The sequence below is a fragment of the Aotus nancymaae genome, unplaced genomic scaffold (assembly GCF_030222135.1).
Source record: "Aotus nancymaae isolate 86718 unplaced genomic scaffold, 86718_ANA_hifiasm-v0.15.2.pri h1tg000051l, whole genome shotgun sequence".
Classification (NCBI taxonomy): domain Eukaryota; kingdom Metazoa; phylum Chordata; class Mammalia; order Primates; family Aotidae; genus Aotus; species Aotus nancymaae.
The window spans coordinates 10,639,396-11,216,111 of record NW_026988465.1 but is presented as its reverse complement, the minus strand read 5'-3'; the positions used below and the strand labels follow the sequence as shown (position 1 = coordinate 11,216,111).

At 42.7% G+C, this 576,716-nt stretch overlaps 3 protein-coding genes, 1 long non-coding RNA gene, 1 other non-coding gene and 1 pseudogene across 11 annotated transcripts; 1 reads left to right on the top strand and 5 right to left on the bottom strand.

The window, feature by feature from the left end:
* Positions 1 to 46,661: 46,661 nt before the first annotated feature.
* LOC105733909 (uncharacterized) lies at positions 46,662 to 166,914 on the bottom strand. Its single transcript, XR_001111369.2, has 4 exons — positions 165,939 to 166,914; positions 144,958 to 145,174; positions 140,493 to 140,685; positions 46,662 to 46,758 (listed from the first exon to the last, which is right to left on the bottom strand). It is a non-coding gene; the product is annotated as an uncharacterized LOC105733909 (long non-coding RNA).
* Positions 166,915 to 178,391: 11,477 nt separating this feature from the next.
* LOC135269342 (U7 small nuclear RNA) lies at positions 178,392 to 178,459 on the bottom strand (annotated as a pseudogene).
* Positions 178,460 to 190,167: 11,708 nt separating this feature from the next.
* LOC135269305 (U4 spliceosomal RNA) lies at positions 190,168 to 190,308 on the bottom strand. The gene has a single exon (XR_010337616.1). It is a non-coding gene; the product is annotated as a U4 spliceosomal RNA (small nuclear RNA).
* Positions 190,309 to 198,029: 7,721 nt separating this feature from the next.
* Positions 198,030 to 336,728, bottom strand: CD83 (CD83 molecule). Of its 3 annotated transcripts, XM_012476575.3 has the most exons (7): positions 336,598 to 336,728; positions 276,784 to 276,936; positions 224,962 to 225,065; positions 216,934 to 217,049; positions 202,894 to 203,110; positions 200,903 to 201,009; positions 198,030 to 199,545 (listed from the first exon to the last, which is right to left on the bottom strand). In XM_012476575.3, the coding sequence occupies exons 2-7, from the start codon at positions 276,882 to 276,884 to the stop codon at positions 199,417 to 199,419; spliced, it is 774 nt and encodes a 257-aa protein (XP_012331998.2). In that variant the 5' UTR covers positions 276,885 to 276,936; positions 336,598 to 336,728; the 3' UTR covers positions 198,030 to 199,416. The 3 variants fall into 3 exon arrangements, with proteins under 3 accessions (XP_012331998.2, XP_012332000.2, XP_012332001.2); XM_012476577.3 differs by lacking the exons at positions 224,962 to 225,065; positions 276,784 to 276,936; positions 336,598 to 336,728 and adding an exon at positions 217,148 to 217,207; XM_012476578.3 differs by lacking the exons at positions 224,962 to 225,065; positions 276,784 to 276,936; positions 336,598 to 336,728 and adding an exon at positions 217,148 to 217,207 and having other exon boundaries at positions 198,030 to 199,542.
* An 18,966-nt stretch (positions 336,729 to 355,694) lies between these two features.
* Positions 355,695 to 460,572, bottom strand: RNF182 (ring finger protein 182). Of its 5 annotated transcripts, XM_012476573.2 has the most exons (4): positions 460,504 to 460,572; positions 450,589 to 450,710; positions 418,547 to 419,058; positions 355,695 to 359,085 (listed from the first exon to the last, which is right to left on the bottom strand). In XM_012476573.2, the coding sequence occupies exon 4, from the start codon at positions 358,872 to 358,874 to the stop codon at positions 358,131 to 358,133; it is 744 nt and encodes a 247-aa protein (XP_012331996.2). In that variant the 5' UTR covers positions 358,875 to 359,085; positions 418,547 to 419,058; positions 450,589 to 450,710; positions 460,504 to 460,572; the 3' UTR covers positions 355,695 to 358,130. The 5 variants fall into 5 exon arrangements, 4 of the variants coding, with proteins under 4 accessions (XP_012331996.2, XP_021521007.2, XP_012331995.2 ...); XM_021665332.2 differs by lacking the exons at positions 418,547 to 419,058; positions 450,589 to 450,710; positions 460,504 to 460,572 and adding an exon at positions 399,019 to 399,053; XM_012476572.2 differs by lacking the exons at positions 418,547 to 419,058; positions 450,589 to 450,710; positions 460,504 to 460,572 and adding an exon at positions 398,588 to 398,674.
* A 25,859-nt stretch (positions 460,573 to 486,431) lies between these two features.
* MCUR1 (mitochondrial calcium uniporter regulator 1) lies at positions 486,432 to 509,547 on the top strand. Its single transcript, XM_021665337.2, has 9 exons — positions 486,432 to 486,864; positions 494,284 to 494,403; positions 498,910 to 499,013; positions 499,820 to 499,921; positions 500,817 to 500,858; positions 502,137 to 502,208; positions 506,435 to 506,488; positions 508,393 to 508,507; positions 509,470 to 509,547. Exons 1-9 carry the CDS (start codon positions 486,432 to 486,434, stop codon positions 509,523 to 509,525), a joined length of 1,098 nt encoding a protein of 365 aa, XP_021521012.2. The 3' UTR covers positions 509,526 to 509,547.
* The last annotated feature ends 67,169 nt before the right edge of the window (positions 509,548 to 576,716 follow it).

Genomic DNA, 576,716 nt, shown 5'->3' with positions numbered 1-576,716 from the left:
TGGTATAGGAAAGAAATGTAGGCTTAATCTTCTCAGCCTACGCTTGTCCAGGTTATGTCCTTCTGGGAGCAGCCCTAACAGAAGAGGAAATGCATGTAATGGGGAAGACTACCTGGAAGGGGGGTCACCCTCTTGTTTTCTGTGTGGCTCACCATGTCTCCAGGCCATCACGGTGCCTGGCTTACAGCAAGAATTTAGTAAATCTTGACCAAACCAATTCTGAGCGTACACTTTCAAATCTTGTTAGTTCGCCAGGTGCGGTGGTTCACGCTGTAATCCCAGCACTTTGGGAGGCCGAGGTGGGAGGATCACGAGGTTAAGAGATCGAGACCATCCTGGCTAACACAGTGAAACCCTGTCTCTACTAAAAACACAAAAAATTAGCTGGGTGCAGTGGCAGGTGCCTGTAATCCCAGCTACTTGGGAGGCTGAGGAAGGATAATCACTCAAAGCTGGGAGGCGGAGGTTGTAGTGAGCCAAGATTGTGCCAATGCACTCCAGCCTACACAACAGAGTGAGAGAGACGGAGCTCATGCAATGATCATGAACTTTTGCTAACTTTCAAAGAAAGGAGCAAGGAAGTGGGGGAGGGTGGCCGATATAGCGTAAGTAGAAACCTCAGGGCCTAGGCAGCCAGGAAGAGGGGTTTTCCTATCCTGGCTTCGCCACCTACCTACCCAATGACCCAGGACAAGCAGTTACTTGTCTTTTTTAAATTTTGTTTTTCTCAACCATAAAATGGGACAAAATGCCTATTTCATGGAGTTGTATGCAGATTAAATGATAATATTTATTAATTGCTTGGCATTGTACCCGGCATAGACTAGGAGTTCATAATAACAGACAAAAAAGAAAGGAGATATTGTGGAAACAGGGTCCTGTTGCATTTTAAGTGCATGCAGAGAAGTAGCTTCGTCTTACAGCATTATATTCTCACAAGTTATGCATGCATCCCCACATCAACTCAAACCCAGCACATTTGCCCTTAGACCTAGGAGGAGGTGGCCTCCAGTCTCGGCCATTTCTCCCTTCCTTTTGCTTCTTCTCAATTTTTTTTTCAGGTTTCCGGTGCTCCATCAGCTCAGGTCTCTGAAAATCCATACACTCAGGAAAACTGAGAGTTGGTGGAGCCAAGGACCATCCCTCTAGCTCTAGAGGGACAGCCATGACTCTGTCCATTCAGCCCAGTGTGGGTCTAGAAGTGAGGCCCTAAAGACATTTGTCTCCAATAGGGACCCAGGCCAGGAGAGGCTCAGGGGGAAGGCAACAGTGCTGGAGCCCTGCTCGGAAGGCAGGCCCACTGGGGCAAACCTCTGAGCCGCTTGGTACTCCGTTCCCAGTGACTAGGGTAATGTTTGAGCCCCCAAGCCATCACCACTCCATCCCACTCACACCCTAAGTACCATCTTCTACAACTGCTTGAATCATTTCCCTGTTTGTGACCATGGGTTCAAACAAGCAATTTAAACTCAAAGCAAAGGGAACAGTTTGCAGCAGTGAGCGAGTCCACCGGGAGAGCCTGTCAGAAGAGTTACATTTGCATAGCTACTAGCAGGCAGAAGCCCACTGCTTAAATGCGCATGCTTAGGAAAGACGCAAACCCAGGCTGCAAATGCACCCGCCTGACCCTAGAAACCATGCTGCTTCTGTGCCCCCACAGCTCCTTGGCACTTACAGTTTGGCAAGCACTGTCACAGCCCCATTTGCACCTTAAGGAAGCATGATGCTTTCAGGCATTATGACTTCCATTTTACCGTGAAAAATCCTGATGCTCAGAGAGGTAATGTGACTCGTCCAAAGTCACGAATGACAGAGTGGCAAAGTTCGACCTAGAACCAAGGTCTGCTAACCACTATTAGTCTAGAGCTCTTGACACTGTAGGGGGAGATCCCATAAGTGCCAAGGCAGGAGCAAAAGACCTCAGCCTATCTCCATATATGTAGTGAAGAAGAAAGTAACTAGAAATATATCTGCAGTAGTTATTAGTTATTCATAGGTGATCTTAGTTATTCATAGGTGATCTTAATTCTTTTACTAATGCCTATCAGGTCAGAAGTGCGAACCTGGGGTGACATTGCGAAATGAATGACACTAAGGCAAGACGCTCTAAGCCCTCTGTCACGCCCGCAAAGGGCTGCTGGAGGGCGCCTTGGCTGTGCGGCAGCGCCAGCGCTGGGAAAGTGCCTGCTGTTTAGCCAGCTAGGGAAGGAGACGTCGAAAATGGCCGAGACATCTCCTTCCTGGGGAAGTTTGGAGAAAACTCCGCTTCTCCAAGCTCTTGTGGTGAGGCCTGACGGCTGTCAGGAGACCTGCTAACATCCTGGGGCTTAACTGTCTCTATGTGATGCTGTGCTTCAGTGGTCAAGCTCCATGTCTACTCTCATGCTCTGCTTCTGCACCTGGTTCTGCACCTGGCTCCTTTTGTCTTAGAAAAGATAATCAGTAATAGTAATATAAATCTTATATTACTTATCAAGAAAGAACTATGTTCTAGTTCTTTCTTGATAAGTATGGAAAAAGTGCTGATGCATTATGCTCCTTACCTTAATTTGGGTGCCAGAAATTCCTGAGCCCCTACCTGAATGACACATGATGTACTTGACCCTATCACTGCCACGCCCTATCTACCCTGTCCCCAGTTGCCAACCACCAAGGCCATGCCCTACCTATCCTGTCCCCAGATTTGCAACTCAATAAAAGTGAGAGCATCCCAGCATTCGGGGCCACTGCTGGTCTCCGAGATTTGGGTAGCAGTGGACCCCTGGGCCCAAACTTTCTTTTCTCTGTCTCTGTGTCTTGTGTCTTTTATTTCTACAACTTCTTGTCTCCACACTAGCCGGGAGCGGCTCACAGAACCCTGTAGAGCTGGACCCTACAGACTCTACCCCAGTCGGTTCATGAAGGGACCTCTGGAACCCATAACCATGAGACTCGAAAAGGGGTGTTTACATTGCTGGACTGTTTTCAGTGAGATGGACCTAGAAAATTCCCTTTTAGCCAGCCTGTTTCTGAAATCTCACCTGTGGCCCCTGGACTTCCTTGGTTGGTTTCGCTTGTCTCTGTGGCCTCTCCTGGGACATTGAAAAGTAAGAGCAAGTGCTCTTGATTCTCTTCCCTGTGAAGCTGGGTCTCCTCCTTCTGACAGAATGACAGTCCTCTCCTTCTGACAGAATGACTGTGGCAGGTGCTGTGGCCTAAATGTCTGTGCCCCTCCCCACATTCGTATATGGAAATCTAACCTTAAAGGTGATGTTATCAAGAGGTGAGGCCTTTGGGAAGTGATTAGACACAGGAAGGTGGAGGCGCCATAAATGGGATTAGTGCTCTTATAAAAGGGGCCCAAGACATACTCCTCAGCCCTTCCATCATATGAGGACATAGCCAAAAGGCCATCTATGAACTAGGAAACGGACCCTCACTAGACACCAAATATGCTGGTGCCTTGATATTGGACTTCTCAGCCTCCAGAACCATGAGAGATTCACTTCTGTTGATTACAAGCCACCTATATATGGTATTTGGTTATAGCAGCACAAATGGATGATGACAGCAGGATTCCCCACATTTTCTCTAGGAGAAAATCCTTCCTTGTCTCTTCTAGTGTCTGGTGGCTCCAGGCTCACTTTGACTAGCAGCTTCATCACTCCAGTCTTTGCAAGTTAAGTGTCCTCATAAGAGGAAGGCAGAGGGTGTCGTGAGATCCACAGAAAAGGCAAAAACACAACAGAATGTGACGTGAAAATAGAGGCAAAGATTGGAGTGATGTAGCCACAAGTCAAGGCAACCTTGGAGCCACCAGACACTGGGAGAGGCAAGGAAGGACTTTCTCCTAGAGGCTCCAAGAGGGATTATGGCCCTGTGGACTCCTTGATTTTGGACTTCTAGCTTCCAGAACTAGAACCAAAGAATAGAATAAGTTCTGGAACTAGATAATAAGTGACTGTTGTTTAAGCTGTCCAGTTTGGTATAATTTGTTACAGCAGCTTCAGGAAACTAATGGCTTTGGGAAAGCTCATGGTTTCCATTCCTTGTTTCCTACACGCTCTGGCCATGCTTGGCTTTCTCAGCCAAAGTCCAGGAATCATCAGTTTCTAATCTTAGCCAGATCCCTGGAGGCCCACTGTGCTGTCATGGGCCACGCTGCCTGCAGAGAAAGCTCTTTACGGCTGGTGCTGGCCCTGTCCCATCCATGACCCTCTTGCGGGGTTTCTCAGGGATCTGAGCATACAGACCTGGATTATACATAGTTCACAGACTCCTCAAAGCCAACAGACCAGAAGAAAGGAGTTAAAGGAGCCCAAGGGACAGAGACAGCATGGAATGGTTAGTGAGACCCTTCTGGATCCTTCGGGGCTTGCAGAGACTTTCTCCTTCTGGGGGTGTGCACTTGGATGGGCTCCTGCTGTTGGTTGCTTGGGGAGGAGTTCACAGCAATGGAGCGAGGACTTTTCTGTAGGACAACACCCCAGAACCCGAGAGCTGCCTTGGGTTGCCAATGGACTCCTTGCTGAAAGGATCTACATACAGCTCTTGGCAGATAAGTGCTGGAAACCTCAGAGGGAATGAGGCCCCTCAAAGCCAAAGCTTTGTTATTCTCAAAATCCACAAGGGAGCCCTGTTTTCAGACATGGGACTCAAGTGCCGGCTGCAGCTGAGCGCGGCCCAGTTCCCCAGCAACCCCATCAATCCTGGCCCTTGGGTCTGTGTTTCTTTGTAATGTGTGTGCTTTATACAACATTAGTTACAAGCATTTCTATGCATTGGTAGGCAGAGGCTCTCCTTGCCTGATTTGGACTCATCTTTCCTCTTTAAAGCTTTTCCCTCGGCCCTGTGTGCTCTTCATTCAGACTAACAATAGCCCTGGCAATATCGAGGTGGCAGCAGGGAAGAGCTACAGTTTAATAAAGCCAGGGCCCAGCGGCCTCCCCCTACCCACACTAGGGCTCTAATAAAGACCTTTCATTGTTCCAGGCTGTATTTCCACCCCAGTGTCTGCAAATGGCTTTCTCAACTGAAAGGATGCTTTGTTTGTACTTAGGGCGCAGTTGAGAGTGCTCACAGATTTCAGTCACCCTTCATAGGATGGGAAAGAGAGTCAGGTGTGGGACTGCATCCTGAGAACCCAGCCCCCCCACCCCCCCCGCCAATCAACTGATGGCATATCCAGGGACTTCGCATAATCTGGAAGGTTCTAGAAATATCTAGGACAGATCATGTCCAAGTTCATCTTTAGTCAAAAGTGCAGGTGGGCTACCTCCCTGCCTTAAAACACAGCTAACTTGTTCTCCAGACTTTCTTGTGTAGAGAAGCTGTCTTTTCACTCTCCTTTCTGAAATCATGCAGTCAAACAGAAATGGAACCCCATTAGCTGTCTGCCTTTCGCCAAATTCTACCATTTGATAGCACTTTATAGAATGTGAGCCAAGAGCTTTCGTCACCCTGGTATATTTACTCAGTGAATCCTTGTGCTGTTACTACACGTTTGTACGCTGTTGTTATAAAGTGTTACTTTTTTTAAATCACAAAATCATACATGACATTGGTGAAAAATTCAAGCCTTCATGAAATGTATGATTTAGGAACTGAAAGACCCCTGTCATCCTACCCTCCCAACAACTGTGTGATGTATGTGTGTGAGGTTTTATTTTAATTTTCCATCTTATTCATGGGGGAAACAAAGTGTTGGCTGTCTGGATGGGAAATCAACAGGAAATCCACAAACAGAATCAGGTAGTTTTCCTCAGCACACCACTCTGAGCCTCTTTCCCTGCAAATGGGGACAGTTTTAGCCTCTGTAACAACTTTCTCCACTCAGAAAATATCTACTTTCAACAGGCAGGGTACCTATGAGTCTTGGCTGCTGTGGAAAAAGGGCAAATGGGTCAGTGTGGGCCAGGGTGTGTTCTGAAGGGGGGTGCTATGGGCTGAAATGTGACTCTCACAAATTCCTATGTTAAAGCACTGACTCTCCAATGTGGCTATATTTGGAGATAGATCCTTTACGGAAATAACTGAGGTTAAATAAGGTCATAAAGATGGGACTCTGATCCAATAGGATTAGTGTCCTTTTAAGAAGAGGCAGGAGAGAGCTCGCTCTCTGGACCATGTGAGGACACAGCAGGAAGGTTCATGTAAGGACACATCAGGAAGGCAGCCATCTGCAAACCAGGAAGACAGCCCTCACCAGACCATGTTGGCACCTCGATCTCGGACTTCCAGCCCCCAGAACTGTGAGAAAAATAAATTTCTATTCTTTTAAGCCATCCAACCTGAGGCATTTTGTTATGGTAACATGACCTGACTAATGAAGTGATGAAGGAGTAGGGAGTATTGTACCCAGTCTAGCTGCCCAGCCCCAAATCCTTGCCTCTGCCCACTATTGATACATTCACATTCTTTCCCTACTGTAACCCTACTGTCCCTACTGTCCCTAGAACTCTGAAAATGGAGGACTGGGTGGGGATAATAGGAGTGTCCTCTTAGAGACATGTATGTCTGGACCTAGCCTCCTTCCTCACGCTGGGACTTTGCTTCTTCTTTTTCTTCTGCAGCTGGGGGCCAGTGCCATTAAACTTGATGACAGTAGGAGAGAGAACTTTGGGGCATACACTGGACACCCTTGAATCACACTGACAGTGCATTTTGAGCTCTCAGTCTGCTTAGCTCAGAAACAAATCTGCTTAACAAAGCCAGTACTTCTGATGGCCTCGATTTAAAAGTTTAAAAATTCTCCTTCCACTCTTGCAAGTTCCTAGCCTTCTCCAAGCTAAAATAATTGCATTACTGATGCTTTAGCCTGTTGCCCTCCCTGATTTGCCCACAGACCCTATGTGTGGACTCCAGGATTGCCCCCTCAACGTCAGAACACACAGACCCTACAAACAGCTCCAACAACACAAGGCCCACATGCAATCCAAAAAATGAAATAAACTCAATCTCAGGAAGCAGCATGTGGAGCAAAAAATGAAAGGAAGGTTTTTCATTTTTTGCTGTCATCTTTAGGAAACATGTCACTAATACCACCTAGGTGTATCCCAAGATTCAGGGTGTCTTTGGAAGTGGCTGTGAATGGGGAGAAGGCAAACTCAATGAAACAGAGTGACTGAGGTGTGGTCCCTTAAATCAGTGCTTCTCAGGCTTTTCTGTTGTGACCTGCAATAAATAGACTTTATATCACCACCCAGTAGTCTGTGTACATACACACACTTCACAAAATAATAACTACTCTTATTACCCGGAATGCACTGATACTGTCTAGTCTAGCCTGGTCTGTTTCATTTAAAATGTCGGTTGGGAACTAAACTGATTTCATTCATAGACAGCAGCATTTGTTAGTATTCCCAAAAGTGTGGAAAAAGATGGGTGTTTATATTTTAGCAACACACTGATGAGAGAAAGCATAGGACAGTGGTTAAGAGCCTTGTCTTAGAAGAGTTCAGCAACAGCTCTAGGTCTGAGTCTCAGCATTGCTGTTTAAGCACAGACATGGATAAGTCCTCTAAGGTCCCTGTTCAATGGGGATAATGAGGCTTTCTTCATAAGGTTGTGATAAGAGCTTTGAAAAGTAAATTACATGCGATGCTTAGCACAGTTCCCCAGAAACAATAAGTTCCTAAGGAAATAGTTATTATTATTAATGGGCATTTAAGCATTTGAGGTGCCCCCCCTGGAGACATGGAGCCCTGTCTCATCTGCTTCTGCTGGGTGCTGGTGCTATGCTGCAGGGTGAGCAGTGAAGTCTGTCTTAGAGGAGCCTCCGCAACAGAGACACTGAGAAGTTTATTAATAATTATAAATGGAACATCATTCATTTCAGCTGCTAAACATACTAATCCCCAAACAGACTAGGGTCTTAGATCTTGGATCTAAGGTCTTAGATTCTGCTCTGCCATTTTGTCTCATTTTGCAGCACCATGATCTTGCCAGGGATGGGCATCAGGAGGCTGGAGTCCTAGTCTCTCAGAGGCTAATGTGTCATGTGAGTTCATACAAGGCATTTCATTTTTCTGCGTCTGTTCTTGTAATAATGGAAATTACAATACCTGCTCACCCATCTTCACAGACCAGTTGAAAGGCATGAGCACATTTAAAAATACAGAAAGAGGATTGGAACCACTCACAGAGGGGCATAATATTGATACAAAGGCTTAACTATTTATTATTACTATCTATCTTTCCTGGGTATTCCATTGTGAAGATTTGTGGTTAGCACTTCATCTTTTTTCCTTCCTTTTTAAAGGCTAAAATTCATTTCTAACTACCTTTTGAAAGTCAATTTATGCTCTGGTCATTTGATTAATAGGAGTGGGGGAGAACAACTTCCTAATCAAAGTGCTTTTGAATAATGCAATACCCAATATTAAACGAGGAGCGCTGCTGCCTGATGTGGTTTACTTTCTCCATTGCAGAGAAAATCAGAGCTGTCCTACAGCATGGAGGATGCCCTGGCCAAGCCACCTGGCCTCCGTGTTCTCCTTCTCTCTGCTCAAATGAGTACTACCAGTCGCACAAATGGCTGTGCAATTTGTGCATAAATGTAAGAGCCCAGACAGAACTATTCCAGCTCTGTGCCCTGCTTGGGGCTAACATTTTCCAATTTGCACAAAGTCATTGTCTAGACTAGCAAAGGTCTTGCTACTAAGTAAAAAAGTTTGGGAAAATATGAGGCCAGGCAACAGACTCTGTGGGTCATAGCTGCAAAGGCCTTGCAAATATCTGAATGCACCAGATATCTGGACTGCAGACCTCCAGCTTGCAGGCAGCCCCTAAGTTGCCTGTGTTAGCCTAAAGCAGGGAAGATAGGAGCCATTCTCCTCTCCTCTTCCAGGGGCCAGTGCCTGCAGTCCTCAAGACAGTGGCCTCAGGTATTCAGCACACCTGAGGTGAATCCTGGCTCAGCCTCCCAGGGGACTTTGCAGCTTAGAGTTGTCAAGCTTCGATGTTCTCATTTCAAAGACTGACATGTGTATTAAGTGAGATGTGAGGAAGTTATGACCATACTGCTCCAGAAGTGCCAGCTATTGCTCCCTGCCCTCCACCATTCATCGTCCACCTCCATCTCTTTCCCCTCCACGCCCTTTGCCCTGTTGCTTCCTTCCTCCTCCTCTTTCTCCTCCTTTCTGTTCCCAAATCCAGGCCTTTGAACGGTTCCCACAGACTCCAGCTGTGTCGTGCATCTAAAATTATCCCCTGACATCAATATTCTAACTTGCTTCCTCCTTCCTTAGTTTTCTGGCTTTCTTTCTTGTTTACCAACTTCCTTCCATTTTAAGGGCAAGATAAATGAGAGTACAGATGGTAGATTTTTTTCCTCCTTCCTTCTGGAAACTCTATGTTAACTGCTTCAAAAGCAAAGGTCCTAGTGTGTGCAGTGTACTCTCCCAAAATGAGGCTGGGGTCCCCAAAGCCACACACATGTTGATGTTGGTCATGGTGCCGCCAAGCGCCCTATGGCCATGGGATCCCCCAATCTGACTGGGCAATGGTGGCAGCTGGCAGTGAAGTTCAGATAGTATGAGACCAATTTGGAAATGGTTGTTTCCAAGGGCTGGCATTAGGCATAGTCAAAATCTTAGTGCTCAATATAGTATGTTTTGAGGAGTATCTAAAAGTCTACGCTTGGAATTGAGTCCTTCTATATTAAACACCATTCTAGAGGGGTCTTATTTTACAATTAAAATAACTTACCACACTTTACTTGACTTCATTTATCAGATTATAGAGACTGAAGAGACAATTCAGTCCAACTAACAATGACCTGTTTTACCAAAGTATAATCTTCTAAGGGCAGACACTGTTAGAAACTGTCTTCCCAGTACCTCCTGAATGCCCAGCGCATAAGAATCTCTCAACAAATGTTTGCAGAATGAATAAATAAGAAAATAATATGTGCTTAAAAAGGAGAATAATATGTGTTTAGTATGGGGCCAAAATCCATGGTTTACCAAGATGAGGAGGCTGGCAATGGAGGCCCACATAGCCACACACCTACAATCTGTTATAGTAACTATCGTGATAGTGGATGTGGAAAGACTTGGAAACACAAATGAGGAACAATGAATTGAGTTGTGTACGGACTGGGAAGGGTGGAGAAGACCATTTACACAATTCAGAAAGAGGCCAGAATGTACCGCCTGGACAGGTCTCTACCTGATGCCAAAATAGGGCATCTTTTTAAATCACACATAAAAATTTTAACTGAAAGAGAAACATTTCACCTTAAGGTAATACAAATTCCCTAAATACAGCTAAAAACCGCAGGACAGCTATATACCAACCTACAGTAATGGGTAGTGAGGGCGGCTTCCCCCTGTCCTGGTGACCTCTGGGGGCTGCTCCCCTGAGCCCAGCCTTACACTGGGACTTAGGTTTTTCTGGACCGGCCGTCCCAGTGTGGACACAGGCTCCTCACCACTGCTGCCCCTTCCTTCCTTCTCCATCAGAACCGGGAAGAGACTTTAGTAATCAGCTGTGTTAACCAAATGAGTGTGGTTGCATTTTCTTTGATTCCTTCCTTGGGTGTGGTAACCCAAAGCAATGAGCCACCTTGGGAAGCTTAACAAGAATGACAATGACGGGGCTTCACCCCCGACCTATTGCGTTAGAATCTCTGGAGACGGTGGCCCAAGGATCTAGGTCGTATTAACTCAAGTGCCCTAGCTGAATTTCTTTTAAGGAATAGACTTTACTTTTTACAACAATTTTAGATATTACAAAAACACTGAAAAGCTAGTACTGAATTCTCACATACTCCTTGTGCGGTTTCCCCAATTATGCACATCTTGCATTAGTATGGTACATTTGTTACAAGTAATGAACTAATAATGATGTATTATTATTAATTAAAGTTCATACTTTATTCAGATTATCTTAGTTTTCACCTAATGTCTCTTTCTGTTCCAGAATTCCCTCCAGGATCCCATGTTATAGTCCCTAGATGATTTTTTAAAATTAATTTTTAATTACAAAATAAATACATGAATATATTTTCTTGTTAAAATTTAAATATTACTTTATGGGTTTCTTTTTCTTGAGACAGAGTCTTGCTCGGTTGCCCAGGCTAGAGTGCAATGGCGCAGTCTCAGCTCACTGCAACCTCCACCTCCCAGGTTCAAGTCATCCTCCTGCCTCAGCCTCCCAAGGAACTGGGATTACAGGTGCCCGCCATGATGCCTAGCTAATTTTTGCATTTTTAGTAGAGACAGGGTTTCATCATGTTGGCCAGGCTGGTCTCGACCTCCTGACCTTGTGATCTGCCTGCCTCGGCCTCCCAAAGTGCTGGGATTACAGGCATGAGCCGTGGTACCTGGCTGAAAATTTAAATATTACTATTGAAGAAACAACTCCTTTAACAACCCTCCAGTTTCTAACCCTTTCCCCAGAGGCAAACAATGTCACAGGTTTAGAGCATATCCTTGTTTTTTCTATATATTCATATTCATAGACAAGTGTATTGAAGGATATAGTATTCTTTTGCGTTTCTTCAACATAAATGATATTGTTCTATGCTTGTCATTCAGCACCCTCCTTTTTTAATTCTGTATGTTACTGGTAAATGTTCAATGACAATATAATGTGATCTACCACATTTTTTAAACCAAATATTCATAATATGAATATGTGATATTTTATTTGGCTACCGATAAACATTTTCCTTGTTTATAATTTTATTCTGCCTTTACATGTTTGCAAAGAACACATCCCCTTGCATATTTGTGAGTTTCTCTCAGGCATTGTATTTGTTTGCTAAGGCTGCTGTAATAAAGCACCACAAACTGAGGGGCTTAAACGTATTTTCTCACAAGTCTGGAAGCCGAAGTTCAAGGTCAAGGTGTCATCAGGGCCGTGCTCCCTCTGAATCTGCTTGTAAGGGATCATTTACAAGCCTCTCTCCTAGCTTCCCGTAAGTGCTGGGTTGTGGCAGCACAGCTGTAACATCCTCAGGACGTTGCCATTCCCCCGATGTGTGTGTCTATGCCCACATTTCCCTCTTTTTATAAGGACACCAATCATATTGGATTAGGAGTCCACCTTACTCATATGACGTCATCTTCACTTCACTAATTAAGTCAGCAATGACCCTAATTCTAAAGAAAGTTACACTCTGAGATATTGGGGTTTAGGACTTCAACATATGAATTGTGAGGAGGCACAATTCAACCTATGACAGGCATTGGTCTCTAAATGTCTCTGATCCTGCCACCCTATCAGTAAAAAATATATTTGAGCATGTACCAAAATATATGTGCATTTAAGAATTTGTAAATTATACATATGTGCTTTTGTACTAATGTATACATTCTGAAACTGCTTTAGGTCAGTTCTCCAGAGCACAGACATTGGGGCTCTGAGATTTGTATGCAGAAATATTACTGGGGAGAGCAGATGGGGCGGAGAGGAAGGTGAACTGCAGTACAGATGCCAGAGAGAGCTCAGAGGATCTGGAGTTCAGAACCACAGGAGCCAGGATGGCCGTCAGAGCCGACCAGCATTGAGGCCAGGACTAGGTTTTCTACCCACACACCGACCACACACAGCATACAGACTGCCCAAGATGGACAGATCCCTTGGCCAAGGGCAATTTCCTATGAGCTGCTTAACCGTGAGCCATTGGTAGCCAACTGTCCTGCCAGCTGAGTTCTGAAAGGACATCTAGATGGTGCTTTACAGCTGACGCCTCAAAAACAGACCGTCAACGAAAATTTTAAAGGGTTGCATGAAGTTAAACATACATAGAAGTTATCAAATTTTCCCTGATAATCAATAAATCTTGCATATCCCTAAGATATACAGAATCTAACTCTTAGACTACTGCTGGGCTAGACCAATGCTGAACATATAGAAAACAGGCATTTTATTTTTTAATAGAAACTGGGGCCGGGTGCGGTGACTCATGCCTGTAATCCCAGCACTTTGGGAGGCCGAGCAGGCAGATTACTTGAGATCAGGAGTTTGAGACCAACATGGTAAAACTCCATCTCTACTAAAGTCTGGCCAACATGGTGAAACCCTGTCTCTACTAAAAATACACAAATTAGCCAGGCGGTGGTGGCAGGCACCTGTAATCTCAGCTACTCAGGTGGCTGAGGCAGAATACCTTGAACCCAGGAGGCAGAGGTTGCAGTGAGCTGAGATTGTGCCACTGCACTGCAGCCTAGGTGATGGAGTAAGACTCCATCTAAAAAAAAAAAAGTTTTAATAGAAACTGGTAATCGTCTCCTAAAGGGCTACACTACATGACACTCCCATCAAGAATGGAGGATGGCACCCACTGCATTTCTCCCCTCTCCCACCAACACTTGATATTACAGAATTTCTTAAATTTTTGCCAACCATGGGTTGAAAACATCTCATCCATTTAATTTAGGTTTCCCTAATTCCCAGACAAGCTGAAAATCTTTCTTTGTGTGTGTGAATTTGCACGTTCATACCTTTTGCTCATCATTCTTTTAAGTTATGTGTCTTTTTCTTACTAATGGGTAAGCATCATTTATGTCTTTGACTACTAAATCTTAATTCATTCTTAAGAATAGTAAAATCTGATAGCCATAGCCCTGGCTTTTCCTGTCTTCTCGTTTTCATGTGATGAATTTCTCTGTGACACTAGCCAGACAGCTCTGGTATTGTCTACTTGGAACTGAAAGATTTGGAGCCTCGGTCCTAATATTGTCACATGCTAGTTGGGTAGTTGATTGCTTTCCCTGATCCTCAGTTTTTTCATAAGAAAAATGGGAATAACCCTATTTCCCAGGGTTGCAGTGAGGACTTAATGAGATTATATATGAAGAATTCTTTATCATTATGTTTTATTCTTTAGCCTTTATTATAAAACTGTAAAAGACTAGATACATTCTATCACCCATGAAATCCATTCATTCATTCATTTGTTCATTGCTCACTAAATGGAAATGTATTATTGCCAACCACTAACTCTGTTATGTGTTAGTGGATCCAAGAGGGTAGCCATAGGGGAAAACAGATATAAAAAATAATGAAAGCTCAACTTGATGAGGATAATGGAGAGCACTGCATTCCTTCTCGTGTTTTACTCTTAGCCTCAAAGAAAGGTATTACCATACCTCCTAGATGCGGGGGATGAAGGACCACCACTATATTTACAAATTCCTCTGTGTCCCAATAAATCAGATCTTGTCATTCCTTGAGCAGTGCCTTAGCCCTGGGCAGGGTGACTGACCTGTTGAAGTTCTGTAGGTAAGTCCTAACTACTTTTGCATACGCAGCCTCCCTGTAGCAAATCATGTAGGCATGCCTGGCCATCTTCCTCACCTCGCCTCTTCTTCCTGCCAGTGACTAGGTGAAGGATGTTGGCTGTATCTGGAAAGGGGGCTGCCTTAAAGGGATTTGGCGTTGGCTCTGCAGGCCTAGCTATATTCCTCTTTGTCCGCAAGTGCCCCCTGAGTATGTGAGTTACCAATCAGATATTTGTGATGAAAGGGAAGGGAAGATTCAGCCCTGAAAGGAGCCATGTTTTCCAATCATGTTTTTATCAGAGAGCCCTGCTTTTGCAGTGAACAGGATTTTGTGCATCTATTAATAAAGGATTACGTTTCCATTTCTCTGTTGTTCTTGAGTTAGTGCTCGCCTGGTTATAAAGGCATAGTCTGCTTAAGATGTAGAAAGAAATTTCATGCCATTGAAGCTTCAATAAGATCCAGTGGGTAGAAGTGCCAGAAAGGTAGGTTTCCATGAAATTGTAAATGCCTTTGTATTCCAGGCTTTGCAGTGGTGGGAATCAAGTGTGTTTAAAATAGGAGAGTCCCATGTTCGGTTTTCATTTTTAAGAATATGGCATTAGTGTGATAGAGGGACCGGTGACAGGAAAATTCCACTGTCAGCATATTCTTCTTCTTTCTCTAGCCCTGTCTCTTCTCTTTATCCTCACAATCCCAGGAATATCTGGAATATAGTGCAAACAAGCCTGCCAACTCTCTTGCCAGCATTCTGACCACAAGGTTAGGAGACAGAAACATACTTAAAAGGAAATCACATAAAACAAACTATAAGGCAGTAAAAGAGGTAGAAAAGCTGAAGTTGCCCTTGAAGCCTAACTTCCTCTTCTCAAATGTTTTTGTCTTCATTCACGGTGGCTGAAACTGCGGCCTCTGTTGGCCAGGCACCTGCCACCTGGCCCCTGGCCCACATTCTCTCCAGCTGCACTGTTCAACTCTTCTTCTCTCCCGAGGTTTTAGTGTCTTGTGTTTTCTTTTCCCTGTGGCCTTTTATAACCTTCCACTTGGATGATAATTGTCATCAAAAAGATAGTTTGTTTTACACTCAGAGCCCAAGAGGAGGGGACACTATGCCATAGGAGAGGAGGGCACAAGGGATCAGGGTGTGGAGGAAATGAGGGGAAATGTGACAAACAACCACTTTTATGATGGTTTTCTGGGAGGCATTCTAAGTAGGATCATGATTGGCTAGTGTGAATAATTCCAGTGGGCTCTGGCATACAGGGGCTCTCCCTAGTTGTCTGGTGGCTGGTCTTGGGGTGATCAGGGCAGGTGGAAGGTGGCCCTGAGTGTAATAGACCAATACCAGGGGTATGGGCTCTGGATTGGTTGGTTTGGATTTGAAACGTTCACTTACATACAGGCAAGTCCTTTATTCTCTCTAGGAACTGGCTCCCCTGGAAGGGGCAATCTCTTCTCTTCAGGACAAGCAAGGTCCCAAGATACCAAAGCACAAGAATAAAAAACCTGCTTCATATGCACATATTCTTCATGGAATAGAAAGAGTTTATTGGGCACCATTTCATCCCATGGTATCTTTTTCTTTCTCTATTTCTTTTCTTACTAGTCACAAAGTTAATTCTCTTTTAGCAGGTCTCTATTCCACCAACTCATGACCCCCTTCACTCAGCCATCTCTTGTTGAATGTTCCCTGTAACAAGACATGGGCCCACTGGGTCAATTTGCTTACTGTTGTGTTTAGGCACCATTTTTTATGGACCTGTCTCTTCCTAGACAGAGGGCAGAAGCCATAACTTGTTTGTTTTGGTGACCCCAACACTCTCCACAGTACCTTGCACATGTCAGGACTTAATACATGTCTGTTAAAATAAATGTTGACTAAGTAACATATCTATTGGTATCAGGCCACGATTCTCTTTTGGCCAATCACCTAGCTTTATATCATTGAAAATAAAATCTTTTGGAAAAAAACAACTTGCTTAAAGTTCTACTATTTGCTCAGCAAATAGCAGAAGAGGCAGTGTTGGAATCTATGTTTGTTATATTATAGATTGGAGTGGCATGAAAAGATGATCATTATGATTAGTAACTTGGATGTTTTGATGGTATTTGGACCAGAAAGTTTTAGAATGTGCACATTCTGAACTCAAGTAGTCTCACCTCCCCACAAGATCCCCCGCTCAAAGGAAATATATGCATGGAGAAATAATATGCAAAGTCAAGCAACATTTTGTTTTAAGCCAAGACTTCAGCCCCTAAAACACAATGCACCTACCTGAGCTGGGCCAGATCCTGTCTGAGTGAGCTCTGCCTAGAATCAAAGCAGACAGGCCTGCTGTTATGTGTTTCTTCCCCCAAGCCTAAGCTTTCAACTCTATCACCCTGGAGAGGGAGACTAAAGGCCGATCCAAACTTCCAGAGAGAGTCAGAGACCAAGTGAGAGCTCTGGCCCAATGCTGGAATGAAGCAGGCCTAAATTTTCAGCCCCAAGCTTTCTTAGGCCAGCCAGGTTCCCATTCCATGGGGAAAGAAAAAACATCCAGAATTGTTAGTAAGAGAGGGATTGTTTCAGCCAGGAGGAAGTGCCAAAACAGGCACAAGCCCACCTTTTAATGTGCAGTGCCTTTATCCGTGACACCCACTCCTATATTGGCCAATGAAATATCACAAAATGTGACCAATGACAGCCACATGTCCTTTCGGGAGTGAAGATCTCTCCTCCCTTCAAAGAAAAGGAGACGTCTCTGTTTTCAAGGAAAAGGGAGCGCTCTGAGTCTTTTCTGGAGGTAGATGGGATAGAGAGCTCCTTCCAGTTTGCACCAATCCCCACCATGTTACCTCAGATTAGAAATTTTGATTTAATTTCACTTCTGCTATACCTTTATCATGCACTCAGGTTACCTCCCTTTGTAATCAAGCCCTTCTGTTGATCAAAGCAGATGACAGCGTTAAGGTTTCTATCTCCACAGAGAAAGAATGGAATGTGTGTGTAGAAAAGCTGACTGCAGCCAGGTGTGGTGGCTCACGCCTGTAATCCCAGCACTTTGGGGAGGTTGAGACGAATGGATAACCTGAAGTCAGGAGTTCATGACCAGCGTGGCCAACATGGTGAAACACCATTTCTAAAAATAATAATAATAATGCTAAAATTAGCTAGGTGTGGTGGCGGGCAGCTGTAATCCCAGCTACTCAGGAGACTGAGGTAGAAGAATCACTTGAACCTGGGAGGCAGAGGTTGCAGTGAGCCGAGATCATGCCACTGCACTCCAGCCTGGGTGACAGAGTGAGACTGTCTCAAAAAAGAAAAAAAAGAAAAAGAAAAGCTGATTGCAAAATTAACCATAATACATACAACATGGTGTTGAAATACTTAAGCAACTACTCATTCTGTTAGGCAGAAAATGTTCTTAGATCTTGAAGTCTACTCTAGCCTGTATATATGTATCCACACTTTCTGTAAAAACACATCTGCCTTTATTTCCTGGTGGCACTGGGGAGAGCGCATATTGCTTTTCTTTTACAAAGCTACCATTCTGTCATTTCCTTTAGTTGTGAAATCTCCTACCCTTTTTTCCAGTGATTACTGGGCTTCCCCAGAAAACCTTCTTTGACTTACTCCACCCAGCTTCATTCACAGAGCCATGCCCATCTTGTTTCTTTTTTTCTGTGTCCTAAGTCTTAATACTTATTTATACGCTTTTATCCCACTAAGGAAAGTTGGGTAACTGATTCCAGCTTTCCGGACCTTGTATTCATGTTTCACACAATTTGAGTCTCTTCTTGTTTTCTTTTTACAGTAGATACTTCTTGAGACAGGGATAATTTCTGGAGCTTTGACTGGAGCCACACAGGGCCTAGCCAAGAGCAGTTCTCTGTACAAAATGAGTATTCAATAAATATCAGCTGACTATGGTGACAGAGTAAATAAGGATGTACTTAGGGCTGGTAGAAAAACGAACATGTAAACTTCTTGCCTACTTTTGCTAGCTATCAAAGCCCTAGTTGCTTAGGTTACTTTTTCCTATTACAGTTATAATAGTTACTTTCTAGGACTCTTCCCTTAGCTTAGCTAATGATTCTTCCCTTAGCATCAATACTTTCTCCAGATGTTGGAAGTTATTGAACAGGTAAAAATACATATGACCCTGATCTTATTAAATAGCATATTAATCAAAAGCCAATTATTCTGCCCAATACAAATATGTATTAATTTTGTATTATGTGCAAATATTTAGGCACGGGTCCATGTACACATATATCCATTAACTAGTCAAATACCTAAATTAAAAATGGCAAGCTGAAAAAAATTCTGAGTGCAAAGGTGTGATTGCTTTGAAAATAGCCAATTTAGGAAAGTTTGGTCTTTAATTGGCCAAGTTAAACAAGGCGCAATTACTACTAACTTGGTCCCCAAAGACTGGCTCTAATCACGTCATGTTTAACTTGGCTGGTTAAATTGCGAATAGTATTCTCTTTTTCTGATTTGGTTCATTTGGCTGATATAATCTCTTTCTGTGACTGACTTTTTCTCTCCTGACTTAGCTCTTTTTGTGAATGGATACTCCATGGATTAGGAAATACAGACCTATTTTTTAAAAAAACAGCAAAATGTGTGTGTGATTTTTGTTGCTGTTTTTAACAGTATCTGAGAAAACTTTATGAGCTCATAGTCATGAAAACATGACAGATTCATCACAAAATCAGTATGTGTATGCCAAAGGTTTTATAGACCTGATATCTCAAAATATTCTTGCATATATTTGTTTTGCTGTATATTACAGATGAGGAAGAATGTTTTTGTACTAACTCTAGCCTCTTCTGTTACTGAATGATGAGGAGTCTAACTTATACATTCAATGTTAAATGAGCCAGCCCAAGAGGGCCACACAGTTCCATGAGGGCACGGAGGAGGATGGTTAAATATTTATCTCTATTTCTGTCTGAGAGCATGAGAATTCAAAGAAGTCTAATTTCTTAGTTCAGAATGGTCAACTGCATGCATATTAAATGAAAAGGGCATCTAATTTCCTATGTACTACCATAGAATACATCAACCTAAGAAACAAGAAATTATTTTCTCTAGTAGAGAAACACATATACTCATGCATGTGTGTTAAATACTCATTTATTTACTAAAAACAATTAACATTTAAAAAGTAATTACAGTGTGTCAGGTTCTATATTAGGCATTGGATACGCAGAAATAAGTAAGACAATTTTGCCTTTAAGAAGCCTGTAGCATGTATTATATGTCTGTATTGGGTTATTTGTACTGAATAAGTCAGGAAAAATAATGGTTTTAGATTCCAAATGTTAGCTCCCCCTGCTTCTTTTTCATTTATAATATGATAGAGCTGCTCTTTAGTATCTTTCCCTGGCACACCACCACCTGATTCTGTTTGTGCCTCCAGTGACATTCCATCTCCCACATCAGTTTCCACTGCTCTCATGCTTTCTCCAACCTCAAAATGAACTCTTAGGAAGACCTAATTAGTCTACCCTGGTTATAAGGAATTTCTAATAAGAATTTTCTGTATTAACTCTCCCATGGTTATTTGCCTTGAGGCGAAGCTAGCAATACTGTATGCTCATGGAAGAAAGATAATTTTCAGACACCTTCAGGTATATTATTTACTTGTGAGTAAGCCACAGCTACCAAATCATTTTCCATCTGAATTCACAGCTAAGTCTGAAGTTTAACACGTTCTACATTTTCTATTCCACCAAATCAAGACCTGCTTTCAGGTCAAAACCTGTGCTGCGGGTGTGGAAGGGAGGAGAGGGGATCCCCCACAGTATTTCAGGTCTATATATTAGGCATGGGGATACTACAGTTCATACATTCATTATCAAAAGTAATATTCCGATGTGCCTTCATCAGTTGTACAGGTGACCCCAAACTTACGGTGGTCTGGCTTTGGTTTTTTGACTTCACAATAGTGTGAAAGCAATACTCCTTCAGTAGAAACTGATTTTCAAATTTGGGATTTTGATCTTTTCTGTGGCTAGCAATACGTGGTATGATACTATCTCAAAACACTGGCAGTGGTAGTGAGCACATCTCCCAGTCAGCCCTGTGAACACAAGGTGAAACACCTGATACTCTACAGTGGATGGTGTTGTCAGATGATTTTGCCCAGCTGTAGGCTACTGTAAGTGTCTGAGCATGCCTAAGAGAGGCTAGGCTAAGCAGTGATGATCAGTAGGTTGAGCATATTAAATGCATTTTCAACTTATGAAGCGATGAATTTATTGGGACTTAACCCATCATAAGTCAAAGAGCATCTGTATTCTTTTTGAAAGATCCAAGCTTGTGGCCCAAACTGATCAATTCTGTGCATTCACATACTGTTCTATTGCAAAGTTTTAACTTTCAAGTATGCATAAGAAAAACAATGATTCTCCATATAAAATATCTGTTAGCCGTGTTGATCATTAAACATACAAGCAAGCAAGCCAACAAATAAAAACCGGCCAATAAATAATGAATGGAGCATGAGAACCAGAAAGCCCAACATGACAGAAGTGTCAACAGTATTGGAACTCTATACTGTAAATGATAATTTTATAATTAAAATGGAATTTTGTTCCTCTGGGACTCAAGGAAAAGTAATGATGGGATATGATGATGTGTGTTTCCAGGACTGTCTGACATCACAGACATTTTTGTTGTTTTTCCAACAAAATCTTACCAGAAGTATGTGGGTTACAAAGAGACAATCTTATCAAAGTTGGGGGACAAGATGTTAAGCCTTGCCTCCATTACACATGCACACACATGTGTATATGAGCCACACACACACGTACACCCTCACGTGAGTATAACCATGCAGTGGCTCCTGTGGAGGCTTCACAGAGCACAGTCAGAAAATCTCTGCCCTAAATATTTACCTGACAGAACCTGAAGCAATAATAGTTGGGTTTGGCTCAGTGCCTAAATTCTAAGTTTGTAATTAGTTCCAGGGAAAAAAAAAAGATATTCATAAAAGATGAGTTTGAGAGGGAGGGTGGGAGGAATCTGCTTTGAAATGTCTGTATTTGCTTATGGGGGCATGTGGAATTCACTGGGAATCTTGAGTCTTGGGTTTAACTTTGGCTACTAACTAATCTGATGACCTTGAACAAGTTACTTAAGTTCTCATATTTTTCATATTTGTCCCTGTTTTTTTATATTTGTAACCATAGAATTGCAGCAAATGATCTCTGTCAACGATCCTTTATGGAGAAGCTGTGTGCTACCATATGTAGGAAAATATATTCCAAAGACAAACACGAGGGCGCCTAAAAATTCTTTCCCATGAACATTCAGTTTACTAGGCAATAAATAAATAGAAGAAAACAAGGTCGTTCTGCAAAATACAGTCTGTCATTTTCAATAACTCTTGTCATCTTTCACCAAGCAGTCCCTGCTGGCGGTGGAACCAATTCTTGGATTTAGAGAAAATTTACAGCATGGTGCTTCAACTTCACCAAATGTCTAAAGCTGCCATCCATCCACAGCGAAAAGGAATCCAGCAGTGGGGACCAATCCCAGTGTCATGCTCCAAGGTCTGGCCAACCACTGTGTATGTGTAGGACCTTGATCCCCTTGCTTTTCTGGATTTCCAAGTGGATCAAACATACAGCATGAAAGGCATTATTAGACAAAAGAAGTATGTCACTGGGATGGACCAAAGCCAGGTGAAGATGACTTAGAGCTCCATGTACATGCTCAAGCATCAGTACACAACTTTGTGAGACAATTTCAAAGTACAGAACCCCTTGGAAGGTCCACGAAACATACTCATTACTTTCTGCCCCAAGTTATCTTGTCCAACTCCTGTTGGAGCTCTTCACTTACATTTTTCCTATTTGTTTAGTTGATGAATTTCTGCCCACGTCTTTGTTTTCCTCCAGTAGAAGCAAGAAGTTTGCTAACTGCACTGTTGTCGTTATGGATAACATTGACTATATATTCTGAATGTTGCGGTCAGCCTAATAAAAAGGAAACCCATATAAAAGATACGTAGTCAACAGGCATATTGAAATATGCTTCAAGATGACTCCAGATATGTTTACATACCATTCAACTTATGCTCAACTAAACCACTGCCCCTTGTTTTTTGGAGACAGGGTCTCACTCTGTTGTCCAGGCTGGAGTGCACTGGCATGAAGACGGCTCATTGCAGCCTCAACCTCCCAAACTTAAGTGATCTTCCCACGTTAGTCTCCCAAGTAGCTGGAACTAAAGGTTTGTGCCATCACGCCTTGCTAGATTTTGTATTTTTTGTAGAGACATGTTGCCAGGACTGGTTTTCCCATGTTGCCAAGACTGGTCTCGAACTCCTGAGCTCAAGCAAAGTGCTGGGATTATAGGAGTGAGCCACTGTGCCCAGCCTAAATCATCCCTTTTGGAAAAGATCTTTTGAGACATTCTATTATAACAGTTCTGCTACTATTAATTTCTGAAATTATTGGAGAATCAATTCTCCTTAATTAGCTTGGATAATTGAAATTTTCTTATATAAGATTAAGAATGTTCACCTTGACATTGGGTTTTATAGGTTGTGTAAGTTCAAGTGAATAAGCAGGGCAGTTTCTGTAATTTAAGATCATGTTCTATGTGAAGAAAGAAGGAAAATAGGGTTTCCTTTCTTTAAAACAATACTAAGGCCGGGTACAATGGCTCATGCCTGTAATCCCAGTACTTTGGGAGGCCGAGGTGGGCGGATCACAAGGTCAGGAGTTCGAGACCAGCCTGACCAACATGGTGAAACTCCGTCTCTACTAAAAATACAAACATTAGCTAGGCATGGTGGCAGGTGCCTGTAATCCCATCTACTCGGGAGGCTGAGGCAGGAGAATGGCTTGAATCTGGGAGGTGGAGGTTGTGGTCAGCTGAGATCTCGCCATTGCACTCCAGCCTGGGCAACAAGAGTGAAACTCTGTCTCAAAAAAAAAAAAAAAAAAAAAAAAAAAATACTTAAACCTAATTTGATCAATACTAAATTCTAAATCTGTACTCTGTAGAGTAAAGCTATACAGGCTATACATATATATATGTATGTGTATATATATATATACACACACACACATAGAGAGAGAGAGGAAGAGAGGGGGACACGCAAGAGAGGATGTGAGAGAGTGCACAATTTAAAAAAAAAATGCTAAAACCAGTCATTTATTCATTCAACATGTATCAAGCAACTACTACGTGCCAGGCATTGTTCTAGGTGCAGAGTAGACAGAAAAGAGTAAAACAATCTAATCTTGTGAATTTTTTTTGGTAATGATATTTTTGACATAGATAGCACACTGTAGAGAAGAATAGATTTGAGAAGTTACAGTCAGTCATGCCTTCTTAAAGCCTTAGTGCAACTCTATGTAAAGAAAATGAGAACTCTGATATTTTATCAGAATTTACCAGTGCAATGAAAATGGGCCAAAACATAGACTAGGTAGGGAAATTGTCTAGATTTAATAAATTCCTATAATATTAGTTATCATTGTGCAGCAGATTCTCACCTGAAGTTACTTTTGTGTGACAAAGAAATGTTATCTAATAATCAAAACTATTTATCCTAAGAAATAGGAGCCATCATGGGAAGAAGCAATAGCTCTTGCAGTTCTGGGGATGGGGAATTATCCCTGAATCCCAGTGAGCCTGTTTTCTCTCTGGTAAAATAAAGGCAAGAAATTGTCATTCTACTTAGGAATTGAGTAACACCTATAATTAGTGTCTTCTTCCAGGACAAACCAAATTTGTGGGGGCAGAGGCCACACCTATCTGTTCCCCCATGATGTCCCAAGTATCTTGTTTAGTTACCAATTCTACAAGGCACTTAGAAATATTTGTTGAAAGAGAGCAAACATTTGTTAAAAATGATCGTGAGGGTGAAATGAGAAAATACATGACAAGTTACTCAAACGTTGTGAAGCATTATTCTTAAGTTAAAGAATCCACTTTGTATCCTGCTGTTTTGAGATTTTGCAGTTTGGGCAAATGCTTGACCTCTCTTCAGGGATACGAAGTTGCTCACCAGGAAGACCTCCAGGCCTAAACTTTTGTGAACAAAATCTGGCTTAGTCGCAAGCGGCAATAGCATTTCCCAACTTTGCCCTGAGCTGGCTTATCATTTCCAGGCACTTCAAAACCAGGTTTCAGAATGAAACTTCATCTAAGCTTCTGAAAGCCTCGTCCACTTTTGGCACCAAGATGGGATTTTATGATGTCCAGGGGCGAAGGTGCAGACCCCGACAGTTTTGCCAAGTCTGTCTTTGAAACAAACTACTTTTATGTAATGAATGACCAGGAGGGAAACCCACGCAAACCTAAATTAGGAAAAGACTTGGATGACCTCCTGCAAAGGCAATTGCGGTAAGTCACATAGCTTTAATCAGCAGTCAGTTTCTCTCTGTTGGTCTTCAAAAGAAACCGAATTCTTTCCCAGCTGCCAAGCACAGCATTTCCTCACCCACATCTACTGTAGCTGGTTTCCTGCAAGGGGGGTGCTTGACCCAGTTCCCAGTGGTCTTCAGGGCAGAGGACCATGCTGACTCATCACTCACTCACGGCTCTAGGCGAGCTTAGTGTTTGAAGAAAAAGCATTTTTTCCGAAGGTCCCTATAAAATAACTGCCCTCACAAATGACCTGTGACATCTCTGGTCCCCTAGCATCTTCCTCCCACCTCTGCCCCAGATGGCAGCATTGCATCTGTGAGCCCCTCCTCACTGCACTATAGAGGACCAAGGTTTCACAACCAGCAGGCTCCATCTCATGACCGAGCTGGCTCCCCAACATGACCATCTCTCTACCACCTGGCAAATCCATCTCAAGCCAAGCCTCATTCCAGACAGTGACTCGTCGAGGTCCCCTCTGAGCTCTGATCCCTGACTGTCTGAAAGCTGGCTCCTGACAGTTCTGCAATACTGCCCCAATTAAACTGTGTGCTGCAGTGTGATGACCACATAGTCTGGTATCACATCTGAAGTATTTTATTTCCCTTCAGGGACATCAATAATGTATTTTTTCCTACCTTCAATGAATGCCCTATTGAAACCCCTACAGAAAGACAGCTAACTGTTAAGGACATTTACCATCAAGCATAGAAGTTCCGAGGTTTTATGATGTGTCTGACAGAACCAGACACAGATATCTTATACTAGGCATTTATAATTTCCTGGAAAGCCAACGTTGCCCTGCTTGCACCTGGAGCCCTGCTGAGTGTTCCTGACTGGCGATTGTACCCAGATGTCATACTTAAGTGTTGATGTTCAGTTTCTGGGTACTGGGTAATGTAAGACCAAGACTAATGGAGATGGTCTCCATTAGTATGTGTGCATATGTGTGTGCTGTGCATGTGTGTGTGTGTGTGTGTGTGTTTGTGTGTAGGGAGAGTATTTTACCAGGGAAGGATTAATTCTTCAGAAGGGCTAGGGAATCCCAGACAAGATGTATCTGATAACAGTGATTGGGGGAAAAACTCTTTTCAAGGTTTCTGAAAGTCAGCAAGCTGTTCCTGGAGAGGAGGGCAAAAGCAGAGATGTCCCCTCACTTCCATTACACGTCCTTCCCTCGGTGTCACACTCAGCTCCTTAGTGGAAGAGTGGAACTGCTCTTTGTGCCCACCATTTCAGGGCAGCCCCTTGTCACTAAAGTGCTAGAAGACACAAGGAGATCCCCTGGTCTCCTGAGCCACTTCCCAGCTCCCTGCAGAAACTCCCAGCCCCATGCCCACCAGCCACGGCTGTGTCCCAGGTGACTGTCCACATAGACACAGCTGGAAGGACCCTGGGCCCATTCACAACCTGAGAGGCGGCCAGCGGTGACAAACACCAAGCAGCTGGAAGAGAAGGGGACCTGAGGAAGAAACCGTGTAACTCCCATGAGGCAGCTGAAGACAAAATTTGCAGGGAGAAAATGACAGTTTATCAACTATTGGAAAAATAGGCCACTACTGCTTGGTGTGAAGAAAAATGAGTGGTATTTATTTATTTATTATGAAATAATTCCAAACTTAGAAAAAAGTTGCAACAGAACGAAATATTTCCAAAATAACTTTATCCTGCATCCCCAAATGTTAATATTTTGCCGTTACCACATTTTCTTTGTTGTATTTGCTCTGTGTGTGCATATACATATATAAATAATTTTAATAATATATCTAAGATATATAATTTTGTTTTCTGCACTTGATCTTAGCCAAAAGGCTGGGAAGCAATATATAATTTTCTTTTCTGAATTGTTTAAGATTAAGTTGCAGGCTGATATGGTTTGGCTGTGTCCTCACCCAAATCTCATCCTGAATTGTAGCTCCCACAATTCCCATGTGTCATGGGAGGGACCAAGTTGGGGGTGACTGAATCATGGGGGCAGGTCTTTTCCATGCTGTCCTTGTGATAGTGAATGAGTCTCATGAGATCTGATGGTTTTATAAAAAGGAGTTCCCCTGCACAAGTTTACTCTTCCCTGCCGTTATGGAGAATGTGACTTGCTCTTCCTTGCCTTTTGCCATGATTTTGAGATCTCCCCAGCCATGTGGAACTGTGAGTCGATGAAACCTCTTTTCTTCATAAATTACCCCATCTCGGGTATGTCTTCATCAGCACCGTGAAAACAGACTAACACACACATGTCATGTCCTTCTACTCGTAAATTCTTCAGTTAATATCATGTAATTCATATAATTTGTCCAAAGTTTTTAATTCTCCTGATCATATACTTTATAGTAAAATAACATATTTTTCCAACTCAGGATTCAGTCCAGGATTGTGTTTTGCATTTAATTGTTTCGTGTCTTTACTCTCTTCTAAACAAGATTTGTTCTGGAGTCTTTCATAGTCTTTGTCTCTCATGAACTTGAAATTTTTGTAGAATGTCCCTCAATTTAGATTTTTTTGCTGATTTTCCTGTGATTAGATTAAGATGATGTGCTTTGGGCCAGGATGCCGCCACACAAGATGTTACTTCCTCGTGCATTGGATCAGGAGGCACAAGACACTGATTTGCTGGGTAAGTGATGAGGTTAACTTTGATCATTTGGATAAAGCTCAGCCTGTCAGGTTTCTCCACTCTAAAGTTACAATTGGGCTTGCATAATTAATAATAATCTCCTGGCAAGATATTTCACAACTATGTCAATATACTGCTTGTCATCAAACTTTCACTCACTGATTTTAGCACCCACTGATGATTCTTTCCTGAATCCATTGTAACCAAGAGATTTGTCAAATGATGATTTCCTAATCTTATGATTCCTGCAACACTTCTTAGTTGACATTCCACTTCCTTTTATTTTTTATTTGTTTTTATATCGGTGTGGACCCATAGATTCTGATTTTATTAAATAAATAGCAATCTGTTAATGTGGTAATGATTTTTAAACGGTGACAATGACAGTAGAACACTGGGAATTGGATGGCCACAGAGAAGCGTTGCCTGACTTTTTAAGAGTCCTGGGACACAGTTTCCTTCGAGATAACTGGGAAATAGAACTTGTGAGATGCTGAGGTGTTGTGAGACGAGTGAGATGTTGGTTTGGATTCTGGTCAATAAAGGAAACTGAGTCCACATGCTCAGCCTGCAGCTGTCTATACTAAGTGGAATTAGGAGATAACATCTCCTCCAGACACCCAGTATTTGGGCCTTCAGAAGGTTGCAATGCCTAATGGAAGTCAGGAATTAGGAACTGGAGGGTATGCTGGTCAACCTAATAGCCAGGAAGATCAAGTTGCTAAAGGCTTCTTTAACTTTGGAATTAATTTGACCTTCATAAAAGGCAAGCTGGATGGTGACCTAATCTGAACAAAATATGACCCAGGGTCAGGAATGCCTTTTGAAGGAATTTCTATTGTCATTCTAGATTCTAGGGCCCTCTCATCCTATAGGCTTCCTTTCGCCTCTACTGGCATCCTCTTTCATCTGCCTCCTGCTTACCTCTTCTTTCTTATCAACCTCTTACTTTTATTATTTTTCCTTTATTCCTTGGCTTGTGCCTTAGGCACTCAGGGGCCTAGCTCTATCCAGAAAGTTGGTCCTCATATCTGAGGATTTTGCTTACTGAACTCTGCTTAGAACTGGACATACCTATCTGTGGCCACCTGCAAATTATGCTTTGCAGGAACTGTGAAGGGTCTTGTATTGGTCAAACCTCTTTTGTTGTAAGAAACAGAAATCAACTCAAGCTCATGTAAACACAAAAAGACATTTATTATCAACATAAAGAAGTGTTGGAATGAACCCAGGAGCAGAAATATCAAGAGACCTGGGAAGGGATTATATTAGATCTGAAGAGTCATCCAGACCCTCTGTGGTTTTGTCTTTGTACCTCTTTTGACATCAGTTTTATTATCATTTCTCTTCTCTGCAGATTGAGTTTCCCTGCTCCCCTGGTCCACAAGGTAGAATATGCCTACCCCTTTGGATCCAGAGTTTACAAAAGATGGTATCATTGAAATTCTGGGAAAGGGAAATCTTTGTGCCTTAGGCAAATAACCCCATAGATATCCCCTATGGTGTTACCTCCAAATTTATCTAATTTATGTCTTAAATTTCACTATTGGTAAGTCACTATTTTGTGTTAGAAATCCTTTATCAAGTATATTTTAAAGAATTTTCAGTGGGATTTAAAAGTAAATTGGTGGGGAAAAATTAAAACCTACACATAATCTATCATCTAGTGATAGTACTGTAAATTTCCTAGTGTACACTCTTCTATCCTTAACTGTGTGTGTATGCGTGTGTACATATTAACTACATGGGAATAATATACATATATTGTCTTATAACTTGCTTGTCTCACTTAATTTTCAGTATGTTACCTTGACATATGCATTTCTTCTGCAAAATAATTTTTAATGGTTGCATAGTATTCCTTTATATGGCTGTGCCATAATTTAACCCATTCTCTGTGTATAAGATATTCTTTGGGTATCCATTTAGCTCACAAGCCAACCCAGAGAATTAACAGCCTTTGCTCCCAAGCTATGATAGCACTGTGGCTCGATTCTTCTGGTCAAAATATATTGGCCTGGAATGAACCCATAAACTAAGCTCAGCCAAGAAGATTCTCCCTCCTAGGAAATGAAATTTGGAGCCTATAGACTCCCAGTTTCTTGTGGAGTTATAAACAATTTTAGGGAGGTGTGGAACAGCCATGTCTTCCCAGGAGGAATGAGAAGCAGAAAGTTGACTAAGGTATGGATAATTGGAGATTTTCAAAGAGAAGCAGGGACAAGAGATGGAAAGAAAGAAACTCCTTGGACTCCCTATAATTTTTCATTTTCCAGTTCCAGTACTGTGTTGGGTTGAGTGTTGTCTCCCCAGAATTCATGTCCCCCTGGAACCTTAGAGTGTGGCCTTATTTAGAAAAAGAGTATTAACGGATATAATTAGTTAAGGGTCTTGAGATGAAATTATTCTGAATTTAAGGTGGGCCCTAAATCCAATGACTTCTGTTGTTATAAGAAGCAGAAAGGACACAACAGTCTATTTTCAGTTTGTAGCCATTATAAATTATACTACAGTGAATATCCAAGTGCATACATTTCACTACACATTTCCAATTATTCTCTTAAGATAAGGTCCTAGAAAGGGAATTACAGAATCAATGGGTGGGCTGACTTTTAAGACTTTTGTATACCAAATTCTCTCCCACAAGTAGTATAAAAGAGAATGCCTATTCTCCTCATCCTTGCCAACAATTACAAAATATCTTTCAGAGTTTTTTCCCTAACTTCAAATGTATGAAATTATTAGTGTAAATGAGCTAATCAGATCATTTTTCTGCTCAATGGAACATTCTAAAAATATTAGGCCATGAGTTTGGGACCACGTAGGACTTGCTACAAGGATTACGGAGGTAGAGACATAGAGGAAGGTGAAGGCAAACATCCCTTATCTCAGCTGTGCCTACAGCCATGCTGACCCACCATGAGGATGGGGGTGTTCCCACATCTCTTTAATACATCACAGAAGGTGAGTTTCAACAGTGATTTGGAGGAAGAACCCCACATGACCTTGTACATCTTATTATTATTTTTTTCTGGAGGGGTGGAAGTGATATTAGTGGTAAAATGATGGAGGAGCACCCATATCTTCCCCCTTATGAAGATCATTGTGGCCTTTCTCGCCACTCTGTAAGGACAAAGATGAAAGTGTGAGGCTGGCACGGTGGAGTATAGAGCTGATGGGTGATGTCACAGTCACCGGCGCTGGGGAGAGCGGGGACGTTTTAAAAGGAGTCAACAAAGACCATAAAAGCACACATGTTAGAAGGAAAGAAGAATAGGCATTATTTCAATACTAAGAAGAATTGAAAGCCAAAGGTATTAGTCATCAAGCTCTTTCTGGGCAGTTAAGTTAAAGTAAAACTCACCCTCATATTCTGCCCAGGTTCTCGGACACACACAGACATAGACACACACACACACACACACTCTCATACATAGAAATGGGTGGCACACAATTCTTCAGCTTCTGCCTGCAGAAACAAAACCAATATCATGTTGTACATAAAACATCTATTTAATCTAAAATTGTGTTTTATAGTCCATTTACCCCAGCAGAGTAGCCCAAAGTCAGTCACTTCTTTCTGTTCATTTCTATGCTGCGGCTCACTTTTCATTGTTCTCCCTGTCAGTGTTAAACTTGTGAAGGGGCTTTGAAATAGATAAGAAAAGCTCCAAGAGGGAAACTGCAGCTCGGAGACCCTGGGTGAGAAAGGCAAGGTGCATGAATGCACACACACACACACACACACACACACACACACAGTCACATACATGCCTCTAAGCGGGCATGTATTTCTTTAGCTTTATTTGTTCTTCCAGTTCACTGTAGCATGAAGAAAAAAGAAAGAAAAAGAAATAAAAGTGTCAGTGTGTGAAGTGTCAGAAGACAGTGTCCGTGTGTTTGCACATGTGTGTATGTACGCATGTTCCCCTACAGTTCGATATGCACATGGGTTATGATATCAAAACTGCAGATATAGAATCAAAGTGATGTCCATGAAGTATATTGTCTTCCTGGGTTTTACTTGAGTAATCTATCCCTCAGTCAGTCAATTTAGTGCCGACACGGTGTATCAGAGTCTAATTCACTCCTTAAGTAAGAAAGATAAAATTTCAACAAAGCAGTAATTATGCTGAGCTAAAACAGACCGAGCTAACACCTGTCATCCAAAGCATCGTATGTACAGTCCAGAAGTTTTCACAAGACCTTGTTTATAGTTACTACCTATGGCAGTGGCAAACTCATTCCATAAATGCATATGGACAAGAAATGTAGCTTTCTTTAGTTTCCTTGAACTCAATTTCTATTCTGAGCCTCCATCTGTACAGGTGATCGAACGTGTTCTTAGTCAGTTCAGGGTCCCCCCCATCTCCCATGTGAATTCAGGGGTATTGATGTCCTCTACCAAGATGTCAGGCAGAATATGGGTCCCCACTGCTCTGTGTTCACACTGGCATCCACTGCATGCCATTGCCCGGTCTGGTCCTCAGAAATCCATGCACACAGATGGCTGCATCCTCCCCTGTCACCTTAATGTTCTGTCCTCCAGTCACAGGACTGTCACACTACTCCTGTCCACCCTAGGACATTCAGAACTCCAGGACACCCCAACCACCTCCCTTCCTCTCCCAGGCACATGGGAATCCTCGGCTACATCCCTCTCTGACGAGCTCCCCAAGGCCCCATGTAGACTCCATACAACCCCCTTTCCTCTGGAGTCCACCTTTCCCACAAGGCTCTCCCTGAGAGGGAGGCTGAGAGTCTCTCTGCTCTTGTGTCCCTCAAGCCCACCTGGGACTCAGTGCTCTCTTAGCAGATGCACACCTTTTCTTAGCGATTCGCCTCTCTCCTCTGATTCACTGTGTACCTCCGGTTCAGGGAATGCTCTCAGATCTATAGAAGCTGTAGCAGGTGATCACGTGGATTCTTTCAACTGTCCCTTTGTGCCTGTCCACTGGCCTCTGTGTACATTTGCTTTTAATGGTATGCACCTGTGACTCTCTTCTGAGATCTACCCTTGGACATGCACATGCAGAGAGCCTGAAGTGTCTCAGAGTTTAGATCCAAATCTCCCCACTCCCAGGAAGATGTTTAGCCAAAGACTAATGGGTGAGGGAGTTTAAAACTCAGATCTCTTATCTCGAATTGGCACACACTCTGAGGCATAATTTATACTCAGATCCCCTTGAGAGATCAGACTGAAGTGAGACCTCTCAAATGCACCCTCACCTGGCTTCTCTCCTTTCTGTAGTGGACACTGGTGTGCCATTCAGATCAGGCCTGGGGACTAAAGGACTTCCCCCCAACCCACCTACTGGGAGTGCTGCTGAAAGATAGCCCTCCGCTGGAAGCCCCCATGGGAATTGCCGCAAACGAAGAGAGTAGCCTCCATCCAAAGCCATACCCGTCTCAGGGCAGCCTACATCCAATGACTGGTCCATGCAGGAGTATGAAGACCCAAATGTTTTGCCCCAATTTGAAATGGCTCTGAAGGGTCACTCCAGCTTCAGATCTCTCCTCTGGTCAGCCAAAGGCTTTCTTGACATCACCCCAGAGCCCAATTTTTTTCTCCTATCCAATGCTGCTTAAGTCTTTTCCTTTTCACAGATGGAAATACTGAGCACATTCCCAAGAACTTCCTGCATACTAAGAAGGAGCTTGGTGCAGTGGTTAGAAATGTGAGTGCTGGAACACACTACCGCAGTAGTAAGCCAATCCTGCTACTCACCAGAGATGCTATGATGGGCAAAATACTCCATTTCTCTCTACCTCAGTTTTCTCATCTATAAAATAGGGTTATTAATAGTACCTATCTTAATGAGTTGTAGATAAAAGCAAAAAAATAAAATAAAAGCGTGCTTTAAATAGTGCGTAGAACACAGAAAATTTTCAGGAAATGCCAACTATTTGATAATGCTTACAAGTTCTTTGCATTTTTTCTCAGGACAAGACTTTTGAAATTCAAAAGCTAGGAAAAAACTCCAGGCTTCCCCCTAGGTCACTGCTTCCTGAGATAATGAATTTGGAACAGTCTAGCTTGAAAGAGGCGAACAGGTAAAAGGAAGAACAGGCAGGAGGAAAGGGGGGACATTGGTTAATATTTTAAAATATTATCCTGCTGTGTATACTTAGATCCTTTCATCTTGGAATGAGCTTACGCACGTAACACGGAAAAAATCATCTCATTATCTTGAGATAAGATTTTTTTAAAATCGGAAATCATGAGGTTTGGTCACCATCTTCAGATCCTTAAAGTGCTGTTTAGCCAAACTTCAAGCTATAAGTTTTCAATTAAACCTTTTCTATTCCCAAAAAGGAGAGAAAAAGACATAATGTCAAAACAGTGTAGAAATAGCTGCATTTGGTGGGAGAGGAGGAGAAAGGTTAGTTCTCTGTTAACTTGACAATGAATTCTCCCCAAAACAAGGGACAAGATCATTTCACATTGGAGGGCTATTTTGGACTCTGCAGATGTAAAAAAAGAAAAAAATAGTAAGGCCTTATTTTTAACAGGTGTGGGCATGACGTTTTGCTCTTGACTTGCAAGAAACCTTTCCTCTCTGTTATGAAACAACAGCTTCAGGCATTGCCCGCTAATTAAAAAACAAGTCTAAAAGTCTCACCCCTTCTAACCTTCATAGCTGTGAGAATCATCCAGTTCTAAAGCCAGCAACATTGGGGGGACACCTTATTGACAATAATGCCAGAAGTACAGCTCGGATTTGGAATAAATATTTCTAATCCCTCTCTGGGGGAAGTGAGCTTAGCACAATGAATCCGTAGGCTTGGGCTCTCCTGAGGTATTTTTCTCTTTCTCCCTGGCACGGATAAAATCTAAACTGTACTTAAGAAACGGTGTTAAATGTGTTAGTTGACTGAATCTGGCATTTATAATGCAATTTAGCAAAGTTTTATATTGACAGCATGACATTTTTAAAGGGCCCTTTCTGATTAACAAGGTTCAGAATCACTCCCCTGATTATGCTTGCGGAGTGAATATAAAACGCTACAGGTTCTGGAAGCAATGAATCGGGGCTCTGTTAGCCTTAGACGCATTTTGCTTTCTTAGTGACCATTCTGAGGCAGGATCAGGCTGGAACTACACTTTTTAGGACAGAAGAAAATCTGCTTTCTCACTTTGGGGGGCTTTTTGTGAGAAAAAGACCTCTATGGGCCGAGGAGAGGCTGTGGATTCCAAGCCAAGGCCAAGTAATTTGTCCTCATGGAGATCCCAGTGTTACTTAGCATTTTCTTAAAGGGAGTCTAAGAAATGCAGCTCAGGGCAGACAGAAGGTGGGGGCAGAAAATTCTCTTTCCAAAGAGCAAATTGACAAAGTTTCAAATTGATCTTAGCTCCATTATTGTCAACGATTCTGTTAAATAAAATATTTCCTGAATATCACCTAAAGATTCAGTAATCTCATTTGGATGTCACAAAGGAAAGATGGGAGAAATGTCAGCCATCTTTTTACAAATGGAGCAAGGGCAACACAGAGAATCACATACATGGCCCCAGCTGGTTTACAGTGGACCCAGACCCGTTTCCAATCTCCTGCAAATGGTGATCACAGCAACTATCTAATGAGCTTCCAAACATGTGCCAGACACTCACAGTGTGCCACTGACAGCGATTTTCAGTGTATGTATATATGTGTATATGTGCGGTAAGCTATTCACAACAAATACACTATTTTAGCCATTTTGTCAGTTACAATTCAGTGGCATTAAATACATTCACATTGCTATGTAACCATCACCACCATCCATATCCAGAACTTTCTTATCATTCTGAATAGAAACTCTGTGCCTGTTAAACAAAATCTCTCTCTTCCCCACCCTTCTAGATACCCACTATTCTACTTTCTGTCTCTATGAATTTGACTACTCTAAGCACCTTATGTAAGTGGAATCATATGATATTTGTCCTTTTGACTGGCTTATTCTACTGAGTATAATTCTTCCTCCACCCATGTTGCAGCACCTGTCAGAATTTCCTTCCTTTTTAAGGCTGAATAATATTTCATAGTATGTACAGACGACATTTTCTTTATCCTTCATCTGTCAGTGGGCACTTGGGTTGCTTCTACCTTCCAACTGTTGTGAATAATGCTGTCATGAACGTGAATATACAAACGTGTGTACATGGGTGCATGTGAGTGTATAAACCTAACTTACCTCTGATTTCTGTGATCAGCCTAGAGCAGAGGTTTCCATTTTACAGGTAAGGAAACTGGCACTCAGAGGAATGACCTGCCTAAGACCATACTCCTAGGTAAGTGGTGATTCTGGGATGTGAAGCCACGTCTACAGGACATGCTCCCTACCTGTGTTCCTTGGTTCCGTGCAGTTCATGTGCTCTGTCCATTTAGCCTTCGTACTACTGTAGATAGCAAGCATTATTTGGGACAATCTCTTTTTCATCATCGGTTGTCATGTTTTTAATTGATGGATTAAATCAGAAACTCACAAGAATCCAATAACAAATGCCCAGAGACTTCCAAGACATTAAATGCCCTTTCCTCAGCATTCAGGGAAAAGTTGAGAAGCCTGAGAACTTAGGAGATCATTCCCATGCGTGCCTGTACACTGGGATCCACCTTGAAGTAAGAGGAAAAGAGGTTCCTCTCTCACAGCCATGTGTCAACCTGGGATCAGATGCGAGAGACCAGACCAAGGGGGTGCACAGGTGTCTAATACTCACCCCCTGCATTGCAAGCCTCCAGAAGCTTAGGGAAAGGGCTATTGAGACCAGTCCAAAGAAAAAAACTTGATGTTCCTGATCCTTAAAATTACATTTCAACCTCAGCCTTAGGACTCCTTATAGATGTTTCAAGAATACTATGTTGAACCTAAAGGGAGAGTTTAGTGTGTTTGATCACTTGTGAGCAAGTCCAAAAAAATACTATTTGCAGAATCTTATTTGCATAGGTTTTGCTTTGAACTAAGGGGTAAGAAGGAGCAGGGGATAGAGCACTAAAGTGAGGGTGTAAGTGGACTGCTGCCTGGCCTGCCTCACACAACTACATCAGTGTGGCTGAGTTGGTAGAGGTTAGTTGCATAAAGGCATGGGGCACACACCCTGCAGTCCATGTCCCCAGCAGAAGGCAAGGGAGGAAGCTCCTCTGTAGCACCCTAAGCCTCCAGACCTCAGGGAGCATTGGGCAATGTGGAATTCTCCAGGGAGCAGGAGCAGCGACAGTGGGGAGGAACCTTCAGGCAACTTAGGTAGCAGAGGCTGTCACCACCTAGAAGCAACTAGAGAGGAAGACAGTGACAGGTGCTAGATGACGAACTGCTACAGATGGGGGCCCTCCAGACCTAATAGGGGTGAGACCTTGGCAGCGATCCTACATGCATGAGAGGGGCAAGAGCTGAGACATCAAGCTATTGCGCTGTTTCTCTGGACCGTTCCATCCTCATAGCCTGATGCTTTTAGAAATCAGATGGTTCCTCCCACCCCTAGCATCCTATGATTCGAAGCAGCAATATTAACAACGTTCCACAGAGTACAAGAAAGACTGAGGAATCCACCTGGCGGGGGGCAGGGGATCAGTCAGCACACATACCACAAATGCCATGACAATGTCAGTTCCTTGAAAACAAGTTGTACACATGTTGTTTCTGATGAACCTGGGACCCACGGCTCCATGTTGCTGATTCCAGCACTAATGTGAGACTCCTGGGCCCAGGCACAGCGTCTGAGCTCAGTGGCCCCTCCCACACCACGGTCCTGATGCATGCCATCCAATCCCCCGGGCACACTGCAGCGCTCCGTGTCAAAGCAGCGCCTAGCAGCATGTCACAATTAAAGGACCTATCAGCATTTCCATTCTAAATACCCCCTTTGGAAGGATTTATTATTTGTCCATTAAAATAAATTGAAGGCTTGCTGGAACACAGAGCCTCAGCATGTAAGCAATTTGTTGGAAGGGCTTTATTTTGGGAGGGAGTATGTATGTGAATGTGAGACTAGATTCAGACCCAATTTATTTGCAAGCTAACAGAACACACCATCAAAGGAACACTTCACAATCAATATATATTTTTTTCTAGAAACAATAGCAAAGGACAGTCAAGGAGTGCAAATGTAACCTGGAAAGGAGCTGTCAGGCGTCTTTCCTCTTCCTAAATATCAAAGCCAAGCTCTGTTTGTGGCTCAGCCCCAGTGGACTGATCTATTGACTATCTAAATGACAGAGCTGCAGACAGATGGCGCCTGTCCCAGGCAGTTTCTCTGGGTGGTTTCCTGCGATGGGCTGACATCCCCCAGTTCTGGTGAACGGACAGCACCCTAACAGTAAGGCCACTGTTAGCAGAAACTTCTCCAACAGAAACTCCTGCCAGCCATCACCCCTTCCTCTTCTGTGCTTATTATTGGGGGAAGAGAGCCCTAGGCCCAAATCATAAATCATCTCCAACACCAAAGTACACAGCCTTAATGTTTGTGTTTCCAAGTGACTTCGGGGGGGCGCAGGGTTGGGGGGTTTGGGCTGGCTGCTTTTGTTTGTTTGAGAGACCGAAATGTGATGTTACTAATGCAGAGCTGGAAAAGAGGCGTTTGCTGGGAATTTTCAAAGATTGTTGTCAGTACATTTCTTAGCCTAAGTTGGCAGTACCAAGAGCTGAGATGAAAAGAAAATAAATCTCAGCAGAAAAAAGCCAGAGGTTTACCCGGAGATGGCTTGGAGAGGTAATGAGAGCCAACATATCACTCTATCTGCTGGTAGGTGTCGAGCACTGTTCTAGGAGCTTCCAATCTATGGACGCCAACCAGCCTAACAAAAGTCTTTTGAGGTAGGAACTGCTGCCACCCCACTTTTGCTGCAGAGAATGCTGCGGCCTTGGAGAGCGGCTTGCCCGAGTACACACGGAGGGAGCATGGCACGGAGGAAGGATTGGGCAGGCACTGAAGCCCCGCCCGCACAGCCAGCAATCCCAGCCTGCTCTCACTTCACTCCGGCAGATGTGCCCAAAGAAAGGCGGTCTGGGGGAATGCGAAAGAAAGGATATTCTGAGCCTTTATTTTTCACCTTGAAAATAGGTTTGTCCTCATACTTGGGCACTGAAAGGAAGTGTGTGTGTGGGCATGTATCTGTGTGTGTGTGTGTTTGTGTGTTTTGGTGTGTGTGGAGTGTGTGCCTGTGTGATATCACAAGGCTATGTGTTGCATGCCTACTCTTTGTGCTTGATGCCATGGCCGTAAGAACTGGAGAAAGGACTTTAGGGAGAAGGCATTTGGTCCAGAAGCAGGAGGTGACCATTCACAGCCCACCTCACACACAGCCCCTGTTGGTGGCTCAGTGGGGCCTGCAACCCAGGTTTCCTGCTCACTCCATAGCTCTTCTGACTACAGAGGGTCCTTTGACCTAAGGGAAGGTGGGGGCAGAGTTTGCTCCGGTGTCAGAAAAGACCAGATGAGACCAGTCCAGGTGGGAATTCTTGTTAGTGGGATAGTCTCTGGTGCTGGGGCTTTCCACAGTCTTCCAGCAAATTCTAATCCTCATGTAGAAAACACACGTTACCCTTGGCAGATGGAAGGAACATTAAGGGAAGGTGGTGCTTCACCAGATTGGAGCGCCCCATCATTGCATAGGGTGGACCACCCGCCCTTCTGGATAGATCCTTGCCCCTCACTTACAACCCTGCTTGTTTTTAAGAGGTCTCATTAGCAGAAAATGTTGTTGACAAATATTGCATAGGCAGTGCCCCAGTGGTGCCTGGAAGTCCCAGTCTTCCCAGCTCTTTGAAGTCCAAGAATAAGCGTTACTGTTACCCGCCTTCTTTCTGATTACTCAGAATCCCGAGAGTGGGGACAGAAAACCTTTTCAGCCTCAGCACCCAGGATTTCTAATAATGAATAGTGTTAGGTCTCTCTCTCAGATACTGCTGGTTTGGGTAAATCTTTTTCTTTCTTTCCTTTTTATTTGTTGGGACAAGATCTCACTTTATAGTCTAGGCTGAAGTGCAGTGGTGTGATCATGGATCACTGCAACTTTCAACTCTGGGACGCAGGTGATCATCCCACCTCAGCCACACAAGTAGCTAGGACCATCATGTCCAGCTAATTTTTATTTTTTTGTAGAGATGGGATTTCACTATGTTGCCTGGCGGGAGGGTCTCAGACTCCTGGGCTCAAGCAATCCTCCCACCCTAATCTCCCAAAATGGTGGGATTATAGACGTAAGCCACCATTCATGGCCAGTTTGGGTAAAGCTTAAAATGTTAGGAGTGGATCTCTTCCCGTAGCTAATAATTATACTTATTCTTGCATATCTGCAGCTGTTCTTCTTAACCTCCTTTGTCTGGATGATAGAAACCTTTCTTTATCACTTTAGAGGCCACTAGCACCTCTAAAGCATACAAGGGACCTTCTCTTCTGCAGATGTCACCTCTCTGGTTTTTCTTGGCTTCTCATTGACAGTCTAGTCATCTGTGAGGGGAGCCACCTCCTCCTGCCCAGGACTTCCTGCTTGGACAGGTAGGCTGCTGACTTTCTTCCTCTGAGTGCCCCCCACCTAGGTGAGGGGTGTTAAAAGGCACCTCAGATGTGGCAGGGGATGGGCCACGGTCTGAAACCCAGCTCAGTGACTAAAATCTACGTGGACAGGTTACTTAACTAGTTATTCCTCAGTTTCCTCATTTGTAAAACTGTAAAAATAGTTCCCACTCCATTTGGCCTGCTGTGTTGATTAAATGAGATGACCTAAATAACTTGTGTGGCAACTAATAGGTCCTCAGGAAATGTCAGTGCTCTTAGTCACTGTTATGGACTAAATGTTTGTGTCTCTGCCAACCGGGAAGTGAGGAGCCTTTACCAGACACCAGATCCTTTAGCACCTAGATATTGGACTTCCCAGCCTCCAGAACTGTGTGAAATACAGGTTTCCTGTTTAAGTCACCCAGTCTATGGTATCTGTTACAGCAGTGCAGGCAGGCCAAGGTAGTCACCTAGAGCTGGCCGTACTGAATTCAGGGTTTGGGATGCCGGTTATCTCTCTTCCCATTTCAGGCAAAAAAACAACTTTCCCTGTCCAAAGAGGATACTGGGGGCCAGCTGTGCCATTGTTTCCTACTTCCCAAATTTGCAAAAGCTACAAATTGCTTTCTTTTTCGTATTCAAAGTGCTAATTCTCCAGCTGTTTTGCAGGTAGAGAGAGACATCAGACCACCGTGAACCCCTCTAGAGAGCATGTTGACCCAAGCAGCCCTGCAGGTGAGGGCTTTGAGCAAGCATGGGATAAGCATTCTAGGATTCCGCCCTAGATCACATACGTCCAGAGAGAGGCCTGAAATACAGACTTCCAGAGAACAAAGGTCTTTGCCTATTCAGGTCACCAATATATATATAAAGCTCCAAGAAAAGTACTTGGCAGATGGCAGGCCCTCAAAAAATATGTGTTGAATGAATAAATATTTGCTGACTGAATAAGTGTTTCTGGGGCAAAATGGCTCCAAAACCAGCCAGTCTTAGGCCTGACCACCTTCTCTACCACTTACTCACTGTGCAGCTTCTTAAAAGTCATTTATCTTTCCCCCACTCTATCCCTTTATCCCTCAAGTAGAGAGAATCCCACCAACTGTGGGGATAGTCTTATAGATTAAGGACAGTACCTGCAAAGCATGAGACATGAAGAAGAAACCAGAGTGGTTTGGCAGCCTTAGATACTGTGCTGAGGACCTGGAATCAGGAGGATCTGGCCCACTCTCGGAGGAAAGAACTGTCATCTGATACTGGTGACCTCAAAAGTGTAAAGTGTCGGCTGGGCATGGTGGCTCACACCTGTAATCCCAGCACTTTGGGAGGCCAAGGCAGGTGGATCACCAGGTCAGGAGTTAGAGACCAGCCTGGCCAACCTGGTGAAACCCCATCTCTACTAAAAATACAAAAATTAATTGGGCATGGTGGTAGGTGCCTATAATCCCAGCCACTCGGGAGGCTGAGGCAGGAGAATTGCTTGAACCTGGGACACGAGGTTGCAGTGAGCTGAAACCGTGCCATTGCACTCCAGCCTGAGTAACAGAGCGAGACTCCATCTCAAAAAAAAAAAAAAGAAAAGAAAAAGAAAGTGTAAAATGTTGCTACAACCTTCAACCTCTTAGGGCAGAGAAAGAAGACTATGGGTTCATGATTCTTGGCCTCAGCCACAGTTTCTCAAGAATGTTCATGTAATGAGCTCACAGCCAGGTGCTTTTAATGAGACCTCCCCATTCTCCTAGCTGGTTTCCCTTGTGACAAATGATCCTGTCTGGCAAGACCCTGTCCTTGTCACTGTGGGCCTGTGCTCACAACCAGTTACCTGGGCATCCCATGTCCTCTCACTTCCTCCTCCCTCTCTCCCTCTCTCTTTCCAGGTTCAGTGATTCAAGGCCAAACTGCCAAGATGCATCTTTCTTATCCTCAGTGGGGATTGCTGAACCAAGTTACAGATTCTGAATTAGTGAAGCAATTTGGTCAAGTTTATCCTTTCTACTTTTGTCTAGGGGTGGGAGGGGCAACTATATACCAATAGGCTATCTCAATTCTAGAAACATCCCCTCCTGCAAGATGAAATTATCCCCACGATATCAACATTCACAGCCTGTTTGTACTGGTATGGCTTTGACAGAACTTGTATCAGTATAAATATTACTTTAGCTTTTAACCGCTAATTATATCAACATAAACTTAATTTATAGTGATAATCACCGTCATAATGTGCTGCCGCCAAACATCCCCACTGATGCTTTGAGGCATCGTGTAAACTAAGCCATTAGCAATCATGTAAATGTTCCCATTACTCATTATGATACTGGCTAAAGAACTTCTCTAATTGACTTCTTCCCAAAGTCCATAGTAAGCAAGAACAACAGAAGACCAGAGAGTGTTGATCAATTTATGACAACCGTCTTGTTTCTTACAATAGCCCATGCTGATAAATATAAAGTTGCAAAAGAGGACCTCAATATGGCATGAACAGATTCTTGATTCCTAATTTAGTCTTGGTCACATCAGTCGAATCACAACACTATCACTCAGACAAATGCCAAGTAACACTTAGTTTGTAAAACCTGCCACTTTTATCTCCCTATGTCAGCATGAAGAAAAGGGTTTTGCATCCTGTAAATTCATATTGCTTTCTAATTTAAGAGATTCAAAGTGCTTTACTCTTTTCAGTATTGCTCCTTTTTCTGTGGTGAGTTAGTGGATATTTGTTGTTTATACTACCCGGTATCCACTCTCCCATCTACAGACAGCAGTGCTCTAATACTGCTGGGCGTATACCCACCCAACTCTTAGCCTATATTGTTTTCATTCAGCCAACTCCATCCCCCAGGCACAGGAGTGAAGCACGTGATCTAGAATTATCCAATCACCACGCTGAACCTGCCCCCTCTCCACAGTGACTGGTTCATGAGTGTGCATGTGACCCAAAGTCTGGCCAGTCACGGTCAGAGATTCAAGTCTAGGAAGCACAATTTCTGTTTCTCCATTGGCTATGAGGCTCAGAGAAAGGCACTATGGTGCTGTCATCCCAATCCTAATGAGGAGAGTAGAGCTAAACCCAGAGTAGTGAAGAAACAAGCCATCATGATATCTAAGCTTCTACATTACAGTGCATCTGAAACCAGCCCCTTTCCTGGACTTTTCAATTATTTGCATGTCAAGAATCCCTTTCTGCTTAATGCATTTGGGCTGTTTACTGTCACTCACAACCAAAATAATCCTAATTGATACAGGCAGCCAGCAGACTTTGGTATGATTATGTCTGTTTCTAAGATAAAGAAATGTGAGCATAAAGAAATGATCTCCAGTCAGTAAAAGAACTGTGTGAATTAAATACAGAGGCTGAAGATACCAAATATTTTAAAACCAAAGTGCCCTATAAATACATGAGTTTTAACAAAAGTTGAAACTCAAAAGCCAGAGTTTCTGAACGCATCCAATCTCAAATATTTCTGATCCTTCAATTGATTCAGTGCCAAAGAAACCAAATCTCTGAGTAGGCAAACAAAAGCTTCAGGAAAGTAGCAGGGAATTCGGAGTGAGGCGGAAGGGGGAGCTGCATGGAGTCAATGCAATGATCAATTCCAAATTCAGAAAGGCCAGCAAGGGTCTAAGGTAAAATCTAAGAAGTCAGATCTTTAAGAGTCTCTGATACTTAGGAAACCTAGTTTACTGTGCACAGTTGAGTAAGTAAGTTCGAGGAAAATCAAATCCTGGGGGCTTGGAGAATGCCATTTTTCTTCTCTGCACCCATAGTCGCAGCACCCCACCTGCTGCTCTCTGTAGTGCTGGGGGCATGTTATCTGTCATAGTCCCCCCAATTAGCACTTTGAATCCAATCACAACAATGGGGACCATGCCCTCATCTGCCATGGGCGGGTTGGTTTCTGCAATTAAGCTAAAGTTCAGGTTTTGGCTAATAACAGCAAGGAATGTGACAGGGAAGGGAATGCTTACTCATTAACTCATGCTAATGGGTGCTAGAAGCAACCAGCCACCAGCCCACTAGCGTGAAAGTGAGGCACGCTGTGTCACTCTGATCATGGAGTGTTTGCAGGGTTATTTCACAACATCACTGGAGTCTGGCAGTTATCTAATCGGGAGCGGTTTTAAGGAAAAAGAAAAGGATAATTTTGTTTTAAGTGCCAGTCTTAGGTCTCAATATTTTATGAAATAGTCATTAATTTTCAATACGAGGCTCATGGTGATATTATGAGGCCTGCATGTGTATGCAGCAAATGTTTCTTGGACATCTCTAAGAGTTTGGTGAATGCAGGGGAAACAATTATCTCTTATTTTTGTAAGGCAAATGGTAATTATCACATCAGTCTCAGTTGTCTGAGAAGATAGGTGACTGCAAAAAAGGGGACAGCCTGTCAGTGTGTGTAACAAGGGGTAACATGGGAAGTGGGAGAATGAATCTATTTTGCTTGTAGCAGAAACCATAGAATCCATTCATTCAATCAATAATTCCTACAACACAAATGTATTGAGTACCTACTAAGTGCCAGGCACTCCACCAGGTGCTGTGCCATTCAATACTAAACGATGCACAGCCTGTTCTTGCCCTCTGGGAGTTGACATTCTTTTGACCACAAGGAATTAGGTCTCAGGAGACCCAATTAGGTCTTGGATGCAGGAAAAATTTTAAAGCAGCAATTTCTGCCACGCAAGCCTGACTACTTCTCACACTTGGGTCACCCAATTTTAGGCACTGGTGACCTAGAAAAGTATTGGCGTTCATGTAAACATTATGTTTGAGATTTTGGGATCCCAGAGATTAACCGACAGGCATTGATGCAGACTTTGTTCTTTTTAGGTCACTTGGATAAAGCAGGCACACAGCCCCTGATCCTCTTTGTCCCAGTTAAACTATTATTCTCTATCTCATCGTCACAGACAGTACTTAGCCCCAGCCCCCGTTAGCTGCCTTGCACGTCTGCTCTTCAGAACACATAAAGGCAGGGCGTGGATAAGACTATATTTGTCATGACTATAGGATAAACAGCTTAAAACACATATGGGAGACATAATGGGTCATTTTTCAAAAATGATAATGTCTGCGAAAACCCTTGGAACAGTTTTAAGGACTACGCAAATCTACAGCGCAATCAGGGTCATCTATTGTGGGGGTCATTTTGTGGGACTCTCTATTACAACAGCTGCAGATGTGTTCCTAAACTGATGCTTCCATTTTAACTATTAATAACAGGAAGGCAAGTCCCAACTTCCCTCCAGAGTACCATCTATTCAAAATTAATTTATTAAAAATGCATTCTAGTCATTAGTGCTAAGCAGATTTATGAAAAGCAGATCAACTAGGATACAGAGATGTGCCAGCCCTTCAGTTAGGATCTGTGCCATGTTTGCTAGCATTTATCTAGAATTCTGGTCATGTGTGTCAATATTTGCAGACTACCACTTTGCAGGTTATTTATTTCCCCTGGTCCATTTCTCATGGTGACACAGCTTTCCAGCATTGTGTGACAGGTGGTAGTTGACACCAATCTATATTAACTTCAGTTTATGCTAAAAATATTCCACTAAGTGAAGGGACTGTTCAGATTATGGTCTGGGCATACGTCAAATGTTAGGAGGAGTCTTAAAATTTCTCCTCATTTTAAGATGGTGAGCAATTTGGCTTTAATTTTTTGACTAGCATTTTTAATATTCTTTTGGTAGGTTGTCAGCTGATTTAGGGACAGCTGGTAACACCAGCTACAAAATATATTTTTAAAAGAAAATATTTAATGAGGACTCAGGTAAGGCCTTGTGTAGGGTTTCTACGTTAACTATTTCATCAGTGGGGGAATGGATTATGTAGTGCCAAAGCAGATTTAAAAAAAATCAAAGACCTTTTTGCTTTTAAATAGTAACCATAAAAAGAGTTAATTTAGGGGCCAGCTGTTCATGCTGGAATTCTACTTTCCTTGAAATTGTATTAAGTATTTTTAAAAATGTAAGCCAGTTTATAATTTTAGAAAGAAAATTATTTTTATGTATTCATCATTGAATTTTAGAGATAAAAAGGATCACAGAGACCCTGTGGTCTCTTTAACTATTGGGCATACCGAAGTAAGGAGGTAAGCGGGTGGCTCCTGGGCGCACAGCTGTAGCAGTACAACCTGTGCTGGAACTCAGATTTTTCTATGCCATCACGGCCTCTGAGCTCTCTGCTTACCATTCTGTGTGCATCTACACTTTCTCTTACTTTATCTTACTGCTTATCAACGGGAAGGAGCAAAATGCAGAATTTTTGAGTTGGAAAAGATCCATTTACTGATATACATTGCTTGAGTATTTATTTGGCTAGCTGCTATTATATGCTAGGCATTATATTAGTTATTATGGAAACTAACATAAATCATTTCACTGACTAAAGTTTTTATAATTTGGGGTGTACACATGCACACGTGTGTGTGTGTGTGTGTGTGTGTGTGTGTGTTGGTGGCAGGGATGGCCATGCAGGTTGAGAGAAACAATTGCCAAAGGAGAAAAGCAATTCAGTAAGTGCACTGAAGTGTTAGAGAAGATACAATACCAAATCTGTCCTAGGGAAGGAGGGTGTCCAGGAGAAGGTGGGATTCAGGCTTCAGAATCATCCAGGGAGTTTTAGTTCTTAAATCAAAATACACCTTCCAGAGCATATCCCAGAACCATGACATTAGAATTTCCAGGGCAGGCGAAGAACAAAATTTACATTTAAAAAATGCTTCCACATGGTTCTGCTTTTCAGCCAAGCTTGCCATCCACTGTCTATGCTACCCAGGGTTAAGGTGGCTGGCTGGTCAGGAGGGATTCCTAAGAGCAGATGCCTCTTGCATGAAAGCTTGGAAGCTAAAGAAAGCATTTCCAGGCAATCAGAGATGACCTTTGTATTAAGCCATTCTCACATGCCATAAGAAAATACCTGATGCAGGGTAATTTATAAAGAAAAGAAGCTTAATTGACTCACGGTTCTGCAGGCTGTAGAGGAAGCATAGGGGCAGCTGCTTCTGGGGAGACTTCAGGAAGCTCCCAATCATGGCAGAAGATGCAGGAGGAGCAGATGTCTTATGATGAAAGCAGGAGCCTGAGAGAGAGGGTGGAGGTACCACACATGATTAAAAGATCAGATCTCACAAGAACTCACCATTGTGAAGACAGTACCTAGGAGATGGTGCTAACCCATTTCTGAGAAATCTGCCCGCCTGAGCCAATCACCTCCCACCAGGCCCCAATTCCAACACTGAGGATTACGTTCAATGTGAGATTTGGGTGGGGACACAGATCCAAACCCTATCAATCTTAGACCTAGTTAAGTCCAGAGTTCCTTGCCCAGTCATTGTTTCCACCAGACCATCTCCGACAATCCCCGGCAGAACAAAAGCTAATGGGTTACGGTACCCAACACCCTAGCTCAATGTTCCTCTCTGATCGGGAAGCTGAGTAGTCAGCAGACAAAAGCACCTGAGGAGAGCTTATAAAACCAAGGTGTGGGGGTGGGGGAAATCTCTTCCTAAAATATTGAAGACCTCACTGGCATTAAAAATAGGTCTCCCTGGAACCTGCAGCAATTCCTAAACAGTTGTCTGCATTCCACTGAGAAGTCAGGGCAAAATGAGAAAATAATGGATGATAAGGTGAATTTTCCCTAAAGTTTAACTTATTTAATTTGTTTTTTTTAAGATGGAGATTAGCTCTTGCTGCCCAGGCTGGAGTGCAATGGCGAGATCTTGGCTCACTACAACCTCTGCCTCCTGGGTTCAAGCAATTCTTCTGCCTCAGCCTCCTGAGTAGCCGGGATTACAGCCATTCGCCACCATGCCTGGCTAATTTTGTATTTTTAGTAGAGACTGGATTTCTCCATGTTGGTCAGGCTGGTCTCAAACACCCGACTTCAGGTGATCTGCCCGCCTTCAGCCTCCCAAAGAGCTGGGATTGCAGGCGTGAATCACCGCGCCCGGCCAGCTTATTTAATTTTTAAAACTCTGAGTAAAAGGGCCTTTATTATTTAGAAGAATGTAAAATAATAGTTAATAACATTTTATGTCCTTTATTTAAAAAAACTAAAAGCTATCAACCATATGTCAGTCTCTGAAATTTAAAAAAAGATTTGACTGGTCTTTGAAACCCAGATGTCTAGGGACAGGCAGTTCAGAACTTCTAAACAGAACTCTTTTTTCCTCCACTCTTATCTTGTCACTCTTTGTCCTTACATGCACTAAAATCCCACTGCAGATAACCCCTGAACCTTTGTAAATTGCTTCTTTTTTTGTACTATCTTAACAAACTTTGATTTCTTTTTGATTTATCTTATTCACCATTACTGTACTTGCTGAAATCAATCTGAATACATGCACAGTTGAAACGACGTTTTTAAACTTTCATTAGAACATGACCACTTATTCGAACCTCTAAAATTGCTAGACACAATTTCAGAGATATTAAAATTTTTTTCTCAACAACGAAGGTAGAAAGACAATTATTCCTTCTCCCCAAACCTGTTTCCCCGGGAGAGCTTTCTTTTTTGCAATCATAATATTTGATGTCATCCGCTGCTCCAGAATCTTATATCAGTGAGTAGAAGTACTTGTTTCCCTCGTGGTTAGGGGCTCAATTTATGTGGATATGAATAAGATTTATGGTGTGTAATAAACATTACTAAAACGTGACAAAAGAGTGAAGATTTAAAGACACTTACTAATTTAAGATGACATTTTAAACATTCACAGTCTTTAGAGCAATACATATTTCAGGTCTTTATACAGGTTTCCAGGCGGAATATGTATTAGGAAATGAAAATCAGCTGTGTACTTTCTCTCTCTCTGCACAACTCCCCTCTCCCATTTATCGCTACCCAGTAGCTACCCTATCCATCAGTGTTTAGTGCTGCCTTTATGCTCAGCACCTAGATGTTAAACAAATTAGAATCTTAATATATGAGGTGTGACCATGAGGCCTAAAAGGAAAGAGAAGAAAAAACATATGAAAAAAAAAAAAAAAAACAGAAAAAAGAGGCTGGCCACAGCTTCATTAGGATGCCCGTCTAGCTCTTAAGTTTTCAAGGACTGAAATTGACTTAGTGCCAGTCTTCTGGAAAATGCTGCCCAGCCTATTTTTCCTCTTACATGGGAAAATTATATAAGTACATCTACCAAGAAAACATGCCATGGAAAGTTGATTCTCGGCCAATTTTCACACATCTGGTTTGCTGGGCAGTCTTTGCCCATCAGCTAATAAGGACTTAGGTGAACCCAGCTTAGTCGGGGCCAGCCCCTCATTCCGCGTTTGAGCTCACCTGGATGCCACCCTCAGCTCTGGCCTGGCACTCTTCATTCAGGGCCGCTTTTATTTCCAACACAAAAATGGTCTTGTGTTGTTAAGTGGTATCTAATTTTTCTAATAGTAGACAGTAGAGTTTCTTGCTGGCTTTCAGTAAGTGTGCTTTATTTTGCCTCCCTAATTTGCTCCCAGTTGAATCTGATTGCATTTACTTGGGCAAAAAGGAGGGGCTGTGGCGACCCTGAAAGCCATGTGCTTCAAGTAGCCCTAATGATCTCATGGGGTGTTGAGTGTAATGCAAACCCCAGGTCTCCTCTACTCTGAGTAGATGCCAGTCTCGGTGACTGACATGTACTTAAGCACTCAGGGCTGTTTTTCAGTGTGTGATTTACTCTCTCTCTTTTAATTACCCTGGAGATGGCAAGCCTCAAATACTTGAGGCTTAGCTTTCAGGGTACAGAGAGTATTATCTGGCACAGGTCACAGATAGCACCTGGTCCCCTTGGGGCCTGAGCTAATTCAGGGAGGAACCCCTTTACAGGTTCCAGGGTGGACTTAACTCTGCATTTCTAGGAATTTCAAAAATATATATCTAGGAGAGGAGTCTCTGTGGTGAATTATGGTCAGCCACAGAAGAGAATTTAACTCATTCCAAGGAAGCCCATAATGTTCAACAACCCATATTATAGAGAGCTATTTTTCTCTCTTCTCACATAGCTGCACCCCAATGCCCCGTGCACAGAGGGCTTAATAAGGATGGTTCATCTTCTTCCATGGGTAGCACTCACTCTAGTGGCTACCCACATCTCTGCCACACCTCTACTAATAAATGAGAGTTAAGTCTTGACGTCATTTCTAGTTCCTGTAACCAACCTAGGTGCTGTTCAAACTTGGAACAACAAGAAATGAGTCAGGGAAACACAGGTTGCAAAGATGGTTTCTTACAGCTGCCAGCTTTTGCATAGCCCTTCCCTTGAATATTAGTGAGCCAGCCTATTTCCTCTCACCTTTCTGGATGCTGCACCTTACCTACTGCTGTGTGGATACATGCCTTGAGTGAGTTTTCTACCAGTGAAGGAGTTGTGGCTTGTCAGGCCTGCCTTCCTCCCAGGGCAGAGAGAGGCTCGGGCCTTCCCAGTTCAATTTTTTTAAATGGGCCAAAGTCCTTAACAGGCAGCTATCCAAAGAAGATACGGAGATGGTAAATAAGCATACGAAAAGATGCTCCACATTGTGTGTGATCAAGGAAATGCAAATTAAAACAACAATGAGATACCACTACACACCTATTCAAATAGCCAGAAAACACTGACAACACCAAATGCTGGTGAGGACATGGAGCAACAGGAACCCTCATTTATCAATGGTGGAAATGCAAAATCGTACAGTCGCTTTAGAGGGCCATTTGACAGTTTCTTACAAAACCGATCGCGGTCTTTCCATATGATCCAGCAATCGTGCTTTTCGGTATTTCCCCAAATGAGCTGGAAATGTCTGTCCACACAAAAGCCTACAGAGGATGTTTACAGTGGCTTATCTATAGCTGCCAAAACATGGAGACAAACAAGGTGTCCTTCATTAGGTCAAAGGACATACAAACTGTGGCACATTCAGACAAAGGAATATCATCCAGCACTAGAACTAAATGGGCTATCAAGCCATAAAAAGACATGGAGGAAGTTTAAATGCATATTACTAAGTAAAACAAGACAACCTGACAAGTTTACGTACTTTATGATTCTAACTACAAGACATTTTAGAAAAGCAAAATTATGGAAACAGTAAAAAGATAAATGATTGCCAGAGGTTAGAGGGGAGGAGGGATGAATGGGCAGAGTACAGAGGATTTTCAGGCAGTAAAACTACTCTGGAGGATACTATCATGGTAGATATACACCATCATACATTTGTCCAAACCCGTTGGACATCCAACACCAAGAGTGAGTCCTAATATAAACTGTGAACTGTGAGTGATAATGATGTGTCAATGTAGATTTATCAATTGTGACAAGTGTGCTGCTCTAGTAGGGGTTAGGTGCTGATAATGGAGGAGGCTGTGCATATGTAGGGGCAGGAGGCATGTGGAAAATCTCTGTACCTTCTGCTCAGTTTTGCTGTGAATCTCAAACTGCTCTAAAAAAAATGAAGTCTTGGCTGGGCATGGTGGCTCACGCCTGTTATCCCAGCCAAGGCAGGGGGATCACAAGGTCAGGAGTTCAAGACCTGCCTGGCCAACATGGTAAAACCCTGTCTCTCCTAAAAACACAAAAATTAGCTGGGCATGGTGGTGCCTGCCTGTAATCCTAGCTACTCAGGAGCCTAAGGCAGGAGAATTGCTTGAACCCGGGAGATGGAGGTTGCAGTGAGCTAAGATGGCGTCGCTGCACTCTAGCCTGGGCGACAGAGTGAGACTCTGTCTCAGAAAAAAAAAAATGGAGTCTTTCTTTAAAAAGTTAAAAAGATTCAGCCCTGTAGCTGGTCCCACTGAAGGACTAAGTAATAGGCTGCAGAAGAAAGGGTGGAAGGCTGCAGAATTGATCTGGCCGAAGGCCCTGAAGGCACTAATGAAAGAGGAGGCCGGGTGTCCATCCTTCTTCCATTAACTGCATTGGGAATACTTGAAGAGCCCCATAATGATTTTACTAACATCAGAGTTCCTCCTTGGAGAGATGGAATCATTGCACATCATATCTAAAGGTGGACCACAAGCCTTGAAATCAATTAGACAAGGTCCAGGAAATTATTTTCTTTTGCTTCATATAAGTTTACTTGACCTCATCTTCCCCCAGTGGGCAGTAGTTGGTGTACGTGTGTACGTGTGTGTGTGTGTGTGTGTGTGTGTGTGTGTATTTGTGGGTGTGTGTTTTGTGGGCTTTGCCATGGACGTTTTAATATGGGCTCTGGAGGTTTGCTGCAAAGCTAAATTGGGTGAAAACTGAAGACTCATTGGTAAATCTTTCTTTAAGTGCCTGTTTCCTTAAGTAGACGGTTAGCTACTCATTTCTATATCCCCTGACCTAGCTAGCACAGGACCTGCTCTCTACTAAGGGCAGAAGGAATGCTGGTTGAAGAGGGTTAGAATGATACTAAAGAAAGGAGTTTACCAGAGGAAACCATACCCTCCATACAACTGTGTCAACAAGAGCACACATTTTGGATTAAGACACCCTCAGGGTCAAATCCTGCTTTATACAAGGAAGCCAGGTGGCACTAGGTCTGTCATCTTGTCTCTGTGTCTCAGTGATGGGGTGGGTACCTCTGCTGAGCTACATCACAGCACTGTGGTGTGACCATGAATCAGAATATAAACATGCTTTGGGAATAAAGTTACATTTAAATGCATTATACAATTGTAAACATTTTAGAGATAAGTGTAAGAATTATGTGCAGTTTTTAAACAATGGAAGCAATTTGTTTCAAAATAATAAATGTCCTAAGGTAATTTTTAACCAAAAGTCATAGCTGTTTAAGTCCAAAAGCCTCATAATTGCTTAAAAGTAATGATTAATTAATCATTTCTTCCCTTCTCAATTGAAAATAGGTTAAAATCTACATTGGAAAAACACACTGCTGAACAGGCATTAGGACTGCACAGGAGAGTCTGATAACAGCAGCTAAGCAGCTTTGAGGTCTGTGGCCAGCATAAGTCACACAAGCAATGCTGTATTTCTTCACTCTTTTTTCTGGTTAAATGTGTATTTTTTTTTTCAACCATCTCTCTAATACCATGGGAAAGCTCTAAATGTCATTGTTTCTTGCTTAAGAGAAAAAAGTAAGGCACATTGGCGCTCCTAACCCAGCCCCTTGCCAAAATTTTTGGGGTCAACATAATCTCTTCCTAAGGCAGGAAATGATATTCCAGCCCTTCAGATCAGCCTGAGCTTTCAAATCCTTGCTCCAGTGTGCCCACCGGGAGGCTCCAAGACCTCCCATGCATCAACCAGCCACGGCCAAGATCAAAGCTGGTATGTTGTGTTCTGCTAGTCATCGGTGTGTATGACTTGCATCTTAGGTACCAGCTCAGCCACAGGTGGGAAGAGCATCAGGTGGGCTCTTGGAGCCCCAATTCCAGGCCTTAGCATTTCCGAGCCTGCCCTGGGCCAGAGGGGAGCCCACTGCCCTGAAAGGTGAGTACCGGGTTTGGCAACATCCACCACAATCTGACTGAAGAGCCCTTGGGCCTTAAGCAAACAGGGTGGAAGGCCGGCAGTACTCCCTGCGGGCCTGTGGTGGTGGCCATAGTGTGAGGCTCCTGTGCCTGTGGGAAGTGGAGGGAGGAGTAGGAAGGGTGGGTCTTAGAGACAATGAGCCTCTTGCTTTCTGTTGCCATCATTGAAAGGAAGGAGGGATATCTAGGGCCATGTCAGACATAAACAAGACTGCTAAATGTGACCTCTTCACTGGACACACATTAAGAGAAGTGGAGGGCTGTCCTCATAGCTATAACTTGTGGATCGACCTTGGACACAGCTTGATGACTGGAGTACAAAGCTGCTGCATGTACCAGGGCTGCATCTCTCTCTTTAGGGGTGGGTTCTCCTGCTTTCAGCCCTATGCTGGAGACCCTGGGGGAGGACAGAGGAATTATGACTCAGGCTGGCAGCTTTAAGCTATTTGGAGAAAGGCGCACAGGGTTTGAATGACCTTTTCACGCTTTCTCAGCCTCCCAGCTAAGCCCTACTTCCAGGCTCCAGGAAGTCCTGCAGACACAGAAGTCCTCGACCAGGATAAGTCATTCCTAGGCAGTAGGAGCCTCCCTGGAGTGAGCAGTAGAATCTTGTCTCAAGTTCTTCCTCTTCAATGCTTTATCATTCATTATATTTGTCCATAGTGTGAATAGAATATTCAGTCATCTGTTTACCACTGATTTATCAACTATCTATTAAACTCTTTCTGTGTTACAGCTGTCAGGTCAGGCTCTGGGGGGAAAATAGTGAATGAGATATCTCTTTACCTTCAAGATCGGCCAAGGGGTGTGTGTGTGTGTGTGTGTGTGTGTGTGTGTGTGTGTATGTGTGTATGTATGTGTATATGTGTATGTGTGTGTATGTGTGTATATGTGTATGTGTGTTTGTGTGTGTATGTGTGTATATGTGTATGTGTGTGTTTATGTTTGTGTGTATGTGTATGTATATATGTGTGTATGTATGTATGTGTGTGTATGTATGTGTGTATGTGTGTATATGTGTGTGTATGTATGTGTGTGTGTGTATGTGTGTGTTTATGTGTATGTGTGTGTTTGTTTATGTGTATGTGTGTGGGTGTGTGCTGGTTTTTGTTTGTTTTAGTCTGGTTTGGTTTAGTTTGGTTTCAATTCTTCGTCTGAGTGCCCAGTGAGATAGATGCCTCCTTGCCTTCATGGTCTTTCCAGGTTCGGAATTTTGTTTGTGGGTTGGTTTATTTGTTTGGTTCAATTCTTTGTTGCAGTTCCCAGGATGGTAGCTGATCCTGAGTGACTATGCAGTGTGTCTCTGTTATTACGAATGAAAATGGCCAGGCCCACCCACGTGAAGCGGGGTGGACCCAGGACACCTCACACCTTACGAGACTGATTCTCTGCCCCCTTCACTTTCCCTAGAAGGTAACATCTAACCAAAATGAACAACGAGAAACTCTTAGGAAAGAACAGATGGAGATTATCCAAAGGGGCAGCTTCCACCTGAAGTGTAGGTGAGGGAGCATAGTGTGGGTACAGGCAAGGAGAAGAAGTTGTTGTAGACACCACATTCTTTGTATGTTCACGTTTCTTGCTATGAGAACTTTAAAACCCTTTCCACGGGTTTTAATTAGTACATCACTTTCCTTTCCTCAGTCCCCTCTCCCCAAAGTGCTTCTAACTGCCTGGTTTTAAAACATCACAGGGCACCAAAAAACCCCTAGACCAGGATTGAGCACCGCTTTTATTCACCGCGCTCTAAGGAAAGTCACCAGGGAGGACCCAGGAGCCCAAAGAAGCCAGGAAGCCCCATCTCTTCTCTCTGCCATCGGCGGCAGCACTGCTACCCAGGCAAATCTGCTTCCTCCTGTTTCCCAAGTCAGGGCTCCTGACAGAAAGCCAGAGCTGAAGATTAAAACAATGGCATGGAATCCTACACCTCTAATTGGACGAAAACAGAGCAAAGCATCAGAACGAGGCAGGAGGACATCCAGAGGGCAAGGAGGCACAGAGAGCAACTTCATAGCTGAGCGTCCTTGAGTTGTCTCCTAATTTTTCTGTCTTGTATCACAGTTCCCCACCCTCACCCCACTGGGGAGTCATCAGGATCAAAGAAATAATTGCCGCAAAATGCATTTCCAAAGTTCCTGCCTTAGTTTTTTATCTATAAAATGGGTAGAGTAACAGCATCTACCTCATAGGGTTATTGCAAATGATATCTATACATATAGCATTTAGAAGAGGGGCAGAGTTAAGAGTAAGTAAGCATTTATATAAGATTTATATGAGCATTCACTATTGTAACAGTTGGGTCTGGGTAGGGCATACACAGTGCAGAGAAGAGTTTAACTGAAGAGTTATTTACTGTGGATACTATTTACACAGGTGGCAGCAGGTTTCAGGAATCAATGAAGCATGGTAAAAGGACCAGCCTGAGGCTGGAGCTGTGGAAGAGGCAAGGCCGGGGTTGGGGGAATGAACACACCAACATTTCTCTCCTCCCACCTTCTCATCTCTCTATGTCTCCATTGCCAAACCAGCCAGAAGCAGAGAGCAAATGAGCCCACATGAAGCAGTCCACAGGTCAGTTTCGGGGGGCATAGAGCTTGGATCTGATGGAGGAGAAAAACCAAGATAACTAGCACAGCTATGCTTAGGGGTGAAGTTGGCATTAGTGTTAATATTAGTATTAACCAATGCAAATGAATATTATTGCTATTAACATTGTGTATCTCTAATAACAGGACCTGTTTTTCTTTTACATAGATGTGAGTTTCCTGCTTTGTGTATTTTATTTAATGAGGCCTGACTTTCTGTTTGAAGGATTTGTTGATGTGGCTCTTTTCATTTGAGTAGCTGTTGCTGCCGATGAATTAAAGAGTAACCAGGGCTCAAAGTGACTGGAGTCTGGTCCTGATTTGGAATCCACTGCGTGGAGCCTGTCCATCCTCAGGAACCTCAATTTCCCTTATTATAAAGAGGAAAAAAGAGCTGTAACTCCTAAAGCAGAGTTGTAAGAAAGACTACCCTGCCAGAACTGTTCAAATATGAGGAATTGGCAAATATAAAATTCTAAAATATTTCTTAATAATATGCACAAGTTCTGACTTACAAAGCATGGCATATTGTGACTACCCTGTTAAAAAAATCCGCTGATCATTTTTCACAACTTATTTATTCTCGGTGCCTATTTCCTTTCCAAGGAAGGAAAAGGGATAAAAGAACTTTAACATCTTTTTTCGTTACCAAGTGCTTTTTACGTTATTCCTGAAATTCATTTCTACACACAGAATATATTTAGGAGTCTGCCTTCTGACTTAAAATATATATTTATATATATCTAAATCATTTCCTATAGACTTTTTAAGCATTTTGTTCATCTAAATGTGTATGTTTCTGCTCTAATTGAAATTCCTAAATAGTCACTTTCTGAACTGTCAAAATTGTAAAGCTGTTGATGGGTGCAGCTCTGGGGTTTCCATGGCAACTACTTTCATTGCCTAGGAGATTCTGGTCTGCTGATACTATCACTGAACTGGCTCAAATCTCGAAAACTTGGCAGTGCCCAAAAATGTGAAAGCATGTCCTGAAACTTTAACGGGCTTTTATTTTTAATGGCTGGCACTAAGCATGGCCTCATCATGGCTTGGGAAGAGGCAGTTCTGTTTCGAGGTTCTTCGTTGTGTAGAGGATGGGAGATTTGACAAGCATGCTAATACTACCAGATCCTCTTTGGATGGTAAACTTTCATGTGAATAGCTCCCAAATAACATCACCATCACTCACTACTACTGGGATGGAGACTGAGTTGGGATAACAGAGCCTGAGTTTACCCATGAGATCACAAGATGCTTCTGAATATACGTCAAAATTGGAGTACAGACTGTCTTATGACTCTACTATTTTTTTTGTCTCTTTTCTTCTTTCTGTTTTTTCTTTTTGTCCTTCTCTTTCCTCTTGTCTGAAGAGGCTGGGATGCTGAAGGCTGTAAGCATCATGGTTTGTTACACACTTTTGACGTCTGCTCAAATGTGGTACACGATTTCTAAACCACCTCCTGCTAAACCGTTTGTGGGAAAGTTACATTAAAAATAAATCATTTCATGATAAGCAGTTTTATTGGTGCGTGGTCAAAAATTACCCAGGAAGAGAGAAATCATTTAGTTCACCCTTTTTTTTCCTATCCAAGGAACTCGAGTTTCTTCTAATTACATCCGGAGGATCATTTAAACAGGGTGGTCCATTTTAAAGCAGTCACATTTAAATCTACTTTGCATTAAATGAGCTTGCTTTTAGATGAGTTTGGCTGGCTCAAGAATACATCACAAAATGCAAATCTGATGATAAATAAAGCTTTGGCTACATCGTAGAAATGGGGAGCATTTCAAAAAATGATGTTAGCACTGACTGCTAAGTGAAATGGCATTCCCTGAACACTCCTCATATTTTAAACATTTAAATGTATGCTACTAAATCAAATATGTCCATTTAATATGTGGCAATTTGTAAGCCATACAAAATAAGAAGATGAGGTGCTAGTTTTTCCTCACAAGTTAACACTGGTGAAAATACAAGGGTGGAAAAGGGCTGTGAGAAGTCAAAAATAGGAGGAAATGGCTCTGCATACTTATTTGAGGAGTGTTTTGAAGTAACTAGCAGGCGGAATGTGAACTGCTCTGTGCCAATTATACCACATCTCCTTGAGACCTAAAGCTGTTGAGTTGATGCCTTCTTAGTCTTAGCTCCGAGAAGAAGACAGAAGTCATGAAATGCAGAATATTATAGCTATGACTAAAAATACTTTAATGAACTGTTAAAACAAACATCTCAGACTTTATACATGCATAAAACAAAGGATTTATCCTTTTAAGGGATTAGCCTTGTTAATACTTTAAAGTATTACCCTTGTTAGCCAAAGCAATTATTACAATGATGCTGCTGCCATTGTCCAAATTTTGAATGCCAGTTTCCATTAAAAAAAAAAAAAATGCTTTCAAGGACTGCAACATGTCTGTGGCACAGATCTGTAACTATTTACCAAAACTTATTCTTTCTTCTTTTGTATTATGTGAGAACTGAGTATGTGGCTTCTATAATAGTAAAATGGCATCTGGGCATATGGCTACCCAGCTGGTGACTACCAGGTGGAGCCACGTGATTAGGTTCTTAGCAGAAAATAGAAGTGCTATGGGTCATTTCCAGACCTTGGTACAAAATATTGCACATGAGCTCTCCTTGACTATTTCCATCTCCAAGGAACCGTAGGAACCCAGCGTTGACCCAGCAGATGGCAGCTACTCTGATTATTATGCTAATAATACAAGAAGCCTGGGTCCCTGGGTGACCGCGTGAAGTAGATCTGCCCTGCCAACCGGGTTCTCTCTTTTTAAACTTGGTACAGGAAGGTATGTTTCCTTTTTCTGCATTCCTACCACTGCATTGTTGGATATAGCATTCCAAAAAAATGTAGTGAATGAAAATGGTGGCTCTAATGAGAAACAAAACCTAGTTGGAAAAGTTAGTCTTGTGTAGATGTTTAGGAAGCAGTTTCATTAACTTATAGTTCGTTATTGTCCTAGACTCACAAAGTGAGTGAATCAGAAGGATGCAGAAAAGTACCTGGGAAGGAGTGACAGGAAGACAGGTAAAAGAATCAGTGGAGAAAACACGATCAAAATTAATCAGGCTCTATGTTGTAATTTTTTAATACAGGATATGCTGCTCTAAACTTTTTATGTTCAGCCTCACTTTTACATTCTTCTGCATATAACAGAATCCTACATAATTCTGGTGCTTCTGGGAAGGACACTTTGTGAGATTTTGTTGCCAAAATACTAAACTTTCAGAAGGACCCCGATGGATCATGTTTCAGTTATCTGCTGCTGTGCAACAAACGGTCTTAAAATTAATGGCTTAAAACCGTAATTTATGACTTATCACAATGCTACAAGTTGACTTAAGTCAGCTAGGATGCTCTTCTACTCCATATGGTAGAGTTGGCATCACTGATGTGGCTGCATTCAGCTGGGAGTTTGGCAGAAACTGGAACTTCCAAGATGGTCTTTCATCCTCCAGGCTCTCTCTCAATACAGTTCCTCATCTTCCAAATATCTAACCTGAATTTCCTAAAAGCATGACAGCTGACTTCCAAAAGGGAGCATTCCAAGAGAGAAAAATTAGAAGCTGCCAGTTCTTGAAAGGCTTAGGCTCAGAAATTTTAGAATGTCACTTTTGTTAGTCAAAGCAAGTCACATTCAAGGGAGGGAAAAATCAACCCACCTCTTGAGGTGGGATATAGCTTGTACCTACAAAAAGGGAAGGTGGTGGTGTTGGACTGCCTACCACAGACATTATAAAGAAAATAACTGGTCATTATCCCCAATTCCTGGCACACAGCTTCAAAAATCCTTGGAATTTCCTGAATGATAGAAGTGTCTTGTTATTCATAACAAGCCTTTTTCTACCATACCTGGGTTTATGCTAATGAGGTGACTTATTGTAGGGCTCCTAGATAGCTTCAGGATGGGAGCTGGTCCCCAGATAAACCAACTACATGATTAAAGAGTTAGAATTTCAGCCCCATTCTGAACCTCTGGGGAAGGTAGAGGGACTAGAGAGGTTGGGTTCAGTCACCAAGGTCAGTATTTACACCAATCATGTTTACATAATGAAACCTTCATAAAACTCTGAAAGAAGGAGGCTTCAAGAAGTTCCTGGTTTGTGAACACATCCATGTGCTAGCAAGGCAACACCTGGATTCCATAAGGAGTCCATGGAAGCATGGAAGCTCTGCACCCCGCCTCTACCCCCAGGGCTTTGCCCTGTGTATCTCTCTCTTGCTTTTCATCTGTTTCCTTTATAATAAAGTGGCAACAGTAAGTACAGTGCTTACTTGAGTTCCATAGGCCATCCTTTGAATTCTTGAGCCAGAGGGAGTTGTGGGGACCCCCAAATTTGTTGCCAAATTAAGACTGAAGTGAGGGTAGCCTGGGGACCCTGATTATAGCTGGTATATAAGTAAGGGCAGTATTGTTACGGACCTTGCCCTATAACTTGTGGGTTCTGATGTTAAATCGGGGTAGTTAGTGTCAAAATGCATCAAATTGAATTGTAGGACACCCACTTGGTGTCAGAGAATTGCTGTTGGAATGCAACCACCAAATAGAATCACCTTGTGGCTGAAACAAAGGTTGCAGGATGCAGATGGCTTGGATTCAATTACTCGTGCTGATATTGTCCATGTGTCTCACAAAGATTTAGTTTTCTCAACAGTGAATGTTGGTAAAAGAATAATACCTATATTCAGATCTAATATGCAATTTAAATACACAGGAAAAAACACCTTATAACCTGAGCAACACAAAGCAAATATAATTAGCAACTATTATGGGCCAGACTCTCATATCAAATCAAAAATCTTATTTGTAACCCAACAAGAGCACTGTGGCCAGATTTTTACCCATTTTCAAGTCAAGTGAGAGAAATAATGAATGTAGATTCCCAAAGCTAAAGATATAAATTTGGTCCTATGCGTCTTCTGTGTGCATGTCTGGGATTTTTTCAACCGAGTTTTTTCCATTCAGTTCCAGGCAGAAACTTGACAGTGTCTTCTCATGAATCATCTTTCTATGGCACTATTCCACACCCGGCAGAAAAATTATGTGAGGCCACGGTCTTTGCTGGCCGGCACTCAAAGAAAACATGCAAAACTGAACTCCATGTGGTCTCTGAGCCATCCCTCAGATCCTGAATTCCCTCAGCCCTTGAACCTGAGTCGGGTTAGTGGGAATCCCAGCTGGGTGCCAGGGAGAAGGCTGCTCTCAGGACCCAGCAGAAGGGAATGGGACTGAGCAATGTGAGTAATGAGAGACATCTGCTCCCTGGATTTTGCTGCACCCACTCATCGGAGGTAAAATGAGCCTGTACAGTTTTTATCAGTTCAAGGCTTTGGTGGACAGGAAGCTGATCTCTCAGGTCCATTACGCATCAGTCCAAAGGCAGTTGAAGATACGTAAAATTTTATAAAACAGCGCAACAAGACAAGAATGCATTGTGGACAAACTGTGTGCCCAGGATCCTAAGAATTAGAAAAGATGTGGAAAACATCCAACCACTTAATTCCAACATATATTAAGTACTTCCTTTTCACCAGCACAGAGGATGCATGACATATAGTTTCATACAGTCAAGGCACAGTCCCATGATGTGTAGTTTCAAATGTTGTGTGTACACGAACACGCACACGCACACACGCACGTTACATGCTCTACAATGAGTATAGTATGTTTACATGCTTATCATCAAGGCCTTATAAAGAAAACCAAGAACAGTTCCTCAAAATCTCATGCACAGGTTCCTCTTCGATCCTGAGGGTTCAGATGCTGAGACTAACTATCCAAACCCTCACCAAGTCAGAGCTGGTGTGCAGAGAAAACCATTTCTCTCTCGTTAAATGACCTCGCCTCATCGTAAAATCTTAAAAAGAAAGCTTCCAGATCATTTGTCTCCATCCCAAAACTTATAAAAATGAGATGGGAAAAAAAAGTTAAATTATTTTGGCTCATAAGTTTCAGATGGAGTTGTATATTTCCCTAAAGGGTCAAAAATAGAACATTTATTAAATGGCGAGTTATTCAAAAACCGGCACAGGCCCCAGTTGTCTTTCAAAAGCTCTGATTTACTGCATATTTCTCCCTTGAGAAAGGCCTTTTTTAAATGTTCATTTCCATTTTAAGAGACTGTGGGCTTTGATCTGTTGGGAGCATTCTTTTTCTTTCCCTGACTGGGGCCTGTCGGCTACTCAGGCCTGTGATTTTCCAGGGCCTTCCCCAGCATTCACACAGCATCTTCTGCATCTGCGTTTACCCTGGTTAATTTGGAGGTCAGAACTGTTGAGTCCCTGTAGCAGGTGACACCAAGAACCAATGAGCCACATTTGCTCTTCACACCTCAATAAAGATCCTGCTTCCGGGAGGTAAGAGAAAGGTGAGATGGGCCTGGGCATTCTTACATCCTGCAAAAGCTGCCAAGTCCTTCTTTAAAGTTAATTTGAAATTTCTTAACAAATTTAATCTTGTTACTCCAGGAAAGTCAAGGCACAGTCACAGTGATATTAAAATGTCTTTTGCTTTTGAAAGAATCATGTCCTTCTTTTTTTATTTTTTCAGACAGAGCCTTGCTCTGCTGCCCAGGCTGTGATACAGTGGGACAATCCTGGCTCACAGCAGCCTTGAACTCGCCATCCTCTTGCCTCAGCCCCCTGAGTCGCTGGGACTACAGCTGCACACCACCACTACACCTCACTACCTCACGTCTTTTTTTTTTTTTTTTTAACTTTGTATGGGTAGTATTTTGTGCTTAGAGTCTAAGGCCATGAATTTTTCTACTCCAAACAAGTTGGAAGATCAGGGGTGACATGGGTCATTTTTAATATCAAATCTGTTGCCCTGCTTTGTTTTCGATATTACACCACTCTTCACCCTCTGGCCCCACTAGACCTTAGTACAAATTAGTGAAAACCTCCCCCTTGAGGGGCAGATACACAGCCCTGCCACTGTGTCCATCTTGGTGAGACACCAAAGGCTGGGTTTTAGCTTCTACTTGCCTTATAACTGTAAACATAGTGGTGCCACTTTGATCACCCTGCCCACGACTGCCCAAAATACACACACACACACACACACACACACACAGCCCTTGAAATCACTGGAGTAGCACTAGATGATTCTTCCAGCGCTAAACAATTATTCACCCACCTCTTCCCTTCCTCCTGTCTTTCCTCTTCTCTTCCCCTTCCTCTTCCTTTCTCTCTCCCATTTTCTCTCTCTCCTGCAATAATACAGTGAGTGTGTATATAAGCTTCAAATCCAGCAACCTGAAGATTCGCCTCCAATGGCACAGGGCTGGACCGTACTCAGAGGTGGCTGCCATTCAATCATCACTCAGTGTTTTATCGCTGGGCTATTCTATTTGAGTCTATTCCATTTGCTAAGCAATTGTTCACAGAAACAAGATAATGGAAAGAGCAGAGGCAGAATGAGCAATGGGGAGAGTTGGGCCTGCCATACGCTCACTGCTGTTCTTCACAGGTAAATGACACATACAGGCTTAAAAAGCAGCTCTCCCTTTTTTTTTTTTGTAGCACATTTTTGTTTGTTTGTCAGATTGCGTGTTCCATCAATTGTGACAAGCCACTGCACCATGCGAGGCATCGTGCAATCCAGTAAAAACCCGGAGCTTCATGGGCAGAAAGGAAACCCATCCACACTGTCTAAGGGCTGTTACCCACTGCGGAGAGAAGAGGAGATCGCAAGGGGATTTTTCCCAGCTGACTTTCTATGGCAGGAAAAGAAAGAAATTGTGTTCTCCAGGAGAAAGTGGTTAATTTTATTTTATTTTATTTTATTTTTGTAGCTGCAGGCAATCTGTGGATAAGTGGGTATTACCATCCTGGTACATCTCTAATTAATAAGATCAATTGCCACTGTATTTTCTTTTACAAACTCATTTAGATATGTCAGGGCTGCAATTATTTTGAGAATGATCTGTCTTTACACTTATTCATCTTTCCTCTTCCTCAAGGAGCAAATAAAACTGTCAGCTTAAATGCCCTTTGAAGTCTGTTTTAGATCCTTGATTGAAAATTAAAAACAAAGCTCTCTAGCCTCATGCCATTTCCAGGGTCAAAGTTCCTCTCCTCACATTGCTTTGTGTGTATGTGTATGTGTGTGTGTACACATGCATGAGTGTGTTCTGGTTTCTGTTTTTAGAAAGGTAACATGTGGGCTTTTCAATCCCAACGCTGAACCCCTTTCCTTTCAACTCCTTAGATCTTCAAGATCTGAACCCTTAGATTATGTCACAACTGAGAAGTACTGGATAGTCATTTTGCTCATCTGCAGTTTCTCATTTCTGAGAAGAATCTCTCTCCATATGGACATTATAACTTTTGTTATAACCTTGAGGATGGTTAAGGTAGCTTTGATCACCACTTTCATATTTCTTGTGATAATTAGCACCAGTGGAATGTGCAGAAACCATCCCTACTCCTAAGAACTCCTAATGTCGTCCAGCTTCACACAAGTTTGGGAACAGGCTTCACCCAACACCCAGAACCTGTGCGTCTGTTCTGCCCCTCTTTGAGAAGCCTCTCACGGACACAGACAAAATTAACTTGGTCCTCCCTGCAGCGCCAAAGGGATACTTCTGGACTCTCTATCTGGGGAGTGTAAGCTCACGCCATTTCAAGAAGAGATTTAAACCTCTTCCTGGAAAAGACTGAGGCTGGCACGAGGCTAACAAATCAAAGAAACTGCACAGAGGCAAAGCTGCCGTCTCTCCCGGCTGTGCCCTGCCTGCTTCTCCCATCCCTGCCTTCTGGCTGATTTCTTTCAAGTTTTAGCATTATCCCTCTGTTGACAAATGAATGCTTTTCTGGAAAATGAGGTATTTCCAGAAGCGGACAGACACAGGCTGGTGCGCCGTAAGAGCTCTGTCTCCCTCAATTCGTTATGTGAACGGGAAAAGCCTGGAGGTTTTGCGCAAGCATTACATTCAAGGTGATGATAAATGGAGCCTGGCCCAGGTGGTAATAAGGGAATTTCTAGCCAGGTCCTGTCTAGACCACAGTTTGTTATGGACGGAGAGCCACAAAAGGGGGCCATAGTACCCCGTTCCTCCGAGAAACTGTCCTCAGGGAGAGCCAGGCACATTTCCAGTCCCAACCTTCGTCCGGCCCCTCGCTGGGGCCGCTGTAAATAACATTAGCCTGTCTTTCAGCAAGCTCTGGGAAGCTTATAAGCTGAACACGGTTTTTGTTGTCTGTAGTTGTGCATTAAGCTCAGTACTGTCAAGTCTAATTATTCTCATTAAGGCCTGAAAGTTTTAGGGATTAATTAAGCAGAGAGCAAAAGCTTATGCAGAACAGCAATATTTTCCCCCTGAAGGATTAGCCCGTCATTCTGATGGGGTTTTCCTTGAGCGTTGCCCATTACTTTATAAGATAGCAAAGTGTGGAGCTCATATAATATGGATTAGAAATCGCCTACATTTCACATGTGCTATTCAGCCATGAAAATAAGTCCTGGCCCTTGTGCCTGTAACCCGGAAGGCTCACTAATGAGAACCAGGCAGTGGGGCTAATGAGAAATTCAATACGTGCCGTCTCTCCTTCCCATTTCCTTTCAATTTACTTTCCACGGGATCCGATGTGTGTAGGAAAAGTCTGAGTGGATGCTGCTATTCTCCTCTTTGCCTGGTGGGGATCTGAGAAATTATCTGATTCTAGCCCTTCTTGCTATGGAGGTGAAAACTGGGATTCAGCAATCTGCTGAATTGTCTTAAGGCTACCACGGTCTAAAAGGTTACTTAAAGGGGCCCAGTTAATGGCAAAGCTACTTTAAGAGAAGGTGGCAGGAAACTTCAGGAGGTGTGACAATCCTCGGGTACATTAGGATGGTGAGGGTCCTTAGTCTTGGGTTTCTGTGTGATGGAAAACGCCGCAGAAATGAGAAGGTCCCCCATGAAGAGAGGATGCTGGTGAGGACCTAATTTGCGTGTGAGCCCCAGGAACTCAGGTGCTCTGCTTGGCAACGGATTTCAAGGCTTCCTGAAGAAACAGGGGTAGGCAGAGGGATCGTTAGGCCCTGGCACCCCAGATGTAAAGAGGAAAGTCAGGCGAGGGTAATCACCCTGTCTTCACCCATCAGCTCCAGTTTTCAGCAAGGCAGAAAGGGGCACTTCTGACTTCAGTCTCTCCAACTTCACATCAAGGCGCCATTGCATTTGATGGATTGGAAGGCAGCCTTCTTGCCTCCCACACGCCCAAATCCATGCCTCGTTTATCTCTTTAGATTGGATCCCTGATGCCTGCCCACCATGTGGCTGGAGCGGCGCCAGCATCCCCAGGGCATGTCTGTGATGACTGGTGGGGTCCACTACCTCCACCTCAGACCTTCCCATACCCAAAGGCTCCCTCTGTCCAGTGAAGTCCCCTTCGCCCATGCATTCCTGCACCAGGCACATCCCAAGGGTGGCCCAGTGTCCTGCAGGTGGCAGGAGAGAACACCCTCCTCAGCACTCAGATATGTAGCCAGGAGGGAGCAGTGGTCATACTGTGTCAGGGACCTCAGTCTACCCTCCTTTCTTGTCTCTGGGAAGCTTGTTTGGGCTCCTCAAGAAGACCTTGGAAAAAGCACAGGTTGTAGAGGCTGCATGCACCGGGCAGAACCTCATCCCAAGACGACTGGTCAGCGAGACCAGGCATGACAGTCATAATTGGAGGAGCAACTGTGCCACAGGATAGGGAAAGGGGGCTAAAGGCGCAGCAGCCACCACTGTTATAGTCAGACTGGGCACCGATTCCTAAATGTCACACGTCCTTCCAGCCCCTTGATCTTTGCTTATGAAAAGTGTCATTCCCTCTACAATCCTCTATAACTCTTTGTAGGTTTTTTGTTTGCTTTCCAAACACTGTACTTGCTTCTTTGTCTGTCTGTGAACCACAAGTCCCAGAAGCCCTCGTGGTCCTCATTTATCTTTGCTTCTCCGTGGCCTGTACTCTGGACTGAATGTAGCCCCCAGAATCCATATGTGGAAGCCCTAATCCCCACTGTGCTGGTATTAGGAGGTGGGGCCTTTGGGAGGTGATTAGGGTAGATGAGGGCATGAGGGTGAGGCCCTCATGATGGGATTAGTGCCCTCATCAAGAGGATGAGACATCAGATCCCTTGCTCCCTCTCTGCCTGCAATCACCAATGGAAGGCCAAGTGAGGACATAACGGAAGCCATCCCTTCCCAGAACCCAGCCATGCTGGCACCTTGATCTCTAGCTTCTCAGCCTCCAGAACTGCAAGAAATAAATCTTTGTTGTCTACACCACCCAGGTTGTGGTCATTCATTACAGCAGCATAAACCAACTAAGACAGTGGGGAACAGTGACTGTTACAATATAGGTGCTTAGCAAACTTGCTCACTGATCAGCTGAGGTCTCTCCCCTGCCATTAAACATGAACCAACAATTAGTCAGCAAATGCAATTTCAGCTTCTACTGAGGGAAAGATAACACACCGAGCAGTGTGAAGAAATTTCTTTGCAGAACCAAACTAAAGGACCAAGTTACTTAACGCAGCATTAGTTTTTCTCAAATCAGTATGCGTTGTTATACATGCAAGCCTAATTAATCATATTTCCAGGATATACGCTGAATAATCTGAGAGAAAAAATCAATTATCTAAATTCATAGTTCTCATAATTTGAGGTAGTCGTATCTCAAAGTGTAGGTTTTAAATTAGAACTGATAAGCGTGACAGATGGGGACATGGGAGGGAGGTGTGCTTTTTGATTTTATAGCAACCTGCATCTGTTAATAGGTTACTTCTGTATCTTTTCAATGTTACAAACACATAAGCCAAAAGAAATATTTTGTAAATAATTCAACTAATTGACAGGTCTTTTCTTATTTCTTTTTCTTTCTTTCTTTCTTTTTTTTTGAGATAGAATCTCGCTCTGTCACCCAAGCTGGAGTACAGTGGTGGGATCTTGGCTCACTGTAACCTCCGCCTCCTGGGTTCAAGCGATTCTTGTGCCTCAGCCTCCTGAGTAGCTGGGACTATAGGCGTGCACCACTAGCCCAGCTAATTTGTTTTGTATTTTTAGTAGAAACAGGGTTTCACCATTTTGGCTAGGCTGGTCTCAAACTCCTGACCTCAAGTGATCCACCCACCTCAGCCTCCCAAAGTGCTGGGATTACAGGCATGAGCCACTGCACCCGGCCTCTTTTCTTATTTGTAAAACTATTAGCAGAGGCTGTCGACTTAGTAATTCTGCCCAAGCTCCTTCAAAGGCAAAACCAAGCAGGAGTTGAGGAAGGTGCCTAGAATAAAAGGATGTAGCAAATACAAGGTGAGGAATAAGTAATATCCTTTTTCTTATCGCTTGTTAATTATAATAACTCACATGCTTGAAGCTTAAATATGTCTTCTTGTCTTTTTTTTCTTCTTCATTAATTACTTCTGTTCAGTGAGCATCCTGGTTGGCATGTGTAAGGTATGCTCAGGAGTACTTAGCCAATGACACTACAGGATTGCCGGATTTAGCAAAACTGATGTTGTAAAGCTGCTGGAAAGTTCTAACGTGTGTAGGGAATTGTATGCACTTTAACAACAGATACATTTTCTTTCCTCTCCCAAGCTGCACTTGAGCCCATCCATTCTAGACCACATGCCCGTATGGTTGCCGTTGCTAGGGAGCCAGGATGTGACAAAGGGTTCTGCAGCTCAAAGATCAGAGGGACCGGGACACTGAAAGCAGCTGCCAGTGGGAACCTGGGCAGCTAAATGCAAGGGGCACTTTCCCCTCGCTGGCAAAGCAGCATCTGGGGGCTGCACTGGTTCCTGCCCCCCACATTCCTCTCCCTCTCCTCCTCCCCTTCTTTTGCCCCCCACCCCCCCCGTCACTCCCTCCCTCTCCTCCTCCCTCTCTTCGGACTCACCTGCCCACCAGGGGCTGGGTAGTGAGCAAAACAGGAGAGGGTGCCCATCAAAGTGGCTCGGAGAGTGGGTACTGCTTAGTACTGTCACAGGAAAGGGGCACTTCTGATCTTCCCATATTTTTCAAGCGATGTCAGTTATCTGGGTATTGCATGAAGTCACCATATCCTTAAGCACTGATGACTAACTTGAGTCTTTGAAAAACACTGTGCAAGCGAAAGACAATGTCTCTGTGGGCTTCCCGGCTGCAACCTCTGGGTTCAGGGAAGCCCAGCAGGTGCTCCTCTTTCCTGCCCTACCACCCTGAAGCCTTACATGGATTCAGCCAACAAGTATTTCTGGACATGACTCTTCACCAGGCACTGTTCTGTGCTGGACAGAAGGCAGTGAAAACTCAGAGAAAAGACCTGTTCTCAATAGGCCACACTCACTGAGAGATGGACAAACAAAATGGTAAGAAGAAAATGGATAGTATATTAGATAGTGCCCAGGGCTATGGAGGAAAATAAAGCAAGATGACAAGAGGAAAGGTGGTGTGGGGTCCACTTTTGAATAGGAAACTTGGAGGAAACTTCAGAGAGAAGGCAGCAAGTCAACAAGAATCTGAGGGAATAAACCGCATAGAGAACAGGAGCAGAACATTCTAGAGAGAGAGACAGCAAGTGCAAAGGCCCTGAGGCATGTAGCAAAGGGACTGGCCAGTAGGAGAGGTGGGAGTGAGTGAGTGAGAGAAGGGAAGGGTAGGAAGGCGGCCAGCGAGATGGGGTAGGACAGCTCACTGAGCAGCCCCTGCAATCTACGGAGCCATGGTGGGATTCTGACCAGAGCAGAAACTTGACCTTGCATGTTCTCACAGGCTGCTCAGGCTGCTATGTTGACAGCAGACTGCAAGGAGGCAAAGTGAAGGAGGGAGGCTCTGACAGTGGCCACAGCAGTGGAGGCGATGGCAGCTCAGAGCAGGAGGACAGCATGCAGGTGGAGAGAAATGGTCGGATCTGTTGGTAGGCAGGCCTCAGGAAATACCAGGTGCACAATGCCCCATCTCCTGGATTTTTTGGCTACCTATCAGAAGTAAAATGTAGCATCATGTCTAAAGGATTTTCCACTTAAAAAACCAAAACTGTTCACTTAGCTGCCTTAAAACTCTTTGCTGCCTTGATAGCCTGGCTTCCTCCCTGTGCACGGAGAGATCTGTTGACTCTAGCAGGATGAGTTAAGTGAGATCACAAGACACAGAAAGAGGAATAGACAGATCTGAAAATAAGCACTGGCTTATGCAGCAGAACCTGAGGCAGACCAAAATCAAACACATCCTCCCACCACTTTAGTTTTTTATATTTATGGGTTTTTTCTGTTGTTGAGTGAATTATAATTTTAGAAGTGGCAACCAGTTTGAAAAAAAAGATGAGCAGGAGGAGAAGGGAAAGAAGAGGAGGAGAAAGAGGAGGAGGAGGAGCAAGAAAAGGAGAAAGAGAAGCAAGAGAAGGAGGAGAAGGAGGACAAGGAGCAAAAGGAGGAAAAGAAGGAGGTGGAAGAGGAGGAAGACCCTTAGCCAGGAGCCAGGACTCAGGAGCAGTGCTGGCCCTTCCTCTATCATCAGTGGCTGTGTGTAAGGAGGATGGGAATTGCAGACTTGAGCTGTTCAGAACCTCAAATGTCTCTAATTAGAGACAGACTCAATGCCTGCTATGTGTGCTATGTGCCACAGCACTTCCTGTTAATTAAAAGTCCTTCACAGCTCTGTGGGTAAAAGGACCTATTCCATACTCCAAATACTCCTAAGTGCTTAGGAAGGGGGCAGGAGGAAAGGCAGGACCCACCTGGAAATAGTCCTGCTTCCCCTTGAGACCAGAGTGACCAGCACATCACCTTGGCAGGTGGCATCTTCTTCCCTCAACAGCCGAGTCTCAGTAGCCCCATTGAAAAGGGAGGCAACTGTCGTCTCTCAATTCCAAGAATTCCTCCATGCTCTGCCCACCACTGCACCCTCTTTGGGCTCTCTCTCTGGCCTGACCTCCCAGTGGCACCATATTTAGGTTCTCTTATTTGCCGAGACTCCCTAATAAAGATGCTTTGGCACTCAGCCCATGTCCCCTCTGCACTTCCCTCGATGTCTGAGGCTGCTCACTGCAGCATTCTGCTGCAAAAAGCATTCTGCTTTTTGCCTGGCTTTGGGAACCCTTCTGGGTCCACCTGCAGGGAATCTGGAGTGGTAGGTCACTGGCCCAGAAAGCTTGCCTCTACCAATCATGAGCCAGGAGCTATTGGGTAATGCTCAGCTCCCTCGTCCTGCTGATGGATTAAATCCAAGGCATGTTCTAAAGTGTCTCCGGGGGTTCCCTGTGGGATCAAGGTCCTGGTGCCCACTGTGGCAAATGGCTTAATAAGCCCCCTTGCTTCCTTGTCTTCTCTGTCTCCCTGCCCACATCCATGCTTCCTGGCCTCACCTCCTAAATAAATGACTTGCGCTTGAAGTCTTGTCTCAGAGTCTGCATTGGGAGGGACCTCACCAAGACACCCATCCACCACCTCTGACTTGTGCTTCCCCAGGAGAAAGTTCTGCCTGCCCAGCTCCTCTGACCCTGCCCTGACCCCCACAGGCAAGGCCCTTCCAGTCCAGGCTGGGATCCTAGAACAGCTCCCCAGCATGGCCTGGCACCAGTATCCCTGTGCATTGTGGGCAGGCGTTATTGCCTCCTCACCTTCACCCCCACCAACCTCGACTGGAGGCTCACGCTCCATCCCATCCCAGGAGCCATGACTATGAGCAGGGTGCCCCTCGCAGCATTCTGCAGCCGCTACTGCCTGGCAGCTGTGGTTTCCTATGAGCTGCTGGGCGCAGGCTGAGGGAGACACTCCTGGGCTCATCCCAGACTTCCTGGCTTTGCCAAGCTCGCCGCTGCTGGGATGAACAAGGGAGCCCAAGTGTGGAGCTGTGCAGAGTCTTTCCAGGCCCAAGAGCATATTGGGGGCTGCCAAGCTCCACATAGAGCTGAAAGGGCTGGAAGCGGAGCCCCAAACATGGCAATAGAGGACGGTCAGAAGAAGATGCTCATTGGGGTGCACCTTGAAGTCACTCATCATCTGGATAACTAATGGCAATGTGGTCCCTTCATGAGGGGCATGGCTGGTCAGGCCTGGGCTGATTGCTACACACCAAGCTGTTCTGGATGATTCTTTGACCAGTTGTCATAAAGTGCCTTTGATTCAACCCCACACTGGTGGGTTTCACAGCTCTGAGGGAGACACAGCCATCTGGCAGGCTATACAGAGCGGGAACGCAGACATCAGAGGTTTCTGGAAACATTCTTGGGTATTTTTAGAGTCCCATTTCTCTCCCTTCTTCCCTGACAGCTCCTAAAACAAACCTCAACAAGCAAGGAGGTACCTGTGTTTCGCAGCTGGGGTCTTTCTCCGCCTCCACCCCCGACACCACATGGGCTGACCTCGGCGAGCTTCTTGACTTGGCTCTGTGATCAGCCTTTTCTAAAAGGCCCCTCACCCTGGATACCTCTGCCTAAGTGCCCAATTCTCATAGAGGCTGGTCCACAGCAAAATAAGCAGCAAGAGGACCAGGTGGCATCCCCAGTGCCTAGAACACTGCCCGCACATCACAGGTGCTTCATAAAACTTGCCATATAAATGAATGAATGAAGTGACTCATCACTGAGGCTCAGAGCAGTAGCCAGGCCAGCTGTTGAGGCATGTACCCTGGTGTGGGCTCCGCCACTGCACTCCGCCTTCTCTGGCTGGTTAATCACGTTACTCCCCAATTTTCCCCTGTGTAAAGTGGGATACAATGGAGGTTGTGAAATGGAAGTGGTTTAGCTGGACTTTCTGAAAGAAAGTCAAATCTGGCAGAATCACAGAGGTTGAACTTAACAGACCCTCTTCCTTTGACCAAAACTTTATTTACGCTCCTCTGAGTCCTCTGCTTGATGGGACCCGACCTTGGGCTTCCCTCTCCGTCCTTGTAGAATCCAGTCTGAGCAAGAATTCTGCTCAGTGAGTTTAGTAAAAATCCTCAATGCCTCATCACCCTGACCTCCCTTTAGCAGTAACTGATCAAGTCGGCTTAGCCAGAAACCCCTCATCCTTGATTTTTCCTCTTGGTCATTTTCCACCCCTACTCAGCTCCCTGGTTATAAATCCCTACTGTCCTTGCTGGAGTTGAAGTAGAGTCCGATCTCTCTGCCCGCTGCAAGACCCCGTGGCTGTGGTCCCTGTATCCGACTGCCATGAATCCCCTTGAATAAAGTCTGCTCTGCCATCCTTAACAAACTAAACCAAGAAAACTCTAGAAGACAGGAGCGGTCAGTTCCACCAACACCACCAGTGAGGCAGTAATGAAGATACAGGGGTGTAACGTGACTGGGAAGGAAGCAGGCAGGGCTGGGTGACCAACTGGATGAGAACGGCAAGTGACAGCCTGGAGTTATGGGTGGCCCCAGATTTTTCTGGCTCGAAACTGGAGAATAACATCATTAACCAAAATAAAGAACATGTCAAGAATATGTAAAAGTGCACTTTTCCCTTAAGTACCACGATCTCAGCAATGGCATGGCTTGACTCCCAAATAATATCAGATCAGAAATTTCTCTTCCTCTGTCTGAACAATTTGATTGAGACCTGTAGACACATCTTTGCCAAACCAGGCCACAAAGTGTGTACCTGATTGATATATGATTCCTCCAACACCTATCTTGTTTTCACCCTTCTAGAAACAGATGTGGCCTTTTTAAACACACACATTTTCTACAGAGATGCTCAAGGCTCAGAGGGCTGGAGGTCACAGCCACGTAGGGTGTGTTGCCTTCTGCAGGCTGTCACGGGGCTCATGTGGGCCAGAAAAGGCTTCTCTGGTCTGAAGGCAATACTTGGCATATTCAGAACGCCTGCTGTCAGCAGTTGCTTTTCAAAGGCGATGTAAATTCCAGCTCATTGTTCTATCCCATTTTCCATTCAGAGGCACAGCACAAGATATTTGGCAGGCCATGAACTAAAGCTGCGCATGTATTCCAATCTCTTTTAGGGTGGGTCCCTGCCTTGCTCCCACACTCTCCCTCTCTCCACCCATTTTTAGTCTTTCAACTTTCTTCCCCTTTTCACTTCTGCTTCCGACTTATGTACTGCACGGGTGTGGTTGCATGGAAAAGTAGATTGTTCTTTGGAAACAGAGCTATTCCCACAATAGGTGAGTATGTGGTATAGATTGGAATGATCCAAACGCAAATCCCAATCCAGATCCTGTAGATATGGGATGATGGCTGTGGTGTAGACAAGGAAGACTGCCAAGCTTAGAAGGATCCAATGGACAAACCTTTATCAAGCCCCTATCATGCCCAGCATTGAAGATGTAACAAAGAACAAGGGAGACCCCTGTTCTCAAGGAGGGTAGGGTCCAGTGGGCCATGCTAGGCCTGTGGTCACCTCCCTGAGAAGGAAGCCTTGTCACTGCCAAGCTAGAGGTGGGCAAGCTCAAGTGCAGAGCCATTACAACCTTCCCGGCAGCCGAGCCTCATTAGTGGTCTATTAACTTCCAGGTCTACTGACTCTGCCCTCTCTATCATAGCTGCCCACTGGCTTAATAGTGGCATCAATACATCCACCCTGGATGAATCTATCCATGACTTGGAATGATCCTTATAACCTATTCAGCAGGAAACAAATTTAAAAATTCAAATCCAGCTTAGTGACAGTTTCTATTGGAATTACCTGATGGGTTCTTCTTGCCTGCCACACAGATAAAACTAATTCACTGAGACAGTGGTAGTACAGTAGAGAAAGAGTTAAAAATTGTAGGGCTAGCAGAGCAGAAGGACAGGAGATACTACTACTCAAATCAGCCTCCCTGAGAACTCAAAGGCTATGGGTTTTATAGATAGATTGTTAGGCAGGGGGCTAGGGAATGGGTGCTGCTAATTGGTTGGGGATGAAATCATAAGAGTATGAAAAATGGTCCTCCTGTGCTGAGTCAGCGTCTTGGTGGAGGCCACAGGACTGGGTGGGTCATGAGTCATGGGTCTGGGTGAAGTCAGTCAGTCACCAGAATGCAAAAGTCTGAAAACCATCTCCAAAGGCCAATCTTAGGTTATACAATAGTGATGTTATCTGTAGGAGCAATTGCAGAAGTCACAAATCTTGTAGCCTCTGACCACATAATTCCTGAGCAGTGAGGAATTATAGAAAAGCAAGCTAGGAAACAATGGCTGGTTATTGTTTAACCGCACCTACATTTTAGCAGAATTCAGGCCCCTCCCATAATCATAATCTTTTAGCCTTTTTTTAGTTTTACAAAGGTGGTTTTGTCCCTGAACAAGGAGGAGGTTAGTTTTCGGGAAGGACTATTATCATCCTTGCTTCAAAGATAAACTATAAATTAAATTCCTTTCATGTTTAGCTTGGCCTACACCCATGAACAAACAAGAGCCAATAGCCTGTGAGGCTAGAAGCAAGGAGAAGTCGGCCACACTAGATTCTCCCATTGCCATAATCTTTGCAAAGGAGTTTTCATCTCTAGCTTCCCTTTAAGTTCAAGGTTGAGGTTGCATAATATAACTTGAAAAATTGACTTATTATTCAATAAACTCTGTGATAAAGATTACCCCAGAGGGTATGACTTTAACTCTGAAACATCCTATTATTCTAACAGAAAGGAGTCAGGCTCTTAAACCTGCTCAGTAAATGCCAGATCCAAATATCCTAGGAGGTACATAGATTTGGTTACTGGCCTCTCTTCTTGTTGAGTACTCATTCCAATGACTGTGTCCATTTCATCATACTGTGACCCAGTCCCACAGTCCAATCACAGGAATGGGTGGTTGGCAGTGTTATGACTAGGCTGTCCCAGAGACCCTAGTTCCAAATTTACCAGGCAAGGAGAGCAGCAGAAAGACCAGCTGCAGAGGAGATTGACTTTCTTCCACATGGTCAGGAGGTTGGTACCTTGAAATTCAAAGGCATTTCCTTAAAGCTAAAAAAAAAAAAAAAAAAAAAAAGCTAGTCCAAACGCAAATCCCAAGGATGGGGAGGATGGGTGTGAGTCAGATCTCCAGGCAGCTGCTGTGAGATAACGGAGCTTGGGTGGAACCCACTGAGAGACTGTGTTCCAAAGCACCTTCCACCCAGTGTGGCTAGTGTAGGAATGCCAGCACATGCCACCCTGCCGCCTTGGGCTTCTCCAGATGACTGACTGCTTTGCACCAAAGACAGCCTGCCACCCACGGGAGGGGTGAGAGGCAAAGCCACAGGTGATGACAGGCTCTAAAGGAAGTAGCGCCAACCATAAGCCAGACTGGAACCTGACCAAGGGTGCAGTCTGGAAAAACCCCAGATGCTGTGTCAGCTCAGCCACACCCAGCCACAGGAGAGCTGGAAAGGGAAAGATCACTTTGGCGGGGTGGGGCAGCTGGGCACTCTGCAGGGCAGAGAACCAACATCAGCCTTTGCATTGGCCTCAGTAAGAGCCTGTCCAATGAGCAGGCCTTGAATGAGGTGCACCCAGGTTGGAATGTAGGTCCATGAGTCCTGATTGTGTGGCCTTGGACAAATAGCCGAACCTCAATTTCCTCAAAAGTGACAAAAATAAGCTTCAGAGAGTCACTGTGAGGATTTAATGAGACAATATGTGTATACACACACATACACACGACCCTAGCACAGTGCCTAACACAGTAGGTGCCCAATAAATGTCACACCTTGCATCCTACACACTCATTTGTGGAACCACTCAAAGCAGGGATCCCTGACAGAAAGACCTTCATTTATAGGATAAATGTACTAAGCACAAGTCTGAATCCTACCCATCCATTTAGAAGCAAGAGTAGAAATAGTTAATTCCACAGGTTTCCCACATGTGTGTATCCTTCCTTCCCCAGGAATCACTGCTGGTTTCCCCAGCATTCGCTGGTGCAGTGGAGACCGGGGCTTCAGAGCCTTCCACATTGTCCACTGAACAATTCTACCCTTGTGCTCAGGCCTTCCTTTCCCGTAGACCACCCTGGGAGAGTTTCAGTGAGCCCTGGTGTTCTTTCTGCACATGGTGTACCTCCCATTACTCCCTTCATTCTCACCTCCTTCCACCCCCAATCCTCCCCTCCAGGTCCAGGCTCTTTTCACCTACTGGGAAGCAGGCCTCCTGTGGTCTACCATGGCTCCTCCCCCTTGGTGGGGCCCAAGCCCTCACTCTCCAGGGAATTCTCCGTATTGACATTGCCCATCAGGAAGGTCTTGAAATTATATCTCATCTATGTTTCCAAGTGTATGCAGAGCCCATGACCTCCTTCCTCCCTTCCTTTCAATCTTTCCAAAGTTTTTTTTTAAATAAATTATAGGCCGGGTGCGGTGGCTCACACCTGTAATCCCAGCACTTTGGGAGGCCGAGGTGAGCGGATTATTCGAGGTCAGGAGTTCAAGATAAGCCTGGCCAATATGGTGAAACTCCTTCTCTACTAAAAAGACAAAAATTAGCTGGGCTTGGTGGCACATGCCTGTAATCCCAGCTATGCAGGGATCTGAGGCAGGAGGATCACCTGGACCTGGGAGGCAGAGGTTGCAATGAGCCGAGATCCCAGGCAACAGAGAGAGACTCTGTCTCAAAAAAAAAAAAAAAAAAAAAAAAAAAAATTCTATCTATGCAGCATGAATCACCTAGCAAACCATGTTAGCAGGAATCTGTGATTCCTTTTTACTTGACACTGCTGATCTGTAAGTGGGTCCTTAGAAAAGGAGAAAGCTAGGGAGTGTCAGGAGGAAGAAGTTGCCCAGTTCTCTGCACAGAAAACATCTAGGAAAAAGCAGAGTGGTCTTTTCTGAGTCCTTATCTCCACACCTCTCCTCCAGCCTGTGAGCTTTGTCTCACTAAAGAAAAGGAGTGAGGGGTGAGGAGGAAAGCTACCTTGGGAAGCCAGGGAAGGCAGGGCCCGCTGACTCCACCCCAGGCACCTCATCGAAGCGCCATGAGAAATGAAGCTCTCTGTTTAAAGAAGCAGCATTTCCTTCACCTGTGCTTCAGTTATCCGGAGGGAAGAGAAGGAGCACAAAGAGTTGCAAACTCCACTCAAGGCCACGCAGCCTCTAGCTCCCGCCTGCGGAGCTTCCTCAGCCACTGCCATCCCTCTACAGCAAACCAGGACATTGAGTGTCTCTCTCTGAAGGTGCCATGGTTCCTGCACGTGAATACACCCAATAGGAAGCATACCCACTATGGTGAGATTGTGTTCTGTGACCTGGACCTAAAATGGGAATGGTGGCATCATTCCAAAATGGCAGATTTGGCACCAGCCTTGGGCCTCAGCTCTGCCACCATTGTTATAATAGACGGAGGTGATATACGACTGGGTCTTACCTTTGGGTGGGCCAAAAAGCAGGGTTTGTTCCCCACTGCTGTTGGCCGAGGGCACATGGAAGTATAATGGTCAGAATGGTAGCCCCCAATAAGATGTGTTCATGTCCTAAACCCCAGAAGCTGCAAAGGTGACCTTATTTAGAAAAAGGGCTTTGCAGACATAATTAAGGATCTTGAGATGAGATCATCCTGGATTATCCAGGTGGGCCCTAAATCCAGTGATAAGTGTCCTTATAAGGTCACAAAAAGAAGAGACTTGTGGAGAAGAGAAGGGCGTGAGAAAACAGAGGCAGAGATTGGAACGGTGCAGTCACAAGCCAAGAAGTGCATGGAGCCACCAGAAGCTGGACGAGGCAAGGAAGTACCCTCTGTGGGAGCCTTTGGAGGGAGCGTGGCCCTGCCAACACCTTGATTTTGGACTTCTGGCTTCTAGTACCATAAGATAATCAATTTCTTTGTGTTAAGCCCCTATGTTTGTGGAAGTCTGTTACAGTAGTCCCAGGAAGTTAGCACGGAATAGGACAGATATACCCATCAGAGATTTGCTCACCAAGAATCCTCTTTTTGTCTCCACGAATACCCCTTTCTTCTACCTCCTCTGCTCTACACAGCTACACAGGTCCCCAAGTCTCCAATAGAACTGGAAAAATTTTGAGACACTTTGAAGTATGGTAAATTATTCATTTCCCTGGGTATAGAATGAAAGCATGAAGCAGTCCTTTTCAGGAGAGACATGCGAGCCCACAGTATAGGGCCCAACTCATCAGCATCAGTACCCAAAAAATTAATATCCTCCTTCTCTTCCCCTCCATCACTTCTCCCCATTGGATGGCAAGCTCCTGTCCTGCTTGGTCATGGTGCTTCAGTGACAGCATCGATGGGGCTGCTGGGAAAGCCTGGGAGTGTGTGCTGAACCAGGTGCCTGGCCAAGGGGGAAGTGGGAGCTGAATTCTGCCACACCCCACTCACCAAACCGAGAGTATACTTTTCTTTTAGAGACAAGGTCTTACTATGTTGCCCAGGCTGGTCTCGAACTTCCGGAATCAAGCAATCCTCCTTGACTTCCCAAGTAGCTGGGTTATAGGGGCGTGCCAACATGCCAGGCAGCCAAAGAGTACACTTGACAGCTCAAAGCTAAATGGCTTTTTGTCAGTTTGCCCACTCGAAGATGGCATCTTTCAAAATCATGGAAAGATACTGTTGGAATGATGAAAAAAATGGGAATAATGGTGGTAATGGTTGTACAACATGGTGCGTGTCATTAATGTCATTGAATTGTACACTTGAAATTGTTTAAATGATGAAATTGGTGTTATATTTTTCACCACCATTATGAAAAGATTAATAATACAATATACCAAACCCACTGAATTATACATGTCGAATGGGCAAATTATATAGTATATGAATTATATCTCAATAAAGCAATTTTAAAGAATGCAAACAAATTTTTAAAACACATTTTTTTTGAGACAGAGTTTTGCTCTTGTTTCCCAGGCTGGAGGGCAATAACGTGATCTTGGCTCACTGCAACCTCCACCTCCCGGGTTCAAGTGATTCTCCTGCCTCAGCCTCCCAAGTAGCTGGGACTACAGGTGCCCGCCACCAAGCCCAGCTAATTTTTGTATTTTTAGTAGAGATGTGGCTTCACCATGTTGGCCAGGTGGTCTCAAACTCCTGACCTCAGGTGAAACACCCACCTCTGCCTCCCAAAGTGCAGGTGTGACCCACTGCGCCCAGCCTTAAAAAACACATTTTACAAAAACAAAACACTTAAGACTTCAGTTAAACTGATTCTGTGAAGAAAACAATTTTTTTCAGATACTGTGTGTGATAGCAGAGGCTCTCAACACCAGCCTTGCTCTGTCTTTCACCAGCCATTGCTCGTGGAGCGCAGCTTTCAGCAGCTGTTTGATGCAGGAGAGGACGTTCAGCCACAGGGAGAAACCTCCATGTTGGAATGCTAATTCTCTGGCCACTCAGCTCATCAGACCTTAAAATTCCCATTTTCTCTCTTTTCTGTGCCCTAAAACTCCACATGCAGGCTATCTCTTTGCCTTTCCCATCTTAATTAGCACATTCTGCGTTCTCCAAACCAGCTCTTCTATTTCGGTCTTCCATTAAGCCTTTAGCTTTGCACTGCACCAAACCTTTGATGTTTTGAGAGCTATGAGCTGGGTCATAGGATGTTTTGAAGGAAGGAATCATTAAATAGCAATAATTTTTAATACACTCTCTATTTGTACATAAAACGTACAGGGAGACACAAAGAAACAGAAACAACTTGTCAATTCACCCCCTCACACTACATTGGGAAGGATAATCTAGAATTCCTGACACACTGCATTTGCCATAAAAGCAATATGAAAGCAGATTGGAAATGCCCACCTAGCAATGACAGAGGAACTAGGTTGGAAAAAAGTCTTATGTATAAATGAGTATCTGTTGTTCATGGGGAGCTGCCACGTCCAGAAAAGGGTGTATATTGTGATTAGATTTAATGCTGGTGTAAACACCCTGCAACCTGCCATTTTCTCAATTGGATTTATGCTTTGCTCATATAAGACAATCAGCAAAGAGTGGCAGAGACGCCTAGGAGTCTAGAGGAAAGTGATTAGGGCTAAGAAAAGAGGGAACATTAACAACTGTCTCAAAAACATAACATCCTACCACACATAACAGGTAATGTTTGGGAAGAAGATGTTAAGAGATTGAGAAAAAGAGAAGAGACGCTGTAAGAGCAGTTATAAGCATGTTTTATCTGATTCTAATTTTTAGAAAGTCAGCAATTTGCATACTGCACCTGTATTAATCAGACACTTGATTGAGCAGAGGCTTCTCATTCCTTTACTCTATCAGACTGTCTCAAATGGCACTGGGGGAATTGACTCTGATGTTCGAATAAGTAGCAGGGAGGAGAGTCTAAAGTCACCACTCAATAAAATAATTTGGCACTTTTATTAGGAAATCGTTATGTTTACCAAAGGAAAACCTCATTTTGACTGGAAACACAGAAAAACCAAGCAAGTAATTTCAAAGCCTGAGCAGGGAAGACTGAAGTACATATCTGTCCCCAAACAAAGCCAAGCTGAATAGGTAAGTCCAGCTCCTGATTATTCCATTCTAGGTAGATTATACATTTTTGCTTCGATTTGTAATTCTGAGTGACAGTTGTTTGGCACTGTTAGCTGGCTATGCAAAAGCCATTCTGAACTACTGAATATTCACTTTCTAGTGTCCTCTGTATCCAGGACTGTCCATGTGACTTGGTTTTGGCCAAGAAGACTTCAGGGTTTGCTGATGGTGGGGGTTGGGGAAAGGAAGGCTTTCCTTTCTGATAAAAGAGACAGGTGGGACATAGAGTAAGCTATACTGTTTCTTCCCCTTGTTTCTGAACTGCACAGTCATGATGCTTTGAGCTACATAGCCATTTTGTAACTATGAGATGGCAAGGATAATAGGACAAAAAGCCAACACTAAGGATGTCACAGTAATCAGACAGAAAACGTCCAGCTCCCTGATGATTTGACTGAGAGGCTGAACCAATACCAGCCTCTACCTACCTCCCGATTTCTTTCTTTCTTTTTTTTTTTTGAGTCGGAGCCTCACTCTGTCACCCAGGCTGGAATGCAGTGACGCAATCTCAGCTCACTGCAACCTCTGCCTCCTGGGTTCAAGCGATTCTCCTGCCTCAGCCTCCTGAGTAGCTGGGATTACAGGCATGTGCCTCCACACCCAGCTAATTTTTTGTATTTTTAGTAGCAACAGGGATTCACCATGTTAGCCAGGATGGTCTCTATCTCCTGACCTCATGATTCACCCATCTTGGCCTCCCAAAGTGCTGGGATTACAGGCATGAGCCATGGCACCTGGTCCCAGTTTCTTCATCAGAAAAGCTAATGCCTATTGATTTAAGGTACCATTGTCTGAGATTTCTGTTACTTGCAGCCCAAAGAATTCCTAAATGACACACTACGTAGCAGGGGTCCCAAGGGGCCTAGAGCAAGAGCTAGAATTGGGGTGTCTGAGTAATGAGTGTCACAAGCAGCCGTCAAGCATCTGTTTGCACTTACAGAAGGTTGATGACAGGAGCCTGGGGCAAGACACAGATGGAGGGGACAGCATGGGGTCTGTTTCCTGATCAGAACCCATGGACTAGGCTTTGTCTATGGAGAGAGCACCAGCAGGCAGGAGTAGTTGAAAATCCAATGGGTTTTGTGTGAATGGGGGCACAAGCAAACTGCCTCAGACCTCAGTTATGAAATGCAGAACACACTGAGTGGAGGAACCTGCTCCCTATGTCTGTGAGGAGCTCAGCGTGGCTCAGGCCCAGTTGAGATGGGAGAAAATGTAGTACTGTTTTTGTCACCAGAATGGCTTCTAGAGATAATACCCTGGGCAGAGAATGGCCACTGATTGAGTACAGGACATGCTATCCCCAAATGTGGCACCTTGGCATTTAAGAAAACAGCAGAAGCAGTAAAGAAATTCTCACCTTCCCCACTGCCCTTCTCCCCTGAGGCAGGTCATGAAACCTGGGAAGGATTTGCTGACTTTCTCCTGAAGCAGATCATAAGACCCTCATATAAGAGGTGCCCTCCCTATACCCAGAGGAAAATAACATTTTTATCTATGAGGACACAGGGACACAGAGAAGAATCTAAACAGACCTTGTTAAATTGCCCCTAGTTTATTACCATTAAATCATATCCCTTTGTCTAATTACATTTCTCCATCACTGTCATCTCTTTATCAAGTCTAGCATAAAAATACACAAGCTGAACTGTTTCTTTGGATCTTCTTTTTGGATCTTTCCTTGTGAAGACTCCCATGTTACATAAAACTTATGTCAAATAAATTTATATGCTTTTCTCTTGGGCCTCAGTCATGAACCTAAGACAGGAAGAAAAGTGTTTCTTCTCCCCTATACCACAATGAGGCACTACCCTGGGACCTCAAAAGCACTGGACATTAGCAAGAGGGAAGACCTGGAATATGTGGGTGAGAGATGACTTCCCAGCAAACAGCAGGGGTGGAATTGCTGAGTCTTGTGGTATACATAGGTTCATATACCACAAGGAAGTAGATACCACCATATAGTTTTTGTTGTAGGTACCATCACATAGTTTTTCAACGTATTGTTTTTCAATTCATACTGTGTGACACCGCAGCACATAGTCAGGATATGAGAATTTCAGCTGGCCTCACATCTTCACCAACACTGAGTGTTGTCAGTCTTTTTAATTTTAGCCATTGTGGTGGAGTAGTGTTGTTGTTACATTATGGCTTAAATTTTCATTTCCCTGAAGACTAATGAAATTTAACACCTTTCCATATGCACATTAGCCACTTGGATATCTTCTTTTAGAGGTGATCAACAAGGATTTTTGCACATTTATCTGTCATTTTTTCCTTATTAATAGGATATCTTTATCTACTCTAGATAGGAGACTTTCCTCAGACAGATGTATTGCCAATATCTTTTTCCTACTCTCATGTTTGACTTTTAGTCTCTTAATGAATACTTTTTATGAATAGACTTTCTCATTTTTTATGTAGTAAAACTTATTAATCACCTATTTTATAGTTATTACTCTTTTGTGTGTGCCTTAAGAAATAATTTCTCACTTTAATGTTATGAAAGTAGAACCCTATTACTCAACTAGATGTTGAATTATTTCAGCTCTCATATTTATATTTGTAATTTTTCTGGAACTAATTTTTTAAAATATGCTGAAGACAGGAATCAATATTTTTTTGCATACATATATTTCATTGATTCAGACTATTAGGAAAAGACCATTTTTTAAAAAAATCCACTGCTATGTTAACTTTGGCATAAATCAAATAACTTTATATGAACAAGTCTGTTTTTAATACTTTCTTCTGATACATTGCTTGATATTTCTATTTTACATGAATACTTTGCTCTCTTAATTGCTGTAGCATTATAATCTCTCTTAATATTATAAGCCCTCTAATTTTATTTTCTTATTCAAGGAAAAGGTAGCTATTATTATTACATTTTCATACACATTTTATAATCAGCCTGTCATTTTTCCCAAAAGGAAATAAAGCAAAAAACGAACAAGGTATCCTAAATTCTGAATATTTAGATCAATTGGTTTTATTATAATATTGAATCTCTAATCCATGAACACAGTCTATTCCTTCTTAATTAGCCCTTCTGTAATTTCTTTCATAATACTTCTCTGCAAATTTTTCATTAGATTTATTCTGGGCAATTGTTATTTTGGGATGCCATTATAAATGGTATAATTTTATTTTCTTTTCAATTGTTGCTAATATATAGGAATACAATTGATTTTGTATATCCACATTGTATTCACTGACGTTGCTGATAGTTTTGCTACAAATTCTTTTGTCTCTTTCTAAACACGCATCCATGCCATCTACAGATGCTCATAGTATTGTACCTTCCTTTTGAGACTTCATAGCTTTTTTTTTTTTCTTGCTATACTTTAGGACAACATTGAAGAAAAGTTATCCAGGAATTTTTATTCATTTCTAATCTCAAGGGATGGCTTTTGTATTTTACCTTTAAGCATGGTGATTGCAGTAGGTCTTTTTTAATAGATGCTTTTTGTCAGATTAAGGAAATGCTATTTTCATTTTGATAAGTAAAGATTTTATCAGAAATGTATATTGAATTTTATCAAAAACCACATGGTTTTTCTCCTTCATTCTGTTAATGTGATAAATTACAATTGCTGTCTTTTGATTATTAAACCAATCCTGTCTGAAATTAACTCAGATTGGTTGTAATTTGTACCTTTTATAAATCACAAATTTGATTTGCTAATATCTTGAAAAATAATTTGAAATTTACATTCATGAAAGAGATCAGCCTGTAATATCTGTCTTGTGATTTCCTTGAATTATTTTGAATTATATCTGGCTTTATACATTTTAAAATGTCTTTTGTTTTCCTATTTCTGAAAGAACTGTATAAAATCATTTATTTATTAAAGCTTGGAAAAAATTATTGGTGAAACCATCTGGGTGTGGAGTTGTCTTGAGGAAAAGGTTTTTAATAATGGATTCAATTTTAATAGATATTGAGCTATTCAAAATTTCTGTTTCTTTCTGTATTAATTGTGATTAGATCTATTTTTATAAATTATGAAATGCATTGGCATGAATTTATTGAAAATATCTTCTCACTTTTTTAATGTAAGGAGAATCTGGAATAATGTCCCTTTTTTCATTCCTAATGTGACAATTTATGTGTTCCCCCCTCCACACACACACAAATATTAAATACATAGTCTCCCTAGGGGGGTAATATCTTTTATTAGTCCTTTCAAAAAAATAACTTTTAATTTTGTTGATTTTCTCTGTTATGCATTTGTCATCTATTTCATTAAATTCTTATTTCTACTATCTTAAGAGTTTGTGTTTTATTTTCCCAACTTCTTCATATGAATATTCACATCATTATTTTCAGCCTTTTTTCTTTTCTAGCATGTACATTTGAGGCTATGTACTTCCTTTAAGCACATATTTTAATAGGTCATATTTTATTATCATTTATTCATTTTTATGGTTAATTTCTAGCTTAATTTTACTGTAGTCAAAGCCTATAATTTTAATAGTTTATAGTTTGTTGATACTCACTTTATGGTCTAGCCCATAATCAATTTGGAAAATGTTTCGTGTGTGCTTGAAAAGAAGGCATGTTCAGCACTTGTTTGGTGAGTCTCCTCTATATTGTAATAATTCAAATTAGACCTGTTGTTCAGGCATTCTATATCTCTCCTGACTTTTTGGGTGCTTGTTTATCGTTTACTTATACTGTTAAAACTTCCCACTATGATTCTGGAATATTAAACAAATCATTTTATCATCTTCCAACTTCCACTCGTTCTTTTGAGAAGTTCAGTGTTAGTGTTGCTCCTTTGAAAGTCATGTCTTTTTAAAAATAATCTGATTACTCTTAAGATTTTTCTCTGTCTTTCATCTTCAGCAGTAATATATAAGACCATGAAATATCTAGGTGCATTTGTCTTATGTTTATCCTATTGGTGTTTATTAAGCTTCTAGAACCTGTGTCTGGATATTGGCTATTATCTCTTCAAAATTTCCTTCTGTTTCATTCTTTTCTCTCCTTTGCTCCTGGGATTCTAATGACAGTCGGGGACTCCAGTTCTCTGTATGTTAGGCCTTCCCTGGACACCCCACAGCTGACAACTAGAAAAGGCTCAGAGGCTCCAGCTGCCCCCGGGGAAGACACCTATTGGAACGCTCACAGCCCATCTTACCATGTGCCTCCTTGGGACCTTCTTCCATAAGGCTTCTATTGTGGGCTTCACCCAGGTCAACCCTTTATGTTTCTCCTTAAACACACTCTGGGATGCTTCTTTGTGCCAAAGACAGTTCTGCTCTCTCTTGTGTGGACCCCACAATGCAACCTGCCTTTAAACTTGGGCTCAGAAAGAAGACTCCCTGAGCAACCTGGGAGGACTCCAGGTCTTGGCTTTGCATTTGTCAACTCCAGGCTAAGTGGCATACCAGGAAAAAAAATAGACTCAGTAGGGAGAGCAGAATAATGCAAATTTGGAGTTTAAGAACTGGAGGTTTTTCTCCATGGGAGGACAGGGCACCATAATCCCTTTTGGTCCTGAGTAGAGTCTCATCTTGGTCTTTAAATGATGTCAAAAATAATTTTATTTTTAAAAAATTCTTGCCTTAATCATCTTCTTCACCAAACAACAGAAAAAGAAAGGAAGCAAATTTTGCATACTTTATTTATTGTTCCTGTGTTCTTGTGATATAGATAGGGTTATCTATAGCATAATAACCCTATGATATAGAGTCATTATCTCTGTGCAGAGTGGGGAGAACAGGCTCAAGTAACAGAGGCAGTAAATGGAACAGGCAGGGTTTGAACTCAGGATTGCCTGTCTCTTTTCAAGTCTGGGCACTTTCAGTGCTGCGAAAATCCCACCTCCCTTCATTCTCCCCCTTTCCTCTCTGCTGTCTATTTTCTCTTCCATCAACACATTCAGTAGATCTAATAAAAACCAGGTGACACAGGACAGGCATCACACTGCTGCAAGCTTCCCCACGTAGATCTGACTTGGGTTTTAGAAAGATGTCCGTGGAGGGCTCACAAAGAGCTCTAGCTTGTCTCTCGTTATCAGGTTTTGATGCTTTTGCTTGAATTTGTGACAGCTGTGTTGCTGCAGCTTCTCCTCCGATTCTCTCAGCCTTTCCCTTCTAAGTGATTCCACACAATTTCTGTGTTTGTGATCTTCAGGGGAGCTGTTCTTTTCCTCATACAACAATGAACCTTCAGGGAGGGCAAGAGCTAAGGCACTTGTTTAATAAAAATGGAGACACTTTTTACAAAGCGAGCAAGAGAGAGGAGTTAGGGTCACAGATGGCCTTGAGAAAGCGAGCTCTGGCCCAGGAGCTGGTTTTTGTGTGCGCTCAGAAGCCGCTGGAAGTATGTGCTCACGTGCTTGTGTGCATTTTGCTGGCTGCAGTCATGAACATAACCGAAGAAGGGGGTGGGTGGATTTGACAAGGGTGGGCAGAGGAGGAGGGGTCCTCAGGTGGGAGGCAGAGGTGGGGGCTGTGTCTGTGGCAGAGCTTGTAGCTGTTTGGGAGCATGCTGATTGCCACATGATTCCAGGCAGGCCATCACCCGTGGGCGCATCATCCTGCCATTCAGCCTTAAGAGACACTCTGTGCTTATTCGTGTGGAAGGCCGGGCTCGGGCTGGCCTCTGCCTCATTGGGCAGGCCGCCACGGCCATCAGCCGTCATCATTCCAGAGGCCTGTCACACGGCCCAACACCCACCACAATTCCGAAGAACTTGAGAAATGTCAAGTTGCTTCTCAGCATCCCAGGATCCACGGAGGAGCCCAGCACCTCTTGGCTCCTTCCTGGTGTTCCCTCTGGCCCAGCTGCCCACCTGAGCCCCTGACAAAACAGAAAGCCCTGGCCGGCCCCCAGCAGCTAGAGACCAGCATCCTGTTTTCCACTGCAGTTCACTCCTAAGTCAGGTGTGAGGGTTGGGGCTGAGGTGAGGGTGGTAATCAGCTAGGCAGCCCTGATTGCATCTTAATAACAAATGCAAAGCACCCGAGAGCAGCAATTTGCAGTAATGGGAAAAATCAGCAGGTCCCTGGGATTTGACAGGAAGTAAACACTCTCCAGGCTCAAATTTGGGGGAGAAAAAAATATTTGTAAAAGTACCCTGGCACTGCTTAGAGCTGTGGGGGCAAGAAAGTGGAAGAAGAGATCATAACTGCACTGAGGGAAGGGAGGCTGAGGCCAGATCCTGGGTAACTTCACCCTCCTTCCTCTTCCTCCTCTTTCCTCCTCCTCCCCCTCCTTAGACCCATCCTTCCCCTCTCTGCCTTCCTGTGTGAGAAAGAATATCACACTCTCCCTGTTCCTTCTACCAAACACCCACCAGGAACAAACAGAAAAGATCCCCAGCAATAAAAGCTGGTCCAACAAGTACACTCAAGTCAAAGTATCTCTGGTTGAGGGGTTCCCAGGTAAAGGCTCATTTTCCCCGACTAGCCCTTTTTTCTGTGCACACACTGAGCCAAAGGGAGGCTGGGGCCTAATCCATAAAATATCCCTGTCCTGCCAGGAGATTTTTCTCTTATAACCTCCTTGGAATGGAAAGGAATAGTTATCCCCATTAGAAGGTGAAACGTTTTTCACAGTGTCAATTTTTCTTCCTCTTTGAGAATGTTCCCCCCACTGAACACACATATTTTTCTTACATGTAATTTGATTTGGATGGTTTCTTGACCTGCATCCAAATCGAGCCGTGGGTAATTATTACTGTCACTATTGTTATTAATACTGATATTTATCATAATCTCACAAATGCCAAGGACAGCCCTTAATCTTGCTGTTTAATTTGGTTGAAAGGAAAATGTGAGGCCCTGGCCTCCCTCCCAGTTTATTCTCTTTTACCAAATTCCTGCTATGTGAATCACTAGCCCAGTTTCCAGTGACCTGGAGTCAGTATAACTGAATTGCATTCAGAGGATAAAGTAGGGTGACAGTGACAGGAAGTCAGATTTGTCTCAGGAAAATGAGAAATTAATGGTTAGATGCCTCGTTAGGTAGTAAGCGCCCCATCACCAGAAATAGAGGCTGAAAGATCATCTGTTAGGTGTCAGGTAGGCTGTTTTTGAAAGGGATGAATGAGGACTGTGGCTCTCACACTTTAGTTCTATTGGAATCACCTGGAAGGCTTTTTCACCAATTTCTGAATCCCACCCAGAGTTGCTGATTTGGTAAGCCTGCGGCAGAGCCCAAGAACTCGCATTTCTAACAAGTTCTCTGCAACTGCTGGCCTGAGGGCATGGGTACTTTTGAGAGCCACTGAACTAAGGGGAAGGTCAGACTAGGACATTTAAAGCTTTCCTCCTATGCTCAGCTGTAATGATGCCACATGCGATACTATGATTTTATATGTGATTTTATATATATGTGTGTGTACAAACACACACACCCATATTGGTTTTCATCTGCAGTTCCTGAATCATAACTCCCATAACCCTTATTGCAGTCTTTTGTCATAATGTTGGGGTGCTTTAGACCTGAGAAATGGGCCTCCAGAAATAGAATCTCCTCTCTGACCTTCTCCTGTCCTCTTTACACCTGCCCAAGACAGGTCTCTACTCTGATTATGGATCAAAAAGACCCTCATTTCAGAGACGGTCTTGCCCCATATCCTAGAGGAAGGACTGCTATGCAAAGGCCACGAGAAGTCTGAGCAGGCAGGCCTTGCTGGGTTTAGATCATAGGCTTTTTATCCAGTCACATTTCTACACGGTTGTCAACCATGCCTATCTAATGTCAATCATGCCTATGGGAAGCTTCCATAAAAACCCAAAAGGACAGGGTTCAGAGGGCTTCCGGATAGCTGAACACACGGGGGTTCCTGGAGGGTGGTGTGCCCAGGACGGCACATGGAAGCTCCACGCCCCTCCCCCATGCCTCTCCCTATGCTTCTCTTCATTTGTATCCTTTATAATAAAGCAGTAGCCAGGTGTTTCCCTGAGTCCTGTGAGCTGCTCCGGCAAGTTAATCAAGTCCTAAGAGGGGGCTGTGGGAACCCCAACATAAGACAGTAGATGAGAAGTTCCGGCGGCCTGCTCATGCCACAGTGTGTGAGGTGGGGGCAGGCTCGGGGACTGAGTGAGCCCTCAACCTGTGGAGTCTGATGCTATTCCAGATAAGGAGAGTCAGAATTGAATTAGAGGACACCCAGCTGGTGTCCGCTCCTGGTCTCGGGGGGAAAACCCCACACATTTGGTTACAGAAGCCTTCCTCTATGTTGATTGTTGGGGTGTGAGAGCAGAGGGGAAACAGTCTGAGACAGGTTTTTCCCAAATACCATCAAGTTAGAATTATTTAAGATGTGACCAAGAGTAACTGGCTCAGGTCAAAAAGATAAGATGTGGCGGTTCTCTCTCAAACTTCATATAGGCCTTTACCAGAAGGACAACTTTCCTCCTCTTCGAGCACTGCCCTGTCTGCATAGATCCCTCCAACAAATGCTTCTAAGTCTGCTTTTCTTTCCATTGTCTCATTTAGCGGGAAATCTCCCACCATCTCATTCAGTTTGGGTGGCAAACCACACTTACTCGGACAGATAAGCCCTTAGTTTTTATTCTCCCTGTAATAACGGTACACAGTCTGGCTCTGATGCCTTAAAACAAAAATAAAACAACACAGAAGTCCTTTTCTCTGACACGTGGTGAACACAATGCAGTAACACCACCTTATCTGGTGATCTCTGTTATTCAGTTTCATTCGGGAGCTGTGAAGTCACCTGGAACAATGTTTAGCGTGCACTGTATAAGAATCCCATGGGCAACAGTGGGGAATAAGGAAGAGACGCAGTCCCGATCATGCCTTGAAAGACACAACCTTGCGTGTGGGTTTCATGGCTGCAGAGCAGCTTCCATGCACATTATCATACGGGAGGTCCCAAACACCACGATACGCAAAACAGGTATCTTTAACTGCATCTTACTGATGAGAAAGGTAACACTTAGAGAGTTTCTACATTGCCGAAAGGTCACAACAAACACTGTAGAAGAAAAACTCAGGTTTTCTGACTCTTGGAGCGATCTTTCCATCTACCTCACCAAGTTGCTCTTGGAAACAAAGCAGTGGGGAAAGAGGTGGGATGGGGACAATAGCCAGGGAAATGGGAATTTTTGCAGAACTGGATAGGGACAGAGAGTCGAGACAGCCACCAGCTCCCATCTCCTTCTCCCCAGTCTGTCTGGAAACTTCCCTTCCTCATCTGCCCATCCATCTCTTATAGATAGCCATTCATCCATCTCATTTTAAAGATGAAGAAACAGGCCCAGAGAGTCAAGTGTCTTGCCCAGGATCACAAAGCTGGTTAGCAGCAGAGTCAGGACTAAAACTAACGTGAACTCAATCTTTTTATCTTTTTTGAGACAGAGTCTTGCTCTGTCGCCCAGGTTGGAGTGTAGTGGCATGATATCAGCTCACTGTAACCTCTGCCTTGTGGGTTGAAGTGATTCTCCTGCCTCAGCCTCAGCAGCTGTGATTACAGGCGCCCACCATCACACCTGGCTAATTTTTGTATTTTTAGTAGAGACCGGGTTTCATCATGCTGGCCAAGCTGGTCTCAAACTCCTGACCTCAGGTGATCCACCTGCCTTGGCCTCCCAAAGTGCTGGGATTACAGGCACAAGCCACAGCACCCAGCCAAACTCAAGTCCTCTGATGCTCAATACTGACTATATACTAGGGTACGTTTCACAAGAATGGCAGTATGATCTTTGGGTAAATTTGCTAATGTACTTTTTCCTTGTGTTTTCTGTTACCTTATGTCCCTCCCCTTTATTCTAGAAGTAGCTCTATATGTCATGCTTTTCGCCTGAGTGAAGGAGGCAGATGCCAGAACAAAGTCACCCCAGGGGTACATGGGGTATTAAATTTAAGTTCAGCTTAAAGCTGCCTCCTTACATATTTTAAGTTCAGCCTAAAGGTTTCTTCATACACAGTGAACTGTAAGCTACCTGAATGTGTAAACAGACTACAGCCTACTCTCATGCCAATCGCTGAGTTTCTCGGCCAATCACAGGCAGCTGATTGCTCAAACCCTTTCCAAATAAGGCATACACTGGGTGTAACCAATCCAGCTGTTTATGCATCTTACTTCCATTTTCTGCACGTCACTTCTCTTTCGCTTTCTACAAGTCTTTTTCAACCAGGCCAGAGTCTCTCTGAACCTGTTCCGGTTCAGGGGCTGCCCAATTCACAAATCATTTGTTGCTCAATTAAAATTTGTTAAACTTCTTAATTTGTCTAATTTTTTTTTTAACAATGGTGCCAGGTAAATATTTTTGCAGGGGATAGAGAACTGTCCACATAGACAGTTTGGGTCACCTCAGATCAGCATGACTGCAGCACCAGTATGGTGGTCCCATCTCATAGGATTCTGAGAAATAAATACTGCTCCATCTGGTGCAGGTCACCCTTTTAGAACCTGCTTACAGTCCACCCTTTTAAAACCAAAGGAATCTGCTTACAGGTCACCCTTTTAGAACCAAAGCCCAGCACTGGGGCCTTGGACGGTGCTATAGGTGCGAGGTCTGGGCCCTTCAGGTGGCTGATAGACCCTGCAGTAAACAGTCAGACAGAGCCGGGTGCGGTGGCTCATGCCTGTAATCCCAACACTTTGGAAGGCCAAGGTGGGCAGATCGCCTGAGCTCAAGAGTTCGAGTCCAGCCTGGACAACACCGTGAAACCCTGTCTCTACTAAAATACAGAAAATTAGCTGGGTGTGGCAGCGTGCGCCTGTAGTCCCAGCTACTGGGGAAGCTGAGGCAGGAGAATTGCTTGAACACTAGAGGCAGAGGTTGCAGTGAGCTGAGATCGTGCCACTGCACTCCAGCCTGGGTGACAGAGTGAGACTCTGTCTCCTAAAACAAAACAGAAAAAGAGTCAGACCAGCAAGGGAGAAACAAAGATGGGACCTATGGATACTTCAAGTACCAGAAGAGAACTTGGAAATGTCCAGAGAAAACACATCAAAGTGCAGGGTCTTCTGAGGGGTGGGGCCTGGTGCAGAGGTCCTATTTATCCAGGCCTAAGGGCAATACTGTACCAGATCAAAGAGGGGGAAGAAAGTCAATATGATCTTGGGGACTCAAAGCATAAAATGTATATGATGATATCAATGTCAGGTTTCCCCACCCTGGTACTGCATAGATTTCCTGGGTCCAAAAGCAAGGAAGAGGAGCAAGGTGGGGAGGAAGGGAAGACTGGGATACTCCTGGGTCCTGAGTTTTGTAGGAAAGAGGAGAAGGAAGAATACCATGAGTGCAGAAAAGATCACCCTACTGGGCCTAGGGAAAGCCTTGAGGGGTAATAAGCCCCACCCACCCCCTACCTGTTTTCACTGTGCCTGGTAAGGTCGGGTGCAGAGGAAATGTCTATGAGATGTGTCTGGCGGGGCGGGCTTGAGGCAGCCTCTCAGAAGCTCTCCCACTGAGGGTGTGCTAGGCCAGTGATGTGTTTTCTGCTCCCAAGAGGGTGCATGCATAGCAGAGAGAAAGAGAAAGGAGAGAGGCAGACAGAACCCTAAGAAGAAGTCAGAAACAAAAGCATCCCGGCAGAGACCTGAATGATGAAGAAGGACCTCTCTGCAGCGGCCAGGACAGAGCCAGGATGACACCCAGGTTCAGACGACCCTGCTCTCCTCCTCCCCACACCCTCTACATTTCAGTACTCTCTACCCTCTGGGGCACAGATGTGACCCTGTAGAAAGAGAAGAGGATCCTGATCTGATTACATTTTCATCATTTGGCTAAACAGGGGCTCAAAATAGAAATTAAATAGCAAAATGAAGTTTAAAAACCTCTACTTTTTGCACATCTCAAATTGTGATGTAGCATTCTATCTACCACAAGAGGTCAATAAAAAGTAACAGCTAAAATCCTGGAGAGTGTGGGCGGATAAGAGTCCTAGGGAGCCGATTTGTCGCTGAGACACCAGCAATGGTTGGGCAGAAGAAAACAGACCTGGGAATTCTTGGGTGTTTGATTTGTATCTCGGGATTCTGGGTCCTGGTCTCTTGCATCTCTTAGTGGCCTGCCGTGTTGAAGAGGCCAAAGAGAAGAGAAGGTGTTGTCATGAGCTCTCCATCCTGTCCCCTCACCCTCACCCAGCCTCCTACAAAAGGATATGAAAAGCATGTAATGGGTCCCAGCTGCTCTGCTGCAGGGATTTGGTCTTAAAGGCTGTGGGGTCTGTGGCCTAACTCCAGCCTGAACAAGGTATCAACAAGAGGTCAAGGTCCAGGCACGATGGCCCCTCATCCTCTCCTCCCAGGAGTCCTTCTCCCAGTCCCCGGACAGGCAGGATGGAGGGAAGCCCTACACAGACCAGCAAGAGCAGGGAAACTCTGCTGCAGCACCTGCTGAAGTCACCTCATCGCCCGACATAAACCATGTCACCTTCTGTTGTTTTCAGCAGCCAGGACATTCTCGTTTTCTCACAAAAGAGCCTCGGTTACCTGAGGACATTTCTTACAGCAATCCAGAGGGCTTTTGTCTTTGTGCCACCTGATTCTCTGTGTTCCCTTCAGGAATAATGCCATCTTTTCCACAGTAGCAAATACACTGAAACTGAACTAGTTAGGAGGATTTTAAAAAGATCCTTGTAATCTGCGAACTAATGCCTTGATCTTTTGTCCTCTTTCAGAAAGAAAGGGATCAACTAACAGCTCAACAGGGTTTAACCTGGGCTTACTGAGAAGAAGCAAATGTTTTCTTAAAGAAAACGAAATTGTAAGATGAGCCAGTCATACACATAAATATCATCTGCATGTGGAAAGTGTGACTCCAAAGAAAGTTTTGGGGAAAGAACATCACAATACAAGAATAATTAAGGTCAGATCCCCTGTTCGTGGCATGAGTGTATGGTATATGTGCATATGTATGGTATATGTGTATGTGTATGGTATATGTGCCTGTATATGTGCATGTGTATGTATATGTGTATGTGTATGGTATATGTGCCTGTATATGTGTATGTGTATGGTATATGTGCCTGTATATGTGTATGTGTATGTATATGTGTATGTGTATGGTATATGTGCCTGTATATGTGTATGTGTATGTATATGTGTATGTGTATGTATATGTGTATGTGTATGGTATATGTGCCTGTATATGTGTATGTGTATGTATATGTGTATGTGTATGGTATATGTGCCTGTATATGTGTATGTGTATGTATATGTGTATGTGTATGGTATATGTGCCTATATACGTGTATGTGTATGTATATGTGTATGTGTATGGTATATGTGCCTGTATATGTGTATGTGTATGGTATATGTGCCTGTATATGTGCATGTGTATGGTATATGTGCCTGTATATGTGTATGTGTATGTGTATGGTATATGTGCCTGTATATGTGTATGTGTATGTATATGTGTATGTGTATGGTATATGTGCCTGTATATGTGTATGTGTATGTATATGTGTATGTGTATGGTATATGTGCCTGTATATGTGTATGTGTATGTATATGTGTATGTGTATGGTATATGTGTATGTATATGTGTATGTGTATGGTATACGTACCTGTATATGTATATGTGTATGTATATGTATATGGTTGATATGGTTTCGACCTGTGTCCCCACCCAAATCTCATGGTAATAAGATGTGCCTGCTTCTTCTTTGCCTTCTGCCATGACTGGAAGCTTCCTGAGGCCTCTCCAGAAGCAGAAGCCACTGTGCTTCCTGTACAGCTTGTGGAACCATGAGCCAATTAAACCTCTTTTCTTTGTGAATTACCCAGTCTCAAGGTATTTTTTTATAGAAGTGTGAGAATGGACTACTACAATGGTATATGTATATACATACGGTATACAGAGGCACAGCAAATCATATATCAAGTCAAATCACTTATTCAGTTGTTATCAATACTGCCCCCAGCCCCTGGCATCGTCCTAGGTATGGCGGGAGATATATAAAAAGACTATATAAGCTGTCTTAACCCTCATGGAAATAGCTAATTTGGGACCCAAGATTTCATTAGAGGCAACAGTTGGCGAATAATACAAAAAATTATTATAACTGATAAATACAGTAAGAACAACTGCTGGCATGTGTTAAGGGCTTACTAAGTACCAGCCCCTTGGGTATGTTATCTCATTAAATCCTTAGGAAAAGAGATAAGTACTGTTATGACGGCGATTTCATAGAACCAGAGATTGAGAGGTTTCAACTGGCCCAAGGTCATGCGGCGAGTACGGCAGGACTTGAAGTCCGATCTGCTGGACATCAGGCTACATAAGTGCTCCCCAGCTCCACATGTGCGTCAATAAGAGGAACAGAGAGGAAGTGCTGGGGTCATTCAGGGAAGCCAGAATATGGAGCTCCAGAACACTCAGAGAAGGCCACAGGGGTATGGTATACTGTATCATTATCACAGATGCTCTGGCTGGAACTGGGACTAGAAAAACTGTAATTTGTCCAGTCAAACAAGTAAAAAGAAGACTCTGGGAGCTAGGCTCCAGTCTTGGTAATGTGGGGGAGTTGTGAGCAACTTGAGTTCAACTCTGAGATCTGTCTGGTGGATACCTGGAAAGGTAAATGACTCTTGCAATGTCACACAGATCCCTGAGCTGTGAAAGGTAGTAACTCAACCAGATGCTGTCCAAATCTTGTCTTGGGGACAGGGGTCAGAGAAGGACACAGTATAGCTCAGGATGCAACTCGGGCCATCCTAGAAACTTATCTCCTTGGTAGAAACCTCTTTGATTGGCTGTATTTGTGCACCTTGAGTTTCAGGGCACAGCCTCAAATGGAACAGACTCTGACACCCAACATCCAGTTGAAGTGGATGCTAAGTTTTCATGCTTTTCCATTGGAGGCCTTAAGCTTTCTTGAAGTTACTCAGATCTAAATGATATGTAAAATAAATAAAAGCGTTCCCTCACCTCTGTGTGAAACCAGAACCTGAGAACCTGTTCCCGCTTAGGGAGGTAAAGTAGAGGTGAGAGACCAGGAGCTTAAGTTGGGAGTGAGCGGTGAAAATAATCTTGTGTAAAGGTGAGAGGTGTGAACCCAGGGACCAAAGTCTCTTTCTTTATCACAAACCAACTCATTTGTTTAGCAGAAAGTATTTCTAAGTAAATGTTTCTGGAGACTTTCAGACAGATCTCTATAAAAAATCTCCAAATCCTCTAAAGTACTATATATCTATGAAGGAGAAGCCTCATTTTATTCTTCGTCTCATTAACAGACACCATGTGGACAGTCTGCAGCATTTTGTCACCTACCTCCTAATTACTCCATGAGGCAGGCATTGTGGTCCTCATTTACAGGTGAGGACCCAAGGCGACAAGAAGCTCTGTCATTTGCCCAAAGTCAAGTGGCTGAAGAATGCCGGAACCAGGATTCAAAACCACATCTGCTTGAGGCCAGAGCCTCAGCTCTTGACTGGCTGTGTCCTTTGCTTTGATGGCAGTGTAACTGTCAAGCAACTTTGCTCCCTCTATGCATAATGAGAGGTGTCCATAATGAAAGAAGACTGGTGTGCACAACTGACTCCTCACCATAACGGGACACACAATTGTTCACACAACTAAGTGTTTGTCCTTAAGAGTTTCTTCTTCAAGTCAAAAGACCACCACTGGTAACAACCACAAAAATACATTATAAAAAATGTAAGCAAGACTTAGGAAGGAGGTATTTATAGTCCATTACTATTCTTTTTAAGATACATTTTATACATAGTGAAAGGTACAGATCCTAAATGTATAATTCAATGAGTTTGGGCAAAACTATACAATACGCTTATGCAAGCACCACCCAATCAAGATAAAAAATATTGCCATCACCCCAGGAATTTCCCTTTTCCTTCTTTCTGGTCAATTCCTCTCTATAGGCAACCACTACTCTATCATCATGGATTAGTTTGCCTGTTATAGAATTTTGTATAATTGCAGTCATACAATGTGGAGTCTCTTGTGCCTTGTTTTTAGGCTCAGCATATTTTTGAAATTCATCTATGTTGTTGCAAGTGTATGTTGTTCTTTCTTTTTACTACTGAGTAGTATTCCAACATGTGAGTATACCACAATTTGTTCAGACATTCTATTGTTGATGGGCATTTGAGTTGTATCCAATTTGGGCTACTATGAGTAAAGCTAACATATTGTTCTTGTATAAGTCTTTTTACGGTTAAATGTCTTCATTTTTCTTGAATTAGTATCTAGCAGTGGAATGCTGAATCGCTGGGGAAGAATATGTTTCACTTAAATACTTAATCTCTGCAAAAGAGTTTTTCAAAGTGATTTTACAATGAGAATTCCAGTTGCTCCATACTTTTGCTCACATTCAGTGTTGTTAGTTTTTAACTGTAGCCTTTCTCATGAAATGGTATCTCATTGTGGTTTCACTTTGCATTCCTTTAATGGCTAATGATGTCTCCTTTTCCTGTGTGTGCCTGCCATTTCTGTATCTTCTTTGGTAAATATCCTTTCAAATCTTTTGCACATTTTTTTAAAAGGAATTGTTCGTTTTTTATTTTTCAGTTTTGAGAGTTTGTTATATGTTCTGGGTAAGTCTTTTATCAGATGTGATTTGTAAACATTTGCTTTAAGTATGTCGCTTGAGGAACAGTGTTTTTCCAAGAGCAGAACTTTTTAATCTTGATGAAGCCCAATTTGTCAGTTTTTTCTTTTATAGATTAGGCTTTTGTTGCTATAACTAAAAATATATTTTCCCAAACCAAAGTCACAAAGATTTCATTTTATGGTTTTCTCCCAAAAGTTTGATAGTTTTTAAGTTTTGCATTTAGGCCTATGATCCATCTTGGGTTGATTTTTATCTATGGTGTGAAGTATGGATCAAAGTTAATTTTTTTACATATGAATATTCAATTATTCTAGTACCTTTTGTTGAAAAAAAACTTCATTCTTCACTTAATTTGCTTGGCACTTTTGCAAAACATCAATTGACCATATATGTTCTGGTCTATTTCTATATTATTTTCTATTCCAATCATCTATTTGTCCATCTTGATGCCAATATCATAATTATTGTAGTTTCAAAAAATCTGAAGTCAGATAGTACTAAGTTTTTTGACTTTATTTTTCAAAGTTGTTTGGGCTACTCTAGCTCATTTGTATTTATATGTGAATTTTAGAACTAGTTTATCAATTTCTATTTTAAAAAACTAGGATTTTGATTTGGAATGCACTGAATCTATTTGTGGGTTTTTTTTGGGGGGTGTTGTGGGGGGGCAGACAGGGTCTTGCTTAGTCCCGCAGGCTGCAGTGCTGTAGCACAATCATAGCTCACTGCAGCCTTGAGTGGGCTCAAACAATCCTCCCACCTCAGCCTCCCAATTAGCTGGGACTACAGGCACATGCCATCATGCTCAGCTAACTCTTTAAAATTTTTGCAGAGACAGGATCTCACTGTTGCCCAGGCTAGTCTTGAGCTCCTGGGCTCAAGCAGTCCTCCTGCCTTGGCCTCCCAAAGTGCTGGGATGATAGGTGTGAGCTACCATGCCCGGCTATGTTTGTGAAGAACTGATATCTTAACAATATTGACTCTTGAATCAAGAAAGAAAGTCCATTAATATGATATATCTCTCTTAATTTAAACCTTTAAAACAATTTTCCTAGCATTGTTTTGTAATTTTGTTAAGTTTATTCCTAAGTAGTTTACGTGTTGATGCTATTGTTTATATTTCATTTTTCAGATTTTTTGCTATTAGCATACAAAAACAAATTGCTTTTCATTTATTGTATTTATATCTTACAAAGTTGATAAATTCATTTGTTATTTCTAGTAGTTGTTTAGTAGATCACTTAAAATTTTCTACGTGTACAATCACATCATTTGTAACTAAAGACAGTTTTTTTTCTTCCTTTCACATTTTTATACTGTTTCTTTCTTTGGGGGTATTTTGTTTGTTTGTTTGTTTTCTTTATTGTCATGGCCAGGCTCCCAGCATAATGTTGAATAGAAGTGATTAAAGCAGATGTTTTTGTCCTGTTTCTTATCCTATATGTAATATCTTCAATAGTTCTTCAGTAAGTATGATGTTAGCTGTAGGTTTTTTGCTTTGCGCTTTTTCAGATTTACGAGTTCTCTTCTATTCTTATTCTTCCAAGAGTTTTTATCTTTAATTGGTTGTCGAATTTTGTCAGGTGCTCTTCTGTCATCTCTTTCTCTATTCTTATCTGTGTTTAAACTAAAGTTTCAAATATTTCTGCCAGCCATTGCATGTGCCCTAACAGGTGTGGTCTTCCGGGCAACTTTGCTGACTTTGGAACAGCACAAAGCTGTATCTATGTGGCGTGACTGAAATAGCTGAGCTTCTGTTTTAACTCAAATACTTTTCATTATGGGAATGTTATTAAATTTGAGCCAAATTATTTTATGATTAGATATTTGACTATTAGAAATAGTTACAGCAGAGCTTTTCACCTACCACGTTTCTTGAGACTAATGTTGCTAGAAGCCTTGAAATTGGGCTTGTTTATCAGAATCAGTTCACAATTGGAAGGAAAACATGCAGAAGTGTGGAATAGGCTCTCCATTTTCTTGGCCATGAGCCAAAAAATATAGAAATGAATTGAAGCTCTGAGGTGTGTCATGAGGAGAACTGTGTGTCACAGCCAAGTACTGTGTTACCTGTGAGTCAACCTGACCAAACCACATACAGCGGTGGACAGTCTGGAGAGAAAGTTACATCCCTGCCAGCCTAGATTTGGCTATGAAGAATAATGACCTCATTCCCAAAGATTACCAAACCTTCTTATATTAGTCCCTTAAATTTTTTAATTCAGTCCCAAAAGGAGGTATTCACAATATCGTTAGAAATGACAATTTAAATGCTTGAAGTCAAGCCTAATTCAGATAAAGAGGTTGTTTTTCTCTCTCTCTGTGGCTTTATACTTTATACCTATTTCTTCTTCTCCTTGTTTTCTTTACTTTCAACTTTCTAGGTCAACTAAACATACCAAGTATCTAGAGAGCAACTTTTTTTGAAGGCTACAACAGCATATACGTTCACACTTGGCTTGTCTTTCACAGTCAATTTGGAAACATTTGTATGACACTCCAAAATCTCAAAATTTCTAGGACAAGCATTCCTTTGAAATTATTTTCAGGGCCAAGCCACCCATGAAAACTTTGTTACTTTAGGCCTGAATCTTATATCCAGTGAGAAAACCCTGCAAAACTAAAGGCCTGTGTCAGGCCTTTTACATATAACTCTACACAATTGTCAGGTTTTTTTCTTACAAATGTATTTCTACAATAAAACTGTATCAAGTACTAACATTTGAAAGCTCTCAGTGAACATTGTTAAAATGCTACATGAGGCTTATGTTCCTTTCAACTACTTCTAGATAATTCTGTTTCCTAATTCCACACTAATACTGGCCATTTTTATTCATTTTAATCTTGTTAGTCTGATAGATTAAACAAAACTCATTACATTTTACATTTCTACTTCTTTGATTACTAAAAAAATAGAACAGCTTTTGATTATGGACTGAATATATGCATTTCTTCTGTGAATTGCCTGTTCATGTTCTTCACCCATTTCTATACTGGTGTATCTGTCTTTGTCTTACTAACTTGATACTAACATTTTGTCCATAATATACACTGTAGATATTCTTCCAAGTTGTTTGCTTTTGACTTTGTTTGTGGTATCTTTGCTTAATATTTCAATTTCAGGTTTAAAAAAATCAGGTTAAAATAAGTAGAAGAATTATTTTAAGCTGATTTTAAAGAAGCAGCTGCAGTTGGGAATTAGAGCCAGGTATGGCAACAGGAAGAACTAGTTCAATACTTTCCCTCAGTGACAAAACTGGCCTAAATGCAATATATAGGAGCAATGAAAATCATTTAATCTACACATCTGATGTAAGTAAGTCTCTCCTTTGCTGAAAACAAAGGATAAATTTGTATTTTAAGGAATAATTGAATCTCTTAACCTGTAATAAGATAGAAAAAAATAAAGATAGCTATCTCTCTTTTCTCTTGGTGACTTAATTCTGAAATTTCTTGAAAGAAATGCCAGCTGGGATATAGAAAAGAAAATGGAAAGTTACTTGGAAAAGTAACTTTGCTACTTTAGCAGTAATGATAATAACCATTTTGGAAATACTTTTCAGTTGAGACAAGTTTCTCCAACATTATCACTTTTGTTGCAGGTGGGGATTCTGGGCTAGATTAAGCATAGTATTTATTCCAAAACATGTTTAGGCCTTTCTTTATGCTAAGTGCTTCTGGAAAAAGAATAATTTGTTGCCAACTGGCAGTAAGGCAAGCGCATGAAGAAGTTGGCTATTTCTCTAAATGTGCCCTCAGTTTATAGTCATGGTGGGGTGAGGCCTGGACATAATAAATACAGAAAAATCAATTAGCACAGTCCTTCTTTGAGGGCTCACAGTCTAACAAGGGGTGAAGCTATGTAAATACACAGTACAGTGGTGGATGCAATGTCATAGGGGGTTGGTTCTACCAGGAAGGATCCAAGCAGTTTCAGAAGCAGTGCCTCTCAAGCACAGTCTAGAAAAGTATGCAATCAAATGATTCAGAATCAAGGAAAGCAGATTTCAAAGAGTACAAAGGAAAGACAGATGTGATTCCAAAGACCAAGATTCTAAAGGCACTTACCATGTTCAAGACATTCTGCTAAGAGGGTAGTTTGAGACACACACACACACACACACACACACACACACAATAAATGATGAGAATTCTCCACGTACAATGAAGAGGGGTCATGGGAACTAGTACGTTGGTGACCATAGCTCCAATATGAGTCAACCTTTTGATCTGACTTCTTTAAAAAATAAGATGAATTTCCAAGCTATAATAATAATAATAACAGTTCTCATGTGCCCTTTTTACTTTCCAGGCTCTGTTTCAAGTATCTTACATATAGCATCTCAATTGAATCTTCATACAAACCCTATATCTCCATCTTATAGATAAGAAAACTGGGGCACAAAGCATTTAAGCCATTTACAAAAGGCCATTCAGCTCATAGACGGTGGGTCAAATTTTGAACCTATGCTGGGATGTGAACCCGGCCATTCAGGCTTCATCATCTGATTTCATGCCAGCTGTCCTACAAGCAGCTACACTGATTGAGCTTTTACCAAGTTTCAAGTCTGCACTAAGCACTTACACGTATGATGTCAATTGCCATAACCCTGTGAGGCTGTGAGGTTGATACTATAATTAACCTCTTTCATAGATGAGGAAACTGAGCATTAAAGAGTTTAGTTGCTTGCTCAAGGTCGAGAGATAGAAAGTAGCAGAGCCAGGATTTGAACTCAGGGAGTATGGCCCCGGAAAGAGCTCAAAGGCACTATCATGGAAGCATACAATCCAGAAGGAAGGAGGTGATAGTCTCATGGCATTCAGTCTCAGATTTACCATGTGTGCCTTCATAATTCTCCTTGGAACACCCACAAACAAGGGAACATTCAAAACAGGGTCTGCAAATATTTGAGGAAGTTTGCAGAAACTGACAGTTTCAGCTAAAAGGAAACCGGAAACACAGATATGAGAATGTTCTGATTCTATAAAAACACGAAGATGGGACTTATTCCCTGTGGTTTCCAAGGTGAGAATAAAGAAAGATTTTCCAAAAGTAAACTACTAAATAGAATGGAGTAGTGAGCCCCTGATACCAAAGCAAAGGCCGTGGGGAAAATGTCAGAAAAGTTTAAAGAGGGGAATTCTGTGTTGAATGCAGATTTGGTTGAAGTTGCCTCTAAAGTCAACTCTTCTTTATTAGTTTACACAATCTTAATCATCTTCAAACATACTCAGTGCCTTTTCAAAAAAAAAAATATGACAGAACCAAGACATGAGAAATTCATTAGAAGCTGTTTATCCAGCATTCTATTAACTAGCATTCGCATGTTTTCTCAATTCTTGGGTGCTTAGGTTCATACTGATGCTCCTGAAGAAATAAAAGTGCCTTCAGTGTTTTAAAAGTTAGATTAGATTCTGTTACTTGTAAATTACTATTGAGCATATTTTCTAGCATTCTAAATCTTTTGAAAAGATGTGCTCTGTGAATAGCTAATTGCTCACCTTTAACCAGAATATATGATTAACTAGGATAACCCAGCCCCCAGTCATGACAAATAGCAAATGTCCCAGAATAGTCCCCAAATGAGAGCATACAGCTGAGTAGTATAGGAGGCAGTTTCCCAATGGGAACCAAAGGCAGCAAACCGCTGCTTTTTTCCTGCTCTGACCAAGCCCAGGTCCCAGAGAATGTGACTTAAATGTCTGTGGTGTGGTTTATTTAGCTGTTTTAGGAGTAGGAGCATTACCACTGCCAGGGGCAACCAAAAAGCAGCTAGAGCTCAGGAGGGGTGGTGAGCTCTCCCAAGCACAAGGTCTATTGTTCTTCAGAACTGACTGGTGGGTTGGCCAGAAATGCTAAGAGAGGTAAGATGCCAGCTTCAGAGGTAGGCCCTACCACTCCAGCAAGACTTCCAAAATATGAATCTTCCAAGGGAAGGGAGTTCAATCAGTTCATTAAAGCTCCTGGCTCCCACTGGCAGCAATCACAGGCAGCTTGCCCACAGCCACCACTGCATATTTCAGATCCCTACTTCATTACCCGTCCCTCCTGGATGGCTGCTCTAATCACTGAGAAACAACCTGGAGGATTCACCTTGTTAGGGCTGTTCAGCCCTGCAGCACTTTGCCCTCACCCAACTCCTGAGACTGGCCTGGAAATCCTATTTCCTATATCTAGAGATAGTGAGGGGCCAGGGTGAGCAGGGCCAACTACCTGGACTGAGACCAGAGCTGGGGTCTGTCACCTGGTCTTCCCTCCACTTCTGTCCTGTCACTGACTTGCTGCTGGATCTGTTCTCTCTGCCCGGGGGGGGGTCTTCTGACCCCTGGATGTCTTTGCTTAGCCTATGCCCTGTGAACTGCTCCCAAGTTCAGCGAGGGCTTTGTACATGCAATTGACCTTCAGGGAAAGTGTGCTGGACCCAGTGACCTGAGGCCATGTTCTGGTCCCAGGCTCTCTGTGTGATCTCTCAGCCTTGAGGCTTGTTTCCTTAGCTGTAGCCCAGGGGCAATAACCACTCCTGACTGCAATGCAGAGAAAAGGAGTGTGGAAGAAAGAAAAGTAGGAATGCCTTTGTGAATGGGAAATATGCTACAACATAATAAATAGGATTGCACCATTTTAAAGGGGAAGTCCTGACACAGGCTATGATATGGATGAATTGGAAGGACGTTGTGCTCAGTGAAATAAGCCAGTCCCAGAAAGACAAATGCAGTGATCCCCCTTATCCTCTTGGTTACATTCCAAGACCTCCAGTGGATACCTGAAATGGTAGACAGTACTAACTCCACTCTCATCCTGCTAATAAAGACATACCCAAGACTGGGTAATTTATAAAGGAAAGAGGTTTAATTGACTCACAGTTCAGCATGGCTGAGGAGGCCTCAGGAAACTTACAGTCATGGCAGAAGGGGAAGCAAACACGTCCTTCTTCACATGATGGCAGGAAGAAAAAGTGCCAACCAAAGAGGGGGAAAGCCCCTTATAAAACCATCAGATCTCATGAGAACTCACTCACTAACAAGAGAACAGCTTGAAGGGACTGCCCCCATGATCTAATTACCTCCCATGAGGTCCCTCCCCCAACCTGTGGGGACTATAATTCAGATAACAATTCAAGATGAGATTTGGGTGGGGACACAGAGCCAGGCCATATCACTATATATATTGTTTTTTTCCCATACATACGTAAGTGTACAGCGTGAAGATACTGGACACAGGGAGGATTCATGTCTCAAGCCAGACAGAGCAGAATGGTGCTAGATTTCCTCACACTATTCAGAAGGATGTGCAGTTTAAAACTTAGGAATTGTTTATTCTATTTTAAAATAGAGACAGGGTCTCCCTATATTACCCAGGCTTGTCTCAAACTCCTGGCCTCAAGCAATCAGTCTGCCTTAGCCTTCCAAAGTGTTGGGATTACAGCATGAGCCATTGCACAGGGACTGAATTGTTTATTTCTGGAATTTTTCATTTAATGTGTTTGCACCTCAGTTGACTGAGGGTAAGTGAACCTGCAGAAAGCAAAACCGTGGATAATGCAGGACAACCATGCTGTGTGATCTCACTGCATGAAGTCCCTAGAGTTGCCACACTCAGAGAGACAGGAAGCAGAACAGGGGCTGAGGGAGGGGGAAAGGGCAGTTGTTTTATGGGTACACAGTTTCCATTTTACAAGATGAAAAGAGTTCTGGAGATTGGCTAACACAACAATGCGAATCTATGTACCACTACAGAACTTAAACTACCACTTACAAATGTCTAAGATAGTACATTTTCTGTTTCTGTGAATTTTAACATCATTTAAAAAAAAGCAGGAGGCATGTGCCTTGCATATCCATGTGCCCTTAGAAGCAATTTTGTTTCAGAGGCATTTCTGAGACTTTTGTATACTGCATTCTCAATATATATTTATGGAATTGAAACTCCTATCTGTGTTTCATGAAAGGAAAAGCCTTCTGGCTGAAGAGAGAACTTTGACAGGAGAATAAGGCTCCCCACCATATCACCTTTCAGATACTCAGAAAAATCTTAGGGGAAGTGCTGGGCCTACTAGAGTTGTTCAGCTTCTGGAGTCTTCCTGCCTCTGCTTCTGTGGTCTCAGCCCTCCTTACCTAGAAAACACACTCTACATACAAGCAGAAAAAAAAAATGCAATACATACACCTTGTGCAGGACTCTCCTTGGTGGTCCTCCTCTCCTCCACTTGCTTTCAGCAGACCCCAACTTTGACTTTCCAGAGAGCACACAAACCACCACATTACCATCCCCTAAGTTACCAACGTATGTGCAACGAATGTTTCCTTGGGCCTCCAACAACTCTGCTGAAATGGATTTTGTCAAGGCCAACCAAGGTCAACCATGCCCTTGCTCCTGAACTCAATGACCCTTCCCACTTTCTGAACTTCTCTTCCTTTAGTTTTTTGCAAGGGAGGGTTTTCCATCTAGTTCTCTATGTTTTTCAGCTCCCGGTCCATCCATCCACTCAGCCCTTCCAAATTTCTCTTCCTCAGAACAACTCCTTGTCTTCCTTTTCTTCTCAGTCTGCATACTCTGACTGGGGGATTATACTTTCTTTTACAGCCTCTACCATCTCTATGCTAATGAATCTCCAGCCTAGATTCCTCTTGAAAATGCCAGATTTTTATATTCAAGTGCCAATTACTCCATTTAAAAACTTCTTTGTATTTCCTCCCTCCCCCAAACCTATCTGCCCCAATCCTGCTGGCACTTCCATAAATATCACCACCAACCTCCAGGTACAGAAGCCAAACCCAAAAGCCATTCGCGGCTTTCCCCCCATCACCTGCATTGAACATCTAAGTCCTATTATTTATATCTCCTATATATCTTCAGAATCCATGGACTCCCTTCTGCTATGTCCCCAATATTGCCTGCATGTGGTTGCAGCAGCCTCCTCCTGCTCCAGCTGTAACCCTCTGTGTTAGGGGCAGGGTCCCAGCAGATGGCACACAGCATAGGTACCTGAAGAATCCCTATTTACGAAGGTTCTTGGAGAGCTAATGAAGCCCACAAAGATGGAGAGTTACCCTGGGGCTAGCAACAGTGGGAAGCCTGAGGCACCTGAACCTGAAGGGAGCTATTATTACATGTAACCTAGAGAGAAAGCCGTGGCTAGCAGAAAGGTCTGCCAGGCAGGACTGTGGCCCACAGCAGGAGAACAGAGCCACTGCCAATCTGAACCCATGGCAGGGAGGGAGCTGGGGAACAGATACCCCAATTTTTCTCTCCTCCCACCCTCCAATCTCCTATTCCTGCCTCCTATGGGCTGAAACTGTCTGGAAATCGGAGGGAAGATCAGCCTGTTGATGTAGTCCAAGAAACATTAGATCACTGGTGCTCAGAGGAGAATGAAGAAAAGTAGCAAGTGGATTTGTAGGGGCAAATGGAGAATCCCTGGCATGTCCTCTCTAACTCAGTTTCCATGCTGCAGCTTAAGTAACTTTTCTTTTCTTCTCTTTCTTTTTTTTTTTTTGAGACTGAGTTTCACTCTTGTCACCCAGGCTTGAGTGCAATGATGCGATCTTGGCTCACTGCAACCTCCGCCTCCCAGGTTCAAGCGATGATTGTCCTGCTGCAGCCTCCTGAGTAGCTGGGATTATAGGCATCCACCACCATGCCCAGCTAATTTTTGAATTTTTAGTAGAGACGAGGTTTTGCAATGTTGGCCAGACTGCTCTCAAACTCCTGACCTCAGGTGATCCACCTGTCTCAGCCTCCCAAAGTGCTGGGATTACAGGCATGAACCACTCACTGCTCCCAGCTTTTAGTAACTTTTCTATAGCACAAATCTGATTTTGCAATCCCTTTTCTTAAAAGTATTCAACAGCTCCACATTGCCCCAGGATGATGTGTGAACCTCTTAATGCCATTTCTGCACAGCGTGCCTGCCTAAATCTCCAGGTAGGCACCCTGCCGTCTCCATCAGTGCCCATACCCCTGGCCCTGATTGCCCCTCCTCACTGTCCACGCCAGCCATTCTGAACTGATGAGCAATCCACTGTCTGGTCTCTACACCCCTTTGCCAGCCAACTTCTTCCACCCGTCAGTTCTCACTTCAGTCGTGGCCTCTTTCAGGCAGCTTCCCTCACCACCCACGTTGGGGGCAAGTGCCTCTCCTATGATGTGGTGCTCTCTCCTCACTCCTATTACAGCACACCATACTTACTCATCACACGCTATTGTTTCTACCTATTTCCTGTCCATGTCCCCCACAGACGGAAACATACTGAAAGTCAGCACCGACTCTCATCTGCTGTGACAGCACCCAATACATATTTGCTGAATCAATGAATGAACCTCACGAAAAACCCTGTGACATTGATATTCATCTCTTATTTTTATAACTGAAGATACTGGGATCTGGAGATGTTTAGTGATTTGTCCAAAGTCACAAAACTGGCTCTGGACAAAGTCCAGATTAATGAATCCATGTTTTCTAATTCTTTGAGAGGTACCTGTTCTATCTCCCTGGGCTGCCTGTCAAGGATGCCCTTGGTCTGCCAGAAAAAAGCATTGTTGCTTTACCCTGATACACTCAGAAGTCTAGATTCCATTCATACCAATATCAGTCCTTCCTCCCCATAAAGCATGTAAGATGCTCTCTCGATCTCCCAGTTTCCTTCTTTCCACGGGTTTCTCTGGCAACAAGGCAAGAGGCAAGAGCTGATGTGGGAAACAGTGGCACAGAGTTAGAGAAGGTAAGTAAGTCCTAAGACCAAATGCTTTTGCTGGGCAGACCGGAGAGAGGGAGAGACACTGAGTCACAGCAACCCAGTACCCTGCCCTGAGTTGCCCGGCAAGCTTGACCCAGCACTGGAATGCTTCCCACAGCAACCTGCACTGTAGAAAAATCCAATTCCTTCTGCAGCAGATAGCCTTCTCCTTCTTCCTCCCCGTTGAATGGGGAATGTTTAATAGAGCGATTGCAGGCTTTCATCCAAAGCAACAAACAGCTAGCAAGGCTGGCTCTCAAAACACTAGCGGGTGTCAACACGGGGGCCTTGGAGAAATTCTCCTTGAAGAGTACTTAAATCAATAATACCGAGGAGAATGGTGAGTGTGCGCAGCGGCCTGAAGTGGATGTGCTCTGTGAACAAGGAGCACAATCAACAGCACAATAGCCTGCCCTGACTCTCCACGCACCAAGCGAGGAGCCGGGTGGCCAGGGGAGGGTTCCAAGTACTTTGGAAATGCACAGAAGCCTCCATCACTCCTGTTCCAAGGAAAAGGGGCCATTATGTCCCTTTTGTAAATGAAGGTGCAGAAAAAGAAAGAAGTGTTTTGCCCTAGCTCAGAGCACAAGGAAGCAGGAAGGCCAAGGGGGAATTCTGACTCTGACCCTGCTCTTATCTGGCAAGGGTCTCCCTGGCCAAGACAGCAGGGAGCTAGTGACAAGGCTTTGTCCCAAGTACCCCATTTTCCCAAGAAAACTCTCGGGGTAAGTACCCCCAAAATAGGACAATATAAAGACCTGAGTCCTTCGGGGTACAAAGCAAAGTGGAAAACAGATTGAAAAGTAAACGGATGGATGCAGCAGCAAAAGCTTGGGGCTTGGTCAGCTGAAGCAAGGCAGCTTCTGATGTGCGAGCCCTCAAAGGCTCTAGAGAAAGAGGAGGTAGACTTAGGTTGCACTCTTGCCTTGGAGATCACCAAGGACTTCACATATGGAGCCTTTTTAACAATGAAATTTTAAAGAACATTGTGCTCAGAGCTTTAAACAGAGTGCCTTTAATGGAGCAAGCTCCATCCTAACATGATGCTGCCGTTAAGTACCTCAAGGGAGGGAGTCAGGTCGTATTTATTTGTGTTCCAGCACCTTACATTTTGTGGTAGAGTAAGGGTGGAAGAGAGAGGGGAAAGAAGGGAGGGAGGGAGGGAAGGGAAGAAGGAAAAGTGGGAGGAGGATGAAGGGCAAAAGGGAGGAAAGAAGGGAGAAAAGGAGGGAAAAACACAAAAGGAAAAGTTGAGATACAGGGAAGAAAAGAAGAAAGGATTTTCTCCTCTTCTTCTCTTCTTAGCAAAGACTGTAAGACTTCAGAGTCATAGCTGTCTACAGACGCACCCCCTGCACCCAGTACCTCTAGCTGGAGACACTGGAAGATGCTCTTGTTATTCTCAGATCACCACCTACCTCCAAATCCATCCTCCCTGCTGCCTTGCCTGAGAAGCTGAACCCCAGAGACAGACAGGAGCACCTGCACTCCTTGTCCTGGGCCTTCCCATTGGCCAATGGATGAGGCTACATCCCTCTTCCACAGCACCTGCACTCATAGGCTCTGCAAATATTCCTGCCTTTGGCCCTTCAGGCCTAGGGCTACTCGGAGCTCCCCAGGACTGTTCATCCCCAAGTGTCTTGATGTCCCTAGACAGCGCCTATAAGCCTGCCTACACCTCTGCAGAGTGCGCCCTTCATTCAACTTTCTTCTGTTAAACCCTTAGGAGTGGGTCCTGGTTTTCCTGCCAGGACCATGACTGACATGGACAGTTACTTAAACTCTCTGAGTATTGACTTTTTTGCCTCTAAAATGAGGATGAGAATATTTACTTGGCAAGGTTATTGCAAAGGCTATGTGAGATGACCTCTATGGAGCATCTATTATGTGCCTGGCACTATCTGATGCATTTTACATGCATGAATTCTCCCCTCTGTCTTTTTGAACATGCAAGCAATACCTTACCCTGGGCTTTCTAGCAGAAAAGAGCAAGGATGAACTTTTAGCTCACCGTCTGGGTCTAGCCTCTCGCAGCTACAGGGTCTGACAGCTTGAGTGGAATATGAAGATGTTTGCATTATCTCACAGCTGGAGGGGAAGCACATGTTATGCTCCATGTGTGTGACGCGAGACTTGCTAACGATTCCAGGCCGTACCAGCCAAGAGTAAAACCTGCACATATGCACAGTGTTCTCTACCTTAGCAAGGAAGGTAGCCGTGGCCAGCACAGCTTGGAATCTCTTCCTCAAGGCTGCATTGTGAGATCCACTCATCCTGCAGGACCAAAGCACTCAGCCTGGCCAAGGGCTTCTGTTTTGTGGGGATGAAGAGAACCTTACTAAGCTAAGGGTCGTGTGGTCATGGCCAATCATCTCTACACTCAAGCAATATAATCAAGCATCTTGATCACTAATAATCATTGTAAAGGATTAGTTAAATATCCAGAGAAAATCCAACTCAGTCTTTCCATAATGTCATTCTTTCAATGAGTATTTAGGAAGAACTCAAATAGAAAACAAATTTGAGCACAGCCAGCATCCCGCAGGAGCTTAAAGTTACCCCGAGAAGCCAGGCACTGAGTACCTTATTCTGTGAGTCACCAGCTCTCCACATGCACGAAACAACTCATGCATGGTGTGGCAGGGGGTGACATCAAGGTAGGGAAAAGTGGTTGCAGTTGTCCTCAAGGCAATAGAAGAATAGGGGAAGGGAACTCAGGACATGACTTTCTAAGGTTACTGAAGTCTTGATCTGCAACTCATTTACACGGCCCACATTAGAGTGTGCAGCTTGGCAGCAGATCTGATCTTAGCCTATTTACTGTCTTCACATAGTCATCTTTCTGGTAGTTGTCTGATCCACTTGTTCAGGCCCTGGGTTCATTATTTTTTTTTAGACAGAGTTTTGTTCTCGTCACCCAAGCTGGAGTGCAATGGCGCAAACTTGGCTCACTGAAACCTCTGCCTCCAGGTTGAAGTGATTCTTCTGCCTCATCCTCCAGAGTTAGCTGGGATTATAAGAAACCACCACCATGCCCAGCTAATTTTTTGGTATTTTTCAGTAGAGACAGGTTTCACCACATTGGCCAGGCTGGTCTCAAACTCCTGATCTCAGGTGATCTGCCCACCTCGGCCTCCCAAAGTGCTGGGATTACAGGTGTAAGCCACCGCGTCCAGCCTGGGTTCATTTTTAAGCAGCTCAACTGTAGTTGTTTTCCCATATTTCCTATATATTTTTTTACTCTCATAATTGTTATAACCATAATTTCCGATGTTCAGTTTACAAAGAACAGCCAATCGTTCACATGAAAATGTATCCAATGGCTCTTTCATGTTTCATCCAACCTATGATTCAGGACTCTGCGATCTTCTGTCACACTTCCAAGTATTGTAAACATCGAGACTTTGCAGAAGAAAATTAACAAAAAGCAGAGAAAATTACGTGATTGCATTTTTGGTTTTGTTTTAAAACATTCAATATGTAAGGGTTTTTTTCTAATCATATTTAATCTTTTAGGCAGGGAAGTACATTTTTATTAATTTCTATACTAATGGCACAATAAATATTTACACAGATCTGATGAAATTAGGAACAGCAGCAATAGTTCCTTTATTTTATTTTATTGTGCATCTACTAGGGGCCAGTCACTGTTTTTGGCATCGGGGATAAAATAGTGAATGAAATGAAGTCGTTGTCACTCTCTTGGTGATTACAATCTAGTGAGAGGAGGTGGAGAATGAGCATGTCTATGGTAAGTCAGGTAGTAATGTATGCTGAGAACAAAAAATAAAGCAGATTACAGGAACAGAGAAGGACCAGGTGCTGTTTTAGATCAGGTGGCCAGCAGAGGCCTCTTTGATAAAACAATAGACCCTGACAGAGGGAGCAGCCAGTGCAAAGGTCCCAAGAGAGCAGAGAGGCTTGGCAGTTGGGGAAGAGAAAAGCAAGGAAGTCAGTGTGCATGCAGTGGAGTGGGAGAGTAGGGTTAGCTGTGAAAGAAGGGGTCAAAAGGCAATTGGAGTATGAATCACATAAGATCGCATGGTCCACGGGAAGAACTTTGGGTGTCATTCAGACTGAGCTGAGAGTCTCCTCAGAGCATTCTGAGCAGATTCTGAGCAGCACACGACACATTAAGTCACAGATGGTCCACTCTAGCTGCTGCTGTGTGGAGAATAGACCTCAGGGGGAAGCGGGGTCAGGGCCGGAGTGGAGGGGCCACCACAATCGTCCAGGCATGAGCTGACAGGTCCTCCACTCAACGTGATGTGCATTTAATCTTTGCTATCTTCTTTCCTTGACTCCCATAAGCTGTGTTTGTGTTCTGCTTTGCTTTGTTTTGTTTTGTTTTTTTCATCCTTGGTGGAAATAAAGTTTCATATGTCATAGCTAACCACAAAATACAGACTTTCTTAAATAAAACATAATGTTGGCTAAAATTATGGTACCAGTATACTCTTTTTATCTCATTCACTCTAATTTGAAGAAAGAAATATAAGAACCTCTTTCTTTTCCTGCATAAAAATCCTCCTAGCAGTAAGTTTCAGATCTTTGAGAGATTGGTACCACATCAGATTAGGAATTGAGAATCTGCTTTATTAAATGATCTTTTCTTCTAGTAAAATTGTATTTAATCACTGCTAAACTGCTTATATCAGACTTTCAGAAACTTATCCTTAAAAAAGGAATGCCTATGACGCTAATTTTCAGGGATTGAATCATATTCTGAATCACTTTATCTGACAGTTTTCAGGTCTATAAATGTAAGATCATCACTCAATTTCCACCTTAGAGTCAACACACACACAAAAAAGGAGAAAGCGAAGTATGGCATTGTCAGACACTGCACCATAGGTTTATAATATTCAATGTTCTCCCTACAGACCAGGGCCTGCAGAACAATTATACTCTCCTCCTTGCCAAGATCAGGCTTGGCTATTTGATTTGCTTTGGGCAATGAAATGTAAATGAAAGTGGCTTGTACCCTACTTGAGCAGAAGCTTTCAAAACTAACACACGGTCTCACCATCGCTCTTCCCTCTGCCATGAGGCTGACAGAGGCGCAGATAGGAGCTGCTCCTTCAGCCTAGGTCCTAGAATCAAACGACACAGAGCAGAGCACAGATGGCCTGCAAACTGTGACTTGAGAGAGAAATGACCTTGTTTTCGTTGAGACATTGAGAACTGAGGGCTGTTTATTATTGCGGCATAACTAGACCTAAGCTGACTGATATAGACATAAACCTGTTTTGTACCTATTGTTGCTCCAAATAGGTGGAGACTTAGAGTGGGGTCTGTTTCTTTCTTACAGTTCGTTATAGCCAGATTTGGACTAACATAAAAGGACCTGAAGAAAATTTTAGTGGCATTTAAAAGATTTGTTAAAGTCTCAAGCAGTCCCTATGCTATCTCCAGGTTACACTTTTGGGATTTTTCTTGTCCAGAAAATCTCCAAGGTACAATTTCATTTGGACTTCCCCCTTAAATATCTTAACCTGAGGCATGGGATACAGAATATTTCCCAGTCTTCCTTAAAGTAGTAAGCTCTATTTTGAATAAAGACCCATTGGCATGACAGGGTGGTGAAAAGGGACCACTGAAATGCTGTGCCCTCCAGCAGACTAGATAATGTTGAGACACAGAGTGTTATCACCCCAACTTGCTTCCCAAGCCTGGGTTGAGTATTGATAAGGTCTATGTATAACTTATTCTTTCAGGGAATGTTCTGGGGTTACTTAGAGATCTTCCTAAATGTGAATATATAGCAAATAATTTGTAATTTCCCAGCTTAAAAGTCCCCAGTTGTTTACCAATACACTTCCAACAAACATCTAAACTCCTTCACATGACCCTGTGATTCCATAATCATGAAAAGGCCCCTGCTCCTTTATCCACTGCCTGCCTTTCTCTCCATTAACTTTTTCTTCTCCATTTGTACTGATTTTCTTTCAGTTTCCCAAATATATCAAAACAGTTCCCTGGTTAGGGACTGCAATTATTGTTTCTTTCTCCTGGAACATTCCTGACTCTTTACCTATTTTATTTTTCAAAGCATAAAAGACCCTGGCTGAATAGTTGGTGATCCTCTGAGAAAGGGTGATAGGAGCACTGTGTTCTCAGCAGCAGCCCCAGCGCTTGTCAGCATTCAGGATAGACAGGAAAGTAGAGAAGACTGTCAGGGGAATCCCTAGCCACCCTTGCTTAGGTTTTCCCAAAACTTTGCCTTCAGATAATTGCTATGCCCACTCTTTGAAGAGGCACTACCCAATATCGTTGAAAACCCACTCCATGAATCAGAGGTGCTAATCCCAATTAATATCAATAGCCCAACTTTTTATTGCCTATCTTTTCTGTCTCTTCCCAATTCAGTTATCCTCCAGATTGCTGTCTAGTTCTTTCTGTGTGACCAAAATGAGTGATGTGTAGTCAGAAGGCAAGTCTTTTTTACGATGAGGAATAGAGATCTTACCTTCCTTTAAGCAGCTGGGACTAACACCAGTATAACTTCCCTTGCATAACACTTCTAACCTGAAGTGTGCTATTTTAAGCCATACACATGACTGCTGTCACTTTGTCCTCGAAAACCTACATGGATCCTATTATAAGTATCTTGGTTCCCTTTATTTCTGCAGCTTCTGACTTCAAGGGGGAAAAAAAGGTAAATTATTTTATTTCCCTCATTTAATTTTCCATATTCCCTAGGGATCATACTTAGAGCACACCCCACAGAAGAAGAAAGGTCAGACTGTTGAAAGATGATTGGCCTCAGTGCTGGTTACTTGGCTTTGGAGTTAAGGAAAATGTCCTTCAATGGGCTGTAGCTTATCTGAAAGGACTGAAGGGAGCTCTCTTTTATCTGTGACATTCTCGCTGACAGAGAGAATGCTTCTCTCTACATTTTGCAACAGTGTGCACAGGAAACAATGTGTGTGTACACTTACACATACACATACATGCTTTTGCATGTATCCAAACCAAAGAAGGATGAAGGGCTTCTTCTGTGAGCCAGCAATAAATCGCTATCAAGCTAACTACAGTGAGGATGCCTAGAAGGGACTAAGCAAATACTTCCTTCCTGATTATCATCCAAAACTGGAGGTGTTTTTGACTCTTTTTAATAATTTTGCCATCAGCGGTGTCATCTCTGTAAAAATACTCTGAATGTTTCAACTCATTACAAGCAATATAAAATATTACACTGCTCTTACTAATAACAAAAGCTAGTATCTTTGACTGCTTAATATATGCCAGATACTAAACAATTCGCATGAATTACACGATTTAAGTGTTACAGTAATACTATGAGCTAGATTACAATTGTTTGTTGTTAGTGGTGGTGGTGGTATAGCTATCATTTTCTGGATCATACAGTGAAGTCTTAGAGATGCTAAATAGCTAACTATTTTATGCCCATATCTTTCCTTCCAAATGGGTTGCTAATCTCACAAGTAAGAAGGAATACAGCTGAGTTTCAAATTCCAGCCATCTGACTCCAGGGCTCATGCTCTTAAATGGAAACTGGTATCTCACTATGGAAGTTATGTGGAAGAAGCAGAAGAGCAGAAAGTTCACCATTTAAACAGAAATAAAATCACTATCCATTTTACCTAATAAATCCCATTCCACCCAGCAGGCTACCTCCCTTTTGCAGTATAGACTGGGATGATTTCTTCAAATTCTGTGTTCATTTCTCAGTATGATGCAGCCATATTATGTCACTTGAGCCCTACCCATAGGAATAATCTTTAAGTATCCTAGTCCTTTTTTTTTTTTTTTTTGAGATGGAGTTTCACTCATTACCCAGGCTGGAGTCCAATGGTGCAATCTCGGCTCACCACAACCTCTGCCTCCTGGTTCAAGCAATTCTCCTGCCTCAGCCTCCCGAGCAGCTAGGACTACAGGTGTGCACCACCATGCCCAGCTAATTTTTGTATTTTTAGTAGAGACGGGATTTCACCATGTTGACCAGGATGGTCTCGATCTCTTGACCCCATGATCCACTCGCCTCGGCCTCCCAAAGTGCTGAGATTATAGGTGTGAGCCACCGCACCCGGCCTAGTATCCCAGTCTTATTATGAAGTCTTTGGGTAATCCTCTAAATCTCATTGGCTAGGGTCCAAGATGGAATCTTCTTATACTAAATTCCACGCTAAATTTAAAAATATTTTCATAAGGACCCAGTACATTTACAGAATGTGTGAATATCCCCCTTCCCACTTACAAAAATGAGAGAAATTCTGGATGAGATATTGCAACCAAGACAGATCATCTTCTCCACATTAGGACTGCAGGGAACCAAGGGACTATCATGATATATGGAAGAGAAACTGAGCGGAAACCAGCCCTTCTCAAAAGACCTCATGAAATACTCACTTAGAAAAAGGCACTCATAGTTCAGCCCCTACTGACTCAAAGAACAGGGTTGAAATAATTTACATTCGATGTTCACATAGCAGGGAGTATAGAGTTCAGCTCTAAATATATTTTTTTTAACCAGACAAATGTTTCTTTGGGGGAGTGCAATTTGACAGCCAGGCTCAAGATCAACACTAACGTGGTCAGACAGTTGTGCGATCAGCTGCAAAAATCACAGCAGGCGTGGGGCTCCAGGCAGCCTCCTGGAAAATGTGACAAATAGCAGAGCTGCCCACTCCGGGACATACCTGTGTACACCATGATGCGATTCTGACTAGTAAGTATATTAATTATGTCCAAGGCCTGGCAATAACTCTTAGGGATTCTGTAGCAGAATTTCCAGGGCAGCGCTCTGAGCACTGTCGGAGGAGGCATGAGGTAGACTGGGAATATTCCCACTTGTGGCCCTAGGCTTCCCTCCAGGAACCATCTTCCATTTCTTTAGCCACATTTAAATCATGTCCAAACCGGGCTGAGAAATAGGAAATGGAATAATTCAGTTACTCCCTTGAATAGCTCCCCAAATTTGTCCTGGTTGCTACAGTATTCCTAGCACGCCTGGACCTTAACATTCTCACCTCCGGCAATTGTCTTTCATCATCCCTAGAGGAGTCCTGTGCCCCACGTAAGCCCATCTCCTCCCTGCTCCTTCCATAACGCATGGCTGCTCCAAGCTCCTGGCCTTGGGGATGCTTTCTCCCAGCCTGGGGTGCTCTCTACCCCTCTCCACAAGCTCACTCACCTCTCAGCCCCTCTTCAAATCCTGAAGTCTGCTCAATATGGACAGGTGGATTGCTTGTCTGATCATCCCACCCGGCTCAGAGCCCACTCAGTCCTCTTCACCCGCAAAGGGTGAAGGATGAGGGGAGGTGACTGTAATCAGAAAGCGATGGCTTTATTATTTTGTGGATGCTCACTTATCTGGCAAGCCTAAGTCCCATGCACAGAAATGCCATGGAGGGCCAGTGAGTATAAGACTCTCCACTGTCCACCCAGGAGAGATGGGGGGGTGAAGGGGATGGCCATAAAATAGAAAAATGAGGGGAGTGGGGACTCATCTGAGGCTGCTCTAAATCAATGTAAGGGTGATCCAATGAAAAAAGTGGAGAAGCATCTTACACCTTCTGGAATTTGGTGTCTGGAGCTGCCTATCAGCAAGATTGTGCCCTTGCTCTTCACATGGCTTTGAGATATAGCAGAAGACAAGAGCAGGGTTCCAGAAGCCACTGAGCTGCCTCTGCCTTCCTTGATTGTATCTGTTTCCATGCCTTTCCAGCGTTCATTATCCGTACACACTTGCCCTTCAATCACCTGTCTTCTCTTTGCTTGCTCTCTGGGTATATACTTTTCCTTCCAAATGAGCTGCTAATCTGGAAGGTAGGGCTTGTCTCCCATAGCCTGGAACTTAAGCATGTGCTAAGTTATATAATTTAAACAAATCTCTAATGAGAAGTAGTTTCTCTGTTATTGTGTCATATAAAAACAGCAGGGTTGATTTTCATCATCTTTGCAGTATTTTAGATTTTTTTTTTTTCTTAAAACAATATGGGTTTATCAGCTTACAGGTCTGGAGGTCAGAAGTCCAAGATGGGTTCTTACTGGGCTGAAGTCCTGGTGCTTGCCGAGCGCGGTGGCTCACACCTGTAATCCTAGCACTTTGGGAGGCTGAGATGGGTTGATTGCCTGAGGTCAGGAGTTCGAAACCAGTCTTACCAACATAGTGAAACCCCATCGCTACTAAAAATACAAAAAATTAATCAGGAGTGGTGGCAGGTGCCTGTAATCCCAGCTACAAGGGAGGCTGAGGCAGAGGCAGGAGAATTGCTTGAACCCGGGAGACAGAGGTTGCAGTGAGCCGAGATCACATCACTGCACTCCAGCCTGGGCAACAGAGTGAGACTTCTTCATCTCAGTTAATAAATAATAAATAAATAAAGTCCAGGTGCCAGCAGGGTGGCATTCCTTCTGGGGCCTGCAGAGGGGCATGTTTCTTTGCTCTGTCCAGCTGCTAGAGGCTTCTCCTTTCTTTGGCTCAAGATCTCTTTCTCCACCTCGGAAGCCAGCCGCAGAGCATCTCCACACCTCTCTCCAACTCCTGCTCCCCTCCCTTCCTCTTCCCCCTGTAAGGATCCTTATCAAGGACGCCTGTACTGGGGCTCAAGACACTCTACCCCACAATAGGGCACCGTGGCAGAGTGAATATTTTAAACCAAAAGGATCTGAGAAATAGCAAGTGCAGGAAGGTCTCTCTGACTCCCCCTGCCCTTCTCCCCTGGGGTAGTCATCAGAACCTCATGCGAGAGGCGCCCTCCCTACACTTGGAGGAAGGGGGCATCCTTATCTCCAGGATGAGGGGCAACACTAAATATTTTTTTTAAAACCAGACAAATGTTTCTTTGGGGGAGTGCAATTTAACAGCCAGGCCCAAGATCAATACTAACATGGTCAGACGCTTGTGTGATCAGCTGCAAAAATCACAGCAGGCGTGGGGCTCCAGGCAGCCTCCTGGAAAATGTGACAAACAGCCAGGCTGCCCACTCTGGGACATACCTGTGTACACCAGGATGTGATTCTGACTACTAAGTGTATTAATTTTGTCCAAGGCATAATTCTCCTCCCTCAGCCTCCTGCCTTAGCCGATTCTCCTGCCTCAACCTCCCTTGTAGCTGGGATTACAGGCGCCTGCCAACACGCCTGACTAATTTTTTGTATTTTTAGTAGAGATGAGGTTTCACTATGTTGGCAGGCTGGTTTTGAACTCCTGACCTCAGGCAATCTACCCACCTCAGCCTCCCAAAGTGCTGAGAGGAATCTGAGCAAATGGGTCTTGCTGTTCCCCCAGCTTATCACCCTGAGCTTATGCTCCTTTTGTTTTCCCTCAACCATATTTTTCCACAACTGTCTATTCTTCTTCAAGCCTATTATAAAAACACTCAGGTTTAACTCTTTCTTGGGGTCTTCATTTCCTTGTAAAGTTTCCCATGTCACATAAAAATCATATTCAATAGATTTGTATGCTTTTTTTCTTGTAAATTATCTTTTGTTATAGAGGTCCCAGCCAGTGAGCCTAATGGGCGAGGAAAAGAAACTTTTTCTCCTTCACACTTGGTTAATTCCGATACTCTCTTCTCAAGGTTCTTAACTACAGCTGCAAAGTCCCTTTTGCCAGGTAAGGTAATACCATCACAGGCTTAGGGGACATCTTTGGGGGACACATCATTCTGTCTACCACAAACAGGAGTGTCATTATCCACAGGCCTGAAGGGGCAAGAAAGGGAACTATTTCTAGAACCCAGAATGATGACGATGGGGAGGTGGTGGGAGGCCCCGTGGTGGTGATAATACATGCCAGAAGTCAATCTATTCTTACTCTGTAGAGTCTTTTTTTTAAAGATGGACTGACTTAAAGTAGAAGCTGCACAAGAGAGCCCATCTGAAGGTTCAGACACTGTATTCTAACACAATGAAGGAAGTCGATGGCCAGACTCTAAGGCCAAATCTCTGGGCTCAAATCCTACTGCCACCATTTACTGGCTGGGTGACTCTGGGAAAATTATTTCATCCCTCAGTATCCCCATTGTAAAACACAGATGATGATACGAATATCTAACTCATAGAGCGGTGGTGAGCATTTAATGAATTGGCATTCATGGAGCACTTAACACAGCTAATAGTAAGTGCTATAGTTATTATTCTTTAGAGAGGTTGAAGTAGATTTCAGGGAGAATGCTCTCCATGCTTCAGACAGAGAAAACAAAATTGGTTTAAGAGTAGAAGGTACAAAGTCAAACACTGAAGCACAGGTCCTGATTTTCAGACAACCTGTGTCTCATTTGGGCAAGTCTATGTGGGCTCCCTCCAAAGTGCAGAGCAAGCAGGATTTACATATTTAACAAGCACATCTGGAAAGGCCAGCTAGTGCTCAAAACCTACCTGTCAAATTGCATCAAAGCAACAGCTCTAATGGATTAAAATATGCCCTCAAAAGACATGACGCTGTGTGACTTCAGAGAGTAAATCATAAAAGGCATTGTGGTATCTCTTGGTCCTTTCCTTGGATAATTTACTATGGCAAAAATGAACTACTGCATTCAGAAGCCTATGGAGATACCCAGGTTGGGAGGAACTGAGGCCTCCTGCCAATAGCCATGTGAGCATGCCACCTTGAAAGTAGGCCTTCCAGTCCCAGTCAAGCCCTCAGATGAGTGCAGCCCCTGTTGACCATCCTAACTGCAACATCATGAGAGACTCTGCACCAGAATCACCAGCCAAGCAGCTCCCAGATTCCTCACTCACAGAACTGTGAGATAATAAAGTTTGTTGTGCTAAATCAATTTGTTACAAAGCAATAGAGAACAAATAGAAACTCTTTTGTTGGTAAGCTATCAAATAACTAGTCTACCTCTTTTACCAGTATCATCTTAAAACCTGTTTCAACATCAGGCATATTTGCCTGATTCCACATATTGGGCAGTGAACCTGAATCCTTTAAAGTTTGTAAAGGCATTCTCAATGTGTGCATGTGTACACTGAGAACCGTGGGTATATCTGGGGGGTCCTCTTTGCACGCCCTGTCTCAGCCATGGAAGATCATTCTTCGGATGGTGCTGGGGTAGTGTGCCCTGTTACTACAGGTGCCCAGCAAACCTTTTGTCATTTTTAAGGCTCCTATCAAAGACTTAAGAAAATTTTCCTAATTCGTTTTTAAATAAAATTGTAATCTAATAAGGCCTGTCATTCTCTGGCAATGTCTCACAAAAATATACACACAAACTTCGGAAGCACTAAAGTTCATTCATTTGGCATTAAGTAATTATTAATAAAGTTAATTAATAATAAATGTGCCAGGCTCTTGTCTTTACAAAGACAAAAAGACATAACCCCTGCCCCCATGATCCTACACTACAATCATATAATATAGTTATGTAGGGACTGCAGTGGAGGAGCAGCCCAAGGTTCCTGCAGAAGAGTTGGGAGACTGCATGGGCATTAAAGAGAGCATGTTAATACTGAGACCTCCTGAGTTTCACCTTCTTTTTTTTTTTTTTTTTTTTTTGAGACTGGGTCTCGCTCTGTCACCCAGGTTGGAGTGCAATGGCGTGATCTCAGCTCACTGCAACCTCCACCTCTGGGGTTCAAATGATTCTGGGTCTCACTTTGTTCCAGGTTGGAGTGCAATGGTGCGATCTCGGCTCACTGCAACCTCCACCTCCCGGGTTCAAGTGATTCTGCCGCCTCATCCTCCTGAGTAGCTGGGATTACAGGCATAGCACCACCACGCCCAGCTAATTTTTGTATTTTTAGTAGACATGGGGTTTCACCATGTTGTCCAGGCTGGTTTTGAATTCCTGACCTCAGATGATCCACCCACCTCATCCTCCCAAAGTGCTGGTATTAGAGGTGTGAGCCACTGCACCCAGCCGAGTTTCACTTTCAAAAAGGACTTTTGCAGCAGCTCCAGCACCCCTATTCTTGGGTAGAAAATCAGAAGGGAAAGGAGTGTGATGTTTCTGATCAGCAGTATTATCCAATGTCTAGTGGAGTGTTCAAGTTCAACAAAAGCACCAAATAATAACTACCATAATCCAGGAAGTCCACAGCAGCACTGAACACCCGCTTGGTTCCTGTGAAAGGTTGTTGAGGGCTCAGTGATGGGCAAGGTCACAGCAAACATTGCTTTTCCTCAGCCAGCTTTGTTCCAGGTCGGTCTGAAAGGTACACAATACTGCCCGAGCTCAGAGGCTGGCAGAACTCACAGAACAGGTGGAATTATATACCAGAAAGAGACTTGAGAGTGTTTATTCACTTGCCAGATTTATTTATCAGGTACAGGATTGAAAGGATTTCCCCACAGGATATGTAGAGATTAGTGTGCAGAGAAAATGCTTTTTCAACAAACGCTTACACTAATCAGGCCTTGGTTTTCGTATCCGAGCGCAATAGTGTTTGCTGCCCTTCCCGGGTGTTGCTGGTAAGAACAAACATACACACTGACAAACAAAGCAAGCTGAAATGTGGACAGCTGTCTGTCACTCTGAAGAGCAGCTGTCACTTTTTAAAAGCCCACAAACATATTTTAATGATATGTGAGATGTGTTACATTAGTTCCTTTACGATAAAGCCAGACTAGGTCTACTTGAGCCTCAAACATCTGAATGAGAAGGGAAAATTTCTCTCACTCAGTACTTTGTCTACCTGGAGCCAATGATCAGATCGAATGATTTCCAGAAGCTTCTCAAGCCCAAGCTGGGTCTAAGGAATGCGTTCATTAACAATCTACTGTATCTAAGCTTAAAAATGCAGCTGAATGTTTATGGGTCTCTTGAAGGGCAAGTTGAGAATGAGGACAAGGTCACTCCGGCAAGCTTCTTATATAACCGCCCTCTTTCGCTACGTCTATAGAGGCGAAGCGTCCAGATGAAAAGTGAAAAAGTCATCCCTCATCTGGTCTGGCTGATGCTGAACATCTGCATGTTATATAATAAGCCACTGGGGTCATTTTTCTTGCTCTCTTTTAAAAATAGGCCTAACAATTAAATCTGGATTTTAAACTCTAAATTTCTTCTATTTTTCATAAGCTCTTCAAGCAGGCTGGTCTTGATTATTCTCCTCCATTAAAAACTGCACAGGAATGCTCAGAGAAGAAACTGCTCAAATAGAGCTAACAGCCACAAAGGTAATCTCTGACCCTTACTCGGAGTCTTCAGATTTCCATTCATCATGAGCAAAAGGCCTTACCACAGCGAGGAAAATACCGACATGCGAAACGTTCCTAGGCATCAGTGACCTCACTTTGAAAAACACTCACTTCTGCACAGTGGCTCAGTTTTACACAAAAGTGAATCGTGCCAACAACTCAAGCAATTCCTTTCTGTTTAGTTCCTTACAATTTTTCAAAGCTCCTTGAAACAGGACAATGGACTAGAAAGTGCTCTCAGACCACAGCTGACCGTAAAGTCGCCAAGTTCTTGGTCAAACACAATGCATACTTGTGAGGAGTGAGACTCATGGTCCTCTCCGTACCGTGCGTTCTTCTCATTGAACCCTGCTCCAAGATCTGCGGCAGCCTCCTTTAATTTTTCAGGAACTGGTATGCCTTTCTCTGCTCACCGAGTCTATTTTCACTTCCCTTGCTACTTTCTTTTGCACCTCTTGGCTACTCCTACAGCTAACTTCCAGCCATCCACTCCCGGCTAAAGAAACAAGCACATAAGCAAAAACAATGAAACACCACATTTCAGGCACTGTAGTGGAAGCATTTTCTCTTAAAGGAAGGTAGTATCTCCACATTAGTGTGGGAAAACTGGGGCTTAAGAAGATTAAATAGCTTGCCTTCCATGTGGCTGAGTTGGGATTTGAATTCAGATGTGTTGTCAGAAATGGAAGTGTCAAACAGCAGACAGGCACTTGGCTTTTGAAGTCAACACACCTGGGTGCGAACTTGAGCTCTGCTGCTTAACTGTGGAACTGAGCGAATTGTGAAACTTCTCTAAACCTCACTTTCCCCATCTGTAAAATGGAGATAATGACAATCGTGTCTCCACTGGGTTTTGTGGTCATGAGGGAAGGATGGTAGAGTACTTGGTTTAGTGACTGGCATGCTAGCTTTCATTATTATTATTATCTACTAGATTTTCTATATTTCATTCCATGACACAACTTGAACAAGAACACTCTTGTCTTTTGCTACGGGCTTTTTAAACAAATGCCCTGGTTATTTTACATTCAGCTGCAACTAACAAAAATTCAATGAAGAATTGCTTAAAACATCAAAATTTTTGCTGCTTACTCAACAAACAGTTTGAAAGTAGATGGTCCAAAGGTAGACTGGGGAACTGAATGATGTCATCAAGGAATCAGGCTCATGTACTATCCCTCATGATTACCAGATGGCTGCCACAGCTCCAGACATCACATCCTCATATGACAGAATGGGAGAGAGGAGACAAAAAGAATGTTCTCCTCATATTCCTCTCTCTTATCAGGGAGGAAAATATTTCTCAAATGCTTCCATCAGAATTTGCCTTACCTTTCCTTGGTCAAAAGTGATTATATGATTACCCCCCATCTTAGCCAAGGAGAATGGATTGCCATAGTTGCCTTAGACCAAGGGTCTTCAAACTTTTTCTGCAAAGGGTCAGATAGCAAAGAATTTCAGGGGCCATACAGTCTCTCTCACTACTACCCAACCCTGCTGCTATAGCACAAAAGTAGCCACAGGCACTAAGGAAGCAAATGAACATGTCTGTGTTCCAATAAAACTTTATTTACCAAAAGACTTAGCCGTTGGGTTTGGCCAATCCTTGCCTTAGGTCAGTTACGATGTCACTGAGTACTTGGCTGTCCTGATCAGTTGTATGGATTCTATCAGCAAAGACAAAAGAGGAATGGGTTGTGTAGAGCCTGCCACATGGATGGTGACTCCAAAACACTCCCAGGAGAGTTGAGATGTGGCACTGTGAGAACCAGATACAGATGGAGGATGGTCAGGAAGCCCAGGACTACATTCACGTGGACAGACAGAGAAAAGGAATATGCCAGCTGATGTTTCCCAGCATCCACACCAGTGGTTCACATTGCTTTGGAAGAGCCCTAGGATTCTTCAGAGGTGCCTGGCATGTGCGTATGGGGAACTATGCCAACGAAGTCATTCCCAGGTCCCTCCCCCATGATTTTAACCAGAGCCCTTCTGCTGTTATCTACTTTACAAATTGTGTTCCTATATATGGCTTAGGGGATTTTGAGGCAGGGAAGAGGGAGCAGAGGAAAATCTTAATGATAATAAAAGTTGAAACCAAACCACTAGCACAGAGGATAAGCATCTAATCTGCCATAAAACATCCCTTTCTAATCTGTCTCCCATGGTCCCACTAAGTGACCTCTGCCCCTGTGAGATGCTCTAGCCAAGTAGGCTAAGTGTGTGTCACGTTACTGCACCACTGCACCTTCTCTTCAGTCTTGGACCTCAGCTCATCTGCATGGCTGGAATCCCCCTCTTCATTCTGCTTGTATAGAAAGTTTCCCCAATTCTTGTCCATTTAATGAAAACATACTTATTTTGTACTTATTATGTACAAGTCGCCAAGCTATAAAAAGGAATGAGATAGACATTAGGTTTTAGTAGTGTCAAAGAAAAAAAAAAGGAATGAGAAACATAAAAAGATACAGTCCAGGCCACACACTTTGAGAGGCTGAGGCAGGCAGATCTCTTGAGCCTGGGAGTCTAAGAACGACCTGGGCAACGTGGCGAGATCCCATCTCTACAAAGAAATACAAAAATTAGCTAGCCGTGGTGGTGTGAGCCTGTAGTCCAGCTGCTGGGGAGGCTAAGGTGGGAGAATTGCTTGAGCCAAGGAGGTCGAGGCTGCAGTGAGCCATAAACCCAACACTGCACTCCAGCCTGGGTGACAGAGTGAGACCCTGTCGAAGATATAGTCTCCTTTCTCACAATTTCCTAATCTAGTTGTACAGAAAGAACATAAATAAATGAAAGCTGAGTACAATGATGAGCATGATTAGAAAAATATTTGCAAATGAGTTTCACCCTGCATAGATCCCTTGGAATACAATCTTTCCAGTAAGGCTGCCAAGACACATTTTTGGGGGACTTTTTTTGGAATTACATTTAGTTCCAGCTTTTAAACTAAAGAAGAAAAGCAGTCTCATTCAGTTAGAATGCACCCTATTTCATTTTAACAAAAATGGTTTCTCAAAGCTTGATTGCTGGCTTTTTCACTGGACTCGAAATGGTGTCTGGATGGCTCTAAACATCCTATCCACCATCCAAAGAGCAGTTCCCAGGATTGAATGTATTTAACAGATGTGCTGCAGTTTCTGAGCATGATAGGGTGATGGCCACTCTGCAGCCACAACTGCACCTCTCAAAGCACAAGACAGTAATGGAGGCTCCTTCAGTTGACACAGCCAAGGAAGCTTCTGAGCTGGGGAGGTTGGAGTTAGGGCTTGAAGACAGGTGACGTTTGGTTAAGAATGGAAACCAGGATTCAGCAATGGGGAAGCATTTTAGTTCCGCAACTAGACACTGAAGCCTGCATTCAAATCCCAGTTTTGCCATTTACTAGCTGTGGACCTTGACGAATTTCTTAACCTCTCTGGCCTTCAGCCTCCTCAATTATGCAATGGGAACTAAAAGAGTTGGTGAAGCACACAAACCTAATTCATAAGTTAATAAATGTAAGACACTAAATGTGATGTCAATGTTTGCTATTATCCATATTTTTATATTATCCCCCATGGCAGAATGAAATCTCATGGACCAGTTTTGATGGTTAATCTCATAAACAGTCTCATTTTTCCACTAATACAAAATACAGTCCAATCAAACTGAGAAATTTGACCATCTCATTCAAATCAGTACTTCTCTCTTCCCTCCAATACCTGGAGGCTGGCTTAGGTCTGCAAACATGTGGCTGGGAGGGGGACCCAGTCAATGTTTATTCCTTCTTCCTGGATCCTCCACCTTCTCCAATCACTGGGTGATTCTAGAGGCTGGAAAGTCCAAGAACAAGGTACTGGCAGATTCAGTGACTGGGGAGAGTCTGTTCTTCACCAGTGACACTGTCCATGTGTCCTCTCATGGTGGGAGGGGCAAGGCAGCTTCCTTCCATCTCTTTCATAAAAAACACTAATCTTATTCATGAGGGCTCCACCTTCATGACTTAATCTCTTTTCAGAAGTCCCACTTGTTAATACTGGGCATTAGGGTTCACATACAAATTCTGGGGGCACATCAACATTCAGATCATAGCAGGTTTCTCAGGGCCCAAAGAACAGAGCTCTTGGGTTCAGTTGCATCTAGGGGTTGGTGCCCTTGGGAGTGGCAGATGTACAAATGCTGGCTCTTTCGTGGATGCCTTGTGGGTTTTCTCGATCCTCTTCCCCTATTGTTGCCAGTTCCCTACCTGCAGCTCCTGGACGTGGGCAGCCCCTGTTAGCTGACACTCATTCGTCACCCTCAGGTCCTGGCAAGTGTTGCTCACTTCGCCCTTGTGGGGTGGGGGGGGGGGAGAGGATCCACCCTGCCCCTAGGGAGTCTTAGTGTATGTGTGACTCACTGACTTTTGGAAGAAGAGGTGGCTCCAAATATCTTTCTCTCGCCACTGCAAACAGCTGTCTGCTTTGCAGGTCACATCAGTCCTTGTGCCTCCCAAACTCCAGGAGACACCTAAAGCTCTCCAGGAAGTTCTCTGGAGCCCAAGTCATTTATCTCGAGGTAGGTGGAGAAGCACAGCATATAGATGCCTCTCCAAAAAGAAAGGCTCACTGCTGGCCTCTCCTTCGTCCTTAGCCTCCTATTGTATCGTCCCAAGGAGAGGCTGGTGTCGGCCCCTTAATAGCCCCCCAGAGACGGTCTATACCTCCCTTGAGAATGGGGGTGGGAGTTGTTTGGCCCATATATTGTTCTGCGTCAGGGTCTCAGCAGAAATTCCACCAGTCATGAACACAGGGTCCCTTTTAGTGTCCTGTTAGAGGCTGGAGCAGGCTAGGGGCACCTTTGGAAATTACATGGAGGGCAGCCCAGTGTGAAAGCCCTGACTACCAGGGAATGGAATCCGGGCTTCACGGTGTAGACAATGGGCAGGCAAGGTGTGTTTCTCTTCTCTTTTCCTTACCTAAGCGCAGCCCGAGTTCCCGGACTTGCCTTCACATCCACGGCCCTGCCCTTTCCCAGGGTCAGGTGGGTTCAAAGGGCTCTCAGAACGTTTTCTTTACAGGAAAAAGGGAGAGTGGAAACGCGTGCCTAGGTGGGAGTAGGGGGAGGCGGTTTAGGGGATCTCATACTAGCTACAAGCCAACAAGTAAAAAAGTGACGTAAGGAAAAAATCCCAGGGAGCAGATAAAAGTAGACTCTCCAATGCCTCTCAGTAAATGAGGACGCCTGAAGCCTGCGGCGAGGTCAACTGAGGTCAGATGAGCTTATCGCTCCTGTCCCGGGAATTAAGGGCATCCTGGAGACAGCTGCAGAGCAGGAGGCTCCCCGTGCCCTCCTCTTCCTGAGCAAGTCAGGATCCCAGGAGGCGCGTGCGGGGAGGCCCCTCTGAAGGGCTGCTGGCTTGTGTCTTGCACCAGCGCAAAGGGAGGCTGGAGGTTGCTTCTGCAGTGAGGCAAGCTCAGCCGGACGCCCAGAAGAGAGGAGGCGTCGCTGTCAGGGTGTCTGCCTGCCTATTTGGGATCAATTCTTAGCGTACAGATCCTAAAACAAAACAAAATATTCCTGAAAACATCTACGACTTGCATCAGTGACAGGCCCCAAGTGCAGGACGCCAGGAGACGCCAGCAGGGCTGTGAAGTACAAATCGCCCCGAGGCAACCCGAGAACAGGAGGGCGGGCGGTCAGCAGCCCGCCTGGACGGCGCGACGCCCGGGTGCGTTCCGGAGCAGGGAAACTTTTGCGGGAGGCTGCGCTGGCACCGGTCGCCCAGCGCCGCTCGCGCGGACCCGGGCGAGGAGACACGCAGCGCGGCACTGCCACCTTGTGGGCGGCAGCGGCAGCGGCAGCGGCGCGGCGGGGCGAAGCCTGCGAGGAGGCGAGCGTCCCAGGGCTCGGAGCCAGACGCCGGCCAGCGCACGCCCGCAGGAACGCGCCGGCCGAGCGGGAGCCCGCGGGGGCGGGGCGGGGCGGGGCGCGCGGAGCGGGTCACGTGGGTTAGCAACAAGCAGCAGCCAATGAGAGCGTGAGTCAGGTGGTGTGTGCGCCCGCAGCGCGCGCAGGAGGTGAGGGGCCTGGGAGGAGGCGTGGGCGCGCTGCGAGCCTGGTGGGGCAGAGGGGAGGGAAGTCCGGAAAGGGTGCTCTTCTCTGTCGGGAGTCGCCTGCCGCAGGCGGGATGAACAAGAGCTTTAAAATGGGACTGTCCCATTCCCACGCTCCAAGGCAGTGACCTCTGTGCGGGGCAGTGGGCGGCGGCGGCGCGGGTGGGAAGCGGGCGGGGAGCGACGCCGGGAGCCGGGTCTGTCCCTGCTCCAGCCACTTGTTGCTTTGCCAAATCCTTGAGCCCGAGACTGCCATTTGGATCCACACGGGGGAATTCAAAAAGAATAATGAGGCTCCTGGCAATGGTGGGGTGCGCATTGGCCCCTTTGCCCTGCTTGCAGGCAGGTGGGGGAGACGGGCCTGCCGTTAGGGCTTCCAAGGTTGGCCCGAAGACTCCAAAGCAGATGAGAGCGAGGAATTGGGTCAGAAAGAAAAAGCTTCAGTGGTTTTAATTATTTTAAATGGAAAAGCCACATCCAAAAGTACCAATAATGACTTTTACAGTAATCCCACCATGTTGACATAAACCAGCCCATCCCTGAACGCGCAGAAGACCATAGCACAAACTGAGAGGTGTATTGCAGGACTGGGGCAAAATCAGGACAGGCAAGCGTGGTTTCTGTCAGGGTCTTACTCTTCTGGCTTCCTGATTTGGGCAGATTTCACCGTGTTAACAGAGTCAGTGGATCAGTCTCTCTCTCTTTCTCTAGCTCTCTACCTCTCTCTACCTTGTGTTTCATTCCTCTGAAACAAATCCAGGGAGCAGATGGCCTCAGAAGGATATCTAATCCATGCCCGGCCTCGAGGCACTTACTATAAGCTGTAATACTGTGGTAAGGTGTTATTATAGAGACAAAAATATCTCAGACTGCAGGATCTAGCCATCCTATTCTTAACGTTCCCTAGGGAAATATGTTGTACAATATTCTCTGATAACCTACTACAAATGCTAACTGCTTTAAGTACAATATAAGAACCTTCTGATCTGGTTTTATTTGTTTCTATTTAAACTCATTCAGGGTCAGGCTACCCCAGAGGGCAGTTAAACACCTGTCCGGTGGCTTATGGGAATGGCTTGCACAATGAGCACTTCCCTCCACCACGATCAGTGTGTCCGCTGACACTGGAGACCATGCCTGGGACATAGGTACAATTAGGCTTTGCCAGGGCAGCTCAGAGAAAGTGGTCCACTCTGAGTCAGACCCTGCCAGCTGACTTACTTGCTTTTAGAGAGCAGACTTTGTGCACCTACCAGTGTTGAAATACACTACCATACTTAATTATGTTTCTACAAATTTGATACAGTATTTGATTTTTTAATGTACCATACTCTTGAGTTTCTGACCAGTACAGGGCTAATTAGAAGGATGTCATGAAGATGTGCATTTAGTCTGAATCCACAAATATGTATTGTGCTCTAAGTGCCGGGCCTGGGCTTAGGTACTGGGGACGCATCTTTGCAGCAGGGAATTTGCAGAATGAAATGGAACCCTGAAGAAAGGAAATGAAAAGAAATCACCCTGTTTCCATAGTCACCTCCCCTACACTAGTTGACTATTCTCTCTTAATCGGCTCCCTCAAATTCCTGCCTCTAGGACCTTCATTCTCTCTGACTTCTTTGATCATGGAGCAATAATATCACCACATGTTGAATACTGTTAAATAATATGATGTGTTGGGAAAAGTCATGCACTAGGAATGAAAACAGCTGTATACTTAGCTTCATCCCTGGCCCTGCCACTTAACAAAATCCATAACTTTCTACAAACCTTTAAGATCTGAATATTGGTATCTTAGTTTCCTTATCCCTAGAATGGAATAAGGAGTCTTACTTGGCAACTCCACAGGTTCAAGATTCCAGGCCTCAGTTTTCTCATCTGTAAATTGAAGGGTTTGACCTAGATTTACAGCTCGCAAATTTTCTTTAGAAGTGGATTCCCCTTTTATAACAAAAGCCAACATAAAACCCCAACATATAAAACAGTTAAAGACAGACTTGCTTTAATGGCCCTGAGGGAGAAGTCTCTGAGTCCTATATACTCTCTTCTCTACCTTTCAAAGGCCTTGAGGCATCTGTGCAGAAGAACCCTAGGATTTCACTGAACACAGTTTGAAACTCACTGTGCTAGGTGATTGTTTTAAAGGCCCTTCCATTTTTAAAATTCTGTACATCAAAATTTCCTAACATTGTATATTTCTATGATGAGATTTAACATCGTATATTTCTATAATTTTCTATAAATTTCTATAAAATTTCTATAATTTTCTTTCTTCATTTAATTATGTTGTAGGAGATAGTCACCAGCTAAAAGCAAAATATCTTTCATTACTCCCTCCCTGTTTGTAAAGCCAATCTCTCTGCCACAAGGGGGGAAAAAGATTTTGATGGAACACATATGGTGTAATGAGAAAAACACCACAATGGGGATGAGAAGATATTAGTTCTAACCCTGGTCCTGCTTTTAACTAGTTCTATAACTAGTTAGCTTGATCAAGGAATCTTATTAACCTATCTAAATACAGAAAATTAGGAGGTTGGGAGACTTAGTAATCACAGTCATGCACGTGAACATTGCGGGAGCCTGTGCCCTCATAGGTTTCCTTAAATTAAATAACTCCATTCCCACTCAACCTATAGGCTGACTTGCTTCACCCCCTTTCTCCAGTATATATCCTCACCCCATTTAGAGAGGGAGTAAAAGGTGAAAAGACAAATTAGGTTGTAAACGACACCACCAGGACATCAAAATATCAGCCATTGGTGTGTTTGCACAGATGTTTCAAGCCCACAGCACGCCTTGACCTCAGCTCACCACGCAGGAGCCACATCTCCGTTAAGACAGGGTTCATGCAGTATACATGTTCATAAGGGCAAACTACGAAATCTTAAAAACCCCAGAGTTTGGAGAATGTTTAAAGGAAACAGTCTAGGTTAAGGACCCAGGACCTGGGCTTGAACCAAAAGGAGTGAACCCACAAAGGACAAACAGTATGATTCACTGCCTCCAAGTGTGCACATCCTGGGAAAAGGCGACTTTAGGGGTGGACACAAGAACAACAGCTCCAGTTATGGCTGTGACTTGGTTATAAGTTAACTTTATGGGTCACTGAGTGTCTGGAAACAGACTATAAACAGAAGAAAGGGTGGCCCAAGCAGCTTTGTGTTGGAAATGGCTGTGACCAGTGGCTTCTGGAAGGGAGATGTACTGACTGCAATAAAATTTGATAGGCTCAGCACTTGTCTGTTAAGGCTGGAATCGGAAGTCAACTTTGGACCTGAGTAATTGGTATAAATTTGTGTTTAAGGGCAGGACAGAAGGGATTTTATTCTAAGTGGTAAACAATATGATGTCCAACTGCTGCATATGATCTGCCTTCTCTCTGGCCTCTAACCCCATGAGACCATCTGCATCGTCTGGACTAATCCTAATAGCCAAGCAAGTGGGTACAGTTTGACTTTCACCATACTGGATTTTTTTCTTAATCTTTGCTGTCTTGGGAACAGTAGAACATTTAAGGTAAAAAGAAATAAACACCCCATAGATACTTGCTATTCTTACCTATGTCTGTTCTTGGGAAAACAAATTGTACACAATGTTAACTTCTAGCCAATTATCATCTCTATCTTTAGTGTCATTTGGTTAGCCGGCAATTATTATTATTATTATTATTTTAAGACAGTCTTTCTCTGTCTCCAGGCTAGAGTGCAGTGATGCAATCTTGGCTCACTACAACCTCCATCCCCTGCGTTCAAGTGATTCTCCTGCCTCAGCCTCCCAAGTAGCTGGGACTACAGGCACATGCCACCACGCCCAGCTATATTTTTGTATTTTTAGTAGAGACGGGTTTTCACCATGTTGGCTAGGATGATCTCGATCTCTTGACCTCGTGATCTGCCCACCTCAGCCTCACGAAGTGCTGGGATTACAGGCATGAGCCACCACATCCAGCCTGGCAATTATTTGTTAAGCACACACTTGCACATATTCAGTGTAAGAATCCAAAGTTGTAGGCAGTAAATATATAAAAAGATTATATCAGAAATACTTTAAAAATACACATCATGTTTTATACTTAATTATTTTTCAAGCTTGGTGGTGGGAAGTGCGGAGAGGGGTGCATTGTAAGTTTCACTCAGCATATGATGGAGAAAAGCCTTGAGCTGAGTTTCAGAGACCAAGAAGCTCATTTTAAATATCATTAACTATAGCTGTGTGGCAGCTGAACAGAACATCACATCTCTGAGGCTCAGTCTTTTCATCTGAACAACAAGGGAGGTCGAACCAGGTCATAGTCCATATCGCAAAACTTAACAATAATAATGGCCAGTATTTTTTGAGACAAGCGCTTTATCAGTTACTCCTCATAAGAACCCTATGATATATACATTACTATTTTCCCCATTTTTCAGATAAGGAAACTGGGTTTTGAAACTTAACCAAGGTCACACAGTAAGTGGCAAATCTGACATTTGAACCTAGTCTTTCCCAACTCCTAAGTTACACTCAACTGTTTCACAATACTGAACTGCCTCAGAGTTTATCTAGGAAGAAGTTTTTTTTTTTTTTTTTTACTTATGCAGATTTTCACCTTGACTCCCTTAGAGCTGCAAATAGAAATCATCCCTCCATTGGCTAGCATGATGCGATCTTCAGAGACTCTCCTACATGTGGATGCTGAATCAAAAGAAGGTGGAAACAGCTAAATGTGGGGGAAGGAGGTAGCTTCTGGGAACAGTGTACCCACTCCTATGAGGATTGAGTAGGAGACTAGGCTTTTACTTAGTGACTGTGCCCCAGAATTCAAGATCCACGAAGGAACAGGCACCCAGAAATGACAAAGTAGGAGGGACAAGGGGAAACAAATGATGCCTGGCCAAGACCTTTCTGTCACTTCTTCTCATAGACTCCTTAGACCAAGCCAGGCTTCTAAATTTCCCATAGCTGTTCAGTCAACACAGGGCCAGGTATGTACCTGAATATAGCTAGCAAATAGCAGCTCAACACTAGCTTAGGAAGCTGGGGTGTCCAAAACAGTGGATGAGGTGGCCTAATTTGATTTCTGGTCCCCCACACCTGAGGTCACTGCTGCTGCATGGATGCCTGCAGAGTGCTTACAAGCTTCATCAGATGAAACACTACATAGGGCTTATGTGCTGAGTGACCAGAGACTCGAAGCCTCTGGAATGAAAGGATACCATCGATGCAAATAGAAGCTAAAGATCATATCTCCACTGATACTCTGTAGCCCATACACCTAAGGGAATGTTTTGGCTTCCACAAAAAAATACAACTTTATACTGAGAGGGACAATGATGAGCCAAAGATGGATTACACAGAGTCCCTGCTCTTGGAAAAACTCAGTGTCTCTTGGGGTACACCAGGGCACCCCTTTGGGACTGCTTAGGTTAGTCTAGTTATCCCAAGACGAGAAAAAAAGTACACGAGAGATACCTGTGACTATTTTGTAAAAATACACAAGTTGTTGACAGGTACTAAATGGATTAAATAGGAAGTAATCAGTTGAGGAATGACAATTGCAAGAAATTTCACATTTTGTCTTGAAAATACTGGAGCTGTTGGCTGGGTGCTGTGGCTCACACCTCTAATCCCAGCACTTTAGGAGGCCGAGGCAGGTGGATCACCTGGGGTCAGGAGTTTGAGACCAGCCTGGCCAACATGGTGAAACCCTGTCTCTATGAAAAACACAAAAATGAGCCAGGCGTGGTGACTCACATCTATAGTCCCAGCTACTAGAAAGGCTGAGGTGGAAGAATTGCTTGAACCTGGGAGGTGGAGGTTGCCACTGCCCTCCAGCCTGGGCGACAGAGACTATGTCTCAAAAAAACAGAGAGGAAAAGAAAATACTGGAGCTGTCAGGAACAGTAAAAATAATCTTATCCATTATCAAGAAAAAGGAAGCAATTATGCATATTCTCAAAAGTAACAGTCGGAAGAGTTAATTCTCCATGTCTTCTCTATATTAGATTAATCTTGAATATGTATTTCAGATGTAAATTACACTTCCTCCAATAAATTCAATTTTACCGATATAGATGTACTTCTCTTCCAATCTATTTTTAATTGCTTGAAAACTGCACCTCATTTTGCTGACCACACATATATACTATGAACCCCTTTGTCAGCTCCCTGAGGTGATCATCACCATTTGGGGACTCCCGCCTGAGGAATGAGTGAGTGACTGCTCCAGTAGAAAGAGGTCTGACTTAGACACTCCAAGACCAAGAATCAAGTCTAGCTCTGCCCCTAACTAGATGTGAACTTGCAGACAAATTACATGGCCTCTCTAGTTCTGTATTCAGTAAAGGCGCAAAATTAGATTTCTTTTAGCTCTAAAATTCTGTCCTTGGCTAACTCTGATGAACAAAAACAGGGTTTCCTTCTGCATGAAAACACTGGGCCTAATGGGAGGAATGGTAAAAGGACTCTGGGGACTGGAGATGGAGCCAGGGACTCCAGAATCAAGCAGACAAACAAGTACCAGGGGCAAAGACTCCCGCTCAATTCCCAGGAATTTCCCTGGATGGATTTCAGATAGAAGAAGACATTCCTGGTTTTATCCTGGAGCACACACAGGGGATTGAGACAGTTGGACACTTTGGGTTGTGACACTGGATAGACCTGTTTGTTGTCCTCTGAGTCAGCCAACGATACTTTCATCAAGAGAGAGGACAGTTTTTTCTTGCTTGTTCATATTTTAATGCAGGAAGAGTGAGACTACCGTTTGAGAAGCTCAATAAAGAAAGGTACATATGGTGAAAAAAATACCCATCTCCCATCCCAGTGGCAATAGAAGCTACTTGCTGGGTTCTTGCACTCTGATAGGCTGTGACAGGAGCAAAGAGTCAACATGTGCACCAACAGTAATGTCTGATCCCTTGGAAGGTCTGTGTTGAGAAGCAAGATAGCAGCAGCAACAGAAGCAACTGCAACCAAAGAAATGGACCCAAGAATATTTTCACAGTTTCAAAGGCAACATAGGAGTCCTCAGATCCCAGCCACAGGAAGAGAGGAGATTTGCAGGTGAGGAAAGAGGGGTGCCAGTGACTTGGTGCATGGATGATTCACGCCAATGCTTCTCATTCCCCCATAATTACTATTTGTGATTCACCTTCCCTGGGTTCCTGGGGCCTGGTACAGAAGGGATTTTTGCTAAAGCCCATGTCTCCTCCTGCCACCCACTGGCAGAGCTTTGTCATCCATTGTTGCACGTCCAGCCTGAGGGTGACACCTCTTCCACCTTCTAGGACTTGCCTCTGATTTGAACATCCAAGAGAGAATTTTTTCTCCCGATTTGAACATAGGCGTCAAGGTGGCTAGAGCCAATTTTGTTCCCATCACCTGAAGAAAATACCAGTATGTGTGGCCTTTCTATGCCTATATGGCAGATCTATGTACTCAGCAGCTGAAATGTAGAAGGAAGTGAGGAATTACCCAATTCACCCAAAAATGTACTATGTATGTGCTATTTCTAGAAGCCTTTCTTCCTGCAACTTGCTAGTGACTTTGGTATTACTCTGTATGCCTATAATGACAACCCTTACAAGGGGCAAGAACTCTCCATTATTCATTTTATACATGTCACCCCTTTCATTTTCAACATAACCAGGCAACACAGTGTTATCTTAGTTTTACAAAAGTGGAAACCGAGGCCCTGGGAGATATAGTGCCTTCCCTAAGAAGGGGAGCTGACAACTATAGCAAGTTCTCCTGATTCTAGGGCCTGTGGCCTCCTCCCACCCTACAGTAGGCCAGAAACCAAATGACCAAGAAGAAGGGTCATGAGCCACTGAAGTGGCGATGGTAAGGGCTTACAGGGGAGATGATCAAGACTGAGAAATGCTCTGAGCTGAAGGATGGCTTTCAGAATTTTCCAGAATGCTTGAAAATTCTAACTGGAATGCTGCTTCTGCCACCTGACTGCATGCCTGACACCCCATACCCCATAGCTCGGAGCTCCTTTTAGCAAGGGGCCCCGCAGCATCCCACAGAGATTCCCACTCTGCCGCCTGTTCAGAGGACTCCTCTGGTCTCTGCCAGTTTCCCTGAGATGATTGCACATCCTGAGGCCCCATTGCTATATCAGTGAAATGGAAATAATAATACCAATAGCCACTACACAGGACTGATGTGAAAAATGAATGTGTGAACACAGAAAAAGCACAGTACCAGACACGTGGGAGGGGATAATACGTTTTGGTTTGGTTTTGGGTGACAGCCATGTGGCAAGAGGAGGCAAGCATGGAGTTGGGAGCCAGATAGACTCTGCATCAAGACCTAGTTCTCACCTTTCTCACTGTTTGGCCTTGGGCAAGCCCCTTAACTTCTCTGGACCTCAGTTCCAGCCTTCCTTCCACCACTGCTCCATTATGAACCCCACCTCCAGCTCCAGGACTAATTCATTGGCAAAACCCAGTCTCCTTGCCCAGGGGGGATAGGGAGAAGCTGCTGGCCAGATGGAAGAACACAGTCCAGAATTGAAATCATAACCTCAGCTCGTCTTGCCAACATGAAGCATGTGACTTCTGTTTGCAGGTCAGAAGAGTAAAATGGTCCATGCCAGCTAGACATAAACAAGGAGGCTGCCATCCTATGCGCAGCTCCTTACGTGGCTGACAAGCTGTCTCGTGAGCATGTCGGAAGCCAGACTTGGGGTGATGACTCCGAGGAGGCCAGAGAGCAGGTGGAGCCAAACCAGGGGATATATTGTGGAGCCACTGGATCCAGCCCCTCCTGAAGCCAACCCATCTCTGGCCCTTTCAGTTACAGCAAACAATTAAAGCTCTGTTGTGCATAAGCCAGTCTGAGCAGGTTTTCTGTTCGTTGCTTCTTACTTATCACCTTACACTGTAACACATTGCCAATTTGAGCCAGAATTTTTGGCAATTGTGTCCGTTTCAAAAAGACTATCCTCAGCTCAACTGGGGCCCATCTAAATCATCTCAGAGGAAAACTCAAAGCCCCAAGACCTTCAGGGTACTCAAGTCTCCTTCTCCTGGTTTCTTTGCTGCCCAGGTGCATAAAGTGTGTCCCAGAGTCTAAAGATAAATGTGCATCTGCTATGGTCTGGATTCTCCCAAAATTCATGGGTTGGAATCCTCACCCCCATGGTGATGGTATTAGGAGGTACAGACTATGGGGTTGTTGGGTCATAATGGCAAGACCTTCATAAATGGGATTAGTTCCCTTATAAAAGAGGCCTGAGAGACCCTCCTCATCCCTTCCACCATGGGAGGACATGGCAAGAAAGGACCACCTGTAAGTAGGCCTTCTCCAGATAATGAATCTGCCAGTACCTTAATCTTGACTTCTCAGCCTCCAGAATGGTAAGAAATACATTTCTGTTGTTTATAAACCACTGTAATAGGCCATTCTTGCATTGCTATAAAGAAACCCCTGACACTAGGTAATTTGTCAAGAAAAGAGGTTTAATTGGCTCACGATTCTGCAGGCTGTACAGGAAGCATGGCACTGGCATCTGCCCAGCTTCTGGGGAGGCCTCAGGAAGCTTTCAATCATGGAAGAAGGCAAAGAGGGAGCCAACATATCACATAGCCAGAGAATGAGCAAGAGAAAGAGAGAGTCGGGGGTGAAGGAGGAGATCTTGCAAGAACTCACTCACTATTGTGAGGACAGCACCAAGCCATGAGGGATCTGCCCCTATGACCACTCACTCCCATCAGGCCCCACCTCCAACATTAGGGATTACATTTCAACATGAGTTTTAATGGGGACATATATTCAAACTATATTCACTACCAAGTCTGTAGTATTTTGTTATTGTAGCCTGATTGGACTAAGACAGGATCAGAGTCCGTTTTCCACTCAGAACCCTCCATAAAACAGACATCACTGTGAGTAATAGGCTCTTTGGCTCCTCTACCACTTTATTTGTTAGCTATTGCTGCATAACAAATTCCCCCACAACATGACTAACTTAAAAGAGTGCACGCTTTTAAGTTACCTGAGGGATCTAGGAGCAGCTCCTCTGGGTGGTTCTGGCTCGGTGGCTCTCATGGGGCTGCAGTCACCTCAAGACTCACCCAGTGCCAATGGAGCGCCTTGAAAGCTCACTCAGATAGTTGCTGACAGAATTCAGCTCCTTATTGGCTGCTGTCCGGAGTCTTCAGCTCCTTGACACATGAGCTCCTCCATAGCTGCTCACAGAAAGAGAGATAGATCCTAAGAAGAAGCCATACTCCTTTATAACCTAATCTTGAAAGTGACACACCACCATTCCTGTCATATTCTAATTGGCCACACAAACCATCCCTGGTACAATGTGGAAGAGGGTTACATTGCGTGAACACTGGGTGTGAATAGCAGGAAACAGGGGCATCTTGAAGGCTGCCTGCTACAACCTCCATGGGGCCTTCCTGGCCCTCACTCTCCTAGTCTAGCTGTCTCACTGAGTTTTCCTTCTCTCTCCTCTTCACTCAGCTCTTCCCTCAAAGCAGTGGTCTCTCTTCCTTAATCCGTTCATCTGTCCATGTCTACGAGGTCTCTCCTGCCCCAAGCAGACATTCCCAAAGGCAGTTCTCTCTCAAAAAAAAAAAAATCAGTAACTCTTTTTAAAAACAGAATGTTTTTTATCCTGTTCTCTTTCTCTCTTGCTCTCTCTCTCTCTCTCTATATATATATATAATATATATTATAATATATATTATATATACCAAAGAGTACAATAATTGAACAAAAGGTGTTTTACCAGGTAAAGGATGGCACATGATATGTGACATAAAGAATGGTAAGAAATAAAGGAGTTAAAAAGAGTATGCCGGGCCGGGTGCAGTGGCTCACACCTGTAATCCCAGCACTTTGGGAGGTGGAGGCGGGTGGATCACGAGGTCAAGAGATCAAGACCATCCTGGTCAACATGGTGAAACCCCATCTCTACTAAAAATACAAAAAATTAGCTGGGCATGGTGGCGCGTGCCTGTAATCCCAGCTACTCAGGAGGCTGAGGCAGGAGAATTGCCTGAACCCAGGAGGCGGAGGTTGCGGTGAGCCGAGATCGCGCCATTGCACTCCAGCCCGGGTAACAAAAGCAAAACTCTGTCTGAAAAAAAAAAAAAAAAGAGTATGCCATAGAAAATCCTTTATTAAATATACACATTATATATCTATCATTGGAATCCACCAAAAAAAAGTATTAAAAATCATTCTGTATTCCCTAAATAAATCTGGATTTACGTTAAAACAAAAATGATATATCACAGATAAAATGCAAAACATTTAGTAATGGAAACAAATGAATACATATCACTTAATTCTTAAATTGGGATATTCAGTGCACATCCACTTCCTTAAAGATGACCCAAACAAAAAAATATCACGTTATAATGAAGTATCTATGAAACTGCTCATCACTGAGAAATTCTTAATTGCACAGGGAGGAATGGCAAATTCACTTATCGTCAGAAGTTGTTAGAGCATTCAGATGGAAAGAGGAGACAATAGCTCTTTCACAAAGATCCATCTGTATCGTTTTTGGCCCTTGCTATGCTTTTCCTTTCAAATTTCCTATTCAACTTTTTCTTATCTATTGCACAGTAGTCAATGACCAGTGTCCTATGAGCTTGTGAGCCTTTCATGCTATCAGACAGCCTCTAATGGAGTCATGTTGTGACTGCTACCACTCTACCTGACCACACTGAATTGCCATCAGCCTGCTCACCTGTTGAGACCATCACCATGCACCATGTGCCTTGGCAAACTGTTTTTGGTATTGGCATTTAAGAAAACATATGGATGAGAGCTTTACATTTCTATTGTTTAGAATATTCCTATGTTTGGGCATCTACATTAGGAATTGGCTATAATATCATAGTGTTTTATGATAACAGAGCCATCTCCTCTGCTTTCACTTATTTATCTCACAACAGCCCAGTGAAAAAATGGGAGTTAGAATTGCCAGTCAATGGTCAAAACTATTCCCTTTTATGCCTGCAGACATTACTAGACTATCTTGTATCCCTTGCACTTGGGTGTGGCCATGGGACTGAGCCACTTTCTGGTCCACAGAAACCTCCCACAGGAGTTTTCCCACGCTCTTTCCCCTTACACAGCAAACCTGTGGAGGTGGAAGAGCCACAGATGAAAGGGCCTTCACTTTCTAAATTACCACAGAGACTGGAGCTACCTGCCAGTTAGGAAGACCCCTTCTGAGAAAAGAAAAAAAAAAAATGTCTGTTGCATCACACTGATATGTTTTAGTAGCTAGATATGTGGGGTTTTCTGTTGTAAAATCTAGTGTTACTTAATGCATACTTCTCCAGTGTTTCACTAGTAACACAACAGTTTCATATACTTTATCTCTAAGTATATGAAAAGCTAAGAGTATTTTTGTTGCACACCCCCTCCTTTTCAAATTGGGCATATTAAGGCTCAGAGATGCTACATAATGTACCCAAAGTCACACAGCTGGGAAGAGGTGGAATTCGATGTTTTATTTAGGTCTAGTCAGACCCAACCCTGTGACCTTTCCACTAGATGATGATAATTTCACAGAAGTTTAGTGATCACATTGGTCTTAACCTTCCAGGTTATTTTGTAGGTGTTGTGCGGAGGGAAATAATTAACCAGCATGCATTTGCTATTGGTATTCTTCTGGTTCCAAGTTTAAGTCTTAAACCATGTTCACTCATTTGCTCACTGCCTGCAGGGCTCCATAAATAGGGTTATACCATTCTTCTTTGGTAAGATGCCATCCGTCTACTGGACTTTATTGTTCTAGAATCTGATGGAAACATGTTAACCCTTTCCTTCTCCCTCTCATTCACAGCAAAGGCTTGCATTCTTTAAAAAAAAAAAAATCATTGACTAGATATTCAACGTCCGCTAGATGCAAAGCGCTAGGTGTTTATGATGCTGTGAGAGATGTAAAAATAAGTAAAACACACAGTATCGTGGTTAAGAAAGTACTCTGTTCAACCTGGGAAAGCTGAAAGAAAAAGCAAAAATGAAAAAAAAAAAAGAAAAAGAGGGTAGCCGCTGGAATAAGTGCCTGAATTTCAATACAAGTTCCACTTCTTGCTAGCTTTGTGACTTTGGACAAATTTTCAATATTTAGCTTCTCTGTTCCTATGTTTCTTGCCCTGTGGAATGGGGATAGTATTGTTAGCAGTGGCTGCGAATCTGTAGGGATCTGCAGCAATCTCAATTCTTGCCTCCTCAGAAGAAAGAATTCGACTGAGGGGCAGAAGACATAAAGAGAGACTGAGGTGCTGGGCGCAGTGGCTCACGCCTGTAATCCCAGCACTTTCGGAGGCCGAGGCGGGCGGATCACGAGGTCAAGAGATCGAGACCATCCTGGCCAACACGGTGAAACCCCGTCTCTACTTAAAAATACAAAAATATTAGCTGGGCATGGTGGTGCGTGCCTGTAATCCCAGCTACTCAGGAGGCTGAGGCAGGAGAATTGCCTGAACCCAGGAGGCGGAGGTTGCGGTGAGCCGAGACCGCGCCATTGCACTCCAGCCTGGGTAACAAGAGCGAAACTCTGTCTCAAAAAAAAAAAAAATTATCTGGGCATGGTGGCGCGCACCTGTAGTCACAGCTACTCGTGAGGCTGAGGCGGGAGACCAGCTGGAACCCGGGAAGCGGCGATTGCAGTGAGCCAAAATGGCGCCACTGCACTCCAGCCTGGCGTCTGGCGACGGAGCGAGACACTGCCTCCAAAAAAAAAAAAAAAAAAAAAAAAAAGAGAGACAGGGTAAGTTTTACAGCAGGAGTGAAAGTTTATTAAAAAGTTTAGAGCAGGAACAAAAGGAAATAAAGTACACTTGGAAGAGGCCCAAGCGGGCAATGAGAGATCAGGGGCATGGCTTCACCTTTCTCACTTGGAGTTTTCCCTGTTGGTATGCTTCTGGGGTCTTGTGTCCTCCTCTCCTGAGTCTTCTCCTGGGGTGGGCTGTCCACGTGCACAGAGGCCTCTCAGCACTTGAGAGGGGAGCACGTATAAGGTGTTTACTGGAGCTGTATGTTAGGTCTGTTCTCACCCAGTTTAAAAAGAAAAAACTGAGGCCAGCACAAGTTCCAATGTGAAGCGTTTGTTCAGGCTCCTGGGTGAGGTTCTGCGGTCCGACGGGAGAGGCCGGAGAAGTCCACGGACTCCAGCAGACACGGGGTTTTATAGGGAGTGAAATAGCTCGATTGGTTTGGGAGAGCAGGGTGTGGAGAAAGCAGGACTATCATTGGGTATGGTTACAGGGCTTTGTTTGCATACAGGACTTGACTGCTATTGGCTAATAAAACTCGACTGCTATTGGCTATTAAGACTCAACTGCTATTGGTCAGTAAGACTTGCCTGCTATTGGCTAGCAAGAGGCTAGGGTTACAAGACCTTGTGTGCATACTGGGCTCTTTAAGGAAGGCCAGGCTGTGCGAGCAGGGGAGAAGGGAACATGCCCGAGCATGTCTGAGCTTACCTGAGCTCGGCCTTACACTGCACGCACGTTTACTTGAAGCAGTCTTCTCTCACCGGTGGAATGTCCGTAGGAGGTCAAATACCAGTTAAGCACCGCCATTTTGCCTCTTAATGCGCATGCTGGAGCCCACTCACCCAACTCCTGACATCTTAGTGGGAAGCTGCTAATCGCCATTTTCAGGTGTTTGTATTGGGAGACTACCTTTTCCTGGTGCCACCTGTGGACAATCGTTATTTTAGAGAGAGTTAACCGCCGGATCATCAGTCGTCTGACATTCTCTCCTCCCCTGCTCATGCCTGACTGGCTACCTACTGTAATAGTATTAGTGCCTACTCAGGAAGATGTTTTGAAGATTACATGAAACAACACATATAAAGCACTTAAAGGGCACTTGGCATCAAGCAAATGCTCAAGAACTTTAACTTTTACTCTCAGATAAATGAAAGAGATATACCTAAGCCTTGGCTATGAAGTTATTGTATCAGTGCCATCCACAAACGCAGATAGTTATGAACTTCCATTTTTCTCTGACTACCTAAAATACCAAGATCTTGGTGCGATTTTTCTTAAACCATAAAAATCTCTTTCCTTCATATATCAGTGAATAGTGCGTTTTAAAAATTCTCCAATCTTTTCTGTAATCAGGCACTAGGAAACACACATACACACACACTTTTTTTTTTCTGTGCCAGGCACTACACTAAGCACTTTACATCTGGGTTTTTGGTTTTGTTTTGTTGTGTTTAATCATTTCAACAACCTCAATTTCTCATTTGCAGATGAAGACCCCTAGACTTCAGAGAAGATGATATCTAAGTGTCAGAGCTGGGATTCAAAACCAGATTTGTCCAGCTCCAAAGACTGAGCTCATAACCCTTAACAGTAATACCCTCTCTGCCCCAGAGCTGTGATTCTAGGCTAGTCTGATTAAAGCCCTAGAATTTCACAACCTTTTAAGAATACAGTCACTAAAATAGAGATCATTGTTTCAACCTGCCTCTGAATCCTAGAAAATAATGGGCCCTGATATTAACAAGGCAGCTTTCCTCCTAAGTGCCAAGGACCTTTGAAAAGGGTATCTTAATCATGGGTGTCATATTTTATGATTGTGTCTGTTTGTATTTAGTACACTTGCTATCCTTGATGTTTTTGCCCTGAGGATATCAACTGAACAAAATTGCATACATCTTTGTGGATTACCCTTTCTGCATCCATAAGTTATCTGCCCTTTTAAAATAATTTGCACTAAAACACCGAGTGTTTTTTCTAATGGGAATAGACAGCTAGTGTTTTTTAATGCAAATGACTTCTCCCCACATTCTCCCCAGCCCAAAGCTAAATCTGCAGCAGCAGCGGAGGGGGCTCGGTGCTTCTAGAAACAATTTAGGCATAGCAGTTGGGAGCGGCAATGTGACTTAAAGCCCCCTGCTCCATATTAGGGAAAGCTACATGAGAATTCAGAAAGAGAATTCCATAGGATGAACAGAGATGTTTTCAGGGCATTCATTATCATACTCGCCACTCTTGTTTTTAAGAAACAAGCTTCTGCTCAGGTGGTTTTGTTTGTATGTAAAGATTAAACTGTTAAATAACATCACAAGCATAATCTATTATATCACAGAGTTTCATTTTCTCCCGGAGGTGAAACATTTTGATTTTTTTAAACTATGACAGTATTTCTGAACTCTATCTACAGTGAAAATCAAAAAGTCCAATTTTAACTTATACCTTATTCCAGCACTTAAACATATGATGTTATGAGTTTCTGAGTGTGTACCTTTATTTAGCTACTTCTACCCGAATAAACCAAATCTCAGTTCAATATAGTAATAGATCTGAATATTTAAATAGAGAAAGAGAAATGAGCCCTGCACTGAGAAGGAAAGCTTGGGTATTGCCACCTCTTGGCTAAAAATAAATCTATTTCTCACTGAAATCCTTTTTTTATATACAACTGACTTTGGAAGAAAAAAATATATATAGAAAAAAAACTATTATAAGACTAATGAGATGTTTGAGAAATTGGGCTCTACAGGCAAAAGGCAGCCCACAGAAAGAATTATGCAGGACCTCAGCTGTTGTTAGGGTCATAATTAATAATTACAGTTAGTTCTTAACCAGTAATTGCTACAGTGCCACTTCCAGCAACATTCTGGCCAAAGCACCCCAGCACAGTGGCTCCCCGCCTCTTAGCTGTTGGACAGCACAGCTCTATGATGGGAATGGAGACAATTTACCCTGGGAACCCTGACTAGGGGGGATGTTAAATCATTTGCAGACCATTAAATGATCTGCACCCTGGGGGAGCAGGGAGTCCTGGAGCAACTTTCTCATGCATTCCACACCCCAGCCTCCCAGGCATTCCACACTGTCCTCAGTCCACCCTGGGATTCTTTGGACTCTCCTGTACCCTGCAACCTGTCCTTATAAGACAGGGACCTACCACCTCGGCAGCTGCTCTTTCAACCATTGCCCTCCACTCATTCTGGGCACCTACTAGGAATTTTTCTGGGTTTCTTGATTCTACGCCCTGTCCTTGGCTATCCTATTTAGTGTATTTTAAGGAGTGCTTTGCAGAGTGCCCACATCGTGATCAAACCGTGGCCCAGACCCATTGCATTGGAGACTCAAGAGGTCCTAGGGAAAGGCACTTTATAGTGACCTTCCTGCCTCCCCCTAATTCTAATGCACCCTGAAGATTGAGATGCACTCTACTCATCAAATGACTCATTTACCTTTCTCTCACAGACTTCTCCCCTCTTGCTTTTTCTTCTCAGGCCTCATTTTTCAATAGCTCATTACCGTTCCCAAAAAGAACTCTGTCTTTGGTCCTCCCCTAAAAGCCTTCCTTTCTGTTCAGTGTCACTCCCTAAACTCTTTCCCATGGGCAGACTCAAGGGCATTTTAAATTCCATGCTTTCCTTCTCCCACACTTTAAAAGCAAACACTTGTATCATTTAAATAATCATTCTTCCGTCTCACTGAAATCTCTTCTAGACTCTTAGGCACACTGGCAATCAGAGTACAGGCTTTCTCCCCTGCTTTCAGGAGGTGGGGACCCTGGGATCAGTCAAGGTGGCTTCCTATCGGGAAGATGTGCCTGCTACCCCCTCCCAGGCACACCACCACCATACCACACTTCAAGAGCAGTGGGCCCCAGTCTGTCTCTTCCGGCCATTCCAGGGTGTATCCCCAAAAGGAGGACTGGTGGATTTGTGTTATGAACAGCATATGAAAATGCCAAATATGTGACTGTGCCAATCTGGTAATAACCCCCTCCAGTGGTCCTTTCTACAGTTACACATGGATTACTGGCAGCTTCAGATCTGTTGCTGGCAGCAAGAGTCATGCTCTTCTGGACTCCTGGAGATAGCCAGTGTGGGATGGACTGAATATTTAAATAAAGAGAAATGAGCCCTGCACTGAGAAGGGCTCATTGCATTCTCTCTGTGAGTTCCCAGGCAGGGTGCTATCTAGAGGTCATGGAGTGGGAAGGGTGATCTTGGCTGGTTGGCTCTTCTCAAACCCCTCCAAAGCCCCTTGGGTAAAAGGGGTATTATAAGTTCAAAGGACAAGCATTAACTTATTAAAAAAAAAAACCCTTCAGCCTGCTCATGAGTTATGAATATTAAAATTAGGATTGTTCCCATTTTCCTTTTTGTTCCCAGGGCAATGGCCCCACCAGCTATAAAATAGACACAGAGGAAGAGCAGCCTGCGTTTAGGCATATAAGGAAGCCCTCAGTGCATTCCAGCTTGTTTCTGGGATTGCGGTATCTACCACCCCAGAGAGATATTTTTTTTCCTTTATGGAATAAAATCCTTAATTTTTCATACCAATTCCATGAGATAAGAAAAAGAAGAAGAAAAAGGAAGAAGAAGAGGAGGAGGAGGAGGAGAAGGGATGAAAAGGTTTAGGGTCTGCAATTTGACCCCACATTCTATCTGGGACGAGATGAATTATGGAGGAGATATTTTAGGGTGCTGTTTCTGACCCAAATAGTCAATGCATATCCTCCTTTCTTGCTCCCACTGCTTAAGCAAAAACCAGCTGTGCTCAGCATCTGGAAGAGTGATTCTGACCTTGTTTTATCCTAGTTGATTCCCACTGGCTTTTATGTTTTCCATAAATGATTGAAGAAAAGTTCTTAGTTAGAAATAGCAATAATAGCTTCCATAAATTCTCGGTGAACACCAGCTTCAGGCAGCTCATTGGATTCTCACTCTGCACAGTCCCAAGGTCTGTGAGGCTGACTGGCTGAGATTCAGGAGGGCCTGGATACCTTCAAGGAGCAAACCCAATAGCCTGCGTCTGCTTCTAGGTCTCACCTCTGGCAGCCACAGAATTCCTAGAGCCTCTTTTCAGCCACAGGTCCCACGTGCCTTTCCCTCTAGGTTTCTTTTCATCTCTAAAACTCCATTTTCCATCTATTAAGTGAAGATAGCAATAGTATCAACATCTAACTACTTAGGACAGCACCTAGCACATAGTACAGATGCATTTTGATGATTATCAACCATTTATTTAATTGGTAATCATGAAAATAAGGAATACTTATTGAGCGACTGTGATAGGTATTTCACCTTCTTTGTGTTGTTTAATCCTCCAAACAGCCCTACTAGGTAAAAATGATAATTCCATTTTATAGAAGAAAAAAACTGAAAAACATTTTGTGAAATTAAGTAATGGACCCAGAGCCTCTCAGCTTATAAATGACGATGGAGGGGCTGTGCTAAACCACACCTGTGCTCTTTCCAACAGTCAATAGTACCTAGCATCAAGGGCCTACTGTGTGTTCTAGGTGCTGAGGGTACAGAAGAGATGACATGGAGAGGCACCTAAATCTCACAGATTGTACGCGCCACTTTGCTGTAACTCCTAAATCCTTAAATGATTGGTGGTGAGGTTGTAATGAAAGAGCCATCATCAGCCACCTGTCAACTCCCGTGTGGGAAGTAGAAAAGTTCCTTTTTAAAGTTTCCTTTCTTGTTAAAAAATAAGTTTGCAAATAACTTTGATAAGCCTTATCCTATGTAGCTGTTAGACATGCCATGCTTACAAGCATGTAGCACATTCTATTACCTTGTACTTTAACCAAGATATCTGTGCTGGACGTGCTCACGGGCATGTCCCAGCTCTCCATTGCTTTTACCTGTTTAGAAAAGTTTTAAGTCATTAGCCAATCAGGTTTTAGCTTAGATTGTGAGGTCTGGCTCCAGCCAATGGAGATCAGACACAGCAGTAAGGACAACCCCAAATGCATAAGGAATAAATTTGTGTGTTTTCCTTTGTGCATGGTACTCTCGTGGCAAGATGGCTAACGAGGGTACCCGTCCTGCAGTCCAGGAAGTAAAAATGACATTGCTAAAAGATCCTTTGTCTCAGTGCTGATTTTTCTTTGTGGCACCATATGCTTGTTTCTAACATCCTGGGAAGGCAGTTTCCTGTCCTCACACCTCCCTACCCTCTGCTTTTGTGAAGTTGCCTTCCTCTTAGTCGCCTGCAGCTTTAATCCTCTCCCTGCCCTGGGTATTGTAATACTCCCAGCTTCATTTCTATCTGTTGGCAAAACAAGAGCTCTGCTCAGACCAATTGTCTATCAAATTGGCTCAGAAAATTCATATTTTACTTGGACGTGAACCTTCTCAGAAAGCCTGGCTGAAGGATTACTGCTCCCAAGGGCCCCATGTCTGAAAATCTGAGAGAAAGAAAGCCAACACTCAACACGCATTAACAAAACTGTGAGAAAACCAACCCAAAGTTTACTCAACCCTATCCAGCCTCCAGCTCACACTGCACATGGCTGGAGCCACCCTTCCTTCAGAGAGGGAGCAAGATTTCAGATCTTCCAATATGCGCCTTCCTATCACACCTCTAGGGGCCCCATTTGGCAATTTCAACTTCAACTAATAACTACATAAGGGGATTTTGCAAATTTATAATCTCCAGAAGGTACAGCAGCCAATATTCTATTATAATTTTTAACTCCATTTCTTTCAACAAGGAGCTATTTTGGCTCTCAAGGGGGTCACTAGTTTTGTCTCCATTTTGATTAACACATAGTATCAACCACTAGCTAACGTTGTCTGAGCTGATGGGAAACTTTTAGTTCTTGCTTTACCCAGCCTTTCACCAGAAGGAGGCTTGTCAACTCCAATCACATTTAATGGACTTTAAATGTGTTTGCTATGACATTTCTAAAACTAGAATAAGAGAAGAGTGTTTTGCATTTCCCATAGGGTAGTGCTAACCTCACAACAAAATTTAGGGCCAAATTTTATCCACTTGAGGTTCTTTTAATAACCCAAAGCTATGGTCCTAGCCGAATCAAACCAACATTTATCTATCCAAAATATTTATCTTTTCTTCTACTATTGCCTGGTATTGCTTACTTTTTGGTCAAGATAAGATTTTTCTTTCTGCTCTTTAGCAAAAGAGGCCATAGTCTCGGGGATGGACAATTACACTGTCAAAACTGTAAACTCAGTATAAGCTTCTGAAAGTAATGGAATGGAATTGTTTTAAGATTTTTTTCCCCTAAGCACAATAGTTTCTGAGGGGAGTATAAGGGAAAAGGATAAATGTGAAGGCAGGATGGTTTTCCGTGTGACTGATTAGGAACAGAACATTTGTAAATTAATGCTATTTTTTCAAAAATGGTAAATGGGGAACGGGATTGAGAGGCGTCTATTTTGAAATTGTCTTTACAACAGGATTTTGAGACGTACTATTTCATGGCCAGTGAAATAGTGCATCTCCCATTTCATCATGAGGCTGAGCAATGCCGCAAACCCTGGGAGATGAATACAAAATGTGCTCATCCTGTCTCCCTTTCCTGTTACTTTTTCAATTAATTTTTACAAAAATTTTAACAAATTTTGGAATTTTCCAATGACCTCTTCAGTACCGCTCACGTCTGATTCTTCTCTTAGTCTGATGCAATGGGAGCAGTACAGAGGGACAGGTGTGAAGCCAAACAGGGAGGGAGAAAGAAAAGAGCAATGTCCACAAACATGGGTGCAATCAACCCAGGTTGGGAAGCCAAGGAAAACTTTGTTAGGCCCAGATATAAATATTTTGCACCTTTCTGCCAGGCACTGTAGTTTATCACAGGAACCGCGGTTTAGAAATCCACAGGCAAGTGTTATAAATTTGAGAACATAAGTTGGAGCCCTTCCCATTCCAATAAGCAGTCGCAGGTGTGGTTTTTATGAAATCGTATATTTAGGGATGGAGTAGGAGGGAGGGAGAGGAGAGAGTTGCATGTTCTAAGCAAACTGTATTTGCATACACATTATGCATGTACCCAACACACACTTGTGCAAAGATGATTAAATATGTTTCATGTTGGCAGCCTCTTACTGTGTTTCCTTAAAGCAGGAATAGCAAATAGGTTCAACTTGCATGCCAAATCCAATCAATTTGTAGTGGCTGTTTGAAGCGTTATATTGAGAAGGATTCAGAGGTGATATCTGGTTCATTCAATGAATTTATATTTTGTATCTACTATGTTCTATGTACAATGGCAGGGCTGCCCCATTTTATGATGGCAGGGGTACATTCCCATTGAGTATAATACAACTGGTGCCTCCTGGAGTGGTACCACCCAGCAACCCTGAGTCTCAGTGAGGCTCTGAGATCTGGGATGGATTTAGGAAGAGTGTAGTGACCGATTAGTAATGTCTGCCGGGGCATCAGACCAGCATAGGAGGGCAGCAGGTTGGTGTATGTTGCAACATTTGTGTCACCATGGAAGCAGAATAATATTAGTGCTCCTGAACATTTTGCCATGATTTTTCTTGAAGACCAGGGCATAGTGGAATTCCCTGTATTCTTATTTCTGTCATTTTCCCTCTACTCCCAACTACCTGTTCACTAGTTAGCTGTTAGCTATTCTCACAGAGGCATCTATTGAAAATTCTTCAATCCTTGGGTGGAAGGAACCTCAAGAGGTCTTTAGGGGGTCATTCTGCTGCCTTTGGTAGGGTAACATCCCAGAATGAAGGTCTGTTTTTACTTGACAGGATTGCAGTTAAGAAGCCCCTTGGCTAGCCTACTGGCTCCAGGCTACAAATATTTGAGATACATTCTTTCAGATGTGGTAGCTGGGCCATGAAAGAGAATTAAGACCATGTTAAGATATTTCATTCTCAGCCAGGTGTGGTGGCATGAGCATATAGTCTCAGCTACTCAAGAGGCTAATGCGGGAGGATTGCTTGAGGCCAGGGGTCCAAGACCATCCTGGGCCACATAGTGAGACCCTGTCTCTAAAAAACAAAATTTTAACATAATAAAAAAAGTGAATATTCCACTCTTCTTCCAAATCTTCTATAGGTTAGTATAAGGAGTCAAGTGTAATAATTCCAATTTTAAAGTAAGAAGATGTGAATTAAACTTGATGACAGAGTCTCATAACCTGACCTCATTAATTCCTACAAATACTATCATTTCCTCACCTTTTTCCTAAGCCTACTTAAAAGGTGTAGAAATAAACAGGCCTAATAAATTATTAGAAAGTCTCTTATTTTGCTTTGATTCATTTTGAGGAATTTGTTTGATGTTTTGTATTTCAGGTGATGCTATTTAGTCAGGCAAAAATCATTTAGCTATAAAGTCTACTAGGAATTCTTTCTCATGCATGCATTTAAGGTGCACTGTTGAGCACAGCTGTGAACAGACAAACTCAAGAAGTCCTAGTCTAGATGTTGCATCCTCTCAGAAGCCTTTCCTGACCCACCTTCCTCTTGTTGCCTGGACTTCTATTCCATCACCTCGCACACTATCTTGTGATTGCCTCAGATGTTGATGAAGCACTGAGCTCCCCAAGACTCCCTGAAACTTGAAGAATAATTTCCGACTTAAGGACTTGTTTAGGATGAAAGGAAAACAAGTTAAATGCCTTGAAAATGTACTTATCAGATATACTTGTCCTTTTAACCAGTAGCTCTATTTCTAGAATATTTCCTAAAGAACTAATCAGACAAGTGCACAAATGTGTAGGTACAAGAATATTCATCTCAGCTCTTTTTGTAATGGGACAGAAAGGGGAAAAGAAAGAGAAGAAAATTTAAAAACAACCTAGATAATCAACAATAGGAAATAGGATCACTAAATCAAGATACGTTCACGTGACTGAGTATAAATGCAGCCAAAAAGTCATCCTGTAGACCAATGTCTCTTCATGTGTAAAAATGTTCACAATAGGTTCCTGAAAGAAAAAGAAATCAGAAGACTATAAAGGCCAGTATCACTGTCTAGAGCCCAGCCACCCATGGATAGAAGGATAATCCACAGATCCACAACATCAGCATCTCCTGGGAACTTGTAAGAATGCTGACTCTCAGGCCCCACTCTAGACTTACTGAATCAAAGCCTGCATTTTGGGGCCAGGTGCGGTGGCTCATGCCTATAATCCTAGCACTTTGGGAGGCCAAGGTAGGCAGACTGCCTGAGCTCAGGAGTTCAAGACCAGCTTGGGCAACACAGTGAAATCCCGTCTCTACTAAAATACAAAAAATTAGCCGGGTGTGGCAGCATGTACCTGTAGTTCTAGCTACTTGGGAGGCTGAGGCAAGAGAATTGCTTGAACCCTAGAAGCGGAGATTGCAATGAGCTGAGATTGTGCCACTGCACTTCAACCTGGGTGACAGAGTGAGACTCCATCTCCAAGAAAAAAAAAAAAAAAGCTCTCATTTGGGCAAGAGGCCCGAATGCTCTGAACACATTAGAGTCTGAGAAGCACAAGATTAGACCACGGACTGCTACAGGTCTGCAAAGAAGTTTCTGCTGGTCCATGGCATCGTGAGAAAAATAAGGGCAATGTATTGAGTTTTTCACACAGTTAAATATATTTAACTTAGAGTCCCATTCTTTAGTCTGAGATTATGATCTTGCTTTCATAAAGTGAAGCTTTCTTTCTTTTATACAATGAAGGTGATTTTTGGATGGTAGGTTTTCTTTGTTATTTTGCTGTTGTTTCAGTGGCCTTAGTTGGCAAAATAAACAGTTGGTATGGCAATCCGATGTGTTGTTTTTGAAATTTTACTAAGAAATCTGAGAATCATGATGAATACTAAAACACACTGCTTTCAAGTAAAATATGTGTGGATATGTGTTTTCCTGGGGCGGGGGGTGTAAATTACAAACATGTAAACACTGGTTCCCTTGGGGAGGCAGGACTGTGGACAGTGTCTGCATTTCTTTCTTCTTTTCTGAGTTACCCAAGTTTTCTGCATTGGCAGTTTAAAAAATACATTGAAGCAGAAGCTAGAGGAGTCTAAAAAAGACAGGGGTTTGGGTCAGTAGCTTAGAAAGCTGTGTCTGTTTAGGGACTCCGGACACAATGGTTATGCACGTGGATTGTGGAGGCCCGGCAGCCTGGTGCCACCCAGTAACAGCCACTTAGGAGCCAGGAGACCTCGACCAGCTCACTCAATGTCCTGGCACCTTAGGTTCTTTAGCTATAAGATAACTTACAATCATAATCATACCTAAAATGGTAGGGTCATTCCAAAGCTTAGGTATATTACCTTACCAGGATCGCTGAAACAAATTACCACAAACTAGGTGGTTTAAAACAACAGAAATTCATTCCTTTACACCTCTGGAGGTCTGAAGTCCAAAATCATACTGTGGGCAGGGCCACGTACCCTTCAAAGGTTCTAGGGGAAAATCCACACCTCTTCCAGCATCTGGTGTCTCTGGGCTTCCCTTGGCTTGTGGCTGCATCACTCCAGTCTCTGCTTCCATCTCCACAGGGACTTCTCTTCTCTCCCTGTGTTCTCCTCTGTCTTTTACAAGGACACTCCAACTGGACTTAGGGCATCCCTGGGTAACCCAGGATCATCTCTTCTTGAGATCTTTAACTTAGACACATCTGCAAAGACTCTTTTTCCAAATAAGGTCATATTCACAGGTGTGGGGGGTTAGAACGTGGGGACATCTTTTGGGAGCTACTATTCAACTTGTCAGTACAGCATATATAATTCAATTTAAAACAACATGTGACACATCGCAAGTGTAGATTTTGTCCCATTTCAGTTCCCAGTAGCTGGGAAGTTTTTGTTCTAAAATTCTCTCAGCCAGGTGTGGTGGCTCATGCCTGTAAATCTCAGCACTTTGGGAGGCTGAGGCAGGAATATCACTTGAAGCCACGAGTTCAAAACCAGCCTGGGCAGCATAGCAAGATTCCCACCTCCACAAAAAATAAAATTAGCCAAGTGTGGTAGCATATGCCTGTCGTTGCAGCTATTCAGGAGGCTGAGGCAGGTGGATCACTGGAGCCCAGGATTCTGAGGCTGCAGTGATCTGTAATTGCACCACTGCACTCCAAGCTGAGCAACGTAGGAAACAAGTTGTCAGTCACTCACTTCCAGTATCTCTTCAACCCCTGTCTCTAAGGAAATTAAATAAAATATTCTCTAAAGGCTATCGCTTGGATACAAGTCTCTTGCTTTCCAATGTCCAAACCAACTGAATTATTTGTGTTACTAAATATCTCCATCTCAAGAATCATAGTTTTAAAGAGCTCAGCATTTCTGTTCGTCATAGTTACCACTGAAAATAGAAAGAGAGGTTGAGGGAAGCATCAGAAAATCCTAAAGGAATCCTCTAGATTAAATATTAAGTATATTTATACTTAGTAAAAGTGAGCCCACAGCTCTCACAAAATTCAGTTCATTTTTCCTTTCTCCAGGTTGTCACTTTGCATTCAAATGAAAAATAACTATTCCCCAAAGAGCACAGGAGACTGTTGACCTTAGGTGTAGAACAGTTTATCGTTCAGGATGGCCTTCACTAAGGGCATCCTCTGAAGATGACTCACACAGAGAGACAACCATATCTCCCTGAATGGTCGTCCAGACCTCATGGGCAGCCTGCTAGCGACTTGGGCAAGGAGATTGCTGTCACCACCAACCAAGATCCCACCTGGACTTAAAAATGCTGAAATACCAATATTTCCTTGTAACCATCTTAGGTCTTGAGATAGGTGAGGATTTACATAAAGTTTTGCATCAGAAAGTAAATGCAGTACTTGGCCAACGGTAGGCGCTTGGCACATGTTTTATTCAATGAATGAATGAATGTGTTTGGGACTTGGAATGAGTCAAAATTTAAAATTCGTGGACTGTAGTTTCTTCAGACATGTACATTCTTCAAATATGTGATTTTTTCCCTCCAAAATAGTGGTTTTCTTCTAAATGGGAAACTGAACTGCCAGGAGAGTACATCGTTTCCACTACTTGCCGAAGGGAGTCAGTCTGCCCGCTGACGCATTTCTAGAGTCAAGACTAAGCAGAGAATTTGCCACGCAGCTTATTGAATGTGCATGGGATGGGGGGTGCCTAATCGCCCACAGGGTTGCCTCTTCCAGGAAAGCAGGCATCACATCCACATGGCACCCCATCTACTCAAACAGTACGAGGGGAGACACAAGACAGAATCCTTCTTCAAACCGTCCTAAGCAGACTTCGCTCCCTGAATTGCAAACTCAAAGATTTTTCATAGAGTGATGCAGACTTTTCACATGCATGTTCAGGAATACCTTTGTTGCTCTCACTGGCTGACTTACAGACCATGCAGGAGAAACAGCTTGTCAGTCAGTCACTTCCAGAAGCTCTTCAAACCCAACTCCCCAACACTCAGTCCATAAAATGGATATCTCTCCATGCAGATGTAGAAACATAAAGCTGTCATTTGGATATTTCAGACGGAAAATGATTATAGCCTCCTGAAAATTCAAACGACTAAGGCTGAACTTGTGGTTGTTACTTGGATTAGTAAGAAAATTGCCTCGATTCTTCCCTCAATCTGCAGTCACCTATGAATGAAGGTTACAGTGACATCCTACTATTATTAGTTATATCTCTCACTAGTGAACTCCAGAATTAAACTTCATCAACGGTGAAGCTATTTTGAAAGCAGACTTCCAGATAATTAGATCCAACAGCAACTATAAAAGTTTCAAAAGTGCCCTATGGAATGGTATCTCTGGCTAATGTTACACCCATTTTACTGGTGGTGGCTTTTTTTTTTTTTTTTTTTTTTAAATTTCAGGCTATGGGCAAGCTTTGTGAGAATGTGAAAATCAATACAAAAGGTTTGTAAGAGGTGACACGTTTGTTAATGTTTTATTGATTATGCTATTGGTTGTAAATTTTCTAACTTAATAAGGCTCAAGTTTTTTGCAGTAAAAGACAGAGGTTATTTAATTAACTGGCAACTTAATGCAAACTACTAACATGATACATTGTGACTACTTCAAAGTGACACTTAATTTATCACTCCACAAGTAGGCATGATGTCACACACACTCTTAAACACACACAGGAGAATATTATGCCCCTGAAAGGATTAGACAAGGGCAGACAGATATGAAAAGGAAAACATCCTGGTACTTAATGCAAAAGAACCTGGCAGTATGCACTTAATACTAAAAAAATACTAAATATGCACATAGCTGTTTTCTTTATAACAGAAAATTAGGAAAGGGGCTTTTTAAAAACTAAGTAAAATAACAAATGCCCATAATTCTGGCAGCATTTGTTTAAAAAAAAAAAATCATGACAATCCAAAATCTGTGTCCAGAGTGAAAACTCTGTGACTTAACCCAATGAGTTTGTGAAGTCACAATTACTTATTTCACTGTACTTAAGGAATCACATAAATCCAGTCCAGCCATGGTTTATGTCACAGTTTCCCAGAAGTGTTCAGTCCACTCTATACTATTGCATATTCACTCTACTAACGTCCTGTACTAAAATGATTTTGCTTCTCCACTGTCCACTGTTACGAGCGCAGATTCTCTCCTGAAGTAGGACACTTCAGGAGTTAGACCAAATGGTTAGACCAAAGCATCGATCAACAAAGCATTAGTGAAAACAGATCTCAGCCGGGCACGGTGGCTCATGTCTGTTATCCCAGCACTTTGGGAAGCTGAGGCGGGCGGATCACTTGAGGTCATGAGTTTGAGACCAGCCTGACCAACATGGTAAAACCCCATCTCTACTAAAAATACAAAAATTAGCCAGGCATGGTGGTGGGTGCCTGTAATCCTAGCTACTTAGAAGGCTGAGGCAGAAGAATCGCTTGAACCCAGGAGGCAGAGGTTGTAATGAGCTGACACAGTGCCACTGCACTCCAGCCTGGGTGACAAAAGGAGACTGTCTCAAAAAAATAAAAATAAAAACACTCTCTCTCCTAATACAAGTTCTTCAGGAAGGGAAATGTAGTTGACTCAGGTTCTGTTTTCTTGGTCGTTGGTTCTTTTCCTACCATAAACCCTGACACACAATATTCTATCTTTTGCAACATTCCTAGAATCACATCATGGTATTGAACTTGGAAGGGGGTGCCTATTTGCCACCATGAAACTCAGCTCTCATGTTTGCCAAGATGTAACATTGCCTTTTGAGCCACAGAAAGTAGATTAAGGCGGGTAAACACCTCTTTAACTCCCCATCATTCCCATACTAATAGTTAAACTGGCATTAATTATTTTTATCTTCTTCCAAACTTCTTTCCTTAGGAAATGATTTAAATAACTGTTTTGTAGTCACAAAAGCCTCTTGAATCACCAACTCTTCCAAGAAATTGTAAAGATTCTCATGGAATCGCTTCAATAAAGCATTTATTTCCTCCAAAGAATGGTGGAAGGGGAAGAATTACATCCTGAGCACTAATTTCCCCAATTACCATCAATGGGTTTTCTCTCTACCTGCCAGGTTAATAACCAGCCTGTTTTATCACCCCGGCCATATAAAAAGCCTCCGTGTCTGGTAATTACCTTTTCTCTCTTTTTTGGAATTATTTTTAACATGTCTTTTCAAGCCCTTTCAAACTTCCTAATGGAGCCCTCATGTGAATGTTTCAGTTTTGCCCTTCTAAATCTCACATAAGGCCTTCCAAATTCTCCACAGTAATTCTTGATTAATAAAAATTTCACTGAGACATGAGTTGCTTTCCTTCCCACTCATTTGAAGTCTCCCACAATGGCTTCTCAAAATATTTGAAAAACAATTTTCAGTAAAAATAATTCTATAAATATGTAGCCATGAAACCAGATTCCCTTTGAGCTTTACCTAGTGTTGGCTAGGTAATGCCTCCTGGAAAAGGCCCTTTTCTCTCCTTTTCTTTTATTACAGCTTTGTATCTTTTTATATTAAGAAAAAAATCCTTCAAATTTAAAAATATACATTTTAGGAATTTATACAGATGTGATAAAACTATATAAACCTTAAAGGAACAAAATTAGGAACACAGGGTGAAGTCCACCTTTTCATCGGCTAGTGGAAGAGATATGGGCTGTCCTGGGATGGTTACAAAATAAAAGTCATTGTCAAGGTCCTAGTGTTACCCCAGGTGCTAAGATTACAGCTGCTAACAAAATAAAAATAAATAAATGAATACATGAAGATATGCTTGGAACCAATACTGAAACTGAGCCATGAACCAAGATGATGACTGAAGGACACTTAGATGTTCATCTGTACAATGTGAATAATGATTTCCTATATCACAAACTTGTAATTTTTGAAACTCTGAATTCAAAAACGCTTCTTTGAAACCCTGGAAGAGCTGTATTATTGTAATAAAGAGCAGGCCCTTGCCATTAGGCAGCTGTACTTAAGTCATACTTGACACCTGCTTGCTGAGTCACCTTGGATGAGTGATTCAAACTCTAAGGGCCTCAGTTTTCCCATCTATAAAAAGCAGATAATGAGCCAGGTGTGGTGGCTCACGCCTGTAACCCCAGCACTTTGGGAAGCCAAGGCACGTTGATCACTTGAGGTCAGGAGTTTGAGACCAGCCTGGCCAACACGGTGAAACTTTATCTCTACTAAAAATACAAAAATTAGCCGGGCATAGTGGTACATGCCTGTAATCCCAGCTACCTAGAAGGCTGAGGCAGGGGAATCTCTTGAACCCAAGAGGCCAAGTTTGCAGTGAGCCAAGATCACGCACTGCACTCCAGCCTGGATGACAGAGCAAGACACTGTCTCAAAAAAATAAAATAAAATAAAAGGGTAGGGCTGAATAATGATACTTATACTTCTTCATTGGGTTGCTGTCAGGAGCAAGTAAAAAAAATATTGAGAAGCATTAGAGCAGTGCTTGGTGTATGGTGACTACTGAGTGGATATCAGCTGCTCTTCTTTTCTGGTGCACGTCCCTAGCACAAGTGTGAGGTGTAATCGATGACCAGTAACTATTCTTTTCTCTTTCCATGTCCACAAAATTATCTGCAGGCTAAATGAGGTAAGAATTTTGAATCTGCTTGGTGCGTTCTAAGGAGTTATTGAAATGAAAGGGGTGGGTTTGGCAGTGGCAGAGAGAGGGGAGAGTCAGAGAACTGGCGCTGGGGGCAGTCAGAGCCCTGCTGGGTCAGCCAGGCTGAGGCTGGGCTCTACCACATCTGCCTCTTCCCATTCAAGCCCATTAGGCCCAGGGCGACAAAAAGTGAAATGTGCCCATGCTTTGGCCAAGCCCTACTGCTTTCTAGAAGACAGAATGCATCATCTTTCAGAAGAGTTCTCAAGGAACAGTTTTCCCTAGGAAGCAGAGATGGCCCTTCCTGCCTGCCAGGGCTGCTGCTGTCTTCTCTCTGGTGGCCCCACCTGGCTGTGAGTACACTTGGGACTCCACTGCCAAGAGGGAGAAGGACACGAACAAGGCACTCCTGGAGGGCCACTGAAGAGGAAATCAGCGTCCAGCTCTGCAAGAGCAGGACAAGGCCTGTTTGAGACAAGATCAGGGTTGGGGGATGGAAAGCTCAGTGTCCTCCCATCACAGAGTGCTGGACCCTGGCCGCAGCTTGGGAGCGTCCTGTCATCAACTCCAGTGGGCTCCGCTGGTCCTTAAAGGACAGCATCTGCCTTGGGAGGTGAACACTGTATTCTTGAGGATTGTCGATATTGTCAGCAGGGGCCAAGGGTGGGCATCAGCTTGCTTTTGCGTTTGGGAAGTCACCTTCTGTGCCTTCGCAAAGGTGAGAAAGAAAAGAATTATTTTCCTTCCTGGATTTTCCATATTCAATCACTCCACAGACCCCAGGGTATGCTCTGGCTCTGCAGAGGATGAGGAGGTGTTTAAGCATCGCCTACAAAATAGGGGCAGCTTTTGCCAGAGAACTTGCTGAAAGCTGCCAAACCATGAAAGCAGAGGGACAGGTGCTTAAGGCTGAGTATCTGGGAGTTATGGCTCCATTGTCATGCTCAACACTTTCACGAAGTGTCCACTCTGGAGTAGGATTCTGAACTCAACAACTTCTTTTTTTTTGAGACAGAGTTTCACTTTTGTTGCCCAGGCTGGAGTGAAGTGGTGCAATCTCAGCTCCCTACAACCTCTGCCTCCTGGGTTCAAGCGATTCTTCTGCCTCAGCCTCCTGAGTAGCTGGGACTACAGGCGTCCGCCACCACACCCAGCTAATCTTTTGTATTTTTAGTAGAGATGGGTTTCACCATATTGGCCAGGTTGGTCTCGAACTCCTAACCTCAGATGATCCACCTGCCTTGGCCTCCTAAAGTGCTGGAATTACAAGTGTGAGCCACTGTGCCTGGCCTGAACTCCCAACTTCTTACAGTGACCTGATCATCACATGGAACACGAAGGCAGAAACAACCCATGTTCAGACTAGTTATTAAGAATAATGAGGATGGCCAGGCGCAGTGGCTTCACGCCTGTAACCCCAGCACTTTGGGAGGTCAAGGCAGGTTGATCACTTGAGGTCTGGAGTTCGAGACCAGCCTGGCCAACATGGTGAAACTCCATCTCTAGTAAAAATACAAAAATTAGCCGCGCATGGTGGTGCACACCTGTAGTTCTAGCCACTCTGGAAGCTGAGGCAGGAGAATCACTTAAACCCAGCAGGCAGAGGTTGCAGAGAGTCGAGATCATACCACTGTACTCCAGCCTGGTGACAGAGCGAGACTCTGTCTCAAAAAAAAAAAAAAAAAAGAATAACGAGGAAACAGGGAGTGCCTCTTTTAAGCTGGACGCTTCCTTGCTTAGCCTTTTGTATGCAGCCACTATGCTTTTCCTCATAGGCATCCCAGAGGGGAGGTACTATACAGCTCCCTTTTAAGAATGAGAAAACTGAAGGGTGGGGAAATGAAGGCACTGCCCAGCATTACAAAGCTATGAAGGGGGCGGGACAACCATGGATCCAAGTTCTCTGCGTCCCAAGCTTTTGTGCTATGGCACTGTACGACAGTACCTCCCTGGGAATGCAGCATCCACTTGAACAGTAGGGTGGTGAATCTGAGAGTCCGCAGCACCCACAATTCAGGAGCCTATATTTATCAATACCAGAAAGAGTACTTTTACTCAGCACTTCATGAAACCAGCAAAAAGACTCAATTGACAAAGACTTAAGCAGTAAGAACAATGGAATTTACCATGCATGTTTACATACAATAGAAGAATCTAAGCAATTTAGGGTAGACTCTGACCTTCTTTTTCCCATCATTTCAGTGATGTCCTGCCTACATCTGATGACGATGTAAATGATCCCAAATGCACTCCTTGTTTCATGTAAGCACGTTGTCTGCTCTGGAATGTCTTCTTGAACCAAGGCTCTTTTTACTAACAAATTTTAGTCCTTGCTCAAGCCCTTTTACGAATCACTTTCAAATGTTGACTCAATAACAACTGATTTCTCCAGAAATCTTTGCTTCCCTCCAACACACTATGCCACGTGTTGTCTTCAGTAGACGCACGCTCCCTGTCGGTCTGTCCAAAACGTGGGTGAGCAATCTGAGTTCTCTTGGTGGGCCTTTCTTCCCTGGGGGGCATGTTTTTCCAGACATTGTGGAAAAAGATGACAGAGAAAGCTTCCAAGAGGATTGTGGAAGGGGACCCAAATATGGAATCCCAGAGAGGGAAAGCAGCTTCCACACTGAGTGGAAGGGGACCCCTGAGGGGGAAATCCACCTGGATGTGGGGGACAGGGACTTTTAACCTGGGAGGAATTCCCTCCTTCTCCAAGCCCTTTGACCTATGAAAGGAGTTCCTTTAAGCTTCCGCTGGAGTGATTGACTTTGATAATTTTCCCATGCCTGCAAAAATTTAAACAGAAGACCTCTACTCCCTAGATGGAGAGAGGGGAGGAGGCAAGGTTATGGTGCTTGGAAGTTCTTGCCCTTGAAACTACACCGCCTTGTGGATCCGGGAAGAGAATACATTCCCTCAAGAGTACACTGAACAAAGGAGGCACACATATTTATCTTTTCCAGGCTGGCCTCTACTGCTGTGCCTTGCCTCCATTGGCTGGAGCTGGGCCTCACAATCTAAACTATGCTAATTGGCTAATACTCAGAACTTTTCTTAGAAGGGTAAAGGCAAGAGAGAACAAAGGAAAAGAGGAAGTCATTTACGAGGCAGTAACATTTCTAACTAAGGAAGGGGAATTAACTATGGGCTGAGGCCTGCCTGGGCTTGTCCAGACATGTCAGGGCAAACATCTGGGCTACGGTATGAGAACTAGGAACACAGAATATACTTTTTTCTTTATTATAACTAACAGCTATTTAGGATTATTAACAAAAGGCTTTAGAGTAAATCAACTTTTGAAGAAGCTATTATTCATCCTTAATAAGCCAAGAAGAAAGCGTTGAAGCGGAACTTCTGTTTACTTTTATTTCCTACTCTGGCCCTCGTGGATAACGACCCAGTACTGGACTGTTTTCCTTGCTGGAACCTGGTAGTCACTTCAGATTTTGCTTCAGTTGCTGCCCCTCTACAGCCACATTCCTCCCACACCCTGCCAGCCGCTTTCCCCATCACCCCCGCTTTCTGCACACACGCCAGTGTTCTACGCAGCCTTGGAAATGACCTTGGCCAAACTTTCTAGCCTGACAAGAAAAACAGTCTTGATCCCTTAGGTGGGTGTCGTTTCACCTCATCTGCCTAAGCAGGGCATTTTCTTGAAAACAACTCGTTATTTGGGCTCTACATGGTTAAGATGTCTCTGCTAAACAAAACAAGGGGCAGAATAAATCCAGAGCTCTATAAATACCAAAGATTGAGCCGTGGAAAAGATCAGAACACACACATTTCTAAATGAACTACACCGGAGGTTAACTGAAGCATTCCGCGTCTAAATATAATGAACCTATAAAATAATGACTACGGTGATAAAACTAAAATACTTCCAGGTGTTAACTATTGATCCCTTCTCATGAAAGCATTATTGCAGCCATTTAGTGAGTAGTACTAGGTTGTTATGTCTCTCCTGTCTGGTCCATTTTCTCGTATTTCCTTGTACTGTCCCTCCCCATTTGTGCTGGCCACCTCGGTATGCACTCTGCGCCTGCCAGAACAGACCCTTTCTGACACTGATATATGAACCCAGTATAGTCTTTGCCGGTCTCTCTGTCTGTCTACAATTTCTGAAATCCATCCCCGAACGGGAATGTTCCCTGCGGCAGCCACACCAAGTTTGCAGTTGCATTTCTATTGCTCTTGTTCTTCCTGTTCCATTTGATGCTGTACAAACCTGACCCAAGTAGAACTGTAGACGGAGCTACCTTCACTGTGTCAGCCTTCAGTGCAAACCATCCACTTAAGGGACCCTGTTTCTGCAGAGAAGGGAGCTTCATAGACTTCCCTGGCTTAGGTGAACAAAAAGATGTCTTCTTTAGCTAAGAATTTTGTTCCCCTCCATGGCCCACTGTTCATCCTCTCAAGTGGTTTCTGATCTCTCCTGCCAACAAACAACCTTTCCTTAAAAATGGATGGATGGACTCTAGCAGGCCAAGCTGCTACTGCACTACTTAACCACACTGCCAGAAGGGAAGATACAGAAACTCAAGTTCTTATAGGCCAGGTGTATCTGTTTTTTAGTGCTACTGTAACAAATTACCACGAACTAAGAGGCTTATCACAACACACATTTCTAATTTTACCATTCTAGAAGTCAGAAGTCTCGAATGGGGTGACAGAGCTGCCTGCTGCAAGCTCTAGGGGTGAATCCATTTCCTTACCTTTTCCAGCTTCCAGAGGCCAGCTGCACGTGTTGGCTTTTTATCTCCAAAGCCAGCAGCAGTGTCTTCAGATCTCTTCTCTCTCCAACCCTGACGCTCTTGCTTCCCTCTTATAAGGACCCCTGTAATTACATTGGGCCCCCCCAGGATAATCAGAGTGATTTCTCCATCTCAAGATCCCTAATTATATCTGGAAAGTCCTTCCGCTACGTAAGGAAACATATTCACAGGTTCCAGGTATTAGGAGAGGAACATATTTGGGAGGCCAATATTCTGCCTGCAATCCTACTGAGAAACATAAACGTCTAATAGAAAGCATTGCAGATTCTTAGACCATCAGGATACCTATGAAGTGCACCTGAACGATCAACCAACACCCTCATACACAGAAGAGGGAAACTCAGCCCCAGAGAGGCAAAATGCTTGCCACATACACACAGCAGCTTAGGGGCCTGGCAGGGTCTAGAATCCAGCACTTGACTCCCAGGCCAGTGCTCTCCACAAAACAATCCGACTCAACAATCAGTCAGTCTTTTCCACTACGCATTCTCTCCTCCTGCTTTTAAAAAGAGCCACGTTGGCAGATGGAGCCTCTGAGTTTCCCGGCTGCTTCTGGGACAGCAGGCTTCTCTTGAAGCTGAGCGCCAGGCATTGTGCAGTCACGTTCTTTGAAGAGCCTTTTCTTTCATCTCTGCTCAGAATAGTACCTGCCATCACGTTAGCCTCGGAAACTTCAGTGAGGATCCAAAGGATGGGTAAATTTATCACCTGGTGAACTGACCTACATTCTGCTTAATTGTTTTTGGCCTGACCATTACCCCAGGCATCAGAGTCAAAAGGAATAAAAGCGATGGTTACATCTAAATGCATAGAGATTTTTATGGCTCTGGTTGATCTCCCAAATTGCTAATTGTCAGGAAGAAATTTAAAGGTAAAAGACTCTTAACATGGAGTTAATTTTACAAAAGAAAACACACTTCTGCTGATGCTTCAGGAAAAAGATGAACCGGGCATTTCTCGGGGACAAGATCATCGGGTCTATTTCAGCGGATCTTTTATTATGACATGTTGGGTCACGTTTTATTTTATTACAAAAATGACTAAATCGGGTGCCATATCATTCTTATACATAAGCGTTTTGCAAAAGACATAGTTTTCTCTGTAATTTACAAAATGTACCACATTATCAGAAATAATTGGAGAAACAAAGGTTTTTCTGAAACGAACTGAAGATGTCAAAAGATATTTAAGATGTTTCTAAGGTCACTGTCAAATGCATATTATCTCTGTTTTTTTAATGTTTCAGTTGTAAAATCTTTTTGGAGAGATTCAAAAAGACATTCACTTCCTCCTGATCTGATCATTTTGTACATTTGGCAGCTGTTGAGTTTCATTTTTTAATGCGTTTCCAATGGAGATGTACATAGCGTGGTTTGTTTAATATAATTTGTTGTTTATGTTTCAGTATTCATGATATTATCTGCCTACATGTGCAAAAAGGAGCTGGGTGAATAACTGTTTTTGTTTTTCTTCTTTCTTTTAAAAAAATTTTTAATTCAACATGGTTTTTTTTTCCCCACGTCTCGCAAAATATCATCAGAACTGGTAGAGTTTGCACATTTCAGCAAAAGAATGATGCTTCTTCAGATCTCTCCAAACAGCTCCCAGACCTCAGATTACTATGATAAATGTAGGATAGGTATAATTTCAGCATGATAAATGCCACATCAAGAGAAGCTTTTGTTTAGTAAAGCGATTTTCATGTCCCGGTTGCAAGGAGCTAAGTTACTAATCTGAACACAGCAGGGTTTACACACAGCTGTCCATTTGCATCCTCCAACACCATGGACACCTCAGACTAAGCGCAACCACACTGAATTCATCCTTGTTCCCCAAATTCAGTCTTCTCCCAGTGCTTCCCATCTCAGCAGCAGACACCACCATTCACCACTCAGCTGTGTAATCCCCACATCCAACACCAAACCCATCAGGTTTTATCATCTAGACATCTCTTGAACACATCTATATCACTTTACCTCTGCTCCTGAAGCCAGAGCCACATTATGACTGCAGTGGCCCCCAGGCGCTTTTGTCTTTGTGGGCCCCTCCACCCTAAAAAAAAATCTAAAATTATGATTTATGACTGTTGGTATAAAGTCAAATACAATGTAACTCATCATTGTATTTATTTTAAATTCTGATTTTAAGATAAACTAAAAGAGCCAACATCAGCAATCCATTCTCCAGCAGCAGTCAGAGGACCTAAATATTCAAATTTGCCTACAATCCATCAAGTTAAATGCAAAGCATTGCATTTAAAATGTTTTTAATTGAGATGAAATTTCCATAACATAAAACATCATTTTAATAATTTTAAGAGTATAATTTAGTGAAGTAATTTTTTTAAGAGATGGGGTCTTGCTCTGTTGTCCAAGCTGGAGTGCAGTGGCATGATCATAGCTCATTACAGCCTCAAACACCTGGGCTCAAGTGATCCTCCCACCTCAACCTCCCGAGTATCTGGGACTGCAGGCTTGCACCACTACACTCAGCTGGCTTTTAGTATATTTACAATCTTGTGCAAATATTGCCACTATCTAATTCCAGAACATTTCCATCGCCCTATAAAGAAACCCCACAACTCTGAATTTCTCCCTCTCATCCCCTGACAACCAGTAATCTACTTTCTGTCTCTATAGATTTGCCTCTTTGGGGTACTTCATATATACTTCATGTGGTAACTCTATGCTTAACTTTTTGAGGAACTGACAAATTGTTTTCGTCAACAGCTACACCAGCAATGTTTTCCATTCCTACCAACAATGTTTGAGGGTTCCAATTTCTCCACATCTTCACCAGTACTTGTTATTTCTCCTTTTTAAATAAATTCTAGCCATCCTAGAGGGTACAAAGTGATATCTCATTGTTGTTTTGATTTGCATTTTCCTAGTGACGAATGATGTTGAGCATCTTTTCATGTGCTTATTATTAGTCCTTTGTTTTATCTTTAGAAAAATATCTATTCACCTTTTTTGAAGTGGGTTATGTTTGGTGAGTTGTAAGAGGTTTTAAAAAAACATTTATTCTAGATGCTAAACCTTTATCAGATCTACATCTGATTTGCAAACATTTTCTCCCATTTTGTGGGTTATATTTTCACTCTCTTGATAGTGTCTTTTGATGTACAAAAGTTTTACTTTTAAAAACTATAATTTATCTATTTTTTCCTTTTGTTGCTTGTGCTTTTTATGTCATATTTAAGAAATGATTTCCTAATCTAAGTGCACAGAGATTTACACCCCTTCAAATAGCTTTACAGTTTTATCTCTTATATTCAGGTCTGTCATTCCTTTTTTTCAATTTTGTATATAAGTGTTAACTAGGGATCAACACTTATTCTTTTGCATGTGGATATCCAATTGTCCCAGCAACCCTTGTTGAAAAGACTATTATTTCCCTATTGAACTGTCTTGGCAAACTTACTGAAAATCAGTTGACCATAGTGTGAGGGTTTATTTCTGGACCCTCAATTCTATTCCACTGATTTATTTGCCCATTCTTACACCAGTACCACATCATCTTCATTATTGTAGCTTTGTAATAAGTTTTAAAATCATGAATAATAAGTAATCCAATTTTTTTCTCCTTCAGGATTGTTTTTGCTATTCTGAATCCTTCAAATTTCCATATAAATTTTAGGATAAGTTTGTCAATTTCTGCAAAAAAAAAAAAAAGAAAAGGCAGCTGAGATTTTGATAGAAATTGGCAAGAGCTGACAACCTTGTCTTGCTCCTGACCTTGTCTTGCTCATGGATTTCAGTCTTTCACTACTGGGTGTGATGCCAGCTGTGGGTTTTTCATAGATGCCTTTTATCATATTGAGGAAGTTTCTTTTTATTTTTAGTAGTTTTTTATGGTTTTTTTTTTTTTTTTTTGAATCACGAAAGGGCTGGATTTTTCTCTAATGCTTTCTCTGAGTTGATTATGGTTTTTCCCCTTTCTTCTATTAATACGGTGTGTTTCATTGATTGATTATCATCTGTTGAAACAACCAAGTATCCCTAGGATAAATCCCACTCGACCATGGTATATAACCTTTTTAACATGCTGCTGGATTGTTTGCAAGTATTTTGTTGAGGATTTCTGCACCTATATTCATAAGGGATACTGGTCTGTAGTTTTCTTTCCACGTGATGTATCTGTCTGGCTTGAAATTGTGGTAATACTGGTCTCCTAGACTAAGTCAGGAAGTGGTTTCTCTTCTTCTACCCAAGTGTTTTAAAATGTGTGTTCTTAATTCTTTTTTAACTATTTCGTAGAATTCACCAGTGAAGAAATCTTGTCCTGAGTTTTCTTTTTTTGTAAAGTCTAGATTTCCTATTTCTTTCTTAATCAATTTTGGCAGTTTTTGTGTTTCAAAAATTTGCATACTAATACTTTGCAGCTGTGCAGCTCCATACTTCACTTAATGTTGCTATTGTCATGGATTACATCTTTGTGCATATGTTCTCATAAACATATATTTATATTTAGTGCTTTATGTAGTTGTCATTTAGATCAGACAGGAAAAAGAGGAGTTACAACCAAAGGAATACATTAATACTGTCTTGTATAATTTCTAATGTAATTATTCACCTTTATCAGTTTCATGGATGGATGGATGAATTTTAAAATAAAATGGTTTCTTTTTTTTTAACTAACTCATACTTTGGTTGTGATTCCCTTTTCTAATTTTGAGCGCTATTTAACGGATTTGTTTGCTGCCCTGTGGGTTAATTTGTTTTCTTTTTCTCACCTGAGTGCTGTACATCATCACGCTTTGATCACAGTGACTCAGGGTTCCAACAAAGACAGATGCTTTCAGCACCTGTTCCTTAGAAACAAGTTTAAATTGTTTCCTTCCTTGTCAATCTAAAACTATTCTGTTCTAGGAACAGGAGAGAGCACATCTTGTATCACATAGTAGTTTTTACAGGATGAGTCTTAGAATTGATGACCCACAGGCCAAGACCGAATGCTAGTCACAGTGTGGTCCACGGACCTGGCCTGGCCCATGAGTTAACTGTATCACTTCTCTGAATAAGTACATAAGGTGAGAATAAGCACTTACAAACTTGTATGTGCTACTGACATTGCCACAGCATCCAAGCACTTTATGTTGTATTTTGTAAAAGTACTGGTCCATAATAGATATATCAGAAATAAAAATCACTGATTCTCCAGCAAAAATAGTGTGGGGGTTGGGTCTCAGCTGGGTCAAATGTAGAGGCGGCCCAGTCTGTCTATAGAACAGACTCTGTGCCACGTGACTTGCAGAAAAACTGCCAACCTAGGGTAATGATTCTTGATGCGAGGGAGTCGTAAGCCCTTGCATACGCTTCAGGAGGAAAAAAGATTCTGTTGATGGAATAACGGACATTACCCTGAAGTTATGCAGTATGTTGCAGTTTCAAAACCAATTTATCATGTATCTTCGCAGCACACAAATGTAGCTGCTCTGCAAGGAAAACCTCATTCACTGATATAAAAAGCCAGCTGTGCCAGAGGAAGGAGTAACCAGGGGAGCCTATACGGAGTCAGAATACACCTTGTTGACACTAAAGCTGATTGATGAGCAAGGAGCCTTCTGAGTCCAGAGGACAACAAAGTGGAAACAAGATAGACAAATGGTTCTGTGATGTGTGAGAAACTGTAGGTGTGACACGGATGTGTGTTCTCTGTGCAAGAGAAGATTAGAGTCCTTCAAGGCTGACAGTTGTTGTCAGTGCAGTTGACATAAGTTTTGCTAATGTTAATGGAAATGTACTAGTGTGATTTACCAAAGCCATTTACAGCTGTTGAGTTAGAATGAATTAGAAAGCAATTATAGGAAGAAAAACCCAAGAGGTTTCATACTTGTATGTGCGAACAAATACATATTTTAAAACTGCTATAGAATTTCTCCCCTAACATGGCAATTTTTATTTTTCTTTAAAGCTATTCTTTCTGATGTTAAGAAATTACAGCAAATTCTGTGGTTCCAGAAAGCCTTCTCAAATTCTCTACCATCTCCATTTTATACAAGACTGTGCTTCTTGTGTTAACAGGCTTTTCCTTTCTAACAAACCCATTTCTTAGGAAACTGTGTTCTTTCGTCCTTCCTCATGATGCTAGAATTAGACAGTCTTATCTGTGTTGAGTCACAGGAGACAGAAAGTACTCTGGAATACCAAGACATTGTTTTCAGCCACGGAGCAACAGTGCCAAGGGCATGTGAAGCTTCTACAGACAAGGCATCAAATGCAGAAAGCATCAGATGCCGGCTTTGAAGGGCACTAGGTATGGCTCATGACATTTCAATGCCATGAAATAGGGCAGCCAGTGTTTGCAAAGCAAGCCAAGTAAGTTGATGGCATAAAGAAAATGACTTCAGAGCTGGAACCCCTCCTGGTGTGGAGGAAGGACCTTCCACCCAGAAACTCCTCCAAGCAGCTGAGCAACACGAGCTGCCCGTGAAGGCTGAATTTGGCAGTAGGGACAGTCAACAGTCATGGCTGGGGCAAGCAGAAGGATTCTGAAAATGAGCAAATAGAGAATTTGAGTGAGGATGGAAGGTGGAAGGACAGCAACGTGGTGTGGATAACTCCTTAAAGGATGAAGCTACATTTATTTTATATGAAAGATGAAGTGTGAAATCCTGGGCAGGCATCTTCCATGGAATGACTTAGGGTAAGCCAGAGAAAAAAATGAGGGAAGAAGACAGCCCTGATGATAACTAGAGCCTCCCTTTACCTTGGATGCTAATGTTTTCACCCTGGGGTCAGGAGCAGGGTGGTTACAATGGCATAGAATATGGCCCTTTCTCCAGTGTTTGGGCTGCTCTGGCCCCCTTTCTGTCCAACATCACTATGCCCAGAGGTGGGCATGGGAAAATGGGAAGCTACATGGAGGGTAACCGACTGGCTTTTTGCTAAACAGGGCCTTGTACAGAGGAAATTGAAGCTTCTGTGCTGGCGGAGGTGAGTGTAACCCTTGCTTTCTCCTTTGAGTGGGCCACACTCAAGTCATTCCGTGCCAAGCCCGTGGTTTCACAGTAACAGTGATTTTGGACTCCAGGGTCCCTGTGTAGACCAGCCACCAGAATTCCTTGCCCCCAAGCTCCACTGCCTTTTCTTTTTGGGCACAAGCCAGCTCACCCACTCATGGCCAAAATCTCCAAAGTTTTCCTCTCACTTTTGTCATGACCTCCGAGACACCTCTGCTCTCCCTTACTGCCTCACCTTTCTCACTTCCCATCCTTCCTTGAAGTTTTGCCCTCAATGGTTCTTCCTCCAGCTGGAGCCTCTAGATCCTCTGCTTTACTCTTTGGGTCGAGGCATGAGGTTGCTTCTTCAGGAGCTCCAGAGGCCCCTTTATGAAGTCCTCCCTACTAGTTTCTTCTCTGTGTAGTCTATAAGCATATGTGGAGCACCTAGTGTGTGTCGGGCCTTTAGCCAAGGATCAGGCCCTGGCTTAACCTTTGTGTCATGGATCTTAGTTCACTCATATATAGAAGGTCTAATGCCAACAGCCTAAAGCGGAGGTCAAGCCCCTGTAACCCCAACAGAGGCAGGAAAGTCACAAAGGTGGGGTTTACCAGTGCTATCAGTCAGCTACAGATGCCATAACAAAATACCACATACTGAATGGCTTAAAACAGTGAAACTCATTTCTTCACAGTTCTGGAGGCTGGAAATCCAAGAGCAAAATGTCAGTAGGTTTGCTTTCTCCTGAGGCTTCTTTCCTTAACTTGTAAATAACCCCCTTCCCTTTATCCTCATATGACCTTTTTTATGGGTGTGCACATCCCTGGGTTTCTTCCTCTTCTTTTTTTATTTTTTTGTGACTGGGTCTCGCTCTGTCTCCCAGGCTGGAGTGCAATGGCACAATCTCAGCTTGTTGCAACCTCTACCTTTTGGGTTCAAGTGATTCTCCTGTCTCAACCTCCTGAGTAGCTGGGATTACAGGCGTGGGCCACCATGTCCGGCTAATGTTTGTATTTTTAGTTGAGACGAGGGTTCACCATGTTGGTCAGGCTGGTCTCGAACTCTTGACCTTGTGATCCGCCTGCTTCAGCCTCCCAAAGTGCTGGGATTACAGGTGTGAGCCACCGTGCCCGGCCTCTTCCTCTTCTTATGAGGACACCAGTGCTATTGGATTAGGGCTCAGCCTTATGACCTCATTTAATTTTAATTACCCCTTTAAAGGCCTTATCTGCAAATATAGCCACAGTGGGAATTAGGACTTCAACATATGAATTTTGGGGAGAATAATTCAGTCCATCACACCAGTGAAGAAGGTTTTGTCTGCAAGTAGCAGAAACTTGACTCCTGTGTTGAGTTGTCCAGAAGAAGAGGGTATCCACTGTTTGTTCAGGAACCCAGCAGGTTTATTAAGAAACCAGACTCAAAAGAGACCACTGAAATTATCCTCAGTTATGTGCAAAGATCCAAATACAATGATTCTCAAGTCCAGAAATTGTTTTAAGACTTTGTGCATCTATTCTGCCCATGTCACTTAACATTTGTGAGAACCAGCAGCAAAGAACATTAAACCAGGCTATATGAGTGCAGGGTACACAGGGGTCTTTTACTTTATCATCACTGGAAATGACACTGACATCACTTTCTTAGTTCATTAATTCAGAACACAGTTAATGAACCCCTTGCATTTTCAAGGCCTTGAGTTAGGAACTTTCAAAGTCATCAATATGAATCAGAAATTAGAATGTCTCCATCTTGTTTTGTGAACTTCAGAGCAAGGATTTAGCCACTTTTGCCCACAGTGAGAGGAGAATTCTCAAAATTCAGATGTTCAAGAAAATATATGTAAGTAATAAATAAATAAATAAACCAACAGTGGCATGCCTTAGAATCAGGTAGTAATCAACCACACAGTTACTTATAGTGAAGATTCACACTTCCGGGGACACCAGAAAAAATGGTTTCTACTCCTTTTTACTGTTTAGTGGTTTTGGTTTTTTGTTTTTACGGTTTTTTTGCCTCCCTATTTTGTTGACTTGTGCAGCTTTCAGCACTTTCTCCACTTCTCTCTAAGATTTTCCATCTTGCTTTTTATGGAGCTTGATGCCTCTCTCTTTCCCTTTTCCCCCCCATTTGTCTTTGCTTTTAGTTCCTGGCTCCTGCATGTAATTCTTCCTCCTCCCCACCATGTCTCCACCTTTTCCCACTAAGGCCTTGAGAGATGCAGATTTCTTCTGCACCCAGACCCTGGGTGGATGTTTTAAACTTATCTTAGGAAGTTACTTATTTCACATATAGCTGCTTCAAGTGAGAACCAAAAGCACTCTTTATAGGCGGGATCTGGGAGGCTGCAGAGCAGAAGGCTGCTCCTGAAAGTGGAGCAGGAGCACTGGGCATTCCCTTTGAAGAAAGCAGAATTATTTTATCTCAGAGCAGAGTCCAATTTTATGAGCACATGGAAAGTTAGAGTGAAGCAGATCAAACCTCAGCCAATGCCTTTAATGACTGCATCCTCCCTCACGAGGGCCATATTCTTGGGATGGATCTGATTGTATATGTGTGTATAAAATAGACAAGGGTACACTCTTGTACCCTCACTGGCCAATTTCATGTTTTTGAACCATGAGATCCCTTGCTGTTGAAGTTGGGTCCCTGTGGGCTCTGTAACACCTTCTACCCATAGGGGCAGAATTCATGGAGTTCCACTGAGGAATTAAATTAACTCTGTCATCCATAAAAGCCAACAATCCAATCCATCCTCAAACCTCTGCATTTTTGAAGAACATAAAATGTGAACACGTGCAAGAAGATTCGAGACCAAGTGGACAAGAGGTAAATGGCTGGATAAGTTAAAGTTTTTTTCCCAACAATGATTGTTATGCTATTTTGATAAGGAGGTTTTTAATAAATTCCGGCAATTAAAGAAATTTAGCAGTCTTGGAACAGTAAGCCTTTGAGAATGAACATAGTCTTTATATAAGAAGCTCAGCTAACTAAGGGATATACTTGGCAGTATTGCCATCAGCAGAGTGGGGGATTTTTTTAATAGTAAATAACAATGGTTTGTAAAATTTGCATCTCAAGCAAACACACAATCACCTGGCCAGGAAGCTGTGCTTAAGTATGAGGTGGATATAGAGCTGCCTGTAACTAACAAGCCGTTTCCAGGAATTCCTTAAGACCAAATGTGACCTGGTAAAGAAGTGTGGCTAATAGTCCCAATATCACAACTGTTTATAGGGCCAGGGTCCAAACAAATCCAAATCAGGAAACAGGAAACAGTCATGGAGGAAGGTAAAGGAGGAGCAGGCACATCACATGGTCAGAGCAGGAGCAAGAGGGGCAGGAGGTGCCATGTGCCACACACTTTTAGACAAGAGAACTCTATCAGCAGAGCAGCATCAAAAGGGGAAATCTGCTCCCATGATCCAATCACCTCCCACCAGGCCCCACCTCCAACATTGGGGGTTGCAATTTGACAAGAGGTTTGGACAAGGACACAAATCCAAACCATAGCAGGTAGATCGAGGAGCTCAAATTATGTCGGTAAAATAGAAGTAAAATCCCTTGGTCTTGCTTTCTCTTGTGTTGACTTCATTCTCAATAAACTTTTTACGCTTGAACTATGTCTGAGATGGTCATTAGAAAGCATAGTTTACCTTCTATCAGATTAGTAAACCCATTTAAAAAACTCCTTTTTCTAAATTATTCCAGAAAAAGTCCTGGGCTCTCCTTCTGGCTTAACAAAGCACATAATCCTTTTCCAATCACAAAGAGCAAGGGTGTGAAGTACTATCATTGAGCTTCCTTATTGCCAGAGGTGGGAAAGTTGAATGAAAGGAAAGGAAAGTCAAAGGAAGAGGAAAAACGAAAGTCATAGGAAGAGGCAAAGAATGCTGAGTAGCAAAGAATGATAGATACCTACAATTTTAGCCTGGAGCTCTTGACCTGGCTTTGGCAAAGGAAGAGTACATCTTTATTTTTAAATACATATACACAAAATATATACACATAAAAATAATATAAATATATATAACATATATGTGTGCATGCAAATGTGATAAATATATATATTTATTTCATAGCAAATGCTGTCAGCTACCTAAAAAGCGAGCTCTACACAGGAAGGGAATATTTTTTATCTGTTTTGTTCACTGCTGCATCACCGTTATTTATAACAGTGTCATGTACATAGTGGGTCCCCCAAAATAGCTGATGAATAAATGAGTATGGAAATCCATGCACATGGAGAGGAAAGCCCAGGCGGAGAGTGTGTGTGAGTGGAGACTGAGTATATACCACAGGCTGCCCCACAAGATAGAGGGTATTACTGATGCTCTCCTAACATCTGCCCATGACTAGTGATGGATTTAAAGTCTCCAGACATGTGATAAATACTATGTACTCCAAAAACATGGCTTCTTTGACGATCTTGCTAATAATTTCACCTTCAGGGAGTAATAGAAGTTGTATCTCTTAGAATTGTCTCTCACCAACCAGTGAGAACCATTTAGGATTGAATATGAAAGAGATAAAAAGCTGAAGAAAGTGGCCAGACCAGCCATGGTGGCTCACATCTGTAATCCCAGCACTTTGGGAGGCTGAGTTGGGAGGACTGCTTGAGCCCAGGAGCTGGAGGCAAGCCTGGACAACATCATGAGACACTGTTTCTACAAAAAATTAGCCAGGGATGGTGGCATGCACCTGCGGTTTTGGCTACTTAAGAGGCTGCAGTGGGAGAATCACTCGAGCCCAGGAGACTGAGGCTGTAATGAGCCAAGGTTGCACCACTGCACTCCAACTTGAGGGACAGAGCAAGATCCTCTCAGAAAGAAGAGAGAGAGAGAGAGAGAGAGAGGAAGCAAGGGAGGAAGGGAAGAAGGGAGGAAGGGAGGAGGGAAGGAAGGAAGGGAGGGAGGGAGGGGCCATAGGATCCAAGTTTTAAGAATATTGGTAAACATGAACTTTGGATATGTGTTTCTAAAAATGCAGACATAGCAATTCAAAATTTCATATGGGCCAATAAAAAAGATTTATTTCAGAAAATGTGAATAAGAAGAACAATGAATGGGAAATATATATACCAGATATTAAAATACAGCAGTCTCTCAGTGTCCGTGGGAGACTGGTTCCAGGACTCCCATGGATATTAAGATCCACAGATGCTCAAGTCCCTGATATAAAATAGCATCATGTTTACATATAACCTGTGCACATCCTCCCATAGACTCTAAATCATCTCTAGCTTACTTATAATACTAATACAATGTAAATGGTATATAATTAGTTGTTATACTGCATTGTTTTTTAAATTTGTATATTTTCATCATTGCATTGTTATTTTTATTGTGTTTTTTTCATGAATGTTTTCAATTTGAGGTTAGTTGAATCTGCAGATGCAGAATCTGTGAATACAGAGGGCCCACTGTACATATTCTTTTTGAGGGGTGAAGATGGTTTCCAGTGAAAACTGTAAACCCTGAACCCTGCTAGATAAATTCTAAAAGAGCTGTCACACTCAACTCTACATTCTACAACGGCAGTAACTAAACAGTATGACACTGCCTCAAAATAGACAGACAAATCTATGGAACAAAATAAAGAGTCCAGAAATAAATTGAAACACACCTGGGAATGTAATACATTATATAGATGACATCCCAAATGGTAAAGAGAAAAGTGGATTATTTGATCAGTGGTGTTGGATCAACACAAAAGCCATCTTGAAAAAATAAATCTGGTTCCATGCCTCACACATTACACCTGGATAAATTCCAAAGGTAAGAAATCAAAACCCCAAAGTAGTCGAAGAAAGCGTGAGAGGATATTTAGTAAGTTGAGAATGGGAACAACTTTTCCAACATAAGATTCAGAAGTTATAAAAAAAAGATAGATTAATAAAATTCTCTCATGAAAACATAAAATGAAAATTCTCTGTGCAATAAACATTACAAGCAAAGTCAAAAAGACAAATGAAAAATCAGGAAAAAATATAGTTCTTCCATCACAGACAAAGACCTAATTTCCCCACTATGCATGTTATCATGCAAATTAAATTTTTTAAGATGGTCAATCCATTTAAAAATAAGTAAAGGATATAAACAGTTCATAGAAAAGTAAATATAACAAGCCTCTTTAAAATATGAAAAATATTCACAGCTCTCATAAAAAAAATACAAGTTAAAACTACCCTGAAATACTATTTTTTGCTGCTGAAATTGGCAAAGATCCAAAATCCCAATAACATACTCAGTTGGTGAGCCTTAGAGTAAAGGGAACTCATTTATCACTGGAGGGGAAATAAATTGGATGGCCGCAAAGGTCAATATGGCAATATCTATTAAAATTACAAATGTGCCTGCCCTTCGACCTGGCAATTCATTTCACAGCCTTTATCCTACAGTTGTACCCACACATATGCAAAATGATCTATGTACAAGATTATTTGTTGCAACATCGTAAGAGCAAAAGATTGGAAACTACCTGAAAGCCCACTAAAAAGGGACCTGGGCAAGGAAATATTATTAAGGTAGAAAAAAGAACAAAAGATCTCCATTATATGCTGCTAGCTGAAAACAAAAACAAAAAACAAGATATGAAACAATGAGTGAAAAGGAGAGAAAAGAATATATATCTTTTTCAAGTGCATAAAAATTAGGATGGATACTCAAGAAACTGGGTCGCTAAGAAGAGCAAGCCATATTCAAGGGGAGAGAAATTAGACTCTATCTTTGATGGGAAGAGTGTCAAAGAACCTGCAGACTCATGAATACACCACCTATTCAAATATTTAATCCATCAATTTTTTAAAAGAAGGGAAGGAGTTCCACTGGGTTTCCTAGTTGTGGCAGTTTACTTCCATTAAAAGAAAACATTCAACTTTTGTCAGAATTTTTTGCAAGTTGGACTTGATTTCAGCCTTCCAGGAGGTCTTAGGAGAGATTCCTCCTGGTATCTTGTGGGGATTCTAACCAAACCGGAAAGAGAGAGATGGAGGAAGAGAGGGAGGGAGAAAGAGAGAGAGAAAAAAAAAATATATATATATGTCATATGTTATGCCAGTGGTAGTTAGCAATGTGGTAATTGTTATAACTCCTTTTATATTTTTGTGTGATTTCCCACATTTTTTCAATGAGCAGAAATTATTTTTGTAACCAGAAAAACTATGTTATTTAAAATTTATTTGTTCTTTAAAGTTCACTTATTAGTTGTAATTCATATATTATTTCAGACTCACCTTGCCTTCCAACAAAGACATCCCTAGAGAAATGTTGCTTCTGATGATGGAGTGCTAAGCTGAAGGATGCTGGTGGAAAAATTCAAAAGAAAACTATTCTCTATTTTTAAAAAGGAAAACTAGGGTGGACGAAGAGAAATACGGGAGGAGGGAACAGCTGGACAGCATTGCCGGCGAGGTTGCAGGGGAAAGGCCACTGGAGCATAAAGGAGCCATGAAGAGACCATCAAACACAGGGACTTTAGACAGTAAACACTAGATAAATTCCATATTTTAGGTATCCTCAAAGGGGGTTTTATGCTTGGCCATATGCTGTGTGAGGTACAATTCTTCCTCATTTCTTTAGGAAAGCATCAGTCACTTTGTGAATATGTATATAGCTTTCCAAACCATTCCCCGCCCTTCCAAAGGAATTTAGCTGAACAGGAACCTGTGAAAACTTCCACCTAGAGAAGGACATCCCCAGCAGAGTCTTGGGACAGGAAATAGGATGGTCTGGGCCGGAAGTGTGAGAAGGTCCGTTGGCTGGAGCCATAAAGCAACAGGCAGGGAGGGACAGGAGATGGGGCCTGAGGGACATAGCAGGAGACAGGTCTTGGAGATCCCTTTGTCTTCTACAGCTTGTGGACTTTATCTCATAGATTACTTTGAACTACCAAAGAGCCTTAAGTGGGAGTGTCTTAGATTTGTAACTTCAACTGAGCATGTGGCTGCAGCTGGAAGACAGATTCGAGTGGTCAGGATTGGAGACAGGGAGAGAAATTAGGGTTTTATTTTGCAACAAACCTCATCCAGGTGATGGATGAGGATGGTGGAATAAGGATCGTGGTAGCGAGGAGGAAGAAACACAAAGGTGTGAGGACTCTCCAGAGAACAGAATGGGCAAAATGGAGTGATTGATTCAACTGAAGTCAGGTGAGGGAAGGGTTTCTGTGATGTTCTTAGGCTTCTTGGAATGAATACCATTGATCAAAAAAAAAAAAAGCAAAGTATATGTGCTTGGAGAAGACCCATCGTGTGGGCCTTTTTAAATTGTTGCTATTTCTGTTGCTGTCTGCAAGGAAACGACAAGTTCCGTTTCCAACATGTTGCATTTACATTATTTATGGGACAACCAAGTAGAGATGATCAGCTGGTGGCTGGATGCTTGAGTCTAAGGATTGGGTCTAAGGTTTGGGAAGCTTTCTGGGCTAGAGGCATAGGAATCATTAGGATATGGCCCAATAAACAAGACAGAGGGATGGGTTCACCCCAGAATATAAGCACAGTAAAAAGGGTTGTGGGTCAAGCACGGAGCTCTGGAAAGTGATGCCTAGAGTTAGAGATGGGACTCTAGGCTTTATTACTCCAATGAATGAGTAGATACTGACCTGATTATTTCAGACAGACACCTTTAGTTGCAGGAACTGGGACTCACTAAATTTATCTCAAGAGAAAAGAGGTTTTGTGGAAGGATCTGCTTAATTCTGTATATCCTCTTCATTTTCACACTATTGGCTTTATTATCTCTTCTCCAGGGTTAACTACACCAAAATTTGGAAGGTCTATAAACATCTTAAAACTGTAAGCAAATTGTTCATTTGCGCATTTCTTTGTGGCTTGCCTCAGCTCCATCTCAACACCACAATATCCAATCACTTCCAGATCGATTGCAAATTACAAAATTCTTTTTACTTTCCTAGTTCAGATTTTAAAATGAGAGGATATGGCTCATCCAGTTTTTTTACATGAGGCCAAAGGTAATAGGATTATTGCTGTGGAGTCAGCGTTAGTTAGCAAGGGGGCATAGTGACAGAATACAAAGCCAGGCTGCCTGAGTAGGAGGTTAGGTAAAGCAGTTTCCCTTGGAAGGGAGGTGGTGCAGACTGGATGGAAGGTAAAGGCTTGGCCTACGCAGCATGCTCATTACCATTAAAGAGGAGTAGATTGTGTATCCTGCATATTGGGTTAGATGATCAATAGCTGGCTGTTTGCAATTACCCAAAGAGATTGGATTGCAGGATTGATATTAAACTGGAAGATATCTAATGGAATGCTACAGATTTTGTAGATGATCTCAACCTTATCTTTTCAACATTTATGTCAATTAAAGTTTATCAAACATGAATATCAAATTTGAGTCATCTGAAAGCTGGGGATGACACAATATACTGGAAGACAGACCTGAATCTCAAAAAGATCTTGGCAAGTTGGAACAAGAGGCCAAAACAAACAAGATTAAATTCAGTGGGACTGAATGTAAAATATTGTATTTGGAATGATTAAACTCAAACACACAACTACCATATCAGGAAGAAGGGACCAATTATATGTTCATGTATAGCTTTAAATAATCTCTAACCAATTTAAGCCCGAAGGATATACCAATTACTGAAGAAGAAGAAAAGAAAAAAGAAAGAGAGGAGGGGGAGGAAGAAGAAGAAGGAAGAAGGAAGGAGATGGAATAGGATGAAGAAGAAGGAGGAGGAGGAGCAGGGGGGAGGAGGAGGAGGAGCAGGAGGAGGAGGAAGAAGAAAGAAGAAGAAGGAGGGGAGGAGAAGGGGAAGGAGGAGGAGGGGGAGGGGGAGGGGGAGGGGGAGGAATAATGCCTGTATAATAAATGTTTAAATGCCCAGATCCAAGTGTGGTGCTCCATTCTTCATTGCTCAGAGGGCATCTGCATCCAGTGCCTACTTGCTGGGGCCCTATTTGGAAAGATCCAGTCAACTCGGTGTACTCTGCTCCTTAGGACAGCCTACCTAGCTTCAACTTGGATTTCCTCCCAAGTTATTTTCTCTTAAATTACTTGCTCATGCTCTATTCATTCCAGTCCATGGGCACATGATGCCCTTCTCCTGTGCCTGCTAAAGTTCTGGCATCTCACCTCCAGGGATTGCAGTGAGCTCACACAACCCTGGACTCAAACTCTCGCCATCGTGATCTTGCAATTATGCCCCAACCACGCCTTGAAACTCCTAGAAGGGCCAGTGAGCAATCGTGAGGATGGGTTGTTTAGTCTACAAGGTGGCAAAAGCAGAAGGAACTGAGGTACAGAGTCAGATCTCCAAGTAAGTGACCAGCACAGTTAGAATTCAGACTCCACTTATTTGTCCCCAAAGCCATGTCCACCCCTCAGCCACTTTGTTTTCAGTTCCCCTTTGAGCTGTGGCAACACAAAATCCAAGGAATCAATTTTTGAATAGTCTGTTTTGTCTCTTTGGAATTCCCCCTTCTCCTTTCTTCTCGCTCAGGCTGTCAGTCCCCATCTGCTCTGCTCCCAAGACCTCAGCATTTCCCCTCCTTCCCCTCTTCCCTCAAACAGAGTCAACGTTGTGACTGACATTTTTGTTTGCATGAACCCTCATTTGAGTCAATGACCTCCACTCAAAGAACACCTCGAGATGCAGATACGTTTCAGTCACAGTTTGGAAAGAGCAGGGGGTTGTGCCCTCAATGGTGCGGCTTACCAAGCAAGCTTGCCACATACATCTGAGTGACCCACACATCATCAGTGACATCAACGTGCTCCCAGACCTAGCTGTGGAGCTCCAAAGATTGGCACGTTTCTTTCCACATGGGATGAAATTAAGCCACGTTGGAAATTAGGTCAACTGCATGCATGAGAGCTGTGCGACACATCAGATAAAATCCTCCAGGGTCCCAGGCTTGTGAAGAAGGGACTCAGATGGAAGAAGAAATCACAGCTGTGTCCATGTTCAATGTCCTGGTGTTGATTGTGTAGGGGTAGTAGGAGTTCAGAAGGGAGGCCAAGGTCATGGGCAACTGGGCGGTCAGGTGGAGCTGGCACAGCCGTGGGAAGAACATGAACTGAATAGACCAAGTATACACTGAGCAAAATGCTCATGCTGGCAGATGAGATGCCACCAGGGAGGACCAGCCCTTCCCCACACAGCAAAACAACAGGGCAGGAGCACCTGGTCCCAAGCAGAGATTCGGCCAGGCCTGGGCTCTATAGGGCCCATGGGCCTGGAGGCTGGCCTCGTTGGGCAGAGCGTGCAAACCCTGCCTGGTTCTGTTTCCTCTCCTCCAACCTACCAGCCAGGCCAAGTGTACATTTTCAGGCTAATGATCTATGAGGTTGCCAAACTAAACTTCATTTTCTGTTTGAAAGATTTTTCCAGTTTGGGGCCAAGCACAACGCTCGGCAATTTTACCCAGAGTTCTCCCTACACATGCAGTAATAACAATTAACTGAAAGCAACCGCGTGCCTTAGGGTATCCAAGCCCCTAGAATGTGCAAACGAGTCCCAAGGCAGGCGGGGAGTCAGGTGGGGGCACATCTGCTCATTTTCCCTTCCAAAATCATCGCAGTGCTAAGATCCCATCCACGCTTGCCGGGAAAGCGCTGCCCGGTGACTGGCTGCTGCCAGCAGTGGCCGCACATGGCTCCCCAAGTAGCAATTCAGGGTGATGTCCCATTTGCCAAAGAACAGTTACATACATTGACTAGTAGTACGGTGCAGACTTCTGTGGTTTGTGTGTACTTAAATAAAAATTACAGCCCACTCTTGGAAAGCATAATGAAAACTTGGTCTTTTTTAAGGGTTCTAAGCTATTTAATTGGTCCGAATAACATCTGTCCCTGAACCTTACACCATTACCCACCGAGTCACGGAGGGGAGGCAGGTCAGGCGGTTACTGCCTCTGCCAGAGGGTGACATCACTCACGCCTCACTAAGTGGATTCTTCTGTTCTTCTCCAGCATGAATCCCCGGCTGCTTCCTTTCACAAAGCCTCTTATCAACACGACGACTATTGTCATTAGTCAACTAATCCAAATGTCTATTAACATGCAGAATCGTAAAAAAGATTCACACGTACAACCAACATTTGACTTTAACCTAAAAACAAATGTACGTTAATTTGCCAGTTTTTCCTTGTGCCAACAATCCCTGATCCCTCTCTGACCAAAGTCAACTAGAAAAGAAAGAGAAACTTAACATTTCGCCAAACCTAAGTTCCTTGACTAACCATGAAATAATCCTGGGCTTAAAAGTCACCTGAGAGATTAGCTCATTCCACCCCTTTAATAGAACTCAAAATAATGTAAAATTTTTATCATTTTACAGAAGAGGAAAATGAAGTCAGACCCAGGATGTGAGCAAATCTGAGAGAGCTGTGAGTGTTTGCACAAAGGGGTTACCGATGGTAAATAAACTCATCTGCTCTTAGAATCCCAGACAGATTCAGGAATTACAGGCCCTGCCGGAGTGTCATTGAAGGTGGGAGGCAGAGCACTGAATCAATCAGGAAGATTGATTAGATCTCACAAAAGAGGCAGTAAGACTTCCCAACTTGTCCAGTGGGGTAACTGGTCCCCATGCCCACTCCCACCAGGATATGCAAGGGTCTTATTGGGGGGTGACATGGACAATAGTGGCTCCAGGCTCGAAACTACCAGGCAGGTCAGAGGGCAGGGGCTGGCACCCCGCTGACATTAGGACAAGGAGTAAAAAGCCCACATGCTGGACCCTAAGACCCAACCACCACACTGCCAGGGCAGAGCTCAGACAGTCACCCCCAGGCAGGAAATTGGAGCGAGACCGGAATTATGATGTGTGCAAAGCCACAGACGCTGAGACCCAACTGCAAACGACTAGGCAGGGAGAGCATGAGCCCTGAGCAGGGAGGTGGACAGAGCCCCAGTGGGGTGGGAGGCCAGAAGGCTCTAAAACAGTTAGATGGCTTGGCCATCCCAGCACTGGAACGGGATCGCCCTGGCAGCAGAGAGGCTCTAAATAATGAAGGAGGTAACGTTGGGAATGATTGGTTGGGTCCAGATAAGGACAGCAGCTCCTGAAGAAAGGCATACTGGGGAGGGAGAATAGGTTTGAGGTGGAGAAGATGCACAGCAAAGTTAAAACTAACAGCGTCAGACCATCTCTCACTGACCTCTCGGTTCAAAGGGTAGGACCCCACACTCCCTCTATTGCCTCTAACCTTATCAGTTAATAGACCCAGAAAGACCTGGGTGACTGAGTGTAAAGAAATACTGCAAGTTGAGCCGTGTGGTTGCTGTGAGATTTAAACCAGCTGCCCATTTCTCGCCAGGAAATGTAATCTCGTTTTGGGTTAGATGGATCTGCCAGAAAATACTCCAGTGTGCAGTGAAGCTGTGGAGTAGAGGTCAATTTTGCAATTATAAAATAGCTAGCTTTTCCAGAAACACCAGCCGCCACCCGTCTACAACCTCAAAGGGCAGCTATGAATATCACACCTGCGCAGCCTGTTGCTGGGGACACACTGGGGATGAGGATTTGTATATGGTGGGGACGTGGGGGTACATTGGGCACACAGCCAAGCGTGTGCTATGAGCTGGACAAGGCGGGAGATGAGGTTGAGGCTCCTTTACAAACCTCGTCAGCAAGGACTGGGCATCAGAATTACACTTGTGCCTCTACCACAACCCTCATCGTATCTTCTCACGACCTGGGCAGTTCCTGGACCATCATGGTGTACAAAACTGGCACTCTCCCCAAGAGAACTCAGGCGCCTTTACTTCTTCTGCTTGACTCTGACAATGACTTTCGCTGTGACAGAGCAAATGATAAACTATGAATGCCATTTGGGCTTCGACGGTTACTACCTAGAGGAATAGTTCAACAACTCCTTTCGACTAGTGGGAAATAAAGGGAGCTGGTGTCTTCAGCCAGTCTCAGCATCAGTCCTGCCCCTGGATTTACTCAGGCAATGCTTCAAGAAGGCTGGGACTGGGAAGAGCCAATTCACCTGGGAGGCAAATCATGAGGGGGTCCCTGAAATCTCAGTGATCAAGATATAAAATATTTCCGATATTTCTAAATATTTAGAATATTTCCAATATTCCCAAAATTGAACATAGAAAAATCCATGATGAACAAAATATCAACCCTGCCAAGCCATCCTGGAGTCGGAAGCAAAAGAAAAAAATCAGTAATGCTGGTTGTTTACTTATTTAAAATCGGCAGATTTTGCTCATCATTGCGTTCATTTGAATTTTTTTAAAATATAACATTAAAACATTTTAATCTTGAGTACTGACTCTTTGGACACCTTCTTAAATCTCGTGCCAGAGACAAACACTCCACTCTTGGTCCAGCTTTGTGGGAGGGAATTTGAACAGTTTTACACGTGTTCACTTACAGCTTCGGACATCCCACCTCATCCCAACACACAGAGGCACACACGCACACACACACATATGCACATACACACAAAACGGCACGGAGAAATTAAAAACCACTCTTTGGAAATTTAAGCAGACAACTTGTCCATTCACAGAGCCTCTGGAAACAACTTTGGTCATTTCTCTTTTCAAGAGTGCTGCTGTTTACCTTTAAATACACACCTGAGATCAGCACTGGTAACAGAGCTGTGCACTCGGGTTGTGCTCACACACAGAAAGGAGGAAAATTAATTGCAATCCCCGAAGGACAGAATTATTGGTGCAGAAGGTCACTAAATGCTAGTGCTTGTTCAGTGGGCTTGGAACAAGATCCTTGTCCGCACTGCTTCGCTGCACTCTGAGCAGAGTTGGGGAGGGGGACCTGGAGGCTGGCTCTCACCAGGGAACAGAGCGATGTCACTTGTACAAGCCACGGGATAAACACTTAAAACAGTGAAGGGAACACGGCAAACACATGCATGAGCAATATGGAGCCTCAGACTGCCGTTCGCACCTAACCCTCTGGAGAAATTGGCCAAGATTGGCCCAACCAACTGAAAATATTATTGCTATAATTCTTTCAAGGTCACTTGTCAGACTGTGTTATCTATTCCCCACGGGCTTGCTGCACAAATCGACCTTCCCACAGAGACAGAACTCATGGCTGTGTCTCAGGAGAATCTCTCAGGCCTGGTTGCCATTTTGCTCAGGCTCTTCCCTGCCAAGAGCATCTGATCCAGGCCATCTAAGGTCTGCAATGGACACAGGCCGAGCCTGGATCCTGTGCCAGCGGTCACGCAGCCTGAGTCCTTCCAGATGTTGGCACACTGGTGCCATCTCTGCCACCTCAAAGATGACTGCAAATATTTGGTTTGAAAGCATACCAATGATAACAGGATCAAAGGCATAGAGGGGCAGTAGTGAGGAGAAGGTGGCCAGGCTTCTTCTGCATGCACGTTCCCAGGGCCACGTGCATTCTTCCCCCAGTACCAGGAGGGTTTTGTGGTAAGAGCCAGAGCATGGGCTGGACGCGGTGGCTCATGCCTGTAATCCTAGCACTTTGGGAGGCCTAGGCAGGTGGATCATGAGGTTAGGAGTTCGAGACCAGCTTGGCCAAGATGGTAAAACCCCGTCTGTACTAAAAATACAAAAATTAGCCAGGCATGGTGGTGGGCGCCTGTAACCCCAGCTACTCGGGAGGCTGAGGGAGAAGAATTGCTTGAACCTAGGAGGTGGAGGTTGCAGTGAGCCGAGATCACGCCACTGCACTCTAGCCTGGGCAACAGAGCAAGACTCCATTAAAAAAAAAAAAAAAACAGAGCATGGAAATCAAATAGATCTGCAGAACTGAGTCTGGATCCTGGCTCCACTCATTAGCTACGGGGCCTTGGGACATTATCTGACCTCTCCGAGGTTTAGTTACCTAATCCATAAAGTGGGAAAAGCTAACAGATGCAAAGTGCCTGGTGCAAAGCCCACGCTGTCCACGCTGCCCATGTGTGTATCATGCCCTTTCCCCAGCAAAGACCTGCCACATAGGTCCTCTTTTCTTCTTCTCTAAACCAATCCCTTTTCTGTGCCCAGAACCGCCAGGCTGCTCTTGCTTCCTATTCATCACGATTGAGGCTTGGCCTCAACCTGGCCTTCTTTTTACTAAGCATCTGGCACTGGGGACAATGGGATTTTTACGAGAATAAAGGAGCCAGGTGAGAGCATCCCATTTCCAGCTCGCATGATTTAGGGAAAGAGGCAGAGAGAAGAGGGACTAAAGCATATCTCTTCCTTTCCTCTCTCCTCTCTTCTCTGCTCCTACCCCGTCCTGAGGACCAGGGCAACCATGAATGCGGGCCTACTGGGCTGCATCCCAGCCGACCTGCTGCTATTCTGAACTAGCTCTCAGGAGGGCCATGAAGGACACGCAAAGACTGAAACTGAAGCCGGTGGCTGGATACTTGCTCACACATCCTTGTGGGAAAGGGAGGTTATACGAGCCTGAGAGAATGAAAACCCCAAGTGATGGTCTCATCAGGAATTCTAGTGCGCATGAGCAGAAAACAGGCTGACCTGGTTATTGGAACAAAAAGACTCATGCAGTGGGAAAGAAAATTTGAAATTACAGATGCCCCCTCCCCTGCTACCACCCCAAATCTAAGCTATATGGCCACCAATCTCCACAGGCTTCCTAGGGAAGATTATCGAGAGACTGAACCTGATGGGTCAGGCCCGTCCTGGGCTGAAGAGTCACAAAAATGACAGAGAAAGGCTGCACAACCTGCAAAGTCCCATGCGGGCAGGGCATCTTCCTGCAGTAACAACAGCTGTGTCTGGACTCTGCTGTGGTTTTTGGCTAATGTTGGGGGCAAGATGTTTTCGAATGAGGCACTGGGGTAGTGGAAAACGTCCCAATTCCAGGAACTGAAAGCAACAACAAGAAGCTAGCTTATTATGTAGGGAGGTTCTATTGGCAAGAGAGGCCTTTCCGCCTCCCAGGGGTCCAGCGGCTGCAGTCTTGGGAGCAGCAATTTAGCCTCTTGCAGCCTGAGCAGAAGGAATGGGGGAAGCAGTTGCGGAGTCGGTCCACCAGGTGGCAGCACAGAGAGCAGCAGTGGCCGGTCCAGGAAGACATCATTGACCGCGGCCAAGGGCCATGGAGAGTCACTGAGGCCCGGGGGAATGGGGCCTGTGCACGGGATACCAGCTCTGTTTCGTGAGTAAATGCGGCGTCAAGGATAGTTTTATTTTTATCCGCGTTGTTACTCATGTCTTTGGTCATAAAGAGCCTGGAGAAATAAGTTATACTCAAAACTTAAGATTTGTTTCATTTTCTTTTCCTTTTTTTTTATTCAGTCTCTGTAGAGACTGTCAAAAATTGCCAATGCCGACTATATTTCAAGTCGTCATGGCGGGGTATTGGGAAAAGTTTTCAATTAGCAATAATCGCGCCTCAGATAAACCTCGTTGGCTACGATACTGCCACTGCGCAAAGCTAGGATTTGTTTTAAAAAATGAAAACATAATGAGTTAGTTGGCAAAGATCATTTCTGTCTGGGTAAATTCGGGTTGAAAAATATAATGGGGGTTCAGAGGTCACTTTTTTTAGACAGTGTTCTCGCTCTGTCACCCAGCTGGAGTGCAGTGGTATGATCATAGTTCACTATGATTGTTACTGTTGGGGCTCACCGTAGCCCCAACCTCCCAGGATCAAGGGATCTTCCTCCCTCAGCCTCCCAAGTAGCTGGGACTACTGATGTGCGCCACCACACCTAGCTAATTTTTTTAATTATTATTTGTAGAGATGGCATCTCACCGTATTACCCAGGCTGGTCTTGAACTCCTGGCCTCAATTGATCCTCCTGCCTCGGCCTCCCAAAGTGCTGGGATTACAGGCCTAAGCCACTGTGCACAGCCCATAAATCACTTTCAAAGAAAGTAAGCTTGCTGGTTTCACCTCCCTTGGGTTCAGCTGAGGCTGTTGTTTGGCCTAGTCTGAGAGGAGCGACTTCTTCCTTTTTTTTGTCCTGTGTGACTCTTGCCTGTGAAGAGGATCCATCCACAGCTTGCACTGCCTCCCTGTTGCTCCCCACCTCTGGTTCCCCAGGAGATGAACCTTGCCTCGGAGGGAAGAGGGAGAGAAGGAAGAAGCCCCACTGCCCACTGTTGGCCCACTGTGGAGAGGCTGCTGCTGCTGCCAGGAGCTCTGGCGGGAGGGAGGCGGTGACCCTAGACAAGGAGAATCTTCCCAGGGAGATCCTGGGAGGGGCTAACTAAAGCCATGCAGGGTAGGAAGCAACTTCTCCCCAAGCCACAGTCCGACGGCAGCCTCAATTATGCAGCGTCCTTCAATGGCAACATCTCCCCCAGCCTTGCCTTCTGCCCCTACTCCAGCTTGCCAGGCCTGTATCATCAGCTTCCACTCTCCAAAAGAAGAAAACTACTTATTGAGCAGAAGCCAATGCTACTGATAATTTAACACATACTGTACACCACACCTTCACACATATAGCAATGCATTTAGTTCTCACAACAAATCTATGAGAATATCATACCCATTTACCAGATGAGTAAATTGAGTCAGCTGGTTTCTGATTCACACTGAGTGACTCCAAAGACTATTTTTTTTCACACCAGTGTGTAAGTCATCATTCTATCATTTTATGTGTTATGCCATCTGGGGACTGTTTGCATTTTTTAAAAAGGATCCTGAAAGGGATAAGACTAAAGATGAATACCACATATACTCTCTTGCCATGAATGTCTGCAGCCTCACCCACGCCAGATGAATGGTATTTCCAGACTTTGGGTTTTAATGTCTATAGTATTTTTTTTCCTTTTGCTACACTTGATCTAGCACCATTGGCTTCTGGGTGCATTCTTTGATTTTCTGATTTATTGTAGGGATTAAGAAATGGAATGTGTTAAATGCATTTGCACAAGTGCAATTCAACATGCTAAGACAGGATTGACCTGCCAAAACATCTAAGTGTCTGAGAACCGTCAACACCTGCCATGCCAGAGGACTGCTGGCATGTCCCTGTCACCACCATTGTACTCTGACCTCATCTCCAGCTGGAGCACACCACAGTCACAGCCCAATCCTTCCAGGAAACCTTCCTTCAGTTATCATGATGGTAGGATGTGTTTTTAAATGAATGATCATTTGAACAGTCCTGCATTTGAACGATTTCCAATATTCAAATCATCACATTAGTTTCTAGGGCTGTGACATTTGTTTCATGACAAAGTACTTGAAACTGGGTGACTTAGAACCACAGGAATGTATTCTCCTTTAGTGCTGGAGGCAAGAAGTTGGAAATCAAAGGGTCAGCAACAAAGGCCATGCTCCCTCTGAATCTGTTCCAGGCCCCTCTCTTAGCTTCTAGTGGTTGCCAGCAATCCTCGACATTTCTTGGCTTGTAGATGTATCATTCCAATCTCGGCCTCCACCTCCACGAGGCCTTCTCTTCTCTGTGTGTCTGTCTCCATATTTCACTCTTGCTATAAGGACACCCATCCCAATCCAGAATGATGTCATCCTAACTTGACTACATTTGCAAAGACCTTGTTTCCAAATAAGATCACAGTCACAGGTACCAGGGATTAGGACTTTCACATACCTTTTCTCAAGACACAATTTAATCTACAGTGACTACCTTTTCCCAGACATCACTAATTAATCATGGCCTATTCTGCTGGACACGCTAGATAAAGCGATCCTCCAGGCAGCCGGCCTGGCTGTACCTACCAGCAATCAGAGGTGACACCTACGGTGAAGCCGATTGGCTATCACAAGTCTCACTAAAGGAATGAGTCTGCAATGATGGCAATCTGACATGTGATGATGAGCCCGTGGGGGAGATCATGCCGGCATCCTTCAAGCCCAGGTGCAGGTGGCCAGTTCGCTACATGAATAAGGTGGGTCCCGCTGCGGAAGGAGTCACCAGACCGTCTCTTTGGCCCGGCAGGGACCATGTACACCTGACCACAGCCCTGGATTCACAAGGGAGACGTTCCCGCTGCCTTTTCTGAGTTTGCAATCCACATGCATTGTAGCATGGCCTGGTTCCAACTTCACTCCATGCATCCATTTCTCCTCCCCATACCCCCTGCACATTGAAAACAGTGATACACAGCCATCTCACAGGGCTGTTGGGCGATTTAATTAATGTTTATAAAGCACTCCGAGGTCTTCAGATGAAAACTGCTGCGTAAGTGCGAAATTATTATTAGTTCTCAGCCTCCTGTCCCTTGACTTCTGACATGGGCTTTTGTTGTTCCTGAATGGGAGCCGTTTATGGGCCGTCCAGCTGGCTCTTTTGGGTACGTAGGCAAGTACATACACATTTGCAGATTTTTTCCCCTTTGAAAAAAGCATTCCAACTCTGTAGGATGTCGCAAAGCTTTTCAATCTCTGAATTTCTCTCTACTTGTCTCTACTAACTACTGTAATCTACAAGAGTAGAATGTAAACAGGTCACTTTTGCAAAGAGTGAGGCGGGGAAATGGTCAATTTGAAGAAATAGCTCCTCTTATAATGAAAAATAAAACAATATCCCCTTCTCATGCAGAATCTAAATGAACCACTAAGTGAGGTCTCTCTCCCTTGCCCAGAGGGATACTGTACGTGTTTATGCATTGAAAGAAGGAAAGAATAGAAGATTTGCTTCCAGTGCCCACGTTTTGCCTCCTTCCTTCACCCGAACTTCTCAGGAACCATGGAAACAAATACACCCCACCTAGATGATGTTTTCCTGATAGTCCTTTGTTAGTTCAGTGTGCGCTGCCTGGGATCCCATGCGGAGAACGAAATAAAAAAGTGGAAAAGAAGAAAGATACGACTGCAAGTGAAATGTCTTGTCTCTGAAGGACAGAGTAGGGCTCATGTGTGATTTATCAAGCTCTGCAGGCAATAAGCAATGTTATAAGGCACGATTTTCCTTTCCTCTAAGAAGTATTCATACCCCTCCCTTGTCACTCAGGCACAACCCATCACATTCCCTTGAAGGTATCTTTTAGTTGATCATTTTGCTTTGTTAGCAATGTCTGTTAGTCAGCCAACTGCTGAAAGATTTTATTTTTAAAAATTGCTCAGGCCAGACGTGGTGGCTCACACCTGTAACCCCGGCACTTTGGGAAGCCAAGGTGGGTGAATCACAAGGTCAGGAGTTCAGGACCAGCCTGGCCAATATGGTGAAACCCCATCTCTACTAAAATTACAAAAATTAGCCAGGTTTGGTGGTGCATGCCTGTAGTCCCAGCTACTTGGGAGGCTGAGGCAGAAGAGTGGCTTGAACCTGGGAGGCGGAGGTTGCAGTGAGCTGAGATCGCACCACTGCACTCTGGCCTGGGAGACAGCGTGAGATTCCATCTCAAAAAAAAAAAAAATTGCTCAGGAGCAATTATATAACATGTAATTCGCTGGACAAAAGTATAAAGGCAGAAAATCAATGAAGGGATCCAATGTTAGTTACACAGTTATAAACACAGGAAGAAATAAACCAGAAGAGCTCAAATGATACACACTGTGTTTCCTAAGTCAACCAATCGCCGATTAAATAGAATATTAAATTATATACGAGGAAAACAGGAATATTCTTCCAGGACAGAAATGCAAATTATATACGGGAAAAACCAGGAATATTCTTCCAGGAGAGACTGAAGGGGAAGTGAAGACGGATAAACGCGGCGTGACACACGTGAAGCCTATGGCTGCTGCCGCAGTAGTGTCTTACTAGCTACAGGAATGACTGTGAATCATGGGGAGCCTTTTGCATGGTCTGCAGTGACTGAGTTCTGCCTCTTAGGTAGAGATAAAGATGGGAGGGATAGGTTTTTTTGTTTTTTGTTTGTTTGTTTTTGCATTCTGTTATTTTTAAAAAGCAAAAGATAGCTGTGTTTTAAAAAATGATAACAAAAACATATAAGCAGCAGCTAGGCTCATAAGAAAACCCAGGGCTGACAATTGAACAGGCACGTGCAGGAGCCAGCTGGGGTCCAGCCCTCCTCTCCAGCCCTCCTCTTCTCTTCCATTGATGCAGTGCTTCTTCAGGGTTCCCCCTCAGTCCCCTATGTGGTCCTCCTGCCTCCCATCTCTTCCAGCTCTTTCATCCTTTACTTTATTTTCCTGGTTATTATCCCAAAATTGGATCTGAAAACATGGCGCCCCAAATCGGAATCCTTTGACACTTCCACTGTACAAACTCTACAGTAACTTACCCATCCTTCATTACCGCCTCCTCCCTCCTCCACCTGGGCGGAAGCTGCCCCATGCCCACCTAAACTCCCATACGACCCTCTGTTCAGCCTGCTCTCTCCTTTCCTGCCTTAGAGACTGTACCCTCGCCATTCTCACCGCTCTTTCCATCACTGCCCTTCAAAATCAAGTCCAAGCTCACACGGAATCAGCTCTGCAAGGCCTCCTAAGGTGCTCCCAGAAGAATCTGGACATTGCCACAGTTCTTTCTCTGTGTTCTCAGTAATCTTCGTATTTCATATATTGCTCTCATATTTAGTAAACAAGTAACCATGCATACAGCTCTGAGCACACTTCTCCTTCCAGTTGATTGTAAGCTCCTTGAAAGAATGTGTCCCACTAGGTTAAGTACTGCACAGTGCCTACAACAGTACTGTATCCTGAGCAAATACTCAGCCAGCATAATTTATGTTTAATTTCACCCATTCAACACACACACAGACACACACACCCCACAGAATGGCAGGTGGTACAATCCTAATTCCTTACATATTTTAAATGTACTTTAAAGGTGAAAATTAAAAACTACATATCTAGTCTTGAGAAGACAATAAATAACAATAGTAGACTGTGATGAAATGACTGACTGACTGCATTTAAGCAACCAGTTAGATCACACCTGCCTCTGCAGACGATCAGCTACACAACTATGGCGGACAAGAGCTGGTGAATTAAGCACATAGCTCATATCCTAAGATTTTTAAGTTTGGCTGTTTTTACATAGGAAAGCTGAGGTATTAAACAATGATCCAGTTAATGCTACCAAATAGAGTTGCCACTGAGGAAAGAGCTGGAAACCAGATTGAATTATTCCAAGACTCTCTTGACTCTCACTGTGCTGTGAGGTCGAACACATGGCCTCGCTTTGCTGTCTCTGTGTCCAGAGGTCGCTGTTGTATCTCTTCCCTTGCAACCCCAGCAAACAGTCGGGCTCTGTTGGATTCCATGAGTGTGGCTCAGTATTTTCTATGACGAAACCTCCTAAGTTTTATTATAAATATGAAAAAATCACAGGCTTTCTTTTGGAAGAATGTGGAGCTGACATTCACATTTATATTTGTGTCCTGGGACATCCCAAGGTGAATTATTATAACTGTAGATCTAATTTCACAGGCAAAGGACAGCCTTGAATACAAAGTTTTCCCTGGCAGTGGAGATGAAGAATAAATATGGTCCATGATCATCTGCCTTCCTCTGAAATATCTTCATAGGCCTCAATTGACGCAGTGGAAAGCAGTTCACTTTCCTTGCTAAATTCTGTCCTCCCTTCCCTTCTATATCCCCTTCTTTCTCTCTCTCTCTCTCTCACACACACACAGACACACACACACAGACACACACAAACTTTTTCTTATACCAAAGACTAGGTGTGAAATGTTGAGTCTACCTGCTCTCAAATTTCCATCTTGTTTCCAGCTTAATTCAGTCCAAATTGACAAAGTGCAGCCCTCCTCCCTGGTCTGTCCTGCACTGTAATTCTAATGGCTATAGAGCATTTAGTACACTGGGTATTAATCCTCTGAAAGCAACATGACTCCTTCACCAAGCCAATTCATCCTTTTAACAAAACCACTTTGTCCAAGATTTATGGTTACTGATGCTTTCTGTCACCTTTTTCTCCTGTCTTGTTCTAATATCAATCAAAGCCTTAACTTTTGCTGGACACTAGGCTTAGTGCTTCTCTATATTATCTTATTTAATCCTCACAATAAACCTATTAGGCAGATACTATTCTTATTCTAAAGATCTGCCAGCTAAGGCTTAGAGGGGTAAGTCCTCTGCCCAAGGAAATACAACTTCCAAATACAACTTCCAAATCTTGAGGCTGGGCTACAAACTCAGCTGACTGGGAGCTCTGTGAACTGTTAATTACTATGTCCTGACACTTTTGGTAAAGCATTTGAGAATAGACTTGATTCCACTGAAAGTGAATCCACAGCTTTTAGAGGCATTTTATGTGTGTTCATCTTTGTAAAGAGCCATTCACCTAGGATGCTTTTATAACTATTACAACTACTTAGACCAGATTTTCTTAACATTTTGGGGAGAAGGGACCTATTTGAGAATCTCTTTTTTTTTTTTTTTTGAGACGGAGTTTCGCTCTTGTTACCCAGGCTAGAGTGCAATGGCGCGATTTCGGCTCACCGCAACCTCCACCTCCTGGGTTCAAGCAATTCTCCTGCCTCAGCCTCCCGAGTAGCTGGGACTACAGGCACGCACCACCATGTCCAGCTAATTTTTTTATATTTTTAGTAGAGACGGGGTTTCACCTTGTTGACCAGGATGGTCTCGATCTTGACCTCGTGATCCACCCGCCTCAGCCTCCCAAAGTACTGGGATTATAGGCGTGAGCCACCACGCCCGGCCTATTTGAGAATCTTGAGTGAAACCCCATGAATCCCAGGCACAAAGCCCCTGACGTTACACATCTTTCTGAAGCAGAAACCCCGCCCCTCATCCCTCTCACCTGTGGCTGTGCATGTGAATATGAGCTGCTCGTGTACCGGGTAGCAACGCGACCCCAGGATGGAAGTGGAAGCGTCTCTGGGAAGGAGGGAGGCTGCTTACAAAGATCCGTCTGCTAGCATGCCCTCCCTCCGAGAAGGGCTCTGCCAATCTTTCAGCTCTTATTTTGGATTCTGATTCTCAAACTGGTTTATAGACATCCTAGTACTCATCCCAAAGTCGGGATTTTTTCATTTGTACTTGTATGTGTTTTTTATTTTTAACTTTTATTTTAAGTTCATGGGTACAAGTGCAGGTTTGTTACATAGGTAAACTTATGTCATGGGGGTTCGTCGTACAGATGATGTCATCACCCAGGTATTAAGCCTAGTAGCCATGAGTCGTTTTTCCTATCCCAAAGTCTTATGAGTTGAATATAAAACAGAAAAACACCGCTTCTTCACCTGCATACGTATAATAACATGAAAGCCACAACGGAGACAAAAACACTAAGTGAGCCTGGTATCCAGTTTACTCCCTAATATTAGAGGGGACAGTAGACACATAACTCAAGCAGTAAGACGCCTTTGGAAACCAAGAAGGGAAGGGCCCACGTTTGATAAGAGAGAAATCCAACAATGGCTAAAACATCCACGCAACATTTCGGGAAGTCCCTTCTGCCAGTGGCTCCCGCGTGTCCGTATCCTGGAGTGTGTTAGGCTACTGCTTGAAGAACAGACCATGGGCCTGGCCTCCCCACTTCCCCGAAGGAATTATTGCAGAAGATTCTGGGAAAGGCTCCGTGGTAACCTTCTTTGTTTCAGACAATGGAAAACATGAGAAATGAGCACCTTCTCGTCCCCAGACCACCACCATCATGGCAAGGATAATGATTCAATAGAGTTTCAAATTTGTATAGTGCTTTATACGTTTTCGAAGAATTTTCACATATAATATCTTCATCAGCCCATGCAACAGCCTTGTGGTTTACAATGGAGAAAGCAGAAACCATAAGGAGCTTGCTCCAGATCATGCAGCCAGATAGTGGGACGATGGACGATGGGACGAGCACCCGGACTGCACCGTGAGCCCCACATTTCCGGCCGGTCACTAAATAGCTCTCTCTCCTGTCATCCTCTCCGACTTCTTCTCCTTCTCTATATCCAGGCTGCTTGTCAGTTCACAATGCTATCTAACTACAGATACAGATTTCAAAAGCAGAAAAACACAAACCCTTCTTGACAAGTACGTATAGATAAAAAAATAAATGTGGCACTCTTCTTTATTGCTTCTTTATGGAAGTCTTTCCCTGATGAAAAGACCCTGCTGGAGAATAGTTCATCGACCTGCTATTTCTTTGTACACAGATTACTCCTTAGTAATAGCAGGACCTTCACACCAGGAAATTATTTGCTAAATATTTCCCACTGTCTCACAGCTTGATCTGTCAATTTCTCCCAGAGGTAAAACATCTGGGCTGGTACAACAAAACACAGCAAATTCAAAGAGATGTCCCTTAGATACAGAAGAGGACAGCTGTCCTCAGGAGTCTGTCGCAGGCCAGCTAGGGGCATTCATAGTTCCCAAGACCCTTTTCCGGCTGCATTTCACCATAGCTTTTACATAACTGAACAAGTGTCCAGGAGGTTGACCAGGTAGCTGCACACGTCGCTGAAAAGGTGGCCGTGGAGAAGCAGCAGTGGCCCCATGCTATGTGGTCATGTGATGGTTTGCAAAGGCTGCTCACAGCAAATGGGGTGGGATCCACTTCTAGATGTTTTCGTTCAGGTGAAGGACTGCACGGGGGGATGCCATCTCCAGCGCAGGGCTCATTCTCCTCTCCTCCAGTGTGACAGACAGGCACACCCTTGAGCCTCAGCTTCAGGAAGAAGAAATCCTGCTCATACCAGTTCTGTCTTGTGAAGAGTCACTGGCCCCACATGCTTACTAGGGGAAGTAACTGGGAGAAAAGCTCGTTCCATGCCAGCTTTAGAAATATCTGGGAAGATACTCTGTAGTCGTGCAAACTTCTGAAAAGAAATGAAATACAAGGAAGTGAATAATTGGAAAACTTCAGCAGTTGTCACCTCCATTTAAACTCTGTTCAGTAAAAGCTGGCTAGACAACCCATTCTGGAAGCTCTTAGAGCTCACTGCCTCACTCACACTCTAGGGATTTGTACCAACCATTTCACTGGCACCTCCAAACTTGTACCAGGAGATTCGCTGATTGTGTCATTTCAACCCCCTTCTGTTAGGTCTCTGTACGGAAAGTCAATGCCCACAGAAGAAGGCATTTGCCAACAAGAAACTAAAGTCACTCATTTTTAAAATACACTGCCTGGTAACTCTAATTATCTTCTTATATGAAAATAACACTAACATCTGAACTGTAAGCTCCTTGAGGGCAGGAGCAATGTCTTACACCTTTTTATGCCTTGTACAGTGCCTAGCATAATGCCTTGAACATAGTAGGTGCTCACTGGAGTCTTTGATTGACCGATGTCTAAAATAGAAAGCAGAGAGACAGGTGCCCAGCCAGAGAGGCAAGTAAGTGAATAGAGGGACACAGTGAGTAGCAAGAACCAGTCCTGGGGTAGCTCGTGGGTAAATTCTGTCCTGGCCGCTAAGTAGCTCACCCTGCCTGGTAGATGGAGACAAAGGGGGCAGATCACTTCCTAGAGGGTCAGATACACATGTGGCCCTACTTTCCCACAACCATGGTCAACACAGGTGAGCAGCCATGCAGAAAGAATCTCTGAGGGCTTTTAGCTGGAACCTGCAACCAACAGCTCACGGGCATGCCTAGGACGCCTGAGCACCGGCCAGCCACCCTCCACCCTGGGAGCCTCCCTTGGTGCCCCAACTGCTCTGGCTTCTTGGGATTAATTCTTAAGGCATGGGCAGAAATACCAAAAATATAAGGGGAGAACCCCCATGAGAAAATAGTTTGAAGGCAGCCAAAGGAGGGTGATCTATCCCCTGGCATCCCTGGGGCAGTGGGGCTCACTCCCTTACCCACAGGAAGAACAGGGCCTCTGTTCTTGGATGGAGGACCCTCAGCGCTGCAATTTCTAGCACTGTGCTGACAGGGCCTCTGGTCGGTCTTTCATAGAATCCCTTGCCATTTCCCAAACGTCCGTCCCATATCTTACTTTGTTTTTTTCCTACAATGCTCTACATGTGGCCACTAGACAAAAGCTGGAAACATTTCAGGGAGCTTCGTGTAATGATTCTCCCAGTCTAGGGGCCTCAAAAAGAGTCCAGGGTTCAAAGAATAATCTCTCTCGCCATTTTTAAATGATTCATGCTATCTGCAAAAGATATTTGGATTGGTGCCCTGGGTAATCTTTTAATAACCGAAGAGATGTTTTAAAAAGATACTTACACAAGTGAAAATGATGAGTGTTAAGTAGAAAACAACCAGAGCCAGCAGCAGGACAATCTCCGCTCTGTATTTCTTAAAAGTCTCTTCTTTACGCTGCGCAGGGCATCCTTTAAAAAAGTAAGTGACAAGTGAAGCCATTTTAATAGGATTTTTCTACCATGAAAAATAGCTAAGAATGCTTTGTTCCTCCGTCCTGGAGTCCTGCTCGTCTCCTCTTCCCATCAGGATGAATGAGAGTGACAGTGACAGCAGCAGCAGCCAGAGCACGCTGTCGCTCTGTGTCCAGCTGCGTGTAACAGGGCTTGCATATAGCATCTCCCTGAATCTTCAGAGCAGGCCTGAGCAGTCCCATTTTACAGATGAAAGAGCTGAGGCTCAGAGAGGGTCAAGGACCAAGGACCAAGGCAGCTGAGCCAGGTGTCTGGTCCAGGCTTATCCTGCGTCTGTCTGCCTCCACTTCGGATGTCAGGCCTTTCCTGGCTTACTTTATCCTTCTACCTGATAAACCACCACTTATTAATCCACAGATTTTCTTAACTTCATCAGTGTTTGGTAGAGCGTGGTGTGTTCTCACCTCATGAGGACTCAGGGACCGTGAAAGGAAGCAGGTGAACTGCCCTGTGATGGCCAAATACATTGACAGATTTTCATAGAATTGTTCGAGCTCTTTCAGCAAGGCTGCCAGCATGGGTGGGCGGGAGAACAGACCCTCAGGGTTGTTAAAGGCTGTGGTGCCGCATTCAGAGAGGGCAAGAGCAGCGAGGCCGATAGTCCAGGAACAGGCATGAAGGGAGGCAACTCTCCCCACTCGGCGCAACACCCAGCGTGCTGTTTGGGGAAGCAAGCTGAGCTTTGGCTACAGTGTGCGTGCAAACAATCTGCTCAACGCCCCAGGCAGGAGCAGGTGGAGAGCGAGTGAGTGGAGGGGGTTCTGGCCAGTGGAGCCAATGGCTGCATCTCCAGAGATCTGTCGACCCCTGAAAGTGGATTCAACGTTTTGTCAGCAGCCTAGGGCTGGATCGTCACAGCTGTGGGTAATGAGAGCCACTGTCCTCATGGTCCCTAACATGCATTGATCGTTCCGTCTGTCCTAGGCACTGAACTCAGCCTGTTAACGCAATTTCTCATTTAACCTTCACTACAAGCCTATGTTGTAGCTGTTACTTCCATTCTAGAGATTAGAGAACTGAGGCTTAGGGTCAATCAGGGATTTGCTCAAGGTCACACACTAATAAGACACAGAGTTAATATCTGAGCCAGATGTAAGTGACTGCGGACTCTGACCCCTTAAGTTGTTATGCAACATTGCCTTGGAAGAGGAAAAAGAGAGAAAATCCGCTGTTCTCTTCATTTCCTCTCCACTCCCCACGGGACGTGCCTTATCTCTCCACTTTCCCCTGCAAAGCTCCTCTCGTTCATGTGAATATTCATTGAGAGCCTACTATGTGCCCAGACACATCAGAGAAGAAAACAAAGAGGTTCTTGCTGTTTTGGGGAGACAGATAGTAAATCAATCCACACGTAACATGCTAGTTGTACTAAGTCTCAGGAAACGAAGAAAGCAGGATGAAGGGCTGGAGATTCAGGAGGGCCTAAGGGAGGTGTGTGCATACAACACTAAGCAAAAGCACACAGTGCCCCTTAAACAGGGACTGTACTCTTGCAGGTGTAATAATATTACCCTAAGTCTGAGTCCTTTCAGATACCCGACAGCAGGAGAAATCAACTACTGTACAGAAACTGGGGCTCTATGACCACATTTTTACCACTTCCAGCCTCGGCCCAACAAGTGCTGGGCAAAAGTCAAACAAAAGGCATCATATAAGCCACGTGAAGAGAAAATGGTGACATGCTTGCAGCGGATTCCCACTTCCAGCCACAGATGTGATCCAAAGCTCTGGAGCTAGACTCCGAAAAACAGGCTCGACTTTAGGCCCTGAAGAAAGTGCACATGCATTGTGCAAGAAGGCGATTGCAGCAGGTCACCTCACCTGTCACTCTCAAGATCACCTTGCCACTTAGGTTCCTATGCCCATCTGGCTCCTGCAGAGTGCACCTGTACGTGCCCGCGCTGCAGCTGGAAGTGTTCCGGATCTTCAGGGAATACAGCCTGCCACTGGGGGCCTCGAAAGAACCATTTTGCGTCTTCTGATGATACTGCAGGTTTTCCTGAGAAGTCTCCATCCTCTCTTCACCGCCCTCCAATAGCTGTGAAGAAGGAATCATAGCACATGATGGTCCACTGCAACTCGACCCCAGTGTTTCCATTTTGTTTTCATAAGATCCAGCCTGAACTTACGTGTATAAAACAAGACATTATGCTTTTGTGTGTGTGTGACCTCTGGGAGAGGAAAGATCTGTGAAAATTCCTAAGGCTACATCTTCAGAATAACATCAGGATTGCATTTCATGATTCTGTCATAAGTATCCTAATTTCCACCCTGTATAAGGGAGAGCGTTGCTGCTGATGACAGGGACATGCTGTGCGTGAATCTTGCTGGATTACATTTTCTGTCTATGTATACATGTATAGACAGGATCGTTCTGTATTAAATCTTCTCTTGTTTTCTTCAGATGCCAACTCACCCACTAAATGATTCCTATTTTTGTATCCCAGCCTTTTATTTGGAAAAATTCCTAAATCTGTTATGATCCTTTCCAGACGATTCAACTAAAACCAGATATGCAGATGAGCAACGCCCCCTGAGAACAGTCACCTTGTTCCTTAGGGGCTGTGGATCTGTGTGGTCACACCTGACGCTGCTGAATGTACCACACCTTTTCTCTGTACTAGGGCAGTGAGACAGCTGAGAAGACCATGCTTTACAGAGATTGTATGTGTCGGATCATTTGTTAATCATTTCAAACCACATGGAAGTGCAGGAACAGCTGACTTTACTGTACCCAGGACAGACCGGCCAGACTTGGTAGATACCCAATTTAGCCAAACATTTTATCTGGCTGGCTTTCTTTCTTTTTTCCCTTTTTGAGACAGGGTCTCGCTCTATCACCCAGGCTGGAGTGCAGTGGCGATCATGGCTCACTGCACCCTTGGCCTCCTGAGTCAACCTTCTGGTACTCCCACCTCAGCCTCTCTCCAGTAGCTAGGATTATAGGCATGTGCCACCATGCCTGGCTAATTTCTGTATGTTTATTTGTTTTTTTAGAGGCAATGTCTTGCTCTGTTGCCCAGGCTGGTCTCGAACTCTTGGGCTCAAGCGATCCGCCTGCCTTGGCCTCCCAAAGTTCTGAGATTATAGGTGTGAGCCACTGCTCCAGGCTTGCCTTCTGTGAACTCTTTGTGATCAAACTGGTGGAGGTGTCTTCAGCATCTCCCACTGCAGAGATTCGGCTCATACCACATTCACCATTAATTCTCTCTTTCCTAGACATATTTTTAATTTGCCTCATTAACTTGCCAGTTGCTCCTCCATTGAAATACTTTAAAGCTTCTAAAATGAATTTACATGTGCAGTAAAGCAAATCCTTGTTTTCAGCCTTCCTGGGCAGTCCTTCGACATTGATATCCCCAGCAGCACCTGAGTTTCCCTTTGCTGGTTGGCTGAGGACCAGCAGGAAGCCCAAGATTAAGTGACATTCCTTACTTGTCCCTACCATGATAACTGCACCCAAGAGCCACCTTAGGGAAGGAGACAGAGATTATCAGGCCCCTCCACCACTATCTTTGCTTGCACCTATCAACGATGAATCTCCCCTTCCAGGAGCACCCTACCACTCTTCTCTGACTTTTAGGAAGGGACTTAGTGCAGGGAAATAGATAACCCAGGAGTTAGGGGAATACTCTTGTGAAGCAACTCGGGAGAGAAAATACACACAGGCACGTGTGCACGTGCACACACACACACACACCCACGAGACTCATTTCAGCTTCATGTATTAATTCAGGGGATATACCACAAGGTCACTGGGAAGTTTGGGCCCCAGTCCTGGTGCTCGTTAGCATTCCTGTAGAGTGGGCTACAGAGACATCTGGTGGCAGATTGATCGCTCCTGCAAGGAAACCTGCTCAGCTCCCTCCTAGCCCTGAGCTGAGATGAATGGCTCTTCTCAGGCCGAGTCTGTGGACATAAATCCCATTTCTTGATGGTCCTTTTTGTGTGGAAAGATTCCTTCCTAAATAATCAAGATTCTATGGGAGGAAGCGAAAAGACAGGGGCCTTTGGGTGTGCAAAAATAAAGAAAAAAAGAAAAACGGTGGGGCCAAGGAAATTTAGAGGAAACTAACAGTGTCTCACTGATTCCAGACACGTCTCATTCAGCACCAGTTTCCCTTTTCAAGCCTAAGTAAACCATCAGCTGCAGCCTCGTCGTGGGCTCACACTGCTCCCCTCTCACCCCCACTGCCTGGCAGAGGTGCTTCTTCCTACCAGGCAGGGCTTTCAACAGACCGGAGACCGAGGCCCATCCAGTGCCAATCGGTGCCTAGGGTGGCCCAAAAGGCCACTGTGAAATAAATAGCTCAGCCCAGTCTCTACAGTCCCCACTCTGATGTCCAATCTTGCTTTTCTTTTCTAACCTCCAAATGCGAGCGTAGCTGCAACAACCATTTTGAGATTACCCACCCGTGGTTTTCTCCTGGGGAGCTCCTCTCGCATCCACCAACCCCTCCCTCCCCGATCTGAAAATCAAGATCAAAACTGTGAATCCCTCTGGAGCTGGCAGAAATATAAACTATTGTGTCTATTTACATAAAGATGGCCCCATTATTGTGTTATTGTGTTAGCTGCTGGGGATTGTTGAAGCAAAAAGGTGCTGGTGATCAAAACTGGCTGGAAGTAACTTCTGCCTGTTTGCAGAGAATTCATTTTATAAATCAGCGCAAGACCAGTAAAATGTAGTTTATTTGATGGTTAGATTTTCATGGGCCTTTGGCAAAACCTTCAGTGGGCCGCTAGTTAATTTTAAACGGCAAAACAAAGGCAGGGTGAGCTCGTAAGGACAGAAAGAAGAACTGAGGGAGGATGTGAAACAAAGAACCCCAAAGCAACCTGCAGAATTCTGATTGGCTGAAACCTCATGGCCATCAGTGGGATCATGGCAAAATATCTCAACTCTCATAGGGTCATCTTCCAAACACCCCTTTTCCCAAATGACCCAGAGAACTACTGGCAAAACCTAGTAACTCTTGCCAAACTAACGAACAGCCCTGTTTGCCTAATAACTAACTACAGCAAAAAGAATTCTCTGTAAATTCAGACACTGCACCTGGAAATATTTCACGACCCTCCCTCTAACTTCCAGCTTTAGGTGTATACATTTTCAGCTAAACTTTCTCTTGTGACCCCCAGCTGTGGAATGTGGGGTTTGTCCACAGCTGCAAAAGTGCTGGTAGTTTTTATGTTAATGTTGCATGCTCAGAATAGGGGTGGGGCCCTAGCAGGATCAAGGGACTGTATGCAAAAGCTCAAATCAGCTATCAGCAGGCTTTATTGGATGAGCTAACTGTGGCAGAGGCACCACCAAAAACTGAAGGAAAAATTTCAGTGGGAGGAAAATGGAGTAACAGCAAATGGGCCATCCTCACTTTGCTTTGTTTTATGAGTTCTCATAAACATTGGAGCTGGCTCAAAATCAACCACTGGCAAGAACAGCTCTTTAAACATTCCAAATCTAAAAGTGTTTCATTGCTTCTCTGCAAAAGCATTTTAGGAAATAGTAATTTATAACAAAAGGAACCCTCAGATTCATTCACAGCCAACCGTAATTGACAGGAACTATTTAATGCACCCTTCACAACGCTAATATTGTAGTACAGTGTGCTAAAGCACAACACAATTTCAGCAAATTAATTACTCAAAACACTCATCCCAATCATGTTTTAAAAATCCACATGTTATGCATTAACTTTCATGCTGACAACTCTATCATTTTTGGTTGAGCTGGAAAAGTGCAAACGTGGGGCATCTCATTTTCAGAAAGCCTAGGGACTGTGACTGGTGTCAGGCCTCCCATTTGACTAAATCATTTAAATACCGTATTCTTTCTCTCAAATGGAGATTTGACCTTCAGGAAACCACAAGCCCTAAATTAAAATAAACTCTCTTTCATTTGCAGAATGCTAAATCAAGCAAACACAAGTACTAATTTTATGGGCACGTGAATGAAGTCAGTTTTTTTTTTTTTAATGATGAACAAATTTGAACTGAAACAAAAGAAATAAAATAAATCATTAATTATGGATGAAACTGAACCAATATTTTAAAAATCCTACTGTGGAAAGTGGTTTTTTTTTAAGTTTACATAATTTTATCCAAACATATGCCAACCTCCTACATTACCATTTGGAATCTAAGAGGGTGATAGTTTTATAGCAAAAAATGAGTTTTGATCAAAAAATCGAAATACAAATTTACCATACATCAGATTTGTTAAGAATGCAGGGCTGGGAGTGGTGGCTCATGCCTGTAATCCCAGCACTTTGGGAGGCCGAGGCAGGTGGATCACATGAGGTCAGGAGTTCAAGACCAGCCTGGCGAACATGGTGAAACCACATCTCCCCCATAAATACAAAATATTAGCTGGGTGTGGCAGTGGACATCTGTAATCCCAGCTACTTGGGAAATTGAGGCAGGAGAATCATTTGAACCCAGGAGGTGGAGGTTGCAGTGAGCTGAGATCATGCCATTGTACTCCGGCCTGGGCGACAGAGCAAGACCCTGTCTCAAAAAAAGAAAAAGAATGTAATAAGTGCCTACCTAAAAGAAAAAAAAGTACAAAAAATTCATCTAACGATTTGATAAAACATATTTAAGGGTATAGATTTTAAGGATTGAAAGTTGGTATTAAATTAATCTGATGTATTCCAACCACATTGAACAGCTTTTTTTTTTATTGCATTTCTTGTGCACTAACATTCATGTACCTCGGTTTCTAACTCAATTAAAGTGCCAATATAATTCCCATTCATCATAAAAACAGCTCTTTATAATGTGCAAAATAGTTTGGCTCGGAGGTTGATGTTATAATGAGGGTAGAATGTATGAGCATTAATATCTTTTTTTTTCTAAGCGTAGTTTTATTAGAAAAATGATTTTCCACTTTGAAATTTACTGGGTCTAACAGACAGAGCTGGATTTATGGCTGTTAACAGAGTTATGAGTATAGCAGAGGCAACATAATTAAGAGCACAGGCGTTGGCACTGGACTGAGCTGGAACCAAACCCCAGCCCTCCCACGGCTACCTCTGCTCTTGGCCAACTGACTGAACCACGTCAGGCTTGGACAGCTCCACTGGAATCTGGGGTGTTCTCATCTCACCGAGCTGGCGAGAAGATACTTACGATGATGTATACACACCCTAAGCATCGTATCGATCACACAGAAAGCCCTAAAGATGTTACTATTCTCTCTCTCCTTTTTTTATAGTCAAGATTTCATTCGGCGTACTAAAAAGTTCCCTGAATATAAGAAGAATTTAAAAAGTATTTATTGAATGAATGCGTGAATTTTAGAAACTGTGAGAAAGTTACAGGAGCACTGGCTTTGGAATCAAAGGTCTGAAGTCAATCCCAGCTTCTCCATTCGTTAGCTGGGTCATCTTCCACATGTCCCTTCACCTCTGAGCCCCGTTTTGCCATCTGGAGCTCCCTCACTTGCTCATGGGGTTATTATAAGAATCAAGTGAGAAAACATAGAAAAGTGCTTTATAATGGATAATGCTGTAACATAAACTATTGTTATATATGATAGCTTTCCACACCATTCACCCATTCTGTCACTTCTTTACCACTGACACTTCTGCCTCCTCTGGCAAAGTTGTCCTAGAAGTCCCAATCTCTGCTCTAGGGAGAAACCGTTTTTTTCCACATACAATGTCTTCAAAACATCCACAACATTCTGAATTTTTTAAAGCACCATCATAATAATATAGCAAAACCCCTTTGGAACTGAGATTTGAAGGCAATGTTGTTCATGGTTCATGCCAATCATCTCTCTTCCCTTAGCATCCCGTGGGGCCTGCTGGACCTGGAAGAGGTACCATTACAAGCTCTCTGCAGAGCTCCACACCTGGTTCTAGAAGAGGCAACTTAACTTAGGCCTGATACCCCACGATCATGGAGACTGGTTCTGATAGGCACGTGACCCAGTCAAAGTCTCTTAAGAATAATCAGACCCATGTTGAGATATTTGAAGAGAAACACAACCTTCTTCTTTGCACTTGCTTCTGAAAGGATATACAGATTAAGCATCTCTAATCCAAGAATCTGAAACACTTCTGCTCCCAAGCATTTAGATAAGAAACGCACAACCCGTCCAACCCTGCAGTTACTGGCTACGATCTGGCTGCCGTGTAGAAGCTGGACACGTTACCAGTGTAAAGGAAGACAGAGCTGAGAGAGGGAAAGCCGCCAAGTCCTGGGGACATTCATGAACCTCTAAGTCTAGCTGTATTCATTTGTCAGGGCTGCAGAGCACCACAAACTGGGTGGCGGAAACAATGGAAATGTATTCTCTCACAGTTCAGGAGGCCAGAAGTTCAAAATCAAGGTGTTGCCAGGGCCAAGCTCTCTGAAGGCTTTAGGGCAGAATCTGTTCTGTGCCTTTCTCTTAGCTTCTAGTGGTTGCCAGCAGTCCTCAGCATCGCTTGGCTTGTAGACACAACACTCCAATCCCTGACTCTGCCTTCACGTAGCATTCTCCCTGTTGTCTGTGTCAGTGCGTGTTTTCTCTTCTTAGGACGTCATTCATACTGAAGTAGGGCCCTCCCTAGTCAGGTAGGACCTCATCTCAATTTCATTACATGTGCAAAGACTCTATTTCTAAATAAAGCCACAATCACAAGTATCAGAAATTAGAACTTCTGATCTTTCGGAGGGGGCACAAATCATGCCACAACGCCAGCCATACCTGAAATGTGAACTCTATTTTGATTTTTTTATTTTTTTCACATTCCAATGATATATAAGCTACTATATTTCCTCTTCTTTAGGCTAGTTTTGATTGGATTTACAATCCCTTGCAACTGAAAGACTCCTAATGATAAGGCACCCTGCACCACCATGTAAATAAGGGTGGCACATAGGGGGCTATCGGCACGTGGCTCCAGCCTCTAGGCCAGTCCTGCTTTGTCCCTTGGGCTCACACACCTCCCACTCCTTGAGGAATCAGACCTCAAGGCCTGATTTGAATCAGAACCTCTGTTCTCCAGAACTGCTGGTCCAAGGCTATTATGAACTGTTTATGGCAACCAACACCATTCTTTCCCTAAAGGTTTTCTCTATGTGGACCCATCATCCTAGGAAGCTACCAGCTCTTCTAGAATCGGTCCTCTCTTTGGAGAACTGGAACAATTCTCCAAATTGTCCCAGGTTGGTCCTCCAAGAAAGCATCAGGTGATATGAACAAGGCTTGGGCTCCGAAGTCTGTACAAGTTCCACATGACACACATGGCAATTTTACCCAAATACACCTCAGTACAAAACAAAACAAAATGAAAAACAAAAACGCGCTTATGAGTATAAAGGAATCTTAGGGAAGTATTTTCTATCCAGCTCTATTTTGAGCTCGTGATTGTTGGTACAAAATTTAGGGTTATTCCAGGGATAGCCAGGAAGGGATTATGGAAATAGCTTTAGATAGAGGAAATTTTTTTTAGGTAATCAATCTGCTTTTAGTCTTTACCTACATAAAACTTTCCCTTATGTCACTGAGACCTTCTCCAAACTTCCTCTTCTTTGTGTATGACACTGCCAAGTACATAGCTAAGACAATCCAGTCCTCATGTGACTCACGTTCCCCCTTTTATTTATAAAAACGAGTTGGTTTCTTTGTTTAGTCTTTTTTTTTTAATTTTCAATTTAACTCTCAGCTCCTTTCTTCCTCCCTCCCCACTGTCAAACTAAAAGATTTTGGCAACTTTGCTCTGTTCCACTATTGTCCAAAAATCTCAGTGATCCACTGTTCTTATCTGGATGAGACTTCTATAGCCCTTCAGAAGCTGCCTCAATCTTCCTTGCCCACTCCTCCACAGAACCACATGGAGAGGACTGGTGACCAAGAGGAAAAGAAGTAAGTCTCCCCCTGAGACTCATCTTCTAAGACGAATCATATTCTATTTATCACCAGGAGAAGTATGCTTTTCTTTAGGCATATTTTGCATTATGCCATTCACTTTGCTTAAAATCCTTCAATGGCTCCTTACTGCCAAAAGGAGTTCAAGTCGTCATTGTTGGGCAGTCAGGGCCCCTCACAACCTGACCTAGCCTACGTTCTAATGTTATGTCTCAGCCATCTGCTGGGTAGGTCTTCCTTCTACATCACTGCTTACCTCAATGGTTCCCAAAAAGTCTTGGATCCTCATGCCTTTGTTCAAGATGGTCTTCCAGCAAAAGTTCTACATCAATCTTGAGATGGCCAATGCCAGGCCCAGGACGTGGCACACATTTGAGATTTAGAAATATTTACTAAACAATAAAAGTGTACATATGAGAGACATCTGAAAAGCAACTTTATATCTTTCATGGTTTGACCTAGGGAGGAGCCCTAAAAATGACTGAACCAGGTCAAGTACTATAGGTGTCAATATGGACAGTATGATTTTTGTTTTTATTCTAACATACATTGTTTTCACAGTTCAATGGCTCTACATTTAATGTAGAAATGTTTCCTTTTTGTCCTAAAACATGTTCTTAAATCCATCTTACAACAGACTCACTCTAGAATGAAGGAAGCACAGTAAGTGTTCAGCACTGGCTCTTTTCTTGGGCCACGAGGGTCTGTGGCTGTACAGATGACATCTGCCCTGAGTGCTTCTCCACTCTAGGCCCTCCTAAGGCACTCTGCTCTCCTCAGTATCCCTGGTTTTGTAGCTCATTATCACACAAGATGGTAGAGACAGAAAATATAACCCCACCAAAAAGAAGTTTAGCAACATACATGGAAGACAGCCTTGAGCTTTTGAAGTTACCTCATGCAAGCCATGAACTTCCTCTCCAACAGTTTCCTTAGCGTTAATGTCAGAAGAACACTCCATGGATGGTCCATGATCTGCCCCAGCTGGGGCTCTTCTCAATATTCTAAAGTCTATTTATAGTAGACTTTTATCTGAAGTCACACTCTTACTTCCTTTTTCTCCCTTCCTTTGGAAATCATCTGAAAAGGCCACTTGTCTTGTGACGCTCCACTGTCCTCACCCCCGCAGCATCACCCAGAGGCGACACCATATATCCTCTTTCATTTTGCATCACCCGTAGGTTGTCAGGGCTCCTAGTGTGATACAAGAAGGCACTGCCTCTCTGGGATAAATGACCACTCATGATTATCCTTAGATAACATCAGCCAGGCCCAGAGTACTCCATCCAGTCATCCTCTCTCTCCAAACCTACATTAAGGAGAGTGCAGACACAGTGATGCTTCTCATGAAGTACAGATGCAGCCCTTTAATGCATGGCCTCACTCCTCGCAGGCATGATATTGTGCTGTGCCCTCTTACATCTTATGCCAGAATTTAACCACAGGCCATGGCCAATGGAAGAAAAGTCACAGATCAAAGTCTATTGCATATTTTCTCAAAATACCTCCTCAAAGAACCATAATCAATTACAACTTTTTTTTTTTTTTGTACAGACAAGTCTCACTACATTGCCCGGGCTGGTCTCAAACTCCTGGGCTCAAGCAATCCTCCCATCTCAGCCTCCCAAGGTGCTAGGATTACTGCCATGACCCTAAGCCACCACACCCAGGCTATTACAATTTTAAAACATAAATTGATTGGGTCATGCCTGTAATCCTAGTACTTTGGGAAGCCAAAGTGGGAATATGGCTTAAGCTAATGAGTTGGAGACCAGCCTGGGCTATGTAGTGAGATCTTGTCTCTACAAAAAACTGAAAACATAAAAATAAGCCAGGTATGGTGGTATGCCCTTGTAGTCACAGCTACTTGGGAGGCTGAGGTGGGAGTATCACTCAAGCCCAGGAAGCTGAGGTTGTTATGAGCCGTCTTCATGCCACTGCACTCCAGCTTGGGAAACAGAGTGAGCCTCTGTCTCAAAAAATAAAAATTAAGCTAAATTGAGCTACTATCCTAATGAATATGATTTATTAACTTTTCTATTTCTTCTCAATCACCCATTCTTCCAGCACTTTTGGAGGCCGAGGCGGGTGGATCATGAGGTCAAGAGATCAAGACCATCCTGGCCAACATGATGAAACCCCATCTCTACTAAAAAATATAAAAATTATCTGGGCATGATGGCACATGCCTGTAGTTCCAGCTACTCAGGAGGCTGAGGCAGGAGAATTGCTTGAACCCGGGAGCCGGAGGTTGCAGTGAGTTGAGATCGCGCCACTGCACTCCAGCCTGGCACCTGGCAACAGAGCAAGACTCTCTCAAAAAAAAGAAAAAAAGTACAAAAGAGGAAGGGATGAGAGGAGGACCTTTCGTCGGATCCCAGTTAGGAGGACATGGGTCCACAGAAGAGAAGGGCTGGGCCAACTGGAATTGGGCTATCTCTGTCCACTTTTTTTTTTTTTTTTTTTTTTTGAGACGGAGTTTCGCTCTTGTTACCCAGGCTGGAGTGCAATGGCGTGATCTCGGCTCACTGCAACCTCCGCCTCCTGGGTTCAGGCAATTCTCCTCCCTCAGCCTCCTGAGTAGCTGGGATTACAGGCACGCGCCACCATGCCCAGCTAATTTTGTATTTTTAGTAGAGACGGGGGGGTTCACCATGTTAACCAGGATGGTCTCAATATCTTGACCTCGTGATCCACCCGCCTCGGCCTCTCAAATTGCTGGGATTACAGGCGTGAGCCACCGCGCCCGGCCTCTCTGTCCACTTTTGGCTGCACCTTTAACCTCCTGAGCATGTCTCTATTAAGTCCCTTCTGGCCCATTTCACTGCATCTTTGAAACAGGGAGAGTAAAATGAACACTCTTCCTTCCCAACCCTAACATTGCAAACAGATTGGATGCTGTCTGCTTTGAGTTTTCTGGTCAAAGGCACATGACAAAAAACACATGGTTTACATGGATCCTTTTGCTAATTACAAGTAGTCAGTGCCAAATGGACAAAGACAGGATGCTACATGGTGCCAGAGGTTTGAGTGGTGAATGGAATTTTAAATTGTGAGTCATTATAACCCGCACTCGTGATACGCAGACAGCCTGCAGAATGTGCCTTAATCTGGTGGACAGTGAAAACCCACTGTGAGGGACTCTGCTTTCCTTGCCCGGCACGAAGCTCACTCTTGTGCTGGCAAAACAGGTTTTACAAAGCCAGGATAGTGATGATGACGTTAGGTGGGATGAGATAAGCTGGCTCTGGTTACCAGAAAGAAATTCCTCCCTTTATGCTACCTCTCCACTCTGATGAAACACTTTACAAGAAACTTGTAGGAAAATGAAAAGACGCTTAATCTTCTGTAAAATGAAGTATTTTGGCAATTCACCACTTGTCTTATCTCCAGAACACTCTCCATTTTTGTTGTGTAAGCACAAATCCAAAAGTATAATTATTGGGCTGGAAAATAAAAAATATCTATAGAATGTGCTGAGACCTGTTTAAAAAAAAATGCTTAAAGGAACATTATATGTCACTTTCGGGCACCTGATTCACTTATTGGTATAGCATAACTCTCCTATCTATGAATTTCAATCACTGTTTACTTCTCAAAAAACAACTATGGTATGACTTTTCAATGGCACCATTCCATGGATCAACAGATAAAAAAGAATGCCTAGAGATTGCTGTCCCTTTTTTTCTTGACAGAGTATTGAAAGACCTTCAGGGGAAATCTTCCAAGAACTGTGTCCAATAAACAAGCTCATGTGCTACAGAGTTACATCACCAGCTGACATCCAAGGAGAAGTCTAAGGTTAATTGCTATGGTTTAGTGGACCATTCAAAATGACCCTGTGCATGAAGCTTTCACTCCAGAACTGTTGGAACTTTACCGCCTAAAGTTTCATCTACTTGTTTCATGAGTACTTTTTAATTACTCCCCTGGGGATATTAATAATGTTTTCTTTCTTTATTAAATAATTACTCTCTGGAAGGGATAGTGGTTTCATGTTTTCCCCCTTCTGTGAGATAACTAAGTCCCTGCCTGATCAGCCTGGGGCACTTTGATTTTCTTTACCTTAAATTACTAAGGTAGAAGACAGAGATAGCGAGATAGACTTCTAACAACTCAGGATTTTGAATCAGACCCCTTGGTTCAAATCCCAACTCCACCATGTAGCCAGCTGTGCAACAGGTTACTTCCCACCCTAGGGCTCAGTTTCCTCACCTGTAAAGTAGGCAGAGTAATAGTACCAATCCCTTAAGTCCATTGTTCCGATGAATGGAAATAGACAATGTATGTCAGTATTTACCTTGGAGCTTGGCATGTAGTCAGCATTCAAAAATTGTTTTAATAATATTTTTTAAATACTATTGTTTTTTTTTTGGAGACGGAGTTTCGCTCTTGTTACCCAGGCTGGAGTGCAATGGTGCAATCTCGGCTCACTGCAACCTCCACCTCCTGGGTTCAGGCAATTCTCCTGCCTCAGCCTCCTGAGTAGCTGGGATTACAGGCACGTGCCACCATGCCCAGCTAATTTTTTGTATTTTTAGTAGAGACGGGGTTTCAGACCAGGATGGTCTCAATCTCTTGACCTCGTGATCAACTCGCCTCGGCCTCCCAAAGTGCTGGGATTACAGGCGTGAGCCACCACGCCCGGCCTAATACTATTGTTTTGACTATGAGAACAATTTCAGAATTGTTGTGTTCTCTGATTGCACAGTAAGTAAGGTACAAATGAAGTAGGAATACTTAATACCTTACTTTTATATACAATACAATGCCCTGAGGCAGCAGTGCCATCAACGTTGTGCATAACTCATGAAGTGCTAGGCTGAATTCACAGAGTACCTTTGCAATGTATAGGGCAAAAATTAGATGCCATGCAGAATACACAAAAGTATCGATACAGCCACTGTCCCTCAGGGAATTGACAATCCAGTTAGGAGACACACACACAAAGAGATCACTGCAATGATGCCTTGTACTGTTAAGTGGCCAGATACACATACAGGTTCTTACAGTATCTTTTCTGGTGGGCAGAAAAAAGTCCTGCATTTTTGGGGAAAGAAACAGATGCACAGATGTGCCCCACAGTAGGACAGCAAATCAGTGAGAGCCAGAGTGTGGTTGGAATATCATATTCATGTGGGTTAAAATGGAGGTGTAATGGCCTGACTTAAAGAAAAAGGTAGCAGTGGCCTGACTTAAAGAAGGAGCAGTGATAGCAAATAGTAGCTGCTTGGCTTTGGAATGGCACCATAATTGCCATCTTAGAATGTGAGAATGTTCCAGTCAAGAGGAAACATTTAAAAAGCCTCCTTGCCACTCAATGGTCTTCCAGTAGGAGCAGCAAGGCCTGTTGCTATACATGTGGTCTACGGCTCATGTATCCACCTGATGCCCTCACTGCTGCTTCTCTCACAGCTGCCAGAGGAAAGAGCAGCGCTAGGGGAGGAGGCCAAGAGTATCCCACAAGCGGGATGACCACTGATAACCACCACGGACGAAATGGCCTAAGTCACTTCTGAGTCTTAGCCCTTCCCCTCACATTGCCCCCTCCCATTCCCTTGTATCTCATGGGCATCACAGTCACAAAACACAAGAAATCAGGACATTCCCTCTGTCCAATGCCCAAATCTAGGTCCCCGTTTCTTTCTTCCTGACCTGCTGGCCCACAACCACAGGTGGCCTACAGAATTAATCCAAATGAGAGACTCCCTGCCCTTCCAAAACGTCTTAAGTGGCTCATTCATCTCAGGCCACCTTCAGGGACAGGAAGGGGAGTGAGGTCCGCGGAGGGCAAAATCTAAGTCGGCCTTGTACCTGGATGCGAATTAGGTCTGGGAGGCGCGTCGGGAGACTGCATACCCCAAGTTCAGCTGCAGGAGACGCCCCCAAACCCCCACCCGGCTCCCAGCCACAGAGGGTTGCCAGCCTCAGGGAAATGGTTCCCGCTGTCTTCAAAGGAGCCCCCCCAAACCCCAGCCCGCGGGCATCGCCGCACCTACCTTGACCCAGGAGACCGTATAGGGGACCTGCGGGTCCCAGGGGGCGGTGCACGGCAAGTCCACATCCTCGGAGCAAGCCGCCTTCACCTCCCGCGTCGCGGGCGCCAGGCTGCAGGCTGCGAGAGAGAGAGAGAGAGAGAGAGCGCGTGGTGAGCAAGCGGCGGGAGGGGGTGTCGTGGAGGGGCAGGGGGCGACAGGCGCTCGCGGGCCCTACCGCAGCTCAGGAGCAGAAGCTGGAGGCCGCGCGACATGGTTGGAGCGCTGCGCAGCTGCCGGGTTGTGGCGCGCTGGCAACCGCCGCCCTTTTATACCCGGCGCGTTCGGGAACTTCCCTGCGCGCCAGCCCCGGGGATTCCCCGGCGGCAGCGGAAGCGGGTGGCGTGCCCTCCTGGTCCTGCGCAGGCCGGGGCGCCCCCGTCCCCGCCCCCGTTACCCCCGCCGCCCCCGCGCCGCGCGCGCTCCCACCCCCTCGCGCCCGGTCCGGGCGCCCCTAGTTCGCGTCGCTGCTGCGGCTGGCGGCGGCGACAACAATCCCCGCGTGACGCCCCGGGCTGGGGCCTCTGCAGACCGCGCTCGCGCGCCTGACGCCGCCGTTGACCCACAAAAGGAAGCCGGGAACCAGGCCATCCGAGTGGGACCTGCTCATTTACGGAGGCCAAAACCACGATTCCGAGAGGGTGGGCAGCTTCCCCCAAAGCCCAGCCTGTCCTTGGGGACGTCACTGGTGAACCCAAGTCCTCACTCTCCTTCAGAATTTGCACGCCTGTAATCCCAGCACTTTGGGAGGCCGAGGCGGGCGGATCACGAGGTCAAGAGATCAAGACCATCCTTGCCAAGATGATGAAACCCCGTCTCTACTAAAAATAGAAAAAAAATTAGCCGGGCATGGTGGCAAGCGCCTGTAATCCCAGCTACTCGGGAGGCTGAGGCAGGAGAATCGCTTGAACCCGGGAGGTGGAGGTTGCACTGAGCCGAGATCTTGCCACTGCACTCCTTCTCAAAAAAAAAAAAAAAAAAATCCAGCAGCATCATTGGACCACTGTTGAGTTGTACCACAAGTTAGAACTGATTAGTGTTAGACATAAAGGTTGTTTCTTTTTGTATTACTAATATTAGAAACAATGCTGGGATTACTATGATAAACTTCAGTGTAGATAAGTCTTGCTCTAATATTACTTATTTTCTTAGAATAAATACCTCAAGGAAATTGTGTTAGGTGAAGGGAGTTTCCAATTTTGTTAAATATTGCCAAAATTACCTGCAAAGAGGTGTCTTCAATCTATATTCTCATCTGCAATGAGAATACCTGCTTCCCCACACTCTTGCCAACACAAACAGTAATCCAACTTGTCTTTGTCCATCCAAGAGGTTAAAAAGAGTGGCATCACCATACCACCAGTTGTAATCCGCCCTTGGAAGTGGTTGTACCAATTAACAGTCCACCAGCTTGTGTGAGTCCCCTTTCCCCAGAAGCCTCACCAAATTAGAATCAAACACATCTGTATACAATTTATTCTTGAGAAATAAAACAGTACTAACATTTTTGAGACCCTCTATGTGTCCTTTGTCACTCATACCTAGGCATTTATGCTTCTTTCTAGTTTTTCTAGATTATAAACAATGTTTCAGGGGAGCCGAAAGTCTCCCAACACTCTAGCTCAGTAATCACACTGCATTGTTAAATATTGCCATCTTATTATCCAAAATGCACATACCCATTTACATGCCTCTCGGTGGGTCTTAGCATGATCAGATTTCATTTTTAAAGATGGGGTCTCACTATGTTGCCCAGGCTGGTCTCAAACTCCTGGGCTCAAGTGATCCTCCCACATTGACCTCCCAAGGTGCTGGGATTATAGGCGTAAGACTCCGTGCCCAGATTTTTTTAAATTTTTGCCTATCTAATGAATGTGAAACATTAGATCTTTTTGCTTAATGTGTTACATTGATAACATATGTCTCAAGAACATTGGCTAAGCTTTTCTGAGGATTGGCATTCATATCCTTTGGCCTTTTCCATGACTGCTGTTTATAAAATCTGGGCCAAATCCTTTCTTGGTTATATGCATGCCAAATCTCTTCTCCAAGTTTAAGATTTGTATATTCCATTTTGTTTATTATATCTTTAATCTACAGAAGAGTTTTTTGAAATATTTTAATGTGGTCAAATTTATTGATCTTTTTGTTTATGATTGGGCTTCTGGTATTGTGTTTAACAAGTCTTTTCCTGCCCTGAGATCATAAAAACATTCCCCTTCATTTTCTTCCAAAACTTTTAAAGTCATGCTTTTTCATATGTTGGTCTTTAATCCATTTAAATATGGTTTGATGTACTGATCTAACTTATTTTTTCCATATGGATTATCAATTTTTCCAATGCTGCTTGCTAAAAGGCCTTCTTTCCCTACTGATTTAAAATGACATCTATGCTTTACACAAATTTCTATGTATGAGTGGGCCTGTTTCTAGATCTATTCTGCTTCTTTTGTGCTAATATCACACTTTCTTATTACTACAATTTAATTAAGTCTTGCTGTGGTGCGTGGTGAGAGTGAGTGAGTCCTCACACATTGAACTTCGTCTTCAAAATTGTTTTGGTGGCTGGGTGCAGTAGCTAATGTCTGTAATCTCAGCACTTTGGGAGGCCCAGGTGGGCGGTTCGCTTGAGATCAGGAGTTCAAGACTGGTCTAGGCAACATGGCAAAACCCCGTCTTTACTAAAAACACAAATAATAGCCAGGCATCATGGCTTGTGCCTGTGGTCTCAGCTACTTAGGAGGCTGAGGCAAGAGGATCGCTTGAGCCCAGGAGGTCCAGGCTGCAGATTTCGCCACTGAACTCCAGCCTGGGCGACAGAGCAAGACCACGTATTAAAAAAAAAAAAAAAAAAAAAAAAAAAAAAAAAAAAAAAAAAAAGTTGTTCTGGCATTCTTGGTTCTTTGTTCTACCTTACACAAATTTTATCAATTTGTGAACCTCAAAAAACTTCATTTGAATTTTAGTAGGAATGTATTCAATTTATAAATTGCCTCAAATCAACATCTTTAGAAATCATTTCTATAAATTCATTCCATATTGTGTATCTTTCCATTTATTTAGGTCTTCAAGAATTTTTAAAATTTTTTTTTTTTTTTTTTTTGAGACGGAGTTTCGCTCTTGATACCCAGGCTGGAGCGCAATGGCGCGATCTCGGCTCACCGCAATCTCCGCCTCCTGGGTTCAGGCAATTCTCCTGCCTCAGCCTCCTGAGTAGCTGGGATTACAGGCACGCGCCACCGTGCCCAGCTAATTTTTTGTATTAGTAGAGACGGGGTTTCACCATGTTGATCAGGATGGTCTCGATCTCTTGACCTCGTGATCCACCCGCCTCGGCCTCCCAAAGTGCTGGGATTAAAATTTTTTATATATAGATTTTTCACATCTTTGGATAGATTTCTTCCTGGATACCTTCACATTTTGTGTTGCTACTTCCATGTGTATTTTCTGAACTCTATTTTTTCTAGGTGTCCTTAGCCAGTGAGTAGAAATTTACTTTCTGATTAATGTCAACGGTGTGTTCTTAGACTCTCCGTTAAGTTACTTGTTGAATTACGAATTATTTAGAGGGTTTTTAAAAAAGTTTCCTAATATATGGTTTGGTTTTCATTTTGCTCCTGGTATCTAACAGTTGAGGTTGCTCAAGAACAGTCTGTATGATTCTTTGTTGCATATCAAGGATTGCTTTGTGATCTTTTGGTAAGTGTGGCATGTACTTGGAAAGAAAGGTTTTTTTGATCAGGTTTGCTCATGGTGTTGCTCAGCTCTTCTATATCCTGTCTGTCATCATAAACTATCAATTACTGAAAAAGATGTGTTAAATTCTCTCCCATGACTACAGAATTGTCCGTTTATTTCTGAAATTTTTATCATTTTTCTGCTTAGTATAATTTGATGTTATGTTCTAGTGTCTGTAAGATATGTTTTTCCAATGAATTGTTCCTTTTTATCTTCATGTATTTGACTTTTTTTTTCTAATATTCCTTTTTGCTTGAAATACAACTTTATTTACTTTTTTTTTTTTTGAGACGGAGTCTCACCCTGTTGCCCAAGCTGGAATGCAATGGCGCGATCTTGGCTCACTGCAACATCTGCCTCCAGATTCAAGCAATTCTCCTGCCTCAGCCTCCTGAGTAGTTGGGACTACAGGCACCCATCACCATGCCTGGCTAATTTTTGTATTTGTAGTAGAGACAGGGTTTCACCATCTTGACCAGGCTGGTCTTGAACTCCTGACCTTGTGATCCACCAGCCTTGGCCCCTCAAAGTGCTGGGATTACAGGTGTGAGCCACCGTGCCCGGCCAACCTTGTTTACTCTTAATATTACCATCCCATTTTCTTTGGGTTAATTTTTGGCTGGCATTTTCCATATTTTTACATTCAACATTTCTTTGTCCTTAGATTCTAGTGGGTCCCTTTAAAAAGCATATTGTTAGATTTTCTTCTATCCACTATGACTGACACTCTGTCTTTCTAATTGAGAGTTTAATTTTACTTACTCTGTGAATTCTGCTATATTAGGATTTATTTGGTCATCTGGTTTTATGCTTTATGCTTAATCTGATTTTTCTCTGCCTCTTCCTTTCTTGCATCTTTTTATTGACCACTAAAAAAAAAAATATTTTAGTCTGGGCGTAGTGGCTCCCACCTGTAATCCCAGCACTTTGGGAGTCCGAGGTGGGTGGATCACATGAGATCAGGAGTTTGAGACCAGAAACAACATAGTAAAAGAAGTCCATTTTCTTCTAAAAAAAAAAAAAAAAAAAAAAAAAATTAGCTGGGCGTGGTGGTGCACTCCTGTAATCCCAGCTACTCAGGAGGATGAGGCACAAGAATCACTTGAATCCAGGATGCAGAGGTTGCAGTGAGCTGAGATCGCACCACTGCACCCCAGCCTGTGTGACAGAGCCAGACTCAGTCTCAAAAAATAAAATAAAATAAAAACAAAAAACTATATTTTGGCCAGGCACGGTGACTCACACCTGTAATCCCAGCACTTTGGGAGGCCAAGGAAGGCAGATCACAAGGTCAGGAGTTCAAGACCAGCCTGGCCAATATGGCGAAACCCCACTACTAAAAATACAAAAATTGGCCAGGCGTGGTGACAGGTCCCTATAGTCCCAGCTACTTGGGAGGCTGAGGCAGGAGAATGGCTTGAACCTGGGAGGTGAAGGTTGCAGTGAGCCAAGCTCATACCACTGCACTCCAGCCTGGGTGACAGAGTGAGACTCTGTATATTTAAAATATATATATATATTTTTTATTCCGTGGTGTTCTCTCTACTGGTTTGGAAGTCGTGCATACTATGTCTCTTCTTACATAATTATCTTTATATAACTTTTAATAGCATACTTGATTTAATAAATTTCAGAGTTAATATTGCCACCCTTTTCCCTAAAGTGCCCAAATGCCCAAACTCTGCCCATCTCACCTACTATTATGACCAGCACCCTCATTCCACTTTGTTTTTTTTACTCCCCAAGTAGTCTTTTTTTTATGTATTAGATATTTGTTGAAATTTATCTCATATTGTACATCTCACTGCTTCTTTCTTGGGTCAATTCCTTCTGAAGTATATTCTTGAGTAATTCTTTTAGCAAAGGTCTTTGAGTAGAAAATGCTCTCCTTTTTGTCTGAAAGTGTTTATTTTGCCCATATCCTTGAATCATAGTGTACCTGTAATGTAAGTTAAGTTTTTCTCAGCACTTGAATATATTATGTCATTGGTCTTCTGGCTTCTATTGTTACCGTTGCAAAGTTCCAGACAACCTGATAACTCATTCCTTTGTAGGCAATACTTTTGTCTTTGAGAGCTTCTAAGATCTTGGCCTTTCAACTTGGTCTTTTTTTTTTCTTTTTCTTTTTTTTTCCTTGAGACAGCATCTCGCTCTGTCACCCATGCTGGAGTGCAGTGGCTCGATCTCAGCTCACTGAAACCCCTGCCTCCCGGTTTCAAGCGATTCTGGTACCTCAGCCTCCTGTGTAGCTGGGACTAGAGGCGTGCACTACCACGCCCAGCTAATTTTTTTCTGTATTTGTAGTAGAGATGGGGTTTCTCCATGTTGGCCAGGCTGTTTTCAAACTCCTGACCTCAGGTGATCCGCCTGCCTCAGCCTCCCAAAGTGCTGGGATTATAGGTGTGAGCCACTGTGCCCTGCTGGTCTTCTTTTAGTTATACTATGTTGTGTCCAGTAGAGGATTTTATGTTATTTAACCTGCTGTGGTTCATAGCTTTCATTAGTCCTCATTTATCATGTCTTGAACATCTAATAGATGTGGCTGGACCTTTGCCGTGCACACTCCTTGTTAGGAAGCCCTCCCTCTGCATGTTCTGTGTCTTTATCTCTCTGCACAGGCTTCTGAAGATTCCGCAGATATTTCTTTCCATTCATTAGTTATTTATTTGATAATATATAATCTTTGGTTTAACATAGTAAGTTTTAAATGGTAATTTTTAAATTTCTGAGTTATATTTGATGTAGTGTTTAGCTCAATCTGGTCTTTTTGATGATGTCTGATTCTGTTATGTTCTTTAATATTATTATTGTACTTCTTTTATGACTTCTCATTTTAAACATGCTTATTTTTAATCTATCTGATAATTATATTTTATCTGAAGTTGTTGGAGGTTTCATATTGCTTTTTGTTTTGGTTACTAAAACTACTGGTTTTGGGGGATTGTTTTTTCATGTGTATAGTAGTTGGTTTTGTTTTTCGTTTTGTTTTTGAGACAGCGTATCGCTCTGTCGCCCAGACTGGCATGCAGTGGCGCCATCTCGGCTCACTGCAACCTCTGCCTCCTGGGTTCAAGTGATTCTCCTGTCTCAGCCTCCCCAGTAGCTGGACGCCACCACGCCTGGCTAAGTTTTGTATTTTTAATAGAGATGGGATTTCACTGTGTTGGCCAGGCTGGTCTTGAACTCCTGGTCTCAGGTGACCTGCTGACCTCAGGTGATTCACCCATCTCAGCCTCCCACTGTGCTGGGATTACAGGTATGAGCCACCATGCCCAGGACTGTACAGTAGTTTTTAATTATAAGTTAATCTTTAGTTGGGACTTCAGATGAGGATATGCTAGGAGGCGTAGGATGAGTGTGTGGTCTCCCAGAAAGGTTTTATTTTTGTTTCAACAAGGTTCCCAAGGGTATTACTGGCATGTGACAGCAGTTTATATTGATTCCTTAGTGGGACATGTCTTAGACCACTCTAGTAATATAAATTTAAATATCATATCCATGTGAGGGCACATTAATTATTATAAATTAATTTTAAGGGGAGCTTTTTTTTCTTTTTCTCAGGCAAGCTTCCCTGTCATCTCCCTCTGTAAGTAGGCAACGGTTTTCAGTTCATCTTTACACCGGGGTCTCGGTTCCAACTCTCTACTCTTCCAGGCCCCTTTGTGTGTGCCTACTGGTCATGAAAGCCTAAGCTCCTTGATTTAATATGTTCTAAAGTGAATCCATATTCCCGAACCAGATTCCCAGCCTGGCCAACTGTCTTCCCCCACCCCATCCCCAGCAGCCCCTGGGACAGCTCAAGCTGGTCATAGTTCTCCCTCCATTTTTGACCCTTCAGAGTTCCCTTACTTTCTTGCAGGTGCAGCTAGGTATTTATTAGACTTGATTCAGCATTTCTAGAAATTTGCAAAAGCCCTTTTTCATATTACATGGAAACCTATATTGTTGAAAAGTAGAAGTATCCAATCTCCTAACAGCTTGCTGTCACAGGAACCCCTTCTTAACCCACAGAGGTGAATGCCGAAGTGTATTATCACACGTAGTATATTCTTCCTCATGTCCTCATATGGAGTATGAAGAGATTTCTGACAAAGACCATTCCTGATGAAGCATTTTCAGGCTAACTACAGGCTGCCTTACCATAACACACTAGAGAGTATTTGGCAGCGTGTGTGTGACGTGGGAGGGGAGTGAAAATGCAGTAGCTCTGAGTCCTGATGTGGCTTCTTCCTCGAATGTATGAGAGGAGCTTACCAGTGGGTTGATCTTCGCTTTCAGTGAAAAGAGAAAAGGTGAACACAAATGAAGAGCTTCTCGCCTTTCTGAAACCACTAGTTGTCACCTTCACGTTTTCTCTGCTGTGAGTATAAGAAGAGAAAAACCCAAATCATTAGAAAACATTGTGGTTACACATTCTCACTGCCAAGAGCAAACTTGGCATCGCTAACCTTGGGCGAGGAACAAAGCTAGCCAGGGCCCTCTCCCTTTCTCCTGACCCTCAGACCTTCCTGTCTGATTGCAAGTGCGTCACGGCCAGGGCTTCGCTGTTTTATTTCTCTCTGAGAGTGTGCCAATAAAGCATGGCAGAACATTTTGAACCTAGACATTTGAGAAGCTGGTCAGAGTTTGGGCACCCAGGGAGAAAGCTCTAGAATGTTTCATTAGTTCTCTCACCTGCCCCTCCCCAGGCAGGGGTTCACAGGGAACGGGTGTGGAGAGAGGGAAGTTTTAATTCACTACTAAACATTTACTAGGCCCTGGTAAGTGGTTCATTCTCAAGAAGCTTACACAGTAGAATACAGTTTCCTTTTTTCTCTAGAGATGGGGTGTCGAGTGTCTCACTGGATTGCCCAGGCTGGTTTTGAACTCCTGAATTCAAGTGATCCTTGCACCTCAGCCTCCCAGAGTGCTGGGATTACAGGCAGGAGCCGCCGTGTCTGGCCATTGAATACCATTTCTTGCGAGGGGCCTTGCTTGCCTCTCTGGAGTTCTATACAGTTTCTCTCTGAGCGTCTGTGGGGAGTGGGCTGCAGGGGTGGAAGGTGGTTCTGGGAGGAAGGAGAGAAGTAGTGACGAGAGAATTCAGGGGAGGAGAAAGGATTAGGAGAAAAAGGAAATGAGAGTAAGGCATGCCCTTTAAGAAAAAGTCCCGAGGGAGGGGGGCTGGTGAACACGTTTCTGGCATCTGCCTTCAACACCTGCCAGATGCTGAATGGGTCATAAATAGGCAGACAGAATTTTGTGATGGGCTGGAAATAGCTTGCCTGACGACTGCTGCCAGTGATGGGGGCAAAATCCCCAGTACCCCCCAGACACCCAGCTTTCCACCCAGCCTCTGACTTGCTGGCTGGACTGATCTGCAGGAGGAGGAAGTCCTGTAAAAGGGGAAGGCGGGTGTTCCCCTCTGCCCAAGTGTGCCTTGTGAGCCTGCTTTCCAGAGAAGGGCTTTTGAGTGAAAAAAACACACTTAACCTAGGCCTGCCCAGAGACGGCCACAGCAGCTGCCCCTTGCTGAGCTCTGGCCGAGAGTCACAGCTTCTGTGTTCAGCCCCTTCTGACTCTCTGCTCCCCAGCAACCCCAGTGGAGAGCTCTTATCCGCTGGCCTCCAGGTCTCAGGTCGCCATTCCCACAGCCCTCCCCTCAAGCCAGTAGAACCTTCACGAACACCATCCACTGCTCACCGGGCTCCCCAGCGTGAAGGCCTGAACACCCACGGGCCATTGAGAACCACAGGAGGGCTGGAAGGAAAGCCCAAAGTGTGGCTCTGTAAACTATGTTTTTAAATAAAATTTCCCATTAGGTTTTTCCCTGAGGGCTTCTTCTTAGTCACCCTGTACTTTCCAGTTAGGGGCTTGTTTGTTCACTGAATGAACCAAATAAACAGAAGTAACTCTTTTGTCTCCTACTTTTTCTTTGCTTTCTTTTTTTCTCTTAGAAACTAAAAGCCTGTAGAGAGAGTGCCCATCCTCTGCCAAGGAGGAAAGAGGGAGGTGAAACAATTCATCTGTTGAACATGAGGAAGAAACCACATAATCCAGCAAGTGGCACAAAAACAAAACACAGAGATATTGGTCTCAGGCTTGATTTGAGGCACTTCAGTGGAAAGACTTTCCACTGGCACAACACAGCCCTTCAAGGACCGTGTGAAGAAAGCCCCCCCCACCACACCTTTTTTTTTAAGAGGGAGTCTTGTTCTGTCTCCCAGCTGGAGTGCAGTGGCATGATCTCAACTCACTGGAACCTCTGCCACCTGGGTTCAAGCAATTCCCCCGTCTCAGCCTCCTGAGTAGCTGGGACTACAAGCACACACCACCACGCCTGGCTAATTTTTAGTATTTTAGTAGAGATGGGCTTTCACCATGTTGGCCAAGATGGTCTTGATTTCATGACCTTGTGATCCGCCCACCTCAGCCTCCCAAAGTGCTGGGATTACAGGTATGAGCCACCACGCCCAGTCTCTCTTTTTTTTTTTTGATACATAGTCTTGCTCTGTTGCCCAGGCTGGAGTGCAGTGGCGCCATCTTGGCCCACTGCAACCTCTGCCTCCTGGGTTCAAACAATTCTCCTGCTTCAGCCTCTCGAGTAGCTGGGCTTACAGGCACCCACCATCACGCCTGGCTAATTTTTTGTAGAGACTGGGTTTCACCATGTTGACCAGGCTGGTCTTGAACTCCGGACCTCAGGTGATCTGCCTGCCTCAGCCTCCCAGAGCGCCAGGATTACAGGCATGAGCCACAGTACCCAGCTGCCTTTTTTTTTTTTTAAATGGCAGGAACGTCTATGCTGAAATCCCCTGCTCATATACTTCTTCCTGCACCTTTGAGCTTACTTGTCCCTCTCTCTAGAACCTTCTTGCCCTGAATCACAGCCCAACTTCCTCATTCATTTCACCCGTGTGTTCAAGTGTCACTCTTTCAGAAAAGTCTCTCCTGACCATCTATCCAAAAGATCTAAGCCCCACTCACCCTCCCTGTATCTTGCCTTATTTTTTCCCATAGCACTTCTCTCAATCTGGCAGTATCTCACATATTTATATGTCTATTTTTATTTTGTCTCCTCCACTAGAATGTGGAGGCCATGTCTTATTCACTTCTTTTAGTCTCAGGTCCAGGAATAGCATCGGGCATGTAGTAGATGCTCAATAATTGTTTGCTGAAAATAGATCTGTACAAGGAGGTCAGCCAGCCAGGAAAGAGAGAGGTCAGATGTCTGGTAGCAGAAGCCAAGATGTCATCGGGCTCTGAGCGTGGTAATTTGGTACAAGCAGGAATGGGGCAGGCAGTGAGGGTTTGAGGAGAGGCCAGGAAGGCAGGAGACCAGCATCAGAGATGTGAGTGTGTGTGCCAGGGGCTAAAACTGGGACGGGAAAGTCGGGCTGGGGAGCAAGATCAGACCCCTAACCCTGAGGACTCGGGGCAACTAGGCAGGCATCAGACAGGCCCAAGAGCACCCAGCTGAGCCAGAGGACTCAACACAGAGTCCCTGCCTGGTCAGACTCAGTCCGCAAGACCCGGAGCTGATTTTGATAGCCTTTATTTATCAAAGGACTGGTATTTAAATAAAATACTTTATGTATCCATTGACTGGTATTTTTTAGAAACCAATGTTGGTGTTTGGGTTCAAAACACATTCTCTATGTGATGAGACTCCTTTATCCCACCCGTGACCTCAGGTTACTGAGCAATCGGATGGTCCTGGGCTGCTGCCTGTGTCTGGATGAGAAGAGCTGCAACTCCAGGCTTGTGCATTTAAGGACATGCCTATATGAGAGTGGATATATATGTAGTTGTGGACATGTGGATATATGTGTGTGTGTCTTTCTCTATGTGTTTGTACATGTGTGTTTCTGAAAGATTTGAGTCATCTCTTGCAGATGGGGATTCAGGGCTGGTAATCCCCAAGCACCACTTTTCTCTCTGTGAGCAGAGAAACTTAGAGGAATGGTGACTGTCTCCAACCTCACCTCTCTCACCAACACCCTCTTCTCCCCCATCCAGACCCTGTCCATCAACCTTGGAACCCAGTCCTGAGAGTAAGAGCTGGTGGTGGGACCTTACCTCTCCTCCACACAAGACCTCCTGACACATAGCATGGAAACAGAGGTGGGTTTTCTCACCTGTTCTCCTCTACTGCCTGTGCGAGCAGGGGTTGGGGGATCCCAAGTCCAGGGTGCACTTTTTTTCTACCTCAAAAGGATAGATGTCAACTTCCAAATTATTATTACACAGCTGTGACCAAAAAAATGAACTTAGCCAAGTGCAGTGGCTCACACCTGTAATCCCAGCACTTTAGGAGGACAAAGTAGGAGGTCATCTGAGGTCAAGAGTTCAAGACCAGCCTGGCCAATATGGTGAAACCCCATCTCTACTAAAAATACAAAAAAAAAAAAAAAAAAATTAGCCAGGCATGGTGGCACATGACTGTAATCCCAGCCACTTGGGAGGCTGAGGCAGGAAAATTGCTTGAACTCAGGAGACGGAGGTTGCAGTGAGCCGACACTGTGCCACTGAACTCCAGCCTGGGCAACAGAGCAAAACTATCTCAAAAAAAAAAAAAAAAAAAAGGAATCTGAACTTTATTTCTAACTTCTTAACTGCTCATAGACCATCATCTTTAACTCTTAAGAAATACTCAGCTCTTACATCCCATATATACCATTTGTCACCTCATACGTGGACCCCATCCTAAGTCCATTAATTATTTCTGCTCCCTGAAAGACTGATTTCCTTGACACTATCTATTTTCCCTTCCTTTCTAGGGACTCCAGGTAAGATCACCCTTAGTGGCATAGCCAAAGCAACACTGGAGTCAGCAATTGAACCAGGGCTCCTTAGGAAAGCTTTGCCTTCTGAAGGTGCCCAGGTGAAGTTCACCTGGGAGGGACACTTGTAGTCTTCAGAATCTGGCTTCAAATGTTTTGGGATTCTCAGGAAGTCTGGATGGGAAAGGAAACTTGAAGTGCTTTTCAGCTCTTGGGAGCGCTTGTAGAAAGAGCTAAGCCTTTGATTTGGGACCCAGGGCAGGCTGCTCTGTTAGGCAGTGATCTCTGTGGTTTGATCCAGGTTTTGCCTATTTGATTCTTTCAGGGTCTAGGCTCTGAGTTCCATCATGATGCTGAATTTCCTCTTCATTCATCTGGTCTACACTGCAGAGGAATCCCAGGCTCTTTTCACAGTGAAATTCATGCCAGCCCTTCATAAAGGGCTCTGTATCATGGCCCTCAAGGTTCTCCAATTGCCTCTGGGTTTTAAGAAATGGTAAGCTCTACAAAAAAATCTCTTGGACAAGCCTCTTAGATTCAGACTTCACAACTAAATCCAACCCTGGAAGGTTGCCAGGGAAATAGAATGAAAAGGGGTGTGGGGAGATTTTGGGGAGTAACAGACTAGGGCTTCCTGGTGCTGCAACTCTGCAGGTTTTTGAAGAATGACTGACTTGGATGCCTCTGGCTACCCACTCTCATCTACATGATGACGATGCCACCGCAGTCATCTCCAGCCTCCCAGGCACTGCCCCCGTTCATCAAGAGTCCAGGATCTGGCTCACTGTCTCTCTGCCACCACCACTGTCATCACAACCACAAAGACAACCCACCTTACATTCTGGCCCTTCTGTTTTTATCTCCTTGTTGACATCTTTTCTTCTATCCCACTTTCTCCGCCCACTCCCAAGACCATTTCCTCAATCAATATCCAGGGTCATTGCTTCCCCTTGCATAGACTCCAGCCATTTTCTTGGGATCTCTGATCCACTGGCACCATCATCTTTTTCACATTTGTCCTTTTTACCCAGCTTGGATCCAGGGGCCTCTTCCTGCTCCCTTGCATCCAGGTCCTTCCACACTTAACCCCTTGCCCCATCTGTCATGCTTCTGAGGCTAAACCCCAAGTCTGCTTACACTTACCTCTTTGCCTACTCAGTTCCCAAACCTAAGCCATGCACAAGGTTGGTGGAAAACATGTAACTACACCTACTTCTTCCTTTATATTTATGACCACAAAACTCAAGTGGGCCCCAGCACCCTCTGGGTAATCCCCTAGTCAATCACTCTGCAGTCCCCCTGCACAAGATGACTATTTCTCGTCTTTCTTTCCTCTCCACACTCAGCTGTTGACCTTGGTTTTTATTTCACCAGAAAACAAAATCAGAAGAGAATCCTTCTTGTCAACAAATCTACCAACTTCCTGAATCTGTATTTTCTGGCTCCTTTCCAAGACCTCTCTCCACTTGTGCCTACTGAAGGATTTCACAACCATCTCCTCTCTCTCCTGACCCAACTTGCTACTTGCTTATTCTCATCAGCCTACATATATTCTGCAAGAACTCCTATCTTTAAAAAAATTCTATCTGGGCCAAATGCAGTGGCTCAGGCCTGTAATCCCAGCACTTTGAGAGACCAAGGCAGGCAGAACGCTTGAGCCTAGGAGTTCAAGACCAGCCTGGGCAACATAGTGAGATCCCATCTCAACAAAAAAAATCAGCCAGGTGTGGTGGTGCATGTCTGTAGTACCAGCTACTCTGGGGACTGAGACGGGCAGATTTCTTGAGTCTAGAAGGTTGAGGCTGCAGTGAACTGAGATCCCACCATTGCATTCCAGCCTGGGTGACAGAGTGAGACCCTGTCTCAAAAAAAAAAAAAAAATTCTATCTGAAAGACAAGTGGTTCTACATTATATTAGTGTGCACTGTGAAGCCCCTGTAATGAAAACAGTGTGGTACTTGTGGTATTAACCCATAAAAATACGGAAAGATCAATGAAATAAAAAGTCAAGAAATAGACCCAAATGCTTATAGAAATCCAGGTTATATAAAGGTGCTATCCCTGGGAGGCCGAGGCAGGTGGATCACGAGGTCAGGAGATCGAGACCATCCTGGTCAACATGATGAAACCCCGTCTCTACTGAAAATACAAAATATTAGCTGGGCATGGTGGCGCGTGCCTGTAATCCCAGCTACTCAGGAGGCTGAGGCAGGAGAATTGCCTGAACCCAGGAGGCTGAGGTTGCGGTGAGCTGAGATCGCGCCATTGCACTCCAGCCTGGGTAACAAGAGCAAAACAACTCCGTCTCAAAAAAAAAAAAAAAAAAAGGTGCTATCCCCAAATATCCCCAAATCACTGAGGCAAAGACAGTCTTCTTAACATACCATATTCAAACAACTGGATAGTCATTTGAAAAAAATAAAATAATATCTATTTCTCACACCATCACAAGAATAATTGCCAAATGAATCAGAGACCTAGATGCAAAATGAAACTATGCAAGTGTTAGAATAGAACATGGGTGAACTCCTGTATAACCTGGATAGGAAAAGATTTTTTAATATGACCAAAACCCAGATGCTACAAAGGAAGGACTGGTAAATATCACTACAAAATTAAAAAAAAATTTTTTTAAAAAGGCATAAACATAGTCAAAACACGAAAACAGATAGAAGAACATTTGCAGATGCTGATTAGAAAGTTTTAAAATTTTAAAACTTCTAAAAATTGAGAAAAAAAGACCAAAAATCCTAAAGAAAAATATACCAAAGACATGAACAGATAATTCATTAAAAGAGATATAACACTGGTCCTTAAACTTAGGAAAATGTGTTCAAATTTACTTATAGTAGGGCTGGGCGCAGTGACTCACACCTATAATCCCAGCACTCTGGGAAGCCAAGGCAGATGGATCACCTGAGGTCAGCAGCTAAAGACCAGCCTGGTCAACATGACGAAACTCCATCTCTACTAAAAATACAAAAATTAGCCGGGCGTGTTGGCATGCACCTGTAATCCCAGCTTCTAGGTAGGCTGAGGCAAGAGAATCACTTGAACCCAGGAGGCAGAGGTTGTAGTGAGCCGAGATTGCACCACTGCACTCCAGCCTGAGCAACAGAGAGACACTCTGTCTCAAAAAAAAAAAAAATACTTATAGTAAAACGTAAATTAAATGCACATTTTGAACTCATCAAATTGGCAAAAAAAAAAAAAAAAGTCCAGAAGCTTACCAATACACACTATTGGCGAGGCTAAGGAAACAGGTCCTCTGGTACATTGCAGGTGGGGCTGCGATATGGTACAACCCCTCTGGAGATGAACTCAGCAACATCTAACAAAACCACATATGCATGTACCCTTCCACCCAGAAATTCTACTTCTACAAATTTGCCCTAAATATATCCCTTCCACTATATAAAAATACAAATGCCCAAGTTTATTCACTGCAGCATTATTTATAACTGCAAAACATTGGAAGCTACCTAAATGCCTAAGTATAGAGTACTGGAATAAAATACGGCACACATATGCAATGAGATACTAAACAGGTATAAAAAGTACGCGGAAGATCCCTGTGAACCGATATGGAATGATTTCCAGGAGACGTTGTTGAGTGAAAAGGCAAGGTACAAAAGAGTATATAGAGGGTGCTATCTTTTGTGAAGAAAGAAGGGAAATAATAAGACTTGAGTATATCTGCTTCTCTCTACAAAAAGAAACACAGGAAGGAAGAAAAATCCAAAAAATCTTGTAGTTGTTGTCCTCCAAAGAGTGTAAGGGAATAGGATGGAAAACATATGGGATGAGTTGATGCTTCTCTGAGCATGCTTTTCTTTTTTCTTTTTTCTCGACTCATTGCAACTGCTGCCTCCTGGATTCAAACAACTTTCCTGCCTTAGCCTCCCAAGTAGAGTAGCTGAGATTGCAGGTGGGCACAATCACACCCATGTAACACGGTGCTCATCCTAGCAGTCCCCGAGCGCCACAGCAGCTTGAGGGCGCCCCAGCTGGGAACTGGGTGCCCTCTTCCCTAACTAAGCAGAGTCGGGCCTGGCTGGGGCTTGGATGGGAAACTGCCTGCGGAGACTGGGGGCTGGAGGCTTCTGGCTTCCCGCTCCCTTCCGGCTTTCCCCCGCTTGTCACAATGATGCCCAGGGAAGTGAGAGAGATGGGGCTTCACCATGTTGGCCAGGCTAGTCTTGAACTCCTGACCCCAGGTGATCTGCCTGCGGCAACCTCCCAAAGTGCTTTGATTCCAGGCGTGAGCCACCGCACCCTGCCTGAGCATGCTTTTCTATACCATTTTGACTTTTGAAACCATCGATCATTCTACCTGGCAACAGTAACATTACATCAATAATGAAGCTTAACACCCAGTACCTATTTGCCGTTCTTTGGGCAACCATGCTCTGCTTTTTTTTGGAAAAGCACTCATCTCACATCCTCTTCCCATGTGTGTTTCATGGGCCCCACCCATATGTGGGGTGGGCATGTGACAGTCTGGCCATTTGGAGTACCACATTTCTCTGGCCATGAGGACTGGCCCAGGGGTGGGCACTTAACACAACTGAGTCAGTGAGGTGCCACAGCCTTTAGCTGCCACTCTTCAGAGAAAGGCCACCTCCCTCTTTTTCTCTGCACTAGTATCTGGTAGGTAGTAGACCTAGAGTAACCAGCAGCCCTCTTGGCATCACGTGGAGCCTTGAAGTGAAGCCGAAATGGAAGGAAGACAGCAGTGCTAAGAGGGGAACAGACCAGTTCCTGGAAATATTGTTCAAACCCCTGGATCAAGCCCCTACCCTTTTTAATGAATTGCACGAAGTAATCAAGTTCTTGCCTATGCCTGCTTGAGGTAGGTTTTACGTAATATGCATTTAAACCATTTCAATGGATACATTAGTTCAAATCTCTCCTACTATTGATGTGGAATCTGAGTCTCAGTAGAGTGAAAGCACAAGCCTAAAATCATGCTGGAAGATAATAGCAAGGGTGGCACTAAGACTCAGAACCTCAGCTGGGCGCAGTGGCTCACACTCATAATCCCAGCACTTTGGGAGGCTGAGGCAGGTGGATCACCTGAGGTCAGGAGTTCAAAATCAGCCTGAACAATATAGAGAAACACCTTCTCTACTAAAAATGCAAAATTAGCTGGGCGTGGTGGCAGGTGCCTGTAATCCCAGCTACTCGGGAGGCTGAGGCAGGAGAATCGCTTGAACCTGGGAGGCGGAGGTTGCAGTGAGCTGAGATCATGCCATTGCACTCCAGCCTGGGCAACAGAGCAACACTCCATCTCAAAAAAAAAAAGAAAGAAAGAAAGGAAAGAAACACTCAGAACCTCTGAGTCCAAGTTCAGATTACACAGTCAGTGTGACAGATGGCCTTCACCCATGGTACAGCTTATGTCCCTGGTGGAAGAGAAAGAGAAAACAAGCTGGGCCCCCTCCCATGCCCTAATATGTTTCATACCTTGAGACTCAGGGTTTATGAGACTTGAATGAAGCTTCTGTTATTACAGGTATCAGCCATCAAGATGTGCACTGAGCAAACTCAGCAACTGGGAAATCAGCCACATGGCAAGATACATGGACTTGGAGTCAGAAGATGTGGGCCCAGACCCTGACATCCACCCACTTGTGTGGATGGGTGGCCTTCTGCATGGAAAGGGAGGCTAACAATAGTGCTCCTGGGAGTGGAAGGACTGAAGCTCAGGAGAGGCCTCTGTAAGCCAGCGTCCTCCCCCAGCAGTTCGCGGGCCTGAAAAAATCCACAGGCTGTTTTAATTGGCCATCACAGAGGGTTTTTTCAATGCAGAATTCTGCCTTCTCTTGACAACAAACAAGCAAGACTTGAGAACACCTGGTGAGCACTGTGACCCACATGTCCTCTTTATCCAGGCATAAGTGGCTGACATGCCCTCAATATCCCTTCACCCACCCCTACCCAGTGCAGCTAGAAACCTGGGGGTGGGTTTCGGTGACCATTTAGGGTCCCACACTGCCATGGGCCTCCCACAAGAGAACTCTTGCTCTGCAGGCAGGTGTCTTCCAAAGCAGAGAAGCAAAGGATTCACCCAGAGGCCCGTGCTGTTCCTGCCCTGGCTTCCCAAGCTGCTCACCCGCCTCACTCAGGACATGACCACCTGGCCCCTGGTGGGGGGGGGGGCTCTGAATTCACAGGCACAACTGTACGTGCAAATTCCCACATAAAGCCCATGGATGAAAGGAAGGAAATGAGAATTGGGACTCAAGTTCTGTTGGGTGAAATATATAACCTGCAGTATCTACTCAGATAAGATTAAAACGCGTAGTAGCGCGCAGTGGCTCACGCTTGTAATCCCAGCACTTTGGGAGGCTGAGGCGGGCAGATCACGAGGTCAGGAGTTCGAGATCAGCCTGGCCAACATAGTGAAACCCCATGTCTACTAAAAGTACAAAAATTAGCCGGGCATGGTGGCGGGTGCCTGTAGTCCCAGCTACTCGGGAGGCTGAGGCAGGAGAATCCCTTGAACCCAGGAGGCAGAGGTTGCGGGGAGCCAAGATAGTGCTATTGCACTCTAGTCTGGGCAACAAGAGCAAAACTTTATCTCAAAAAAAAAAAAGATTAAAGCGAGTGATTGGCAGATGGACCGATGGTGAGCTGCAGGGATTGAGGATACAAGGAAGAAAGAGGAAGAAAGTTTAGACCAAAAAGGCAGCCACTAGGTGCCAAGCAGGGGAACTAGTGATGCTGGCAGCCTATGGCCGGGTGAGGGCCCATGCCGAGCCTCCCAGTGCTGGGCACAGGTATAGCTGCTGGCATTGACCACTAGCTACAGGAAATCAGGCAGACCTTTACAAAGGCTGGGCGACATCCTGGTGAGCTCCCATGTGGAACCCACAAGAAGCCACGTTTAGTCTCACAACACTTATGGGGAAGTTCCCTGAATTGACGTGTAAGCTTTAGCAGAGGAAATCAACATTCTCAGTAAATCTGGTGAAAGGTTTACGGAAGCTTAAATTTCAGCCAGAGATACCCCCAGTGGCTGGTCCAGCTAGTGCTGTCCGTTACGCAGCTCATTCTATCCAAAGCCCCTATTCTCAAACTTGGTAAGGCCTCCTACGAGAGAACACCTTCTACTCAGAAGGTATGATTAGATACCCTATGGTAGTTTTTAGCCCATGTTCTGAAAATCAGCGAGGTCCCTGAGCTGAGGTGGATGGTGGATGTGCATTGAAGAGATAGGTCGATGTGGGGCATGTTCGGTCGGTTATTCAACAAGCATTCATTTACTGGGTATACAGAGTTTCCAAGCCATGATGCTTCACACCGTGTGGCCCACAGCAATGGACACAATGCTATCTTCCCCGCGGAGCAAGTCAGAGGCCCGTTGGGGCCAAGTGTATGTCTGGGCACAGGAGGGCAACGGGGATGGGGATGCCTGTAAGATTCCCTGCTGTACTTCCATGGTGGGGCCGGGCCAGAGAATGTTGCCTATTGATAAACATTTCTTTGTAAGGACTTTGTAAGCAGCCATATCCAGCTGGGAGCCACTGAAGAATTTTTTAATCAGGGCCTTGATCTGCTCTTGCGGCACTGCCTGAGGCTAGCACTGTCCGTACACCAAACAGAATTTTGAAAACGACAAAACAAATTATCTGATTGCTTCCAAATACTGGGATGCTTATGGGTGTGTGTGTGTGTGTGTGTGTGTGTGTGTGTGTATAAAGTTACCATTTATTAAATACTTTGTGCTGGATACTGTACTGGAACTTCATATATATTTTCTCATTTAATCCTCACTACAATCCTTTGAGGTAGCTGGTATTATCCTCATTGTACACTGAGAATACCGAGGGATAGTGAGGTTCTATAATGCTTTGGCTCCACCTAGATGACTTCTGAGGTCCTGTGATCTGTAGGGGGAAGTTGCAACAGAAGCTGGCCTTTGTATGGCGTGCAGTCGACACAAATCAGGGGTCTGTTTTTTTGTTGTTTGTTTGTTAGTGTGTGTGTTTGTTTCAGACAGAGTCTTGTTCTGTCCCCCGGGCTGGAGTGCAGTGGCACTTTCTCAGCTCACTGCAACCTCCACCTCCCAGGTTCAAGCGATTCTCCTGCCTCAGCCTCCTGAGTAGCTGGGAATACAGGCATGTGCCACCATACCCAGCTAATTTTTTTTTATATTTTCAGTAAAGACAGGGTTTTATCATGTGGGCCAGGCTGGTCTCAAACTCCTGACCTCAGGTGAATCGCCCACCTCGGCCTTCCAAATTGCTAGGATTATAGGCGTGAGCCACTGTGCTCAGCCAGGGGTCTGTTGTTATCCCCACATCATGCCCTTCAAGTATGCCATGCAGCTGAGTGTTGCGAACCAGGCTCCAAGGGGTGGCGTCTTGGCTTCAATTAGACAACCAGAGACAACAACCCTGAAACAGACCTCTGGCCTTTCTCTCCTCCTCCATCTGCCTCCTGCCAGAGAAACCAAAAGAAGAACTTATAAAGGGCGTCACGGGTCTTTTCACTTGTGGCACTGTGATGCTTGGCCACTGTGGGGTTTTGGGACGGGAAGTAGCACTGACGTCATAGAAACCTGGAACTGAAAAAGACTTGAAATGTTCATCTTGTCCAGGCACCTCAGCAAGACAAGACACAGCTCGCTCTCCTTGCAGCTCTCCCTGAAGAGCTAGTACTCCCCAGTACTCTGCCTCCTTCAGTTATTGCTGCCTGGGCTTTATCTCCCAGAGAAGGAAGATTTTTCTCCCAACTCAAGTTCTCATTTAACTCCAGTCTACTGTTTTTTTTTGTTGTTTTTTGTGTTTTTTTTTTTTTGTTTGTTTGTTTGTTTTTGCAGCCAGGAAGGTCCATTGGTCAGCATTAGACCCCTCACAAACTTCCAAACTCAAAGATAGTGGTGGATGTGACTACTGTTTGTCTTTTCATTTCAGGCCAGCTAAACATGATTCTCTCCACCTGCATTCTTCACTTGGTTCCTGTACTGTATGTTTTTTGTTTGTTTGTTTTTTCCTATACTGTTTGCAGTTTTTCCACTATTTTTTTTTCAAAAATGTGACTGTGGTACATTGAATTCTTGTTTCTCATTCTTCACTCTCTCCCTGTTACAGAATTCTGCGCCCGTGACCTTTGCCATGTGACTTTGCAGTGGCTCTCCTAGAATGAGCCCAGTGTTTTTCCTCACCCCATGGAAGCTTGGCTCAGCCATGGGCTTTGCCTTGAATAACAGATACAAGTGGAAGTCATGTAAAAGAGGTTTTAAATGTGCTTGCATGATTTGACTTGGCCTGTTGTATTTCTACCATCACCGTGAGACTATGACCCAGGTGGTGCCGGTTTCTGAACAAAATATATGAAGCAAGTCCAAAGTAGACCTGGAGCCTGGAGCCATGCCCAGCAGAGCCTGGCCAAGATCAGCTGAGTCCCTGCCAATCCATAGGCCTGTGAATTAAAAAAAATGAATGTTTGTGGTGTCAGCCAGTGAGACTTGGGGCGTTACTTGTTATACAACATTATTGTGGTAGTTGATGATGAATAAAATTGCCAAAATGAGGTCTGATTTGGACTAGAGACAAATGACTACCTGATCCTTGCATGGTACACACCTCAAACCACCTCTTTTGTGACATCTTCCTTGGTTCCTTTAGCCTCTCTACAATTTGATCACCCCAATCCTTTTTTTGTGTGTGTCCTATACTTGGGCCCCTGTCCATAGTCAGTATAACACTTTTTAGAACTCAGCCTGATATATTACTCAATATTTGCATATTTGAAGCCTTATCGACGAGACTATAAAGTCACTGAGAACAGGAACCATGTGCGTACAGGACAGAAAATAAAATACCCTTATTGGGAACATTCTGGACTGTGATCTCTCATCTTCGGCAGAATAAGCCTTCCAGATGTTAGCTGGAAACACATTAGCATTGTATTCATGGAATTAGCATAAGGCTATGCACACAGTAGACATAGAGGCATTCAAATATTTATGGAGTGTCCACTGGAAAAGCAAATCTAACTGAGTCATCGATCAGATAAATATTTCTGATCTATAATACTCAATATCATATGCCTTATCTTTGTTTAATACAGATAATAGTCAAATTATCAATTCCGTGAGATAGTAAATATAAGCATTTCTCTTTCCCAGCCAAAATATGCCAAGAGAAATAAGTTAGAGATAGTGAAGCCACCTGTTTAAAAGGCCTGTGAATCTCTCCTCGGCCTTTTGGGTAAGATCAGGTTTTAAAAGCCTGTGGAGCGAAACCTTGTGTAAAGCAAATGTTTTCTCCCAGCTTGACAGTGCTCTATGTTTCCTTTTATTAATAAAATACACTTTTGTGTATGACAGCTGATCATATTTGATTTTCATATTCTATATTTAAGACCAGAGAATATTCTTCAGAACCACATTTTTTTTCCACAGTTTAGTTTCAATGTAGTATAGTTCCTCTTTTTATAAAACAAGTCAGGAAGGCTTGTTTTATATTAAAGCATTCAATGAAAGGGTGTTTTTTTAAGATACAAATTTACTTTTCATCTACAGGAACTTTCCAGACGACTGGTCAGATTACTACATTTACATGGTACATTGATCTGGAGTTCAAAAAAATATCAAAAGAACAATGGACTAAGCCTGCTTTCCTCCCAAGTGTGGGCATGGCTATCAAAACACCACAATTGATTTTGCAATATGCCAGAAATTATACATCAAAATGAATCTTGTTCCTTCAAATCAGTCACCTTATCCATTTATTCCAAAGAATTGCCAGTGGTCAAAACTGTGCTGAAAATCTTTTTATGATTTCCTTCAAAGCCTTACTATACATTAAAAAAATACATTGTTAAAGGCAGCAAGTCTTTGTCCTTTGGGAATGAATGTGATTTTGGAAACAGAAAATGTCATTTGGAAACAAATTTAGTGAAAAGAGCGATCAAGCTGGGTGATATAAAGAAGAAATTCAGACCTGTCCATCATCTCACAGCTCAGAGATAACCACCATCAACATCTTGGCATATTTTCTTCCAGTAACTTTCTATGTATATATTTTAATGCAAATAGGGTGATGCCCCATGTGCAGATTTGCATCTCCCCTTTTTCTCCTGATCAATATTCCCATTATTCCTATTTTACAAGGATCAGACAAGCTAAGTAACAAACAGTCATACTTCAAGAAGTGTTCTAACTTCCAACTTCTTTCAAAATGCACTGAGGCTGAAAAAAGGTGAACAGTTATATCAAAAAGGAAAAAAGAAAAAAGGCTGATTTCCTATTCCCTATTCCTTGGTGATAATAGCAAGAATACTACTTGGTTAGAACACCACTATGCACGACAAATGAGAGAGAAACCAAGAGTGAGAGAAAAGAAAATTATGTGGTTCCAACAGAGAATAAAGAGAATGAGATGTCTCACCCAAGTCAATCATTTATGTAGACTGTGCGTGTGTGTGTGCGCGCGCGCGCACGCATGCATATGGGTGTGTGTGAATATGCCTTTTATTGCTAGTCACAAAAGTTTATTCCCCAATGCTCAGCTATGGAGTAACATCTCTTGAAATTGAAGAAGCACTGCTTAAGGCAGGATCAGACATGGTGGAATGGCTGTTGACATTCATCAGCTCTTTTCAGAAACTGAGAGAGACTGCACTGTGTTTATACATGCTTTCTAGGCACCCAGAAACTGAAGTCTGTTTCCCAAACTCCAAGGCTGCACAATCAGTGAGTTCAGTGTAGCCTCTCACCACTGTCTTGGACCTCTGTGGATCCAGTTTTGGGAGCAGGGGGTGGACTTTGTCTCAAACTCTCTCCATCTGGAATGCATTCTGTAGCAAGAGCTGAAAATGCTCAATCCCTACTTTGCCCCACAAACTGAGGCCATCTCCGCAACACCCAGCAGACGATCCTGTTAGAAATTCTCTTTGATTTGGTCCCACACAAATTATTGCAATCTTCCTACTAGAGTTGAGATGCCAGAAGACCCCTGTTAGGGACTGAAAGTTTTTGTCTCCCCCTTGCCACCAAATTCACATATCAATGTGTATTAGGAGGTGGGGCCTTTGGGAAGTGATTAGGTCATGAAGGGGGAGCCCACATGAATGAGATCAGTACCCTTACAAAGGAGGCCAGAGAGCACACTCTTGCTGCTTCCACCATGTGAGGACCTAGCGAGAGGATGCCATCTTTGAAGCTGGAAGAAGATCCTCACCGGGTACTGAATTTGCCAGCACCTTGATCTTGGACTTCCCAGCCTCCAGAACTGTGAGCAATAGATGTCATCTAAAAGCTACCCAGTCTCTAGTATTTCTGTTACAGCAGCTCAAACAAACTTTTGCCCTTTTCCACTTAAAACTTGCTTTTTTGTAGAGCCAGTTTAGCCTAGAGAAGAAAGTTTTAGCTTTTGAATCCTATAAATTCTCCTTTTTCCACTTCTTCACTAAGTCAAAGTTGGAGAACTCTTTCATCTGCCTCAAAACGAACTTTTCCACCTGCGATAAAGATGAAGGTATCAGGACATAAAATTGTGCCATAAACAACACATTTGGGAACATTCCATAAAGCCAAATCACCCCAAATGAACCCAGAAACGATTCCACAGGTTGAGAGAAGAGACTCATAAGAATGAAGAGAGTTAATCATTGTAACACAATTCCAGAATAAGCTCTGCCTCCTGCCCCTCTCCACCCCATCTTGGGCCAAGCCCACTGAGGAAAGGATGACTGATAGGAACCCCAATTTACAGACCCAAGAACATGTGTGAAACCTTTGAAGACCTTAAGACCTCAAAGTCCCTTGAGCCCAGCATGGGGGGGAGCAATAGAGCAGAAATTGCTGCGTGATATAGCCAGGTAGAAAGGGACTGTGCCAACATAGCCAGATATTGTCCCTGCTCCCCAGAAGGGTAAAGGAGTGACCAAGGAGAGCCAGACCCACAGGGCCTCATCATGGTGAGGTGGGGGCAGTGGCAATGCTACACACATCGGTGACTGGAGGCCAGGCAGGAGTGAGGACACACAGGACCACTCTGGCATAGACAGGTGAACCACACCACACCCTGTCCCATCACCTCCACCCTTGCTGGGAAAAAGATTCAATTTCTGAAACGCTTTGGAATGAGAGCACTAAACAGAAACTGAAATAGAAATTAAGTGTAGTCATAAAAAGTTACATTTGTTGCAGTCCGATATGGGTACTCATTACATGAATATGTATAAAGTACCTGTGCACATGGCAATTGCACAATAAATTCCAAGCATTATTATGATGACTATTGACTAGTTATATTTCTGTCTGCCTTCTCTTTCCAGAGAAGTTGAGGCACTAACCTTGAGTGCTGAAATAAGGGCAGAGCATCCCTAGCATAATAAACATTGGGGAACTAGTTTATGTTTTTTGTTTTGTTTTGTTTTGTTTTTTGTTTTTTGTTTTGGAGACGGAGTTTCGCTCTTGTTACCCAGGCTGGAGTGCAATGGCACGATCTCGGCTCACTGCAACCTCCGCCTCCTGGGTTCAGGCAATTCTCCTGCCTCAGCCTCTTGAGTAGCTGGGATTACAGGCACGCTCCACCATGCCCAGCTAATTTTTTGTATTTCTAGTAGAGACAGGGTTTCACCATGTTGACCAGGATGGTCTTGATCTCTTGACCTCGTGATCCACCCGCCTTGGCCTCCCAAAGTGCTGGGATTACAGGCGTGAGCCACCCGTCTGGCCTTGTTTTGTTTTTGAGACAGAGTCTCGCTCTGTAGCCTAGTCTGGGGTACATTGGCATAATTTCGGCTCATTGCAACCTATGCCTCCCAGGTTCAAGCAGTTCCCCTGCCTCAGCCTCCCTAGTAGCTGGGATTACAGGCACACACCACCACGCCTGATTAATTTTTTATATTTTTAGTAGACCCACGGTTTCGCTGTGTTAGCCAGGATGGTCTCGATCTCCCGACCCCATGATCTGCCTGCCTTGACTTCCCAAAGTGCTGGGATTATAGGCATGAGCCACTACGCCCGGCTTTTTATGATTCTTTATATGAGTGATTGAGGGATTGCTGCACTCCACCTTCTCCCACCTATTGTAGATAGTATTAGTCTTCAGTCAGTCTTCATGCTCCCGGCCCACAATCCTGAGTGGAATACATCTCCCCATTCCTTGACTTTGGGCTGGGCCATCGGACGTACATTGACCAAGGAATGGGATGTGGCACAATGGTGGCATGCCAGCACAAAGACAGACTCAGAGGGACTGTGTCTTTTCACTTCCTGTCTGGCACTCCTGTTACTCTCCATGAAAAACGGATGCCCCAGGTGGCCACTGCTTCTCCAGCCTGGGTCTTAGAATGAAAAACACACAGAGCGGACTTGAACCTGACCTGAAGCTTACAACCAAACCCCATCAAGTCTAGAGGAGCCCAAAAAGTGTAGGTGAGACACAGCTGAGGCACAGCCGACCTACAGTCCCAGGACTCAGAAATTTACTTTCATAAATCATTAGAATTTGGGGTTGTGCCACCAGCTAAAAGTGCCTTCAGCATATTGAAATAAAGAAAGAGAAGAAAGGGAAGAAAGACTGGGAAAACAAGGACAAGACAGTTTTAAGAGATGAAGAGAAATTGGCCAGGCACGGTGGCTCAGCCTGTAATCCCAGCACTTTGGGAGGCTGAGGCAGGCGGATCACCTGAAGTCGGGAGTTCAATACCAGCCTGATCAACATGGAGAAACCCCTCTCAACTAAAAATACAAAAAATTAGCTGGGCATAGTGGCGCATGCCTGTAATCCCAGCTAATGGAGAGGCTGAGGCAAGAGAATCGCTTGAACCTGGGAGGCAGAGGTTGCAGTGAACCCGAGGTCTCACCACTGCACTGCAGCCTGGACAACAAGAGCAAAACTCCATCTCAAAAAAAAAAAAAAAAAAATAGAGATAAAGGGAAGTTACCTTTTCAGGAAGTTTTGGTCTGGCAGTGATCCTAAAGATGGAATAACACCATTGCTAATAAAGAAGAAGGTAGGAGGAAAAACAGAGTTCTAGAGATGCTAGTGAACCTTAGAGACTCTGAAGAGAAAGACGGGTTCAGGAAAACATGGTTTCTTCACTCAGATTCGCTACTCTTCCTTTAATTCTCAACGTTATGTGGCACTCTCTCTATTTTAAGGAGTTTAACTCCCTTCTGAGCATTAAGTTTGGTAAATAAACTTTTATGATTTGCAATGAATTCTACATTGCTATCTCCCCTATTTCTACTTAAAATGCAGCAGGATGTGCATTTGATATTGATTTGGGTTTGCAATTTAAATTGTTCTTATGTAGGTATTTGTCAAAGAACAGATGTTTTCTCCATGTGTCATTTGAGATGGGTTGAGTATGCCCAGGAGGGGACAGCTGATATAGAGGTCTCTTGCTGAGCAGTCGGGTTAGTTATAAATTGCCCTGTGGTTTTTCCCAACCTTGTAATGGCTAAAGTAAAACTTAGCAGCTGAATAGTTAGCCCATTTATTTAATTTGATTTTGATTTTCCATTAAGCTCTAGTGATTTATTTAAATAGATTCTGAAATACTAAATGGAAATGTGAAGTATTTGGCGTAAAAGAGGATTAAGAACCAAAATATAAATGGAATAAAATCCATTTTACAAACCTCTAGACCTGTCCAATAAATTGCTTGGGAGACCTGCATGGCATGACTTCTTAAGTGGCTGTGAGCATCAGTATTACATCTGTGTTTCCTTAAACATAGGCTTCAAGCAACAGTCTCTTTTTGGATAAATTTTTTCAAAACCTCGCAATTAAAGTTGTGAAGCCCACTGAGGTGTGAATTCCAAGATCTCCACTAGAAACTCTGGAATCTGTACTCCTGTGATACCAAACCTACCTTAAGGAGTATTTCCATCTCATCCTTACCCAAGAGGCAGATGTTTCGTTCAGTTATTCGCAAACTTAAATTCAAAATTTATGAAGGTACAAATTTAATCATTCTATCAAAGCCCTAATTCCAAGGCTGGCATTTAATGCAGACAGTAAGTGAGCAGCATTCTTCATGACCAACTGAAGAGCAAACACAAATATATCTGCATCCACTGGGCTTTTCCTGATCTGAAACCCCTTTCAAAAAGCACTGAATAAAGAAGTAGACCTGGATTTCTTTGTATCGATCCTGTGCTTTTCACGTGTTTGTACCATTCTATGGGCCTCAGCTCTCTCATTGTAAAATGGGGGATTTGGATCTCCTAATGCTTAAGTTGCTTTTAGCTCTAAATTTTATAACTCAGTATTTCTGGTTCCTTTATTCCTCACCATCGCTAACACAATAGTCACTAGCAGAGAGAATGAGTCATACACTTCAGGCAAGGAAAAGTGTCTGAAACTAAAAGGACTTAGAATTGGGGTTTACCTGATAAATTGTCTTGAAAATAGCCAAACTCAAAATGGCAAAGCCACAGCCCACTGCTATGGGATCACGTCTGGGGCAGTGGATAGGTCTAAAGTCAGCACATTTAATGAAAGCAGTGACTCAAAGTTACCCTTGAAAACTCACGTAGACAGGCACCATATTGGAGACCAATCTGTGATCTCTCCAAAGCTTGCCACGGGGCTGGTTCTTCCAGCCAGCACTGGGACAGATCACTCTTTCTTTGGCTGAGAGCTGTTGGCTGGCATTTCATATGAAAAATGCGTATCTGCAAACACTAAAATTGCCCCGAAAGAAGCAACGTGCTTACACAAGAGGCTGGTGATCTGAAATCAGGTGAGAAAAGTGAAAACTCCTATCTCCTGTTCAAACCCACTTGGGACATTATGTTCAAATATATATTTGCAAACACTAAATATATATTTGCAAACCCACTTGGGACATTATGTTCAAATATATATCTGTTCAAATATATATATATATTTGATAAATATACATATATATATTTGAACATAATGCACAGGAATCATGGGTGTTGTGTGCAGAAGATGAGACGACATGAGTTTTGAGTTTCTTGGTCTCGTCAGGAAACCAGGACGAAAGCATTGGCTCCGGATGAGTGAGGACACACGCATGTTCTGTACTGAGCTGAAGGCTAAGCCGAGATGTGTCGCGCCGGCTGAACTGAGAGAGAAATTGATCATATATATATATATAGTTGAAATTATTTCCTCTCTCCCTTTCTCGCTCTCTCTCTCTCTCTGCCTCTCCTTGGCACTAAAGCTGGCCCATAGTAAGTCTTCAATCACTGATAACAACCAGCACTTTTCCTCTGAGTGGAATGGCCCTCCTTTGGTTGACAGATTCACTGTGTGTTTTCCTTGTCCCATGCACTGTGCCTGAGGCTGGCAGTGTGTGGTGGTGAAAATATACAGTTCCTGATCTTGAGGGTCTTATGGGCTTAGTAGGAAGAGGAGCAAATACTAACACATAGGAAGTATATTACAGGATTAAGCCCAAGGGTGCATTGGAGGTGCCCAAATCAAGCTCAGCCAGAGCCAAGGAAGCTTATGGGAGAAGTGAGGGCTCCTCTGAGACTTGGAGACTGAGTTTGTGTTGGAAAAAAAAAAAGGTAGCCCAGCAAAGTGACCAGAATGTGAAAAGGCCCAAAGGTAGACAGTGACTGTCTAGGAACTGGAACCAGCTTACTGTGGCCGATGCAGGAAAAAATGTGCAAGAGGAGAGAGAGAGAAAGAGAGAGAGAGAGAGAGAGAGAGAGGTGAAGCCGGAAGGAAGAGGCCTTTCACCCCAAGGCAGTGAGTTTAGATTTGTCCTGAAGCAAGGAGGCAATAAGAGGGGAAACAGGATTATAGATAAAACCAAAGGCTGCCACACAAGTGTGTAAGGCATGCACTGCACAGTAGCCTGACCCAGATTGCAAGTAAGGTGGAAACAGCACGTGCTGTGCTCACCAAGCTGGGTGCTCTGGGGAGGAAGAAGTCTATAGGGGCCAGCAGCTGTGGATCTTCAGAAAGAGGTGAAAGTTATTTTGCAAAAATCACATGAGAAATGAAAGTGACAAGCCAGGCACTGTGGCTAATGCCTGTAATCCTAGCATTTTGGGAGGCCGAGGCGAGCGGATCACCTGAGGTTGGAAGTTCAAGACCAGCCTGACCAACATGGAGAAACCCTGTTTCTACTAAAAATACAAAATTAGCCAGGCATGGTGGTGCATGCCTGTAATCCCAGCTACTCCAGAGGCTGAAGCAAGCGAATCGCTTGAACCTGGGAGGCAGAGGTTGCAGTGAGCCAAGATCGATCACGCCATTGCACTCCAGCCAGGGCAACAAGAGAGAAACTGTCTCAAAAAAAAAAAAAGAAAGTGACTGGAACTGTGGAGACAGTGAGAAGTGGATGAATTGCATATATTAAAGTGATACCAACAGTAGAATGCAGTGGTTGATTGGCTGTGGGTGGTAAGAAAGAGGAAGGGGTCAAGCATTAGACCCACACTCTTGTTTGCGCCACTGAGTAGCTGATGATGCGGTATAGGGCCTAAATTTTACATTATGTGCGGCCGTGACATCTGGTCAAATTGGGAGGGCCTTAAGCGGCCTGGCTGCAAGTTCTCCTCCCCATTGTGCTCCTGCAGGTAACAGCCCCAAGCCAAATAGCCTTCATTTTCAAGGGAAATAGATGCATTTCTGCTTATCTGTGAGTAGTGGGTTTCAGTTCTCTGCCAGTCCATGCAGTTATTCAAACAAGCCAGTCACATCCTCCTGTGGGAACCAGGCGCACTCCACCTTCTTGCTGCTACAAAGCCTGCCTTCGTCCATAGCCCCTGGGTGTTCACTCTGCTTGGAGCGCAACCTCTCTGTGGCCCTGTGTGGCATGCTACGTCCTCCTCGTCCATGCTGTGAGCATATAGGACTAATACACGGCAGCGGGTCTCATCTGCCGGTGTGCGTCTTTGGCCATCCCTGTAATAGGGTGGGACCCCCTCCTTCACCGATGGGGAGAAGAAGAGGAGAGAATTTTAAAAACAAATAAAATTCTCTATTTTATTTACACATAGGGAAGAGCAGGTGCTGCAGGGGACAATATTAACAATTTCCATTTGGACAGGATGACCCCTTCCCACCTCCCTTGTCTCATTCATCGGGTGAAATCCAAAGGCTTCCAAGTCAGAGCCACTTCCTCAGCAAACCCAGTTCATGAGATTCTCTTTGTTGAAACCCCACGCATGCCACTGTTAGAGAGCTTGGACTGCTACATGATGATAGGCCATGATTTCTCCTCTTCCCAGTGGAAATCCTCCCGGGTAGGAGCTTCAAGGATTTTAGGAACAGGGATGCATAGGAATCATGGGTATTGTGTGCAGAAGATCAGATGAGATGAGTTGCCCTGTTTCGTTGTCAGGAAACCAGGATAAAGGCATGGGTTCCAGATGAGTGAGGACATGTACACATTCTGTGCTGAGCTGAAGGCTAAGCTGAGATGTGTGGCACTGGCTGAACTGAGAGAGTAATTGATCCAGCAGCCCTGCTTCTGTGTGTCAGTGGAAGCAGAGTCGGGTGCGGGAGGGTGCTGGCGGGGAAAGTGGGCTATTTGAATGAAAAATGCCCAGTCTGGACAAATCATCTTCTAGCTACAGAGGCAGTAGGTCCTGAAATCATTTCAGGGGACACATTCCAGGCACTGCAACAAGGCAGTGTGTGGATTTTTTTTTTTAAACTACTTGCCTGGGATGGAGGTTTTATTTATTTATGTATTTACTCTGATATTCAGAAATTTGGAAAAATTACCACCAGCGCATAAATAATAATATAAATAATAATAGCACAAGCATGTATGTCAGGTACCTGACAGCAATCTAAGCAATTTTCATGTATTTGCTCATTTTTCCTCACCATATCTCCCTGAAAAGAAGAGTCTATTAAAGTCTTCATTTCATCAATACAAAAACTCATGCACAGAGACATCAAGTGACATGGCCAAGGTCACACAGCATCCTGGTCCTAGAGCCCACACACTTTAACACTCCGCTGTCGCCTTCAGAGCTTGGAGTCATGCTCTGTTTATCACAGCATCACTAGTGTCTGTATCAGAGGAAGTGCTCAGTATCCTTTCATCGAATGAATGAGTGAATGAATGAACGAATGAATGGAATCTCACTTGCTAGGGCATCCACACCCTCTGGGTGGCCTTTAGCTGTAATTTAAGACAGTAGTGACAAGATCTTGACCCTAAAACTTTGTGGCAGCATCACTTGCCACTCTGCCATTATGTCTGGGGCTTTTTGTTTTGTTTTTATTTGTCCTAGAGGCTTTTTCTTCTTTAGGAACCACTTGTTAAAATGAGAGGAGGGTTTACAGTGCCGCTGAAAACTGAGGATTGATTCATTTACCCCCATCAACCTCACCTTGGGCTAGAGTATTACAAGGCAAATGGCACCCCTTGAGGTAAGCATGGATGTAGCAGCTGGGGCCCTCCAGACAGCTCCCTTTAAGGATGCTGCTCTGCAGGAAAGGTGAATGTGAGGGGGAAGCAAAGCCTCAGGCTCTCCTTCCCCTCCTCCCAGGGAAGTCTCCACCCAGTGTCCACTTTGGATTTGTGTTCTTTCCCTTACAGAAAAATAAAATTCTAGACAGAGTGCTTCAGGAAAGATGATCAGAGAGGCAGGAAGTTGGGGGTATGTCAGAGAGAGACCTTGAGGTTGCTTCTTTAGTTCAGTATGTCTAGGTGCCACATTATAGGGTATTGTTTTCTGAGCCCCAACAGCGGACACAGTCTCAGCTGAGCCCCAATTTTGTGACTTACTTGCTATGTGACCTTAGGTAGGTCACTTAACTTCTCTGAGCCTTGTTCCTCAGTGGTAAAATGAGAAAAATACTACTTCATAAGATTGTTGTGAGGATTAATTAAAGTAACATAATGGCTTTTAAAAATGTCAAATATTGTTAACGTGGTAATTACAGTTGTTGATTATCAGACCGAAGACTAAAAGGAAATGAATTTAAGAACTGACAGTAGACAGCTATTACATCCAGTGTCCACTATGAATTGTGTTCTTTTACTTACAGAAAAAAAAAATAGCATTTCTTAGGATTGGGGGCTCAGATAAACGTCGACTCCAAACTTTTCCCAGAGGTGTCAGTCAATGTCCATGCAGAATGGAAGTCTCAAGGACAACGTTCCATTCACCTGCAGCTTCTGTTTGACATCTCTACTCACCAGGGCTGCCCGCTGCTTACTCTAACCCGAGTTCAGACATGTGCACTGGAATTACTGTCAGTTGCATTGCAAAAAGGATTCACCAAACTCCCCTCTTTGCCGCCCCAGCCTTGTGATGTGGGCTGACACTTTGCAGCTCAGGTTTCCCCCACGTTTTTCTCTTTCACACTCCATTTATTCAAGCCTCCTTAGTGGACAGCAATCCTGCCGCCCCTGTCACAGGACTCGCAGTCCCTTGAATGTCCTTGCCACACTGCCAATGCCTCTCTTAGTGATTTCCCAAGGTGGTTGGAAGATCCCTTTTCAAAGTTCTTGCTAAAGACTTAGTAATGGTTTGTATGGCCTTCACAGGATTATGGAACATTCTAATAGCTATCTACTGTCAGTTCTTAAATTCATTTCCTTTTAGTCTTCGGTCTGATAATCAACAACTATAATTACCATGTTAACAATATTTGAAATTTTTTAAAGCCATTATGTTACTTTAATTAATCCTCACAACAATCTTATGAAGTAGTATTTTTCTCATTTTACCACTGAGGAACAAGGCTCAGAGAAGTTAAGTGACCTACCTAAGGTCACATAGCAAGTAAGTTGCAGAATTGGGGCTCAGCTGAGACTGTGTCCGCTGTTGGGGCTCAGAAAACAATACCCTATAATGTGGCACCTAGACATACCAAACTAAAAAAGCAGCCTCAAAGTCTCTCTCTGACATACCCCCAACTTCCTGCCTCTCTGATCATCTTTCCTGAAGCACTCTGTCTAGAATTTTATTTATCTATTTATATTTTATTTTGAGACAGAATCTCACTCTGTTGCCCAGGTTGGAGTGCAGTAGGGCAATCATGGCTCACTGCAGCCTCAATATCCTGGGCTCAAGTGATCCTCCTACCTCAGCCTCCCGAGTAGCTGGGACTACAAGTAAGCACCACCGTGCCAGGCTAAATTTTTTGTTGTTGTTGTAGAAATGAGGTCTCCCTATGTTGCCCAGGCTGGTCTTGAACTCCTGGGCTCAACTGATCCTCCTTCCTTGAGCTCCCAAAGTGCTGGGATTACAGGCATGAGCCACACCACCCATCCTAGAATTTTCTTATCTGACTGAAAAAATTTTCCAAAAGAAATGCAATTGTCTTAAGAGCCCCTCCCTAGGACTCTCATCAAATAACCAGGAATGATTAATCACCAGGGAAGAGAAGGGACTGGGAGTCAGCACCACACCCAGATATCCTTTCATCTATTCTTACGAGGGAAGTGCCTAGACTATCTGGGGGACTTTATCTGCATAATAAGACACTCTTTGTTCCTGTGTAGTTTTGCCTCCCACCTTCCAAAATGTGTCAGTCCTTTCCAGCTTCCAAAAAGAATCATTTGCAAAATAATGTCTGCCTCCTGGGTTGTTACCGAGTATTCAAGCCTCATCCATCTGGCCCCTCTTCAAGCCTCATGCCTTGGTATGGCTCCCAGGTCCATATGTATGGTAATACATTGTGAATGCTTTTTTTCTCTTATGAGCCAGCCTATTTATTGAAAGTTCATTTGCTGCAAACCTTTAGAGGGCAGAGGAGAAGCTTTCCCTTGGCCTTTACACTTCCAAGCCCGGGTGTCCTTTTCCAACACCAAGCTCCAGGGTAAAAAGTAGAAATGAGGCCGAGTGCAGTGGCTCACGCCTGTAATCGCAGCACTTTGGGAGGCTGAGGCGAGTGGATCACCTGCAAGGAAGGAGGATCAGTTGAGCCCAGGAGTTCAAGACCAGCCTGACCAACGTGGAGAATTAGCAGGGCATGGTGGCGCACACATGCCTGTAATCCCAGCTACTCAGGAGACTGAGGCAGGAGAATAGCTTGAACCTGGGAGGTGGAGGTTGCAGTAAGCTGAGATTGCACCGTTGCCCTCCAGCCTGGGCAACAAGAGCAAAACTCCGTCTCAAAAAATAAAATAAAATAAAATAAAAATGAAATAAAAGTAGAAATGTCGGCGAGATTCTGTTTTTTATCCCTTAATTAAATGGACTATTTCAAATACACAAAATAGAAAGAATAGAACAGCATTGTGTTAGAACCAGCTCCTGAGACCTAAGTGTTAAATATTTAGGAATTTTGCAAGCCACCTGTTAAGCCATGTTAGCTTGAAATTAACCATGGCGAGAACCCATAGAAGCTGGCAAACAGTTCAAATGTGAACTTGCCATTCCCCAGCCTTTTTTCCAGTCCATCACTGCCTCTTCCGGTCGGTCACCCAGCTTCAAGAATCATTATCAACTGGCCAATGTTCATTTATTGCTCTTGTCCCTGATGGCTTATTTTGCTGCAAATCCCAGACATCTTATCATTTTATCCATACATATTTCAATACGTATCTCTAAATAATAAGGACTCTTTTTCTAACATATCTAGAATGCCATTACCATGCCTACATAATTGTAGGAAACAAGAATAAATGAAAGATTCCTCTTCAAAACTTTCCTCCTAGTTCATGACGAATAAATAACAGATTCTTCAAGGGTTAATTTACTTTAGAGCTTTTGTTAGTAATCTTAAAGTAGCTGTTAGTCATAATAAAGAAGTAAGTGTGTCCTGTGTTCTTAGCTCTTACACTTTACCATAGGTATTTGCCCTGACATGGCTGGACAAGCCCAGGCAAGTCTTAGGTCATAGCTTATTCCCCTTCCTTATTTGAAAATGTTATCGCTTCTCTAAGCATTCCTTAAGTTACCTCCTCTTTTCCTTTGTTCTCCTCTGCCTTTACCTCTTTAGAAAATTTCCAAGTTTTTAGCCAATCGGGTCATGCATAGAATGTGAGGTCCCGTTCTGGCCAATGGAAACTGGACACAGCAGTAGAGCGGTTGCGTCAGGTTATGAAAGTTATAAATGTCCCTGTCTCCTTTGTTCAGGTGTGCTCTCCTGGCAAGACTGCCAGAGCGTTGCACCCTTCCAGCAGGAAGTAAACTAGCCTTGCCAAGTGATCCATTGTCTCGGTGTGGACTTTTCCCTACATTATAGACCCGTTTCCAACATAACTCTGAACTTTCTTAGTATCATCACATACCCAACAGAATATATTTGTAAAATTATTTGTTTGGCTCAGGATCCAAACTAGGTTCACACAGCACTTTTTATTAATACGTCTTGAGTCTCTTTTAATTCAATAAGTTTCTGTTTTAGTTCACTGGGGTTGTAACCGCCCAAGGGGTTTACAGAGCAGGCTGCCTAGACAAAGACAAAGCCAATTCATCAAGACAGGGGAACTGCGACAGACAAAGAGTAATTCACTCGGAGCTGGCTGTGAGGGAGAGTGAGGGACCAGAGGGGGTTTTTTGTTTGTTTGTTTTGTTTTTTTTTTTTTAGACAGAGTCTCACTCTGTCCCCTAGGCTGGAGTACAGTGGCACAATCTCAGCTCACTGCAACCTCCATCTCCCGAGTTCAAGCAGTTCTCTGCCTCAGCCTCCCGAGTAGCTGGGACTGCAGGCACCTGCCACCATGCTTAGCTAATTTTTTTGTATTTTTAGTAGAAACGGGGTTTCACCATCTTGGCCAGGCTGGTCTTGAACCCCTGACCTTGTGATCCACCCACCTCGGCCTCCCAAAGTGCTAGGATTACAGGTGTGAGCCACCACGCCCAGCCTAAAACCAGAGTTTTATTATTACTCAAATCAGTCTCCCTGAGCATTCAGGGAGCAGAGTTTTTAAGGATAATTTGGTGGGTGGTGAGGGAGCCAGTGAGCCGAGTGGTGATTTGTCAGGGATGAAACCATAGGGAGTCAGAGCTGTCATCTTGTACTGAGTCAGTTCCTGGGTAGGGCCCACAAGATCAGATGAGCCAGTTTATCAATCTGGGTGGTGCCAGCTGATCCATGAAGGGCAGGGTCTGCAAAATATCTCAAGCACTGATCTTAGCAGCAGTTTAGGGAGGATCAGGATCTTGGAGCCTCCAGCTGCATGGCTCCTAAGCCATAATTACTAATCTTTTGGCTAATGTTAGTCCTACGAAGGCAATCTAGTCCCCAGGCAAGAAGGAGGTCTGCTTTGGGAAAGGGCTGTTACCATTTAAACTATAAACTACATTTCTCTCAAAGTTAGTTCAGCCTACGCCCAGGAATGAGCAAAGACAGCTTGGAGGTTAGAAGCAAGATGGAGTTGGTTAAGTTAGAGCTCTTTCACTGTCTCGGCTATTAATTTTGCAAAGGTGGTTTCAGGATTGCTGGAATAAAGTACCACAAACCTGGCAGGGTGCAGCGGCTCACACCTATAAATCCCAGCACTTTGGGAGGCCAAGGCGGGCAGATCACCTGAGGCCAGGAGTTTGACACCAGCCTGGCCAACATAGGAAACCCTGTCTCTACTAAAAATACAAAAAAAAAAAAAAAAAAAAAGGGCCAGATGTAGTGATGTGCACCTGTAATCCCAGTTACTTGGGAGGCTGAGGCATGAGAATCACTTGCACCGAGGAGGTAGAGGTTGCAGTGAGCTGAGATCGCGCCACTTCACTCTAGCCTGGGTGACGGAGTGAGACACTGTCTCAAGAAAAAAAAAATAGTACCACAAACCAGATGGCTTAAATGGCAGCAATGATTATCTCACAGTTCTGGAGGCTGTGAGGCTGTTAGTCTGTGATGTGGAGCTGGTGGAGCTGGCTCCTTCTCAGGGCTGGGAGGGACGCTCTGTCCCATGCTGGCAATCTTTGGTGTTCCTTGGCTTATAGATGCATCACCCGTAGCTACGCCATAATCTCCACATGGCATTCTCCCCATCTGTATCTGACTCTAAACTTTTCTTACAGGGACCCCAGCCATATTGGATGAGAGCCCACCCTAATGACCTCATTTCAACTTTATCACCTCAGCAAAGACCGTATCTCCAAATACTGTCACATTCTGAAGTAAAGGAGGTTAGGACTTCAACATACAGATTTTGAGAAGACCCCATTAAACCCATAATAGTTTCCTTCTTTCTCTTTTTATTTCCTGGCAATTTAGCTGTTGAAGAATCCAGGACATTGTCCAGTTGCTTCTGGAATTTGCTGATGTCTTCTATAGGATCCCATTTGAACCATGCTTCTCTCTCCTCCTGTGTTTCCTGTAAACTGGGTGGCAGACCTAATCCCATGACTAGATTCAGGTGTGGTCATTTCAGCAAGAATACACCAGAAGGACTTCAATGTCTGTGTCCCTCTTTTTGTGATGTTATGACCGGTCACAGGCTCAAGAACTGTTCCCCTCATCCAACTGTTACTGGAAAGGGGTCCCGATTCAGACCCTAAGACAAGTTTCTTGAATCTTGCACAAGAAAGAATTCGGGGTAAGTCCATAGAGTAAAGTGAAAGCAAGTTTATTAAGAAAGTGAAGAAACAAAAGAACGGCTACTCCACAGGTAGAACAGTGGCATGGGCTGGTCGACTGAATATACTTACAGCTTTTTCTAAATTATACGCTAAACGAGGGGTGGATTATTCATGAATTTTCTGGGAAAGGGATGGGGAGTTCCTGGAACTGAGGGTTTCTCCCACTTTTCAACTGTATAGGGAAGCTTCCAGACCACACCACGGCAATTTGCAAACTGTTACGGCATTGGTGGGAGTGTCTTTCAGTATGTTAATGTATTCTAATTATAATACATTATAACATCTTTCAGTATGTTATTGTATTCTAATTATAATGAGCAGTGAGGATGACCAGAGGTCACTTTCATCACCATCTTAATTTTGGCAGGTTTGAACCAGCTTCTTTACCACATTCTGTTTTATCGGCAGGGTCTTTATGACCTGTATTATGTAACCTCCTATGTCATCTTATGACTAAGAATGCCTAACCTGGAAATACAGCCCAGCAGGTCTGGACCTCATTTTACCTCACCCCTATTCAAGATGGCGTCTCTCTGGTTCTAATGCCTCTGACACAACCCTTTAAATCTTCCCGTCAGCTTGCATGTAATGGCATCAGTTGCCATTGCTGATCAGTGCCTGGATCCATTATTTCATTAGAGGTTGAAAATGTAATTTAAAATTCTTAGTTCTTTGGCATTTAATATCTGAAATTCTTTTATAAAGAACTTTCTTGCAACAACTACTTGCTTACCCTTAAGTACAGTTCACACAGGCAAGACGGGATAAATAATTCACTCATTTTCTTTATTGGCTTTTAAAATAATGACTCGGTTTCTGAGCATCTTCCAAAAGGGAACAATGAGGACTGGAGTATTATAATTAACTTGTGGATTTTAACATACATAATTCCTTGCAGTTATTCTATTGGCTGTGGTTATTATTCTTTTTGAAGCTCAAAATGTTCCATCTTTCTTTGCCCAGTGAGAGTCCCTTCAAGTTGGTTCCAGATTTCCAGAATTCTTTTTTGTGTGTTTTTGGAGACAGAGCCTCATTCTGTCACCCAGGCTGGAGAGCAGGGGTACAATCTTGGCTCACTGTAACCTCTGCCTCCTAGGTTCAAACAATTCTCCTGCCTCAGCCTCCCGAGTAGCTGGAACTACAGATGCGTGCTACCATGCTCGGCTAATTTTTGTATTTTTAGTAGAGAGGGGGTTTCACCATGTTGGCCAGGCTGGTCTTGAACTCCTGACCTCAGGTGACCCGCCTTCCTCAACCTCCCAATCCAGAATTCTTATGATGCAACCTCCAAGGCTTTGACAGTCTCCTTGCTTTCTAGTAAATCAATGTGCTCTAGGTTCCTCTTGTTCACTTCTTGTCCCACATCTAGAATCAGCTATTCCTCCAAAGAATGTTGGTTTCTTTTATTGGAAATTGGCATTTAGAGACAAATATCTGAGTGCTAGCAATGCTCATTTCTAGATTATTTATAGACTTTTTTTAGTGAACAGTGGTGAGAAATAGTTTTAATTTTATTTTGTTTAAGAGATGGGATCTTGCTATGTTGGCCAGGTTGGTCTTGAACTCCTGGCCTCAAGCAATCCTCCTGCTCATCCTCCCAAAGTACTAGGATTACAAGCATGACCTTGCAGGAGAAATACTTTTATAAGAGAAAATATATCATGAGTTCATATCAATATTGTCAACTTAAATTTAGAGTTACTGGTTTGTATGTACATTGTTTAATTTTATGCTTACAACCCTTTTAAACTGAAAACCTTGGTTCCTAATAACTTTAACATAATCTATTTGCACATATATATATATACACAGACATGTTTCAAATGAACAATACCAATATTTTTACCAAATAAAGATGTGATTAATAAGTATTATTATAGAACACAATTTAAAATTTATTTATAGTTATTTGGTCCATTAAGGTATAATCCACTAGAGATGTGTTTATATTACAGTATTTTAAAGTCACATGAAATAGTTCCTTTATATGTGGTTGACCCATCTGCTCAACAAAATTGAGTCGAAATTTAAGAAATTAACACAGATAATTTTTTCCACTTTGCTTTCCATTTTGCAGGATTGTTTTCTATTTTTATTCACTTTTATTGTGTAATTATATAAAACATTTCCAAAAGTCCAAAGTCAAATCAATGAAATGTGAACTCAGAGAGTTCAGCTTCCCTTCGCACCTCTCTGAGCTGTCCCTTCTCCCTGATAAAAACCATTTTTATTAGTGTTTGCTTTATCCTTCCATATACAAACTTAAGCAAACAGGACCCTGTGTGTTTTCCCTCTTTCTTATATATGGTTTGGCATTTTATTGTTTCTGAAACCTTGCTTTTTCACTTATATCCTGGAGATCTAGGGAGAGTTGAAATCTGAGGTCTTTCAATAACAACCTTCATCATCAAACACAAAATCATTTTCCTATCACAACGACTCCACGGGTAACAGAAAGACGGAATGTCCCTATCAGTGTCAGAAGTTTTGCATAAGTGAAAATGAAACCGTCAGCTCTAACCTCCTTAGGCAGCTTGTTAAAGCTATCTGCGCTTCCCAAATAATCCTGTGAGCAACTTTCTGTATTCTAAGAGAACATTAATCACAATACTTGCATTTAGCTACATGGCACTCGTAAAAGACAGAGCAGGGTTTATGGGAAGGACATGTGTGGGAGGAAGGGCTGGGTTCAGTCCTAGTATCCCGGCTCCCCAGCAGTGTGGCCTTGAACGAGGGGTGAGTCAATTCCTCACTCAAAGGGCTACCATGAGAACGAAGTGAAATGACGTCTGCTCAGTGCCAGGTACAGGGTCTGGCAGATAATGCAACTCAAAAAGCAGTGGTTATCATTGTGATTTTCAATAAGTTCTTTCACATAAATGATCTCATCATAACTCTCAAAACAGTCTTTTGAGGTAACTATAATAGCTGGCATGATTTAGTTTTCAGTGAAGTTTGTGACACAATGAGGCTATGTTCTGATGTGATGCATCTTCGTTTAATGTAGGTGTAGGTAACTTTTGTGTAATCCGAATCCGTGACACATGAGGCCCCAGTTCTGGACTTGAACTGTGGTTTTATTACATGAAATAAGGAGATTTTAACCACAGAACAGGTGGTCTTCTGGCAGACCGCTACTTGTCTCTCTGATTAATTTATGTCATGCTTGGTTCTTAATCAAGAGTCAACCAATAATTAGAGCAGGGTCCCTGCAGGAAACTGTGATTCCATTTATGATAATCCATTATGTGATTTAAATTGCAAGAAGGAACTGTGGGGAAAGGGGAATATAAACCTCATTTAAAAGTTAGACCTTGACTTTGAGTTGAGCTATTCCCTTTAACGGGATCATTCCCAGATCAGAAGACATTTTCCTTTGAAGTAAATACCCTGTGACCTTTTATACAAAAAGACACGAAATTATTGAATGATACTTTTCAGCAGACACATTTCGAGACATTAAATCTGTGTGTGTGTGTGTATGTATGTGTGTGTGTATGTGTGTTCTAGTATGTTTCCTCTAGCCTAGTGGTTGTCAAATTCACCTGCACATTAGAATCCCAGGAGAGATAGATTTTAAAAACTAATGCTCAGGCTGCACCCAGGCCAATGAAATGAGACTCCCTCAGAAGATACCAGGGCATCAGCATTTTTCCAGTCTCCATCCCAAACGATTCAAATGTTTAAGCAGAGTTAAGAACTGACTTAGGCTGGGCACAGTGGCTCATGCCTGTAATCCCAGCCCTTTAGGAGGCCAAGGAAGGAAGACTGCTTGAGGCCAGGAGTTCAAGATCAGCCTGAGTAACAGTGAGACCCCATTTCTATTATTAGTTGGTTGGCTTGTTTATAATTGCAAGAAAACATAGAGAAGATACAAAATCCAATACTTCACATTTATAACTCTCCCAAACTCAGGAAGGATCATGAGTACTAGAGGCTGTCTCTTCAGGACCTTCAGACCTGACAATCTCTCCAGGAAATCAATATCTGCCCGCATTGTTCTTCCTTGGCCTCTAATCTCATATAGTTCAAGATAGTTTGCAGAGTAGAAACCATAGAATCCCATTGAAATATCTCCCTGTTGCAGTAGCTTATCCCTTGTACACATAACATCCCATGGAAAACCCAAATTATACACACTGGCTCATCCTAACATCCACAAGATGTTAGATTCTTGGAGTAAAAGAGATCTTGAGTCCTGCCTCTGAGCACCCACTGGAGCTAATAAATTGCCCAATGAGTTCTCCTCGCCCACGCCTAGGGATGAGCAAAGAGACAAGCCTGTGAGGCTAGAGACAAGATGGAGTCAGCCATGTCAGATTTCTCTCACTGTCAAAATTTCCTCAGTTTTAATTTTTTGCAAAGGCAGTTTCCCAAGGAAGATATGTGCTTTGCCCCATTTCTACAGCAGATTATCTTGAAGGCAGAAGCTGAATCCTGTCCATCATTGTGTATCTATCTACAGATAAGACTGCAGACATATAGAAAAAGCATTTTTAACTGTTGAATGAATGAATAATTTCTACCACTTATATAGTATCTACCCCATGCCCAGCACTATTCCAAGTATATTAATCCTCTCAATAACCTATGACAGAAATATGATTATCATTTTTATTTGACAGATGAGGAAACTGAAGCACAAGGAGGTGAAGTAACTTGCCCAAGGTCACCTCTTCGGTAACTGATGGGGTCAGGATTCAAATCCAATCTGTGCTTTTTTACTGCTAGGCATCAATGAACGTCATAATCTACGCTAGAAGAGACAAGACCTAAAGTGGGACATAACTCAGTTCTAACCTGAGGGAAAGAGGCACGGCGTATTCCTTTGATTGGGGTAGGGTCAGTTCATGCATTTTAAAAGGCAGCGCTCGTGTCTGTGTGTGTCTGTGTGTGTGTGTGTGTGTGTGTGTGTGTCTCGATAAATGTCCTTATTCTGTTTCCAGGATCCAATCCAGAACCGCACATACCTTTAGTCATCGTGTCTCCTACAGTCTATGCCTGATTTTTGGTCTTTTCCTTGATTTCTCATGCTCTTCACTATCCTGGAGAGTACTAGTCAGGTATTTTGTACAGTGTTCCTCAGTTTGAGTTCATGTGATGCTTTCTCTCCTGATTAGAATGGGGCTCCCTCAATGGATTTGGATGCAGTAAATCTGAGGTGTCCAAGAAGCTAGATTTTTAACACATGCCCCTAAGTGGTTCTGATGAAAACAATCTCTAGCCCCACTTTGAGAAATATCACTAGACACGATATTTACTAGACAATTGGATTAATAGATTAAAATTTTTTAAATATTAAAAATTGCTTTTGAAAATCAGGAATGAGAATAAAACATTAAACAAATATGGGGAGAATGACACTTTTCTCAGATTTAAAACATAAGGAGAAATTGTCAGAGGCATGTGAACCACAGTGACTCCATCTTGAATAGGGGCTGGGTAAAAAAGGCTGAGACTTACTGGGTTGCATTCCCAGGAGGTTAGGCATTCTTTGTCACAAGATAGGATAGGAGGTCAGCAGGAGTGGTATCACAAGATACAGGTCACAAAGACCCTGCTGATGAAACAGGATGTGGGGGGGAAAAAAGCCAGCCAAAACCCACCAAAACCAAGATGGTGATGAAAGTGACCTCTGATTGTCCTCACTGCTCCTATATGTTAATTATAATATATTAGCATGTTAAAAGACACTCCCACCAGCGCCATGACAGTTTATAAATACCATGGCAACATCTGGAAGTTACCCTATAAGGTCTAAAAGGGGGAGGAACCCTCAGTTCCAAGGATTGCCTGCTCCTTTCCTGAAAACTCACGAATAATCCACCCCTTGTTTGGCATATAGTCAAGAAACAACTCTAAGTATCCTCAGTCAAGCCGCCCATGCCACCGCTCTTGCCTATGGAGGAGGCATTCTTCTGTTTCTTCATTTTCTTTTTTTTTCTTTTTTTTGAGACACTCTTGCTCTGTTGCCAGGCTGGAGTGCAGTGGCACAATCTCAGCTCACTGCAACCTCCGCCTCCCGGGTTCAAGCAATTCTCCTGCCTCAGCCTCCCGAGTAGCTGGGACTATAGGCGCGCGCCACCATGCCCAGCTAATTTTTGTATTTTTTTAGTAGAGACAGGGTTTCACCATGTTGGCCAGGATGGTCTCGATCTCCTGACCTCGTGATCCACCCGCCTCAGCTTCCCATGTTTCTTCATTTCTTAATAAATTTTTTACTCTATGGACCCACGCAAATTCTTGTGTGAGGTACAAGAACCCTCTGCTATGGTTTGGCTCTGTGTTTCCACACTCATCTCATGTTGAATTGTAATCCCCAGTGTCGGGGGAGAGAGCTGGTGGGAAGTGACTGGATCATGGAGGTGGATTTACCCCTTGCTGTTCTCCTGATAGTGAATGAGTTCTCATGAGATCTGATGGTTTAAAAGTGTGAAATACCCACTGGATAAACTGGGAAAGATACGGGCAATAATCACCCCAAATCCCCCAATTTTCCTATTTGTAAAAATACAAATAGGAAACAGATGTATGGGGAAATGTCCAATCTCATCAGCAAGCAGATGTAAATGTTAGAAAGAATCATCATATGTCTTATAAGTTAGCAAAGGTTTTTTAAAGACAGGACCTTATGCTGGTGAATTTATGATAAAATTAGAACACCCTTCGTTGCTGTTGACATTGTCAATTTATACAACTCTTTGGCAAAGCAAACTGATAATATATATTCATTTAAACAAAATATTCATATTCCATGCTCCAGTTATGCAATTCTTGAGAATTTATCCCAAAAATGCCTCCTTAATTGAAATGAAGAGAAAAGCTCTGAAGGAAAAACATCAAAATAGCAAAAAAAAAAATTGGAAAAGAAATGTACATGCAAAAATGGCAGCATGATTAATAAATTATGGTATGTTATCTCCAAGTATACAGCTACTTGATAATTAAAAAGGCTATCATGAGAAAATATACATATGATATTGACACAATATAAATTATATAAAAAGGTATATTATGTTTATATTTGCATTAAAATATTTAGGTATAAACAAAAACTAAAAGAGGGTTTACCAAATGAAATGTTTACACTTTTACGTCCTCTGAGCTAGTCTTCATTTATTCAGTACAAATTATTTTATTTTATCTTATTTTATTTTATTTACTTTGAGATAGAGTCTTGCTCTGTTACCCAGGCTGGAGGACAGTGGAGTGATCTCAGCTCACTGCCGAGGCAAGCTCCACCTCCTCGGTTCAAGCAATTCTCCCACCTCAGCCTCCCAAATAGCTGGGATTACAGGTGTGCGCCACCACACCTGGCTAGTTTTTGTATTTTTAGCAGAGACGGGGTTTCACCATATTGACCAGGCTGGTCTCGAACTCCAGACCTCAGGTGATCTGCCCACCTTGGCCTCCCAAAGTACTGGACAACAGGCGTGAGCCACTGTGCTCGGCCAGTACAAATTATTTTAGTGTCTATCCTTTCAAAAGATAAAGACCCTTAAAAACCAAGAGGCCTTTTAGTCAGGCTGCACTCTTGCTTCAGTTGGAGAATTTGTTGGTTTGTGTGTTAACGTGAGTCAGATGCTGGGGAGAGTGGAGCACATGCCCAGTTTATTCACTGAATATGGCTCATGTGCTTTTAAAAATCCCCTTGGCTTTTACTGCTAACAGCCTGGAATTAGGGGAATCAGTGGGTGTGTCTGCACCATATTGAGAATTTCCCTTTTCATAAAAACACCACTGGGACAACTAACTTTTCTTTGTTTTTTTTTGAGACAGAGTTTCTATCTGCCAACCAGGTTGGAGTGCAGTGGCATGATTTCAGCTCACTACAAGCTCCGCCTTCCAGGTTCAAGTGATTCTCCTGCCTCAGACTCCCAAGTAGCTGGAATTACAGGCATGTGCCACCACGCCCAGCTAATTTTTGTATTTTTAGTAGAGAGGGGAGTTTACCATGTTAGCCAGGCTGGTCTCGAACTCCTGACCTCAGGTGATCTGCCCGCCTCAGCCTCTCAAAGTGCTGAAATTACAGGCTTGAGACACCGCACCCGGCCACAACTAACTTTTTTTTTTTTTTTTAGACAGAGTCTTGCTCTGTCACCCAGGCTGGAGTGCAGTGAGTGACATGATTACAGCTCACTGCAGCCAACCTCCCAGACTCAGGTGATCCTTCCATCTCATCCTCCCTAGTAGCTGGGACTACAGGCTTGGGCCACTAGGCCTGTCTCAAGTTTTGTATTTTTTGTAGAGATGGTATTTTACCATGTTGACCAGGCTGATTTTAAACTTCTGGGCTCAAGCGATCTGCCCACTTTGGCCTCCCAAAGTGCTTGGATTACAGGTATGAGCCACCACACCCAGTGACAACTAACTTTTTTATAACTCCAAATGAATTCCATAAACTGCCCTTCTCTGCCTTCTTCTGTCCACCATCTGCTTGCCTTGTGATAAGCCTTCGCTTCCCTCCTGCTCCCACCTCATTAAAGCAGGCCTTGCTTTTGGAAAGGTGAGGGAGGGGTACAGATTTCTGAATGTGCCTGCAGCCAGGAGCCCACCTTCCTCCCCAGCATGGTCATCACCATCCCTCCCTCCCCAGCCCCTGGCACATAAGCATGCCTGTTGCAGAAAAGCCACAGTGTGGACACCTGACCACAGGGAACATCAAACCTGCATGCACTAAAGGCTTCCATGAACCTAAGCTCTTATATGTTGAAAAGGCACCAATGACACTATTAACTTGGAGGCAGGAGAAGCATCTAAATCAAGTGATATGGGGCATTTTTCTTTTTTATTAGAAAGTTTAATTAGAACATCTCCCTGAGTGCATTAATTTCAGGATGGACTCAGAGAAACGGCTTTAAAACAGTCCCTCTAGAATTGGCCAACGGTTTTCCGTAACAAGGTTGAAAAGAGATTTTGACCCATCTCTTACTAGTTTAGATACTGAAAATGTTCCAGAAAAGTTGCTTCTAGTATAGAAAGATGTTTCTACTGAGATTTGACACCCTTCCAACAATTTCTACTGATCCCCTTTCGAATTTTAACTTTTACTCTATTTATGAAAGGATTCATTTGGCCTTGAAAACTAGAAATTCACTGTTTCCCTAAGGAACACAAATCTGTGGATTTCCTAATACATCTAGGAAGCAAAAAAACAAACAAAAGAGCAGATCTCACTATTGGAGTCAGAAGTCTCTGGCCAGGAGCTGACTCAACCCACTGACACTCACTTTCACCCTTTCACCCAAGGCCACACAGTGAGAAAAAGATACTGGATTTAGGCCAGACCTTACAACTGACCCATGTCCTCCATTCCAGAAATGGCTTGCGGGAGATGAACAGTGTGGCCAGGGGTGGCATGTGTGACAGTCCCTGCCCACACAATCACAGTTGTCTCTCCAGGCACCTTGTCAGGGCTATTTAATACAGTCCATTGCAGGGTGCTCCAAAACTCCTTGTAGCCTGCTGACTACAAACCAGTAAATCTGCTGAATTCACTAAGGCAGAGGTTCATAAACTAAGGCCCATGGACAGAATATCGATGTATTAGGGTTCTTTAGAGGGACAGAACTAACGGAATATATATATACACACACACACACACACATATATATGTATTCACATATATATATATGGGTTTTTTAAGTGTTAAATCACACAATCATAGGGTCCCACAATAGGCCATCTGCAGGCTGAGGAGCAAGGAGAGCCAGTCTGAGTTCCAAAACTGAAGAACTTGGAGTCTGATGTTCCAAGGAAGGAAGCATCTGACATGGGAGAAAGATGTAGGCTGGGAGGCTTGGCCAGTCTCTCTTTTCACATTAGCTGGCCACCACACCCAGTTAATTTTTTTATTTTTAGTAGAGACAGGGCTTCACCATATTGGCCAGGATGGTCTCGATCTCTTGACCTTGTGATCTGCCCACCTCAGCCTCCCAAAGTGCTGGGATTACAGGCGTGAGCCACCACGCCCAGCCCAATCTCTCTTTTCACATTTTTCTGCCTCTTTCTATTCTAGCCAAGTTGGCAGCTGATTAAATTGTGCCCACTCAGATTGCAGGTGGGTCTGCCTTTCCCAGCCCACTGACTCAATTGTAATCTCCTTTGTCAATGCCCTCACAGACATACCCAGGTTTAATACTTTGTATCTTTCGATCCAGTCAAGTTGACACTCAGTATTAACCATCACAATCAGGGTTTGCCAGTGTGGGTGGGAAAAAATTACATACTTATTTTTACTAACTTCCTATTGAAATTTAGCATTTTCTCGATTATATACGTAAGCAACAAATCGCAATAGCATTTGAAGTTCCTGAGACTTTGTCACCAATGGAAATTACCAATATTTTCATGTTATCCTTCCTTGTGGCAGATATCTCAAAATACCAACTATGCTCATCACTCCTTCACAAGTATGGTGGTGGTTAGGTCTGAAAGTTTGTGTCCCCCGTTCCAAAGTCATATGTTGAAGTCCTAACACCCAGTATGAAGGTATTTAGGAGGTGAGATCTTTGGGAGGTGATTCGGTTTAGATGAGATCTCGAGGCTGGAGTCCCTATGATGGGATTAGTGCCCTTATAAGAAGAGGAGGAGATACCAGAGCTTGTGCACTCACTCTCTCTCTCTCCCTGCCTCCCCCACCTCTCTCTTTCTCCCCCTTGCTCTCTCCCTCTCTTTCCCACTTTCCCCCTTCTCCCTCCTACTCCCCTCTCCCTCCCACTCTCTCCCTCGGTCTCCCCTCCCCCACTCTCCCCTCCCTGCTCTGCTTTCCCCTTTCTCCCCCCACCCCCCTCACCGATGCTCTCCCCTCCCTTCCACTATGTGGAGATCCAGGGAGAAGGTGGAATTGTGCAAGCCAAGCCAAAAAGCGACCTTTCACCAAAACCCAAATCTGCCAGCATCTTGATCTTGGACTTCTAGCCTCTAGGTCTGTAAAAAATTGTTGTCTGTTGCTTAAACTGACCAGGCAGTAGTATTTTGCTATAGCAGCCAAGCTGTCTAAGACACACATATAATACAATATCACATATTTTTAAAGAATGTGGTAACTTCACTTGCACATAATTAGTTTCCTTTACAATCCCATGTCTTTCCTTTTATGCATTCGAAACCATTATTTTAAGACTAGGTCCAGCCAGGCATAGTGGCTTATGCCTGTAATCCCAGCACTTTGGGAGGCTGAGGCGGGCGGATCACCTGAGATTGGGAGTTTGAGACCAGCCTGACCAACATGGAGAAACCCCGTCTCTACTAAAAATACGAAATTAGCTGGGTGTGGTGGCGCACACCTGTAATCCCAGCTACTTGGGAGGCTGAGGCAGGAGAATCACTTGAACCTGGGAGGCAGAGGTTGCAGTGAGCCGAGATCACACTATTGCACTCCAGTCTGGGCGACAAGAGCAAAACTCCATCTAAAAAAAAAACATAGGTCCATAGACTTATCCAGTGAGGTCCAAGCACAAGAAAGATCACAAAACAGACTCTCCTTCCTTTCCTCCATCCGGACCACATCTTCACTTAACAAAAACAGCTTCCTTCCACCTCCCAGGCTGAGCAGTGGTGGGTGACAACATGGTATAATAAAGCTTGTTTTAAGGTCTTCTTTGCCCGCGTAGATCAGGGCCTCCACTTACTTTTACTGCCACAGACTTTGCCCTCTGACCTCAGCCACTACCTGACAAGCATCTGCCGGCTGGGGGAAAGGACATGCGCAGATGGGTGTATACCCAACACTGCTCCCAGGAAAGAACTCCAAAGCCACCAGGTCTTACCAAGGGTGACCTTCGCACAGAACAGCACATGGACACAGTCTCATAGAACTGCGGGTGGGGCAGTTGGAAGGCCACCATTAATTGTGAGGTTATGTTAAGGCTTACACTGATTCTACGTTATGATTTCATTTTGGAATAAAAAACCAGGGTCCTGTATTCCATCCTGCTGAAATGACTTAGTAGTAATTTGAACACAAGAAATCTGTCACAGGCCGGGCGTAGTGGCTGACACCTGTAATCCCAGCACTTTGGCAGGCCAAGGCAAGTGGATCGCCTGAGGTCAGGAGTTCGAGACCAGCATGGCCAACACGGTGAAACCCCATCTCTACTAAAAATACAAAAAAATTAGCCGTGGGTAGTGGCAAGCACCTATAATCCCAGCTACTTGAATCATTTGAACCCAGGAGGCGGGGGTTGCATTGAGCTCAGATCACAACTGCACTTCAGCCTGGGTAACAGAGCAAGACCCTGTCTCAAAAAAAAAAAAAAAAGAAAAGAAAAAGAAATCTGTTACAGCTTTGAGCTTCAGTTTCCTCATCTTTCACGTGATGGCTACAACTGCAAAGGTTTATTTTTCAAAACATGTTCTCTCTCTGTCTCGCTCTCTCAAATTCCTTCTTCCTTATTTTGAGAGCTACTGAACTTAATTTTAATATTATTGCATGGTAACCCACTTTCAGAGATGGGAAGTTCAGCATCTTGAAGAAAGGAATGTCATCTTAAAGTCCATTATATGTTTTGTTTGTTTGTTTGAGACGGAGTTTCGCTCGTTACCCAGGCTGGAGTGCAATGGCGCAATCTCGGCTCACCGCAACCTCCGCCTCCTGGGTTCAGGCAATTCTCCTGCCTCAGCCTCCTGAGTAGCTGGGATTACAGGCACGCGCCACCATGCCCAGCTAATTTTTTGTATTAGTAGAGACGGGGTTTCACCATGTTGACCAGGATGGTCTCGATCTCTTGACCTCGTGATCCACCCGCCTCGGCCTCCCAAAGTGCTGGGATTACAGGCTTGAGCCACCGCGCCCGGCCAGTCCATTATATTTTTAATCTAAACCGCTCGGATTAAAACAGCCTGCTTTAGGACAGGGGTAGGCGTGACTTTTTATTTTGCTTTGTTCTCAGCTTTGCTTTATCTAGAATCTGTGTTTCAATACATCAGCTCTAGGTGGCAGTAATGTACCATGGAGATGTTTGCTTACCCAGGTAGAAGGCTGCCAAGTTTCAAGTCTTGAGGCAGAAGAGAACCTTAAGGAAAATTTTAATATGATTCCTGGGTGTCAGTGCTCCCTAGATGCTCTGTGAGCAGGTCAACTCACCACTGCTGTCCCTGTAACTGACTGTGTTGGAGGAAGGAAGGAAAGCTACAGGCTCCTGAATACGTTCATGAAGGATGCAATGGAATATTTTATGGTATAGGGATTTTTCCAAGCCTGTCCTCTGTATATACTCTCTCTATATATATTCTTATATAATCAATTCATGACCCCTCTCCTCTTCTTTTCTACTTTCCTAACTCTAAAAATACAATTTCAAGATCCATTTGTCCCTTAGGTAAATGAGCTAAGATACAGTAGTAATTTATAGAACTAGAATAGTTGCATACAGTAAGTGGCATATGTATATATACTGAAGAATGTGAGCCAAAGGGGGGATCACATTTGAGGGACAATGTATTTCATTGTTCATTCCTTTGGATTTCTTTTCTTTCTTCTTTTTTTTAATGAGACTGAGTCTCACTCTATTGCCTAGGCTGGAGTGCAGTGGTGCAATCTCAGCTCACTGCAACTTCCGCCTCCTGGGTTCAAGTGATTCTTGTGTCTCAGCCTCCCCAGTAGCTGGGGTTACAGGCACCCAACACCACGCCCAGCTAATTTTTGTATTTTTATTAGAGACAAGGCTTCACCATGTTGGCCAGGCTGGTCTTGAACTCCTGACCTCAGGTGATCCACCCACCTCGGCCTCCCAAGGTGTTGGGAGCTACTGCGCTCAGACTCCTCTGGATTTCTTCACAAGAGTTTACATATCTGTTTCCTCATCTGTAAAATGAGTTCCACCTTGGTATGGTTGTGGTGAGGATTAAAGTGGTTCACAGATGCACAGCTGATGAGCTGCCTGACGTGTGCACAGGAAGCTGCATGTGGACGCTAGTGGCAACTACTGTTAGTATTACCCAAAGCTCTTTGCTTTTTAAAATTTTTGTTCAAAGTTTTTTGTGGAGATGGTCTCACTATGTTGCCCAGGTTAATCTCTAACTCCTGTGCTCAAGTGAACCTCCTGCCTCGGCCTCCCCAAACCCCTTTGCTTTTTATCTGAAGGAGTAAAGAGGCAATCTGGGCACGGTCACTTAGGGAGAAATGAAAAGGAATATAGAGAAACACACCATATATACACCCCCGCAACATACACACAGATACACACACACACACACACACAGAGACACAGATATACACACACAGGGACACAAAACCAGACACAGATTCATACGCACACACAGAGGGACACAGAGACAGACAGATACACACACAGACACAGATACACACCCACAGACATATACACACGCATATGCATGCACACACACAGCCTGTACAGAATATAGGGAGATGTGACACCCCATCAATAAGGCTGCTAAAGGCAGCTAAAAGAGGGAAGATGAAAGTGTAAAGGCAGCATGGGAAGGTCTTGGCTAATTGACCTTGTTAGGATGGATGGATAGTAAAACTGGTGTTTATGGTTAAGAAAAATAAAGGGAGAAAGAGGATCATGAGCTGATCTTAGGAACAAACCTTGTTTTGGGAAAGCAGCTTCTCTTTTTTCAGTATCTGGGGTTCCTGGGATGTGTGTAGCAGTGCATGACAGCACAGCCAAACACATCGAGAGTGGACTTTCTTTTTTTTTTTTCAATAAATGTTTATTCTGTTATTATACTTTAAGTTCTGGGGTACATGTGCAGATCATGCAGGTTTGTTACATAGGTATACATGTGCCATGGTAGTTTGCTGCATCCATCACCCCGTCATCTACATTAGGTATTTCTCCTAGTGCTATTGCTCTCCAATCCCCCTACCCCCAATAGGCCTGAATGTGTGATGCTCCTCTCCCTGTGTCCATGTGTTCTCATTGTTCAACTCCCACCTATGAGTGAGAACATGCAGTGTTTGGTTTTCTGTTCTTGTGTTAGTTTGCTGAGAATGATGGTTTCCAGCTTCATCCATGTTCCTACAAAGGACATGAACTCATCCCTTTTTATGGCTTCATAGTATTCCATGGAGTATATGTGGAGAGTACCCTTTCTTGAACGGAGGCACTGTCCCATGCTGTGGCTCTGTCATGAGTGGAGATGGGTGGTGTGGAATCAGAACGGATTTGCTCTGCCAGAGATCCCTGTGTAGTCCTCCAGTATTCCTTTGGGGTCATGTGTTTATTTATGTCTCTGACTTTGAGACAAATTCATGGAAATTCAAACTTAAAAATCAAAAGTGAGCAGGAGAGTCTTCAAATGGGAAGAAAATTCTACACTTTACAAAATAATTAGCCATTGGGCTCCCTTAAACCTCTGATGGAGAGTGTAATTACATTTCCATAACACCTCTCAGAACTGCAGTAAGGGGCCATCATATCCAAAAATCTTTTCTTTAAAGTAAATTCCTTAGAAGGCAAAAAGGTTTACGAAAAGCATTACTCCCATGAATATTAGTCAGTTGATATGATCCATGCAGATACTGTATCGGAAGCAAATGTTTGTGTAGCTGGTAAATTGCTGACATGATGGGAAAGGTTTCTGGGTGTCCTTCAGTTATCTTCTCTCTTTTCTTCCCATTATTATTTATTTATTTATTTATTTATTTTTCAGACGGAGTCTTGGCTCGGTCGCCCAGGCTGGAGTGCAGTGGCACAATCTCAGCTCACTGCAACTTTCACTTCCTGGGTTCAAGCAATTCTCCTGCCTCAGCCTCCCCAGCAGCTGGGATTACAGGTGTGCGCCACCACGCTTGGCTAATTTTTGTATTTTTAGTAGAGACAGGGTTTCACCATGTTGGCTGGGCTGGTCTTGAACTCCTGACCTCAGGTGATCCTCCTGCCTTAGCCTCCCAAAGTGTTGGGATTACAGGTGTGAGCCGGCATGTCGGCATGTCAGTGACCAGAGCTCTGTTTGGTCTCCCTCTATTATTTTTAAACTATTATTACTTATTTTGTGAAAGTTTTTACCCCTGTGACTAGGGGAAGACAGAATTTTAGCCCCAAAAGCAATGGTGAGGTTGAACAAGGAGGGAAAGGATGAAAGCTTTCCACTCTCAGGAGACTCCATGCTTTGAGTGTCCTAAAAAGTTGTACTAAAGGTAGACATCATTGTTCAAGTTTCTAGACTGCTTCGCAATTGCAAATAAAGATCTAACAACCTTGTCTTTTACACTTCCTGGAAACGTTTTTAATTAAATCAGTGGCCAAATTTACAAATACTCTCCATCGGAAACTTTTATGTTTGGCAGGAGCTACAGACTGTGATGTCAGCCTCTGAGTTGAAAATCTGGCTCTTCCAAGAGAATAATAGAAGTTAAAAAGAAAAAAAAAAAATGTGTCTGTGCCAAACTAACAAAAAAGAATACAAGCTTGTAAGATTCTAAATTGAATTTGCTTTTGTCATTTTCCCAAAAGATGTTAGGAAGAATATCAACTTGCTTTAGAGGTTAACCAATTAATTAACGTGAAAAGCTGAAAACGTATTATCCCAAGATTGCTGTGTAGTTTATTAGTTGAGATATATGTTTATTTTTTGCTTTCTAGATACTATGGAGGAAAGACTGTGCCTTCTGCTTATTTTCTATTCCTCATTTTGAGACCCCATTGCCCAGGCTGGAGTGCAGTGACAATCATAGCTCACTGCAGCCTCAAACTCTGAGGTTTAAGTGATCTTCCCACCTCAGGCTCCCATGTAGCTGGGACTACAGGTGCATATCACCATACCTAACTAATTTTTTTATTTTGTTATGTTTTGTAGAGATAGGGTCTCTCTATATTGCCCAGGCTGGTCTTGAACTCCTGGCCTCAAGCAATCCTCCTGCCTTGGCCTCCCAAAGTGCTGAGATTATAGGCATTAACTACTGTACTGGCCACCTGATTGTATCTATTCATGTGCTATTAAGAGTATTTAATTAAATGCTTATTGATCTAATTTACTGGAGGTCTAGAAGTCTTTGGCATGAGATAATGTTTATTAGAAACAGAGCTGGATTGAGACTGTAATGATCCAAGCTTCATCTTATCTTTGTTGCATCTTATCTTTGTAGAACAATTTATAGTTTACCAAGATCTTAGAGTACATATATAACTTACTACATTTGATCATTATAGCTACCCTGTGACATAAAAGGCAGTATTGTTATTCAATACTGTAACACTGGTCATATCGGAGTAGGGACCACTCTAAAGACATTCTTTTAACTTAACTCTTCATGTATTGCAATATACATAGCTGAGAATTTTCCCAAGCCTTCAATTTCTGGTTCTTTTTTGCTTAACACTTTCTTCTTGAACTTAACTCTGTGCTCTCACATTTTGCCATAAGTGGTAAAGAGAAACCAGACCACACTTTCAACACTTTGCTTAGGGATTTCCTCAGCTAAATACCCAAGTTTGTCACTTATGAGTTTTACCTTCCACAAAACACTAGAACGCAATTCAACTAAGTTCTTTGCCACTTTGTAACAAGGATCATCTTTCCTCCAGTGCCCAAAACATGTTCCTCATTTCAATGTAAGACCTCACCAGAAGCATATTTAATGTCCACATTTCTATCAACAGGCTCTTCGAGAAACTAGGTTTTTCTAATATGCCCTCAAAACTCTTCTAGCCTTTCCCAGTTCCAAAGCCACTTTGAATTTTTTGGTATTTGTTCTATCAGTACCCAACTCCCAGTACCAAAATCTGTATTCATCTATGAGGGCTTCCATAACAAAGTACCACACACTGGTTGGCTGAAACGACAGAAACATATTTCCTAACAGTTTTGATGGCTTGAGGTCCGAGATCAGGGTTGGTTGGTTTCATTTTGAGAGTCTCTCCTTGGCTTATAGATGGCCATATTCTTCCAGTATTTTCACATGGTCTTTCCTCTATGCATGTACATATCTATGTCACAATTTCCTTTTCTTATAAGGACACTGGTCATGTTGGATTAGGAACCACCCTGGAGATCTTCTTGTAACTTAATTACCTATTTAAAGACCTTATCTCCAAATACAGTTACATTCTGAGGTTTTGGGGTTAGGACTTTAACATATGAATTTGGGGAAAACTATTCAGACCATAAAAGGCAGTAACCTATAGATGAGAACTAGACCCACCAATGAGAATATTCATAGGCATAGAATCCTAAGGTCACATAGTGAATATACTCAAGACCCAGATATTTCTATTTTTCTTATTCAGTCTATTAAGGTGACAAAATGTATTGGAAGTATGTGATCCAAGTAAGTAGATCTATGAATGGTTTCAGGAAATAAGACGCAAACATAGGTTATAGCCACAAGAAATCCCCGTAATTTTTGACACAGCTACTCCAATTTTGACATATCACAACATTACAGCATGCCTGTCTTGATCTATTTGTGCTGCCATAACAAAATATCTGAGACTGGATAATTCATAAGAAGAGAAATCTGTTTCTTATAGTCCTGAAGACTGGGGGGTCCAAGATCAGGGCACTTGCAACTGGTGTCTGGTGTGGGACCTCTTACTGTATCCTCACATGGTGGAAGGGGTGAAAAGGGCAAATATCACTACTAGAATGCTCCCTTCAATTTCTTTTTATCAGAGCACTAATCTATTCATGATTTAATCACTTCCTAGAGGCCCCATCTCTTATTACTATTTCATTGATGATTAAGTTTCAACATATGAATTTTGAGGGTCACATATAGACCACATATAGACTATAGCAATGCCTAACATTTTTTGTAAATTGTTTGAAATCCCCGTAATTTTTTCATGGCAATGCTATTATATTAAAGCTTACATATTTTTTGTTGTGTTTTTAGAATTAGACGATGCTTCATCTTCTCTAGAATTATAATCCTAAAAGTTAAGGAAGGAGATCATATTTTTATCTCTACCCTCTAAATGGTATAAATCTCTTCAAACAAAATTTGAACATAAACCACCCTTCTCAGTGAATTTAAGAACAGGCACTATGGGCTGAATAAGAACCAGTTCAGTCAGTATCAAGCCAACAAAATTGGTGATCAGAGCTCTTGTGTGCTGACCTGGAAATCACTCAACTCTAACTAGCTGCTTCATTGCCAAGGTCACCGGCTTTCTCTCCGACCTAAAGCAAATCATCCTCTAACCAAGCTGGGTCTCTGCTTTGTACACTGGGGATTAACTATCCCAGAGGCTTAGAATGACAATGGAAATGCACTTTACAATAGATATGCATTTATTAAAGTCAGGGAAGAAACATATTTCAAATGTTGCTCTTCACGTGTAAGCCTGCTCTTGGATTTTTAAAATGTGTGTTTTACATAGCATACCATAAGCATATATTTATGTTTGAAAAGAAATATATAATAAAGTATTGTCCAAACATAAAAAAGATATGAAATTGTCTTTCAGATATATCCTAAAGACTTTTACTGGATGTTCCAAGAAGAAAGTTGAACACAACTCCTAGCACCTAAGTCCAAATCTTTCCATCATTGGAACTTCACGAGGATAAGTCTGGAGCAAAACAAAACCAACTGAATTTTAAATTATCACTCATCTGATAGATCCAGGAAAAGAGGGGACTGGAATCATTTTTCACCAAGGTCCCTCTGGGTCTAAAAATCAGAGGTCAATGCTCAAATTTTTTCTTCGTTGTTGGGTGGGATCAGATAAAACCTCAAGACTCTTTCATTCGAGGACTTTGACAAGGCAAACTTTGCACAAGACAAAAGTGCTTGGAGTCGCCAGGCAGCTCCAGGCAATAAGACAAGATCTTACAGTTACAATATTTCTCCCTGAGCTTGTCTTTGGTTCTATGATCACTCATTTTAAAAAGACACTTTAGCATTGTGCCAAATAAAGAAAAATTTGATTAACAATGCAACCAGCTGGCTCTTCAACCTTCCTAGCAAGTCATGATCAGAACTGCCCCTTCATGAGCAGCTTCTGTGACGGACATCTCTTGGTACGCCTCCAGGGGAAGACGGGCAGAGGATGCAGGAGTGGTCAAATGGTATCACTGCCGCTGGGGCAGAGCCCAGTGCTCTGTGCTGTGGGCCGGCAGTGGCTCTTCACAGCCTTTCTGAAGGTTTCTGCAGCCCTGTTATCCACCAGAAAGTGAATTATTCCCACAGTCTTCCAACTGGTGTCCTTGCTTCCACCCCTGCCTCTCTGCCATCTATTTTCCACACAGCAGCCACAGTGATCCTTGTAAAATACAAGTCATGTCATGTCGCTCCTCTGGCCAACCCTCCAATGTCTCCCAGCACAGAGAACAAAACCAAAACATCCTTGCTGGAACTTGATTCGGTCCCTTACCTCCCTGACCTCACCTGCTACCACTTTCTCATTCCGTGTCTCTGCATGAGCCCCCTAGCCTCCTGGCTATTTCTCAAAACACTTCGGGCATATGTCCTCCTCACAGATCTGGTGCCATTCTGCTCCCTCTGCCCGGAATGTTCTTCCTCCAGATACTCAGTGACTTGCTCCTTCACTTCATTCAGGTCTTGGTCAAATGTCACCTTATTAGAGAAGGCTTCCCTCTCCCTCATCACTCTGTTCCCTCCCCATCACTCTTTCTTATTTGAAATAACCTCAAACTTCATGAAAAGTTGCAAAAAGAACACAAAGAATGTCTGCCCTGAACAATTAGAGTGTAAGACACCCACGTGATGCCTCCTCACCCTTAAATATTTAAGTTTGGAAGTTCTACAAACAAGGACATTCTCCTACATAACCACAATTCAACCATCAGGATAGGAAAGTTGACTCTGGTACATTCCTGCTACCTCATCTTCAGACCCAGTCAAGTTTCATGAGTTGTCCCAACAACACTTTTTGTTGCCAAAGGACCCAATACAGAAACCTGCACTGCAGTTACTTGTCATGTTACCTTAGCATCCTCCAACATGAAACAGCTCCTCGGTCTTCAGTGACATTCATGAGTTTGACACTTGTGAAGAGTCGAAGCAACTGATTTTGTAAAATGTCCATGAATTTGGCTTCGGCTGATGTTTCGCCATGATCAAATTCAGGTTATACATCTCTGGCAGGAAAATCACAGAAAGGATACTGTGTTCAGAACCAGCTACATACATGCATGGGTCACTGCAAAATGAAAATGCAGACCAACCCCTCATTAAACAATTAAGAATTTCAGTCCAGGCATGGTGGTTCTCACCTGTAATCCCAGCACTTTGGGAGGCTGAGGCGGGTGGATCATGAGGTCAGGAGTTTGAGACCAGGCTGGCCAACATGGTAAAACCCCGTCTCTACTAAAATACAAAAACTAGCCGGGTGTGGTTGCATGCAACTGTAATCCCAGCTACTCAGGAGGCTGAGGCAGGAGAATTGCTTGAACCCAGGAGGCGGAGGTTGCAGTGAGCCGAGATCGCGCCATTGTACTCCTGCCTAAGCGATGTGGCAAGAATTTGTCTCAAAAAAAAAAAAAAAAAGAATTTCAAGAAAACAACAGCAGAGCATTAAACTAAGCATATGCCCCTTCTGAGCACTGGGTCCTGTGCTACTGCAGAAGTCCATGAAGCTTGCCCTGACTGTGATCTTCATGTTGCATCTCACTGGATGGCAAATGATTCTACTTAGTACATTACTGATGACGCTACCTTTAGTCACTCTATTAAAGTGGGTTGGCCAGGTTTCTCCACTGTAAACTTAATATTTCCCTGCTTTGTAGTGTTTGGGGGAAGTATTTTATATTTGCTTAGTTTTATCAATATGAACTCATGGCTTCTGATTTTATTCAATGGTTTATAATGCATTACTATATTTATTTATTTTTAATTTACATGTAGTCCACTTGGCTTTCTTTGACGTACAGTTCTATGAGTTTTTGTTTTTGTTTGTTTGTTTGTTTGTTGACAGAGTTTTACTCTTGTTGCCCAGGCTGGAGTGCAATGGCCCAATCTCAGCTCACCACAACCTCCGCCTCCCGGGTTCAAGTGATCCTCCTTCCTCAGCCTCCCGAGTAGCTGGGATTACAGGCATGCACCACCACACCCAGCTAGTTTTATATTTTTAGTAGAGATGGGGTTTCTCCATACTGGTCAGGCTGGGCTTAAACTCCCAACCTCGGGTGATCCGCCCACCTCAGCTTCCCAAGGTGCTGGGATTACAGGCGTGAGCCACCACGCCCAGCCAGTTCCATGAGTTTTAATACAAATGTAGACAAGTGTACCCAACCTCAGAATGAGAATACACAGCACTTCCACACCCCCAAAATTCCTTCATGTTGTCACTTTGTAACAAAATCCTCCCCTTCCTGGCCCCTGGAAATCATTGAACTTGGTCCTAAAGTTTTGCCTTTTCCAAAATGTCCTATAAATAGAATCATTCTGCCTATAACCTTTTGAGACTTGAGTGTTTCATTTGGCATCATGCCCTTGGGATTCATTCATATTGTTTCCTGAATAAGTTTCCATTGCATAAGTGGATACAATTTATTTATCCATTTGTTCATTCGTTATATCAAATTTTCCTTATTCAAATCAATGGGGTTTTCATCTTCAGTCAGGACCCTCACTGATTGGGAACATAGGGGCGGTGATTCTTCATTCCTGACAGGTTTCCAGGCGATGCTGAAGCAGCCAGTCCAGGGACCCCACGTGCAGTAGCAAGGCTGTAGCCAGCTCACCAGGACAAGGATGATTATGAGGGGCCGGGCCGGAGGCAGGGACACTGTTTTCAAAGGAGGAGATTGTGCTAATACAGGTGAGAAATCATGAGGGCCTGACCCAAGCCAGTGGCAGTGGGGCAGACAGTGGAGACAGAGACTGTTTTGTTTTTTGTTTTTTTTTAAAAAAAAGGAGACCCACAGACTTGAGGGGTAAGAACACGGTTCCTAAGGACCCAGGAAGAGGAGCAGGAGGGGAGTTGATGGTGTAGGGTAGCAATGATCTCCCCTTCGTCGTTCACTGTGAAGGGGATTGGGGAACATCAGGTAGAACTGCCACCTAAGAAGCTGGCCAAGAATGTCTGTGGCTCAGAGGAGAAGCCTGGGCTACAGGTGATAGTGGGTGTGGGCTATGACCCCTGGGGAAAGGGCAGTAGAGGGAAGGTGGGGAGAGCGTGCCTCCTCCCTGCTGCTCTCCAGCTTCCCGGAAGGAGCCCACTCCCACCCCACCCAGGCTGCCTGCCTGCCTCTATGTATTTGTTTATCAACAGTTGAGCTCAGAACCTAATCTTAGCATCTCCACAACTTTCTTAGAGACAAAAGGAGGCTGAGATGCCTACAGGTCTCCAGTGTTAGATGGAGAGTTGTTCAGAGAACTCTTCTGACCTTGCTGCCTCTTCTCCTGGCTGGGTCCCCGGAGATCGTTGCTCCCTCTATTTTAAAGGCAGTGTTGCCGCTAAAGCTCTATTCTGTTTCTTCTTAACACAGGTAATACCACAACCTTGCATTTAAAAAAAATTTTTTTTTACCACTAAGCTAAAGGAAGCAACTATAGAAATATGCATTCATTAACAACAGTCTAATTTCCAAAATTAAAGAATCTAATCCAATTGACACCACAAGAAAACAATCACAAGATTCCAAGGCCTCCAATTACCTCATTTCATGAACAGCGTATTCTACGCAGAAGGGCTTGCGGCGGCCACTCGGTTCCTTCCGCAGCAGCGCTGCCTTTCCAGAGTGGACAGGATTACAAAAAGGGTCACTTCATTTCCCTTCAAGACAATGAGTCTAAAGGAACCCTTTGTCTCCTCCTTGGACTAACTAGTGCTAAAGTCTTACTAAAAGTAACTCTTAACAGGTCTCGGTGGCTCACACCTGCATCCCAGGTACTCGGGAGGCTGAGGCAGGATAGCTTGAACCCGGAAGTGAAAGGTTACAGTGAGTAACGATAGTGCCACTGCACTCCAGCCTGGGAGACAGAGCAAGACTTTATCGCTAAAATACATTTTTAAAAAGTTTTTAAGTAATTTTTTTCCTTATATATTTTTAAGTTAAAAATCCCACAACCTTATATTAAGTATGGTCCCAATTTTGCAGCCTTATGTTATAGACACACTAATAAGTCTGGAAGACAGTGAGAACATCTTTGAAAGTGAATTACGGATGTTTTTCTTTTGTCTTTACTTATCTGTATTTCATTACTGTCTTCTACAGTCAGTGATGTTTACACTTTGCCTCTGTAAGAAAAAATCAATGAAGTTTTTTAAATATTAAGAATTTACAGGTGGGCACAGTGACTCATGCCTGTAATTTCAGTATTTTTGAGAGGCTGAGGCAGGAAGATTGCTTGAGCCTATGAGGTTGAGGCTTCAGGGAGCTGGGATCATGCCACTGCACTCCAGGGTGACAAGGCAAGGCTCTGTTTCCTAAAAGATTAGTAATAATCACACTGCTCAGATTCCAGGTGGGCACTTGATATTTATTAATTATTTGAGTGAGTGAGAATAAATGAAAGACAAAAAACAGTCGTGCCATAGGTCCCTGCTGCTCCGATGGATGGCTTCCTTATTCTGTGCCTGCAAAGCAGTGACTTCAATACAGCTCTAGGCTTGCCTTCTGTAACCCACAAACAGATCACTTACAGAATAGCACTGCAGAGAGGAGCGTGCTGAAGGGAAATGTGTTTGTCATTTGTGAATTAAAAGCAAGACTGCAAAGGCTCCACCCCTAATTAATTGCAGGGATAAAGGTGAGTGTCTCACAGTGTAAACAATCTGAAGCAGCTGGTGAGACAAGTCCCCCAAGGACCAGATCCCAGCTAGCTAATTAGCAGGTGCTCACCTGAGCAGACATCGCACTCAGGGTCTTAAGGAACCTACCAATATTTAAAATATCAGCTTTGTTATGAGTTATTCTTCCAAGTCAAACAAGATAGAATCAAATTGTAGGGACCTAGTTTCAAAATTCAAGCTGTGTCTTTAGAAGGGTGGAAAATCACACTGTAGCTGAGCAAAGAGGCTCATTAGAGTAAGCACAGTATTTGCCAGTTCAGATGCAGTTATTCCACATTCAGGTGTATGATTTTGTAAAAATCAAGAGCATGCTTTGATTAGTGCAAATACTCTTCTAATTTCATTCATCTAACATATATATATTGAGCACCTGTTTATATGTTTCATTTTATCTTATTATTTTTTCGAGATGGAGTCTTGCTCTGTCACCCAGGCTGGAGTGCAGTGGCATGATCTCAGCTCACTGCAACTTCCGCCTCCTGGGTTCAAGCAATTCTCCTGCCTCAACCTCCCAAATAATTGGTATTACAGGTGTGTGCCTCCACACCCAGCTAATTTTTGTATTTTTAGTAGAAACAGGGTTTCACCATGTTGACCGGGCTGATCTTGAACTCCTGACCTCATGATCCACCTGCCTTGGCCTCCCAAAGTGTTGGGATTACGAGCATGAGCCACCATGCCTGGCTATAAGTTTCATTTTAGAAGGCAAGTGTCACAGCATTTTATAAAAAAAACTAATCTTTTTCACTTAAATGGGAGTGATATGCAGACGGTAGTGGGGTGCTGACAGTTTGTACTAGTCCACGGGAGCAGATTGTTGAATTTTCAGGATTTTGCAGGCTGGTTGTTAAATACAGTTATTGTTATAAACTAAATTATATAAAATTTCAATTAAATTATATTAAAAATAAAGGTGATGCCGGCCACGGTGGCTTACGCTTGTAATCCCAGCACTTTGGGAGGCTGAGGTGGGCAGATCACCTGAGGTCAGGAGTTCGAGACCAGCCTGACCAACATGGAGAAACCCTGTCTCTACAAAAAATGTATAATTAGCTGGGCATGGTGGGGCATTCCTGTAATCTCAGTGACTCGGGAGGCTGAAGCAGGAGTATTGCTGGAACCCGGGAGGCGGAGGTTGCAGTGAGCTGAGATTTGGCCATTGCACTCCAGCCTGGGCAACAAGAGAGAAACTCTATCTCAAAAAAATAAAAAAATAAAAATAAAGGTCATAAATACACAAAACATCTCTTTCAAATAATTTTGCTACATTTTGCTATTACCTACTCCCTGAGTTATTTTCTATTAGACCTGTATTGTCAAAATACTACATAATAATATGTATGCACCTCTCTTCCTGTCAATGTGTTCAGTAATGTCACAATGATAGCATGAAATCAGCCATGCTAGGAGTATTTACGCCACCAAAAATGGCACACACTAAAAATCAGGGCTTCCTTTTTTGTTGCTTGTCTATACTTAAAAAGGTGACAGAGGAAATGTTAATGATACAGATTAAATGTAAAAGTGTTTCATAAAACTTAAAAGTGGATCTGTAGCTGCTAGATTGTGAGTAGAATTGAGGAAATATTCTTCCAGTATTCAAAAATACTGGGAGATCTGATTAAAAAATATTGATGATCTAATTCAGTGACATCACTCATATTGACTAATGAATGAAGTTTCCACATCTTCATGGTTTCCTTTCTGTTCATTCAGAGTAAACAAAAACATCCACCAGCATTCACGTTAGAACTACACTCATGGCCGGGCACTGTGGCTCACGCCTGTAATCCCAGCACTTTGGGAGGCTGAGGTGGGCAGATCACAAGGTCAGGAGTTTGAGACCAGCCTGGCCAATATGGTGAAACCCTGTCTCTACTAAAAATACAAAAATTAGTTGGGCATGGTGGTGGGCACCTATTGTCTCAGTTACTCAGGAGGCTCAGGCAGGAGAATCACTTGAACCCTGGAGGCGGAGGTTGCAGTGAGCTGAGATCACGCCACTGCACTCCAGTCTGGGTGACAAGGCAAGACTCCAACTCGAAAAAAAAAAAAAAAAAGAATACAGTCATTTGTTAATGCCTTGAGTGACTTTGTTGAATGGTGTAGTAATCAAACATTATTTGATAGCTTGATTTTTGTCAAATCATGGTTGAATTACAACCACAGATTGACTATGGATACAACAGTTCAGCAGAAATCAACAAAAGCCTTTTGTAAGAATCAATCGGCTATTAAAATTTACAATCAAGAGTCTTGTCTACTTTATACTTATTTGTGAATTGTGTGCTACACAACTTTGTAGCAGTAAAATTTACGACAAATGTATGTGCTTATGTATTTGCCTTTTTTCCTAGAAAACCAGTTGTTGAACAAACATTTATCAGTGCACCATTTTGTGTGAAGCTCCAATAAAGGCAAAGTAAGCCAATCCTGCCAACTTCGGCTATATATGAACCACCAAAATAAAAATGACTTAATATATCCCGAAAATGTCTATGATTGTTAAAAAATCCCAGACAACAGCCAGAGATGGAACAAGCTATACTAAGGCACATGGTGGGCTGGCTTAACTCAGTCATTTCCAAACTTTCAATATGAGCTGGGTATAAGGGGAAATGTTCTCTTTCCTTCATGGGGTTTATTTCCCCCACCTCTTTCATTCCTGTACACCATTGCTCTGGCATCCGAAACTTTCCCTAGTTTAAGCACTGCTGAAATCTCACATTATTGCGTGCCTAGTGACAACCTCCGCTTGCTGGTGTCATTGTTGCCAATAGAACAAGCAGAGTTATCTGGGGGTGCTGGAAAAAGTGTCAGAAAAATGTGTTCTCAATGTAGTAGGTGAGTTATAGGTGGAAAAGTCAGTTGCACAGAAGGCCCAGTACAAGCTGTTGCCTCCCTAACTAGCTGTATGATCACACAGAAGTCACACCAACTGAGGATGGCTTGGCCTCTAGTAGAGGGCAAGGTGCAGGGAGCTAGCTCCGTTCACTGCTCTCCCAAAGCCTAGCATACTGCCAGCACACAGTGGGCACTCAATTAATGAATGCTAAACACATTCGCTCATATAAATATAAATGCTACCTTTCTTTCATAGCTGGTGTAAGGATCCAATCCATTTGAATGCATGTAAAGTGTTGTGCAAACTCACAGTTCTTTAAATTATTTGATTAGTTACACCCATGAAAGAACTGCTGTTTCGGTATTGCTGCCTCATTCTCTACTTTGATTTCCTCTTTGTTTTTTTTTCTTGAGATGGAGTCTCTCCCTCTCTCCCAGGCTGGAGTGCAGTAGCACGATCTCGGCTCGCTGCAACCTCCGCCTCCCAGGTTCAAATGATTCTCCTGCCTTAGCCTCCCGATTAGCTGGGATTACAGGCACACACCACCATGCCTGGCTAATTTTGGTACTTTTAGTAGAAACGGGGTTTCACCATGTCTCAAACGGGTCCCCAACTCCTGACTTCATGATCCACCCACCTGGGCCTCCCAAAGTGGTGGGATTACAGGCGTGAGCCCCTGCACCCGGCCTTGATTTCTTTTTTCTAATCAGCAACATCTTTGTGGACATGATCCCTTCTGTACTCCCAAAGCAGCTTGAGCACCACACTGCAATGAAACAGCAGATTTACTGATCTACCTTTTTCTTTTTGTAAGGTTTGTTCTCACCGAGTTTAAAGTGAAGAAACTGAGGCCAGCACAAGAAGATCCAATGCGAAGGAATTTATTCAGGCTCCCGGGTGAGGTTCTGCAGTCCGACAGGAGAGGCTGGAGAAGTCGCACTGATTCCGCTCAGACATGCGGTTTTTATAGGGAGTGGAGGTGTTCGATTGGTTGTGGGAGAGCAGGACTGCTATTGGGTAAAGTTACAAGCCTTCATCTAGGACTTGGCTTGTTGTTGGTTGGAATTACTCGGCTGCTATTGGCTGGAAAGACTTGGCTGCTATTGGTTGTTAAGACTCGACTGCTATTGGCTATTAAGACTCAACTGCTATTGGTCAATAAGACTTGACTGCTATTGGTTAGCAAGAGGCTAGGATTACGAGACCTTGTTTGCATACTGGGCTCTTTAAGGGAAGGCCAGGCTGTGCCAGCATGGGAGAAGGGAACATACCTGAGCATGTCTGAGCTTGCTCGAGCTCATCCGGGCTTGTCCAAGCTTTCGGGGAAAAAAAGGGGGAGGTGGGGCGCGTCCAAGCTCCCGGCGAGGCAACCAGCCTTACACTTTTTTCTTTTCTTTTGAGACAGAGTTTCAATCTTGTTGCCCAAGCTGGAGTGCAATGGCACTATCTCAGCAATGGTGTGGTCTCAGCTCACTGCAAGCTCCACCTCTTGGGTTCAAGCGATTCTCCTGCCTCAGCCTCCCGAGTAGCTGGGATTACAGGCATGTGCCACCACCCCAACTAATTTTGTATTTTCAGTAGAGACGGGTTTCTCCATGTTGGTCAGCCTGGCCTCAAACTCCCGACCTCAGGTAATCCACCTGCCTCGGCCTCCCAAAGTGCTGGGATTATAAGCGTGAGCCACTGCGCCCAGCCTCATCTACCTTTTTCACCAACCCATGGGCTCCTTGAAGGTAGCAACCCAGTTTATTCATCTCAGTATCCTTACCTTCTAGTACAGTGGCTGGAACTGGCTGTATGCTCAAAGCGTGAGTGAAAGACATGTGGACTCTACTTAATCCAGTCCATTCGCACCTGGAATGTGTGACCCTAGTAGGGATAAGTGGGTCGGGGATAACCCTTTCCAGTGTTCAGAGGCTGCCACTGATACAAAACAAAGGATGTAGGATGTGTTTCCAGTAGACCAGCGAAGCACCAGCCATGCAGCACAGCACTGCGTGGGTTAAAGAAGCATTATGGGCTAGCCTTGGAACTGAGCCACCGTTTTAAACAGCTTTTTTTTTTTTTCAGGCATTTTACAAATAACTCGTGTGAAAGACACTGCCTGTTCTACTAAAAAGCAAAAACAGAAAGACATGCCACCCCATCCAATCAACCAAATACAGATAATGGTTGGCTTTGAGTGTTTCAAATCCTAGTGTTCCAAAAATGTACATTTTTACTTCCTGATGTGCAGATGTCTGTGTTTAGTTAACTGAATAATAGCACAGCGGAAAGAAATCCAATTTGAATTCAATGCCATAGGTTTTCTGGGGATTACGTCTTCCATTGAAACCACCATGCCTGTGAACAAGTACAGGTTCTAGGCTCTCCTGGCGTTTTTGGGCAGGAACACTGCATGGGAGTCATAGGCACCCCAGTTGAGATGGACGGTACCACCCTTTCCCCAGGCAGAGTCCCAGCTCCCTGACCCCACCCTCAATTTCTTCCCTAGTGCTTTGCTGGGACCTTCCTGAGCTCACTCAGTGAAGTGTCTTCTGTGTTCTGAGAAGCCGGAAGCTATTGGAATAGCCTCCAAACAGAGGCAAGGTTAGCTTTAATTAAGTATTTGTGTTAACTTCTCAGAGCAACAGAGATGTCTGCCTAATGACAGAGCACAGAAAAGGCAGAGCCAATAATTAATCTTCACAGACTGTCCGATTCTTGGAAAGTTTAACGAGCTGATGTTCACCCTGCACAGCTACATGGCACTCTCTAATTCCTCCACACATCAAATAAAAACTACATGAAGCCGAAGCGGGGGAAATGAGCATAGTCCATAGCTCAAATCTGCAGGATTATGACTACAAGGATGGAAAGCCCCCAGGGTCCCCTGAACAGGTGCTGCAACAGCAGGAGGCATGCAAACAAAGACGATGGTTAGATCCTTCTCACTGTGTGGCAGACCCATTCACTGCCTGGCCAGCGGAGCAACGGCACAGAGAGCGGTGTTGTTTGCTTTAGCAAAATGGAGCCCCTTCGCTTCCTACCATTTGTGTGCATGTGTGTGTTTGTGTATAGTCCTGTGCAAGAGATCACCCAGGTGACCACAATCTATACACGCTTTCTTAGCTCTGCCTCCCTGCGAAACCTAGGAGATCAGAGGATTGACAGAAAAGAGAGCATCATCTTATCATTGCAGATGTTCACCAGATCCCCCGGTCTAAGTGTGAAGAAAGCCAGGGTGTATGGTAGAGAAGGAAAGCCAGGTCCCCCTGAGTGTCCTTCTAGGAAACAGACTGAGTCCCGTCTGCATGAGCAATGGTGAATCAAAGCGGGGATTCAAGTTCCCAAGTCTGCTGCTTCACTCTGGGCAGCAATTAGATTCATGAGCTTCTTGACAGCTTTGGTCCACATGCCCCTCCTGATAGCAGTAGACAGATCAGTGTGATGTGTGGGCATCATGCCTCTGGATTTGGATGCTCCCCAGGAGAAGCGGCTCAAGCCTGGCCTCAACATCCTGAAAGTGTTTCTGTGCCTCACGAGCTGCCAGTTGGTCCATCTCAGCTCCCCTCATTCATCTCTCCTGCCCTGCACTGTTTGGTAATCTGGCATTCTCTGCCACCCATTCTCCATGCCTATCCACTCAGCCCAGCAGTCTAACCATGATGCTGGTAGTAAGGGAAAGGGAGAACAGGGGCTTTCAAGTGGAACTTGTGTTGCTGTTAAATAAGAATCGCCCTCCCATAGATGTGCATATATGAATCTCTAATGTGGACATAGATGGACAGAGATATCTCCTTCTCCCTGTTCTAGCATTTGAGGCCAACTCCAAGCCCCACCCACGGCCAAGTGGAGAAGCACAGGGCCAGCAGTCTACAATGGACATGCTGGGCATGACTATGAGAAGACTGAGCAGGAGAGAGACCCTGAAGACCACGCTGCTCCCTTCAGCATAACTAGATGGCACAAGGAAGCACTGAGTTAACATTGAGTATTGGGGGAAATACTCAATGTTAACTCTTAACCTACTTAACCTCTGAAGCCCAATGAATAATGTCCTTTTTGCACATTTCTGAAGCCCCATCTACCAGGACCTTCTCACAGATTTTTACTTTCTTCATTTTCCTAGAATAGAAACAGCCATGATGTCTCAGTCAACAACAGATCACGTATACCAAGGTGGCCCCATAAACTTGTCTCAGCATATTTTTATTGTATCTTTTCTATATTTAAATACACAAATAAGTACCATTGTGTTCCAGCTGCCTACAGTATTCAGTACAGTAACATGCTGTACAGGTTCGTACCCTGGAAACAATAGCCTATACCACATAGCCTAGGTGTGTAGTAGGCCATTCCACCTAGTTTTGTGTAAGTACACGCTACGATGTTTGTGTAATGACAAAATCGCCTGACGATGCATTTCTCAGAACATCCCCATCATCAAGTGATGCAGGACTGGACCATGGGTACCTGAATTTTACCAACTTCTTAAACACTGGCCCAAGAACAAAGTCCACCCTCAAATTATCCCCTAGTTATTGTGGGTCCCCAAGGCCTCTCATAAAAGAGCTCAGCAACACCTCCATGGGTGAACTTCAGTCTCTGATAACCCACGTCTCCTCAAGGAGGCACCCCTTCTCTGCCCAGTGGCAGATGCCCTTGTGAAAACAACACTCTCTGTTTTCACATTCCTTCTCACTGTAGGTCCAGCCTCTTAGACCAGGCAGTGAAGGAAGCCATGCCTTCCCCTCCACACTCCTGTCTTTCTCTTCAGCATCCTGGGAACCACACATAAGCCTTTCCTCCTTCTTCCAATCTGAAACAAGCCAACAAAAGCAGTGATGCCCCAACCCCTGTGAATTAATGACCTGGGCAGGGAAGGTAACTAGCCACATTCATACAACCTCTGGTCAGACTGGGCTGGGGACACCAGAGACACACACCTTTGTACCTTCCCCTGCCACATGTCCTAAAGAACCTCTAATATACTTGTCACATTCACTGTGATTGTGTCATCAAGGCTAGACTCCGAGATCTTTGAAAGCAGAGGCAATAGATTATTCATCTTTGTGTCCCTCTCCAATTCTGCACTCAATAAATAATTATCACATCTAATATTTTGTTTTCTTTTTGTTTTTTGAGATGGAGTCTTGCTCTGTCACCAGGCTGGAGTGCAGTGGTGTGATCTCGGCTCACTGCAACTTCCACCTCCCAGGTTCAAGTGATCCTCCTGCCTCAGCCTCCCGAGTAGCTGGCACTACAAGTGTGTGCCACCACCCCCAGCTAATTTTTTGTATTTTTAGTAGAGACAGGGTTTCACCATGTTGGCCAGGATGGTCCCACTCTCTTGACCTCGTGACCCGCCCGCCTTGGCCAGCCAAAGTGCTGGGATTACAGGCGTGAGCCACTGCGCCAGGCCCAGGCCTAATATTTAATGAGTACTTACTATGGATGAGTCAACGCATGCTAGGACTTCTATAATAAGAGCTCCCCATTCCTCCTCGTCTGAGTTCCTAAATAAATATTTTTAGCTTTAGAAGCTGAGATGCGTGAGCAATTCACCTTCAACACCTTTCCCTACTCCTAGTATAAATTGTCAAACCTCCCACAAACAAAAACAGTGTATAAAACCATGAGATCTCATGAGAACTTACTCACTATCACAAGAACAACATATGGGGAAACAGCCCCCATTATTCAATTACCTCCCACAACACGTGAGCATTCTGAGGATTACAATTCAAAATGAGATTTAGGTGGGGACACTGCCAGATCTTATCAGTTCAACAAACATTTCAATTTGATAATTGTCCTTAAAACAAGTTGACCCATTATTTTAGTTTCTCTTCAAGTGCTCTAAATTAGAAACAAGTTATGTAGACATCATCAATACAAATTTGTTGTTTTTCTTTTGAGACAGAGTCTTGCTCTGTCGCCCAGGCTGGAGTGCAATGGCGCGATCTCTGCTCACCACAACCTCCTCCTCCTGGATTCAAGCGATTCTCCTGCCTCAGCCTCCAGAGTAGCTGGAAATATAGGCACGCGCCACCATGTCTGGCTAATTTTTTTGTATTTTTAGTAGAGACGGGGTTTCACCATGCTGGCCAGGCTGATCTCAAACTTCTGACTTCGTGATCTGCCCGCCTTGGCCTCCCAAAGTGCTGGGATTCCAGGCATGAGCCAACACTGCCAGCCAGCACTATAAATTTGACTACAAGACAGCAATTTGTAAGGTGGATTATTTGGGCATGGGCATTTGAAGGTCAATCATTTCTACCCTCTGCCGGGTGGTAGAATGCATGGAGTTACCCCACGTTGCTTAAAGAATCTGCCAGACTGCCATGCCAACCTTCTTGATTTGGGTTTCTAGTTGGGTAGCAGTCCCAGCAAAGACCACAATGACTAATATTACCATTATTAAGAGGAGAGTTCCATGATCTTCTGGAACCATAAAATCTTATATTTTCAGATCATTTAGTTCTACTCCTCCTCTGATACCTGAGTCTCCCAGTCCAATCCCTGATTCTCTAACAACAGTCTGCAGACGACTGCCTCTCAATCACCAAGGAGCTTATTATCAAATAAAGATTCCTGGGACCTACGCCTGGAGACTCTGGTTCTATATAGGAAAGGGCTCAGGAAAATGAGTTTTTATGACTTCCATGATGAGCAAAGCAATCCAAAACTACTTCAGACAATTCTGAGATTTTTGTCAAGCTGAAATTTTTGCCTTGTACCTTCTACCAACTGGAAAGTTCTTTGGAAATAAACTGAACTGGTTTAATCTTTCTTCCACAGACAGCTCTTCAAATACTGAAGATAAGTGTGAATGATTCCCTAGGGCCAGTGTCCTCTAGATTATAAAGGGCTGGTGTCAACAGTTCCTCCTCCAATCATAGTGTTTTTTGGTCCAATTCTAGACTGTGAATCTCTAAAAGGCCAGAACAATGTCTTATTAATCTTTTTTATTATTATTATACTTTAAGTTCTGGAGTACATTTGTAGACCGTGCAGGATTGTTACATAGTTATACACGTGCCATGGTGATTTGCTGCATCCATCCCCCCATCATCTACATTAGGTATTTTTCCTAATGTTATCCCTCTCCAATCTCTCTACCCTTTGCTATCCCTCCCCTAGCACCCCACCCCTCAACAGGCCCCAGTGTGTGATGTTCCCCTTCCTGTGTCCATGTGTTCTCATTGTTCAACACCTGCCTATGAGTGAAAACATGCGGTGTTTGATTTTCTGTTCTTGTGTCAGTTTGCTGAGAATGATGGTTTCCAGCTTCATCCATGTCCCTGCAAAGGACGTGAACTCATCCTTTTTTATGGCTACATAGTATTCCATGGGTATATGTGCCACATTTTCTTTATCCAGTCTATCAATGACAGGCATTTGAGTTGGTTCCAAGTCTTTGCTATTGTGAACAGTGCCACAATAAACATACGTGTACATGTGTCTTTATAATAGAATGATTTATAATCCTTTGGGTATATATCCAGTAATGGGATTGCTGGGTCAAATGGTATTTCTAGTCCTAGATTCTTGAGGAATCGCCACACTTCTTATTAATCTTTTACCACAGTACCCAATTCTTAGATATGCTTGGTGCCCATTCATTTATTCAACTAACATTCATAGACCACCTACTGTGTGCCAGGCATTCTTCTAGGCCCTGAAAACACAGCAGTGAACCAAACAAAAGTTCCTGATCTCATGAAGCTCATGGTATCATCAGGGTGACAGACAAAATGTGAATAAACAAATACAAATCCCCAACTCATGATGGCTCCACTTAGAATTTTTTTACTTCCAAGTGGTGCAAAAGCCATGCCCATTCAGTAGAAACCTTACTTTGAATACCCATACAACTATTGTTTTTCACTTTCAGTACAATATTCAATCAATTACATTTGATATTCAACACCTTATTATGAAATAGGCTTTGTGTGAGATCATTTTGCCCAACTACAGGCTCGTGTAAGTGTTCTGAGCATGATGAAGGTGGGCTAGGCTAAGCTATAATGTTTGGTAGGCTAGGTGTATTAAACGCAGTTTTGACATAATATTTTCAACTTATGATGAGTTCATAAGTCAAGGTGCATAGGTGGATACATGTTAGGTGGGTGCATATGAGTGCTAGGAAGAGAAATTAGGCAGGTAAAGAGTGAAGAGTGTGCATTCATTAAAAATTTGCTAATTTGAAATCCAAATAAGCCTTTCATGGGTGGGGGGATCCAGATAAGCATAATGTGCCCGTTATTTGTACGTGCCCGTCATTATTCTTCAGTCCGCGGGGAGAGAACGATCCATGTTCCAGCCAACAGAGGGCGACTGAGAGCAAGACACAGCTCAGCGGTCCGAGTTCCTAAGTAAATACCCAACAGGGCAATGTGAAAGCATCCCAACAATTGCTAAGTGAGTAAATTACCCAGTAACCTCCAGTCAGTAAAAACTTCCTTAATAGTATTTTTATTATTAATTATCACCAGGCCATAGAACACTTATTCTGTTGAGAATTTTCTTTCCTTACTCGGGCAGAAACAGTGCTCTTGCGTGATGGGAAGGCAGAGTTCAGTTAGGACACAAACATGTATTTTTTTCCCCCAGGGCTTATTAGTGAGGCTGAATCACTGAGCTAGCCATCCAGAAATAAGAATTCCGTGACTTCTCGCAGCATAAGGAGCGTTTATTTGGAATGTTTGCATGACGATCCCCTCTCACTGAATTAACCAGAGATTTGATTCATAAAGTAGTCCGTTGCTTTAACAGAATGTACGTCCAGACACAGTAGCTGCTGAGAAAATGGGGCCTGAGAAAAAATAGTTTGCTGCTCAGGGGCAGGGAGGAAATAATAGATAATAAAATAATAAAAATAATATTTAACACCCCTAACCTACAGCAGTGACCCTATTGTTTAAAAAAAAAACTCTAAAATTCAGAGTAGATAGCTAGCCCTATCTGGTTCAACCAGCATACATGAGGTTTTAGTAAAACTCAAAAACCAGAAAATCACTATTTACACAAGTGTCTTATACCCCCACATGACCCCCATAATGTCTGATACACATAGGGAAAGCACAAAACCTATTTTTGCTGCCAGAAATGTGGGGTGGGCATCTGATAGGCATTGTGGTAACCGGCTTGCCCTTTTCCTGTTGGCAGAATCAACAGCTGAACAGTTTGCCATCCACAGCCCTCTCCCAGAGTCATTACTGTTGCTTGCTGGCTTTACCTCGCCGCAGGTGCTGGATAGAAAACCCGCATATCTGGCTGAGTGCGGTAGCTCATGCCTGTAATCCCAGCACTTTGGGAGGTCGAGGTGCGTGGATCACTGGCAGTCAGGAGTTCAAGACTAGCCTAGCCAACATGGTGAAACCCCGTCTCTACTAAAAATACAAAAAATTAGCCGAGCATGGTAGCAGGTGCCTGTAATCCCAGCTATTTGGGAGGCTGAAGCAGGAGAACTGCTGGAACCCGGGAGGTGGAGGTTGCAGCAGAGATCACGTCACTGCACTCCAGCCTGGGTGACAGAGCAAGACTGTCTTAAAAAAAACCAAAAAACTGCCCATCCCACATTAAAGCATAATGATAACTTCAGAGCCACTGCCGTGTATGGAGCACTCTCTATGTACTATGTTATATTATTCACACGTTGTGCTATCTAGTTTCCCTTCCTCCCTGCCTCCCAATTAATCACATGGACATTCAGATGCATCTTAATATGACAGAGGTTCAGAAAGTTTCAGGAAGTGATTGGGGAGGTGGCAGAGTGGAGAATTCAGGCCGTACATAAGAGTTGTAAAACATAGACTTTAATCACTTCCTAATTCTTATTTGACAGAATATTCATAGCAGGAATGTTTTGAAATACATAGCTTCTGTGGAAAATGAAGGGCATTATAATCTGAAGAGAGTTTTTGTTTTTACGGTTTTGGGCTTTTTAAAAATGCGTTTATCTACATAATGTACTCATTACTAAAACCATACTTCCCAAAAGAAACTGGCAAGCCAGGCATGGTGGCTCACGCCTGTAATCCCAGCACTTTGGGAGGCCGAGACAGGCAGATCATGAGGTCAGGAGATCGAGACCATCCTGGCCAACATGGTGAAACCCCGTCTTTACCAAAAATACAAAAATTAGCTGGATGTAGTGGCATGTGCCTGTAATCCCAGTTACTCAGGAGGCTGCGGCAGGAGAATAGCTTGAGTCGAAGGTTGCAGTGAGCTAAGACCACGCCACTGCACTCCAGCCTGGCAACAGAGCGAAACTCCATCTCAAAAAGAAAAGAAAAGAAAAGAAGAAAGGAAGGAAGGAAGGAGAGAGAGCGAGCGAGAGAGAGAGAGAGAGAAAGAGAGTAAGAAAGAGAGAGAAAGAAAAAGAAAAAGAGAAAGAGAAAAAGGAAAGAAAGCTGGCAATTCAGGGTATTTTGTCTCATTTTTTCTTTTCCTTTCTGAACATAAAACAACCATTGATGACCTATATCCGTTCCCGAGACTTTTTATTTCTCACATAGTACAGGAAAATAGCATCAAAGGCCATTAGACCATGTGAGCACTTCGTGAGTCAGGAGGCAGGTATTTATAAGACATATATAACATCAGCGTTACCCCATCTCATCTTCCCAATGCCTGCAACACTTGAGAAGGCTATTTTGGGGGAGTTGCAGTACAAGAAAGCTCCCTTGGCCCCAGGGAACTCTCCAGGGAGAAGCTGGGAGGAAATCTGTGTCTGGCTCAGTAGCACCCCCATCCGGAGACCAAGAGAAGCACTGGCTGACCGTCCTGGCTCAGTGGTCTCCCCAATCTGGAGACCAAGAGAAGCGCTGGCTGACTGTCCTGGCTTCTGTCTTTAAAAGGATTCATCAGTAACTGGGGCAGAATCTATTCCCCAGGGTGCACACAAAGCCCTTTTTACTTTCGCAGCCAACAAACACTTTGATGTCCAAAGCCTTGCCAAAAGAAAGCAGCCATTTCCTCTTCCAGCAATAATATCAATTCCCCACGTTTTAATGGAATTCTGCACTTTAACAAACACTGTCACACCCATTTTCATCTCATTAGATTTAAGTGAAAGAATCAGTAGAGCAAAAGCAAAATAATTCTTTTCTCAGAAATAGCTGTGAATGAGCCAGTGGTTTATGTTCACTGGGACACTGCACCATTCATAATTAACGTCATCTCCGTGACCAGACTCTTGTGGTCCTCATGCTTCCCCCGGGAGAAAGTGAGCGGTAAAAAAAACCAACTTGGAGAATTGAGCCCATCTGAGTGTCACCTCATTGATGTGACTCAATGCCTGGTGGATACACATGTTTCTCTGGGTCACCCAGATTTGGTTAAATGCTCTTGCCAGGGGTTCTGCCTTCAGCAATCAGCAGTAGGGTAGGACATAGCATTCCCTGAAAAAAAAAAACAAAAACTGCTACATTGTATATGGAAAGATATGTTTCAGGAGATTTGGTAAAGAGGCTTCTGTTGCTGACCACACCAAAGTGCTAGTGGGCTTCTCCCTGGCCTATATGCCTTTTGGGCACCAGTTGCCTCCTGGCCCACCACTCATCCCCATGCAGGGACTCCTGGCCTCTGGCCTCCTGTATCCTTCCCTCTGGCTCTCTTTACATCCCATCCTTTCCTTTTCAGGGCCCTGCAGTTATTCCTGCTTTCTCCAACCTTGTCTCCTCACACTCATTCGTTCACTCGTATTTATTGAGCAGCTGTGATTCCAGGGGCTGGAATTACAGTAGGGAACAAAGCAAATCCCCCACCCTTACGTACTTTATGCCACAGCCAGAGAGCTGGGTGGCCAACAGATAAACACACAATACACCGCTACTAGAAAGGGAACAGTGGTGCCAAGAGAAAGAAGACAGAAACGGGAAAGAAGAGATGGAAAGAGGAGATTTGAGATAGGCCAATGGCGCTCACCCAGGGGAGATTTTGCTTAATGTCCGATTCACAAACACCTTTTGGCTAAAGCCTTGCACAAAAGCAAAATCCAAAATAGTCACGTTGTTTGGACAACTCAACAGATGTCCAAAAGAGTGCCTTGGACGTCTGTACATGGATTTGATTTCCGTTCTGCCGCTTCCTGGTGGTTCCTTTACTTCTCCAGTCTCTGTTTTCTTCACTTGAAATGGGAACATGGCCTCCTTTGCAGGGTTACGATACAGATGAACTGAGATGATGTACCCTGGGTGCACAGTGTATGGGACACAGGAGGGCTGATGTGGGGTAGCTGTGACAACAGGGATGGTTAAGATGATGGCAAGACCAATAATAAGCAGGTACTCGTTAGACATATTCTGGGTTCTCAGCCCTACACCAGGCACTGTTCAAAAAATGATGGGAGAACTATGACCTTTGACTTAAAAACTTAAAAATACTGCCCTCCTCCCCCGCCAACATTTGTAACACATCTTTCTAGGCACAGAATGGGGGAGAGCTACCTTCATCCCAGCTCCCACCCACTCCAGTTTCTCATAGCTTCAAAATCATAGAGGTAGGAAAGATCTTAAGATCAGGTCTCACTCATCCCTGTTATAGATGAGGAAGGTGAAGCCCTGAGAGCAGAAGTGATTGCATCCCTGGTAGAACTCTGTGGATAGGGGCCTATTTCTTTTGGGCATAGTGGTGAGGAATGCTTAAAAGTAGTGGCTACCACTTGTGGTAGTGCATGCCTATAATTTCAGTTACTTGGGAGGCTGAGGCAGGAGAATAGCTTGAACCCAGGAGATCGAGACCATGCTGGCCAACATGGTGAAATCCTGTCTGTACTTACAATACAAAAATTAGCCTGGCATGGTGGCAGGCCCCTGTAATCCCAGTTACTTGGGAGGCTGAGGTAGGAGAATTGTTTGAACCCAGGAGGCAGAGGTTGCAGTGAGCTGAGATCAACCTGGAGTGCCACTGCACTCCAGCCTTGGCAACAGAGCAAGACTCAGTCTCAAAAGAAAAGTACATAGAGGTCAACAGTAAGCCAGTGTTTTCATATGCATTATTAAACTCTTTCCAATGTATCACCAAACTTTTTAAAGATCACAGACATCCTGCTGTTAACCACCCTATTAGTTGGGCCTTTTATCTTGTTCTAGTTCAAAGGGTTGCACTGAACCTGGTAAAAATCAACACCAGAGGGGGCAGAATTAGCTTAGAAAGGTCATGGGACCACATACAACCAGAATGATGTTCACTTAGGTGACTTGAAGGTACAGCCAGGAGAAAGCCACAACTGTTATTCCAAGGTCACAGTCAAGAGCATGCGGTGCTTTTCATCAAATCTCAAAGAAGAAAGGATGTCAATCAGAGAATGAACAGCACTCTCAGTGACTGAGAGGGTCCAAAGAAGATCTCACAACTGGCCAGGCGCAGTGGCTCACACCTGTTATCCCAGCACTTTGGGAGGCTGAGGCAGGAGGATCATGAGGTCAGAGGTTCGAGACCAGCCTGACCAATATGGTGAAACCCCACCTCTACTAAAAATACAGAAATTAGCCAGGTGTGGTGGTGCGTACCTATAATCCCAGCTACTCAGGAGAATGAGGCAGGAGAATTGCTTGAACCTGGGGAGCAGAGGCTGCAGTGAGCTGAGATCGCACCACTGCACTCCAGCCTGGGTGACAGAGCGAGACAAAAAAAAAAAAAGACTCAAGATTGAGCACAGAAGAGGGTTCAGCATGGATTTGTCAGTGTGGTAAAGCAATCTGTTTGGTAGGTCTCGGAATGAGAGCTTAAAGGAGATGATGGAGTGGGCACCAGTGGGTCACTTCCCACTTCTCAGGCTCCAGGTAAAAGGAACGTGGAAGAGCTGTGTTTTGACGGAGGATTAAGTTTGATGTGAGCACGCAGCCTTGGTCTCTGCAGCTCTGTCATCATTTGCTTTTAATCCCACAAAGAACTTTAATGTGGGTGAAAGCAGTATAAACATTCAATAAGTGGTGTGTCTTTATCATTTTTAAATAATTATACTAAAGCAATAAGCCTCTTGCTACAGAAAATGGAAATGATATAAAATGGGCAGTTGAGATGATTCCCTCAATAATTGGGGAAGAAATAAACAAATAACCAGCCACTGGGAATGAAGGGCTTATTAAGTCTAAGGTGTAATGTCCAGTTTTGCACACCTGTCCTTTCATTCAGTAAGTATTCACAGTTGTCTAAACACCTGCCTCCACTAGATAATTCTATTGCACTTCTCTCTTCTGCTTGTGCAGACACAGTCCTTTCTCTCTCCACAGCCAAGAGACTTGCCCATTGCGAAGTTCAACTACAGAGAGGTCTACACCGGTGACTGAGGCCCTCAGGAGTTGCATTCTCACTCACTATGGGCAGTTCTCACTGGGGGTTTGGTGAGATGTCCAGCTCCTTATCAATGCAGCCCAGGAAGCAAGATGGAGATACTCCGCCAGCCCTGGAGAAGAGTCACCAATCAGAATGGCTTGAAAGCATCTCTCAGTTGCTAAGTAATAAATGCTTCTGTTGGTGGTGCCCTCACTCTGATTTTGACATCGGGAAGGATGACAAAATAAAGGCTGCCACCTGACAACAGAATTACTGCCCATGACCCCAGCTATACTCAAGTAATTGGTTTTTACGTGACCTGCTTAAAAGAGGACACATGACAGATCTCTCAAAGGCCTGTGGAAACAGGCACAATCTGTTTTAAAACCTCAGTAAAGAAGAACAAAAGCCCTTGGAGTAAGAGAAAAATACAAGATTAATGATCTTCCCATGCCGTAGGGAGAAGTCAACACCAGCTGGGGATAGATCTGTCAGAGGCAATGAACGTGATGAAAAAAGGCAGCTGATAAGTTTATTCGGTGTAGAATTTCAACCATGATCTATGGATACACACTGCAGGTACAGGAGCATCATGGTTTGCAGAGTATAAATATCCAGAATACACACAAACCAGCTATAGAGTGTGATTCTTTGGCTTCTCATTTTGTCCTGACCCTGCATCCTGTTCTAAGTCACATTAGTCATAGGGCATCAAACAGGAAAATTATGAATATTCAGTTGTTGGTTTTTTTTTCTTTGAGACAGGGTCTCTCTCTGTCACCCAGGCTGGAGTGCAGTGGCGGGATCTCGGCTCGCTGCAACCTCCGCCTCCCAGGCTCAAGTGATTCTCTTGCCTCAGGCTCCTGAGTAGCTGGGATTACAGGCATGGACCACCACATCCGGCTAATTTTTATATTTTTAGTAGAGACAGGGTTTCACCGTATTGACTAGGCTGGTCTCAAACTCTTGACCTCATGAACCGCTCCTCTCTGCCTCCCAAAGTACTGGGATTACAGGTGTGAGCCACCGCACCTGGCTGAAATTCAGTTCTTTTAAATGATGGTAGAGGAAATGTGTCCGTAATATGCATTTTCATAATAAAACTCACTCAAGAAGTCAACTTCTTATTTACAAGGATACTTGTTTATTCTACTATTTTAGAGATATAAATATACCAGGTGTGGTGGGGTGTGGTGGCTCACATCTATAATCACAGCACTTTGGGAGGCTGAGGCAGGAGAACCACTTGAGCCCAGGAGTTCAAAGCTACAGTGAGCTCTGCACCACTACTCTCCAGCCTGGGCTACAGAGTGAGACTGTGTCTCTAAATACCAAGTATGTATTATTTCCATTAATGCACATTTTGAGTACATTAAAACCGAAGCTGGCGCGGGATTCTGGTTTAAGTTCAGTTGTTATGTTGGACGGCACATGGCCCCAGTTTCCCCACTCTGTGAGGCAAAAATTTCTCCAATGACAACCATAAGGAGAAAAGAAAATCAAATTATGGAAAAGAAAATCAAATCATTTCAGTGATGTCAGACTCATGTAGCTGATTTTTAAATATTCTTACTAGATGTTTGATTGAATTAACTTTACAGTTTAAACCCACAAATCATCTAACAAAAGTAGGATTTGAATCCATAAGTCATCTAAATTCAGGCGGCGTTTAACTGGCTTCCCCAAACCTTTTACAGAAGCTTATGTCTTCAGTGCAAGGCTCAGCTGTCACTTCCCATCCTCTGCAGGTGATCACAAGCTGTCAAGCTGCAGAGGGGCCATTGCCTAAAAAGGACAGTGAGCAACAGCAAGCCGGCAAACATACTCTACAAACCCAGGCGGCTCTGCCCCACTGAGGGTCAGTCTATGTCCAACAAGCTTTGAGTGCAAGAACTAGGCGATCACTTGGAGATTCAGTCCAGAGCTGGAAAATTCAGGGATCCACATCACCCAAATGGTTAATGGATTGGAATCCTTTTCTGCTCATTCCTCTCCCAAGCTCTATTGAAAGATGCCGGGTTTAAAAACAAAAGCAAAACAACACAACCCCAAACTGGAAATAAGTAGCTTCCAAACCATGAGTCAGCGCTGGCGCCAACTGCCTCCCATCTGGCATACAGAGCATAAATCCACATGTTTCAGAGGCTTTTCTAGTAACAACATGCAAAATTTAAATCTCAAATCTATGATTTTAGCCTGAAAAGTTTTTTAAAACCACAAAAAGAGAGAACGACTTTATACTTAGACATGAGGAGTACCATAGCTCGTTTCTAGATACCCGGGTCGGCTAAAAACATGGAGCTGGGTGTTTTTAACCTGAATTTTTTATCAGAAAATGAGGAAAAGAGAAAGTTTCCAAAGTGCCTGCGGTTTCCAGACCTTGGGGAGAAGTTAAAGCATTTTAGAGATGTTCCAGACAGTATTTTCTCATTTTAAAATATGAGTTATAGCTTTACGGTATGTGCACAGGGAGAGAGAGGAAGAGAGATTGAAACAAAGAAATTAAGAGAGAAAGAGGGAGGGAGACAGAGAGAGGGACTCTTATCTTGCCATTATTTATCAATCCTTTTCTCTCTGTCTCGACCTGGCCAACTATCCCTCCCTTCCTCTGTACCAACAGGTCCATGTCTATTTCTCTTACACGGCTATGAACTAGAAATAATAAGCTTTTATAATTTATTCTGGGATGTGAATATTAAAAAAAAAAATCTTATACTGTGGAGAATGCACTGTAGCTCATGCCTGGAATCTCAACACTTTGGGAGGCTGAGGCAGGTGGATCACTTGAGATCAGGAGTTCGAGCCCAGTTTGACCAACATGGCAAAACCCCATTTCCACTAAAAATACAGAAAAAAAGTTAGCTGGGCATGGTGGCGCACACCTGTAATCCCAGCTACTTGGGAGGCTGAGGCATGAGAATCACTTGAACCCAGGAGATGGAGGCTGCAGTGAGCCAAGATCGCACTACTGCACTGCAGCCTGGGCGACAGAGTGAGACTCTGCCTTGAAAAAAAAAAAAATCTTATACGGTGACTTTTTTTCCTGCCTGTGGTTTCAGTGGCCCTTCATAGAAACAGGTTCCCCGCCCTTCATTCTGCTGAGAATACATCATGAAAAAACCTTCAGTGGAGACTAAAGTAACTTCCCTCCCTTAGAGAAAAGCAAAACAGTCAAGTATTGTAACTTGAGTCTTCTGTTTATATACACAATTGTTCTGATTCCTCGCTTTCGTTTCTGGTCATCCTAACCTTTGAGTCCTCACTGCCTACATGCTGGACCTTGATGATGGTGACAGGGTGAATATCTAAGGTATAACAAATGTCACTCCCTCCAAAAGAGAAGTGCTGAGATGGGGGTTGGTTTGAGGGCATGCCCCATGTAGGGTCATCATTATACTTCCAATTCTGAAAAAAAATGTCCTGTCTGGAAGCACGCAGATGTTTTGAACTCCATTTTTCTTGACTGTGGTCTAGTATCTCTGAATTCCTTTGAAGCATGTGCTTGTCAGCCAGTGCATACATCAAGAATTAGCTTTAGAAATATGTCCGTGTGCATATACACATTAAAATATGTGCATTCTGTTTTCAAAGTAGTACAGTGAGAGGCTGATGAGCTTAGCTATCGAAGTTGTACGATATCCTGTCTGTCTTTTCATGATCCCATGACCCAGCAGTCAAGTTTTTTTTTTTTTTTTTTTTTGAGACGGAGTTTCGCTCTTGTTACCCAGGCTGGAGTGCAATGGCGCGATCTTGGCTCACCGCAACCTCCGCCTCCTGGGTTCAGGCAATTCTCCTGCCTCAGCCTCCTGAGTAGCTGGGATTACAGGCACGCGCCACCATGCCCAGCTAATTTTTTGTATTTTTAGTAGAGACGGGGTTTCACCATGTTGACCAGGATGGTCTCGATCTCTTGACCTCGTGATCCACCCGCCTCAGCCTCCCAAAGGCAAGTTTTAATATAGAAAATCAGCAGAAGAGAGGCCTTACTGTCAGAGAAGAAAGCCTTGATCTACTGCTGTCTTGGTATGTCAGGATAAATAACTGCAACAACAACCCCTAAATCTCAGTGGCTTGGTACCATATAGGCCTATTCCCTACTTAAGTCACATGGAAAGCAGCTTGGTAGCTCTCTTCTGGGAGGTGACTCAGGAATCTAAGCTCCATCTTATGCTGCTACCATCTTTTTTTTTTTTTTTTTTGAGACAGAATCTCTCTTCCTCGACCAGGCTGGAGTGCAGTGGCACAATCCCAGTCTCACTGCAACCTCTGCCTCCCAGGTTCAAGTGATTCTTCTGCCTCGGCCTCCTGAGTAGCTGGGATTACAGGCGTGTGCCACCACACCCAGCTAATTTTTGTATTTTTAGGAGAGATGGGGTTTCACCATGTTGGTCAGGCTGGTCTCGAGCTCCTGACCTCGTGACTTCACCTGCCTCAGCCTCCCAAAGTGCTAGGATTACGGGCGTGAGCCATGGTGCCCGGCCTCTCTGTCACCATCTTAAACACATGGGCATCCACATTGTCACAGAAGGGGAAGAAGGAGGATGGACAGGCTTTCATGCCAAGCCCAGAAGCAGCCTGTATCTCTCCCAGCCACATTCCGTGGTGCAAACCCAGTCATCTGGCACCACCTAAGTACAATGGAATTTGAAAAATGCAATCTCCCAGTTTGCTGGAAGAGAAAACAGGATTGATATTTAGTCAGCCCCTGCCATAGGTGATTTTTCTTCAGTTTATTTAGTTTTTAAACTTTAAGTGTGCTAAATAAGCAAAGGTAATTAATTTAAAAAAAAGAAAAAGCTAAATAAGAGCTTTGTACGTCTGATAAAATTAGACCTTTGATTGGACACAGTTTCCCCAAATGGCAGACCAAATGGAGCTAAATCAGGGTGGAACATCCAATATGTAGGCCTCAAAGTTACATTTTATTCCAACATGTATAGATGCCGCACCTTGCAGGAGCTGCCTTACCCAAAGAGCATCCCAAGATAGGGAGTCCTCTTGCAACACTACGGCGATCGGGCCTCAAGGTGGGGGTATCCATTGGGCCCTGGCTGAGGAAGGAGGGACAAGCCACTCCTGAGAATTATTCTACAACTGTGTTATTCCCTAGTGAAATTAGGATGAGGGAGGGACGGAGCACTGTCCAGTGAAGTGGCGGTCCAGGACCATTCTTAGCAGGGTGGGGACCCCAACAGGATCATACAATGCACCTCTGCATACACCATGTGCTGTGTTCCCACCCCAGGGAAGGCCACCAGCATCCACCCTTTTCCCCAAGCCAGATTCCTTTCTCTCCTACCTCCTGCTAAACAAAGTCATGATCCTGCTGCCCCCTCCTCCCAGCTTTCTCTCCAGGGCATCCCACTTTTTTAATCTCAATGAATTCCTTCGAAGCCCGTGCTTGTCAGCCAGTGCATACTTCAAGAATTAGCTCTAGAAATATGTATGTGTGCATATACACATTAAAATATGTGCATTCTGTTTTCAAAGTAGTACAATGAGAGGCTGATGAGTTTAGCTACAGAAGTTGTAAGATGTCCTGTCTGTCCTCTCATGACTCCATGACCCAGCAGGCAAATTTTAATATAGAAAATCAGAAAGAGGCCTTACTGTCAGAGAAGAAAACTTTGATCTACTGCTCTATTAGTATGTCAGGATAAATTACACACCTCATGACTGCTCCCTGGACTTCTGCTGCAGCATCCTACTCGGCCTCCCTGCCTCCAGGGAGGCATCGACACTTCATGGGCAGAGTACTTGTTCTAAAACATAGATCAGCTCATGTCATCCCTGTTTAAAATCCCAAATATATCTGAAGTTCCCATTGCCTTTAGAATAAACCTCAGAATCCCTGGTGTGACCACCAAGGACCCACGTAATTGGTTTCTTTCTTGTTCATCCAGCCTTGCCTTTCTCCACTGCCCCTTCTCCCGGATGCCCCCATGCATGCTACAGCCAGCTAAGCATTGCCACGTGCGGTTCCCAAAATGGGCTCCTGCTCCATCCTCTGCCTCAAAGTCCTGCCCTCTCCCCTCTCCCTCCTCCCCAGGTGACATCCCACTTGTCTCCAACAGGACAACAAAAGGAATGTTCCTCTGTTGTGACTCCAGAAGGAATGACTGGAACATGATACCATTCATACAGAAGGGGGAATCTGACTAGACGTAGCATCATAGCCCCAGGTCATTGTTTGGCAGAGATTCCAGTCAAAGTATTGTTATCAGGAGAAATATGCCTTCCCTCATGCAGACTAGACTGGGGGTTCAGCCAGAGAAGCACCCACAGTGGCCCCCAAGTCTTCTTGTATGCATTTGAAAAGCACCCACAGTCATGCATTGCAGGTGGAGACGGACCTCCCTGAGACAGAGGTACCCACAGGCACCTCTCCCTCTTTCCTCTTTCTGACCCCATCTCAGCCTTCTCTCCGGAGAAGTCATCAGAAGCCAGGGCAGGCAGTCTCGCCATGTTGCTCAGGCTGGTTTCGAACTCTTAGGATCAAACAATCCTTCTGCCCCAGCCTCCTGAGTAGCTGGGATTACAGGTGAAGGTCACCATGCCCAGCTGGACAAACACTAGTGACACTGACTGGCAGAATTTGTAGCTTCTTGAGAAAGGCTTAGGACTGGAGTTCATCAGTTATTCCTTGGGGGAGCTTCTGAGCTGAAGGAGAATGCATGAACGCCAGGCGGGTAACGATTAAAAAGGATGTAGAATGGCCACAGGGAGGGCTGAGGGACTGAGAGTGCTCTGAATGTGTAGTCAGTGAGTCCTCCACAGATGCCCCAAAGAGGAGATTCAGAGGTGACAAATGCATCAGCACTCAACAAAAGGCGCCAGAATACTGCCGATGGGTTCCCTAAAACAAGTGTGTGACCTCAAGCACAGGGCTGCTTGCAGGTTCTGCACCTGGGGTGAGAGTGATCAGGGAGCAGGTGCAAGGCACATTCCTGATGGTCTGGAGGGCTGGGTGTTCCCTCATCCCTGTTGGGAAAAGAAGAGGGGTTCCTAAGTCAGGTGAGGGGGTTTTTAGGGAAGTACTTGCAGAATGTGATGTGGCCCCTGGAATCTGGAGGACCCAGAGAGAGAGGGTGCCTGATCTCAGCCTGTCTGTAGCATTCTGAAAACAAAAGTCTGACCTAAGGCCCCCTTGGGTGTAGGGTGGGAGAACAAAGTGTGAGCAGCCTGCTTTCCCAGAGTTCAGAGGAGTGCATGCATGTTCCCCATGAACCAGAGTGGATGCTGCAGAAGGTTATGAGGCTTGAGCTGTCTTGAAAGGGTCTCTCCCAACAGGTCCACCTGCAGCCAGAAGTGACCACAAATGAAGAGATTGTGAAGGGTGGATCTCCAAAAGCAGAAGCTGGGAGAAGCAATCAAAATGGCAGGCCCATGGGGCATCGCCTGCATGATTGCACCCATGAACCATGCAGGGGGCATCACCTGCACCATTGCACCTGTGGGCCATGCAGTGGATGTCATCTGCACCCCTGCACCCGTGAGCCATGCAGTGGGCATCACCTGCACCATTGCACCTCTGAGCCATGCAGAGGGCATCACCTGCACCATTGCACCTCTGAGCCATGCAGAGGGCATCACCTGCACCATTGCACCAGTGAGCTATGAAGAGGGCACCACCTGCACCTTTGCATCCATGAGCCATGCAGAGGGCATCACTTGCACCTGGGAACCATGCAGAAGGCATCACCTGCACCCCTGCACCCCTGCACCTGTGAGCCATGCAGTGGGTGTCACCTGCACCATTGCACCTCTGAGCCATGCAGAGGGCACCACCTGCACCTTTGCACCCATGAACCATACAGGGGGCATCACCTGCACCATTGCATCCGTGAGCCATGCAGGGGGCATCACCTGCACCGTTGCACCCATGAGCCATGCAGGGGGCATCACCTGCACCTCTGCACCCCGAACTGTGCAGTGAGCAGGGGACTCCCAGGTGGTTTCCCAGAGGGACATTTTCACAGAGCTCACCATAATCAGAGCTAGCATTTGGGTACTGTCTCCCCTTCCTACACTTTGTCTCCCCATTCTTCCTCTACCTCCCCATGGAGACCAGGCCAGTCTGGGGGGTGGGAGAGGAGTTTAGGGTGAGAGACAAATCCTGAAGCAGCAGCTAACTCTGCTATCTCCTCCACTGCGGGTTTCCAAGACCAATGCAGGTCAATGCTGGACAGAGGGCAAGAAACTTTAAATGAGAGACCTGAGAGCTTTCATATCAGATTAATCTAGACTTTTTTAAACCCTAAAAAACGGAGACTGCTTATTAAGACCTAAACCTGGTTAGGAAAGCTGGGAATTGGAGATATATATATATGTGGGTGAGTTGAGGTGATGACAAGGAAGCATCAGGTTTTTATTTATTTATTTTTTTACCCTGCACCAAGTCTAGCTCATTTGATGAACCAGTGATGTCAGCCGCACTGTGGCCATATTCCCCATCATGGAAACCTTGGACCCATACGTGGATAAGAAAGCTTTCAGAAGTCTTGTGGGTTTTGCATAAACTAAAATTTTGGACAGCAAACAGACAAAAAGCTGCACGCTAAATTCGTCTAACCTTTCTTAAAGTTAGCCATCCTGAGAGAAGGGGACCACTCTAGTGTCGATTCTCCTGAAGCTCCCAGGGCTGCTTAGGCAGGATTCATGATCCTGCTCAGTGAGCACTCATCTTTTCACATGGAGCCTGGCATCACCCTGCGCTGGCTTCAGGGGAGGTAAGGGCAGCCACAGACAGGCAGCCCAAGGGCTTCTGCACTGACATCCCGGGAATTCATTCTGTCTTCCTGGTAAGGGCTGTTGATTCCAGGCACAGACCCAAGAATTGGAAAATGTCAGGCTCTGCTCGGCAAGTCCCTTCTGTGATTGAGAGAAATGGATGAGTTTGAAGGGAATACAAATGGGGGAAGCACTTAAAATGACTGAATAAACCCATAAGCCTTTCTGCAACCTTTTAGAGGGAGCAGAGAAAGAGTAAGGTGGGGAAATTCCTTCTAGGAGTCTCACCCTCAAGTACGGAAGACGTTACTTTTCTGTGCAAATGAATACTTCAATATTTCTCCCACTTGACTTTTTTTCTTCTTCTTCCTTTTTTTAAAGGTGGAAGTGTGGTGTGTGTGTGTGTGTGTGTGTGTGTGTGTGTGTGTGTGAGACAGAGAGAGAGAGAGAGAGATGGTATATTAGTTTTCTAGGGCTGCTGTAACCAATTACTACGAACTATGTGGTTACAACAGAAATTTATTCTTGAAGTTCTAGAACCTAGGACTCCAAAAATCAAAGTTTCAGCAGGGTCATGTTCTCTTTCTGAAGGTTCTAGGGGAAATTGCTCTTCTAGTTTTGGTGGCTCCAGGCATCCCTTGGCTTGTGGCAGCCTCACTCTAATCTCTGCCTTCATCTTCACATGGCCCTCTCCTCTGTGTGCCCATATCTTCTCTTCCTGTCTCTTATACAAATACTTGTAATTGGATTTAGAGTCAACCTGAATAATCCAGGATGATCTCATCTTGAGATTCTTAATTATATCCGAAAAGACCCTTTTTCCAAATAAAATTACAGTCAGATTCCTAGTGGATGTGCTTTTTGTTGGGGAGGAGGACACCATTCAACCCACTGCAGAAGACCAAAACATAGAAATGGAATGATAAATTGTTTAGGGTCCGGGAATAAGGAACTGGGGTTCATGGGAAAGCTCTTCCATTTGAGGGGTACACATCCAGCCCCTCCTTGTCTCCTCACGGTATGCTCCAGCGGGGTCTCCATACCATTGCCTCTCTTGGAATCTCTGGTCTGGGTCGGGGGGTCATTGGGATCAAAAGGAGATAGCTGTGCCCTCCCAGGGCTTTGTACGAAGACCATGCCTCTTTTCAGTGGCGCACAACAAGAGCATCGGTGTGAGTAAGGAGTCAGAAAGGACTTTCTTTCTTGAAATAAAAAAAAATCGATTGCCTGTAAGAAAGCCAAAGCCTGTTTCTCCAGGACCAACTCTTTAAATGGGTACCACTCTCTTATGGATAATTAAAAGTCCTTTGTAAATTTTGAAGAGCTATAGAAACGAGATTTCTTCATATCATCGTCATTAATCCAAGGAAATAAACCCTAACAACAGCAAGTACCTTCTGTACACTGAGCACGTTCCACAGACTGCACGTGGACATGCGCCACGCCTCACATTTTACTCCCAAAGCCTCAGTTAGTCTCATGTCTCATTTTCCTTTTTTTTTTTTTTTTTGACAGGGTCTCACTCTGTCATCTAGGCTGGAGTGCAGTGGTCCAATCATGGGTCACTGCAGCTGTGACCTCTTGGGCTCAGGCGATTCTCCCACCTCAGCCTTCCCAAGTAGCTGGGACCACAGGCATGTACCACAACACTCAGCTAATTTTTTGTTTTTGTTTTTTGTAGACGTTGTGCCATGTTGCCCAGGCTGGTCTCAAACTCTTGGGCTGAAGCGATCCTCCCACTTCTGCCTACCAAAATGTTGGGATTACAGGTGTGAGCCACTGCACCCAGCCTCAGTTTCCTTATTTTTTAAATGGAAATGAAAATACCTCCTTCTCCAGTTGTTCTGAAAATCACATAAGTAAAACAGCTTGTCCAAGGTCATACAGCCAGGGAGTGATTCAAATCCAAATTTTTCTGATTCCAGAACTGCTAAACTGAAATCCAGTGGGTTTGTACCCCCGATTTGTGTGACTTTTTTAAAGGGGCAGTTTCTGCTGGGGGGAGACTTCTTTGCCCTCTTGGGAATTGTCTTCTCCCCCTTCAGATTCGTCACCTGTCCATCTTTTAGGAAAATGAGGGACAGGTGGATCTTCAGGGGGTTAGACTTGGTATGGAGCAGCCTATTCTGGGCTGAGCAACTGGGCATTCTCTGATTTTCCTATCCTAAGTCTCTAAGCCATGGTTCGGCTGTACCTCAAACAGGCTTGTAGAAAACCACAGGACTTTGGGCACTGGGCTGCTCTTCTGCAGGAATGTATGGAAACCCAGGTAGAGGAAGGATGCCTTCATGGAGGTTCAGCCTGGCTGGGGAGAGAGAAATCCGAGCATAAACAGAAGAGTGTAACATCGAGTGTTGGTAGGAGAGCAAACTGTTACGTAACAGGGTGCAGAGAAGTGGACAACGGGAAGGATGTGCTTTGTTCAAGTCACAGCTCCGGTCCACCCACCTCCGCGAAGCTGACTTCACGCCTGCTGCTGGCCCCCTTTCTGATGGCAGGAGGCAGGCTGACATCCTGTCTCCTTTCACCAGGAATCTCAGCCAGTGACTCTAGGGTGGGACTGCGAGCACTTGGAAGAGTGAAGAGTGGTTCCATGGATCTGCCTGACACTCGGGTGTCCCAGACTCCTCTGCCCTTCAAGGCTTACACACTCAATAATGCCCTGAAAACAGTGGTCCAAGCCCTGCACTCTTGGGACTCCCCCAGGAATGCTGTCCTCACTGTGAGGGTCACCTCATCAGCCATCTGGCTCTCTGCCCAAGCTTGAACCCTGCACTACTTGTTAGTTCTAATTATAGATTGTAATGGTTAATGAAGTTTTGATGAAAGCTTGGGGATAACAGGAGGTTTGGTTACTCTTGGAGTCCAGGAGGTCAAGCCTCCCTCAAGGTCTCCACTGTACACCATTCTCTATGGTTACAGTGAAGAGGCCAACTCGGCTGCCAAAGAACCATGTCTCTGCAACTTTGAGTCCAGGCAGGTATTTTCTGAGGCTTCCATAGAAGAAGAAAAAACAGCTGTTTCCAGGAGAAAAGTCGTGTGAGACTTGCAACTCTGCCCTCAATGAAGATATTTCAATTACACAAAATGTGTATATCGTTGTCTTAAACCACTCTATTCCAGAAGATGGTCTGGGATATACATGTTTCATAACCAAAAGGTTTATTGAAGTTTTATTCTGCAATTTATGATGCCTGTCCTCTATCTCTAGAGAAACAGAAACATAATAGGGAGGTTTGGAAAGAGCAGTCCCATCCTATAATGATATTCTTTAGGGAAAAAAAAATAAAAAGAACTAGAGCCATAAGCAAAGAGTAAATGGATGGAAAGAAAGAAGAATGGAGGGAGGGGGAAGGAAATAAGAAGGGGAGGAGAAAGTCTTGTTACATGCTGGCTTTGCAAACCATTAGCTGTCAGCTTAGTTACAACTCCTTAAAGCCCCGGTCCCTTCATCTGCTTGGGGACAGATTAGCAAAAAAGAAAAACTTCACCCCTGAGAAGTACAAATTCTCTATGAGACCTTTGAGGTATCTGAATAAGGTTAAAAAGAATGTATCTCTCTAAAAAACCCTTAATCCCTTTAAGACATGGAGTGTTCCCTATACCAGGTGGCTGGTTGTACCCAATACGGTGGCATAGACCTCACAGTTAACTATTCCTCATCATGAGTAATTTTTTTTAAATTAAGAATTTAAGGCATGCAATGATCCAATTGCGATGATTTTCTCTTAAAGATAATATCCCTTAAAATAGCATTACAAATTAGGAATCCAATTTGTAGCAAGATTTTAAAAAATTAAACTCCAGCACTCAAAGTTAGCATCTCCTTACATTAAACTATCAAATGTGACTCAGCTTAATCTTGGCTCACTGGTTTACATTATTATCCCAAACGTTTAGATCTGTAATTTCTTAGCAGTACCATTTCTTTGAGGCTCTACAGATTTCTATGTTTAAGAAAAGAATGAAAGGAAAAGGGAAGTGAAGGAAAGGGAAGGGAAGAGAAGGGAAAGGAAAGGCAAGAGGGAAAAAAAGAAGGGAAAGAAAAGGAAAGAGAAAAGAAAAAGCAGAAAAGAAGGGAGAAACAAAAAGAAAAGAAAAAAGCCTCTTGATTTAGTAGGGTGCTATGTTACTTCTGCTTCCAAGTCCTACCAATTAGCTCCAGCACATGGCTTTTCTTGGCAGCTTTCTGCTTCCCATCCCAGATGGTATGGAAAAGTCTGGCTGCTGACTTTCTGGCTCTTCTTTCCTACTTCCTCTCTGCACAGCTAATTTAAGAAAGTCTACACGATATCAGGACAACTGTCAGCCCTGCCTCATTTCCCCTGCCTCTGCCTTCTCCAGCCACCCACAGCCACGGCTGCCCCCCTCTAGCACCCGAGCCTGATTTGACAGCAACAGGAAATAAATCAGCGTCCTCAACCACACGGGGTGGAATTCAGCTGTACCCCCTTCCCTATGAGGATCCAGTGACCCATATATACTTCTGGGCTTCTGCAAGCTCCAGCTGCCCTTGGGCATTTTCTTTGCTGTCAACCATATCTGAGTGCTAGTCAACAAGGCAAGACCTGCAGGCTTACATAGCTCATGCTTGAGCACGCCTCGCCCTTCCAGTGTGGGTCCACTCCATGGACCTAGGCTACTACCTGGCCCTGAGTAGCTCCTCAATCACCCTAGGCAGGGCAGTCCTAGCAGCTACAGTTCACAGCCATATCCTGGTTCTTCCCACCTCATGCCATGGGGTCCACTCATTTCTCAATGCCTACTGAGGAGTAGGCAGGATTTAACAGGCCATATGTGGACCCCACTATGATTATAGGCCCTGCTGGGGCCAGCATCTCTGCCTGGACACACTCCTAATCCACACACTCACTTCCTGCACTTGGCTTTTGGAATGCATGTGTAAGCAATGAGACAGGAACTTCCTACTGATGGCTGATGTGACAGAACCCCACTGCTGCCGGGGAAGAGCCAGGCACCCTGCAGTTGCTTGGTGCCCAAAACTAACAGCTGCAATTGGGCCAGGAGTAGAACCTGCTCAGGTCAAAGGAGCTTTGTGAAGTACAGCTCTGACCCATTGCTCCCCTGCTCCATGATTTCTGATGCTTTCTTATTGCCTGCAAAAAAGCTTGACCCACAAATTCCCTTACAATCTGGGTTTGTGGTTTTTCAGCTTCACTTCCCAATGTACCCCTACACAAGTCCTTCCTCCAGCCACCCGGAGACTAGCAACTATTCCTCACACACACCAGGAAGTTCCGTAGCTTTGGGCCCTTGTTCATCTCTGTGTACTCCCAGAATCCTGTTCCTGTGTCTTAGCACATTTTATTGTAATTAGCTGTTTACCTGCCTGTCTGTCCACTGGATTTTTGATGTCCTCAAAGACACGTTCAGTCTCTTATTCCTCTTTCCACTGCCAATATCTGCAATGTAGTGGGATCACTGTAAGCCTTCAATGCATATTTGTTGTTAAAAAGTTGGTCCAGAAAGTTTATGACCCACATCAAAGATGAGGGCTCAGGGTGTGAACCATGGTCAGGAATGAACAAGAGGACACAAGCTCAGAAAGTCGTAAGGAAGCCCAGAATCACGTTTGGCTACAGAAATCACGGAGGTCTTCATCAAGAAAATCACGTTTGCATTGTGTCCTGGAGGATGATGGGGTTTCAGCAGGTAGAGATGTGGAGGGTATTACTGTAGCAGAACTTTGTAAGAAAAAGCAGAGAAGTGGGAAGAGGCCGAGAATGTTCAGGAAAAAGTGGGTACAGTTTTCCTAGAATATGGGCTAAGTGAAGGTGCGGTGGAGCAGGTGCCAGAAAGGCAGCAGGGGCCAGATCCTTGCCAGCGGCAATGCCAGGCTCAGCACCACGAGTGTTTTCAGATGCCATGGTAAACCGTGGGAGGCGGTCTATGCTGTGAAAGGGTTGGGGAGTGATGTAATGATTCAGGCTGGGCTGTCACTTCTGCCTTTGCCAGGAAAGTTATTAGAGTAAGGTTGCTAATGTGGCAGTCGCGAGGGGTGAGCTCACTGACGCAGGAGTGAATTCAACATCCGGGAGGGGCCAGGGAAGCCACCTTCACTATCACTCATTGCCAAACCGTAAACGGGGCCACAGATCTAACTGCTTCAGTTTCACTTATTGGTGTCATTTAGATACTGTCTGATAGAGGAATTAGAGGAAAGTGTTCAAAAGCTGAAAGACCAAGACAATGGCTATGCCTTGGTCCTGGCAGCAAATGCAAGCAAACCCAAAGGTGGGTGGGATGTCATCGAGTTAGTCCCCAGTGTGAGTAGAAAGTCTGTGCTCAGGCTGCCGGGCTACGGTGCTGGCCTTAGCAGGGACCCGAGGGCTGGGCTTTCAAAGGCCCCTCTTCCGGAGGCTGAGGATCGGTCTGTGCTACAGCCCTGTGCTTCCAGTCTCTTCATTGTTCCTGTCAGTGTCTGCAGAAACTCAGGGAAAGAGAGAGCCCTGGCTCCCGTAATAAAAGCACTCACTGAGAGGCAGACGGCTGGCAAATAGGGCTGCTGCCTACTTTGTTCTTCTAACTCCTTCCCTTCCCCACCCTTCACTTTTCTTCTTCCCTTAGTTCAGTCTCAAATACGATTGTGAATACAGAGCTCCAAGCCGTGCCATTTTCAAGTGATTTGCCTTGACCTTGAGCATCCAGGGCAGAGCAGATCCCGATCCCATCACTCAGAGCTCCCCTACTTTCCCCAAGCCTCACTTATCACAGCTGTTAGGACCACAGCTGTGGTCCCCGTGGCCTCCCGTCTAATGCCTGTACCTCCTCTGCAGACCAAACCGAGAGCTCCTGTAGGCAGGGGCTGGGCAGAGCTTGTTTTCTGGGCCCCCACTCCTGATTAGCGTGGTCTTCAGGCACTGGTGCTCCAGTTTTATGGACCAGGGTGGGAAGCAGGCAGAAGCGTGTAGGCATTTGCATAAAGCTCTGGACATAGAACACTCAGCACCGCTGTTCTGGGGTCTAGGACAAAGCCTGCCCCACCGTGCGTAGCCCCAGGTAGCAAAATGGCAGGGTGGTGCTTCACTCCATCCTGTTTTATTCCCAGCTGGCTTTTGAAGCCCCGGCTGCAGCCAGTTTGATATGATTGAAACAGAGCTTCAGGGAGGAGAAAGGAGGCAGAGGACTAAATATCCTAGAATATTTCTTCCATTAAGGTCTTTCAATGAGGGGAAAAAAAAAACAAAATGATTTTTCCATTTTAAAAAAGAAAAAGACAAACCCAGCAGGAGATTGAGGAAATGAATGAAATGCTTATTAGTCAGGGAAGTATTTTGTTTATTCCCTGCAGGCTGCATTCCACAATTACTACCTTTCTTCTGTTAACAAAAAAACCCTGGTCAAATGATAGGATGAATTGTCTGCCTGAGCCTCGGAAGGATTTACTGAGGCAAAATCTCAAAAAAAGAATGTGTGGCAGAGTGCTGCTTCTTCCAGTAACACTGTAGGTGGCAGGTAATTCCAAGGGCTATGCTGATCCTACCGCCCAAGATAAAGCATTTGGGACATCACAGCCTCCCTCCATCGAAAGGAAAATAATGAAGACTGATTAAAAAACAACAGTACACTGTCTTCCACAATGGTTGAACTAATTTACACTCCCACCAACAGTGTAAAAGTGTTCCTATTTCTCCACATCCTCTCCAGCATCTGTTGTCTCCAGATTTTTTAATGATCGCCATTCTAACTGGCGTGAGATGGTATCTCAATGTAGTTTTGATTTGCATTTCTCTAATGACCAGTGATGATGAGCATTTTTTCATATGCTTTTTGGCCTCATGTATGTCTTCTTTTGTAAAGTATCTCAGTGTGGCGATTCCTCAAGGACCTAGAAATAGAAATTCCATTTGACCCAGCAATCTCATTACTGGGTATATATCCAAAGGATTATAAATCGTTCTACTATAAGGACACATGCACACGAATGTTCATTGCAGCACAGTTTACAATAGCAAAGACCTGGAACCAACCCAAATGCCCATCGATGATAGACTGGACAGGAAAAATGTGGCACATATACACCATGGAATATTATGCAGCCATAAAAAACGATGAGTTCGCATCCTTTGTAGGGACATGGATGAACCTGGAAACCATCATTCTCAGCAAACTGACACAAGAACACAAAATCAAACATTGCATGTTCTCACTCATAGACGGGTATTGAACAATGGGAACACATGGACACAGGGAGGGGAGCACTATACACTGGGGTCTGTTGGGGGGGAGTGGGGGGGACAGCGGGGGGGTGGGGAGTTGGGGAGGGATAGCATGGGAAGAAATGCCAGATATAGGTGAAGGGGAGGAAGGCAGCAAATCACACTACCACGTATGCACCTATGCAACAACCTTGCATGTTTTTCACATGTACCCCAAAACCTAAAATGCAATTAAAAAAAAAAAAACAGCAACCACAACACTGGATTTTGACTCTTAAGAGCCAAAGAGGAGCTGGGCACGGTGGCTCATGACTGTAATCCCAGCACTTTGGGAGGCCGAGGTGGGTGGATCACCTGAGGTCAGGAGTTCGAGGCCAGCCTGGCCAACATGGTGAAACCCTGTCTCTACTAAAAACACAAAAATTAGCTGGGCATGGTGGCAGGCACCTGTAATCCTAGCTACTTGGGAGGATGAAGCAGGAGAATCTTTTGAACATGGGAGGTGGAGGTTGCAGTGAGCCAAGACTACACCACTGTACTCCACAGAATGAGACTCCATCTCAAAAAAAAAAAAAAGAGCCAAGGAAGGATGCCTACCTTGTAAGCAGTAAGGGCACACCAGCTCTGCCATTCTGGACCCAGGAGCTCCTGGGGCCACACTGTGAGGATGGCCCACCCTGGGCTCTAGAACAAGAGAACCAGACTCTCCCCAAGGCCTGCCATTCACTGCATTACCAGATTCAATCCTCACTGCAGCCCTATGGGTTAAGGAGGTACTATGAGTTTATTAGTTCATTCTCACATTGCTATACAGATCCTACCTGAGACTGAGTGATTTATAAACAAAAGAGGTTTAATTGACTTATAGTTCCACATGGCTGAGGAGGCCTCAGGAAACTTAAAATCATACAGAAGGTGAAGGGGAAGCACGGCACGACTTAACATGGTGGCAGGAGGGAGACAGCATAAGGGAAACTGGCACTTTTAAACCATTAGACCTTGTGAGAACTCCCTCATTATCATGAGAACAGCAGGGGGAAGCTGCCCCAGTGACCCAGTCACCTCCCACCAGGTCCCTGCCTCCAAACGTGGCGATTCCAATTCAAGATGAGATTTGAGTGGGAACACAGAGTCAAACCATATCAGCAATTATCTCCATTGTTCAGATAAGAAAACGGAAGTCCAGAGAGGTTAAGTAACCTGTCCAAGCTCACACAGCTAGTCGAATTTGAAGTCAGGCCTGTCTGAAACCAAGGCTCGAGACTTTTTTCAAGCCCTGCCAGTTGCTCACTCCAGAGCCTCTATCAAAACCCAGAACCTAAGTATGTGGGGAAAGCAGGGACACACACCATATACTACCTACCCTTCCAGAGACATCCCAACCCTAACCTCACTTCTCCCAGAACTTCCAGGAATGATCTCCCATTCTATGGATCCATCCAGTCATGGATAAGTTTTGCCCCAATATTCTGGAATATTACAAACAGAAAATAGAAACATCAGGCCTCATGAATAGCAGCTAAAACAACCAAATTCATCTTCATGGTCTCTTCTTTTCCCTTCTTTTTGGTCTGTATCAGAACAGGCAGGAGGAAACGTGAGCATATTTACCAATGATGGTGGTTTTCTGCACCTTCTCTATTCTCCTATATTCAGCTACCTGGAAGGCTAAAGGGGTGGGAAATGTCAGGAACAGAGTAAACATAAGCGATGGCATTTTCAAATGTCTAATCATTTTTGAAAACCAGTTGCAACGTCCAATGCATAGAACTGCATGTCTTTGCTACACTGCACCACACACTTCATTCCTGGGAACCTCTACCCAGAGACTGGCAAAGCTTGGTGTCACCTTAGTGACCTACTGAGCTGCCCCAAGAGGGAGAGACCTTCTCCCACATTGCACAAAATATTCACTGGCAATGGGGTGCCCAATTTTACGCAAAGGATTTATGTAAGAAATCAGGCTTCATGACTCGATGTGGTAGCTTACACCTGTAATCCCAGCAGTTTGGGAGGCCGAGGTGGGCAGATCACTTGCACTTAGGAGCTCAAGACCAGCTTGGAAAACATAGTGAAACCCCATCATTACCACAAATACAGAAGATTAGCTGGGTGTGATGGCATATGCCTGTGGTTTCAGCTACTCGGGAGGCTGAGATAGGAGGATCACTGAAGCCTGGGAGGTGGAGGCTTCTGTGAGCTGTGATTGAGCCACTGTACTACAGCCTGGGTGATAGAGTGAGAAAGAAAAAAGGAGGGAAGGAGGGAAGGAAGGAGGGAGGGAAGGAGGGAAGGAGGAAAGGAAGGGAGGAAGGGAGGAAGGAAAGAAGGGAGGAAGGGAGGGAGGGAGGAAGGGAGGGAGGGAGGGAAAGAAGGAGGGAGGGCAGGAGGGGAGGGGAGGATTAGATAACACAAGGTCTCACACTTAGCATTTTTGTTTTCATTGGTCAAAAGAGGCATGAAACACGGTTCCCTCATTTGTGTGATTAAACCCTAGCAAGACTTCTTTGTAATCTGTCTCCTGTGTGACTTTCCAAGAGCTCTGAGGGAAGGCTCCCGTGAAGCCAAACCTTTCATCACCTGTCTTGGGCATTGGTTATACAGTGCCCGGCAGGCTTCGCGTGGCAGGGCGGATGGAAAGACAAACAGTGGCTTCTCTTTCCTGAGGGCAGTGGAGTGTCAGGATGGCTCAGTAGCCAGCTATACTTCCACGAAAGACCAAAGCCATAAAAAGTCACCTTGCCTCTGCATGCCATTCATCCCAAATGAGAAAACACAGACTCTGGGAAAACTAACTACAGAAAAGCTCTCCAAATGCACAAAACCAAGCAAGACGCCTCCTTCTGAGCAGCCATGTCTTGTCCGGTGGAGAGCTTAGTAGCTCCTGCCGTCCTGCACGCTGCCTCTGCTTCTTTCCGGTGGAAACATACTAGGACACAGCGATGCTCTCTCCCCGCTATAAATTCAAAAAATTAAAAGAGCACCAAAGAAAAGAGAATTTTGGAAAGGAAGTAAGCAGCTGTCAGAATAAATTTATATGAAACAAACACTCAAATATTGATCTACTCCCAAGATTTCCAAAACCTATCTATAAGCCCACAGTCGAATTGCTCGTGAAAGCTTTTTGCACAATAAGCGCTGAATAGGAATGTCAGTTGGCAGTAGAAAAAGATCCTTAAGGGACAAATGATGATCTACAGATAGACAGAAATAATTCACAGCACTATTTTTATTAGAACTTACCCTACGCAGCCCTCCTTGAGTCAGTTGATGAGGAAGTAGATTGCAGTATTTATTTGTGGCAGATGTGTATTTTTGGTTTGCACTGCATGACCTTTTGGGGAAATGCCCCTCCCCACCCTCTGTGATTTCCTGGAGCTCTTGCTCCTGGGACTTTACCCCCTATGTCTAGCAGTGAGCACGGACTGTGTCCTTGTTGTCTAAGGGAGGCAGCTTCTGAGGGTGCCCCACAGCGGTCCCACCTCCTCATGTTCACACCCTCGTGGAGCCCTTGCCTGCAGTGGATGACAGCTGGTCTAAAGTGACCAATGATGGCAGAAAGGATTGTATGTGTCACTTCCGAGGTTAGGTTTTACAAGACTGAAGCCTCTACAGTGGGTTCTCCTTGTCTCTTCTTTTCTTTTCTCTTTCTCTCTTGGATATGCCATAGTGGAAAAAGCCACTTGCCATTTGAAAAGGACACTCAGGCAGCCTGTGAAGAGGCCACATGGCAAGGTGCCCAACAGCCAGCAAGGAAGTGAGGCCTGAAAGCAGCCATATGGGTGAGTGTGGACGAGATCCTCCAGCCCCCATGGAGCCTTGAGAAGAAGACCTGGCCAACAGCTTGACTACAGCCTTGTGAGAGGCTCTGAGCCAGAACCACCCAACTAAGCTGCTCGCAGATTCCTGACCAGTGAAATTGGTTTAGGTAATACATATATATATATAGAGAGAGAGAGAGAGAGAGAAGTCTCACTCTGTTGCCCAGGCTGGAGTGCAGTGGAGCAATCTCGGCTCACTGCAACCTCTGCTTCCTGGGTTCAAGCAATTCTCCTGCCTCAGCCTCCCTAGAAGCTAGAATTACAGGCACATGCCAACATACCCAGCTAACTTTTGTATTTTTAGTAGAGACAGGGTTTTACCATCTTGGCCAGACTGGTCTTGAACTCCTGACCTCATGATTCACCTGCCTCAGCCTCCCAAAGTGCTGGTATTACAGGTGTGAGCCACCACACCCAGTGGTAATACATATTTTAAGTTTCTAAGTTTTGGAGTAATTTGCTCAGCAGCAATAACTATACATTGAACAATCAGACTCTGCCAAAGCCCTAAACACACTAAAGACTGTGACTGGCCCGGGGTGGAAACATAAGCTAAGCAGAGATCATCAGAATCCTTTTCAGGAACTGATATGGATACTAGGTGACAGAGACTCAGGCCATCTTCTCTGGGATCATGACCGTGGGTACAAAGTCAGCCTAGTGTGGCTCTCAATTAGAGGCTATACTGCCCCGATAAGGGGCATTTGGAAATGTGGGGGATGTATTTAGCGGTCACAATGTATGGAGGCACTGCTGGCATTGGATACCTCAAGCCAGGGATGCTAAATATCTTGCAATGTATGAGACAGTCCCACATAACAAAGAAGTATCCATTCCACATTGTCACTAGCACTTGGGTTATTGATGTTTGCCACCAAAAGAACCATGACTATTTCATCATCCAACCATCCATTTATTCAAACAATATTTATTGAGCCTTTACTATGTGTAAGGCACTGGTTTAAATCCCGAGGATACATAGTTAAAAAGAATCAATCCAGAATGACAAAGAGTTAACTAGCAATTACAATACAAGATACATACTCTCCCCGCTACCCTTTAATGCTCTGGAAATACAAAAGCAGAACATCAGCTCAGTCTAATGGTAGGAGGTAGTCAGGGAAGATCTCACTCAGATAAAAAAAGGAAATTGATAACTTATAAGAGACAGTCCAGAAATGCCAGCAGAAAGAATAGAGGAGCCTTGTTTGATAAACAAGTGACTCATTGCCCAGGCCAAAGCTTTTAATATATCCTACTTCTGGCTGTTGAGACTGAGATCACAGTGATTCAAGAATCACTTACAGGCCATTTGGGAAAACACAGATTAATAAGACAAAGAGGCACTGATCCAATAAACTGTCCCTTATAGAGCAGTCGGGTCATTTTCTTTCTCTACTTCCTTATGATCGCTAGTATTTCATGGCCAGAAATAAGCCTCTATTATGAAAGGAACTCTGCTTTTTAAAAGTGATGAAGGGAGGAAGATATTTTTCCCCTACCAGACTCAGGTTAGAGCAGTCAAAATCATTTTCATTTGCTCCCAACATTTTCACATCTCCCTCACCAGTACACAGGTTACAGGAGGGAACTACACACTATTAATTGGTGCTGTTGCAATCACACTGTTTCATAGCACCAGAAGGGAAATAGTCCTCAGTGTCAAGGAGGCTCTCGGTCCCCAGTGAGAACCCAAACTGGGTCTAGGGCATACGTGGAGAAAAGAGTAGCCACTGAATTTTTTCCCAAATATCTCTATATCCCCAACTAGCTCCCCTAACCCTGAAATTCACATGCCACCAATCAATCATATCGTAATATCAACTGGAGGTCTATGGAGAATAAGGCATTATTCCAGGCATATAAGAAAACAGAGGGAAAGGGACACAGTTCTTGTTCTCAAGGAAGCTACAATCCAATTAAGGAGATACTCATGAAGTGACAAGAATTCACTGTCACAGAGCTGGCTGAACCACAACAGAAGACTGAATAGGAGGCGGTTCACAGATACCTGCCTGGGCCTTCCCCTGGGTCTGCAGAATGGGTTGTGTTTGATCAAGAAGAGAGAAGGAAGAATGCTTTCCCTAATGGAAATGAATAGAATTCCTTAATAGAATGTGCAGAGACGGGAGGGAGCCGCCGAAACAGCCAGACTGACAGGCCAGAAAGCGTGTGCTGGGAAACAGAATCCAGGAGGCTGGGTGAGCCAGACTGGGGGACCAGGGAAAGGCCGGTGTCCAGCTAGCAATCCATTGCCTCTCAGCCCTAAATCCATCCCTCTGTACCTGCTCTGTGACAAGGGAGTTTGGGTGTTTCTCCTTTGCACCAAACACAATCTTCAGCTTTGTCAGTAGAGTACTCTGGGTCTATGCAGGAAGAAGGGGCATCTCCTCCTGGGTCTGGCTTGCTGCTGTCTTCTCCTGCCTCTAGCTGCATGACTCTTATCATGGGCCCCACCGTGTGCCCAGAGTGTACAGTCTTCAGGTTCATGACCCAGCCCTGCCTCTTGGCCACCCATGGTGACCACCTCACCGTGATGTTCCTAATGCAGACCTGGCATGGCCCAGTATTCACTACCCTGCTGGAGAGTACCCCCTTGACACCCCGCAGCCCTCCACGCACTCTCCACCAGCCTGCAGAATGGAGGTCTGTGGAGAGTAAGCCATGATTCCAGGCATATAGGAAAACAGATGGAAAGGGACAGAGGGCCTTAGCCTCTACCCAAGACCGTCGCTCTCTGCTTGCCCATACCCAAGACCATTGTTTTCTCCTTGCCCAGCAACCATGGGCAATCCAGGGAAACTTTCTGTCACCTAGTGGGCTACAACCACACCTTCTCTGATGCAGTCAGAACCCCAGCCTTGAAGAGGGGTCTTCTTTAAGCTCATCCTTCCCCAGGTGCTCTCCATCAGCCTCAGGGTCGCCTTTAGAGTTTTCTTTACATCTTCTCATTACTTCCCTGTTACAAGTAATCTTTAAACATCCCACATTCAAATTACTGTGTGGTTTCTATTTCCTGATTGGACCCTAAATGACACAGCCAGGTAGAGAAATCCGGATGATGTGGGAAAGGGGCCCAGGCAAGTGGAGGTGTGGATGTGTGTGCTAAAGAATGGGGTGGAGGTGCTGGCCTAGCAGAGCAACAGGTGCCAGAGCTGTTTTGTTCCTGGTCCAGCTGATAATCTCAGGAAAATGAAGAAGAGTGGGAGGGATGAGAAAAGGAAAGGGAGAGAGAGCAGAGGAGGGGAGGAAGAGCAAGAACCATAGTCGCGGAGATCTCCTCCCTCCAGCGTCCCAGCTGCCCGTCCATCCATCACTGGTTCTCAGTAGATGTCCCTGATCCTGCTGACCCCCAGCCTAAGAGTCAGCATGGTGAAGTGTTTGAGAATGATGGGCCTGAGAGGAGCTTGGGGAATGGCCTGGAGTGGGTGGCTGATATGCTCTGAATGTGTTCCCCAAAGTTTATGTGTTGGAAACTTAATCCCCAATCCAACCATGTCAGGAGGTGGGGCCTATTGGAGGTTGTGAGGGCTTCACCCTCATGGCTGGATCAATGCTGCTATAAAAAGAGCTTGCAGGAGTGGGCTCATTCTCTCACTCTTCCGCCATGTGAGGACACAACATTCATCCCCTCTTACCCTTCCACCATCTACTATGTGAGGACACAGCAAAATGGTCCTCACCAGACGCCAACACCTTGATCTTGGATTTATCCCATCCTCCAGAACTGTGAGTACATAAACTTTGTTCTTTATGAATTAGCCAGTCTGGGATGGTTTGTTATAGCAGCACAAAATGGACTAAGATAGTGGCAACGAGGGTGGAGGAAACAATGCAGAAGTGAAGTTAGCTGTCTATGGGACCAGATAGTCCAAAGGAAGAATGGACAGGGACTGGACACAGGCTAGGTCTAAGCAACAAAAGATTCTGGAAACAAACACGCAAACCCAAGCAGTAATTACTTCTAGGAAACCTCCCTTAAGAAAAGAAGAAAAGAGAGGATTGGCCTCTCCCGTTTGTGCATTCCTTGGCCAGGTCATTGGCTTTTCTCACCTTAGCTTCTGTACATACACAGTACGGATGCTAACACCTGCTGCAAAGGATGGTCTTGGAGATTAAGTGGGATGCCCTTGGTGCTATGTCTGGAACTTGGAAATTCTCATCATGTTGGAATGTGGACAGCAAAGGCGGGAAGTCCCAGTGGGTGAGCTTAGATCCAGGTGTGGGGTATGTGAGGTTGGGAGGGGCTGCCTACATGAACAGGGCCCCTCATACTCTGGAAAATGAGGGAGCAGCAGGAGAGCTTCTGTCTCCTAACACAGGGCAGGAGAATTCCCTGAGTGAAGGAAGAATTCAAAAAGAAAGAGGGAGGAAATCACACCTTCTCACAACTTTGCTGGAACTGGGGCTTTTTAATTTTCAACTAATCATCTTATCACATTTATTGATGCTCCTCACTGGTTTTAGCAGGGCAGATGCCATTCAAAGTGTATGAGTAGGCCAGGTGTGGTGGCTCATGTCTGTAATCCCAGCAATTTGGGAGGCCAAGGCAGGCAGATCATCTGAGGTCCAGAGTTCAAGACCAGCCTGTCCTACATGGCAAAACCCCATCTCTACTAAAAATACAAATATTAGCCAGGCATGGTGGCACATGCCTGTAATTCCAGCTACTTGGGAGACTGAAGCAGAAGAATCACTTGAACTGGGGAGGGAGAGGTTGCAGTGAGTGGAGATAGTGCCACTGCACTCCAGCCTGGGTGATAAGAGCAAGAATCCATCTCAAAAAATTAATTAATTAATTAATTAAACTGTATGAGTACATTTTTTTCTTGGAACTGACATTCCATGAGTACATTTTAAAATAGATATTCTACTTCCTGGTGCAGGTACATCAGAGGTAACCCTTGCTCTGTGGGCACGTCAAAAAGTCAAGAGAAGATGCATGTATTACCTTCATCGGGGACCTTTCCACCTCTAATATTTTTAAACTTCTGATCTTAGAAGATCCCCTAAAGGTTAATTAAAAGCTTTACTTTCCAGCCTCTGGTGTATTGTGCTAAATTTATTTGTTAGTGTGGATGTCAACAACAACTGATATTTGTGAATAGCTTATGCAATATCAAAGAGTTGAGTAAAAGAAGAGAAAAAAAATCCTCCAGTACTATATGTCATGGCTGAATAATTGCCTTACCTTCAATGCTTATTAAAATAATCTAATTCTACATAAGTACTTTATTAAAAGGCTCCAGGTAAATAAATATATGCAAACGATGCACAATTTCCATTTAAATAAAGCATTCCAGTATTATTCATATTTGTTTATTAGAATATGATCATGAATTGGTTGGGTCAAGAATAATTGACAAATATAATGTGATAAAAATGGTTTTATCTTAAAAGTCTGATGAAACCACTCTCTCTCTCTCTCTCTCTCTCACAAACACACACATACACACACACACACACACACACACACACACCCCCTACCACCACCACCACCTGCCTTCAGATGAGAGGCAGAGCAGATTCATTCATCACACTCCATTATATACATTTACAAAAATGGCCAAGGTGTTGGTCAGGAGCTTTAATCTCTTGAACCAGAATTCTCACTTTAATTCAGATTCTAGATCCAATGATGAAGATGAGGAAGAGGATGATAATGATAATAATTTTTCAAAGATTTAAAAACAAAACCAGGAATTTTTGTAAAGATGCACTCTTAGAATGATTTTCCCTTCGAGAGATAGCCCAATTGAAATTTATTCTAAAAAGAACATCTGATTTTTCAGGAAGAAGTTTATGCTAATTAGAGCCAACACCTTTGGTTATCAATAATTTGTTACCATTAAAAACAAATTTCATTAAATTCCTTCATCGTTCTGAACTCTCTGCTTCTATTAATTACTTAATGATTGTGCAGTGTATTACAGATGCACTTGGAAACAACAGAAGGAATGCAAGAGCCATTTAGCACTTGCTTGGCTTCTACAGCGGTAGATGAAGTACTTCCCTACAGCAGTGTTGTTGGGAAATCAGGGCTTGGCATCTCTTGTAAGTAACTCTTACAGCAGGCACCATGATCCTCTGATTCCCCATTCCTGCCCAGTCTCGACTTTGGGCCCTGCAGCCTGCTCTGTCAAACTCCATCTGTAATCACCATGTCCTGAGGGTGTGTCACCCTTGTTCCCAGATTGCGATTTGTCCTGTGTATTCAGCCTACCCACTGGACTCATGCAGCAAACCACAGCAGGCTGAATGCATGCCAGGTAAACATGCTGGCTTTCAAACTGGTCTAATGGCTAATTTAATGTGTTGACTTGATTGGCCTAGGGGATGCCCAGATAGCTGGTCAAACATTCTTTCTGGATATGACTGTGAGGGTTTCCAGCAGAGATTAGCATTTGAATCAGTAGACTGAGTAAAGAAGATCACCCTTCTCAATATGAAACGGCATTATCCAACCCTTTGAGGGCCTGCGTAGAATAAAAAGACAGAGGAGAGGCTAACTCACTTACTCCTTTTGAGCCGGGACATGCTTCTTCTCCTGCCCTCAGATGCTGATGATCCTGGTTCTCAGGCCTTCAGAGTCTATCTGAGATTTACAGTGTCAGGCTCCCTTACCACTCCTGTTTCTCAGCTCTTTGGACTTGGACCAGGACTGATACGCTTTGACTGTGTCCCCACCAAAATCTCATCTTGAACTGTAGCTCACATAATTCCCATGTGTTGTGGGAGGGACCCATTGGGTGATAATTGAATCCTGGGGGCAGTTTCCCCCATATTCTTCTCATGGTAGTGAGTAAGTCTCATGAGATCTGATGGTTTTATAAGAGGTTTCTGCTTTCACTTGGCTCTCATTCTCTTTTGTCTGCCACCATGTAAGACATGCCTTTTGCCTTCTGCCATGATTGTGAGGTCTCCCCAGCCACTTGGAACTGTGAGTCCATTAAACCTCTTTTTCTTTATAATTTACCCAATCTCAAGTATGTCTTTATCAGCAGTGTGAAAGCAGACTAATACAAGGACTTATATCACCAGCTTCCCTGGTTCTCAGACTCACAGACTGAGACTGAATTACCACTGGCTTTTTTGGTTCTCCAGCTTGCAGATAGCATGTCATGCAACTTCTTGGCTTCCATGGTCCCACGAAGCAATTCCCATCCCATGATAAATCTCTCTCTCTCTCTCTCTCAATCTCTCTCTCCTCCCACTGCTCTCTCTGTGCATCTGTGTGTGTGCATCTGTGTGTGTATTTCCTATTGGTTCTGTTACTTTGAAGACCCTTCACTCCCTGACTAACAATATAGTTGGGTAATTGGATAGGCTAAACCCACCATTAGTCACTTCCCTGTCCATGAGTGAATCTGAAGCCCTATAAAAATGGAAAGGGAGTAAATAGATATCCTGTGGAGAGAGGAGAGGAGAAAAGCATAAGAAGAATCAAGTATAAAGTGGTGAGAAAGTCAAAAGTAATAATCACTGAGTCTTGTCTATCAAGATTTATCACCTTAAGGCACAGTGGCTCACACCTGTAATTCCTGTATTTTGGGAGACTGAGGAGGGGGGATCACTTGAGCCCAGGAATTTGAGACCAGCCTGGGCAACATAGTGAGATACCATCTCTACAAAATATATATGTATATATATATTGAGCTGGAGTCTCACTCTTGTCACCCAGGCTGGAGTACAGTGGTGTGATCTTGGCTCACTGCAACCTCTGCCACCCAGGATCAAGGAATTCTGCCTCAGTCTCCCAAGTAGCTGGGACTACAGGCACATGCCACCACACCTGGCTAATTTTTTGTATTTTTAGTAGAGACAGGGTTCCACCGTGTTAGCCAGGATAGTCTCGATCTCCTGACCTCATGATCCACCTGCCTCGTCCTCCCACAGTGCTGGGATTACAGGCGTGAACAACCGTGCCCAGCCTACAAAATATTTTTTAAAATAAGCTGGGTGTGGCGGTGCACGCCTATAGGCCCAGCTACTTGGGAGGCAGAGGTGGTAGGATCACTTGAGCTTGGGAGGTCAAGGCTGCAGTGAGCACTGCACTCCAGCCTACACAGAAAAACCCCATCTTGAAAAAAAAAAAACCAGATTTATGATCCTAGACTTTCCAGTTGGATGGAACCCTAAAGGTTATTGTATTACTGAAGTAACTGCTAGCTGGTAAAACAATACAGAAAGCTCAGTGACTTAGCAAAATAAGAGTTTAAAACTGCAAGAGAGTTTGGGAAGGGTGAACTAGTTGATGCCCAGGAAGAAGAGAAAACAGCAACCAACCAAGCTCAACCACAACTTCACACTTCCCCTTGACATCTACACAAGCATGCTATGCCTACCCTTGAACACCTCCAGTGATGGGCACCTCATCCCCTCCTGGCAACCATGGAGCATACTCAGTGCCCAAACAAATGAGCAAGTGGAAAATCTGACAGTTGGGCAGGTCCTGGCAGGGTCTAAATGGCTCTCCTCATCCTGTATTAGAAGAGACACACCAACTAGGGCTTAATTCGAAACTGACTCCAGTATTATTGGAAATGCAGGCTCTACAACCATAAGACAATGGGAAACTTTGAAAGCCTGCCCAACAAGCTGCTGGAATGGTTAGAGCAACAGAGATTGAACAGTGATAATGACTTAGAAAGTTTGTTGAGTATCTAAGGCTGAGTAAATACTGGCAGGTCATTATTAAAGATCATTGCATAATCAGTTATTCTCTACCCATTTTGTTGACAGGGGTGTTGGGCTGTCTTGTAATTTGTGAAACTCTATACACAGGTAAGAAATTGTTATTGCTCATTTGCACTAACAATATGTATTCATTCACATTATTTTGCACAATAAGTTTTTAGTGTCATCACTATTCCTTGAGAACACTGAAGAAAAAAGTACAACACATACACACACACGCATACACACACACGCATCCTGTGTGTCCTATTTATTACCACTTCTATGGACATGTATTTCTGCTCGTTTAGGTGGTTTGCATGCTATACATCAGTCTTAAGCACACACACACAAATGCTGATTCCTCATACAGGTCACAATAGTTCAGTGTGATTGTACTGTGATGGCTGGCCCCTTGTTCACAGCCAGGTTGATCTATAATGGAAGATGTGGTCATTCCTGATGACATCTTCAGGTTGTCAAACACTATCAAATAGTAAAACACTGTGAAAGGACATGAGGAGGGATTTTTAACTATCAATCATTGGTTGTGGGTAGCAGGAAATAAAAATAGAATAAAGGGCTTTGGTGTAAAGAGGGCAGAGTGTACTAGCCAGAACCTATTCTCATAAGATGCTTTTTTCTGTCCTAAATTCAGGGTAGTCTCAAAACCTTGCCCGGCAGAGCCCCATTTTCTAGAGGATATTCAAAGACAGTCAATGTTTATGAGAGGGCAACAGCAATGCCCGTATGTGAGTGGACTCTCTGTCCCTGAGATCTCTGCATGTTTCCACTGTGTGCAGGAGCTTAACCTAGAAAGGCCCAGCAGGGGCTCTGGAAATGCAGCTGATGGCTTCTGTGGGGTGGAGACAGCAAACTCCACAAGCCCTGGGAGGGGAACCGCAATGGGAGGAGTTGGGGTTGGACAAGTTGCTGGGGGGAAGCGGTGTCTTCCAGAAGCAGCCAGCAGGAATGATGACAGCCCCGCCAGCAGATGCAGGAAAAGAGCCGAGGCCGTCACACTCAAATTAGCCCATGCTGTCTTCTGTAGCACTTAGCAGGTTGTAGAGAGGCAATGGTCTTCAGAGTAACGTTGTCGTGAACACCTCTAGGTGCCACCAGTAGATTTTTCTCTCCTCAAAAATAGATTCCAGCATTTATTTCTCTGGCTTACAATGCAGTATATTCCATGGAAACAGAAGTGTCTAGTGTGCTATTTAGGCTGATGGCTACTTCAAAGATGTCGTTAATACCAGTGTTGTAAGATTAATATTGAGTGCAGAGGCATAAGGGAATGCATTTGTTCTTATCAAACCCACAAGAATTTGTAAACTAGGAAAACAGAAAATTTGTTTTTTTTAATGAGCTCAGAGCATTTTAAAGCACTCCCAGGTAGCCTAATGACAGACTTATGAAGTGAGGGAGGTAGAAGTTAACATGTGCAATTTATAAATAGTGAAAGGGAAACTCATAAGAGTTGTGCAATAACATATAACATGCAATTTATAACATAATAACATGCAACACATGCAATTTATAACGTAACATACAACATGTGCAATTTATAACATATAAGGTGCTATTTATAACATATACTATATACAACATAGTATTTATAACATACAACATACATGCACGTGTTGTATGTTATCTATTATAATTGCACATGTTACATGTTATTTAAATTTATAATATAAATATTATCTATAATATATACATATGCAATATGTATATTCATATGCAATTTATAATAGATAACATACAACATGTGCAATTTATAACAAAACAGTGCAATTTATAACATATACAATATGTGCAATTTATAACATAATGTGCAATTTATGACACATAGCATGCAATTTATAACACATAACATATAACATGTGCAATTTATAACATATAACGTGCAATTTATAACATAATATAACATGTGCGATTTATAACATGCAATTTATAATATATAACATACAACACGTGCAATTTATAATAACATATAGCATGTGCAACTTATAATAACATATAACATGTGCAATTTATAAATGGTGAAAGAAAACTCATAAAAGATTTTCTAAAGCCCTAGGGCATGTTGCACAGAGAAATGGGGACAGTAGCCCAGGGTCTACCACAGATGAGTCCCTAGCAAATGTTTTTGAGTGATGATGGAAAATCAGGCCTCTGACACAAGGCTGAGACACTTAACACCCCTAATTTTCTTTTCTGACTCCCTAAACTTTATCTGACTTTATCTCAGGGAGATGAATGAAAGAGCTTGCTATTAAGTAAAAAATAGGCATGGAGCAAACATCCATTTAGAAAATGACCTTTACGATTATTTTACAGGTAGGGAAACTGAGGTAGAGAAGGCCAATGGCTTCCTCTGAACACAGAAGTAGTAAGTGACAGAGCCAGATAAGAGCTCAGACCCTCTAAGAGCTCAGACCTTTTAATCCCTCTGCCATGCTATCCCCCTATAGAGAGACTTAAAGCTTAACCCATCCTTTAAGTCCCCCTTCCACAGAAAACAGACAGGCAAGACTAATCGCTATTTTGGTAAAGTCTGTGTAATAACTGATCAAACTCTACCAGGAGATCATCTCACTGACATTTTGATTTCTGGAATGTCAAAACATATAAAAGATCATGAAGTTAAAATTAGATCTCAGGTGGGTTAGAAAAAAAATTGTCAGGTTTTTAAAAAGAGTATAGAAGAAAGAAAGAGAAAAAAAAAAAAACACTTCATCTCTCTCCCATAACAGTAGGAATCACAGTCAGCAATATACTGTTTTCAATGCAAAGATCAAGGCAACCACCCTTAAAAAGCTTCCACTGGCTTTCCAGCCACCAGCAAAGCATCAGAGTTCAGTAAGGAAAGTCACCAGAGACAGGCTCTGAAAAATGTCTGCAGAGGATGCAGAGAGAGGAAGAGTCCTCGAAATGAAACTTTTTTTGGTTAAGATGGAGTCTCACTCTGTTGCCCAGGCTGTAGTGCAGTGGTGGGATCTCGGCTCACTTCAACCTCTGCCTCCTGGGTTCAAGCCATTCTCCTGCCTCAGCCTCCTGAGTAGCTGGGACTACAGTCACACGCCACTACGCCCAGCTAATTTTTGTATTTTTGTATTTTTATTTTTATTTTTTGAGACAGAGTCTCACTCTATCGCCAGGCTGGAGTGCAGTGGCGTGATCCCGGCTCACTGCAACTTCTGCTTTCCGGGTTCAAGCGATACTCCTGCTTCAGCCTCTGAAGTAGCTGGGACTACAGGCAGGCACCACCACACTCGGCTAATTTTTTGTATTTTTAGTAGAGATGGGGTTTCACCATGTTGGCCAGGATAGTCTCGATCTCTTGACCTCATGATCCACCCACCTCGGCCTCCCAAATGCTGGGATTACAGGCGTGAGCCACCGCGCCCAGCCAATTTTTGTATTTTTAATAGAGACCGGGTTTCACCGTATTGATCAGGCTGGTCTCGAATTCCTGACAGATGATCCACTGGCCTCGGCCTCCCAAAGTGCTGGGATTATAGGCGTGAGCCATCGCACCCGGCCGAAATGAAACTTTTACATTGGGAAAATTTAAGTGAGAATGCAGGACAAGATAAGAAGAAATCTTCTATAGAAATCCAATCAGACTACAGTAGCTCATGCCTGTAACCCCAGCACTGTGCGACGCTGAGGCAGGAGGATCATTTGAGCCCAGGAATTCAAGACCAGCCTGGGCAACATAGGGAGACCCCATATCTACAAAAAATTTAAAAATTAGCTGGATGTGGTGGCACACGCTTGTAGTCCTAGTTACTTGGGACACTGAGGTGGGAGGATCACTTGGGCCGGGGAGGCTGAGGGTGTAGTGAGTTATGATCATGCCACTACACTCCAGCCTGGGCAACAGAGCAGGACCCTGTCTCAAAGAAAAAGAAAGAAAAGAAATTCATTCCCTCCATCCTAAGGGAGCCATGAATTCTGAGTAGTTAATACTTGAAAGGAAGAAAGAGAGTGAAGTAGGAAGGGAGGGAAGGAAAAAAGAGAAAGAGGAGGAATGTGGAGGGGGGACAGGAATTCACTCTAAATAACAGACTCAATATTGCGTTAGAAGCATCTTCCCAAGGTAACTGCCACACCTGTTCTGACTTTCAGGCGTGGCTTAGACTCAGAGATGAGGGCACGAATCCCAAAGAACAAGTCAGTAAATCTTTTTGTATTAGAAAAAAAAAACAGACTGCCGGGCATGGTGGCTCACGCCTGTAATCCAAGCACTTTGGAGGCCAAGGTGGGCGGATCACCTGAGATCAGGAGTTCAAGAAAAAAAAACAGACTAGCAAAAAGAATTTTGACAACCTGTAAAGAAGGTGTGAGTTCTGAACTCTATCAATAGGAAACAAGACATCCTCACTGTCAGAAGAGCACATACGGCATATTTGGGCGTGGAAATGCTGATGCCAAGTTGACAGCAGGACAAATGAAGTGGGGTGTGCAAAGGAGGGTACCAAAGAGGGGCAGGTCCAGGAGACGCCTCTTCTGAAACTACACAAAGGGCCAGTGCTGACTTCCACTCCACTCCTAAACATTCAGATCAGCTTAAAGACAGAAAAGGGTATTTTCCTGTGTGAAAAAAATCAAATGGTATTACTCAATAAAATCTCAATTCTAAGATGCAAATTATCTCCTCTACGTCTTCTACTCTAGGCTTTAACTCCTTGACTGTGTAGTCAAAGTGGGATACACCCATCACTTGGGACAAAAAGCCAATTCTGTGACATTCTGTGTTCCACAGACGAGTCCTCATTGTAGTGATTCAAGAGAAGAACCCGGCCAGGCGCGGTGGCTCACGCCTGTAATCCCAGCACTTTGGTGAGGCCAAGGCGGGTGGATCACAAGGTCAGGAGATTGAGACCATCCTGGTCAACGTGGTGAAACCCCATCTCTACTAAAAATATAAAAATTAGCTGGGCATGGTGGCGCGTGCCTGTAGTCCCAGCTACTCAGGAGGCTGAGGCAGGAGAATGGCTTGAACCCAGGAGACGGAGGTTGCGGTGAGCTGAGATGGCGCCATTGCACTCCAGCCTGGGTAACAAGAGCGAAACTCCATCTCAAAAAAAAATAAAAACCATCTCTACTAAAAAAACAAAAATTAGCTGGGCTTGGTGGCATGTGCCTGTAATCCCAGCTACTCGGGAGGCTGAGGCAGGAGAATCGCTTGAACTCAGGAGGCAGAGGTTGCAGTGAGCTAAGATTGTGCCAATGCACTCCAGCATGACAACAGAGCAAGACTCTGTCTCAAAAAAAAAGAGAGAGAGAGAGAGAGAAACCCAACTTTCTACTGAAAATGCTTTCCTCAAATTTAGGGCAGCAGATGTGTGAGTCTTTATTTTTATGCTGCATAAAAGGATGCATTCAAGTAGAACAAGGAGCATGGCCAGGTGCCCATCACCACTAATGGAAACACCTGCGTCTCTCTTAGCCCTACTCTGAGAATTCGTCACTAGAAAGCTCTTGGCTACCCATCTAGATGCATTCTTGGAAGTAGCCTGGGGTCCTCTGTTTAGGTCATAAAACAAAAATCTGGAGAAGAGGAATTTCCATTTTCCTTGTGTTCAGAACAGTTTATTGTGGAGTTCATCACTGAGGGTGGGAACAGGATTTTCCGAGAAAACTAGTGGCAGCTGGGTTAGTGTCTTAATGCTCTCAATGGCTCTTCATCATTCCTACCTGGGAGGCCCACCTATTTCTGTTGCTATGAAGATTTGCAGTGGGTTGAAGGAATGCAATGACTTTTGTTTTCATGCTGGAATTTGAAATAATAGAACGTATACCAATCTGGGCCTTAGTTATCACATGGCTCTACATAAATCAAGCAAGAGTGCTGGTCAGGCAACTGGGCTCAGTTCTCACAGCTCCCTCCGCTCATGTTCCCCCAGTTTGTTGGTTTCCAGTACCTAAATTCACAAGTTCCTTTTATCGAGACAATTTATAAGACTGAAGCCTGTGCAACTGGCTTCCCTCACTAGCAGCTCTCTAGCCCTCACCTAAACTCCCATTTTCCTCTAACCTTGAGCTCCTGAGCACAACTTCATCATGACCTATGGCATATGGCATGCATTGGAAGTGTAACTGAATGAGAAAAATGAGATAAATAGCCATTCTACACTATTTCTCATATGAAACTCCACAGTTCAAACCATCTTTCTTCTATAGCTATTCAACCAGTATTGAGGGAACGTCTTCAGTTATTGGAGAGCTGGGCTCGACAGGTTATATGACACACAGCTCTGGCTTGGAGGAGCAGGAACTTCCATCCTTATGCCTTCATCAACAAAAGAAAGAGAAAGGATAAAAGAAACACAGGCAATGGAAAGACATCTGGAAAATACTGGCAAGTAGAAAGAAAAAAATGAAAATCGCCTGCATTCAGTGATCCGCTGATGACCACTCTCCACACGTTCCTTGGAGTCACTACAGCCTTTTTCTGTTTTTGTCCCCACAGTTGAGATTATACTGGATATATGAATTTTCCTATTTTCCTTGCAATATGATAAGAATATTCTGATTATTAACAGAGAAACTCTGAGGACAAGATTTTTGCCTAATTAGCTGTCTTGCCTTTGTTCTCCTGTGATGGAATCATTCATCGCATTTGAAAAGCTTTTCTTTCAAAGTTTCATTACATTCTGATTAAGGAGGGATTGGAAAGTGATGTTCTGGTACTGCTGAGGTTTGTGGGGGTTTGATTTAAACCCTGAGGGACCATCCACACACATTCATGGTTCAAAAAGCAAATGTTGATGGGGGGAGCATCCTCCCTTCAGGGGGGAAAAAGTCAGCTCTAGACCCAGCTGGCAAATGCAGAGACAGAAAACAAAGGGATTACTGGGAAAATCAAATGAACAGGTGATCTGAAGGCCAGATTATACTTCTATTAAATGCAATCAAGGCAAGGAATCTCTTGTGGGAGGCAAGCGGAGGCTGCAGGCAGCAAGTCTTCCGTGGAGCTAATGGAACATGGACAGGGAAGGGTCTTCTGAAGGATTTCAGGATAAGAAAAAGCACACATTCTCTTTAAGACCGGACACATGAATGCCAAGTTTAGATGTGTAGTAACTAAAAACGGTTATGAATAGTGTCAATGGGTGTTTATTTTAGTTATATTTGTATATGTCTTTAATCTGGTCAATCAAATCACGGAGTTGGACGGAGTTACAGGTTACAATGTGTCCCCTGAAAATTCATATGTTTCAAGTCCTAGCCCCTACTATCTCAGAATTCGGGCTTATTTGAAAAGAGGGTTTTGTAGCTGTAATTAGGTAAATGAGGTCACACCAGAGGAAAACTAATCCAACATGACGTGTATCCTTGTAAGGAGAAGTTTGGACACAGATACGCATGCGGGGAGCAGGCCACGTGAAGACTGGAGTGACACCACCATAAGCCACCGAATTAGCAGAAGCTGGGAGAGAGGCTGGAGCAGAGCCTTCCCTGGGACCATCAAAAGGAGCTTGTCCCCGAAGAAAGGTTGATTTCAGCCCTCAAACCTCCAGAAGTGAGAGAAAATAAATTTCTGTTGTTTAAGCCCTGGGTTTATGGTAGTTTGTTACAGCAACTTCAGGAAACCAGTTTAGAAGGGGTCCTGGAAGCTATTTGGTCCAACTTCCTCCATAACACAGATCTCCTTCCCAATGTGGTATATTCTCCCTTCAGCCAGCCTCTGTGGGATATTTGCAGTGATGGGAGCTCACTGTTCTCAGGGCAACACCTTCCATTACTGAAAAACTCCAATTATTACATTGCATGGAGTACCAACCTTTTGTAATATAATTATTAGTAAAACCAACTAATGTTAAACCTCACCATTTTTATTTTTATTTTTTTCTTTAAAGCTCTATTTTACATTCAATAAAAGAGCACTGTGTAGAAAAGCACGCATGCATCTGCCTCTTAGCCTATAATCAAGGCACCATCATTCACCCAGGGGCAGCAAAAGTATGGGGCACTTGGAAGGAAATAAACAGCCTCTGAGTTCTGACCTTGCTGATACAAAAGTGAGCGCACACTTCACCCTCACTTCTGTGGTTTGCAGGGCCTTCTGCCCAACGATGCCCACCAAGAACAAATCAATGCTAAAAGGCTGGCTGACTGAGTCATAAGAAGCACAATTCATGAGTGAGAAGTGCAGCATCTTCCCTTCCTGCCACAAAAGGGCAGGGAAGGAAACAGAGCTGTGAGTCATACAGCAACGCTGGTCATGGGAAGATCCCACCAGAGTCATCAAGGGGCTGGGAGAGACATCTCCTCTGATATATTCTATTACATTCCTTTTTCTCCAACCAGCCATATTTGAGGAGAGATTGACAGCTAGACTCCCTTCAGTCCAATTCAACAAGCATTTGTTGTGTATACACTGACCATTTTCCCCAAGGGGAAAGACTGCAGTGATGAAGCTGATTAATTCTTATAAGCCAGCTGGGAGGAGATGCTTGTGGGCTAATGAGTCATGATCAGAGATCAATGCTTTGGAAAGAGGTGGCAAACAGACGTCATTTCTAGAATGCCTGGCTCTGGATGTGGATGAGAAATTCAGTCCCTGCTTTGTAAGGTGGCCTCCTTCCAATATCTAGTGACGAGATCAGGCCACTTCATTGGAGGAAGCAGATTCTGTGTTTCCACCCACCGGGGCTAGTAATGTTCTGAGACCCTCTCTGCTGGGTGCATCTAGCCTTCTTGTCTCACATGTTCACATTTGGTTAAACCCAACAAATGTTTTCCAAGTGCTGTTTCCCCTGGCCAGCCGCATGCTAGGAGCTGTGGAAGCTACAAAAATCAGACCCAATGCACTGAAGGAGTTTGGGGAGAACACAAGATAATTACACTCTCCTGGCTTGCTGGCAGCAGCTCAGAGGCTGACGACACTGCTGCTTTTTCTCATGGGAATCAGTAACCTAGGCTCATATCCTGGCACTGGTAAGTGCTTGCTGTGGCACACTAGAAAAACTTCTAAGACGGACATCATAAAACTTTACAAACTGATTTAGAAATTCATAGCAAAAGCAAAACATTGGGACGAGCAGAGACAAGTTTACTCTTTTTAGTTTAGTTTTGTTTTTTGAGACAGGGTCTTGCGATGTTACACAGACTGGCCTCAGAACTCCTGGGCTCAAGCAATTCTCCCGTCTCAGCATCCTAAATAGCTGGGATTTCAGGAGTTTGCCACCCAATCCAGGTGACATTGGTTTAAAGGGACAGCTGGGTTAGGGGTCTCTTACTGCAAGATATCAGATTAATAGCTGCACGAAGCTCCTGTGATTAAAACTAGGGGGACATCACAGAACTGAACAAGTATAACAGTGACACAGGAGAGAAGGCCAGAAGAAAAACTCACGCCAATGTGAAAACTTGGTAAGTGACAAGTGATGTTAGAGATCAAGAAATACTGAAGATTTCAAAAATTGCTGACGCTATTGATTATTTCAATAAAAAAGTTAATTTCTTACTTTAAAGTGATGAGTCATCATTAGGGCTGTTTACCAAATGCACCAACTGTATCCGCCTTCTGGGCCCAGGATGGGGTTGTAGCTCTTTGTCCCCTCTGAAGCTAGACGTGGTCCATGACTTGCTTTGGCTGCTGAAATTGATCAGAAGAAATGTGTTATCTTCAAGCAGAACCAAACCGCCATGCGTGACTCTCCACACCCCCTCCTTGCTGCAGGCATTTCAGATGCCTTGTCTAGAAAAGCCTCCTTCAACTTGCATCTCTCAGGGACTCCAATGAGCAGAGACCCATGCAAACCCACAGTGGACCTGCAGTTTTGTAAATGAGGTTTAACTTAGACTTAAACCTCTGAGATTTGGGGCTGTTTCTTTCTTTGGTATAACCTAGCCTCTCCTACCTAATACAAAATAAACAACTCCAGGTGATTAAAGACCTGCATATAGAAATGTTTAAAATTTGAGGAAAGGATGTAGGCAAATTTGATAACCTCAGAGTACAGCAGGATTTCTTTTAAAGTTTTTAAAATTATAAACCATAAAGGAAAAGATGAATGTATTTGACTGCATCAAATTTAAAGTCTTCAGTTCACCAATAAACATTACAAATTGAAAAGACAAGCCACAAGCTGGAAATGATATTTGCAGTATGTCTAACTGACAAAAGATGAGCAGACAGCTCACACAATAATACCCTAAAGGCCAATGAGGAAAAGACAAACAAGCCAAAAGAAAAATGAGCAAATTACATAAAAAGACAAGAAATATATAGAAACACTGCTGAAATCACTTAATAATTGGGGAAATGCAAATTAAAGCAATTTAAACCATTCCACACCCATCAGTTTGGTAAAAATTAAAAATTTGGTAATACCCAGGATTGTCAAGAACGTAAAGAAACAGAAACTGGTGTTGGGTGTTTGTTTGTTTGTGTGAGACAGGATCTCGCTCTGTTACCATGGCTGATGATCTTGGCTCACTGCAGCCTTAACATTCCAGGCTCAGGCCATCCTCACACCTCAGCCCCCTGAGTAGTTGGAACTACAGGTGTGAGCCACCACACCAGGCTAATTTTTCTATTTTTGTAGAGGCAGGGTTTTGGTGTGTTTACCAGACAGGTCTCAAACTCCCAGGCTCAAGCAATCCTCCCACCTTGACCTCCCAAAGAGCTAGGATTACAGGTGTGAGCCACCGTGCCTGGCCCAGAAACTGTTTTAATAACATTGGTGGATGTGAAAGGTTAGAAAAACCACATTTGTGGTATCTACAATGGAATACTACACGGCCACTTGTGTCAACATGGATAAATCTCAAAAACACACATAAAGCAACAACAAAAACAATTATGTTACAGAAAGTTGCATGGTATATGTACCCTTTACACAAAGTTAGAAATCATCTACACATTAGTAAATACATACGTAGTAAGGCACTACAGCGCACAGAAGAATGATGAACAACTCTGGAGAGAGAGGATATCTGGGTCGGAAAGGGGTACAAAGGTAATTATTAAGAAAAACTAATACAGCGTAACTTTGGACTGAGTTTGGATATAGCTGGGAGGTAAGCTCATTATGCTGTTTTCTGTAATTTTCCACTTATAGAATTTTTTTTTTCATTTATAATTTCCCAAGACCTCTGGCATATTAATAGTTTGGGTACTTGTCTCTTCCAAACCTCATGTTGAAATTTGATCCGTGATGTTGGAGATGGAGCCTTGGTCATGAGGTGGATCCCTTATGAGGGCTTGGTGCCATTCTCGTGGCATTGCGTGAGCTCCCACTCTCAGTTCTTGTGAGATCTGGATGTTGAAGAGTCCAGCACCTCTCTCCCCTATCTCTTTCCCTTCCTCTCTTGCCACATGATGCCTGCTCCCTTTCTTCTCTGTCAGAGTGGAAGCTCCCTGAAGCCCTCCCCAGAAGCCAATGCCAGCACCATGCTTCTTGTACAGTCTGCAGAACTATGAGCCAAATAAACCTCTTTCCTTTATAAATTACCCACCCTCAGGTATTTCCTTTTCAGCAACAAAAACAAACAAAGCTTCATAATGAGCAAATTGCAAGATGAACCCCCGATATTCTAATTAAATTGGTCTGGTGTGTGGCCTGGGTAGGAAGAGTATTTAAAGCTTCCAAGTGATTCTTGTTTGCAGCCAAGGTGAAGAACCACTGCATTAGGAGAAATGCAGGGACGAACCCAGGTTTCAGAATCTGCCAGCTGTAGGAAAGAATCCCAGGTCTGACATTGTTTGGTAACCTTGGCCCATTGCACAGTCAATTTTTCCATCAGTACAATGGGGTAATAATATCTATTTTATTGGATTGCTAGAAGAATTACAAAATAATGATGTGTATGAATTACCCAGTGTAGTATCTTATTTATCACACTAAGTAATTTTTCTCCTTGAGATTGATGTATAAAATTCTGATTATTTTCTTGAAGTAAAACTTCATTACTCTATGGTATGATTTTATAAGAAATGAACAACAAGCAGATTGCTCAGGTCCTGGAGTGGGCTGAACATCTCAACACCGTTTCCCACCCGATGCCCCAGTCTCCCTTCTCTCTTCTCCAGCCCACTTACTGTGCTCTAGAACAGCTTATAATCCTGCTGCTTTCTCAGCCTATCTTATTGAAATGTGTGCTTGTTATTCTGAAATCCATAATTGCATGTTTACACCCAAAACATAGCTCTTCATCCAACGATTTGGTCTGTTGGACTCTCAATATTTCTTTTTAACTGCTATCATTATCTCAATGTGTCAAATAATACCACTGAAGTGATGAATGGAAAATGCTTTCTTTTACTTTTTTTAATCCTTTACCATAGAAGGAAAGATGCCATATTACCAAGCCACAGTCTTTTAAACTACTTTGCTCATGAATTAGACTTCTCTTAACCTCAGACGATCAGGCTCTGTTAAGGTCTACTGAGGTTGCATATCATGTATTACAAAAATAATTTTAAATACTCGTCATTTTCAAAACAACCTAATTTTTCAAATTTCCCCTTTACATGTATGAGAAAAGGGGTAATGAGGAGTTTAGGTATCCAAGAGATGGAAGACTGTAAGCATGTAGCCTATTGGGAGATTGTGCTGACCAGACACCATTCTGTGTCTTAGGCAAACATTCACTGTGTGTCCACCTTATACTAGATGTGAGAGACAGGCAATGCATGAGTTATAGCTTCTACGCACAAGACACTCGCAATAGATTTCTGATGAAAAGATACACGCCTGAAAACTCATAAGACAGTAAATGATTTAAGGCTAATAAATCATTTACAATTTACAAAGCATTACATAGAGGCAGTACTTGTGGTAATTCTGTGGAAAGAAACCACAGCAGTTGTTGGGAGAGGAGACATTTGGGGCAAGAGATAGCCTGATCTGAGCATCAAAGGATGAACGGTCTGTGCTAGGGTTTGAGTGCTTGTCCTCTCTGAAACTCCTGCTGAAGCTTAATCCCCAATGTGGCCGTATTGAGAGATGGGACCTTTAAGAGGTAATTGGGTCATGAGGGCTCAGTCTTCATAAACAGATTGATCCATTCATGGATTAAGGGGTTAATGAATGAATGGGTTATCACGGGAATGGGACTGGTGGCTTTAAAGGAGAGGAAGAGAGACCTGAGCCAGCATGCTCAGCCCCCTCACCATGTGATGCCCTGCACCATCTTGGGACTCTGCAGAAAATGTCCAACACCAAGAAGGCCCTCGCCAAATGTGGCACCTTGACCTTGGACTTAGCCCTCATACTGTAAGAAATAAATTCCTTTTCTTTACAAATTACCCAGTTTCTAACACAGGAACAGAAAACCAAACACATGTTCTCACTCATAAGTGGGAGTTGAACATCAAGAACACATGGACACAGAGAGGGGAACAATACACACCAGTGTCTGTCGGGGGATGGGGAAAAGGGGAGAGAGGGCATCAGGACGAATAGCTAATGCATGCGAGGCTTAAAACCTAGATGATGGGTTGATGGGTTCACCAAACCACTATGGCCCATGTATACCTATGTAACAAACCTGCACATTCTGCGCATATATCCCAGAACTTAAAGTAAATAAAAATAAATTTAAAAAAAACACAAATTACCCAATTTCAGGTATTATGTTATAAGCAACAGAAAATGAAGTCTGGCAGACCCTCAAGTTTCCCCCCGAAGTCATTTCCCCATTCCTGATTGCTTTCAGATCCCGAATTTTATTTAGAACTGGGATAAAAAATTGGCAGGATGGGCCTAGAACTTCTTGTAGTGCTCAAAGTAAGAAAGTGCTCAAAAAAAAAAACAATATAAAAATCCACCATAATTAGCGTGTGTCAAAAGGAAATATAAGCCAACTGAAAGACTTCTCAATGTCCAAAGCTGTAAGAATTTCAGCAACAAAATAAATAAAGTAGTACTGGCTTATATCCCAAAGTATAAAATGTGTGCCCATGAGTCCATGCCAAAATAACTAAAGATTGAAAAAATGAAGGAGAAGAGATAAATCTCCCATATGGGAATATTTCAGATAATTGATTAGATGCTCCAAGCTCAAGAAAATGGAACATAATTCCTGACTCCTTAAGTGTGACTACTCACAGTGACTTCCTTCCAAAGAATACAGTGCAGAAAGTCGGGGAAAGAGTAGCCTCATAGAGGAGAAACATGATAAATACTGTGTCAGCCAGATGACCCAGGCCATCAATCATAAGTCATGATGATAGTCTGTATCATGATATGATACAGTGAAAATGGCACTTAATCTCTGTGGTCTTGCTCCCCAGAACCCATAGCCCCTGTCTAATCATGAGAAAAACATCAGACAAATCCCAGCTGAGAGACATTTTGTAAAATACCTGACCAAATCTGCCAAGGTCATCAAAAACAAGAAAAGTTGACCAGGCATGATGGCTCACACTTGTAATATCAGCACTTTGGGAGGCCAAGGCAGGAGGATCACTTGAGGCCAGGAGTTCGAGATCAGCCTGGCCAACATAGTGAAACCCCACCTCTACTAAAAATACAAAAATTAGCCAGGTGTGGTGGTGTGCACCTGTAACCTCAGCTACTTGGGAGGCTGAGGCAGAAGAATCACTTGAACCTGGGAGGCAGAGGTTGCAGTGAGCCGAGATCATGCCATTGCACTCCAGCCTGGGCAACAAGAGTGAAATTCCAACTCAAAAAAAAAAAAAAAGGAAAAAAAAGTCTAACAAACTGTCACAGCCAACAGGCACCTAAGGAGACAGGACAGCTACACATAGTTTCCTAGATGGGATCCTGAGACATAAAAAGGACATTAGAACAAAACTAAGAAAATCCAAATCGAGTATGAACTTTACTCAATAATAATGTATTAATCCTAGTTCATTAATTGTAACAAGCATACCATATCAATGTTAGATGCTAATAAGAAGATAAACTAGGTGTAGGGTATATGGGGATTCTCTCTATTGTCTTCTGAATTTTTCTTTAAGCGTAAAGCTTTTTTAAAATAAAAAAGTTTATTTAAAAAATATTTAATTAATGCTGCTTGCAAGCATAGCATTTGGCTTTTCTCAGAGTTTCCATCCCAAATCAAAAAAAGCTGGGATCTCAGAATCAGATCTCAGAATCAGAGTTTAGGGAACAAAGAGAAGCATCCAGACATGGAGAAATTAGATCAAGGTTGAAGTATACGACCTGTACTTAAGTTACAAACATATTTGGTAAAAGAATTACAGATAACATAATAGACAAAATTTAAGAGGAAGTGGAACGTAATGTGAGTTAAGTACCTCCACTCTCAAACCAGGGAATCTAGAGGTACTATGTAAAGTGGATAGATTTTAATAACAATATAAACAGTTCAAAGGAAATACCTGTAGGGAATAGAGCTGTTTGGGAAAAGATAACTTTTCTTTTTCACCTGGCAGCATCCTGAGTTTAGTCTCTAGATGAGGACAACAGGGTTGCTATGGTGATTGACTGAGATAATGCATTTTAAGACAGTTAGCTCAGGTCGGGTGCAGTGGCTCACACCTGTAACCCCAGCATTCTGGGAGCTGAGGCAGGTGGATAATTTGAGGTCAGGAGTTCAAAACCAGCCTGGCCCACATGGTGAAACACCATCTCTACTAAAAATACAATAATTAGCTGGGTGTGGTGGCAGGCACTTGTAATCCCAACTACTGAGGAGGCTGAAGCAGGAGAGTCACTTGAACCAAGGAGGCGGAGGTTGCAGCGAGCCGAGATCACACCACTGCACTACAGCCTGGGTGATAGAGTGAGACTCTGTCTTAAAAAAAAAAAAGACAATAGCCCAGAAGCTAGAATATGTAAGTGCTCAGTAAATCTTTGACAGTGCTATCATTTGCAAGTCTCCCATCCCCTGCTACAGATGCTACAGAAAGAGGAACAAGGCCTTACATTCCTCAGAGGACTTACAATTCATAACCACAATGTCACTTAAAAAGTTCAGGAAAATACTTTGTTGCTCAACAGAGAACATTACTTCAGGTTTGTTGCTCCTTAATATACAGCATGTTATAATTTTGCAACGCAAAGTTATGCAGTATTTGGCTGATGTACCAATGTCAGATGTGTGTACAGACACAACAGACTCTAGTCCCACATTTACCTGCACAATTGAAAACAAATGATGCCTGACAAATGTTTAATTATTTCTGAATTTTATACTAGAACAGTGTCAGCATCTTGCAAAATAGATTTTGATGAATACCTTGGCCACAATAAACCTTTTCAAAGAAAAATACTGGCTTTTATTATCTGAGATTTTCAGATTATGAGATCATTAATCACTGCAAGTGTTACGTCTCGTTTAGTTATTTTATACCCTTAGGGCCACACCATGTTTATTAGACTTAAGTTAAAAAAGAGAAATGATTTCTGCTCATGGTTATTCAAATTCTATTAAAAGTAAATTCTACCCCAGTGACCATTTTTCCATGTCTCTATTAAATATAGGAAATGTTAGAGTGAGCCGGAAAACAAATCTACCAGACTCCCCTGCACCTTTTTCACACCCTAATGTAGTGAGATGATATTAACACCCATTGATAAAGAATCTTTCTCTTTGGTTAAGATTGCTACTGAGGATATGTGTTTCTTTTGCAATTCTGAACTCCAAGTGAACCCATCCATGCTCCAGGTAGAATCAGTACATGGCACTGCATATGCCTGGGGACATTTTTAACCCTCACTGCTTGTGTGTACACATTATAAGAAAAAGTTCTAACATTTCTGGAACCCATGGGAGCTCATTTTGAATCACCACAGCCAATAAATGTAGTAAGCATACATTTTACTGAAAGTTGCCCCCAAGCCTGCAGCAGAAGCAAGCGGAAAGACAGGGAGGAGTGAAAGGGTACCAGAAAGAGGGAAGCTAATTCTTGCAGAAGAACCCTGGAAAAGCTGGAGAAGTAAAGACACCAGCTACCTGTGAATCTGGAGAGGACTGGGCCATTAAGAGTTGGCACCCAGAAAATTTGCCTCCCAGATCCCTTTGTCTACTCTCCATGAAGCCTGGCAACTGCTCCTCGCCTACCCTGCTGAAGACCAGAGGTCTGTCCTCGGAGACAGCAGGAGCACCTGAGGGTGGAATGAGCCCTCTTGAAAACACAGGTATTAAATGACAGGCTGCATATTGACAAGGGAGTCTGACACCCTCCTTCCTTTGGCTTCCAAAACACTGGCAGCCAGACTCATCAACTTAAAAGAAAGACCTACGTGGACTGAGAATTAGGCATCTGACAATAAAACAGAAGAAGCCTCCCCGGAGGCCCATCAGTTGACAAGCCCCAGCCGTGCATACACAGCTTCCAACCAGTTTGTTTAGCTCCTCACTAAACTGAAAAGACAGCTAAAGATCAGATACTTGAGGGAAGGTCTCCATGAAAGGTAGACACCAAAATAAACAGATAATAGGACTCAGAGGAAACAGCGCAGGGAGCAAAAGAACACATAAAAACTCCAAAGTTAATATTCTCACAAAAAAATGAGAAGAAACAAGAAGAGGGTATCATTCAAAAAAATACAAAAGAAACATTCAGAGAACAAGAAAGCACTCTAAGAACTTAAAAATGATGGCAAGCATGATAAAAGTAAAGAGAAATGCTGATAGATAAATTTGAGGTAAATTTTCCAAAGTTAGATTAAACATGAAAGAGATGAGAAACAGGATAAGAAAATCAGAGGATCAACTCAGAAGCTTCGAAAGCTGACCGGCAGGAGTTCCAGAAACAAGAAGAAAGAAAATACAGAGAAAGCTATTTTGTAAAAAATTTAAAAAAATTAAAAATGCAAGAACATTTCTAGAACTGAGGGACATGAGCTTCCCAATGGAAAGGGCCTACTGAGTACCTAGCAAAATAAATGGGGGAGAACAGCTGCACAGTAATTTTTTTTACTGTGACATTTTGGAACACTGTGGATAAAAAGACCCTAATGGTTTTCAAAATGGAAAAATAATGACATACAAAGAATCAGAGATTAGAATGCTCACTGTGAACTTTTAGAACACTGTGGAGAAAAAAGAAGACCCTAATGGTTTTCAAAATGGGAAAAAAAATGGCATACAAAGAATCAAGAGATTAGAATGCTGTGTAACTCTTCTGCAGCAAAGTGGGCATTGAAAGGCAACAAAGCAACGAGGAAAGATGATTTCTAACCAAATCATCGATCAAGCTTGGGGCTAGAGGAAAGATATTTTCAGACAAGATCAGGCACATTCAGAGTGGTATGGCTGTAGACGGAAAGATATTTTCAGACCTGCAGGGTTTTAGCATTTTCCCCCCATGCATCTTTTTCTCCTGGCAAGCTAGTAGAGAATATGCTTTGTTGTCAAAAAATGAATAAACCTAGCAAAAGATGACAAGGGACTCAAGAAAGGGGGATCAGAGAATTCTCAGGATGATGGGAATTCCCTGGATGGCAGCTGTGCAGAAAGTAACTAATCCGGATTAGATCAAGAGAGTGAAGGCCTCCAGGACGGGCTGCCCCCATGAGGGTAAACTGGCAGATTATCTATCATGTTTGACAGAAGGAAAAGGTTTTTTTCAATAATCATAGACTCTGGGGATGCTTCAGTTATACACGCGAAGAAAACTAAGCAAATTCTAAAATGAGGCAATTAATTCCAGGGAAAACAAAAAGTTGCATATGAAAGAAAATGTATTCACAATACACTAGAATCTCAGCTATGAGTGATATTACACAGTCATAACAATCTAACCACTGAATGTTGATTTTACCAAGAATTGTGATATAATTGTACTGGGAAAATGTAAGAAGTGGAAGAGTGTGCGTATCTCTTTTTCTTTTGAGATAGAGTCTTGCTCTGTCGCCAGGCACCAGGCTGGAGTGCAGTGGTGCAATGTCGGCTCACTGCAACCTCTGCTTCCTGGTTTCAAGCAATTTCCCTGCCTCAGCCTCTTGAGTAGCTGGGACTACAGGCACGCGCCACCACATCCAGCTAATTTTTGTATTTTAGTAGAGACGGGGTTTCACCATGTTGGTCAGGATGGTCTCGATCTCTTGACCTCATGATCCATGTGCCTCGGCCTCCCAGAGTGCTGAGATTACAGGCGTGAGCCACCACGCCTGGCCCAAGTGTGTGTGTCTCTATCTCTCTCTCCCTCTCTCTCTCTCTGTGTGTGTGTGTGTGTGTGTGTGTGTGTGTAGGAAAGATCATAAGAAAATTAAGTCATTTTCCACAATAGAATATCAATAGATAATGGCTAGAATAGAAAAAAAAGAAATTATCATATAAGTACAATTTTCAAAAATATGGAAGCAAAGAGAAAAAGAGAATTTTTTAAAATATATTTTATTGCGTTTTAGGTTTTGGGGTACATGTGAAGAACATGCAAGATTGTTGCATAGGTACATACATGGCAATGTGGTTTGCTGCCTTCCTCCCCATCACCTGTATCTAGCATTTCTCCCCATGTTATCCTACCCCAACTCCCCACACCAAACTGTCCCTCCCCTCTACAGACCCCAGTGTGTGATGCTCCCCTCCCTGTGTCCATGTGTTCTGATTGTTCAACACCCACCTATGAGTGAGAATATGCGGTGTTTGAGTCTCTGTTCTTGTGTCAGTTTGCTGAAAATGACAGTTTCCTGGTTCATCCGTGTCCCTACAAAGGACACGAACTCATTGTTTTTTATGGCTGCATAGTATTCCATGGTGTATATGTGCCACATTTTCCCTGTCCAGTCTATCATTGATGGGCATTTGGGTTGGTTCCAAGTCTTTGCTATTGTAAACAGTGCTGCAATGAACATTTGTGTGCATGTGTCCTTATAATAGAATAATTTATAATCCTTTGGATATATACCCAGTAATGGGATTGCTGGGTCAGATGGAATTTCTATTTCTAGGTCCTTGAGGAATCGCCACACTGTCTTCCACAATGGTTGAACTAATTTACACTCCCACTAATAGTGTAAAGATGTTCCTATTTCTCCACATCCTCTCCAGCATCCGTTGTCTCCAGATTTTTTAATGATCACCATTCTAACTGGCGTGAGATGGTATCTCAATGTAGTTTTGATTTGCATTTCTCTAATGACCAGTGATGATAAGCATTTTTTCATATGTTTGTTGGCCTCATATATGTCTTCTTTTGTAAAGTGTCTGTTCATATCCTTTGCCCACTTTTGAATGGGCTAGTTTGTTTTTTTCTTGTAAATCTGTTTTAGTTCTTTGTAGATTCTGGATATTAGCCCTTTGTCAGATGGGTAGATTGCAAAAATTTTTTCCCATTCTGTTGGTTGCCAGTTCACTCTAATGATTGTTTTTTTGTTTTGTTTTGTTTTTGTTTTTGTTTTTGTTTTTTTTGCTGTGCAGAAGCTCTGGAGTTTAATAAGGTCCCATTTGTCTATTTTGGCTTTTGTTGCCAATGCTTTTGGTGTTTTAGTCATGAAGTCCTTGCCTATGCCTATGTCCTGAATGGTTTTGCCTAGATTTTCTTCTAGGGTTTTTATGGTGTTAGGTCTTATGTTTAAGTCTTTAATCCATCTGGAGTTAATTTTAGTGTAAGGTGTCAGGAAGGGTTCCAGTTTCTGCTTTAAGAGTAGAAAGTGGGCCAGGCACAGTGGCTCACACCTGTAATCCCAGCACTTTCAGAAGCCGAGGCAGGCAGATTACCAGGTCAGGAGATTGAAACCATCCAGGTTAACGCGGTGAAACCCTGTCTCTACTAAAAATACCAACAACAACAACAAAACTAGCTGGGTGTGATGGCGCTTGCCTGTAAGTCCAGCTACTCAGGAGGCTGAGTCAGGAGAATCGTTTGAACCGGAGAGGCGGAGGTGGCAGTGAGCCGAGACCGCACCACTGCACTCCAGCCTGGGAAACAGAGCGAGACTCCGTTTCAAAAAAAAAGAAGTACAAAGTGGTTGCCCTTAGGAGGACAGGGAAGGATGGTTCAGAGGCATCCGTTTTTCATTAAAAGTTCTTAATACTATCTAACTTTTAATAGCATGAACATGTATAATTTTAATAAAAATAGAAGATATATGTTACTTTTTTAAAGAGCTATCAGTCCCTCTCAGAAAGCAGTTTCAGTGCAGTTGTAGTAGTAAAAGCCAAAACGTGAGCCACTGGAGAGCACGCATGGGTGATGAGAACGAGGGGGTGGGAGGATGGCGTTGGGACCCAACACCAGAGTGGAGGTCCACGCACTGAGGGAGCAGAGCATGCGAACAGCATCTTCCTGGATCTGATCGTGATCCCAGGCACCGAGGAGGTCAGAATGACATAGGACACTCCTTACACGATGCAGTAAAATTGCCTCAAAGGCGACTGCAACTATCCAGGTAAAAGTCTAGATTAGGGTGGTGCACAGGGTAAGAAAAGATGGTGCTGGGCACAGTGGCTCACGCCTGTAATCCCAGCACTTTGGGAGGCCGAGACAGGTGGATCACGAGGTCAGGAGTTCAAGACCAGCCTGGCCAACATGGTGAAACCCCATCTCTACTAAAAATACAAAAATTAGCTGGGCACAGTGGTGGGTCCCTGTAATCCCAGCTAATCAGGAGGCTGAGGCAGAAGAATTGCTTGAACCCCGGAGGTGAAGGTTGAAGTAAGCCAAGATGAGCCACTGCACTCCAGCCTGGGTGGCAGAGCAAGACTCTGTCTCGGAATTAAAAAAAAAAAAAAAGAAGGTGTGAAAGCCTCCTGATTCTGATCATTTGTCACTCAGGTGCTGATCTCTCACCTCAATGCTCTTCCTTTCCCTAATGACTGCAGCTGTCTGCTCATATATGATAAAGCTCTGTGTCTGTTTATGAATAAATTTTCTGTTCTCACATGCTTTGACCTTACTTCTTGAGAATAAAATGGGATATTGAATAATTCAGGTGATTATTTCATATCTTCATTACAAAATTTTGTAGCTAGACATAGCTTGTAGGCATAAAATAATCTCTGTACCACTGCATATTTTGCTGTCTATAATTCAGTAATCCCATGTGAAAAAATTAATTGATAGCTATTGACAAAGAGACAGGGGAGTGTAGAGTAAAAAGCAGACTTGGACTGCAGTGGCCATTATTAGAACCTATCTCTTGCCCTTGTGAGAGGGATCATTTCTAAGTGTTGGTTTCATCATTTAAAACAAGGCAGTTTCTACATATTGTTTTATTATTTAAAACAAGGCAATTAGATTCTGATATATAAAATCTTTCCAGCCTAATATTCAATGACCAAAACTTTAAAAAGCTGGTACACATTTTCCAACAGTTGGAATATTAGATCTACTCTGAGAATTAGCTGTGGACGTTTCATAGGCTCAAAAAATAACTAGCACTTAATTATTCCATTTGAAACCCTCTTCTACATAGATTTAGATGTTTAGTAGGGGCTAGAAACAAAGCTTGAATGTATCATTCCATAAAAGTCTGATAAGAATTGTTCATTGTAACTTGTTTATGTTGGGAACAAGTGAAATGAAAAACACTCCTTCACTATGCATGCTCCTGGTGGTTCGTTCCTTCGCCCCTTTGCACGTTGCCACTCTACTGGGGCACACTGCCGAATTGTGACTTTTTGACTGCCTTTTAGATTCTTGCACTGGTTTAGTGATTTATGTCTGCAGTCAGATTCTATATTATGACTGTTTCATCAATTCTCTATTGCAGATTTCACAAAATATGCTCCACAGAACACTAATTCCACAAAGCACTAATAGATGTTTTGAGAAAGATTTCCATGGTTACGTAAGTTTGGGGAAACATTGGATTAGACTGCTAAATAAGTTTCTTTAACTGACTTCTCAGGCCCTTTCCTGCAGCAACACTCATGAGAATCTCTAAAAGAAAGATGCATATGCACAGCTTCTGAGCATGCTCAACCAGGAAGTCCTCCTTTCCTGGGCCAGCTACTGAGACATGTTTTATGTCACACATTTTAAAACAACTGTTTTAATGAGATATGCCTTTGAACCATTATAATTGTCTTCATATCTTTCCAATGACGTGTGATATGTATGGATATAATGTCAGAGTCAAGGAATATTTATATGTTATACATCATAAGTGGTCAACAGTATGAGTTAAAATAATGAATCTTTAGGTTTCGTATCAAAAACTCTGACAAGGTTCCCATTTGGGATATAAAGTAAGTAGGAAAGAGGGTTGTCTTCATCCATTTTGCATTACTATAAAGGAATGTCTGAGGCTGGGTAATTTATAAGGAAAAGAAATGTATCTGGCTCACAGTTCTGTAGGCTGTACAACAAGAATGGCACCAGTATCTGCTCAGCTTTTGATGGAGTCCTCAGGCTGCTTCCACTCATGACAGAAGGCAAAGGGGCGCCTGTGTGTGCAGAGATCACATGGCCAGAGAGGAAGCAAGGGAGAGAGGAGAAGTGCCTCCTTTAACTACCAGCTCTGGGGGAACCTAACAGAACAAGAACTCACTCACATGAGGAGGATGGCACAAAACCATTCCTGAGGGATCCACCTAGTGACTCAAACTTCCTGTTAGGCACCATCTCCAACATTGGGATCCAATTTTAACATGAGGTTTAGGGGACAAGGAAGTATCCCAACTATACCAGAAGTTAGGTAATTATCAGTGCCATCTTCCTCCCTAGTTTCAAGGGCAGAATTTAATATTCTTTGGTCTCCCAATGACCACTTCATTCTCCACTCTAGCAGCAGACAAATCCCACAAAATTAGGGCATGTTATTTACTCCCTCTTAACTGGTGATTAAGAGTTGGTCAAATTACAGTCTAGAAATAATTTCATAATTTTTAAAACTCTAACCAACAAAAAAATTTGTGATGACAGTAAATTTAACCATAGACGTACACAGTTCAAACTAAAATCTCTTGAAAGAAATCACATCAAATGGAAGCAGTGTCAACAACCATTCCATCGTGTAGCCAGGGATAATCTCCATTGCTCAGCTATGGTGAATATTGCAAAAGAGGGCATAATTACCTCTGAGACCAGCAGCTGAATCCATTGTTCCACAAGAGGTCATAAATGTAGTTGTTAGTCATCACAAAAACATTTTAAAATAGTACTTAAATGGATAATGCCCCAGCTAGTGGAAGACTAATGTGGTTCTCTTTCACAGAGCTTTGTTTCTTGAAATATAAAGTATGTGCGCATGTGTGTACAGGAGATGTGGAGGAAGGTGGCAATGACGGCACTAGGTCACTGATGTCCTAAATGACATTAATCAGAGAAAATGGGAGAAAAAGATCGCAGGAGATTTTGGCTCAGCATATAACAAAAACAGACATTCACTTATTGACTAATGTTATGTGGCATTAAAAATAACATTTCATAGCTAAAATGTTACTCTAACTCTTTTGAAATTCTATGTTAAAAGATGAGCTCTCTTATTTGTAGGCATGGAACAACAAAAAGTTTCACGTATTCTAAACTACTGAGAAGGATTTAACATTAAGCCAAATCAGAATTATCTGACATTAGTCCAGTATATATGCATTGACCAAAAGATAATTCATGATTGACTTAACCAAACTGGGATTGTATTAGCAAGAATTAGGGGCAAACATTAAGTTTAGAATTGCACAGCATACATGTACTAAAAAATTATGCTTACTAAATGTTTGAGAACATTATCTAAAGACTACAGAATTTATTGTGTGACTTGATAGATTCCCTGCATGCATACTACCTGCTGCTATGAAGAATGAAAAAGATCTTAAAATAGGGAGTGCACATACAGAAAAGTTCCAGAATAGTATCAAGACTGGGAACACACAGTGAATGCTGTGGAGGAACCCACTGCCTGGCAGGGATTTTAAGAAGGGATGAAATGGTCAGACAACAGGCAAGAGGTTATTCTGAGCAAACAGGATCACTCTGAAAAACAGACGAAGGAGTGAACTAATTACTAGAATAGCAAGGAAAGAGAGCTGTCTAAAGCATTTAAGATTTGACAAAGATTGAGAAAAAGGAGTACATAGTCTTCAAGGGAATAATGATTCAGCAGATGACCAGAGAGCTGCTTATGAAATGTCAACAGGAGAGTGGTTGAGAGTGGCCAGTTCAAGACTGGAGTCCAGTGAATTAAAGGTTAAAAAAAAGTTACTTCACAGATGATTTGGACTTCTTTCTCCTCTGAGATCATAGAAAGTACATTGGAAGATAAAAGACTGTGATTTCCATTCCAGTTTATTCCTTCAATAATTGGGTAACTATAATGATGCATTCCAACCTTAAGATTTACTGAAGCTTTAGACATGGGTTGGCTTCCATGGTTCTAATTCCTCCATTATACAGGTGATGGTTGGTAATTGGACCACCCTTGCTTAAAAACCTCCAGTGAGGCAGAAGTTATTTCTCACCAGAATAACACTCCAAATCTCTGGAAAACAAAGTACCTGTAACTAACCCAAGGATCATTATTGGCTGTTAAAACCATCAGGTGAAAATTGCTAGGGAAGAGAATATGTGCATGAATCCAAAGTGTCACCTCATAGATTTTTTATTACAGGTGCACAGGGGAAGTAGGGAGGCCATCTTAACTGAGTGATCCAACTGAGTATTTTGAATGGAGGGGGAACCTTTCATTTTATGCCTCCAAATGTGATGTGATACAAAGGTGACTCAGACAACTTGTTGCCCAAAATCTGAGTCCAATCAAGCTTATAGACTTAACTTTCAGCTTACGAAAAATACAGGAGCAGAAATTAAACACCACCAAATACAGAATGTGGGACATTGTACAAGGTAACTGGCTTGCTTTCTTCAAGGAGTCAAGGGCATGGGGAAAACAAGGTGGAGTGACTATTCCAGAATGAGAGAATAAAGATATAAAACAACCAAAGGCAATGTGTGAAACCTGACCAGATCCTGGTATTTGTTTTTGTTTGTTTGTTTGGTTGGTTTTTTTTTTTTAAGTTACAAAACATATTTGAGAATAGAAAAATGCATATTAAATATTAGAAAAGTATTTTATAGTCTGAGATACTATAATAATATTTTAGTCAAATTAGAGGAAGTTCTTTATTTTTAAGGGAGATAGAAAACAAATAATGCAAAAGGTTAACTATTGATTCTAAGTGGCAAATGTGCAGGTGATAATTATTCTGTTTTCCCAACTTTTCTGTATCTTTGAAAATCTTCATGAAATAAGCTTGAAGAATCTTTCTTTCTTATGCCAACATGAATCTGCTTCTGTTGTGTTCACCTAATCATCTTAATGCCACTGCCTCCAGTTCCATTCTTCCCCTCTGGCAGCACCATGACAGGGTCTGTGCTCGCTCCCCTACTAAGCATTCAGAGTTATAACCTGGAGAGCTCAGCCTCTGAGTCCTCTCTGGGCCACAAAATGTCTCTATCCCCTCACCTGCAGCTGCTATTGAAATACACTGTTGGTAGAAATATAAACTACTACAGTCACTATGGAGAATATACAGTTGCTATGGAGAATAGTATGGATGTTTCTCAAAAGACTACTAATAAAACTGTGATCCAGCAATCCCACTACTGAGCATTTATCCAAAGGAAAGAAATCAGTGTATGGAAGAGACATCTGCACCCCCATGTTTACTGCAGCACTATTCACAATAGCCAAATATGGGATCAACCTAGGTATCTAAGAACAGATAAACGGGTAAAGAAAATATGGTATAATACACAATGGAATACTATTCAGACATAAAACATAATGAAATCCTATCATTTGTGGCAACATGGATGGAACTGGAGGACCTTAAGTGAAATAAGCCAGGAACAGAAAGTTAAATACCACGTGTTCTCACCCATATATGGAAGCAAAAAAAAAAAAAAAAAAAAAATAGTTGATCTCCTAGAAGTAAAAAGTAGAAAAGAATACTAGAGGCTAGGCAGGGTAAAGGAAAGGAGGGATGGGGAAAAATTTGTTAAAGGATACAGAACTACAGCTAGATGGGAGGAGTAAGTTCTAGTGTTATTCTATAGCCGTGTAGGATGACCTTGGTTAACAATAATAGATTATATAGTTTTAAATAGCTAGAAGGAGAATAGTGAAAATTCCCAACAAAGAAATGAAAAATGTGTGACATCATGGCTGTGCTAATTACCTTGATCTGATCACTATATATGTATCAAAACACCACTATGTACTACATAAATATGTACAATTATATTTCAATTGAAATTTTTTTAAAAAAACAGACTATAAAAAAGAAGAAAGAACTGCTAAAGACTTCCAAAGCTATGTCTTCAGGCCAGACCTCTTATTTGAGGTAATAAGAATGTAAATGTAATGTGACTGTGAATGTAAATGTACAAAGAACCTTCTTTACACTTCACAGGAAAAACAAGATCCAAAACCACCTACTGTCAGAGTACATTCTTTCCTCCCATGTAATTCCAACCCTCTCAATTTAAAGTGTTAATACGTTACAAATCTAATAAACTCTTAATTAAAATGCTTGTGACTTTTCAGTTGTTTTAATTAAATCGAGGTTTAACCACTTTTAAAAATACACAGATCCCTACTTAGTATACACAGGATGTAATTTTTGATTCTTTTACTCCTAAGTTTAAAGTACCTTCATGTCAGAACCATAAATATCTGTACATTGAATATATGCCAATTTGGAGTCTACCACATACTGAAATGATATCAGGAACTGGGCTGAATCTATATTACCTCCAGGACTCACTTGGAATTTACTCAAATTTCAACATTTATTCACGTTTTAAATCTCTTTTACACAAAAGTAAATGTGTAAGGAAAGACCCAATATTAAGCCTATGGTTCCTCACAAAGGAGTAAAAATTCATAAAGGGTATTTAAGTAGAGAGAAGTAAACATCTAATAAAAGGGCAAAGATGTAGAAAGCACACAAAACTCTAACTTGGAGATCAAATGGTTAAACTCTTTCAGGGAACTACCAAGACTCACTGGTTTTGAGTAAAGCTCTGGAATAATGTGGTGTTTCTATGGCATTTCCAAGGAATCAAGGCAAATGGAGGTATTTTTTACCAAGAAGAGTAGGCAGAAAGAGCAAGTCTCAAAAAATGCAGAAACACATAAAATTGTAGCTTGCTTCCATTATACTCTCTCAAGTTAACTCATTTGCATCTCATCTGTATCCCATGAGGTATAAATATGAGCTACTACAGAGCTCATATTTATAATGGCTATATCAGTTTGCCTACCAATAATAGGATTCATTTGGCTTTGGGACTACCTGTTTGACATACTAAGACATTTCTTCAAGGTGTCTTTGAAGCCTGGTATCTGTTTACAATCTGCAAATACACATCACTTTCAGGTCTCTCAGCAGATATGCATGAGTTCACTCTGTAACTTGTGACCAATACAGGTAACTGGTTTCTTTAAGCTGATTCTTTGCTCATTTACATAAACATTTCAGAAATGAATGAAACCATTATTCTTAACATATGGTATCAATTCACTAATTATCCTAAGCATAGAACTGCTACATATTCCCAAATTATTTCTACTTTACCTAACAATGATCATATTTAGATACCATGTATTTAAAAATTTTTCCCAGACCACACAAGGTAAGTGATTTCCCAACAAAATTGGATTCTATTTTGCTGAGTAGTTACGCAAAACCTGGAAATGAAATCAAACAAACTAAAACCGAAGAATTTATTTATAAAGACAATATTTTTATTTCGTCTCCCCTAATTCTTCTCCCCTGCTTAAAAAAAAAAAACAACTATGAAGTCCTTTTAGAAGTGCGATGGGTTAGGTCCCCTTTGTTGGAAAGTTCTGAAGTCTTCATGGGCATGATAAAGGCATTAGCTGAACCAATGTTTCTGAAAGTTCATGTTTGCCGTTATCTTAAGCTAACAGAGGTGCAAAGTCATAACTGAATTTTAACCATAAGTCAGAGAAATCAAACCTCTAAATTTGGAAATAATAACAGTTTAATAGACAAACAAAACAGTATCACAGTGAATAAAATATTAAAGCATTATCTTTTTTTCATTCAATAGCATGAAGAGTTTTCTGGTGTCATACAAAGACTGCTCTTTAAAGCCAAATTAACTAGAAAAAAGACTGCCCACAATACACAGAGACACAAATTTATCATTGTAGACATTATACAGATAAGCGAAACACATAGTACCCATGTCCAGAGCTTTCTAGAAATCTCATTATATAACTCACCAATTTACTCAATGTTATATTTCAGACAAAACACACATTTTTAAAAAAACTTATAAATATATAAATCCAAACCACAAAACATTTTCTAAACATGATATTTACTCTAAACACAAATAATTTTCTGGAAATTGCATCACAATACTATCCAAACTAGATTTTATGAAATCATAAATGTACTTAGCTGTATCTTGGGGCTTAAATTCATTGGGCCATATCCCATATATACTTTCATCCTACTTACTTTGGGCATACAAGTTCCCAAAGTTTAGTTTTACAATAGAATCAAACTGCTATTCCAGTCATGTCAATTTGTTCTGAATACAGACATTGGAATGGGTGCACTGTACTTGCATCACACAACAAAGATTTCATCACAAGTTAAAGTCGTCTTAGTAATGCCCCCTTTCTAAGAGTTACAAATATTTTTGTGTTAATCATTAGTAATGGGTTTTAGAGACTAAAATGCTTTTTAAAATTTTTGCCTAGTTCCTGTGAACATTCTAGTCTGCCAACTTGTAATCTGCTAAACAATTTCTTCTCAAAAATATACACATTCAACTTTCCCTACATCATGAAAAGAAGCTCATTAACTGAAATCACCTAGGTTAAGCTTTTATTCAAAATAAATCGTGTAAGAACTTGAATCCAGTCCAAAACCCACTCAAAGGCAACAGGGATAGCAACATGGTAAGCTGCACTCTGCCCCCACCATTTTACTTCCTTGAAGGGTCTTTTCAAGTAGAGCATCCACTTTGCATGTCTCTTGCCCACCCCTCTGTCTAGACTACAACACAAAGTCTTGCACATAAACCTAAACCATCATATTTTGATACAACTCAGTACCGTACAGCAAAATACTTAGGTTCACAGCACTTCAAACTGTGAGCGGAAGCATCTCATTAACTGTGTCTGGGTTTTCATTGCCACAGTTCACCTCAAATTGTTATAAGATTCAGTTAAGTAAATCGTAATGGAACAAAAAATATAATGGGAAAAAAAGAGTCTTTATGAATTTATAGCAGCTAATTTAAATGGAACCTTTTCAGGACAACGGGTAAGGCTGATTGAGCAATGTGGTTTAAAAAACCAAAACTAAGATGTTAGAAGGAAAGACTCAAATGAAGGTTTCATGAAGAATAATCGCTCTATGAGAAGTTCACTCTCCTCCATTCTTCTCAGAGAAGACTGAGGAGAGAGGAAAACAGGCATGGAGGAAAGAGTGTGTCTCAAGGACAAACAGCCACATTCTGCCATGAAGTTCACTGTGATGCAAATTCCTCAATGCTTTTCATTCTCTTTAGTAATGTGGCAAAACAGGTATTCAGTTGAAACCACCCAAGGGAATGGAACTGATCCCCTTGGCAAGGGAGAATGCAGAGGGAACAGGTATCTCAGTGGGAACGCTGACCACAGAGAGTGACTTAAGAGAGAAAACAAAGACCTGAAGACAATTCCAGGGTGTTCCAATACCAGGAGTACGGGTGGGGAGGGAGTGCACACTTTGTAACAGATGTGTCTCAGGCAACTTTCCTCTCATGTCCAACTGCCATCATAGAATGTCCATGACTATGAAAAGAGGGATCCATTCATTCCCAACTCTCCCTACAGCATAATACACCGCAACCCTACTGTCTGTCTGGCAGTACTGAGTGAAACTCTGCCCTTTCTCTGGGAAGACTCATTGCTGTCAGTGCTCCGTGAAGGGTGAGCTTATATAATTTTGCTAACCCTTTAGTAGAAATAAACATTTTTACTTCCAGCCTGCAGGAAAACCAATCGAGTCAACATATGGCCAAGGGAGCTTTGTTAATGTCATGGACACTAATCATAAAGAACATAAAAGAAAATAAATTATAAATTATCTAACTTCATACTCAAACAGGGCAATGTGTCCAGTTTCTTATTTTGCATACCAATTAAGAAGGAGGCGCCATACAGTCTAGAAATTCATGACAAACGCACTGGCAAAAACCATACACCATAAGAATAACAAGGCTCGAAGGGACCAGGCTGACAAAGACGACCCCAAGGGTGACTTTCTTAGACACCAGTAAGTAGATTCCTAAGGGTAAGGAGCTGAAGTACAGCAAACCTAGCAACCACACCAACACCCGGATGGATGTCTGAAACAGCAGGGATGTGCAGTTCCACACAGACCAGTTGTGTGACACAGTGGTGACAGAGTCGAAGCTCGCAGGCCTATAAAATTCTACCACAGGAGTGGAGCTCAGGGATGGGGAGCTCTCTCTCTGCACCTCCATGATGGTTATGACCAAGCAGTTGGAGGACGTGTGAGAAGGACTGACCAGAGAGGCCAGCCTCTTGGGGGTGAGCAACAGCTCCGTGGGGTTCTCTGGCAGGCACTTCTTCCCTTTGCCTCCACAAGTCAAGTTTACGAGGATATTGTTGTCATCTGGCAGGCTACTAACTTCATCATCTGGCAGGCATGTCTCAAACCTGCAGAAAGGACAGACAATGACACCTTGTGGGGAGTCCCCAAAGTCTATGATCTTATAGAGGCATTTGGCACAAACCCTATGACAACACTCCAGCACTTTGGGTTTCCTTTGTTTCAGATTGTAACGATTGTAACAGATCTTGCACTCGAGCTCATCAGAGGCCTGAGACTCTGCAGTGTCTTCGGGAGGTTGACTGGCCATCTTGAATTACGTGGGCAATCTTCTGCCAGGTGTATCTTGTTGAAGAATGGCTTTGATTAAGGTGCCCCTCTGAATATTATATCATCCAAATCTGGCAGCGACGCAAAAAGGCAGGAAAAGTAGTGAAAGAAACCAGAAATCTTCCAGGCATTTTCAACTTCTGCATATAACTCTGTCTCAAATGCATATTTATAAAGGCCACATGAAGGGTCTGTAAAGAAGAAAAGAGATTCTAATGTAATGAACAGTTCATTGAAAAGGTGTTTCTGAAAAGTGCTTTATGGAATTTTCTGAGCTTCAAGGATTAGAAGCAATAGACTTCGAAGGTGAAATCCCCTTCAGCTTTTCACATGCTTTTGTCCCCAGAACAGAAAAGTGTTATCTCCGTGCTTAGCTGTTTCAGTTTACAAGCAGGATAGTGAAAAAGGAGTTAAGAATCCTAATGGGTATAAAGGACAGTGTAGAGCTAGCTATGTGCTCAAGAACATACTTCAGTCTAGATACAAGAGATTTTCACACTGAAACTTGTAACAAATTTTGGCCTCTGGAAACAGAATGGGACATGTATCAGAAATACAAGACTAATTCAGAGTATTGTTGGTGTAAATACCAGGTGTCTAAGTACCATCAACAGTGCTTAGTATTGAATACACAAAAGGGAATATTAAGGACAAATGTTAAAAATGTGTTTTCAGAGAGTGCTTTGATAGTGATGAGAGCATTTTGAGTAGAGCAGACTGTTCTCACCTTCTCAGTGTAAAGAAATCTGTTATATAAGTGCCTTTATTGTTTAACTATTCCATTTCAATTTTTTGTTTCAATACCAGTCTTGAAAACTACAGCTGTGCATATATGTTCACTAAAGGAAGAATGAGGTATGTAACACCCGATATAAGCACTATAAACAAGTCAAGTCTAAGTCCCAAGAAAGAGAAGTATACACAGATAAAACATGCATAGCTATGTCTCTAGACATGAAGAAATCACTTGTGCATGGTTATCAAGAAATATTCAACATTCACTTACTCATCTACTTTATTTCACGTAAACTCTTTCTGTAGTAAAAGGAAAGTGTAATATAATCTACAGTCCTTACTATTACTATTACTATTACTGGTCATTACCAGCTTTGGACAAATAGCTGAAGGTTAGTTTCATATGCACAGTCAGTTCTCAATTTCAGTACTAATGGAAGGGAGCAGTAATATAGAAAATTTCCAAATTATTTTTAATTAGCTTTAATATATATGGTATTTTTGGTAGTTGATTCACCTTAAATTATGTTTGGCTTAGAAAAATATCAAAATATATTTGAATTCCTGAGCACACCTCCAAGCAATAATAGCAGAAAGTTGCCATAACAGTTGTGAGGGCAGAGTGTAGCTGTGCTAGACATTTAATTTGCTATGGATCATACTGCACTAACAGAGAAACGCAGTGGGTAGCTGAATTTAGATAACTTTAAAAATCATGAATAGTTGACTTGTTAATACATATTACCTTTATTTTGATTTAAGACTTTAATTTTTAACTGATTTCCTATTCTATGAGAATGTATAATGGATAGCAGTGGCAAAAAGAAGTCAATCAATAGAATCTCTGGTAGCCGAAATGTAGGTAGGATTTTTTAAAATACAGTTTACTGTGTATATATGCCTGTATTTCAAAACTGGTACCATGAACCAATCTCTATGTATCCAGCCTAACATACACACACAAAAGATATACAAACACAAACATTGACTCTTCTCTCTCCTTTCCTTCCACGTGCCCTAATGATTTTCCTCATTCCTCATCCTGATCCCATTCAGGATACACATGCCCATCTCACTGCAAAACATGACCATGTCCTGCTCACAATTCCACAAGGCTGGCGTTTCTTCCTCCTGTAAGATGGACATCTTCAGGATGACAGCCAAAGAATAGGAAGGAGTTCTATCCTGGTCACCACACCCAATCCTAGCTCCCTTTATGGGACAGTCCCTAGCCCTTGGCAGTTCACTAGTGATTTGTTCTCCTGGAAAGCTCCCATTCATTCCCTGCTGAACACAGCCTCCTACAACAGTACCCCCAGTAGCCACACACAGACCTAGGCCCACCCAAATGGAACATGTCATGTGCTCTTTGCAGTCACACCCCCACCAAGCCTTAATGTCCTCCCGAATCCAGAGGTTAGAAACTGATGGCCCAGTAAGGTTAGCAGCAGTATCTGTCCCGATTGCCAGAGAAAGGACTGAGGTATGTGGAGTCATGCGAAAAAGGAAAAGAAAGTATGTAAACACATGCATAAAGACATCAGAAAAAAAGTAAAACATCCAATGAAGATAACCAGGCAAAATTACATCTAGAGGCACAGAAAGCTAGAGTAGACACATAAGTGTTTATGTATACGTGAGAACACATTAGTACATCAGCATTTGACAGTCAGCAGCGGGTCACATTCCCACTTTCTGTACCAAGCTTCCAACCATTAGAAGCGTAGCAGTAACACTCTATGTTGGGCCAGCCACAATTTCTAGCTGATAATTATGTGAATCTAAATTATTTCCTTGACAATAGGGAGCTATTATTTGAAACAAAGCTTTCTTTTGTTACAGAAATACTCTTATCAGATTACTGAATATGTTAAGATAGAGTGTTATGTGATTATAATGTTCTTATTTATAAAAATTTATATAAGGGACTTCTCAGTAGCATGCAAAGAAAATACTCAATATTCAAATATCCAATAAAAAAATATGCCTACTCTAATGCCAAGGTCAACTCCAGTAAACCTATTCCATCAGCAGGAAAGCCTTCATCAAGTCCTGCATTTAAGAATGGCTCTTCCGGGCAGGACCAGGTGACAGCCTTGAGCTCTGGTAGCATCCCTGGAAATGCAGCCAACACACGTATTTCTTCCTGGAATGGTGGAAAATGGCCTTGGTGTACCAGAAGAATGGGATCACACGTGGGCTGAAGAGAATGACAGCAAGGTTTGATTGAGTGGAAGTTCTCAGGAGATGGCTGGGGAGCCAGAAGGGAGATGGAGTGGGAAGGTGGTTTTCCCCTGGAGTCAGGCAACTCAGCGGCCTGGGCTCTCCTCCAACTGCCCTGGCCAAACTCCGTGTCATTCCATCAGTCCCTGGACTGCCAGCCTGCCAGCATCTGTCAGTGTGGTCTTGCCCTGTTGCATTCCTCTCAGCATCCACCTGCTTGTGTGTCTCAGGGTTTTTATAGGTACAGAATGGGGATGTGATGGGCCAGGGTGGTCTTGGGAAATGCAACAGTTGGGTATGAAGTCAGGAATGCCTGTCCTCACCTAGGTCTGTGACAGGTTCGGGGATGGAGCCCTAGCCAGGGACCATGTCCTTCTCTACCCAGCACTTTCCTGCCCTCTTTCTGTATCAATTATAAAATAAGCTTTGTGTTAGATGATTTTGCCCAATAGTAGGTCAATGCAAGTGTCCTAGACACGTTTAAGGTAGGCTAGGCTAAGATACGATGTTTGGTAGGTTAGGTATATTAAATGCATTTTCTTTCAACTTAAGTATTTTCAACTTCCAAAGAGTTTATTGGGATGTGACCCTGTCATAAGTTGAAAAGCATCTGTATTTCTCTATCTACATATAATTTTAAAGACACAAATAAACACAATCTTTTTCTTGTTTCTTATTAGTATCATACCAAGTTTTCTGCATCTTGCTTTTCCTACTCAAAAATAGCTCATTCAACTGAGATAGCCCCAAATTCCATTTATAATGGCTGCATGATATTTCACCATTTGGATGTATTGTAATATATCCAACCATTCCTCTCCTGGTGGGCATTTATTTGTCTCCATTTTTCCCCCAACACAAACAGTAATGCTGAATACAACCTTGTAATATATATCCTTACATGTGGGTGCTTTTATTTCTTTCGAAGAACAAGGAGCAGAATTTCTGGATCAAACAGATACTACTTGTAATCTATTTTGCCAGATTGCTTTCCAAAAAGGCCACAACACATACTCAACTAGTAATACGAATATTCTTTCTCCTGAATATCAATAGTTATTGAATTTTCAAGTTTTGCCAGTCTAAGGCAAAGAAACCCCTTGGTTTCTCTCCATTCTTCTGATAGTTTTTATTACTAGTATCTATACATTTTGTTAAACGCTTTTGTAGCATCTATTGATGTGATCATATGATTTTCTACCTTTAAATACATCATGTAATAAACTGCACTGATAAATTTTGACTTTTATATTCTTGGAATAAACCCTGCTTGGTCACAGTTGGGTCCTCAAATACAGTTATGGGTTCTATCTGCTAATATTTTACTTAGACATTTTGCATCTGTATTCAAAATTAAATTGGTCTCTAGGCTTTTTTGTGCTCTGTTAGGTTTTGGCATTAAATGTATGCTTATATTACAAGTGAAATAGGAGGTTTTCATCTTCTGGAACAGTTTAAATACTGATAAAGTTATGTGTTCTTTAAGTTACATAAAACTCAACTGTAATTTCATATGATTCCATTGTCATTTTCAATAGTAGATCTTTAATCATTTTTCCATCTCTTTTAGGGTTACTGTCCTATTCAAATGTTCCATTCCTTCCTAGGTTAAATTTAGACATTTGTATTTGACAAAGAAAAAATATATTTCTTCTCATTTTTCAAATTCATTCCCATAGAGCTCAGTGAATTCTGTTATCTTCTTTGCATCACCTCTGCCCCTCTGGTTGTTTCTTTTCTCACTTACAGTCTTCTAAATTGTTTTACTCCTTATTAATTTCATAATCAGACAAACTATTTTACTGTGGTTTTCAAAGACCAGCTAATATATGTATTTATCCTTTCTGTTACTTTTAATTGTATTAATTTCAGCTTTTATTTTTATTAGTCCCCCTAATTTATTGCTGTTTGTTTTGTTTTCTCCCAATTCATACTAAGAATACACTTTGTCTCTATGCTTAAATACTAAAAATATCTAAAGACTATAGATACAGCTTTCTCTCTATTCCATTGCTTATGGAATAGATTGTGTACCTTTTATTGATTTCTAGATGGCTTGTGATTTGACTTTTGATTTCTCCTTTGATATAAAGGTTATATAGGGCAAGGCACTGTGGCTCACGCCTATAATCCCAACACTTCAGGAGGCCAAAGGTAGAGGATCACTTGAGCCTAGGAGTTTGAGACTAGCCAGGGTAATATAGTGAGACTCCATCTCTATTTTTTAAAAAAATTAATAAATTTTAAGAAGGTTATATAGAGTTTTCTTAAATTTCTAAATAAAATTTCTTTATTACTTTATGTTATTTATAATAGTAAGGTATTATGATCAGAGAACAAAATCTATAAAAAATCTCTTCCTCTTGGTGGTCGTAAAAGGAGGAAAACTAATACTGAAGCTGGCCTCGATGTTGTAATCTGGTATATAGCATGTGGGCTAGTTTCAAACAGGTTTAAAAAAAATCTCTTCCTTCTAATTTATTATGGTACTGTTTGTGGTCAAGTATGTGATCATTTTTCTAAGTAGTCTAGAAAGAAATACTCTGTATGGTTCTAGAATATCTATTAAACCTAACTTTTTAATTTATCAGTTTCTGAATCATCAAGGTATGTGCAAGGTTATGACAGGTTGAAACAGGTGAGAGAGATTTATTTAAGTATCCATCATAAATATATTTGCATTTCTAACAGGTTTGTTTCACAGAGTTAGTGGCTATGTTAGTCTACGTATATAGCTTTATTTTCTTCATAAACCCTGCCTCTTTTGTCATTATATAATGTCTTTCCTTATCCTATGTATGCCTTTCACTTAAATACTAAGATTTATACCTTATCTAAAGTTTACATTGCTAGTTCTACTGACTCTGCATTTGCTTGGGATGTATGTGCATCCTTTCAATTCCATCTTCCATTAATTTATTTCAAATGTTTCTTATAAATAGCTGCCAGGGACATGGTGCACAACATATAATCCCAGCAGTTTGGGAGGCCAAGATGGGTAGATCGCTTGAGCCCAAGAGTTGGAGACCAGCCTAGGCAACAAGGCAAAAATCTGTCTCTACAAAAAATACAAAAATTTGCCAGGCATGTTGGTGCACACCTGTGGTCCCAGCTACTCAGAAGGCTGAGGTGGAAGGATCACTTGAGCCCAGGAGGTTGAGGCTGCAGTAAGCTGTGACTGCACCACTGCACTCCAGCCTGGGCAACAGAGAGAGCATGTCTGAAAACACACACGCACGCATGCACACAAAAATACCAGCATACTACTTGGTTTTACTTTTCTGGGGGAGATGGGGAGCAGGGACGGGTTCCTGATCTGTCACCCAGACTGGAGTGTAGTGGTGCGATGATGACTCATTGCAACCTTCACAGTGCAGGTCAAGCAATCTTCCCGCCTCAGCCCCTGGAGTAGCTGGGATCAAAGGTGTGCACCACCATGCTTAGCTAATTTCTGCATTTTTAGTAGAGACAGGGTTTTGCCATGTTTCCCAGGCTGGTCTCAAACTCCTGAACTCAAGTGATCCACCCACCTTGCCCTCTCAAAATGCTGGGATTACAGGTATGGCCACCATGCCTGACCTGGGTTTCGAATTTTAACTCAGTCTGACAATTTTCCCATTAAAACATTTAATGAATTTTAAAAATTTGTTATTTTTCCAAGTTCATTCACATTTAATGTAAAAACTGTTATATATTAACTCATTCTTCCCTTCTCATTTGATTTAATTGATTAAAAATTCCAAATATATCCCTCCTGTTATCTTCCTTCATCTCAAGGTCTGTGTTTCTCGTTAACTTTTTGTTCAGTTACTTTTTGTTTGGTATTATTATTTTTGTCAGAAAATAGGTGATGATATTTCTGAATTCTTACATAGTAATAAATTTCCTCCTGACAGGGAAATGTATGGGATTTTCAGGCTGCTGGCTACTGTCTTTTTCTCTCTGAAACCAACCCAATAGTCCCATAGACTATTCTTTTTTTTTTTTATAAACCTAGATTTCCCTTTCTTGTCTTAAAGCTTATAACTTATATTTGTTTTATCTGAGCTCCTTCCTCAGCAGAGGACTTTCAGGCCTCTCAAAAATAGTATCAAAGAACTGAAACTCACCAGATCACCACACCAGATGAGGGGCCCCTCATTCATCATGACTGCTTCCTTGCCCCTCTCTAGTTCCTGTTTTCTTACACATGGTTACATTTCTTCCCTGTTATATAAACCCCTGGTTTTAGTCTGTTAGAGAGATGGATTTGAGAAGAATCTCAAATCTCCTCAGCCACAGTACCCAATTAAAGGCTTCTTCCTTGGCAATATTCATTGTCTCAGTGATTGGCTTTCTGTGCAGCGAGCAAGTAGGGCCTAGGCCAAACCCTTGGTATTTTGGTAACATCTGCATGATCTGCTGAAATTACTATTTCTAAGTTTTCTGTGTAATGGATGAGAAATCTGCTGCTAGTCTGATACTTCTTCATGGCAAGTAATTTACTCCCTCTGTCTAAGATTCTGCTTCTTATTCTTGATAGTTCAAGGACTTTTCCAATAAATCCAGAGGTGTCTTTTTTCATAAATTTTTCCTAGAACTTAATAAGCCATTTGAATTTACAGACTCAAGTCCTGATTTTTAAGCTCGAAAAATTTGTTTCTTATATTTATTTAATTACTGCCTTTCTTCCATCTGCTCCTTTTTCTCTTTCTGGCTCTCTTGTTACTCACATGTTATATTTCCTGGATCTAGTTTCTTTTGTGATTTCCATTCCTTTATGTTTTTGTCTGTACTTTCATATTCTTCTACTTGACCAACTAAGCTACCAATTCAAGCCTCAAGAATGTTCATCATCAAAAAGAAAAAAAAAAAAAAGAATGTTCATCATCACCTTCAGTTCATTTACTAAAATGTTTGATGGGGGAATCATGCATTTCATCTCTAGAAAGTCTTCTTGTGCTGCATCTGTATCTCCCAATGTGCTCTTTCTATTTTTTGTCAGTTTGTCATCTGTCTCTGGCTGCCGCTCCGTCACATTCAGTGTGAGTTCTGTCTGTTCTTGTAGACTGCCTTCCCTTTAGTTGCAGTGCCAATATTTTTCTTTGTTATATCACTGGGGTTCAGGTCTGATTGTTGAAGGACCCATGGAACTGAAGTTCTATGAGTAGGGGGAAGCAAAATAGTCTCTTCTCTTGTGATCTAGCAGTGTGACAGCAGGTGGGCTTCCAGGACACTTCCAAGGCCTCCTGTTCCAAAGGTCACCCTCAACTGTTGATTTTCTCCTTGGTCTCTTGTGGAACACACACAACACAAACACATGCCATGGGGTGGGTGAGTTTCAGTTTTCCTCCCAGGAGTCCCCGCCTCTGTAGGTCAAGCTCATCACAGTATCTAACGCATCCTGATCCTCTGATGGGACTGATCCAATGGATGCCAGCCCTTAGTACCAGCCTAGCCTAGGAAGGAAGCCCCCATCTGTTCCCCACTCCCTACCCTCAGCTTTCACAAAGTTTGGGGTTTCACCTGCACTCAGGGTCTGCTGGCTCCAGGAGTAGTTGGGATCAGGAAAAGCAGATAGAGTAGAATTAAGAGAGCAAAGATAGAAAGCCACTTATTTTGCTATCTTTCAAGAATCCCTGCCAACTGTAATTCCTAGAGTTTTTTTCCCCAGTATTTACCTACATGGGAAACATGGAAATTTATGATAAAAGTTTAATTTGGGGAGAACATTGGCAATACTAATCATGTTCAGTGACTATCACATAAAGATATATACCAAATTGATATTCATCCCTAAGTTCATAACTTCTTCATGGTAAGTAATTTACTTTTAGAAGTCTCCATTTTGCACATTATTTTGTTTTACTTCCTCTATTGCGAACTATCTCATTCTAAGAATCCATAAACTGGACACTCAAGGGTTTGAGAATCATTTTCCTTTGCCTTTGGCTATCTTTCCTAAGCAATGCCTTTCAAGTTCTACATTTTAATTTGGAGAGCTATATTTCTATATACTAGTTAAATCCAAAATCCATTAGATAATAATTCTTTATATTTTTACATTTTAAAAACATTTGTGTTTTTTTTAACAGATTGTCTTGAGCCTTTGCTGTTTGGATCTTGAACTGTTTTGGGGTCTTCCTCCCCACTTTTTCATGATGTAACTCTTATATTTCAAATTTTTAAATTTATTAATAGACCATCTTATCTAAATATTCTTTGCCCTAGCCCCTGTCATGTGTGGCAGCTTGTCTGCAAATATGGATGTAATAATTCTCCACAGCCCTGTACAAACCATTTTCTACAATGTGACCTTTTCATCTGATCAACAGGAAGAGGAATCTGTTTTTTCCCACCTCTTAAATAATGGCCTTGTGACTTGCTTTGACAAACAGTAAGAGTTTGAAGCAAATTTGTGACCTAAGGGTGTCTTGAAGCTTCTGCTCTTGCTCTCTCGGAATTCTGAAGCCACCATCAAAGAAGTCCAGGCTAGCCTCTCAGAAGATGAGAAACCACAGAGAGAAAGGCCCAGACAAAAGCCAGCACCAATGCCAGTCATGTGAGTGAGACCATTAGAGACCATCCAGCCTCAACTAACCACCAGAGACAACACCCATTTGAATGAGTGGCCCCATGAAAGAGCAGCTGAACAATGTGCCCCACTGAAGTGGAAAAGCTGAGCCACAGACTCATGAACAAATAAAATGGCTGTTGTTTCCGGCCACTAGTTTTGGGGTGGTTTTGTAACAATAGATAGCCAAAATAGCATGCTAAACTATTTCTTTCCAAACTAATCCAAAGCCAATCTCTGTTCAAAGAAATTGTCTCATTTATCAATGAGTTACATGCCTACCTGGAAGACTCTTTTATGAACTTTTAAGCTGTCCAATCCATAGATCTTGCAAGTTTTGTTTTAGACACTGTTGGTCAAAATACAGTTTCTATGTATTCTTCCATGCATAAATTTTAATAATTTGTATTATAATAGCTTCTATTAATTCAAGTCTTTTTAAAAAGTTAAAAAATTTTGGAAACACTGCATAACCTCTACTATAGTAAGGGGAAATTATAATTCCCACATAATAGGTATATGAACATCCATCAAAGTTAAGTATCTTTCCTAAGATTATATAAGAACTCAGAACAAAAAAAGTCAAAATATAGTTGAGCTAAAAAAAAAAGAAAAAAAAACAGAGCTGTCACTGTGATCCTATTGTTTGTCTATCCAGGGCTCTATGCTGTGTATTACTTCACTGTCCATATGACTTAATTGTATAGGTCTTAAGGTAAGCTTCGGTTCTTCAATTTTTTTTTTTTTTTTTTTGAGATAGAGTCTCACTCCCTCACACAGACTGGAGTGCAGTGGTGCAATCTCAGCTCACTGCAACCTCCACCTCCTGGGTTCAAGTGATTCTCCTTCCTCAGCTTCCTGAGTGGCTGGGATTACAGGCATGCAGCACCACGCCTGGCTAATTTTTGTATTTTTAGTAGAGATGGGGTTTCACCATGTTGACCAGGCTGGTCTTGAACCCTGACCTCAGGTGATCCACCCACCTCGGCCTCCCAAAGTGCTAGGATTATAGGCATGAGTCACCTCGCCTGGCCTCTTCAAAATAATTCACATACAGTTTCATATAGCCTAAATCATTCTCATAGAATCTATCAACCATTTTAATTTGGCATCAACAGGAGAGATGATATTTTTCCCCTTATAAAAAGACAACTGTCAAATTTCAACTCTCATTTCCAGAATGCTCCTTCCGTCCGGGAAAATAAATGTTGTAAACACTGCTCTCTAGATGATAAGATAATATATTTTAAAGGGCTCTGTAACAAGAAAACTGATAAAAGTTAAGGTATTGTCATTTTCATTATCTATGGTTTCTGTTTTTAGAAATGGTGCTAAATACCTGCTTCTACGTTCAATTTATTTTTGTGCAAAATGGAGCATCATTTTTCAAACACTTTCATTTCTTGATCATCAGTTTTTATGATGTTTTAAATTCTTTGACTAATAATTCTATCTTCAAAAACATATGAGAGATTCTTGCACTTGTAGCATCATTTTTCTTTGTGAGTATCAAGGTAGAACATTGGTTTTTATACTCAGCTATTGATAAAGTATACACACTTGCCATCTCTCTGACACCCAATTGCTCATTCATAAAACCCTATGCTCCTAACCTCATTATTTATGGAGCCTGAGTCCCAAATTAAGCTTAAACCACACATGTGGCATCTACCTCCAAGAAAGTCCAGTTTTTCCACCTAGTGATTCAGAAACTGGCTTCTAGTTAGAGCTTGAAAGACTCGCATTACTGTTAATAATTACTAACAATAATATGCTGGCCTCAGTCCCAATTATCACAGTTATCCCTTAGGGAATATTAACAATATTTGAACTTTGTAGAGATGATGGTCTCGGAATTAAGGGTTTTACTATGTCTTTCATTAAAAACAATCCTTCTCACTATAATAAAAGACACCAACTCAAAAACCCTAAAAAGAATAGGCTCAACAAATCCCAAGAGCTCATTCTTGAAGGACCATCAGTTGACTCTAGAAGAATTCACCCCTAATGGTTGTTTGGCAGCATAAAGAGCAATTCCAGAAAGCCTCCCTCAACAATTGAAACTCTTACCTCCCCTCTCCTCCAAGAACAAGCAATTTAATTTGATGGAGAGTCATAATCTATTTATTAGGATACAGCCAAGTTAATGACCTAGCAATCTAAGTTATTAATTTTGGAAGAGAGGCTACTATTTTTATATATGGAGTTGTGATTAATGTTGTGCTGTTTGCCAGCATTTTTTTTTTTTTTTTGAGATGGATTCTTGCTCTATTGCCAGGCTGGAGTACAGTACCATGACCTCAGCTCACGTCAACCTCCATCTCCCAGGTTCAAACAATTCCCCTGCTTCAGCTTCCTAAGTGGCTGGGACTACAGGCACATGCCACTACGCCCAGCTAATTTTTTTGTATTTTAGTAGAGACAGGATTTCACCATGGCCAGGAAGGTCTCGAACTCCTGAACTCGTGATCCGCCCGCCTCGGTCTCCCAAAGTGCTGGGATTACAGGCATGAGCCACCACTCCCAGGCCTGCCAGCAGTTTTAAACCAATAAATGATCAGCAATAAGAGAGAAAAAAACTGGTACTCCCCACCCTGTATTTAGGTATCCACATCTGCTTTCTTCTTCAAGACCCTGGATGTGCAGCCAGAAGCATGACCATCCCCTGCAGGCAGTCTTAAAACAGAAGCACATAGCATCTAGAGTCAGGAGACCGCGATTTGGTCTGGCTCTGACACTGTGATCTTGGACTAACCTGCCTCACAAAGGATTGTGAGGATTCAATGAAATCGTTTAGGTATAAATATTTTACATAAATAAGCACTATATGGATGCGACTAGAAATTTAGAAATAATGGATCCATTGATATGGTACTTCAGCATTCTAAACTGGTAGTAGACAGAATATGCATTGAACATAGTATCAAAGGGTACACAGGTTTTCCATCTACAGATAGAGCAGATAGTAAGTAAAGCAAGTAAAGCACAATTTGCCAATATTCTAATAATTTCTACTACCTGATGAGTTGAGAGGGAAATGTCATTCTCTTTTATTTATATTATGTATACGAACACTAAGAAGTAATATATAAAGCTTATAAGTTTAGATTTTTTGCTTAGTACCTTACTCTTTATTTGGAAGAGGCAAACAAAGATATAATTTAAAATCATGGTTAATAAGAATATGGCCTGAAAATTATATTATTAAAAATGACTGAATCCTCTTCCACTAGACAAATTTCTTTCCTATTAACTTCTTCCTTCGTAATTTCCCTTGATCAAAGTTTAATAAAACTCTCTAACCTTATCAAGAAAAACTAAAATGTCTAAAGAAATTAGCATAGGTTATACGTACCATTTCTACAATTTCAAACTTAAGTAGATTATTTTGATGCCGATTTCACTAAATGGAACTGATATAGGATACCACACACACATGCACGCGCGCGCACACACACACACACACACACACACGCACACACTCTCTCTCCCTCCAAACAACTTTTAATTTTTTGTAATTGGTTTTCTTTTAGAAGACAGAAGTAACAGATTTATTGGTCAAAAAAGTACATGATTATACTCCTAAAGCCGTGGCTGAAAATCACCAACTGTCCTTCATCAATAGTGATTGACAGAAAAGTCATCTTCAACTGTGATAGAACCTACTTAAAAGAGCAACAGTTGAGCTTGGGGTTTTTGTTTGTTTGTTTTTTGTAGAGACAGAGTTTTGGTATATTGCCCAGACTGGTCTCACACTCCTGGCCTCAAGCAATCCTCCTGCCTCGGCCTCCCAACGTACTGGGATTACAGACATGAGCCACTGCACCTGGTTAGGTTAGGTTTTAATTCTTGATGGACTCATGAAATAGCCCTCTTCTGATGTTATCACTTTCACTTAATTATTCAGCAAGCATTTATTTAATTTCTATTAAATGTCATGCCATGTACAAGATGCTGGGGATGCAAAGACAATCAAGACAAGGTTCCTGAAAGCAGAGGCTGATTGTAAAGACAAATGCATCCTTTTCTGCCCTTATCTTGTCTCACCTGTCCTTCACCTTCTTCCCAGTGACTACAACCCTTACTCCTGAAACTATCTATTCTCATAGGTTCCATGACATCACATTCTCTTAGTTTTCCTCCTAGTTCACTGACCACTATTCTCAGGCTTCTCTGCCAGCTCCTCTTCTATCAAATCCCTAAATGTTAGAACTCCCTAGCCCTTGCTTGCACTCCTTCCCTTGGATGGTTTCATTTCCTCCAGTAGCTTTGAATAACATGACATGATGACTGCCTCTCAATTTGTGTCTGCAGCCTATCCCTTCCCTCTGAGTTCCAGAGTGCCTACAGCACCTCCACTTGTATTAACACAAACATTTCAAATTTAACAGGTCTAAGACAAGTTTCCATCCTCAACTCTCACTACCACCCAATCATTTCCTGCAGTTTTCCACATTTTAATAAATGGCACCATCATTCTCTCAGTTTTTCAAAAACTGGGAGTCACCTTTGGTTCTACATTATACCTCACTCCTCATGTCCAATCCATTGGCAAGTCAGTCAATTAAACCAAAGTATGTTTCCAATCTCCCAATTTCATTCATCATCAACATCCTAATCCAGGTTTTGACCTTGTTCATTGCAGAACTCTCTAATTCATCTTCATGCTTCTAATCTTGCTCCACTATACATTTTCATTGCAACGACCAAAGTAAGCTTCTTAAAATGTAAATGGAATTACATCTATCATCTGTTTATGACACTTAAATAGTTTTTCATTACATAGATATTAAAATCCAAACTCTACACAGCAAGGTACTGTATGATCTGGCCTCTGCCTTCCCTCCAACCCTGTCTTGAACCACTGCTCACAATGTTTTCCTGCCACACTGGCCTTTGCTAAGTTCCATAAACAGTCTAAAGTCTTTCATGCTTTAGGCTGTTTGCTCAAGTGAAATGTCATACTAATCTCATTCCTTCTTAGAGATCTTGCCTTAGTCCGTTTTGTGTTGCTATAAAGGAATACCTTGATGCTGAGTAATTTATAAAGAAAAGAGGTTTATTTGATTCTCCATTCTGGCTGGCTGGAAAGTTCAGGACTGGACATGTGCACCTGATGAGGGTCTCAGGCTGCTTCTATTTGTGGGAAGAAATGTAAAGGAGCCAACGTGTGCAGAGATCACACAGCAAGACAGGAAGCCAGAGACAGGGGAGGTGCCAGGCTCTTTTTAACAATGAGTGCTCAAAGGAACAAACAGAGTAAGAATTCATTCACCCCCAAAGAAGATCATGAAAGATCTGATCAAATTTCAACATGAGGTCTGGAAGGGACAAATAACCAAAACCATAGCAGATCTCAATATAAACTCCTTAAGAAGTCCTCCCCAATTACTCATTTTCAAAATATCTTATCCCTTATTTTCTATTATAGCACTCTCTTTACTTCCTTCAACAAATTTCAAGAAGCCCAATTTAACTAATTTGTTTGTTCTAAATTTCTACTACTACAATGTAAATTATAAGAACCACTAATATGTCGCTTACCATTCTAAAGTACCTATCATAAGCCAGCATGGAGTAGATACTCAATAAATACTTGCCATATAAATATACTGAAATGTCTCCAAGACTCCTCCCACCTCTTCCAATCCGTAAATGGTATACCACACCCTTCTCAGTGTGTGAAGTCAGCGCTTTGTCTTGATAAATATTCTTGAATGCTATACATTTTATAATGTATATTTTCAGATTATAAATTTAATACTCCAACATGTCTATAAAAGTATCAAATCAGCTGAACTTCCCAAGAAATCTATAAACATGGAAAATAAGGATGTAAAAAGATTTATAAGTCATAGCATCTAGGAAGTTCTTAATACATGTTGAAAAAATGAAAGAATTCCATTATTTGTCTTCATCATTTAAAATCTCCAATTTGATAAATATTTGTCCACATTCAGGCTCAGGTTTAGGCTCACCAAAGGTATCTATTAATAAAATTCAGAGAATCAAATTTCCATAGGATTGTTTCTCTGTAAATGTCCAGATATCAACCTGAAGAAGTATCCTTTATCCTTAAGGCTTTTAAATTTTCTACAAATGTTTCTTTACATACTAAGCAAAACAGTTATCACTACAATATCTAAGTATTCACAATGTTCTAAAAATTATAAATATAGTTAAAGCTAGAAAGGTATTATTTTTATAATATTATCCTAAAATAAAAACAAAGCCACAAACCAAAATGTTTTGCTCACTTTCCATAATCCTAAATAATATACCATCTCTTCTCCAGCATTAATAAAAATGGCTTCAACACCTCATGAGATGAAGTCGATTTCTGTTCATCAAGGTCTAACTATACTCTCAGCAGAAATGTCACCAATCCAATTAATAAAATGCCTCAATTAATAATGGACAAAAAGATTTTTAAAGGAAATGGAAACACTTTCTATATTCTGCCACATTTAATATATGCCTTAATCCAAGCTGGATAAGAAGAAAAAGAACTATAGATTAAATTTTATTAAATTTATTTGCCCCGAGTGGCTTTTCTCAATAGGCCTTTTAGAATCAATCTTAATGAATGTGTCACTTTGCAATACAGCTACATAATGTGGCATTATTGATTGACATATATTCACTGTGAAGATTAGGATAAAGTGAAAGCCTGCAGTGTTTTTTAAATGAGACAAAATGATACTTACATAAAAAGAAGATTGTAGGAAAGACAGTTTTATATTTACTGTATAATAAGTAATTTTGTCATGTGACAGACATTCTAAATACTCTGTTCCCAAAGGCCAAACCCAGAAGAGCAATGCTTCCTTTCGTATCAGCCCAGGAAATGACAAATTTGGGGAAGTTGTTATTTATTTTATTTTATTTATTTTTTTGAGATAGAGTCTCACTCTGTTACCCAGGCTGGAGTGCAGTGGCACAATCTCAGCTCACTGCAACCTCTGACTCCTGGGTTCAAGCAATTCTTCTGCCTCAGCCTCCTAAGTAGCTGGGATTACAGGCGCTTGCCACCACACGTAGAGATGGGGTTTTAGCATGTTGGTCAGGCTGGTCTTGAACTCCTGACCTCGTGATCCACCAGGAAGCTTTTAAATTATAAATAAATTATTCCAATATTTGTAGTTGAGAGAAAAAGAGCTTAGTCATTGGTATCCTTGAAGATGGTCATAATTAGTCTGGAAATCCTTAGAAAACTTTTGTAGTGAGCCAAGATACATTAAGTAGAGAAAGAACATTATAGAGTAGTCTAGTAGTCTAATGCAAAGGACAGGCCGGGCGCGGTGGCTCACACCTGTAATCCCAACACTTTGGGAGGCCAAGGCAGGTGGATCACATTAGGTCAGGAGTTTGAAACCAACCTGGCCAACACAGTGAAACCCCATCTCTACTAAAAATACAAAAATTAGCTGGGCATGGTGGTGGGCGCCTGTAATCCCAGCTACTTGGGAGGTTAAGGCAGGAGAATTGCTTGAACCTGGGAGGTAGAGGTTGCAAGTGAGCGTTGATCACATCACTGCACTCCGGCCTCAATGACAAGACCAAGACTGACTCAAAAAAATTTAAAAAAAAAAAAAAAAAAAAAAAGCAAAGGATAGTCAGGATACATTAGGCCAAAGCAGAGACAGGGTACAGCAGAAGATGAAAATAGACAGCTGGTCACTATCACAATAGCTAAGATTTGGAATCAAGTTAAATGGCCATCAACAGATGAATGGATTTAAAAATGTGGTAGGTATACACAATAAAATACTATTCAGCCACAAGAAAGAATGGTACAAATTTTAATATTATGTACAACTGTTGGAAGGAATCAAATTTCTTAATTTGAAAACCACATATTTTCATACCTAATAAAACATTTTTGGGGAGGGCATAGATATGGGTTCTTTCTATGTTGCCCAAGTTGGTCTTGAACTCCTGGCCTCAAGCAATCCTCCTGCCTTGGCCTCCCAAAGTGCTGCGATTACAGGTATGCGCCAAACTGCACCTGGACTAATAAAACTTTTTTAAAATGGTACCATCATGGATTGTAAAGCTGCAGACAGAGACCACTCATAGAATTTACAATAAGAGTACAACCGAGACATGAAAACCATTCTGCCATGAAGCACATAATGCCTCAAGGACCCCATGGTTGCAGTGCAACTGTTAACCAACACCAGCCATGGGGCTCCTCCAGTGTACCTACAGGGCCTAAGTCTAGAAAGTCTGAAACACCAAATATGTCAAAAAGCCATAATTTCATGATGATACTTAAAAAAACAAAATGAACTCCTTTGGAAGATGTGAGGAAACTAATCCATTCTGAAAACAAATAACCAAGGGAATGACACAAGAATTTATTCTGCCTTTCCTTTATATGCAGTTTCCTTTCTGTTATGCCTTGAAAGCAGTCAAATAATTGATGAGCTAAATGTCTTCTTATAAAAGCATTTCAACCAATAATGGGAGAATTATATTATTTTGTATTCCTTAGTAAAATAATCAATCTAGATCAGGAGTTGGCAGGTAATTCCCAGTAGGTCATATCTAATCTGGTAAATGAAATTTTATAGGCATGTACTTGTGCCCATTCATGCACATATTGTTGAAGGCTACATTCCTACTACAATGACAGAGACCATATTGGCCCTCGAAGCCAAAACTACTTACTGTCTGGCCCTTTACATAAAAAGTTTACTAACCCCTAACCTGATAATATTATCAATGGCTGCCAAAATCACAACACAAACATCAGATAAGGAGGTGGATGACACACAGGTCAGGCTCACAACTCCTGTGTTCACTGATGGGGCTTCACACAACAAAGGGAGGGGCAAGGCAGCAGATGCCTCCTGATGCCACACAGCAGGAAGCACACAGCCCCTTTACCTTCATAGGCCTTCTTGCCAAAAAGCTGAAAATATGATCAAACCTCAGGTTCTCATTACCTGTTTACAGGAAACGTGAGGGACAGAAAAATGAATTAAATACATGGGGATGTAGTTAGTTAAAATTCAGACTGTGGGAAATTCCACAGGACAAAGGATCCAGTTAGCTCAATAAATAAATTGCAAAAAAAAAAAAAAAAAGGGTGAACCTATAGACCAAGGGTGGCCAACCTTTCGGTTTCCTGTGCCGCACTGTAAGGAGAATTGTCTTGGGCAATACACTAACACTAATGATAGCCAATGAATGAACTAAAAAAAAAAAAAAATTACAATTAAAAATTTAAAATCTCATAATGTTTTCAGAAAGTTTATGAATTTGTGTTGAACCACATTTAAAGCTGTCCTGGCTGCATGCGGCCCGCAGACCACAGGTTGGACAAGATTGCTATAGACTAAAAGAGGCCTAAGAGATTTATTAGCTAAATATGTGAGTAGTCCTTGTTTGGACTCTAATTATAACTGACCAATGGGGAAAGGGGGAACTTACAAGACAATATGGGAAATTTGAATACCAATATTTCATGACAGTAAGGAATTACTCTGCAATTGTTTTCTGGTGCGATAATGACATTGTGGTTATATTATTTAAAGGCAAGTCTCTTTACTGTTTTGAAGATACATACTGAGATTTCACAGATTAAATAATATGACATCTGGGCTTTGTTTCAAAATAATCCAACAGGGAAAGGATAGATAAATGAAGCAAGATTGGCCATATGTTGATCACTGTTGAGGCTGAGCGATAAGTAAAAAGGGAAAAAGGGATTCATTATACCATTTTCTCCACTTCTGAATGTTTAAACTTTTTCCATAATAAAAAGATAAAAATAAAATCATTAGTAAAGCTTTCTCTCTACTTTCCAACATCTGTGCTCATGGATGCTTTGTTTCTTCCCCTGCCCATCCACCACGTATATTCATTCATTAACCAAATGCCTACTGAACGTTTAGTATAGCATGAGCCCTGGGCTAGGTGCTGGTGATGGCCTCACCTTCAAGAAATGTACAGTCTAGAGGAGGAGCCCAATAAGGAACTCAGTCATTAACACACTTGATGGTCACTGCTGCCCAGATTGGACTCTTTTGCCAGCATACCAGATTACCTTTCTCTGAGTGGCTTTGTTGGTCTTGCTTGTTGCCCCATAGCTGTGGGAGCCAAGCCATATTACAAAAGAAAATTATCTTTTCCATTTCATGGAAAAGCCTCTCAGTTTTGCAAGATGCCACCCAACAGGCTGTATAGGGGAAACAAATGAACATTTTCCATGTTGGCTGGAGCAAAATACACATGACAAACAGAGACACTGGCCACCCCACTCTGCACCCAGCCTCAACCTGGCAAGGATCACACTTGCCCCTTGGCCCCTGTCAACCTCTGTCATCTTTGATTCACTTAAAGTGGGGTGGAAGGACCTCTAACCAGGAGTTTCAACGTCTGGTCTCTGGGCAAAATGGAAAAGCAGACAGTTGCCCTGCATGACAGAAAAGATAGTAAAGGGAAAGAGATAAAAGATAAAAGATAGTAAAGAGAGAGAGAGAGGAAAGGGAAGGGCAGACAGCATTGCCTGTGGTGGGGCAGGGGAGGTGAGGAGCTCAGGGAGGCCGGGGAAAGAAGATACAAAAAGACCTACCCAGTGCAGCAACACTGAATCATAAGTCTAGGCTGCTACTTGTCAGTTGTGAAGAGATCTTCTTCAGCAGGCCCATCAGCTCTCACATTTCCCCCTTTGGGGGAGAGAAAGAAGTTCCCCATGTCCCACGATCCTGTACATGCCTAATCCAGTCACCCACAGCTGTCAGCGAAGAGTTCAAGGCAGATTAATCCAAAGAGAAAAGCGGTCAACATCCCATAGTGTCATATCTATTTTTAACCAAAAGAGGCCTTACTGAGAGGACCCTCTAACCCCTTATGTCTCAGGAGGGACTCTAACCCTTCTGAGTTGGGCTTCTAACCCAACTTTGTTCTTTACCTGGGATGAAATGTATCCTACCACTTACCAGGAGGTGGAGTTGGCCAATTGGTGCTGTGCAGACGGTTTTCCTTTGGTTAATCTCTCTCCAGTATCATCCCTTCATAGCTCATCACAGAATATGTTACTGGAAAGGGGTCCCAGTCCAGAGCCCAAGAGAGGGTTTTCGGATCTTGGGTAGGAAAGAATTTGAGGTAAGTCCACAGAATAAAGTGAAAGCAAGTTCATTAAGAAAGTAAGGGAATAGAAGGGTGGCTACTTCACAGAGAGACCAGGTCATTCCTAAAAGTGAGAGGAGGAACATGTCTGCCTGAACTAGGCACAATGCTTGTTTACATATGAGATAACAAAGCAAAAAGTCATGGGGAGATGTGCTCTACTACAAGGGCTTGTGACAGAGAATTGTTAATCTTTGTGTAACTACTGTCTTTCACAAGAATCTGTATTATCTTTAAAGCAAAACTTCTTTTTTTTTTTTTGGAGATGGAGTCTCACTGCAAAACTTATTCTTAAACGAAGAATGCCTTTGTTCATAAAACAGGACATCAGGACACTTCTGGGTTTGTTAAGTCCTGGGTCTGTTTAGTAAACATAATTAATTTCTTCCTTTAACTGTTAAAACCCTGTGACTAAGAATGCCTAGCCTCCTAGGAATGCAGCCCAGTAGGTCTCAGCCTCATTTTACCCAGCCCATATGCAAGATGGAGTCACTCTAGTTTGAACACCTCTGACAGATCCTTTGGTATGGAAACCGTGTGGCATTTCATTCCATTCAGTCACACAGTGGACAGGTGAGTTACTAGTGAAGATGCAGAACAAAGGAATTAGTACTGCCCTGGGTGTGTGTGTGTGGCAGGGGGTGGGGGTGCTTGTTACTGACTATAGAGCAGGAAGTAAGTAGTAGAGCACTGGGTGAGGATGGGATTTGGGGAGCTGTCAGAGTACTTATCACAGAAGTCAAGGACATGTGGGGAAGAGTGGAGGCAGAGTCCAGTGTTTTATATGCATGAGTCATGGAAGAGGCAATGTGAAGCCTCTGGCTTATTAGGTGGGGTAAGTCAGGGCCACTTAGAGAAAGGAAATCTCTCCTTAGAAGAGCAAAGTCAACAATCAGGAGATTAGTCCTACTGTTAAAGAATACTAAGGGGTGGGAATGAGGAATATGGGAAGGTGTAGCTGCCTCATTTTTATGAAAAAGACACCATGGCAATTCAATGGAGAAGGGATAATTTTTTCAATAAATAATGCTGGGTCAACAGGATATTTACATAGATAAACATCATCTTGACCCTTACCTCACACCATATACAAAAATCAATTCAAAGGGGTTATAGATCTAAATGTGAAAACTAAAACAATACAATTTCTTGGTAGCACAAGAGAATATGTTCATGATCTTGGGGCAGAAAAAAAAATCTTAAAGGAGATACAAAAAGTACTAACATTAAAAGAAGATGTATAAATGAGTTCATTAAAATTAAAAATTTGTTTGAAAAATTATAAGAGCTAAAAGCAAGCTATAGTGTGGAAGAATTCTGCAACACATATCACACAAAGGACTTTTATCTAGAAAAAATAAGAACTAAGAAAAAGACAATCTTCTTTAATAAATAAAAATATTTGAACTGGCATTTCATGGAAGAGGCTATCCAAATGGCTAATAAAACAAGAAAAAATGTTTAACATCACTTATTAGGAAAGAACAAATAAAAACTACAATGAGATATCACTTTTCATCTGCCACTATGACTGGCAATACCAACTATGAGCAAGAAGAGAAACAACTAGAACTTTCATACACTGATGTCAAGAATGTCACTGCTATAACCACTTGGACAACTGTTTGGCAATTGTTTGACAGCAGTATCACAGCTAAATCATACAACCTGTGACCTTTCTACTTCTACACAGATGCACAACAGAAATGCTCACATACACATGTATAAAAAGGTTTACAGCAGCACTATTTGTAATAGATGAAAATGGGAACAACCCAATGTCTATCAACAGTAAATGATTTTAAAAATTGTGCTAGAGGCAACAATGAAATACTATACCAAAATGAGAGCAACAAAAAAACATTATTACTACATCCAGCAGGAGGGATGAACATCCCAAACAGTTGGTGAAAGTTATCATACACACACACATAAAGTATACACTGCCTGATTCCATTTGTATAAAGTTCTAAAATGGGCAAAACTAATCAATAGTGTTAGAATTCAGACTATGGGTCACCTCTGAGGGACAGGTAATAATTGAAAAAAAGCAAAGGAAGGATGGGGGGGTGATAGTAATTTTCTATTTTTTGATGTGAGTAGTGGTTACACAGGGGACTCACTTGAAAATATATAAAAGCTATATATCGGCCAGGCTCAGTGGCTCATGCCTGTAATCCCATCACTTTGGGAGGCTGAGGCGGGTGGATCATGAGGTCAGGAGATAGAGACCATCCTGGCCAACATGGTGAAAACCTGTCTCTACTAAAATACAAAAAATTAGCTGGGTGTGGTGGTGTGTGCTTGTAGTCCCAGCTAATTGGGAGGCTGAGGCAGGGGAATCACTTGAACCTGAGAGGCAGAGATTGCAGTGAGCTAAGATCGTGCCACTGCACTTTAGCCTGGTGACAGAGCAAGATTCCATCTCAAAAAAAAAAAAAAAAAAAAAGCTATATATCCTTATGACTCCTGCACTTCTCTATATGATATATGTTAATGTTAACCTTCAATAACAAGTGTATCTAAAAATAAAAGATACATACAACACAAAACAGGTAAAGAAATGTGATTGTGGAAAGTCTATATGCAACACCATGAGAGACTTTCTAAAACTCAAATCTGATCATTTACCATTTACTCCCCTGCTTAAAATATGTTAACGTCTTCCTAATCTGGCCTCTGTCTACCTCACCAGCCACATCTCTTACTCCTTTCTCCTCCCTAACCTCACTCCATTGCCTCTCCAACTCTTTCTACTCTCCAAAAGAAGCCACATTATCTCAAATGGATTTTATGATGCCCAGTTCCCTCCTTATAACTCTTTTACCTAGTCTTACCACCCCAAACTGTCCCATACTTGCCCACTTGCCTGGGTCATCCTTCATCCAGTACAGACATCAATTATTCCCAAATCTCAAATCTTGCTTGGATGTCCCTCCTACAGACTCCACAGGCAACATATATATATTCCCCATCATGGCACACACTTGTGTAATGATCAGACACTTATCTGTAACTTCTTCTGTTAGCCTCAGGAGGGTACAGCTATACCTGATTTGTTCATCTTTGAGTCATTAGTGCCAAGCACAGTGTTACTTAAGAAATTTCCTACTCTGTGAGATTTTTACAAGAGCTGTCTAAATTTTCTCCTTTTTAAACTGTCTGTGGAAGAAAATTTTATGTTTATAGACCAATCAACCACAACCATTTAAATTTACTGCAGACCAAAGAATAACTGAATCTCGGTAGAGATATTCTCCTGAATTCTAAAATGCTTTAAGCTTCTCCTATTTGTATGTCCAATTGTTGACATAAAGCTGTTTAAAGATTTCCAACTCTTCCATCATTGTCCATAAAGATAGAGAAAGGGAAAACATTAAATTTTTTATGTTGCTAGTTCCTTACTGATAAGGTTTGGCTCTGTGTCCCCACCCAAATCTCATGTTGAATTGCAATTTCCAGTGTTGGAGGTGGGGCCTGGTGGTAGGTGATTGTATCAAGGGGTGGTTTCTAATGGTTTGGCACCATCCCCGTAGTGCTGTCTCATGACAGGGTTCTCAGGAGGTCTGGTTGTTTGAAAGTGTGTGGCACCTCTCCCATCTTTCTTCCTCCTTCCTGCTCTGGACGTGTAAAATGTGCCTCCTTCCCCTTTGCCTTGTGCCATGATTGTAAGTTTCCTGGGGCCTCTCCAGCCGTGCTTCCTGTACAGCCTGCAGAACTGTGAGTCAATTAAATCTCTTTTCTTCATAAATTACCCACTCTCAAGTAGTTCCTTATAGCAGTGTGAGAATGGACTAATACATGTACCAAAATTGTATCAATAGCATAACCCATTTCTAATGCTCCATTATAATAAGTGAGGTCTATCTCAAATGAATCATGTCTTATTTTTAAACATCTTTTGCATATATTCAATGTAAGATATATTGCTGAGTAGCTTTTCTATCCATAAATTATCATGATTAAGAAAGCATAACAATTTCAACAGTTTCAGTGACATCATATGGTTGTAACTAATGTGCTATCTTTTTGAATCATCAGATGTTCTGATTTTCTGTGAAAATACCATCTACTTATTAATATGTGGCTTGCAGTCCTTCCACTGTCAGAATCAGAGTGAAGGACTTCCAACTCTAATCTGAATATCTGTATAAAGGCCTTGATATTCTGACTTTAAGAATATTTTCCTGCTAGCTACAATAATTTCTTTAGTCACGATACATACATGTATCTTCTATGTGTAAAATATGGAAAATGCTGAATTGACAGTTAAGTCAACATATGGGGACTGTATGTGGGAATACAACACTGGGATTACAACTTTAAGAAAAAAAAAAAAAAAAAGACATTGTTTCTACCCTGTTGGTGCTTACAGTCTAGTGAGAATGGTATCAATCTATCACATAAATAAGTGTAAAATTAAAATTGTTGTAAATACACCACCTTTCACCTGTACTGCTAAAATTGGCTTCTAACAAGTCTCCCTGGTATTCATCTTGTCTCCTTACATCTTCCATGTAGTTCCATTCTCTACATGGAAGAATATTTCTAAAATGTTAACCAAATTACTCCCATCTTTCCCAGACCACCTCTACAGAAAGTCCTCCAATGGCTTCCTATTATACATAGAATAAAAGCCAAGTCCTTAGCCTGAATAACAAAATCTGGAGCAGTCTAGCCACCCCTTTTCTTTCTAACCTCATTTCATATGACTCTCCTGCCTTCTGTGTCTGCCTCAGGGCCTTTGCAGTGATTCTGTCTGAAATGCTCTGCTCTTGATCAAGTCTTCTCTTGTCACTCAAATCCCAATTTAAATGTTACTTTCCCTTTTAGCCTAAGGTACTCATCCACTCATTTGCCTTATTTTAATTATCTGAATTTTATTTATCTCTGCTAATATTCTTATTTATTTGGATTTTGTTTGTGCAGGGCAGGAGAAAGTCTGCCACACATGAAGGATTAAAAGAAGGCCCATGAGATTAGAGCTCAGAGTGCAAAAAGCAGCACAGCTGAGATGATGTCAGGAGAGCTCTGTTAGCTCTATGGATATAAAGGCAACTATTACACAATGAAATTAATAACCTTGTCAGTTTGGGTGAAAACAGGAGGGGTGTGCGTGTGTGTGTGTGTGTGTGTGTATGTGTGTAACTTCAGAATTATTTCACAAAAAACAAATCAGGCATAAAAAATAAGATAAAAATATATTCAATTTAGAAGCTACTACAATATATTTAATGTAAACCCCACAATTTACTCATCTTTCTTATTTTTCTGTCCTAATTCTCAACAGATTATTCCATCTGTTTTAAGAAAAAAACTGCTAAGTGAAAAATGTTTATGAAATACTTTAATGATTACAGTTTATTATAGATTAAGTTAATAGGAAACCCTGACTCTACTCATTTTGGTATTGTTAATGCTATAGTATGTCTGACATTTTAATGTTTCACTATCAAATATTTTTTTAAAAATGACTCACATGCAGTTTTTAATTATATTTGATAAGACTATATCTGATGAGCAATATAAAGAACTTTTTGACTAAAAACCAGAGATCTTGAAAAAAAGGTAAAATATCAGAATTATTTTTAAAGGAATTATTAAAAATGATGTTCAAGTGTAAGTCTTCGTCTCTTATGGGAAAAGTCTGAAACAAGAGGTCATGTGATAGAGGAAAAATAAACCAAATGGCAGATAGCTACCATTTATGTTGTATAGTTTTCATCCATCCATTGACTATTGATCCTAACAATAACTCTACAAGGTGATAGTATACTACTATACCAATTTTATAGTTTGGTACCCACCAACTCCTGGGTCTCTTCTTTGATTGTGTACCATTAATTGTACCTTTATCCACTATATAAATAAATATGATCTTATAAAACTAAAAAGGTCATGGGCTAAGTACAGGACTGATACCTCCAGAACTAGACATATATAATAGCTTTGACAGAAAGAGTTGTTAACCTGCTCTTTAAAACTTCATACAATCGTCATCTGTCAGGAGAATGAACTTCCTAACTTTTCCTATCATTTTATTTGTTCTCATCTTTCTCCAAACTATTCAATATCAGCCCTATTTTCAGAGGTAGAGCTAAATCCTAATGTTCCCCACCTACAGACCAGTATCAGTTGCAAGTACATGCACTTTAATTATCATGCACTTTAACTCCAATAAAACTGGTATCACTTATGTGGGGAGTGAATGACAAAATCCTTTTTAAATCAATTCCCTTTACAAGAAAATCTTATGTCCAAGAAGGTCATGTCATTTTTCCATATAAAAATACAATCACACCATTTCTATTATAATCTTTCCAAGCTAACAACATTATACACCTAATAACGAACATAATAAATAAGCTAATAATAAATGCATATAATACCTCATTTAATCCTTTAGTCCTTCAGACAAGTCACTATAATAGATACTAATAGCATCCCACTTTGTAATAAAGTAAAGCTTGTTAAGGAAGTTAGGCAACTTGCATCACATACCTGATTTTGCAGCCTCTGACTCTTGGAACACCATGCTTTTAGGATTTTTATTATCAGGACTGAAGTATCTACAAGCAAACTGCTAATTCGAGTTGATAAATAAGTGGGGCTTAGGTGTTTTCCTTTTATTTCTTAGCCCCCTAAAATTCCACATAAGAAATTCTAATTCATGTTAACATTAGCAAGGCCTCAAAAATTATCTTCAAGTGGGTCATATCCATTTTTACAAAGCCTTGAGAAAAGAAGGGAACCAAACAGTATTTTTTATTAAAAGCCCTCACCCATTTAGAAAAGTTCCTACCATGGAAATGGTCATGTCTCTGTAATTACAGATGTCTTAAGTTTTATAAAATACATCATTCTTAACAGCTTGCCAGAAAAGAGGACAGTATTTTCTGGGATCGATTAATAAGCTACAGAGACAACTGCAAGACATCACCACCAAGTAGACAGAAGCCTGACGATGGAAATCTCAAAGTCTCTATTATACCCTGGAGTTTCCCTAAAACTAATCCCCTGTGCTAGAAATGGGCATCATACAAAGTTCTTTTATTCATTCAAGAAATATTTATTAATCACTTACTATGTTCAAGGCATTGCTCTACAGGCTGAGTATATGGTAGTGATAAAACAGAGCCACTCTCTTCATGGCTTTTACGCAACAGAGGAAAGAGGAAGACAAATATATCTTTTTCCTTTGTTTACATGATGTGCCACATCGGAATGGTGCTATGGACGAAAAGATGTAAGGGAGACGGAGAGTACAGGAGACAAGAAGATTATCATTTTTTATCAAGTACTCAGGGAAGGCCACCCAGATAACATTTGAGTACAGCCCTGAAAGAAAGGAGGGAGTGTACTTATTTTTGGAGTCAGAGAAAAAAAGAAGAAAAAATAAAAATAAATAAATTTTTCAAAACGAGAAAAGAAAGGTGGGAGTGAATCCTCTAGGTATCTGCAGGAAGAGCAGTCCAAGCAAAGGAACAGCATCGCTAAAGTCTGGAGGCAAGAGCAGGCTGGGTATGTTCAAAGAAGGGCAAGCCTGGTGTGCAGTGAGCAACGGGAGAACAGCACAGGCAGCCAGGGAGCCAGCAGGGGTTTGTAGGCCCTTTAACTGACTTTGCCGTTTATCCCGAACAAGGGTGCCAATAAAGGGGTTATTTTGTTTTCTTTTGGCCTTGAAGTTTTTTGAGCACAAAAGTGATAAGATCTGATTTAAGATTCAACAGGATGTTTCTGGAAAACAGACTGCAGGCTATCAAGGGCAAAGCTAGGAGACCAGTTAGAAAGCGCCTGCAATAAAACAAAAGAGAAATAGCAGTGGGTTATGCGAGGGTGGTGTGGTGGGTGTAATGAGAAATCATCAGATTTGGAGTCAACAGATATGTATGTATTCAGTTTAAAGTGTGAGAGGAAGAAAGGGAGAAGTGAAGGATGATCCAAAGTTATGGCCTCTCTGCAATTCAGAGAGTGAAGCTGCCATTTACTGAAACGGGAAAAACAGGGAGGCCAGGTTGGGAAAGTATCAGCACAGGCAACCAGGAGTTCATTTGTGGATGTGCCGAGTATAAAGTGCCTGGTTAGACATCTGAGAGAACATAAGAGTGTGGGATTAAGAGAAGAGTTTTCTATTGGAAATATGAATTTGAGATTCATCAGCAGATAATATGGTATTAGAGTCATGAGACAAGATGAAATTACCTGGGAAATGGGAGTAAACAAAGAAAGGGAAGACTCCAAAGACTAGACTCAAAGGCAGTGCAGTGTTTGAAGAGAATGGGAGAAACCAGCAAAGGACACTAAGTAGGGAAGCCAGTGAGGTGGGCAGAGAATCAAGACAGACAGACGTCCTGGAGGTCAAGTGTGATATGTTGCATTATTGTTCAGCAAATACTCACTCCCTTTCCTTTCCCAGTGTAGATGGAGTATGCTTCCCTGTCCCATTGACATTAGGCCTGGCTAGGAGACTTTCTTTGGCCAGTGGAAATGTTAGTGGACAAGATGAAAGAAGAGGCCTTCAGTGTGCTTAGGTGGTTTGACTTTACTCTTTGACTCCAATAATTTGCCACAAGAAAAGCATACTCTGGGCAGCTGTAGTCCCTTTAGCCCGAGTCCCAAAACAAATACAGGAAGAGCAGATCTGAACCCAATCCACAGCCTGGAATCAATCCCAGCTGAGCCACAACTTGGAGGAGAACCACCCAGCTAAACTCATTCTAGATCAGCTGAAATGCAGCTGGACTATGATACCCATGAGCAAAAGATTAAATGTGAGCTACTGAGTTTTAGGGTGACTTGTAATGCAGCATCACCAAGACATTAGCTAATATATACACCAAGTGAAAAAAATCTTCCAAGAATTGTTTTATCAACTGTCCAAAGTTTCTGATAGGTTGGATAAGATAAAGATTGAGAACTGATCCTGGACATACCAAGGAAGAGGTCACTATAAAGCACTTTCAGCAGAATAGTGGGTACAAATGCCTAGCTGAAGCAGGCTCAAGAATAGGAGAGAAATAGGAAAGGGCAGTGTAGACAACTCTTTGGGGGAAGTTTTGCTATAAAGCACAGCAGAGAAATGGTGCAGAAGCTAAGGAAAAATATAGGGATCAATGAAGGTTTGTTTTTTTTTTTAAGATGAGCAATATTATAGCTCATGCTACAGTTTGGGAACTGATGGAAATGATCCAATAGTGGGGAAAAATTGATGATACACAAAGATGATTATCTGTGAGTGGACAAGAGGGGAAGGCACACAATGTACAAAGGGAGCAGGTGGCATCAGAGAGGAACTCAGCCTCTTAGGATCCCATGAGAGACAGTAGTGTGAATGGGTTCAGAGCAGCAGGAGTACGGCAGATGCAGTGGTAGATACCTGTGGAAGTTCTCTGGGAGCAAGGTCATCTGCAGAGCGTAAGCAGGAAGGTAGCTCAAGTTTGAGGGGAGAAAAGAAGGCAGCAATAGGCTGGGCGTGGTGGCTCACGCCTGCAATCCCAGCACTTTGGGAGGCCGAGGCAGGTGGATCACAAGGTCAGGAGTTCAAAACCAGCCTGTCCAATGTGGTGAAACCCTGTCTCTACTAAAAATACAAAAATTAGCTGGGTGTGGTGGCATGCACCTGTAAACCCAGCTACTCAGAAGGCTGAGGCAGGAGAATTGCTTGAACCCTGGAGGCGGAGGTTGCAGTGAGCTGAAATCACACCACTGCACTCCAGCCTGGGCAACAGAGTAAGACTCCACCTAAAAAAAAAAGACAGAAATGGCTGCCCAGGACAGGAGAATAATGAACACACTAGAAAAAAGGAGCGGGGCTGCCAGCCAGCATTGAGAACTCATGAGTGGATCACAATTTAATCTTCGTAATGCTATCTAAATGGCAAACTACCTATGACAAAACAGAGCTAGAATAAGCTTACCATGGCACCACCTTTGGAACTAATACAACTGCTGTAAACAAATCAAAAAACATTGTTGGAGAAGTCACTCAGAAAAACAGGCAAAAGTATGGAATATTTGGATCTAATGAAATTATATTAAAATGCCTTTCTAACCAAGCAGATGTCATTAAAACTACTACATAACTGTAAGTGATGGAAGTGCAGAATCCAATGGAGCAAAAGAAGACAGCTGAAACACTGGTGGGCACAGCCTAAAGCTGACATCGAGGGACAGGCTTGGCCCTTCTGTATAGTCATCATAACAACAGAAGGCTCCCTAACAACAGGAGACAGGATGAGGAGTGACTGTGAATCAAGTCTAGGGCTGCACTATTCAACACGGCAGCCACTAGCCATGTTTGGCTACTGAGTACTTGAAATGTGGCTGGTGTAACTAAAAAGCTAAAATTTACATTGTATTTAATTTCAATTAATTTAAATTTAGAAACTGAAAAAATGAAAAATTTTTTCCTGCAAATACAACATTACTCTCTTGGTAAGACCACATTTCTTTTTTTTTCTTTCTTTTTTTGAGACAGAGTCTCCCTCTGTTGCCCAGGCTGCAGTGCAGTGGTGTAATCTTGGCTCACTGCAACCTCTGCCTCCCAGGTTCAAGCAATTCTCCCACCTCAGCTTTCCGAGTAGCTGGGATTACAAGCACGTGTCATCACCCCAAGCTAATTTTTGTATTTTTAGTGGAGATGGGATTTTGTCATGTTGGTCAGGCTGGTCTCAAACTGCTGACTTCAGATGATGTGCTGGCCTCAGCCTCCTAAAGTGCTGGGATTACAGGCATGAGCCACCGTGCCTAGCCTCATTTTAACTGCTGAAAATTCATCATCAAAATTGAGATGTTCTCCAAGTATAAAATGCATACCAGATTCCAAATAGTTTGTGCAAAATGAAAATGTTTAATATCTCATTAATAATTTTTATATTGATTACATGTTGAAATTTTGGTAATTTGGACATATTAGATTAAATAAAATCATTACTTAAAATAATTACTTTTTCTTTTTTCTTTCTGTTTTTTTTTAAGGGGCAGAGTGTAGCTCTGTCACCCATACTGGAGTGCAGAAGAATAATCATGGCTCATGGAAGCCTCAACTCCTGAGCTCAAGCAATCTTCCTGCCTCATCTTACCTCAGCCTTCGGAGCAGCTGGGACTACAGGTGTGCACCACTGTGTCCCGCTAATTTTTGCAATTTTGTAAAAATGAGATCTCACTATGTTGCCCAGCTGGTCTTGAACTCCTGCCTCAGCCTCCAGGTGTGAGCCACATAACTGGCCAATTCTTACTTTTTAATATCACTACCCATAACATAAAAGCATATATTGGACAGCAGTGGTCTAAGGATTTAAAAAACAATACTATCTGAAAAGAAGAGTTTGGAGTTTCCTATTGTTATGATGTCTACACAGGAGACCCAAGATTGTCCATCTATGTCACAGGAAGAATTCTCCAGAATGTGTGCAGTCCAGATGCAGCATGCAAGCCTTAAATCTGTAATCAGTAAGCAACTATATTTTAATTAAAAAATGGTCAGACAGCAATTTCAAATCAATATGGGATGGTAGGATAACTAAAGTTCACTTAGAATGGCAACTTCAGTTTATCTGAGATGATAAATTTCCTTCTAATGGGTAACTGACTCCAATGTAGAGAAGGTTTAGAATTGACTATAGAGATGAAGAAAGTCAGACTTGAATTATTACTTTACGGAAATGTTTAGAAATATGTCTTGTATTAATTGGAACAGTCTGTGCACAATTGTCAGGTTTTTAATGTTTAAAAGAATCTGACATCAAACTGACAGATGAGCCTTGTGATTCTAGTTCAAAATGTGTAATAGATTTTAGATATAATTTATTTTGATTGAAATGTTTAGGTGTTTGACTATGTCTATACAATATTAATTTTGTAAGTGATGAAATATTCAAAGGAACCTAACCTGAGTATTTGGTAAGGTTTTACTTACTTGAGTCATATATTTGCCCAATAAGCATATGATTTATCTAAATAGAAAAATCAATACATTAAAGTAACACGTGCAATTTAAAATATTTAAGGTTTGAAATTTAACTAAGTTTCTAAATGAGTCTGATAATTTAAGAAATTCAATCTGTCCAATTTCAATTAAAGTTTAGTCAAAGTGAAGATGATTGCTCATATTTACCAGATATATAAACAGAATATTAAGATATGCAAGTTGAACTTAAAGGCCTAAATAAAATTAGATTTTTGTTTCTACCCAAAATAAATATTAATTTTTCCTTTCGCCATAGAAAACTTACCATTAATAACTAAGTACTTTAGAAATATTAATTAATTTAATCCTCACAATCACCAAGTGAAGTAAGTAATATTATTGTCTCCACTTTACAGGTAATTGTCTTAGTCTGTTCAGATTGCTATAACAAAACACCGTAAGGTGAATGGCTTATAAACAACAGAAATTTCTTTCGCACTGTTCTGGGAACTGGGAAGTCCAAGATCAAGGTGCTGGCAGATTAGCTATCTGGTAAAAGACCACTTCTTGGTTCACAGATGGTGCCTTCTCACTGTGTCCTCACTTGGCAGAATGGGCCAATGACCTCCCTGGGGTCTCTTTTATAAGGGCTCCACTCTCATGACCTAATCACCTCCCAAAGGCCCTACCTCCTAATACCATCACCTTGGGGGTTAGAATTTCAACATATGAATTTGAAGGGGATATGAGCATGCTTTCCATTGCAGTAATAAAATGAAGGCACAGAGGCAGCTACCTTAAGGTCATATTGCTAAAAGCTGGCAGAGCCAGTATTGAAATCCAGGCTGTCTAGCTTCTCATATTGGCTTTGAAAAAAAAAAAAAAAAAAAGCTCACAGTGACAAAAATAATTAGATGATCATAAAAGTGGGTTTATTCCATACTATTAAGATTTTAAATCTCTTACTCCTTTTTATTCCTTTTTTCCCCCCAGGAGTTATCAAGAAAAGTATGCAGCAGGAATTCCAAGGAAACCTCATATTGTGCAAGGGAATGATCCAAATGAAAACATCTTTCCAGACTTCTAACTTCATCCCCCATACCACACTCCAGACCTTCAGCATCCTAAAACAAGGAACTCTCCCACTGTAACAAAGAGCATGTTGCTCTGACCCTCAGAGAATTTAGCCTGAGGTATATGACATTTATTGAGTTACTTTTCATTTCATTTCATCCTGTACCACTCACGTAGCCCTTGTCCTTGTTCATTTCCAATCCAGAACACAGTATAAAACAAAACACAAATTCAGGAGATGGAAAATAACTCCATTTAATTTTGTTTTTTATTCCAAAAATAGACTTGAGGATAGGAGTTCTCTCTCTCCTTCTACTCCAAAAGCCCACCTGAGGTCTGCAGCAATAATTGTAAACAAAGATGTCTTTTTCTTGGCTACCTCCTGAGAACTACTTCCTCCTCAGTCAGCCATACTTGTCACTCTGAATTTGCTCCACCAGGCAGTCCTCAACTGCCATTCTTTCCAAGTAACATAATCCCAAAAGCATCTTCACTGCAGCAGGAAGGCATTCTTTGTCTTCTGGTAATTAACAAAGCAATCATAGTCAAATTCAGATTGTGATTTATCCACATCAATCATGTTTTTAAATCTACCAACTCTCTACAATCTTGGATAAGCTGTTTATTAGCTTTTTATAGATGAGAAAACAAGAATTATGGTGAATGATCAAAAGAGACAGCTTGTATGGAATACTTAATAGCGTACCTGGCACCAAGTAAATGCTTAATAAATGGTAGCTATTACAATATTTACTATTAAAATAACCTACAGAACTATGTTTACTCACTTGCTTTTATGAACATCTATCTTATTTAGTCCTACTTTTTTACATAGCTTAAAAAGGCTCCTGAAATTAAAATGCTTAATCATGCTTCTATGGAGACAGTAAGAACATGTGTTATTTCAGAGGAGGGGCATGCACAGACTTCTACCGGGAGGGTGTGAGAAGGGAGTATCACTTAGTTCTTAGCACATGTAAGAGGTAGCCTACGAAAGAGCAGGTGAGCCTGGATTGAGGATAACCCTGTGAGGCAATGCAAAGGGAATCAACATTTTCAAGACAAATTTATAGGTACACACAATACCACAGAAAATATGTAGTCACCTCTCAGTATCAACAGGGGGTTTGGCTCCAGGACCCCCAAGGATACCAAAATCTGAGGATGCTCAAGTTCCTGACATAACATGGCATAGTATTTGCATATAATCTATGTGCATCTGCCATGTACTTTAAATCATCTGTAGATTACTTGTAACACCTAATACAATGTAAATACCATGTAAATAGTTCTTAGACTGGGTTTCTTATTTGTATTATTTTTTATTGTTGTATTTTTTTCCCCAAAGATTTTCAATCCATAATCGATAAAATCTGCAGATGTGAAACCTGCAGATACGCAAGGCTGACGATATTCTTTTAATATATGAATACAAATAGTAAAGAAAAACTACCTTTGTAAAATATCTTTTTCATAAATTATTCTAGTTTCTATGTACAGAAAAGAATACGGTACACGTCACATTATGCTATGAAGAAATGTTTCTTGTTTTACTTTAGGTTTTGCTTCTTTTTAGTAAAAAGATCTAGAAAATAAGATGAGGGAGGAAAGCCCAAGCATAAAATTAGTTTCATTATTGCTATACTTAGTACATACCAATAAATAGAAAATAAAGCTTGTTGCATTCCTTGACATAAAGCCAGGATTCTGGCGTATTTTGTGTACCTTTAGGTTAACATAACAGAAAGAGATCATATCAGTTTCCTCATTCATAAAATAGGGATAATAGTACCTACCTCAAAGGGTTGTTGTGAGGATTAAAAGAATTGATATTTCTGAAGTGCTTGGAACAGTGTCTGGCCCATAGGGAAGAATTCATAAGGGTTTGATTGACAGAAAAGGGCTGGAAGTCAAAATTACTGCAATCAGACTAAACAAGGTCTCAGGAAACCGATATACAGGAAGAAAAAATGCCAGAGAAGACCACACAGAAACCTTTCATTGTAGATTTAAAATTCAAGAGTTTGAGTAAACAACAATTCTTCAGTATACCTATGCCTGACACATCACATAGTGATCAAATTATGTAAAACACCATGGCTGCCTTGAATGACTATAGCTATAGGAGAGGGAAGATGGTTCACAATAGACTGATCAGAAACACAACTCACTCAAACACATCAAATATGTCAGCCAAACACACAGCTTTATTTTATAGTTCCATTGCCATCTTGATTATCCAAATCATGTACCTGATCAATTAGATAACATTACCTATGTGGAAAACTTTATTATTGGGCCTTAATTTGTGGTTTACAATGTTTAAAGTTCACTTAAACCACAATTCAAGAGAGTCACTTTTTAGTTAATTGGGAGGAAAAACGGAGGCAAGTGACGAGAACCAGCACCAGCATCTCTGTTGTAGGACTGGCCAGCCTTTAGAAATAGTCACTAGGTAAAGACCTCAGGTAATTTGCTTTAGAGTCTGGACCATAAAGTGTTAAGGAGATTATTAGAGCCATCACTCTCTCCCAGCCTCCTGCCCCAGACTTCCTGACCCCACCCTCCCAACCACCCCCACAGCACCCCACCCTGCACCACCTTTGGCCACTATGCCAGCAGACTATCAGTACATACTGATCTCTTAAACGCCTTTAAACTCACTGCTGCCTCCACCTCCTAGTTCTTTGGTTTTCAGTTCAACCAATTATAAGATAAAGCAACAAGGATCGAGTTCAAACCAGGTATGGAAATAAGCAATCACCTAACAGGATCCCAAATTCTACTATCCAACATGCCATCTCTATAAATACCCAAAATGCAAAATATAAACATTAAAATGTGTTTTTTTATGCACACTATTTTCTGATCAAATTACAAGTTAACTAAATCATTTTTAAAATAAGCTCTGGAAATATAAAACTTTTTTAAAAAACATTACAAAATTAACTGGTAACTTTTGAAAAAAGGAAGGCTGAAAACTAGACCAAAGGAGAATATTTGAGATTATACATAAAGAATTACATATAAAATAAATAATGCTAATAGATGAAAAGCAAGTAAGTCCCCAACTATAAGAGGTCAGTTGACTTTCATCAAGCAATACGGAATATATGGAAGGAAACACTGGATAAACATTTGATGACTGATGTCCAAAACCATATTATATAACTGTTACAAACAACTGGCACATAAGGAAAACAATTGTTTACCTTGAACTATGTTTATATCACTTAAATTATGTACAACACTGTATAAAAGTATACATTTTCCCCAAACACTTGTGGTTTACCAAACAGCTTAAGACATCTTATCTCCATTTTAAATGAAAACATGAAAAATGAAACACATGCCCATAAAAGTTTTTCAGCTTCTATCAAGTACTATTAAAAATCCATGTCACTAAACACCACATCCTATCACGATGGCCATGTGTCTCCTGTTCCTTTTCTCAGCACAGTAGTTCTGATCAATAGCCACTGTGCACAGCAGGTCAGTTAACAATACCTTATGTTTACAGCATTTTGTCTTGAGGTCTCAGGGCCACATTATTCTCCCCAGCCACAAAACTAAACCTAAGTGTTTTGGTAATGAAGAAATCCTTTAAAAACTACCATCCTTCACAAATATGCTTTTATAAATGCTACAACATACTGCACTAGATGCTAAATTACCAACCAGTAATCATGTTATCCCAGTGCAACTAGAAATTGCAAGAGAATGTTGACCCAGAAACAGCCAATAAAGGTTTCAGTGGCTTTAGGCTGCCCATGCAGGCTTACATGGTTACAAACAACTGACTTTCCATGGCACAAATATAACGTTAATTCTAACTTAAACAGGAATATTTGTGACTCACTTTTATGCCTTTGGATATGAGTCATAAACTAAATTACAGAATTCTTTCAGGTGGAATACAGCTGTGGCGACAATTATCAGACCGTATTTTACAGCTTATACCAAAAATTAGGGCTAGTTTTACTCCATAAAATTAAAACTCGTAAGCTAGACATGCAGGAAGAGACTCCTACTCCTGCGAAACAGCAAGAGTGATGACTAGTATTTTACACCTGAGGATGTGCAGTGCCGTTGCCTGCTTCCACCAGGTGGCTAAAAGAAGGACAGAAAGCACACTTTCTGTTTGCATTTTCTAAGGACATATTGCGGATATCATAGTATTTTTTCTTTCGTTATCTGGTTATGCACCCCTCAGAACACTAGTAACACATATAAACATGCCAGATTATTGTTTTCCACTACACTGACACAAGCTTCATTTCATGCTTCAGAGCTCTCAGAAATAAACCACTATAACAAAGCAGTGCATGCAATACATGACTGTTAATTTCTGTGTACTGACTTTATTTTTTGGCAGAAAATGATGCAGCTTGGAAGAAGCCAAACCATATTGAATGTTGTGTCTGTGTGAGCTAGCAGCAAAGGCAAAGTACCTGTCCTTACTGTGCTGAATTCATAATGGATATCTCCATTCTTCAGCACTCAAGATTAAGGGCCATCACATAAATGTTTAGGCTAGAACTCACAGTGTGGGTTTCATCTGGCTGAGAGCACGGACCAAGTCCTTTTACTTGAATACTTGTTTTGCTAACAAAGATCTGAATAAAGCTGTTCTTCTGGTCCCTTAGAGAAAAATCATAATTTATTTATAGTACAAAACATGAAACTAAATTCTCTGTCTATATAACATGCCTAGACTTCAATATCCTGTTTCCCTTTCATGCTTAAGTGGGAAAATACTTATTTTTCTCTCCTGTTTATCTTCTCAAAGCAGATCTACTTCATTTTAATCAATGTACCATTTCATTACCGTCATGAAAGAGTATTTAGCAGAGCATCTGTGAATCTTTCACAGCTAAAATTCAGTTTAAAGCCAAACCCAATTGTGAAATAACCTGCAAACTGTTACTGCAACTTCAATACTTTAGTTTCCGATACAGTCTTCTAATGAAGTGGCATTACTTTAAATTGCTGGCAAATATGGACAGACTGAGAAACCTAATAATGAGCAGGCTAACAGGTGTTGAAATCCCAAAAGAGGGAAGAGGAATATTGGATAATCACTCTTTGACACCTCAAGTAACTGTAATATCTGGAATTCCAGTCAACTTAACTGCAATTCAAAATGATCAGTGGTACTGTTTGTTTTCATTAATTACTTTCTAGCAAATATAATTTCTTGAATTCCATATAGAGTTCTTTAACTGACCTATTCCAATTTGTACATTATTTTACTAAGTTGGGTATACAATTTAATACGTTGGATCTTTTCCAGTTATCAATATGACATCTTATACTATTTAAACATGATTTAAAACAAATCTTAACATATATACAATTTCCTTCTGATCAACTGTATTTCTGAAAATGGATTGTTTTCTTTCATATTATTACATGTAAGATGATGTCTAAGTACCCAAAAAATAAGTCTTCACAGTTACAATTTAAATCTGTGCTTCGAGTCTGCAACAAAGTAATTATCACGAAATGATTGCAAGGCTTGGGGCCACTGCGAAAGGGCAGGGGTACCTCTAACTTGAGCAATTCCCTACCCAGTGCCCCAATGCCCTTGGCAACCGCATTGTGGTCCTCATCATCACACTCATAAACACCGATGCAAACACCGCCCAGCTACCTGCCTCCAGAAGTGCCTTGGATTGCCTCCCTACACATAAAAACACGAGGCATTTTCCAATTCCTTACAGCATGAACACAATACCTTCCAGAAACAAAAGCAATGCATTGGTGCCATGGAGTATCGGTCCTGCTATAAACTCTGGTCTTGCTGGCCGGGGAAACCGGGCTACCCTTACCATCTAGTTATAGGTGCAACAGCACCTTCCAAAGAGAAAGGTCCTTCGATTCAATATCCAAACGAACTTCAGAAGCCCCCTCAAAATGCTTCAGCCACAGCCATAAGAATGGGCTCACTTTTCAGAGATTTGTAAAAATCTTTCGCTTGTTCCTCCTACTACTCTCCCATGCCCTCCTCAAAGAGAATAAGCCATCAAACATGAAAGTCCAAAGGTAAATATTTTCATACCTGTTTTTCTCCCTAAAAGCCTCAATGGCACGTCAAGAAGGAAAAAAAACAATGCAGGGGCAGCTCCCGTGAGCAGGTGCAGCGCGCAGCCCCTCAACTTGGTGCCAGGACGGCGGCTCCCGTGGTGCCCGGAGGGAGGCTCCGCGCGCGGGCCCCGGCGCCGCTCGGCCCGAAGTTTGCCTCCCCCTCTCCCAGACGCGCGCGGGCGGTCCGGCGCCGTCCGGGACTGCGGGGCTGGTTGCTGCCCCCTGCGTGGGGGAGGCCGCGGCGGCGGCGTCGGGGGCGGGCGCTGGCGGTTTCCTCAGTGGGGATGCGCCCCCGGGGGATCAGGCGCAGCCGGGCGCAGGCACCGCCCCGCCGCGCGCCGGGCGGACCCCACCCTCCCCGGCGCCCCGCCGACCCCTCCCCGGCCGCGGGCGCGCTCGCCTTACCTGGCCGGCGGCGGCGCAGGGCTCGGGAGCCGCTCGGGCTGCGGCGGCGCCTGGGAGGGAGGGAGGCGCCCGCGGAGGAGGAGCTCGCGCGAGGAGCCCGCGGGCTGGCGGGCTGGAGGCTTTGTCTCCACCGCGCGGAGCCGCCGACCCTGCGTCACCATGGCAACCGCTGGGGCTCCCGGCCCTTCCCCTCAGCAGTCCGGGTCTATTCCGAGGGGCCAAGGACCCCCGAGGGGCCGCCACCGCCACAAACACGCCCCGCTTCCGTCTCCCTCACAAACTGCCGGTTTCTACCCGGCGAGAGCTGAAGGCAGAGCCCCAGGGTAAGTGGTATCGGCGCCCTGGTGGACACTCCTCTGCTTTCCCACACTGGACGTTCCAACTCCCGCGCACCGCCAGCCCCCACACACCCTCCACCACCACCACCACACCTTTCTTCTGTGGAGCTGTACCCTCCAAACGGACATTCACTTAAGGGAGGAAAAAGAGCAATGCAAAGTGATAAAGTGTTGAGCAACTGGTACTCGGTGCTCCTGTTGCCACTGCCGCAGCGTGCACCGAGCTGCCAAGGGACGCCGTGCCGCCGCCTCCCTCTCCCCCTCCTGCTCCTCCCTCTTTACCGAGCTTTGCCTCTGCTGGATCTGGTCTCACTCCGCCCAAACCGGGTATCTGTCTTGTTAAGGGCTCCCGCAGGAGAGAGGGGACAGGGGGCTTTATAGCCTCACAAGCTGAAACACAACTTTCAGGCTGCAGTATGGATCTCAGCTGCTGCCACACTGCGCAGCTACTGGCTGTGACTGCTAAGCATCTGCCATGAGCCCTGACTGACTCTGTGCCAAGGACCGGTCGTGTACTGCAGGCCAGGGCACTCAGGGGCAGAGAAAGGAAAGCTAACTTTTTCCTCTCCTAAGGAAATTCTTAGAGAGGGAGAGAAAAGTACTAGCAGACCCTTGGTCATGCTTCCCCTAAAGGACGAGCTAGAGGGCAGCCTCCGTGGGGGGCCGGGGCGGGGGGGGTGGCGGGGGGGAGTGAGTCATCACTCCACACGGTTTTCTTGAAAGATCCGTTGCTGAATCCAAAAGCTACAGTGCCTTTCTTTAAACCCTGGGGAACATGACATTTATTTTTTGACATTTGTGAATCACCAAAGGAATGTCAATAACTTATAATAAAATCCAGGGTGGCTGATGTTTTCTGGGTTTACTTCTTAGTTGAGAAGTCACAAAGTGGAACAATGTTATTGCCATTTGAAGGTACATATATTAACGAATGAGAACATAAGATCTATTTCATGGTGGAATGGTGGAAAAGGAAAACAATGTGTTCCCCCCTCCCCCCAAGAGACTGGCCACTTTCTTGTAATGGAAATATTCTGAATGAAGTCAAAATATTCCAGATGAAGTCAAAAGACAAGGTCTTTCTGGCAGGCCATTAAGCATTTGGCAATACCTGCCAAAATTCAAAATGCATATACCTTTCCTCCAGCTATCTCAGTTCTAGAGATCTGTCATACAGAAATACACAGGTGTGTAATGATAGGTTTAAAAGGATGTTCATTGCCGACGTTTTGGAATAGTAAATGTTTGAAACAACTTAAATGCCCATCAATAGCGATATGGTCAAATAATGTGGCACATTCATAGCATGTAATACTATGCATCCATTAATAAGAATAAAATACATTAAATTCATCAAAATTGATTCCTTATTAAATGAAAAGGGAGACTCAGAACAGTATGTGTGGGTGATCCCATTCTGTACCAAAAAATTCTGGATAGATAAAACAGAACAAAAAACATACAGATAAAGGTCTCTAAGAATGCCTACCTAATTGCTAGCAGTGGTAACCTGTTAACTACAATAAAAATTGAAGGGACAATTACCTATTACAATTTAGTACACATATTTGGTTTGGCTTTTTTAAATGAGTATTTATTAGTAATTTATCAATGAAGAATTAAAAACAAACAGCCTTAATAAATGTTTGTTGACCTACACATTACTGCCTGATCAAAACCTGAATACAGAACAGGGAAGGACCGTTGACTTGGCCATCCCTGCCCTCAGCTGAAGGCTTGGAAAAGTCCACATTGTGTCCCCACTTAGAGAATTACTTAGTGACCTGGTCCTGCCTTATTCTGTGAGAGATTCTTCCAGACATTCATTTTTCCAAAAGAGGTTTAGCTTTCTCTTAAGGTCTGATTCCATTCTGCCTCTTGGAGAAAATTAAAAGACTTGTCAGGAAACCATCTTAAAATGTGCCACCTTACTTACCAGGGGATATCATTTGAATAGGTTAAGTAGCAGCTTTTAGTCTATTTAGTTAAACTGAAGATGAAGGTACTAAAGCTTAGAAATTAATGTGTGGATACATGAGTAGCCTTTCTTATTTCCACCCATTTCAAAATGAGGTTAAAATAATGAATTTGCTTTCCTAAAAAGATATAGAACTGTACAGTCAAATTCATTAACTGCTAGCCACACATGAATTAGCTACTGAATTGACATGTGCAGTAAATGCAAAATACACACCAGATTTCAAAGACTTGGAACAATAACTTTAAAAAAATATATCTTATGAATAATGTTTATATTGGCTACATGTTAATAGTTTTAATTTATTGAGTTAAATAAAATATATTATTAAAATCATTAACACTTGTTCCTTTTCACTTTTTTAACATTATTAGAAGATTTTAAATTATATATGTGACATGTTAGCTCTGTTTTAGGGTTAGTGTTTACAGAAAAATCTCATTAAGAAATATAAAGTTAGCTATTCTTCTTAAACCTCTAAAGTATAATTACCTCATTAATGCTCCCCAACTCATAAATATGCCACAATATGGCAATTTCTGTTAAATAATTTCAACTTATTAGACTACTATTATATACAAGCATTAGCTTATGTGTTTATATTTTTGATAGATTTTAGCACAGACGCTAAAGTCAGATTGCAAGGACCTGAATCCCAGTTTTTTATCAACTACATGACCTTAGCAAGCAATTTAATACATCTGTTCCTCAGTTTCCTTATCTATAAAATAGGGATTATAGGGCAGAATTGGTTTCCCCTGGAAGTAAAGCAGCCCTTCCGGAGAGGATCCAAGATAGCCGAATAGGAACAGCTCTGGAGTGCAGTTCCCAGTGAAAACACAGAGGTTGAGTGATCACCACATTTCCAAATGAATTTTTACTGCCCACAGACCAGGAGATTCCCAGGTGGAAAGTACCATGAGTCTCCAGCATGGCTGTTTCAGCTGGCACAGTGGGTCTCCACACAAAAACTCACACAAATCCGGGTGCCATTTCAACTGGTGACTGGAACACCTGAGAGACAGAGTCACACATCCAATTGAGAAAAAGGGGGCTGAAACAGGGAGCCAGGTGATCTGGCTCGGCTGGTCCCACCCCTGCAAAGACCAGCAATCTGAAATGCTCTGAATTGAGAGTTTCACAGCAAGCACAGCCGGACCAGGGATGGTCCAGCTCTGTCAGGGGAAGGGCATCTGCCATTACCGAGGCGATTCACCACTATTGAGGCAGTCCGCCAATACTGAGGCAGTCCACCATTACAGAGACAGTCTGCCATTACTGAGGCAGACTGCCATTACCAAGGCAGTTCTCACTATACCCCTATAAACAAAACTGCAAAGAAGTGCACACAGCAGCTGGGCAGAGCCCATGGCAGTTCAGCAACGCCTCTGCTGGCAGACTGTGACTAGGCTACCTCCTCACTGGGCAGGGCATCTCTGAAAAAAGGCAGCAGCATGTCAGGAACTTATACATAAAGCCCCATCTTCCCAGGACAGAGCACCTGGGAAAAAAAAGCTGTTATGAGTTCCACTGCAGCAGACTTAAACGTACCTGCCCAGAAGCTCTGAACGGAACAACGGAGCTCACAGCTCAGCACTTGAGCTCCTATAAGGGACAGACTGTCTCCTCAAGCAGCTCCCCGACCCCGTATAACTAAAGAGACACCTCATAAAGGAGAGCTCAGGCTGACATCTGGCGGGTATCCTTCTGAGACAAAGATAACAGAAGAAGAAACTGTCAGCACCCCTTGCTGTTCTGCAGCTGCTGCAGGTGATCCCCAGGCAAGCAGGATCTGGAGTGGACCTCCAGAAGTCCTATAGCAGGGGGGCCTGACAGTTAGAAGGAAAACTAAGAAACAGAAAGAAATAACTTCATCAGCAACAAAAAGGACTTCCACTCAGAGACCCCATCTGAAAGTCACCAACCATTAGACCACAGGTAGATAAATCCACAAAGATGGGAAGAAACCAGCACAAAAAGGACGAAAATACCCAAAACCAGAACACCTCTCCTTCTCCAAGGGATCACAACTCCTCACCAGCAAGGAAACAAGGCTGGATGGAGAATGAGTCTGATGAATTGACAGAAACAGGCTTCAGAAGATGGGTAATAACAAACTTCTCTGAGCTAAAGATCATGTTCTAACCCAATGGAAAGAAACTGAGAACATTGAAAAAAAGATTTGACAAAATACTAATGAGAATAAACAGCTTAGAGAGGAACATAAATGAATTGATGGACCTGAAAAATGCAACACAAGAACTTCAGGAAGCATATACAAGTTTCAATAGCTGAATCGACCAAGCAGAAGAAAGGATATCAGAAATTGAAGACCAACTGAATGAAATAAAACAAGGCAAGATTAGAGAAAAAAGTAAAAAGAAATTAACAAAGCCTCCAAGAAATATGGGATTATGTGAAAAGACGTAATCTACATTTGATAGGTGTACCTGAATCTGATGGAGAGAATGAATCCAAGCTGGAAAACACTCTTCAGGATATTATCAAGGAGAACTTCCCCAACTTAGCAAGGCAGGCCAACATTGAAGTCCAGGAAATGCAGAGAACACCACAAAGATATTCCTCAAGAAGAGCAACCTCAAGGCACATAATCATCAGATCCACCAGGGTTGAAATGAAGGAAAAAATGTTAAGGGCAGCCAGAAAGAAAGGTCGGGTTACCCACAAAAGGAAGCCCATCAGACTTACGGCAGATGTCTCAGCAGAAACCCTACAAGCCAGAAGAGAGTGGGGGCCAATATTCAACATCCTTAAAGAAAAGAATTTTCAACCTAGAATTTCATATCCCGCCAAACTAAGTTTCATAAGCGAAGGAGAAATAAAATCCTTTATGAACAAGCAATTGCTCAGAGATCTCGTCACCACCAGGACTGCTTTGCAAAAGCTCCTGAAAGAAGGACTAAACTTAGAAAGGAACGACTAGTACCAGCCACTCCAAAAACAAACCAAATGGTAAAGAGCGTTGACACAATGAAGAAGCAGCATCAACTAATGGGCAAAACGACCAGCTAGTATCAAAATAGCAGGATCAAATTCACACATAATATTAACCTTAAATGTAAATGGGCTAATGCCCCAATCAAAAGACATAGGCTAGCAAACTGGATAAAAAGTCAAAACCCATCAGAGTGCTGTATCCAGGAAACCCATCTCACATGCAGGGATACACAAAGGCTCAAAATAAAGGGATGGAGGAAGATCTACCAAGCAAATGGAGAGAAAAAAAAAAAAAAGGAGTTGCAATCCTAGTCTCTGATAAAATAGACTTTAAACCAACAAAGATCAAAAGAGACAAAGAAGGGCATTACATAATGGTAAAAGGATCAATGCAACAAGAAGAGCTAACGATCCTAAATATATACGTGCCCAATATAGGAGCACCCAGATACATAAAGCAAGTTCTTAACCACCTACAAAGAGACTTAGCGTGAACTGGCAACCAACAGAATCATTAGAGTGAACTGGCAACCAACAAAATGGGAAAAAATTTTTGCAATCTACGCATCTGACAAAGGGCTAATAGCCAGAATCTACAAAGAACTAAAACAGATTTACAAGAAAAAAACAAACTAGCCCATTCAAAAGTGGGTGAAGGATATGAACAGACACTTTTCAAAAGAAGACATATATGAGGCCAACAAACATATGAAAAAATGCTCATCATCACTGGTCATTAGAGAAATGCAAATCAAAACTACATTGAGATACCATCTCACACCAGTTAGAATGGCGATCATTAAAAAATCTGGAGACAACAGATGCTGGAGAGGATGTAGAGAAATAACACTTTTACACTATTGGTGGGAGTGTAAATTAGTTCAACCATTGTGGAAAACAGTGTGGCGATTCCTCAAGGACCTAGAAATAGAAATAGAAATTCCATTTGACCCAGCAATCCCATTACTGGGTATATATCCAAAGGATTATAAATCATTCTGTTATAAAGACACATGCACACATATGTTCATTGCAGCACTGTTTACAATAGCAAAGACTTGGAACCAACCCAAGTGCCCATTGATGATAGACTGGACAGGGAAAATGTGACACATATACACCATGGAATACTGTGCAACCATAAAAAATGATGAGTTCGTGTCATTTGTAGGGACATGGATGAACCTGGAAACCATCATTCTCAGCAAACTGACACAGGAACAGAGAATCAAGCACCACATGTTCTCACTCATAGGTGGGTGTTGAACAATGAGAACACATAGACACAGGGAGGGGAGCATCACACATTGAGGTCTGTGGGTGGGGGGACAGACCCCGTGTGGGACTAGGGAAGGGACAGTTGGGAGTAGGGGGTTGAGGAGGGATAACATGGGGAGAAATGTCAGATAGAGGTGATGGGGATGGAGGCAGCAAACCACATTGCCATGTATGTACCTATGCAACAATTCTGCATGTTCTTTACATGTATCCCAGAACCTAAAATGCAATAAAATATATATATAATATATATAAAATAGGGATTATAATAGTACTTACCTCCTTGAGTTATAAAAATTAGATGCCTGATCATATACAATGCTGAATAAATGTTAACTATCACTTTTATTATTATACTTTGTTGGCTGTCTATTAACCTTCAAGTTAGTCTATATACGTATATATAAATCTTTCATCTATATATATAGATAAATCTCTCATCTTCCTTTAAATGGTCTGATTGGAAAAAACTGAGATATCAAAAGTTCATTCTCTTTACCCTTGAACTGACTATAAAGTTATCAAAATTAAAGAGATATTTTGATTCAAGTTAGTAAAATAAACCAGAAATTTCAGTTATCAGATCAGCACCTATAATAGCTTCATTTTCATAAATATTAAATTTTTTACATTTAACAAAATGCAGCAAATGTTATCAAGTGTTTAAAGTCAGTTTATTGTAGTCAAATTTCTAATATTTAAAGTAAATAATACATCTCTACTAAAGCATTTGTATAAAAATTTTCCTATTCCATAACTTGAAATTTGTCTATCCAAATCTATCATAGGGTCATAGCTGGTATTTATTACATACTGTGTCCAAGGTCACACAGTTATTTCACAGCAGAATTACAAGAACTATTAACCACTACACCCTACAGCTTCAATAAAAGGAAAAAGAACGTTTCTTAACCTTTACTTCTTGACACAATCAAACACTAAAAGGAAAAGCAACAATCCTAAGAAATATCTTAAAATTATTTAAGAGCTTGAGCTCAAATATCTTATCCCACTAAGTATGCATTTTGGAACAAGCAGAATGAAAATGCAAGCTTTGATGTTTGCTCATTATTATCTCATTAAGAAACAACTTCTTCAACCCCTGCCTTCTGGCCATATTCTGACATTGTTTAATGAGGTGATACCAACACATTCAAAACACATTAAAACATACTTGTTTATGTCTTAGATGTTATGTTAAAATACTTGTTTATGTCTTAAAATTAGTTTTCTTCATGGATAGTTTTTGCAGCTGACTGGAAAAACCCAGCCCCAGCCATTCAGAAGGGTTGAAAAAGAAAAGTACATCTCAGCTGAGTCTACAGAAGCCAGAAACTGAGAACTCACAATTTCCTCTCTTCCCAATAGCCCCGCTTTGGGCACTGGGCAAATCTGCTCTAAAAGGCAAATATTGACTAAGATATGCCCGTAACTAGAGAAAAATGCACTTTTTTATACACTGCTCCTAAGTGGTTTGAACATCCTTGTTCCAAGGAGATATGCTGGTCCCTTGAATTCTACAACCTGTGGCCATAGTGGGGAGTTTAAATCAAATTTATTTCAAAAGCTTCAAGGGGTGCCCAATTAACCTTCTAAATTCTTTAATCATAGTGAATCTCTTCGAGAAATTAAAGATTCAGCCAAATGACAAGAATTCTACCCAACTTGAAATTAGTTCTGTGTATGATGCCTTGGTTTACAAAAGTCTATAGTCTACCCTGATGGTTTTAGCAATAAAGAAATTAAAGGACACCTAGCTTTCTTATCAATGCCAAACAGTCCCATAATTGGTTATAAAAGTGAAGGAAACTATCTTCTCTCTTCAGTCCATTCCACCAAGATAAGATGAATTTTGAAATATCCTTGCTACTAAACCAAGTATTGTGAAAAATTTTGTCAATAATTGATAGTGGTGATACATAAAACCGCCAAGTTATCTGGCACGTCAGTAGTTGCCACACTGATTAAAGAAATGTATCCTCTGAGAATCTTGGAAAATACAGCCAAAAGTAAGTGGGATTGAGAAGCACTCTCTTATACATCATTTCTTATGCCCTTGTGTTTATTGTATAGCCCATTTAAACATATATATGTATTATTAACAATGGGGAAACGGCATGGAAACAGAGAGTTAAAAAACTACAGGTCATTGAATTTTAGCCAAAAAAAAAAAAAGAAAGAAAGAAAAGCAACTAATACATTGCAGTCCTCTGCCAAGAGCTTCCTACAGAGAGCCAACATAATCTCTCAATTGAAAGCATAATTTGATATTGATAAGATCAGATAAAAGTAAACTTTTTATGTACTTTAATCTGATTTTAAGTAAAGTTTGTTTTAAATACATTAACTTTTGGATATCTTGAGAAATGTTGTATTTCTCAAGAAATACAACATTTCTTGAGAAAGGAAAGATAGCATTTCCTTTTCTTGCATCATTAAGTAGAGACATCTCTTTTCACGCCCTCTCCACATCTAACCTTCCCCACACTCACAGCTTATCTCATCTCAGTGGCAAAAATGTGTCAGAATATGAACTAGTTCCAATAGTATCAGTTTTAAATTTCATTATCTGTTTACTCACTTATTGATCTCTGACACAGCTGCAAATTAGTTCTTAGCAGAACAGAAATGATTTGTTTCTAGTTTCCTCATCTATAAAATGAGGGTGGTGAGATCTGTTCTTATCTCCAGTAAAGATTTTGTAAATTCGAATTAGAAACTTCAGTAAAGCTCATTGATCAAAGGCTCTTTGAGACTAAAGTTGCAATACTATTGGAGTGAGAGACTAGACGGGTTATCAAAGGAAACTTGTATATTGTACACATCATTACAATAGTAAAACTATTTTAAAGGCCCTCTTTGTGATTAGAGCTTTTGAACGTCATAAATGAAGAAGTCTACACCATCAAAGGCAAGCCAAGGGTGTTGTGACCAGACAGGCTCTTCATGGATGAGGTACTTGACGTTTCAAGAAAAAGATGCACGCAGCATTTTCCACTGACCCCTGACCACCCAGCTGAGAGTGTACCTTGCCTTGCTAGATTGGTGCAGATCATAGGAAATACCCAGACACAGCCTTGTTAACTGCAGTCGGATGTGGCAGATTAGGCCAGAGTGAAGATCTGGAGCAAGCTCTGCTCACTGGGATGGGTGGATCTAGAAAGTGGGAGAGTAGAGTTGCCAGATGAAATATAATTCATGCGATATTTGGAACACAAGAACACTAAACCATTAATTCTTTATGTTTATCTGAAATTCAAATTTAACTGGGCATCCTGTGTTATTATTTGCTAAATCAAGCAACCTCTTGAGACAGGGAGCTCAGGGAAGATTTTAACATTTGTAGATTTGGCTCCTAGGAAGAACCTATTCTAGTGAGCAGAATGAAATCAACACAATACTAGTCAATGGCCAATAACAGATAAGCAGTCAGCAAAGGAAGTAGGGAGGCCGAGGGAAAGGAAGAGGAAGTTATTAGAAACAGCACAAGAATTTTTTTTTTATTTTGAGACTGAGTCTCAGTCTGTCACCAGGCTGCAGTGTAGTGGCACGATCTCGGCTCACTGCAACCTCCAACTCCCTGGTTCAAGTGATTCACCTGCCTCAGCCTCCCAAGTAGCTAGGATTACAAGCATGTGCCACCACACCCAGCTAATTTTTGTATTTTTAGTAGAGACAGAGTTTCACCATGTTGGCCAGACTGATCTTGATCTCCTAACCTCATGATCTGCCCACCTCAACCTCCCAAATCCTGATGGCTCATGGGATTACAGGCATGATCCACTGATAAATGGCACAAGATTAAGGCCACATTAAGCAAAGCAAACTGACAGGCCCAAAACAACAGGCCAAAGAAGGTGGCTTCTGCCTCCGTACTATTCACAAAACCAAACCCTCCCATCAGTGACACCTCATTTCTATTTCCCTGGAAGTATATCAGATTTCCCAGCAAGGGAGTAGAGTCTAAGAAATCCACCCCAAACATGCGCCACCACCATGAATGAGACCCGCACCCCCCGCATTAGTGTTCTAAAGACCACTCTATTTTATGGAGAGTGGATTTGTGGGGAGCAAGATGCTCATGAGCAGACTAGTCCAGGAGGTTAGGTAAGAGACTATAGTGGATGGGACAGGGATAAGGTGGGTAGCGGTGGAGATGGAGAGAGGTAAAAACACTAAAGAAGCATTTTGGAGGAAGAACAGAGAGGACTTGGTAAGGAGCTTCCGCCAGGACATAAGGGAGAGGAAAACGCCAAGAATCCCTCACAGGTTTCTGGAGCCTTCCATGAAGGATTCTGTGTTACAGGAGAAAGGCTGAGCCAATTTGATGATCAGTCCTGAAAGAAGAGACTGGGATCAGTGGTAGAAGTGGATATAGCTGAGACGTCATGATACACGACTAAGACTAATTGCCATGCTGATCCCTGGGTAGTGGAAAGATAAGCAACTGCAAAGACAGAAACAGAGACAAGAGCTCCATGGCTCCTCTGAGTCCTAAAGGGCTGCCTTAGAGGCTTTCTTTCTGCTCTTGGAACCCATTAAATGCATTCCTTTCTGAGCCTCCTGCCCTTCTGTTCCCTCCCTAGCCTGGAAGGCTTTTCCTCCCAGCTTCTCATGAGACTGTCTCCCTTGTGCCTCTCAGCTCTCAGCTTTCCACTCAAATGTCACCTACTCAAAGAGAGCTTTTCTGACCACCCAATCTGAAATAGCACTCAGTTTCTCATTATCACATTGCCCTTTTTACTGTTTTCAAAATATTTACCATTTTCTGACATTCCTCAAGATGCTCACATGTGTATTGCCCTTGTCTGCCACCACACCCTCTAGAATGTGAGTCCTAGGGGACTTGCCTGTCCTTTTTCACGCTGACAACTCAGCCTCTAGAACAGCACCAGGTACAATGGTCACTCAGTAAACACCTGACGAAGGGTGAACAGACAGCTTCCCAGTGCCCAGTTCTAGTTCACAGCTTTCATTTGTTTCCTGCCCTTAGATGCTGTAAAATAGCCGTGTCCTTAAAATAACTTTTTTTAATCTCCTTTGAGTGGCTTCTTTTTCATACCAACAAAAGGACTGAACTAGAACACACATAGGAATCTAAGTGAGCAGAAGGGCTGGACGAAGGCCAGGGAATGTGTCAACTAGGTCAGCCTCTAATAAGAAGAACCTTGGGTTTGTAAATGTTAGAACAGGTATGTCAAGAGAAGGAAAATCCATCAGGTGAGCTGCTAGCCTACTACCTGTTGATGAATGTCGGCCAATTCAAAGATTTTATTTATTCATGCAATATTATATCCTGTCTTCCTTCCTTCCTTTTCTGTGTAATCTCTGGGCTGGGCCAGAGGTCCAGAGATGAATAACGGGTGGCCCTAGCCCTGAGGAAAGGCAATGTGCAGATAAGGAAAGAGTGACAGTTAATAAGTCTATGTGCTGTGTAACCAGTGAAGATCGTGCTTGAGGCCCTGCAGGGTATTAAGGAGGTAATGTTGGCACCAGCCTCTGAGGCAACAGAGGAAGGGAAGTCATTCCAGGTAGAGGAAGCAGCAGATGCAAGGCGTGGAGATGCTGAGCATATCAAGTTCTGAGGCTCAATTCCACAGGGACAGAATTCAGGGTGTTCACAGCCAATGGCAGGAAATGACACTGGGCCAGCAGCAAGGCCCCAGATTGTATGGACTTGTGTGCAGAAAAGCCATTTTCTTTAGTAAGATTAAAAGCCAGGATAGGCCGGGCACAGTGGCTCATGCCCATAATCCTAGCACTTTGGGAGGCTGAGTTGGGTGGATCATGAAGTCAAGAGATCGGGACCCTGGCTAACATGGTGAAACCCCGTCTCTACTAAAAACACAAAAAATTAGCCAGGTGTGGTGACATGTGCCTGTAGTCCCAGCTACTCAGCAGGCTGAGGCAGGAGAATTGCTTGAACCCAAGAGGCAGAGGTTGCAGTGAGCCAAGATCACGCTACTGCACTCCAGCCTGGGTGACAGAGTGAGACTGTCTAAAAAACAAAACAAAACAAAACAAAAACAGAATAGTAAAATCTAGCCCTGGAAAAATGCTTTCCTGGTGACCAAGACCTCACTGGTGACCAGAATATAGCACCACTTCCTCCTGGATTTTACCTCCCCTTGGAACTCTCAGTGCTTAAAGTGTCACTCCTGCACTGGCCTGAGGGGACCCTGATCCTCTGCACTGAGAAGCTGGGACCTCAGCCCCTAGTGACGACACATGCGCACACTCTTTCTTGCAGGCTCTTTGACCTTCTTTATGAAACTACATTCAAAGGAGTTTAGCAAATATTAAAGACCAACGTGATTAATAATGAAGTATATTGGAAATTAACAGGCCTATTGGTTTCCGTCCTGGTTTCCATGGACAGATATCCAGTGTTGCCAAGACCAGTACCATTGTTAGCCTCATCAATGACAGCTTGCCAGAGACAGGCAGGGGGCCAGGAATCCCCCGAAGCTGCCTGTTGATTTGGCTGATGGAGACCTTAGACTCACAAGGGGCTTCAGTTAACTTATTTAACAGAAAAGACATTCACTAGAACCATTTGATTTTAATGAAAACAAATCTTTAGTCTGGAAGGGTACTCTGTTCTTTCAGAAACACACTACAGATGCAAGCCTGGATGTGAAACTTCTCTCCTGGCTCTAGTCATTTGCCCGCATTCTATCAACTCCATATTCAGGTTTCAAATTGACCTTCCTACTCCCTTTCATTTCCACTATCCTAGTAAAGATTTTTATATTTTATCTGAAATATCATAATAGCTTCTCTACTGGTCATGTGGTCTTCCGCCTCTCCCACCTTTGGTCATCTCACTCCTTGCTGCTGGCTTGACCTTCACGTAGCTTTGAACATGTCACGCCCTGCTCTATATACTCCATGATTCCCCATTGCCTATAGAATGATAATCTTACCCAACTCTTTTGTTCTGTTTTTTTTTTTTTTTCCATTGTAACACCCAATACATTGTCTTCATGCCCTGGCTAAACTAAAATACAGTATTCTGTAACAACGTGTTCATTCAGCTTTGGAGTGCCCTTTTTCTCCCACTCTCCCAGATTCAATTACTACCCACCCTTCAATGCCCACTTCAAATGTCCACACTGCCAGGGAACAATCTCTCATTCTTTGGGTGGGATGGAATCTCTCTCATTTATCATCTCCTATAGCATATAACCTTGTATCTTTCTGGTAGCCCTTACAGCCTTACATTTTGTGTTGGAGTGGCAATTGCATATGTCAAGAACAAAAGTTTGGTGCCTTATCTTTGAATTCCATGTAGCCCCTAGAGTGGTGTCTTGCCCTCCCTCGGCAGTTAGTTTGTTGAATTAATTAGTGAAGGATTTTGTTTCACATAGAATTCCCACCCCAGGTGTAACTTCCATCAGGGTCACTGTTGTGGCTTTATGTTTAGCTGACAAGTGAAAGTGCACATCAAAGGTTTGTTTGTCTTTCTATTTTGTGTGGGAGGTGGTAGTTGTTTGTTTGGGGTTTTGTTTGTTTTGGGGTTAAGGCAAACTGAAGAGGTGCCAGTTTGTTAAATGTGGCCTGGAAATTAACTTGCCTCATTGCTCCGAAGGCAGTCTTATTGGCACAAAAGCACAGCTTTGGAATTGCAGTCTCAGCTTCCTTTCCCCAGTCCCTAATTAACTCATGTGTGCTTCTTTTGTGGGAAGGTCTTTCTCCTTTCTTGGACTTTTGCCCTGTTTAACATCCCTGAACACCCTAGTTCTGGAGACACATTTGTTTCATTAGCTTTTACTCCAAAATGATTTTACAGGATCAAATTGCTTAAGCAAACTTTTAATTTGGTTTTGTTTTTCTCTTCAGGGACTTTATTTGTAAAACTGTAATGCATATGCACAAAATCAGATGACTAAGATGATGGAAATGCTGGGGAACAGAAAGCCAGCTCACCTCAGGGGACATGGGGACAAACTCACTGCATACACCTCAGATGGATGCACTGGTTGTTTTCAAGCTTGTGGCAGCAAATGTTAAATTATTAAAGTTCTCCTGTCAGGTAGGATGCTTTTAACTATGAGGAGGAAAATAACTGAATAAAAGCAGTCCTAATGATAGGTATTTATTTCACAAAACAAGACATCCAGAGGTAGGCAATTCCAGCAGCTCATGGTGTCAGCAAAGGCTGGGCCCCTATGATCTCTGCTCTGTTTTCCCAGTTGGTTGGCAGGGGCTTTCCTTACAAGCACAAAATGGCTGGCATGGCTGCGAACTTCATGTCTTCACACAAATACATCCAAACAAGGGGAAATGGAAGGTGACAAAATGCATTTCTCATCATGCTTCTCCCTTTAATCAGGGAGCAACATTTTTCCCAGAAACCCTCAGTGGCTGAAGTCTCAATAGACTGATGTGGTCACATGCTCATCCCTGAGCCAATCATAGTCAAAGGGAATTTCTGAAACTCTGATTGGCATGAGCCAATCACATTATTCCCTGGGGCTGGACACAGTCAGGTTAAAAAAAAAAAAAATGGACTTCTAAGAGTATGAAAAGGGGGAAATTGTTGTTGAGCAGACACCTGCCAAATGCTTCCTACTGCTCTCCATCTAGTTCAATGCCAAGAAGTTTCTTATAAGCAGTAAATGAGCACCTTTAGGAGCAAATGAAGAACTTCCTATAAAAATGAATCCAAATCCAGTCATATTACAATAATAACCTACTGTTGTTATCATCATCATCATCAAAAGGGATCATGATGAAAGGCTGAATCTAAAAGACCAAGGTTGTCCAATTGATTTAAGCTGTAGCTTGTCCAATTGATTTAAGCTGTAGCTTGTCCTGGATATTTTTATGCACAGTTACCAAAAACACTTATCTTACATTCACCTGAATTAAGCTGAAAGGCTATCACTATTCATTGTTTTCATGTTGCTTGCTAAATTAAATAGGGGCTTACATATAATTATTTGACCTGGAGTCTTGTCCTGACTTGTGGGAAAATTCCTCTCAATTTGTCCATCATCATCAGCTTTCATTCATTCAAACTGAGTCACTCAACCTTTATCACTTCCTGCTAGCCTGACTACAGCTGTCATTTATCTCTTATCACTGCTTCACAGTATGCCTTCTTTTGTCCTTCATTTTTATTGTTGTTCTTTCTCACCTCAAATTTATTTTATTTACTTTTGCATGGATTTGCTTGTCCCCCATATCTTGGCGTTCACACGTTCACTGCAATATTCTTTTTGAACATGTTGTAATCTAGCATTGCCCACAGATATATAAATTCCTCCATGGGAAACCTTCAAGGTTACAAATCACATGTAAGACTACGAATATCAGAGTGCTCTTTGAAGCTGTGCTCCATTTTCAGCCATTTAAGAGACTGCAGTGGGAATGAACAGCGCAATTGAGCAATTCAAGAAGGATAACTGAAATGCCAGGGAACAGAAAGATAGCTGAGCCTCAAAGAATACTCAGAGGACCATGGGGCACACTCACTGCCAATACTGTAAAGAGACAGGAGGAGCACAAAAGCTGGCGGAGGACTGTTGTGGAAAGCCGATTTAAGAGAGATAATAATGCAAGAAGGATAACTACTGACCGGGCGTGGTGGCTCATGCCTGTAATCCCAGCACTTTGGGAGGCCAAGGTGGGCAGATCACCTAAGGTCACAAGTTCAAGACCAGCCTGGCCAACACGGCAAAACCTCGTCTCTACTGAAAATACAAAATTAGCCAGGCGTGGTGGCAGGTGCCTGTAATCCCAGCCACTCGGGAGGCTGAGGCAGGAGAATTGTTTGAACCTGGGAGGTGGAGGCTGCAGTGAGCCGAGGTCATGCCACTGCACTCCAGCCTGGGCAACAGAGCAAGACTCTGTCTCACAAAAAAGAAAGAAAGAAAGAAAGATAAGATAAGATAACTACGAGGAGAAACAATGGTACAGAATGTGATCATATGCTAATCCAGGCTTTCTTTGATAACCTGTAACTTTAAGTCACTTAATAGGATGCCAAGGTTTGTTTCTGCTTCCCCATCTTTCTCCGTAGCCTGGGATCCACTAACTTCCTCCTTAGATGCAACAGTGACACAGAAGAGGAATGTAGAACACCTAATAGTTTCTCACAGAAAAAAGAACAATTTTGACTTCAAGGAAAAGCTTTCTGCAAATTTACTTCCCTTGAAATCTTCTGATAATACACAACGAAAAATGAAACAGGCAATATTTCATGGACATGCTTGCATATTATTTCACTTTACTTCTATCAACTCCCAAATCCCCAACCAATTTTATTGCCTGCACCCTCATTTTCTTCTTTTTAACAGCCCCACCACCACCATCTATGAATTTTGACCAGACTTATCTCCCAGATTCAAAAATAATAATAAATTATAAGAAAAAATGGTCCCCTGTGTAAGTGGATGACTCTGAGTTTGTCCTGGCTAAACTTTTGGCACCTAGCTTACATGATACCACCAAGTCTCAAACCAGAAGCAGCAGCCTTGGCTCTATGGCAGCTCCACCCTAAGCATGCCTTGTTTCTCCATATGTAAAATGAAGGGGGTTTAACTGGATGATCACACACACAGATCTCTTCTCCACAAGCAGTATAGCCTATGATTAACAGCAGAATTTCAAGCTCTTCCAGTTTTACACAAGAGATTCTAATGCAGCCTTTCTTATAAACTAAGTCACCTTGGGCAAGACTCTTCATACCCCTGTGTCTTGGTTTTTCCATCTGTAAAATGGACAAGATTAAATTACCTACCTGGTGAGATTGTACTGAAGATTTAAAGAATTAACATACACAAAGTTCTTAGAATAGCACCTGCCAAATAAGTTCTACATAAGTAGCTGCAGCTGGTTCTGGGTTCTTTTAAAAAAAACAGCTTTATTGAGATACAATTCACCTGCCATACAATTCACCCATTTTAAGTGTATAACTCAATGGTTTTCAGTATATTTACAGAGTTGGGCAACCATCAGCACAATTAATTTCAGAACTTTTTTTATCACCTCAAAAAAAATACCCCCTACCCTTTAGCTATCAACTTTTGATCCTCCTACACTTTGCCCCCAGCCCTAGGCAACCAACAGCTAATCTACTTTCCATGTCTACAGATTTGCCTACTGGAGATGTTATATAAATGGAATTGTACAATATGTGGTCTCTTGTGGCTGGCTTCTTTCACTCAATATCATGTTTTCAAGGTTCATATATGTTGTAGTGTGAATCAGTACTTCATTCATTCCATTGTATGAGTATACCCATTCATCAGTTGATGGACATTTGGGTTGTTCCCACATTTTAGCTATCATGAGTAATGTTGCTATGAATAGTCATGGACATGTTTTTGTGCAGACATGCTTTTTCATTTTCTTTGGGTATAAACCTAGAAGTAGAATTTCATAGGTAATTCTATATTAAATCATTTGAGGAACTACTAGATTGTTTTCCAAGCCAGCTGCATTATTTTTCATTCTCGCCAGCAGTGTATGAGGGTTTCAGTTTTCTACATCCTTACCAACATTTGTTTTCTGACTTTTTGATTCTAGCTATCTTAATTGGTGTGAAATAGTATCTCATTTTTTGTTTTGATTTGCATTTCTCTAGTGACTGATGATGTTGAGCATTTTTGCATGTGCTTATGGACCATTTGTAAGCTTTGGATTCTTTTTTCTTTTTTTTAGATGGAGTTTCACTCTGTTGCTCAGGCTGGATGGAGTGAGTGCAGTGACCTAATCTCGGCTTACTGCAACCTCCGCCTCCCAGGTTCAAGCGATTCTTCCACCTCAGTCTCCCAAGTAGCTGGGACTACAGGCGCCTGCCACCACACCCGGCTAATTTTTGTATTTTTAATAGAGACAGGGTTTCACCATGTTAGCCAGGCTGGTCTTGAACTCTAGACCTCCTGATCCGCCCACCTCAGCCTCCCAAAGTGCTTGGATTACAGGCATGAGCCACCGCACCCAGCTAGCTTTTGATTCTTATAAACTATCTATTGCTGATGCTTCAGGAGACCTTATACAGCCAGAGACACCCAGAGAAGATCCCGATCCTAGGTTTTCATGAGAGTTTGAGGATCCAGTTCACTACGTCTTGGCCCTTACAATGTGAGGCTATTAGCCAACTTCCTTTTATTTTATTGTATTTTACATGTGCAGGTTTGCTACATAGGTAAATGTGTGCCACGGTGGTTTGCTGCACCTATCAACCCATCACCTAAGTATTAAGCCCAGCATGCGTTAGCTATTTTTTCTGATGCTCTCCCTCTCCCCACCCCCCACCACACAGGACCCAGTGTGTGTTGTTCCCCTCCCTGTGCCCGTGTGTTCTCGTTGTTCAGCTCCCACTTATGAGTGAGAACATGCGGTGTTTGGTTTTCTGTTCCTGTGTTAGTTTGCTGAGGATAATGATTAGCCAAGTTCTTGATGCTACAGCACCCAAGGGAACTGGAATAGTAGGATATTGCATCTTGAATTCAATCAGGCCCCTGTTTAGCTTACATTTCTACTCAGGCTTCTTTCATTTCTTTGAAAGCCTGAAAACCCTAAGACATCCCTTTTATTCCAGTGTCTTCCAAAAGTTCCAATGACCATAATTTGATTTTTCTTAAATTCTGCTGCTGCTTTCTATCTATTTCCTATGTGTAGAACCTCTGACTGTAAAGTCTTCAAGGTTATGGAACATATGTATCACTCACTATGCACATGGTAGTCATCCGTACATACTGTTTGAGAATGTGAGCCAAATCTTAACACATTCTAAGAAGAAGCCTCCTTAAAGTAGCTACAGCAGTTTACACTGAGTTTTTTACTTTGAACAAATTAATTTACTTTTATTTCCTTATTGGCCAAGAGAGATTCATAATATCTAATTTGTAGAGCTCTTGGGAGGATCCAATAGAATGACATATATTAAATATTTGGCACAGCGCTAAAGAATTAATAAGCACAAAATAAATGTATATATACCTGTCAACCAGGTCATGCCTACCTTAGGTTATCCCGCTTCAAGTCACCGGCAGGTTGACTCTCCAACCTCATGTGGCTGATGGTGCACAGCAGGACTCAAGAGATGAGCTGCCCAAGAACGCTGAGAGGTTGAAAAATAAGAGCGAGGAACTCCAGACTCCTAGGGACCATGTAGACGAGGCTGAATTTTCAGGGGAACTTCCACTCCATAATGCTCAGAGATAAAGGAGCCAAGCCAGAAGGCACTGGGCAGTCCAGAGAAGCCCTAAGCCTCATGCCCTCTCTGACCGGCCTTAGCCATTCCTTCAGTGCTACAAGGGCACTTCTCCTAAGCCTCAGAAGAAGAATCCAACACAACAAAGTTCTCCAGATCTGAAGTGAGGATCCATCAAGACAACTGAATGAAACATTCTCTGGAGATAGGATCTGTTCTCACCCATGGCTTTCTCTTTCCTGTGGCTTTACAACAGGGTCCACCTGACAGAGACGGGCTAGAAGGCCTGGTGGTTTAGCTGCCTGATCACTTGCTGCCACCTATGGGTAGAATATTAAAAGTGACCTAGGGGGAAATTTAAATTTCACACATCCATTCCTCCATTACATTTAAATACCGTTCTACAGAAAGTAGTTTGTTGTTAATTCACACTGTTTTTCCTAATTTGCAGAAATATAAGAAGGATGGTTTAGGGTATCTAGAAACCCTATTATAAATATCAAATCTGACTGAGAGCTATGATTCAGCTTGTGCTATTGGTTTGAAAAATAAATGGATTCTGATTTCGAGCTCAGTATAGACTTTAACTGGGAGCAAATTTTGAAAAATAGAGATTATATTAAGAGATTTTTTAGTAACAAAAGTTATTGTTTTAACTAAAAATAAGCTCACCAAAACCTAATAGAGCAGAAAAGGTCCATTTGTCACAGCTGCCAGGGAATTAGGATCTTCACAATTATTTTAAGTAGTATTTTCTTTCCACAGCTAGAAACTTCTGCTTACAGAGACAGGAAAATGGGCTTAAATAAGAAAATCTAAATTGTGTCCTGAAATATTTATACCGGCTTTGCAAACAAGTACAAAACATTTACCAATGCTGCCTAAAAACCCTCTCTTAAAAGGGATACAAAATGTAATCTCTGATTCACCAACACACACACACACACACACACACACACAAAGTTGTTTGCTTTATCTGGGCTGCCAATTTTAGATAAATTTAAAAGTCTAGGGTAGGTTGAATAGAACAATGAAAAGAGAATGGCAACTTAATTTGGAGAGATAGAGGTAGATATCCTATGCACATAATTGTTAAAGCATTCAGCATATTTCTGGTTGATACAACTATCTCTTAACTAGGTATGAGATCCTAGAAAGTAGAAATTATATTTTATTTATCTTTGTATACCCCATGGCCATCCTATTGCATGAAATTTAGACAATAAATATTTGTAGAAATCTAGTCAATCAAATTTATTTTGTACCTACTATGTAGCAGTTGCTTTTCTAGATACTTGTTCTGGGCATTGTTGCAGGAGGCAGGGAGGGAGGGAGGGAAAGAGGGAAGGAGAGAGGAAGAGAGGAAAGAAGGAAAGAAGGAAGGAAGGTTGGTTGGTTTCAGCATGTGTTGAAATGTTGAGTTCTAAATTTAGCCATAATATAAGACAGGAGAAATAGTACTTTGTTGAATAGATAAGCTCAAACGGGGTCTTTTGACTTGGTACAGGTCTTTTGACTTGGTACAGGCCTGCCTTGGTACAGGCCTGCATTAGCAAGAAAATGCAATACATAAAGGCTAACCTTAGTTGGCTAAATCCAAGTAGATCAGTTGATTACTTTCAGCTAAGGCAGGTAACAATGTCATCTTTGAGAAAAATAAAAATAGATTATCATCTATTTTATTGACAGTTGTATTTCTGGCACCTAGAAAAGTTATTGCCACATAATGCTCAACTAATATATATTGAACAAATATTAATATCACACCCTCCTACTAGAAGCATCGTCTGGCATACGTGTAAAAATGAGGATTTCGGAGAGACGAAATGACCCTCTCAAGGTTGTTTAACCAGAAACAATTTGAAGTCCCAATTGCCATCCCAATGTTTGATTTCTGAGATTCCAAAGTTGGTCATTAGACCAGATCATGTTCTATTGCTTGGATCTTGATTCTGGTCTTATTGATGCTAGCAAATAAACGCAAAGAAACAAGTTTAGTGAATCTATAGCCATGGCACCTGCCTTTGCTGCAGAGCCTAACTCTGTCCACCTTCTGTCTAATGGTATCTGAAGGGTTCCATGATAATCACTGAATTACATAACCACCCAAATGAGATTGTTCTTCCATCTGTTAAGGGCCATCAGAGCCCCCGTGCAATGAATTTCAATTTAAGGAGCTTTATGTCCCATCTGGAGCAAGAGGATTCATTCCTATATAAGAGGAAAAGATCATTGTGATTTTAACCTGGTTTTAATGAAAATGACTCAATTCAAATTTTAAATTCTAAATGATGTTTAAATATTGTGTATTTCAAGCACACTGAGAGAGAATCATCTTGCCAACAATTATTTCCAAAGTCACATTTTCACAGCAGTAAATGCTCATTAAACCATATATACAAGAACTCTCATTGCAGTATTGTTTGTAACAGGAAAAAACTTGGAACAAGCCCAAGTGTCCATCAAAGAAGATGGGATAAAAAAAATTGTGTTATGTTCATACCATACAGCTATTTAAAAGAATGAGGTAAATCTACATATGCCAATGTGACAAGATGTCAAAGATATCACAATAAATGGAAAAAAAACAGGATGCAAAACACCATGCATGCTTTTAATACAGAGAATGACTGCAATAAATGTCAGTACATGCATATCAAAAATTCTGGAAGAATATACAATAAACCATAAGCTGTAATTACATTGAGAGGTAACATTATGGGACAATTTCACTTTATTTATTTTTATTATTACTATTTTTTTGAGACAGAGTCTCACTCTGTCACCCAGGCTGGAGTACAGTGGCATGTTCTCAGCAACCTCCACCTCCTGGGTTCAAGTGATTCTCCTACCTCAGCCCCTGAGTAGCTAAGATTACAGGCACCCACCACCACGCCCACCACCACGCCCAGCTAATTTTTGTATTTCAGTAGAGATGAGGTTTCATCATGTTGGTCAGGCTGGTCTCAAACTCCTGACCTCAAATGATCCACCTGCCTCAGCCTCCCAAAGTGCTGCAATTACAGGAGTGAGCCAGCACACCTGGCCCCACTTTAAACTTTATACATCTCTGCAGCATGTAAAATGTTGACGATGATCTGTAATTTAAGAAATGCTTGTTTTATTTCATTTTAAATATAAATAAGTATAATAAATAAATTTAAAATTAGAATTAATAATTAAACTGAAAGTTCAAAATGACAGTTTATATATAAACTGAATATGATCCTTTTGGAGAAGTACTGTGTGTCACAAGCATTACAAATGTTTATATTCTTTAACCCAGTAAACCTTAATACAAAAAAACTCTACTCATAAAGGTATTTGTTACATTACTGATATAATGCAAAAAGTTGGAAGCAAATCAAATGATTAATAGAGGAGTTAAACTGCAATTCTCAATAAAATATTATACAGCCATTTAATATTGTGTTAATATTGTGACTATGAAATAACATGAAATGCCTATGTTATAATGTTAAGGATAAATCGCAAAATATAAAATTAAATATTTAAATATACTTGGTAAATATCTCAATGGTAAAGAAGACTGAACTAACATAAAATGTCTTTGTTACAATATTAATAAGGATAAATGGCAAAATATAAAATTTTATATTCAAATATGCTTGGTAAAAATATCAATGGAAAAGAAAATAGAAAGAAATTTACCAGTGCTGAGTAATATTGTTTAAATGGTGTCACTCTTGGTTATTTTTCTTCCTTACCCATTTTTATATTTTCAAATTAACCACTTACTGTATTCGAAACAGAAAAGAATGCAATTATTGATGTTGATGAGAAATTAAAGACAGCAATATTTTTTTGCCACTGGCCAGACATATAAATGTATTCACGTTTTTTCTTCCACTAGACCCTTGCCTTCATGTTGAGGAAAAGTGTGTTCTAACCCACTGACACCAGCTTTTCTGCTGCTCTGTAGGGACTGCTCACCTCTCACTCGGTTTCTGTGAAATTCAACTATTTCATTAGGCTGAATGAGAGAATGAATAATTTATGAAAAATAAGATTTCCACAAAGGAAGATAGATTTTTGTTATAACTAAGCTTAGCTTCACACGAGAGCAAGAAGTGATAATTGGGAAGATCAATAATTTCCACATCGAGAAAATTGAATACCAGTCACAAGGCAGACACCTCCTTGGTGAATATTCTTTCTGCCAGTTATTTAATTTCTCTATTTTTCCGTATCTTCACCTGTGAGAGTACTGTGTTGAAAAAGAATCTTAATTTTAGTCTTACAATTTTCCTTAAATGAAGGAAATGGGAGGTATAATGAGGTATCTGGTGTGTGCTAAGAACATACTAGATAGGTATATTACCTTTAGTTGACATATAAAGAAATTAATATTCTAAGAGAGTCAGAAGTAGACCAAGATATTGACCAAGTTAATATTTATTCTCAGGGCCAGGAGAGGTGGCTCATACCTGGCATCACTTTGGGAAGCTGAGGCAGATAGATTGCTTTTAAGCCAAGGAGTTTAAGACCTCATCCCTACAGAAAAAAAAAAATACAAAAAATTAGTTGAGCAAGGTGGCACACATCTGTAGTCCCAGCTACCTGGAGGCTGAGGTGAGAGGATCACCTGAGCCCCAGGAGGTTGAGACTGGTGGGCCACAAGCCATGATCATGCCACTGTACTCCAGCCTGGGCAACAGTGAGACCCTGCCTCAAAAAAAAAAAAAAAAAAAAAAAAAAAGATTCGGTCCCAAGCTATCTAACTCTTTCCCCCAATCCACTCTTACTCTTCAGAGTTTGTAGGTTAAGGACATGAAGCTTCAAAGGGCTGAATGATTTTCCCAAGATACACAAGTTAGCATCAGAGTCAGGGCCAGAACACAGATCTCATGAGGTCAGTTCTGTATTTACTTTACTTTCTCTTTTTCCCACTTTTTGTAAAGGTCCTTGTAGCCAATTCATAGTTCATGATCATCAGTCACCTGTATTGCCCCTCTTTTGTTTTGTTTTAATTTTCCCCCCTCATTTTCTATCCACACCGTATATTGTCTTCTGGGGGTGTTTCTTGATCTGATATTGCAATTCATTAATCAATTATTCAACTACTGTATACACTTTCCACTACGTATTCCATCTCTCAGTTTGATTTTAACCATTATTTTTAATATAATCAGTATCTCCAGCATGTGATCCTTTATAACTTCTTATCTCTGCTTCGTCACAAATATCTACTCACTTCTTTGAAGGTCTTTTTGTGCATATTTTAAATTTTTGATCTATGTGCCTATTTCTGGTTCCTACAGTAACCCAACAGGACAGGAGAAGATATGCTGCAGTAACAAGCAGTCCTGGAAATTTCAGTGGCTCACACAACAAATTTTTATTTCTCACTCACGGTCACACCACTTTCCTTGCTCTCTAGCAACCGTGACTCAGACTGCTTCACATTACAACTGCACCATCTTAAAGTTCTTCACTGCAAGTCACAAAAATAGTAGCAAAAAAGAAAAATAAAACACAGAGAAGTCACTTTTGCACACATCCGATTAGCTAGAACTAGCCAGGTGACCCAACCCAACTGCAAGGGAGGCTGGAACATGGCAGATAAGCACAAAGGCATCTGGTGAGCACTCATCTGCTTGCTTCACATGTTGTCTCTTACTGTACCACGCTCCCCAGATGTCCCTCAGTTCACTTTCCCTACATCCCCACGCTGCCTAGAAATGTGTATCTTGTGGGAGGCCCTAGCATGTGTCACTCTTGTTAGAATTAAGGAAGGCAAGGACATGGCCCAGAACAAGGTAGTGTTGTACCCAGGCAAGTTAGATGGAACAGCACCATGCTCTGAGTTTGAATCATGAGTCCTTTATTAACTAACCAGTGACAGAGAGACGGCTAATGCTCAATATTCTCTTGGCCCCGAGGAAGGGGCTGGATTCCTTTTTATACTTTGCTTAAGGTAAGGGAGGGTAAGCCTAGCTGAAGCAGAGTTAACAGAAGCAGAACAAGCAAGTTAGATAAGGAGGCTGGTAACTAGGAGGCAGGAGGTTCTCATGATTGCTGATTTTTTAAGGAAGGTGTACACAAGCGGTTCCCATGATTGCCAGTTACCAAGTGGGTATTCGATACTTGTCATATAATCAATCAAGCGGGGGCATTCACAATGGCAAGTGGGCTTGCCAAGCAGGATATGGTTACAAAGGCTATATGTTTCTATAGTTCTAAGTACAGCATGACCCAGCACAGCAGCAAGACCCAGGTATGCACTTAAGTGAGGAGTGGCAGGAGGGGTGAGGCGGAGGTCAAGATGGAGTCTATCTGGCTCTCAGCAAAACGGAGTGTGTCTGGCTAACACAGGGTAGGTTAGCACAGTAGAAAAACCCCTGAATCATAATCTGAGTTTCATCACTGGCTCCTACACACACATACAGACACACACACACACACACACACACACACACACACACACACACACCCCTTGTTCACTGCCCCCTTTTCAGCATGATCCTGACCTTCAGATAAGCTTTTTGTTCTCCATCCCAGGCATTGCTCCTCAAGATAAACTTCCCCCTGACTGTAATCACTTACTGCTCAGGGTGTGGAGGGGGGGCAAGAGAGAAAGGAATGCCGATTAGTGGACTGATCAGCCAACTCCACTTTCTCCCTGATGTAATCTCTACCCCATGTCCTCAGCATGGAACAGACACTGCTGTTCGTCCCAGAGATGGCAGGCTGTGAGTTTCCCAAGGCAATAGAGCAGAGGGAAAAAGAGATTGTGGTCAACTCCTCTCAAACTGATGAGCACACGCTTCTTCTGCCTCACTCTCATTTCTTCCCCCACCAGGTCCCATCCTCGCATCCCCTAGGGCTGTCTGTGCTCTCTACTTTCTCAGACTCACGCAGTTCTTTTACATCTCTTCCACCTACATGGTTAGGTTGGGGCTGGAGGAGGAAACCGGACACTGTCCTAGGACCCATCTTGTCAGGCACCACAGTCCAGAGCATTTCTACAGCAGATTTTCCTTTTTTATTTTTATTTTATTTATTTATTTTTTTATTGAGATAGGGTCTCTGTCGCCCAGGCTGGAGTGGAGTGGCATGATCTTGGCTCACTGTGTCCTCAACCTCCTAAGCTCCATCAATCCTCCCACCTCAGCTTCCCATGTAGCTGGGACTACTGGCATGTGCCACCACACCTGGCTAATTTTTGTATTTTTTGTAGAGATGGCGTCTTGTCGTGTTGCCCAGTCTGGTCTTGAACTCCTGAGCTCAAGCGATCCTCCCACCTAAGCCTCCCAAAGTGCTGGGATTACAGATGTGAGCCACTGCACCTGCCCTCTAATACAGATTTCTAATGTCTCCTGGGAAATGAATATGATCCCAAGATAGTGAGCTTTTACTAGGGAATAACAGACCTCTTTACTTCTTCTTCATCTTTTTTTCTTCTATCTTGGAATATGTCCACAGGACTGGCACTCAAAATATGTTACTTGACTGTCCTATCCCTTCATGCGATAAGGAAAACATTTCTCCCAAAATATCAGCCCTAATGAGTATGGCCACCTCCAAATGTACTTGATGATTCCTGGAAGAAGCCTGAACTCAGCATTCCCTCTTCTCTCTAGGAGCTGTTTAGCTCTGGACGGTACTTAAGAGAAGGGGGAAGGAAGTCAGGCCTGAAGTACATGGGCTGCTAGATTTTCTAATTTGCACCCTGCCTGGAAGTTGACTTTTATGTGTATAATTAAATACCAGGAAGCAAACAAATGAGACATTGTTGTCAGTGTTTTTTATAGTAGGGGAAAGTGTATATAATTTGCTTATGCTATACAGTGAAAATATCATAAAAATAAATATTTCAGCCTAAAATTATAAACCTAAATCACAATTTAAAAGAAATTCTTGCTTCTCCAACCACTTAATTGTATCAAAACACATCATCAGAAAAGTGGAAAGGTAAAATTACTCTTTTTCCCCTCCATCCAACATCCTCACTGTAACAGATGCTGTTGGCTTCCTAGTTCAAAACCATTCTCTGCCTCTTTGTTCCTTACCTGCCTCAAATTATAAAGGATAAAAACCTCAGAAACTTGCCTTGCCAACCTACTTTTCAGCAAGAATAGCTCTATAACCCAGCTCTGGCTAAAGGTTTGCTCCTTGTGGGAGCAGGGATTATAGGAAACACATTTTATCTCCCTTAAAAAGGACCTCTGATAAGAAGAAAGGACTTTGCCACCCCTTCCACTTATTTCCTACCTTCAATGTAGTCACAATATCTGGAACTGTTGTATTATCTGGCAACCATGAAGCAGCACAGCTTAGCAGGAAAAAGCAACATGCTTTGAACAGCAGCACAGAATAATGGCAGGAAGTGTCCTTGAAGTGTCCTTGAAGACACTTTTGCGCTGCTGCATCAAATTTGGAAATGCCCACCCCCAAACTTCTTGTTAAGTGAGATAATTCAATACTTTGTAGCATGAGCTACTACTTATTGGTATTTTGTTACTTGCAACCAAAAGTATTCTTAACAGTATATGCCCTAAAGTGAGCTGTCATTATCAAAAGGAGCAATACTGAACCTCTGCAAATTTATTTTTAAAAAGTCAACAGTTAGGAACAGTATTTGAATCCTTTTGACTTGAAAATACAGAGGCTTGGCACGGTGGCTCACCCCTATACTCCCAGTACTTTGGGAGGCTGAGTTGGGCTGTTTACCTTAAGTCAGGAGACCAGCCTGGCCAACGTGACAAAACTCCATCTCTACTAAAAATACAAAAATTAGCTGGGCATGGTGGTGCACACCTGTAGTCTCAGCTACTGAGGAAGCTGATGCACAAGAATTGCTTGAGCCCGGGAGGCAGAGATTGCAGTGAGCTGAGATCACGTCATTGCATCATTGCACCCCAACCTGGGTGACAGAGTGAGACACTGTCTCAAAAAGAAAAAAAAAAGGGAAAAAGAAAATATAAAGGAATAATTACCATTTTTACCCTGCCAACAATAAGCTAGGCACTTCATAGCATCTAGCCTACAATTTTCTCTTTTTCTAATTTTAATTTTTAATTCTTCATTTTTTTGTTTGTAGAGACAAGGTCTCACTATGTTTCCAGGCTGATCTCAAATTCCTGGGCTCAAGCAATCCTCCCACCTTGGCCTCCCAAAGTGCTGGGATTACAGGCATGAGCTACCACACCCAGCCTAGTCTACAATTTTCTTTGGTTGCTCTGACAGCTACACTAAGAAACCTCCAATTCAGAGAGCTATGAAAGTTCAGCAATGGGGAAATTTGCTCTGCGAAGCAATATATTTTAATAGTGTCTCTAGTAAAATATGTGAGGTGAGGAGAATAACCAAGACTAAGTGTGTAACAGGATATTTAGGCCTTTTCCTGTAGACCCTGAATTGACAGTTAAAACCTAAAGACGGTATAAAGAGGTGCTAAGCCCTCCAGTTCCTCAAGAGAGCTGCCAAACAACTGAGATACCTCTTTGACCTATTAAGAAATAAAGGGCTGGGCACAGTGGCTCACGCGTGTAATCCCAACAGTTTGGTAGGCCGAGGCAGGCGGATCACCTGAGGTCAGGAGTTTGAGACCAGCCTGACCAACATAGTGAAACCCCATCTCTACTAAAAATACAAAAATTGGCTGGGTGTAGTAGCACGTCCCTGTAGTTCCAGCTACTTGGGAGGCTGAGGCAGGAGAATTGCTTGAACCCAGGAGGCGGAGGTTGCAGTGAGCCGAGATCGGGCCATTGCACTCCAGCCTGGGCAACAGAGCAAGACTGCGTCTCAAAAAAGAAAAAAGAAATAAAGAATTGGCGCTGCTACCACCCAGCCTCCCTCCCAAGAAAACAGGGAGAAAGAATCTTTGGAGTAGTAGAGAGTGCAGTTTCATGGTAAGGAAGTTTTTCTCTCCACCCTCAAGCAAATTGAGAGGCTCTTCAAGAGAATCAGTCACTGAGGTTGTGGGTATCTGCAAGAAGGGCTTTGTAGCATCTCATTCTTGGGTCCAATCTGCTTAGGGAGTGAACTGGTTAAATAAAAAATAATTGGAATCTATAGTGAGAGCAGAAAGGATTTCTTTTTCAATCTCAAACCTTTTAAGACAGCAAGAGGATTTACTAAGAATAACTGGAGCCACACTATGGAATGAGAAGTATATTCAATTTACTGTGTAGTTAGTTGAATCATTATTATGTACCACAATTATAAGTAACATAGAGCAGTGTCTGATCTTAACCACAGATCCCCTTAGCAGTTGGTGAAATGCTTAGACAGGCATTTCTTTGCTCATCCTCACCATTTTTCATTTTCACAATGGTTTCCACGCTATTTCTAATGGAGTCTTAGATCATGGCCTTTATTACAAGTGGCAAAAAATTATAAGACTCATGGTAATATTGCTTAAAATTCAGATAGAATTAAAATATTTTCCTTGCTTAAAAATGCAATATATAGTGGTTGCAGAAAATGGGAGAAGTAAAACAAAAATAAAAACCCTACTATAGCAAAGAAAATTAAAGTAACCTATAATCCTGCTGCCCAGACAAGACCCCTATTAACATTGTGTTGTATTTCTTCTAAGGTGTACTAGTGCGTGTGTGTGTGTGTGTGTGTGTGTTCATGTGTATGTGTATGTGTTTATGTGTATTATGTAAAACTGGGATTAAACTGTAAACCACTAACCACTTTTTCTATTATATTGTGAACATAGTCCCAGGAAATTAATTATTCCTTAAAAACATGATTTTTAATGACCACAAAGTATCTCACTATAAAATTGAATTACATTTTATTAAACAACTTCCTTTTCATTGAGATTTGATCCATTTGGAATTTTTAGATATTCTAAATAAAGCTCCAATTGAATGTCCTTAAATTAAAAGAATTACAGTAATGACTAGAGTGAGATGGTAAAGTGGAGCAAGAAACCACAGAAGATCAGCCTGCCTTCCATCATATGGTACAGCAAGAGTACAGGAGTGCCTCATATGCCAACAGATTCACTGGAAGAAAGTCAGCCTTGAGCCATTTTCTTACTGCGATTCACCAGGTAAAAGAACCCAAGCAGCAAAAAGCCCAGCTGTACAGGTGATGGCAGGCACTGAGGAAGAGTGCAAATGGGCAAGCTAATCCCACTCTCCAGTATCAGAGAATTGTTCCATGGAGAAGCATTCCTGGCTCTAAAAAACAAAACAAAAAAATGCATGTAGCTCAAGAGAGCCAGCATTTGGATGCTGCCACCCACCTAACCTCAAAGGCCACTCCATGGAAGCAAGAAAAGCAGAGACAACCAGCAAAAAGGAGGCTGCACCCATAGGTCACCGAGTAAGAGATGTTTATTCTTTCTAATTTTTCACAGCAAAGGAGCTGAGCCCAGAAGTGGGAGAAAGAGAGGTTATTCCAAAGGAAGGTCATGCCTTTGGACTCCAAGTTGAGAGAGACTGGTAGAGCTGTAGAGTAGGCCAGGGCCCTTCCCTACCCAGGTCACCTGTGAGATCATTAAGTTCTTCTGTGCTTAAGCCACTGTTAGTTTGCTAGTTGCAGTCAAGAACAACCCTAATTGATTCCTACTCCAAGGTGTGGAAACTGCCTAGAAATTATGAGATCTGCTCCTGAGTCCTGCAGGGAATCCATCTGCCAACAAGAAAGGAAGGGTCAACATAGTACAGTCAAGGACTCGGAAAAAGATAAAGCTGTTTTGTGTTCACAGTCCAGCACATTTGGACTGTTCAGTAAACACAAGTGTACTTACAAGCACATGCTGAAATCCTACTTCTGCTATTTGCCTGCAGTGTGTCTTTGAGCAGGTTCCTTAATTCTCTGGACCTCAGTTTCCTCATCACTGAAATGGAGGTAATAATATTTATTTCATGGCGTTGTTCTGAAGATTAAACAGGATGACGTCTGTCCAGTGCTTAACATGTTAGCTAGCATATAGTAAGGGCTCAGTAAATGGTAGGTAATAGTACTGGTAAGTAGTGAAGGAGGCTGGGAGTATGTCATGTGAAGAGATATTAAGAATCCACATGACTGATGTCTTCAAATATTGGAAAATCTCTCCTATGAAAGAGACCGTAGACAATATGGTATTGCTACAGAGTAAGAAAAGGGCAAAAAGGGAGGAAAATTCAGGAAGAAAAATTTATCTCAATAAAAATAAAAAATTTAAGAAGGAGTAAGTTCTAGTGTTCTATACCACCTGATATCATTTTGCTACGTCCCCACCCCAGCCTCATCTTGAATTGTAGTTCCCACAATCCCCGTGTGTCGTGGGAGGGACCAGGTGGAGGTAGTTGAATCATGGGGATGGTTTTCCGCATCCTGTTCTCATGACAGTGAGTTAGTTCTCACCAGATCTGACGACTTTATAAAGGGCTTTCCACCTTTTGCTCAGCACTTCTTCTTCCTGCTGCCACGTGAAGAAGGACATGTTTGCCTCCCCTTCTGCCATGACTGTAAGTTTCCTGAGGCCTCCCTAGCCATGCTGAACTCTGAGTCAATGAAACCTCTTTCCTTTTATAAACTACCCAGTCTTAGGTATGTTCTTATTAGCAGCATGAGAACAGACTAATACAACCATAGGATGACTACAGTTAACAATAATATATAGTTTCAAATAGCTAGAAGGATACTGAATGTTCCTATCACAAAGAAATAATAAATGTGTGAGAGGATGGATATGCTAATTACCCTGATCTGATCACTACATATGTATCATAGCATCATTATGTGCCCCAAGAGTATGTACAATTATTATGTGTCAATTATAAATTTTTTAAAATCCAATAAAGAAAAATGTTAGTGCTTTGTTTTGGTTTTCCCCCTTTGGTGACGGCAAGAAGCTTAATAACAACCTGAGGCAAACACATCCAAGGAGTAGGATCATCCAAGTTTGTAGGTATCTTTATCCCTGGAGTCTCCCAAGGCATCTACAGGCTTGGGTTCCCACATTTCTGAGGACAATAGGCTGCTTTTTTGGTGAGTGCAATGGCCTGGGGTCCAAGCAGAGGCACATAAAGCCCCACAAAGCCCACCTGCTTTTCTCACTTGCCATCCTTTGACCCTCTCTTCCCTGCTTCCCCTTTCCCAATTCTATCAGCTGGTAACTATTAGTTGGTCTGAAAGTGGGTGGCAGCTACTACATAGAAGAGAGAGGTCATGGTGGAGGTGGAAGGCAAATTCACCTTTGGCTGGTGGCCTCTAACCCCAGAGACTGCATGAATGCTGCTAAGCCACACCCCCTGCCTGGGTCTACTTTCCACAGAAACTTCAGAAATGCTATTGGAGCCTAATGACGAAGGAACTTTACCCCACCACATACATCCAGATATGTGTGGAGAGGGTGCTGAGGACTATGTAAGTCAATACAGTAGCCTTTTATTATAAGAAATTTTAAACTTTTCCTTCCCTCATTAACACCCATTAATTGCTACAATGAAACCCCTGCTGTGATTTAATGAGTTAAATAAAGTAAGCACTAAAAATATTTGAAGGATTTTCCAGAGCTTATCATGGTGAAAAAAGTCCCTGCTTATCTAGACTTCCATCAATATGAATAGACTTCCCATCATAAAAGTCACCAGTTTTCATGGGAAGAACCATTTTCACCCCAAAAAATTGACTTTAAACATGATAATCTTCAAATTTATGGCTGTGTCATATGCACCAAAAAGCAGAAATTTTGCTGTATTCTCCTGCCTCTCATCTGTCTAAATATGTAACTCTATGACTAATTGATTTAACATCTGTTTCTGAAAGGTAAATGTTCTTTGTTATGTGTTAAATTTTGTCCTCCACAACTTATGTTGAAGTCCTAACCCTCAGTACCTCAGAATGTGATCTGATTTGAAAATAGATATAATTAGCTAAGTTAAGATGAAGTTATACTGCAGTGGAATGAGCCATTAATCCAATGTGACTAGTGTCCTTAGAAGAAAAGGTGAAAGAGACACAGAGAGGACAATGTCATGTGAAAAGACAGACACACAGGCAGAAGAGGGCTACATAAAGATGGAGGCAAAGATTGGATTTATGCTGCCACAATCAAACGACCACCTGGGGCTACTCAAAGCTGGAAAGGGTAAGGAAGGATCCTCCCCAAGGGCAGGTCCAGGAACACAGTCCTGCTGACACCTTGATGTTGAACTTCTGGCCCCCAGAATTATGAGAGAATACATTTCTATTATTTATTTATTTATTCAAAGAGGGAGTCTCACTCTATTCCCCAGGCTGGAGTGCAGTGGCATGATCTTGGCTCACTGCAACCTCCACCTCCTGGGTTCAAGTGATTCTCCTGCCTCAGCCTCCCGAGTAACTGAATTACAGGCATCCACCACCATGCCCAGCTAATTTTAGTAGAAGCGGGGTTTCACCATGTTGGTCAGCCTGTTCTCAAACTCCTGACCTCAGGCAATCCACCCACCTTGGTCTCCCAAAGTGCTAGGATTATAGGCGTGAGCCACTGCTCTCAGCCGAATTTCTGTTATTTAAACCACTCAGTTTATGGTACGTTGTTATGGCAGGAAACAAATACACTCTTCTCCATGCATAATATACTTTTTTTTGGAATAGGGTCTCATTCTGTCACCCAGGCTGGAGTGCAGTGACACAATCACAGCTCACTGCAGCCTTTGTTTCCTGAGGTGATCCTCCCTAGTAGCTAAAACCACAGACATGTGGCACCATGCCCAGCTAATTATTTCAAAGTTTTTACAGAGACAGGGTTTCTGTTTGTTGCCTAGGCTGATCTTGAATTCCTGGACACAGGTGACCCTTCCACCTCTCAGGCTGAGGTGGTCTTGAATCTCTTGCTGAGATTACAGGCATGATACCAAGATTACAGCTGAGATTATGGTCTTGAATCTCATGCTGAGGTTACAGGCATGAGCTGTCACACCTGGCCCCACACATAATATACTGGAGCTACACTTTATCATAGCAAAACCATACTGTTGGGGTATTTAAGGTTATCCAATAATGAGCATCCCAGTTCCCCACTTAAGTTCTAATGCAAACTAAAAATAAGTCAAAAGAATATGCTAATGACTTCCAAACACATATCTCTAACCAGATTATTTATCTAAACTCCACAACAAAAATATTCTCAATTTCCTACTGGACAACTCCATCTCTCATGCACAATCAATATTAAACTTATATTACAGCAATCACTCCAGGAAGACTCCTTTCTTTTAAACTTATCACCACTGTCTTAGTTCAAACTCTTACAATTTCATTTAACTTAATTAAACTGAAATTACCATGTGACTACTCTGCTTCCAAGTCTCTTCCCATCCTTGATTTCACCCAATTCATCTTCTTAAAAACTAAATCTGACAACAAAAAGCATAAGGCAACAAGAAATACATCTAACAAAATGTGGATGAGATCTTTAAGTAAACAATATACAACTTTATTGAACTACTTGACAGAAAACCTAAATAAGTGAAGAGATGTACTAAGTTCATGGATGGGTCAATACAGTATTCTGCAGATTAATTTCTAAATACATAACATTTCAATAAAAACTCTATGACATTTTTGGTGAGACCCGACAACCCGATTTCCAAATACATGAGGGAAAAAATGGACGAAAATAGCCAAGATAATTGTGAAGAAAAACAAAGTTGGAAGATTAGCAATATCAGGCATGAAGACTAGTTATGTCTTTGGTACTCATGTAGAGATAGCCAAAAATGAAACACAATAGAAACACCCCCATGTTCATGTGGACACTCGATATATGTCAGAGATGTCATGGCAAATTGTGTGTGTTTGGGGGCATGGAGAGGATGTATTAGATTCCTTCTGCTACTAAAACAAAATACCACAGACTGGGTAGATTAAACAACAGAAATGTATATCTCACAGTTTTGAGAGCCAGAAGTCCTAAATCAATGTGTCAGTAGGTTTGGTTCCTCCTAAGGCCTCTCTCTTTGGCTTGCAGATGGTCCCCCTCACTGTGTCCTCACATGGCCTTTTCTCTGTGTGTACACATCTGAGTCCTCATCTCCTTTTCTTATAAAAACACCTGTTCTATTGGATTAGGGCTACATCCATATGACCTCATTTAATTACCTCCTTAAAGACCCTATCTGCAAACATGGTCACGTTCTAAAGTACTGGATTAGGGTCACGGCCTACGAATTTTAGGAGGACATAATTCTACCCATAACATGGGGAAACATGGACTATTTATTAAATGATTCTGAAATAATTGTCTATTCACACAAGGAAAAAAAAAAACAGATAATCAGATTCCTGCCTCCTAATAGCAAGAACAAAGCAAATTTTTTAACTTTTAGAAGAAAAGATGGTAGGAAATCTTTATGACCTTTGGATAGAAAGCATTTCTTTAAAAAGAAAAGACTGGCTGGGTGCAGTGGCTCACGCCTGTAATCCTAGCACTTTGAGAGGCCAAGGTGGGCGAATCACAAGGTCAGGAGTTTGAAACCAGCCTGGCCAATATGGTGACACTCCGTCTCTACTAAAAATACAAAAATTAGCTGGGCATGGTGGTGGGTGCCTGTAGTCCTAGCTACTCGGGAGGCTGAGGCAGGAGAATCACTTGAACCTGGGAGGCGGAGGTTGCAGTGAGCCAAAATTGCACCACTGCACTCCAGCCTGGGCAACAGAGTGAGACTCTGTCTCAAACAAACAAACAAAAAAAAACACATTAAAAGTAAAATTTCTGTGCATCAAAAGACACTAGAACATGGTGAAAAGTGAACAACTCAAACAGACTAAATGTCCATCTACAGGAATAAATAAATTATTGTCTGTTTACAAAATAATAAAGTCTTATATGGCAATGAAATAAACAAACTAGTATTACATGTATCAACATAGATCAATCTCAAAAACATGATATTGAATGAAAAAAGCAAGTTGCAGAGCATACAAAAATATGATATATATGTGTATGCACATACATTTTATATACATTACAAATACCATACCCAGGCCAGACATGGGGGCTAATGTCAGTAATCCCAGCAATTTGGGAGGCGGAGGTGGGTGAATCACCTGAGCTCAGGAGTTTGAGACCAGCCTGGCCAACATGATGAAACCCCATCTCTACTAAAAATACAAAAAATTAGCCAGGCATGGTGGCACATGCTTGTAATCCCAGCTACTCGGAAAGCTGACTCAGGAGAATCGCTTGAACCTAGGAGGCAGAGGTTGCAGTCAGCCGAGATCACACCACAGCACTCCAACCTGGGTGTCAGAGCCAGACTCTGTCCGAAAACAAACAAACAAAACAAATACTGTATCCATAGTCGTATATATGTGTACACACATATATTTATAACATATATGTATATGTGTGTGTGTACACATATACATAAATTTGGATCATGTATATATGTATTAAAAGTAAAAATAAAAATAGGATAAGAATGATAAATTCCAAATTCAGGATAGCAGCTACCTTTGGAAAAAGGGATTAGCACATATGATCAGAGAGCGGTAACAGTGGCCTTCAGCAGTATTTGTAATGTTATTTCTGAAGCTGCTTGACAGGTATGCTATGTAATTCTTTAACCTTTTTATGACTAAAAATTTTATTATTAAAAAAATTGACCATATACTTTCCCTGTTTAAATTTCTGTTGGTTCACATTGCATATGAAGTCAGGCTCAATGGCTTGACACAACAGCTGATTCATTGTCTTTTTAGCCCCATCGCTCATCCCACTGAAAGTCCTTCCCCTACCTCACCACCTCCCGTCACACTATATTCTATGCTCTAGCTATTCTGAACCACTCATTATGCCTCAAAATCAGTGCCCTTATTCCACTATATATCTTGATGATCTGAAAGGTCCTCTTGCTGCTTCTCTTGGCAAACCTACTCTCCTCCAAAATCTACATCAAACATCTACCCCCTTGCAAACATCCTTTCATACCCTGGTGCAGAATTCATGGCTTCCTCCTTGGATTCCCATAGCACAGTCTTAACTGATTAAGACATTACAGGTTATGTGGGAATTACCTATTTGCATGTTCATCTCCACAAAGAGATCAATAATTAATTCCTAGACAGAGGTCTGTAAATTGTGGCCCATGAACCAAATGCAGCCCACCATCTGATTTTGTACAGTTCATGAGCTAAAAATGATGTTTACATTTTCAAATGGTTGTTAAAAATAAAAATAATGTTTTTGACACATGAAAATTATATGAAATTTAAATTTCAGCATCCTTAAATAATATTTTATTGGGACCCGGCTATTCTTATTCATTTATGTATGGTCTTTGGCTGCCTCTGAACTACAATGGCAGAATTGAGCAGTTTCAACATCGACCGTATGGCCCACAGAGCCTAAAATAGTTTCTCTCTGGCCCTTTAGAGAGAAAGTGTGCCAACCCCTGTCCTAGAAGGTGAAGACTGTCTTAATGGTCTTTGTTATCAGGATCAAGGTCAGAAAATGTTTGATGAGTGAATACATGAATTAGTAAATCCAATACTGGTTTAGGCCAGGCACAGTGGCTCACACCTGTAATCTCAGTGCTTTTGGGAGGCTGAGGTGGGCAGATCACCTGAGGTCGGGAGTTCCAGACCAGCCTGACCAATATGGCGAAACCCTGTCTCTACTAAAACTACAAAAAGTAGCCTGGTGTGGTGGTGTGTGCCTGTAATCCCAGCTACTCAAGAGGCTGAGGCGGGAGAATTGCTTGAACCCAGGAGGTGGAGGTTGCAGTAAGCCGAGATCATGCCACTGCACTCCAGTCTGGGTGACAAACGGAGACCCTGTGTCAAAAAAAAAGTTAAATAAAATAAATAAATAAACCCAATACTGGTTTAATGAAAAAAACACCTTGTGCTTTCAGGACAGCTCTAGTGTTAGGACTATGTGATTCAGAGTGCCTTGGTTCTGGTAATTCTAGAGTTCTCACAGATTTTGACTTTAATAAGCATACTCTGACTAAAGTCATATTTGGCACAGTCTGTCAATCTAAAATTGAATTCATAATTTAAATGATTGCAGGGCTACATAGATTCCTGGCACGATGCTCATAGGACCAGCTATTATTAGCTAATGCCTCATCGCAGAATAGCTGACAGCCCTCTAAGAACCAAGTCATCACCTGGAGGAAAGCAGGAAAGGGCAGATGCTGGAGGAGCTATTATAGAACCTTCCATCACTCCGTCCACCAATCTTCCTGGGCTATCCAAACAAACACTGAGCCAGAATCCACCTAGACACATGGTAAGAACTTTAATTTTTTCAAACTTACTGATTACAACATTCTAACCATACTTCTTAGGAACACCCTTAGGGAGAGGGAGAAAGGTAGGCTTTGGATTAATTAAACCAGTTCCTAAGTACCGTGAGATATTCTGCCATCTACAACGCCAGTACTAGTCGGGCATAATGCTTCTTCTCCTGAACATGTTGTCAAATAACGTGAGATTTCAAAATCCACGACCTAAAGATCAGCAGAAAGGTACATGTGCTATAATAAGCATTCCGATTTTCATTTGGTCAGTGGGCCTATTTAAACAACAAAATCAGCAGCCCGTTGGAAAGGAAGCTCTAAAAGTAAAACAGGATTGCATATATTTTTAGCAATGTAATAACTCCAAAAAGGAACTAAAGAGACAGAAAACAGGTACATAAAATGGGTCTCAGGGTTGAAACTTCATCTGATACTCTCTGTTCTGTGGTTTTTCAGCTACTGAGGATTATACAAATGTCACCCCTCAGACTGGTAATATTATCACATCTTTCTCTTTAAATGGTGCTGCTCCTCAGAGAATAAAGTCTTCAGTCATACTTAGTGTGATATTGCCTCAGCAGAGATCAGAATTTGCAGTATATGCAGATAAGTAGCCACCATCTCCTGTAATTTGAGGGTCATAGAAAGGGTCTCTGGAGACAGATTCTAAGACAGAGTGGCATGAAGTCAATTTATCTGCCATTTTTAGCAATGTAATGCCATCCAAGGAGACCCACCTGGGGGAAAATGAGGAAGGCAAGAAATGGGTGAAGGAGAAGCTATTGTGCTCACAACAGAGGCCTCAGCCCATTCTTCAGGGCTCTCGGGAGTTGGCACAGACCTTTAGATTGTCCAAATGGAGGTAAGGGAGTGTCATGAAATTTTGTCCCCTCACCAAATTCGTATATTGAAGCCCAGGCCTCCAGTACGTCAGAATCTGACTACTTGGAGATGGAGCCTTTAAAGAGGTAATTAAGTTAAAACAAGGCTGTATATGTTTAAGCACTAGGGTGGGGCCTCATCCAACATGACTGGTGTCCTTACAGGAAGCAGAAGAGACACAGGGATGTGCTTCCAGTACCAATTCACTGTATTAGTCTGTTTTCACACTGCTGATAAAGACATATCCGAGACTGGATAATTTATAAAGAAAAAGAGCTTTAATAAACTCACAGTTTCAGCTGGGTGCGGTGGCTCACACCTGTAATCCCAGAACTTCGGGAAGCCAAAATGGGCAGATCACCTGAGGTCAGGAGTTTGAGACCAGCCTGACCAACATGGTGAAACCTGTCTCTACTAAAACTAAAAAAATTAGCTGTGCATGGTGGCTTGCACCTGTAATCCCAGCTACTCAGGAGGCTGAGACAGGAGAATTACTTGAACCCAGGAGGTGGAGGTTGCAGTGAGCTGAGATCTCACCATTTACTCCAGCCTGGGTGACAGAGTGAGGCTGCGTCTCAAAAAAAAAAAAAAAAAAAAAAATATATATATATATATATATATATATGATCACAGTTTCACATGGCTAGAGAGGTCTCACAATCATGGCAGAAGGTGAAAGTCACGTCTTACCTGGTGGCAGACAGAGAGAATGAGAATCAAGCCAAAGGGGAACCCCTTATAAAATCATCAGATCTCATGAGACTTATTCACTACCATGAGAACATTATGGGGGAACTGCCCCCATGATTCAATTATCTCCCACTGGTTTTTTCCCCACAACACATGGGAATTATGTGAGCTACAATTCAAGATGAGATTTCGGCGGAGACACAGCGAAACCATATCAACACTGCACACTGAGTAAAGCTCACAGGAGGACGCAGCAAGAAGACGCCGTCTACAAGTCAGGGAGAGAGGCGTCAGCAGAAACCAACTCTGCCCACACCTTGATCCTGTACTTCTAGCCTCCACAGCTGTGAAAGGATGAATTTCTGTTGCTTAAGTCCCCCAGTCTGTAGTATTTTGTTACAACAGTGCTTGTAGACAGAGGACCAGGCTTCTGTCTGTCAAAATGGATCCTCCTCCCCTCCTGCCTGTAATTCCATCACAAATGCCTTTATATCACCAGCAACCTACTTCCTTCGTATACCAACAACAACAAAGTATTAAGCACCTTCTCAACGTCAGGCACAACGCTATTCACTAACAGTCAATGATGAACATGACTTCTTGGAGGATATAGCCAAAAGTTAATTACAATACTGTTTATAATGACATAAGGATGAATAGTGTATTGTGGAAGTGCAGATGAGGGGCACTTAGTTGTATTTTAGTAGAGACAGGGTTTCACCATGTGAAACAGCCCCAGGTGATCAGAGAGGGCTTCCTAGATGAGTAGGAGGTGTTCAGCCTGAGTGAGGGAAGGAATCATCCAGGGATAAAGAACAGCTGTGCAAAGGTCAGGAGACAAGAGTTGATGTTGTATGAAGCAGCAGAAGGCTGGAATGTAGAGTAGGAAAGGACAAAATAAGAGAAGAGGCTGAGAGGCCGAGTACGGTGGCTCATGCCTGGAATCCCAGCACTTTGGGAGGCCGGGGCTGTTTCACATGGTGAAACCCTGTCTCTACTAAAATACAAAAAAATTAACTGGGCACGGTGGTGCGCACCTGTAGTCCCAGCTGCTCAGGAGGCTGAGGCACAAGAATTGCTTGAGCCCTGAGAATCGCTTGAGCCTTGGAGGTGGAGATTCCTGTGAGCCACAATCGCACCACTGCACTCCAGCTTGGGCTACAGAGTGAGACTCTGTCTCAAACAAAAAAAAAAAAAGAAAGAAAGAAAGAAAGAAAAAGAGGCTGAAAGATTGAAAGAATAAAGAGTGACTGAGCCGCCAAGAGGTTTTGACTTTATATTAAAAGCTATGGGTAGCTCTTGAGTCTTAAAGAGATGAAATAAAATGTGTTTTACAAGGCACTGTCTGGCTCCGGAATGGATGAAATGAAAGACAAATTGCAGACTGTGAATGGATTAGAGAGGAGGAGCGTGGAAATGACAAAGCAGTGGTAGCAGATCAGTTGAAGAAGCATGGTCACCTCTCTGAAGGGATGTCTGTGAGGATATATTTCCATATCCCTTGCAATTTAAGTCATAACTAGGAGGTAGAAATTAACAGGATTTAGTCGTTGGATGGCCATTCGTGGTGAAACAAAGAGAAGACATCTGAAAAACTGAGCGTATGAAGGTGCCATTCCCAGAGAAAAGGGCAACTCAAAAAGTAATCACTACCATATTAACTGTCATCACCACGTTTAAACCTTGCCTGTCCTTATATGTGTGTGCAGATCTGTCATCCCACTGAGATACAGGCACCTTGAGGACAGGGAAATAATTTCCATTTCTGTTAACTGGGCACAGCATCTCCTACTGCTTGATATGTGCTACTAGAAGAAACACAGACCTGGGTTCAAATGCCAAGAACACAAGCCACTAACAAAGTGACTTTGGGGCAAGTGATTTTACCTCCCTCCTTCCCTCCCTCCCTCCCTCCCTTCCTTCCTTTCTTGGTTAGAAATGGTTACTCACCCTATCTCTAGTGGCATGATCAAAGTTCACTGCAGCCTCGACTTCCTGGGCTCAAACAATCCTCCCGCCTCAGCCTCCTGGGACTACAGGTGTGTACCACCACACCCAGTTATGTTTTTGTAGAGACATGGTCTTGCTATCTTGCCCAGACTAGTCTCAAACTTCTGGCCTCAAATGATCCTCCTGCCTCAGTCTTCCAAAGTACTGGGGTTATAGGCATGAGCCACTGTGCCTGGCCTAAGTGATTTGCTTTCTCTGAGCCTTAGTTTCCTCAACCATGAAACAGGCAGAACAACATCTACTTTACTAGGTAGCTGTGGGGATTCAGTGAAATCATGTATCTATAAAACTAGCATATTTATTCATTCATTCATTCACCTTTAAGCACGTATTATGTGCCAGGTACTGTCCTAGGCTTGAGATTTTAGGAAGTATGTTCCAATAGAGGAAGAGAAACAATAAACTATAAATCTATAAACAAGATCATTTCAGACAATGATTAGTAAGTGTAAGGTTTGTTCTTGGGTTCTTACCGAGTTTAAAAAGAAGAAACTGAGGCCAACACAAGAAGATCCAATATGAAGGAATTTATTCAGGCTCCCGGGCAAGGTTCTGTGGCCCGACAGGAGAGGCCAGAGAAGTCTCACGGACTCCTCTCAGATGTGGGGTTTTATAGGGAGTGAAGGAGCTCGATTGGTTGTGGGAGAGCAGGACTACTATTGGATAAGGTTATAAGCCTTTGTTTGCATACAAGACTTGGCTGCTATTGGTTAGAATTACTCAGCTGCTATTGGCTAGAAAGACTTGGCTGCTATTGGCTAGAAAGACTCAGCTGCTATTGGCTAAAATCACAAGACCCTGCTTGCATACTGGGTTCTTTAAGGGAAGGCCAGGCTGTGCGAAAAGGGGAAAAGGGAACATGCCCGAGCTTGTCCGAGCTTTCGGAAAAAGCGGGGAAGGATGTGTGTCCGAGCTCCCAGTAAGGCAGCCGGCCTTACAGTAAGTACTATTAAGGCAACAAAACAGGCTGAGGTAATAGATAGTGGGAGTGAGAAGAGGAGATGTTTCTTTAGATCAGACTAGGGTGCAGTGACTCACACCTATAATCCTAGCACTTTGGGAGGCCAAGGTGGGAGGATCGCTTCAGGTCAGGAGTTTGAGACCAGCCTGACCAACATGGTGAAACCCCATCTCTACTAAAAATACAAAAATTAGCCAGGCTTGGTGTCATGCATCTATAATCCCAGCTACTTGGGAGGCTGAGAATCACCTGAACCCAGGAGGTGGAGGTTGCAGTGAGCAAAGATCACACCACAGCCTGAGAGACAGAGCAAGACTGTCTAAAAAAAAAAAAAGACTAGCATGGAAGAGTTCTCTGATCAGAGCAAATTCTAGCTGACACTAATGCTGAGCAGGAGACAGGAAAGTGACATGTAGAGAAAGAACATCCCAGGTAGCAAAAACGGCAGATGCAAAGGCCCTGAAGTTTGCACTCACTAATTGCTAGTCCCCTTCTTACTTTCTTTCCCTTATTGAAATGAATAACATCATTCAAATTGCTACTAATTCAATCTCAAGATAATACTCTGTAGCAACAGGCCCTTAATCCTCAGATATTTACATGTTGTGGCAGTGGTTCCTAGACTTGCCTGAATCCTACTTCCTGAAGATTCTAACTTGATTTGAGACAGGCCTGGGCTTACACCTTTTTAATAAGCTTTCCAGCTGACTCTAAAGTTTGAGAGCTGGCCCGGCCAGGTCTGGTGGCTCACGCCTGTAATCCCAGCACTTTGGGAAGCCAAGGCGGATGGATCACAAGGTCAGGAGTTCAAGACCAGCCACGCCAACATGGTGAAACGCTGACTACTAAAAATACCAAAAAAAAAAAAAAAAAAAAAATTAGCCAGGCATAGTTGTGGGCACCTGTAATCCCAGCTAATTCAGGAGGCTGAGGCAGCAGAATTGCTTGAACCCGAGAGGTGGAGGTTGCATTGAGCCGAGATTGCACCACTGCATTCCAGTCTGGGCAACAGAGCAAGACTGTGTCTCAAAGAAAAAAAAAAAAAGTTTGAGAGTCATTGTGTTACAGAAAGGACTGTGAGTCCCAATTTTAAAATGTACCAGGCCAAGTGTGGTAGCTCACACCTGTAAGTAATGCCAACATTTCAGGAGGCCAAGGCAGGAGGATCACTTGAGCCCAGAGGTTCGAAACAAGCCTGGGCAAAATAGCAAGACCCTGTCTCTACAAAAAAAAAAAATTTTTTTTTAATTAAAAAAAAAATAGCTGGGCATTGTGGCATACACCTATAATCCCAGCTATTCAGGAGGCTGAGTGGGAGAATCGCATGAGCCCAGGAATTTGAGGCTACAGTGAGCCAAGGTTGTCCCACTGCACTCAGCCTGGACAATAGAGTGAGACTCTGTCTCTGAAATTTTTCAAACTGTGCTATATTTCTTATAAAAATGTCCTTCTTGGAGCTCAAAATTTGATTCTTTCTTTCTTTTACAGCTCAATTGGCTATATTCATAGTTAGATGAGGCCTTGCTCAATTAAGGAAGCAAGTTAGCTTAGCTCCAAGATAGGGGAAGAAATGTGGCCACGTTTTTGGCACCTTTTAATTGGAGATAAATGCTAACATTTTGGAGAAAATCCAAAGAGCAATTAAAAGGAGAAAAGAACTAGCAAAATTATAAAACTAGTAAGTATTGTTTCCAAAAGCTGAACATACTCTGCTGCATAAGGATAGGGAAAAAAATGAAGTGTCCAAAGGGAGGTTTATAAATGCCAAAAAAATAAATCTCTAGAGGAGAAAAGTGTTTGCATTTACTGAGTATAAGCTTCTTGTTTTAAGCAGCTAAAATGTCAAGTTACAATCGAGGGAAACATCCATATCAGCCATTAAAACATAATTTATAGGCCGGGCGCGGTAGCTCACGCCTGTAATCCCAGCACTTTGGGAGGGTGAGACAGATGGATCAACTTGAGGCCAAGAGTTTGAGACCAGCCTGGCCAACATGGTGAAATTCCGTCTCTACTGAAAAACAGAAAAATTAGCTCAGTGTTGTGGTGGGACCTGTAATCCCAGCTACTTGGGAGGCTGAGGCAGGAGAATCACTTGAACCCAGGAGGCAGAGGTTGCAGTGAGCTGAGATTGCACCACTGCACTCCTACCTGGGCAGCAGAGTGAGACTCTGTCTCAAAAGAAAATAGAAACATAACTACTGCATTAAGGAGACTACTCATATACTGTTTTGTGGAATAGTGTGTTCTTGAAAAGATATGATTATTTCAAACTCCAAAATAGAGAGGAAGAAAGTAGATGTAAAGGAGTGGAGCACTCCCTAAAGGTCAAAATGGAAGGGAGAGGACAGAGGGAGGATGAGAAAGAGTTGACCCTAAGGTAGAAAAATGCAATGCCACTTCCGATAGATCAGCCAAGCAAGCAGCTGGGTTGGACAAAAGAGACTCCAGGTAGTAGCTCCCTGAACACTGAAGTCGATGGCAATACTGAAAGTTCAAAGGAAGAAGCAATGGTAGTGGCAGCCTGGAGTCATAGGGATTTAGTGGAAGGAGCAAGCCTCCTAGCAGGGTTGTGTGTCACTAGGCAGCAGAGGCTACACGGGTACATGGAGGCAGGCAGGGGCCATCTCCACAGTGACCTGAGCATTAAGTCAGGTACTGCCAGGAAGGAGAGGTGGTCATGAGGCAACCCAAAGTGTTTCACAGACACACCCCACACAGTCATACACACACTCACAAATGCATATCACCACGCCCACATGCTTATACATACACATGCACACCCCACATGCACATACACACTTATGTACACCCTAGGCTAGAAGGTAGAATTTTAAGGCATTGCTGGCCATTCCACTAGCTGGACTGCTTGGAGCCTTAAAATCATTGTTTGTCACTTTTTTCTGTAACTACTTTGAATATTCAAACAAAAGGCCAAGGAAATACCTGTTATTGTATAAATTACACTTCGAGGGGAAAAAAAATAGTGACTCAATCAGAAATGCATTATCTCAATTTTAATTCATCTCTAGTTGGCTAGGATCTCAAAACCTTTGTCGCCTCGCCTGCGCCGCCCGGTCTTTGTCCCTTTCCTGCGGGTCCCAGCCGCTGGTGCCCTCTGGTGGCGGCCCTGCTGGCCTTGTCGTGTGACCCGCAGGGGGCGTCCCTACTGGCTTTTGCGCCGCGGCGTCCTTCGGAGGGGTGGGACCCCTCAGGCAGTGCGGCCACGTCCGCGCCCTCCGTCCTGGCGAACGGGTCGAACTCGTGCTTCGCTCAGCAGAGCCGCGACCCGAGTCAGTGGCTGAGACCCTGACCCCGACATCCCTCTGCCTCCCGCCAAGTCCCTGCCCATCACGCTGAGAGTACTGGGCAGCTGGGCCAAGAGCTGGCAGGACCGCAGGCCAGGTTCTCCTGGGCCTGGGGGATCCTACTGGGACTTCGTGGGTTGGCCAATCCACCCGCTGCATGCGGTGAGAGGGATGGGTGGAAATTCCCAGATTCACAGGAAAGGCACAGGGAAAGCAGAGTTGCCCCTTCATAGACAACGTTCTGCAAAAGAAAACTCACCTGCTCTCTCTCCACTTAGCTTGCTTCATCTCTGCCCCTCCCTGCTCTCTAATCTCTCTCTCTCTCTCTCTGTCTCTGTCTCTCTCTCTCTCTCTCACTCTCTCTCGCTCTCTCTCTCTCTCTCTCTCTCTCTCTCACACACACACACACACACACACACACACACACGGGAAAAGAGGGAAAAACCAGTTTTCCTCTTTTTCTCCACTGTCTCACTTGCACAAGGCCACTGTATTAGTTTGCTAGGGCCACCATAACAAGGTCAACAGACTGAGGGCCTTAAACAACAAGAATATTTTCTCTCACAGTTCTGGAGACTGGAAATCTGAGATCAAAGTGTTGGCAGGGTTGGTTTCTTCCCAGACCCCCTTCCACGGCTTGTAGATGGCCACCTTCTTTCTGTGTCCCCTCATATGGCTTTTCTCTGTGCCTCAGGAGCCCTGGTGTCTCTCTCTATTATAAAGACATCTCACATTGGATTAGGGCCCACCCTAGTGGCCTCATTTTACCTCATTCACCTCTGTAAAGACCTTATCTCCAAATATGGTGACATTCTGAGACACAGGGGTTGGAGCTTCAACATATAAACGGCGTGGAGGGGGATACACCTGTACTTTTTTAGTAGAGACAGGGTTTCACCTGACCAACATGGTGAAACCCTGTCCCTGCTAAAAAAAAATACAAAAATTCATCCAATGAGAGTCACCCTGTTGCCTAACCACTGGTGATGGGAAGGAGAGGTGTAGGATCAGGAGAAGAGGAAGTTTAATGTCTTAGGTTGCTGCCAGAGTAAACACATCACATTCCTCTGTTACCCATATTTAAGCCCCCTCCTTCACAAATACCGGTGTGACGCTCTTGCTTAACTTCCTCAGCTGGGTGACAATAAACTTGTTCCCAATTGCTGAGCACTGGAAAAACACAATGTGGGGTCATGGGGAAATGAACCTTTCCCGTACAGTAGAAATGGCTTCCATGTGTGCAAAGTGAGTGAGCCACAAGTACAGGCAGGAGGTTAAAAAGTCCCTGGAATCACCCGAACCAGAAGCAAAAAAAAAAAAAGAAGGCCAAAGCCAATGCTGCTGCTGAAGCTGGCTGAAACCCCAAGACCACACCTTGAATATGCTGGCACACTGGATATTTTTCTTTCACTGCCTTAAAGCTCCGTGAGAGGCATTCATGAGAATTATAGATGCATTTGTTCCAAGGAAGCATTTCACCAAAGTATAACTCATAGGAAGTTTAACTGCTCACCACCCCACTCCCCAGACACCCTCCAGAGTATCTAGATCTTTACTACTTAAGACTTCTTGCAAAACTACTGGAGTAAAACCAAGGTAGACAGCTTTTCTTCACGCTTATCACAGCATCATACCTGAAGAGGTTTTGTTTTCCCATTTATCCTGAGTGAATCTATTCAAACACAATAAATGGTGGCTGGGCGCAGTGTCTCATGCCTGTAATCCCAGCACTTTGGGAGGCTGAGGCAAGAGGATCACGAGGTCAGGAGTTCAAGATCAGTCTGACCAACATGGTGAAACCCTGTCTCTATTAAAAAAAAAAAATACAAAAATTAGCCAGGTCTGGTCTCAGGCACCTGTAATCCCATCTACTCAGGAGGCTAAGGCAGGAGAATCTCTTGAACCCAGGAGGCAGAGGTTGCAGTGAGCCAAGATCACGCCATTACATTCCAGCCTGGGTGACAGAGCAAGACTCCATCTCAAAACAAAACAAACAAACAAACAAAATAAATAAATGACTGTGGTGAGCCTATTTTGTATGATCCCAGTGAACTTCTGCCCAGCAATGCATTTTCTAGTTAAGTGTATCTTGTGTCTCGTTTCTGTAACCACTGCCAAGAGCTACTGGCTTCCTCTACCCAGAGGCTCTCCAGGACAACTGATTCCAAGCAATTGGAATCCTCACATCCTGTACCAGTTAAAGGAGAAAGAGAGTTTCACAACCATTTGAATGGCTACTGTTGGAAAACCAGAAAATAATAAATATCAGGAAACATGGAGAAATTTGGACTCTTATCACTGTGAGTGGGAATGTAAACTGGAGTAGCTGCTATAGAAAACAGAAACACAGTTTCTCAGAATATTAACAGTAGAATTATCATATGATCTTGCAATTCTATGACTGAGTATACATCCAAAAGAACTGAAGGCTGGGTCTCAAAGAGATTATTTGTATACCCATTTTCATAGCTATATTATTCACAACAGCCAAAAGATAGACGCCAACCCAAGCATACATCAGTAAATGAATTGATCAACAACAACAACTATATATATATGTGTGTGTGTATGTGTGTGTGTGTGTATATACACATATGATGGAATATTATTCAGCTTTAAGAAGGAAAGGAATTCTGACACATGCCACAATATAAATGAACCTCAAGGGAATTATGCTAAATGAAATAAGCCAGTTACAAAAAGACAAATATTGTATGATTCCACTTATATGAGGTACCTACAGTAGTCAAAGTCATAAAGACAGAAAGTAGAATGGTTGTTGCCTGGGCTGGGGTATGGGGATGGGGAGTTATTATTTAATGGGTACAGAGTTTCAGTTTATCAAGATGAAAAAAGCTCTGTGGGTCGATAGTGGTGATGTTTCCACAACCAACACTATGAATATACTTAACAGCTCTGTACTTAAAAATGGCTAACATGGTAAATTTATTGGGGAGAAACAATAAATGAAGAAGACATTTTAAAAGTAATTTCCTTACAGAAGAGAGAAGGAACAAAGGAAAAGATGAGAATCAAGGAGGGGATGGGGCTAGGAGAGGTGACAGTATCTATTAGGCATGTTATCTGGTAATTTTTAAAAGTTGAAAGTCACATGGAATTTTTTTTTTAGCCTGCAATGAATTATCATTGTCAAAATGATTCTATCAAAATATTGATCAACCTTTTCATAATTATGGAAACAATAGTCTGTCACCCAAATATGCATCTCCAATTATCTTTGTCTTTTCAATACAAATATTTGCATAAAGCAGTTACACAGGATTAATGAGTCTACAGATCTAATGTACAACATGAGGACTGTAGTTAATTATATTGTATCATAGATGGGTAATTTGCCAAGAGAGTAGATTTGAGGTACTCTTAGCATGCGCGCGCGCACACACACACACACACACAAAAGGTAACTCTGTGAGGTAGATGATGGATATATTAATTTGCTTGACTGTAGTAATTATATCTCTAGGTATATGTATATTGAGATAGGTATATAAATCATCATGTTGTATACCTTAAATATATACAATAAAAATTTAGCATGAATATTACCTTATCCAAAATCATTTACATTTCAGTTCTTTTAGATCCAGCTAGATAGAATGTGCTTATGCTACTGATCAGACCAGGCCATTTAGACATGTGGGGGGTAAAGGCATGACATTTTGACCTGTCATTTGTCAATCCTATCAAAACACTGCATCAAAATAAACACTATTTTTTATTGCCTAATAATATTTCAAACAAACATCGCTGACATTGCAAGTGCCTCACTCTCAGCCTCACCCCGTCTCTATGCCTTTCCCCTGCCTTCACCCCCACGCCAAAATAACAATATCCCATTGTAAAAAGAGTTTCATTTTATAATCAAACGCTTTTCACCAGAGACATATGGATATCCCTGACCCCCAGTGCCCCTCCATCCCAGTCCTCACACTCACTCCCACCACAATGAGGGCAAGAGGCCCAAGGAAATGTTGGGTGTCCCAAATAGGGTGAGACAGCAGGTAGCCAGATTAAAGGGAAGTTGTAGCAGCCTGTTTTGGTGCCCTGTGTCCCATCCTCTTAACTCACCTCTGATTTTGGTCACAGCTGCAGTAAACAGTTTCTTCTAGTTCAGATACAGCTATGGAGCCCACCACACACCCTCACCTTAGTCTCCACCTTTTGCCTCAAATCATTCGCTGAACTCCCAGGAGCCCACCAGACCCTTACAAAACACAGCCTGGACATACAAGGCAATTAACACTCCTAGGGCAACTCCAACCAATGGACGGACAGAACTGGTGGTAGATGATGAATTCTCCAGGATTCCATCCAACAGAGAGACAATTCTGAGAGGCTACCTACTCAGAGACCCACACTACTCAGAGATCCAAGTGGAATTGTACTCCTATCACTTGGATGACTCACGTGTATATCAGTTTTCCCTCTTTCATAATCTACCTCTCTCCACTCCCTTCTTATTTCCTGGGGTCACCCCTCCTGCAAACCTTTGATTCAGGCTCAACTTTCAGGAGAACCCAAACTATCTTGGTAACTTTTTTCAAAACATACATATTTCATTTCAGTTGTTGTTTAACAGTGTTGGCTTTAAAGGCTAAGTCAAAACTAATCTACATCAAAGTGGTCAGGCTAGGCTGGGGGGCTGTAGCTCACACCTTTTGGAAGGCTGAGGTGAGCCAATCTCTTGAGGCCAGGAGGTCGAGACCGGCTTGGCCAACATGGCAAAACTCTATCTCTACTAAAATTACAAAAATTAGATGTGGTGGTACACACCTGTATTCCCAGCTACTTGGGAGGCTGAGGCAGAAGAATTACTTGAATCCAGGAATTGGAGATTGCAGTGAGCCAAGATGGTGTCATTGCACTCCAGCCTGGGCAGCAAAGTGGGACTCCATCTAAAAAAAAAAAAAAAAAAAAAGTCAAGCCGAAAGGCATTGCCAAAAAATTATGGACTCATATGAAAAGGTCTTATTTGTAAGATGTTAGGGTGTGTGTGTGTATTAAGCTAGAAAACACTAGTCATTTTCTGCAGTGCAGTATCATTGTGACCTTAAAAAAAAAGCCAATATGATTTTTATGTTGCTCAATGCTTCTGCATCAGCCTAGGGACTTATAAAGTAAATCCCACAGTAAAATTCTGCGTGTGTGTGTGTGTGTGTGTGTGTGTGTGTAAAAGAGAGAGAGAGAAAGCATGTTTAGATACTACTAGTGTAAGTTTACTATTAGGGCAGGGCTTTTTTAAAAAAGAACTGTAAGTTTTAATAGAAGTCAGTGCAATCAAGTTAGAACTCAGAATTCAGAAACTAACTCAGAACCGCACAGCTTCATGGAAACTGAACAACTGGCTCTTGAATGCTGACTGGATAAACAATGAAATGAAGGCAGAAATAAAGATGTTCTTTGAAACCAACGAGAACAAAGACACAACATGCCAGAATCTCTGGGACACATTTAAAGCAGTCTCTAGAGGAAAATATATAGCAATAAATGCCTATATGAGAAGAAAGGAGAGATCTAAAATTGACACCCTATAGTCAAAATTGAAAGAGCTAGAGGAGCAAGATCAAAAAAACTCAAAACCTAGCAGAAGACAAGAAATAACTAAGATCAGAGCAGAACTGAAGGAGATAGAGACACAAAAAAACCTTCAAATAATCGATAAATCCAGGAGCTGGTTTTTTTGAAAAGATCAACAAAATAGACAGACCACTAGCCAGATTAATAAAAAAGAAAAGAGAGAATAACCAAATAGATGCAATAAAAAACGAGAAAGGGGATATCACCACAGATTCCACAGAAATTCAAACCATCATCAGAGATTATTACAAACAACTCTATGCACATAAACCAGAAAACCTGGAAGAAATGGATAAATTCCTGGACAGTTGCCTCCTCCCAAGCCTAAACCAGGAAGAAGTTGAAACCCTGAATAGATCAATAACAAGGTCTGAAGTTGAGGCAGCAATTAAGAGCCTACCACCCAAAAAAAGCCCAGGTCCCGATGGGTTCACAGCTGAATTCTACCAGACATACAAAGAAGAGCTGGTACCATTCCTTCTGAAACTATTCCAAATAATCCAAAAAGAGGGAATCCTTCCCAAATCATATTTTGAGATCAACATCATCCTGATACCAAAACCCAGCAGAGACTCAACAAGAAAAGAAAACTTCAGGCCAATATCCATGATGAACATAGATGCAAAAACTTCAATAAAATACTGTCAAGCCGATTGCAACAGCACATCAAAAAGCTTATCCACCATGATCAAGTAGGATTCATCCCGGGGATGCAACGCTGGTTCAACATACGCAAGTCTATAAACATAATTCACCACATAAACAGAACCAAAGACAAAAACCACATGATTATCTCAATTGATGCAGAGAAGGCCTTTGACAAAATTCAACAGCCCTCTATGCTAAAAACCCTCAATAAACTAGGTATTGACGGAACGTATCTCAAAATAATAAAAGCTATTTATGACAAACCAACAGCCAATATCATACTGAATGGGCAAAAACTGGAAGCATTCCCTTTGAAATGTGGCACTAGACAAGGATGCCCTCTCTCACCACTCCTATTCAATATAGTACTGGAAGTTCTAGCCAGAGCAATCAGGCAAGAAAAAGAAATAAAGGATATTCAAATAGGAAAGGAGGAAGTCAAATTGTCTCTATTTGCAGACGACATGATTGTATATCTAGAAGACCACATCATCTCAGCCCAAAATCGCCTGAAACTGATAAGCAACTTCAGCAAAGTCTCAGGATACAAAATCAATGTGCAAAAATCACAAGCATTCCTATACACCAACAACAGACTTAAAGAGAGTCAAACCAAGAACGAACTGCCGTTCACAATTGCTACAAAGAGAATAAAATACCTAGGAATACAACTAACAAGGAACGTAAATGACCTCTTCAAGGAGAACTACAAACCACTGCTTAACGAAATGAGAGGACACAAACAGATGGAGAAACATTCCATGTTCATGGTTAGGAAGAATCAATATCGTGAAAATGGCCATACTGCCCAAAGTAATTTACAGATTCAACGCTATCCCCATCAAGCTACCAATGACCTTCTTCACAGAACTGGAAAAAACCACCTTAAGCTTCATATGGAACCAAAAGAGAGCCTGCATAGCCAAGTCAATTCTAAGCAAAAAGAACAAATCGGGAGGCATCACACTACCGGACTTCAAACTATACTACAAGGCTACAGTAATCAAAACAGCATGGTACTGGTACCAAAACAGAGACATAGACCAATGGAACAGAACAGAGGCCTCAGAGGCAACATAACATATCTACAACCATCCAATCTTTGACAAACGTGACAAAAACAAGCAATGGGGAAAGGATTCCCTGTTTAATAAATGGTGTTGGGAAAACTGGCTAGCTATGTGCAGAAAGCAGAAACTGGACCCCTTCCTGACACCTTACACTAAAATTAACTCCAGATGGATTAAAGACTTAAACATAAGACCTAACACCATAAAAACCCTAGAAGAAAATCTAGGCAAAACCATTCAGGACATAGGCGTAGGCAAGGACTTCATGACCAAAACACCAAAAGCATTGGCAACAAAAACCAAAACAGACAAATGGGACCTAATCAAACTCCACAGCTTCTGCACAGCAAAAGAAACAGTCATTAGAGTGAATTGGCAACCAACAGAATGGGAAAAATTTTTTGCAGTTTACCCATCTGACAAAGGGCTGATATCCAGAATCTACAAAGAACTAAAACAGATTTACAAGAAAAAAACAAATTAGCCCATTCAAAAGTGGATGAAGGATATGAACAGACACTTTACAAAAGAAGACATATATGAGGCCAACAAACATATGAAAAAATGCTCATCATCACTGGTCATTAGAGAAATGCAAATCAAAACTACATTGAGATACCATCTCATGCCAGTTAGAATTGCGATCATTAAAAAATCTGGAGACAACAGATGCTGGAGAGGATGTGGAGAAATAGGAACACTTTTACACTGTTGGTGGGAGTGTAAATTAGTTCAACCATTGTGGAAGACAGTGTGGTGATTCCTCAAGGACCTAGAAATAGAAATTCCATTTGACCCAGCAATCCCATTACTGGGTATATATCCAAAGGATTATAAATCGTTCTACTATAAGGACACATGCCACGAATGTTCATTGCAGCACAGTTTACAATAGCAAAGACCTGGAACCAACCCAAATGCCCATCAATGATAGACTGGACAGGGAAAATGTGGCACATATACACCATGGAATATTATGCAGCCATTAAAAACGATGAGTTTGTGTCCTCTGTAGGGACATGGATGAACCTGGAAACCATCATTCTCGGCAAACTGACACAAGAACAGAAAATCAAACACCACATGTTCTCACTCATAGGCGGGTGTTGAACAATGAGAACACATGGACACAGGGAGGGGAGCACCACACACTGGGGTCTGTTGCAGGGAAATAGGGGAGGGACAGCGGGGGGTGGGGAGTTAGGGAGAGATAGCATGGGGAGAAATGCCAGATATAGGTGAAGGGGAGGAAGGCAGCAAATCACACTGCCATGTGTGTACCTATGCAACAATCTTGCATGTTCTTCACATGTACCCCAAAACCTAAAATGCAATAAAATAAAATTAAAAAAAAAAAAGAAATCATAAAAAGAAGTAAATAATATCTTGAAAGAGGACTTAAACATCGTATCATCCCATTTTATAGGTGAGGAAGCTGAAGTCCAGAGAGGTTAAGAAGCATGTTCAAGGCATCACAGAGGAGAATAGTAAAATCGGGACCAAGAAACCTTTGATTTTGACTCCAAGTCTAGTGATCTTCCCATTATACCACATAATAAATTACTTCAAATGTAATAAAGGAGCCTATTATTTAAATGACTGGTGATATTGATGATGATGATAATAGCATGTACTGAATGTGTACTGTGTGCTCCTAAGTGCTCTACCCACACAATTTCATTTAGCTCTCACAACTGTGCAGTAGGTACTGTTACCACTCCCATTTTGTGGATGGGAAACTGAGGCTTAGAAGGATTGTGTAACTTCCCCTGTCATAGGACTGGTAAGCAACAGAACCAGGCCTCAAACTCAGCCAATCTGGCTCTAGAACTTAATTTTAATGCCCACATTCAAGTGAAAATTCCTCACGTAATTCTTCCAGTTTATACAGATATATCCTTACCTGTATACCAAAGTCAGCATCTTTATGGCAACAGAAAAAAGTTTTAAAGTATAATTAACTTCTCCAATTTCACAAGGAACTATAACACTGATGCTGCCGTTCTGGGAAAAGGCCAGAGCTGAGCTGCCATGGCAGATGGCGCTTGTCACCGCCAGTTCTGCAATGGCAACTCTGGCCAGCCACACCCTCCATCTGGGAAAGGGGCTGTGCTCTTTCTTCTTCCTCTTCTCACAGATTCCAAAGATTCCTGAAGTTCATTGGAAGAGAAACCTTCTTTAATATCTACTTAATGTCCCATGCCTACAGCGGCTACTTCATGGGGATCTCCTTTGATAACAACTGCCAAAAATGGCATGTTATCAAGACAAAACACAAACTTAAAAAGAAATGTGTTCTCCAGGTTCACCAGCATCAATTAATTATAGTTATATGACTACTTTGTAAGCACATGGATTAGATTCTCAAAGCATGATATTATAGACTTTATATAGTTATTTAAACCATACATCTGAAATAGAAAATACACAAGTATCTCTGAAGTCTATTGCAAACATATGTTAAGGGGGGAAAAAGCACAAAGCATAATCTTTTTAAACCATATTAGAAGCCACTAAAAGAACACAACTATACTACTGGTAATAGAAAGGCAGCAATTGTCAGAAAAAAAAACAAGCTTTGGACATATATATAGAGAGAGAGGAAAAGTTAATTTGTTTCCAAATAAATGATTTCCCAACTCAACATAGAAAAAAATCACTATACTAATCAAAGAAATTTCCTTAGTTTGAAAAGTACCATATTGTAACAGTTATGGACACAAAATAGCAAATGAGGCTTCATTTTAGTTTTAGATGAGAATTTCCTGGTGAATAAAATTCCTCACCTCACACAGCATGGTAGCAAAGAATTAACACCTTTGCTTAAAAAAAAAAAAAAAAACAGTTGAGTGAGCAACATAGTTACTTTAAAGCATTTGACTATATTTATCATAACATTGAATGATACATGTGAAAAAATGTAACAAAATAGAACTTTTTGGTTACAACAGAATCAGTTAAGAAACAAAATTTGCAATAATCATACCACGGCTGACTCCTATAAACCTATTATATCTTAGGATTCACATAATCCAGTTCTAGGATTCAAAGAAAAAAAGAACACCAAAAAAGTCACTGAAAATAATTCCAGATGTTATTTTCATAGTTCCAAGACCAATGAGAAGGTTCCATTGCTGCTTCTTTCTACTTCCTTCAAATTCCTCAGTGGCTGCTACAACTCTGAGCCTCTTCTCACTCTCACTTCCCTCCTGAAACTCTCCTAGACAGCTTTCCTTCCAAAGTGTCTCTCTTTCTTCCTTCCTCCTTTTCTAGACCTTCCTTCCTCCTGGTCAAACCCTAATCTCCACTTAATTCTTTGGTAAAGAGCATACTTCTTACGTGAGAATTTCCTGGTGAATAAAATTCTTCACATCCTTATACGACAACATAGTAATAAAAAAATTAACATTCTTTGCTTTAAAAAATACCGTTGACTGAGAAATTTGATTATTTTGTTCAAAAATGTTTGTGTTGCAGCCATAAAAAGGAATGAGTTCAAGTCCTTTGCAGGGACGTGGATGAATCTGGAAGCCATCATTCTCAGCAAACTAACACAGGAACAGAAAACCAAACACCACATACTTTCACTTATAAGCGGGAGTTGAACAATGAGAACACATGGACACAGGAAGGGGAACATCACAAACTGGGGCCTGTCAGGGGCTGGCGTCAAGGGAAGGGAGAGCATTAGGACAAATATCTAATGCATGCAGGGCTTAAAACCTAGATGACGGGTTGGTAAGTGCAGCAAACCACCATGGCACATGTATACCTATGTAACAGATCTACATGTTCTGCATATATATCCCAAAACTTAAAGTAAAACAAAAATTATAATTAAAAAAAAAGTCAGTGGGCTGGGCACGGTGGCTCATGCCTGTAATCCCAGCACTTTGGGAGGCCAAGGCGGATGGATCACGAGGTGAGGAGTTCAAGACCAGCCTGGCCAACATGGTGAAACCCCATTCCTACTAAAAATACAAAAATTAGCTGGGCGTGGTGGCGCATATCTGTAATCCTAGCTATGCAGGAGGCTGAGGCAGGAGAATTGCTTGAACTGGGAATGAAAGGTGGAGGTTGCAAGACTGGGTCACTGCACTCCAGCCTGGGCAACAGAGTGAGACGCCATCTCAAATGAATAAAATAAATAAATATATAAATAAAGTTAGTGTTTTCTTTATCATAACATTAAGTGATAAATGTGAAAAACATGAGAAGTATTTATAAGGAGAGTATTCCCAACAATACAGTAGCGGTAGTAATAGGAAAAGAAAAACCTTAAAAAAAAAAAGTAGATATAATCAAATATTGGATTTGTCTAGTGGTATTTTGGTTGTTCAGCTCTGCATTTATAATAAAAGCAGAACCTTTACATTGAAATACCTATAGGAAAAATAACTTTTTATTATAAAAATTACTATTCTATAACTGCTACCTCCTAACCTTCCTTTTATCATAAAACAATTACAATTATGTCAGATTTTTGCCTCCTCTATTTCTCATCTTACTGCTATGTAAAATAGAGTAATGAGGATAGCAATTTGTGACCATGTGGGACTATACGTATGAGTGGTCATTCCATCTAGAGTTCTTTAAGATGAACATATTCTATACATTGGGAAGCTTATATTATATTTTCAGCTTAAAAATTAACATGGTAGTATGTGTTAAGCATGCCTTTTATTTTCTTTTCTGGTACGTTGACCTCTTGGAGTCTTGCTGACCAGAAGGAGCTGGCCCATTCCAGGGTTAACTAATTCCTAGAGATAGTAAATGATTCATCTTTGAGCACACTTGTTAAATGTCAACAAACAAATCCAGTGTCCACGCACCAGCCACCTTCTTTATCTTGCTTTCATATTCTAAGCCACGATCCACCTGTCCTAATAACCCTAGAACCAGGTACCAGACAGCTAGGGAGCACCCCTATGCCCCAGAACCAACTGAAATGATTCACACTAGCCAATCCTAAGCCTGTTTACCCTGTCTCACCTGTTTCTTTCTTGAGAAACCATAATAAAGGCTCTTGTACACAGTCCCTCTCCCTCCCTCTGACTATTAACTGACCCTGGTGCTTCTCATGTGTCCTCCCATGGTGTGTCATGCTCCTGCCTCTTGGGAACTGTGAGTAACAAATTATCTTATCAATCACAGCCATCTCCTGATCTGTTGGCTTTACTGTACCTCAAATATTCTATTAATATATTGTACTTCAAAACACAGTTTTATTGTATGATGCGGAAATTGTCCATTTTTACATTAATCTATTACATGTCAATTTTTACATATAATCTAATCTGTTACTTTTTTGATGGGCTTTTTTTCTTTGCATTCTAGAATTGGATTATGTGAATCCTAAAATATAATAGGTTTATAATAATCAGCAGTGGTATGATTATTGCAAATTTTGCTTTTTTTTTTTTTTTTTTTTTTTTTGAGACAGAGTTTCGCTCTTGTTGCCTAGGCTGGAGTACAATGGTGCAATCTTGGCTCACTGCAACATACACCTCTCAGGTTCAAGCAATTCTTCTGCCTCAGCCTCCCAAGTAGCTGGGATTACAGGCATGTGGCACCACACCTGGCTAAGTTTGTATTTTAGTAGAGACAGGGTTTCTCCATGTTGGTCAGGCTGGTCTCAAACTCCCTACCTCAGGTGATCTGTCCACCTCAGCCTCCCAAACTGCTGGGATTACAGGAGTGAGCCACCATGCCTGGCCAATTTTGCTTCTTAATTAACTGATCATGTTATAATCAAAAAGTTGTATTTTCATTATATTTTTTCACATTTATCCCTCAATGTTATGATGAATCTACTCAAATACTTTAAAGTTAAAGTAACTGTCTTGCTCACTTGTTTATTTTTTTAAAGCAAAATGTTCATTCTTTATTACCATGTTGTATAGTAGATGAGAAATTTTATTTACCAGGAAGTTCTCATTTAAAACTAGAATGTAGACTGAATGCAGTGGCTCACGCCTGTAATCCAGCACTTTGGAAGGCCAAGGCAAGCAGACCACCTGAGGTCACGAGTTCGAGACCAGCCTAGACAACATGGTAAATCCTTGTCTCTACTAAAAATATAAAAATTAGCCAGGTGTGGTGGTGGGTGCCTGTAATTCCAGCTACTCAGGAGGCTGAGGCACGAGAATCACTTGAACCCGGAGGTGGAGGTTGCAGTGAGCCAAGATCACATCACTGTACGCCAGCTTGGGTGACAGAGTGAGACTCTATCTCAAAAAAAAAAAAAAACAAAAAAAAAAAAACTAGAATGTAGCCTTATTTGTTTCATTACTTTCATTGAAAAATAAATCTCTGGATTATATGTCTCTAGAAAGGCTCTTTCTAAATTATTGCCACATCCACCAGCTACAAGAAAAACTTAGGCTGAATTACAACAATTCATATTTGGTTACCCTGTCAGTTCCCCTCACATCACTGTGGTAATGCTACTATCTGTACGGCCCACCCATAATATTTTTCATTCTTCCTGTGTCAGTGTCAGTGCACTTCCTCTAAGGTTGGAAATCTGAAGATCTAGAGCTATAGGGTTTTTACAACTTGTCATTAAAAAAGTCACAACCACCTCAGCCCTCTACCCCACAGTGTAGCCAAGGGTGAAACTGAGCTGATGTAGCTAATGCATTGCCTTGGTTACAGGAGCTATGAGGGGTATACCCAGCTGGGTCGACTGAGAGACCACTGACCAGAGGCAAATTTGGAAAACATTCAATTTTGTGAGGAAATAGCCATAGCAAACACTTCCCTCTCTGTATACCTATGTGTATATGGACAAAGTTCTCATAGGAAAGAGGAAACAGAGCAAGGTACACAGTGGGGAAAGAAATCAAGGAGGCAAATGAGCATTTTCAGAGGTGTCAGGAAGGAAAGTATATCCTAGGGAGACGCTGAACAATGAATAAAATTCAGAGTTTCACCACCCTGGAACTTTAGTTTCTGAACTTTAATGCAATATAAATTTCATTGGTGACTATGATGAAGAATTATATAAACAAATATTGTAAGCAGGATATTAGTTTTAGAATAAAAAAAAAAGAAAGTGATGTGCTCAGATACATAGTAACAATGGGGAAAAATCGTATCAGTGGAGCAGAACAGAAAATCTGGGAATGAGCCCAAATGTATATAGGACATTGACATATAACAGTGGTATTTCCAATCAGTGGCATACAAAATAAATGGTGAAGAGACAACTGGCCAGCTTACTCTTTTTTTTTTTTAAATCCAAATAAATCAAAGAATTAAACATTAAAAACGAAACTATGAAAATCATGACAAACTATGAAAAAATGACAACGACTTGAAGGATTCACTTAAAATATTTAAATATTTATTTTATAGACTTCCTCAAAAAAGAAAGAAAGAAATATCTTACCTCTCTAGCGTCCATCTCATTTTTCTGTACCCTTACAGCAAAACTCTTTGGCCTGAAGATCCATCTGTCTATGATATAATATTAAGTGAGCAAATCAAACTACAAAGTGTTAAGATTAGCATCATTCCATTTTTCAAGTTTTAATGACTATAGGATATAAATATATAGTTTTTTAGCACAGAGAAAATACAAGAGCAAAATTAAAGTGGGAGATCTTGAAACTGAATTATAAACCCCTTATTGCTTAGCTTATTGAAACAAACATTTGCTGTTTTCATAAATTTATACAATCCAATAAGGTTTTTTGAAAGTTTTAATGTATAAAAGTGTTTCTTGAACACAAAGCTTTCAATAGAATATGATGTAGGCATTGAGCAGCTTCTAGATTTATGACATAGTTAAATCCTAAAATGCAAAATTAAATTATTAAATGGTTGAGCCAACTTTAAAAAAATAACTAACTAGAGAAATTAAGGAACTTCCATATTTTGCCTCATTGTTTATATAATCAAAATACATTCAAAATAATTAACAGTTTAGAATGCAAATACATCCCATTGATCCAATATTTTGAAGAAGGAAATAAACAAAATTTAAAGAATCTATTTCTTAATTTTGTTGTTAGAGAGTATGATTCAACTGCTGGAATTACATTCATTTGAGAGACTTGTTAATTGTAATATTAGGAGCTTTCAAAATGTTACAGGCAGGGCTATGGTAAAATGAAACACATTAAATTGAGTATATTCAGACACAGAAGCAGGCCTAAGAGGACAACATACACCATCTGGTTCAGAATCTCAGTTTCTTTAGTAACAGGGCAGTAAGCGAGCACCAGACATACCCATTTATTTTGGCATTGTTCAAAATACACATTTTTTTTTTAACCTACTGTGTCAATTCTTGAGAATGTCTCAAATTCTATTCCAAGAAATTCAGACATTGTATCAAAGAAGTTAAATTCTCAACAATTAATGGTCCTTTATAGCTTCAATTTCTATGAAACTGAATTTTCCAGACTAATAGAGGCACTGTGAAAAAAATCTTCTTTGAATTAGTAAAAGATAATAAAAGTTCTTAGGCTATTTGGATTAACAGTAACACTCAAAATTTTGATTTAAACAATTTTTCGCAATACTAATGGAAAAATCTTTTTTTGTTTTGTTTTGTTTTTCTTGAGACGGAGTCTCGCTCTGTCGCCAGGCTGGAGTGCGCCTCCCGGATTCAAGCGATTCTCCCGCCTCAGCCTCCCGAGAAGCTGGGACTATAGGCGTGCACCACCACACCCATCTAACTTTTGTATTTTTTAGTAAAGAAGAGTTTTCACCATGTTGGCCAGGATGGTCTCAATCTCTGGACCTTGTGATCTGCCTGCCTCGGCCTCCCGAAGTGCTGGGATTACAGGCATGAGCCACCACACCCAGCCAGTAATGGAAAAATCTTATTGAGTGTTAATGCAACAGCAATGATTTTACCAAGAAAAATTAGAACGGATGTTTGACAAGGTTTATACTCCCTGGAAACATCATTATGGTCAAGTGTTTAAAATATAAATGAATTTTAACACCACCATTAAGGAAGCAACATCTACTACGCAGAAATGGAAACTAAAATGTCAATTTTTAAATAAAGAGGGAACAACTGCAAGCCTGCTTTTTGAAAAACTGGCAATACAGAAATGTATATTAAAGTTAATATTATCCACAATTCCCTAAACCAAACACAAGATACAGCTGCTGACTTATACAAACATATTTCTTACTCCAACACAAATGGGTGAAAAGTGCATTGAGAGAAATGTAGAGCCATACAAAAGAAAACAGCTTGTAACTTGGCAGAGTTATTACCAATAGAATCACAGTTTTGGGTAGTCACTCAAAAGTAACATTTTACAAAAGAGTATAAAATAGCATGCATCTAGGCTTTGCCAGTTGCTTCAGTTTTCAATTAAAAGGGTATCAAAACTCATTACAGGCCAGGCACGGTGACTCACACCTGTAATCCCAGCAGTTTGGGAGGCCAAGGCAGGCAGATCACCTGAGGTCAGGAGTTCAAGACCAGCCTGCCCAACATGGCAAAACCCCATCTCTACTAAAAAAAATACAAAAATTAGCTGGGTGTGGTGGCATATACCTGTAATCCCAACTACTTGGGAGGCTGAGGCAGGGAGAATTGCTTGAACCTGGGAGAAGGAGGTTGCAGTGAGCCAAGATCGTGCCACTGTACTCCAGCCTAGGTGACAGAGTAAGACTCTGACTCAAAGACAAACAAACAAATAATTACAAATAAAGAAAACAGACAAGTGCTTCAGAACAGTGGTTCTCAAAGTGCAGTCCCCACATAGCAATGGCAGCACCTTAGAACTTGTTACAAAAGCAAGTTCTCACACCACTTCAACCCCCAACTTGTTCAATCAGAAAGGAGGGGGTCCAGCAATCTGTGTTTTAACAAGTTCTCCAGTGATTCCAATGCACTCTACAGTAAGAGAATGACTGGGCTAACTATGGACAATTCAAAACTATTTCATAAACCCATCCTACAGGACAATAGCCAAAAACAGAGTTAGCATGTCAAGACATACAACCTCAAAGAGCTGGGAAAAAAGGAAATTGAAGAAATTATTATTATTGTCTTAATGCCAAGCAATATCAAAAACCATTATTGCATTAGCAGAATATTGCATTTATCTTGTTGATCTTAGGTTTGAAGTTTTAAAGTTTGTTCATGTAATAAATATTTTATTACAGCAAATGACTGCTATTTTGTTATTAATAAAGTGATGTACAAATATACGTCAACCTAGGCTTGTTCGGCTATGCAAGGAGTTGTGGGATAACATGACTTTTGAATTAGGAATATCTTTGATTTGGGGCCATCTTGCTAAGCATGCCACTGGCTGAAGCTCTTCCCTGCTGCCTCCTTGACTGGTATGTCTCCTTTTAATCAATGGTTAGAGCTCTTTCACTCCACGTGGAAGGACACCTTCCTTATTCTTAGCAATGACAAATGACAGCTCTTTTAGTGACTAAGGATAGTTAGGTCTCTTTCTTTCTTTCCTTCCCTTCCTTCCTTCCTTCTTTTCTTTCTTTTCTTTCTTTCTTTCTTTTTTTTTTGACGAAGTCTCACTCTGTCACCAGGCTGGAGTGCAGTGGCATGATCTCAGCTCACCACAACCTCCACCTCCTGGGTTCAAGCAATTCTCCTGCCTCAGCCTCCCGAGTAGCTGGGACTACAGGCATGCACCACCATGCCCAGATAATTCTTGTATTTTTAGTAGAGACGGGGTTTCATCACGTTGGCCAGGATGGTCTTGACCTCTTGACCTCATGATCTGCTCGACTAGGCCTCCCAAAGTGCTGGGATTACAGGCGTGAGCCACCGCGCCCAGCCAGGTCTCTTTCATTCTCTCTAAAATGTACCTTTATTCCTTCAAATTAGAGACTGTTTTATTTGGATAGAAAGGAACTTCAAAAAAGTAGTAGTCTCCAAAGTTAAAATAAAACATACACACTAGAACTTGAATAAATATTTATTTTTATCTTAAAAAATAGGAAATAAAACATACTCATGTTTAGTATATAGCTTGACTCTACCCCATAGGTAATAAGGTCATATGCCACATATAGCAGGTGAGGGGCCATGAGGGGAAAGTACCAATCTCACTACAGTAAGAATTTGTGGTAGCACCTCCCCTTATCATTCATTTTGAAAGACTTGCTGATAATTAGTTTACCAGCTCTAGTTAACCCAATTTAAGAATTATGATATCTAATGTGACCTAAACTAACATGATTAGATGGAACTGGTGTGACTAAATACACAAGCCTCTTCAGAAGATATCCAGCCAGGCACAGTGGCTCATACCTGTAATCCTAGCACTTTAGGAGGCCGAAGAAGGTAGACAATGAGGTCAGGAGTTTGAGACCAGCCTGGCCAATATGGTGAAACCCCATCTCTACTAAAAATACAAAAAAATTAGCTGGGTATGGTGGTGCACGCTTGTAGTCCCAGCTACTCGGGAGGCTGAGGCAGAAGAATCACTTGAACCCAGGAAGTGGAGGTTGCAGTTTGCTGAGATAGTGCCATTGCACTCTAGCCCAAGTGACAGAGTGAGACTCTGTCTGAAAAAAAAAAAAAAGATATCCATTGTTACCGGTTGAATTTTTCTCCTCGAAATTTATATGTTCAAGTCCTAACCCCCTAGTGCCTCAAAATACGACCTTATGTTGGAGACAGGGTCTTTACAGAGGTCATCAAGTTAAAGTAAGGTCACAAGAGTGCCTTACTCTAATATGATGGCGTCCTTATGAGAAGGGGAAATTAGGGCCGAGCGTGGTGGCTCACGCCTGTAATCCAAGCACTTTGGAGGCCAAGGCAGGTGGATCACCTGAGGTTGGGAGTTCAAGAGAAGGGGAAATTCAAACACAGACACACACACAGAGGGAAGATGGCATGAGGACACAGGGAGAAGACACCATCTCCAAGCCCAGGGGAGAGGCCCCAGAAGAAACCAACCCTGCTGACACTTTGATCTTGGATTTCCAGCCTCAAGAACTGTGAGACAACAGATTTCTATTATCTAAGCCACCTAGTTTGTGGTACTTTGTTACAGAGCCTTGGCAAATTAAAACATCCATGGACAGACCTCAGGTGGAAGATGTGTATGATGTTAGCACAGGAATAACAAGAAAATGGCAGAGCTGTTTTTCCCATGCAAGCTCTTTATTAGCCGTAATACAAGGTAAAAACAGTAATCTAACCAGAGCTGTTAAGAGAAAAAATGGCTTCTCAAAATCAGAATCTCCAAAAAGCGATTTAAAATGTGAATGTTGAAAAATCGGGTGATTCGGAGTACTTGAATCGCTGAAAACTCCATCTAGGTTCCCTCCATCAAGAAGCAGCAGACTTCCTACCCTGTCTAATGAAGCTGGCCCTGGCTTGCCTGAAGACCCTGGAATGACCTTCTTTGAGAAACTCAGCTGTCAACTGTCCTCATGCCCCTCCCTTCATCTCTCATCATTTAAACCTAGATAGAGTCAGATCCTACTTTGGCCCTAGGGGGTCAATTCAAAGACAATTCAGCAAGGTGCGGTGGCTCACACCCACAATCCTAGCCCTTTGGAATGTAGGCAGCACCCATATGCAGAGGAAGTTTAGAGTTGCATACTGTGATGAACTCCACAGGGCTCTGACCTATAAGGGTGATCCCTAGTTGTCTGGGCACCTGGTACAGAGGTAATTTGGGGCAGGGGGATTATTGGCTTGGCTGGGAGAGTTTGACAAAGGAGATGGTTGGAGGTGTGGGCTCTGGGTTGGTTGGCTTGTATTTCAAAGGCATGCTCCTGGGGGAGTCCTTTGCTGTCTAGAAATTAGCTAGCCCCAGAGGGGCAGCCTCTCCAAGGCCAAGTCCCCAAATGCCAGAAAATAAGAATGTAGCTATTACACAGGGCCACTATGGGACTTGTGGTCGTCTGTTTACACACTTCTATAAAGAATACCTGAGACTGGGTAATGTATAAAGAAAAGAGGTTTAATTGACTCACAGTTCCACAGGATTACCAGGAAACATGGCTAGGAGGCCTCAGGAAACTTACAACCATGGCACCAGGCGAAAGTGAAGCAAGCACGTCTCACATGGCAGCAGGAGAGAGAGCAGTGTGAAGGGAGAGCTTCCAAACACTTCTAAAACCATCAGCCAGGTGTGGTGACTCATACCTGTAATCCCATCACTTTCAGAGGCTGAGGTGGGCAGATCACCTGAGGTCAGGAGTTCTGGCCAACATGGTGAAACCCCCTCTCTACTAAATACAAAATGAGCCAGGCGTGGTGGTGAGCATCTGCAATCATAGCTACTCGGGAGGCTGAGGCAGGAGAATCACTTGAACCTGGGAGCTGGAGGTTGCAGTGAGCCGAGATCACACCACTGCACTCCAGCCTGGGCGACAGAGTGAGACTCCATCTCAAAAAAATAAATACAATACAATACAACCATCAGCTCTCTTGAAAACTCCCTCACTATTACGAGAACAGCATGGGGGAACCACTGCCCCCACAAGCCAGTCACCTGCCACCAGGTTCCTCCCTCAACACCAGAGGATTACAATTCAGATTGCAGTACAAGGTGAGATTTGGGTGGGTACACACAGCCAAACCATATCAGACGAAATGGTGTCATGTTTGTAACAGTAAAGAAAGAAATACTTTTAAAAAGACCATTAAAGGGCAGAGATTGAGTAAGAAGCCCCTTGTTCCCATCTGGTCTCCCGTGCTTGAACTAGGCACGCTCCTCTTTATTCTGAGGACATGGCCTCCCAGCACAGCAGGGCCCTCCCCCAGCACTTGCCCAGCTCTGAGAGAGAGAGAGAGAGCCTGGGAACCTTGGATATTTTCCCCTGCCACTCACTCAGGGAGTTTTATCGGTTCCTGGCCTATCTGCTCTATGCCTGTCACAGCTGATTCACAGGAGGAGAGAACTTAGCAAGGCCCACCTGGGAAGTGCAGCACAGGGGGCCTTTCCACCCTCTGAGAGATTGGAACAGACGATGGCCAGATCCTGTATAAAAGCAGAACTGGGCTAGGCGCAGTGGCTCACGCCTGTAATCCCAGTCCTTTGGGAGGCCGAGGCAGTGGATCACCCAAGGTCAGGAATTCAAGACCAGCCTGGGCAACATGGTGAAACCCCGTCTGTACTAAAACTACAAAAATCAGCTGGGCGCAGCGGTGAGCGCCTGTAGTTCCAGCTACTGGGGAGGCTGAGGCAGGAGAATTGCTTGAACCCAGGAAGCGGAGGTTGCAGTGAGCCGAGATTGCACCATTGCACTCCAGCTTGGGCAACAAGAGCAAAATTCCGTCTCAAAAAAAAAAAAAAAAAAAGAACAGACCCACAGCCTGCAGCAACCTGTTGGAGAAACCAGCCCCTTACCTGCAATAGCCAGCCCAGGAAATCAGCCTGACTTAGGTCAGACTTGCAGGAAGTCAAATCACTATGCCTAGTAATAATCCAGGAAGGCAAACAATAATTCTTTTCACAGTCAGCCAGAAATGGTCAGGATTTGATCAACAACTGACTCTTCCCTAATTTGTGTCCTTCTTTCCAATTCAGTACTAACCAGAGAAAGGTAAATATTTACCCCTAAGCAACCACATAGGACGCCCTGCTTCTAGGGAGCCGATCCGGCTTCCCACACCAACAACCCCCAATCGGTGCATGCCTAAGGCCCTCCCTTTCTTCCACCCTAAAGCTTCCCTACTTCTCTTCCGGCTTTTGAGATGCTGCCAAGCACAAGCAACAGTGGCTGACTCCCTGCTGTAGCAAACTCTGAATGAATAGCCTTTGCTTCTTCTCGTCTGCTTGGTCTTTATTTATTTCCATACCTCTGATGCCCAAACATATTTAGGGATTCGATTTCCACACACTCTCCACTGGTGGTCTTACCAGAGAGGTGCTGAGGCAGGTTTGAAGCCCCACCCAGATACTCATTCTCCAACTCAGTTGCTCTCCCATCCAGCTCTGACCCTTCTCCCAGCTCCCAGATAGTTTCAACTCCTCTGAGGCAAGGGGGAAAAAATGTCCCAGCCACTATTTCTCCACATCTGCTGTTTATGGTATGAATATTACACTCTGAATCCTTAAAAAACAGGATATTCAAAAGCTTAAGATTCAAAACAATTTTAACTACTATCTCTGCTGTGATATTTAAAAGGCTATGGTGAAACTCAGAAGCTGAGACTTGATTCTTACCTTTTCTTTATATTGCTACCATAATACCCTAAGGAAGAAAATTTAAAATTATTAGAGACTTAAGTGATGTGTCAATGAAATACACTGTGTGGATCTTATTTATATCCTGATTTAAACAAACTTTGAAAAATATTATAAGGCAACTGAGGACATTTGAATGCTGGCTGGATATTTAATGATAGTAGAGTCATTGTTAATTTTAATGTATGGTAATAGTGTTGTATGTTTTTTTTTGTTTTTTTTTGTTTTTGAGACAGAGTCTCACTCTGTTGCCAGGCGCCAGGAGCCAGGCTGGAGTGCAGTGGCACAATCTCGGCTCACTGCAACCTCCGCCTCCTGGGTTCAGGCACTTCTCCTGCCTCAGCCTCCCGAGTAGCTGGGACTACAGGCGTGCGCCACCACGCCCAGCTAGTTTTTGTATTTTTAGTAGAGACGGGGTTTCACCATGTTGACCAAGATGGTCTCGATCTCTTGACCTTGTGATCTGCCTGCCTCGGCCTCCCAAAGTGCTGGGATTACAGGCTTGAGCCACCGCGCCCGGCCTGTGTTGGATGTTTAAAAAGTCCTTTCCTTTTAGAATAGTGAAACGGTTATGGATGAAATGATTAGATGTGTGGGATTTGTTTCAAAACAACCCAATAGTAAAAAAGATGGAGAGTAGGTAGGGACTGGATGAAACAGGATTTGTTGATAATTATTGAAGCTGGGAGATGGGTAAATGAGGTTCCTTTTTTTTTGTTTTTAAGACAGAGTTTTGCTCTGTCACCGGGCTGGAGTGCAGTGGCTCGATCTCGGCTCACCGCAGCCTCCAACCCCCCAAGTTCAAGCGATTCTCCTGCCTCAGCTTCCCAAGTAGCTGGGACTACAGGCGTGCGCCACCACACCCAGCTAATTTTTGTATTTTTAGTAGAGACGGAATTTCACCATGTTAGGCAGGATGGTCTCGATCTCCTGGCCTCATGATCCACTCACCTTGGCCTCCAAAAGTGCTGGGATTACAGGCGTGAGCCACCATACCTGGCCTGAGGTTTCTTATACTATTGTCTCTATTTTTGTATCCATTTGAACATTTTTGTAATTTAAAAACCCTATTAATCATGCCTTTTAACTTTCTATAATTCTGATGTTTGGACATCTTGGTGTGACAGGCTGACAGGTTCTTCTGGCCTGCTGCCCTGTAAAAACCTCAAAGAGAACAGCAGGTACTGCAGTAAAGAAAGGGATTAATAATCACAGGTGTGGCCAGGCGAGGAGAACAGGGAGAAATTTCTCAACCTATGTCTTCGAGAATTTGGAGGCTAGGGTTTTTTAAGGGTACTTTGGAGGGCAGGGGGCTGGGACTGCAACAATTGATTGGCTGGGGATGAACTCACAGGGCGTCTAAAACTGAATATGCTTAGAACTGGCTGAATCTAAAGTGAAGCAATAGGCAGGTGCCTTGGAATGGAACAGATCAGCTCTTGGAGACAACAGTGAGATTTCTGGACCTGGCTTCTGTCAAATTATCAGGATTAAAAGAAATAATTTGCAGTATTGTTCACTAAGGGAGTGTATGCACACGTGTGTGTGTGTGTGTGTTTCTTTTTCTGGCAATATAAAAATCTCTCTCATACATACAAACATACACAAATACTTCCAAGTCAAATAGGCCGTCCTTTAGGTAAAATGATCTTTCAGTTTTCACAGATCAGTAAAGTATTTTTTAAAAGTTAAATAAAGGATCTCATTAAATACTAAAACAATAATTTCCTTTAAAAAAAATTATGTCAGCTGAGAGCAGTGACTGATACTTGTAATCTCAGCCCCTTGGGAGGCCCAAGGAAGGAGGATTGCTTGAACTCAGAAGTTCAAGACCAGCCTGGGCAATGTGGCAAAACCCTGTCTCTACAAAAAATACAAAAATTAGCTGTGTGTGATGTGCATGCCTGCAATCCCAGCTACTTAGGAGGCTGGGGTGGGAGGATGGCTTGACCCTGGGAGGCAGAGGTTGCAGTGAGCCAAGATCATGCCACTGCACCACCACCCCAGCCTTGGTGACAGAGCAAGACACTGACTCAAAAAAAAAAAAAAAAAAAAAAAAAAAAAAAACTTACCTCAACAGTAACAAATTGGGAAGGCCAAAATGTCAGTATGATAAACAATGAATAAATTGATTTTATCATAAGAAACTTGCTATATCATGCTTATTTTCATAAGTATAAGGGTATAAAGCAAACTGGAATAAACACTTGAGGGTGGGAGAGTGTTTGGCACTAAATCACAAATTTACATTCACAATTTTGCGTCCCCAAAGGCCCAGTTATCACCAACCATGAGTTACCATGAGTTAGGCCCATCACCCACAGCAGCCATGAGGGTTACTGCTTAGTCAGCTCTAGGGACACTAGGTGGGTTTATATCTGTTCTAAGAAAAGATGGTACCTAGAGGCTTCCAGGAGCCCTGGAATAAAAATTTAATTAATTAATTAATTTTAAAAACCTCATGGAATGAGTAGAAGGCTCCATGTTGTAGGATTCAGTAAATTCCTCTTCAAAGGTTTTAGCTTGCTAACTTCCTTTAAAATCCAAAAGGGGAAAATCAGGGGAAAATCATTAAGTACAATGAGTTCTGAATTCCTTTTCAAAGAACTAATATGTCAGTATGTTCAGCTTCGCTGTTCTTTGTTCTCCATTGTACAGTTTAACTTCCTTGTTTCTTCCTCTAGTTTCAGTAAACAACCCCCTCCTAGCTTCTATCATCTGCTATGTCCTTAGTTGTCCTTAGTCACCTGCTCTGTAACCATCCTTCCCACCAAAACTACTCACCCCACCACTCTGGCACGTACCCTTGCTCTCTTTAAAATAGCCAATCAGAATTAGCTTAGACTATGTGGTCCAACCCTAGCCAATAGGGAAAAGACACAGCAGTAGAGACTAGCTATATTAGGGATAAGACCCCCTTCACCTCCCTTGTCCAATGTGCTCTCGCCATTGCTCCATCCATGAGATGCACCCTTCTATAGATGTAAATTGCCTTGCTGAGAAAACTTTTGCCTGAGTGCTATTTTCACTTTGCGGCACCAAGCATTTTACTTCCAACAATGTGCTCACTTAAAAGAAAGATGTTGTTTTTATATAAGCCAAATCCATCAGTTCCCATCTAACCAGCAATAAGGAAATAAATAAGTTCATACAACTTATTAAAATGTTTTTCTAATTTTAGAAAATTCCAGGGTTTTATACACAACAAAGTATAATGGAAAAAGACTTGGAGTCAGAAAACTCAGGTTAGAATCCTGGTTCCCTCACTTCCAAGTTCCCCAGCCTTTCTAAGTCATTTGAACTTTCTGAGTCTCAGTTTGCTCATCTGTCTAATACTGGGGCGGGGTGGGGGGGTGGGGGCTGATGCACAAAGAGTTGAGGAGGAGTGCATTAAAAGTACCTGGCATAATGACTGGCAATGAAATTAGAGTTAAAACTTGTGATTGTTATTTAAAATGCAGAACTGGAAAGACAAGTCCCACCTGTGCTTAGCAAAAAGAATTGCTACCAGCTGGGCACAGTGGCTCACAGCTGTAATCCCAGCACTTTGGGAGGCCAAGGGGGTGGATCACAAGGTCAGGAGTTCAAGACTAGCCTGACTAACATGATGAAACCCGTCTCTACTAAAAATACTAAAATTAGCCAAGTGTGGTGGTGGGTGCCTGTAATCCCAGCTACTCAGGAGGCTGGGGCAGGAGAATCACTTGAATCCAGGAGGGAGAAGTTGCAGTGAGCCAAGATTGCACCACTGCACTTCAGCTTGGTCAGCAGAGCGAGACTCCATCTAAAAAAAAAAAAAAGAAAATTGCTACCTTCTCCCTCTTGTCCAAGACCAAAATAAATGTCTGGGTCCAGACAGTGTACTTCCAGAAAGCCAGAGCACATGAAAAGTTATGATGTGGGCATTTATCATGTTTTCTGATCAGCCAGTATCTTTGAAACATCCTCTCTGTGTTTGGGGAGTTAACTCAGAAAATGCTACCCAGGCTTCTTCACAGGCACATTGCAACCTAAGCTCCACCAATCAGATGTCTAAATGAGAATCTGATTCAGCAGTAGACCAGGGAAGGCGAGGGATCCATGTAGAATCTCCTTGCTGGTGGTAAAGGTATCCAGACTTCAGAAACAGCAGTGTCTGCAAACTTGGATTTCTAAGGTACAAAAATGGCTGCAGTGGCTGGAGTTTGTGAAAATTTCAGTTGTGCTGACTCTCTGGCAATAGTGCAAACTGTAGCAACTAGTGCTCTATGATGACAGTGATAGGGGAAGGACAGCTTCCTCATCAGACCAGGTCTCCCACATGGTTGGAGACATTATTCATGGAAACTGAACTTCAGACCAGGTCCCTAATAATTCTACAATGCAATGGTATTTTAATTAAATCTATTTCTGCCTAATCAGCCAGTCAGCTTCCCTTTTGCCCAAGAACTCAGGCAAATGCAAATACAATGACCTTTCTAAAAAGCAAACTAATCACCTGTCTTTGCTTAAAATGTCACCATGACAAAGTCTAAACTCCTTATCTTGGCATATAGGCACTGCTGCATCCCTGGCCTCACCTTTCGCTAATAGATCTCCCACTCCACCATGATCTGCAGTCACGCCAAACTACTTGTCATTACCCAACATTTTCATGTTCTTCCTTACCCTCAGTTCCTTTGCATATGCTATTTCTGGAGCCAACAAAGATTTCTGAACATTGAAAGTAACGTTAACCTAAATAACAGACAGAGGCTCTAAAAGGAAATTGTGTTTATCTGGGAATAGAGCATTGCAATGGAAATATACATGCCATAGTAAACTATGTGCATATTCAGGGAGGCAGAGGAAGACAAAGGTATTTGTTTGTTTGTTTGTTTTGAAACAGTCTCACTCTGTCACCCAGGCTGGAGTTCAGTGGTGCCATCTCAGCTCAGTGCAACCTCTGCCTCCAGGATTAATTGCAACCTCCTGCCTCAGCCTCCCGAGTAGCTAGTATTACAGGCATACACTCACATCTGGCTGATTTTTGTATTTTTAATAGAGGTGGGGTTTTACCATGTTGGCCAGCTTGTCTTAAACTCCCGACCTCAGGTGATCAGCTCACCTGGGCCTCCCAAAGTTCTGGGATTATAGGTGTGAGTCAGCGCGCCCAGTCAACAAAGGTTTTTAAAGGAAATAATAAGGAAAATTACATAATTGTTTTGAAATATTATCTTTGGCTACAATGATCAATAGCAAGGGTAATGCCAGTCTGAGTTTGGACAGGTAGTTGCTAGGCAGGTGTCCTTGGAGAAGTATTTTTTGTATAAGGTTGCAAAGGCCTTTGTCCAAGGTTGTGGTTTTTGTAGTCCTTTTTCCTTATCAGGTGCACAAGCATGAGGATCTTTTTTTTTCCTTTTTTCTTTTTTTTCTTTTTTTTTTTTTTTTTGAGACAGGGTCTTGTTCTCTCACCCAGGCTGGAGTGCAGTGGTGTGATCTTGGTTCACTGCAATCTCCACCTCCCAGGTTCAAGGGATTCTCATGCCTCAGCCTCCCAAGTAGCTGGGATTACAGGCACGTGCCACTATGTCTGGCTAATTTATGAATCTTCTCTTCATGACCTTCTCTGGCTCTGTTTCTCCAGGTTTTCTTAACATTAGTGACTCCATTTTGATTCTGACAACTTTCACATTTCATTTCCCAGGCTCTCTTGCACCTAGGTTTGGCCATATAACTATGTTCTACTCAATGGAGAATGTAAGGGGAAGCGATGTGTTCAACATCCAGGTCGTATCCTTAAAGGGAAGAGGCATATTTTCCCATTCTTTTCCTGACTGGGTAGAACGCCAGAACGTTGGTGACCCATGTTGGCAGATAATGACAACTGTTTAAGAGTTGTGAGTCAGTGGGTTTGCCAACACTGTGGAGCCACCATATCAACCCTGTATTGTTACATGAGAGAGAAAAGATCTCAATCTTATTTGTAGAGCTTGTGTGTTTAGATGCTGAAACGGCATCCTAAATAGTACACCAATTTAGCTAGTTAAGCAGAAAATTAATTTAATAAAGACACGTAGGTAGGTCACAGAATTTGCAGGAGGATCAGTCAGGCTTGGAGAGTACATAACCAGGAAAAATGCCCAATGTACTACCATATGACACTATTACACCAGCAAAGACCCTACTGATCATACCTGGCACTGTGCATTAGATGCCAAAACTGCTGTTACTGCTTCCCCTGAAACTCGATGCCTCCACCATCATCATTACCAGAAAAATGGCGCTTGCCTTTACGTTGCTTGTTTCCCAAAGTCTCACCCTGGTACATGTATATATTTGCAGGGCAGGGGTTAGGTCACATATCTAATTGCAAGGGATACTGGGAAAGTGTGTTCCTGGCAAAATGCTCCACATAGTACAGCCTCTTGAAGCAGTGAGAAATCCCCTCTAGTGCAGAATGATAGGAAAAGGTACAAGGAGAGGAGTAATAAACAATCTGAAGCAGTTTTCTGCTTATGCTATAATTATTCTCTGAAACTTCAGAAACATCTGTTAATTGAAATAGCTTTGTATTAGCACTGTTTTCGAGAAGTATTAAAAAGAGGCAGTAGGCCAGGGGTGGTGGCTCACAGCTATAATCTCAGCACTTTGGGAGGCTGAGTGGGGCAGATCACTTGAGGTCAGCAGTTCGAGACCAGCTTGTCCAACATGGTGAAACCCCATCTTTACTTAAAAAATACAAAAAATTATCCAGGCATGGTGGTGCACACCTGTAATCTCAGCTACTTGGGAGGCTGAGGCAGAAAAATCACTTCAACCCATGAGGCGGAGGTTGCAGTGAGCTGAGATCCCACCACTGCACTCTAGCCTAGGTGACAGAGCAAGACTCCATCTCAAAAAAAAAAAAAAAGCAGCAGTACTTTCAAAAATCTACACAAGGATGAGATGACAGGTTCCAGCTGCAAACTCACTTGTGTTGTGGATAGATTCTGTATTTTTTCCCAAATACTCCAAAGTCACTAGAACCTTGGGAAAAACAGGAAGAGGAACAAGATGGCTTTATTACTTAGGATGGAGAATAAAGCCTTTTTATTGGCTAGTACTGAAGAAGATATTAGGGGAAAGGCAAAGCACTTGGGTTTCATGGGTTTGTTAAAAATTGGATGATATTCTTGACCAGCACTGTCCAAAACATACATAGCCACAAACGTCAGCCATGTATTTAATTTTAAATTTTCTGGTAGGTACATTTTGGCTAATTTTTTATATTTTAGTAGAGACAGGGTTTCACCAGGTTGGCCAGGATGGTCTTGATCTCTTGAACTTGTGATCTGCCTGCCTCAGCCTCCCAAAGTGCTGGGATTACAGGCGTGAGCCACCGCACCCAGCCTCATTTTTCACTTTTAAAAAAGTTGTATGATGCCCAAACTGAGGTCATCTTTCTCTGCACATTCAGAAGAATCAATACAGTTTTCAGCATGCTGCAGATAGCATTGTGAATCCTTCAGTCCCTGTGGTTAAATAAATGCTATCTATTCCCAATCCTTTGTTATGAGTGTCTCTTCTGTCACTATAAGTTTATGGGGTTGTTTCTTCTCCAGATAATGAGAGTTCGTCTTTTCCTCTTCATATACAACGTTTTCACCTAATTCATTTCTCACATGCAATGCCATAAGAGTAGCTTCTTTGGTCCCCCTGAGTCCAATTTCTTCCATTTCAAAACATCCTGATTATTGATGCAAGACTAATCTTCAAAAATGTCATTTTTGAGTTGTCGGTAGGAAGAAGACAGAAGGGATGGGGGATTAAGCAGCCAGCTTTGACTCTCTGCAATAGAAATACACACTCCAGAGAAATCTGTGCTTCCAATGGGAATATAATTACTCCTCCATATCCTCCCCCTTCACATCCAATCCATCATAGAAAAGGAAAGTCTGACACAAGATTTCTAATAAAACCTCAAAAAAGTCTTAGAGCCCAGTTTCTCTAAGAAAGGATACTGGCAATTCCAGCTACCTCTTCCCCACCAATGCACAGATACAGAAAAGCTGACAGAGCACTAGGACTATGCCCTCCAGCCACAGCTCAGAGGGCAAAACAAATGGGTCTTGCATAAAAATGAGAAAGGATTTGAGGAGAAATTACTCACACCCAAGCAAACTGAAAGTCTAGATAGAGACCCCTAAAACATTAAGAAGATGGAAAAAAAAGGATACCATCTGCATTATGAAAATCTATTACTTTTTTAAAAGGAGGAGAAAGAAACAACCAGATTAAGAAAAAAATGATATGGAACCCAGTGTTGAAGAAAATATAACTCAAAGGAGAGAAGGAAATTCTTTATAATGGCTTCTCTATAAAGCAACTCAATAAAAATGTGAATTCTATAAATAAGAACTTAAAGACAAGATGAAATATCAAACAACAATAGGAAAAGAGAAACTTACAATTCTAAGAAAACAGATTAAAGACCAAAAGAATACTCACCATAACTAATAAATTCTGCTTCTTTTTTTTTTTTTTTTTTTTTTTTTTGAGACAGAGTCTTGCTCCATCGCCAGGTGCCAGGCTGGAGTGCAGTGGTGCAACCTCGGCTCACTGCAACCTCTGCCTCCCAGGTTCAAGCAATTCTCCTGCCTCAGCCTCCTGTCTGCTTCTTACATATGACATTAAATATAGATAAAAGAGACCCAGGCTCTGGGCCCTGCTCTTTAGAGGACCGAGGATATCATGAAGATCGGGAAGATAAATTTATTAAAGAACATGTGGGCATCACGGATGTTCTGTGCTGGCACAGCAAAACTCACAACCCTAAACCTGCTCTCACAATTCATACCTCCCAGGCCCCAAGGAAAGGTTTCTTCTGAAGTACTGAAGAATGCTAAACGCCATGAAGGTTTTTGCACCTCTGCCAATATCAGAGATGGACACTGCTCAGGAGAATGAGAAAGATATGAGCTGAAGAGTTTAGGAAGGATGATCGGCCAATTCATTTGCTTGTCAAATACGTAGTCTCAGCATGAATCTCATAGATTCTTACCCAAGAAAGTATCGTTTCCCAGAAGGCCAAGTATTCATTCTCTCATGTTTTTTTGTGTCTAATTCATTGGTTTTAAAGGTACTAAAATATTAGAGCATATTCACAACTGTTATGCATGGCATCTGAGGAGCATTTTGCAACATTAAATAACTCATGTTACATATTATTCTTAAATGTGTATGTACATACAGAGAAGAAATAACATATGTGAAGTGTAGTTCCAATTCTTTACATTGGTAACTATGTGGACTTTAAATATTAATACTACAAATAGTTTTACAATGTAAAAATATTTACTATTATTATATTAATTTTTTAAAAATAAATATTAAAGAAAATATCAACTTTATACAATTTTGATTTTTGTTCAATGTAATTATTTTGTTTTCTGGTTTTTTTCTTCTTTTTTTGTTTTTTGGTTTTTTTGTTTTTGAGACAGAGTCAGTCTGTTGCCCAGGCTGGAGTACAGTGGTGCAATTTCAGCTCACTACAACCTCCACCTTCCGGTTCAAGCCATTCTCCTGCCTTAGCCTCCCAAGTAGGTGGGATAACAGGTGCCCACCACTACATCTGGCTAATTTTTGTATTTTTAGCAGAGACAGGGTTTCACCATGTTGGGCAGGCTGGGCTCGAACTCCTGACCCCTCAGGTGATCTGCCTGCCTCGCCATCCCAAAGTACTGGGTTTATAGACATGAGCCCCTGCACTCAGCTTATTTCATCTTTTAACAGAAAAATTTCAGGCAGGGTGCAGTGGCTCACACCTGTCATCCCAGTGCTTTGGGAGACTGAGGCAGGAGGATTGTTTGAGGCCAGGAGATTGAGACCAGCCTGGGCAACATAATGAGACCCTTCTCTACAAAAAAAATTCAAAAAATGGTCAGGCATGGTGGCTCATGCCTGTATTCCCAACCACTTTGGGAGGCTGAGGTGGGTAGATGACTTGAGGTTGGGAGTTCTAGACCAGCCTGATCAACATGGAGAAATCCCATTTCTAGTAAAAATATAAAATTAGCTAGGTGTGGTGGCATATGCTATTCAGGAGGCTGAGGCAGAAGAATCGCTTGAACCCGGGAGGTGGAGGCTGCGGTGAGCTGAGATCGTGCCATTCCACTCCAGCCTGGGCAACAAGAGCTAAACTCCATCTCAAAAAAAAAAAAAATCAAAAAATTAACCTGGTATGGTGGTATGTACCTATAGTCCTAGCTACCTCGGAGGCTGAGATGGGAGAACTGCTTGAACCCAGGAGCTCAAGTCTGCAGTAAGCTATGATTGTGCCACTGCATTCCAGCCTGGATGACAGAGGAAGACTCTGTCTCTCTCAAAAAAAAAAGTTTTAAAATTTCAATTTTAGAAGAAAAATATAAAAATCACTAGAACAATTTAAAATTTTCAATTTCTTACATCTATTTTGTTTTTGATGAAAAGTACTCAAATTTTGTTTTTTTTAATTTTTAACCTATATTTGTTAAAAACAAATTACATGAAAACATAAAAAAAGTTCTTAAAAAACAAATTACGTGAAAATCTTCATTATACCAACATTATGAGTGACTTTGCTAAAATGAAAGAAAGAAAAATTAATGTTATGGCATAGACAAAAAAACATGAACTATAAAAGTCTTTACTTTAGTACACATCCAAACGTTTCAGGCCCATAAACAGAACACTGAAATGTGCCCAATTGTAATTACATGTGTCACCTTTAATATTTTGCCAAATTTCAGTCATGTAAAAAACCATGGCTTTTACACATATTTTCTATTTTGTTAGTATAAAAGTATATTTGTCAAAGAAGATAGAGCATTTTTTAAAATTTAATAATTTCTCTTTTGTTTTTTTGAGACAGAGTTTCACTCTTATTGCCCAGGCTGGAGTGCAATGGCACGATCTTGGCTCACCACAACCTCTGCCTCCAGGGTTCAAGTGATTCTCCTGCCTCAGCCTCCCACGTAGCTGAGACTACAGGCATGTACCACCATGCCTGGCTAATTTTGTATTTTTAGTTTAGACAGGGTTTCCCCATGTTGGTCAGGCTGGTCTCGAACTCCAGACCTCAGGTGATCTGCCTGCTGCAGTCTCCCAAAGTGCTGGGATTACAGGTGTGAGCCACTGTGCCCAGCCTAATTTAATAATTTCTTAGTTTGGCTTATAACTTCTAAATATTTAAATATATGGGGAATGGGCCTGCATTTATTTCCTACAAATATCAGGAGCAGGACTGCTTATCAGTAAGGAACAGAACTGATAAAGCTAAAAATTGTTTCCAAGAAGGAAAGTCTTGAGACAAACAAAGTGAGTGTAAGAAATAAAACCCAAAAAGTCATTTAAGAAAAATGAATAGATATGGAAAATAAAAGTAACCCAGGTCCAATGGAGAAATCTACTGAACACTTACCTTAGCTAAATGCTCAAATTTAGTGCAATGAACGATGGGAAAGCCTGAGACAATATCCATCCATATGTGATACACTGAACACTACACACTAGCTATTCTTGCAAAAAATGTGTAATCTGAATCTAATCATAAGCAAATAATTGTACACATTTGAATTGTGGGACATTTCACAAGATAACTTGTCTGTACTCCACAATAATGTCATTGTCATAAAAGTTCCCTCCCCACCCTTCCCAGAAAACAACTTAAAAGATTGTTCTAGATTGAAGAAATGAAAGACATCATTTTTAAATAGTGACCCAATATATACATAATTGTCCTTGAAGTAAAAATTCAATGAACCAACAGAAAAATTATCAAAAATATATGAAAACAAAGCCAGGCACAGTGGCTCACACCTGTAATCCTAGCACTTTGGGAGGCCAAGGAGGGTACACTGGTTGAGCTCAGGAGTTCAAGACCAGCCAGGGCAACATAGCAAGACCCCCAACTCTATTAAAATATGTATGTATATATATATATATAATGTATTTATATATGATATAGGCTATATATTTAATATATGTAAATATATATATAAAGAAAACATTCACTAAAAGAAAAATGGAATCCACAGATTGAAAAGAAAGTTCTCCTTTAAGTAAGATTTGTACCAAATGAAATGTTTAAATAGGAGAAGTTAGTTATATCTTGACTTTTCCTTAGGTCCTCTTGGTTACCATTATATGGTCCAGGGATAATTCTGGCTGTCTTCCATCTCTTTTCTCCTGATGACATCCAGTTCTCAAGATGGTGGCTAAGTCAGAGTCTGCCCTGTAAATCCAGCTTTACTTATGGGAGGTCCCTAGGTCTAGATACAGAGAGAAAGAGGGCCCCACTTTGGCCTCACATCCAAGTATATTCACCCATCCAACTTGTTCATAAAGTCCTGAACCATGGGGGTTATCTGGCTTCTGCCTGATCCATTAATTGGTTGATACTTCTTTTTCATTGGCCATTAGATTCCTGTATCTAGTCTCATCTAGTCTCTTTATTGATTAGACAGAAGTTTAACATGTCTAGATTATCCTAATACATCCTAATGTATCCAGGATAGGAATCAGAAGCCCTATCCCAGCTGGTTTAAGCAAAAGCAACTTATTGGATTACATAAATAAAATGTCAATTTCAGCCTAAGTTAGAATCAGGTGCTCAAAAGGACCTGTCTCTTCACCTCTTAGTCTTCTTTTCTCCATAATGGCTTTAGTCTTAGGCCACATGGTAGCCCCAGGAGCTCATGGTTCAAATCATCCTATACCTAGACACAGCAATAAAATAAGACTGCCTCTTCCCAATAGTTGCTATTTAGAATCCTAGAATTGGGCCGGGCATGGTGGCTCACACCTGTAATCCCAGCCCTTTGGGAGGCCGAGGCAGACAGATCACTTGAGGTCAGGAGTTTGAGACTAGCCTGGCTAACATGGTGTAACCCCCATCTCTACTAAAAATACAAAAATTAGCTGGGCATGGTGGTGCTTGCCTGTAATCCCAGTTACTTGGGAGGCTAAGACAGGAGAATCGCTTGAACTCAGGAGGTGGAGGTTGCAGTGAGCCAAGATCGCACCACCGCACTCCAACCTGGACAACAGAGTGAGGTACTATCAAAAAAAAGAAATCCTAGAATTGAAGGTCATTGACTTCGATTGGGTGACACGTCCATGCCTGTGGTCTGTGGAGCAATCAGTTCATCCAAACCGCATGAAATGAGAGTGGAGAAGAGCAATTGCCCATGGAAAACTAGGGTGCTGAATCCTAAAGAAAGGGAATGCTTTGGAAAAGAAAACAACAGGTGTCACATCCAAGGAAAAATGAATGTTATCCAACCTGTGGTTAGAACTGACATTCCTATCATAGGCCAGGCACTGTGCTAAGTGCTTTACATATGTTATTGTGTTCTATATGGCTGGTAATAGTAATACATGAAAAGTTAGTCAACATCATTAGGCATCAAAGAAATGTATGTTAAAATCACAATAAGGTACCATTCTATGAGGACTGAAAATACCAAAATTTGGTAAGGATGTGGAACAACTGAAACTCTCATCTATTGCTAAGAGTGTAAAAGAGTGCAGTCGCTTTGGAAAAACAATTTGGCAGTGTCTATAAATTAAGCTACCATATGATCCAGCAATTTGATCCATATTCTTTCCCCAAGAGGGATACAAATATATGTCCACACAGTATTTTTTTTTTTTTTTGAGACCAAGTCTCACTGTTGCCTAGGCGAGAGTGCAGTGGCACAATCTCGGCTCACTGCAACCTCTGCCTCCCGGGTTCAATCAATTCTACTGCCTCGGCCTCCCGAGTAGCTGAGACTACAGGTGCCTGCCACCATGCCCGGCTAATTTTTGTATTTTTAGTAGAGATGAGGCTTCACCATATTGGCCAGGGTGATCTCAAACTTCTGACTTCACACAAAGTCTTATACAAGAATGATCATAATGCTCTATGCATAATGGCCAAAAACTATAAGCAAACCAAATGGCCATTAATAGGAGAATGGATGACCACTGGTGGTATGGTCATACAATAGAATACTACTCAACTATTAAAAGCAACTAATTACTGATACAACAGCATGGATGAATCCCATCAATAATGAAGTCAGACACAAAGCAAAAGAAAGACACAAGGCAATGCTTATTGTAGGTCTCCATTTATAAGAAGTTCAAGAAAAGACAAAACTAATCTATGGTCATTGAAATTAGAAAATAGTTGCGAGAGATCCAAGATGGCTGATCACTAGCAGCTCGGGCTCGTAGCTCCCAGTGAAAGCGCAGAGAACGAGAGGACGCCACACTTTCAGACGAATATTTGTTGCTCACGGACTAGGAGATTCCCAGCAGAGGAGCCCCACGTGTCGCCAGGGCGACTCTTGTGGCCGACGCGGCAGTTTTGTTGGTGCCTTAGCGCGCCAGTTTTTGGTGCAGAGTCCGGAGATTCCCAGGCAGAAAAGCACCATCCATCTTAACACCGCTGTTTTGGCTGGCGCAGTGGTTTGCTCAGATTTCGGCGCTGGGAATCAACAAGTTGGACGTCTGTTCAGAGACCTAGTTAGAAAGTTGGTAACTACAACGACAACAGACGGATAAATATATAATGAAGGGAAGAAATCAGCGTAAAAAGGCAGAGACTACTCAAAATCAGAATGCCTCTCCCTCTACAGGGGATCGCAATTCCTCATCAGTAATGGAACAAGGCTTAATAGATTACGAGTGTGTTCCAATAACAGAACCAGGTTTCAAAACGTGGGTGATAAGAAACTTCTGTGAATTAAAAGAACTTGTTCTAACCCAATGCAAAGAGACTAAGAACCTTGAAAAAAGGTTTAATTAAATGTTAACGAGAATGGACAATTTAGAGAAGAATACAAGTGAATTGATGGAGCTGAAAAACACAACGTGAGAACTTCACGAAGTATGCACAAGTTTAAACAGTCGAATTGATCAAGTAGAAGAAAGAATATCAGAAGTCGAGAACCAGCTCAGTGAAATGAAACGAGAAGACAAGATTGGAGAAAAAAAGATGAAAAGGAATGAGCAAAGTCTCCAGGAAATATGGGACTATGTGAAAAGACCTAATTTACGTTTGATAGGTGTACCTGAATGTGATGAAGAGAATGAATCCAAGTTGGAAAATACTCTTCAGGATATCATTCAGGAAAACTTTCCCAACCTGGCAAGGCAGGGTAATATTCAACTCCAGGTAATACAGAGAACACCACAAAGATATTCTTCAAGAAGACCAACCCCAAGGCACATAATTGCCAGATTTATTAGGGTTGAAATGAAGGAGAAAATACTAAGGGCAGCCAGAGAGAAAGGTCAGGTTACCCATAAAGGGAAACCTATCAGACTTACAGCAGATCTCTCAGCAGAAACCCTACAAGCCAGAAAAGAGTGGGGACCAATATTTAATATCCTTAAAGAAAAGAACTTTCAACCCAGAATTTCCTATCCAGCCAAACTAAGCTTTATAATCGAAGGAAAAATTAAATCCTTTGCGAACAAACAAGTACTTAGAGACTTCACCACCAGGCCTGCTTTACAAGAGCTTCTGAAAGAAGCACTATACATATAAAGGAGCAATCAATATCAGCCTTTCCAAAAATATATCAAAAAGAAAAGAACATTAACACAACGAAAAATTTACACTAACTAATGGGCAAAACAGCCAGCTAGCATCAAATGCCAGTATTAAAGTTATATATATTCTAATCGGATAAAAAGCCAAAACCCATAGGTATGCTGCATCCAGACCCATCTCACATGCAACGATACACAAAGACTCAAAACAAAGAGAAGGAGGAAGATTTATCAACCAATCAGAGAGTAAAAATAAACAAATAAATAAAAAGCAGGAGATGCAATTCTCGCCTCTGATAAAGTAGACTTTAAAGCAACAAAGAGCAAAAGAGGCAAGGAAGGACATTACATAATGGCAAAAGGATCAATGTAACAAGAAGAGCTAACGATTTTATAGATCAATGAGATAGAATATTAACAAGGACATCCAGGACTTGAACTCAGACCCGGAACAAGTAAACTTAATAAACATTTATAGAACTCTCCACTTCAAATACATAAAACATACATTACCACCTCACACTTATTCTGTAAGTGACTACATAATTGGAAGTAAATCACTCCTCAGTAATTGCATAGCATTTCATAGATTTAAATGAAATATTGGTTGGCTGCTCGTTTGTTATTTTCTTCCCTTATTCCTTCCTGTTTACATCAAGTATAATTATTGGTATAAAAGAGGTTTTCAATACCCATTACTAAACTGCATTCTAGCCTGGGCAAAAAAGCAATACTCCTATTCTCTCTCTCTCTTTCTTTTCCTTTTTCCTCCTCTTCTTTATTCTTTTTCTTTCTTTCTTTCAAAAAAAGAAAAAAATAAAATAAAATAAAAAAAGAAAAAAGAATAAAATAAAATAAAATATACTTAGAAATAACCATGAATCAAAGAGGAACTCACAAAGGATATCAGAAAATGTAAAAAAAAATAAAAATAAAAATAATAATTGTGTATGAAGTACTTAATTGGGGCCAGGCATATATCACAGGCCAAGCTCAGTGACAAATATCAGGTTTCCAAAAAAAAAAGAAAAAAGAAAATAGTTGCCTCGGGGTGGTGGTTGATTGTCTGGAAAACCGAAAACTGGCACAAAAGAACTTTCTGGAGCAATGAAAATGTTCTAGATCTTGATTGGGTGGTGCACACAACTGATAAATGTCATCAAGTTGAACATATAGGTCTGTGGATTTTATTGTATACAAATTATACCTCAATTAAAAAAATTACAAAGGACTAACATTAAAGTTTGTGCCACAGTTTAATGAATCGTTACCCTAAAGTTGTACACTAGTTTTTCCCACTTTTTCACAATCACAAATTATGATACAATGACTATCTTTTGTACATATATGAAATTACCATTATTAAACATTTTGACCCATAAAAGTGATGTTTGTATGGTCCAACCTAGTAGATTTTTAATATTTTGGATTATTCCCATTATCCCCATTTTTAGAGTTAGGTGACTTGAGAAAAGTTTATAAATATTTTGTTGATACTTATTGCTAAATTGCTCTTTCTACCAGTTTTATAAATGTATACTCCCAACCTTTTACAAAAGTGTCTACTAGGTTGGTACAAAAGTAGTTGCGGCTTTTGTCACTGCAAGGAATGGCAAAAAACGCAATTACTTTTGCACCAACATATGACTTGACTCCTGTTTTTACTTCTTCAAATTTTGATAGACACTTATCTTTCACATCCATGCGCACTCTCCTATCTTCCCAGCACTTTGTACATCTCTCATGGCTCATATCACATTCTTCTTCCATCACATAAGTGTACACATATGGCCGTATAGGAAAACAGCTTAAGAACAATTTGTTTTGGGGTTTTTATTTTTAAATCTCCTAGCTTGGTGCCTTATGCGTTTCATTTACTCTTGCAACATCTTCCAAGTTCACCATGAGGGACTAGTTATCTGAGATTGCGGAACAGGCTTTCAAAAAGTCCCACGAATCTAAACATTATTAGTTTCAAATATACCGGCAAGTGTCATTTTAACATTCACGCCCCACGTTTTAAGTTCCCAGATTGCGACCTTCTCATGTTTTGGGTGCTCTAATCTGGAAACAAAAGCTATGTAAGTTCAGTTCTGAATGTATTAATGTGAGCGCCTTTCCCTGAGCCCTGCTAATAATTCCTTAAAGTGCATCCCAGTGCCACATGTTGAGGGACTTAGGACGAGGATAATCAGTGAAATCTCGGGCAGACTGTTAGTCAGGGACCTTTCAAAGGACTCTGAAGGGCGCCGGGGTGATTAATTCCTTTTTAAGGACAGCAGTGCAGTGAAATGTGCAAATGGTGGCAGCAACAAGCTTCTTCCTTTTCCAGAGTTCCGCAGGCTCCTCCCGGTCCCCGCCGTCGCCTAGCGAGCGGGGCGGGAGCTCGCACGGTCCCCGCAGTGCCCCGAGACAAGCCACCTCGGCTCGGCCACGCGTCCCGGAGCGCCACCGCGGGCTCCCACCGCCCCGCCCCGCCCCCGGCTCGCGCCCTGAGCCCCGCCCGCGCGCCAGGCAGGAAAGGGCGGGCCCGCGCTGCCGCCTACGCTCGCTCCCGCCCTAGGACTCTGGGCCGGGATCGCGCGCGACCGACGCCGCAAGCGAGCGGCATGAGCGCGCGCCCGGACCAGTGAGCGGCTCAGGGATGGACTGCTGCTCCCTCGGACGTCAGAGGACCGGGAGCCCGCCCGGCCGCCGGCGGCTTCTGCTCTTCCTGCCTGCGGGCCGCAGAGGAGGAAGACCGGGCGGCCCCGGAACCTCGGCACGCCGCTACCTCTCCGCGCTCCCCGGCGGTCTGGGGGCGCTGCGCCCTCGCCCCCCGGTGGCCCGCTGCGGCGTGTCACGTGCCTCCCCGCTGCTCCTCCTCTTGCTCGTGCCCTCCCGGCGCTTGGCCGCCGCCACCCCGCGCCGGCCGCTCGGGGACTGGGAGCGCTCACGCCTTGGATACGCGGCACCCCCGGCCGGGCGCAGCGGCGTGTGGAGGTGCCCGCCGGGCCTCACCCCGGGTGTCGCCGCTGCGGTCGGCGCCCTTCCTCCGTGCCGTGGCCCGGCGCTCGCACTCGCTTCCTGCAGGAGAGGTGAGGCCCGGGCGCGGGAGGAGAAAGGGGCTGGGCGGCGGGGCGGGGACCGTGCCTACAGCCTCCGGGAGGAAAGGCCCGGCGAGCCAGAGGGCGGGTCAGCCGAGGGCACCGGCATCTACCCGGCGCGTGGGGTGAAAGTCCGGGCCCGCGCTGAGCTGAGAAGAGACGAATTCCGGAGAATCCCAGGCGCACGTTGCCGGGCGCTAAAGTTGGAGGGAGGTGCCTGCTGAGGCGGGGAGGTGGTGCCCGCCCACTACTAGAGTCCGCTTCTGGGAGCCGCCTTCCAGGCGTTCTGTTTGGCAGCGCCCAGCCTGTTGGCCGCTCTGGGGGAAGGGGTGTGCAGGTGGCTGCATGTTTTAGGAGCACTCCAGGAAATGAAGGGATTGCTCTACAGTTAGACTTCAAATTCTAATGGGATCCTTAATTCGTTCGTGGAGTCCTAGCGTCTACCCTGTGCCTGGCGCTTTTCTAGGTGTGTGGGTTATGGTATATCAGTCCACAAAATCCTTTCCCTCTGGAGCTTAATTCTGGCAGTAAATATGTGTGTGTGGATATATATGTATGCATAATTTGTGTATATGTAATTTATATATGCATATGTAATTTTTATATATTCATAATTTGATAAATGATATAGGAAAAAATAGGATAAGGCTTGGAAAGTGGAATGGGTCTCCAGTTGTGAATTTAAATAGGGTGATCGGAATCGATTTCATTGAGAAGGTGGTATTTAATTAAATAGAGTCATGCATCCCTTCAGGACAGTCACCTACTGAGAAATGAGTCATTAGGTGATGTCTTCCCTGTGTGAACATCGTAGGGTGTGCTTACACAAACCTTGATGCTACAGCCTACTACACACTAGACTATCAGGTAGCCCAGTGCTCCGAGGCTACAAACCTGAACAGCATGTTACTGTACTGAATACTAGAGGCAGTCTGAACACAATGGTATTTGCATATTTAATGCAGAAAAAGTCCAGTAAAAATAAGTGTTCTGGTCTCATAGACCACTGTCGTGTGTGCCCTCTGTCCTGCACTGAAAGGTAGTTGTGAGGCACATGACTATTTAAAGGAAGTAAGAGGGATCACTACCCTGGAGATGAGGAAAGTACACAGGATCAACTTACTACGTAGCAAATTGTTGATGAAAGAAAAAAATCAGTACAGTCAACAAATTTGGCAAAATTATCACTTTGAGCAGTCTATACATATTCATTAGTAGCCATCATTAACCACACCTTTTTCATATTTTCTTCAACACGTAGGCCCGGTAAATGTTGACAGCATCTAAAATTTAAGAATATCATTGGCTGGGGAAAATACTCATTAGTAGAGCCACAAAGCGAAGAAACTTTATATACAGAGAGTGGGGAATGAATAGTGAACTCTGTGTCCCTGTACTTCAGTAATTAGGAGTCAGAGATGAGTTTGGTTTTTATTTCTGTATTTTGCCTTTTGTTGTGCTTTTTCTGACAAGCTGGTAATTTCCAATTTGTTTTTCTCTCAATACAAGAGTATGGGGCAAAAAGAGAGTGTTCTTTCTCATGGATTTGCTGATCAGTCAGTAAGGTGGTACTGTTTAGTTTCAGCGACCTCATTCTTCAGTCATCATAAAAAATGAGTATGGATGCATAAAAACAGAAGCAGAGCGGAGACACAGTTAAAGGAAGCGTGTATGCTCATTAACCAGCTAATGAGAATTTCCCATCCATTTGTTTGCTTGGTGCCTGAGGTTCTCAATTGGGCTGCTTAAGCATGTCACGAGTAGGAAGTTTGTATTTGGTTTCCTCATCTTTCCATGGCTAACTTTGGGTCTGTATTGTAATCTTGGGTTTTTGATATCCTCTTGATATGCTGAAGGTCCCCAGAAAGGGGAATTCCATGTTACACGTTAACACAGCTCAGTTGACTCACTTGTTGATGATCAGTGAGGAGTCCAGGAGCTGGCTGTGTCTTCAGATACTGCCCTTTGACAGAAGGCAAGAGGGCATTTCCTCCCCTCAGCAGGGGTTGGAGTGCCCACTGGGAAGTGGCCAGCCCTTTTGTCTACTTTTCAGAGGCAGTATTTCTTGGAAATAAACTTGCTGTTTCTGGTGCCAGTCTTTTTGAAAAAGAACAAAAAGGCAGGGCGTGGTGGCTCACGCCTGTAATCCCAGCACTTTGGGAGGCCAAGGTGGGCGAATCACCTGAGGTCGGGAGTTGGGAGACCAGCCTGACAAACACATGGTGAAACCCTGTCTCTACTAAAATTACAAAAATTAGCTGGGCATGGTGGCAGGTGCCTGTAATTCCAGCTACTTGGGAGGCTGAGGCAGGAGAAGTGCTTCAACCCGGGAGGTGGAGGTTGCAGTGAGTGGAGATCACACCATTGCACTCCAGCCTGGGTGAGTGAAACTCTTGTCTCAAAAAAAAAAAAAAAAGAACAAAAAAAATTTATATAGTATCCAAATTGGCGTTACAAAGTAGTCATGTGGTTGTTTTATGTGGGGGTGGGGGTGAAGAGGTTATGTTTTAAATACATGAGTGTTTGTTTTCTGACTAGAAACAAGGAATTTGGGTCTAGAGTAACCTGTCACTCTTCACAAGCCATTGCAGACTCAGGTGTTTTCAAGCCCCCTGATGCATGGGACAGTCCAGTAGCATTCTAGGGCAGGTGAGGTGGTTCTTAAGAGGTCACCTAGAGAAGCGTTTTCATTCATTCACTCCCACTGTTTCTCAAGCTAGGTCCTTTCTGTGTTGGGCAGACAACCTGGTTCTTTTCTCATGAAGGCCAGATTAACTAAAAAAGAGGTACCAGATTTAAGTGAGCTCATTTATGTGAAAAGGGAAGAACTGAGGAGAAAGGAGTTCATCTCAAATTTTCCCTCTAGACAGTCTCATAATCCAGATCGTAGAAGTCATCACAGTTCAATTACCAAAAAAAATTATTCCTAGCCTGCTGTATGCCAGGCCCTTTGCCAAATGCTAAAGATAAAAAATGAGCAAGACTGGCTGCTCCTGGGCAGCTTAGACAAATACATGATACAGGTGAGGATATAATGTAGTAAGTGCTGTGATGAGCTGTCTGTACTGAGCTGAGAAGACAGGTATGGGAGCAATCAAGGTCGCTCCCTTACCTGGGTGGAGTAAGCAGAGAGAACCATAAAGTATAAAAAAAAACCCAAAATGCCACACCTGGAACATAATGTATACTCAGTAATTTGGCAGTTTAATGAAGAAGGGTACAAAGAATGCTTAAAGTTTAACAATTGGGAAGGAGGAGCAAGCCATGCCTAAGCATGCAATTGCAGGAAAGAGAATAGCTTAGGTAGCTAGAAAGAAAGCTGAAAGGATAAGCGTGGTCATAAATAGCAAGGGCTTTGTATGCCAGGTCAAGTTCTTTGAATCTAAGGGCCCAGTTTTACCAATAAACACACATAAGTCATTGCACTTTATATTTTGTCAGTCTGCAAATGGTTCTTGGTACACATATGGATTATTGCATCTCTTGCACTCATCTTGATGCTAACAATGACCACAACTACCGTCCTCTTCCCAATTGGGAGTAGGCTGCAGCGAAGTGTCAGATGTGTAGGGTTCAGTCTACATCACATTTTTGTTTACTCTCGATTTTGTTGTGGAGTGATTAGGGGTGAAGGACTGAGAGTAGAAGCTGGAGCACCTTTCTGGTCATTCAGAAGCCTGCTGGGGAAACCTTTGACCTTTGAATTGGCAGGTGACCCTTCTTCCTCCTGCTCTTCTACAACACCAAACCTCAGACTGGTGCCAGTTCATGGCAGCATTAGAAAAGTAATGACAAATATGTGACAAGATTTTCATATACTAAGTTGATTAAATGGAAGTTCTTTAGATTGTTCATCTTTTTTTTCTTTCAGTGTCATAATGCCTTTTTTAGTATAATATTTAATAGTAGTAAGCAGCTATATTTAAATGTTCTTTCATGATAAGATTAAAAATTGGCAACTCAAATATTGTTCCAATATATTTTTTTTAGATACAGGCCCTTGCTTTGTCACCCAGGCTGGAGTGCAGTGGTGTAGTCATAGCTCACTGCAGCCTCAAACTCCTGGGCTCAAGCCATCCTCCTGCCTCTGCCTCCCAAGTAGCTGTGAGTAGCTAGGACTTTTTTTTTTTTTTTTTTCAGAAATGAGGTCTTGCAATATTGTCCAGTTTGGTCCTGAATACCTGGCCTCAAGTGATCTTCCCACTTTGGCCTCTCAAAGTCTCAAAGTACTGGAATTACAAACACGAACTAGTTCACCTGGCCCAATTTTTTTTTTAATGACTTTAGCAATTCATAAAATCCAAAAGCTAAGAAACTATACCATGTAGTATATACTACCTTTCTCAGATGAGTACCTTGAAACAAGGAGTTTACAAAATGGATTAGATCTGTGGCTAAATGCACAAAAATTTATAAAAAAGATAATATAAAAATTGTTAGAACATAGCTCTCTAAAGATAGGCTTTTGCAAAGACATTACAAGAAAAAATGCTATTGACTGATACCTCTTATGATTAAAGATGAGAAAATCCTTAACAAAACACTAGGAAACCAAATCCAGCAACATATAAAAAGTGCAATGTACTTAAAGTATAATGTACATTAAAGTATAATGTTCCTAAATAAATGGAAAGACATCCATGTTCATTGATCTGAATACTTAGTATTAAAGTGGCAGTACTTCTCAAACTGATCTACAAATTTAACACAATCCCTATCAAAATCCCAAGTGGTTTTCTTGTAGAAATTGACACAAGGGTCCTAAAGTTCCTATGGAAACCCAAGAAAACCAGAATAGTCAAACAGCCATGATAAACAACAAAGTTTAAAACCCCCACCTTGGGAGGGTGAGGTCTAGTCCGTAGTGAGCTATGGTTGCACCACTGCACTCCAGCCTGGGCAACAGAGAGAGACCTTGTCTTTAAAAAAATCAAGAGCAACAACAAAAAAAAACACTTCCTGATGTCAAACTTAAAACAAACTTAAAAGTAATGAAGAAAGTGTGGCACTGGCATAAGGACAGACATACAGATCAATGCATTAGAATGGAGAGCCCAGACACAAGCCCTCATGCTTACAGCTCACTGATTTTCAACAAGAGGGACAAGACAGTGACAAGACAGTTCAGTGGAGGGAATGGTGTTGGGACAGCTAAACAGCCACATGGAGAAGAATGAAGCTGAACCCACTACCACACACCATTTAAAACACTAACTCCAAAATGAGTCAGAGACCTAAATGTAAGAGCTAAAACTGTAAAGCTCTTAGAAGACATGGGTGTAAATCTTCATGTACTTGGATTACCTAGTGGTTTCTTACATATCAAAAGCACAAGGAACAAAAAAACAGATCAGTTGGACTTCATCAAAAGTAAACTTGTGCCGGGCGTGATAGTGCGTGCCTGTAGTCCCAGCTACTCGGGAAGTTGAGGTGGGAGGATTGCTTGAACCCAGGAGTTCTGGGCTGTAGTGCACTATGCCGATCGGGTGTCCGCACTAAGTTCAGCATCAATATGGTGACCTTCCGGGAGCGGGGGACCACCAGGTTGCCTAAGGAGGGGTGAACCGGCCCAGGTCGGAAACAGAGCAGGTCAAAACTCCCGTGCTGATGAGTAGTGGGATCGCACCTGTGAATAGCCACTGCACTCCAGCCTGGGCAACATAGCGAGACCCTGTCTCTAAAAAGAAAGAAAAAAAAAAGTAAACTTGTGTGTTTCAAAAGACAGTATCAAAAAGTGAAAAGACAACCCACAGAATGGGAGAAAATATTTTCAAATCATAATCAGATAAGGAGCTTGTATCTAGAATGTATAAAGAACTCTTATAGCTCAGTAATGTGAAGACAACCCTATTAAAAAGGGGCAAAGGGGCGGGGCACAGTGGTGCATGCCTGTAATCCCAGCAATTTGGGAGGCCAAGGCAGGCGGATCACCAGGTCAAGAGATTGAGACCATCCTGGTCAACATGGTGAAACTATGTCTCTACTAAAAAAAAAAAATTAGCTGGGCATGGTGGTGCATGCCTGTAGTCCCAGCTGCTGAGGAGGCTGAGGCAGGAGAATTGCTTGAACCCGGGAGGCAGAGGTTGAGGTTGCAGTAAGCTGAGATTGTGCCATTTCACTCTAGCCTGGGCAGCAGAGTGAGACTCTGTCTCAAAAAAAAAAAAAGTAGGCAAAGGACTTTGTTTCAGTCTGTTTTGTGCTTTTTTGCTGCTATAAAGGAATACTACAGACTGGTAATTTATAAAGAAAAGAGATGCATTTCTGACAGTTCTGGAGGCTAGGAAGTTCAAGATTGAGGGGCCCATATCTGGCCAGGTACTTCTTACTGCTTCATAACATGGTGGAAGGCAAACTCATTCTTTTATCAGAAACCTACCCCCAAGATAGCAGTGTTAATCCATTCTTGAACAGAGCCCTCATGGCCTAATCACCTCTTAAAAGACCCACCTCTCAACACTGTTGCATTGGGAAGTAGGTTTTCAAAACATAAACTATGGGGAACACGTTCAAACCATAGCAACTTGAATACACATTTCTCTAAAGAAGATATTCAAATGGCCAACAAGCCTATAAAAAGCTGCTCAACATCATTAGTCATCAGGGAAATGCTAATTGAAACCACAGTGAGATACCACTTTACACCCACTGGGGTATCTATAATTTTTTTAAAAACCCAAATAATGGCAAGGGTTGTTGAGGATGTGGAGAAATTGGGACCCTTGTGCACTGCTAGAGGGAATGTAAAATGGTATAGCCTCTTTGGAAAACAGTCTGGCAGTTGCTGAAACAAACATAGAATTATCATTTGATCCAGCAGTTCCACTCTTAAGTATATACTCAAGATAATTGAAAACATAACGTCCACATGATTCATAATAGCTAAGAAGTAGAAACAACCCAAGTGTCCATTGATAAATGCATGAAATTTAATATAGCTCTACAATGGAGGAGTATTCAGCAAAGAAATAAAAGTGCTGACACGTGCTACAACATGGATGACCCTTGAAAAAATGCTAAGTGAAAGAAGCCAGTCACAAAAGACTATATATATGATTCTGTGTCTATGAAATCTCCAGAGTAGGTAAACAAGAGACAGCAGATAGATCAGTGCTTGTCCTGAGTGTGGTTGGGGGCAGTGGGGCAGGGCTGGGGGAATTGGAGGGGACAGCTAAGGGGTACAGTTTGTCTTGAGAGTGAGGAAAATATTCTAAAGTTGATTGTTGGATGGTTGCACAATTCTGTGCCAAAACCTATTGAATTGTATGCTTGAAATTGGGTGAATTGTATATCTCAATGAAACTGTTATAAAGTACTAAGTAGGCTTTGGGATATGCCTTACTTTCTCAGGGTGCTGAGTTGCTTTTGTTTTGCGTTAAGTGTGTTTCGAACTTACTGTCTTTTCCACCCTAGAGCTAAGCCTGTCTGCTAGATGTCTGCAACTGGAGCGCAAAAGGAGAGATTTCACCTCTTCTGGGAGTAGGAAGCTCTACTTTGACACTCATGCCTTAGTGTGCTTACTGGAAGACAATGGTAATCCTCTCACTCATCATTTAGTGCCTTAGAAAAACTCTATAAATTATGACTTCTCTTGTGGTTTCATTTAATTTCTCCTATTTCTTTAGACTTTTATTTTTTATTTGTATTTTATTTTATTTAGAGACAGGGTCTGGCTCTGTTGCTCGGGCTGGATTACAGTGGCTCAATCTTGGCTAACTGTAACCTGCCTCCCAGGCTCAAGCCATCCTCCCACCTCAGCCTCCTGAGTAGCTGGGACTACAGGCACATACCACCATGTCTGACTAATTTTTATACCTCTTTGACTTTTAAGCCTATGGGTCATCTTTTGATCAATCTCTATTTTTTAAGTCCTCATTTTTTACTTAAGGACATTTTTGCTTCATCAATACAATGGAGACTTTTCTCACACATTGTCTCTCTGTCTAAGTGAAGTGTGTTTCTGTAACATCACCATGGAAATACAGTGTTATAGGTAAAACTTTAGACACAAGTCAGCAAAGCTGAGGAATGATTCCTATGACAACAGCGTCTGAAGCACAGAAGTGATCGTTTTATTACTCTGCATCTTCTGTACTTTTAAAAATCCTGTGAAATTAAAATGTTGCTGAGTAGCAGTTCTTGATAATCTCAACTTACTGTTCTTTTTTCTTTTTAATATTCAAGCTAACATTCTCCCTTATTGCTGTCAAGATAAAAGATTGCTCTGGTATATTTGGCGTTCATTGAAAACGCACTTAGAATGTAGGGAACGTTCTCGTACTAAATCACATTTAGACAAATACACCAATTTTAATTCTCTATATGGTGACGCATTCTCAAATATCAGAATTTCAAAATAGCGTAGATTATGCTTGTGAAATAAATTTGGCGTGTTTTTACTTCATTGTTTAGTTATTTGTCCGGTTGTACATGTTCGTATCAGAAAAGCTGCTCTCTCTAGAGGTGCTTTACGTGCCTAAGACAAAGTGATGGAATGAATTATTCTGCGCTTTGTGGGAGAGAGCAGCTGTGGGCTTAAGCCTGATTCTGCAGACTTCTAGTAGCAAAGTTTAGGAAGCCTTTTCCCCCTTCTCAGTTTCCATTTGCCCATCTGTAGTATGAGTGCAATAAGAATTCCAAAGATCTTTTTGAATATTAAACAAGATAATGTGCATGAATGATCTTTGGAAAAACTGTCATATGCTATGTAATAATTTTCACAACTTTTCCTGTCAAATAGTAGGTTTTTTTCACCAAAACTTCTTTCAGTTCAGAATTTAAAAGAGAAAAGAAGTGAGAGGGGAGCACGTAAAGTTACCCTGATAAGGCCAGGTGAAGTGGCTCATACCTGTAATCCCAGCACTTTGGGAGGCTGAGACAGGAAGATTACTTGAGCCCAGGAGTTCAAGACCAGTCTGTGCAACATAGTGAGACTCTGTCTCTACCAAAAAAAAAAAAAAAAAAAAAAAAAAATCCTGAGAAGCAGAAGTCTTCCTACTTTTCTTGATTTTAAACCTTGACCCGTGGTTATTTGCTTCTTTCAAGACCATGGTGTGAGGGCTGCACTGCACTATGGAGGGGCTGTTCAATCCAACATGGCTGGGGGGGTGTCAGATGACTGGCTGAGTCGAGGCCAGGAAGGACTTTTCAAGGCATATTCTACCCTGTGTCTTCAGATTAACAGAACTTCTCATGTGCCTGTGATCTCACTCACCTGGTTCTGCCCTGTTCCCTCATGTCTGCAAAAACTAATTTCTGTCTCATAACTCGTAGGTTTTCAGGCTTCCACTTTTTCTCATCCCTTTCTCTTCCCACAGGTGGTTATAAAGTATATGGCTTTAGAGTTTGTTTTACAATCAGCATAAGTTCTCTTTCTGTCTTTTTCTTTTCCTCGTCATTGCCAAACCTAATTTTCTTTCTTTCTTTCCTTCCTTTCTTTTCTTTTCTTTTCTTTCTTCTTTCTGACAGTCTCACTTTTTCACCCAGGCTGTAGTGCAGTGTGGCACAGTCTTGGCCTGCTGCATCCTCCACCTCCCGGTTTCAAGCGATCCTCCCACCTCATTCTCCTGAGTAGCTGGAATTACAGGCATGCACCACCACACCTGGCTAATTTTTCTGTATTTTTACTAGAGACGTGGTTTTACCACGTTGGCCAGGCTGGTCTCGAACTCCTGACCACAATTAATCTGCCCACCTCGGCCTCCCAAAGTGCTGGGATTACAGGTGTGAGCCACCATGTCCGGCTGCCAAACTTAATTATATTTAAAGATGAACTTTTTTTTTTTTTTAAATGAAAAGTTTTTTAAAATTTTTATTTAAGTTAAAATAGAGATGAGGTCTCACTATGTTGCCCATGCTGGTTTTGAGCTCCTGGGCTCAAAGATCCTCCCACCTTGGCCTCCCAAAGTGTTAGGAGGCACCACCATACCCAACCATTGAACTCTTCTTAATAAAGTTTGAAAATTTGCAGAAGTTTAGATTGAGTTTTTAAAAATTAGGAAGACAGACGAGAAGAAAGAAAACAGATTTGGAGCTAAGCAGTGTTAACATTTTGGTGGGTAACCTTTGGTATTTTTTTTTCTAGACATGTGCATGACACATGTTGGAAAATTAAAGGATTTTTATTAAAGTGATGGGAATAGGTCTTTGGAGGTTTTTTCCTTCTCCTTTAAATCTGTGTCTTTGGTTTTTTTTGTTAATTATAGTCCCATGCTTCATCTCATCCAAACAGATTCCATTAATTAAGTTTATTCCAAAAAATACACAATTTATTACAGGAATCGATAGTCTTCTGAAATTCTTATAGCTGGAAGTATTTAATAGAACATTTTCCAGGCACTCAGTTTTAAGCATTTAATTAAAATTTGTGTGAAATGCAGCCAGACGTGATGGCTCACACCCGTAATCCCAGCACTTTGGGAGGAAAAGGCGGGTGGATCATGAGGTCAGGATATTAAGACCATCCTGGCCAACATGGTGAAACCCTATCTGTACTAAAAATACAAAAAAATTAACTGGGTGTGGTGGTGCATGCCCTTAGTCCCAGCTACTTGGGAGATTGAGGCAGGAGAATTACTTGAACCCAGGAGGCGGAGATTGCAGTGAGCTGAGATCGTGCCACTGCACTATAGCCTGGGCAACAGTGCAAGACTCTGTCTCAGAAAAAAAAAAAAAAAATTTATGTGAAATATGAGTTGTTATCCAACGTTTTAAAAGACAATACCAAGTACTACATTCAATCTCTGTCATTCAGTTCAGTATCATTTATTGACTATCAAAGGACATATTTTTTCCGCTTTGGGTCCCCCAGACTAGTTACTGAAGAGAAATGTAGAGGAAAAATGCAAGAACTGATTTTGTCTTTTGTTTTCTTTTGTTTTTTTGAGACAGAGTCTCACTCTGTTGCCAGGCACCAGGCTGGAGTACAGTGGCACAATCTCGGCTCACTGCAACCTCCGCCTCCCGGGTTCAAGCAATTCTCCTGCCTCAGCCTCCCGCGTAGCTGGGACTACAGGCGCACACCACCATGCCCAGCTAATTTTTGTATTTTCAGTAGGGATGGGGCCATGTTGGCCAGGATGGTCTCAATCTCTTGACCTCGTGATCCGCCCATCTTGGCCTCCCAAAGTGCTGGGATTATAGGCTTGAGCCACCATGCCTGGCCTGTTTTGTTGTTTTTGAGACAGAGTTTCACTCTTGTTGCCCAGGCTGGAGTGCAGTGGTGCAATCTTGGCTCACCACATTCTCCACCTCCCGGATTCAAGCGATTCTCCTGCCCCAGCCTCCCGAGTAGCTGGGATTACAGGCATGCACCGTCATACCTGGCTAATTTTGTATTTTTAGTAGAGATAGGGTTTCTCCATGTTGATCAGGCTGGTCTCAAACTCCTGACCTCGTGATCCTCCCGCCTGAGGCTCCCAAAGTGCTGGGATTTATAGGCGTGAGCCACTGCACCTGGCCCTGATTTTGTCTTTTAAGTAAGTTAGCCAACAGCTATATTACTATTTATATAGTCAATGATTTGACTGCCTTATGCTGGACATAAAATAGCTGAGCTTTCCTATTTAAGGCAATTATTTTTAAATAACATACACATTCTAAAATTAAAGAGATATTGTCCACCATAGAAAATCTGCATAATTCAGAGAAAACATAAAGAAGAAAATAAAAATTACTATGAATCTTTGTTGAATTATAAAAACAGTAATTTTGAGTCTTGCCTTTTTTCACTTGACATTGACTTGCCAGCATTGTCTATGTCATTAAACAGTCTCTGAAAACATGACTTTTGATAGCTAGGAAGGACATTAGAGATCATCAGTCAGCAAAGCCACTGGTATCTGGGGAAGCCAGCTTGGATGTTCTGTGCTTGCTCTGAGTGACGGACATGTCATAGTCTGTGGCTCTACCCTCCTCTCCACCTCCTGCCACACTGTGCCATACCCCTGCTCCCAGATTCGGACATTCACATGAATGTGTGTGTTTGCTGTGGGCTGTTGTAGCTCTAAGCATGATTTTTTTGTTTGTGTGCTTGCTTAGGGTTTGCTACTCAACAAGCAGAAATCATTGTGTCTGCACTGGTCAAGATCCTGGAGGCCAACATGGACATTGTCTACAAAGATATGGTCACCAAGATGCAGCAGGTTAGCCTCGTTGGGTGGGTTAGCAACTTAGGATGGTGAAGATGGGGTATTATTTGTAGTAATGTTTTAATGTAATTTTTTGGATAATAGTTGGAAAGTGTATAGTAACTTTTACCATGATTAAGAGGCAAAAGATTACAGTGGCATAAAAAATATTAGAGCTATTTAGTCAACAATTTTAGAACCATTAGGCTTGAAAGCTCACTGTTAAAAATGATTTCAGTGAAACTAATAAATGGAGATGTGCCTGAATTATAATATTATAGCATCATGTTCTCGAGGCGTCAGACCACCACCCTTTTAGCTGTGATTTACTTGGTAACGATAACCAGATATGTGGTGTTTTGGAGGGTTTTTTGAGACAGGATCTCACTCTGTCACCCAGGCTGGAGTGCAGTGGTACAGTCTCAGCTTGCTGCAGCCTCGATCTCTGGGTTCAAGCGATCCTCCCACCTCAGCATCCCAGTTAGCTGGGACTACAGGTGTGCACTACCACAGCTGGCTAATTTTTGTATTTTTTGTAGAGATAGGGTTTCATGATGTTGCTCAGGCTGTTCTTGAATTTGTGGGCTCAAGTGATCCACCCGCCTTGGCCTCCCAAGGTATACAGGTGTGAGCCACTTCGCCCGGCAATATACGTGCTTTTCTTCTTTTCCTTTTCTCCTTTTGGAATAGAGAATGACCTTACTCAACTTCTTCTTTTGTCCGCATTCTCCTGGTTTCCAATAAGAAGATAGCACATTGAGACCATAGAAGCGGACTTTTTAGGCTAGACAAGATTATGTGTTTTGTTTTTCTTTTCCTAGGAGATCACTCTTCAGCAAATAATGTCTCAGATTGCAAATGTAAAAAAGGATATGATTATTTTGGAGAAGAGTGAATTTTCAGCCCTCAGAGCCGAAAATGAGGTAAAACAGAGCCTCTAACGCTTAGATGATTCATTATATTAAGACACTGAGATGAAATATACACACACAAAAGAGCACACATAAGTGTATGTCTCAGTGAATTATCAACAAGTGTACACGTCTGGTCAGATCAAGCAGGGAAACTCGACCAGTGTCGCAGAAGTCCTTCTAATGCCTCTCGGTTGCTCCCACCGCAGAGGAAATGCTGTCCTGGCTGATAACACCACTGACTAGTTTCGCCTGTTCCAGAACCATTTGATGGAATCATGGTGTGTGTCTTGTAGCAAGAGATCATTTTTTTCATTGTCTATAGTCTTACATGAATATGCCCCATCATTCTATTGTAATGTATATTAGAATTGTTTCCAGTTTTTTGTTATTTTGAATAATTGCTGCTGCAAAATATCTCTTTTGTTTCTTTACATAGAGCATAAGGGCTGAGCATTTAAATGGGTGCTTTCTATGCATCTTCCTTTTATTTTCAGTCCTATTTAAAGTCCCATAGGGAAGGCCATTTATTGCCTGTTGACCCTAGCCTCCTAAGAAACCTTGTAGCAAAAAAGTAAAGTGATAAAGTTTCAAACGCTCTAGGTTGTCCTTGAAATCAGTTATTTGAGGGCAGAATTAGTTGAAAGATAAACTGAAGGAGGTACTAAATAAAGCAGGGTCACCGAAGGCAAATGTGTATGCCAAATAAAACTGTGATAACTTTATGTAGCCTTCAAGATGAATTAAAACTGAGTTGTAATGCCATTCTGCAGTCAGTACAGTGTTCTGAATGAAGGAAAAACTTGAAGAACTTGTGCATAAATACATGTTGTAATATTTGTTGATTACTGCATTTTATGCTGTTCTTCTAACTTTCTAAAGACTTCTTTTTTTAATGTGTTTGTAGAAAATAAAACTCGAACTACATCAGTTAAAACAACAAGTAATGGTAAGATTCACTTTCCTGTTGGCTTGTTTGTAATTATATAAACTTATTAATAAATATAATATGAGAAATGTTTTTAAAAACTTAATTCTATGTGAAATGTTTGTGTAATATGCCTCAAAAGTGTACATTGAAAGATTAAGAACACAGTCAATGGATGAATTATTGTTGTCTATAACCATATTCATTAAGAAAATTGTGTTCTAGGAGGAAATAAGTCTTTTTTTTTCCCCCGGAGACGGAGTCTCGCTCTTGCTGCCAGGGCTGGAGTGCAATGGCACGATCTTGGCTCACTCCAACCTCCACCTCCCAGGTTCAAGCAGTTCTTCTGCCTCAGCCTTCCAAGTAACTAGGATTACAGGCACCCGCCACCACGCCTGACTAATTTTTTGAATTTTTAGTAGAGATAGGGTTTCACTATGTTGGCCAGGCTGGTCTTGAATTGACCTCAGGTGATCTACCCACCTCGGCCTCCCAAAGTGCTGGGATTACAGGTGTGAATCACTGCACCTGGCCGGAATTAAGTCATTTTTAAGTTTTCCTAAAGTAGCCACATGGAAGGAATCCTTAAATTCTCTTAGATTGTCTTTAAAGAATCACGCATGATTTTTAAATGCTTACTATGCCAACTATTTGATGCTTTTTAAATATAAAAAACATGGATGTTAAAAACAGACTTTGATGCATATCAGAGAAAAGGCTCTATGTAAACCAGATTTTAATATTCTGCTTTGAGACGATCTTTGCTTTCCAAAGTTGTTTAAGATCAGCTTTATTCATAAGTTCCATTCAGAGATTATATGAGGAGTCTTGAGGTTAAAAGCAGCAACAGGCTGGGCATTAGAAATTAGCTGGGCATGGTGGCATGTGCCTGTAATTCCAGCTACTCCAGAGGCTGAGGCAGGAGAATTGCTTGAACCTGAGAGGCGGAAGTTGCAGTGAGCTGAGATCACACCATTGCACTCCAGCCTGGGTGACAGAGCGAGACTGTCTCAAAAAAAGCAGCAACAACCTACTCTAGACTGGCGTAAGCTTATAAGGGGGTTATTTGTGTTAACTGGGAAGTTCTGGGACAGGCTGCCTCCAGGTGTGGCTTCGTCAGAGTTCCCTGATGCCAGTAGGCCTAGGTCCATTTCTCTGGAAGCCCCTGGCTCTGTCCTTCCCTGGGCTGCCTCCCCTAGGATAGGGGCAGTGTGGGCAATGGTCCCGGCATCTCATCCTCAGAGGGTTTAGATTTCTTACTTTGGATTTCTCCTTCTTTGTCGTTTGTCTGCCTTTTAGGATGAAGTGATTAAAGTCCGAACAGATACCAAGTTAGACTTCAACCTAGAAAAGAGCAGAGTAAAAGAATTGGTACGTTCTTTTACTAAATTTCTTTTTGGAATGGAATGCCTGGTTAAGCCTAAGTTACAGGTACTGTTAAATACATGTCACAGGTACTGTTAAATATTTTTCTGTTCATCAGTGTTAGGCTGTATTTTCTCTGTTATAATAATTTTGGATTAAGACTTAAATTTGATGCTTTCAAAAGTGACATTAAAATTAAAATCTTAGATTAGTCAATTTGAATCCTTGTTTCAGAAATACTAGGTATATTTACATAGACATTAATGAAGAAATCAAATGCAATCTTGATCTATTTAATACTCACTTAAATCCTCATAGGCCTTGATCTTGCAAGAGTTAAGTTGATTATCTCAGACTCTAATAATAATGTCATTAATATTAAATAATATTAAATTATACATTGGAATTCAAGATTAAAACAGTTCTATGTTGTCTTTTAAATACAGTGAGAAGTTGTGGGGGCTTTTGTATTTTTGTTTTGTTTTGTTTTGAGATGGAGTCTCATTCTGTAGCCCAGACTGGAGTGCAGTGGTGCAATCTTGGCTCACTGCAACCTCCGCCCCCTGGGTTCAAGAGATTCTCCTGCCTCAGCCTCCCGAGTAGCTGTGATTACAGGACCACGCCCAGCTAATTTTTGTATTAGTAGAGATGGGGTTTCACCATGTTGGCCAGGTTGGTCTCAAACTCCTGACCTCAGGTGATCTGCCGACTTTGGCCTTTCAAAGTGCTGGGATTACTAGAGTGAGCCACATGCCCAGCCCACAAGTTGTGTGTTTTAATAAAGATATGTGTCAGGTGCCTTTAGTGATTTTTAATCCTGTCTGAATATTCAGCTGTCTTCTTGCTCAGACTTTATTTGGACTTGGTAATATCAGGTGCCTTTTTTATTTTAGCATAATGAGATAGGGCAGAGAGCGCATCTTGCACTAACACAAAACTGAAAACACATGCAGAAGCTGAGTACTCACAACTGTTCGTTGTCTTCTCATTTTTCACAATTTGCTTTTAACTGAAATGTGCTCTAACGATAAATGACACGAATATTAAAACTCAAAAAAGTAACCTACTTGTGTTTCAGAACTGCCACTGGATTTCAAGAGTTAATCTGAGCTTCATTATACAAAATAATTATTATGTCCGTGTTACCTGTCTTTCTAGTCTTAAAACAGTCTCCACCCATAACAATTAAATCACCTAGTATTACTTAAATAGTTAATGACTATAGCATGTGACTGGTGTTTGGAAGAGGAGAAACTCTTGGTTACTTCTATCCTTATGGGTTGTGTACTCAGAACTGAATTCACTTGATGTAGGGAGATGACTGTAGCTAACCAGGCTGGGAAAAAATACATAAAAGACATCAGGAAATACAGGGCATGAATGTAGATTAAAGGCAGTAAATTTTTTATTTTATATGGAGTAATTTTAATAATATAACTAGGCTGATACATATGTACATTTTTCAATGATGTAATATTTAAATTTTACTCATTTTAAGTCAATGACATCATCTAGCAAACAGAAATTTTCATAATTTTAGTTTTTAAACCAAGGCATTCAAAATGATAAAATTTCTGCCCGGTGAGGTGGCTCAAGCCTGTAATCCCAGCACTTTGGGAGACCAAGGTGGGTGGATCACCTGAGGTCAGAAGTTCGTGGCTAGCCTGGCCAATGTGGCGAAACCCTGTCCCTACTAAAAATACAAAAATTAGCAGGGCATGGTGGCAGGCACCTGTAGTCCTAGCTACTCAGGAGGCTGAGGCAGGAGAATCGCTTGAACCCATGAGGCAGAGATTGTAGTGAGCCAAAATCGCACCACTGCACTCCAGCCTGGGTGACAGAGCAAGACTCTGTCTCAAAAAAAGAAAAGATGAAATTTTATTCTTCAAATACTCATATTTTTCAGTTATTGAATATATAGAGTGGATCCATTCAGTGTTCTCATAAAATAAGAAAAGTAAAGCTTGTAATATTTTGCAAATTTGATAATGCAGCACTCAAAATACTTAACTGATTTTATTTTATTTGAACTTAATAGTTAAATATGCAGATAAATATGATTTACCTGTTATTATTTTATCTGGAATGACTTATATTGACCTTAATCTTCAGAAAGCAACAGTGCACAGAGGTTGAATTAAATCCTATGCATCATGACAGTCACTTTTTCCACATGATATAAAAGTGTCTTCGTGGTATATTTGAACAGCAACTGTGACTATGAATTGTTCTTATAGTCTTTTTTAGTGTTTCATTATTATTATTTTAATTTCAATAGGTTTTTGGGAAACAGGTGGTATTTGGTTACATGAATAAGTTCTTTAGTGGTGGTTTCTGAGATTTTGGTGCACCCATCACCCTAGCAGCATACATGGTACCCAATATGTAATCTTTTGTCCTTCATCCGCCTCCCACCCTTCCCCCCAAGTCCTCAAAGTCCACTGTACCATCCTTATGCCTTTGTGTCCTCATAGCTTAGCTCCCATCAAGCCAGTGAATTTATGTGATTTAGTAACCTAGCTGGGAAGTTTTTCTTGGTAATCATAAATTTAGATTACTCTGAAGCACAGAGTAGTAGTAAATTATACAGCTAGTGTGTTTGTAACATGCATTGGTGAAGATGAGTTGTTTGGCTCTCATTATTTTGGTAAAGTTAAAATGTTATATTAAATTAAAAATTAACTGTGATATTTACACCCAGTTCCAAAAGCAATATGGCATATAAACTTTTGGGCCATGGGGATATGGAGCTACATAGATGTTATTTTTAAAATCATGGCAGTGTCAAGATTTAGGCTTTTCTTTTGTGGGTGAGTCAATGTTGAGTTAATGAAGACTGAGGTTTAATGGTGTGCAAAATCTTGTTCCACGCCGCCCTCTAGTGGTGATTTGATGCATAGCGCTCTCCAGGTCTGAAAGCCTGATGTTTAAAGAGCATTGTTGTTGGACTTACCACCTACCCTTGGCTAAGGGTTTTGGGGTTTTTTGTTTTTGCTTTTCTCTTTTTTTCTTTTCTTTTCTTTCTTTCTTTCTCTCTCTTTCTTTCTCTTTCTTTCTTTTCTTTCTTTCTTTCTTTCTTTTTCTTCCAAGCAGTGCTTTTTAAATACTTTATCTCCCAGTAGTCCCAGGAGAACATTTTATAGCTATAAAGTTTCTATATTCTTCAAAGCATTTTTTCTCTCTATAATAAGGCTAATGTAGATCTTAAAAGTCTTCATTTAAATTACAGATTGTCATTTGCTCAGTTAAATCCTGTTACCCACTACTAAGGAGATAAGTCTGATTTCAATCTTATTGTCCACAAAACTGCCCTAAATCTTTTCACTGACATTAATAACCAAAGGTGAGATACTTTGACTCTGGGTAGAATTAGTTCTTTTAGTAACACTGGATTATGACTACACCCAAGTGAGGTTTTTAATTGTTACTAAAACCAACATGTGCAGGAGGCTAAGACAGGAGAATTGCTTGAACTTGGGAGGTGGAGGTTGCAGGGATCTGAGATCACACCACTACACTCCAGCCTGGGAAATATAGTGAGATTCCGTCTTAAACAAAAAAACAACATGTGAAGAGTTAGTGTATTTATGTATTTATGTTGTGTTTTATAATCACAACACAATGTCTTTGTTGTAGAATAATAATCCTTGCAGCTATTTTTTCCCCAACTTCATAAGCCTCAAGTAGTGACCTGATTTGCTTCTAGTTATGATGGGATAGCTCCTAAATTGAATTGAGTCTCCATTTTCAACCCTTTCAAAACCAAAAAGCATATGACTCAGCATCCATCTAAATTGGTCCCCAGGGAGTGCTGCTACAATAGTGGGAGGGACCTAAAGACATCACAGCAAAGATATGAAAAGAAGAAAAAAGCAGGGAGAAGTGACAGATGACTAAGGAAATCCAGATATTGGAGGAATGAGTAAGTGCAAATAGAAACTTTAGCCAGCACCGTGGGTCATACCTGTAATCCCAGCACCTTGGGAGGCCAAGGTGGGCGGATCGCTCGAGCTCAGGAGTTTGAGACCAGCCTGGGCAACATGGCAAAACCCCATCTCTATGAAAAAACAAAAGAAACCTCAAATAACAGGTATAAAGAAGCAGGCAGGCTGCTTCATCCCAGAGGTGACTTTCTGGTGTTACATATTCTAGGAGGTACTGAGACCAGAATATTTGAGGCACCAGAGAAGGAAGTAGATCAAAATCTGACCTATGTTACATGTTTATTTCAGTATTCATTGAACGAAAAGAAGCTGCTGGAATTGAGAACAGAAATAGTGGCATTGGTAAGAAATGGGACTTTGATTTTTCTCTGTCATTGTACTCATCTTTGCTTCATCCTGTGCATGGTTGTTTGTAATGATAATAGGAAGTTATATGCAGGTTTACCGTCATGGGATTTTTTCACATTGTGCTAAAATATATACAACATAAAAATGATCATTTTAACCATTTGTATGTGTACAGTTTAGTGGTGTTAAGTACTTTCACATTTTGGGACAACCATCACCACTGTCTATCACAGAACTCTATTTTGCAAAATTGAAACTCTGTCCCCCTGATAAATTCCCTTTTCCAGCCCCTGGTGACCTCGATTCTGTTCTATGAATTTGACTATTCTGTATACCTCATATAAATAGAATCATAGTGTTAGCCTTTTTGTGGCTGGCTTATGTCACTTAACAAATGTCCAGAAGGTTCATCCTTGTTATTGCAATGACCAGACTTTTCCTTTTTAAGGCTGATGAGTATTCCATTCTATGTATATACCACATTTTATTTATGCTACATTTTATTTATTCATCTGTCAAGGGACACTTGCATTGCTTCCACCCACTGGCTTTTGTGAATAGTGCTGCAGTGGGCATGGGTATGCAGATATCTGTTGGGATCCCTGCTTTCAGTTCTTTTGGGTATTTATGCAGAAGTGGAGTGTCACAGGATTTTTTGCACTTCAAAAAATACTTGGTTATCTTAATGAAAGATAATTATCCTATGAAAGATTTAAACTTTCTTAATGAAGGTTTCCTTTTTTTTTTTGAGATGGGGTCTCCCTGTGTCGCCCAGGCTGGAGTGCAGTGGTGCAATCTCAGTTCACTACAACCTTCATCTCCTGGGCTCAAGCGATCCTTCACCTCAGCCTCCAGAGTAGCTAGGACCACAGGTGCGCGCCACCACGCCCTGCTGGAAAGTTTGTTTTTCTTAACAGAAGTTTTATTAAGAAAGTTCAAATCTCAGTAATTGAAGAATAGTGAGGAATGGTGAAGTCATACTATATTTTTAATTGGTAGCATACATTACTCCTTTTCCGTACTGTATGGAACCTGCGACCTCTAAAACCCACAAGAGTCTTTCATGAGAGAATTCTAGAATCCTGGGATGTTTCTCCAGAATACTTTTCTACTCATCCAAGCATAATTATTTCTTTATTCTCTCCCTGAATTGGTAACCATAGGGAACGATTTAGTTGCTCTAGGAATTTTAGTGAAGCATTCCCAGGGTTTTTATGCATTACTGCAGTTACACAACCCCATATAGCATCAGCCAAACCCACTGCCTTTTGAGGGTTTATTATGTATCCGGTTTAACTGTATTGTATTTGGGAAAGGACACAAATTGGCCCTTGGTATCCAAGCCTCATAGTAATGAAGCACTTGATATTTGAACATGAAAAAAGAAAGCTTTTTAAAAATGTGCCTAGAAATAACTCAAGACAAGCACTGCTGCTTTTAGATTATCTAAGACTCCATTTCTTGAAAACATTTTTGACTTTACTATATATCTTTGACTAAGGAGGATTTAGAAGGATGCCGTTGCCTCTGAGAACAGGCTGGCTTCATAATACCAGCCTGGCTTCACATCATTTGTATAGCAACCTGGAGTTACAAAAAGCTTTTTCACATAGATGATCGCATTTGATTCTCTATACAGCCCAGGTAAAGGCAGGGCCACTGGTTTGGTTGTTTTGTTTTGTTTTCTGTTTTCATTTTTTTCAAGTAGAAGAAAACTAAGGCCTAGAGAGGTTAAGGGTCCTGACAAATGCAGTGCAGCATGAGGATTTTAGAACTGAGACTAAAGCCCAGGCTTAGCCAGGTTTCCCTGTGACCGCACCCTGTTGGGAAGGAGCTGTAGGAGGAGAGCAGAGGGGACATGCCGTGGTCTAACACTGTGACTCTCTTTGTTTTAAAAGCATGCCCAGCAAGATCGGGCCCTCACCCAGACAGATAGGAAGATAGAAACTGAGGTTGCTGGCCTCAAAACCATGCTTGAGTCACACAAGCTTGATAATATTAAATATTTAGCAGGTAAGCTATTTTATATCTATTTAAATCAACCTGAAAAGAAAAGAAATTTATAAAATAAGTTGACAGATACTGCATTGATTCCAACACTTTTCGAAATGCTTTAATATCTCTCAAATTGGAAGGTGTTTTACAATTTCCAGTAGATGAAGTATCATCCTTTAATTGGCATCTTTTCTTTCTTAGTAGTAAAGTAATGGTGTACTTTCGTAATTGATAGAATCAGAAATTTGATAAGATACTATAATTGAACTATAGTTATTTGGGATTTTTTGTTTGTTTGTTTTTGAGATGGAGCTTCCCTCTTGTTGCCCAGGCTGGAGTGCAATGGCGAGATCTCAGCTCACCACAACCTCCGCCTCCTGAGTTCAAGCGATTCTCCTGCCTCAGCCTCCCAAGTAGCTGTGATTACAGACATGCACCACCACACCTGGCTAATTTTGTATTTTTAGTAGAGACGGGGTTTACTCCCTGTTGTTCAGGCTGGTCTCCAACTCCCGACCTCAGGTGATCCTCCTTGGCCTCCCAAAGTGTTGGGATTACAGGTGTGATCCGCTGCACCCAGCCTTATTTTTTTGTTTTTTGAGACAGAGTTTTGCTCTTGTAGCCCAGGCTGCAGCGCAGTGATGCAGTCTTGGCTTACTGAAACCCCCACCTTCCGGTTTCAAGCGATTCTCCTGCCTCAGCCTTCCAAATAGCTGGGGTTACAGGTGTCCCCTGCCACCACGCCCACCTAATTTTTGTATTTTTAGTAGAGACGGGGTTTCACCATGTTTGCCAGACTGCTCATAAACTCCTGACCTCAAGAGATCTGCCTACCTTAGCCTTCCAAAGTGCTGGGATTACAGGTGCACCTGGCCGTGTGTGTTTTCTTAATAGCCAGCACGTTTTCTTAATAAAAAGATATTCCCTCAAGTACTTCTTAATAGAACTAATAGTATTCTTGAATTGTTTTTTTCTTACAGGGTCTATCTTTACGTGCCTAACAGTGGCTCTGGGATTTTATCGCCTGTGGATCTAATAAAGTGTCTATTTTAAAGAGATTTCTGTTTTGCCTTAAGAATCCCAGATTGTTGTCCTTTTGTTTTCTTGTCACAAATTTGAACCCAGATTTTGACTTACTGCATATTATTTATTTTTATGCGAATTATGGACCCACAACCAGGATAAAGAAGTCAGCTATTCCATAGTCATTCCTTTCCTCCTCTCTGCTTAGTCGACGTTCTGACTTAGCGGCGGACAGCGCATGGAAGACCCCACTCAGCTGGACCAGGGAGTCTGGTCTCGCCTGTGGTGCACTCCAACAGCAGACATTGGTGTAATTCTCTACAACTGAGATCTTTGGCACATAGAGGATTTGCGGTCTCCATGTTCAGGGCACAATGGCTTTAATCAGTGTTGGAAAATCACTGAAGCTAAACCAAGAGCACCGGATCCTCTTTACCTAAATACCCAGCCATCAACACGAGCTAGTCCCTGTACCAGAGTACTGTTGCAGCGGTAGTCGGTGGTTGTGTTAATAAGACAGCTGTGCCTCTACCTTCTTTTCTTTTGATTTCCATTGTCTTGGTAAGTTATTGTTAGGGTTATTTTTAATGTGCCTTCCAGCCAGAAAAATCAGCTGTCTAATGAAGCATTGCAACTGTAATGGGGACTCTTTTGCCTTTTAGAGTGCAAGATTTTCCCTCCTCCCTCCCTCTTCTCCATCTGTTTCCCTCGTGATTTGAGAACTGTAATAATACTCCACTGGCAGCATTACCTACCTAGAAAACCTGCTGATTCTTTGCGTGGAACTCTGCTTCAGTTTTCTGGACAAAGTCCACTTCCTTCTGGTCTTCAGTTACTTTTTATACAAGGGAGGCACTCAGCTCTCCATGTGCAAGATACCTAGATGACATACATATTTCATAAATGAAATTTATGTCATTAATGAGTATCCCCTTGCCCACAACCAGCTCAGGCTTTCAGAATTCGAGATGGTCATGCCACACAGCATCCTAATCTAGATTGAGTAATTCTGTTGTTAAAAACATTCTCATACCTGCCTTACCTTCATACTGAAAACAAGTAAATTCTAGATACAACAGGGCTTATTCTGGAGAAGCACAGTCTCATTTAATTTGCCGGCACTTGGGCAAGAATAAGCATTTTCGAGACAATGACATTGACAGAACTTTTTCTGCCTTTCTCTACATACACACGTATGCACATAGTCTGGTACAGTGGAGGAGTCACAGGAAGATTTCTTGATAGATTGGTGAATACATTACTCATTGTTAATGTTCCAACCACATTGATTTAAAAAAAATAGTTACCTTTTGTCCTTTGGCTGGCATTTCTAACTTTTGGAAAATTAAGTCATTGCCCTTTTAGAGAATGTTTATGTAGTCCAAAGATTCTGAGCTCTATATAATATGAAAGTCAGGTATTTTTGCATGAGCAATAGCAGTTTCAAAGTGAAATATTATAGTTCAATCTTTTTCAAGTAGATCAAAAATTATCTTAACTGATTAATAAAATATTTTATCAATATATTGTCCCCCTTTCAGAGGAAAGTCCCCAGAAGAGACTGCACACTTAGCAGTCGCCCTCATTATCAAAGGCCGAGGTGAGTGGCATCCCACCACATTCGGACCAGCTTCATGTCAGTGTAACGGCTCAGAGCTTGGAGAAGGGCCACGGAGCACAGACACCCTTGTCAAGTCACATATCCAAGAGGAAAAGGGCCATATGCAATTATGTTTCAAGGTAAACACTAACCATGTGTAGGTTAAAAAACAGTGAAGCGTCCTTGTATCCTGATAAAATATTTTTAAAATAACATGGTGGGGTGACATTTTTGCATGTGCTAAAAGTCCTCTCACCTATCATTCTTCCTGGTGATAGCGGGCTGCATCAAGCTGGCACTTCATTTGAGTGTTCGATTTTGCTGTAGAGTTCTTTGCAGTACAGCAGAGCCTCTTTTTGGCCTTGGGAATCGAACTCTTCTTTTGATAGTGTGGATTGCATGCATATCTGGAGTGAGGAGGGTTCAGGACTGTGTTCACTTTATTTAGTCAAATGTATTCCATTTGAAAAGCATTTGAGCCCAAAATACAAGTGTACCCTTCCCCCTTCTGGCTCAAGCATCTGTGAGCAGACTAGATGTAGTATTCAAACTTCCTGAGGTTGGGTGCAGTGGCTCATGCCTGTAATTCCAGCACTTTGAGAGCCAAGGTGGCAGATCACCTGAGGTCAGGAGTTGGAGACCAGCCTGGCCAACATGGCAAAACCCTGCCTCTACTAAAAATACAAAAATGAACCAGGTGTGGCACACACCTGTAATCCCAGCTACTCGGGAGGGTGAGGCAGGAAAATAGCATCAACACCAGAGGCAGAAGTTGCAGCGAAACTCGTGCCCAGACGAGATCTGCCTGGGTGATAGAGCGAGACTCCGCCTCTAAATAAATAAGTAAATAAATAAAACCTCCTGAGCTACTCGGGCTTATATGGATTCAGATTACTTTAGGAAATTAGGCATTAGCACTAGGAAAGGGGAAGATGCCTGGCAAAACTTCTGGCTAGCAATGTATGTCTAGCACATGGGGAATCAACCATAGTGAGATCCTGAACATATCCCTCCAGGTGCCAGTGGAGGGAAGGTGGTGCAATGCCTGAAGCAGAACCTCATGTGGACAGAATGTATTTCCTTCTCATGCACGAATCACTGGTCGTTCTTGGAGGGCTCCTCTGCTTTCCTGCTTCTCTTCCCTCCCCTCCCCTCCCCTCCCCTCCCCTCCCCTCCCCTCCCCTCCCCTCCTCTCCTCTCCTCTCCCCTCCGCTGCCCTTTATCTTTTCTAAAGCGACTGAACTCCAATTTCCATGCTCTCCTGCTATGTTAATAAGCAAAACCTGCTTGTGTGTACTGTTCTTTGCTGGAAACACGACTTTTCGTTTCTGTATTGGTTTTACTGTCAACCAGTGTTCTAGCTTAATATCTAGCAAAACTAAATCTGAATGTACTCGCTTTTTCCGTTAAGTATGCCAAGCACCTCAGTTGAAAGGCTTGACTCAAACCAGAAGTCTTGCTGGAATTCATCTCTGAACACTTGAAACACAGAAACCCTGAGCCACAGCAAACGTGCCTCTGTGTGCCAGATCGCCTTTGTCTCTGCTTCCTCGCGGCTTTTCCTTCCCTTTGTAGCTGTGCTTAGTGACATAATCTTCCCTCTTCTTTCCCAGCCTCCTCCTCTTGAGCCTGTCTGTTAATTAACCATGTCAGTATTGGCAAGCATTTATTCTCCCCCACCCTACCATGCAATCTTCTAAGAATTTTGCAAAATTCTAAACAAAGAGATGGTATAATAGAATTCAGGTCTAGAAAACTTTGATTTTAACATAAGTTTATCAAATTGGTTGTGGGGTTTTTTTTGGGGGGGCACTAAAGCAAAAATATGTTAACCAGAAATAATTTATTCTTTATGTATGTAAAATATTTGAGAGTGTTTAGCCTTTTGTTAGAATCTTATTTGGAAAATATTTATCTTTCTACACATTTTACACTTATGCTCCTTTAATTATAACCCAAACAATTTCTTAACTGTTTTGTTACTTAAGCAGATATTCAATTATATTTTATTATCTAATAAAGTATAAGATTTTATCTAAAATATTTAATTCTTATTAGATACAGAAAATAAACTTTTGTAATCATTCAAATTGAATATGAAAAGCTAGAATAACTATATTGCAACTGTTAATTTCAGCCAATTGTATAATGATAACTGGTGAATTTATAAGTAAATCTAATATTTGAAAAATTGGGTATACATAGAAAATAAATTTTTAATATGTACAAAATTTTCATCATTCAAAACAATTTCTTTAGCGTCCTCATGTAATTTTATGAGTAATTTTATATAAGCTACTTGTTTGAGGAGAAATTATGAGGTTTAAACACAAGTTTTTAGAAATGCACAATTTATTTTTTTATTTTTAATTTTTTTTTTTTGAGACAAGATACTGCCCTATTGCCTAGGCTGGATGGAGTGCAGTGACAGTCACTGCTCATTGCAGCCTCAGCCTTCCAGGCTCAAGCAATTCTCCACCCTCAGCCTGGGACCCAAGTAGCTGGGACCACGGGCATGGCCACCACACCTACCTAATTTTTTTTCTATTCTTTGTAGAGGTGGTGTCTCACTGTGTTGCCCAGGCTGGTCTCAAGTCTTCTAGGATTAAGCCATCCTCCTGCCTCAGCCCTCCAAAGTGCTGGTATTACATATGTGAGCCACGGCACCTGGCTGAGAAATATACAAGTTTAAAAGATCTGCCTGGGAGCTGTTGGTCTTGCCTGTAATCCTAGTACTTTGGGAGGCTAAGGTGGGTGGGTCACTTGAGCCCTGGAGTTCGAAACCAGCCTGGCCAACATGGCAAAACCCTGTCTCTACAGAAAATACAAAAATTAGCTGGATGTGGTGGCACACACCTGTGGTCCCAGCTACTCGGGAGGCTGAGGTGGGAGGATGGCTTGAGCCCAGGAGGTAGAGGCTGCAGTGAGCTGTGGTTGGTTGTGCCACTGCACTCCAGCCTGGGTGACAGAGCAACACCCTGTCTCAAAAATAGCTATAAGGATTCATGGAAATCCAAATCAGGCTTGAGCAAAAAAAAGAATATCCTTTCTTGGCTTATGTGACCAAGGTTCAAAAAGGACCAAAAAGATACCATTGTGAGAACTCCCCTCTGCACCTCTTACCTTCGCTTTTTCTCTGGAGGGCATAATCCTCCCAGACCTACTTCTTCAAGCACAGAAAGCCTGTGTGTCTGCAGGAAACACCCAGTACATCCCCTTACAGCCTAATGATTGGTGAGGTCCACTATGAAAAAACTTGGGAAGGAAGTATCTAAAGCAAGCAGCTGGGGTCACAAGAAGCAGAAGGTCCTCAGAGGGATGCATACTTCCCCTTTCTGAGGGCCTGTTGAGCAAATTTCCCGCCTCCGAAAAACTGAGCTCTCCTTGAGTCAGCCTGTGCAGGTTGATCTTCAGTGTAATAACTGTCTGCTCAGGAAGAGAGCAAAGGAACCCCTCGGAAAAGGGAGTAAATGAAATACAGGTCTGGGCTCACTGGCTCACGTCTGTAATCCCTGCTTTTGCTTGGGTAATCGCAGTTCATTCTGTTTCACATAATATTTTTACTGGCTCTCTACCAAATCTTCATTTACTTTTATTTAGTGTTATGACTAGTTTCTAGGATCCCACTATAGTTAGTTCTGGATTAACTCAGATGCTGGAGGGGAAAAAGAAAGTTAACTTAAAAATCCATGGCCTGCATAGTGGCTCACACCTATAATCCTAGCACTTTGGGAGGCCAAGGCAGGTGCATCACCTGAGGTCAGGAGTTCGAGACCAGCCTGGTCAACATGGAGAAACCCCATCTCTACTAAAAATACAAAAATTACCCTGGTGTGGTGGCATGCACCTGTAATCCCAGCTACTCAGGAGGCTGAGGCAGGAGAATCACTTGAACCGGGGGATGAAGGTTGTGGTGAGGCGAGATTGTGCCACTTTACTCCAGCCTGGGCGAAAGAGCAAGACTCTGTCTCAAAAAAAAAAAAAAAATCCACTTAGGCTGGGCACAGTGGCTCATGCCTAACCCTTGGGAGGCCGTGGTGGATGGGTGGCTTTTGCTCAGAAGTTTGAGACCAGCCTGGGCAACATGGTGAAACACTCACTGTCTCTACAAAATATACAAAAATTAGTTGGGTGTGGTGGCGCACACCTGTAGTCTCAGCTATGGCTGAGGTGGGAGGATCACTTGAGCCTGGGAGGTTGAGGCTGCAGTGAGCCATGATTGTGCCACTACACTCCAGCCTGGGTGACAAAGTGAAACCCTGTCTCAAAAAAAAAAAAGAATCCACATACACATTTGGGTATTTCTCAAAACTCAGTACACTGATTTATACAAGGGGACTTCAAAAAGTTCATGGAAAAATGGAATTAGAAGATAAAAATTAAAAGTATAAACTTTATTTCTCAATATAAGAATCATCAAGGTCTACACTCTTGTAAGCAATGATGGCAGCCATGTAGTCCAACCTTAAGGAACTGAGGGTCCTGGAAACTTAACCGTGTCAATGGAGTCTTATATTATTAACTGAAGAAAATTGGGTGCCCTTTACAGGTTGTGGTTTTTTGTTTTTGTTTTTTGGTTTTTGTTTTGTTTTTTGGTTTTTGTTTGTTTTGCTCCATTGACCAGGCTAGAGTGCAATGGCGCAATCTTAGCTCACTGCAGCCTCAACCTCCCAGGCTCAAGCCATCCTCCAACCTCAGCCTCCCAAGTGGTTGAGACTACAGGCATGCCACCACACCCAGCTAATTTTTGTATTTTTTGTACAGACGAGATTTTGCCATGTTGTCCAGGCTGGCCTTAAACTCCTGAGCTAAAGCAATTCTCCTGCTTCGGCCTTCCAAAGGTGATTACAGGAGTGAGCCACTGCACCCAGCCTATTTTCTTTTCTTTTTTCTTAAATTAACTAATTTTTAAATTTAAAATAAATTGAGACAAGGTGTCGTGATGTTGGCCAGACTAGTCTTGAACTCCTGGCCTCAAGTAATACTCCCGCCTCAGCCTCCCAAAGTGCTAAGATTTACAGGAATGAACTATTGTGCCTGGCCTTTTTTTGTTGTGTTTTCATTTTTTTGAGACGCAGTCTAGCTCTGTCATCCAGGCTGGAGTGTAGTGGTGAGATGTTGGCTCACTGTAGCCTCGACCTTCTAAGCTCAAGCGATCCTCCCACATCAGGCTCCTGAGTAGCTGGGACTACAGGCATGCACCACCATGCCTGGCTAATTTTTTTAATTAAAAAAAAATTTTTTTTTCTTTTTGAGACAAAGTGTTGCCTCATCACCCAGGCTGGAGTGCAGTGGCACGATCTCAGTTTGCTGCAACCTCTGCCTCTCAGGCTCAAGAGGTTCTCCAGCCTCAGCCTCTCAAGTAGCTGGAACTACCGGCATGTGCCATCATGTCTGGCCAATTTTTGTATTTTTAGTAGAGACGAGGTCTCACTATGTTGCCCAGGCTGGACTCAAACTCCTGGCCTCAAATGAGCCTCCCACTTCAGCCTCCCAAAGTGTTAGAATTATAGATGTGAGCCACTGCTCCAGCCTGTGCAGCCTATTTTCAAACCGATGTAATATCCTTTTTTGTGCCTCAAACTAGGTTCTGTTCAGGTATATTATAACAAGTTAGGATGTGTTTATGTTGGTGCAAAAACATTTAAAAATCCATACATAGTTTTTTCATAATATGCATTTTGCATGAACTTTTTGAAGTCCTCTTGTATATTGTTGGCTTTGCCATAGTGTTTTAACTATATAAGAGTAGAATAACCTAGGTACAACTCCTAAGATGGAGCAGGAACCCCTCTTAGAGGCCTACCAACCCCGCCAAAACATAAAAAGTTTTAAAAGTGTTGAGTTACTTAAAAAAATTCCAAGAACCTAACTAGCCCTAAAAATAAACAATAAGCAAAAAAAATAAATTAAACAAACAATAGCCAAAAAAGTTAAAGTCATGAGATACTTGGTTCCCTGTAAAAACTAAAGATAACGGCCAGGCGCGGTGGCTCACGCCTGTAATCCCACCACTTTGGGAGGCTGAGGCGTGTGGATCACCTGAGGTCAGGAGTTTGAGACTAGCCTGAACAATATGGTGAAACCCCGTCTCTACTAAAAATACAAAAATTAGCCTGGCTTGGTGGCCAGCACCTGTAATCCCAGCTACTCAGGAGGCTGAGGCAGGAGAATCGCTTGAACCTGGGAGGTGAAGGTTGCAGTGAGCCGAGATCAGCCATTGCACTCCAGCCTGGGCAATGGAGCAAAACCATGTCATTCATTCATAAATAAATAAACAAACAAACAAATACCCCTTCCGCCGACCCCCTCCCGCTTTCTCCCACTACAAGCCTTGATAAAGATATTTGACCTTACTACACCACGCAAGTAGACCCTCGTTCTGCTCGATAACACTCCTTTCCCTTTATAAGGGGCAGGAGTAGAATTCCAACACCTAAGTTTCTTTTGCTTCAGTTGCCTTAGGGTGGGTGCATGGTAAATGTACGTACTCCTGCTCACCACCCCTTTCCTCTTTCTGGCTTCCTGCTTCCATCTTTTCTAACTATCACCTACAAGAATAACTCAGATCATATATACTTGGTCTGAAATTCGCATGATTATGGGAAAAGGGTACTAAAATCAATCTATATCTGGTAGAATTTGTGGTTGGTAAGGGATGACTGTGGCTTATTTATGGTTGGTAAGGGCCTTTGGGCTTATTAATAGGGTGGTAGACCTAGAAGTCATGTGTCCTCTACTGAATTTGTGGAATGCTGCAAATTACTTATGTATCCAGTTGCTTCATCCAACCTAGGAATAGAAAATACAGCTATGATATGTATATGCAATTAAACCACAAGGTCAGGTACTTATGAAAACGAAAATGCTGTTCAACTACTCCCGCCCCCCCCCTTTGTTTTGTTTTGTTTTGTTTTGTTTTGTTTTTGAGACAGTTTTTGCTTTTGTCACCCAGGATGGAGTGCAATGGTGCGATCTCAGTTCACTGCAGCCTCCACCTTCTGGGTTCAGGAGATTCTCCTGCCTCAGCCTCCTGAGTAGCTGGGATTACAGGCACCTGCCACCACACCCAGCTAGTTTTTCGTATTTTTAGTAGAGACGGGGTTTCAACATGTCAGCCAGGCTGGTCTCGAACTGCTGACCTCAGGTGATCCAACTGCCTCAGCCTCCCAAAGTGCTGGGATTACAGGTGTGAGCCACCTTGCCTGACCACTCCTGCCCCTTTTAAAGGGAAGGGAGTGATACTGAGCTGAACCGGGGTCTACTTGCCCGGTGTAGTAAAGTCAAATATCTATATCGAGACTTGTAGTGGGAGAAGGGGGCATTTATTTGTAGGGTGCCAAGCAAGGAGAATGAAGCAGCTCATGCTTAAAATCCACGGCTTACAGGTAAGGGTTTTTAAAGGCAGGGAGGCAGGGGTTATAGGCAGTCATAAATTAATTTTTGAGTTTTCCCTATTAATATTTATGTGAATGAGCCTGGACAACATGGTGAAACCCGACCTCTACAAAATACAAAAATTATCCAGGTGTGATGATGCATGCCTGTAGTCCCAACTACTCAGGAGGCTCAGGCAGGAGGATTACTCAAGCCCAGGAGGTCAAGGCTACAGTGAACTCTGATCGTGCCACTACACTCCAACCTGGGTGACAGAAGAAGACCCTATCTCAAAAAACAAAACAAAACAAACAAACAAACAAAAAACAGAAAGAAAAAATGTATGTGAATGCCTCTGCTTGGTGGCAAGCACCATCAAGTGCTAGTAGGCAAACAGCAGCGACTCTCCCAAGCTTAGAACTCCATGGGAAGACCTTTAAGACTGAGAAAACTGTACCTATTACCTTTTTTCCTGAGAATTAACAAAACTTACGTTGTTTTAGCAGCACAATATCTTGTTAGGGTTGCTAAACACCAGTTTTTATAGGCAGATACTTGGCCACCATGAATACGGTAAGTCAGGAGCCCTGGCTTGAGCTCCCGGCCTTGCCACTTGTTGGACTCTTGGGAAAACCATTTGACCTTGCCAAGCCTATGTCTTAGTCAGTCCGGGCTGCTATTACAGAATGCCATGACTGGGTGGCTTCAATAACAAACATTTACTTCTCACAATTCTGGAGGCTGGGAGGTCTGAAATCATGGTACTGGCTGGCAGATCTGGTGTCTGCTGAGATCCCACTTCCTGGTTCACAAATAGCTGTCTTCTTGCTGTGTCCTCACATGGTATGGAGAGACAGAGGAAACAAGCTCTCCAGAGTCTCTCCTTATAAGGGCACTAATCCCATCATGAGGGCTCCATCCTTGTGACCTACTCATCTCCTCATACCATCACACTGGGGAATAGGGTTTCAACACAGGAATTTGGGAGAACACAAATTCAGTCCAGAGCACCTTAGTCCTTACATCTCTAAAACAACAACAATAATGATAATCGGAAAACTCATAGAGCATTTATTTACTGTATTCCAGCCGTAGGTTTTTGTTTGTTTTTTGTTTTCTTGGGGGATGGAGTCTTGCTGTCACCCAGGCTGGAGTGCAGTGGAGTGATCTCAGCTCACTGCAGCCTCCACCTCCCAGGCTCAAACAGTCCTCCCACCACATCCTCCCAAGTAGCTGGGACTATAGGCATGTACCGCCACACCTGGCAAATAGTTTGTATTTTTTAGTGGAGAAGGGGTTTTGCCATGTTGCCCAGGCTGGTCTCAAACTCTTGCGCTCAAGCTATCTACCTGCCTCAGCCTCCCAACATGCTGGGATTACAGGTCTGAGCCACCGCACCCAGCCTCCAAGCGTGATTTTGTTTTTGTTTTTCCGAGATGGAGTCTTGCTCTTTCACCTAGGCTGGAGTGCAGTGGTGTGATCTTGGCTCACTGCAATCTCCGCCTCCCAGGTTCAAGCAATTCTCCTGCCTCAGCCTCCTGAGTAGCTGGCATTACAGGCGTCCACTATGGTGCCTGGCTAATTTTTTTTTTTTTTTTTTTTTTTTGTATTTTTAGTAGAGATGAGGGGATTTCACCATCTTGGCCAGGCTGATCTTGAACACCTGACCTTGTAATCCACCCGCCTCAGCCTCCCAAAGTGCTGGGATTACAAGCTTGAGCCACCGCGCCCAGCCCAGGCATAGTTGTAAAGTCTTCACAATCTCATTTAATCTTCATCACATCCCTATGAAGTAAGTACTACAGTGATCTGTATTTTGCAGATGAGGATACTGGGGTATAGAAAGTTGAAGTAGACTGGATGAGGTGGCTCACACCTATAATCCCCACATTTTGGGAGGCTAAGGTGGAAGGATCTCTTGAGCCCAGGAGTTTGAGACCAGCCTGGCCAACATGGGGAAACCCCATCTCTATTTATTTAAAAAAAAAAAAAAAAGTGGGCTGAGTGTGGTGCCTCACACCTGTAATCCCAGCACTTTGGGAGGCCAAGGCAGATAGATCACCTGATGCCAACAGTTCAAGACTAGCCTGGTTAACATGGCGAAATCCTGTCTCTACTAAAAATACAAAAATTAGCCGGGCACAGTCATGGGCTCCTATAATCCCAGCACTCGGGAGGCTGGCAGGAGAATTACCTGAACCCAGGAGGTGGAGGTTGCAGTGACCCGAGATTGCACCACCACACTCCAGCCCAGGTGACAGAGTGAGACTTTGGCTCAAAAAAAAAAAAAAAAAAAAAATGTAGGCCAGGCACAGTGGCTCACGCCTGTAATCCCAGCACTTTGGGAGGCTGAGGTGGGCAGATAACCTGAGATTGGGAGCCAAGATCACGCCACTGCACTCCAGCCTGGGTGACAGAGCAAGACTCATCTCAAAAAAAAAGTTGAAGTAATTTGCCCAAGAACACATAGCTAATAAATGGTAACTCAGAAGTCAAACCTAAGCATTCTGATTTCCAGGAAATAGATACCCTACCTGCCTGATCACATGTGGTAAGGATCAAATGAGGTCAAATACATGAAAATATTTTGTAAACAATAAAACCCCATACATGCATATAAAATATGTAGTCTGCATGCAATAACTGGAATCACTTACTAGTAATTACTAGTAATATTACTTCCCCAACCACCAAACAAGCAAACTTCTGTTAGTATTCTCCCTGGCAACCGCCCCAGAGCACTAAGATGAATTTACAGAGAAAGATGCAGTATCCTAGCAAAAGAACGTTCTTCTTTGAATATCCAGGGTACAGACTGTAGTAGGCATTGGAAGAATGTAGATAGTCCAGGCACATATCTGTAAGCTCCCGAGTGTTACACCACATCAGTCTTTCATAGAGATCCCAGAGTGATTGTGAATGTTTATATATTTTTTTGTTTTGTTTTTGTGTTTGTTTTTGTTTTTTGAGAAAGAGTCTCACTCTGTCAGCAGGCTGGAGTGCAGTGGTGCTATCTGGGTTCACTGCAGCCTCCACTTCCCAGGTTCAAGCAATCCTCCTGTCTCAGCCTCCCGAGTAGCTGGGACTACAGGCATGTGACACCATGCCCAGCTAATTTTTTTTGTATTTTTAGTAGAGATGGGATTTCACCATGTTGGCCAAGATGGTCTTGATTTCTTGACCTCTCGCGATCTGCCTGCCTCAGCCTCCCAAAGTGCTGGAATTACAGGCGTGAGCCACCGTGCCCAGCCAAATGTTTATATTTTTATTGGGGCATCTTTATACAAAGGAGTTGATATTGACATGGAGCCCACTGTTTGGGTCTTAGATTCACTCAAAGTTTAGGCCTTAAATAGTTCTTGCTGTTTGATTCAGTACCCCCCCACTTTTTTTTTTTTTTTTTTTGAGACAAGGTCTGGCTCAGTCACCCAGGCTGGAGTGCAGTGATGCAATCTCAGCTTACTGTAACCTCTGCCTCCCTTAAGCCATCCTCCCACTTCAGCCTTTCATGTAGCTGGGACTACAGACATGCATCACCACGCCTGGCTAATTTTTTTATCTTTTGTAGATACAGGGTTTTGCCATGTTGCCCAGGCTGGTCTCGAACTCCTGGACTCAAGCAATCTACCCGCCCTGGCCTCCCAAATTGCTAGGATTACAGGTGTGAGCCACTGAGCCCAATCTTCAGTACCCTTCTTTCGTGACATGATCATTAACTGGGATATTTCATTCTTTTTTTTTCCTTTTCTTTTTTTTCTGAGATGGAGTTTCACTGTTTCACCCAGGCTGGAGTGCAGCGGTGTGATCTTGGCTCACTTCAACCTTAGCTTTCCTGTTTCAAGTGATTCTCTCCTGCCTCAGTCTCCTGAGTAGCTGGGATTACAGGCCCTGCCACCATGCCCAGCTAATTTCTGTATTTTTAGTAGAGACGGGGTTTCACCATGTTGGTCAGGCTGGTCTCGAACTCCTGACCTCATGATCCACTTGCCTCGACCTCCCAAAGTGCTGGGATTACAGGTGTGAGCCCCCGTGCCTGGCCTGGGATATTTCATTCTTAATCATCCAAGCTGACCATCTGCAACACTTCATGAAAAAATAAAACAAATTTCAGCAGCTTTTCAAAACTTCCATAGAAAGTTGGGCTACCCAAATCCTGACCAGGCCCTTGCAAGCATTCACATCTCATCCAAAATCTGTGCTTTATTTGCATAAAACCCTTCTTGCCTGCTCTCAGCTCTCAGTGGAGTCCAGAAGAGTGTCTCCCACACTTCTCAAGCAAAGCAGGACTTCAGATCCAAAAAAAAAGTGCAGGAAAAACTGGGACATTTGCAGGGCACGCCATCTTTTCACCCAAACTTCTTGTGAGTTAAAAATGTAATGTATATTTGCCTATTCTGGTGATGGTGTGTTTCTTTCTTTTTTTTTCTTTTCTTTTTTTTTTTTTTGAGACAGGGTCTTTCTCGGTTGCCCAGGCTGGATGGGAGTGGTGCAGTCTCGGCTCACTGTAACCTCGGCCTCATGGGTTCAAGCAATTCTCCTGCCCCAGCCTCCAAAGTAGCTGGGATTACAGGCATGCACCACCACACCTGGCTAATTTTTGTACTTTTAATAGAGATAGGGTTATTGCCATGTTGGCCAGGCTTGTCTTGAACTCCTGACCTCAAGCGTTTCGCCAGCCTTGGCCTCCCAAAGTGCTGGAATTAGAGGCTTGAGCCACCTCACTTGGCCAATGGTGTGTTTCTGTGTCTATGAGACAGTGCCACCAGAATAGGCCAATCCAGAGATAGAAAGTAGCTTCATGGTTGCCTGGAACTGGAGGACTTGGGGCGAAATAGAGGGTTACTGCTAATCGGTAGGATTTGTTTTTGAGGTAATGAAGCTGCTCTAAAATCAATCATAGTGATAGCTGCACAGCTCAGTAAATATATTAAAAACCATTAAATTCCACATTTTGAATGGGTAAATTGTGTTTTGAAATATATCTCAATAAAGCTGACATTAAAAAAAATGCTACTTCAGAAAGTGCATCATTCTTCTAAAAAAAGAAAAAGCAAGCAGTAACACTAAAAGGAATCTCTGAAATCATCTATCCTTATACACCTTCGATATACAGATGAAGAACCCAAGCCAGAAAATGTATACTTCACTGCAGGGCTCACAGCTGGTGGCTGGAAGGCCCAGTCTGGGGTCCAAATGACACCTTGGTGGGTCCCCTTCCATGACTCCTGACTCCTCTCCCTTAGAAGAAGATGCTTTGGTTGCTGTTAAAACCCAAATCACTTTTTATTAGGATTTAGTAGCCCGGGCACGGTGGCTCATGCCTGTAATTCCAGCACTATGGGAGGCCTAGGCGGGTGGATCACCTGAGGTCAGAAGTTCAAGACCAGCCTGGCCAACATGGTGAAACCCCTGTCTCTACTAAGAATACAAAAAATCAGCCTGGTGTGGTGGTGGACGCCTATAATCCCACCTACTTGGGAGGCTGAGGCAGGAGAATTGCCTGAACCCAGGAGGCGGAGGTTGTGGTGAGCCGAGATCGCGCCATTGTACTCCAGCCTGGGTAACAAGAGCTAAACTCCATCTCAAAAAAAAAAAGAAAAGAAAAAAAGAGAAAAAGAAAAAAAGGATTTAGTGATAAATGAAACAATCTAGTCATCATCTCTACATTTAAAATGTTTAACGAGGGGCAAAGTCTACTTCTGGTCAGCACAAGGAGAGAAACTCAGATCATACATTTACAGCCTGGGCAACATAGCCAGACCCTGTCTCTTAAAAAAAAAAAAAAAAAAAAAATTTTTTTTAATTAGCCAGGCATCATAGTGCATCCCTGTGGTCCCAGCTACTCAAGACACTGAGGCATGAGAATCCCTTGAACCTGGAAGGTGGAGGCTGCAGTGAGCTGAGATCATGCCACTGCACTCCAGCCTGGGCAACAGCGCAAGACCCTGTCTCAAAAATAAAAACAATAATAAAATACAATCATCCGTGTATGGGCGTCTCCCCAGCTGCACTGTGGTTGCTAAGACAGGGCAGGGCCGGCGCACCGCCCCCTGCAGCGGGTGGGGTCTGGAGGCTTCGCGTGGCGGGCAGGGGCTTCCTGTCCACAGGGAGGCCTCTTCCGGGGAACAAGTCCGCAGGGGCTTCCTGTCCACAGGGAGGCCTCTTCCGGGGAACAAGTCCGCAGGTGCCAGACGGGGCCGCCACCAACAGCTTCGTGGCCCCAGGCGGGAGGTTCAGCTCTTGGCCACATGGCCACCCCAGGACACCTGAGCCAGAGGAGATCCCTGGCGACCTCTTCCCTGCTCCCCCAAACTCCGGATGGACCCAGGCCCAGGTAGGCAAGCCGGGGGGTGCGCTCAGAACTCCGCGACTGGCCACGGAATCCTGGCCTCTCTGCGGGTTTCCTGTCTCAGGACAGGAAACCTCCTGGGCTTAAGCAGTCCTGCCTCGGCCTCCTGAGTAGCTGGGATCACAGACACACACCCAATCTAAGTTTTAAAATTATTTTTTAAATATGATGCCTGGTGAAATATAAGGTTTCACCAGGCTGGTCTCAAACGCCTAGGTTCAAACAATCCTTCCACCTCGGCCTCCCAAAGTGCTGGGATTACAGGCATGAGCCACTGCGCCCAGCCAATCTTCACTTTTTATCAAAACTTACTTCCTCTGAGAAAGTGTCTGGACCCACCCATTTTCCTTTGTGCTTACCCCTGCTAACATGCTGTGTCCTGGCAAGGAGTGTGCCCTCCAGAGCCTGGCTGCCTTGGTTTGAACCCTGTATGACAGTGAGCAGATGACTTAACCTCTCAGTGCCTCAGTCTTCTCAGTGAAATAGGGTTAATAGCAGTACCTATTTCATGTGGCCCTTAGGAGGATGAAATTACTTTATATAGGCCAGGTGTGGTGGCTTACGCCTGTAATCCCAGCACTTTGGGAGGCCAAGGTGGGCAGATCACCTGAGGTCAGGAGTTCGAGACCAGCCTGGCCAACATGGTGAAATTCCGTCTCTACTAATAATACAAAAATTAGCCAGGCATGGTGGTGGGCTCCTATAATCCTAGCTAGTTGAGATGCTGAGGCAGGAGAATCGCTTGAACCCGGGAAATAGAGGTTGCAGTGACCAGAGATTGGGCCACTACACACCAGCCTGGGTGACAGAGCAAGACTCCGTCTCAAAAAAAAAAAAAAAAAAAATTAGTGGCCATTTGGGGTGGCTCACACATGTAATCCTGGCACTTTGGGAGGCAGAGACGGGCAGATCACCTGTCAGGAGTTCAAGACCAGCTTGACCAACATGGAGAAACCCCGTCTCTACTAAAAACACAAAATTAGCCGGACGTGGTGGTACATACCTGTAATCCCAGATACTCAGAAGGCTGAGGTAGGAGAATCACTTGAACCCGGGAAGCGGAGGTTGCGGTGAGCCGAGATCATGCCATTGCACTCCAGCCTGGGCAACAGGAGCAAAACTGTCTCAAAAAACAAAAAAAAACATGAGTGTATGTAATCAAACCTCATCAGAAGGACCATCTTCTTACTGGTGTCCCTTCCTAGTGCTAAAATAGTGCTCCACACACAGCAGAGGCTGCAATAAGTGCTTACTATCTGCTTCCCATAGCAATCAGTTTCAAGCTAGCACAAAGCCCTTTGTCATATTTTTTAACACGGATGATCTGTCCTTATTTTAAATTCTTGATTCTCACTGAAGAGAAAATTGTCACCTTTCTGTTTGCCTTGTTTCTCCAAAGCCTTTTGTCATGTTTCCCGAGTGTCGTTTAGCTGTGGCCACCCTGAGACCATGGGACTTTCCTGGTTCTGGGCTTCAGATTACGGTTTAAAATTAGCCACATGACTCTCAGAGGGGGGTACCAGAGGAGGCGGGAATGCAGTGGGAGGAATGAAGCAGACCTGCCTTGGAGGCAGCGGTGTAGCGGAACAGAGACACGAGCCCCCGCAAACGTTGGCATCCATGGAGCGGGCACAGAGCCTTGAGATCCCCAAGGTTCTGAAAATCCTGACTTTATGCCGTGGTACGTGTTTGTTGGGCAAGGTCTGCTGCTGCCACATTCGAGCTGCATTGACAACTGGAATCTTCCGGATTGTTTCTTTTGTGATTATAAAGTGTCTTTGGGGTAGCGTGGCGTGGGCGGATGCAGTTTATAGAACTACTTGGACCAATCAGCCTCCTCCTCAAAGGAACACTGGCTTTCCACTCTTCCAGGGTTGGTCTTGCAAAACAACATATTATGTCAATCTGTTTTGGGGAAAAGGAGAGGAGAAAGGACGTCATTTGATTTAAGGACATAAAGAAATACCAGAGCCTGGGGCCGGCCCAGAGTAGACTTCAGCAGGAGCGTTTGTCTTACCCGCATCTTCCCTCCGCTCTCCCGACCTTTCCTCATTCCATGGTATCCCTTCCTCTGTGCAATGCCCACTGTCCGCCTGTATTCTTAGAACCCTAACCCACCAAAAATGAACACAACACTCTCTACTTTCCAGAAAGGAACAAATCTCACCATTGATGACTTTATTATAAAGGTGGGATTTAACAACAGAGACCTGGGTTCAAATCCTAGCGTGGGCTGGGCGCAGTGGCTCATGCCTGTAATCCCAGGACTTTGGGAGGCCTAGGTTGGTGTATCACTTAAGATCAGGAGTTCCAGACCAGACTGGCCAACATAGTGAAACCCTGTTTCTACTAAAAATACAAAAAATAGCTGGGTGTGGTGGTGTGTGCCTGTAGTCCCAGCTACTCAGGTGGCTGAAGCAGAAGGATTGCTTAAACCCGGGAGGCGAAGGTTGCAGTGAGCCGAGATCGTGCCACTGCACTCCAGCCTGGATAACAGCACAAGACTCTTGTCAAAAAAAAAAAAAAAAAAATTCTAGCACACCTGCTTCCTAGTTGTCTGAACTAACCTCTCCTGTGTAAAGTAGGGATTTTAATGCTTACTGTTTCTGGTAGTGTGCTTTCAGCTGCAGCTAATGGCAAAGCCAACTCGAATGGGTTTAGCCAAAAAGGAAATGTATTGACCAAAGTAATTGGAATTTCAAAGGTGGGATAGGCTGATTGAACCCTGGTGTCAGGGACCTAGGTTCTTCCTGCATCTCTGCCTTCCATCCTCAGTATCAGCTTCCTCTTAAGACTGGCTCCCTTCATAGTCAGAATGGCTGCCACAAAGACCTACAGGGCCATTCCCTCAACCACAAACTAATAACTGACATCAAGGGAATGCTATGTGCTGATTGGCTTGAGCCTGGTTTCTAAGTCAATCACAAGTGAGAAATAAAAATGAAATTCCAAGGCCCTGACTGAACAGACCTCTTCTTGGCCAAGGGAACCTTGCAAGCTGAATTCACAGCTATGAAGGGGTGAGAGATTGGACTTGCCTCTTTATAGCCCCTTCCTCTATAACTGCTATTAGATTTTCATCTCTCAGGGCTTAATAGAAATCAGCTCTTTCAGAAGACCACTAGTTTATCTTCCCAGGTACAGAACAAAGACAAGATGAGATTAATCTTTCCTTCACCCCTCCTCAGACATCTTCTTCCTCTATTCCCTTTTCCTTTTCTCTCTCTATTTTTTTTTCTTTTTTTTTGAGACAGAGTCTCTCTGTGTCATCCAAGCTGGAGTGCAGTGGTGCAATCTCGACTCACTGCAACCTCCACCTCCCAGGTTCAAGCAATTCTCCTGCCTCAGCCTCCCGAGTAGCTGGGATTACAGGTGTGCGCCGCCACCGCACCCAGCTATTTTTTGTGTTTTTAGTAGAGACGGGGTTTCACCATGTTGGCCAGGATGGTCTCGATCTCCTGACCTCGTGATCCGCCTGCCTCTGCCTCCCAAAGTGCTGGGATTACAGGCAGGAGCCACTGTGCCTGGCCTCTATTCCCTTTTTCTTCAAATGTTCATTCACCTTAGCTTAGGAAGAATGAGCACCAACTAAAGCCTTACAAGTATGTAATCATTTGTCTCACGCCCTGCCCCCTTTTCTTAAGGAAAATGTATAAATGTTAAACCTCTTGAGACCTTCTTTGGAAAAAACGGCCACAGATGCTTCTGTGACTCACATTTTTCCAGGGCACACCCATAAGCTGGCTTACTAAACCTCGATGATTTGAGACTTATGCCTCAATCCCTCGTTTTGGTTGTCACTAACAAAGAGGGACAGGATTACCATGACTGGTACAGACACTGGTGGTTCCCAAACGTGAGCACACATCAGAATAACCTGAAGGACGTATTAGACCCCTCAGATGACTGGGCCTCAGCCCAAGTTTTGGATTCAGTAGGTCCAGAGAAGAGCCTGAGAATTTCCCTAACAAGTTTTCAGGTGAAACGATGCTACCACACTTGGAGAACTACTAACATAAACTAATCAGGAGAACCTATAGACTGGGGTCAGTTCCTCAAATGGCACAGTAAGGAAGCAGTGAAATTGATGTTGGAGGGATAACTGTGAGCTTCAAAACCTTGTAGCCAGCCAGTACGGTGGCTCATGCCTGTAATCCCAGCACATTGAGAGGCCAAGGTGGGTGGATCACTTGAGGTCAGGAGTTCGAGACCAGCCTGGCCAACATGGTGAAACCCCATCTCTACTAAAAATGCAAAAAATTAGCTGGGCATGGTGGCATGTGCCTGTAATCCCAGCTACTTGGGAGGCTGAGACAGGAGAATCACTTGAACCTAGGAGACAGAGATTGCAGTGAGCCGAGATCGCGCCACTGCACTCCAGCAAGACTCCATTTCAAAAAAAAACAAAACAAAACTTGTATCATAAATACAGGATTGTTTCAGTTGTATATTGCTGTGTAACAAAATACCCCCAAACTTAGTGACTTAAAATAGCAATTTGTTACTAGTTTTGATGGTTCTGTGTGTTGGCTGTGCCCAGCTGGACTGTTTTTACTTGGGGTCTCACATGCAGTATAGTCAGAAGTTGGGTGCGCCCCAAACCATTCACAAACTACAAGGAGCTGAATGTCCAAGATGGCATTTACATTCACACCTCTGGCTAGAATAGCTGAGGGCTGGCCAGGCATCTCTTTCTCCACTCAGCTACTCCACATGGCTAGCTTGGGCTTCCTTACAACATGGTGGTTTCAGGATGAATTGTGTATATGGCAGTTGAATTTCTCAGAATGAGCATCCTAAGGGACCAAGGCAGAAGGTGTAAGACCTGATTTAGCCTTGGAAAAACCACATGGCACCAGCTTTGCCCCATTCTTTTGGTTACAAAAGAGTAATAGGACCCACCCAGATTGAAGGGAAAAGCCCCACAGCAGGGCATGACTATGCAGAGGCAAGGGCTATGGGGAGCCATCTTGGAGACTAGCTTCCACAGGGATTAAAGGAGATCATTCATGTGAAGTCCTGAGTAAGAATGAAAGTAAAGCATTCACCACAAGTAGGTGCTCAGGAAATTAGCATTATTGTTATTGTTGTTATTCTTTTCAGGGGAATTTGCCTATTATACTGTATCTATTATTGAGGAATTTAAGGTTTTCCAATTAGAAAAGGATTTTCAGGCACTAGCCAGAAGATGAGGCAGTATTTTCTTAAGAGTGATCTTTTCAGATGGGTGTAGTGGCTCACACCTGTAATCCCAGCACTTTGGGAGGCGGAGGTGGGAGGATCACGAGGTCAGGAGTTCGCGACCAGCCTGACCAACATGGTGAAATCCCATCTCTACTAAAAATACAAAGTTTAGCTGGGTGTGGTGGCGTGTGCCTGTAATCCCAGCTACTCAGGAGGCTGAGGCAGGAGAATTGCTTGAATCCAGGAAGCAGAGGTTGCAGTGAGCCGAGACTGAGCCACTGCACTCCAGCCCTCCAGCCTGGGAGACAGAGTAAGACTCCATCTCAAAAAAAAAAAAAAAAAGAAGAAAAAAAGTGATCTTGTCAGTGTCCTCAAAACTGTATAAACAACTATTTATTTGACCAGGAGTAATACCTATACTTTCAAGTATATCAGCTATGCAGTGGAAATGTTTCTTTTCTATTGCTTTCCATATGGCTCCTATATTAGAATTTGGCTTTTGATGAGATCTTTTTATTGAGACTCTTGTAGCTGAGATAATTTTACTGATAATTATGACAGTGCTTTTGATAATGCCATATTGCTTAGATATCAGTACTTAGATAAAAGTTCTCAAATGTCCTGTTGCACATTTCAATTCTGGAAAATCTCTAGAACAACTATGTATCAAGAGACTATCATTCCCATCCAGCCACCTCTATTCTGTGGACAAATACACTTTGCAAATTTGAATATCATCATGCATCACTTAGTTTCAGAATAGTCTCATAGATAAAACAGTTTTTCTTAATTTATTTCTGCCAAATGTGTGTGTGTGTGCATGTGCGAGTGTGTATGTGTGCATGTGTGCGTGTGTGTGCGTGTGTGTGTGTGTGTCTTGGCTTTATACCTACTGGTGATTTTTATTTTCCTTTCCCTTAGAGTGTGAGAGTGAGTTGGTTTTTTATTTAACCTCTTGATCAAGGAAAGCTTGAGGGGCTTTACATTTCTGCATGTTGTCGGGGGTGGGGGAGGAACAGGTGTAAGCTATAAGAAAAATCTGCTGGTCCAGAGGGAAAAAAACAAGGAGCGCCTGAGGAGCCAGGGTGTTCTGTCTGTTCGCTGACATACCCATGCAGCCCTGCCAAGCTCTGATGTGTTTAGACTTGAGCTTCAAGGGGGAGATTGCACAAAGGCAAGTTCCTGGGATTTGTTCTGCAGTCTGAGTAGGCTGGGGTGTTCTCACTGAGCTATTTCTGTATAAAAAGCTGTCTGGAACCATCTGAGAAGCCACTAGCCACTGCGGTTTACTGGAATATGCCTTCTATTCACTCTCTGTTGCATCATTTCCCCTCCATTTTATGCTCAAAAGAACGACTGTGTGTGTCCATGTATACGTCCGTGTGCGTGTGAGTTCCAGAGTTGCGTTGCCATGGAGTTATTTGGAAAAGGCATCTTGTGAACCACTTGAACTGAACATACAAAAATGCATCTCAAAAATCAAAGCTCCTCTTATATACAGACTCTTTCTGGGAAGATACACTAAAAATTCCTAACAGTAGTTGCCTTGGGGGATGGGAACTGGGTGGGGGGAAATGCTGTGAGGGGGTGTACTCTTCACTGTTCACTGTTTAATTTTTTTTTTTTATCATGAGCATGTGATAGATTTTTTTAAAACTGAAAGCTGAGCCAGGTTTGGTGGCTCACGCCTGTAATCCCAGCACTTTGGGAGGCCGAGGCGGGTGGATCACCTGAGGTCAGGTGTTTGAGACCAGCCTGACCAACATGGTGAAACCCCATCTCTACTCAAAATACAAAAATTAGCTGGGCCTGGTGTCGGTCACCTGTAATCCCAGCTACTCAGGAGGCTGAGACAGGAGAATCACTTGAACCACAGAGGCGGAGGTTGCAGTGAGCCAAGATCTTGCCTATTGCACTCCAGCCTGAGCGACGACTCTGTCTTGAAAATAAAAATAAAAATAAAAACTGATGTTTAAATACTAAGGCTTCTCTTGGAAAATACTCCCTGACTCAAATATCCCTCTTGACTCCTGCAGTCGACTCCCTGGGAGGAAATTGGGAATCTCTGAACAATCCGCAGGCTGAATACGAAGGGATCTGCCTTCTTCTTAGATGCACACTTCATACCCTCGAGGACAGCCCTGTCAATTGGAATGCACAAAGTGTGTGGAGAAGAGATACCACGTCTTGTCGGATTCAGTTTTGCTCCTAACACAGTGTGGATTAAAGAGTAATCAATAATGACTTTAAACACATTCTTTTTGGCAGTATCACAGAGAAAATGCAGCTGGTAGTGACTGTAGCAGCCTGCTGATTGCAGGGAGCTAAACATGGATCACATCTCCAGATGCCTGACAATGCCTGCCAAGCCAGCATGAAGCACTCACCTGGGCTGGACCAGGAAGCTTCCTACCTGGTCACGTAGGAAAAGACTAAGCACATTCATAATGTGTCTATACATGTTTTGATTCTCCAAGAGATGATGGCTCAGGCTTCAGACAGAGTGGTGACCTTATTGTACATTTTTGTATTCTCTTTGCTGAGCCGACCGCCCACTTCCAGACCAAGAGCACAAATTACAAATGAATGACCCCAACAGCAGTTCCTTTTCCATCTTTACAGGGAATCCAGTAAAGTAGGGACTGTCAATGCAGCATCTCTCATTGACAGTCTATTCATTGTGGGCTAACCGGATTGTACTGGACGGCGTTCTATTCATTGGGAATCATTGACTTAAGAGGGAGGAAAACAGAACAAAAAGGAAAAACATTGCCCATCACAAAATAACTCGAGAACTGTGCAATCTGCCAACATTGGTCATCTGTGTTGAACTTGCTTTCAGCGCTCTGTTAAGTGTCCTGTACCACACCCTACCTCTGATGCGATTACTCCCTTCCTTTTGAATAGCAAAGTAATGGGAACTGGAAAAGCTTCTGTGAATTTGGCAAGGTTTAGTATAAATGTTTCCATTAGATCTGGGCAAGGCGTGGATGGGGGAGGGAAACCCATCCACTGATTATGCTTTTGTGCTACCTCTTGGTTGAAGGTTACCTTTCAGAGGTGAAGCCGGGCTTTTCCCATGCTTGAGATCAGGCCTAGACCCAGTATACTTGACTGACAATATGACTTTGCTGTACAGCTTGTTATATTGCTCAAATATGTTTGGAATTATTATGGAACGTCATGTCGCTCTAAATGGTTTTCCACAGCAAATTCTTTTGCACATAGAGCTACTTAGTCTCTGAGTTTCTTCCTAAGGACGTTGCACTTTTGCATTTAACACAACAGGGCAGGTGCTTTAGAGGATTTCGGTACAGTTGGGAGAGATTTACTGACTGTTCTCATATGTGTTTATGTCTTGTTTGACAGCCACTCTGCGAGGCTGACATCACGACTTAGTTTTACCAGGGAGTAAGCCGTTGCTCAGGGAAGCGAGTGTCCTGCCAGCGCTGCCCCCGCTGGTACATGACAGAGCTGGGACTCACACCCAGGCCACTTTGGCTCTTCTGGGAGCTTCCCCCTCTGTAGCAATGCCCTCTTTGATGCTGAAGGTCAAGGTGTGGCTCACAGTTTGGACAGGGCTTTTTTTTTTTTTTTTTTGAGATAAGAGTTTTGCTCTTGTTGCCCAGGCTGGAGTGCAATGGCGCGATCTCCACTCACTGCAACCTCCGTCTCCCGGGTTCAAGTGATTCTCCTGCCTCAGTCTCCCAAGTAGCTGGGATTACAGGCATGCGCCACCACGCTTGGCTAATTTTTGTATTTCTAGTAGAGATGGGGTTTCACCATGTTGGTCAGGCTGGTCTTGAACTCCCAACCTCAGGTGATCCACCCACCTCAGCCTCCCAAAGTGCTGGGATTACAGGCATGAGCCACCACACCCAGCCTGGACAGGGCTTTTAGGGAGCCTGGCCAGACCCTGAAGGGACATTGCTGAAAATAGGGACTTAGATGGGAGTAGGGGAGTTTCGGTAATCCACCACACAAGTACATCTGGAGCCTGAGAGGTGGGGTTCCTCCAGCCTAAGGGCAGGTATGTAGGGACTAAGCCATAAGGCAGGATTTAAAACTCTAGAAAGACTGAGAAAGACACAAGGCAGGCCTTTAGTTGTGGAGGATATAAAGGAAGCCATGAAGGCATTGACACAGAATCAAAGGTATCAAAGGGGTCAAGATGAAAACCCTCAAGGAAAACTTTCATCACAGGGGCCTATGGTGGTGAGCCAATTACTGGAATCAGGTCAGAGCAAGATCAGCACCCGCCTGACTTGGTACTAAGCCTCTACTATGTGGCAGGCACTATTCTAGTTATTATGGAAATAGCCGTGAACAAAGTAGATCAAGTCTCTGCCTTCTTGAAGCCGGAGTCTAGTGACGGAAAACAAATAAACAAGTAAATATATATCTAATGAGGTTAAATACTATAGAATAAAAACTGCTTAATAGAGTTTGTCATGCTGGTGATGGTGGTGGTGTTTGCTATTTTGCACAAGGTTGTCAGGAGGGTCACAGACCATCGGACATTTGAGCAGAGGCTTGAAGGAAGGAGGGGGTAATGTCCTGAATACCTGGGAGAAGAGCTTTTCAGGCAGAAGGAACAGTCACTGCAGAAGCTTTGAGATCAAGGGTACTTGGGGTGTTTTGGACTAGCAAAGAGATCCGGTTCACAGGTTGGGGAAAGCAGTGTCTGAGATGATTGGCACACTTGATGCTTACTAGGAAGTGCTCTTGGGATCAAACTGTGGAAGGGAAGGAAACAAGGCTGGGCAGAGGGAGATGAGCTGTGATGCAGTCCCAACCAAAGCCCCAGGCAACCCCATGGGGATATGGAAGATAGGATGGCCCTTCAGAGCTGCTCTGAGCTGGGGAGAGGGGACAGGCCCTTGCACCTCCAAACCATTCAGCCACTGGATGCTGGCTACGTTGAGAAGGGAGTGAGATGGGGTGTTGAGGGGGACAGCTCTCCCCAGCCAAGGCCACCTCAGCATCCAAGGGCTGGCAGCCAGCAGTGCGCCTCCGCTCCTGAAGGACGCTCTGGGTAGCACCTGCTGGTGGGATTGGAGCTTGAGCCGGGGGCAGGGACAGAAGATGAGCTCAGGGAGATGTCAGGAGCCAGATCGGGGGAACCCTTGCGAGCCACAGTAAAGATGTGGGGTTCTCTTCCTTATGAGGTGGGGAGCCATCGAAGGGTATGAGAGAGAAATGCTAAACTCTGGCTTCTGTTTTAACCTGATCGCGCTGGCAGCTGTGTGGAATAGACTGCAGATGGAAGAGGGGGACGCAGGCAGGCTCACTAGGGGGTGTCTGTAGTCCTCCGGGGAAAAGGAGACCAGAGTGGTACCTGGTAGCAGATGTGAACAGTTGTTGGATTCTGGATATATTTTGAAGACAGAGCCGATAGGATTTGCTGATGAAGCGGATGTGGGATATGAGAAAGAGGAAAAACAAGGACGACACCAGTGTCTCTCTGGGGTAACTAAAAGGATGATGTCACTGTTTACTGACGGGAAAGCTTGTGTATGAGTTTCCTATTGTCGCCGTAACAAACTACCACAAACTTAGTGGCTTAAAACAACACTAGTGTGTTCTCTCACAGTCCTGGAGGTCAGATGTCGGAAGTCAAGGGGTTGAGGCTGGGCTCGGTGGCTCATACCTGTAATCCCAGCACTTTGGGAGGCCAAGGCAGGCAGATCATCTGAGGTCAGGAGTTCAAGACCAGCCTGGCCAACATAGTAAAACCCTATCTCTACAAAAATACAAAAAAAAAATTGCTAGGCGTGGTGGAGCAAACCTATAATCCCAGCTACTCGTGAGGCTGAGACAGGAGAATCACTTGAACCTGGGAGGTGGAGGTTGCAGTGAGCCAAGATCACCCGACCTCATGATCTGCCCACCTCAGCCTCCCAAATTACACCTGGGATTACGGGTGTGAGCCACTGCACCCGGCCTAATTTTTGTATTTTTAGAGAGACAGGGTTTCACTCTGTTGGCCAGGCTGCTCTCGAACTCCTGACCTTAAGTGATCCACCCAGCTCGGCCTCCCAAAGTGCTGGGATTACAGGCATGAGCCACCACACCTGGCCCCAAAATATCTTATAGTTTTGGACCACAGGTGGCCATGGGTGACTGGAACAAAGAAAAGTAAAACTGTGGAGAAGAGGGGACTATTGTATTTAAAGCCACATGACTCAATGATGACACCGAGGGAGTTGCTGTAGAGTGAGAAGTCTGAAGATTGAGCCCTGGAATATTCCAGTGGTTGGAGATTAGGGAGAGAAGGAACCAGGAAAGAGTGTGAGGGAGTGGGGAGAAGTCGAGAGAATGCTGGCCCAGAGGCCAAGGACAGGGGGACAGCAGAGAGAGTAACTAGCTCCTGAGGAATGGGAGGACTGAGCACCAGCCCATTGGATTTGGCTGGTGACCTTGACAAAGCCACTAGGTCTCCTGTTTGAGAGGAGGAAGAGAGGTGACAGCCTGATTAAAATGAGATCAAGGCCAGGTGCTGTGGCTTATGCCTGTAATCCCAGTACATTGGGAGGCGGAGGCAGGCAAATCACTTGAGGTCAGGAGTTTGAGACCAGCCTGGCCAAAGAGGTGAAACCCCATCTCTACTAAAAATACAAAAATTAGTCAGATATGGTGGTGCACGCCTGTAATCCCAGCTACTTGGGAGGCCGAGACACAAGAATCACTTGAACTCGGGAGGTAGAGGCTGCAGTGAGCCAAGATGGTGCCATTGCACTCCAGCCTGGGCAACAGAGCAAGACTCTGTCTCAAAAAAAAAAAAAAAAGGATAATGTGGGGGAAGGACTGGAGACAATCAGTAGAGATACTTTCTAAAGAGCTTTGTTGGAAAAAGAAGTGAAGAGATGGGGCAGTAGCTAGCATGGGTTTGGGACCAAGAGAAGACCAGTGAGCCAGGTTATTCCAAGGGTAGCTCCGATTCCAGAATCTGGGCCAAGCGGAATCTATGGGTGGGCACAAAGGGGCCCACCTGAAGGTTAGGGATGAGAGAGCTCCAGGAGGAGAGGCCGAGCGAGTCCTAGTGTGGTGGGTAGAATAGGGCAAAAGAGCAATACAGATGTGCTGCTCCTTGTTTAATGAATAGCTTCCTACAGATGCTGAAAGGTTGAACAGGAACTGAATTTTTTGAAAAATTGATCTGATTTTAACCACACTGGGAAAGTTATTTAAAGGAAACTACTAGTGATTTTTAAGGTGAAAATTCTCTCCAAATATAACTATAAGAATTTCCATGTATCAGTTTTTCCAAAATCTGGGTACACTTATAATTACATATTTTAGTTCTCTATTCCATCTAGTACAAAACTCAATATAATTATATAAGATTTTCTTCAAATCATTGGAAACTTTTTTTTAAATGGAGACTTCACAGTATGATTGTGAGATTATAGGATGGCATGGTTTTAGTTTTAAAAAGCTAAAACATGGAGCAGGAAAGTTATTTTCCAGATGCCACTGCCTAAGTGCCCAGCCAAGCCTGGCAACGAATCATGAGAACAGGAATTCAGGGCCAGAAGGCCTGTCACCCTCAGGACCCAAGGGAGATATATGTCAGGCACCATAAGAAATAGTTTCAAGGCTCTGGAGAGGGCTTTAAGAAATTAAAGAATCGGCATCTAACATAAACAAGATCCCCAACACAGGAATAACAGCATGGGGCAGGGGAAAGAGGTCACGCACACCCCAAAATCCCTGCAGAGAGGATGGTACGTAACAGCTTTGGCTTACACTGAGGAGAAGGTTTCCTTCCTGTGCTTGAAGATTCAAGGCTACACAGTGTCACCTTGAAAATGACATCTTTGGCTGGGCTCAGTGGCTCATGCCTGTAATCTCAGCTACTCAGGAGGCTGAGGCAGGAGAATCGCTCAAACCCAGGAGGTGGAGGTTGCAGTGAGCTGAGATTACATCATTGTACTCCAGCCTGGGCAACAAGAGCAAAACTCCATCTAAAAAAAAAAAAAAAGAGAGAGAAAAGAAAGGAAAATGACGTCTTCAGGACAAGCAAGCCAGCCCAAGGCCTTTGCACATACTGTTTCCTCTGAGCCACACAGCCCTTCCCGCCACCCCAGCTAAATCTCACTCATCCTTCAGGTCTCACCTGAAATTTCACTTGGTGAGGAGAGCCATTTCTGAACCTGGGGAGCCTGGGAGGCTGCCTCATTCCATCTTAATTCAGTCGTGGGGCCTATTAATTGGAAACCCACAAATAATTCTTCTGAATAACCTTAGAATCAAAATTTTAAAATTAAAAAAGTATGTAAGTGTCTCATTAACTAAAGTGTCACTGAGGCCATTATAAATATTTTGTGAGCTAAACCAAAGGTGTGGGTACTAAAGCCTATTGGTAATAGAAGGTTCTGGGCCCTTCCAGGTCCTCTGTGACTAAGGTCTGTGATGTTTCTGCATGAATAGAGAATGCAGAGCCTACCCGCTCCTGTCCGATAGGTTCCACTCACCGTCATCGGAGACACCATTCCTGAGCACTCTATTTTATTTATGTATTTATTTATTTTTTGAGACAGGCATGAGCCACCACGCCTGGCCAGAGCACTCTATTTAAAATAGCAAATCCACCCAGGACACACAGTCCGCATCCTCTTACTTTGCGTATTTTTCTCCATAGTCTCCCGGGACACTTTTACATGTTTGTTTGTTTATTGGGCTGACCTCCTTCTTTCCATAAAGGAAATAGTTTCTCTTGTTCACTATTGTATCACCAGAATCTGGAAGAATGCCTGGTGAGTAGTAGGTGCTTGGTAATATCTGTTGCATGAAACAATGAATGGGGCCGGACTCGGTGGCTCACACCTGTAATCCTAGCACTTTGGGAGGCCGAGGCATGTGGATTACCTGAGGTCAGGAGTTCAAGACCAGCCTGGCCAACATGGCAAAACCCCGTCTCTACTAAAAATACAAAAATTAGCCAGGTATGGTGGCACACACCTGTAATCCTAGCTACCCAGGAGGCTGAGGCAGGAGAATCACTTGAACCCGGGGGGTGGAGGTTAGAGTGAGCTGAGATTGTGCCCACTGCACTCCAGCCTGAGCCTCACAATAAGACTCTGTCTCAAAAAAAAAAATCCTTTTCAATTTCTGTATGTATATGCTTCCATGATGTAAAATGCGATTTAGCTAAAGTGGTTTTCCTTGTTGAAAATTTGCTAATTCTTTGCCTATAAATTACTACCCAATCAACAAAGATCTGATAAACAAATTAACATCAAGATGTTAATGATTGATGATAATATTTGTACTTTGAGAAGCAGTGGTGGCACTTTAGGTAGGCAAGTGTGAACTGAAGGGTAGATATTTTTGTAGGACTTTACTGTTTGTTTTATCTTATTTTATTTATTTACTTATTTATTTATTTTGGGACGGAGTCTCGCACTGTTACCCAGGCTGTAGCGCAGTGGCATGATCTCGGCACACTGCAACCTCCGCCTCCTGGGTTCAAGCAATTCTCCTGCCTCAGCTTCCCGAGTAGCTGGGATTACAGGCGTGCGCCACCTCACCCAGCTAATTTTTTTTGTATTTTTAGTAGAGACGGGGTTTCACCATGTTGACCAGGATGGTCTTGCTCTCCTGACCTTGTGAACCGCCTGCCTTGGCTTCCCAAAGTGCTGGGATTACAGGCGTGAGCCACCATGACTGGCCTATTTTATTTTTAAGACAATCTTGCTACGTCACCCAGGCTGGAGTGCAGGGGCATCTCGGCTCACTGCAACCTCTGCCTCCCAGGTTCAAGCAATTCTTCTGCCTCAGCTTCTCAAGTAGCTGGGATTAGAGGCATGTCCCATCAAGCCCAGGTAATTTGTCTTGTATTTTTAGTAGAGATGGGTTTTTACCATATTGGCCAGGCTGGCTTTGAATGCCTGACCTCAAGTGATCCACCCATCTTGGCCTCCCAAAGGGCTGGGATTACAGGCATGAACTACTGCGCCTGCCACACTTTACTGTTTAAAATTTGGCGCGTGGACCAGCAGCGTTGAGATCCCCTGGGGGGGCTTAATAGAAATGCAGAATCTCAGGCCTGCACCCCAGACCTACTAAATCAGATTTTGACAAGATCCCCAGGTGAGTTTGAGCAGTACTAGTCTAGGGAAGCACAAGATATTAGAATTGCCCATCCAATCTATGTGGAAAATGTGCTATTACAAATTGGAGAGAGCTGGCCTGGTGCGGTGGCTCACGCCTGTAATCCCAGCACTTTGGGAGGCTGAGGTAGGCGGATTATTACCTGAGATCACGATTTCAAGACCAGCCTGGCAAATATGGTGAAACCCTGTCACTACTAAAAATACAAAAATCAGCTGGACATGGTAGCACACGCCTGTGATCCCAGCTACTCGGGAGGCTGAGGCAGGAGAATTGCTTGAACCCAGGAGGTGGAGATTGCAGTGAGCTGAGATTGCATATTGCACTCTAGCCTGGACAACAGAGCGAGAGTCCGTCTCAAAAAAATAAATAAATAAAAAAGAAAAGAAAAGAAAAAAAGAAATTGGAAAGGGCAGATAGCTACAGGTAAAATTCCTACAGGTGGACCCCCATGTTCCTGCCCATTTCTGTTGCCTCTCCAACTTGTCAACACTGTGAAACCCCCTCCCTGCACCTTCACACACTCCTGGTCTGACAAACACTGCCACACAGAACACACCTCCACACACCATCAGCAGTGACTATTGTGAACCTACTTACCTATTTTTACATTTGTGCGGTTCACTTGTAATAAAGATGGATTCAAATACAGCTTTTGCTGATTGGCTCCAATTTCATAATAAAGGAAATAAGTTCAGTTGCTCTATCATTCTAGAGAAATTCCCATTTTAGTCCATTAGGATTGTCCTCTCTGAGTTGGTCTAATCTAACTCTGTGCCAAGTGGTTATCCTTACATGAAGAAAATACACTGTTTTAACTTCTTCGTTTTACTCACATACAGAGTGGCATAACTGGTCAATCTTCTTCACCCATACATCCATGGAAAAACTGGAAAAATAATTATTAGAAAAGGGCACCATCGTTCTAAAACAACAAAAAGAGAAACTCGTTTTTTGAGAAACTATTTTTGTTTAGAGTAGGCCAAGGTAGTAAATTATGCCTCGGAAATATGTACACAATTTTCTCTGGAAAACAGATTTTAAATCCAGGCCTCAACAAATTACAAGAGATAGATTTCCAAGGAATATCAGCTCACAATAAAAATATCTCAGAACATACAAGGAAATAAGCCATCATGCATGAAAGCCGGCAAACCCTGAATGATACTTTTTAATGAAAAGAGTATTGATCAATAGATTCAGTGCAATGTCTATCAAAATCTAAGCACACTTTTTGAAAGAAATTGACAAGTTCATGCTAAAATCTCTGTGCAATTGCAAAAGACATAGAAAAGCCAAGAATTTTTTTTAAAAAAGAAGAATGAAGGTGGAGAAATTATGCTAACTGATTTTAATACTAACTGTAAAGCTACAGTAGTTAAGATAGTATAGTATTAGTGTAAGAACAGACAAATAGATTAATGGAACCGAGAGTTCAGAAGTAGACCCTCACATATATAGTCAATTGACTTTAGACAGAAGTGCCAAGGTAATTCAATGAGCAAAGGGTATCTTTTCAACAACTGTGCTAGAGAAACTAGATATCCATATGAAAAAACATGAGCCTTAACTTTTACTTCACACCATATGCAAAAATTAACTTGAAATAATCAAAGACCTACTTCTACAGGCTAAAATTATAACATTGCTATAAGAAAAAATAGGAAAAAATCTTCACAAGTTTGGGTTAGGCAGATTCCTTAGATGGGACACAAAAGCATGAAAAGAAGAAATTGAAAAATTGAACTCCATCAAAGTTTTAACTTCTAATCTTCACATATATCAGAAAGGACTGACACAGGACTTCTATCCAGAATATATAAAAAACTCTTATAAATAAACAATAAGAAGATAAAGCTCCAATTTTTTATGATCAAAAGATATAAACAAATATTTTACAACAGAAGATATACAATTGTCCAATGAAATACGTGAAAAATGCTTAACATTTTCATTTATCAGAGAAATGCGAATTAAAACTACAATAAAATACTGCTCCACAGCCACCAGAATGATTAAAATTTTTTAAATTGGCAGTGCCAAGTATTGGCCAGGATGAACATTGATGATAGATGTACACAACAGCACAACCAATTTGGAAAATAGTTTGGCAGTTTCTTAGAGGGTTACGCTAACTATATGACCCAGTGACTTCACTCCTAGTTGTTTACCCAAGAGAAATGAAAGATAAATGGAAACTTGTCCACAAGAAGACTTGTACATAAATACTTATAGCAGCTTTATTTATAATAGTAAAAACAAAGCAGAAAATAACCAAAATATCTATTACCAAGTAAATAGATAATGATGGTGTATCTATATATGTCTGTATAATAGAACACTACTCAGCAATAAAAAGGAAAAAACTACTGATGTACACAATCTGAATAAATCCAAAACATTGAATATATTTTTACTTGTTTGTTTGTTTGTTTATTTATTTATTTATTTATTTATTTATTTTGAGACAGAATCTCACTCTGTTGCCCAGGCTGGGGTGCAGTGGCACGATCTCATTTCACTGCAACCTTCGCCTCCCAGGCTCAAGTAATTTTCCTGCCTCAGACTCCCAATTAGCTGGGATCACAGGCATGCACCACCATGCCCGGCTAATTTTTGTATTTTTAGTACAGATGGGGTTTTACCATGTTGGCCAGGCTGGTCTCAAACTCCTGACCTCAGGTGATTCACCCTCCTCAGCCTCCCAAAGTTCTGGGATTATAGGTGTGAGTCACCATGCTTGACCCTGAATATATTTTTATTTTACATTATGTGAGGTCAAAGAAGCCAAATACCAAAGAGTACATAATGTATGATCCCATTTATATGAAACCTTAGAAAAGGGGGAAATCATCTATGACAACAGAAAGCAGATTAATGGTTACCCGGGATCAGAGGTAAGGGTGGAAAGGGAACAGGAGAGAATATTTTGCCAAGACAGGAATGTTGTAGATGTTGATTATGATGGTCATGACGTAAGAGTCTACACTTGTCAAAATCCAGCAAACTGCATTCTTAAGTTGGGTCATTTGATTGTATGTAAATTACACCACAATGATGTTGAGTTTTATAAAAACTGAAGGAAGGTATTGAAAACAGAAGGCTGAAAAAGAATGAAATGCAATGTCTGCAAGTGAAATATATAATTATTTAAAATATGTAAAAAAAATAAAAATAAAATAAAATATGTATGGAGGACCTACTAGATGCGAGCAAGATGTTAGATGGTTCTGGAGTGTTAAAGAAGATAAAATGGCAGTGATAGAGTGGAAAAGAGTTGGGCTTGAAAGGCAGAGTTGTGGCTCCTGCACAGTGGCTGTGTGACCTGGTCAGGTCACTTCTCCGTGGGCCTCTGCTGCCTCATCAGTAACATGAGGGAGATGGACTGGTTTGCACTCAATGCTGTTACACTCTATTTTTGAGTCCATTAGGAATTTGCCTCCTTATAGAGTGAGAGATTAGAAATGGAAGACGCATAGCTTAAGTCAGACAGATCTAAGTTGTGCTTTAAAGAAATGAACATGTTTGGCTGGGCACAATGGCTCACGCCTGTAATCCCAGCACTTTGTGAGGGCGAGGCAAGCATATCAACTGAGGTCAGGAGCTCGAGACCAGCCTGGCCAACATAGTGAAACTCCGTCTCTACTGAAAATACAAAAAATTAGCCAGGTGTGGTGGAGCTCGCCTGTAGTCCCAGCTACGCGGGAGGCTGAGACAGGAGAATCCCTTGAGTCCGGGAGGCGGAGGTTGCAGTGAGCTGAGATCCACCTGGGTGACAGAGCAAGACACCATCCATCTCAAAAAAACAGACAAAAAGAAAGAAATGAACATGTTTGCAAAGGTGTGCTTTAAAGAAATGAACATATTAGCATTCATAATATAAATTGTCTTAAAGAAATCATGCCAGTTTTTTTCAATTAACTTTTACTAAGCATTCATTTTTTATAGGTGTCTCCCCGACCTCCCCAGCTCCATCCTCCCTCCCTTTCTTTGTTTTTATTTCTTGTGACTCAGAAGACTATGTATTAACACACCCCTAAAACTGCTCAGAGGTCACAGTGACCTACTTCCTAAATGTCAATTCCAATACACTCTTAAATCTCCATCTTACCTGAATTCTGGGCCACACTCAACACTGTTAACCCCTCCAATCTCAGAGAATTTGTGACTCTTCAATTCTGAGATGCTGTTCTAGCTAAGTCTTCTCCCGCCCCCCAGACGACTCCATCTCAGCCTCTTCGTTTTCTTTTCAACCCAAAAGTTCTTTGCAAAGAGCCAGATAATAAATATTTTAGGTTTTGTGGGTCATGTGATCCCCTAAAGTAGCAGATTCTTCTTTGTTTTTTATTATTGTTTTAAACCCTTCGGGATGTAAAAGCCATTCTTAGCTGGCCAGCGGTAGCCCTCCCTTTACACTCTGCCAGCCTTGCTGGGCCATTCCACCAAATGCTGCCCACCAGATGCTGCCACCTGTAACCCAGACCTTCAGAGCGATGTCCCTTAAGTTCCATCTCTCCGTGACAGGGGTGTTAAGGGTGCCCCACTTTCTGAATTCCAAGAAAAATTCTGGTTATACAAAAAGAAAGAGCCAAGTACATGAATAGACGATTCATAAAGTAATTAATGTCAATGGCTTTTAACCATATTAAAAGATTCTCGACCTCATCCACAATAAATGAAAAGTTCAAAGTGGTGGAAAAACCACCAAATGTGCAGAATAGCAAAAATAAGAGTCTGATAACATAAACTGTAGATGAAGAATTGGAAAAAAAGCATGATCCTCTTTGGTGCACAGTTTAGCAACATCTATTAAAACGTAAGATACACATATCTTCTCAACTAGCAGGTCCATTTCTAAATAGTTACATGAAAAAAAGGAAGGATGGAAAGTTATCTGCATATAAAACAGACTGTTGAGTGGCTAAGGTGGGGAGGAAACTAGTGTGCTGTGCTGGTGAGAGAGAAACTTACTTTTTCACTGTGTATATTTTTGTGTTGTTAGAATGTTTTTCTTACTCATACTGTATTTTTACTTGCCCCCAATTTTTTTTTTTGAGATGGAATTTCATGCTTGTTGCCCAGACTGGAGTGCAGTGACGCGATCTCCACTCACTGCAACCTCCGCCTCCCGGGTCCAAGAGATTCTCCTGCCTCAGCCTCCCAAGTAGCTGGGATTGCAGGTGCCCGCCACCATGCCCAGCTAAGTTTTTGTATTTTTTTTTTTTTTGAGATGGAGTTTCGCTCTTGTTACCCAGGCTGGAGTGCAATGGCGCGATCTGGGCTCACTGCAACCTCCGCCTCCTGGGTTCAGGCAATTCTCCTGCCTCAGCCTCCTGAGTAGCTGGGATTACAGGCATGCGCCACCATGCCCAGCTAATTTTTTGTATTTTTGGTAGAGACGGGGTTTCACCATGTTGACCGGGATGGTCTCGATCTCTTGACCTCGTGATCCACCCGCCTCGGCCTCCCAAAGTGCTAGGATTACAGGCGTGAGCCACTACGCCCGGCCAATTTTTTTATTTTTAGTAGAGATGGGATTTCACCATGTTGGCCAGGTTGGTCTTGAACTCCTGACCTCAGGTGATCCACCCAGCTCAGCCTCCCTAAGTGCTGGGATTATAGGTGTGAGCCACTGCACCCGGCTAAAATTATTAAGATAAATGAATGGATAAGTAGGTGGCTAAGTAGGTAGACAGGTAGACAGACAGACAGACAGACAGACAGACAGAATAACCTTATAAACAAAAAGAGAGGAATAGTTGAAGTAGAAGGGATCTTAAAAGTTGTCTAATTCCATGTTTATTGATGAGGAAACTAAGCCCCAGACAGTCCTGTGGCATTCCTAATATCTTGCTGTTACTAGCAGAGGTGCAACCTGACTCCAGTCCTCCTAACTCCCAGTCCAGCACTTGACTCTCTGCATCCCACCACCTCTCTTAGATGACCCCCTTGGTGAAGGTAGTTCATCTCAGTCATTTGAACTCAATAAAGAAATGCAGCTTTTTTTAAAAAAAAAAAATGTATATTCTTTTATTTTGAGACACAGCTCTGTCAGCCAGGCTAGACTGCAGCGCCAGGACTTCAGCTCACTGTAGACTTAACCTCCTGGACTAAAGCGATCCTCTTGCCTCCACCTCCTGAGTATTTGGGACTACAGGCAGGTGCCACCATGCCCAGCTAATTTTTTTTTAGACAGAGTCTGTCTGTGTCACCCAGGCTGGAGTGCAGTGGCGCAATCTCAGCTCACTGCAACCTCTGCCTCCTGGGTTCAAGTGATTCTCCTGCCTCGGGCTCCCAAGTAGCTGGGGTTACAGGCATGCGCCACCATGGCTGGCTAATTTTGTACTTTTAGTAGAGATGGGGTTTCACTATGTTGGCCAGGCTGGTCTTGAACTACTGACCTCAAGTGATCTACCCACCTTGGCCTTCCAAAGGTGGGATTACTCCTGGAATTACAGGAGTAAGCCATGATGCTCAGCCAGCAAGACTTGTTTATTATCAGTCCTCTGTATTGCCACTACACAAGTTGTGTATTCATCTGTTTTGCTTTTTCCTTTTGAGTTTTTATTCTTCTGGCTCCTTGTGTGCATTTAGGATATTAAACCTTAGTTAAAATATATGATATAAATATTTTATTATAGACTGTCATATGTCTTTTAATGATTTAACATGGCTTTCATTGTATATATATTTTTTTAATGTAGTCTGTCCATTTTTTTCTTGTGGCTTCTGGATTGTGTCTTTTTTTTTTTTTGAGACGGAGTCTCGTTCTGTTGCCCAGGCTGGAGTGTAGTGGCGCAATCTTGGCTCACTGCAACCTCTGCCTCCCAAGTTCAAGTGATTCTTCTGCCTCAGCCCCCCGAGTAGCTGGAAATACAGGTGCGTGCCACCACACCCGGTTAGTCGTTTTGTATTTTTAGTAGAGAAGAGATTTCACTGTGTTAGCCAGGATGGTCTCAATCTCCTGACCTTGTGATCCACCCACCTTGGCCTCCTGAAGTGCTGGGATTACAGGCAGGAGCCACGGGCTTGTGTCTTTTTTAGAAAAGTTTGTGTTCAGAATTTCTTTTTTCTTTCTTTAGACCTCCTCTGTGGTCTTCTTCTTTCTTCCCCAGGATTTCTAATGTGCATTTGGCCTTTCTGTTCCGTGCAGGGCCACTTCTGGGTTTGGGGCTTACCATGAGATTTTTGTTCAGAGTAGCCTGGGATTCCTAGATGTTACTACAAGCTGAAAAGGCTTATAGGGCCTAGCCCCGGTCTTGAACTGTGTTTACAGCGCCCGCTCCTGAGCGCACCCAGCAGAGAACAGGTCTCCAGAGCTGAGAAAGGGAGCATCTCTGGCCTTTGGTTAGTTTAGCATTTACTGAGCGCAGTACTCGGCAGTGAGGTTTAGGAGTGAGTAGGCGGTGGCCCTGCCCTCAAGGTGCTTACAGAGTAGTGAAGGAGACAGATATATAAACAGATCATTTCAGTTTTTCTACTATGACTGATTAACAGTCTACTCTAACCTCATAAAACATTTAAATTGACAGGGTGTGGTGGCTCACACCTGTAATCTCAGCACTTTTGGAGGCTAAGGCAGGCAGATCACAAGGTCAGGAGTTTGAGACCAGCCTGGCTAACATGGCAAAACCCGGTCTCTACTAAAAATACAAAAATTGGCCGGGCGTGGTGGCTCATGCCTGTAATCCCAGCACTTTGGGAGGCCGAGGCGGGTGGATCACGAGGTCAAGAGATCGAGACCATCCTGGTCAACATGGTGAAACCCCGTCTCTACTAAAAATACAAAAAATTAGCTGGGCATGGTGGCGCGTGCCTGTAATCCCAGCTACTCAGGAGGCTGAGGCAGGAGAATTGCCTGAACCCAGGAGGCGGAGGTTGTGGTGAGCCGAGATCGCGCCATTGCACTCCAGCCTGGGTAACAAGAGCGAAACTCTGTCTCAAAAAAAAAAAAAAAAAAAAAATACAAAAATTAGCCAGGTGTGGTGGCAGGTGGCAGGGGGGTGCCTGAAATCCCAGCTACTTGGGAGGCTGAGGCAAGAGAATCTCTTGATCCTGGGAAGCAGAGGTTGCAGTAAGCCGAGATCTCAGCATTAGACTTTAGCCTGGGCAAAAAGAGCAAAACACCACTTCCAAAAAAAAAAATTTAGTATAGGTAGAGATATTGACTTGATTACTTCATTTATTATTACAGAACTCCAGTTTTTAAAAATTGATCCAAAAAATTATGACCTAAGATTTCATAACAACTGAAGAATTACCTACTGAGACAAATAAAAATAGCATGGTGTGTAGAAAGCAGAGACTTGGACAGGAGTCACTTCCTTGGATTCTAATCTGGGTTGTGCCGGGAACAAGCCTTGTGACCCAAAGTATTCCCTAGACTTCTGGCCTTGGTTCTTTCCTAGTTGGCTTTCAGGATCTTGGGGTAGGGAGTTTAGTAAGGAGAGGGCATGGGAGGGCAGAGATGCATGAGGATTGTTCTGTTGTTTCATTTTGATTTTTAAATATCACACTGAAGGTCCGCTGACTCACATCTGTAATCCCAGCATTTTGGGATGTCAAGGTGGGGGTGGATCATTTGAGGTCAGGAGTTCAAGACCAACCTGGCCAACATGGCAAAACCCTGTCTCTACTAAAAAATACAAAAATTACCTGGGCATGGTGGCACATGCCTGTAGTCTCAGCTACTCAGGAGGCTGGGGCAGGAGAATCACTTGAACCAGGTAGAAGGAGGTTGCAGGGAGCTGAGATCCTGCCATTGCACTTCAGCCTGGGTGACAGAGTAAGACAGCATCTCAACAACAACAAAAAATCACACTGAAAAATCCTGCTTTTTCGATTAAACCCATATTTGATTTACAGAGTGCTTTGTGATCTGATCCCTCATCTCATCACCTCTCTTGACTCTGTTTCTAGATAGGTCCTGTGTTCTCTCTTCCCTGTGAGACTTTTGCATGTGCTACTCTGGCCTCTTTTTCCGGCCTTCCCCACATCACTTCTTTACCCACTGTTAGAGGCTGAATTATGTCCCTAAAAAAATCTTATGTTGAAGTGCTAACCCTCAGGACCCGAGAATGTGACCTTATTTGGAAATAGGGTCATCGCAGTTACAATATGTTAGGATGAGGTCATACTGAAGTAGGGCGGCCTCTAATCCAATATGACCACTGTCATTATGAAAAGGGGAAATTTGGACACAGAATGAGATAGAGAGAGAGACTGCCATGCGAAGACTGAAGTTTAGCTGGCAGAAGCCAAGGAGTGCCAAGGATTGCTGGCAAACCATCAGACGCTAGGGGAGAGGCATAGAACCGATTTACACTTGCGCCCACAGAAGAAACCAGCCCTGCCAACACTTTGGTCTTGGACTTCCAGCCTCCAGAACTGTGAGACAATATTTTTATGTGGTTTAACCACTCAGTCTGTGGTACCTTGTCAAGGCAGCTCTAACTAACATTCTCACTTAACTCCCCTTCACAACTTCCCTTAGGCATTACCTGAAGGCCTTTCTTGGCTCTCCAAGTCTGGATTGTTCATCTTTCCCAGGGGCTCACACAGAAACCAAACTCTTCTAAGACTTCAGGTGGGCCTATGATACTGTCTGTGGACACCCTACCCCCCATCATATTAGACATATTAAAATGTGTCCAAATCCAACATTAAATATAATTTCATGGTGTAAATAGTTTTGAAAGAATTTGCTTTATAACATTGCTTTGGAAATAGACTGTAATTATTTTAAATTTGTAATTGTTTATATCAGCAATACTTCTACATATCTGGCAATTGTAAAAATCTTTATTTTATTTGGTTTTAGTTTTGGTTTTGTGTTTTGTTGAGACAGAGCCTTGCTCTGTTGCTCAGGTTGGAATATAGCGGTGTGATCATGGCTCACTGAAGCCTCAGCCTCCTGGGTTCAAGCAGTCCTCCCACCTCAGACTCCTGGGTAGCTGGAACTATAGGTGCATGCCACCATGCCTCGCTAATATTTTATTATTCTTTTGTAGAGACAAGTCTCCCTGTGTTGCCCAGGCTGGTCTTGAACACCTGAGGTCAAGTGATTGTCCCTCCTCAACCTCCCTAAGAGTGAGATTACAGGTGTAAGCCACCATGGCCTGTAGAAATCTTTTTTTTTTAATTGATACAGCCTCGTCACCCAGGCTGGAGTGCAATGGCGCGATCTTGCCTAACTGCAACCTCCGCCTCCTGAGTTCAAGTGATTCTCCTGCCTCAGCCTCCCGAGTAGCTGGGATTACGGACTCGAGTCACCACGCCCGGCTAATTTTTATGTATTTTTAGTAGAGACGGGGTTTCACTATGTTGGCAGGATGGTCTTGAACTCCTGACCTCGTGATCCACCTGCCTCGGCCTCCCAGAGTGCTGGGATTACAGGCATGAGCCACCGTGCCCGGCCTGTAGACATTTAATTAAATGTTTATTTGAAGTTTTCATTTTCTTTTTATAGTTTGTATATGATATTTATATATCATTTATATATATGATTCATTTTCTTTTTATATTTTGGATATGATATTTATGTGCCATATCATTTATACACATATTCTCTCCATTAAGGGTTTAGAATTTTTTTTTTTTTTTTTTTTTTTTTTTTTTAAAGAGAAAGAGAGAGAGAATAGGAAGGAGGAAAAAGGAAGAGAAAGAGAGAGAGAGAATGGGGAGGAGGGAGAAGGAAAAGAAAGAGGAAGAGAGAATGAGAGTATTGCTTTCTTGCCCAGGCTAGAATGCAATCCAGCAATGGGTATTGAAAACCTCTTCTATACCGACAATTATACTTAACGGTGTAGTCAGGAAGGAACAAGGGAAGAAGATAACAAACAAACAGCCAACCAATATTTAATCCAAACCCATGAAATGCCATGCGACTACTGAGGAGTGATTCACTTCCAACTATATAGCCACCCCTGGAATAGGTGTGAGGTGGTAATGTATGCTTTGTGTACATGAAGTGGAGAGTTCCACAAATGTTTATTAAGTCTACCCGTTCCGGGTCTGAGTTCAAGTTCTGAACATCCCTGCCAATTTTCTATCTCGTTGATCTATAGAATCGTTAGCTCTTCTTGTTGCACTGATCCTTTTGCCATTATGTAATGTCATTCCTCGCCTCTTTTGATCTTTGTTGCTTTAAAGTCTACTTTATCAGAGGCGAGAATTGCATCTCCTGCTTTTTGTTTATTAGTTTATTTTTACTCTCTGTTTGATTGGTACATCTTCCTCCTTCTCTCTGAGTCTTTGTGTATTGTTGCATGTAAGATGGGCCCGGATGCAGCATACCGATGGGTTTTGGCTTTTTATCCAATTAAAATATATATAAGTTTAATACCGGCGTTTGATGCTAGCTGGCTGTTTTGCCCATTAGTTGATGTAAATTTTTTATTGTATTAAAGTTCTTTGCTTTTTGATATATTTTTGGAAAGGCTGATATTGGTTGTTCCTTTATATGTATAGTGCTTCTTTCAGAAGCTCTTGTAAAGCAGGCCTGGTGGTGGTGAACTCTCTAAGTACTTGTTTGTTCACAAAAGATTTAATTTTTCCTTCGCTCATAAAGCTTAGTTTGGCTGGATAGGAAATTCTGGGTTGAAGGTTCTTTTCTTTAAGGATGTTAAATATTGGTCCCCACTCTTTTCTGGCTTGTAGGGTTTCTGCTGAGAGATCTGCTGTAAGTCTGATAGGTTTCCCTTTATGGGTAACCTAACCTTTCTCTCTGGCTGCCCTTAGTATTTTCTCCTTCATTTCAACCCTAATAAATCTGGCAATTATGTGCCTTGGGGTTGGTCTTCTTGAAGAATATCTTTGTGGTGTTCTCTGTATTACCTGGAGTTGAATATTACCCTGCCTTGCCAGGTTGGGAAAATTTTCCTGAATGATATCCTGAAGAGTATTTTCCAACTTGGATTCATTCTCTTCATCACATTCAGGTACACCTATCAAACGTAAATTAGGTCTTTTCACATAGTCCCATATTTCCTGGAGACTTTGCTCATTCCTTTTCATCCTTTTCTCTGCATTCTTGTCTTCTCGTTTCATTTCACTGAGCTGGTCCTCGACTTCTGATATCCTTCCTTCTGCTTGATCAATTCGACTGTTTAAACTTGTGCATGCTTCGCGAAGTTCTCGTGTTGTGTTTTTCAGCTCCATCAATTCACTTATATTCTTCTCTAAATTGTCCATTCTCGTTAACATTTCGTCAAACCTTTTTTCAAGGTTCTTAGTTTCTTTGCATTGGGTTAGAACAAGTTCTTTTAATTCACAGAAGTTTCTTATCACCCACGTTTTGAAGCCTGCTTCTGTTATTGGAACACACGTGTAATCTGTTAAGCCTTGTTCCGTTACTGATGAGGAATTGCAATCCCCTGTAGAGGGAGAGGCATTCTGATTTTGAGTATTCTCTACCTTTTTACGCTGGTTTCTTCCCTTCATTATATATTTGTCTGTCTGTCGTCTTTATAATTACCGACTTTCTAACTGGGTCTCTGACGTCCAACTTGTTGATTCCCTGCCCTGAAATCTGAGCAATCCACTGCGCCGGCCAAAACAGCGGTGTTAAGATTGATGGTGCTTTTCTGCCCGGGAATCTCCGGACTCTGCACCAAGAACTGGCGTGCTAAGGCACCAGCAAAACCGCCACGCCGGCCACAAGAGTCGCCCTGGCGACCCGTGGAGCTCCTCCACTGGGAATCTCCTGGTCCGTGAGCAACTAATATTCGTCTGAAAGTGTGGCGTCCTCTCGTTCTTTGCGCTTTCACTGGGAGGTACGTGCCTGAGCTGCTAATCATCAGCCATCTTGGATCTCTCTCCTAGAATTTTTTAAGACTCAAATATTTTTGTAGTTCCTAGGAAAGCTTGCAGGCCTTAAGCTCCTGCCAGCAATGCCTAATGAATCAAACACACCCCAGCACCCTGAGCTTATCTATGCTGCAGGACACAGCACTTTCTATGTTACTGTCATTACCTTGGGTTTCTCATATAAATCTAGGAATTTCTGGAGGACCAGTCAGTCTCTACCTTATTTCTCTGTATATCTTACCCAGTACAATGTTTGCCATGCAGCTGGTGGGTGGTCTAGTAGTCTCATTTAATGAACAAATGAGCACTTTTTTTTTTTTTTTTTTTTTACAAATTCAGCTTTAAAAATTTACTAAGTGTGGCAATAATTAATGCTTATACTTTAAAATGAAGAGCTAAACATGAAACAGATAAAGCTGCAGGGCAGGCCAGGCGAAGTGGATCACACCTATAATCCTAGCACTTTGTGAGGTCAAGGTAAGTGGATCACCTGAGGTCAGGACTTTGAGACCAGCCTGGCCAACATGGCAGAACCCTGTCTCTACTAAAAATATAAAAATTAGCCGGGCATGGTGGCATGCACCTGTAATCCCAGCTACTCAGGAGGCTGAGGCAGGAGAATCACTTGAACCTGGGAGGCGGAAGTTGCAGTGAGCTGAGATCATGCCACTGCACTCCAGCCTGGGTGACAGAGCGAGACAGTCTCAAAACAAAGAACAAAAAACTGCAGGGCATATATATTTTTTTACATTTGAGGTCATTTATATTATGTTGTCATAAGTCCAAACCACATTTTACTTTAGAAGGACAAAACCATTGTCATGTTGCTATTCCTAAGGGATAGGAGCAGATGCTAATTGTTGGTAAGTAGTCTAACGGGGCTTCTATCTCTCTTGGTCCTTCTAGGCCTTGGTTCAAGAAAGTGAGTCTTGGATTAGGCCAAGCTAAAGGTTTAGAATAAATGCTAAAGAGCAAATGGCAAGGAGGAGAAACACACGGACATCATAGTGGTAGGAGCAGGCTCTGAAAAAAGTAGGCATGTGGGAACTGAAGGGTGAGGCAGAAGACAGTTGCCTATACAGTAATAACGATGCTGCTGTGGTAATAAACGAGCTGCAGCATGTATTGAGAGTTTGCCAGTACCAAAAACAGTGGGGATGGGCTTTGCATGCGTTGCCTTTTTTTGCCCTCATGACAGTTCTGTGATGTATTATCACTTTCCCCATTATATGGATAAAGGCATTGGGTTTAAAGAGATACAGCTGAGGTTAAGGTGAAGGTCTTCCAGCGGATGATGGCAGAGCTGGGATTTGGAGTTTGTGTGGCCCCAGAGCCCACACTCTTAACTACCACCTTCTTCCCAGCAATTTGGTTGCTAATTTTTGTATTTTTAGTAGAGAAAGGGTTTCGTCATGTTAGCCAGGCTGGTCCCAAACTCCTGATGTTAGGTGATCTGCCCGCCTTGGCCTCCCAAAGTGCTGGGCTTACAGGCATGAGCCACATTGCCTAGCCAAATTATAGAATTATTTTTAAGGAAATTTGTTCTAGTACATCAAACTACATTTAACCATTTAGTTAAGTAATTCCAGACTGTCTATGGAGAAGCACTGTCATGTTCCTTTAATAAATGTTGATGTCTCACTTACAATCACTAATAATAATGTACTAAAATCCTTCAAATTAAAAAAGGATCTGGCTTTATTTAGGCAGTTAAATGTGCCCCTTACAACTCTATTAACCAGCATAACAATTTATTTACTAAGCAATTTCTTAAAGTAATGAAAGGCTTCGTGATGTTCAAAATGAATGCATTACAATTCAGAATTGAGCTCAACTTAATAAGGTTTTATTATATTGTAAAGGACTACATTAGGAAAGCTGTGGGCAGGAGCTCCAAGAGAAAAACATTTCTAAACTCTGACAGAATAACTTGTAAGCCAACGATGACACAGGATGTAAACCTGGTTCATTCCCAATTTAATACAGGTTTTTTGGTCTAGTTTCTAGAATACATTGCTGAGTTAAAAACCTTAAAAAGCCATAGAATTCCAATAAATTATCTTATGCATGTGTCAATACTTATTATAAAACTGGCATTGTGTTGCATGGTGCTTGAGGCTTTAGTCTTCCCGGACTTTAATGTGCACAGAATCATCTGGGGATAGTTACCCTGCAGATTCTTATTCAGTAGGTCTGGGGCAGGGCCAGAGAATCCACAGCTCTAAAATGCTCCCAGGGAAGCTGATGCTGAAGGGTTTGGAACTCAGGTTTTTGGGGCCAGATAGTTGGATCTGCATCAAAATTGTAGCTCTACTGTACATTAGATCTGTGACCTGGGCAAGGTACTTAACCTCTCTGTGCCCTGGTTTCCTCATCTGCAAAATGGATGCATGGTAACTATATATACATCATAGGTGTGTTGTGAAGATTAGATTAGTTAATGAATGTAAAGAAATTCAAGCAGAAAAAGAAAATAACAACTGTCATTATACTACACATACGATTGCAACTTGCTTTTTTTTATTTAGCTGTATATCCTGGGCATCTTTCCATGTCAGTAGAATAAAATCTATCCAATTCCCTCTAATAGCTACATAGAATTCCACAATTGGATATATCTTAATTTGCCTCATTCCAGTGATTTTTTTTTCTCTTTTTAAAAATTGTGGTAAAACATACATGACATAAAATTTTACTATTTTATTTTATTTGAGATAGGGTCTCACTCTGTCCACCAGGCTGGAATGTAGTGGTGTGAACATGGCTCACTGCAGCCTTGACCACCTGGGCTCAAGCCATCCTCCTGCCTCAGCCTCCTGTGTAGTTGGGATCACAGGTACATGCCATCACACCTGGTTAGTTTTTTTATTTTTTTAATAGAGACAGGGTCTCACTATATTGCCCAGACTGGTATTGAACTCCTGGGCTCAAGTAATCCTCCTGCCTCAGCCTCCCAAAGTGCTGGGATTACAGGCATGAACCACCATGACCAGCCCCAAATTTGCCATTTTAAACATTTTTAAGTGTAAGTTCAATGGCATTAAGTACATTCACATGGTTATGCAACCACCATCACTGTCTCCAGAACTTTTTCACCATCCCAACAGAAACTCTGTACCCTATAAACAATGCCTCCCCATTCTCCCAGCCCTTGGGACCCTTTATTCGACTTTGTGTTCCTATACATTTTCCTAGTCTAGGTTCCTCATATAAGTGGAATCATACAGTATTTGTCGTTTTGTGCCTCCGATGGATTCTGAAGGACATGTTTTCTCAATCTGCCTTCCTGTAGAATCTGTGCTCTGAATTTTGAACTCTCTGAGGAGCTTGCTGTTGTCTCTCTCCTTGGCCTGGACAGGAATTAGGTCTGAGATGCTGGCCTTCTATGACATGCAAGCTCTGCAGGCTTCTGACTGTGTAATTAACAAAAGCATTCCCTGTGTGCCTACTGCAGGCCAGCACTGTACCGAACGCTGCTCTGTGAGCTTGGAAAAAAGGCCCCTGTTTTACAGATGCAGACCCTGAAAATCAGAGAGGCAAAACAACCTTTTTGTTGTTACTAGTTAGGGACAGAGGTGGGTTCTAGTTAGGTCTGACTCCAAAGCCCCTGCTCTTTCACCACCTAGTAGTCTGGCAAAGGAAAAAGCAATCATTTCCAGTATTTTTAAAAACAACATTCTGATTCGTGCAGGTAGAACTTAAACTAAGCACTCTGAAAACCGAATATGCAGATACATAGACAAAATAACTGAGGTATTTCCTAAACAAAAGAATTCATCACAGAACCAACCTCTAAGCTTCTCATTTGTTACTTGGTTTCTCAGATGGGGGCATTTTCAAGGAGAGTAGATTTACACTGCCTGCTGTTGTCTAGCCTCGTGTTAACAGTCTCGCATCCTCATCAGGAGAGTATGTTGATTCGAGATGGTAGTTAAGCAAACAAAGGATTCGGTGAACTTCAGCAAACGGTTCTTTATAGAGCTAGCCCTATCCTAGAATACAGCAGTCATTCCCTTCAGCGCTCCACAAGGAACAAGAATGCTCAGAGGCAACCTCTGAGGGATCCCTGACATACAGAACAAAAGTCAAAATGCTAGTTTGATTTCTTAAGACACTCCCTGGACAACTAAATGAGCATGTGCATGCCTGTGTGTGTGTGTGTGTGTGTGTGTGTGTGTGTGTGTGTACATGTGTATCCAGTTACTTATGGAACTAGACTCAAATATTCTACTTGATGCGAAAATCCTCTAAACATGGCTATAACTATCACATCTAAAAATCCCCTTCCTCCCTCCTACGAGGTGTCTTTGGTCTCTTGTTTTTGCCAGAAAGAAAGAGCACGGGCTATGTTTTGCATCAGCCTCTTCACGTGCTCAAGTTCAGGATCATCTTGACTGGCTCACATGTTGTTTTGGCAGCGCACATGCATTCTTTCCTGCGGCCACCGCTTAAAGGAGCCTCGTTCAGCCAAGAGGAAGTGTGGCTGTCCTCCCGGCCGCTGCCGACTGGATGTACTGTGTGTTGTGATCCTGTGATATTATGCTCTAAGTCTGTTTTGACTAGCTGGATACTAGACTGGGGTGATTAGAGAAGGCTTGATAACATCACCTGAATGCAGTGTGCAAGCCAAAGCCACTATCTTATTATTCATTGTGAATACCAGCAAGACAAAAAAAAACTGATAATATCCCTAATGACTTCAGAAAGAGATACTGGTCAAAAGGTCAAGGTTTTCCAGATCTGATGCTTTTTAGTGACTTGGTTCAAGCTATTTAATTTTTTTTTTTTTTTTTTAAACAGTTTCGCTCTTGTCAGCCAGGCTAGAGTGCAGTGGCACAATCTCGGCTCACTGCAACCTCCGCCTCCCAGGTTCAAGTGATTCTCCTGCCTCAGCCTCCCGAGTAGCTGGGATTACAGGCATGCACCACCACACCCGGCTAATTTTTGTGTTTTTAGTAGAGACAGGGTTTCTCCATGTTGGTCAGGCTGGTCTTGAACTCCTGACCTCAGGTGATCCACCCATCTCAATCTCCCAAAGTATTGGGATTATAGGCCTGAGCCTCTGTGCCTGTCCACTATTTACCATTTCTGTGACAATGATTAGTATCCAACCCCTACATAGTTACTAGGGATTTTGTAATTAGACAAACTTTTAATTTGTTATTATAAGTAAGTCTGAAATTCAAATCACACTTAGCCCCGTACACTGGATACCTTTGAAGGATTCATGAGAAACAATCTCTTTAAACACCCTGGCTGTGATACAATAAGGAATTGAGGCTACTCAGCACACTAGGAAATCGGCGTACTATTTTCTTATTGCGGCAAAGGCCGCTGCCCTTTTAAAGTTTGATGCAGTATCAGAATACAATGTTAACGTTTGATCCCTGTTTCAATGCTTTGTAAAAATAACTGTGCATTCACTTTTGGCAAGATCCTCAAAAGTACAAGGCTAGTATGATGTACAGGGTTCAGAAAAACAGGGATATAAATAAAGCCATCCCTCCAGTCTTATATGCATGTCTTTGATTACCCATTTGGGGTCGGTGAGATATGTTGCACATGTATTCTGAGGTCCATGTGTTCTGGAGAGATCATGATTACTGTAAGTGTTAAATTATAATTCAGTATATATTTATTGAACATCTCAATGCTGTGTTTGCTCTCAATTGAAGAGAGTGAGCTAAGCAAAGAAACAGATGAAATAGCTAGTGGCCACCCTTCTGAAAGGGTTCCCATCTTCTCCTCTTCCCCTCAGTATCATATCCCTCCACAGCATGGCTGGTTTCCATCACTCAACAAGCACGTGAAACACACAGTGAAGTATATCTTGAAGGAACTTACTATCTAGCTCAGGAGAAAAAAATGTATATATGAAAAAGCTAGGGGCCGGGTGTGGAGGCTGATGCTTGTAATCCCAGCAGTTTGGGAGGCTGAAGTGCAGATTATTTGAGGTCAGGCATTCGAGACCATCCTGGCCAACATAGTGAAACCTCATCTCTACTAAAAATACAAAAATTAGCCAGGCGTGGTGGTGTGCATCTGCATGTTATCCCAACTACTGGGGAGGCTGAGGCAGGATAATCTCTTGAACCCGGGAGGTGGAGGTTGCAGTGAACCGAGATCATGCCACTGTACTCCAGCCTGGGTGACAAGAGTAAGACTCTGTCTCAAAAAAAAAAAAAAAGAAAAGAAAAGAAAAGAAAAAGCTAGAAACCAGTGCAAGTTCATATAGAATCAAGTGCTAGAATGTGAGTGGCAAAGACTGAGAACAGGTTGGAATTTCAAAGGAGGAGAAAATAGCTGGGCTCAGGTTAGTGAGGCATTTCTGTGGAAGGAACCTTGAGAGCTGGCTCCTGAATGGAGTGAGGAATTGAACTAACACAAAGGAGAAAGAGTGGGCATCTCAGACTGGAAAATAGCTGAGCCGGAGCAGAGCACGGAGGTGAAATGAAAACATTGTGTGACTGTTTCCATTTGTCCCGCCTTTATATTTTTTCCTGCTGCCTCACACAGGAGAGTTCCTTCAACTCCACCTAATAAGCTGCAGATTTATAGAATAGCCACTCATACTTTACGCCATGTGTTCAGGGATTGTTTTATACCTTCTCTCTCATTTTTGGGGGAGGGCAGGGGAACTGTATTTAATGAGGAAAAATGGAAACGTGAAAGGGAAATGTGCCCCTTCCTTTCCTGTCCCTACCCTTTCTTCCTGAATGATTGAGTCCTGAAGTATTAGATGGGGCAGAGTGAGGTGGACATTCATGGGGAGAGGAGAGGCAGGGCTGTGGTGTGTCAGAGCCACACCAGGTACAGCGGCCTCCATGCAAGGGGGAGGTCTGGCCGGGGAGTCAGAGCCTGTAGGATGAGGGGCATCCACTCACAGGGGCTCTTGATGTGTGTATCCGAGCATCCTTACCTGGGGCAGCCTGACATGGGGTATCAGAGCCTGAGTGGAGAAAGAAAAGCATCCATAAGGGAGAAGAGACAACTGTGGAATTTGGAGATTGATCCAATAAGAAATATATTAAGATTTCTGTTCACGACCAGCCTGACCAATATGATAAAACCCTGTCTCTACTAAAAATACAAAAATTAGCCAGGTGTGGTGGCGGGTGCCTGTAGTCCCAGCTACTCAGAAGGCTGACAAAGGAGAATTGCTTGAACCCGGGAGACGGTGGTTGCAGTGAGCCAAGATCTTGTCACTGCACTCCAGCCTGGGTGACAGATTCCGTCTAAAAAAAAAAAAAGAAATATATTAAGTTTTCTCTCTCTCAGAAAGGGGAGTTAAATATGTGGAAAAAAAAGAAAACTAAGATGAGTATTGTGGTTTTGGATTCGAATTGGGTATATAGTATGAATCAAAGTTTTCAAGATAGATGGATATACTTATACACATAAGTGAATATCCATATATAAGTATTGTGGTGGGCATTCTCTAAGATAGCCCCCAATTATTCACTTTGAGAGACCTGAGTCTACTCTTGCATCTACCATGTGGTAAGGTGATGGCACTTACATGCTCCTGAGATGGCCCTCCATGATCCACACCCCGCATTCATGCTTTCCCCATGAATGTCGGCAGAGCCTATGACTCACGTCTAAGCAAGATAATATAGCAGATAGAATGGAATGTCATTTCTGTGAGTATGTTACATAAGATTATAATGTCCATCTTGCTTGGAGACTCTCTTTCGCTTTTTTTTTTCTTTTTTGAGAGGGAGTCTCGCTCTATTGCCCAGGCTGGAGTGCAGTAGCACGATCTCAACTCACTGTAACCTCTGCCTCCCAGGTTCCAGTGATTCTCCTGCCTCAGCCTCCGGAGTAGCTGGGATTACAGGTGTGTGCCACCACACTCAGCTAATTTTGTATTTTTAGTAGAGTTGAGGTTTCACCATGTTGGCCAGGCTGGTCTTGAACTCCTGACCTCAGGTGATCCATTCACCTTGGCCTCCCAAAGTGCTTGGATTATAGGTGTGAGCTACCATGCCCAGCCTCTGCTTTTTTTTTTTTTTTTTTTTTTTTTTGAGACAAGGTCTTGCTCTGTAGCCCCAGCTGGAGTGCAATGGAACCATCATGGTTCACTGCAACCTCTGCCTGCCTCCTTGGCTCAAGCAGTCCTCCTGCCTTAGCCTCCCAATTAGCTGGGACTGCAAGCATGTGCCACCATACCCAGCTGATTTTTTTTGTATTTTTTGTTAAGACAGTGTTTCACCTTGTTGCCCAGGCTGGTCTCATAGTCCTAGGCTCAAGCAATCCTCCTGCCTCGGCCTCCCAAAGTGCTGGGATTACAGGCGAGAGCCAGCTCATCTGTGTAGGGCTGTGGAGGCCCCACAGGGTCGTGAGGTGTCCCTTATGCTGTGCTAAGGTGCAGGATCTGAGAAGTAAAGAAACAGGACACTGAAGAACTGGTGAAGAGCATCTGGACTCGGGGGGCCACACCACCTGTGAGCGGAGATCAGCAGCGGTCCCCAAATGCCCAAGAGCATCTGTATTTATTAGGTACAAGCAGGGGGCAGGGTTGTGAGTGAGGTCATTATCTATAGGCTTAGTAATAGGGCATACATAATCACGTGAGTTACAAGCAAGGGGACTACCCCATTATGTCACCTGGGCAGAGAGGTGGGCCATGCGCAGCAGGGGGCTGTGCTGTGCGCAGTAGTAGAGGGTCGTGTACAGAAAAGGGGTCTACCCCCTTTAGGTCACCGAGACAAGGAGGTGGGCTGTGTGCAACAGGTGTCATGCACAATACTTCTTATCTAGGGGCAGGAGACTTCAAAGGATTTCTAATAGAAGGATAACATAAGCTTAATGCAGTGGGAGCTGACAGACTTGTGCTCTTCTCTTAAGATATTTATGGGAGGATTCTTTGAGCTAGCACAGAAGCTAGAAAAGACTGACAGGGTGTACAGCCACCGTGACTGGTCACACCAGAGGGTTCTTCTCCCTCGGTTACTTCTAGGATCTCAGGCCTGAGGCCTACTTTCCATAGGAACTGGGTGCAAGGTACTACAACTCCTTTATCAGGAGGAGAGGCACTTGCTCCAAGCCTGCCATACAGCGTATTCCCTTTCAGGCAGGGACGCCACCGCCTGGGTCTTCGGTTCTTGTGCTGGTCTGGCTGTTTTCCCATGTACTGCTTCTGTTCTGTAACTGCTCTAGGCATTCCTCCTACTATAAACTAAAAGCGCTAGATGTGTCAGTACAGCTCTGACTACAATACCTATATAATTATATAGAAAAATTATATAGAACTAAGTAAGCTAGATACATGTAAGCAGTAAGTTACACTTCAAGCACTAATTCTATAAACTAATATGTGATTATATATGAAGGATTATATAAAGGAAACAGCTGAGCAATAACACTGTAAACCAAGATATTCTTCAGGCACTAGTTGTGCCTGGGGTCTGGACAGTTCTCCTTCCTTGGCGCCCATGGGGGCTGTTACCACAATCTGGCCTTCTTGCTGACTTTGATGGAGCAAGTTGCTAGGTGATGAGTCACCCTATGGAGAGGCCCACATGGCAAGGAACTGAGGGCAGGCTTCAGTCAACAGCCAGTAAGAAACTGAGGCCTGTTCAGCACACTCATAAAGACCTGAATCCTGCCACCACATGAGTTTGAAAGTGCGTCTTTCCTCAGATGAACCCTGTGAACCCTGAGATAACACCATAGCATCAGCTGACATTTTGTGAGACTTTAAAGCAGAGGATTCCACAAAGCCATGTCAGGACTCCTGAGCCATGAAAACTGTGAGGTAATGAATGTGTGCGGTTTTAAGATGCTAAATTTGTGGTAATTTGTTATACAGCAATCAATGACTAACATACACATGTATGTATATTGCTTAGCTCTCACTGAAAAGGTCTAAGAGCAACACCACTCCAAGAGCAATAAGCACACTGAGTGGATAGATTTTGGCTTCAAACACCATTTGCAATGAAAAGGAACCATGACTCCTTGGAGAAATGGCTGATTCCACGGCTGCAGCATGGAAAGTCCAAGATGAGTCTGGGATATCTTGTTGTGCCCGAAAGTCAGGAAGTGCTCAGAGAGTGATGGGGGCATTTCAAAAGGCATAGAAGCCAAGTAGAGGAGCTCCCGCTAGCCTACTGAGGAACAATCTGAGTATCAAAATAAATGATAACAGTGATGAATTCTAACCCTATTGAATAAAGTTGGAAACCACATCCATAGAACTAAAAATAAACAAATGAAAGTTTGATGAGGAATGGGATATTTGGATTATTTCAAAGCATCTCTCCACAAAATATTTATTCATTGCAAAGAGGAAAAGAGTAGCTTTGCAGTGGAGAAGACTGGCAGAAATGATCAAAATTAGCATCATCAGAAATGCAACACATTACTATTGTGTGGCACCCGATATCCTGGGAAGAACACAGAGGCATTTCTATGATATACCTGCCCCAGATTCATAACCTGAATCTACTTATGAAGAAATAGACAAACCCAAATTAAGAGACACTAAAAAATATGGCCTGTAATCTTCAAAGGTGTCACGGTCAGGAAAGTCAAAGAGAGACTGAGGAACTGTTTTGTGGCTAGAGACATATGACAACTAACTGCAATGCATGGTTTTCAAATGATCATTAGGCTGTAAACAATGTTATTGGGGTAACTGGTAAAATTTGAATGGGGTGTGAAGATTAGATAGTACTAACGCATCAGTGTTTCTTTCCTGATTCTGATGGTTGCATTTCTGTTATGTAGAATATCTTGTTTGTAGGAATTCCACAAAGGTGATGTCAGCAATTTACTCTCAAATGGCTCAGTAGAAAGAGTTCTTTGAATTGTATCCCTGATTTCCCTGCAATTTTGTGATTGTTTCAAAAAATTTAAAAATTTTTTTAAAAGGAAGAAATGCTAGTCTACTTTAGAACTTGTTGGAAATGCAGCTTCTTGAGTCCCACTCCAGATCAATTCTTCAGGTGATTCTGATGCACTGAGGACCACTGTACTAGCCCATTTATTCTAATTTTTACATTGAAAAACCATTTCTTAGCTGAATGTGACTCCACTACTAGAGACAAATAAGATTGGTCTTTTAAAATTTCTACTCCTATTTCCATTAATATTCATTATAAAGCTGAAAAGGTTGATACTAAGAAAGTAGAATAATACATTTTAGAACTGTTTTGAAAAGAGAAGGAAGGAACTGCTATTTATTGAGAGCATGCCATATGCCAGGCTTCATGCTAGTTTTTTTCTTGTAGGAAAGAAAATCCATGGATTTTCAGAATAGCCTCCAGCAATTTAAACCAGAATCCTCCAGCCCACTTCACTGAATAGTCTAGCTTTTTAGAAACCCATTCACCATTCCTTTAACAAACATCTATTGATGGCCTACTATGTGCTATGAGTGAACAATGCATTGAAAGTTATATGGTAGTGCCGGGCACGGTGGCTCACGCCTGTAATCCCAGCACTTTGAGAGGCCGAGGCAGGCGAATCACAAGGTCAGGAGTGTGAGACCAGCCTGACTAACGTGGTGAAACCCCATCTCTACTAAAAATACAAAAAATTAGCTGGGCATGGTGGTGCCCTCCTGTAATCCCAGCTACTCAGGAGGCTGAGGGAGGAGAATCACTTGAACCCGGGAGGGGGAGGTTGCAGTGACCTGAGATTGCATCACTGCACTCCAACCTGGGCAACAGAACACGACACTGTCTCAAAAAAAAAAAAAAAAAAAAAAGTTTTTTTTGAGACAGAGTCTCGCTCCTGTCACACAGGCAGGTAGTGTAGTGGCATGATCTCGGCTCACTGCAAACTCCACCTCCCAGGTTCAAGCGATTCTCCTTCTTCAGCCTCTCAAGTAGCTGGGATTACAGGTGTGCACCACCACGCCAGGCTAATTTTTGTATTTTTAGTAGAGATGGGGTTTTGCCATGTTGGCCAGGCTGGTCTCAAACTCCTGACCTCAGGTAATCCACCCACTTTGGCCTCCCAAAGAATATGGTAGTAAATTCATGTACACAATATTTGGTGCTTATGACAAAAATCTTCATAGCAGATGTAATCTTTTTTAAAATAGGAACTTTATTGAGATACAATTCACAAACCACATAATGTATCCATTTAATGTATACAATTCAGTGGTTTCTAGTATATTCCCAAAGTTGTGCAACCATCACCATCATACCTTTTAGAACATTTCACCATCCCCAATATAAATTTTGTACTCACTAGGAGTCACTCCTCCCTCTCTCCTCCCCCCAGCTCCTGGTAACCACGAATCTACTTTCTGTGTCTATGAATTTGCCTATCCTGAACATTTCATATAAAATGAAACATAAAATATGTGGTCTTTTGTGACTGGCCACCTTCACTTAGCATAATATTATCAAGGTTCATCCATGTTGTAACATTTATCAGAGCCAAAACTCCATTCCTTTATACTGTTGAATAATGTTCCACTGTATGAATAGATAACATTTTATTTTTAAATTTTTGATTTAATTAAAATAAATTTTTGAGACAGGATCTCGCTCTGTCACCCAGGCTGGAGAGCAGTGGCATGATCACAGCCCACTGTAACTTTGACCTCCTGGGCTCCAGAGATCCTCCCACCTCAGCCTCCTGAGTAGCTGGGACTACAGGTGTGCACCACCACACCTGGCTAACTTTTCTATTTTTTTCTAGAGACAGGGTTTCTCCATATTGCCCAGGCTTGTCTGACACTCTTGGACTCAAGCAATCTGGCCTCCTAAAGTGCTGAGATTACAGGCGTGAGCCACTGTGCCTGGCCAACATTTTATTTATCCATTCATCCGTTGATGGATATTTGGATGGTTTCTACTTTTTTACTATTATGAATAATGCTGCTATGAACATTTGTGTGCAAGTTTTTATGTGAACATATGTTTTCCTTTCTCTTGGGTATATACCTCGGAGTAGAATTGCTGGGTCATATGGGAAATCTAAGTTTAAGCTTGGAGGAACCCCAATACTGTTTTCACACCTGCAGTGTCTGAGCATATCAGGGTTCTGATTTCTCCACATCCTTGTCAACACTTTGTATAGCATATGTAATCTCTGCATCATAAATTGTGAACACTTCATTTTTAGAAAGAAGACCACTGGATGAATTATAAAGACTTGAAATTAAGCATTATGAAACTAGCTTGCTTGTGTCATCAAGAAGTATTTAAGGAGTACCTCCTAGATATAGAGCACTATGCTAGGAAATGGGCTCTTTAAAGGTGTTTTTTTGTGGTTGTGTTAAGTAAATGGGGCACCTATGATTCAGATTTCCCTGGCAAGCCAGGAAGTATCTCAAACTCTCTAGGTCTGGTTCTACAGGCAGGGCAGCATGACTGAAAAGTCTAATACTTCAGATCACCCACGGTAGGCAGGGACAAGTCATGATAGCTTTTGGCAAATATAAGGCAGATCCAGGACACCTGTAATTGGCCTGAGTTTCTGGTTTTGAGTTCGGACCTAGCCTTTAGGCCACTAACTGGTGAACCATTGGCCAGATCTGACTCACAGAGGTGTTTCATGTGGCCTGTGAAGTGTTTGGAACATTTTGATTTGAAATTACTTTATGCTCTCCACTCTATTATTGTTTTATACCTGACCTGGTTCACTCTTTTACATTATCTGCCTGGCTCATGGAAGTATTTGAATTTGCAGGTCCTGCTCAGGATAATGCCTTAGTCATGCATTTAAGGCCTGGGCAATTATTAAATAGAATATCATTGCCATAATCAAAAAGCAGAGTTACATCCCTACATCAACAAGAAGCAGTTATTAAACTCATAATTGTGCAACACGCTATATAGAGAACAATAAATAGTTATGACCTATACCTATGAGGACCTTATAAACTAAGGTAAACCATGCTGACACAGACAGACTTTCACATGGTCAACAGAAAGTAGAAAAAGACATATGGACCATGAAAATAAACATGATGAAGGTCATGATGAAGCATGATGGCAACAGCCAAACTTACGGGCTTGAGTTCCTACTTAACACATGTATTCTAAAAATAGTTTCTTTATGAAAGACCCTCTTTCCAGATTAATCCTATTAAAATTTGAGTGCCCTTGATGGACACATTTGCAAGACTTGTGACATTCCAACACTGCTCAGTAATGCCAACATTTAGAGTTATCTTAAGGCAGATGTAGTCATTGAAATGATCAAGTGTGTGATTAGAAATGTGACTTGAAGGCCGGGTGCAGTGGCTCACGCCTGTAATCCCAGCACTTTGGGAGGCCAAGGCAGGTGTATCACCTGAGGTTTAGGTGTTCAAGACCAGACTGGCCAATAGGGTGAAACCCTATCTCTACTAAAAATACAAAAATTAGCCTGGTGTGGTGGCAGGAGCCAGTAATTTCAGCTACTTAGGAGGCTGAGGCATTAAAATCACTTGAATTTGGGAGGCACAGGTTACAGCGAGCTGAGATAAAATATTTGCAAAATAAACTAATGGCACCACTGCACTCCGGCCTGGGCAACAGAGCAAGACTCCATTTCAAAAAAAAAAAAAAATCCTTGGTTGTTCTTGGTGCCCTGAGCACTTCTTGTCACCTGCTGGTGCACCCATCTCAGGCCGCTGGGAATGTTGCCAGTGGCTCACAGACACACCGTCCTCTGGAGATCAACTTGGCCTGAAGGGAATGTCCTTGCCCAGAGGTGCCCGGGATGTTATACCACCCCAGGGAGGAACATGGTCTGCAGCTAATGAGTGGTTAATACAGGCTTTAAAAGCCCTGGACTCTTGTGTTAAGGTGGGATGGTTGTGTGGTGCACACACACTCCAGAGCTTCCTGTGGGGTTAGGCTGGAGCCAGACCTCGCTGAGCCTACATCTTCCCCTGGCTTCCTCCCCTGCACTAGTCTACTTCCCTCATTCCCCTACACATTTCACTTGAGAGCATTCTCTCAAAAGATCACGTGTACCAGAAACCCCATCTCAGCCTCCGTTTCTAGGAAACCTGATCTGGGACACCTAACCTATCCTACAAAATTGTCCTTCTGGGGTCAAATCTTCAAATGGGTATTAAAGCATAATACACATGACATTAGGCACATAATGGTTAGAAAGTAACAGCCCTGAGCTCTAGCAGTCATGGTGACCCTCTAATAGTCCCTTCAAGGCAGTTTTATGGCATTAATGCCTCTGCCCAGTGGAAGAGCCATTTCAGTTCATACCTCAATCAGAAAATTACTTTTCCATCAAACCAGAGTGCTTGTGCTTATATAACCTCCTTCTTTACTGAAATGTGGCTAGAACCCAGAGAGAGAGAGAGAGAGAGAGAAAGAGAGAGAGAGAGAGAGCGCTATAAAATTATGATGACAAGCAATGAACCTAGACTGCCTTATTGACGTATATAATTTATATAACCACCAAGCTCTGTATCTTACGAAAAAGTTCTTTCAAATGAAAAGTGCTTTGATTTTTGATGAGAGAGCTGTGGTTGTTCTATCACTCTGGCTTCTACAATGTACAGTATGCCTAATTTTCTTAACTTTGGGCAGTGTTTTTCCCGAAACCTAAAAAAGTTTGAAGTGTGTGTATGTGTGGATTAGCTTCCTAGGGCTGCTGGAACAAATGGCCACAAATTTGGTGACTTAAAACGACGGAAGTTTATTCTCTCACAGCACTGGAGGCCAGAAGTCTGCAGTCAAGGTGTCACAAGGCTACACTCCCTCCACCCCACAGGGGAGGGGCCATTCTTTGCCTTTGGTGGCTGGTGGCATTCCTTGACTTGTGGCAGCATCTCTCTCCGCTCCATTTTCATATGGTCTTCCCTTCCCTGTGTGTCTTTTCTGTCTCAAATCTACCTCTGCCTCTCTCTTATAAGGACACTTGTCATTGGATTTAGGGCCTGCAAGGATAATCCAGGATGATCTTGTTCAAGATCCTTAACTTAATGACATTTGCAAGGACGCTTTTTCCAAATAAAGTCACAGCCACAGGCTCTAGTGATTTGAGGTGGATAGCTTTTTAGGGTGCCATTTTCGGGTCTACCGTAGTGTTTATATACATGTGTGCGCACAACCACGGAAAGATAAAGAGTGGTGTATATATTTGAAGAACCTGATCAGAGCAGTACTTGTACATTTAGACTCACATTGAACATCCACAGTCTCAACTCTTTTTTTTTCTTTTTTTGAGACAGAAAAATACTAAAAAAGCCATTTGATTCTTTATGCTGCTTTTTAAGATACAGATGTTTTGACATCTTTGAAATATTGCAGTTTTTGAAAATCTCACGTATTGCTGAGCATATTTTTCCTGACATATCTTTGAAGGCACTTAAGGAAAACAAACAAAAATGTTTTTTAAAAATTAATTACCAAACATAAGGTGATATGGCCATGATGAAAGAAACAGTGACTTAGGAAATAAATTACTTTACTAAACAACTTTCTTCTTTTTTTCTTTTTAAATAATTTTTTTCTTTCCAGATTCCTGTTCTTTATAAACAACTTTCTTTTTATGTTTACTTAGATGGCAAATTAGGCCTTGTACTTTCTTTGAGGACCATGATGATAAGAAAATATTTGTATCAATTATCTCCACGATATAACCTAGACATAAAGAAACTTAGATTGAAGAATTAATTCATTGTACTTGTAAGAATGAGTTACGCTGGACAATTACTTTTCCTAGGATATTAGAAAAAAAAAACCTGGCTGGGCATGGTGGCTCATGCCTGTAATCCCAGCACTTTGGGAGGCCAAGGAGGGCAGGCAGATCACCCATGGTCAGGAGTTCAAGACCAGCCTGTCCAACATGGTGAAACCCCATCTCTATGAAAAAATACAAAAATTAGCTGGGCGTGTGGTGGGTGCCTATAGTCCCAGCTACTCGAGAGGCTGAGGTAGGAGAATCGCCTGAACCCAGGAGGCAGAGGTCACAGTGAACTGAGATCGTGCCATTGTACTCCAGCCTGGGTGACAAGAGCGGGACTCTGTCTCAAAAAAAGAAAAAACCTATGGCACTTTTTGTCTCTTTTACAGCACTTCTCATATTCTACCTTGAAAAACTGGTTGTGCAAGTAAATTTCCTATAAAACTATAAACTCCTTGAGGGTAAAGATGTTAATGTCCTTTAAAAAATGTTTTCCCCCATGCTTCCTAGCACTGTGTACACACAATAGGCACATAATAGGCACTCAGTAGATGACGAATGGAATGCAGCCCACATCTTGGGGAACCAGGAGGCTAACCTACAGTGGGATGGCAAGTTATTCCCCTCAGTGATACCTGGCACCTCGGGAGCTGTTTATAATTTTCTTGAAGAACAATCATTTTCTTCTCTTTTACTTTTTCTATGCTTTCTATTTTTGTCTTTCATCTTCCTTTTTTCCTGTTTCTTCTCTCCAAACTATGCTTTTGGCTGCCTGCGTGATATTCTAGCCACTGCACCCATAGGCATTTCCTAGGCCTGCAGGTCGCATTCCCTGGGTTTCAGAGACATTCTGGGGTAGCCTTCCTATCCTGTGATTCCATGAAGAACTTGGTGCTATATTCCATATAGCACCAAGGAAAGAAATGAATTCCTGCTATCTGCTCCCTATTGTTACTCTAGTTTTACTTTTTATGTATTTATTTATTATTTACAGTAGAGATGGGGTCTCCCTATGTTGCCTAGGCTAGTCTCAAACTCCTGGCCTCAAGCAATCCTCCCACCTTAGGCTCTCAAAGTACCAGGATTACAGGTGTGAGCCACCATGCCCTGTCGTTACTGCATTTTGAATGCACTTTGAATGTCAGCCATCAAGAAACAAGAAAGAGGGTTAAGTGGATGGCTCATGTCTGTAATCTCAGCACTTTGGGAGGTTGTGGGAGGAAGATCACTTGAGGCTAGGAGGTTGAGAGCAGCCTGGGCAACATAGGGAGACCCTGTCTCTACAAAAACATTTTTAAAAAGTCAGCTGGGTATGGTGACACATGCCGGTAGTCCCAGCTACTTGGAAGGCTGAGGTGGGAGGATCACTTGAGCCTGGGAGGTCAAGGCTGCAGTGAGCCATGATTGTGGCACTGCACTCCAGCCTGGGTGACAAAGTGAGACCCTGTCTCAAGGAAACAAGAATGAGGAGACATAGAGATCAGTACGGATGGAAGGATGTGAGTTCTGGCAATTGAAGGAGTGCTACAGTAGACTAGAACAAGCAGAAGGAAAAATTAGGAGGGAAATCAGGAGATTCAGAGCCTATTAACTTGTCAACTAATCATTAACATAGGTTATTTCAGCCCAAATTGTAATTTTTGTACAAATTCTTCTAGAACAGATGATAAAACAGTTTCCTCTAAATTTAACTTTTGTTTTTTCACATAGATTTTACTTCATGAACACTGAATTATAACCACTTTTATTCACACATGAATATGTAATAGTGTATTTATGTTATTAAAGAAGAACCATGTGGTCCTGCAGACCCTTTCACCCTGCACCCCGAACCCCAGGGATGCAGTCTCCTGGTTTGTGGTAAAACAGCCAGCACTCCCCTCATGTTCTCTTTGAGACACCATGCAAATTCCGATGCAGAGTCCTCCCTCACTAGATCTTTGCCTATCTGCCCATGGACTCTGGAACACTTGTTTCTAAAGAGCATCAACTGAGGCTGGGTGTGGGGGCTCGTGCCTGTAATCCCAGCACTTTGGGAGACCAAGGCAGGAGGCTCCCTTGAGCCCAGGAGTTCGAGACCAGCCTGGGCAACATTGTGAGACCCTGTCTCTACAAATTAAAAAAAAAAAAAATTGGCTGAGCACAGCAGCATGTGACTGTAGTCGTAGCTACTTGAGTGGTGGACGTGGGAGGATCCCTTGAGCTTTGGCATTAGAGACTGCAGTGAGCTATGATCTTGCCGCTCCAGCCTGGGGGACAGAGCAAGACCGGTTCCCCCAGTCCTTGCTATTCAGGGGCTAATCCACGGATCGGGAATGCCAGAAGCTTGTTAGAAATGCAGACTCTCAGGTCCTATTTGGCAAATCCCAACATTCAAGTCTGAAAAGCACTGCTCTCTACTTCGTGTGTGCAGTTGGCCCTCCCGTGTCTGAGGGTTTGCGTCCTTAGATTCAACCGAAGACCAAAGATGTAGTTAGGCCTATGATAGTTCTATCTGTCCAGAACAGACTTTTTGTCCTTGCCATGATTCCCTAAACAATACAGTATCACAACTACACAGGATCACACTGTATTCAATATTATAAGTAATTTAGAGGTGATTTCAGTATATGGGAGGATCTGGGTAAGTTACATGCAAATTCTACGTCATGTTATGTAAGAGACTTGAGCATCTGTGGATTTCATTATCTATAGTTCTTGGAACCAATGCCCTACAGACACTGAGGGGACAACTGTATTAATTTTGCCACTCTGTATTAGTCTGTTCTAATGCTGCTAATAAAGACATATCCGAGACTGGGAAAGAGGTTTATTTGACTCACAGTTCAGCATGGCTGAGGAGGCCTCAGGAAACTTACTGTCATGGTGGAAGAAGAAACAAACACGTCCTTATTCACATGGTGGCAGCAAGGAAAAGTGCATAGCAAAGGGCAGGGAAAGACCTTTATAAAACCATCAGATCAGGTGAGAACTCACTCACTATCATGAGAACAGCGTGGAGGTAGCTGCCCCCATGATTCAATGACCTCCCACTGGGTCTCCCCCATGACACATGGGGATTATGGGAACTATAATTCAAGATGAGATTTGGGTGGGGACACAGCCAAACCATATGCTCCTCCAACTAGACTCTGTTCACTGAAGGAGTGGATTCCATACTGCTCTGTTTTTCTTTGTAATCCCTCTTTCCTCTTTTCCTTACTCCCTGCCCAATGGAGAAGACAGGACACAGGGTTCCGTATATAACATATGCTTAATAAATGCAGAGAACTTTCCCAAATTTGGACCCTTTACTGCTGTAGTTTCCTAACATCGTGCAGCCATTTGCCATCTATTTCACAATTTGCCACACTAGCTGCAGAAATATCCTGACTCCATTCATGTGTGGCATCAGAACACCCAGGACACTGGAGTGCAGCACACATCATGGGTAATAAAGTGAACTTGTTGACTCCTGGGATTTCAATGCTAGTGACTTGGCCTTGCTTTTTAGTGTTAAGAATGGTTTATAAGGAACGTTGATACAACAGTCTAGAACAGGGATCACAAACTGAAGCCTGTACGCCAAATCCAGGCAGCTGCCTATTTTTGTAAATAAAATTTTACTGGATCACAGCCATGCCCATTTGTTTATGTATCACCTATAGTTACTTTCAGCTACAATGGCAAAATTGAGTAGTCGTGACAGGTGACTATGTGTCGCAGAGTCTATAATATTTACTATCTAACCCATTACAGAAAAATTTGCCAATCCCTGGTCTAGAATCCATATTTGATGTGACTGTGGCAAGTGCAGTTCCCTGGGGTCACTGGAAGCTATAAGGACCCTGTATGAGTCAGTTTCCAAAGATGGCCTTCAGTGATCCTCACCTTCTGGTGTTCATGGTCTTGTGTAATCCCCTCCCCTTGAATATGGGATGGTCCTAATGACTCACTTCTAACAAACATATAGCAAAAGTGATGGATGTCACTTCCGTGGTTAGGTTACAAAAGACTGTAACTTTTGTTTTGATTGCCTTCTTGGCTTGCATGCTTTCATGAAACCAGCTGCCATGTTGAAGGGCCCCATGTGGCAAGACATCATGGGTCACTTCTGGCCAATAGCCAACAAGAAACTGAATCCCTTGGTCCAGTAGCCCTGAAAAAAACTGCATCCGTGAGTGCAAAAGTGGATTCTTCCCCAGTGAAGCCTGGAGATGACTGCAGCCCCAACTGACACCTTGAATACCCATGAGAGACCCTAAAGCAGAGGACTCAGTAAAGTTGTGCCAGATTCCTGCCCCACAGAAAATGTGTGATAATACATGTTATTTTAAGCCACTAAGTGGGGATTATTTATTCTGCAGCAATAGATAACTAATCCAGATCCTAAAACCATACTACAGATCTTGGCACACATTGCGATAACATTTTCCAGTATCCAGAAGGATACTGTCATGGACATTGACTGAAACAGTCTGGCCAGCATCTTAAACTCTTTCCTAGCATGGAAAATCCTCTACTGTGGGCACCAGTGGTTCTTTTCCACTAGGGCAGTATGTTCTAAACATTTTCATTTATGCCATGCACAGAAAATAAGATGTGTATAGTACTCTGTGAATGCACAAGACTGCTCACTGTTGGAAGGGACCACTTCTGGAGGCTGTAGCCACCCAAGGCCCACCCTGAGCTGAAGTTATCGATAACTTAGCATCTCTGTAACCCAGCCATTGGATAAGCTGGGAATCTCTGCTTGCTGGTGGACTCTGACATGGGCATGCAATCTAGGCATGGTGACTTTGAAACTTGAATGAGTGGTGTTAAGGCTGATGGTCAGAGAGATGAGAGTCCAGGTGGTGAAAGTGGCGGCTGGCAGTGATTTCTAGGACCGGTGCTGGGGTCCAGGCAGTCTATTTATGCAGCCTGCCTCCTTTGGTCTTTGTCTGTTTTCAGGCCTTGTTGTCCAGCCTTCTGGTCAATTCTGAGAACCATCTAACATCTTTCCAGTAAGTTCCTTTTGTGCTTGAGAAAGCCAGAATTGGTTCCTATTGTTCGATACTGAGAAACCCAGCAGATACAGATACTGAGTAATATTAGAGTAATACATGGTAAAGACTGAAAACATAGGTTCAAGAAGGGTGTGGATATGTTCATGGTTAATGAATTTTTACCATTTATATCTCTATGTACAATTCTATTATTTTCATAATAAAATTTACTATTATGCATTATAATAAAAGTACACTACTTTTAATAATGCATTATAATTGTCCATTATAGAAACATTTTACAATTTTTCCTTCTTGTCTTTTTGGTAATGATTTTGGCAGTGCTATAATTATCGTATGGCTTCTTTTCATGTAGCACATCATAATCATTTTTCCAAGTCTTCAATAACATACTTTTAAGAGGCCATAAAATATCTGTTTCAGGCTGTCTTGTGCAAGAAGCCTGCAGAGAGTGGGTCTCAAACTGGGACCGAGACCCATTGACTACATCAAGAGGAAGGAGTGTCTTCTTCTAATTGGTTGGCCTCTTTTGACACTTCCACTGCCCAGAAGGGATACCTTAAAAAAAAAAATTGGCACTAACGTGCTATACGTGCACCTGCGGCATAACTCCACTGAATGGGGTATGTGATAATTTCTTCCAGTCCCTTCGTGTTGGGCATTTGATTTGCTTTCATGTTTGTTTTTTTTTTTTGAGACGGCTCTGTCACCCAGGCTGAAGTGCAGTGACGTGATCTGGGTTCACTGTAACTTCTGCCTCCCAGGTTCAAGCGATTCTCCTGCCTCAGCCTTCCAAGTAGCTGGAATTACAGGCATCTGTCACCATGCCCGGCTAATTTTTGTATTTTTAGTAGAGATGGGATTTCTCCATGTTGGTCAGGCTGGTCTCGAACTCCTGACCTCAGGGGATTTGCCTACCTTGGCCTCCCAAACTGCTGGGATTACAGGCATGAGCCACCGTACCCGGCAACTTGCTTCCATATTTAATCTACCATTAATACTTCTTGTTGAACATTTTTAGGCCTAAAGTATTTTCATATTTACATTGTGTTGGCTTTTTTTTTGATAGATAAGTCAGAAGGCATGAACTACTTTATGTTTCCTTAGAAACATAACCAAATATGTAGCTTTCCAAAAGGACATTATCAATGTTCTCTACCTCCTTCTGTATAAGAAAGTACCCATTTCACAGCATCCTCCCCCACAACTGAAATCATGAATTTCTTGATGGAGAACCACCAGTCCCCCTTATAAAATGCTTTGAACAAAATGTTAAGACAATTCTATTCCTTTAGCTGTTCCTAAGATATGGAAAGTTCTGGATATTTCCTAAGTGTGCTGACAGAAAAACAGTACATCTTCATAAGTAAAATCTTGATAAGTATTTCAAGAAAGTTTAATGAGGCCTAGAGCCCATTTATTCTACCATGGCTATCGTACATTTAAATATAGCTTGGCTTACATTGAACTAATTGTCACTGTAATATAAATGAAAGTGTTAGAACACTGTAAATACAGTGACATCATGTGATTTAAAGTGCAGTGGCTTAAAAAAGTCATCAAACAATAGGTTAAAGTTAACGGGTATTTCTATTAAAGTACAACAGAGGCTGGGTGTGGTGGCTCACACCTGTAATCCCAGCACTTTGGGAGGCTGAGGTGGCTGAGGCCGGGAGTTCAATACCAGCCTGGCCAACATGGTGAAACCCTGTCTCCACTAAAAGTACAAAAATTAGCTGGGTGTGAGCACACACCTGTAGTCCCAGCTACTTGGGAGGCTGAGGCAGGAGAATCGCTGGAACCCGGGAGGCAGAGGCTGTAGTGAGCCGAGACTGCACCACTGCACTCCAGCCTGGACGACAGAGCGAGACTCTGTCTCAAACAACAACAAACAACAACAACAAAGTATAACAGAATATCTCGTTGTCTGGGTAATTGAGGGAGAAATTCGGCTAAAAGTCTCTGTTGTTTGTTCTGGCCAGATAATCTTGCCCTTAAATTAAATCACCTTTTGCCTACCTTCTTCAAAACGAAATAAATCATTTTCTCTTCGGCAAAACATTTATTTGACCAAATGATTACCATCATATCTCTGGAAGCAAACAAAATATCAGAATTTACATCATATAATTTACACAAGCAAAGTCCGATTTTGCCAGCTAGGGAACGGATAAG

Bases quoted from the DNA above. Each gene is read 5' to 3' on its own strand.
- MCUR1 (XM_021665337.2), top strand. From the start codon at position 486,432: ATGGACTGCTGCTCCCTCGGACGTCAGAGGACCGGGAGCCCGCCCGGC. The intron at 486,865-494,283 runs GTGAGGCCCGGG...TTTCCACCCTAG, and splicing joins ACTCGCTTCCTGCAGGAGAG to AGCTAAGCCTGTCTGCTAGA. The intron at 499,922-500,816 runs GTAAAACAGAGC...ATGTGTTTGTAG, and splicing joins CCCTCAGAGCCGAAAATGAG to AAAATAAAACTCGAACTACA.
- RNF182 (XM_012476573.2), bottom strand. From the start codon at position 358,874: ATGGCCAGTCAACCTCCCGAAGACACTGCAGAGTCTCAGGCCTCTGAT.
- CD83 (XM_012476575.3), bottom strand. From the start codon at position 276,884: ATGGACATTTTACAAAATCAGTTGCTTCGACTCTTCACAAGTGTCAAA. The intron at 201,010-202,893 runs GTGAGGTGACCT...ACTTTTTTAAAG, and splicing joins GGTGATCTTGAGAGTGACAG to GATGCCCTGCGCAGCGTAAA. The intron at 199,546-200,902 runs GTAAGTATCTTT...ATTTCTTTTCAG, and splicing joins CACTCATCATTTTCACTTGT to AAGTTTGCACGACTACAGAG.